Here is a 541,292-nt window from a genome sequence, read left to right on the forward strand (position 1 = left end):
AGGAAAGAAAAGAAAGCTATTGGCATGCATATATGCAGATATACCCTGAATCCACAGCTCAAAAAAAATATTCTCAGAGTATTGCTTTGCAAAATGGAATATAAATATACTCCCTCCGTCAAAAAAAGAAAACCCCAATTCGTGAACACATAAAAAAACTTCCTCCATACTCGTAAAGGAAGTCGTTTAAGACAATGTTTAAGTCAAACCTTAAAAATATAAATTATGAATAACTCTCAAGTTGTTAAGTTTAAAAATATAAAAATTATATGAATATATTTGTCTTAGAAAATACTTTCATAAAAGTATACATATATCACTTTTCAATAAATATTTTTTTATAGAAACATGAAATCAAAGTTGTATTTTAGAGATCGTGTCGCTGTTCAAAACGACTTTCTTTGCGAGTACAGAGGAAGTATCAGAGAACATAAACATATCATGTTGTCTCACAACAACCTAATTACTACAACCGTCAACTTCAAGGCATATAAAGTCTATGAAGTACTCTTGAGAATGTGTTCAAGAAGGTCCATCGTTTTTCTGTCGGTATCGTCCACTTAAAGTCAGTGCTATGCAGTAAGCTGGACTAATTAACAAGATGCAATTAATCCCCCGACCAGCTTTGCTCATATAAGGTGAAGCAACAGGGACAATTAAAGCTAGTTTTCAAAAATAAAAAAAGGCCAATTAAAGCTGTAAGTTCCCTAACTTTTTTTTTCCTGAAAACTGTAATCTCCCTGACCAGATAGGATATATATGATGCCTAGCTTGTAATGGCGATGAAGCATAAGAAAAAGACTTGCGCTTACACTACATATATGGGTTATGTTTATTCGATCGATCGTCGTCAATCAGATGCATGTGCTCAATTCACGTGAAAAAACTAAAGTTTTTGAAAGAATCTAAAGGAGTTCTGACAAAGTCTCAAGTTGGTCGAACTGACATATTTTAATTAAGGTTTAGTTTAGTTCCTAACTTTTTCTTCAAACTTCCAACTTGTCCATCACATCTAAACTTTTCTACACACATAAATTTCCAACTTTTCTGTCACATCGTTCCAATTTTAATAAAACTTACAATTTTAACGTGAACTAAACACACCCTAAATTATTGTTCATCTCAACCCCTAATTACTGGAGTAATTAGTCCCTGTCACTCCACTAGAGTATGACGAGCAACAACCCCCATCAATCTCTTTTGACTACACAATCATGCTACAACCTCTATCCGTTGATTTTTATAAAGCATATGCTTATTTAAAAAAAATTTTCAAGGTTCACTACTTTGACCATTATTTTTTTATAAGATATATATTCTTACAAACTTTGAAACCAATATTGTTTGAACTCTCTTTAAAGTATGATTTAATTGGTGTAATTTTTACACCGAATGTATACTTGTAGTTTTACTAATTGTTGATCAACATCTACAAAGTTCGAAATTTTTTAAAACAAAATATATCCTATAAGAATCCTAAACTAAATTAAATAATCCATGACGTAAAAAATAATCAAACATAATCAAGCTAGGTTGCTAAAAAATAAACCCCTGTGAGAAACAGGATCAATATACCATGCAGCTACTATCATAAACTGGACTCTTCAGGACATATATATGCATAGATAGAGGAGGAAATAAAATAAATGTGTGAACTGGAAGAGTCATTGTGTGACTCATGAGAACGGCTCAACTAATTTCCTACACCACAAGTCTACAACTACACTAATCAATTAACTAGACTGTCCATGCATGCAGGATGAACGATGTGTCAACTTTGACATCATCGATCACTACGTGGTGTAGACTCGTGATACACGCTTGATTTGTTTTTTTCATGCTAGCTAACAAGCTAGTTTTGCACGGTTTGTTCTTCTATATATACTACCTTCATATTTTTTTTAATGTATGACACCGTTAACTTTTTATCTAACGTTTAACCATTCGTCTTATTTAAAAAATTTATATAATTATCATTTATTTTATTGTGACTTGATTCATCATCAAATATTTTTTAAGCATGACATAAATATTTCATATTTGCATAAAAATTTTGAATAAGACGAATGGTCAAACGTTGGATAAAAAGTCAATGGCGTCATACATTAAAATATGGAGGGAGTATATATTTTTCCTTACCCTAAAATTGAGATACTACCGGTGGAAATCACCACAAAATTCATATATATACTGGTTTATAATTTCTACTAGTACCTTTCATCTATTTTCATTCAATATACGATATTTCACTTATACTGTCAACTCAATCACTAGTAATAAAATAGAAATAATTGGTCAATAAAATGAGTAAAAGACCTTGCAAATCAACAATTCAAATTATATATATATATATATATATATATATATATATATATATATATATATATATATATATATATATATCTACTGGAGGCCACCATATAAAAGTAATTTTTTTTGGATCTACCCACTGTGGTGCCTCAGCTTGCTTAATTAATTTACTACAGCAAGCCATGCAATTGGCATACATATTAATATACAAATTATAGGCCAATTGGTCATTTATATTGATATTGTTAATTAGCTAGTATACCTTTTATTGAAAATGAGATAAGTACTTGCAAATGAGCCAATCCAGTCGCTTACACAAACTAGCACTTTAATTTATCAATTATCGTTTTCTTTAAGCTCCAGCACTTTATTTATTGAAAACGACTGGAAGTTCGGATTTCCATGCGTCACTTATATATCCTGTATTTTGTCAGTCTCTGAAAATACAAAAAGAGAAGAGACATGATACTCCAATATTTTCAAGTGACAAAATTCCAACCGAGATTTTCCATGTATATTATTCTCAGAGCAATTATAGATATCTGGGGCCTAATTTCATACCAAAACGTACTTACGAGAGTGACAGGTATACAGGGAATATCAGATGTATGCTGATTGAGACCGTACCTGACCCATTCCTAACTTCCTACTCCCTCCGTCCCAAAAAAAAGACAAACCCTGTTTTTCCGTGTCCAACTTTGACTGCTCGTCTTATATGAAATTTTTTTATAATTCGTATTTTCATTGTTGTTAGATGATAAAACATGATTATATTTTATGCGTGACTTGTCTTTTTAATTTTTTTCATAATTTTTTCAAATAAGACGGACAGTCAAACGTTGGGCACGGAAACTAGAGTTTGTCTTTTTTTTTTTGAACGGAAGGAGTATATATGATCCTCTATCTGATGCAAGAAGAATATATACCCATCCTGCACACCAATTTATTCTGAAATCTGCTAATCTAACCAAACATCAACTGGGCCACATAATATTCCAGTCACAGTAGAATGATCTTAAGTTCAGAAGTAAAAAGAAATGTGTGGATATTCCTTTCTTTGTCCAATCACGCACTCTAAGTCTCAAGGTTGCATGCTACCACAGCAATGGCGAGGTGGACAGCAATAGTGATATGGTGGTGGATATGCAGAGATGGACCATGAGGAAGGCCTTGGCGTTAGAGCTGGTCCACCACGTGTATCTTGTATTCTTGTAGACCGCTGCTTAATTTTCTCCATCCACGTATCCAACTTTGGTCCGCAGCTTATTATAAGTCGTAACACCTATTATAGATTTTCAAATATAATTACAAATAAAATTTTATATATGTCTACTACTTAGCAACTCAAAAGTCGATGTAAAAAATAATCTACAATGAAATAACATCAAAATCAATTAAATTTCGAATTTTAGATATTCCTTAGGTTTTTTAATTCTTTTGAGAGAGGTTTTTTTTTAATATTCAGAGTCTAGAGGTGGAGCGACAGATGTTAAACAATTTTGGTTTGAAGCTCGGTGCTAGGTTAAAACTTAGAAGAAGATCTCTAGTCATTCTTGTTGTTTTCATCGTTACACGTGACTTGCAAGGCACGTCATAAGCGGGGTAAAGGGACCTTCGGGGTTTTCTTTCGGTTACGTAGTGAGAAATTTAAAATACGCCAGGTTGTCTTTAGAGTCGAGTTTTTAATAGTTATTCCCTCCGTTTTATAATGTAAGACTTTCTAGCATTGCTCACATACATATATATGTTAATGAATCTAAACACATACATATGTCTAGATTCATTAACATCTAAATGAATGTGGGTAATGCTAGAAAGTTTTACATTGTAAAACAGAGGGAGTAATATTTAATTAGTCACGCATTAATTATAAAAGCTTCTCAGATAAGATAGGCAGTTAATTATCTGAAACACTCCTTCAAGCGGGCCATCTGACTACACATATGTGCACAAAGAGGAATCCAATTCTTCATCACAAGTTTTTACCAAATGCCATTTATAGTAATTATGAATTTAGAAATACTAGGAGATGGTATATACCATCAAAACATTATAAGTATGATACCTAAAATATCAGGCCTGATACCGAAGTACATTGGACATGATACACAAGTAATAACAGACAAACTGTTCCAATTTTGCTATGAAGAATGGGGGCTCATGGATGATGTGGCAGATCATGTCCTCTTTTCACAGGGTTCTTCACTTCTTCCTGGCCAGGGAAGCATTTGTTCCTATCAAAAACTAAAAAAAAAGGAAGCATTTGCTATCATGGGTCCCACCAGCCATGTACCACATCTTCCTCCTCTGTCCCATCCCCTCTCTATAATACCCAAGCACCAGAAAATGTGTTGAAAATGAGCTTCGCGAAAGCTCACGCGGTCTTCTTCAGAGAGAGGGGTCCCTACTCCGTGTCGAGCTGAGCAGCAGCAGCAGCAGCAGCCCGCGAGCCCAAAGATTTCCTCTTTCGTGGGGGAGACACGCCAAATCCAATCCGTAAGTTGATTTTCTCTCTCTCAGATTGATGGATGCTACCGCTTAGCAAAGAATGTCGCATCTTTGTACCGTTTCTCGTTCTTGGCTCCGAATCTCATCTTTTTCCTCCTGCCAATGCGTACGCATTCGTGTTTTTTTCTTGGGCTAGTTCCCCTCCCCTACTGGTTGTTGATTGATCCTAAGTAATAATGGTTCCTGACATTCTTGGGGATATGTCCATGCGTTGAGTTCTTGTAGGTTCAATCCGTTCATTTTTCAGTGGTAGATAACAAGCACAAAACACATGAAAGGTTGAGTTTTTTTTTCCTGTTTAGGTCGTTTGGTTACTTGCCATTCCAGACTTCCAGTCACTGTTTCCTGCAGGTCTGAAAGTCTCAGGGGAGCATTGTGCAGTAGTATGTTTTTTTTTAAGGAAAATGCAGTAGTATGTTTGTTTTGTTTGTTTATTGATGTCTGATTGACACAGGGGATAGAATAAATACTTCCATGGGTTCTTATGCCTAGTGCAATGGAAGGATTAGCACTGCAACTTTTGTTCTTTTCACAGACAAAGTGTATGGAATATGTGGAGTCCACAACTCCACATTGCTTCTTGGTTTGTTGTGCAGAGTCCGTATGAACAAAGCTGGCACCGAATCACGCTTGCCCAATGAAACTCGGATGTGCCTTACCTTTCTTTTAGCCTGATGCTCATCACTGTTGTGATTTGTTCTGGGATCGCCCTTCTGTGAAGAAATCGGATAGCTCGCATCAGTCATTACATTGTGTAAGCAATAGCATACCAGAAATGAGTGTTTCCATAATTCGATTCGTCATGTATCGAGTTTAATCATCTGCATTTGTTATGTCACGTTGTTTTTCTTGCAATATATGGGATGAATCTGTCGATTTTGTTCTCATAATTACTTCCTTCACATTGGCATCTGTTTTGTCACTTTGGTGTGTTCCTTTTCTTTGTTACTTTTTTCCTTTCAACTTTTGTACTGAAGATTCAAATGTTGATAGAAATTTACATGGGGTATGCTAGTTTCGGAAGAAAAAAAAATGATTTACGCGTTGTTATCTCAATGACAAATACTCTCTATCTTCTTTGTGGCAGGAGTTCTCCAACTCATCAATAATCTGCAAGATGTGAATAAGTCTCAAGTAGACTTTGCACCATTTGACACACAATGAAGATAGGTCTGCTCATGTTGCTTGTTCTCTTCCTGGTCATGTCCCCTGATGGGATCCGCAGGAGCTTAGCCGCGAGGCCTTCTATTGTGAATATTGGGGCCATTCTTCGATTTAACTCCACCATTGGAGGTGTTTCGATGATTGCTATCCAGGCAGCCTTGGAGGATATTAATTCTGATTCAACAATTCTAAATGGAACAACTTTAAAAGTTGACATGAGGGATACAAATTGTGATGATGGTTTCCTTGGGATGGTTGAAGGTAGGCTAGCTGTTACACTCCTTTCATTTTGTTTGCATTGTTAAATAGAATGTGCTTTGTGTTGTGGAGTTCTGATGATACTACATTCTTTGTATCAGCTTTGCAGTTCATGGAGACTGATGTGATTGCAATTATTGGCCCACAGTGCTCAACAATTGCACATATCGTTTCATATGTAGCAAATGAGCTCCGAGTCCCTCTTATGTCCTTTGCATCTGATGCAACTTTGTCATCAATTCAGTTCCCATTCTTTGTTCGAACTGCTCCCAGTGATCTCTATCAAATGGATGCTGTAGCTGCAATAGTTGACTACTACCGTTGGAAGATAGTGACTGCTATATATATTGATGATGATTATGGCCGAAATGGAATAGCCACATTGGATGATGCACTTACTCAAAGGCGCTGCAAAATCTCCTACAAGATTGCATTTCCTGCAAATGCTAGAAAGAGCGACCTCATAAATTTATTGGTCAGCGTTAGTTATATGGAGTCTCGTGTTATCATCCTCCATACTGGTGCTGGACCTGGACTCAAGATTTTCTCTCTGGCGAACCAACTAAGCATGATGGGCAATGGCTATGTATGGATTGCAACTGATTGGCTTTCTGCTTATCTCGATGCTAATTCATCGGTTCCTGCTGAGACTATGTATGGCATGCAAGGAGTTCTCACTTTACGCCCACACATTCCTGAATCAAAGATGAAGAGTAATTTGATCTCCAAGTGGAGCAGGTTAAGCAAGAAGTACAGTTATAGTTATCTCCGCACAAGTTCATATGCTTTTTATGTTTATGATAGTGTATGGGCAGTAGCTCGGGCTTTGGATGCTTTCTTTGATGATGGTGGGAAGATTTCCTTTTCAAATGATTCAAGGCTGCGTGATGAAACTGGAGGTACTCTTCACCTTGAAGCAATGAGTATTTTTGATATGGGAAATAACTTGTTGGAGAAGATTAGAAAGGCAAACTTCACTGGGGTGTCTGGGCAAGTGCAATTTGATGCTACTGGTGACCTCATTCATCCTGCTTATGATGTCATAAATATAATTGGAAATGGCATGCGGACAGTTGGCTATTGGTCAAATTATTCTAGCTTGCTGTCGACTGTCCTTCCGGAGGTTCTCTATTCAGAGCCTCCTAACAATTCTCTAGCTAATCAACATCTATATGATGTTATTTGGCCTGGGCAGACTGCACAAACGCCTCGAGGCTGGGTTTTTCCTTCTAATGCGAAGGAGTTGAAAATTGGTGTCCCCAACAGATTTAGCTTCAGAGAATTTGTCACAAAAGATAATGTTACTGGATCAATGAAGGGCTATTGCATTGATGTCTTTACTCAGGCATTGGCTTTGCTTCCTTATCCTGTTACATACAAGTTTATACCATTTGGGAGTGGTAATGAAAATCCACATTATGACAAACTCGTACAAATGGTTGAGGATAACGTAAGTATGGACAAGTGATGCTTTTCTTCTTCTGCACTTTCTATCACAGGTGATATTGATCAGAATTTTCCTATCCTGCAGGAGTTTGACGCAGCAATAGGGGATATTGCAATTACAATGAGCAGGACTGTAACTACTGATTTCACCCAGCCCTTCATTGAATCTGGCTTGGTTATCTTGGCTCCAGTTAAAAAACATATTGTTAATTCCTGGGCATTCTTGCAGCCATTCACTCTTCAGATGTGGTGTGTTACTGGATTATTCTTTCTTGTTGTGGGTGCAGTTGTTTGGGTTCTTGAACATCGAATAAATGACGAATTCCGTGGCTCACCGCGAGAACAAATAATTACTATTTTCTGGTATGGAGCTCATTTGAACATTTTGTATCATCTGCCCACTTGTCAATCAATCTACAGATATTAAGATACAAAAAAACCTTTTTCTGCAATACATTGCACATAGCTAGCACCTTAAAAATCCTGTTTCTATATTTCTACACAGCCAAGTCCTCCAATTTGCATGTGTAAATGAGGTATTGATGAGCAATGCACCTAAACCTTGTTTTACGTATTCTCTGCATATGCAGAATCTATTGCATATGATAGTATGATGCATTACTTGCACATTGCTTGCTTGATGGTGTGCATCTTTGCTACCAAATTTGTGACCTTAATCTCAATTTTTATATTCTACAGGTTCAGCTTTTCAACCTTGTTTTTTGCACACAGTGAGTAAACCAACCTTCTATTATATGTTTTTTGGGGCAAAAGTAATATTTCAGTCTGACACATTGCTTTCATCTCTATCTGCTCCAGGAGAAAATACCATGAGTACCTTAGGACGTGGTGTCTTGATCATATGGCTATTTGTTGTTTTAATCATTCAATCCAGCTATACTGCAAGTCTTACTTCCATCCTGACTGTTCAACAACTCGATACTTCTATAAGAGGAATTGATGACCTGAAAAATAGTGATGATCCTATTGGTTTCCAAGTTGGTTCTTTTGCAGAAGAATACATGGTCAGGGAGCTGAACATCTCACGGTCGAGGCTGAGAGCTCTTGGTTCTCCAGAAGAATACGCTGAAGCGCTTAAGCATGGCCCTAAGAGAGGAGGTGTCATGGCCATTGTAGATGAGCGCCCCTACGTTGAACTGTTTTTGTCAACTTATTGCAAGATTGCAGTTGCTGGTTCGGATTTCACCAGCAGAGGATGGGGCTTTGTAAGTACATTTAAACTTGATTTTCTTTAACATGGATTAGAAAAACAAAGAGAAAACAACTAGACACAAAATATAACAACTTAGCTTATGAAGTACTACTTGTTTCTCATCATTAAAACATAGTGCTTAATAAAGTTCACTCTTATCAGGCATTTCCAAGAGACTCCCCTTTGCAAATTGACCTATCGACTGCGATCCTGTCACTGTCGGAGAACGGGGAACTGCAGAGGATCCATGACAAATGGCTCAAGACTAGCGAGTGCTCAGCCGACAACACCGAGTTTGTCGACTCGGACCAGCTCCGCCTTGAGAGCTTCTGGGGCCTGTTCCTCATTTGTGGTATCGCATGTGTCATCGCGCTGCTCATCTACTTTTTCACCACCGTACGCAAATTCCTCAGGCATGAACCTCCAGAAGATCCAACACCTCGTCCAGGCGGATCAACAACTCTTCCAGACGAACGAACACCCCCAAAGAATGGACGAGAGAAATGCAACTGCAGAAATTTCATCTCATTTCTTGATCACAAGGAGCCACCAAAGAAGAAGCGGTCCTTGAGTTTGACGCCGACAACGCCATTGAGCAACTTTACTGCCCTTGAAATAGAAGGACCTGTGAGGACAGTCAGGAATGGTAGTGTCGTTGACATATAGAACTAGTGTGTGTAAAAAGCTGAGATGTTATATATTTTGGATCTGAGATATGCCATCTTTCGGTCAATCTCCTCAATTTTAGTTGAGAGAAAATAGAATCAGAGGCTGCATAAGATGCTATCTGTAGATTTCAAGCAAATCCGGTGATGGAAAAAATTCATTTGAGGCCAGTTTGGCAACTGAAAAACTGTATAGAAAGCTATTCTTGTCCTTGATGGTATTTTGAATGGAGGAAATATATACGTCTGTTTGATTAATTTTTTCATGAACTTTCTCTTGTCATGCTTGATGTGTACCTTGTCCCTGAATCTATGTGAGCAGTCAAGTCTTCAACTTTTCTGTCTAAACCATATGAAATCGCAGGTGTCTCGATTTTGAAATGCTAAAGGAATCTGTTGTGCACTTGTGATTGCTTGAGGTGTACTGCACATAAGAGAACTATAAAGCACTGGATGCAGAAGTCCTTTGCTGCTGGGAAAAGCTCCCATTTTTTTGAACTGAATTTGCAGGCTATATGTTTCAAAAAAGAAAAAAAAAAGGAATTTGCAGGCTCATAATACATAATCCATTCTAGTTAAATGTATCAGAATAAAACAGGTCACTAACAAGTTTTGTAGTTGCAACTTAGCACTTATTATTAGTTTGAGTAATTAGCTGCAATACATTATGACATATAAGAAAATCAAGTTAACAACGAAATAATAACAATTGGAAAAATATAAAAAAAAGGGGGGAGATGGCTTTTTATTTTTTTTTTGAAAGGAAATGGAATAGTCTGAATTTCTGAATTATTCTAGGTAGACAGGTAGCATCTTTATGGATATGATATGCGCGCCATTTCGGCTCTTCTCCTCCGTCCCCTTCCTCCGCTGGATTCCTCCATGGCTTCCTCTTCCCTCCCTTCTAGAACCTTCTACCGCCACTCGCTTCCCTCCTCCGCACCTCCACCTCCTTCGAGAGGGGCCTGCGCCGCCGCATGCTGCTGCCTCCGCGCGGCCGTCTCCCGGCGGCGGGCAGCCGCGCAGCTGCTCTCCGCCGCCGGATTCTTGATCGCCGTCTCGCCGCCTTCGCTAGCCGCGCGGAGGGGCCGCATGGTCGTGTCGCTGGAGGACTACGTCACTTCACGTACGCTCTTGGTTTTTTTTTGGTTTCTGATTTTGCCATCAGATTTGGGATAAAGCGTGTATTTCTTGTCAAGAACAAAAGAGAAGGAAGAAAAAGGCAGTAACCACATCTAACTTGTGCTGCAAAAGAATCTTGGATATCCAAGAAATTTCAGCTTTTCTAGATAATCTGGTGGCATGATTTTATACTGTAAATGCAGCGTGCTTTTAGATCAATAGCATTCCTGAATTCTCACTGTAAACATCAATAACATCTGAATTTAGTTTTTTTTTTTTCCCGAGTGGTTTGGTTGATTTCAAAATGTTTGGGCACAGCTGATGGCCTGAAGTACTATGATCTTGTTGAAGGGAAGGGTCCAACTGCTGAAAAGGGCTCAACTGTGCAGGTAATTTCTCCCACCTGCACACAATTCCCCATTCTTTCATTCCTAACTGAAGTGAAACTAATGGCTATATTCTCTTCTCAAGGTCCATTTTGATTGCATATACCGTGGCATCACCGCTGTGTCAAGCCGCGAAGCCAAACTACTGGCAGGGAACCGGAGTATTGCGCAGGTTATGAGGCAAATCACTCCTGAAGTTTGAATGCTAGTACTTTTGCTCTAGGACAATAAGAACTAACATGTCTGCATCTCTTCTTCTAGTAGCCTTATGAGTTCAGTGTCGGATCGCTGCCCGGGAAAGAGCGAAAGCGGGAATTTGTAGACAGTGCCAATGGGTTATACTCAGCACAGGCGTCACCGAAACCTCCTGCCGCAATGTACACAATAACTGAAGGGATGAAAGTGGGGGGAAAGGTATGTACAAGGCAAATAGCCAAAGGGTTGTACTCAGTGGCAGGCTAAGAATGTAGCCTTTGTATCTCTACTTTATTATTGACTTGGTCATCTGTTGTTCTGTATTCTGGTAATGCAGAGGAGAGTAATTGTCCCTCCAGAGCTCGGATATGGGAAAAAGGGGATGAATGAGATACCGGTAACATTTCAGAATATTGAAACAGTTTCTCATGTAGTTTGATTTAGTATTTAAGCACATCCAGGTACTGAAGTGGTGTAGTTTGAATCCATGCTTGTTTGCAGCCTGATGCTCCTTTTGAACTCGATATAGAGCTTTTGGAAGTTGTCCCTCCTGCAGAGAAATGACCATTTTTATTTGCAATGGATGGGGAACTTTGATGAGGTATTAATAGGAAGTTTCACAGGTTTTAGTGACAAATGTTAATGGAATTATAACATTTTGTTTTCTTGCTGATTGTTGAACAGATATGTAACCAAATATGTTCATATGATATTTTGCCGGGACATGACTTGTTTGCCCACTCACAAGGAGAAAATAGAACAAGAAGCAAAGTCAAGTAGGTAAAAGACATGTACTAATTTTGTTATTCCTTATGCCGAAGCTATATTGGATCAAAAATATTCTCCACAATGTCGTGGAGCTTGATTGATTATATGGAATGGTGATATGATCTCTCTTTGTGAACCCTGCATCCTTTCGCTCAAAGGTCCTCGGGGCCATTGATATCCTGAAATGAGAGAATACATTTTGTTTGAGATATATGTTTATATTTCAAATAAAATAGTGTTTCAGTGGATGAATAGAATGCTAAAATTTAGCTCCTCATGTAAGATTGTATTGCTGTGAATTATCTACAAATTATGCTGACTGATAAATAGTTATATGTTTTTCTATGGCCATCCCAGATAAACAGTTATATGTGCCAAAGTTAGATCATACGATATTTGTTTTTAAACTGCAAATTTCTACATCAATGATATTGTGCTTCTTGGGAGAAAAAGTACCTTGTTCTCGATCACTGCTCCATCTGGGATTTCCAGTTTGACACCAGGTTGGGCTGTGATGGTCACCTTGCCCTATAAAAGATAAAGAGAAAAATATGATTTCATTGTTTAAACACTGATCAATGAGAAGTGAAGCTGTACTCTGAATTAAGATTGTGTAAACACAGCATATAAAAGGTTGCATACAGATATGCAGTATTTCAAAAATACATGAAAAATAGTCCAAATATTTTCTGTAAGAACTATAACTACAAGAAAGACTATAATTTTAAGCAACTTTGGCAAAAGTACCTTCAATGTGATGCTAGAGCCAAACCAAACATCACCGGAAACCTTCAAGGTGTCAAGCTCAACAATGCTGGGGATTGACTTGAAGCGACCAAGGAAACACCCGACCTGCCATTACGCGAAGAAGGATCAGTTAATTTCATTTGAACTCATGAACTAAATTAAAGCTTTTGCATGAGGAAATAATGTTGGAAGGAACTATACCTTCTTGAACTCTGGACCCAGTTCAATTGAGGGATTCGATGGGTTTGTTCTGGCCGGGTTGCGTGTAACAAAGCCATCAACCAAGGTATATAGATCAGACTGCAAGGGTGAAACAGTTAAGTTAGAATGAGTGTTACCCTAAAAAGTTTACTCAGAGTGTCATACAGACCTGTACTAGCTGCAAATCTGATGTTGCCTTCACTGGTAGGAACCGGGACCTTGGAACATTGATACCAATTGCGTGATCAAAGAACTGGTACACAAAAATATGACTTATCATCTTTGTATGTTAGGAAAAAGAATGATGATGGTTATGTAGTAATTTGTTAGTACCCTGATTGCTGCACCAGCTGCTGTTTCCAACTGAAGAACTTTAACTCCATCCACTTCCTGAAATTTTATGTTGCACATGTCAGTTGTTTGTTTAATTCTTCTCAAATCATTGGACAGTAATAGTGCATTGTTACCTTAGGGTTTGGAATGATCTCCATCTTTAGTGCATCAGCCTCAACAAGGCGCTTGATAGCCTTCAAGTTCACCCATCTACCAAAACCGGCAGCAACATTAGATAACATTGGGACAATCTCATCTAAAATGGAATAAAGACTATATATGAATCCACTTACAGATTGTTCGTGTTGAAGATCTTGAATTTCTCGATGGATTTGAATTCATTCACCTATGTTTCATAAAAGTGTGAAAGCAACCTCAGATAAGTTCTATAATATATTTAGTCTAATTTGATGTCACAACTTAATTACATTAATATTTTATTACTTACATGTGCATCAGGAACTTGTGCAATCTCCAGGAGCTGGAAAGCAAAAATATTATCGTCACCAAAACAGCAGTTACATAATGGTTGAAAATTATCCTCCAAAGAAACTCAAGTCTAGCACAGCAACTTGTTTATATGTTCAGTACTCCAAGTAATTAAATTGCATCATTGCGGTTGGTAAAACAAGGAAGAACCAAAGTTTACCTGAACCTTGTCTTCATATGAGATCAGTGTGCCACCTTTAACATCAGCCAGAGTTTTCGGGGTAACCTAAAAATGGATTTTAAAACTTACTAACCAACTATATGTATAGTATCTTACTCATTCGATACCACGCAATCACATACCTCCATGCAATATTCATTCTGTTTGTGGATCAAATGGTTCAGTATCTCTGTTCAATAGTTAAGTACATTCCCAAAAAGCTCTCCTTTCTTAACCAGAAAGTCTGTAAAGCTAATATGGTGAATTAATGGAATAACTAAGAACTATATATATAAGGATACTCATGTCCACTATAGCACCCAAGTTATCTGAGTTTGCAATGAACACATACTCCTTTCCCTGCAATAGGATAAAAAGGGTGATATTACATGCATGCATGAAAACTTTGTATGAAATGTGGGAGCTGATAGTATTCCTAGATGACAATCACAAACCTGTGAAAGTAACAAATCAAGCTTGCCACTGTTCATCAGGGATGGGAAGATATCACCATGGCCAGGAGGGTACCTGAAAAAATGTGTAATGCAAAGGTTGTAAAAAATTCAAATTATTCGCCTAGTTCATCTTGCTGATGTAGCGATCTATGAAGAATGGCTTACCAGCCATCCTTGCAGGTCTTCCCCTTGGAAGGCCATGGCAAGAACTCATCGGCTACCACACGAGGATACTGGCTCTGCATTGGATCAAATTTGTTTTTGGTGTCAGTAGCATTTTGTAAAACTTGGCGAAAACAAGGAAATTCAGCAGACATGCCTGATTGAAAGTATGTACTTCAATGTTCGAATTGGTGTATTTCTCAACAATCTGCAGGAAAAGCGTGCCGGTTAGTACTCTGAAATTTGTTCAGTCAGAAAAGGTTTTGTCAGGTAAGAAGAGAAATTGCCTTCAAGGTGTCTTCATGGGTGTTGAATGAGTTCATCAGAAGCAGTGGGACATTGCTGCCATACTTCTTGTTGAGGGACTGCAAAAGAAAGCCATGTCACCGAATGCCATAATGCAGTTTGCAGCAAGATGAATCAACAATGGATGAATCTTGCATGAAGTTTTTAGGAACCCACCTCGATCTGGATCACAATCAAGTCGAGGAATGTGAATCCGTTGCGCACTTCGATGACCGATCTGCGACGCCATGAGCAACATTAATTCTATGTTACATTGACATGATGATGATGATGAACAATGTCTTCCTAATAATGTCCAAATTGAGAAGAGATTGATGAGAAGAAAACACATACTTTGGTCCGGTGCATCCCATGGTGGTGCCGAGGCCGCCGTTGAGCTTGAGCACGGCGAGCTTGTTGAGCAGCTTCTTGGTCTCCTCCAAGTCCTCCGGCGGCGCCTCCAGGGTGTCGTACGGCACCACCACCTCGTCCGTCGGCGTGTGGATCTTTGCCCATTCCACATGCTCCTCCTCGCCACTTTTTTTTTCATTAGTTTTGGATCATATCGATTCAGTAATCAGTTCATCGTCAGATGCATCCAGTTAAGTAGCAGCTTGATCAGAAATGGTCATCCATGGAGGATAGGATGTGTTTACCTGAGGTAGCGGGCGACGAGGCTGATGAACCCGGACTTCTCGCTGTCACTGCACGCATGCAATGATTTGATTCAAAACCCAAAATCGATCAGCAGATCAAACTTGAGCGATCAGATGAGGAATTAATTCAGAATTAAGAGACTAATATAATTACCTGGTCTGCGAGAGGCCGGCGACGGCTTCACGCAGCTTGGCGAGCTTCTCGTCCGCCATTTTTGTGTTCTTGCCGCTGCTTCACGCTGATCTGATGAGACAGATGAATCGGATCGGATCGGAGAAAGCTCGATCTTGTTGGTTTTTATAAATAAACGAGAGGAAACGAGAGGAGAGCCCGCATCGCATGAAGAGGAAACGAAAGCAATGGCGGACAATGCGCGCGACGCGGCGAAAACGCGGGAGCACCCAACGTTTTTACACTTTCCTCTTTTGTTTGTTACCTTCCATTTCCCTCCTCTTTTTTTTTTTTTTTTTGGACACAGGTTTCCCGGGCTTTTCTTAGAGTTATTTATTTATTATTACCGCTATTTTTAACGAGGTATATGCTTTTGTGGTGAAGCAGCACTTCTCTTCTGTTCAAGCATATCAACATTTTTCAGAATTTTCTTCATTTCAAAACATTGAGCATTCATTCATTCATTCATTCATCATCTAATTCCAATCCAATATCTTACACCAATTGATCAGCACGTCAAAACGTATTAAGATTTCAGCATCTGTACAAAGAATTAATATTAATGTCTAGGAGTCATCCAAGATGAGAACCAAGACCAGATTTTTCCTGGAATGCGCTCTCCCTATTGTGTTTCTAACATTTCATCTACCATTCTTAGGCTCTCGTTTTCTTGTACCGACATACACACAAATATGGAGGTAGCATTCAGGGTTCTTCAGGTTGTTGGCAACCCAAAGGAAAGGTATGTCCATGTCGACCTCAATGCCTTGCACCCTTACTAGCTTCACTATTTTACCCTTGTTGGCCACATTTGCCTCTTGCGGGCTCGACGAAGCAGACGACTCTAACTTCTCACAACTTCTTGGGGTGACATCAGAATCATCATTAGGGGCTGAATCTGGTGCCTGAGGAGCAGTTTCGGAATCGTCGGGTATACGTGATGCCTTCGAGCTGAAGAACTCAGGTAGCAAAGTTTTCAACGCATGTTCCAGGGTGATGTAGCTTCTACCTGCACCAAAGAAATGTATCAGGAAAGCACTGCTGATACTGCACCGTAAAACATTCTGAATCATAGCACCACAATATCAAGCATAATGGTGTAAGCATTATTTTTTGGGGGATAACCACAACCCTTTAGTGAAACCAAATATTTCATAGCATCTGGATCTCTATCCCTACACTACACGTTTCACAGGAATGAGGGGAAATGAAATGTACAACAATAGGGCACTACTACTGTCTCGAAATTATAAAAGAGCGCCACTACTTCCAGGTTGGTGAACGAACCCTTTGAAGCATGCAAAAACCGTATGCAAACCACTCATGAAGGACAAGTAAAAGCTTGACCAAATTTGTTCTAATGTCATCCAAAAGATAAATGTTAATTACAATGCTACATACCTTCCTCCCTCCGTACTTCGAATGGTCGGTTAATATAGGATATGCTTTCCCAATCACCAACAGGTAGTGCATCTTCTAAATCATAAATGTCTTCTTGAACACTGCGCACATATAATCGAACAGGAACCCTGCCTAATCAGAGAATAACTGATAAGAGCCAGGATGGTAGATGGTAGATGATTCATTGTAACATGTTGAAATCACTTATTATGTGGCTACAAGCACACCAGAAAATTTAAGAATGTGAAAACTATGCACCAACTAGCTACTGTATAAAAAACTTGTGCATATAGAGTGTATGAGAATGCTCAACTAATAGTAAAGGTAGACATATTCAATGCAGAAAAGCATACATGGTTTGCCAGATCCAGGGGATTCAGGCTCATCCGAACCTTGTTGACCCTCTACTGACGAAGTTCGTACTAAGCAATCCTCTTCGAATGGTCCAAGCTTAAGCCTAGTGGAGATATTCGTATACCCATCTAAGTTACCTAATATCAAAATAACACAATTCTGGTTAAATGATGAAGATACAGTATTCAGAGAATGCACCATACTCAAATAGTAGGTAATATTAGTCAGAGTGCTTGATATGTAATTTACAAACAGCCATTTCATAATGAACTTATTAAGCATGGCTAGTATTGAAGTGTTCTTTCTGAAGAGCACACCTTTCATTACTGATTGCCACAAAGCACCTTGATCAGCCTGAGACATATTCATCACATTCTTATTGTTGCCAGTGATGATGAAGGCAGCCTGCACAAGAAAAAAGATTACTCTCGTGATCACACTCCACTGTCTTGCTGCAGGAACAAAGGATTGGGTAATGGCAGATCTCATAAACAAACCTCTTTCAGGGAATTCATGTAGCTCCACTTTACACTATCTTCGCCATCACAGGGAGTTAAAATTTCAGAAGGATATCCCCTAAAATGAACCTGCAGTTTTATGATAGAAAAGCATCATACAAGTCAAGCAAGAAAATAAACAAATAAATAAATGGAAAAAATTAAACAACTCTAGACTTACTGTTAAATTCCATGGTCGTTCTGGATCTGCACATAGAAGGTCGTAAAGAACTCCAATGGGTATATACCTATAGTGCAAAGGTAAAACGGGGAGTTGGGAATTTGAGAGGGTAGTTTTGAAGATAATGTTACAGCCAATAAATTCATATTCATAAATATTGGTAGGAGATAACATATGTTACCATTTTAAGGGCAGCCCTTTGTATTCAAACCAAACAGTGTCAATACCAGGCGGGAGTGTGCTGCTAAAATGAGCCTTTATAATTGGTACCAACAGTGGAAGATACCCGATTCTTGGCCCCAAAGTCTGTTATTGATGAAACAGAACTCCATAAGTAAAGCCGATAAGGTAGTGAAGTATCATAACATAGTGTAAATTAATTACTACTGTTTCTTAACAAGTGCAGAAAGATCACTCACATAAAGGGAAAGATGAGCAATGAACCCACCTTAACATATATGGTGTGTACAAACTCAAAAGTATAACTTGCATTTGTTGCACTTGGTAAAAACAAGGGAGAACAATGACTATATATCATGCAGCAACTCTTTTCTTTACACATAATATGTGAACAAAACAAGCAAGTCATCAATTCACCAATCAAGTCCACTGGGTCAAAAAAGGCACCCCCTAATATTGTACATAGACCTACAAATTCAGGAATCCTAATTAAAACTGCAATCAACAACCTAAGTGCTAGAACGATTGTAATCCAAACAGGCAGCCAGTAATCCAGAGAATCTGAGTGCTCGGGATCCAACAACAACCCGTGGCAAAGATCCAAGATTTGGATGGGAGACCGCGAATTGAAGTGAAGAGCATAGCCACAGGCCGAGAAGGAGCAGATGATGATGGGAAAGCAGGAGGCTTTACCAGGAAGGGGGGAGGTGGGGGGAGGGTGGTGACGTCGGCGTCGTGGAGGTGGACCTGGAGCGGCACGGCGCCGCCCCAGACCCGCCGCGCCGCCTCCGCCGACCACCCGGCCTCGTCGTCGCGCTGCGCCGCCATTGCCGCCGGAGGAGAGATCTGCCGCCGCCGCCGCCTAATCTTTGATGGTTTTTGCTTGTCGCAGGCAGCAAACGACTCGGATTTGATTCCCCCTTCTTCCTCTCTTCTTCGGCACCGGTGCTGTGGCTGCATCCACCGTCCGATTCTACCTCGAGATTCGTGCCAAATCCGTGTGTAGAAAATCTGATTTCTGATTGAACTCTGTATATATATATATATATATATATATATATATATATATATATATATATGTATATATGTATGTATGTATATGTATATGTATATGTATGTATGTATATGTAATTTGTGTATGGAAAGGATTACAGAACACACACAAGAAAAAAATCCATTTAAAGCATCAGCTCAATCAGGATTAAAACCCAAAAACGTTTCTTTCATAGCTCTAAACTCCAAAGAGAGGAGAGGACTGGAAAGTGTGAAGCTTCACTCTACTGAGCAATTGCAGTTTCATCAACGTCAAGTGTGCAAGTACAAAATTTCTTCAGTAAGTATTTAAGTGTACTTAACAGTTAACACCACCATCTCCTATCTTGGTTTTCCAGAAGAAGAAAAGAATTACAGGCAACAAGAGTAGCTAGCTAGCTTTTCAATGCTCCTGTTCTAGATTCAGCATGCCATTCATCGTGTTTGTTCCCACACAACATTTACAGTGTAGTTGCCACCATGGTCCAAGCTCCAGCATGTCATCAACCATTTGCCTGCTTCAAGTGATGCAAGATCCGAGCAGCCAAGATGTCGACCCAAGTGTCCGGCACGCCAGGAAGGCACCAATGCATGCAGTCCTGCCCCCATACAGCCACCGCGTCCTTCTTTCCGAGCCAGATTGCCGGATGCGCATCGGCACGGAACTCGCTCATGTAGGTCAGGTTGAGCAGCTGGATGTCTGTGCCAATCAGGGCCTCCTGAATCGCCGAATTCACTAGCCTTGCTTCTTTGTTCACTCCTCCAAACCTGGGATCGAACCACAAGTCGAGCTGCACAAGATTTTGTTACAGCCGCGTCATGATTCAGAACTTTAAAATGCATTTCTGGAGCCAAAACAGTTTGAACTCAGAGCATTACCTCGTGTTCTTGTAGAAGCCGGTCAGACACGCAGCTGCCATTGTGATCCCATTCACCTCCATCAAAGTGCCTGGGTGACTGTGTGCGCCACAGCTTCAGCGTTTTACTTGGGACCTCCCTTTCAATGTAAGAGGCCATACTTTTTAGGACTACTTTCAATCCATCGTAGATGCCAAGTGGCGGCTCAATTGGTTTCCCTCCTCGGTAGAAAACAAGGGGGGTCTCTTTTGGGAATTTATCCAGGCCCCACCTGATAAGGGCCAAGCATCAAGCATTATAACAGGAATGGTGCATGCATGGCTCCTAACCAACCTAGGAATATAGCTGGTCATTATCGAAAGAAATTTACAAAGCAAGACGCACAAGCATGATTTTCTTAGAATTTTATGGAGAAGCACACATCTGGGAGATGGTATCCTTGGAGGAAATTTACAATATAAAACAAAAAAAACATTTGAAGGCTGCACAATAAAGGTATGACTAGCCCACCTCCCAAGTGATCTCCAGAATAAAAAGTATGCAATGCTTAGACTAGAGTATCATAAGGAACTCTGAACAATCTCCAACCCTACCTTAACAAAAAGGTAGAGACGAAACTTCCACTCTACTTTGCTAGCAGTAAACAAGATGAATACAACAGCGAAGCATGTAATGCGAACTTAAAGCTAAGGAAACAATTAACTCACCAATGTCCAGTGTTGAAAATGAGCACATCATAGAACCTGGTGACATTTACCCATTCATCAGCAGGAATGTCAACATCCACTCTGTAACTTCCCTTTATTCCATCCTTGTGAAGCTCTTTGGAATTCTCTACAGGCTGCCACCTTCGTATCATTAGTTACCACCAAGTGAGCTTTATGGTTTTATCATATGAAGCAAAGAAAGCACAACTCATGCAGTACAAATGCCAAAATGCCATAGTCTTAAGTTCAACAATTGTAGATTTTTAAGTTCTTGAAGGAAACAGCCAAAACACAAGAAGAAAGGCATCAGAAACTGTCCATACATATCTACCATATGGTTATATAGTTAACAGCACAAAGTAGGATAACATAATAACATATGTTTGAACATTATCAGAACAAATTTTACACAACAAACAGATCATAATGCTTGGGTATTTAAATACGGTAAATTGTAATTTCTTCATCAAGCTGTGTAGTAAAACGAATGGTATTCTCCTGCATATTAACTCACGCTTTTGCATGTATATTTTCCATGAATCTATGAAAGAAAATTAAGCAGTGACACAAGTATTAACCATTCAGTGTTCAGCTAAAAACACCAGAAACAATCACAGTAACCACACCCACAGCAGTGCCAATGCCCATGCAGCATCAATGCACCACACAACTGCTGCTAATATTCACCCTAATTTCTTAGAGAAAACAGAAAAATACACTAGCATTCCATGGCTCCATCTCCATGCACATCAATGATGCCAAAATCAAGTAGTACGTGACATCTAAACGAACAATATGAAACTGATCCATGTTCCAACGAAGAAAACATGAAGTCCATTTTCTTCTGAGAATACATCCAATTCCTAGTATTGCACAGTTGCACACTCATGTGGTGGTGTCGATCAACGAATTACCATTGAAGATCTTCGTGCAATTTCCCTTTTGATATAAAAATTTCATCTCTACCACACCCACATGCATCCATAATAAGCATAAAAAAGGAAAACTGAAATCTCCATTAGCTAGGATGGACTGCAGCATCACATTCTATGGATCTCCCTGCTTACTCACCCACAGTCTTATCTCTAAATCACTATTAGTGCAATGTGGATAATATCATATTTTCAGTCTGGCCTCCTCACCTCAAACCTATTAATCTATGAAAGAAAGATAACCAACATCATAAGTATTGACAATTCAGCATTCAGCAGACAACACCAGACACAATTACAGTATGGCAGTAACCACACCACTGCAGAGTGCAGAACACAGATACTAGCCATGTCAATGATACCAAAATCATGCACAGGACATCCAAACAAACAAGATGGAACTGATCCATATTACAACAAACAAACATATGTGATATCCATTTTTCTCCTGAGAATGCATCCATTTCCTAGTATTGCATAGTGGTGTGAAATCACTGAATTACCAAGATCTTCCTGCAATTTCCTTTTTTGGTATGGTATAAAAAAAATCATCTCTATCTCATCCATCCAATTCATAAGCATACAAAGAAAACTGAAATTTCTATAGAGTATAGACTGCATCACATTCAATGGAGAAAATTGCATATCTACCATCACTTATAGTCTTATCTCTAAAACATCACTACTGACGCAATGTGGGTAAATCTCACCTCACCTAGCTACAATTCATCCCGATAAACACATACAAAGATTGCTCATATACACATCCTGTAGTTTAATCTAAAGATGTAATGGCAGTCTCTAAAAAACCCGGAAATTAAAGCAGCAAGATTCAGCAGATAGCACTCACGTGTACTTGGCGAGGAGAACGGCGCGGTGGTACGCGACGACGACGTCATCCCTGGGGAAGTAACCACCGCGCCACGCGCCCCGCCGCTTCCACTTGCGCGCGCCGCCGTCCGCCGACCGGAGCGCGCACAGCAGCGCCACGACCAGGTTCTCCGACAGCGAGTCCCCCACGAGCCCGATCCGCCGCCCCCGGGCCACGGCCAGGAACTCCGCGGCGTCGATCCTCGGGACGACGCCGCAGCGGGCGGGCGCCCAGGAGAGCGCGGCGACGGGTGGGCGGCTGTTGCGGGGGCAGTTCCAGGCGTTGCGGTGGAAGGGGCAGGAGGAGGTGTAGAGCGGTGGCGGCAAGGGCTCCCGGGTGGGGACCCAGCGGCCAGCGGTGGCGTCGGAGGGGGCGGCGCCGCAGGGGAGCGGCTGAGGCTGAGGCTGATGCGGCGGCGGCCGCGGGGGAGGGGGAGAGGGGAAGAGGAGGAAGAGGGTGAGGGTAATGGGAAGGAGGAGGAGTAGAGGGAGGCGGCGGCGCGGCATTTGGGGGAGAGACCCTCTCCCCGGCGATCGATCGCCGGCGGCGAGGCAGGAGAGCGAGATGGATACTGAGTGCGTTTCCACGCGAGGCCACGGCCCTGCCTGCCTTTAGCTTTCAGAGTTTTTTTTTTTTTTTTGGCTTTTTTCAGATTCAGACTTCTTATATTATACTGTACTGTGCAAAGTTTAGATCATGGATTCATGGTATAGATGTTTTCAACATAAGAAATTTCCAAAAATTTGAAGAGAACAACTCATGGATCTGAAGAACTTGTAGCTCTACCACATGAGGACAGTTTCAGGAATCAAAGGACTCTGTTTTCAACATAAGAAATTTCCAAAAGAGATTTGCTCAGGTCCAACAAAAAGTATCTCGAGGTACCGGTACCTCACGGTACCAAATCATTTTCGATCGTTGGATCTAGCTGGGCTGGATATGCATTATTAGATCCAACGATCGGAAACGATTTGGTATCGTGAGGTACTTTTTGTTGGACCGGAGCAAATCTCCTCTGAATATGTTTGGGAAAATTCAGACATTCAGGAATTCAGCTACTCTGTACAGAAACTACAGATACAATCACGACCATGAACCAAAAAATATGCATACCCCTCGGTCTAAAAAAACTCAATTCTAACTACAAACTTCGTAGCTAGATTTTTTTTTGGACAGTGTAGTAGAGGATAACAAGCCAACAACAAAACAAATATATTCATAATGTAATGTTCTGTTACTACAGGTTAAAGGCAATTACGCAGAGCCTAATTTTACAGTTCAATTTCTGTGCAATGTCCATGCTAGTCAGATGCCAACAGCAAGATCAGTTTCTTTCTTTCAGAGCTGAGAATGCTCAACCCCCATCTCCGACAAGCGCGAAAGCAGCCTCCTCTCCAGCTTCACGCCGGCCAACTCCGCCTCCCTGATCAGCCTCCGGCACCTGCCCATCCTCCCCTCCGCCGCGTAGCCTCCGATCAGGCCGCCGTACATGTCGCCGGTCGGGACGAACCCGGCGTCCTTCATCCTCGCCAAGTACCGGACGCCCCTCTCGTGGTCGCGCAACGCCACGCACAGCTTCACCAGCACCCGGTACGCCGGCAGGTCGAGGAGGCCGCCGGCGTGCCGCTCCATCTCCCACGCCAGGGACAGCGCCTCCCGGTGCCGCCCGTCGCGGCACCGGCTGTGGATCACCGCCGTGTACATCACCACCGTGGGCCTCCCGCCGGTGTCCCTGAACCAGCCGAACAGGCTCTCCACGGCGGCGTACCGCCGGAGCTTCACGCACACCTTCATCACGGCCGTGCAGTCCTGCTGCCGAAGGTGCAGCTCCGGCCTCTCGCCGAGCTCATCCAGCAGCGCCGCGGCGAGCCCGTAGCCCTCAGGCGTACGGACGGCCTCCAGCATCAGCTTCACGTGGACGCTCGGGCTCAGTGTCCTCTTGTTGATCGTGGCGAACTCGAGGAGTTTTCGGGCAAGGCCTACTTTACCTGCCCTGATGAACCCACTGACCATGGCTTCAAGAACAGCACGGCTCGCTGAAGGGACGCACTGCTCTAGCGCATCCTCCATCTTCAGCTGGTCGAAGCGTGCCAAGACCTCAATTGTCGAAGCGAGAATCCGGTCGTCGGGGAAGAGTGGCACGACAGTCTGCCTCTGAGCCCAGCAAAGTGTTTGCAATGCCCTCTCTGGGAGCCCCATGTGCCCAAGCTCCCGGATGGTCATTGACAAGGAGCCTTTCCGGAGGAACCGAACCCACCGATCGAGCACAATGGACACGTCAGACTCCGGTGGCAGCGCTGCAATCTCCCGGGCAATCCCGATGAGGACCTCCGGGTTCTTGCACACCTGGTCACTGAATGAAGAGCGTGAAGAAAGTGCAGCCCTTGCTGCCAGCCTGATATGCTGCTTTGGTGCAGGAGCATTGGGCAGTCGTGTCTTGTGAGGCAGTGGCAGCGGGAGAGGTCGCTGCCTCACCGGGTTTGGCGGCTTTGGTGGCTTCTGGCGCATCGGCCGGTCAAAGAGTGCCGAGATGGCATCAAGCTCATCTTTGCTCCACTCTACAGCCTCTTCCTCATCATCGTCCTCATCCTCAGAAGCAGAAGAATTCTCATGGTATGTCTGCTCATTGCGGTCCATTACCTCCAACTCCATGGCAGAACCCCCATTCGATGGCTCTGTGCAAGAAATTCGACTTGTTGATGGGAGATTGCCATCTCTGCAGAGCCACCAAGCTCTGGTCTTCGCCGAGGCCGTGCAAATTCCATACAGTGCAGGGAGCGGCCGGTTAACCAGTGACATGCTTCCTGTTTTAAGATTAGGCAAAATGTTGTTACTTAGAACAATATTGATTCCAGATAGTAGCATGATAAAGCAAAAGGTTGCAAGTCAGCATGTATAATAAGCATAAATATACTACTAGTATGAATTAGAAGTTCATAAGAGCCTCTCTTATGTTCCCATCACAGCCACCTGCACAACTATAGAAGTTTGCCTCAAAAACTAACAGACAACATAAACTACTGGATTTAGCACGAGGGGTGTTTCTAATATGCAAACCAACAGTTAGGTCGCAAAGTAGCGGGAGGATTTTGTTGTCCTTACTATTTGTATTTATAATTACAAAAAAACACTAATTGGTAACTTCCCAAGAACAACTTCCAACTCAGGTTTTCGGCTTAAAAGTTTCCTGAAATCAGGAATTTTCTAAACATGTACTGGACTTTCTTTTTGAGCAATTTCCAAATAAAATTTCAGTGCAAAAACAAATTCAGATTTCAGCTTAGCAAATCAGTGATTCCTACTCAGGATCAGAATTGTTTGACTTCGAAACAGAGAATTTATACTAAAAAAAATTATAGGGCTTTCAAATCAAGCCAGCTTTCCAATGTGAAATTTTTTACTTTTGCCTTGCAGGTTTCGGAAGCTTTGAAATTGCCATCATCCCCACCGGATTGCAAACATGTTTATAAGAGAGGCTCTTTGCTTTCGTTTGAACAGCGTGAAGGGAATTGTTCAGAACGAATTTGAGATGACTCGTTTCAACTGCAGTTGAACCCCAAATTCCAAAATGAAACGCAGAGAACAAAACATGCAATCAAGTTTCATTGGAATTTCGCCAAAAAATACGAATTTTTCTATCCGCACGTTCCCATATCAACTCATGCAGTGTGTAACTTGACAGGTCAAGAATTCCTATGCATACAAATTAGAAGCACTTTGGGCATTCTATTCGCTCAGCAATACGCTTGAGAACAAACAGCACAAATGATGAATTAGAACAGCACTAATGATGGGAAATACACACACAATTAGGGGACCATGGGGGGAATTAGAGATTGCTTGGCAGAGACTGGATTTCACCTGTGCTTTGTCGCCAGATGGTTCTCTTCCCCCGCCCCGGCGAACGGCGCGAGCGAGCGAGCGAGCTCACTGGCTGGTCTAGGTTGCCGCGGCGCCCCGCGATAGCTGCTGCGCTCTCAAAGCTGGCCTCGAACGCCGCGCCACGCCACGCGCAGCCGCGGCAGACTCCAGCGTGGCCTTTCGTCGCGCCGCTCTCAGCAGCCGAGTCGCCGGCGAGACCGCCCACGCGTGTGCGGCGGCGCCGACCTGGATTTCTGGATGAGATACCGTCAGAAAATGCAGAAATACAGTTCAAATCAGGGAGCAAAATGCAAAAAATATCCAGATTGGGCCCACGTGGCGGAATGTCGTGAAATCTATAGTTACGTGATACTCCATCCATTCCAATCCAAAATATAAGACACAAGAAAGAAATAATTAGTATCATCTTATAGTTTGGATCATGCTAATAAATATAATGCATTTATCCAATAGAATTAGAGAACGTGAAAGTGAATGGTTTAAAAATAATAATAATTTAATAGGGAAGATGTCATAGTTAATTGCATACATGCATATATGCCTTATATTATGGAACATCTAAAAAAGTGGTTGTGTCTTATATTATGGAATGGAGGAGTACAATTCATTAAATCTATATTTTGTGATAGTTTGGTCAACATATATATAATTTTGTGAAATTTATAAATAGTAGATGTCCTAAACGCAGAAATAGCTCCCAAATCAGGGACTACTGTATAAAACAACAGAACGGATTTTGGCCCACGTGGTGGAAAGTCCTGGCACGGCCCAAAATATAATCCTATAGACTTGGCCCACTTCTCGCCAAATCGGCCCACTTAGGCTCACTCATTTTTACCCTCTTCTTCCTCCTCGGCACCGACATTATTACTGAGCGTCACTTGTACGCTCCCTTTGCTTGTCGTCCTTCTCGTCTTCGTCTTCTTCTCCAATCGATTTAATTGATTAATTAATTATCAAGCCATTAACTGATCGACGATGACCTGACGATGAAGAAGACGGAAGCTAATTAGGTTATGTTTATATCACGTTAAAATTGAAAGTTTGGTTGAAATTGAAACGATGTGATAAAAAAGTTAAAAGCTTACATGTGTAGGAAAGTTTTGATGTGTAAAAAAAGTTAGAAGTTTGAAAAAAAAAGTTTAAAACTAAACACCGTGTTGAGCTACTAGCTGAAGTAACCAGCCCCAGCAAGGTCACATCAAGATGCATACCTGGTCAAAGTCAAACCAAAGATAGATAGCACAGTACTGCTCCCTTCATTTCGTTTTATATTATAAGTCGTTTGATTTTTTTAATCAAACTTTATTAAATTTGATCATATTTATAGAAAAACTTAGCAACATCTAAAATATTAAATCAGTTTTATTAAATCTAACATTAAATATATTTTGATAATATATTTGTTTTGTGTTAAAAATATTACTATATTTTCTATAAATTTGATCAAACTTAAATAAATTTGACTAAGAAAAAAAATCAAACGCCTTGTAATAATATAAAACGGGAGTAGTAACTAAAACTAATTAATTCCAAAAGGTTAATTAGCACGGTTAATCACCGGATTAATGAAGAAGGAAGATACAGAGGCAGTGACAGTTAGTAGCAATTAATCTCCACTTCAATGCATATACATAATGCACAGACATGTTGACGATTTCCATGGTTTTGACCACTGGTATAAATCCTAACTCCTTGTCGCTGACGAGGTAATTGTTCTGGGATATTAGTTGATACTCCCTCCATCCGGATTTTTTTGCAATGTTTGATCACTCGTCTTATTCAAAATTTTTTAAAATTATTAATTATTTTATTTGTGACTTACTTTATCGTCTTATTCAAAAAATTTTAAAATTATTAATTATTTTATTTGTGACTTACTTTATTATCTACGGTACTTTAAGCACAACTTTTCGTTTTTTACATTTGCAAAAAAAAAAATTGAATAAGACGATTGGTCAAACGTTGCAAGTAAAAACTAAAAATCCCTTATATCATGAGACGGATGGAGTAATTAAGATTAAGCTTGCATAGCCAGTCATCGACACAACATGTGTGACATCTACAAAATACTAGTAATTCAGTACACACAATCATGACTCCCACCAAAAACCTATCCTTACGAGTATTAGGGCAGTCCCAACGCATAGTATACATAAGTAGTGTCTATGGTGCCATGTTAATAAGACATCATAATAAAAACTATACTCCACAACCCATGGTTTCTTAAAGTGGGCCATTAATAAATACATCATCTCTCTTCTATACCAATCATATTTATTCTTCATCTATTATGAAGACACTATTATCTCCTAATGCAAAACTTGATGGTGTCTAGTGCATAGGTTCTCGTCTTAAAGTTGTGTCTTGCATGAGACCCAGTTTCTTCCTCTCTTCACTCTCTCTCTTAATTAATATAGTGCCACATAAGTTAAAAGTCCTACATGGCAATGTAGTTAATGCCATAGACATCATCCTAGGTGGAGGGTTGGGACTGCCATTATACAATTAAAGAACACATTTTCTTTCTTTAATTAAACTTAATCATTTTAGCTCGATCCCAGTATCATCAGTCTGCATGCGTAAGCAGCGTTGCTGACGACATATAAATTAGCTTAGATTAGCTAAGTTGAAACGCAAATGTACCTACCAGTCCACCACTCATCCATCAGGCTGCACCCAATGTCTGAATCAAACAGTACTATTTTTTTTTTCATTTCCAAGTTGCTGGTTGGTTGATTGACTTTGACTGACACGTAAGTGATCGCAATGGGTTTAAGAAATTCAAGCCACTTATCACACGGCAGGACACGTTTCACCACACAAATTCACTCTCTCAAACTCTGAATTAATGAGCTGTATATTCAGATGTAACAGTTTTTCTTTTAACAGCTGGAGCTAGTAATTAACTGCTCTGATAGTCAGCTGATTCACTAGCTGTGCCATTTGTCTTGAGCTTAGCTGGCCTTCTGATCGCCAGATTCTGATTAGTTAGTTTCGAGTACTAATAAATCGATTTGCAGCTAATAAACTGTTACTTCTTGATTGTTTCTGCAGGAGAAAGAACAGGAGACACGTAGCTGCACATGCAGATACGGCGACTAGTTCTTCTTGGATAGTAATCCAAAGGGGGAGTATGTAAAATTAGTTTTGTTCCTGGAATCTTGGCGCATTTCAAATTGAATACAGTTTGAATATTTTAAAACACGAAGTGATTCGGATTGTGATTGATTCCATGCGCAGCTGATGAACCCTAACAGTTCTTAAGCTTGACGGTTTTGTTTAAATTTGTGTACTCCTAGCCCCAATAGAATTAGACTTCAAGCTGTATTCAAACTGGAATGCGCCAAGATATATGATATGAACTCTGTTTGGCTGTTGTGCTTTCTTTTTTAAGATAATGAAAGCTTTATTTAGACTCAGTTAATTACATTAAGATGATACAATCAAACTGAGTCACCCCCGGCCTCTATATAAAATGCACACAACCAAAAGAAAAAAGAAAGAAACAACTAGAACATCTCCCAAACACAAAAGTTTGACATAAACATATATCTTAGTGGCTATCAATCCGTAGACTAAGCCGCCATCCATGCTCCTGGGTAAAAAAAACTCCTGTGCCACCTAGTCCAACTGTCGAGAATCACCGTAATAGTATCCCGCAGTCCCGGTTGGTGGAGGATAGCCCAGGTACGTAGCCACCAGGTAACTAAGGTGATAACCTGCAAAGGAGAAGATATCATCTTGTTATCGAAAATTACTCCATTCCTGCTTAGCCAAATGGACCAACACAGAGTTGTTGCACCCATCAAAAGCAGATTCCTCATTTCTTTGGGGACACATGATAGCCAACTCCCAAACATATGACCAACATTGCGATGAGGTTTCAGATTAGAAGCCAAATGAATTACAGACCACACCAAGCAAGATAAGCGGCACTGAAAGAATAAATGTTGGATAGTTTTATCCTTGTGGCAGAAACAACATGTATTGCTGCCTTTCCAATTTCTCTTACCAAGTTTGTCCTTTCCAATTTCTCTTGGCTGTTGTGCTTTTAACTTTTAATTGTGTTGATCAATTGCCTCACCAACTATATTTTTGTATCTTTATTATTGCCTCCGTTCCTTTTCAATTGATACAGTTGACTGGTATGAAAACCTTTAAATTGTAGTGTTTTAATAAACATCTTTCTAAGTGTTTGTAATTTTTCTAGAAGTCAAGCGGTCAAAGGTCATACATAAATAATACTTCACTCATCTCATATATATACAAGGCACCATCATTTATTTTTTGATATTTCATAATATAAGACGTATATGCAGGTATGCAAGGAAGCACCTACCTCCCATCTTTAATTCACTTTTTAAAACCCTACATTATAAAAAAAAATTGTGGGATACATTATCAAAACATTTAATTCCATTATATGCATGCATTTTATTCGTTAGTCATCCAAATGAAGAGGTGATAATAATTATATTTTTTGTCTTTATGTAAGTGATGCATATTATATTTTAGGATGGAGTGAGTATCTGGTAACAAGAACAGACACGGTATTATTTTTTTCTTAATTAATAATTTTCGGCCGGCAATGTTCAGCCGACGCTGCGAAAATAATTTAAAAATGGGTTACTTCAGTACTCCTACATGTTGTCCGTAGGAGCAGGATTCAAGAGCCACGAAGCTGCACATGAATATACGCCAGATGTGCGTGTGTGTGATTATAAATTTTGTTAATAGGAGTACAGCTTTATTCCTGATATGTTGGCGCATTTCGATTTTAATTAATACAGTTGAAGATTAGGGCTTGTTTGGTTCGATGTCAACTTTTACCCTACTAAGCTTTTAGTAAGTTAAATAGTGGCAAATACATATTTAGTTTGGTACCAAATTTTCATATGATGGTTCAAATTTAATACTGTTAATAATTTGGAGCGTAAAAACTTGTCAGTACAGTCTAAGATTAAAAATTGACTCCAAACCGAATAAACCCATAATATAATTACAGTACAGTCCAAAACTCAACAATCAATTGATTATAGCCTTTTTTTTTTCTAGGTATGGATTTTCTCTCAACAAAACGCGGTCTTTTGATCAAGTAAACATCATAATAATTTGGTCTATGCCCTAATTGAAATCGATCGCTATCTGCAAATAAAATCGAGTCCACTGGATCGATATCATTGTTAACTGTTAAGTGAAGTCCAAGTAACGTACTTAGGACAATCTCATCTGCCTCTTTTATCAGTTTATGGCCAGGCTGGATCCATATATATGTGCATGCATGCACAGTGATACAGAAACATGGTCAAAGATAAAATCAGACCGTGTTAATTAATTGCGATGTCATCATTAAAGAACAATTGGTTTAGACGCATCGCTGCAGCACGTGTTTGACATTCTGCAGATGTTCAGTGTAGCTATCTGTATCTAACTATTTATTGGGTGAGTACGTTCCTTTCCCCCAAAATTTACAGGTAATTTCAGTTAATCCACAACGTGTGATATACTACTTAAGAGATATGTCACTGTTATGACCTTCCAAAAAAAAAGAGAGAGAGCCAGGAACTATGGATTTTCAACTAATGTTGGAGTTTCAGCTGAACATGGAATGCCATTTTTAACATCTTCTAATGATACTGTACATCAAATAAAGTTTTTTTCCCTAAAACAAATTAATTTCCCCAAAAAAATGAAGATTTTTTGTGTTCTTCATGCATGTTGACATGTTGTAGCTTCTAGAAGTTCAGTCTAAAATATCCTTATCTCGTGTGTTTAACTGCTCATATGAATTATATATAAAATACCCAAAACCCAACCATGCGTGTACATATATATATGTTGGTACAACTCAGGAGAGGAAATTAATTAGAAGACCTTAATAATATCAGAATTCAGAAAGCCCGTTGATCACTTCAGTTGACTGCATTTTTTTTCATAAACATGTGCTGGTGATGTTGTTTTGAGTTGACCCAGTGCTATAATTCTACAATTAACTGCCGTCCTGTTAATTGCCCCACCGAAGTCTAAAACCTTCCAGGCATTGCTACACTACTATCTTCCTTTTAAAATATATAAATATATTAAATTTTAGACATTATATTTGACCACTCATCTTTAAAATATATAGTGCAAATATGCCCTATAGTTTTCGATAAGTCGAATGATCAAATGTCTTGTTCAAAAGTTAACAATATTATAATATATTTAAAAATGGAGGTAGCAGTTGTAATCTATTTACCATGAAACCAATTATGCCTAGACGATGAATTCAACTATAACTGGCTAGTTGCAGTCAGATAGATGTGTGTGTGTGAAAGCAAACAGCAGGACCTTCCCAATTTTCTTGTCCTGCCTGTCTCATGGCCACAACTTGGCCAGCAAAATACAATAGATATATAGATCAATTTTGACAATCTAACATCTAATTACTATTTAGTTTAGCTTGGTTGGCAATTAATCGTTCTGAATACTGTTGGTGTATCGCTTTCCTTAATTTCCTCCACTGTTTTTTTCCCTAAAAGCTACTACTGGTTTCTTTGATGTATCCTTCAGATAGCCGGCCGGCTTTCCAATGATGCTGCCTAATTACTCTGGTCTTTGTTCGACAAACTAAGCAAGCGTATGCAGCATGTCTCATCCGGTTGCTGAAATTAAGTATATTAATCTTCGTTTTCAAGATTCTAAATTTCCTAGTAACTTCTTCTTTCCAACAAGAAAACAAAAGGAGCATAGTAGTGTACGCCTCAGATAGACAATCTGATGATCTTTTGACTTCAGAGAAGCAACTGAGAACTTCAGATATGGTTCTTCAACCTTTTGCTTTATCGCTTTTCTGATTTTCTTTTTCACCTTTCATTTTAGTCTTCCATCTTAGTAGCATATTGTCAGAAATCATTGCTTCTGCATATAAATATCAAGGCCTAATTAACCTACCTTCCGAGGATGAGAAAATCCAGTGAAAATGACAGCTTCCCACATTTCTTTAGGCACTGCAATTGCGAAAGTAGATTTATTTCTGTGCATAAAGTGAAAAGTGAAAAAAAAGGGAAAAGTTGGCATTTTCTCAGCACTACCATGGCATCTACCTGTAATCCATCAGTACTTAAGCAAGTAAGCATGCTGATGCGATTTGTGGCCTTTCTGCAAGTAGCTCGTGGTTTTGTCAACCCAACAATCGATTCGGAAAAAAAAATGCTAAAATGTCAACTATGTCGAAATGTTTTGTCAACCCCACAATCGATTCAGAAATTACTATCAGATTTCTTTTCGCACTTCATATGTTCCATCATTCTTTTCTTATATACTCCCTCCGTCGCACAATTTGTTTAGAATATACTATTAAGGTTTAATACAAAAGTCTATAATATCCCTTATTAAATAATATATGATGAGAAGTGGAATGGTTATTGAGGGTAAAATAGAAAAACTTTTGACAAGTATTCTGGGATGGAGGTAGTACTTATCATCGTAAAAATCATGCACATAAATATATAGATCAATGGAGCACTTTTGCAAGTTGTCACTTTTAGGGTAAGTCAACATTAAGTATCAGCTATTATATATCTGTATTGCAGGTGAGAGAGCACTCACTCTAGTTTGCTAGTTGCCAAAAACATGCATTTTGTGCAACACATATAGAAGCATTATTTTTCTTGTGATGAATGGGATTTAGTGCTTCCATCACTTCAACTTTTATTTAAAGGAAATCTTCATCATTTAAGGAATAGCTTTTGAGTTGAATGGGCTAGCTTGGATCAACCAGTAAAAAATTAAAATATTCTCCACTTTTGCTGTCAGTCAATTTTCTCAGTCGTTATCAAGGATATTTTTTTTAGATAATCGTTATCAAGGATATGGGCTCATGAATGCTAGTTTTTGTTGCACTCATGCAAACATTAGGATGAACAGTCACATGTAAGGAATTCTGTACTGTGTCCCTTTTTTTTCCCTGTTGTAATAACTTTTTTTTTTTGAGAAACCCCTGTTGTAATAACTTTGATCGGCAGGAAACCGTACAAATCCTGAAGAGAGTTTTTTTCTTCAACCAAAGATTGGAATTCTCATACACCGATTTTGAACCGGCAAACCTGATAAATTAGCGGACCACGGAGTAATATTTGCTTTGCATCATGGCTATCAAATATTTCCTGATATTATATTGTTTTGAACAATAAAGTGGAAGAGCTCTCTGACAAAAAAATATGCGATAAAAAAAGATTAGTAGAAATTAGTGACATAATAAAAATACAATCACCAGTCTTTTGTTTGTATACCATCCAAGTGCCCTTTTTTCAGAACGTTATCATCCTCTTTATAGCACGGAGTTGAATCTCTTTCAATTGACTTGATAAGGCTTGCACCCATTTTAATGGTATCCTAGTAGGAAGCTAAGTCAAAAGTTGTACTTTATTAGAGCAAAAGTCCATAATTAAATCCTCTTTCAAGTTTCAACAATATGAATGCGAATACATAAGCAAGAAATGAGAACCATAGTTCTTTTTGGTTCATGATGGAAACATGCATGGTTTTAGATTTGTCTATACTCTTGGACCAACAGGGTCACAGTACTTCACTTTGACACTTCTGATAAAATCAACAAAATGCAATACTTTGACATAGTCTAGCACCACATCCACACCAAGGACAAGGAGTGCTACTATTGTCAATTTCAAAGATCTCATGCATCAGTCCATCTCCTGATTAATCACTGTCCTGCTCCATAAAAGGACCTGTTGCAAGAACAATAAATCATCTATTCCATTTATATATAAAGAAAATCTATTATAAAGGGAGCCCTGGTTAGCTTGCCTGGTCAAACAAACCACCCAGCATAGATAGTGCCTTGGAGCCTTGGACCAATTCCAGGCACATCCCAACAAAACCAAAGTCGTTAACAATTGTCTTCTTCTATAAACATTGTTGTTTTTTTTAAAACACATGTAATGAAATCATTATCCCTTTTATTTGAATTATTTTTCTTTCAGAATATCAAAGTAGACCCAATATTCTTGTAATCACTTCTTTTGGAATGATGCTCCCTTATGAGCTAAGCTTTCTAACCATATTTAATAGTTCGTATATTCTTATATTTACATGCCTATGAAAACTGTATTTTACTTTTATGCATAAGTAAAAAAAGTATTTTTAGAGAAAATGAAATTCTTTTATTGCATACATACACTATTCATGAAAGGACAACGAACTGAACCTAGGGTGTGAACCTTTCCTGGAAAAAGTTATAAGTTTGAAGAAAGTTAAGAGTTTAGAAAAAAAAGTTGGAAGTTTACGTGTGTAGAAAAGTTTTTGATGTGATATGATGTGATAGAAAGTTAGAATCAGTAGGAAACTAAACACGGCCCTACTTATATTCGCATGCATATCTATTTTTAGGGCAAAAATACTGTTAACAATGAAAAATTGCCAATACAGGTAGTAGTATTACTCTAATAAATACATGGAAAGTTGTAAAGAAATTTGCATTTGGAAGGAAAGGTGAGAGCTGAATTCAGTCAGAGATAGGCCAGCCACATGCAGAAAGAAACCGGAGACTTTTTTTTTTTTTTGCAGCTTCTTCTCCCCCTCCTCCATGAGCTCTGCAGTCTGCTTACTTATAATCCCCCCCCCCCTTGACTTGCCATTCCCCTCCCCCTACTCTTCTTCCTCCTCCCTTTCTTGGCTTCTCTTCTCCACAACCCACCCTTCCTTCCTCCCTTCCTCCCCTTGGTGTGTTCTTCATTGCTGCAGAGAGAGAAAGAGAGAAGGAGAGATGGGGAACATCTGTGGTGGTTCAGGGAAGGCTCATGTGTCGGGGGATTGCAGGCCGCCTAGCTCAGGTGAGATTCTGTCCGCTTCAAGAACTCGGTTTCTTTCCTCTTCTTTCTTTGCGATCCTATAAGTTGGGCCTGTCCTGGATGAAGATTTCTTGGTTTCTGATCAAGCGTTTGGCCTTTTCTCTCAAGTCTGATCAATACACTTGAGGTTTCCGAGGGGCGGAAATAAGGTTTTTTTTTTTAAAAAAAATAATCTCAGTTATTCTAGCTCAAGATCATGTTTAGGGGCGGTAACTGTAAGAGAATCAGGGCAACTTATTAAGTTTTCCAAGTTCTAAGTTTTTTTTTTTTGTTTTTACATAATCAGTACTGACATGGTAGCAGAGACTAGAGAAGGAATTAAACGAATTACTGTGACTAACACTTAGTTGTTTAAGATCAATACTTTCTTAGTTTTCTTCTTCAAATTACATCTTTAATTAGCAGGTTAGAATTTATCACCAAAAAGTAGTTTCCCCCCTTTCCTGAATCACACAGGCTTCATCAACAATATAACCCCTCGTGTAATCCTAACTATTACCTTAGTAAATGGGGAAAAAAGGACTCCAACTTTGGCTGGATTCTCCATTTTTCTCCACATATTTCTGTCATAGTCAAACTCACTGCAAGAAGGTAACATGAGCTGTTTGTTCTACAGGGACAATGACCCCCAAAACAAGCAGCAGCATCACAACCAGCAATAGCACAACTGGGAAGCTCTCCTCCGTTGGCAGCAGCTTCATGGCTTCTTCCGGAAGCGGCGGCACGAGCAGCGGATTCGACGACGGTGTTTACCCAGAGGGCCAGATCCTGGAGGCACCAAACCTCAGGACATTCACATTCATTGAGCTCCGGACAGCCACCAAGAACTTCAGGCCGGATAGTGTTCTTGGGGAGGGCGGCTTTGGGAGGGTGTACAAAGGATGGGTGGATGAGAAGACGATGAACCCGGTGAAGGGCGGCACCGGCATGGTTGTTGCTGTCAAGAAGCTCAACTCAGAGAGCATGCAAGGTTATGAGGAATGGCAGGTAAAAAATCAGGTTCTTTGTTTAGAAAGAAAGAAAAGAAAATACTTGAATTGCAGGATGCCAAGTTGGTTAGCATGAGCATAGGAATCTTGCATGCTTATGGGGTTTGACTTTAGTTTTGATTACTACTGTATAATAAACTTAACAAGTTAGAGGATGGGATCACTTTCTGGCAATACACCATTAATGGACAGATAAAAAATGCACTAAACTTTTGAAGTTTCTCCTCATGGTCATCTCATGCTTATGGTTCTTTATGTTTGTTTAGCTTCTGATGACTTGGCTGTCTGTTTTATAAGCTGCAATGTCAATTCTTTAATAGGCCTATGTAATCTGGGTAGTGCTAAACTGCCAATAGCTAAATGCTGACCAGAGCCATATTAATGTTATAATATTAGACTCTTCATAATTCCTGACCAGAAGCATCCTATAAACCACATGTTTATCACAATGCTGTGTTTCTCTGGGTCAGTTTTGGTATTCCAGGCTAAATACTACAGCTACCTCCCACATGCCTTTGCAGACTTTAACAAGATATACTACTCAATTAACTTAGTTTACTCTAACAGATGCGATTGTTTTGTCAACATTAATAACATCTAATCATATTTCTCAATGTGTACCCTGCAGTCAGAGATAAACTTTCTGGGTAGGCTCTCGCATCCAAACCTAGTCAAGCTCTTGGGCTACTGCTTCGAGGACAAGGAACTTTTGCTCGTGTATGAATTCATGGCCAAAGGGAGCTTAGAGAACCATCTTTTCAAGAGTGAGTTCTTATTGGCTTATTGCTAATCATTTCCATCATCTTATTTATATCATAAATGAAGTTCTCTTAGGCATTTTGCTGAAAATTTGGGGTTATTACCTTGCTCATGCACACTGCATTTCTTTCTCCCTGCAATACTTTGTCTTCTGGAGTAGAATACATGCAAAGACATAAATTCTATATCTGCAAACATATAAGTGCATGATGTGAGAATATCTTGGGGCAGTTACTTGACTTGATTTAGAGGTATACTGATGATGAAACTGGCTGGATCTCTTTTCAGAAGGATGTCCTCCACTATCATGGGAACTGAGGCTGAAGATAGCCATTGGTGCAGCTCGAGGACTTGCGTTCCTGCATGCCTCAGAGAAACAAGTCATCTACCGTGACTTTAAGGCTTCCAACATCCTTCTAGATGCTGTAAGCTTTCTGCTATTTAATGTGCCTGCAACCTTCTCATTATTGAGTTCAAATGGTGACGGTGTTCTTTGGCAGAACTATAATGCAAAGCTCTCTGATTTTGGGCTTGCTAAGCTTGGACCAACTGGTAGCAACTCACATATCACAACAAGGGTCATGGGCACATATGGTTATGCAGCACCGGAGTATGTAGCCACTGGTATGTGTCCTTACGCCTACCCTGCAGTTAATTATCAACACTTAACACTGCATGTGATAGTCATAGTACAGCTGAAATAGCAATATGTGTGGAATTTGACCTCTCAGTCTTCATATGTTCCCAAATTTAGCGTTTTGGATTGTCAATCATGTCACTTACATTTTTGAATGCATGCTATATCTCCTCCTTCTGTCCAATGATAAAATTCGGAATTTTAGCTAACAGACAATATAAATAGTCCATGGATGTTGAATAGAAGTCAAGTGTGAAAATGAATATTGCCTAACTAGAAAGGAAGCAATACCAAGTCATTGAATATATAGAATAGTGGGTATGCACTACCTAAGTCCAGAGTCTAGACATGTATACGCATGTGACTGTAGGGCTCCATCTTGGACAGATATGGATGAGTAACATGAGTTAGCACCTACTGCCATCCAAGTGGATGATCCATCTTAGGAAAATGTGTGCTAACAATCCTTTTTATGTACGGATATTCGCCTAATGTCACTTTCCACTCAAAAAAAAAGTTGACACAGTGCGCACCCAACTTTCCTCAACTCGTACCATTAATATTTCAGAGTTACTAGTTAGTTTTGCAACCCACATGAAATTCAGAATTCAAGTTTCTATAATACATTGTCAAATTATTATTAGCTCTGAAGTACAGTTTACTATCTGTAGATACTTTCTTAGCTGCCGGTGGTTATTTTCGCTTTCTCACTATCTGCTCTACTAAATCATGACTAGGTCATTTATATGTCAAGAGTGATGTTTACGGTTTCGGAGTTGTGATGCTGGAGATGATGTCCGGTCAGCGAGCACTAGACCCCAACCGTCCTAATGGGCAGCTCAGCCTTGTGGACTGGGCGAAGCCCTACTTGGCGGACCGGAGAAAGCTTGCCCGCCTCATGGACCCCCGGTTTGAGGGCCAGTATAACTCCAAACAAGCTGTTCAGGCGGCGCAGTTGACGCTAAATTGCCTGGCAGGTGAGCCCAGGAGCAGGCCCTCAATGAAGGAAGTTCTTGAGACACTCGAAAGGATCGAATCGATGAAGAGCCGAGCAAGGGACGCAAGAGGAAGCGGTTCATCAAGAGACCATAGCCATGGTCGCGCCACAGCGCACCAACGGTCGTCGCCGCGCCCTGATGGCCGCCGTGGATCAAGGACCAATGGTCACGCCACCAAGGCACGGTGATAAACAGCATTGGAGCTGATGACATTCTTCCTGTAAATGGCCTAAATTTTGTCTGATGTTCAGTTGGAGATGGTGATGTTTGTTTGTTGCTATATCATGAAAGAAGGCCCTTGTTGCCCAATCATGATGAGTGTAAAATGTAGCAACAAGAAAAATATAACTGTAATTTGTAACCACTAGAAATAGAAGGAATAATTCTTGAAATGGCTTGCTCAAAATAGCTTCCCCGCTGTGTTCAATTTTGTGGGTCTTGCAACCTGAGCTTGACTGCATAAGTGTGAACATTAGACTACATGATAGTGAGTAAACCTTGCAACTTGGTAGCAATTTTGGCCAGTTGTGTGTGATAAGAAATCATTTCTTGAGCAAATTTGCCGATTTTTGAAAAGTGACAAGCAGCCCTTGTAACAAAACCAAGGCAGTAGTATCTTCAGAATTCAGCAATTATGTTTTTCCTGAGGGCTAAATATGGCAGCCCATATACTCTCTGATTGATGTGAGTTGTGATCCTGCTCTTTTTTCTAATGACAAGTTCCAAATTTCCAACAGCTAGAAGCATGAATATGCAATGAATTATTTTGCACAAAATGAATACAGAGAGGGAATTATTGTGGCCACAAAATACTGGGAAATGTCAAAACACTAAAGGACATACCAAATTCCATTCCATGGAATGGAATACATGCATACGTGTTGACCTGTCAGTGTTATGACAGGCTGTTCATCCTGACTTGTGTGTGGCCGCCGCCCAATTTGACGTCAAAAGCAACCTCCATTTCTCTCCTGTCTCCGGCCAACCGACCAAACATCCATCCTTCCTTCCGTTCAGCTCCAGCCATTGTTGATTGCTGGACACAGCCCTTGCTTATCTTTGAAGAGAAATTTAACGGTATCCCTTAAGTTCTTTTGGTCCAAAGAAACTACGGCCCTGTTTAGTTCCAAAGTTTTTTCCAAACTTCCAACTTTCCATTACATCAAATTTTTCATACACACACAACTTTTCTATCACATCGTATCAATTTTAACCAAACTTCTAAACTTCAGTGTGAACTAAACACAACCAGGCAGAATCTTTGTACGGCCTCCAAGAAATGTACTAAGAGAAAAAGAATCATCACGATGCAGTGTCTCAGTTCAGGGCTCTCTGAATCATCAGCATTCAGAAGTCGCTCAAATATAAAAGTGTAGAGTCCGTCATTTTCTTTTTGAAAAAAAATCAGTTTCCATGTAGAGTTAGGGAAATATGAAAATATGAGGAGAAGAAAATGCTGCCTTGAAGAAGCTGGCCCAATCCAAAGCTCCAGCCCAATATAGGACGAAACCATGAGCACAACATTGGACGATAATTTTTTTTCATTTTTCATTTTTTTAAATATTTACAGAAATATTATACCGACAAAAATATTTAAAAAAAGCAAAAAAATATTTCTGTAAATATAAAAATGATAAAAATTCCATAGGACGAAACCACTATCCAAAATAGCCAGGGACTCAATTTGATCCGGTTTTTAAAGATGGGGGATGCGTTATACCCGATATTGCGCTTGAGTTATGTAATTCATTCAATAGAAATAATGAGGGAGGTGAAATAGACTTATTGCATTAATAGGTGAGAGACGGCCCAATACACTAACTTCACTAAATGCACAATATGCGAAAAGCCCCCTCGAACTCTTCGCAAATGGCGAACTGACCCCCGCCGCTCGCTTCCTCTCACTCTCGACTCCGGCGAGAGCACAGGGGCCAAAGCCGGCAGAGCGCGGCTAGGGCTTCGGCTGCTCCGGCCATGCGGGTGCTCCCCCTCGCGCTCGCCGCCGCCATCTTCTCCGGCGTCACCGCCATCCTCGTCTACCTCTCCGGCCTCTCCTCATGTAATGCATGCGCCTTTTTTTTTCTTCTGCTTTTGGCTTTGCGTGCGGCGTGGGGGAGGTTCTGAGGTGGGATGGATGCGCTGCGTGCAGATGGCGGCGCTAGGGTTTCGGATGCGGACTTGGCGGCGCTCGGCGCGCTGCAGAGCGGCTTCAGCAAGTGTGTGGTACGGTTTCCTGATCTGCCTCTGCTGTTAATTGATCCTGTTCACTGCACGGGCAATTGGGATTCAGTTGTCTTGTAATTGTGAGCAATTAGATGCTACATTGTGAGATTTGGGGCCATTAGATTTCCACACTCATGGAGAATCGGCGTGGTGATTAGTTATTGCTTCGTAAATTCTGATGTATCGTGGTAATTGTTTACTCAAAAGCATAGTAATTCAGTAGACTGTTCTGGTATGTACTCTGTTGTATCGAAAGTATCCTTATCTACATTCGCGAAGGAAGTTTTTTGTGTATTCTTGTTGCTGATGACTTGACGTTTGGTATATAAAGATCACTAACGTGTACTCGTGCTAAAAAAAATCAGGATGCAAATGGACTAGGGCTGAAAGCAATTGCAGGAGAGGATTACTGTCGAATTGTAATACAGTATCCAAGCGATACAGATTCTAAGTGGGTAAGTGCACATGTGCCGTGTAATTTCCTTCTGGATGCAGGCCTTCCCCATTTCAATTGTAGCCAGCTCCTGACATAGTTTGCAAAGGCCTCTTTTAATTATTGCTTGCATCCTACCTTATGCTTCTGAAAATCGCCATTAGCGTGAACAGTTTTCCTCGCGTACTCGTGCCACCTTTTGTGGTGCATGTGTTTGTTTTTCTTAGTTCTTATGCACTGATATTTGCAGAAAGATCCAAAAACTGGAGAACCTGAAGGTTTATCATTTGAGTTCAATCTCTGTGAAGCTGTGGCTTCATGGGAGCAGGTTAGCATTCATTCAACTGACATATGTATGTGTTTTTTTGCAGATACATTGAAGTTTAATATTATATGATATAATGCAAAACATGCAATCCTCACTATGTAAACACTGTGTCCAGATATTTGTTAGATCACAGTATTAGTTATTTTTATGGACTTATGGTCACTCAGTTGCTTTTTTCCTAGGTCCGCAATAGCACAACAATACTCACAAAGGAGTACATCGATGCGTTGCCAAATGGTTGGGAGGAGTATGCATGGCGCAGGATCAATAAAGGAATCCATCTGTGGGTACACTACTTGCAGTTTCATCAAGACTTGCAGCATGGTTAACTCCACAAACAGATTATTGAGCATGTTTAGTCTTGAAATTGCAGGAACAAGTGCCAGAACAGGACTCTTTGCATGGAAAAGCTTTCATTAGTTCTTCCTGAGACACCACCATATGTACCTCGGCAATTTGGTAGATGTGCTGTAGTTGGAAACTCTGGGGATCTTCTTAAAACCAAATTTGGGGATGAAATTGATTCTTATGATGTCGTTATTAGAGAGAACGGTGCACCCATCCAGGTTTCTTTAAGATACTTATGTTTGCTGCTCTTATGTCGTTTCACTCGAACATAAACTGACTTCTGTTTGTATTGCAGAATTATACAGAATATGTTGGGACAAAGAGTACATTTCGCCTTCTTAACAGAGGATCTGCAAAGGCTCTAGATAAAGTTGTTGAGTTAGATGGTAGGTCTGTCAGCCACCTATTTTCCCATTTGGTGAGATACTGAGATGATAAGGCATGCTAATTTTTATGGTTGCAGAAACAAAAAAGGAAGCCCTTATCGTTAAGACAACAATACATGATATCATGAACCAAATGATCCGGGTAATTTACCTGTCCTATTTAAGAAAAATACGGTAGCTTGGGTACATATTCTGTGTTCTCTTACCTGCCTGCTGGAATTCTTGCTATGTAGGAAATTCCAATAACCAATCCAGTATACCTCATGCTAGGCACATCGTTTGGTTCCTCTGCTAAAGGAACTGGGCTTAAGGCTCTTGAATTCGCTCTGTCTATGTGTGACAGTGTCCACATGTATGGATTTACAGTAGACCCAGGATACAAGGAATGGTTGGTGCTATCGATCTTACGCACTAAATATGATGTATGTTGATCTGCAGATCTGCTTACAGTTGATGTGATGATCTTTCAGGACCAGGTACTTTTCGGAGTCCAGAAAGGGACACACTCCACTACATGGGAGAGCATATTATCAAATGATGGAATGTCTTGGTGTGAGTTTCTCATTTCCCCTAATCCGAACTAATCAAACCATTCCTACATGGAAGGATTATTACTTAGCCACACTGTTATAGTGTGAAGAGATAACTTACTGTTTTTAAATATAAACATGTGCAGCTTGTAAAAATCCACTCACCTATGCGAGGTGATCCTGGCAGAGTAGTAAAGTGGGCTCCAACCAAGGACACCATTGAAGCTGCTAGGGTTGCTTCTGAGAAACTGTTGAAGTAAGTTTTGTGGCCTACCTTTATTTAGTATGGTTCTTGCTTCCATTCGTCAAGCACTCCATGGCAACTCCACTTAGATACTTAGTTACTAGATATTGATTTCCATCTGCTTGGTTCTGGTTCTTAAATTAACTAAATTAATCAGATGTCATTATGCCACAAGTTGTATAACTTGAAACCTTGTCGTTGCAAAATGCACTATAGGAGACCTGGGGCTGGAAGCGAGGGCCCTTTGAGCTCTTGCACCATGATAAAGAAGCGCGAGAAAGGGAAGACACCAAAAAGATCTGTTGTCCGCCATGCTGCCTTGAAGCATCTGGAGTACATGAGAGGTGCCACCAGGTACCCTCTGGAGCGGAATGCTGGGGGTGGTTACCTCTGCATGATCAACGAAAGATAGACATATAGCTGCCCATATTCTAGGAGTGGCTGAATTCATGGTACCATGAAGCAGAACACTGTACCCGATGAATGAATCCTACACGGATAAACTATTTTGAGGGAACATCGGTGCTCATTTTTGTACAGAGCCGGCAGTTGAGATGATTTTATGCACGAGTAGTCACAATGGGCTGTAACTTACATTGAAACTACAGAAGTGTTGTGTGATGGAATGAACAGATAGCGGGGCAGTTTGCTGTGCAATGCATCGAGTCGTCAAATTTGTCACCTGTAACTAGAAGAAATCTTAACTATGTACATGGAGCCTGTAATTCGTTTGGCAGTAGACATGCACTATTTGATTGGCATGATGGATCACATTCTGGAACTTACTATGTCTTAACTTGCATAGATATGTTGACCAACAACTTGAGGCAAATCATAATTAGTATACAAATGATCTCTCTGATGTTATTTCCAACCCTTTTCATTTTTCTGAATTCTGATGTTGATGAACAGTATGTATTGCACTTGTGCGAAGTTCTCTTTCGTGAGCTGTTCTTGCATGCGGGTGTACTTCTGCTACCTTGTTCACCTGCATAAGCTCAGTTCTTGCACACTTCCATGGACTAGAAGAAACGAATTAGGAATGGCCACCGTGCATGCAGAATGCAGATGGATGATACAGGAGAATTGGAAAGAAACAGACAGAACTTAAAAATGTTGTGGAACCAGTAAACCAGACAGAACTTATTATTATTATTATTATCATTGATCATCGTTCAACAGTGGACTATAGATCTGTAGTATGCGTTATGCTAGATTTGATATGCTCTTGACAGACAACAGTGCGAATCAATCAATCCCATGATCTTAAAGGAACTTGGTGTGTAGATTTGGGTTCTTGGTGCAGTCATCTACGCAAGATGCAACATCAGCTTGCCCTGTCAAGGCATATATGCAGACACAGCAGTCAGAATTCAGTGAGGAATCAGTCAGGACAATCTCCCAAATACGATGCACAAAAGACAGACACAAAATGCAGATTGTTCTAGCTATCTGATCTTACCATTCAACGCCATGCCGCAGATGGCGAGCAGGCAAAATCTGTTGCAGTCGCCGGCGGCCACCTTCTTCTTGTTAGGGCTGCAATCATCGATGCATTTGAGCACGCAGATGAACCGAGGCAGGTTCTTCCTGCAGTCAGGGTAGCACTGCGAGTAGCATCTGCAGAACTTGGACATGGCAGCCACCTGATGAAGCTGATCACCTGACAGCAGGATGAGAATGCAGCAGAGAGCAACCGCTGCTGCTGCTCTCCTCCCCTCCATCTGAGATTCTGAGTCCTCTTCCTCTCACTGATCACTGCTGCAGAAGCTGGGTATGGTAAGGCTGGGTCAGTCACTTGATCTGCACAAGGATTCTGCAGAAGATAAATGACAAAAATAATGCTGATCAAATCAAATGCGTGGATGGATATTGGATACCTTATACCTATGAGCAGCTTCTGAGAAGAAGCGAGAATTCACCAATTGAAGTCTGTTCCGTTGATGTAGTAGTCTGTACATCATGCCACATCCCTACTGTTTTATTTATGGTGCAAGTGCTATACTGTTATTTCGTTTCTTTTAACTTTGGTACCCTTTTTTTTCAGAAGCTTTACTTGCGGTGGTTGGTATCAAAACTGGGAAATGGAATCTCTTTTTTCAGAAGCTTTGCTCCCAACTGTATGCCGATAAAAGAAAAACGTATTCAAATTTGAGTTCTGTTTTCTTTCCACATTAATCAAGAGGGAGGATTGACTTGAGGAAGAAGATAGTAAGTGCCAGGTCTATGAAAAGGAAGATGAACGGTAGTATACTGTACTGAAGCAAAATGTTTGAGGTTGAGCCCCATCAACCCCGGTATTTGAGATTCAGCCAAACGTGTAGATAGTGGCAGGACAAGAGTAGAGTGGATCATGGGCTGAAAGTTCAAATGGGCCGGTCATGGGCTAAGTCGTCTTGGGGAACAAAATGGGCCATGGCTCTGTTGACCTTTGGGCGGTGGTGGTAGCTGGTGCCGTAGGGAGAGGCCGCCGGCGGCGGCGAGGACGGCGCGAGAGCGAGGGCGGCGGCGGCGGCGGCGGCTTGCCTCTCCCCATGCTCGCTCTCCAGCCACCCAACCTGCTGCCACTGCACCATGGTTCAGTACGGCATTGTGGCTTACTCATTCGCCCCTGTGGGGGGGGGGGGGGGGGGGGTGGCGGCGGCGGCGGGGCAGAGCATCATTCTTCGGTTCCCCCACCATGCGAGCCCTCCTCTCCGCGCCATTGAAGTATTCAGCTGTCACCATCGGCTCGCGTGGGAGGTGAAATCCCCTTCTCAACTTGGCCGGTTCATACGTCAGGTCCAGCTCTGCAGTGTTGAACTTTTTTGCCATTCGTTTTTTTCAATGCTCAAGTGGAAGGAGTTCAACTGCGGCACGCCTTGATTTAGCAGAATCGGTTCATTTTGGTAATACCCTCTGCCACTGCCTTGCTGATTCATGTTCAGTTCAGCTCCAAGATCGTCCATATGGTAACCTTATTTTGTATTTTACAATTCACATTCTTCGTTTGATGATATAACCATGTTAATTTACTGAGTCAAGGCCTTAGTTTGTTTATGGTTCTGGTGCTTCCATGAAATTGCTTTGCTATTCTGTGCTACTAGGCTATTTATTAGAAATGTCTTGTCTCCACCGCCGCTTGTGGTACTTGTAATATAGTAGTGCCTTGCGTCAAAACAAAATAGAAAATATGGTAGTGCTATTCCACGCACGAATCTGCATAATCATCTTATCCTAACATCATGAACTAGTAATTTCCTCAACGTCGATGTGTACACTATCATTCATAAGTAAAGAAAAGTGTGCTCATAGTTGCATAGATAGTCACAAGCAGTATATCAATGATTTATATTGCAGCTGTGCATACCTCACAAGTCACAACATGTTTCTTTGACTCTTTCTATGCTGCCTTCCTTGCTTTGAGCCATGAGCCATCCCTATTGCTTCCATACTGCATAATCCAACTACTTGCTCCTAAACCCCATCTGCTTGTGCAAGGCTTGTTTGTGCTTCTGCTACTGCCCGCCTTAGGTGCACTGAGAGCTCATGGGGTTGGTTGTCACGGCGGCAGCTGAGGCTGCAATAGGATGGGTGGTGCAAAGCATCCTCGGAAATTTCTTCACTGGACAGATGCAAGTGTGGACGCGTGAAGTTGGCCTTTCTCAAGAAGTTCAGGAGCTCGAGACTGAGATGAGGAGCATGCAGATGGTGCTTGCAGCCGCCGAGAGTAGCAAGATTGACAACAGGCCACTGGCCGAGTCGCTTGATGAGCTAAAAGAGCTGCTTTATGATGCTGAGGACGTGATGGACGAACTTGACTACTACCGGCTCCAGCAACACATCGAAGGTTATCTCATCAACCTTCCATTCCATGATTCTTGCTTCATGCTTCTTTTGCATTTGTGTACTTGTGAGCTTACTGTGCTACTAAGAGCAGCTGAATACCGTAGTCCATAGGCACCAGTCACCACCCATCAGCTTTTCGCAGTTAATTGAGACTACCTTCCCATCATTTAAACTTCCATTATTTACCATTTTTAAGAACCTTACTTAATTATTAACAGTATATTGCAGAAGTGGCTTTCTTTTGTTCGTCCCATAACACCGAGGTTTTTCTTATCCAGGGAAAGGTTCTAGTGCTGCTTCTTGTACTAACCCTGAGGGAAGTTTTGTGTCTTCATCTACTCCATCTTACTTCCAGCGAGTAAGCAACAGCATGAATCATAATATTGGTTTGGCTATGCGTGGCAAAAAAAGGAAAAGCGAGGAAGAGGAGGATCAAACTCATAGCACCGTGCTGCCTCTTGAGATTAAACATGATATTTCTAAGAGTATCAACGAAATAGTGAATCGCTTACGCTCTAGGGGCCAGCCTGTGCAAGGAGTTCTTCAGCTAGAGATCTTACGCCAAATTGCAATGCCAAAGCAAAGCCATAGTGAGCCCAGGAAGTCTCGTCAGACAACTTCTCTTCCAATTGAACACAAGGTTTACGGGAGGGACGCAGAGAGGGACAACATAATAGAGCTATTAACAAGGGGGAAATCTAGTGATCTAGGTGTTCTGCCATTAGTTGGCGTTGGTGGTGTTGGGAAAACAACGCTTGCAAGATTTGTATACCATGATCAAAGAATTAAAGACCATTTTGATTTGAGAATGTGGGTTTGTGTATCCGATAATTTCAATGAGAAGAACCTAACACATGAGATGTTAGAGCTTGTGTGTAAAGATAAACAAGGTTACAAAAATATAATCAGTTTTGATGTGCTGCAGAAGACCCTTCAGGAGAAAATTAGACACAAAAGATTTCTGCTCGTATTGGACGATATGTGGGAAGATGGGGACAGGAGTGGATGGGAAAAGCTGTTAGCTCCATTGAAATGTAATGAAGCAAATGGATGCATGATTGTAGCAACAACTCAAAAGACATCAGTTGCAAGAATGATAGGAACAATGAGTAAGGTTGAAGTGAATGGTCTGGATGAAACAGAGTTTTGGTTGCTCTTCAAGGCATGTGCGTTTCTTCGTAATGAGAACCATGTGCGCGATCCAATTTTGCAATCAATTGGGAAACAAATTGCTAAAGAGCTAAAGGGCAACCCACTGGCTGCACGGAGCGTTGGTGCACTTTTAAACAGGAGCGTTAGCTTTGAGCACTGGAGGAAAGTTCAGTACAAATGGAAATTTCTTCTAGAACATGATGATAATAATATTCTATCCATCTTGGAGTTCAGTTATGAATTTCTACCATTCCACTTGCAGCGCTGTTTCTCATACTGCTCTCTGTTCCCAAAGGATCACCAATTTACTAGGGAAAAGTTAGTCTGTGCTTGGATGTCACAAAATTTTGTGCGGTGCGAATGCCATACGGGGAGATTGGAGGAAACAGGAAAGCAATATTTAGATGACTTAGTTGACTCTGGCTTCTTCGAAGAGGTTGAGTCACACTATGTTATGCATGACCTAATGCATGACTTGGCTGAGAAAGTTTCTCAAAATGAGTGTGCCACTGTAGATGGATTGGAATCTAAGAAAATTCCACCAGGTGTTCGACATCTGTCAATCATAACTACTGCTTATGATGAAGAACGTTGCAAGTTCCCTAGTGAGAAGTTTGAGAACATACTAAAGAATATCGTATCTTTGCAAAAACTGAGGACCTTGATGTTCTTCGGCCGAAATAGCATAACATTATTAAGCTCCTTAGATAGTTTATGCAAGGAATCAAAAAGGTTACGTTTGCTAAAGATTAATGTGACGGCTGCCAACATTAGCTCTACACACAATTTGTTAAGTTCATATCACCTCCGTTGTCTTGAACTCGTTGTTGAACCAACCGTGAGTATATCTGGATATCTGGAAATTGTAAATGCTTGCATTCCTCAAGCTTTGACAAAATTTTACCACCTCCAAGTGTTGGATGCTAGCAGTTTAGCCAATATTATAGTACCTTCTGGTATGAATAATCTCGTTAATTTACGTCATATTATTGCTCATGAGAAAGTGCACACAGAAATTTCTGGTGTTGGCAGCTTGACATCTCTTCAGGAACTGACATTCAAGGTTCAAGATGCTAGTAATTTTAATGTCAGACAACTTCGATCCATGAATGAGCTTGTAATACTTAGAATTTCTCAACTTGAAAATGTGAAAACTAAAGAAGAGGCCAAGAGTGCAAAATTGATTGATAAAGAGCATCTCCAACAGTTGTCCTTGTCATGGGATGATTACAGCATGAGCTCTGAGCCTACTGCAGAGAAAACAAGAGACGATGTGCTTGAGGGTCTTGAGCCACACCAGAATCTCAAAGACCTACAGTTAACTCGATACAGTGGTGCTACATCACCGACTTGGCTTGCCAATAATGTTACCTCACTGCAGACACTTCATCTAGAGAACTATAGAGGATGGCGAATTGTTAAATCTCTTGAAATGCTTCCAGTACTCAGGAAACTAAAGTTAATCAAGATGTGGAATTTGATATCAGTCTCAATTCCTTCTTATTTGGAAGAGTTGGTCTTAGTTAATACACCAAAATTGGAAAAATGTCTTGGCACTTATGGGCCAGATTTGACATCAGGTCTAAGAGTATTGATGGTGAAGGATTGCCCTCGGCTGAATAAGTTCACTCTTTTTCACAGTGACTATTTTCACACCAAGCAGAAGTCATGGTTTCCGTCTCTCAAGAAACTCACCATCGGTCGTTGTCATTGTATAATGTATTTATCTTTTCTTATTAATCTTGCTTGTTCAATATAATTGCTAAATTTATTGTGCACTTACTTTTTGATAAATGATATTTCAGAGAATGGAAGATCCTTCCCTTAGAGGAAATGGGAGTACTCAAGGAACTGGAATTAATGGACGTGCCTTTTGTTGAAGAATTGTCAGTTCCTTCTCTGGAGAAGTTGGTGTTGATTCAAATGCCTAGCCTGCAACGTTGCAGTGGAATAACAGCTTCTCCACCTCTACCGGTTTCGACCTCCCAAGTACATCAAAAGGAATTGGTATCTAGTCTCCGTAAACTCACCATCAATGATTGCCCCAGTTTGACAGTGTCGATTCCTATGCCACCTTCTCCTCTGATTTCTGATTTGTCCATAAAGGGACTTTCAGCATTTCCAACAATGAAGATATATCAGAGAACGTTCACTGTACAATCCAATAATTTGACTGAGATGGATGGCAGGATCTTACCGTTCCATAATCTGAAGGGCTTAAGGTCGATGTACCTACAACATTGTCCCAACTTGATCTATGTATCCAATGAAGTTTTCAGCCAGCTCATTGCTTTAGAACGTTTGGTCATACAGATGTGCCCTAATTTGCTCCAGCTACAAGTTATGTCCGAGTCAGTTCATGAAAACAGTATACCTAGTACAAATGATGTTGTCCTCCCGTCTCTGAAATCTCTCGTCATTTCATCATGTGGCACAGCAGGTAGATGGCTAACTCAAATGCTTCCTCATTTGCAGTCCCTTGAGAAGTTGGACTTATGGGGGTGTCCACAGATAAAATTCCTATTAATGATTCAACCTACAGAAACAGACGCAACGAGCAGTTTGGCTTCGGCAGAGCCAACCACAGCCAGGGATGAACAGATCTTGCAAATTCCATGTAATATCCTCCGTTCTCTAAAGATGTTACGCATTTGGAGCTGTCCAGACCTGGAGTTTTCTGGAGTCAATGGAGGATTTGGAGGATGCACCTCTCTTATGATGCTAGAAATTAAGGATTGCCCCAAGCTGGTCTCATCGTTGGTGAATGAAACAAACAACAATGGATTATTACCAATGTCACTTCAGGATCTTAATCTCAGTCCTCTCCCGGTAAACTTGCAGTCCTTCTCCCCTGAGGGCCTGCCTCACCTAAAAAAGTTAAGCCTAGATAGTCAATATTTGGAGTCTGTGCAGCTGAATCCCTGTATGGCCTTGGAGTATTTGCAGATCTTGGGGTGTGAACAGCTGGGTGTGTTGGAGGGCTTGCAGCACCTGAGCTCTCTTCGACGATTGGATATCCATATGAATCCTGAGTTGTCTGCAGTGTGGGATCGCAAGCTGAAGGAGCAAGGACAAGGCGGCAGTCTGGGTGGACTGTTTCCCCTGTCACTTGCAGAACTTGTGGTCAGAAATTTCAAAGGCAGTATCCATCCTCGTTTCCTGTCCTGCCTCCCTTCTCTCACAAAATTAGAGCTACGGCATTGTCCACAATTGACATCTCTACAGCTGGGATACTGCACAGCACTGGAAGAGCTGAAAATTATCTTCTGCACGGAGCTTGCATCAATAGAGGGCTTCCAGTCCATCAGAAACCTTAGGTCACTGACAGTACATGGCTCCACTGGTGTACCCCGATGTCTGCAGCTTGTGTTGCAGCAGCAAGGGGCCTCTGATACCTGGTTTAGACTGGAAACCCTAGATATTGATGATACTTCAGTCCTTTCCATGACCCTATGCAAACATCTCACATCTCTACGGTTCCTTATGTTAGATGGGAATAGTTCTGGTTGCATGGCGAGCCTGACAGAGGAACAAGAGAGAGCGCTCCAACTTCTCACCTCCTTACGAGAACTACATTTCGAGTACTGTCTGCATATCGAGTCACTTCCTGCAAATCTAAGAAGCATTGACTCCCTCGAGGAGTTATATATCAGAGGTTGTCGCAACGTCCGAGGATTGCCAAAGATGGGTCTACCATCGTCGCTCCTATACCTTGTATTATATGATGCCAGCGAGGAGCTATGTATGCAATGCAGAATGGCAGAAACTGAGAAGCTCAGGGTACATTTACTAAACAGTGAATTAGCCACGCTAAGCTACTCCTGAGTTCTAAGGTACACTGACTCACCCTCCACGTATTCTTTCTTAAAAAATATCATCTGCCAGCAACACGAGCTGCCATATGCTTCCTTGCCTGCCCTTCTGGTGCAGCTGCCGGCAATGGTTTTGCTTTTGTTCAGGGCTGTCTAATTTAGCTTAAGTTGTCCACATTTGTTATTTTCTACTTATAATCAACTGCAAACTTCCCTAAATGACAGAAAAAAAAATGGATTGCATGATGTATATTGTGGATGAAAAATACAAGATATTGAAAAGACATTAACACAACTTAGCAGTGCTATGGACTTGTATGGACTATGGACATTAACAGAATCAGCTGGGAGATGGCATGAGCTGACTTTTTATTTAATTGTTTATAAACTAGCTGAATGCATGTGCTTTACTATGGATAAAACAAAACTTATTATAATATTGTGTTTCACACCCCTTTTTTCTGTAGGGGATCTTAATTTGATTTTATATGTGGTATCCATTTAGATTTTCTTGTTTCTAAATATTAAGAAGTTCAAGGAGGAATTTGCAAAATCTGCAATGGAAGTAGGTGTGGTGGCAGATTCACTGTCACCACTACCTTCTTTTTAAAAAGTATATAGATTGTTTAACAGTGGTGCATTACAAATTTACACTGGATTTATTTTGTTTATGACTGACATCAAAATTATTTAATTTTCTTTTTCTTGAAGGTACTTGGTTCAGGTTCTTGGCACGGCAGTCATTTACACAAAAACGTCACCTGGCCCTGCTACAGATGTTCGCCAGACATCAGGACTAGCATGCAGCAGAGATCAGCCGCACCTGCTCTGTTGCCCTCTATTCAGTTCCTCTCACTCACTGCTGCATAGGCAGAAGCCAGAAGACGTTAAGAGTGGGTCAGTCAATTGCTCAGCACAAGCATTATACAAATGGAATTCACAAATGCAGATGATATTTGATACCAATTGCATGTACACATAAGAGCAGCTTTTGAGAACAAGGGAGAAGCAACCAATTTACTCAGGTAAGATCATGTAGTAGCCTTTTACATCATGCCACACCGGTGCCCAGGGTTATTTACGGTACTATGATGTGTGATGGTTTTTATTTCAGTGCATTTTTCATCTCCAGAAGCTTCACCTGAATTGTAGAGATTAACATGAAACTGGATATTTCTTTTTCACTTCAAGATGACCCTATGTAACTCCTCTTTTGATATGTTGATGACTGGTTCTTTGGTCAGGGAAGCTATCTTATAATTTCATTGAGGTCTTGTTGGTTTATAGCCTTGCCAACTTTTCTGGCAATGGCAAGAATTGGCCATTGCCAAAGTTTTTGGCAAAACTTGGCTAGGCATTCATTTGCTTTGCTACCAAAGTTGTATTTGGTATTCAACTAAGCCAAATAATTTGGCAGTGCCAAATTTTAAGGTACAAACCAAACGGACCTTTAATTTGTATCCCTATTCTTGGAGTGTAATTCAGTTGCCCATGAATCAGCTCGGTTTGGAGTGCCAATAATGTGCCATGCTGTTGCCAGTGGCTGGACTCAGTAGCAAAGCATTGAAAGGACCAAGCACTGTTTCTGCTTTGCAGCTTTTGTGGTGACTTGCTAGCTACTTGCAAATTGCAATTGCGAACGAAGGAATTTTATTGATCTTTTTTTGCGGAATTTGAATTAATTTTTGTTTAAAAATGCTCATTTTTTAACAAGATTCTTGCGTTTCAATTTACAAAGCACCATAAAGTGTAAAATATAGCCAATAAATTTTACTCACTTTATCTACTTTTGATAGTCATATTTCATCTTGGCACACAGACCAAGGATAAGTAATTCTACTTATCATCCATCTAAATATGCTACTAGTCATTCCTCGTAAACAAGCGATTCATTAATATTTACATTTCTCAATGCTCATGTAGCCAATCATGTATGGAAGAATGGAGAGTCATGCATTAAATCCGAGAAAGTCATTAAGATGATACTCCCTCCATCTACTTTTGATAGTCATATTTCCAAATCTGAAAAATTTATTTTTGATAGACATATTTCAATCCAACAACTTATCATCTTAATGGTTTTCTTGGATTTAATGTGTGACTCTTCATTCTTTCACACAAGATTGGCTACATGGGCATCGAGAGATGTAAATATTAATGTATCGCTTGTTTACGAGGAATGACTAGTACTCCCTCCATTCCAAATTGATCTACATATTTCATAGGTACACCAAGACCAAGAAAAGCTAATAACTCTCTCATATTATACTATTTACTTTAGCAACAAACTCAATGCATGCACTATCCCCACTATTTCCTAGCCAATAGCAAATTAAGATATTGCATGTGGGTTATAAATACATGTGTGCATGGATGCGTGCATCAATGTCCATTTACTCCAATGCACAAATAACGAATAGACCTAATAAATGAACACAAATATGTAAATCATTTAGGAATAAACTCAAAAAAACTATATGTAGATCAAATTGGAATGGAGGGAGTAGCATATTTAAATAGATGATAAGTAGAATCACTTATCCTTGGTCTGTGTGCCAAGATGAAATTTGACTATCAAAAGTAGATAGAGGGAGTAGGTTGTTGGATTGAAATATGCCTATCAAAAATAAATTTTTCAGATTTGAAAATATGACTATGAAAAGTAAATTGAGGGAGTACTACTAGAGACCCCGTAGCACAGTACTACTACAGTACAAAATCCAGTTCGTCTGTGCTGCGCTGATGTCCCAAAAAAAAAAAAATCCAGCCCTCCGCGCGCGCCACTCCGGTCTCCTCTCCCTCAGAATCGGCGGCCCGCGACTTGTCCTCTCCCTGTAGCTAGCTATTCGTTTGCACAAGCCAGTGCTCGCTCAAAGCTGCCGCTGATGGATTCCGCGCCGGCGAAAATCGCCTCTCCCGTCCAATCCAATACCCTACCTGGCTAGATTCACCTCCTCCGCTCTGCACTCATCCATCAATGTGCGTGCGTGGGGGGGGGGGGGGGGGGGGGTGAAAGCTCCCGAATTTTTGGCCGGTTCAGACTTCAGAGGTCAGATCCACTTTTTCTGCTATTTCATCCTTCAATTCCAACCGATAATTAATTAAAAATGAAGAAATCAAACCGGAAATTTTGTGTGGGTTTGATGTTGAGTCCAGAAGTGACAAGCGTTGGTTGGATCATGGATTGGGTAAAATCGGCGGTTTATTGTTCTACCATTGACTTCTGTGTTGGCACCTCATGTTCATTTCACCTCATTATTCAGTTCTACAAGTTACCTTCCTGGCCACTTGACCAGCAAAGGTAATCATGTTAACTGTTAGCTGACCCAGTAAAGGCCTTGTTTTGTCAATGTTATTACCTGCTTCCATGAAATTGCCTTGTAATTCTATTGTCAATTTGTCACAGCCTAGTAATTTCTAACATGGAAAGTTTACTGACAATAGGAGGTGCCTTCCGCCTCAGAACATCATATACTCCCTCCCAAGTTCAAAGGAGCAGCATTTGAAGTACATGCACAGTTAGACATGATAATCTTTGGCGCCATGGTTGTCATAGATATGTAAATTGGGCATGTGAGAAGATTTGAGTATAATTGTTTCAATAAGCTATAGTTCTATTTGTTTCCTGCAAATATGTTACAACTGGAATTTGGTCTTTTGCCCTGGACTAGTGGTGATTTCCCGCATGCTGTATGCCATTGTCAATAGGTACAAGGATCATAGCAGGATCTAGTTTAAGGCTTAAGCATGTCCCTTTGTAATTTTTGTCTCTTGTTGGTGATTGTACCTCTTGTAACAAAATAATAGTATCATTCAAGATGCTATAGTAAAGACCTCACACTATGGTCCTTTTTCCCCCTTTTCAGTTTTTCAAGTTCAGAATGTGAGGTTCCATAAAACTGTTTGCAAAAAATAATGGTAGTAGTCTTACCATTTTATCCTGAAGCTCTGATAAAAATAGGCAACAAAATCTATAAGTTGGTACGCAACGTCACAACTTGCAATTTTCCACAAGGTTGATGACTACATTATATCCCATTAGTATATAGAACAGTACCGCACAAGTGCAAAGTCATTACTTGTAGTACCAAACATTATGCCAACAAATGATTTTGTTTCAGAGAGGTGCTTCTGTGAATATTTTACTCAAGGGCTCCCATAATTCCACGGCTGTGCAGTGCAGAGCCCATGTCATGTTTCCTTGACCCTTTCTATGTTTGTTACCTGCCTCGATTTCTGCCACTCCTCATGCTTTAATAATGCATCAGTACATAAAGTTCATCTAAATCCATTTGCTAGTGCAAGGCTTGTTCTTGCAGGTTCTGTGACTGCCTTTTCAGGTGCACTGAGAGCTGATGGGGTTGGTTGTCACTGCAGCCTCAGCTGCAGTAGAATGGGTGGTGCAAAGCATCCTCGGGAGTTTCTTCACTGGGCAGTTACAAGTTTGGACTCGTGAAGTTGGGCTTACCGAACATGTGCAAGGGCTTGAGTCTGAGATGAGAAGCATGCAGATGGTGCTCGCAACCACTGACAGAAGAAAGATTGACAACGGGCCACTATCTGAGTCGCTGAATGAACTACAAGATGTGCTTTTTGATGCTGAGGATGTGATGGACGAGCTTGACTATTATCAGCTCCAGCAACAGATCGAAGGTGGTGCCTCAATCATTAATCTTTTGTTTCATATTTCTTGCTTTCTGCTTGTTTTGTATTGGTAGGGTTATGAGCTTATTATGTGGCTAAAAGCAGCTGAATACCATAGGCACCACCTGCCAGTTTATACCTCGGTTAATTGAGAACGCTTTTTTTCGTGAATGCGGTTAATTGAGATTACTTTTCCATTGTTTGAACATCTATTAATTATTGTTTTAAGGAAACCTAGGTTAACTAGTAGTGGCTTTCTTTTGCTTGTCCCCATAACAATTGATTGCTTGCTTATCCAGGGAAAGGCTCTCGTGCTTCTGCTTGTATTGATCCTGAGGGAAGCTGTGTGTCTTCATACACTCCGTCCCTTTTTCAGCAAGTAAGCAGCGGCATGAATCAAATTATTGGTTGGGCCATGCATGGCAGAAAAAGGAAAAGAGAGGAAGAGCCAACTCATAGCATCATACTACCTCTTGAGATTAAACATGATATTTCTGACAGGATCAAAGGAATACTGAATCAATTGCGCATTAAGGGCAAGCCTGTGCTGGAGATTCTTCAGCTAGAGCTTTCATGCCAAATTGCAATGTCAAAGCAGATTCAGAGTGAGCCCAGGAAGCCACGCCAGACAACATCCCTTCTGATTGAACGCAAGGTGTACGGGAGGGATGCAGAAAGGGACAACATAATAGAGCTTTTAACAAAGGGAAAATCTAGTGATTTAGGTGTTTTGCCATTAGTTGGTGTTGGTGGTGTTGGGAAAACAACGCTTGCTAGATTTGTATACCATGATCAAAGAATTAAAGACCATTTTGATTTGCGAATGTGGGTTTGTGTATCTGATAATTTCAATGAGAAGAGCCTAACTCGTGAAATTTTAGAGCATGTGTGTAAAGATAGACAAGGCTATGAAAATATATCCAAGCATGGACCAATTTTTTCCCATTAAATTTGTGATCCTTTGGGAACAGGGAACAATATGAGAAACAATGCTGCAGGTGGACCGGTAGATATTCATAACTAATCATCAAGATGGATAGAATATCATCATCCTGTCCTACAAGAGATTTCCATTTGTACTGAACTTTTCTCCAGTGCTCAAAGCTAACACTCCTGTTCAGAAGGGCACCAACGCTCTGTGCAGCCAGCGGATTGCCCTTTAGTTCTCTAGCAATATCTTTCCCAGTGGATTGAAAAAATGGATCAAGCTCCAGGTTCTCATAACCATTAAATGCCCATGCCTTGAAGAGCAACCAAAACTCTGTTTCATCCAGACCATTCACTTCAACCTTGTTAACTGTTCCTATCCTTTTTGCATCTGATGTCCTTCGAGTTGTCACTAAAATCATGCAGCCGGTTGCTTCATTACATTTGAATGGAGCTAACAGATTATTCCATCCACTCATGTCCCCATCTTCCCACATATCATCCAATACGAGCAGAAATCTTTTGCGTCTAATATTCTCCAAAAGGGTCTCCTGCAGTGCACCAAAACCGAAATTTTGTGGAGCTTGACTACGGTGCTTTCTACTCGTAGTATTCTACTACCAGTAAAAATGATCTAAACCATCCGTTTAGAAGGGTATATTAGTACTTACTAATTATGTGCTTAAGGTAATTTGGGTATTTGCGTTTTCCTTTTCTTTTAGTCTCGTATTGCTCCGACCGTCTCGCCGCATCCATCCGCCGTCCGTTCCTGCACAGCTCGATTCCGGTGGTGGCGCCCATTTCGATCAGCCGGCGTTCATCCTGCCGCCGCCGTTTTATCTCCCCGTCGGTGACCTCGATTATCCTGCCATCCTCCACCCCTGGTATTCCCGCCGTCGATGTCACTGATCCCAGTCTAGCCACCACGGCCGTGCCAACCTCCGTTGCTGGCGACCACGCGCATCTGCACTGCACCGATCTCCTCCACTATCGACCACGGCCATGCCGATTTCTTCGGCCCTGACGACCGCGTTCACATCCGCGTTGATCTCCTCCTCCCACTGAACAAGCGAACAGCTAGTATTTATTTTCGATTATCATGGTACTTGTGTGTTTGCTCTCAATCGAATTTGATTTCTTCGTTGTTGATAAGAAGAGGAACCTGCTTTTTTGAAACGAACCGCACAAGAAGAGGAACCTGCTAATGCTATTGCTACTAGATTGCATGTATAGCGTTGTATACAAGTTCCAATTCGATTTATCGGATGTGACTTTGATATGGATGGATGCTGAATTTTGATTCGGGCTGGATGCAATATACTGGAGTATATATTAATTCTGAAGATGTAATGTGCTAGCTATTATAATATTATTTGAATAAAATACAATTCAACTGAATCTCTAAACTTGAGTGTGTATAAAATACTATTTTGACTGTTAATTTCTGTTATGGTATATTTCTAAAAATCTAAAAGTATTGTTTGAAAAGAAAATACTCACAATTTTAGGATCGTTGACACAGTTCCTGAGTTTTTATCTGAGGGAACATTTCTGAATTAGAAACTCAGTTCCTGAGTTGTTTTTTTAGGGAGCAGTTCCATATAGTTACTAACTTATAGTATTAATTACTAATTTGTCCATGTATGTCCACAAGCATTCTCATAAATCATCATGATATATATTCTTTAACTGCTAGAATATTTTCATTATGAGATGAGATTTTAAAGCAGCCGCGACTGTCAGATTCACTTGTATCACAGAATTGTTCACTTTCCTGAACATGTTTGTAACTTGCGAAGTAATCCTCAAGCCGGAGCTATGAGAGGGAGCATGTGTAAGAAGCATCAACACAATTGAAGGTTGGGGATGGACCACTGACGTTTCTTCAGCTTTTTATTTTGTTGTATCAGAGACTTTGTTCAGATGATTATATACTTCTTAAGTGATATGCATGTAAATGTGGAGATCAGGGGTGTAATTAGCAAAAAATAAAGCTCTATCAAGCCAATTTTCAGGATATATTAACCGTGGTGATTGCAGATTAATTTCTGTTAGGTGAAGATAAAAAAGATAGTTGCAGTTATGTTAGATGATTGAAAAAAAGAAGTGGTGTGGTACTGGGATTGACCCCTCGCGACATGGACAAAATTAAAGCATCTTGCAGTAACCATCCACGGCAACTCCCAAGTGCAAATATATATCATCTTTGTCTATTCATTTGTTTTAAAACACGAACACTGTCTACCAAAGAAAACCACGTGGGATATATCGCAAGGGAGTATATTACTGCTTCTGTGATAGACATTAAATATTAAATTATGGCGAGTACAAAAAATATATATATTTCAATTCAGACATTGGTCGTTGTCCTTTATAAAATATCAGCCCCATACCATGCTGCTAGATCATACTCGCAGAACAGGATACAACTCTTGAATGCAAGAAGCATGACTTTTGCCAGTAATTCCAACGTGCAATCTCCAACAAGACAATGAAAGGCAAACTCACCATTGGAGCTCCGCTGCATGGCTGAAAAAATGAAAAGAAAATTATACACATTGGAAAGCCTCCAAAATAAAATGATCTGCAGAGCCTTACAAAATTATGGACCTTAACTGTTCCATGTTGGCCGTAACCACTATAAACTAGTAGTATCTTCTGAAATTTGACTTATGTGATGTAGCACAGGGAGTGGAACTATTTCTGCAAGCAACGAATCAAATAAAAATCGATCTGTGTGTAATTTACGAAGTATAGAGAACTCCAGAATTAGTACTAGAATTTTACTGAAGCAAAATCATAACCATTTAAACCGCTGTCGGCTGCTCATCAACTAAAATAGAATGAAGCACAAGCGCAAATCATCTCTCGCTAATGGTCACAGAAGAATTATCTATGTGGTGATTTGATAACATTTGTCAGACACATTTCAAATTTGTATAGTTGGGACAACAACCTCAGTAGAAATCTAGCAGGTTGTGCTTATGGAGTACTACTTGGTGTTAAAACTGAATTTTGCTCGCGTCAGGCTGCTACTTTTGGAGGATCTAATAGTGATCCTACAGCATTACTGTATCATTTATCAGGAAGTGATGGGAGAAAATGAGACAGGACGTTACCTGTTCTCGAACCAATAGCAGCCGAAGAGATGGGATGAACAATCAACGGCAACATCAAGATGACGGCGACGTTGCATCATCAGCCTCTCCTCCGCCGGACTGCCATACAAGCAGCACATCGTGGATCCGCCGCCCTTGCCGAGGCGCCGAGCACGTACGCCGCAGCCGCCACAGGTCGCTGGAGGTAGAGAAGGTGGATGGGGCAGAGGGCCGCGAGGGCGCTGGAGGCGATGAACGCGGCGAGGGAGATGGACGGGCGACGGAGGCGACGATGGAGGTGAACGGGAGGCCCAGAATGGCGTCGAAGGAGGCGGCGAGGGCGGGGGAGGCGGACGGCGACGGAGAGGGCCGGAGAAGGCGACGCGGGCGGAGGAGACGGACGGTGAAAGAGGAGGCGGACAAGGCGGCGACGGCGGGGGATACGGACGGCGATGGAGGGGGCGGAGAAGGCGGTGAGGCCGGGGGAGGCGACGGTGCTGGAGGGGAAGGAGATGCCGATGGCGCTGGAGGCGACAGAGGCGGAGAGGGAGAAGGACCGGCGACGGAGGCGGCGAAGGAGATGGACGCCGACGGAGGCGGGGATGGAGGATAATGGCATCGATTAGGATAGGATAGAGAGAGAGAGGGTGAAGAGTTAGATAAAAACAAATTACGATAATACCCTACGCGAATTATTACCTTTGGATAAATATATCCCTCCACATTTCTACTCCCATAAAATTTGGTGGGAGTAGAACTCGATCTTAACCATATGATTAAATATGATCAACGGTTCGGATTAATTTCTACTCCAAGTAGAAAGCACCGGAGCGGGACTCTCGAAGGTGTCCAAACTTGACTCGTATTTCAACTGAAGGTTTCAACCAGCTCATCGTTTTAGAGTGTCTGGTTATACAAGAGTGTCCTAATTTGTTTCAGCTACAGATCTCAGATCAGGCAAATAATACATCATCTGCTACAAACATCCCTGCCCTCCCATCTCTCACCATTTCATCATGTGGCATAGCAGGTAGGTGGTTAACTCAAATGCTTCATCATGTTAACTCCCTTGAGAAGTTGGACTTATTTGATTGTCCACAGATGAAGTTTCTATTAACCAATCAACCTACAGAAAGGGAAGTAACCAGCAGTTTGGCTTCAGCAGAGATAACCTCAGCAGGGGATGAACAGCTTCTGCAAATTCCATGTAGTCTCCTCCATTCTCTAAAGCGGCTCTCCATTTCTGAATGTCCAGACCTAGAGTTTTGTAGCGGCAGTGGTGGCTTTGCAGGATTCTCCTCTCTTGTGCAGCTACAGATTAAGAAGTGCCCCAAGCTGGTCTCAGCATTGGTGAGCGAAACAAATGATAATGGATTACTCCCAATGTCACTTCAAGATCTTAGCCTCAGTCCTCTCTCAACAAACTTGCAGTCCTTCTCCCACGAAGGCCTTCCCTGCCTCAGAAGGTTAAGCCTATGTAGGAGCCAGCATTTGAAGTCCATGCAGCTTCATTCCTGTACATCCTTGGAGTATATGAAAATCTTGGGATGCCGATCCCTGGTTGTGTTGGAGGGCCTCAGCTCCCTTCGAAGATTAGACATCCAGATGAATCCTGAGCTGTCAGCTGCATGGCATCTCAAACTGCAAGAACAAGAACAAGGTAGCAATCAGGATCAGGTGTTTCCTCCTTCACTTGTGGAACTTCACATCTCAAATCTCGAAGGAAGCATCAATTCGCAATTTCTGTGTCTTCCTTCAGTAACAAAATTAGCCGTGCGGGATAGTCCAGCCTTGAAGTCTATTCAGTTGAAACACTGCATGACACTGGAAAAGCTAGAGATTATCAACTGCAAGTTGCTTGCTTCAATTGAGGATTTCCACTCAATTATAAACCTTAGATCCTTGAAGGTACTTGGCACCCGCAGCTTATCTCCATATCTGCAGCAAGAGGCCTCTGGGATGTGGTTCCGACTGGAAAGTCTAATGATTGATGATGCAACTGTGCTCTCTGTGCACTTATGCAAACAACTCACATCTCTAAGAATCCTACAATTCTGGTCTATGGGCATTGCGAGACTGACGGAGGAACAAGAGAGAGCACTCCAGCTTCTCACCTCCCTCCGACAACTTGGTTTCTCGCGGTGCCAGAAGCTTGAGTCACTTCCTGCAAATCTACGAAGCCTTGACTTCCTTGAGGTACTACATATCGATGAGTGCCGGAGCATCCGAAGGTTGCCGGAGATGGGCCTCCCGCCTTCTCTCAGTTACCTTGATTTGTACGGCTGCTGCGAGGAGCTCTGTATGCAAGGTAGAATGGCAGAAACGGAGAAGCTTAAAGTTGAGATTATTTACAAACAGTGAATCGATCCCTGTAAGACACTCCTGAGGTACACTTTTGTTTCCACGAGTCACATATTTAGATCATCTTTCTTAAGATGTATTGCAGCAATGCCAGTCACCGTATGTTGTAATGCTGCCTTGACTGCCATTTCGGTGTTGCTGCCAGCATCGGCATGTTCATCTTGCCTGTGTTCAAGGCTGCCTAGTCTAGATTATTTCTACTTATAATCAATTGCAAACTTCGCTAGAGTAACAGAAAATAAGGAAATTTTTAGTGTATTCTTCTTGCTGGTGACTTGACGTTTGTCATATAAAGATCACTAATGTGTACTTGTGCTAAAAAAATCAGGATGCAAATGGACTAGGGCTGAGAGCAATTCCAGGAGAGGATTACTGTCGAATTGTAATACAGTACCCAAGCGACACAGATTCTAAGTGGGTAAGTTGCACATGTGCCGTGTAATTTCCTTCTGGATGCAGGCCTTCCCCATTTCAATTGTAGCCAGCTCCTGACATAGTTTGCAAAGGCCTCTTTTAATTATTGCTTGCAACCTAGCTTATGGTTCTGAAAATCGCCATTAGCGTGTACAATATTCCTTGCATACTCGTGCCACCTTTTGTGATGCATGTGTTTGTTTTCTTAGTTCTTATGCACTGATATTTGCAGAAAGATCCAAAAACTGGAGAACCTGAAGGTTTATCATTTGATTTCAATCTCTGTGAAGCTGTAGCCTCATGGGAGCAGGTTAGTATTCATTCAACTGACATATGTATGTGATTTTTACAGATGTATTGAAGTTCAACATTATATGATATAACACAAAACATGGCGATCCTCAGTATATCACAAACTATGATGCCTTATTGACCAGATGTTTGTAGATCACAGTATTAGTTATTGTTATGGACTTATGGATCACAGTATTCTATTTAGTTATTGTTATGGACTCATGGTCACTCAGTTGTTATTTTCCTAGGTCTGCAATAGCACAACAATACTCACAAAGCTGTTATTACAGTGTCGACATGTATGGATTTACAGTAGACCCAGGATGCAAGGAATGGTTGGTGCTATCGATCTTACGTACTAAATATGATGTATGTTGATCTGCAGATCTTACAGTTGATGTGATGATCTTTCAGGATGAGGTACTTTTCGGAGTCCAGAAAGGGACACACTTCACTACATGGGAGAGCATATTATCAAATGATGGAATGTCTTGGTGTGAGTTTCTCATTTCCCCTAATCCGAACTAATAGAACCATTCCTACATGGAGGGATTATTACTTAGCCACACTGTTATCGTGTGAAGAGATTGACTTGTTGATTTCTTGAAAAAAAGGGTAAATTGGAACCATGCCATTATAATTTTGCAAAGTTTGAGATATGCCATCGGTATATCAATGACATGTAGGACCCACATGAGTCAATGACATGTGGGTCAGGATGGCATATCTCAAATTTTGCAAAATGTGCAGCTTGTAAAAATCCACTCACCTATGCAAGGTGATCCTGGCAGAGTAGTAAAGTGGCTTCCAACCAAGGACACCATTGAAGCTGCTAGGGCTGCTTCTGAGAAACTGTGAAGTAAGTTTTGTGGCCTTCCTTTGTTTAGCATGATTCTTGCTCCCAGTTGTCAAGCACTCCATGTCCATGGCAACTCTACTTAGGGGCTTATTTACTGGATGTTGATTTTCATCTGCTTGGTTCTGGTGCTTGAATTAACTAAATTAATCAGATACAATATCATCACGCCACAATTTGTATAACTTGAAACCTCCTCGTTGCAAAATGCACTATAGGAGACCTGGGGCTGGAAGCGAGGGCCCTTTGAGCTCTTGCACCATGATAAAGAAGCTCGAGAAAGTGAAGACAGCAAAAAGATCCGTTGTCCACGATGCTGCCTTGAACCACATGGAGTACATAAGAGGTTCCACCAGGTACCCTCTAGAGCGAAATGCTGGGGGCGGTTACCTCTTCATGATCAACGACAGATAGACATATAGCCGCCCATATTCCACATGGGACATAGAGGATGAGGAAACACAAGAGGCAGCAGAATTCATGGTACCTTGAAGCAGAATGCTGTACCCGGACGAATCAATCCTACACGGACAAACTATTTTGAGGGAACTTTGGCGCTCATTTTTGTACAGAGACAGCAGTTGAGATGTTTTTAAACGCATGAGTAGTCACAATGTGTTGTGACTTACGTGGAATCTACGCAAGTATTGTGTGATGGAATGAACAAATAGCTGAGCAGTTGGCTGTGCATTCATCGGATCGTCAAATTTGTCACCTGCAACTAGGAGAAATCTTGACTATGTACATGGAGCCTGTAATTTGGTTGGTGTAGATATGTACTATTTGATTGGCATCACATTCTGAAACTTGCTATATGTCTGAACTTGCATAACTTTGTTGACCAACAAACTTTATATGTCTGAACATGTACCAAATATTAGGTTCTTATATCCATCACAAGGGAGAGAAATTTGTCAAATTTCCATTTCCATAGGCCTTTACACCGTTGTATAGTAAATGACAAAGTGGATCAATGGACGTGCTGTTCTTTGTTGCAGCATTTTTACAGGGATATGTAAGATGCGTATTTTTGTATTAAGAAGAATAAAAGTTAGATACGCATTTTTGTATTAAGAGGAATGAAAAAACAAAAGGAGGAGGAAAGGGGACAAGAACTATAATCTTGCAACACTTCACAAGCCTATTCTCACAGCATTAATTGACGACCACGATCTCCCTTGGAGCATTAATTGACGACCACGATCTCCCTTGAAGCTAGATGTTGATAGCTGGCATTGACGTATTGGTCAACCGCCATAGTGTGGCAGTTTTAGAACATTAGATATATTTAGTGGCCCTCCTGACGTTGCCGCTCCCGTAGCAGAAGTAGTTGATATTGCCGTTGCCCCAGCCGCCGCAGCTGCAATAGTTGTTGCTGCCACTGCTCCTCCTCTGGCTGATGCTGCGGCTGCTGGCGTTCGATGAATGGCAGAAAATATTTGTCATCATACTTAGAATTTTTTATTTTTTGACTTTTTATTTTTTTAAAATTTTATTAATACACCTTTTCAAAAAATATTTTCGAAAAATGAACCTTTTCGCCATGCCAGCCACGCGTGGCAGGACAACACTACCACGCCAGCTACACGTGGCGTGGCAAAGTTATTTGGCCACGCTAGCCGTGGCCAAAAGGATCAGATTTAAAAATACTTTTTAGAATGATCTATTACTAAAATTAAAAAAAAATCATACTTGAGGACCCAAAGATGATGATCCAAAGAGCTTGAGCTTGCTTGTTCAGCTGCAGCAAGAGCTAAGGTCTCTACCTTTTATCGATAGATCAGCGCGTGTTTTCGGCTTTCAACAATCCAGTCATGGATTAAGCCGATGAGGTGGTCAATATCATGGCTTGGTTCTTCTCCAACAGGCTTTCCATTACTTCAATCTCTACTAAACACTTTTCCATTATATATTTCTCTATAACCATAACATAGTATATCTCATCAGACTTAATAAATCTAAGAACTATACGCGCTTTCTCATTAAATATGAACGAGTCGGATGTGCTTTGGGTATGAGACTATAAGCTTTGGTGAGTGAAATGCTACAATTACATACTAGTCTCCGGAAAAGAAGATGAACAGAATTGCTGTTAACAGGATTCAACATTTCCATAATATGGAAAGTTCCCTAAAGTTCATAAAGCACTCCACTATCGACGTGTAGTCTCGATGGGTTACTAGCAAACTATCTACAGTCATATAGCATACATCAAGCAAGTAAAGTAAAATTTGAGATTAATCAAAATTAATTGGTTTAAATAGATTCGCTTATGGATTTGAATACTTGAAAGATCAATCATGTAGTGCATTTAGAGTTTTTTTTTTGCAACATATCCCGTGTAATATAAAAACACAATCATTTCTTTGCCTGGGAAGATATTAATGATCTTATTGTGTGATATAAGAAAGCGAGGTTGCCTTTTTTTTTTGTTTTGAAATTTTTTTTCCGTTGCTTAATAATTTTGGATATACTATACATTCTGCAATTATAGGAGTGGTATCAAGTAGGCGTAGTATATTTAAAGAAGGTAAGGGAATGGAAGTTCAGTGTGATTGGGAAGGGAAAGATATTTTTGGAAACCTCTAAAATCCATATGTGATATTTTTCTCTAGATTTTTTTTCTCACATATGATTGTTAGTTTTTTTTTTCTTCTCTAGTATAAATTCATGATTTTTCTTCAATGTAAGGGGTGCCACGTGGACCAATCAAAAGCTAACAAAAGAGCAGCTTTAGATTATTAGATAACTCTCTTGCCCTTATCTTCTTTCTCTAACTTATTCATATCCAGTAAAGTCTAGAAAGTCACGCTGGCAATAGTGGCCCATGGAAGCAGGGGCGAAGCCACGATTTGAGATTAGGGGGGTGTGGGGTGAAGATAAACCATGAGACCGAATAACTAGTCCTTTAAGAATAGTCACCGTCAATAACAAGCAATGCGTAAATTAGTCCTTTAAGAAAAACTTGAATTTTAGCTCTTTAATAATATCATTGGAAATTTAAAACTAGTCTTTATTGCTAAATTCTTTTAATGTAAACTATTAAATAATCTCACAAATAAGTATCATCTATTTTACTTTGAAAAAGATAAGAAATCACAAACTAATTTTGTAGATCATGTTTCTTGCTAATATTTTTAGACTTGCTAACTAACTAAATTGATAATACTTTCAAGCTACACAAAATAAACTAGATAAATACTTATCTTAGCTAACTTAATATAGAGTAAAAACATGAGGGTGTAGTGGTGGTAGTGTTTGGATAGGGGGGTGTTGGCACCCTCCTTACCTTCGCCACTGCATGCAAGCAAAGTTTTTCAACGACCTCTCTTCCTCCCTGCCTCCTGCAACGGCAACGACAGGATCCAAGGAGGCGGCGGAAAGAACTACATCAGCGCAGGTGGTGGGGAGACTCTCTAGATCTACAATGTGCCGCTTTGATCTCTCTACCTCTACCGCTCTACAAGTGACAACAAGTGTCAGGCAACATGTCCATGGCGGTGACCTACTAGGGTCGGTGAAGGGTAGTAAGAGCATTCACAGTGCGTCCCACACATTTAAGGAGCTTTAGGGTGCCACGTAGAAAAAGATAAACCGGAGAGAAGAGACAAGGGATAGCAAGGTCGTTTCTCACTTGTCGCCACGTCAGTTTCCTGAGATGACAGCTAAGAATGACAATTTCTAGAAAGGGGCAATTAGAAACACTTGAGTGAGTCTAGATAGCACATAACTTGATAAATACTCAGGTAAATTAACAATCCCATATATTATCTTTCTGAAAAGAATGTATCACATATAAGAAAAGAAATGATTTATCTAAGCCCGTTGTGAAATAAGGAAATATGCAGATCACTTATGCTCTTCTCTTATAAGCATATCCTGCTTACTACCGAAAGAAAGTTCCATCCCTTATTTCCTTTCTTGAACGGATTGATTTTCTTACGTTCCTCTAGTCTTAAGTTATTAACCGGATGACTAACGTGTTTGGTTTAATTGAGTTTTAATTATTATAAACTTGAAAAATGGATTTATTTGATGTTTTAAAACAACTTACATATAAAAGTTTTCACACGAAATGCACCGTTTAGCACTTTAAAAAGCATGCTAATGAAAACCATTTAAAAAATATGCATCTTAATAGAAAAAGAATGGCCCCGCTATTTTTCGACCTGTTTTCAATAAACGTAGTATATGTGCTCGGTTAATCCTGCTTTTTCCCCCTTATGGTAGTTAAGAACACAATACATATCATGGACGAAAATTTTACACAATACAAACACACATCTCCATATATATTGCATGCTTGAGGTTAAACTTTACATAATGCAGAAGCTATCCAGCTTACTCGGCAATCAGCTGGGAGCAATAAACAACAAGCCTGTAAAGTGGAACAAGGGCATGGCAACATCCACAGGCTATCACATTCTGGAAACAAACATGAAAGATGCCTGCACTCCTGGAGAGATGGAGCCTAGACACCTGCATGGTCATGATGAGGCTTCAGATCCATTTCGACCTGATGAATCGTCCATTGCATGCCCTCCAGTTTCTGCAGTTTAAATTAGTTGTTTGTCAATGATGCATCAAACATGGTACTCATTGATAACGATGAAGATGAGTCAAATTACCTTTACAATCTCATGGTATTGCCTTGCAATTACATCAAAGTGTGGGTCTACACCTTGGTACTCGCGTAACCGTGAAACCTGGGATAAAATAACACTCTAGAATGTAAAATTATGGGAAAGTAGATTCCTTCTCAGGTAAAAGAGGATATTGAACGATGGCATACATCGTTTATAGAAATTCAGTAGAAATAGATAACTAAAAAGCTCTAGTTACTAGATTTCCATTACGGAGTTAAGGACTACATACTCAGTTAATGAGTAACAACCATTGCTAATAAGGATTTAATGACCGAATATTTTGAAGATTACAAGAGGAAAGTAAGATGGGTGTATCATACCGCTTCAGTATAAGAATTGGATGCTTCTTTTGTGGCCTCTACTAGATACTTCCTGCAAGAAATGGTAAATAAGTAAAAATGCATTTTCCTGAAAAGAAAAGCGCTCAACATATTGGATCTATCTTGAGAAGATGTACCACTTAACTCAAGATATTATGTCAGTTTTTCTAAATCAATTAAACCGACTTTACCTGATCCTATGTAGTGCCGGTACTGTTTCCTTGGTGTAGGTGTCACGCAAGAGATGATGCTCAAGATAGCTAGAACCATGTTAAGAAAGAAATAGTTAATTAACTCTGTTTTGTCCCATCACTGACTAGAAAATAACTCAATTAGAAGAATAACTATGTAAAGTACAAATTAAGATCCGTTATTAGTGATATATGATGGACGTAGATGCAGGTACCAACCTTAATTTAGCATTCATTGTCCGGCACCTTTTAATAAGCCAAGTCTTCTTCAGATCATCCTATTAGCCCACAAAGACAAAGTGGAAGGATTAACTATATGAAACTGAAAACACTCCATGTTTTCAAAGCAGCAGCATCATAATAGGAATATGAGAAAGCTTACATATTGATGCTGATGTTCCAACTTCTTGTCTTTAACAAACTGTATAAGTACAGCAAGAATTTGCTCCAGGACCTTTTGAAATTTCAGGAGACATCAGTAAGTGGATATAATCCAGAATTTCTACTAGAATAAAGTGAGCTAACTGGCTATGTGGAGTTTGAGCAATCACTTAATATCTACACACGTACATTATAGTGTTCGGCAAATTTTCTATCCATCGAAGCAAGATCGTCCAGTAGAAGGGCCTCTTCCTTTTCAATCTCTTCAATAATTAACTTCACCCTGCCAAAAGGGAAAATCATATTGTGAGTAATATGTCTCATCGACTCCCTGTTATTAATATTTTAAGTCCAAACAAGTAAAGGTTGACAATTGGACATTGCCGTCAGGAATTGAGAATGCACTGTGAGTGATCTGAGTGAATTATTACAGAAACAAACAAGGAGATTATTTTTCACTCAAAACGTTATGCTTGACCTAAGAGAGTTTTGGCATATCAAGCGTTTGCGTATAAGTAAAACCATTGCAAGACAGGCAAAGATGTGAAATTTCACCTTTCTGGAAGTCTGGCACTTGAAATCTGACTAATGGATGATGAATCTGTGGCACATTTGAAATGTTAAGCTAAAACAATAATATTGAATACAAGATGTGTACTGTTGTCTAAGACTGAGTTGCCCAAGTCGCATTGCATAAAATGGATAGGAACGCAGGGAGTAAAATTGGTAGTCATAGCAAGATTCAAAAACTGACCCCTTTCATCCATTGCAAACAAATCAGCTAAAGCATCACACTTGGCTTCTAAGCGGGCCTCAATCTCTCTTGCCAGAGTTCGTTGATAGTCAACCATGTCCTGCAACGGCAAATCAGAGGCACATGCTATAGACATTTAAACAGCCCGGTTTTGAAAAGAAATAATGTATGTCCTGATTGCTCTTCAGTAAATGGTAAACAGAGATAGGACGCAGTGAAGCTCTAAATGTCTGATTCCCGAAGAAACATGTAATAATATATCCAAAACTAAAATGAAACTTGAAATCACCAACAACTGGTTCACACGATAAATTTGGTTGCAAAAGATTATACATACCACGGTCATGGCTGGCTGCTCTTGCTGCACCTGGTAGAGATAATCCGATGTGATTCCAAGAAAACGATCAGGAACACCGCCAACACCAGGCTCAACTGGCTCCGAACCACCAGTACCAGGGGCCGCAGCAACAGTGGCTGCACTTGCGGTGCTGCTGTAGTTATTGTAACTAGTCGAGATTGAACTCGAGCTGGGTGCGGCACTTGTCATGGTGCTATCAAATGAGCTCCTAGACAAGGTGCTCAGCTTCTCTATCTCCTCCTCATGTACATCCCCATCCTGGGAGAGCAGTGGAAGCCTTAACCTCTGCGCAGCCTCTGCAACCGCCAAATGGTGCTCCAATGACTCGTACACCTACATCAGTCCATACAATGCCCCATTTTCAGTCAGATAATTTCTCAATTTAGCAGCAAAAATTTCATCTGTAATCAACCAGTTGAATTCACATTTGCAGCTTTATGTCCACCATTCACTGAAAGATGCAAAAATTTAAAAATGTGTGAGAGAAGTGGAACCTGTGGGGAGCAGTTGAGCTTCTTCCCAGCGTTGGCGACGCCAGTGGAGATGGCGTGCTGATACTCCTCCACCATAGCAATGGCCTCCGCGTACACCGCCTAACCACATTACCCCCAGATCTGATCAGAACCCCCACGGGAAACCCTAAAATCCCAGATCCCACAAGAAGGCCGGGCGCACTCACCAGTGCCTCCAGGTATCGCGCGCGCTCCGACGCGACCTCCTCACGCGCCTGCGGCGGCGGAAAGCACATAGACAGCAGCGGGTGAGATCGCGGAGGTGGACATCGAGTTCGCGGAGGTGAGATAGCGTACCTGGAGGAGGTCGGAGTGGGCGGAGCTGGAGAGGAGGGAGGCGTCGGGGGCGAGGTGGTGGCGCTGGAGCTGATCCACCAGGTGCGCCACCTCCGGCGGCGGCGGAGGGAGCGACGCGGCGGCGGCGGCCTTGGACATCGTCGTCGCCGGCGAAGAAGGGGTTCGTTGGTGGTGGTTTGAATCGTGTCGGGGAATGTGGGGTTTGGTTTGTGTACCCGGATTTGGGGGGGGCTACCAGCCGTTGGATCGTGAGATGACGGATGAGATTACGGCTGATTCATTCGGCTATCAGAGACAGGGAAACAAAAATGCCTCTATAACCTTCTGAAATTATGGCTGTCCACTATAATCTCCTTCATCAAATTCGTCATCTCGTCGGGATTTCATTTCATACGCTGTTTGTTGTTTTACGTGCCGCGGCTAATTTTTTGAATATTTTTTTGAAAAAATAGAATTTAGAGTTGATTTTTAGGGTTCTTTCATTGTGGTTTATTTGAAGTTGACTTTGAAAACCTGTGAACATAATTATTTTTATGCTTAGTTCTTTTTTCCATGGCTTATGAATAGTAAACCAAACAATATGTACTTCGATTTAAAAATGAGATGGTAAATCCCAGTAATACATTTTAGAAGAAGATTCAATGGGTAGGTTTTGTTATGCTCGAGCCTATCCTTTAATGTTTGCATAAAAGTTTCGAATAGATGGTATGGCTTGTGATTGGTATCGGAGAGGCTTGTAGAAAAGAAGAATGGGTGTTTGCTACTCGAGGAAGAAGAACATTGGCAAAACGATGATATGATTAGAAGAGACATAAAATGGTATGCATTAAACAACTTACTCGCTCCTTCTCAAATTACTTGTCTCATTGGGATTTAAACTTTGTTCCAAAATAGTTGTCACGATAAATTATTACTGGTTATGTCCATCAATCACTTAAAATTTAAATTTATCTTTTTTTTTATTTACCTCTGCTCACCCTTCTACATCCAACCATATGATATTTAATTAGGGTTACTATAGTTTTTTTCATCAAACCTTAATCTATGCTTAAAAAACCAAAATTGTGGCACATCAACGTGCATGAGCTTAATAATTTGATTAGATAAAAATACCAGCCCATATCCCCATACACATGTGGTCAGGTAGATGGACGACCTTCAAGTTTGTTGTTTTCATGTTTTGGCTTGCATGATACGATTACGATCTGCCATGATGTCTTTTTCGAGATTATGGTGTAATAGTCGTCTTCAACTACAGTAACCAGGCTTTTATGACAGAAAATGGTGCGCCAAAGCAGCCACGCCATATAAGGAAAGGAAAAAAGAAAGAGAGAGAGAAAAGAAAACACAATATTGAATAACTTGCCATGAAATGCTATCTTTTTTTTTCCTTTTTGCAAAAAATAAAAAGTTTTTCTAGGTGACTTGCAAGTATTGTTCTAGGTGACCTTTTATGCGTCTAATTTTTAAAAGATTCAGTTCAAATCGCGTGTTTTTTTTTTCGAAAATATTTTGATCCCGGAGAGAGAAGCACTAGAAACCAAAATTCAAAGGAATGCGACAAGATTTATGATGATAGCCTTACTGGAGAGGAGCATCATGAAATCATCGTGAATGCGACTTGAATTGAATTATTATGCTCATCGCTTTCGCATAACCTCTGTAGGAGTACAATTATTTACTGTACTAACCACTTTTGATCAGGAGTAGGAGTACTGATTTTATTTCAGGATAAATCAAAGCAAAAGGAAATATATGCACCTTGTCGGGTCATCGTGGCTGCTTTAATGATGCACTCATCACCTTCACACGTCGGATCTAAGAGAAAAACGGCCACTAAAATGCATTATCTACCCTATAGTTTAACAAATGGTTTCACTCATTTACTCATTCACTCATTCCTCATGGAACGGTCAGGATCATCTCGGTGAGATCCCAACGGTCCAGATCGCTCCTACCTCCCACCTCCCCCCTCCCTCGTGGTCCAGATCGTGATCCACCTCCCACCTCCCTCGCGGTCGCGATCATTGCGCGCTTCTCTCCACTCCCTAATCGCTCCCTTCCACGCGAGCCACCGCCGTCACCGCCGTCCTCGACTGCCGCCGATCCGCCGACGCCGCCACCATCGACTGCCGCCGATCCACCGATGCCGCCGTCCTCGACTGTGTTAACGACCAAATTTGGTAAATTCTATCACTATTGGCATCGAAGGTGAAGATCATATCGAAGTGGAATCCAAGATGAAGATCGTTGCGGAAATAGAGTAAGAATCGGCTGCAGTCCAAATCGGCTAAAGTCAGGTCGGCAGAGTTCGAGTCGGACGGGACTAGCCGATACAGCCGTTTCCGATAATATGACTCGGCGTATGTCGTCGGGTTCAAGTTGATGTGCTTCAAAGATGATTGCCACGCATGGATAGAGTCCTGGGAAGGCAATTATATCTATTAATTAGGATATTATGTGTAATTTCCTTAGAGATATGTTTGGACAAAAGTCTGTCGTAAAGACTTATGGTATCTTAGAATTTGTTAGAGATAATAGTCGTGTCCGTTATGGACGTATCTTGTAATTCTCGGGTATAAGTAGACCCGAGCCCTATGTAAAAAAAGAACACACGTCCAATACAATCTCGGCGCATCGCCACCCTTTTTGCTTTACTTTTATTTTGACGGGTTCGTGCTCTCGGGTTGAGCTGCATCGGTTTCGATCTTCAGCAAGAGGTAAAACTTGTCATGACGACTTATGTTCTCAGGATTAGTACTTCCATCTTTATGATACTCTAATCTTGTCTATATAATTCGTCGAGTTATCATATATCTCACATAATCTTCGATAATATCTCTATCTAACCTATAACCGGCTAACATCTGTTAATGGAAGACAGCCGATTATGTTAGACAATGATGTTAACTTAGATTATGTGATATATCTACCACTCTATGAAACTTCCAGCGGCTTGATTGTCTAGATATTGTTCTTCTTTTCATACTTAATGCTGCATCAGTTGAGTTTGATCTATTAAGTCGTGCTTAGAATTGCAATCTCTAGCCTGCTTTCTGGTACCGATTAGGGTAGTATCGGAGTTTCAGCCAATCTTATCTGATTTAACTACTTTTATTCTATATGTTAAATCTGTCCTTTATGTTAAGATCTTGTCGCATCTAAGTATATTAAGCTTCTGTTTGGTATATTCTACTTGCTTTAACATCTTAATATAGAGTGGTATCAAAGTATTAGCCGATACATGCTAGATCCATTTGATCGGCTATGCTATAAATGTATATAATCCCACTATTAATATATATTTCGATCTAAGTGATTTATACTGTCTCGGCAAGGCGACCGATCTATCCCAATCACTTGATTTAAGTATATATTGATATAAGGTTTATATATCATTAATATCTACAGCCGATTGAGTAGATTTAGTTCTGATTTGCTTATTGATATTTGTCGATCGATGTACGCATGACATCGGCTTGAAATAAATGATATGTCATCGGCACCTAGCCGATCGGCTATCATTTATAGGATTAATTGTGGTTTCTTTGTTCTATTTCTTGTTGATTGCAGGATCAAATCAACTGGCACGCTCATACATCCGAAGGCGAGTTTTTGACCTGCACTGGAGTTAAGCAGATCTCCCAGGCTTCGTGTTTTCTGTCAACAGACTGTCGCCGATCCGCCGACGCCGCCGCCATCGACTGCCGCCGACGCCGCCGTCCTCGACTGCCGCCGCCCTCGACTGCCGCCGATCCGCCGACGCCGCCGCCATCGACTGCCACCGATCCGCCGACGCCGCCGCCATTGACTGCCGCCGATCCCCGTCATCGCATCAGTCGTCTCGCCGCCACCGATCCCCACCGACGGCTCGCCCTCAACCCGATCCAATCGCCGTCGTCGCATCCGTCGTCGTCCAGGATTCCCGTCGACGCGATCTGGACCTCGCCGCCCCCGATCCCCGCCGCCGGCTCGGCCTCAGCCGATCCACATCGCCGCCGTCACCAGCGTCTCCCCGCAGGTCAGTTTCGCGCCGCCGCCACTCACATCTCCTCACCCTCGCGATTCCCAACCCTAACCGCCATCTCCCCGCCCTGAAGGTCTCCGGCGCGTGCTCCCCCCAACCACCGGCGCCGCTACCCATCCCTGCACGCCGGAAGCCCTCCCGTCGCCAGGTACAAGATGATGAAATTGAATTGTTGGCAAGTTGCTCCAAGGTGTTTGTTCTTCTGATAGTTAAAGTGTAGTACAAACTGTGCAACTACAATCATTGCATCCCTACAAAGTGCTAGCATCAGGATACATATATTCTTCTTTCTATGGAACGATAAAGCAGAATCATGGATACACTGCAAAATTGATCTCCTTGCCAGGATGACAGTGCAGATTTCTTCAGAAATGAAAATGCATCTGAATCATTTTACCCTTTTATAGCCATGAATTTCATCTTATTGCAGATTCAGTACAAGAACAATAGCATCTTGAGTTTTGAGCTGAGCAATATAGCAACATCCCCTGCCGCCGCTGGGTGCTAAACGCTACGGTGGTAGTACATGCGCAAACTGATTTTACCTGAAATTATCAGCATCCCCTGCCCCTGATTTTATAGTAGTTAGAACTTTACATATATGGTGGCACTTATTTCATTGATACTCTCCTGATGATTTTTGGTTTTCATCACTTAGCTGTCCATGTTGATTTGTATCGTGTTTTCATAGTAGTAATAATATTAAGACTATATCATTTAATATGCATGTAAGCCTGCAAATTTGTTGGCTGACCAAGTCTAGCAAGAGACATCGAGTCAATACATTACTAAAATGCACAAAATAAGCTGCTGAATCAAGATGCAAAATTCTGGAAAATAGTATGCAGTATGAGCCTGCTGTTTGTCCAAAATATTAGGGGAATAATGGAAAAATGACATATCGATACCTACCCAGAGGTACTAACACAAAATATATTATTTTAGGTGTAGTTCGATTCAATAAAAGTCAGTTCTAAGTTCAATTTAGTTCATATATCGGTTGGTTTTATCTAATTGTAGAAGCCATTAACTCAGGAGGTTCAACCTCCATTTTGGAATTCTTCATCACGTTAGCAATCTTAAAATCTGAATGGATCTAAGTTTTTAAATTACCATCAAGGACAGGATGTTGGTAACTTGAATAATTCAGGTGCAGGTGAGACTGTCAGTTATAGCATTAGAGACTATGGCAGCTTGTGAATAGACTCACTAGATGCAAATAGAAATGCCAATTTATTTAATTCTGTTCAGACACTGATATAAAATTTTAAATCCGGTGGTTACTTTTGAACAGAAGCAGGGAACACCCCCTTTACCAATTGGTTATATGTAGTTTCCATGATTTAATTTTGAACATGAGCAGGCAAATCTATGTACTAAAATTTGAGAATGCTGAATTTACAAGATGGATTGGTGCCTTTGATTAATTTTTCTATCTTGTGTCAAATTAGGAAGGTAATCTCTTTGTTTTTTTGTGTTTACAATGGAGGAGCAGATGAGGAGGAAAGAATGCCATCGAGCCATCGTCGACTCCCGTCTTCAGATCGACGCCCCATCATGCCTTCACATCGACGCCACCGGTGCCCCCTCGTGCCGCCGTTGATTCCGTCTCTCCACCTCCACCCTCACGCCGATCGCCGTCGAATCCCGCCTCCAGATCGATGTCGCCGACGCCCCAACCAGCGCGTCAATTCCCGCCTCCAGATGACGCCGCCAGCGCCCCTCACAACGATCACCGTCGATTCCCGCCTCCAGATTGACGCCGCCAACGCCCCACACAGTGCAGATGGTTGTCACGCGCCGTCAATCCCCGGCCCCTCCACCGCGACGCGAACAAGGTAATCATTGCTCGATCCCGTTCCTTCATTATTACAATGACATGGCTATTATGTGTGTGTGCGCGCGCATAAACCTGTGAGAAAATAAATTATTATGCGAATGTGTGGCAAAGAAAATTATTATCTTCATATGTTTCTCTAATTTAGATAGCAGGCCTAATCTTTTGTCAAGCTAGATAGCGTATAATACGGAACTACGGAAGTACATGTCAAAAAATAAACTGAGAGGATATTGATTTTTTTGTTTGTTGAGCTTGCAATTTAGTTGAGACCTTGCGTCCATAAGAAACTGATGTTCGATGATCAAGTTGTGCTTCACTGTCCAGTTCTGCTCTATCATTTAGGATTTTCATTGCCCAGCCAAATGAAGATGCCATTAGTCTACACATGTTTCCTGTTTTCTTCAATCCGATATAAATTTTAAGCAAACTGTGACATGTCCAATTATACATAGGGTAGATAAGGTGTACAAAATTCTAATCTATGCGCAATATGTCTCATGTATAATTCTATATGACTCGTATATAAATTTTGGATATATAATATGACTCATTGGTAAAAGTTTATGCATTTGTGCACGTGGATTTACTATTCTGAGAGCTGCTTGTGATTTTCAGTTTTTCACTTCTGTCTGATTTATATCCAGATTCATTTACTTGTCTCTAATATACTACGGGGATTCGGTAGCTGAAGCTGTATCACCTTGTCACCAGTTGCATCGGCGAACAAAACAGTGAGATAGGTACTGTTTTGCATCCTTCCTTTTTTCTTGGCCTTTATTATTCTGACTGGGATTTAATCTGGAAATTTATTTTGTTATTTTCATATCCTGACCACTTATATAGAAGATAGCACTGCATTTCTAATATATGTTTGTGCTTAATTAATTTACGCGATGGTGTAATGCAACTATGCAAGCATTTTCATGCAAATATTCTGTATAATACATTTTTTATAAATTATGGCGGGTCTTAATAATGCATGTCAGTTATTTCTCTCTGTATCGGAACTGGTGATATAGTGATACACTTAGTATCTATTCAGTATTTTTATTGGACATAGCGATTTATCAGTACCCAAAATGTATTATAAAATCTGGGGGTTTTGATGGGTAGATGAAGCATGTGGAGTTACTTTTCATATCGACGAAAATTGTATTAGCTACATGCAATCCATATTACTCCCTTTTGCAAATCAGATTGTTAATATTTTTACCCTGTTCAGGTGAACAACCTTGGTTCAGGTGTCTTCATTGCAGTGCATCACTGCCTACTCCGGCAATCGCCGCTACACCTCCACCGTACGTCTGTATGGTTCATGTGAAAGTGCATGAATAGGTACCAATCTTTTCTCCTGCGGCTTGATTGCAAAGGCAGTTAAAAGTGCGTAATGTCAGTATGTCACTGCATAATTGCCTCATGCTACTTAATGTCTCTGCATAATGTCCCTGCAATATTCTTTGAGTACAGCTAGATTCAGGATTATAAAGTAATTGGCAGTTCATGTATGATTACAGATACATATACACCTTACATTGAGCAAACTGTGACATGTCCAATTATACATTGAGCAAACTGTGGCATGTCCAATTATATTTGCAATGAGTTTCCTTGTGGTTACAGACCGAATGGAGGTATGTACTGAGTCCCATGAGAAGGTTAATTTTCAGCAAATGCTTGTCAAATTACATGCCTGAATTATGCCCCCTGAGAAAGTTAATTTTTCAGCAAATGCTTGTTGAATTACATGCCTGAATGAACTGAGGAACTTAAATTTTTCGTTAGGAAGCTATCAAGAACAGTGACTGAAAATACTGAATTTCTATTAAAATGTGACGATTATCAAGATTATTTCGTGGCATACATCACATTATGTGTGTGCTTAATTACACTGTACTGTACAACAGGTGATGAACACACGTACATGCTGCTCGATCAGTTGTGTGTCACAGGCTGCACAACCGACATCAACTGAAATAAGCTTATTCTTGGAACATGCAAGTATCACAATGGGAAAATTGGGAAGCAACAGGCAAGTTGCTCTAATGTATACAAGTGATCGTGTCAACAGCGCATGAAGGGAAGATTTGGGAAATATGATGAGGTGCTTGATCCTGGATAGCCCTGTGTGCCATGGATCATTGGAAGCCGTTTTGCTGGTGAGCTCACACTAAGGCATAGATAGCTTAGATGTACGTTGTGACTTGTGAGACAAAGGCAATTAAAGGTATTATGACATCACTTCTAACAATTTTGAGCTACAATTATTTGATTGCAAATATTGTTTGTGTGGAAAGTTGCTGAGAACAAATGTAGGGGCTGCTTGGTTGGCGGCTAGGAATGCCACGCCACGGCGTGGCTCGCCACAGGTCCTGTGGCGGAAGTTTTGTCCGCCTTAGAAAACACGGTAGCTAGGCAAAAAATACTGTAGCTGTGGCAGCTATGGCATTCAATGGCTGGGATCCAAACACACCCGTAATTATTTTAATGTTTGTAAATTTAGTTGGATTTTGTGAAGTTTCCAGTGAGCTTTGGAATGATTATGAGATAGTGAGATAGCTCCATTTATGAACTTCTCTAATCTTTGGTTGTGACCTCATCTTTTTTTTCGGTCGTAACAAATTAATGAAATAAATCTATACTTTTTGAACATATTCTTTTATTAAAACATATATTGGCCTTGTATATTGTATTCTGAATTGATTATATATAACTAAGTTTTATCACGATTTATTGTGCTCACACAATATCATATTATTGTACTTTGCGTGAACTATATTTGACGTACGATATTAATTGAATTAAAGCTCTAATTGCACATATCATATAATTTTTTTTGCTAACATAAAATTTCAGAAGTTACAACCTCCGTTTCACAATATAAGTCATTCTAACATTTTCCATATTCATATTGTCTAGATTTATTAACATCAATATGAATATGGGAAATGCTAGAATGACTTACATTGTGAAACGGGGGGAGTATTAAAGAAACATCGAATTGCACCGTAGCGTTTAGCACGGGCATATTACTAGTACAATACTAATAGGAATTCTCCCAGTCGAATTTAAGAGAGAATTTGGTCTCAAACTCTCAACGAATGTCTAAAATAGCGACGGACAAAATGTTTGCGCGACAAATGTATTACTATCTATTTTCTACATGAGAAAGATTCCGTAGGAAAATTGAATTTTTTTTGTTAGTATTCCACCCGTTTCATATTATAAGGCGTTTGATTTTTTAATAAAACTTTGTTAAGTTTGACTAAATTTATAAAAGAATTAATAATATCTAAAATACAAAATAAGTTTTATTAAATCTAACATTGAAATATTGAATAATTTGATAATGTGTTTGTTTTGTACTGAAAATACAACTATTTTTTTATAAATTTAATTAAGCTTAAAATAAACTTGATTAAAATGAAATTAAATGATTTGTAATACTTATGAAACTCAGATGGAGTAGTAGGTTTGGAGTGGATAGGTGAGCCTGAAACATGAATGAGTCAGCGTCCAGTGGAACAAACATGCGGTGTGCTGCTGCCTTGTCGTCATAAAACAACCTTCTCTTCCCTTCCCTCACCTTTCGCGTTCACCTCAGCTCAGCTCGTCTCTCTGACTCTGATCTCGCCGTCCCGAGTTCGCCGGACACGCACGCACGCGGCCACGATGGCGGCGATGGAGGGCGCCGTGCTCTGCGCCGCCAACCACGCGCCACTCACGCCCATCACCTTCCTCGACCGCGCCGCCCTCGTCTACCCCGACCGCCCCGCCATCGTCGCCTCCTCCTCCGGGCTCACCCGCACCTGGCGGGAGACGCGTGACCGCTGCCTCCGCCTCGCCGCCGCCCTCGCCGCCCTCGGCGTCCACCGCCACCACGTGGTAAGATTCACCTCCGCTCGCCGCCGCAATTTCTACAGTTACTTGATTCTCACCATTGATTGATTGGGTTTTCTCCCCAATCTCCCCCTCTTTTTCAACTGTTTGTTCATGCTAAAACCCCCAAATCGCTTCGAATTTACTTGTAATTTGATTCGGAATTAGCGGTCGAGTGATTCGTATTTTTCTGTGTAGGTTGCGGTATTCGCGCAGAATATTCCGGCGATGTGCGAGCTCCACTTCGGCATCCCGATGGCCGGCGCCGTCATCTGCACGCTCAACTCCCGCCTCGACGCCGCCATGGCCTCCGTCCTGCTCCGCCACTCGGAGGCCAAGCTCATCTTCGTCGACTGCGCGCTGCTCGACGTCGCCCACGACGCCATCCGCCGCATCTCCCAATCGGGCGCCACGCCTCCCGTCCTCGTCCTCATCAGCGAGCTCCTCGACGACCCATCCGATGCCAAGCTCCCGTCCGGTCGTGTCGACTACGAGTACGAGCACCTCGTCGGCAATGCCGGGTCGTCGCCGGAGTTCGCGGTGCGGTGGCCCGCCGACGAGAACGAGCCGATCGCGCTCAACTACACGTCGGGCACGACGTCGAGGCCCAAGGGCGTGATCTACAGCCACCGCGGCGCGTACCTGAACAGCCTCGCCGCCGTGCTCCTCAACGACATGGCGTCCACGCCGGTGTACCTGTGGACGGTGCCCATGTTCCACTGCAACGGGTGGTGCATGGCGTGGGGCGTCGCGGCGCAGGGCGGCACCAACGTGTGCGTCCGCAGGGTCACCGCGGCCACCATCTTCGACGCCGTGGCGCGCCACGGCGTCACCCACATGGGCGGCGCGCCCACGGTGCTGAGCATGATCGTGAACGCCACGGCGGAGGAGCAGCGGCCGGTGGCGAGGAGGGTGACGGTGATGACCGGCGGCGCGCCGCCGCCGCCGAAGGTGCTGCACCGGATGGAGGAGCAGGGGTTCCTGGTGATCCACTCGTACGGGCTGACGGAGACGTACGGCCCGGCGACGGTGTGCACGTGGAGGCCGGAGTGGGACGCGCTGCCGGCGGAGGAGCGGGCGCGGATCAAGTCGCGGCAGGGGGTGCACCACCACGGCCTGGAGGTGGACGTCAAGGACCCCGCCACGATGCGGAGCGTGCCGCGCGACGGGAAGACGATGGGGGAGGTGATGCTGCGGGGGAACACGGTGATGAGCGGCTACTACAAAGACGGCGCGGCGACGGCGGAGGCGCTCGCCGGTGGGTGGTTCCGGTCCGGCGACCTGGCGGTGCGGCACGAGGACGGGTACGTGAAGGTGCTCGACCGGTCCAAGGACATCATAATCTCGGGCGGGGAGAACATCAGCACGATCGAGGTGGAGGCGGCGCTGTTCAGCCACCCGGCGGTGGAGGAGGCGGCGGTGGTGGGGCGGCCGGACGAGTACTGGGGCGAGACGCCGTGCGCGTTCGTGAAGCTGAGGCCCGGCGCGGCGGCGGCGGCGAAGGCGGGGGTGGTGGAGGAGGAGCTGATGGCGTACTGCAGGGCGAGGCTGCCGAGGTACATGGCGCCGCGGACGGTGGTGGTGGTGGAGGAGGGGCTGCCGAAGACGGCGACGGGGAAGGTGCAGAAGTTCGAGCTGCGGGCGCGCGCCAAGGCCATGGGCACCGTCCCGGCGGCGAAGTCGAAGAGGAGCAAGCTCTGAATGAATTTGTTTGCGTCAGCTGCTGACGACTGCAATGCAACTTCGATGCAGCATGCGTGTGTGTGCCTGTGGAATCTCGAGACAACAACCAAAGAAAAAAAAATCATGATTTGTTGTGATGATTCGTGCGAGAACAAGTTGGTGTCCTTTGGCTGTCAGTGTGCCGTGCGGTTTTGACAGTATACTGTCATCGTGTGGGCTTGCCATATGATGTGGTAACCTCACACGGTGATACATTTTCGGTTTTTATCGGTAACTATACAATCAGGGCCTTCACTGTGGGAATACGTGGCGAGTAACCTCGATACGCCAGCTCGGAGATTCGTAGCCACGTCTGTATCAGGCGGCCCCCTTTGAAGAGCGGCGGATCTCAATGAAGTTCTGGCTGTGTTTAGATTCAAAATTTAGATTTAAACTTCAGTCCTTTTCTATCACATCAACCTGTCATACACATATAATTTTTCAGTCACATCATCTTTAATTTCAACGAAAATCTAAACTTTGCGCTAAACTAAACACAGCCTATATTATGATCGTGGGCCATATGCTGCCTAAGTCTAATTTAAGGTCATACTCCTTCCGTCCAAAAAAAAAAGAATATGGTATAGTATTTTAGTATAATGAATCTGGACAGATGTATGTCCAGATTCGTAGTACTAATATTAGGATATGTCATATCCAGTACTGGTTGGTTTTTATGGGACGGAGGGAGTACTGCAATATGACATTAATATGTTGATCGGTTCTTAGATTGAAAAAAGTTGTTCGACGCACGATGCTCTGACTATGGATGGCCTTATCATGTATATTCGTATTGACCGTGATAGTGTTTGGTAGTGGTTATCTGTACTCACTAAATGTTACATGAAACCAAACTTATCCTATCAACCATTTCATTTTGATTTAGACATGGCATCAGGACGACCTGAATTCCGCATATGTACATACGTTGCTTTTACCACTAAAAGGCCGGTTTGAACTTACACGGAGTAGCTTGTTTGTTTGAAACATACTCTCCTCTTCCTTAAAAAAAATCATTTTTTTATATAATTCGTTCACGTATAAAGTTGTCTCTTGCCCAAATTCATGTATAAAAGTTGAATTTTTTTTCTGTGATGAAGGGAGTATGATTTTCGATTAGGGTTCCTGTACAGTTTAAGCACCAACAACCACTATCTGTAACTGCAAAAGGGAGAAAAATGAGCTAGCTTTTATACATGCCCATTTTTTTGGTTTATTTAAGGAATAAACCCAACGGTATATTTGCAAAGAAAAACTAATTTATAAATAAAACTTTTATATAAGTGTTTTTAATGATCTAAAAGTAAAAAAAGTAGAGGTCGAAAAAAACTACGATAAAAAAAATCTTAAAATCAACTTCAAATTTAAGATTAAGAATTAAAAAAAATTAAAATTTGAGTTATAAGCATAAGCATTAGCTAAGGCTGTCAATGTGGCTATGAGAGCGAGACAGTGGTTGAGTGACCCATTGAGCTGGGCAAGCGATGGTGCACCGCGAACGAACCAAACGCCTAGTACAGCCCTAGCCCATTTTGGTGTTGTGTCGCCACCAAAGGCGATTTTTTCCTTCTTCTTTTTTTTTTTTTTGGTAAATCTGGAGAGCGACTGACAAAGGGGGGACGCGGCCGCGACTCGCGACTCCGACCGACGAGATCGCCGTCGCTCCATCCCCCATGGCTGCCTCCTCCGCCCCACCTCCCCCTCCCCGCCGCCTCCTCGCTCTCACCATGGCGCTCGCCGCCGCCGTCGTATCCGCCGCCTCCGCCGCGAGGGTCCCGGCCTCCGTCACCCCGATCTCCCGCACCCTCTACCACTCCAGGTGCGCCTCCCTCCCACGAACGAACCCCTCCCTGCCGTCTACTCTCTCGGGGGGGTTTCGATTCGGAATTTGGGGGTGATTTCATACCATTTCGAACCTAGGTCGATGCCCTGCTTCAGTATACTATACCTCGTGGTTGACGAATCGAGAGAGTGTCCCTGTTTGCTTAGGTATCATTTGCTGCTGCGCGTGATTTCACTGCGATTTGCTCTCGTTTTCCCCCTCATTAAGTGTAGTCTCAGATTGGTGTGGTGGCCATTGCTTTGTATAAACGGCATCATACATCGGTCCTGGCACCACTAATGTGGTGGTTTCTAGGAAAAAAAAAGAATACGATTCTTTTTATTTTTTTTCAGCAAGTGGTATACTGGCACCACAAGCCTGTATCTTAATGCAAACGTTTGCAGGCCTAGTTGTGAGCATGTGAGCTGATCTGAATTTTGTACGAGTGTGTTCAACTTTGCATTGCTTGCTTGCTTGAGCCGGTCTGATGAGGAGCATATAGATACAATGTATCGGCTTTTTGATTCTGTCTCCTGTGTGCAGAGCATCATGTTAACTCTTCCTTTTGTTTTTCCTCTTCAGTGATTCCCTTCTGAGTGATATCAAGGCCTTGGTTGCCCGGCATCCAGACAAGTTGAGTGTGAGTGGTTTAACTGCCCTATTTCAGTCATTGTTGGCCAGTTTGTTTTGTTGCATACTAGTGTTTCTTATGAAATTTTGAATGAATCGTTGCAGATGGATACCATAACAGCAAGTAACAAAGGGTATTCCACAGACCTCTTTATCGTTACTTTTAATCATGCCAAGGAGAGCACGTCCAATTCTTCAAAGATCCATGTCCTTCTGGTTAGTTTCCAACAGAAATTAACTCACGCTGGATCATTCTGTGCACACTAAGTTATTTCTTACCACTAATATTTATCCATTGTCCCAAAGCAAATGGTATTTGTTTCACCGAAACTGTTGTCATTTCCAACCTCAATTAAGAGAAATCCCAAAGCAAAGCAAAACAAAACCAACTTTTTGATAATTTTTACACATTGGCTTGTAAATTAAATTATTGATGTCTTGCGGTTTTGACAGAAAGGTTCATTGTCTTCCAGAGCTTTGGGCAGCATGGCAGAGAGCTTATCACTTCTGAAGTTGCATTAAACCTCCTCTATATTTTGACCGAGAAGCGTAAAATTGCTGGTGTCGATCTATCATCCTTTGAGAAGATACTGGAGAATCTTGTAATCAAAGTACGTCCTTTTGTAACTTGTTTTGACATTTTCACCTCCTGACCCACATAATCATTAGGAGATATATCAATACACATGCTCTTTTCTGGTATGCTCTGCATGGAATTACTAGAGCTTAAGGGCAGTCTCATTTATTAGGAATAAAGTATAAGATAGACCAAAGTTAGTTATTTCCTTTAAGCCTTGTCTGATTCCATCTTTGTTCTATTTTGACATATTTTTTTTACTCTCTTTTTTAAATATTTAGTGCAGTGAACACGACAAAATTATGGTTTAAACGTCATTACTAAATGTTTCACCTGGCATATGGTGTTTTTCTCCTAAATTACTCTATGCGTATGTCATTATTCTAATATATACAAGCTTGGTTTGGCTTGCTAAGTAAAATATTTCATGACATGAAGTTCTTAGGGTTGTTAACCTGATCCATGCTCTTTAGTCTTCTTAACTTGTTGCTTCCTCTTCCCCTCTTTTCATTTTTGTTATTTTTTATATTTCTATATTAACGAAGAATCAGATTTCTTAATAATCAGTTATGATTTTTTTTAATGTGGCTTTAATCTTTAGGTGGTGCCCATGGAAAATTTAAATGGTCGAAAACGTGTTGAAGAAGGGGAGCTTTGTGATAGGAGAAATGGTGATCAATCTTATCTTGTAAATTCATCACTTGATGCAGTTCTATGCCAACTTCCTATATTCATGTTTTTTTCATTTTTCAGGAAGAGGAGTTGATCTTAATAGAAATTGGAGTGTTGATTGGGGAAAGAAGGAAAAGGTTGTTTTCTCAGCAGTTTATTTTATGCACAGGGAAAACTGTTTCCTTTTGACTTACTGTAGTGTGCATGTTGATTTTACTGAATTGCGTCTTAAGCTAATTACCTAAATTCATATGGACAAGACCGTAGCATTCCCTAAACTTGCTCGCTTGCTACCATTGATTGACATCCTTACTATCTTAGAACTATTTTTAATTTAGATCTATAGAGAATTTAGAAAATAGACCTCTGCATATGCTATGGTTCATTACCATGTATCTTAGTTTGTCATCCTTGGCTGTTACTACGCCTGTATATGGTATGGTTCAGTGGTTCACTATCAATTTATCATATGCGTTAATTGCTGATTGTTGGATTACTTAACCTCAGTTATGCAAATGTAGTGTACATCATATCAATATTTTGAGCTATATATGCATTTTACCTGTATTATAGGACTACGACCCATATGAGGAAAATCCTGGCACTGCTCCTTTTAGCGAACCTGAGGCTCAGATCATGCGAGAGCTATCCAAGTCATTTAAACCACATATGTGGGTGAATGTGCATTCCGGAATGGAGGTAAGACAGGCTATTGTGTTTTGTTGTTTTCTATATTCATCATGTAATAGAGACCATTGTTCGTAGTGCATCTTAGCCACAATAAGATAGCACTTTGATCCTTTGGAAAGAAGCTACAGTTAAATATGTACCATAGTCACCTAGGACTTGTAAATGCTGATTCCTAATTTTAATACGGTTATTAGGATAGCAATCAATCTATTAAAATGCATAAGAAAGTTCTAAAATCTGTTATTCCTTATAGTGCTACACAGAACTATACATATCTTGATGAGAGTTACTCACTGTTGCTTTACTCATTTCATCTATTGTTTAATCATAGGCCTTATTTATGCCATATGACCATAAGAATACTACACCAAACGGAGCATCTGCTCATTTGATGAGGACAGTTTTGGAGAATTTGAATCATCGCCATTTCCAAGATAGCTGCCTTGTTGGATCAGGTGGTGGAGCTGTGGGGTATGCACATCTAACAAGTTGCCCAATTTGTCAGTTTTATCGTGTTTTTTGTTAGTGAGCGTCCTAAGTTCTATGTAATCCAACTAGGGATCATATTGCCAGCAACTAACAATGTGTATGCCTTTATATCCACCTGCTTTCTAGGTATCTTGCACATGGCACCACAACTGATTACATGTACGACATTGTAAAGGTGCCTATGCCCTTTACCTTCGAGGTCAGTTAATCTGTTTCCTGAACAGTCAATTCCCAAGTTTATGAAGCTGTATTGAAACTATAGGGATCAACTCACATTACTTGTATTCAGATTTATGGTGATGAGAAAGCATCTACCAGCGATTGCTTCAAGATGTTCAATCCCGTTGACAAGACAACATTCGATGTACACAAATCAAGCATCTCTATTTCTATCTTTATTTTTTGGAAGACTTGTTCCTGTATACTTTTAGAGTTATGCCTCTGATTTAACATTTCCTTCGTTGTTGCCAGCGAGTCATTAATAAGTGGTGCATGGCCTTCCTTATACTTTTTGAGGAAGGACTGCGAAACCTGCGTGAAGCTCAATTAGTATCCCAAGGTGCAGTGGATAACTGGGTCCCAATGGGAGGAGACATTGTTGAGATAAGTGCGGCACGAAAGAGCAGTCCCGATAAGAGGAAACTTGAAGGCCTTGACCTTGGAATGCAGGAACTAAGAACCTACTTTAGACTATTCATGCTATCAACAGTCCTGCTGATGTTCATGTTCTGTTCGAGGATATCAAAGAACAGGAACAGAGAAACAGGTAACATTTTTGACTCCTGAAAACCCATAAAAAAGAATAGATTGAAGCTCGCTGTTCAGTTTGAGTTTCGGATTTGGTTGTGGCAAGAGTGATCACCATTTGTTGCCTCAGATGAACAAAGTGCATGAACCATTCGAACTTTGGAGGAAACTTATGCGGTTTACCGCTTGGAGATCCACCGATTTGGGAGGCGACATGGCTGGCAGAGTTCAGAATGGCATTGTGCAGTCTATGTTAAGATACGAGATGCATGTCGAATGATTTGTTTTTACCTTCAACAAATCATACTAGCTGTAAGTTGTAAAGCTGTCCATATCAGTTCATTGTGATGAATAGGCATTCCTTCACTTTTTGAAGGCTAGTGCACAAACAACATCTTGTTAACGTTGAATATTTGACACAATTAAATGTACTATTCCCCTTCTCGAATGATTTGTATTGTCATGAGCTGCTTCATTACGGACCAGTGACGTTTGTAACCCGACAGCCTGAGCAAACCTTTTTTTTTCCCAGAAAATCACTCAAGTTTAACATCAATATGCGTGTTTTTTCAGTATGTTTAGAACACTTGTTAAAATTCAAGTCTCGCAAGAATAAGAATTTGTGAAAAGATTACGACAGGAAGGCAATACGCTCTATACAAATTGTTGGCAAGTGTCAATGCAACGTTGCAACATACTTTTTGCACATCTTCTGAACGAAGATTTGTTGCAATTATATTCCATTTTCCACACTCTCACGAAACAGAGATGAGATGGGAGCATCCACATCTTTGAAAGACTGCACATTTCAAACTGATTTGAGTTAGACACAGGTTACAGGTGCTTGATGAGAAGCCAAGCAATGACCGCAAGAAACACTATAGCAACGACAGATATCAGCAGGGCCATGCACGAGCAGCCACCTTTGACGCGCTTATTCAGAATAGCAAGCCTCTTTTGCACGCGCTGAATCAAAGAAAGATTTATGTCAAAATTCAGTTCGCATAAGCTTGAAATAACTATATAACAGTGAAACTTTCCTGATGATTGTATAAAGAAGTACCAAAAATATACCTGAAGACGTGAGTTTGTAACATCAACATGATCATCCAAATCATCCTGCAAAAACCACAATAGATCAGTTGTTATCAAGTGCTAGGAACATAAATTCATATGGTTTTGTGAGAATAAACTAACAATCAATCTTGTATGCAGGGTAAGTTCTTCATTGACTGCTAGAGCAATATGTTTTGTGCTCAGTACTGTCTCTTCCAGCTTCTCAAGACCCTCATCTTGTTCTGCGGATTGTTGCAACAGGCAAGATAAATGAATTAGCTACAATGCAATAATTGTTTCCCGTACTAAAAGCCACTGTTTGTAACCATCTAGATATATACAAGTAAATACAAAATGCAACTCTGCGAACAAATTGGGCCACTTAGAATATATCAGGGGTGCTTTACTTCACACATTCCAATAGAATTCCAAAAAAATAAATTAAGAGTGATGCATGAATGATAATAATAGAAACAAGTCATGCGTTAGTACCTTTCATAACTTGCCTCTGAAGTGAAACAATTCCTTGGTTATCCAAACCAGCTACTCTACTCATATCATCAGCTGCTTTCTTACTCTGACCAAGCAAATCCTCCCTAAAAATACAAACAAAGATTTCCATTAATATGCTTCTGAACAAATTGCAACATGTCAAAGCATCAACCAGTTATCTTTATTTCGAGAGAACAAGGCAAATAACTGTATCAGGCTACCAGGTTGATATCTGAGAACAAGAACAGACCTGTTTGCAAAGTTTGACATGTTGAAACTTGTAGCCATCTGCTTTGCTCTAGATTTCAGATTTGAAAGCATGTCTTGTCGCTTATGCAACTCCTTGTCCGTGCTGCATAATGAGAGAATAGCATGAATACCAGTAGCAATCTTTTTTTTTCACTAGAATCATAATCCCGAATTGCCGATAATCCCTCAGATATAGGGAGAAATATCGAACAGCATCTACTTTAATGAAGTCTCAACCCAGGCACACAAGAGTAACCAACTCTAATTTAGTGTTCGATCCAGAAGGTGAATCACAAGGGTGAAAAGTGGACAGGTCAACGTGTAAGGGTAACAATTCTAATTGAATTCGATCGCGGCGTAAGTTAATCAGGGGACCGACAGATTCCATAAGATCTGTACAAGCTAACTGTGATTCCATCACCAACATATGAACAACCCATATTAGTACGCAAACAGAAATTAAGTAGTAGCAGTGTTATGAAGGAAGGAAGGAAGCAACACATGAACTTTGGAGGAATCCTGGACAGCCAAGTGCAACCAACTCTAATTTATCTCGTATCTCTCTCTCCATAAGTTTGATCCAGCAGGTGAATCACAAGGGTGAAAAGTGGACAGGTCAGTGTGCAAAGAGTAACAATTCTAATCGAATTCGATTCCGCCTTAAGTTAAACCAGGACCAGAGACATTCCTTAACATTTATACAAGCTAATAACTGCGACTCCAACACCATCAATCCATCATATGAACAACCCATATTAGTACACAAACAGAAAATAAGTAGAAGAGTAGTATACATGGACTTGGGAGGAATCCTGGACAGCAAGGCCTCGAGGCTATCGAGCCTAGTCCCGAGGATGGTTATCTTCCTCCGAATGGCCGAGGTGTGGCGCATGATCTCCGGCCCCGACTGCGGGAGCGAACCCCTATCGGCGATCATGGAGGTGACGTCATCCGCGAGCCTGGACGCCTCGCTGTACTCCCTCACCCATGGATCCGAAGACGACGCCATTCCTTCCTTCCTGCCCACCCAATCAACTCAAAACCATCAGGTCACCACCTCACAAAATTCATCGAGGATTCAATTCAACCCCCCAAACCCACGAGAATCATCGATTCCCAATAGATATCTATCCCTAAATGGTTACCGATCGGGAGGCGGAGAGCGCGAATTGAACGGGGGAGAGGGAGGGGGGATGGATCGGAGAACCTGGCGGATCGTATGCGCGGTGGTGCGGCGGCGGGATTGGGGGGCTGGATTGCTCGTCGGTGGATTCGCCGCCGGCGAGTCGGCGACGCCGCGCGATTGCTTGCGATTTGCTTGCTTTCCCCTTTTTGGTGTTGGTGTTTGCTTCGGCTGGTTAATCGCTTTGACCCAAGTTATGATTGCTCTCTGCCTATGCGTGTGGGACCCAGGATGAAGATAATAATATTAAATAATACTTTTTTGATTTGTTTGTTTGTTTGTTTATTTATTTATTCGGCAGAGGAGAAAAGGGATTTTTCATGGCTGAGATGGATTCAAGAGCGAGATGACGTGTGCGGTTGGTACGGTGATTCATGTGTGGACACGTGGGCCAATTACGTAGGAGTTGTATAGGTGGGCCGGGCCCAAACTAGCCTTTTGTGGTGACTCAAATATGGGCCGTCGAATGTACATTGTTTTATGAAGAGATGGAAACTATGGAATGCAGAGTTGTACACTTGAAATCACAGAAATGTTTAGAAGTACATCTTTCATCTCAAAATAAACCAACATCGTACATATCTTAGTACAACAAATTTATACATAGAGCCATCCCAAAATAAATCAATCTCGTACTAAAATGTGATACATGGATACCCCTATCATATAGTGGTTCAGGACATCTCTCTTTCAAGGAAGCAGCTGGGATTCGACTTCCTTGAGGGTAGGAGTATTATGAAAGTATGTTAATTGTAGGTTATCAAAAACCCTATAATAAATCCTTCCAGCGTCGATGCATGAGCGGTTAATGGGGACAGAATATAAATTCGTTGACGATATGTCTACGCTGGTTCAAATCCAGCTTGGCCAAAAAATCTAGGGCTTTGTGAATATGAGTTAGTCCATATATCACATCTTAGTCCAAGATTATTTTTATTTTAGGACGGAGGGTGTGTTAGGAGGGAGTATGTAACACTAGTAAGGTCCCGTTCTTTTCTCCAACAAGAGTTGGACGAAGATTAAGATTTTCGTGGCACGCTTTTCAAACTGCTGAACGGTGTGTTTCGTGCGAAAACTTTCTATATGAAAGTTGCTCTAAAATATCATATTAATTTATTTGTTAAGTTTATAATAATTAAAACTCAATCAATCATACGTTAATACCATATCATTTTACGTAAAAAAACTTAATCTTCATCTTCATCTTCAGGAGAAAAGAACACCACCTAAATCTTATCAAAAACCATGTATAATAATACAATACTGCATGCTTTTAAGGTTATAAGACTTTCTAGCATTGCCCACATACATATAGATGCTAATGAATCTAGACATATAATGTGAATGTTATATTGGTAATGTTATAAAGTCTTATGCTCGAGGAATAAAGTATAAAGTCTTATGCTCGAGGAATAAAGTACAAAGTCTTATGCTCGAGGAATAAAGTATTTAGCAACATGCTATAGCAAGTAACAGTATGTACGCAAGAAACAGAGACCAGCTAACTACTGCCTATTTTGACCATGAATCTAGGCATATAATGTGAATGTTATATGGGTAATGCTATAAAGTCTTATGCTCGAGGAATAAAGTATAAAGTCTTATGCTCGAGAAATAAAGTATAAAGTCTTATGCTCGAGGAATAAAGTATTTAGCAACATGCTATAGCAAGTAACAGTATGTACGCAAGAAACAGAGACCAGCTAACTACGCCTATTTTGACCACCACCAACTCTGCATACGCCGACACAATGCATGATGTTTCTAATTCGTTCGTGCATCCATATATACACGCATCATGGCGGCGGGCTTGATCGCCTGAGATACGTTGATAGTCCATTCAAAATGAACATATTAGTAACAAATAATAATGTGTGACCAAGACTTCTATATGCATCTTATTAGCTGTTTAAAAGCCAGTGAATAAAAAACAGAGTACGATAAATAAAAATCCTAAAAAAAACAACCCGAAAATTAAGTCATGAAATTCGAATTTTAGCTACAACTCATCAACGTGTTGACATTTTCTTGCATTGACCTTCTAGTCGTACTAATTATCATGCATACAACCATACGCGTACCAACCACCAACCGACCGTTCGATTTTGTAGTATCATCAGAAAAAAAAAAAGATCGTTCGATTTTGTAAGGACAAAAAGAAAACAAATATTGAACTAATTATTGCGTGTTTCCGAACCTTCGATACTTGTTGATATTATATGCAAAAACAATTATAAATCAACCCAGTTGTTGGCCCATGACTCACCAGATTGGAGACTTGGAGTGTACAAATGTGCAGCTCAGCAGCATGGTCAAAAATATTCAACTTGTATCGACCGCTCGCACATGAAAATCAAGCAAACTGACATTCATGCATGTGTGTGCTTAGTTGCTTACATGTTGGATATATAAAATTAAACCGTATGATAGCCCATATGTAGGTTGGTCTGGTAGGAAGGTCTAAATTTGCAATGTACGATCAATAATTTTTTCAGTCTCGTTTTGAATAAGATTAAGATCAAACTTTTCTAATTTCGGGCCTGTTCACTTTGATGAAAAAAAACTTACCAAATTTTGGCAATAGATTTCTTATATAGTTACCAAAATTTGACAGCAAACTAAATGTAGCCATTTTTTAGCAACTTTACTAAAATTTGATAAGGTTGAAAATGATAACAAAGTGAAAGGCCTTTCGACCATAATAACTCTAAAAGTATTTAAAGTAATAGTGCTAGAATATATAAATTTATATTATAAAATACTAAAATAAAAAATTAAAATATATTTATTATGTATTATAATAAAAAAAACATAAGTTCAATATTATTTTAGAGACGATATTGTTGTTAAAGAATAATATGGAGGAGTGGTCATCTGAATGATGATGAGATCACGATGGGGAGAGGGGGCCGCAGCATGTGCATGTGCCCCCGTGCTCCTTTTCTAATTAAAATCCACAAACATTGTGGCGGCCACGGTTTCTGAATCCACTTCAGCTTTCGTACAGTTATTTAGGCCAAGCAGCTGCAGGGCGGGGTGAGCCCCAGAGAGAACTCTGTTTAAATGGGACTAAAACTTTTAAATCACTATCATATTAGATATTTAGATATTAATTATAAATATTAAACGTAGACTATTAATAAAACCCATTCTATAACCCTGAACTAATTCGCGAGACGAATCTATTGAGCCTAATTAATCCATGATTAGCCTATGTGATGCTACAGTAAACATACGCTAATGATGAGGACATCCTCCACTATTACCCGCTGGCAAAGGCGCAAAAGTCGGGCGGCGACCGTGTGAGCCTCTGAATAATCCCACCTTAGCTTGGGAGGAGGAAGCCAGCGACTGTGTGAGCCTCTGAATAATCCCACTTTATTTAGCTTGGAAGGAGGAAGCCACCTTAAAAGGGAGAGCCACCCTTCTTCTATTTGACTAGTCTTTTAGGGAGATTGGGCCTTTCCCCCAGTGGGTGTGCCTATGAACTGTTGGGGTCCGGGCAACCTTAAGTTATTGGGCTATAAACTAAACTGTTGGGGTCCGGACAACCTTAAGTTATTGGGCTATAAACTGTTGGGGTCCGAGCAACCTTAAGTTATTGAGCCTCGGCCAACCCCACCTGGATCAGATTGTTATCAGCTAATTATAGATTAATTAGGCTTAAAATATTTATCACGTGAATTAGCTCATATTTATGTAATTAGTTTTATAAATAGTCTATGTTTAATACTCTAAATTTATCTGATATGACATGACTAAGTCCTGAATCCAAACACTCGATGCGATAAACATGCATGTGCAATGCCCGTCTACACAAACTGTGCGTACTTACTTTACTAGTTGTTCCATTTGCTATAGACAAGGTTACCATTCGACGATTGATTACTATACTGGAAATTGAATTAACTTGCTTTCAAAAATTATTTCTTACCATAGATGGCCGCTTATCATACTACTTTCCTACGAAGGTTCCCATTTCTGTGCCACCTCACCATTTTTGCCACCATAAACACTCTATCACAAGATAAATTTTTCCTATTGTACCTTCTCTGAGGGAAACATTCTATCAGTGTGATGTTATGTCTGCAGTGATATATATGCGTACACATTTACCGTGTAATAAAAATAAGGAAGATAAATACACTGCCATAATACTATTTATGTCCTGTATTACTATCTACTCCCTCTATCACCAAAAAAATACAACATAGTACTAGGATGTGAATTTGGATACTGTCTACAGTATGTCCAGATTCATCCTACTATGATGTGTCACGTCGTAGTACGAGGTTAAGTTTTTTTTTTTGAGACAGAGGGAGTATGTAATACTATTTATGTCCTAAACTATAAGAGATTTTGCATTTACACTTGGACAATCCTGGGACAACTAGAATAAATCACATCATATCCTAGATTTTTAAGTTATTTTTGAAAAGAAGGGAGTAACAAATTATTCAAACTTTAATTGCCTCTAAATAACAGTTCCATCCCCATCTAAGCTTTGCCAGTCAAACGACGACGACTCAAACGCGATCTCGACGAAAAAAAAAAAAGCACCAGTCACCACCACCATTAGTCTCATCAAAATTATTCGAACTATAGCACGACTGGTTTATCAGCCAAAGGACATGCATGCCTGCAGTACATATGTTAGGAACAGCATGCCATTTCCCTTTGTTGATCTAAAACAATAAACCACTACTATTACAGATGACTACACTAGCAGCTACTTCTACTGCGAAGCCGAGTTTAGAGATGGTTGATTGTAGGTTCATATGGTTAAAACTTAAAACTAGCAGTAATTAATTAAGGGGTTATTTAGATGGCAGCCGAAATAAACCTTACCAAATTTTTTAAGATGGTAATATTATCTAGTTTTGGCAAGATTCTTCATGTACTTACCAAAGTTTATAAAAAACTAAAAGCATGCAATTTAGGAACTTCAAAAAAATGGTATGATTTAAATTGATATCTTAATTTACACAATAAGAGCAAGTTTAATAGGATAGCCAATTATTAGCTCCATATCATCTATAGCTAATCCAATAGCTCATTCATATAATAGTTAACTATAGAAATATTCTACACCATTAATATCACCTCTCATACACACATAACATTTTAGAGTCTGTGTTCCAGCTGGCTATAAATCTGTAACCGCTTTCTTCTCTCTCTTCTCTTTTCTTTCTCGATATGTTGTGATTATAACTGGCTTATAGCTTTTCTTGCTCTAAATAAGTAATATAAGAGCAGGTACAATAGCAGGCTATAAGCCAGCTGCAAACATATTTTAAAGAGATAAATCAGGAGAGAGAAGAGCAGCAGGCTATAGATTTGTAGCCAGCTGTAGCACGGACTCCAAAACGCAGTGTGTCTATGACAGGTGGGACTAGGTATTAATAGTGTAGTATGTAACTATTGTATGAATGAGCTATTAGATTGACTATAGATAAATTGGAGCTAGTAGTTGGCGGTTGAACTTGCTCTAAGGGTAAATAGTAGTAGGAACAGTAAATAGTAAAGACGTGGGTCATTAAAGGCCGCATCAAAGTTGTCGCCGGGTCGTCCCATCCTCCCTCCTCCGCAACGCACCGCGCCGCGGCACAACCTCCCCCTCTTCACCACCTCGCCCCCCTCACATCGCGCGCCCACTACTATTTGCCGCCGCCGCCGCCGCCATGAGCTAGCAACCGCCCTCGCCCTCGCCCTCGCCTCCTCACCGCAGCATGAAGCCCGGGGGCGCGGCGTCGTCGGTACTCCCCGCCGCGCGCAGGGGCGGCCGCATCGCCGCCGTGATCGCGCCGCTGCTCCTCTTCCTCGCGGCCGCGCTCTCCTTCCCCTCCTCCATCGGCCGCATCCCGTCGCTCGTCGCGCTGGGTCGGAGGCACGCTCCGTCTCCGCCCCCGCCGCCGCCGCCGCCGCGGGTGGCCGTGTGTTTGGTGGGTGGCGCGCGGCGGTTCGAGCTCACGGGGCCCTCCATCGCGCGCCACGTCCTCGCCCCGCTCGTCGCGCATCAGCAGGAGAAGAAGGAAGGCGAAGGCGGCGCGCCCGTCGTCGACGTGTTCCTCCACAGCCCGCTCGACGCCGACGCCTACAAGCTCTCCCTCCTCGCCCGCGCCGCTCCGCCGGGATCCAGGCTCGCCGCCGTGCGGGTGTTCCGGCCGGAGCGCATCGCCGAGACGCCCGAGCGCGCCCGCGTGCTCACCGCCAGCAACTCGCCCAACGGCATCCAGGTACGCGCCCGCCGCCGTTTCAATCTCTGATCACCCCCACTACTCCATGGTTGGATTTGGTTTGGTTTGTTCCTTGCTTCCGCATCAAACCACGCACGCACGCATGCTAGCTACCTCCCCGACTCCGATCGAACGATAGCTTCCCCGCACGTTGCGTCGTTTTCTTCATCCTTAGACTTGCTTGCTGCCGCTGCATACTCCTCATTGCAATTTTTTTCCCTACACATTGCTAATTGTTTATCGATTTTTTGTTGGGTGTTCTGTTTGTTCGTCTTGACTTGTTTGTCGCCTCTGCTAATCTGTCCACGTTGCTTAATTTGGAGATAATTTGTTTCAACCTTTCTTCTTATATTAAAAAAACATTTAAGTAAAAAACTACCTAATAAAGTAGTAAAACCACCTGAAGTTAAACCGAAGGTAGGTGATGGTGGCAATGGCATGGTAGGGGCAGGTTGTTGGGTTCTTCTCTTTAATCTAGGGGCGGTTTCATTTCTCTATATCCTTTTAATTTATTAAGCCCTTAATTAGGTCCAAAAGATAATTAAGATTGATAACGTCTTCAAATGGAGGAAAAGAAACCAAGCAAGATTGAATTGGTACCAGTTTAATCAATTTGCATCTTATTATCTACCGCGGAAGTCGCATGGGAATTGTATAGAGCCATCATCAATTTGTTATTGCCCATTGGCCAGCCATCGGGCCATGCATGCATGTCATTCCAAATTCACGGATCTAGTCAAAGTGTCAGCTAGACAGCGGCCAAATTCGCTACTGCTAGTTATTTTTTTTTAAATGAGAGCTCGTTGCCCACAGCTAGCAAAAATATCAATCACAATCACCAAGTTGGTTGGTTCTCAAAAGGCATCAACGCGTTGGGACCATAACTCTCAATTGTTCATAAGGACGAACACTACAGTAGAATCAGCACAAGAAAGCAAATTCAGAATTCAGAAGAGAAATCATGTGCTTAACAGTAAATAAATATCCGAGTCAGTCTTTGGTCCAAGCAAGGTAAGCAAGGTTGGCCAAGTCGTCGATCGGATGATTGATCACAAAGTCATTGTTCCTTTCGTAGACAGTTCGGTACGTGTCAATCAATGACCCGTCTCTAACTCGCTCTGCACTGTGTACCAACAAAAAAATTGTGTCGTGTTTTCGTTTTTTGCACTGTGTCCTTGTGAATGTTCGGCGGAAGCTACGAACTGAATTGGACATTGCCGTGTGCACATTTGATTTTCACTGTGAGACATTTGTCACAATGTACTTGGCTAGTACTGTGACAAATCTTACGCGGGTGCACCCATAGGACTATCAGTACACGTAGGTATAAGGCATGCACGTCAGCACGTGCCACGACTACCATGACTGATCCCAATCCGATGGTAGTTTCTAACTGTCTGTGTGCTTAACTACCACGATTAATTAGTCTAGTACTTTCTCCGTTACAATGTAAGACTTTTTAACATTGTACACATTCATTTAAATGTTAATGAATCTAGACATGTGTATGTGTTTAGATTCATTAACATCTATTCCCTCCGTTTCACAATACAAGTCATTCTATCATTTCCCACATTCATATTGATGTTAATGAATCTAGATATATATATATCTAGATTCATTAACATCAATATGAATGTGGGAAATGCTAGAATGACTTACACTGTGAAACGGAGAGAGTAATTGAGTATTATTGATCAGCCTGAATTATCCATGAGATGCTGTGTGTGTCAGTGTTGATCCATGGTTGGTTGGAGAGAGACTGAGGGGGGCAAATTAAAGGCAAATTACCGGCATGTCAATTAGTAGATGAGCACATGGCTGGCTCCACATGAGTGCTTCTATACATACAGTAGAGTAACCAGAAGGTTGCGATTGCTAGTGTAAACAAAGCATATCAGGCTAGGCTGGCACATATCCTCGTTTCTGCAAATAAACTGCTGGTTTCATTTGGACTTTTCTTCCAATGAAATTTGTGCACTCCAAAACAGAGGATGACAGTTCATCATTAGAGTTTATTTAGGTTCTACAAGACAAAATTTGGTACCGACCATTTGGAACAGTAAAAATATATCTTCTGAAATTACTGTAGAAACGTGATGTTCTTATACCATCAATGTACGGATACATCATCTTGGTCTAACATAATTTGTTTTGCTCGAATATAATAACGTGCAAAGGTGTATGACAATCCATGTTCCACGTAGTATTAAAAACGGCAGGTAATGTGGGTACGTAGTGACGCTTTTGAGAAAGTCTCTTGAAAAGCCATTGTCATCTACATCACAAAAGTTTGATAGATATTGTTCTTTGCCTTGCTTTATGCTCGTCTTTTGCATCCTCTGTATTCACCTCCAAAGCTTCGGATTATGATGGCATTATGCTTTCTCTGGGAGAATTGGAGAAAAGGTGACAAGCTACAAGTAGATAGATACCTCATCCCCATGTAAACAACCGATGCCGCAAACGTCAATGCTCGGAAAAGAGAAAAAAACAAAGTAGATTTAAATTTGTCATGTGTTCTCCATCTTGTCGTAAAAAAAGTTATTGACAGTGACTAATCTACCTAATCCGTAGATTAAATCAATCTATTAGAATACTTATTACTGTATCTACTTATGTGTCTAACTATATATTAGAGTATATTCCCTGTCCTATAAAAACACCAAATGTCTAAATTTAAATTTAAAGTGAGAGTTGGTTTTTATGGGACGAAGTTGCTGTTAATCTGCAATGAGAGTTCTCATTTTTGTATGTATCTATATTGAGCAGGGATTGCTGCAATATTTTCGGTTGGTGGAAGGGTGCTTGGACCTGATCCGCGAGCGCGAATCTCGAGGCAACTTCACGTACGATTGGGTGGTCCGTACGCGGGTCGACGGCTTCTGGACCGGCCCGCTCGCCGCCGCCGACGCGTTCCCGGCCGGCGGCGCCTACGTCGTCCCCAAGGGGTCCCGGTTCGGGGGCCTCAACGACCGCCTCGGCGCCGGCGGCCGCCACGCGTCCCGCGTCGCGCTGTCCAGGCTCTCGCTGATCCCTCGCCTCGACGTCGCGGGCTACCAGGAGCTCAACTCGGAGGCGGCGTTCCAGGCGCAGCTGAAGGTGGCCGGCGTCAAGGCGAGGGAGCGGCGGCTGCCGTTCTGCGTGCTGAGCGACCGGAGGTACTCGTTCCCGCCGGCGCCGTACGGCGTGCCCGTGGCGTCGCTGGGGAGCCCCGGCCCGCTGAGCGGCGCCAAGTGCCGGCCGTGCCGGCCGGCGTGCCGCGGCGGCGAGTGCGCGTCGGCGGCGCGGCTGGTGCGCGGGTGGAGCTGGACGGAGTGGCGGAACGGGACTCTGGAGATGTGCGACGCGAGCGTGCCGTGGGAGCAAGGGTGGGAGGCGCTGTTTGACGAGGTCGCCGGCGAGGAGGCGGCGGCGGTGCGGCGGAGGGTGGCGGCCATGGGCGCGGACGATTGCGTGGCGGAGGTGGCGGCGCTCATGGCGCGCGCCGAGCGGTGGGACGCGCCCGCCCCCGCCGAGATCTGCCGCGCCGGCCGCCTCCGCCTCCGCCTCGCCACTCGCTCCGCTTCTGCCAATGCCACTGTCACTGCCAAGCCCAACCAAAATTGATTTGAACATTTTTTTCCCTCAGGAACACCAAACCAAAGGCAGAAAAGGAATAGAAAGAAAGAAGAGAATACAAGTTGGATAGTGGTAACTGATACATATTTTTGTACAAATTTCATAGAGATTTAGCTAGAGATCACTGATGAAGAATACTGAATACACACACAGTGTATATAGCGTCAAAATTCATTAATTGCATGATCAGTTGTTCGTTTCTTGTACTTACAAATGATACTAAAACATAAACCTAATCTAATAGTACGCTCGATAGCTGCAGGCAGCATGTCTCATGCATTCTTGCAAGCTGACTACTAATCTAATCTGATGGTTGGTGTAAAGCTGTATCCATCTGGACCACCTCTAGCCCTTTCTTGCAAGTTCGTGCCATTGTTGGTCAGTGTATGATTGGTGTTTGTGTGTGTGTGTAAATCTATTATTTGGTGGGCAAATCACCATAAGACGAGGCATCACATCGATCTACCCATCATTCTTGCTTGCTGTTTCTTCTAGTGTTAGCTCTAGGTTGCCCAATTTTATGACCACTTGTTTGTTACCCCATCAGATGGTTATCATCGCAATATCTCGATCGATCGATCTCTGGTTCCTTGTATCTCAATCTCCTACTAAACTAACTATTCCTTGTTTAAATGGTGTGACATATACGTTAGCTAGGGTAAATTTCACTCTTGTTACTTCAGTAATCCGATCAAGATTCATGCTTGTGCTATGGATTCTTTTCAGTTAGCTGACCAAACTTTCCTCACTTGGGACCGATGAGATTGAGATGGTGTGTCCTTTAAGATAGTGACAGCTCTTATGTTTGGTTAATGTGAGTTCTGATGGATGGTTTTGGCTTTGTATAGAATTATACCTGTCGCCGTCGAATGCAGGGTTGGTATACACTAGGCAGGAGAGGCTTCTTTTGCTTTCTTGCAAGACATGTTAAGTTCCCTCTTGTGGCATAGTTTGGACGGCGACGGATGTTCAGATGCCAAAATACTGGCACATTTGATCAGGAATTTCTCTCCCAAGTGCTTCTGTGCTTGTCATTTTCCTTTGTCCAAATCATATGCTCACATTTGTTCATAGCTAGAAGTTCTTCTTTTTTCTAGGATGGAGGGGATATGTTCGTGACCTGTCCAATGATGCATATATGAACTCCAGTGATATCATCCATCCATTTCATTAACCTTTGATGTTTCCTTCTTGTTAACATATTACCACTGATGGATACATTCTGGCATTTTCATTCAGAGTGTATTTCTTTGTTTTTCTGGTCAAAAAACACCAAACATTCCAAGATGGAGTTAATATCTCATCTGTAACGACCAACAGGGAGGACACAAGGACGGATAAAAGGAGCTGGCTTCTTATCTGCCAACAGAGACAAGCAGGTCCCCGCAACACCAACACCAGCAGCAACAAGCCATCAATGCAGCTTTCTCCTCCTCAAGCAACCACCTCGCTGTCCTACGTGTAATGTATTATTGTCCTTGGTCCTTCCTCCTCCACTGGTCAGGTTAAGCCCCAGGCAACCAACGACAGCAGCAACAACGCAAAAACATGGTGCAACACATTATTTCCTGTCATTTCAGACAAAATTGCACTGACAAACTTGCGACCTAAAGGAGCTGATCCGTTTTCCTTTTCTCTTTGAAAATTGTTTGAGCCTTTGCATCAGAATCCTATTCCTCTCCATGTGCTAATTGCCGTATGGCATCTCCTGTGTAGATCGCTCCATGTTGGCCATATGTTTCTTGCCGGATGTTACAACCCTATCTTCAGAGACAATCCATGGATGGAATTTGCATTGTGTAAAAGCAAAGGAGCTCTCACCTGTTGCATAAGGCAAAGCTCGAATCTATCAACTCTTGTTGTTGTTCCAGCAGCAATCCGCGCATGATATTCAATTATTGATTTGTCCTGTTTGTGGTAGACTGGTTGGTGCGTTTGTTCTGCTCCTCTTCCTGTTAATCTAACTTGGCTTCTTGTCAGCTCAAGAGGTGTGATAACTTGGACCTGACTTTCAGAGCTGGCTATCATTTTGCTGGATGACACGCGAGATTGATCTCCTTGTTTAATCGCCTAATCGGGATTGCCATGTTCCTGGATGTTCTACAAGATCATCCATCACAGAGGCCATCACTTGACCAGAGAGGCACATCGCAGCTATATGCTGATACTGACATGAAGGCAATGCATCCGCCAGTTTCTCTCAGCATTTTTTCCATGATCCTTGCATTCTTCTTTAGTCACGTTACAACTCTTGCCATGCACTTCATTTTGATTTATGATCAATCTTGGCTCTTGTCTATTACAAATAGCTGCAGTGGTCAAGATTCAGTTGACAGACCATTTCGTCTTCAGTATTGCCTTCTCAGCAGCTGACGTGTTTCCTGTGAGAAACAAAAATTGCTGTGTTTTAGGGACAATGCGTAGACCTTACCTTCCCAAACAACATTGCAAAATCTGAACTTTTGATGAGACAGGCAGCAGTATGAACCTTCAGCTATGCATGACTCACAGGATTGCTGAATGCTGACACCAAAACTTCGGCATGAGAAACTGGATCCAGGTGACAAAATCCTAAAATCTTACACAAGCAGGATTTTTTTTTTATTTCCACAAATCTTTTGCTTTACTCCAGTAGACAACAGTCAGTTTACTAAAAGCTTAATGTCTCCTACAGATGGACCATATGGACCTTCAGAAATTGAGATTTGGATGATTTATTCAGACATTTACAGGAAAACTGATCCCAGAGGGACCAAAGTGGGGGGACACCAATAGAAAAAGACCAATATATTCCTCTAGTACAATATCCCTTCTTTTGCATGAGATTCCACTGCTGCATAAAGACTAATGAGCATTCCAAAGTATTCCCTCCGTCCCAAAAAAGGCAAACCCTGGCTATGTATCTGTCTTTTTTTTTTTTTTTGTGACGGAGGGAGTATGAAGTTGCTCAGTAGTCGGTACCAACAAAAGGGTATAAACATCTGATGCAGACCATTCAAGTAATCAAGCTGTGCTTTCATAAATATTGGATCTGCAAAAAGGGAACAAATGAATTGTGCTAGCTAGGTATTTAAAATATAGAGATAGCAGAAAACCATACAACTGCGGACATCTTTTCTGTTGAGCTTGCCGGTCATGGAAAAGGCAGGACATGATGACTCAGTTTTCTCCCATGCTAGCATGAACCATTGCAGTACCTAGTGAATTACAAGATTTGAGTAATTTACCACATTCTTCAAGATGTCCTGAAACTCACTGTGTTTCAGTGAAAAACCTATTATGCTTTTAATGAAGGCTGAGAAATGCCTTTAAAAAAGGGTGCATCTCTGGTTATCTGACAGCTGCATGGTTTTTCTGTGTGTTTTTTTAATCTTGTATGCTTGCTAGGGGGCACTACATACCAAAACTAACCCACAAGGTGGTGCTCCACTGTCAATAGGAAGATGTTAATGGATGTCAGCAGAGTCATGCCGCAAACAACTAACCCTAGCGGTGGTTGTTGGAGGATTTGAAGAAACACTAGAAACATAGTATTGCTAGCAAGTGCAAACCAATGGGATGTTAATACAATAAAACTGATTAAGTTCATCATGAGAATGACCAAATGCCTTTCAGAAGACAATTGAACTCACTAATATAACACAGAGAATAACTAAAGTGCTACCGTAGTCAGGAGAAAACAATACAATGTGGATATCAAATATAAACTTAGCATAGCAAAAATTATTGGAACATTTGCTGAAGGTGTGAGAAAACTATTGTCAATTTGCATCGATTTTATATAGGGATATACCAATAGGTAAGATGTCTGAAGCAGCTAAAATCTCAGTCCAATAGCATGCTTTTTGTACATGATAAAAACACTGCACTAATGATCCATGTACTTGATTAGCTCATGCAATTCACTACTAGATAATTTATTCAGATACAATATTTGATTTTAGTGATTCTGATTCATAGTGTTGATGTTTTTCATGGTCACACCTGAAAAAAAATCGTTTGAACAAAAAAAATTGTGTTTGTTTACACAAAAGCATCGAATCAAGCTAGAAAAGCTTGGTACAGATCAGAATAGGGCTCTTGCCATTTTTGATTCTCAAGGACTAAGAGCATATTCAAGATTTTGTAGCTTCAATTGTACATTTTGGTAGATCAAACAATCATATCACAGATTCATCTGAATTTGCATATTTCATTGTAACACAACAAATTAAGGCAGGCAACTAGCTTTTCATGGAAAAAAAAAACTAAGGCTGAAGCAAGTACCAGGGACAAAGATACTGGCCATGCAGCCTACTTTATGATTTCATCCGGTGCAGCCACTTGAGCGAGTTCTCGAGCTCAGTATACAACGTCACCTCCGCAAAGCTCTTGCTCTCGATCCCGTAGTCGAACACCTCGTATGCATCCGGTACTCTCCCTGCACGACACAACGCCCTGACGAATGTCGCATAAGCTGGAGCTTCAAGCTTCATCGCAGCACCAACCATGGATTTGTAAACATCGACGGCCTTGTCGAGCTTCTTGTTCTTGCAGAGCCCCATGAGCAGAGTGTTGTATGTTCGCTCATTCGGCTCGCATCCCTTGGCCTCCATCTCCTCGAGGAGAGCAAGCGCTCCCATGGCGTCGCCCTTGACGCACATCCCGTTCATCAGCGAGGTGTATGTGATGACGTCCGGGAAGTGGCCAGCGGCGGCCATGGCGTCGAGATAGGTTCTTGCCTTGGTGACCATCCCGGCGCGCGCGAGGCCGAAGACGAGGGTGTTGTAGGTGACGAGGTCGGGCTCGACGCCGTCGTCCTTCATGCGGCGGAGGACGCCGAGGACACCCGCGGGGTCGGAGGCGGCGCAGTGCGCCTTCATGAGGGCGTTGTAGACGGGGGCGTCGGCCTTGACGCCGTGGTCGGCGAGGACGGGGAGGAGCTGCGCGATCTCCCGGGGCTCCCCGCGGCGGCAGACGGCGTCGGACAGCGCGAGCAGCGCGGGGCGTGGCGGCGGGGAGGCGGGCGAGGGGTGGAGCTCCGCGAGGAGGCCCCTCGCCGCGGCGACGGAGCGGTGGCGGGCGAGGCGGCGGAGGAGCAGCGAGAGGGAGTGCGGCGGGAGCGGGATGGTGCGGGCCGCGGACCGCGCGAGGTCGACCGCCGCGTCGACGTCGGCGTCGGCCGCCGCGCGGATGGCTGCGGCGAGGTCGGAGGCAGTCTTGATCGGCCTCTTCTCTACCGGCGGCGGCGCGGCGGCCGTGGCCGGAGCCGGGGTTTTGGAAGCCTTGGCTGGGGTTTTCCGGTGCCTGGGATTGCTGGGCCTCGGCGGCGCAGGGGGCTGGGAAGCCGAAGCATGGGTGGGCTTGGCAAGGACGGCGAGGGGGAGCTTGGCGGCGCGCATGGCGTGCGGCACCTTCCCCATCGTCCCCGGCGGCGGCGGCGGCGGCGAGAGTTTGGGAATCGAATGGTGACAGGAGACGGGAAGGAGGAGGCTTTTGGCCCATGAGATATATTATTGGGCTTTCGTTTAGTGGGCCGTATTTGGGCCAATGGAGTTTGTTGGGCTTTGCATTATTGGGCCGTGGTCCCTGCCCATGTATGTCATGTCAGCCTTGTACTGGTTGGGCCAGATTGAATATTTTTGGGGGGAGGAGGGGTGAGAGTGGAAAATTGCAAAGCGTGTGGCGCGTTGACCGGTTGACCCCACGCAGGTGGGACACGGGACGGGAGAGGCGCGTGGGAAGAGGGGAAGACGACGAGAGGCGAGCAACACGATGACATAATTTTATAAACCACTCCACTTGCACACCACCAAAGTGACCAAACATAGGCAACCTTTGTTTCAAAGTTAGTTTATATTTTATCTGGATTACATTTATTTATCCAATCTATTGCACTTTCAAATTTAATACTCCACACACACACATGAAAAAATAAATACAACTGTAGATATCCATATCCAATATTTGACTATCCATCTTTATAATTTTTTTAAAAAAATTAGTCACACATAAAATATTATTTATGTTTTATCATTTAATAAAAATAAAAATGTTAATCATAAAATAATTCAAATAAAACGAATGATCAAATGTTAAATATAAACAGTGTAAAACTATGATAGAGGAAGTATAGTAGTACTAATTTTCAAGTATTAATTCACTTGAATTTTGAAATGTGCCCTCACACTATCCTCATTCTCCTATTTGAGATGACAAATGATTCCCAAAATGGAGGGACTAAACCGTAAAATCGCCGCGGCTTTCTCTTTCCTTTTGTTCCCTCCTCCTTGGGGTCTCGCAGCATATCAACCAATCACCACCGGCGGCCACCACCACCACCACCACCACCATCGCCTCGCCGCCAGCCAGATCCTCCCCCTCCCCGCGCCAATCACATCGCCTCCTCCGATTCCCAAGGATTCTTCCCGCTCTCTTTCCTTCCTTCCCCATTCATCCGCTTCTTCTTCTTCTTCTTCTTCTTCTTCTTCTTGTTCTTTCTTGTTCCGATCGGGGATTCGGATTTGGGGATTCCGAGGCAGCGGCCGCGGCGGAGGCGGAGAGAGGGAGAGGATGGGGTACGTGGGGCAGCACGGGGTGGCGACGCTGCGGAGGTACAAGTACAGCGGCGTCGACCACTCGCTCGTCGCCAAGTACATCCTCCAGCCCTTCTGGTCCCGATTCGTCAACCTCTTCCCGCTCTGGTTCCCGTAAGCGCCGCGCCCCCTCGAATTTCTTTCCTTTCCTTTTCTTTTCTTCCATTCCACCAGTGTTTTGATCCGTGCCTTGTCAAGCTCCTGGCTTTCGCCAAGATGATTGCTTCAAAGAGAAACACTGGCACTAGTTAAGATGATTGTTCACAATGTTTTCTTCTCCACCGCACAAGTCGCTTTTGTGTTTTTTTTTCTTCTTCTTTTTTCCTACAGGGACAGTAGCATTTCGAGTTTTTTCTTTGATTCGTTCAACTGGGTTAGCAGTTATCGCATATGCTTTGGCGCTCACAGTTACATAGCATGGGCATGAGGAATCCCAAGCTTTTCTTTAGCATGTGGAGTCATTTTTTAGTTTAGAGAGCATCTTCCAGTGGGCTGCAGACAGTGGACATCAAAATGTCAGCTTTTGTTCTCCTTGCTGGACACTGAAAAGCATCCTATTCCATACTCCTATTCAATACAGTAGTATTAGTTAATACTTTTCTCTAACATGCTAAAGTTAGGTTCATTACAAAAATTAGTGCTATGGCTTCATTTTTACATCTCTGGTCATTTTTGCTTCCTACAGGAGGGTGTAATCTGAAACAATGGTTACTGTAATATCAGTACATAATCATTTGCTGTTTATCATCCAAACTAACTAGTTAAGCACTTATGGAGCATTTACATTATGAATTCATGCCAGTGCAATACATTATGTTGATTTCTTTGTCCAAATGTATTTGTTAAAATACTAACTTTATTCTTCTTTTCCCATGTTGGAATCGACCGCAGGCCAAATATGGTGAGAGTCCCGCACATGCTGATACTATGAACTAGGGTTTTCTTTTTGTTCAAGAGCTGACAAAGCATTGTTTCCATTCCTGTTTTCCAGATTACACTGACAGGCTTCATGTTTCTATTGACATCGGCATTCCTTGGCTTTGTAAGTATATTATGGCTGTAAATTTTCGATGCTTTCTATATTGTGGCCTATACAGAGGAGTTTTATTGCTCGTTGATGCAGCAGAAATATTTCAGCCAACTGATACCTTATTACTGTTCCAATTTTATCTGCAGTTTTATTCCCCTCATCTCGATACAGCACCACCTAGATGGGTGCACCTTGCACATGGAATGCTTCTCTTCCTTTACCAGGTTTCAATCTCATTTTTTGTTTGATTGTGCCGTATAAAATTTCCAGTCGCTACAAGCTAGAACCTTAGCTTAGAAGTACAATGCATGCAGACTTTTGATGCTGTGGATGGTAAACAAGCAAGACGTACCAACTCATCAAGTCCTTTAGGCGAGCTATTTGACCACGGTAGTCTTTACTGAAAATACAACTTGGTGAATTAAGTTTTATCCCTTTAGAAAGTCCTGTATCTGATGCTGACATGACTATATCTTGAACAGGATGTGATGCGCTTGCATGTGCTGTAAGGCTATTCACCAACTTTTCTCCCTTGCATGTCCCAATATACGGAAAATCTTGTGAACTGATTGTATTTATTTTATATATTAGTTTGAGGCCTTGGCTTTTGGAAGCACGGCAATGTGTGGAAAAGCTACCTTCTGGTATTGGTTCATTGCTGCTGTCCCATTTTACTGCGCAACCTGGGAACAGTGAGTTCATGTTACTTGAGTTCTTCCATTCCTAGTTAGAGCATCAAACTACACTAGGAACCAATTTTTTATGCTCACTCATCTATTGTGAAATGGTCTGTGGAATGCTTTAGTGCTCTTAAAGAATTTGAAAGCACCGGTAAGAAAATCAAGGGTTTATCAGCATTGGCCCAATTCAATTTAGTTTCTGCAAGAACATAGATGATAGAAGCACTACTTTTTGTCAAGTTCAAGAACTAATAAACTAGATACTCTGCTCATTGTTGTTTCTATATTTGCATTGATATTAAGAGACTTTCACTGCATAGATTTTGAGTAGTACCTTTCTATTCACACTTAATTGTCATCTCTGCAGCTTTTTCACAAACACACTAATTCTTCCTATAGTCAACGGACCGACTGAAGGCCTTATGCTAATCTATTTGTGCCATTTTTTCACCTTCTTCACAGGTACTATTTTATTCCCATTTTTATCAACTTTTAACTAATCAAATCTATTCTGAGCCTGTAAATCTTTGTGGTTTTATTCTGACAATTTACTGTGCATGTATATCAGCCAGTCACATTCAAGCCATGTGGTTATAGCAATACTAATAGCTCATCTTTCCTTTCACAGGAGCTGAATGGTGGGCACAAGATTTCCGGAAGTCAATACCCCTACTAAACTGGGTACCTCTTGTTCCTGGTATGGGGACTAGCAAGCTTATAATAGTTTCGTAATATTTATTGTTTTGGTAATCATATGGTACTCAATTGTTTTAGCATACTATTTCATCTATATCAGTGCAATTTTTTCGTTAATACTGTGCAATAGACGTAGGGTTTTGGACAGCTACAAATGCTGGCATTGCCTATACTATAATTAATTGCTGGTTGCTTCTTTGCAGAGGTCCCAGTATATGGAATTGCACTGTTTCTAATGATAGCTTTTGCTGTAATTCCGACGATTGGATCTAAGTAAGTTCTTACTGCACAGCATGTACTACTTTATGAATTATTTTATATTACCTGTCAGTTTAGTCATCTATGGACTATGGAGCATATGAATCCAGCAAGCTTCTCTTGGAATCAACTGAAAAAATAGTTGTGTGTTTTATTTATCAATTCACTCTCGAGGCAACTATTGAATTTAAATAAAAATATCATAACGTTCTTTATTTGATAGCCGATAAACATTCAACCTATGATCAATTTGCATTATTCTAAACCTACAGCATTCACAATGTGTACAAAGTGGTCGAGGCAAGAAAAGGAAGCATGCTGCTGGCACTAGCAATGGTAAGATCTAAATATGTCATTTTGTGATTTTATCATGTATTCTTGTCTCTCTTTTTTTCAAATGATATTCTATTTTGTTGTGCCAGCTCTTTCCTTTTGGTTTGCTGTTGGCCGGAGTTCTTGTCTGGTATACCTGTTCACCTAATTCTAGTTTAGTTGTATATATCTTTGTTGTTCTTTCTATTAATTTATTAAATTTGAGCTAGACAACAGAAGCTAGCAGTTAAGGTAAAAAATCCTCCAGCATGTCACTGAAGGATTTTTCATTTTTATTCAGGTCCTACCTATCTCCTTCAGATATAATGAGAAACCAGCCACATCTTCTAGTTATTGGAACTGGTTTTGCATTTGGCTTTCTTGTGGTAAGGCCTTGTGCTATAACTAATACATTTATTGCCTTGCAAATACTTGTTTTGTGGATGTTTCTCTTTTAACTTCCTGTCATTGTGAAATATATTTCTGTCTGTCATCCTGCCTGCTGCTATGAAAATCGCCTTATTGGCCTAATGCATGGAATGGTTTATAATATTGCTCATCTTATTATTTCTCAATAGACCATGCTGGCATGATTCGATATTTTGTGTTAAAGATTCTGTTCAGAGTAGGTGTGCAACTCTAAGCAACAGTTTATAATATGATCACTTTATAGTTTTAGCATTGTATCGTTCCAGGTCTGTCATGCTAAAAATAGTTTATGTAAGCCAGTATATTTTGGTCTGACATGCTTCTTTTGTTGCAAAAGACACTCTTATGAGCATTACCTAATATCTACTTCTATTATGCACAGGGCAGAATGATTCTGGCTCACTTATGTGATGAGCCCAAAGGTCTGAAGACAGGGATGTGCATGGTTGTTGCCTAATCACCTTTGTTCTTTGGTTTTGTTTTCCACCACCTTTTATAAGTAATCTATGATGATACGCATATATTTTGTTATGATTAAACATTGTGCCTCCCTTTGCAGTCCCTAGCATATTTCCCATTTGCAATTGCAAATGCGCTGACTGCACGGCTTGATGATGGGTTTGTGCCTAACTACCTTTTTATTATCCTCTACATGATAACTCTTTTTACCAACCTTATTTGGCCATCGATTGTTGTTGCAGAAACCCCCTTGTTGATGAGCAGCTAGTTCTCCTAATGTACTGCTTATTTACCGGTACTACATTATTCCAGAACTTAATTACTACCGATGGCGCTTGAAGTAGTAGTTTTTACCGATTTCTTTTCAATAGTTTTTACAGTAGTAGCATATCTTACCTTGTACAAGCCCTTTTGTTCCACGGATGTTTGATCTCACTATTTTGATCAATTTTGGCAGTGGCTCTCTACATGCATTTTGCTACATCTGTTATCCATGAAATCACCAATGCTCTCGGGATTCATTGCTTCAGGTTTGTGTTAGTCACTGCTATGCACTTCATTTCTGCCATTTTGTATCAAATGTTTGACACGAGGTTTTTTGTGTGGTGACAGGATCACTAGGAAAAAGGCATAATTGTGAACCATCCACAATTGCCTTGCTCTGGTTGGCAATCATATGTTATATTTGCGCAAAAAGGCAAATATTTTCAATTATTCTTCATGAAGATTCTGCTCTTCAGATCATATTTGCATTTGTTATTCCCAGGATTGCTATTATCCGAGATTGAAATTATCATCAGAACTTGTGCTGATAAGGAAACGACGTCCTTGGAAGAGTTGGATTTTGTTTGTTGTATCACCTAGAACTTCAATTCAGTGATGCTCGGCAAAACTTTTTTTTTTTGGGGTACATGTTGAGCAGATTGGCAGATGATACATTTGTAGTTTTTACATTGTAGCATCACCTGAGATGCAGGTGTACAATTTATGCTAAAAATGATGCTCATTATGCCTTACATATTATTCATGCTCTTTTTTTTTTGAGAGAGAGTAAACTTATATATACATACTATTATATTCTAATAGATTATTGTTCCTCTCTCCGGGTGAGCTGATGTACTGGGCTCTGAAAGCATGATTTGAATTTGCTGAATGGATGATGACACTTGGAGAGTTGGAGTGAACTTGTCTATTCTCATTTGAAGATGCACCTCTGTTCCAAAATATAAGCACTGCTACATCTTTATCAAAACATAGCTTGTAAAATGCACAATCAATTGGATCTTGCTCCAATTTTTCTTATCCCCTAGTGCTTTTGTCCTGGGCATCAAGAATCAAGAACTTTCCAGACAAGCTGGCTTCCTCCTTTTTGTTCTCTCTTGAGCCTTGTGGTAGTTACTGAGTACAGTTAATTGTAGTAACAAGTAACTGTAAGGGTGAATGTAATCACATTCCAACCCAAATCCTGTACTAATTAAGCACTGAGCTAGCTCTCTCTCTTCTCTGTATATATAACTAGCTGATCTGCTTGTATTGTCACAAGGTCACTTGCTTCTCATAGCCATGGCTGTGCAACGAGCTACCGAGCTCCGGTTGCTTCTCGTGGCCATGGCCGTGGCTGCTGTGACGGCGAGGGGCGCTGCCGGTGGCGGCGCGGCGAAGGTTCCGGCGATCTTCGTGTTCGGCGACTCGACGGTCGACGTCGGGAACAACAATTACCTGGCCGGAATCGGTGCCAGGGCCGACTTCCCTCACAACGGTGTCGACTTCCCCGGCGGCGAGCCGACGGGGAGGTTCAGCAATGGCCTCATCGGCGTCGACTTCATAGGTGAGTAGTAGTCTAAGTAGCTTCATCACTGAAAATAATTGAAGTCATTGCGGTTTGCAATTGTATGCAAAGGTGAAAAAAAAATAAGTGTAAGTGATCATCTCGTCGTCACTTGAGTTAACAAATTTCAGCAAATTCAATATGTAAATTCTGATGAATGGAGAAGAATATTTGAAAATGAAATTTGTAGCGGCTGCAATGGGGTTCACCAGGAGTCCACCACCTTACCTCTCTCTCATCGCCATGGATGCTAACAGCAGTGGTGAGGTGATGAGCAACATGATGATGGCAGCTGCATCCGCCATGAAAGGAGCCAGCTTTGCTTCCGGAGGCTCCGGTGTTCTTGATTCCACAGTACGCATAAAATTCTCCAAAACCATTTTGATCCTGCATGTTATTTCTGTTATTATGATGGATATGTTTGTGGATTGTGATGTCATGTAATGCTAGTAATTTTGTTGGACACAAAATCGAATTTCAAGTCCTATATATTTATGATCACCAGAAAAAAAGGAAGTTTGGTAGGAGCATGGTTGCTACCTAAAGTTGAAAATTTTCTTCCAACCTTCTATAAATTCTGCTCCCTGGTTCAAAATTTGGTTACTTACTTTTCCAAAGTGCAACTACTAGTACAGTTTACTGCACACAACTGACAACTGACTTAACAAATTATCATTGCACCAGGGGACTACAATCAGCATGACAAAGCAGATAGAGTACTTCTCAGATCTCAGAGACCAGATTTCGACCATATTGAGCGCCGAAAAAGCGTCAACATTGCTGTCAAAATCCATCTTCCTCATCAGTGCTGGTGGGAATGACGCCTTTGAATTCTTCTCGCAGAACAAATCGCCAGACTCTACGGCAATTCAGGAATTCTGTGAAGCTTTTATCTCCACATATGATAGTCATGTGAAAGTAAGAGATCCGAACTATGATCCAGTTCCTTCAAGCTTCAAGATGCTAATAGGCCAGTAGCAATTGATGCAACTTAATAAAAGCTTCCTTCTATGTAAAAGAAAGAAATTGATGCAACTCATGTTACATTTTACTTTAGTCTGAATCAATATATCTGAAATTTTGAACAGAACATACTCCCTCATTTCAATTGTCCACCAAATGCAACTCAAACTCGAAATGCTTGGCATGCTGGCAAACAAATTATGTTTTATTAAGTTAGTAACTGTTGAAGTATTCTTGTAGACATTATACAATTTAGGAGCAAGGAAGTTTGCAGTGATCAATGTGCCATTACTCGGGTGCTGCCCATATTTGAGAAGTCAGAACCCGACCGGAGAGTGCATCGAACCGCTAAACCAGTTGGCCAAGAGACTGAACGGCGAAATCCGGGACCTGTTCCGTGACCTCAGCTCCGAAATGCAGGGAATGAAGTACTCCATTGCCAGCTCCTATGAACTTATCTCCAGCCTAATTGAAAATCCACAAGCTGCTGGTAAGTTACCTCAGTTTAAGCAAAGAGTAATATGACCTGGAACTCACACCTCAAACATTATCACAGTTCTACTTAGCATGAATTGAATTGTAACCGTCTACTTTTCAGCTATATCTGAGATCTCACAGACTTGCTGATTGATTTCAGGGTTTGTAGAGGTGAAGAGTGCATGCTGTGGTGGTGGTGGCAAGTTCAACGCCGAGGAAGCCTGTACCCCCAGCTCCAGCTGCTGCGCTGACCGCAGCAGATATCTCTTCTGGGATCTCCTCCACCCTACCCAGGCCACCTCCAAGATTGTAGGCCTTGCCTTCTATGACGGGGCGGCACGGTTTGTCAGTCCCATAACCTTCAAGCAGCTGGCCGACGCATAGCATTTCGGCATCAGAACTAGAACTTAGGATTCACTAGACCAAGACAATGCTTGTATCAATCTACAGCATGGCAAAGATGCTGAACTATCCAAAGACCAAACTATCTGAAAAACCTACATAAGAGAGGTGCTTCTCTTATGCTTTACCCTTTGAGAACTGCAGAAATGGTGACAGAACCTGTCCTAGTTTTCTCATGAGTGTAAGTAAAAATGGTTGCTGGTTGTCCCCATTAGGTGATTGATCTGTGCTCTCCTCATCCACCGGAGAGCTCCAGTCAGTGGCCAGCCATTGCTTCACCCTGTCGCGCTTGGCGACAAGCCGGCCTTTGTTCCTCATGGACAGCCTCAGGGGGCTCCCCATCCTGCTCAGAACCTCCTGAGCCAGCTCCCTCACCTTGGGCTCACCTCTGACATCGCTGTGCTTGCCAATGCCACACACCACTGACACCTCCAATGGCAATGCGCGGCGCGCCTTCATCGCATCCACCCACTGCAAAATCAAAACATAGGCTGCAATTGTGCTGAATCCATGGAGGTTCAGCTTCACCTCCGACTCCGACCAATCCATCGCCTTGTCGAGCACCGAAGAGGATGTCAGGAGCTCCTGCACCAGCTCAGCTTCTGCTGGCCATGGAGATGCAGACCTGAGCTTCTTGACCAACTCAGCCGTTGACAATGGCAGTGATTCCCCCAATTCTTGAGCCATCGAAGCTACTGTTGGGCATGAGTTGAGCACAAAGTTGAAGGCCTTCGTCGTCGGCGCAATCCGCAGCTTCCTCATCCTCCTCAGCCATGCCAGCATCCTGGAATGGTCACGGCAGGAGGTGTAGCACGAGAGCACGATGTTCGCCGCGCCCGTGCCGAGGCGGATGCCGGCGTCGGACATGGACGAGATCACCCTCTCCATCTCGGCCATGGATCCCGCCTTGCCGTAGCACTTCGCCACCAATCCGAACTGGAACGCCTCCGGCTGGTGCCCCCGAGACGCCATCTCCCTCAGCGCCGCCTCCGCCTCGCCGGCGAGGCTCATCAGGCACAGAGATTTTATCATCGCCGTGTAGGTCTTCTTCCCGGACAGCGGCGGCGAGGCTCGCAGCTGGGAGTAGAAATCCATCGCCCGGTCTCGCATCCCGCGGGAGGAGAAGGCCGCCATGAGGTCGCAGTAGAAGAGGGACACCTCCTCGGAGGAGGAGGAGGTGGAGTGGAGGCGCGAGATGGAGTCGGAGATGAGGGATCTTGATTCCTCCGCGCTGCCATTGCTCTCGAGCAGCGCGGCGACGGCGGCGGCGTGGATGGAGCTCCACTTGAACCACCGCGCCTGGGTGACCGCCTCGTAGAACTGCAGCGAGAAATCAAATCCCACCCCAAATTCGTGACGCGAAATCGGCAAGAAATCACAAGAATAATTTGGGACGCGCTCACGCACGCCGCACGCGCACCGGGATGGCGAAGGGGTCGGAGTCCATGAGCAGGCGGGAGAGCGCGGCGAGGGCGGCGCGCTCCGACTTGGAGGCGACGTAGCTGCGGATGACGCGCTCCGCCGCGCCGGGCGTCACCGTGCGCTCCAGCTCCGACATGAGCCGCCGCTCGCTCCGCCAGCTCGAGCCACCTCCCGCCGCCGCCCGCCGCAGGGACGCCACCGCCACGTTCACCCTCCTCCGGCCCCTCCCCCCGGCCGCCGGCGATGGCGCCGGGGTCGAGAGCGACGCCGCCACCGCCACCGCCATGGCTGGCTGCTGCGCTGCTCGCGAGCGACGCGGTTGGCGCGTCACAAGATGAGACGTCTTATCACCAACGGGTACACATCGCAAGGCCGGCCCAGTAAAACAATTCAGCCCAAATAGGCCCACCACATTTGGATTAGCGACCCAACTGGACCCACCAGTCAAGCAAGCTTCATGCATGGCTGATGGGGCCCAGTTCGTTAGCAACTGATGCAGTTCTTGTCACGTTTGACTTTATTCTGAACCAAAAGTTTATCTGAAAAATGTGAGCTCATTATGTATACCCTCATTTTGAAATTGTGAACAAATCATACACCCTATACCCTCATTTTGAAATTGTGAACAAATCATACATCCTCATTTTAATCCACGAGATGCAAAAGATGCAGTCCTGCAACTCAAAACTGATCACTATGATGATGGAATGCCAAAAATTTCCAAACATGTTTTTAGCAAGGGAACAATTATTTGCATGTATTACTGTGCTCGAATTTAATGATTAATCGTGAAGTTTTCAGTTTTTCGGCAGAAGAGCACCAACTTTTGTGTAACACGCTCCACTTTCAACAGGATGTCAAAACTAACTGGTAGAATATAATGCAGATATTTTTTAAAAATATATAATGTATAGAAATCTGGCCTCTACGTCCACAAGCCACATCCAAAGGTTATACGAATATTTAGATTTTAAGTCTCGTAACGAAACGCAGATAACCTTGGAAAATATAGGCATACACTACAAGATTTTCATCTACAACATAGGAGAAGAAAATCGGAATTCAGACATGAACAAGAAAACAGGATCAATTTGTACAACTCTTTTCAGCACATTCCTTTTTCTATACTTGTTCTCATTAATGCAACAAAACTAGAACAAGAAAAACAACAGCAAAAGAAACCAAAAAGCTGAAAAAGAAATACTAAATAAGCAAAAAAAACAAAGCTGCAACAACGTAAGAAATACTTTTTTTTAATCACTGTACACCACAATGCGCTTCCCTCTTGTTGTGGGATGCTACAATTGAATGATGCACCAACATTGTATAAGCTACTTTCAGTGGTTTCTCTTCAATGCTGAAAGAAATCCTGCCTTTGATTTCTGGCGACCCTCGGTATCAGCTCTCACCTGTTTTTTTAAATCAGGATATTAAAACAAAATTTAATATATATTTTTCTGGAGCATGATATTGAACATGAAACAAACTAAAATTTCATTGAGCAAATAGTTTCTGTTGTTGTAAAAGAACAAAATCTTGAGAATTTTTAAGAAATGCATGATAAATTGATGAGTCGAGGTGCATTAGAACTGACCTCTTTGGGGAGTCTCTGAAGAATCTCCAGTATCTGGGAGAAGTCAGGCCTTTCAGCAGGATCTCTATGCCAGCATTTCTGAAGCAGCTCAGACAGCTTGGGGTGCGTATCTTTCGGAATTGTTGGTCTAAGGCCCTGCAGAAAATGATCAAAATACACATGAGTGAACCTTAATTTTGTGTAGAATTGTTGTAAATAACTAGCAGCTCTCTGCTACATATGTACAAGTTAAAATGCTGTCTTGCAACTCTTTTAGATACCAAAGGCCATCTCCTATCTTAGGCCTTTTATCCAAAAAAAAGGCCATACTTTATGAAATCAAGCAGGTATACCGTATATATGCATGTATATGAGGATATAGATAAATATGCCAATAAATTTCCATGAAATTTCTAGGTATGTACAGTGTCTCTATAGGACCTATATTCTCTTGAAAATACTTGTCTTTTCAAACTACTCCTACTTGGCAATCACGGCAACTATTTCATTTACAATCAAGGTTCATAATCATTTTCATATGCAATTCATAGCACTTTCTGCTAATGGTAAGAATCTATGATGTTAAGCAGATATTATATGTGACCCTACAATTGAGGGAGCTACAATGACGTGACTTGACGGAAGTTTGTTCTACTTCATCTCATTCCCATGAGCATGGTAACCTGAAAACCTAACTTGCACCTCTAATCAGGTGAGTGATTAGTAGGATGGACACAAAGGGAGGCAATCGCATATTAAAAGAATGGTTTCTTGAAAGAACAAGGATGCCATCATTTTTTAAAGACTGCTTCTCGAAACTACTGTATCCTTAGAGCATCACACATGTCCCCCACTTGAACTAAAGAAATCCAGCACCCACAGGACATAGCTATACAATGGGTTTCATCAACATTTTAAATTTTTGAGCTAAATACTACGGATACCACGCATGTAACTACAGAATTTAAGCAGGGATGCTTGCTTACCTTCTGAACAACACCTATGGCTGCTTGTAGTGGTGTTAGGTACTCATAGGGTATCTGAGAAATTGAATAGTTAGGTGAGTTTAATTTTATATGTAATTAATATAAGTCGGAGAAAGAAAGAAAGAAATTGACTTTTTCCTGGAGCAATTTGTAGTTACCTTGCCAGTTAGCAGCTCCCATAGAACAATACCAAAGCTAAAAACATCTGCTTTATGATCATAGGGCTTATGTTCAATGACCTGTAGTTACAATAGAATACAAATGTTAGAATAAACAAAAATGCTGTTGTTATTCTTATGGAATGAGCGTATGTATAACAGGCACCTCAGGTGCCATCCAACGATAAGTTCCAGTCTCTGCAGTCATCACTCCGGATTGATCTTTGACACGTGCAACACCAAAATCTGCAATCTTTACGACCTGAAAAATATGATCGCTCTCATTTAGAAGTTCAATGACAGGAGCAAATATCACTCTGCACACTCTGTAAATCATATAGCATTATGGATGAGATTATGGATGAGAAAAAACTAGCCTTGTTTTCATCCATAAGAAGATTCGCTGTCTTGAGATCACGGTGAATTATGTTGTTCTGATGCAGATAGTTCATTCCTTTAGAGATATCTGTCGCCACTCTCAGTATTTCGGATAGCTTGAAAGAATTGTTCTTTTTATGAAGGTAATCATGCACACTACCTCCTGACATGAAATCTAAGAAAATGAATGCAAATTAGAGTGTGTCAAACACTACAGAAGTTTGTCTACAAAGATTATAAGTTAAACCGTTGTAATATACCTGTTACAATATATAAGTTGGGCTGTCTTGTACAGGCACCGATAAACTGTACAACATTTCTATGGCGGACCTTTCTGCAAGCATGTAGATTTTGTAAGAAACAATTTGGTACAGTCAATAAAGTCAATATGCATATGATTTGCCAAATGCTAAACACTAGAAAATGCTCGATAAATGGGAGAAGCAATAAAAAAATATTAAGTTAACCTCATAATGTAGACTTCCTGTGCAAAATCACGGTACATATCTGCACTAATGCGTTCAGGTCTCACTACTTTAATAGCTACATCCTGACTGCAGTATGATCCACGGAACCTGAGAAAGCAAAGCATCAAATGGCACTCAATCCCCAGTTGTGTAAAATTATATTGTTTTCACTTCCCGACAAAGATAATGGAACTTACAGATCGCCATTTGATCCAGAAGCAACCTTGGTTCCAAACTTGAGAAGCTTGAGATCTATCTCCCAAACATCCGTCCCATCTGTTGGTATTTCCACACTGGTAGATGGCATACTCTCTCCACCTGACGGACCTTCCAATGATTGTGACGATGAGTTTGATGTTGGCCAAGCTTGTGTCTGTACACAAAACCAAAATAAAACTAAAACAAATGTTTTTTATCTGAGGAATTCAATAGACCTTACAAGATTTTTATGAGTGCAATGAACAAGGCAAGTACTGGTTAGGAAAATAATGTTCTGCATTCCTTTTTCAGGTCCAGGTACCATATTTTCAGGCAACAATTAATACCACGAGAATGAGTTTTTTTTTTCGTTGAACTTCATAGAAGAAAGTGAGGGGAAGCTTATACCTCAATGTCATGAAACTTCTCCAGCAACTTTTCTTTTAGCTGCTCAGTACCCTGCAGTGTGCATCAAAAGAGCAAATTATCAACATGAAAAGTGAAGTATGTTACTGAACTAACTGAACTACTGAAGCGTTTAGCTCTAAAGACCAATTGCAATAAGGATAAGACAAACTAACACAGTAACACTATTATGCTGGGTGCGTACCCCAAGGTGCCAACCAGTGACAACAAATACATCCAATGAGTAACCATCACTTGTTGAAAATGCATGCGCTTCTTGGATGTCAAGACCAAGCTCACTAAGCAAGCAAGTCAGCTGCAAGTGTATGAAAGGCAAAGTGTAAGAATCAAAACAATTGCTGACATAAGTCCTGTATAAAATTGCCTTGAAGTTCACATTAAACAGATTTGTAATGTTTTTTTTAATCTTTTTTTCTAAATAAATATGTCCATTTATTTTTACTAATGATTTTCCTAACTAGCTACTTGTAAGCTTCTGAATTTCCTTCGCTTTGTTAAGATTGTATTGAAAGAAGTATGCCTACCTGACTAAGGACCTTTGGCTTATCAGTTGTTGCAAAAGTTATCTCATGCATTGGCCTGCAAGATTCAGAATATAGCGAGAATTAATCAACTAGAATGAGAATATATAGAATCCAAGTATTAATCAACTATTTGCATAATCCTAACGAAAATGCCCATAAATACTTCCTCCGTTTCACAATGTAAGTCATTCTAGCATTTCCCACATCATGTCTAGATTCATTAACATCAATATGAACGTGGGAAATGTTAGAATGACTTACATTGTGAAACGGAGGGAATAAAGGCTTCAGTTGGAAAAATGAACTACTCCCACCAATTATGAGTACTTTTGACAATTTCATAATCCACTCACTACATGATCAAACCAGCGCATAACAAAGAAGCTCATGCGTGGCATCGGCTTTTTGTGAGATGTCTTGTACATCTAAACAAGTATGCAAATGCAATATTGCCAGAGAAAGTACCATATTCGGAAAGGAAATTCTGCATATCATGGTTTTGCAGCTAACTGTTAGTAACAACTAATCCACTGATGCTATCATTTGTTAAAAAATAGGCCACAGAGGCATGCATTCTTCACAAGGTAAAATCTGCGATTTTCTGGTTGTAACACAAAATACCATGTTAATTAATTGATATAGAGAAGTATTAAAAACAGTTTTTAAAAGGGAATCGCAACATGCCGACATGCCAACCTTGTAAGGTAGTAGTACAAGACTACAAGCTAGTGCTAAGCACGCTATGATTGTACAGAATGGCACATGAACCAAAAGAACCAAAGACAAATACAGTGGGCTCCTCTGAAACACGGGATTGAGAAAACAAAGGAATAGGAAAAACACAGGATTTCGACAAGAATTCAAACGCAAAATAGAGGATTGTAAAACACAGGAAAAATTCAAAAATTGAATGAGAGAGATAGACTCATAGAAAACTTTCCATGAGGTTGGACCTCATGTTAAAAATCCTCCAAAACTTGTATGGAATGGAGCATTCCTTAAGAATCTCATAGGATTCAACAGCTTTCAATCATTTGTTTTAAAGGGCCAGATTGGAAAAAAAAAACCTATAGGATTTGAATCTTACAAAAATCCTATGTTTTTCATTCAAATCAAAGGGGCCCTAAACTCAAAATAAAGCGAGGTACACGTGAACTGAAAAGGGGAATTATCTACCTGGAAATGAGATGAACACTGCTATCTTCATCATTGTTACTGCTCCTTAGATTAGCCTCACTCGCCTCGAGCGCAAGTGCCTCTAAGTTGGAGCAAGAACCAAAGGCAGGAGGGGGATGAACCCTGAAACGATTTGTGTAGTCACCATTACTCCATTAGCGTGCATAAAAGACAAGAACAGCCAAGGAGACACATGCATGAAAGTAAACGAACTTCATGTGCATATAGATAGATAGATAGATCATGCATACATTTGTCTTGCCAAGTGGTTGGTATGAACCGGCTCCATCCCAAGCTCAGAACAATCATCCATATCACCATCAAGAATCCTAGAAACCTAGATCAAGCAGAAAACAAAGTTTGGTAAGCCAAGGAATTAAAATGTCTCTTCAATTTGATGCAACATCTAAGCTCTACTCTTCAGTTTGATCTAATGAACAACATGAGACAGCACAAATCAAATTCCCCGAGCAACACCACAGGAGAGAAATAAAAATCTAATGGAAATTAAGCAGTACGCGAAATCGACCGACATGCAGGCAGCCATGGATGGATCTCTCTCACCTGGACGACGCGCACCGACAAGGCGGGCCGCCGGTCCGGATCGCGCGCCTCCTCCAGCAACCGGTGGTGCGTCACCACGTCCTCCGCCCTATCCGCGTGCACATCCAGCGCGTACCTGCACGCCCGCCATGGCCATGAGGGAAGTCGGGGAGGGGGAGGGAGGGGGAGAGAGAGGGCAGGAGAAGAGATCTCACCGGGCGGGGAGGCGGTGGAAGTGGGCCCAGAGCGCGTCCTCGTAGGCCGGCGAGATCTCGACGGGGGCGGCGGCGCCGAGGCCCCGGAGGCGGGCGAGCACCTCGCTGTACACCTCGAGGCGGCGCCCGCTCTTGTCCGCGCGCCGCCCCCCCGCGCCGACCTCCGCCGCCGGCTGCGGGGACGATGGCGGCGGCGGCGGGGACGACGGCGGCGGTGGGGACGACGGCGGCGGCGGCGGCGGCGGCGACTCCTCCACGGCCATCGATTACTCTCGAAGCAAAGCGAGCGCGCGCGGCGGCGGCGGCGGCGTGGTGCACGAGACGAGAGAGGAGAGCCGTGCCGCTACTGCTGCTGGGTCTGCATGGGGTGGTGGTGGCGCGCACGTGAGACGTGACAATGGCGGCGAGAAAGTCCACGACTTTATAGACACAAACAAGCGGAGGCGCTCGCCGTAGAGAAGAAGAAAAAGATGAGAAGAGAGACAGGTTTTTCTCTAGGTTCTGGATTGACTTCTTCTCCCCTATTGGCTGGAGTAATAATAGTACCATTGTACCCTCAACGTCTCAAAATAAATCATCTCTTACTAATACACAACAAATCTAGATATATATCCATATTCATTGTATTCATATTTTAATACGAGGTTGATTTATTTTTGAAACGAAGGGAGTAATACAATGATCTAAACAAAAATAATTCAAGATTAATGGTCTGTTTCGTACTAGCTTCAATTCCACTTATTCTAAAGTTGAAGTCCAGCTAAATAATTTCGGCTCCATCCAGAATAGAAGTGAAGCTAGTTAAACTCCAAATCCAGCTCTTGGAATTAAATTTTAAAAAACAGATTCTAACTATAATACTAAGAAGTTAAAAAAAATCACAATTTTTATTAGGTATTAAACTCCTTCCGTGTTTAGCTTATTTGGAAGTGAAGTTTAAAATAGTATTAGGCTTGAAATTTAAGTAAATTTATGTTTTTATTGGAAATAAAAACATTGAAAAAAACAAGTTGTATTTTAATTGGGGATTGAATATTGTTGGGGATAAGGCTGCAGAAAATGGGGGTGATGAATCTGGAGGATTTGGATGACCATAATAAAATATGAGGACATTAATCCAAAACCGAGTCAAAAATGTGATGTGGAGAATGGAGAACGGTTACACACAAGCCATACAATGACCAGTGAATCAGTCCAAAAACCATTGCTTTCTCCTCGACCCGTGTGCATGCGCAGTACTACAACTCCAAGGTCAAAGCAGACATTGCACGTGGTTTATTTGCTACGTCCACACGTACGGTGTGTATGAACCCGGAATAAAAACATTGCTTTCACAAAATAAAAAGAAAAGTTACTACCATATGGTTGAACTAAGCAACAATTGAAGCATCATTTTAAAAGGATGCAACTCTGAGCGAGACTCAAAATCAACTTCAAACTGTGTAACGAGACCATGGGCGGGAATTGTATATATGTGTACCGCTGGCTTCTCACCAAAAAGCTCTAATATTAAATTTATAGGTGGTACCTTTAACATTTCTATATTGATATGTTTATATGCGTCTATATAAATAGAGCGTACAAAATATGACAAAATTGGAGCTTACTCGGCGAAACTTGCGGGCATTGATGAGGCAATGTACTAACCTAACTAAGCTAGTTAGGTTCATTATATCTCATATTTGGGCTGGGTTCAATGGTTCATCCAGCCTAGACACTCAAAAAGTGGGCAAGATAAACAAAGATACAATATTGCAATTTGAAGCACTAGTAGTACCAGTGAGCACCATATCATAGCAGTATAGTATAATTAAATCAAGAAGATATTGTAAATTATTTGGTTAGTATTTTCTATACCATGATGGTCCTATATGATACTGCTAACTAGTACTATATGACTATACTGTTAATTGGAGCTCTTTGAGCATGTAACAATGGTAGCAAGTAGAAAGTAGCTAGCTAGTCACTGAAACGTACTTGTACGTACGTAATTCAAGAATGATAGATAAGCTAATCAAGTACTGATGAGATAACATTGTCCTTATTTATTTGTTTGAGGCGATTTTCTACTAACCAATTTTTTGATAAATACAGACACAGCGTTTGTGGTAAGTTCTGAAAAACTTCGCATATATACACACCGGAGGGAACAAAAGTAAAAGGAAACTTCGATAAATCGTTTTTCTTTAATTTGGATAGTATGAGTGATTTGAATTTGAAGGCATCAATTTTCTGACGGTATAGCGTAGGATCTTTTTCAGGGTACGTATTTTGAATTGAATGGAATTTAGCTTGGAAATTACCCACTCTAAAAAAAACTTGGAATTAAAAGAGTGGTGCCTTTGCTTTTGCCTATGACCTCGTTCTCTTAAACTACTATATACTGTATATATATGCAGTTCACCTTTCGAGGCGGAGCTGGATATGCCCATGTCGATCCTCCGCATCGCACAGTTGCTCCATGCACGAACCAATTTTTGGTTTGGCTAATCACGCCACGTGTACTCCACCATTTCTCAAAAAGACCGTGTTTTAGCATGTGTAAAGGAATATGCGATTGAGTTTTAATTATCTACTTCGCCCATTGATATAATTAGTAAAAGCTACTACTCCCTTTGGTATTATTTGTTTGACGTTGATCATCGTATATACACAACTTCAATCAGTAATTTTCACTACTCCATTCGCCCCTTTAAGATAATCAATTTTAGTTATTTACTGCTCCTTACTCTACCAACTCTCATCTCATATCAACTCTCATCTCATACTGGTCGCTAGCTTCTATCCAATCTCTAACTGAAAGGTCGTCGGACATATCCATAGTATTATACCCCAGAACGTGAAACGTAAGCAAGTTGACATTTGTCACCTTATCTCCGAAAAAAAGGATAGATTACATCGCTGGCTCGAGCTTGAGTCTTCGCATCGGTCCAATGGTGAGGATTCACTTGATATATAAAATCCATCATAAAACCATGTTGGCATATTTCTAGCGAAACCTTATTCAATTTGACACATGGCTCGAGACAAGCAGCCTGGTGTTTTTAGAATATGCTTGGGGATTAAACCCAACAATCATACGATGATTGATCTCCACGTCTAATATAAGCATATATAGTTGTGGTTAACTTAATTAATCAGAGAGGAGGAATGATATTTATATCAAGTGCTGAACGAGATCAGGACTCCAGCCCGGCACCTAGCAAGTACTCCTACGTAGTACGACACATGGATCGATATCCATTTCTACTAGTGGATCAGTAGTTTACAATTGACTCGCAAAAGCAAGCTAAGCATCGAGTTAACATCGGCTAGCTATTCCAGTGACAGTGATTTGGTCCTAACCAAGTGGCTGCTGAATTATTGACCGTTTGCAACTTAAATTAATTGTTGTTTTTATCACTACTACTTGATCTCCGACTCTCCGTTTGAGAACATATACGTGTTAAGCAGTTCAAAATTAAAACTGAAAAAGTCATGAACAGCGGCAGACCAGAGATATATATAGATCGAGAAAATATATATAGTAAATGCACGATGTGTAACCTGCATTTTTGTCATTTAGTTAAGCAATAATTAAGCATTCATTATCCAATTAAAAAGCAATAAGCATTGTATATTCAGAGTTGCAGGCGCGATCGATTCCTGGCGTCGCATGCGTGAGTACTTGTGCCTGTCGGCATCAGACAAATTAAGCAATCGATTCATTAATTAAACATATGTGTGTGGAGTAGCTATAACCTTGCAGAGAATCAGATCGAATAAGTTAAGGTAAACGATAAAGATAACATAAGAAAAAATATCAATAGTAGTAATTAAGTCTGCATTTTGTTTTTGCTGGGAAAGTCTGCAATAATTAGTAGTAAAAAAATAGTGTTGGATCCAATCGTTTTGCAGAATCAAGTGCAGGTTTGACCTGAAAATGCATTGCAGCATCAGAGTGAGAGATGCGTCAAATTAAACGAGCAGTGGCGACTACTGGACGGGCTCGACTGGCCGCGTCACAACTACAGGATATGCATGCAGCTGGACACGTAGCTTCATCGACCGACACGTAGGCATGCAGAGATACGCGATGTCTGACGAAATTACGTTTATAAACTTTACTACTCCCTCTATTATATATTATAAATCGTTTAACTTTTACATAGTCAAATTTGGTTAAGTTTAATTAAATTTATAAAAAAATTTAGCAACATATAAAATATCAATTAGTTTCACTATATCTAATATTTAATATATTTTAATAATATGTTTGTTTTGTATTGAAAATACTAGTTAAATTTAAATAGATTTAACTAGGAAAAAAAGAAAACTACTCGTAATATGAAACGGATGAAACGGATGAAGTAATTAATTTGGCTGTGACTTATTGACATAAGATCGAAGATGCATTCTTTTTATTATTATTGAAAAAGAGCAGCAGATAGATGCTTCTCGGGATTTTCAGAACGTGTCATGAAGATAGGAATACCAGAATTTATACACTACTCCTATCATGTGCCTTAGGATAGTACAGGCGTACTATAATATATTGAGTTATTCACCATCAATTCATTCAGTTTTAAACCCCTTTAAAAATCATCCATCCAATCGTGGCATTTTTAAATAATGTTTTTTTTTTGAAATTTCTTTGCATGCATATAAAATAAAAAGGGATAATAATAACAATACTAACTATCATCATTTGTGCTACTCCAAGAGAAGGAATGATAGGAAGGAGAAAAAAAAAAGGAAAAGGAGAGATGAGGAAGAGAATGTTCAGCAATTTGGCCCATATATTACCGATGGGCCTTCCAAATACGTATAACGTGGCCCATCAACCTGGTTCGAATTACGTATGCAGCCCAGCAACATGCTTCCGGATACAACACACACAAACACATGCTATGTTTGGCCTAAAGGTCTTAAAAAGTTATAACAAAATAATAAATATAAAATGTATTCATATCCTAGGTAGAGTTTAAATATTTTTATTTAATTTGTAGAAATTAAATTTAATGTTGTATGTCTGTGGAGTGATATATGGATACCTTGTTAAATGTTAATAAAATTTTCAAAAATTTTGATAGCTATTTGGGTACCTTGAAAGAAACGAGGTAACATCCACTCGAGGAAAAGGACCATATTCTAATAATTATAGATAAATTTAAACGCTTATCATTTTTATATTTGTTTACCTATGGAGTACAATACTTGTATTCTGATTCTACACAGGCCTGATCAACGATGTGCTTATTATGCTTTATGCTACTTGTAACTTGCTAATGAAGCGCGATTACACTCGTGACTCGTCCCTGATGCCGCCTGTCGCACGCTCTTCTCAAGCCAAGAATCGTATTCCTTCCTTGCATACATAGCATCATTTCATTTGCGTTTGCATGCATGCCCCCGTGGGGCCCACCTTAGTAGACTGCGGGCCCACCGGTCAGCCTCCTCTTGTGCATTAATTAAGCAATCCTCCCGCCATGCATGTGCCCTACGCTTTCACACCGTTAGTGGTTAGCTTAGCTAGCCCCCGAAGCGGCCGAGCTCCGGTCATCATGTCTTGGTCCGGCGAGCTGTCGCCGCCGGCGGCGGCGTCGGGGACTCGCCTCCTCCACGGCGACCTCGACCTCACCATCCACGAGGCGCGCGGCCTCCCCAACATGGACTTCCTCTCCACCCTCCTCCGCCGCCTCTGCCTCTGCCTCCGGCCGCCGGCGAGACGGCCCAGCCCCGGCCAGAGCCGCGGCTCTGTCCCGGCCGACGACGACGGCCGCCGCCAGCCGCACGGCCACCACCTCCTCCCGACGTCCGACCCGTACGCCGCCGTCGTCGTCGCCGGCAACACGCTCGCCCGCACCCACGTCGTCCGCAACTCCGAGGACCCAGAGTGGTCCACCCATGTCCTGCTCCACCTCGCCCACCACGCCACCGGCGTCGCCTTCCACGTCAAGGACGCCGACCCCTTCGGCTCCGACCTCATCGGCGTCGCCATCCTCCCCGCCGCCGACGTCCTCGCCGCGGCCGCCGCGCCCATCGTCAGGAGGGAGCTCCCCCTGTACCGCCCCGACGGCCGCGGGAGGCCGAAGCCCAGCTCCGCCATCGTCATCACCGCCTCGTTCGTCCCCGCCGGCGAGCATCAGAGCATCTACGACGCGGAACACGGCGGCGTCCCGGCGGCCTACTTCCCGGCGCGGCGCGGGTGCGAGGTGAAGCTGTACCAGGACGCGCACGTGGCCGGCGGCGAGCTGGACGGCGTGCGGCGGCGCGGGGTGTTCGAGCCGGGGCGGTGCTGGGAGGACATGTGCCTGGCGGTGCTCGGGGCGCAGCACCTGGTGTACGTGGCGGGGTGGTCGGTGAACACCAAGGTGCGGCTCGTGCGGGAGGCGATGTCGCCGGAGATGGCGGCGAAGGTGGAGGAGGTGCGGACGACGGCAACCGACGACGACGACAATCCGGTGGCGGCGGAGGGCATGTCGCTGGGCGCGCTGCTCAAGTACAAGTCGCAGGAGGGCGTCCGCGTCTGCCTCCTCGTCTGGGACGACAAGACCTCGCGCGACACCTTCTTCCTCAAGACAGTTGCGTTGCGTACCAACTCAATTCAACTCTGTTCTTGAATTTTTGTCAAAGAAAATTGAATTTGGATTTGATTTCTCAGGGCGGCTTGATGCAAACACATGACGAGGAGACGAAGAAGTTCTTCAAGGACTCGTCGGTGATCTGCTTGCTGTCGCCGCGATACCCAAGCAACAAGCTCAGCATGGCCAAGCAGAAGGCAAGATATAATTAATTACTCAATCATTTCCAAATTATATTACTCCTTTTATTTTTCACATCGTCTTATTTAAAATATATATAAATATTATTTATTTTTGTTATGACTTGTTTTACTATATTCTTTTTAATAACTTACTCCCTCCGTCCCAAAATATAATCTTTTTTTTTATCTTGACATGGTCTCCGAGATGCTACTTTGACCAACAATATTAAGATGCTTTAAATAAAAATAGTTGCATATTATAATAGTTTGTTTAATGATAAATCTAGTAACATCAATTTTACATGGTTGATTTTTTTTTATTTTTTGTTATTAATGGTCAAAGTTGAAAAAATATTTGACTTATTACTATGCTAAAAATACAAATATTTTGGAACTGAGGTATATACTTTTACATATTTATGTTAAACTTTTAGATAAAATAATAATTAAACGTTACATGAAAAGTTAACGACGTTTGAAACGAAAGTAGTATCACAAGTAAATCTCGATTAAAAATGGTGCAATGCAAGCAAAGCATGCAAGACCCAATGCTGAGAGGGGCGTGTCAGCCAGCGTGCAGATCGTGGGGACGATGTACACGCAGCACCAGAAGTGCCTGCTGGTGGACACGCCGGCGTCGGGGAGCACGCGGCGGATCACGGCGTTCCTCGGCGGCCTCGACCTCGCCGCGGGGCGCTACGACACGCCGTCGCACAGGCTCTTCGCCGACCTCGGCACCGTCTTCTCCGGCGACGTCTACAACCCCGCGATCCCGCCGGCGGGGAACAAGGGCGGCGCCGGCGAAGAGGGGCCGCGGCAGCCGTGGCACGACATGCACTGCCGCGTCGACGGGCCGGCGGCGTACGACGTGCTGGAGAACTTCGAGCAGCGGTGGAGGAAGGCGACGAAGCTGTTCAGAAGGGCCAAGGCGCACTGGAAGGACGACGCCTTGCTCAAGCTCGAGCGCATCTCCTGGATCCTCAGCCCCTCCGACTCCGGCGCCGGCGACGGCGACGGCGGCGACAGCCACCTCTACGCCTTGCCCGATGGTCACCCCGATTGCTGGAACGCTCAGGTACATGATAAACCGATCGATTGATACTTGAAATCGATGGAGATAATTTTAATTTCTTGGTGATAAAACTGGCAGGTGTTCCGGTCAGTGGACTCTGGATCAGTGAAAGGATTGCCTCGTTGCTGGGAGACAAAAAAGATGGTTAATAATCTCTTCTTCTCTCTTCATCAATGGCTCATCGTCATTAACTTATCAATCAATCAATCAATAATCGACGTACTCCCTCCGTATTTTAATGTATAAGTTGTTAAATCTATTATCAACATTTGGCCATTTGTGTTATTTAAATTTTTTTACAAATATAAAGATATTTATGTCATGTTTAAATAATGTTTGATGATAAATCAAATCGCAATAAAATATATGGTACTTAGATAAATTTTTTAAATAAGATAAATGATAAAAAACGTATCTTAAAAAATAAACGGTGTCATAAATTAAAATACGGATGGAGTAATAAAATGGTACTCCATAGCTGAAGCATCGATATGCGATGCAGGAGGCGAAGCACCTGGTGTGCGACAAGAACGTGACGGTGGAGCAGAGCATCCACACGGCGTACGTCCGGGCGATCCGGTCGGCGAAGCGCTTCATCTACATCGAGAACCAGTACTTCATCGGATCATCCTTCGCATGGCCATCCTACAAGCACCAAGAAGGCAGGCACCATCTGAATTTGCTGAATTTGTCTCATCACTTGTCTGAATCGGTAAAAATGCATGAAGATTAGTGGTTGCAGTCACCTGAGTAACACCCTAAGGTCATGAGTTTAAATCTTCATAGTAGCGAATTACAATTAGGTTATTTGAGGATTAAATTCCTAATTTCATATTGGGTTATTTGAAGGCTAAGTTCTCAATTTGTTAGACTAAGCTCTTATTTTAAAAAGATTCATATGTCCGGTTGGATGTAGAGACTGTACCAAAAATACCATTCTCTAACAAAATTGTCTGAATATGCTGCACACTGATGCATGTATATGTGTGTGTGCAGGTGCTGGAAATCTGGTGCCGATGGAGATCGCGCTGAAGGTGGCGAGCAAGATCGCCGCCGGCGAGAGGTTCGCCGTGTACATCGTGATCCCGATGTGGCCGGAGGGGGTTCCAACCTCGGGCCCCATCCAGGAGATCCTCTTCTGGCAGAGGCAGACGATGCAGGCGATGTACGAGGTGATCGCGGCGGCGATCAGGGCGGCGGGGATGGAGGGCGCGGCGCACCCGCGGGACTACCTCAACTTCTACTGCCTCGGCAAGCGGGAGGCGGCGGCGGCGGCGGCGGCGGGCTCGCCGGAGCAAGAGCACAACCCGGCGGCCAGCAGCGCGCGGCGGCACCGGCGGTTCATGATCTACGTGCACTCCAAGGGGATGATCGTGGACGACGAGTACGTCATCGTCGGCTCCGCCAACATCAACCAGCGCTCTCTCGCCGGCTCGCGCGACACCGAGATCGCCGTCGGCGCCTACCAGCCCAATCTCCGCGCCGGCGCCGGCGCCGGCGACGGCCAGGTGTTCGGCTTCAGGATGTTGCTGTGGGAGGAGCACCTGGGCAGCAGCGAGTGGCGGGAGCTGAGGTCGCCGGAGTCGCCGGAGTGCGTGAAGCGGGTGAACGAGATAGCGGCGGAGAACTGGAGGAGGTACGCCGCCGACGACGACGATGTCGCCATGCAGGGGCACCTCATGAGGTACCCGGTGGACGTCGGCGACGACGGCAAGATCAGCGAGTTGCGCGGGCACGAGTTCTTCCCCGACGTCGGCGGGAGGATCCTTGGCTCCACCAACAACAACTACTGGGATTATCTCACCATGTAGGCATGTAGCTGCCTCTGCATTCCCAAATTACTATTCGGATTAATATATGGGACTTTCTAGGTGTCTTTTGACAGAAAAAACCTTCCTAAATCTTGCAAATTATGAACCGTTGGATCAATCGTGCAACATAAGTAAAACCTACTTTTCCTCCTTCCGCTTCTCAGTCCATCCGTCGCCACCGCCCGGCCTCGTGGGCTGGTCGGAAGGAGTCAACGGCAGCGGCAAGGCCCCCCCCCCCCCCCCCCCCCCCCATGGCCGGCCTCCTCTCCCTCCCCCCTTCTCTTTCCAAGGTTGCACGGCCCATTTTCCCCCCGCCGCCAATGCCGGCCCTCCGCCCGCTGCCAACCCCGCAGCTCCAACGCCGCTGCCGGTGCCTCGCTGCCGGCCCGTGTCCACCACCCACCGCCGGTCATCCACCGTCCACGACCGTCCCTTTAAGATATTGGTACGAAGTATTTAAATTGAGTGTCTAGATTTCAGGCACGTGAAATTTTCGAAAAAAAAAGAGAGGTCATTTTTTTTTTGTATGCCGTAGTTCCAGTGGTTACTATCACTTCCCTGTTAAGTACTTGTGGCTTATTATCACTCCCCAGTTTCCCAATATAAAAAAACTTTATAAAATTACATGATATAAACGTATAACTCAATACAATTTACAATATTACATGAAAAAAGAACTCAAACTTACATAAAAACATATATAGCAATAAAACTGTAGTTAAAATAAATTAAAATTGCACATTGCATAGCCTTATCAATGTGTAATATTTGGTGAATATATAAATTAAAGCTTACAAACTTATAGATGTCTTAAAAAATAAATTTTAAGGTATAAAATTAGCTATATTTTGGAATGAAAGGGAGTACTAGCAATTAGCAAATCATTTCTATGCATTGATTTGAGTCATTTGACCAATGTTGTTTCTCACAATTGACACGTGTGTAATAACTATCTACACGCCTGTCTTATACCGTTATACGCTGACGTCAGCAGTAGTGTCACCAACCCGCGCGCGCCATGGAAACCGCCGCCTCGGCGTCCACCTCAACGCCGGAGGGGGATTCCGGCCAACATGCCGCCGCCGCTCCGCCGCGCATGACCACCGTATCCAAGCACTACTTCGGCGGCGCCTCATCGGCCCACAACCACGACCTCCGGGTGGACATCATCGAGGTATGTCGCCCCCCCCCCCCCCCCCCCCCCCCCAGTGTTATGGGTGTCTCTCCAAGACGCCTCGCTGCCGCGATCGGTAAATCTCGCCGCGACGTGACGAGCAGTAGCACCATGGCTGCGAGTGAAGGTGGTAGAGATGGCGACGCCGGGGTTAGGGGTGATTCGTGCAGGCCAAATGCTCGGCGAAATGCCGCACCCGGCTGTTGTTCATCGGCTCTCGACAAGTCCTGGGAATTTTCCTTTTCAGAAAAGAAGTCGGCTTCGGAAATTGTTGCTTATGATTCTGCATTTTTGTTTTGGATTCAATTGCTACTGCCATCTCTGAGTTTCTTTGACACAACTGCTGTTGCCTCGTAGAATATAGAAGAGGATTACGGGATGTTTGTCTGGCCATGCAGTGTCATTCTAGCAGAGTACGTGTGGCAGCAGAGGTCACGCTTCACTGCCTCCACAGTTGTCGAGGTACTATACTTGTCATCTTTAAATTCTACTCTTGAGTGTCAATGGCAAATGATGATCTACTTGCCATTGTGATGATCAACCATAAATCAGGTCCTAGCGCCAGCCTCTGTTATGAGGTTTGGTACAGCCATTATGACATTTTGTTAGTAGTAATTGTATCCAGTTCAGAGCATATTTTGCACTCTAATTTTAATTTGCATGTACGACTTTCAGCTTGGTGCCGGAACCTCACTACCAGGGTTAGTAGCTGCAAAGGTTGGAGCAGACGTCACACTGACAGACATCGCACATAATACAGAGGTTAAGTTCATTCAGAGGGGTGCTGTGTTTCATTCATCTAGGCTAATATTAATTATTTTCTTCTTATGTTTTATCAATAGGTCCTGAACAACATCAGACAAGTATGCGGTCTCAATAATGTCAACTGCACTGTAAGTTTTTTTATTTAGAGGGAAATGCATGGTGGTACTTTGCATTCTGCTACATAGCTTAACAAATCTGCATTCTACAACATAGCTTAATAAATCTGCATTCTACTACATAGCTTAATAAATCTGCATTATGGTACATATAGCTTAATAAGTCGACAACACTCATGCAGGTATTAGGACTTACCTGGGGAGAATGGGATGAACCTACATTTGACTTGCATCCTGATGTTATTCTTGGAGCCGATGTGCTTTACGACTCAGCAAGTAAGCTACACCTACACGGGCTACACATCTGTATTTGTAGTTCTGTATAATTTTCATGTTGACTGACCTGCACACAACTGCATGAATTTGGCTAGAGTTTGATGATCTCTTCGCGACAGTCTCATTTCTCTTGGAAAATTCCCCGGGGGCGATGTTCATAACCACATATCACAATCGCAGGTTCCAGGAATTGTTTTACCCTTCTCCTCATGGAAGAATTGCAGGAATTGTTTTACCCTTCTCCTTGTGTGTCAACTATTTGATTCCTGTATGCAGTGGTCATCATTTGATTGAATTTTTAATGGTGAAGTGGGGTTTGAAGTGTTTAAAGCTTCTGGATGGCTTCTCCTTCCTTCCATCATGCAAGGCTGCTTCACTACAAGGAAACATTCAGCTTGTTGAGATTGCACTTGACAAGGAAAAACCGAACTGCTCTTCAGCTGACGAGAACAATCTGTAGCAGTTATGTTCCATGCGGTTCAGCCTTATGGGGGCTGAAGGCAAGAACATGGCACAACTTTGGGGCATCCTCCGCACACAGGTTAACTTTTATAACACTAGGTGATTTCCAGAAGCAACATCATGTAAAATTGCCCGTACAAAATATTCTCAAGTTTAACCATGGATTGTATTTGTTGGACAAGCTTGTTAAACGAAGATTCACCAAACCAATAGTTATGACAGAATATTACACATCTCTACACGGGATGTTCCAACAGAACTTAATCGAACATGTTTTCCTTAGTATCAATGAGATGATAATCATCAGACATTGCATGTAGGAGCAGCAATCAGTTGTAATACAAAATGCTCCTCATTGTGAGGTTAACATGATTCCAACTCACAAATTTGATATGCCACTTGATATGATAGGACCGTCAAGTATTAGTGTGTAGCTGATGAAACTTCTATCAGACTGTCCAGCAAAGCACACACGAGAACTTCCTCTTCATTAGCACCAGTACGGATAAATCTGGAATCTGGATTGTTTTCAAATTCCGTAAACAGGTAAATAAATGGCAGTGGACCATCGTGCAAGGATCTTTCATCCTGAGGGAATGGTCGACTCATGCCTAGGCTGTGGGATCATTGTCGAAAATTCCTGGATGTACATAAAATACTTAAAATGTGCATGCACGAATTGAATTATGCAAGAAAACAGTACTAATTGTTAACACTGGAACTGAAGGAAACATGAAAAAAATGATGGAGCACTAGTCCAGAAACATGCACCGATTACCTTTTGGATGTCAACATGTTCCCCTCAAGTTCTTGTAATCATCGTAGCTAAGAAATTTATCCTTGATTTTTAGCCAGTCAGCTGGCTTTGGCATAAAAATTGCTATATATCCTTCTCTGTCAGCCTAATAAAGGTGGGAAAAGTATATGTGTTGGTCAGAGTATGAAAAAAAAATAAAAATTTGCGCAAGCAGATACAGAATGACAGGTCACGAGTAAAAGGTAATGCAATATATGACAAACACACAGTGATCCACAGACTTCTATCACAGGTACAGAGCTAAATGATATCTAGTCAATTCATTTGTGAGAAGAGGGTCGACCTAAACCTCCCACTTCACCCACAATCTACGTTCATGATAAATGCAATAGCATTCATGATATATCAGACAGATGTGCAACTTTACCAGTGTTTATCTGGAATCCAACTAGTTTTTTTATTCTAATCTAGTCTGTGATTTCCTATGTATGACTTCATGTCACAATTCTATTCACTTGTGTATGGCACCAACATTGAAATTTATGAGTGAAATAATTCAAAAATCTCCTTGCTGTGTATGGGCCTTTTTTGCAACAAGATGGCAGAATAATAAACACTATCTCATGTTTGATATTAGAATGTTACTGATACAGAAAACTATAGACAATATGTCCATACATGTCTGACCACTGTTTCAATGCATCAGACAAGTGACAACAGTAAAAAATATATATTTAACCCAAACCAAAAAAAATAAAAAGAAAACAAGGAAAGAACTGAAACACAGAAGGAAAGAAAATCAAGGCACTTGTTAGGTCAAAACAGGATACTCACAGAGGTGTTAAGCAGGTCTGGTTGTTTGATCAATCTATCATTGATCTCCAAAAGTGATCCTTTCACACAACACCTACATGAGTTTAGCATAAACAACAACTCAGTGCAAAAATAGAATGGCATTATCAATTATTGATTGGGAGATCTAGTGGACCAACCTCACTACAAAAGAATTACTACTTGTGCAGACTTTACACAGCGCTGAATTTTCTTGCAAATGTTGTGCATTCTGTAAAGTAAAATAAGAACCGAGTCATGCTTCCATAGTTCCAATAAGTCAACCAATGATAAAAACATGCTTCAAGAGTTCAAGTCATCCAATTACCCTTTTGCGTTTTCCTGTGACTTTCATCTCACTGCGGTCTGACTTCCCAACATTGAAATCAACGGCAGTTATCCCCCCTTCCTCTTTCAATGCAATATGGGCTGAAGCTAAACCAACCACACACAATCTGATCTTTTGAGAAACAGAAGAAACCAGCGAGAAAAAAAAAAAGTTCAGCTTCATCATAGACGCGGTAATTAAAACGAAGGATGGAGTGGCACGTTTCAGCTCAAGCTACATATGAAAATAATTAACTACCACAAAATTGAAGCATTCCTCCAAAAGATAAACCAATGGTATGATGATATTCCTTAAGAATGCACTAGACATAGTTGCCTATTGCCTACATATAATCTCATTGGGGAAAACACACCACAGTGAATTATGACCTGCTTTGGATCCACCTTGTGAATATGAAAGTTCATCAACAAACCCATTCTAACATTTTTTTTCTAAGGAAGACTAATTTTGATTTCTTGGGAGCTCACCCGTTTGGATGGCGGTACACATACTGATCATGTCCTGGATTGAGAAAGTCTGCCCAAGAAAATAACAAGAGTTGAATTAGACGATTTGAAGCATAGATGAACCTATATTTCAATCACACTACCAACTGCAGCAGAATTGGATTCAGTTCAACATAAGGTTCTTTGAAGACTCGGAAATGTTCACTGTGACCAGAATATGTATGGGCAATGTAAGATATGGCCTTTTGTTTTTAACTTGTATTGGTCAAAGAAAAGTAAATTCATAGACAAAACGATTCAGTATCTGGTATTTCAACAGCAAATTGGGTAAAGTAATCCATGGTCCATACTCGATAAATCAATGCGTACTGAAAAGGCTAGAGCATTCAGCCCAAGTGAAGAAATTGGAGCTCTACCTACCTAATGACTTCAACAACTTCTCAACCTTCCCTAACCTTAATAACGGAATGCCAAGTTCCCCTAACATCGAAGCTCTCTCTATGCTACGAACAAACATACCCAAAAACCCAAAAACTTCCAATAAAAACTTCCAATCTTTTACATCAGGTAGGGCTCTAGGAAGTAAAAAGTACCAGCGACGAAGTAGCGGGCGAAGTTGGCCTCCACGGCGGAGGGCGGGAACGGCGGAAGGTCGCCGGCATCGGGGACGACGAGGGCCCGGGTCTCCTCGTCGACCGCAGACTCCCGTTGCGGGGACCGTTCAAGCGGCGGCGGCGCGTCTAGGGTTGCGGATTCTTCAGCCATTAGGGCGCGCGACGCGTGGATCTCCTCCGCCGCCGGAGAGCTCGTGCCGCGCGTGGCCGGTGTGGGTTTTGCTTTGCGGCGGCGGCGGCGCGAGCAGAAGAGAAGAGAGAGATATTTAACCATTTGCCACATTTAGATGTGGCAATTAACTTTTTGCCACTAGACCCACATGTCATAGACACATGTGGAGCCACTGTCATTGAGATAGAAGTGGCAAATAGTTATTTGTCAAATCTAAAAGTGGAAATAGTTAAAAGCCCCGTGAAGAGAAGGGCAAAGTGCGTGGGAGTGTGTGAGCCGTTAGATCATTCGATCCAACGGCCTACAGCGGTACAGCTCGGGCGTTTCGGAATTTGCTCTTTTTTTTTGCAAATCCCCACCTCTTTTCCTGCTATTCCAATTTGATCCTCGGCAATAAGGGTACAGTTCATTTTTAACCCTCGAACATTGCTCAAAGTCTGTTTTCACCCTTATTTTTAAGAAAATGGGATAAACTCTCTACGTCCAACTGGATGTACATGTATGTACATGTCCATAAGAACCGATTGTTTTTTGTCCTAAACTTTAAAAAACAAAAATAGACACACTGAAACTTATTTTAAGTTGGTTTTCATCTGTATTAGTTTCATATTTGTCAACCTACATATAAGTGACAGCTACACCATTAAAATATGCATAATAAAAGGTTCAAGTCTTCAACTCAATACATATACTCATATTTATGCCTATTTATTTTTTTTAGTGGTAGACAGTGTGTTCATCAATAGAGAGACATCTACGACTATAATGACTTCGTCGATTTCTAAATAAGTTAGTCCAATCTCTCAGAAATGCTCATTAGGGTGGGGATGCATGTGTACCTTCATATAGGCAAATATGCACATGTACATAAGTATATATGTTTCGAAAAAAAACAACTAGAAAAAATATCCTCATTTCAAATAATACCCTAATTTGAGAGTTGCATCAATAATCTTTGGGGCAGGGTTTATAAAACCGCGCGGTTACCATGCACGGTAACATTTTCAGTTTTTGAAACCACGGTATGTCTCGCGGTTACTATGCGGTTTTCGCGGTAACCGCGCGGTTACCGCGGGGGTGCGGTAACCACACCAAAAATGGTAAGGGGAACCCTGTTTTGGGGATGCCCATAGTAATAGGAGACATGCGTGGTTTCATAAGGGCATGCTCAATGGTAGAGACGAATATGGTCTCTTAAATAATGCAAGATTATTAAGAGATCATGTCTTTACAATAATTGAGACGACAAAGACTCTAATCATTAACTCAAAAAATATTCCTTTTGTCAATATTCAATATTCTTTCTACTTTTTTTACCCTCATGTAACTTTATTTCCATATTACAGTGATTAAGAGTCATTGTTAAGCCGTTGTCATACATAACAACGATGTTTTGTCTCTTCTCTTTCTCTTTCTTCCATGTCAATAAATATTCCTAATTAGCAACGCTAAGAGACCACTGTTGACAACCATTGTACATGCCCTAAGAGCGAATGTGTGCGTGTTATATAAGCATTTTCGTCTGTACTATATTTCGAACAAAAAAAAATTGGCAAGCAAAAGTTTTTCCAACAAAAGTGGAAAAACACTCGATAGAAGTATCCACAATTCTAGCTAGCCACATTTCAGTCATCAAGTCATTATGCATATATGCCATTAATCACAAATACTAGACAACTACTTATCAAATCCATTATTACTAGTACGTAGCATTATGTTTCTTTCTCGAATAATTCGAGTGTGTATACACTAGTAGTGAGACGTAGATGGTAAAATCAATCATCATCATCAATCAAACGCGAGGTAATGCAGGTGCTGATGGTATCCGCCGCCGACTTCGTCGTGGTAGTGCTCTCCACCGGCCGCCGCCGCCGCCGCCGCAGCCTGCCCGCCGTCGCCGCCGTCGAACTTGGCGTCGTCCTCCTCCTGCGGCGACGGCCACACGCCGGGGTACGTCTCCCGCGTCACCTCCAGCAGCGAGTCCCTCACCCTGTCCGCCTGCATCGCCACCTCGTTGTCCCTCACCTGCAATGCAGAAACCAACCAGCTCGGAGTAGTCAGCTCGCGAGCTCGCGTTCATGGCCATGGCGGCGGCGAGCGGGGCGTACTACCATGACGCGGAAGACGTTGAGGACGAGGGTCTTGTAGGTGGTGACATTGACGTTGATGACCTCGAGGCCGAGCGCGTTCATGGCGTCCATGAGGCGGACGAACCCGCCGGGCTTGTGCTCCCAGAGCACCTGGACGAACAGCTCGTTCCCCTGCACCTGACGCACCTCCAGCTGCGGCTCCATCCGGTGCCCACCGCCGCCGCCGCCGCCGACCTTGTCGTCGGTCATTGCTGGGTCCTTGTTACTCCTCCTGCTGCTGCTGCCGGCGACGGCGAGCGGCGGCTGCTGTTGGTGGCTGTTGGGCGGCGAGGCGTCGTCGTTGTCGAGCCCGACGAGGCTCGCCGGCGGCGGGTGGTCGACGAGCACGTCGGGCGGCTTATGGTGGACATGGTTGTCTTCCAGCTCGTCCTGCAGCTCCTTCACCTGCTTCTGCAACCCCACGATGTAGTCGATCGCGTCTCCAAGAATCGACGCGCGATCCATCTATGATTCGTTGCAAAATCAAACGGAAATCGATTTGAAGAAGCTTTTGATCCGTTCATGGCCATGGCGATCGACGAGGAGGTAAGATACCTTGGTGATGTTTGGGACGAGCGAGCGGAGCTTGTAGAGGTGGCCATTGAGCTTCTTCCTCCGCTTCCTCTCCGCCTCGAGGTTCTTGCACTGCTGCCTCTTGGCGCCGCCGGAGCGCCCCTCGCCGTCGCCGTCGTCCTCCGGGTCACCGCCATGCAGCTCCCTCCCCTCCGACCCGGACTCCGCCACGCCGCCGCCCGCCGCGTGCTGCATCTGCTCCTGCGCCACCGCCACCGACGGCTCGCTCATCGCCATCCCCGCGTACGGCCACGCGCCCGCCGCCGCCGCCGCGTCGCCCACGGCGTCACCACCACCACCACCACCACCACCCAAGAACGGGTCGTCGTCGGCGGCGGCGGCGTCGAACAGGTTCAGCGACGAGCCGCCGTACATCAGCCTCTGCGCGTCGGCGCCTCCGTCCCACTGGAAGCTGGGCGTCTCCGGCGGCGGCCACGCCTGCCCCCCACCGTCGTCCCCGGCGCCGCCGCCGCCGCCGCCGCCGCACTGCGCCATGACAAGCTCCGCCATCTGCTGCTCCTCCGCCATCTGCACCAACACCGATCAACCCACAAATCTATATAACCCATCCATGCAAAACGCAAAGGCCGTTGCGTGCAGCTAACCGCAAGCTCTCCGGCGTTCGTTGGCTCACGCGGATGGCGTGAGCCGCCGCCGCCGCAGCCGCAGCCGCATCCTCTCTAACTACTACTCCTCTAACCAATCGAACGACCGACCACTCACATATCTCGACGCGAAGAGCTCGACGAGGCCGCCGGCGACGGGGACCAGCAGCCGCGTCTTGGCGCCACCGCCGCCATCAGCCTCCTCCTCCTCCTCCTGCCACGCATCCAAGCAACACACCTCATCAGTGACAGAGATTCATATTCAGATTCAGATTCAGATTCAGCTACTGGGTTCAGTGATGATTCTTGCTTACACTGCTGCTCTGCCAGATCGGCTGGTTCGACAGCAATGCCTGCGCATGCATCCTTGATGGATAGTGACAGAGATTCAGATTCACCAAGCATACAAATGTTCAGAGTTACTAGACAAGAAACCATCAATTTTGCAGGTAATCAGAACACGTATCGATTGATTGATTAATCATTCAATTTACCCTATGGAGGAGGAGTCCAGTGGGATTGAAGAAGGCAGGTCCAGCAGTGCTGAGACCTGTGCTTCAAGCTCACTGCTGCAGCAGAATCCTGTCATCTCCAAGAACCTGCCATTAATTTTGTGTTAATGGTTGTATATCACTACAGAGATAATAAATCACACCGTAATTGCTACTTTGCATGCATGATATGATATGATATGCCAAGTAATCAATCACATACCTCTGATCAGGAGAGAGCCTCCAGTAGATGCAGTAATCCCAGCCATCTGAACCAACTAGAGGCCTCAATGCAGCATCCAAACTGGTGCCACCTCCATTGACAGCAGCTGCAGCTGCAGCAGCATTGCTGTTCTTCATCAGCAGGTGGTCTCCTCTTCCCATGTGGTGATCACCCTTGCCCTAGTAGTGACACATGAAAGCAAGAAGAATGGATGCAAGTGTCAGTTGCAGCATTCACAAGGCCTGCTTTTTCTTGCTGTCAGGACAGGATAAGTTGATGTCACCAAGGATACAGCGAAAATTCAGGGTATGATCACAGCAAGGGAACAATCAGATTCAGTCTGAATATTCATCAGACTAAAGAGACAGATTTAGTCTGAAAATTCAGTCTATGTTGAATCAAATTTTCAGTAACTTAAAGAGACAGAGATCAAAGCTGCATTCTTCTGGCTCATCAGGATTGTATGTGAAATCTTGTCTAGTGAATTTTTGGAATTAAGCAGAGAAAGAAAGCTACCTTCTGTCTTCCTGAGATCGCTTCAAACTAACTGACGAACTGTGGCAGTGATCAACAGATGGAAGAGAGAGGCATCAGCTGATAGCTATTGGTAACTGAAGAATCATTTTGTACAGAAGGACTATTGCATCATGCATATATATAGTTCACATGTGTGTGTTCCTCTGAATTTAGCCATGGCTATCTGATGATGTATTGATACCAAGTCTTCGGAAATGGCTGTCAAATTATGTATGATACTAGTTGAATTTTGAATTCTTTACTTAATCACTCCACCTATATTGCTCTGAAGGTTTGTTGTGGGTAGGTGAGTTACAAGAAAGGTGTGAGAGTTTTCTAACTCCAATACAAATGTTGTTGTCTAATACGCAAGTAATCGCAATTGCGATGAGTCCTCTCAAACTACGCAATGACAGTTTTGGTTATACTACCTATAATCATGGAGATAAAATGTTCACAAGAACCTCTTCTACATGAGTTCTGAGTGAAATTCAGAACTTGTCTGTTAATTCAGTAAAAAAAAAAAAAGTTCAAATGAACAGGGTGAGACAGAGCCTTGAGCTGATCTGGTCCCTCTCCATTGACAGCAGACAGCAAACGTAAGAGGTTGTTGAATCGAAAAAAGCTTAGCTGTGTGAGATATTTGCTGATGCAATGTTACTCTGTCGTCCACGCTTCAGAGTTCTGAGTTCAACAAGTCACATGATAAAAAGGACAGGCACAACAGAAAGGAAAAGGGATAGCTACAAAACCCATATGCTGAATTTGAACTGCAGATTTAAACATGGAATATACAAACAATTCGATTATCACCATTAAATGTTCTTATTACGATTCTTTGGTTGGGTGATAGCTAAAATACATCATGGCAGCTTGTGGAATGCTTTCCACTTGCCAGGATCAGGACATATGGATAATTGGATAAGTTTCAGAAGTCTCATCTCTTCAGAAACTGCATCCCAATATAGTTATGTTTGATGTTCAGAAATCAGAATGCTACTCTTTAATTAAATTCGACAAGAAACTCATTATGTTCAGAACTAGTCGGCAAGAGAACACCTGCAGCAATCACTGTCAATTAGACTTTCAGAAGACGAGTAACGGTCAAGTATTTTGTTCTTTCTGCAATCTGAACATCTTTGGCTGCAATAAATCATTGCAGCATGTAGTAAATTAACTGATGGTAGTACAAACAACACAAATCTGAAATCACTGGTGACAAACGAACTGTAGGTGCCATTGATTTCATTTTGCATCAGCAAGAGCATGAGAGTTTATGCCCGGTCCTTCGAGAACATACACAGCAACCAACAAGTACTACTGTACTAGCAGTATATAATTTGGTCTTGAATGGCACATGATTCTTCTAGTGATAAGCTCGAATATAGTTTTTATTGACAGCAATGTGGAAACACTGTCGAAAAAGTTGGCCGGTGTTGGATGCAAAGATGGATTCTTGTAAATGCAAAATCTGACCTCTTTTTTCTTGCCATTGAAATGTACATGGAGGGATCAAGTTCCATGAACTAGAGCCATCAGAAAATAAAGTTTGGCACTACTTCTCCCACTTGGACTTTGCCCTTTTGGTCAGAATCCCTACTCTCTTTTAGCTTCATGAGGAATTCTCTTGGGAGTCCTAACTTTCAATTTAGGCACAATAAACACAGATATGCATTGCAAGTTTGCAACCACTTGTTTAAGCTTTAAGGAGAATATTTGGCAATGATAAGATATTTATTGTTATTTTATTGTATTATTATTATTATTATTATTATTATCATGCCCTGTTCCCTTTTTCTTTTCAATGTCTCATTCAAGAATCATATACCATTTGGACCATGCTAATGATGTCGGTATATATAGCCCAGTGATCATCGGTACCCAGACCATCGAAACAAAACATTCTTCAGTTGATCTTGGATCTTGAGATTAAGTCACTCCTCCATCCCATCTCAAGAACTGATCAAGGAAAGGAAAAAAAAATGGCACTGAGGAGAATAATCAAGGAGCTCAAGGACCTTCAGAGGGATCCGCCGACTTCCTGCAGCGCCGGTGATACGCAAATCTTTGCATTACATCCTGAAAATCTTCAGATAGAAATATTCAGAAACAAAATCAAGAAGATCTATTGCATTAAATTTTCTCATTGTTGTTGATGAATTGGTGAAAATTCAATCAGGGCCTGTGTCTGATGACATGTTCCACTGGCAAGCAACAATCATGGGGCCCAATGACAGCCCCTACTCTGGAGGAGTGTTCCTGGTGACCATCCACTTCCCTCCTGACTATCCTTTCAAGCCTCCAAAGGTATGTGCTAACTAAGCAAACATCACTTGTCAATCATAATTCAATCAAGATTCAAGAAGTTGATGAAACCCAATCATGAAATGAAAAATGAAGCGTCTGATTGACTCATTGATTGGGATCTTGGGAGCAGGTAGCATTCAAGACCAAGGTGTTCCATCCAAACATAAACAGCAATGGCAACATCTGCCTTGACATCCTCAAGGACCAGTGGAGCCCAGCTCTCACCATCTCCAAGGTAATTAACAACACAAGAACAACATCATCAGCAGCAGCAGCATTGTGAATTGGTAATGAACTGATGATGATTAATAGTGGATGGTAACTCACTCATAATTGGTGCAGGTTCTTCTGTCGATCTGCTCGCTGCTGACGGATCCGAACCCGGACGATCCGCTGGTGCCGGAGATCGCTCACATGTGCAAGACTGATCGCCTCAGATACGAATCCACCGCAAGAGGCTGGACGCAGAAGTACGCCATGGGCTAAGCTTAGCTGCAAGCTAGCTAATTGCAGCTGAAATGGCAATTGGATTTGGATTTGGATGCAGGGGACAATCAGTCAATCACCAGCATGTCGATTAGAATTCAGAAATATAGATCGTGCCATAAAAAAAGATAGTAATAATTCTTGCTTGCAATTATTAGGATTGTTGTTGCAAATCTGAATCATCGTTATCATCTAACCTATAATCAAAAACCATCGTCTTCTTGGTGAGGAGGAATAATAAAAGTCTGCGATTTTGACGGAATTGTCAGAAGTGAAATTGGAATTATTGTTCTTTAATTAAAATGTTTCACTGACACAACCGACGCTTTGGCCGAGTGGTTAAGGCGTGTGCCTGCTAAGTACATGGGGTTTCCCCGCGAGAGTTCGAATCTCTCAGGCGTCGATTAACTTTTTTATTTTTTTTCCCAACCAACTCGTAATATTTTTTTATATATATTTTCACTTTCTTTCAGAATCCCTACGGTTACTTCGAGACGATTTTTTTTATTTTTTTTCCAACCAACTAGTAATAATTTTTTTTATATTTTTTTACTTTCTTTCAGAATCCCTACGGTTACTTCGAGACGATTTTTTTGGAGGGGATTTTGCGTTACCCTTGTGTGAATCGAACGCTACCACAGCCCAATTGCGAACAGTCCAGCTGCTGGATTGAAAAATAAATAAATATAATACAACAGCTCTCGATATTATAATCCATGTGTTTGTAACTTTGTGCTTAAATTTTGCAGCGACATCGAGAGCTAAATTTAATCTTAGAAAAACAAAAGGAAGGCCTCAATCGGGTCTTTTGAAATCAGGGGACAATTGCCAATTAACCAGTTGAGATATATATATCTTGGTTCCAGGCACTTCCAGCTGAGTTTTATTTAACCTGGTGATCTTCTGAGATGATAGGTTTTGACTGATTGTTGGTGACAACCACCCACCAAATTGCATCCAGTTTAACAATTTTCAAACATGTACGCATGTATGATATTGATTCTGCTAGGCTGTTGCATAGATGGCCTTTAAAAATGTAACTGGCAAAGATACAGAATTCCAGCAGATTCCACATCTTATAATTTACAAACAGGCCTCTACTTCAAAGTTCAAACATGCTCTCCACAATCTCCAGAAAAATCATTATGTTACTAGAGCTAGATGTTGACTCCAGGTAACCATTGGAAGCTGAGTAGGCCACTTGTATGCAACAATTGGACAAGTCAGAAGAACATCACAGATCTTGCTCCGTTTGCAGAACAGAATATGAAGGGGAAACATAATTTTCCATTGAAGTGAAATAAGAAGGAAAAGAATAAACTGAGTGCGATTACATCATGTCTACTTATGAAACAGGGATAACAAGAATTTTTTTTCTCAAACACAGGAAATACCATCTAGGAAAGTTACCTAATTGCCACGACTTGTCAGTCACACGAGATAATCACAAGGCAGAAAGGAGAAAATGAAACAAACGGATCGCTCATTGCCTCGACAAAGAGGCCTTGCTGCAGCTGCCAGTAAACTAGGACCCCCGGACCATGAATGCTGTTTCGCTGAAGCAAGACGCAACAATAATAAAGCCTGGCAACTTCATCGTTCTTCTTCTTCGTCGTCTACTGATGATTAGATCACAAAATGGAGCACGCCCCCCTTTGCGCCTTTTTCTTCTTCTTCGCCTTGGGTGGCTGCAGCACCACCTTTATTGCCGCATCAAAAACGCCCTTGACGTTCTGCAGATCAGGGGGGGCAGGATATCTCTGTTAGTATCTTATATGTTATTGCACATTTAGCAAAGAAATGGGAAGAAAGCAGTACTAGTTGGGTCTTTGAGCTGCATTCGATGTAGTATGGGGCGCCTATTTGCTTTCTTAGTTCCTCTCCCTACAAAAGTGGCAATTAAGGAACAAAAAAATGATCAAGATATGGCAATGTAGTCCACAGGAGTTGCAAGTACATCTCTGATGCTACAGTAAATAAGGAATTAAACAACCCACAATGCCACAACTGTACCTGAGCAGTGGTGATAGGAACAGCACCAGGATGGTCCACAAAAAACTGCTTGTCATCTCGAAGATCTGCCAGTGCAATAAACAATGTGAAAAATGTAAGTGGGCTACAGCTGGATCTTTACAGGTCGAAGGGGATATTATCTGTAGAATGATTGGAATTTAATTTCATAAGACAGGTAGAAACACCAGCCAAAAAAAAAAAGACAACAAAACTGAATCCATCATGACAATAGCAAACTGAGGGACAACGTGCAATGCTACAAATCTGTAAGACAGAGTATAACTGTTGCATGTTGTTGAACCAAAGTCGAATAGTACAAAAGTAGAACCAAAAGAGCAAACAGTTCGAATAGGTTTATCACAAGAATTTCTTGCAAGTACTAAAAACTATGGCTGATTGATATACTGGTACTATATATCCATCTTTTTCCTCTTTTATAGAGCACCCTGCTTCATGTATTATCACTAAATGACGTCACCAGTACCAAGCATTGACATCAAAAGAACACACACCAAATAAAATCGTATCAACCTAAAAATCCCATGCCACTACTTCCATCCAAAATCAAAACCGAAGTTGTGACAGGTACAAAAGATTAGATTTCTCAAAATAGAGCCTTGCACGGTTCTTACCAAGCTTTGTTCCCACAAGGATGATAGGCACACCAGGTGCATAATGCTTCAGCTCAGGTATCCACTGAAATATAACAAAGTTTAGAATCAACAAGAAGTACCATAAGTGGAGACTAAAAAAGTGAATCAAGCCACAAAAATGATCAAATCAAGTATCAACATAAGACAATGACCTATGAACATAAATTTATGAGATTATTATCATCATCTATCATCTCTAATGGGTGGAATAATCCATTGAAGGATGCATCTAGGCCTGCTCTAAATTTTGTGGAGCCTAATTCCCAGCATGGTAATAGTTTTATCATCGAAGAAGGCAAAAACACAAGAAAAATGCCAGAAGCAACATATCATTGCACAGACGATCTCAAATTAAACATGACCAACAAACTTCTTTAGCGAAAGAAGAAAAAAAGAGCACATCAATATTATTAACAGAAAATGAAAGTGAGTCCCTTGCCTTCTTGGAAACATTCTCGTAGCTGGCCTTGCTGATTAGCGAGAAGGCCAGAAGGAAAACATCAGCTCCACGATAACTCAGTGGTCTCAGTCTGTTGTAATCCTCCTGACCTGTGGTATTCCGAAGGAAAAACTTAATAACTTGGTAGAAGAAAACAAGCATGCAGAATTAGATAGCAGCGCAACCAGATTACCTGCAGTGTCCCATAGCCCGAGGTTGACGGTGTTACCATCAACCACGACGTTGGCACTGAAGTTGTCAAACACCGTCGGAACATAATCCTGTCAAAAGCAATGACGCGAACAATGAGTGCACATATCGTCTCAAGGCACAACCGATTCATAAGATACAAAATGAGGTGAATCCTACTGTTACAGAACTGATAAGATATCTATGGTAAATGTGCAGTCCATTCTCAAACTCTTGCCTAAAGATAAGATTACAAAACTGATATATACTCCACTAGATTACTATTTTACCAGGCCTATTATACATGGCAAGAAGTCCACAGGTGGTCCAATGGATACACTACCCCCACTACATGGTCACCATGTCTCAGGGCTCTAATAAGCTAATCTACCCCCCAAAGCAGCCGAAATGTTCTCTTCTTTTGAAGATCTCTCCTCAAAAGAGGGAAATTAATGTGCAATTGGGAAATTAACCATGCGCGAAAAGCAAGGGTGGTGGTGTGTAATTGATTGGGTGTGGATTTGCGTGAAAGGAACAAAGAATGCGCTTACCAACCATGGGGAAGGTGTGAGATGTGAGTGGAGGAGGGTACAGGACAACTAGAAAGTCGGGAAAGCGATATCGAGCTCTCGACCTGGCGGATCCGCGGTTTCCCACCTTTGATAGAGAAACGCCAGCCAAACTGATTCGACTTATATGAATCGTGGGGGGAAAAAAACCTGCAGTTTTTTTCCGCCGCTAATGCTGCTATAATCCATAAATGCTGCAAGCAATCAAGGACGAATTTTTTGTTTTTCTACTGCATTTTTTTTGTTTGAGCGTTCACGAGGAACGAATGAGGCAGCATTTGGCTTCGATTTGAGCCACGGTTTTTGTTTTGGTACGGGGTGCCGTGCAAAAGATCCCCTTTTTACTCAAACTCGAATGGCAACCCTAGGCAGGAATTCGAAGCCGCATTGTCCCAAATTCACGAGCGGCGGACGAATCAGAAAAGCCCCACAATTTGGGCCCAAATCCAGATCAAGAACCATAATCCTAGCTCCAAGCCTCCGAGCACACAAGTATTTTTTTTCAAAAATAATTAAAAAAAGAAGAAGCAAAAGAAAGAAGAAGAAGAAGAAAAGGAAATGTTTGGAGGAAGAAGAAGAAGAAGAAGAATACGCACAGTGGGGAAGGTGTTGGAGGTGTAGGAGATGAGCATGCAGGTCTTGCCTACGGCGCCGTCCCCGACGGTGACGCACTTTATGAACCTGGACGCGCTCATCCTCGCCGCTCCCCGTCGGTCGCAGCAGACGCCGCCGTCCTCCTCCTCCTGCGACCGCTCCCCTCTCTCTCTCTCTCTCTCTCTCTACCTCTCTCAAGAAACTCCAAGAAAGAAGAAGGTTGAAGGAGGAGCAAAGCAAGGGGTCGACGCGAGAGGAAGGGGGGAGGTTGGGTTAAGATTGGGAGGTGGAGGAGGCGAGGGGAGAGGGTTTCTCGCAGATCGGCGGGTGAAGCGGTCTCCTCTCCGCGCCGAAATGGTGGGTGGCCAAGCGCAAGCGAAGCAATAGCAATGCCCCCCAATGCAAATGCAATGCCGAGACCCGAGACAAGGAAGGAGAGAGCTCGCTCGAGACGAAGAAGGAGAGGAGGAGTAGAGAGAGGTGGTGGGTGAGGTGGGTGGAGGAGGTGGCCACGGTGTGCGCGCGCATCATTTCCTTCTTTATTACCGCTCCTCCCCGATTATCACGCACGCATATGCCCATTAATTATTTCTCTTTCTCCCCCCCCCCCCCCCCCCCCCATATCATTTTGTAGTATAATAGTTGTTCTATAGTTAGGGCGAAAATTCAATCTTCTTTAGTAGTAATTCTAAACTCATGTAATGTGATAATGAATAAATTACTATAGCACGGTAAGCCATACCGATCAGGGTCATCATTAATTCGAGAAAGAAATTATATCCTTTCAATTAATTAAAAAGTCATGCACGATAATATAAGTATCTCGAAATAAATGATTTCGGTTCAAAATATCAACCATTATGGATGTAAATTGTTGCCACTACAGCTACAAACCAATATAGATTAATACTGCACTAGTGGCTACCGAGCACATATGTAGCCAACAATATTCATTAGGACTGAATATAGCTTTTATATTTTTCTCGTTTATTCAAAGCTTTGTTTGGGACATTGTAAAATTTTACAGGATTTTCATATGAGTCAATTTTTTTCATTAATATCCTTTGTTTCAGTTTCCCATGGAGACCATATTACTTGCTAATGTGACAGTACTACTACGGAGTATATACCAATTGCAATTAGTAGTTGTGTAGTTAATCCAGCTCACCTGTGTACAAACTGTCAAATGGTACCAGTGTACTGTAGCTTTTACAGATGTTATATACCGGTGGTTGATGACTTGATGCCATTGTCCTAACCTGGTGTACTCGTTACATTGTCCTAACCCTGTCTGTCAGGCCGAGAAACATATATATGTGCACATATGTGTAGTACTATCATACTCCCTCCGTCAAAAAAAAAAAAAAATCAAACCCTGGATTTCTGTATCCAATGTTTGACCGTCTGTTTTATTTGTTTCAAATATAAAAAATATTAAAAAGAAAAGTCACGCATAAAGTATTAATCATGTTTCATCGTATAACAACGATGAAAATACTAATTATAAAAAAATTCCATATAAAACAGACAGTCACACATTAGACATGAAAACCTAGGGTTTGTATTTTTTTTAGACGGTTTGTATTTTTTTTTGGACGGAGGGAGTATGTCAAACTCAAGCTTCCAAAACCATGGGGATGGGTGATCATAAATAAATAAATGTCAATTTCATACTATTGTAATTTTTATCATGTGTTACAATCAACATATTATAATAAAAATAGTTGTATTATAAAAGGACGATTTGTTATCCCTATCGGGTTGCTATTTGGATTTTAAAACTGGTCCATAGACCGACCTTTTACGTCAAGAAAAGTTTTTAAGAAGGCATTCACAACCGCCCTGACCTTATTTATGTCATTTCTTTCTTCTTTTTGATGATTGGATTTATTATTTTTATCATTTTACGCTTTACCTACTTTGTTCTTTTATATTTTGTGCCTACCATCTGCCCAAACTGCACCATCCATTATTGCCTTATTTGTGTCTTTTTCTTCTCGGCGTTTTTGCCAACTCAGTAATCAACTGCTCAGCAGTCATTCATTGTTTTTTTGGCACAAATTTATTCAGTATATATACAGAAGAAGATGCTGTAAGTTCAACTAACAAAAGTTGCTGAAAAACCTTTAGAGGAAAAGTGAAATTTGTTAGTTGGAAGATAATACTTCTACATCAAGTGAAGTGAAGTTGATGCATCTCATATGTTGGGCAAGAAATATGATTTCTATTTCAGCTCTCTTTGGTCATATTATAAGTTCTAAGACTGATACATCGAAGAAAAATATCAAACTGTCCTGCATTGAAATGCAAGTATTATATGATTTGTGATAGAATTGGACAAATTGACATGACAAACTTTTCTTATAAAAGAAATGTTACACGACCAAATTCCATCCAGCTATGAGTAGTCACCAGTTGGCAAGAACCAAAACAAAACCATGAGTGCAGTGTACCATACATAAAATAGTATTGACAGCTAATAAAATCCAGGATCCAACTGGCTGGATTAGATTGGGGCAGTTGTTTGTTTCTTTCCCTCTATTGTGCAGTCACAATGACCAGAAGGCAGAAGCATCCACCACTCATTGTACCCAATCAAATTATGGAAACAAATAAACTGCTAACTGATCAGATGGATGGATGGTTCATCCAAGCTTACTGGCATCCCAATTTTGCCTCATTACCAAATACAACGAAAATGTTATTGTTGCTGGTATCAAGCCAGGAAAAACATACCATGGTCAAAATTTATTTTATGACTATTGTTGTGGTTACCTGGTCCAGCAAAAGGCACACGAAAAGGTTGAGCAAAACCCTTATCTGGTAGGCTACAGCAAAGGTTAAGTACACATCCATTTTTTTTAATGGATATTCATCCGTTTTTTACCATAGGGTTGCACAGTTATTTGAATTTGTGTATCCTTTTAGCTGACTCAAGTGTGTTCGACAAAAGCATCGCAATTGTCATTGGCCCGACACCACCAGGAACTGGCGTGATTAGTCCTGCAATCTTGGAGGCCTCCTCGTAGCACACATCTCCAACCAGCCGATAACCTCGAGGGCTTTCTGGATCCTGAGACATTTCAAATCACTAGTAAGCATAGCATGCAAGGAAATCAGGAAGGGGGTGTAGGGAAAGAAGCAGCCAAGTCACCAATTTCTTTGGAACCTTCTGAGGTATTAACTGAGTTAGGATACAAAAACATACAACAAAACTTAAAGATATGCACAAGCCAACATTTAAGTGAAGGCTTGTACTAAATTGATTAATCATCACATATTGCCCAAACACATATACAATGTGAAGAAATTTACCAGCAAAGATATGGGGTCATCAAAATTTAATAAGGCAATTTAAGTTTTTATTAATGGGTGTCCAACAGTGGGATCACAGGAGGGTCTACTGGTGTAGTTCCTTACCTGCCTTCGATCCCAGCTGCGAGGATCTAGACAATAATGTTCCCTTTGTTCTTGAAAAAAAAAACTATATTCCTTCTAAGAATGTGACATTTTGCATATATGAACCAAACATGATTAGAAACATGAAGTGCAAAAGCATTATATATTATTTTATTAACAACACAAATACACCATTAGCCATCTGGATCCCACCAATGTGGTGATATTCCAGGGAACCAGTAACATTGGAAATCTTATTAGCAGGTTCAAACTACCTCCGTCCCAAAATATAAGGGACTTTGGCTATGACATGCCCAGTTTTCATGCATAAAACTTATCCATCTAGAAATGGGTTGGCATTAAAAGCAAACAGATCTGTTGAATGTTAGGGAGGAAGAATTAAGGAAGCCAATCAGAAAAGTAGGTGTCTTACATCAACTGGATTGATGCCAACATCAATAATAGCAGCACCAGGCTTTATCCAACTCCCTCTGACCAGATTAGCAACTCCAACAGCTGCGATAACAATATCTGCTTGTCTTGTTATTTCCTCAGGCTTCTTGGTATTTGAATGTACAATGCTAACAGTTGCGTTGGCTTTCTAGCAATCACATATGGCATAAAAACATGTTAATTAAACACTCCAATAAAATTTCTCCAACTAATTGAAGTGAGAATTAATTCATACTTGCAGTAATAATGCAGCAGGCATCCCCACAATATTGCTCCGCCCAATTACAACAGCTCTCTTCCCTTTGATTTCAACTCCATATCTGTGTAGTAACTCCATGCATCCTTTAGGGGTGCATGGAACAAAGAACGGATCCCGACCTTGCATTGCAAGTCGTCCAATGTTCAGTGGATGAAATCCATCAACATCCTTCTCAATACTAACAGCATTCAAAATGTTCTCATCATTCATATGCTGCAAACCATCAGAGAGCAGAAATACAGATGCTCAGTGGATGGAAGACATGGAAAACTTGTGTGATGCTAGCAGGCAAATACCTCTTTTAATGCTAACAGGTAAAATCATTCAAAGTATCTTGATCAAACAATTATTCAAAAATATCCCCATCATTAATATGCTACAAACAATGCAACAAGATTAACAGAGAACTGCAAGCACCAGTATAGACCATCTAATTAAAAACAAATGCTGACAACAAACTCGAAAGACCACAAAGGGAATGCGACGGACTACCTAAAACAAAGGATCTGTTTGCACACATTTTTCTAAGACCAGATATCTTTCACAAGAGCAGCATCAAAACAGTTAACATAAATAGAAACATTTAGTGTACAAATTGGAGATGGCACCAATATCACAATATTTCCAGAAAATATTGTGCATAAAGTAATGTTTCCATGGTGTGCCCATACTGCCATACATATCTAGGAATGTACCTCACTAAAAATACATTTAACTACCAGTTCAGTTGGTAAGGGCCAAAATTCAATATCAGTGAATAGGTTATACAGAGACATTGGCCCAAAGAAAATTGTTGAAAACTTACATGAGGTAGGGGCAACTGAACCAAGATGCCATGCACCGACGGATCACTGTTAAATGTTGCGATGTGCTTGAGAACCTCATCCTCAGAGCTGTCTTCCGGCAAATTAACCTCATATGACTTGATACCAACCGCTTCGCATGCCTTCTTCTTGTTGCGCACATACGTTTGAGAATCCTTCCTTGACCCAACTAGGATGACTGCCAGCCCAGGCACAACCCCAATTGCATCCTTCATCTTGGCGATCTCAACAGCGATTTCCTCTCTTATCTGCTTTGCCACCAACTTCCCATCAATGATCTTGGCACAAGCATCTGATGAACACAGTTGTAACACATGCAAAACGATTAAAAAAAAGAATTGTCATATCAGTGCATCAGAAAATACAAGGATCTCTACATATACTCCATTTGCAACTACACTTGCTCAACAACGAAATCAAAAACATAGTACTATCTAATAATACAGGTGCAACTAATAGCAAATGGGTTTCACCTGAAGAGCTCTTCCAGCCACACACAACTCGACACGGATGAATAGAACATTCACAGTCAGGCAAGCGAGGAGAAGTGGGCGCGCGCACCTGAGTCGGTAGAGGAGGCGGCGGCGGCGGCGGCGGCGGCTGAGGCCGAAGCCATGTCGCGCGCGCGCGGGAGAAGCGGGAGCTGGGGGGCGGCGATGGCGAGGGGCCTCCGCGGCGGCGCGGCGACGGTGGCCGGGCGGAAGCGGCACGGCGGCGCGAGGAGGGCGCGGCGGAGGGGGAGGAGGCGGGAGGTGGCGGAGGAGGAGCAGTCGGAGAGTATGGAGGACGCCATGGCTAGGGTTTAGTGCCCTGGAGCGGCGGCGGCGGCGGCGGCGGCGGGAGGTTTTTCGCGGGCGCACGGGAAGGGAAAAGAAGGGGGGAAAAAGAAGAGCGGAAAAAAAATGGCGTGTAAATGCAGCAGCCGCTAAACCCCACGTAACAACAAGGGTTTAGGGCTAATCCATTAATAATAAAAGATTTTTTAGGGTCTAATCAATAATTAAAAAGGGATTATTTATTGATTTACTACTCCCTCAAAATAAGTGCAACTTTTGGGGTAATATTTATTGTAACTACGATGTAACTGCATTGTAACTACATTATCATCTCCATATAATTTAGATATAATGTTACATATATTATTTTAATACTTATATAGGAGTTACATTATAGTTATAGTAAAATTATATTGCAATTATACTATAAGTTAGATTTGAAAGTTTTCTTCTTAAAAAACTTTCAACAATTCTCTAGATAGTCCCTTTAGCTAAATTTTAGGCCCATTTGAAATAGTGGAAGGCTAAAAGATATGCGCAACTTTTAGGCTGTGTTCGCTTTCCTCGTTTTCTGCGCGCATGCTTTTCAAACTGCTTTTCTAGTTTTCTAGCTAAAACTTAATTAATCATGCGCTAAACGCTGCTTCGTTTTGCGTACCAGGGAGTGACTCCCGAGCACAGCCAAAGAGGGTGTGTGCTCCAGTTGTTTCCTCGGTTTCAAAATCAAAATGTTGTTTTGAACAAATTTTGGAGGACAAGTGGATATCTAACACTCCTTGTAACGATGCCATTAAACGAGTACATGATCTTGCAAAGATAGTCACAAAGATGTAGAGAATTCAGGCTATGTTCTACTGTTCTCAGAAATATTTGGATTCAGCAACTGAAAAAGACAAGCAGCATCACCTCGTAACCTTTGCCATCCAATCCAATTCAAATCGACAATTACAGAACAGCTAAGCAAAATTCCGCTTTATTAACTACAGAAAACCGAAACTATAGTTTCCTCACAACTGTAGAAATGGGTAGTAAAATGGAACATATCCTATGCTTTATAGTGGAGTATTACAGAAAACAAAAACTCTCCCTGATTGATCTGAACAACTGCAGCCTATGGAGAAGCAGGAACGGCAGTTTCAGCTGGGGACTCTTGCTCCTGTACCAGTGACTCCCACTCCACCTCCTTCAGGATTCTGAACCTCTCGTCTAGATTTACGAAACCGGATTGCTGAGTGACCGCTCCACAGGTGCCGGCTTTGTGTATGAGGGCTACGGTGCCGCCCATGTCAGGCCCATGAAGCTTGCCAGTCAGCAGTACACGGAGCGGCATAAAGAGTGACTTTCCCTGGTCACAAATGGATACAGCCAGAAGAGGTAAGTTATAATTGTTCCATTCAGGATATATGGCACAAAAGGCATTTGCAACAATGGGCTTGAATGTGATTTTAAGGTGAATATGATGGTTAGTATATACAAGTCAAAACAAAGGAAGCTTACTAGGGTTGGGTTGTCAAAGTCTAGATCAAATGATTCGGTTGTATTTTCATCATTTCTAGATATCAAGGTTTAGGTGAGACAGATTGCTTCCATAAAAAGTTATGTGTTTGAGCGGCACCTAAGAACAAAAGAACAAAATGATTGCTGTCATTACTCATTAGCACTGACCTTTCTTTTAAGCGATTTGCCAAAAATTTTCACCCACTTCTGCCAACCATCACGGCCCTCAGCTAGTGCTTGACAAAGTTCACCACTATCATAAGCAGAAATGAGTCCTGATGCAACCTCAGAAAGCTTGTCTTGCACCACAGATTTAGCTTCATCACTGGTAAATTACATGTGAACAGAAAAACGAACTGTTTACTCCAACAGTACTACCACAACAACCAATTCACTGAAGAAACTTTCCTTTTTTGGCGACAATTTATGAAGGGACTTTCAGTGAAAGATTAATGAAGGGTTCCCGAGGGATTAAATTTAAAACATCACATTTCTGCAGACCTGCTTAATGTAGCATGGAGAGGATAGGACAACAGGTTTGAAAGGGCTGCGTCAGCATCAGTGATCAAATCGATGCCATCCTTCAAAAGCTCAGCCGCTTCCTGTGCAAAAAATGAAGTAATTATGTTATTAGTGCTCCCCAATCAGTTACCGTCCATTTAGCATATATACCTAATTCTTTTTAGTGTGTAGTTCCAAAGTACAAACACCCATGGTGTGTAGAAATAACAAAAGGCCTCCAATCTTACTTTAGCAAAACCACTTTCAGACTCCTGGAGAATGCCTGTGTCCTTCCATCTATCCTCAAAACTCTTGATGAGTACATCAGGGGGAAATGATCTTAGATGTTGTCCATTCATCCATCTACAAATATAAAAACTAATGCATTATGCAAATAGGATTGTTTGTTTATTTTCCATGATCACCAGTTCAAGTGAGTAGTTGTGTGCACATGCACTTCTTAAAGGCAACGGTGGATTAGATAGGCCAACAAAATATCAGTAGGTTTGAGCTTGATGGTGGTTTCTGAGGGTAGGTCCCAGTAAACAAGCTTTATCATGATGGAATGCGCCTTTCAAACACTACTGACCAGCAGGCAGCAAAGTACATAAATACGTATTTATTACTGATTAGACACACTGCATTTATTGCTTATCAGACTTATGTTTCTCTTTGATCCATAATGTGGAGTGATTTTGCGAACTCCATACAGTATATCAAATCCATTGATACACTGTACATTTAACTTTGTTGGTCATATGGAGTTATGGACTGGACATGCTTCTCAGCTTGCGTCTGAGTTCATAAATAAAAGAACCTATGAATTACTAGCTACTTCCTCCATCCCCAAAAAAACAAATCCATTGATACACTGTACATTTAACTTTGTTGGTCATATAGAGTTATGGACACATTCTAGTACAACGAATCTGGACAGATATATGTCCGGATTTGTAGTACTAGCATGTGTCATATCCAGTACTAGATTGGTTTTTAAGATTCACCTTCTAAAATATACCAACAATTAGTATAATATGAATTAAAATTTTATTAGTGAATATTATCATTGGATTGACATTTGAATTTAATTTCATATGGTTATAATTTTGTTGCTACAAACCTTATAGTATATCAGAAATTATAAGCAAAAGATTATTTTTGGAGATCGTGACGTGTTTGACGTGCGATAGAGGGAGTAGTGACAATGACTTTTCACTGGTTCCCTTATAATTGAAATAATGCCTGATATCAGACTAAAGAAACATAACAATAAGTGGAAGCAAGCTCCAGTTCAACTAATTATAGTACTGCAACTGAGATATTACGAGTAATTAGAGAATACTGACAAATTCTATGAAGATAACTCAACCAGAAGGAGATTGGCAAAAAAAATGATCTTACTTTAATTTTACAGCATCAAAGACTGCTCCACTTTTGTTGACACGATTTATAGTGAATTTTTCCACTGGAAATGAGATATAACAGCAAAGAATGGGTAAATGGATGGTGACTGTAATTTTCAAAAACTGTGCAGGGAAAGTAACTGAACGAATTATTCATAAACTAACCTAGGTCATCAATGGTGAAGAACTCATTTTCAGTACCATCACCCCAACCAAGAAGTGCCAAATAATTTACCATTGCCTGAGGCAAATAGCCCATCTCTTTGTACTGGCCAAAGAAAAGAGGACACATTGTTACATTTTTCTAACATTGAAAGTGTTTCAGAAAAGATGTGAAATGGCGAGTAATTAGCTGCAATACTATATTTTGCCAAAATCTAGTTGGTTACCTGTCCCACAGAAGTAGCCCCATGACGTTTAGACAGTTTACTTCTATCAGGAGCTAGAATAAGTGATACATGAGCAAACGAAGGCATTGGAAATCCAAGTGCCTGCAGAAGACAGTCATAGGACAGTAGGCATATTATGTTGAGACATACAGTTCGAAGGGTCAAGGTTGTAAACAATGATACACAAGATAAGAATGGCATAGAAAATTACTTTATAAATAAGAGCCTGCCGTAATGTGTTTGGCAGATGTTCTTCAGCTCTGGGGGAGAAACAAGAGGATTGCAAACTTCAGGAAGAGATCATCAAAAGGAAAGATAACAAAATAATTAGTTTACATTACCTGATAACATGAGAGATGCGCATGGTAGCATCATCAACTGTGACACAGAAGTTATACACTGGCTGGCCATTGCTTCTCATAATCACGAAATCACCAAGCGTGTCTAAGTTCCAACTGACCTTTATAAAACTATCCGATGCTTAGTGTGTGTGTATCACTTCTCATAATTTGCAAGCATGAATTATTGACAGTGGAAGGCTAAAAAAAATGCAACGATGTGGCAGTGCTAGAGTTTCTAGTTATTACCTCACCACGAATAAGGTCATTAATTTTCAACGACCCTTCCTTCGGTACACGGAAACGGTAAGTGTAAGGTGTCCCCTTCTCTAACTCCTGTTGTATTTCTGCATCTGAAGCAGTCCCCCACTTGCCCATGTATACAGGTGGAAGTTGCATCTGCTTTGCAGTTTCTTTCATCTGTTCAAGTTCCTGAAGTAACAGAAACAGCTATCAAATGGGCAAATAGTTGATCCAGTAGAATTCCAGAAGTAACCTAGACAAATTGCTGCCGGGGTTTTAACTAACTCATCCCTTAGTATTCATAGTTGAATAAATCACTACGAGTGTTTCATATGAACACACAGAAAGATCAAGCTTTTTTTTTTGAAAAGCACCAAAATAATACTCCAACATTACAACAACCTGTGTATAAGCGCAACACAATGCATCACACATACATGCAGATCATGCAAGGGGAGAAATATACCTCACTGGAGCAAAAGCACCGATAGACTGCACCAGACTCCATCAGCTTCTCGGCATACTGTTTGTACATCGAATTGCGCTCGGACTGGCGATACGGCCCAAATTCCCCACCAACATCGGGACCTAAGCAAGTACAAATATGAGCATTCATATCATCTACCATCATAGAGGAAAAAGAATAACTATTTCACTGGTTTATCCATGCTTAATAAAACCAAATACACATCTCCACAGTTGCACAATATCAATAAAGATAAGCAATCAGATTGTATCAATCAGATAATCATAAGAATTGAGCTTGCCAGAACTCTCGAGTAGAGTAGAATTCAGCATCCAAGGCCTAACTACGGTGGACAGCAATAGCGCACTACATCAAAATGATACTTCTTCCGTTTCAAAATGTTTGACACCGTTGACTTTTTAGCACATGTTTGACCGTTCGTCTTATTAAAAAAGATTATGAAATATGTAAAACTATATGTGTACATGAAAGTATATTTAACGATGAATCAAATGATATGAAAAGAATAAATAATTACTTAAATTTTTTGAATAAGACAAATGATCAAACACGCACTAAAAAGTCAACGGTGTCAAACATTTTGAAACAGAGGGAGTACAACTTAACTTCCTAGGCAGTAAAACATTAGAGCGATATAGAGAAATCAGGTGGGTCAACTCACCTTCGTCCCAGTCAAGGCCGAGCCAGGCGAGGTCACTGAGCACGGCCTCCTCGGACTTCTTGGTGGACCTCTCGAGGTCGGTGTCCTCGATGCGGAGCACGAACTTGCCCCCCTTGGACCGCGCGAAGAGGTAGTTGAAGAGCGCGGTGCGGGCGCCGCCGACGTGGAGGTTGCCCGTCGGCGACGGCGCGAAGCGGACCCGCACCGGGCCGCCGGCGCCGTCCGGTGACGCCGAGGCGGAGGCGGAGGCGCGGACGGAGAGGGTCCGGCGGAGGTGGGGCCGCAGGAGGCGCGGCGGCACCTCCGGGAGCAGCCTGATGCGCAGCCATGGCGACCCCATCGCCGCCGCCATCATCTCCGGAGATTGGGAGTTTGTTGCGAGAAGAAAAGGAAGAAGAAGAAGAAGATGACGATGCGGATAGAGTTTGGGGATATTTGGGGGCCCAACAAAGCCCACGCGCTGATTACAAACTGCAGTAGCCCAACAACCACGAAGGAAGAGAGACTGACAGGTGGGACCCACAAAGCAGTGTCTTGTGAGGCATTTTATCCCTCAGAGCGTTTTAATCCAGCAAAATGCGGAGTTGGAAAGTTGCTTGCAAAGTAGAGATAAGAGAAATTAATCTCTTTGATCTTGTGAAAAGAGAAGAAAAGAATATACTCAGGTGGCGTTTGGATACATCGGATGTTTGGATATTAATTTGAAGTATTAAACCTAAACTACTTATAACACTAATTACATAAATGGTGCTAATTCGCATGACAATTTTTTTAATTCTAATAATCCATAATTAGCATATGTTTATTATAGCATCACATATACTAATCATGGATTAATTAGGCTCAATAGATTCGTCTCGCGGATTAGTCCAGGGTTATGGAATATGTTTTGTCAATAGTCTATATTTAATACTTCTAATTAGTGTCTAAATATTTTAGTCCCATCTAAACAGCCCCTCAATCCATTAAAAAAAGAATAAACCTTTTATCGTTCGTCTTATTAAAAAATATTTTATGATTAGCAAGTTTGTTGTTATTAGATGATAAAACATGAATACTATTTTATATATGACTATTTAAAAAATCATAAACATATGTCAAACGAAATAGGTCGGAGGTAGAAGGAAAAAACAGGTTAAGAGCATCACCAAGAGTCTACCTATATGATTCCTAAAACTAATTTTGAGGGATTTTAGTCCAAAAATCAGCTCCAACAGATCCCCTACTCTCCTATCAAGTTTTGGAGTTTCCTTCTCCCGGTTCCCCGCTCCGTTTATATGCGGGCGCGAAAGTCTCTCCCAATCACACAATCCTGCCCCTCTCCTTCGTTCCCGCAAAAAAACGGAATTTTCTCTTGGTAGTTTAACAGAAGGGTTCACTTTTAAGTTTTGGGGATTGAATTTAGGCTATCCGTTGGAGGGGGAGTTTTTTCACTTCCTATTTTTAATTTAGGAAAAAAACAAATTTTTAAAAGAAAATTATAGATAATCTGTTGGTGATGCTCTGGGAGGATGAAATGGTGAGGACATGGCTCCACCAGCCCACCGGCCAAAACAACGAGGGCAAGGAAATGCATAAGGCAACATATCCTATGCACACAGTCCCTCACGTGTACACACGTGCACACAAACTAAAAAATGTCACCAAAAAATCTAGAAAAAATCATACACATACTTTAAATTGTATTACACCTAGGGTTAAAATCTTAACGTCAAATTCATTATATTTTAGCCGTAACAAAAAAAACAAAAAATCTGACAGTTTTAAGGTTGCAATTTTGTCATAATTTTATCTTTTTTGTTATTCTCTATGTAGAATGAATTTGAAGATGCGACTTTGCACGTAGATGTAATACTATTGAAAGTATATGTATGAATTTTCTTAGAATTTTTTGTGATAATTTTTAGTTGGTGTACACGGTGTGTACACGTGAGGGCCTGTGTGCATAGGATATGCTCCCAATGCATAATTGCACATGATGGATGGATGGATGGATGAGACGATGCATGGGCGGCCGACGACGACCCTGCCCAGTCTTTTGTTGTGTTGCGTGCGTTGTTTGATCCTTCGTCTGCACCCTGCCCTGCCCTTGCCCTGCTCCGTCTCGTCTCGTCTCGTCTCGTCTTTGGTATTGGCCTTATTTGGATACTTTGGACTATTAAATAGCTTTATAGAATCTTGCTATTTACAAGTATTAAACGTAGATTGCTGATAAAATTAATTCCATCACCCTTAGGCTATTTTGCGAGACGAATCTAACGAGGTATATTAATCTATGATTAGCGGATAATTACTGTAGCATCACTGTAGCAAATCATAGATTAATATACCTTGTTAGATTCGTCTCGTAAAATAGCCTAAGGGCTATGAAATAGGTTTTGTCAATAATCTACATTTAATACTCGCCATTGTTGCTGCTGCCTTTTCTTCCCCAAGCAAGGTCAGGCCTGCACCCTTTTATTTCTTCTTTCTGTCCTTTAACCACCACCCCCCCCCCCCCCCCCCCCCCCTTCCTCCTCCTCCTCCTCCTCTGCTATTCACACTTTCATAGCTAACGACAAACAACTCCTCTCTGCTCCTCCCGCCTCCACGTGTAAAACTCGCTCAATCTACACTAGTATATTCATAATACTATCACATTCGTTAAAATTTTTTATATTATGGGGAAGATGAAGCACTGAAGTGAGTAGGTTTTGACAAAAGATAGATAAAGATGAAGATAAAATCAGAACACGCAAGATAGATGAAAAAGTCATCGGTATATGATTAATTAAGTTTAATTATTATACAAACTTTATATATATATATATATATATATATATAATAAACACATCGTTTAGCAGATTAAAAAGCGCGTGCTAACAGAAACTGAGATAAAATTTGAATCTTAACCAGAAGAGAATGAAGAACGGACCGCAGGCACAATAAGATTTAGATTCTAAGTTATCTAATTTTGAGTCACTGATACGTGAATCATTTTTTTTAGAGAACCTTATTGATTCTAAAATCCACATTGAAAACAAGTCAAGTCTATAGCTAGTGGGTTTAATTTCTACATAGATGCTACAACTATGACAAAGTTTAGCTTAATTAGCACTCAACTAGCACAGGAATACATATACATATATAGGAGTATCCACGGTCGTACTAGCCCACAGCAAATAGTAAATTCTCCCCACAGCAATAGGCAGGGGAATCATACATAGGAGTATAAAGGTAAACCACCAGTTGAGCTGCGATCAGGATTACAGTATATGAGCGAGAATATAATCTGTTGGCTCCTTCGGCGAGAATCATTCAATTCACAAGGATAATGATGATGACATTCGGCATCCATATCGATCTCGCTGTTCAAAAAAAGCTCCACAACGATACGATTCGCCACAAAAATTATGCTTACGCGCAACACAAAAAGACAAGCTACCCCCTCTATAGGTGCGGCATCCCTCCATCCCGAATCATTGCCTTCTTTCGTCCACAACGCGGAAAATATTACAGAATTTACAACGCGGAGAATTTAATCTTGCCGAATCTAATTTAACTGTAAAATTACTAACAGCTCAATTTTTTCGCTTATGCTTATCAGCTAAAATTTAATTTTTAAACCTTAAATTTGGAGTTGATTTTATGGTTTTTTCATCGAAGTTTATTTTTCAGCCTTTTCTTTTAGATCGTTAAAAACACGTATATAAAAGTTTTATTTGCAAATTATTTTTCGTTTGCAAATTTGTTCAGCCTAAGTTTTAGAGCTCATTTGGGGCGTAGGAATCTTTTACGACGCGGAGAATTTTCTACATCCTCCGGAATCTGAAACTAGTCCCTGTAAAGTTTCTGTGTTTTATGACTTGTTTGACATACAGTACTCTCAAAATGAAGCAAAAAAGGGATAAGAATATATCATCAGAGTATGCAATAATATAGGATTTAAAAACAAATGAATGCTGAGGTAAATATGTTTGGATGGTTACGCAAAATAGTACTCCCTCCGTCCCATTATAAGTGCAGTGATAAGTTTCTGTGTCCAACGTTTGACCGTCCGTCTTATTTGAAAAATTTATGAAAGATTTTTAAAGTTAAGTCGCGCATAAAATACTATTCATATTTTATCATCTAAAAATAATAAAAATACTAATCATAAAAATATTTCAAATAATACGGATGGTCAATGTTAGGCACTGAAACTCACAACTACGCTTATTATGGTACGGAGGGAGTACATATGATTCTTGTAGGAAAATATTTGCAACTTTCTAGTAACATATATGCAGAAGACAATAGAGACGGAAAGGTAGGCCACATTTTATCTGTTTGCCTTTTTATTTTCCAGATTTTTGTCCTAGGTTATTTGGTAAACGCTTCTAAAAAAACTTATCAAAAATAATTTCTCATATTGCATTGTTAATTTCTCCTAGGACAAAGTTTCTTTCTTAAAAACATTGATTTAACACGCTAATCAAGCAATCTGCCTCAACAATCCACATAAAAATCTGTTCAAAAAGGACCTTGGTGTGCATTGGACTTGTCAAAGGACAATAATAGAATACTAAGAGGTAATGAGCTCATGTTAAAATTTTGCCATTATATTTCTTGTTCCAAACAATCCTGGCCCAATTTGATGGATCTTATATGAACATTTAAAACACGAGAATTTAAAAAATGAAAAACACATAAGTAGAATGGCATGTCAGTGCAATCCTATGGAATATCAAAATATAAGAATTACTCCCTTTGTATTGTTTTGATACCACATAAGAAAATACTCCTATTACAGAAATTTGGAGAGAGAGGATGACTTTTGGTGAAGTTTCTCAATGCTCTACCTTTTGATAAACATTTATTGTGAGCAGCAAACCGTTTTGGATGTGGTTACCGTCATCCTATAGCCAAAATCACTTATATTTTGAGACGGAGGGAGTATTACAGAAATTTGGCGAAAGAGGATGGCTTTTGGTAAAGTTTCTCAATGCTCTACCTTTTGATAAAAAGTTAGTGTGAGTAGGGTTTAACAAACCGTTTTGGATAGGGTTACCGTCATCCTATGATTTATCCTATGATTTGGCAGTCATCATGAAAATCACACAGTTATTGTGATATATACTCCACTAGAGAGAGTTACCGCAAGTAATGATCACGAAATCCTTATGGTTTGGTAAACCCTGATTGTAAGTCAACGTAGTCAAGCGAAACCCTGGGTGCAAGATAGAGAGATGGACGTGGCAATGGCAGGACTGCTCCTGTGAGGATGGATGTGGCACCAGGGACAGTGAGTGCAGCTGCTGATGATCAGAAGAGAGAGTGTCCATGTGGGATTCAGATCAGGTGCAGTTATAGCTGTGGCTGCAACTTAAGAACTGCAAGCAATTTCAGCCGTCCATTTCAGTGATTAATGGCTCAGATCTAGTGATACAGCGACCGTACAAACAGTATCCTGTGCTACAGTGTTTTGCTACAGTGCTATAAACAGTATGCCTCACTGATCTGGACCGTTCCATTTGCATCTGTTGATGAAAACTGGTACTGCCTAAGTTGCAGTCCAAGCAGCGACTGCACCTGATCTGGATTCGTCCACGTGGAGGACTGGCCGGCCTTGGAGCAAAGGAAAGGATGGGACGACGGCAACAAAAGCAGGAGAGAGGGAGTGTCTCTGACAGAGTGACAGATAGGAAAGGGTCCCATGGCTGCTGCTGCCTTCAGGTATCCGCACATGTCTCTCTGACATGCACCACCACCCCCCACACAGAGACCCCAAAGATTATTTTAGAAAAAATAAAAAATTTAAAAAAAACTTCTCTTTCTCCTCCAGTACTACTCGTGCTACTACTGGTAGAGGAGTAAAATAAACGTACACTCGTCTACTGCTGCATCTGCTGCCTGTCTTCGCTTTTGGATCCCATCAACTGAACTGTTGGGCATATGAACACATGCCTTCTTGCCTGCCTACTGTCCACTCCACCCCCTACTGCTGCCAAAACAAAAACAATAATCTGGAGTAATTGCTGATTAGCACATCAAACTATGCAGCTTTCAAGTTTCGACTCCCATGCTTTCTTCTTTTGATCAGATAACTGAGTGGCTGTTGGATGGAGGCTAACTTTGCTATAACTCGATTTGTCATAACTATGGCAAGCCACACAAAGTGTGGCCAAACATTTATTGGCCACAACTATGGCAAACTTTGGCTAGCAAATGAAAGTATGACGCGTGGGCCAATGTGCTAATAAAATATGGATTGACTCAACTGCGGCACGCAACTAAACACTAGGCTAAAAAATTATGGCACGCCTAAGGTTTGGTGTAGCAAACTGAGGCCACCAACCAAACAGCCCATGAGCCTTTACCCACAAGGTTATTATTGTTGTTAATTCAGGATTTAAATATTAACGGATACCTTTTGTCTGGCTACCAGGCCAAGTGGACTACCTGCGGAGCTTCTGCCACGGCTTAAATAATGAATAATTTTGGATCATAAATGTCACCTTCTGCCACGGCTTAAATAATGAATCATTTTGGATCCTAAATGTCACCATGTTAGACCATGTGTGGCAAATCAACAATTCCAGCAGTAAACAATTTTGGCCCAAACCATCAAAATGACACTAGTAGTACAATCAATCTTTTTGGTTAACTAAAACAGGCATGGATAGGAGTACCAGACAAGTCCTGCAATAAATCCAGCCGCTGCCCACACACAACATTAGAGCTCCCGCAACGGTAAATTAAATTGCTCTCTATAACACATCTACATCTCAGCAATAGACTAGATTAATAGTAAACCTCCTTAATATTATGTCTATATAGGTATCTATAGCTCTCTAATCCATTGCCTCGTTTTTCTCTATAGACTATCTCCAGGTTAGTAGATAGCTTTGCTCTCTCTCTTCATTTAATCTCTTTCAAGTAAAAAAATATGGTGACATAGATCTCTGGTAGAGAGTATATAGATAACCATTGCGGGTGCCCTTAGTACTACTACTGTACTAGTAGATGGCAAAATGGCACTACTGTAATTTTGCTAACGGTTAGTACATCTTAACATTGGATTGTATTCATGACGATGCATTAAGGGAGATGATGCATGCAGCAGAGTCCGATTTGGTCAACAAGAATAATTCTTCTTTGCTTAAATCCATCAGCCATGGATCTTCTTTTGTACTAGTAGTACCATTGATGAACTACAGTGATTGTTGCTTAAGGATGGAGCTAAACGGGATACACCATGATCCGAGATCACCACCAGATCAAGGACAACAAAGCTACTCCTACTAGCCAACAAAAGAAATCCAAAACAACACCAGACACAACATGACACCCAAGGCTCAGGGAACTGACAATAGTGTCACCCCCCAGATTCCCAGATGCAGCAAAGCTACTACTCCTGTACTGTAGTACTACTCTCCTCCCTAACTACTCAGAAAACAAAAAAAAAGTCACTGTTGTACACAAACAGGATGAATGCAACATCTTATTGATCCTAATCAAGTCAAGCAACCAAGATCAAGCTGGATGCAACATCTTATTGATTCTAATCAAGTCAAGCATCCAAGATCATTAGTACTATCATGTATACAAGTACCATCATTATTAGGAGTAATTGGCAGCAAATCTGTGGTATTGTTAGCAGTATCATGCAAGCATCCAGGACAGAGAGAATATTGATCATATGCTGATGATGGAATCGACAAGGTGGTAAAAATTATAGAGTAACCGACAATAATCATCTTTTTCATCTCGGGGAAACCACAAAAAGGAGAGAGATTTTGTCAATCTCCTCGCCCAACACACAAAACCAATCCAGACATCACGTCTTCTTAACCTGAACCAGAGGACCAGACCAACTCATAGCAGCAAAAGCATCATCACACGAGCAGCAGCAGCAGAAGTTAAAACTAAACCGAAATCCCAATAGCAAAAAAAGAAAAAGAGGTAAAAACAAAAGGCAAGCGGTTCCTTTATAGCAGGCAACGCGCTCTCCATGTGACCCAGATCGGCGGCAAAACTAAAGCAATAATTCGACTTAGGAGTGATGATGAAGATTTAGGCGAGATCTAAGAGGGGGGGGGGGGGGGAGATGGTGTTGTGAATCCATCACTTGTGGCAGTCGCGGGCGATGTGTCCAGCCTCGCCGCAGTTGTAGCAGGAGCGGTCGCCTCCACCGCCGAATCGCCCGCCTCCGCCTCCACCGCCGCCGTTGTAGCAGTCCCTCGCGAGGTGGCCGGTCTCGCCGCAGTTGTAGCAGGCGCCGCCGCCGCCGCCACCACCACCACCTCCACCACCACCGCTGTTGAAGCAGTCCCTAGCCATGTGGCCCATCTCGCCGCACTTGAAGCAGCCACCACCAGCGCCGCCGCCGCCGCCACCGCCTCCACCAACGCCGCCACCGCCGCCGTTGAAGCAGTCCCTGGCCATGTGGCCAGACTCCCCACACTTGAAGCAGCCCCCACCGGGTCCACCACCGCCGGATCTCCTCCCCCCGCCCCAGCTACCGCCATAGCTGCGGCCGCCACCGCCAGATCCGCCCCCACCGCGCGATCCGAAGCCTCCCCCGCCACCGCCGCCGCCGCCGGCGCCGCCCTTGACGAAGGATCCGTCGGGGCCGGTGACGTCGACGGCCTTGGTGCGGCCGTCCTCGCTCTCGGAGATGGCGAACTCGACCTGCTCGCCCTCGGAGAGGGAGCGGAAGCCGTCGGCCTTGATGGAGGACTGGTGGACGAAGAGATCCTCGCTGCCGTCGTCGGGGGAGATGAAGCCGAACCCCTTGGTGTCGTTGAACCACTTCACCGTCCCCCGATGCCTCGCCGCCGCCGCCATGGATCGCCCGCCGAGGAGTCGAAACCCTAGCCCTCGCCTCTCCCTGATCTGATTAGGGTTTGATTGATTTTTTTTCCCCTCGTCTCGCTACGCGTGTGCCCGATCTTATCTGTTTCCTTGGGAGACTCTATTTATAGGCGGCGGCGTGGTATACGAGGAACTCGAGCCGAGAGGGGGGAGACGACTCGCGGGATGGGGGTTGATCGGACGGCCGTGATCGCGCGACCGGGATCTGGACGGTCGTGGGGGAGTGGGCCTTGGTTCGGACACCGACGCGTGGGCCCGTGACTCGCACGTGTGGGCTGACGGCCCAGCTGTCAGTGGGGATGGGCCCCGCGCGAGGGTGGCAGTCTGACGGGTGGGGCCATGGAGAGGGTGGTGGTGGGATTGGATGCGGTGGCTACGCGCGTCAATGCTCGCGGGTTGGGCCGTGATTTTTGTGATTCATTGCGTGCGTGATTATGTGCGTACGCTCGTGTGTTGCGTCAGCGTGTACCACCACGTAACAGAGTTTCATGCCTACTACTCCAGTTTAGAGGTGCAATGGATACAATACCGGTTACCGCTGGGTTTTCTTACCCCATATCATCTCCAACCAGACCTATTCGAAACAGAATCCTCTCACATAGTCACTGATATGTGGATCCGTGAACGGTGAGGCTCACATGTCAATTACCATGTCCTTCTGACTCCATGTTAGAAAATCGCAATCCCACCTATCCGTGATACAAGATTCTCTCTATACTGTATATGTGCGGGCAATAACTACCCGTTGCAGGTCGGACTCAGGTTTAACCAAGGTCTTGGGCTAACTCAATGCATGTTGAGCCAAGACATGTCTTTTTACATTTGTGAAAATGCATGGTTTATATGGGGTTTTAGGCCTAGGTCCGACCCATGGCCTAAGTGGCTCATGACCTAGGTCTGTCATTGACTTGCCGGGTACCAATACACGTAACACTTTGAGCACTTGCAATTTACACTATAGTCAAATGATTAGCAATCATCCATTAACATCATAATGTCAGGTATACAATGATTTTAACATCAAAGTTAGCAAATAAACAGACCAAACAACTACATTCCAAAATCAAGAAATTAAATGATAATGCCATACAACAGACTAGGGAAGAGGTTGAGAGGTTAAAGGAGTTTTATCGGATGTCCCCGAAGAGACAGGTTAAAGGAGTTGGGAGTAGCTATATTTATGGCGCCATATTTTTCACCAAAAATAGTCGGCATGTATTTACATTGTAAGTTTCTAAAATATATATGTAATTTTAGTGTATTTACAATGTAAATCTCGAAATTACATATGTAATTTTAGTGTATTTATAATGTAAGTACCAAAATTACATATTTACACATGTGTAATTACCGTGTAAATAGACTAATTGCATTCTTTGAAGACCAACACGTGTCACGCAAAGCAAAAAGGAGTCACCAACTTAGGAGCAAGTTGTTCCATTAGCTTATCAGATGTACTTTGCACCAATCGTGAAGAAGATTAGATGGTAGATCGACAAACTGACTGTATTTAGCTTAGAAATATGTCGACATAATTTTAGCAAAGCCAAAGGAGTTTTATGCTACAGATGATAACTATTGGCAGTTTTTCTATGCATACGGTTTTTTTAACCATGGATTAGTGGGTGTGGATGGCTAAAGAATAAACCCGTAGAGTATATCCAATACTCCTCATTACTATACCATATGGATATAACAATTTTTTCTCACTAGTAAAAAACTGTTGGGTACTTGGGTCTCCAAACGCGGACCCTCGTCGCCGTATCTACTCCAGACAATGCTTATACAAGCTTTTAAGAAGATGTTTTCACCTTGATATTTATGTTTTCAAGTCCTTAAATTTCCTTTGCCTGGTGATTTTGACTTGTCTCGTCACAAAGCAAAAGAGCAGCAAAAATGGAATATGTTTTCAAGCCCTTAAATTTCTTTCTCGTGATTTAAACTTGTTTCGTCACAAAGCGAAAGAGCAGCAAACATGGAAAATATATCGCCTCAAAGGCACAAAAACACTCTTAGACCATCAGCCTAAACCTTGAACTTTTCTCACATCGATACCATAGAAGTTTACAGTTAACACCCAGTTCATCACAGAATTGAGAGGCAATGAACACAGCTGTTGCAACTTGCAAGAGACGGTTGGTATACAATCATCCAGACATCCAGTACAGACCATGCAGTGTATTTCTACGGATATTTTGAGCACAGCTTCAGGCATCTACAAACATCTCACAGCCAGTGACACAAAAGCAGTTCTTCATTGTGGGTGTCACTGCAGAATCTGGAAAAGGAAGAATCTCACACGGCGAGTCGTTTTCCAATTTCGGATAAGCAGCGAAGGCAACATTTAACGTTACTTTCCCCGCCAAAAAAAAAAAAAACATTTAACGTTACTTGTAACCAAGCACCGTGACAGCGTATAGCTTGCTTGTCCAGGGGTGAATGCCCACACCAGCAAGCAAAAGATGGGCGACAAGAATTCCTGCAGCGGAAGCAGCTTTTCATCACAGCTCAGCACCTGTGATCTCTGTGGCTACCGGCCAAGGCCATGGTCCATGGCTGCCTCATGATTGCCAAACATTAGGCTGATTAGGGTTCATGATTAAGTCCCTAATGATGGCCTTTAACTACCGTGCCTTGCTGAGGAATTCCATCTTTAATGTGTCCTCTAGTTGTGAGAATGTCGATGAGAAGATACCTGAAAACAAAAGAACAGTACTTTTTTGTCATTGTCACCGAGATAAAAGAAAAACTCTAATTTTGTGCATGTACTAGTAAGCCAGAGGAGCTATCATGCAATTGGTACAAGTATCATACACGCAGAAGTTCTGTTTGGTTCACATCCAGTTGCAACCACTATTGGTTATACATAATACAATTGGAATTTGAGGGAATGAGCTAGATGCTCATGCTGCACATGTATAGACTAGAGATGAACAGAGCAATTATATAACCTAACCAGGTTTGAAATATGACAAGCAATCTCTATTTAACAGAAAGATCAGCTAGAGATTCTTGTCTGCTTGTCCTACTATCTATAGAGCTTGATTTACTTCCCTCTACAACCTGAATAATTGTATCCTCAATTGCAAGGACGGTCAGTCGACAGTCAATAACAAAAGCAGCAGCTTCAATGCCAACATGCCATATGATCCGTATCTACAGGCTCTGCCTCCTGCAAACTTACCAGCCAAACTCTCTCAATGCGTCAATGGTCCCTAGCGTTCAAGTGTCATTTAGGAGTATGTCTCCATTGTGGAATTAGCACTAGCAGCTGTCTAGAGCCAGTGACAATTCATATGCTAGAGCCAGCTAGGCATCAGTACTACTGTCACCCTTCTTTTACTGGATAGACAACCAAGACAATTCTCAGGACCGTTTCATGACTATAGGACCAACACAGCTTGGCAGAGGAGGGCATGAACAGGATTCTCCATCTCGTGCTGTACAATGTACATTTGACACCATTTGGTGGATCAAAATTTTCTACTCGATCAACAGATTTCATTATGATTGAGCGTTTATGCACTGTAAAACAACCTCACATCTACAAAAGCAAGTGCCAATCATCCTGAATAGCAAGAGTTAGTACAGATAACGAATCAAGTTTCAGCTCCCCATCTTGCCCTTTTAGTGTTTTATGCATCCTATAGAATTAAAAGGACACAAATAGCCAATGATACAGACATCAGGGGATTTATACATGCTTGAATCTGGAATGGAGTTATATGGCAATAGGGGAAGATAAAAGAGGTTATCACTGCAGGGGTTGGAACAAGGAACTGCATAAACATGCTGCAGCAGTGGCAGGAGGGGTTTCCTGCAGATGCACGAATTCAAGTGATTTCAGGCTACTCTTGTGTTTAAGACTCGATGCCATCCTTTCTGACTTCACAAACTGGTTGGTACGTTATCCGAATCTCTAGGTTAACGTGGAAGTCAGCTCTTTCCACGCATGCCAGCCAGCTGCATGCTAAATAACTTGAGGGTGGACATTTGTATTTTCTGAATGGCCACAGACCATCTGGTTGGTGCCCATGATTAAGCGCCAGATGCTGTATTCGTTAAAAATCATCACCCTTAAAGATTCACTCATCACCACTTAACCTGAATGCTCTCCTGAAGCTGGCTATTTCAAAGGCATTGTGTCTGCTGAATCACATGGAATTCGGCACCTATATACTAGACAACATAAATCTGGCTACCTCTGGAAATTTCTTCACCAGTAAGCTGACCAATGGAGTAACCTTATGTCAGTTCATACTGAAATTTGCCCCTGCTACCATAAGGAACGGACAAAATCTTACAACTCCTCTCCAAATCTCTGTCCGTTGGTAACAAGGCTAGGCTGAGGCATACACTCGAAGTCTGATTAAGATGCAAAATAGGTTTCTGGAACACAAATTAACACATGATGCCAGAAGAAGATGGGTTTGATGGGTGACAGAAAGCTTTGGGGCATGGGCAGCAGTGAGCCAATGATAGCTTCAGGGTGCCAATGCCAACGGTAGTTGAGGGAGGGTGGTAGCCAGGCACCAGTGCACCACGACCGTGGCTGGACAGTGGCTACAGGCATACAGTAAAATCAAGTACACTGTTGGCATATCTGACAAGATAAAAGAAGAGTAGATCAAATGAAGGTGATGGTAGCTGGAGAATTGATGTTGCTGGCAAGAGGGTGATCACTCTGGTTGCATTGGGTGGGAAAGATAGCTGGAAGAACAATAGTGAGAGGGAACGACCAAGCCCCCAGAGGATGGATTGCTGCCATGTCACATTCATGATTTAATAGCTCAATAGTTCCCATTTTTTAGTTTTTTTATACACACAGATGAAGCATCCGTGACTGTCAGTTTCACATGGAAATAAATAATGGCCAGGCCAGAGGCAAAGTGGGATGCCATTAGACTCAATAAAATAGCTCGGAACTCAAATCAACAACAATGGTATATGCACTCAATTGAAATATAACATACAGTGAAATTTACACAAAACTACAAGATCAAGAAAATGGCATGTTATGCATTGATGAAAACCAACAAAGGTGTATCTGCATGTTTGGACAATAAATGTGATATCATTCACATGAAGAACAACGATTACCTGACAGTGCTTTGTTCAATAATGAACCTCTGACTAGGAGTGTGCCTGGCATTTGTTCAAACACCTATATGGAAAAAATACAATGATTTTTTTTTTGAAATATACACAGAAACAACTGACAAGTTCATAGGAAAAAAACATAACTAGGTAACTGATGAACATAATATACTTCAATATATCCTAAGCATACCGAAATACGGAAGGATGTTCCAGTAACACCACTATGAAGCTTTGTAGAGTTGCCTTCTACAGAACCAGATTCATCGTGCAACATTGCAGCCTGAGCCTGCTCATCTGATAAGGTAACCTGAAAGAAGAGTATTTCATACAATTCTTGGAGATCGATACACTATAGAATTTGTACAACAACAAAAAGGTCTGTGTACTGGTGTAATTTGACAGAAGGAATATGCGGCAGATTAATAACGAATCTTACATCAATAGAAAATAATGAAGAATCGGTTTTACACGATAGATTAGAAGCATGGAAAAAGCTCTCAGCTGACTTCAGCACTTGAAATGCACCATATTCACGTCGAAGGCCCTGAAAGCCATTATGTAAATGAGATATTGAAGCGAAGAAGCTTGAGAAGGTGCAATAGTAGTGGAAACTCAGTATCAATAACTCACAGATAAATATAAGTTGGCTGATTAGCTCTTTATTAATAAGAGGAAAGGGCGCAGGTATTGTCCAAGAACATACAAACATAATGGTAGATAAGATTCGAGTTGGATTTCTTTTTCTTTTGGTTGCTAAAGAAAAATAGCTGTGCAATTTATGGAGGTAAATGATAATATGAATCAAAGGGACAAAAGGTAACGTGATACTAACTTGAAGCATAAAAGAATAGTTGGCTTTTCCAGGTGTACTGGATCTAATGACCATTTTCCTTGGAGCAATGAATGACCATGCAAGGCCCCATCTAGCTGTTTGACCTTGCACGAATTCAGTAGTTTTCACAACTGATACCCCAGCTTCACGAACTTTTGAAACCAATATTTTTAGATTTGCTTTTCTGCCAACCATCGAAGTAAACCACCTAAAACAATAAAAGGAACAATGAGCCCAGAGACAATTAAAAGGCTATTATCATGTTAGGTTAGTATTTGAATCACCTGAAAGAGTTCTTAAGGGAAACACTGTCTTCAATTATACGAGTTATAAATGCCTGTTCACCACCAGGACAAACCATCTCTTCAGCAGTTCCACCGCATGAAGTTTTTGGATTAAGACCAGCTTCCTCTATACTTTCAAAGAAAGGAGGATTGCACATACAGAAGTCAAAGCTCTCACTATCCTTCACAACGCCAAGAAGGATAGATGGTTTCGACCTCAGTACACCATCCACTGGCTTCGAAGTGTTCTCCCTGGCTGCTTCACCATCAACTGCTTCAGATTCAGAAGAACAGGACATTTTGTTTGCATTTCTAATCTCAACCAGAGCTGCTAGCTGTGGATTGCTCTCCACATTCTTTTTAGCCCATTCAAGGGCAACATCAGTGACATCTACAAACACAGGGGTAATCCGATTAAAAGAGAAATGCAAATAAAAGTTCAACTAACATAAGAAACTCTAATTGATGCTTTGCAAAACTTATATTGTACATGATCTAAAGCATACCAGATCCAACAAAGCTCCAGCCTAGTAAAGAAGCCCCAAGCAGAGGGTAGATGCAATTGGCACCTGTGCCTATGTCAAAGCCCCTTACAGTCTTGTTTGAACTGGATATTGGTGGTATGAGGTCTGATGAGAGAAGATCCTCAATCCAGTGGATGTAATTGGATCTGTTTGGCACAGTAGGGCACAGCTGTCCATCCGGAATCCACCTGACGGTAGTTAGCGACAAATGTCATGTTCATATATTAGATTAAATAAGATATTGATCACAAACCATATGCATGACACTTAGCCAATAACATATTGAGCACTAGTAAATATTTTGCATGACAAACGAACATCACGATTCTCTCTCTTCAAATAAACATGGCAGCTAAAACTTCTTCAGAGAGGCCATTTGAATTTTGAACTGTTAGTGCAACAATAGTACCATTTCTGATATAGTAGCATCATCAGAAAAACTACTGAAGTTACTTAGAACAATCAAATTCCCTCAAGCTCACTCCTGATAGTAGCAACTAGCATCAACAGTTCATAGAATGACAAATGAGACGCAACAGCTTGAGCTCGATGCTGCGGATGGCTGAATTGAGTGGTACCCTAGTGATTCTTCAGCAGAGCAATACCGGGATGCACTAGAAGCACAGACGGATTAGGGTTCAGGGAAGTGAGCCCAGAGAGTGTAATTAGTACCAACCAGTTGACGCCGTGGTCGTGGAGGAGGAGGACGCGCGTGAGCTCGCGGGTGGCGGCGAAGTCGGTGAAGTCGATGGAGGCGCGGCCTCCCCGGGAGACGGAGACGAAGGGGGCAAAGGACGGGTAGAGCGACGCCAGCGACGCGAAGTCCGGCGCCGCGGCGGCGTAGCGGTTGCGCGGGTGGATCGCCGGCGCCTCCGAGCCGTCCCGCCGCCGCCGCTTCCTCCCACCCCCCATGACGTGGATGGACCAACGGCGGCAGAGCTCGAGCAGAGATCGCCGGAGCCCCGAAGCGCCGCGGGGGAAGCGACGGCGAGCGGCGCGGCGGCGCAGGTCGGGTAGAAAAGCTCGGGGTTTTCTCCGGCCCAATCCTTCGTTTAGATCTTTACATGGGCCTCGAGTCCCTATCACGGCCCATCCACAATTCATCTTTGTCAAATGCAGACATATGTTTGGCAGGGCTTCAGTTCCAGCTTCATCTATCTCGAAACTGAAGTTCAACCAAATGGTTTGGAGTAGATTAAGTGGTATGAAAAACTATACTAAGAAGGTGAAGCGGTGTTCAGCTCCACAACTCCGCTTTAAACTCAACTCCAGGAGTTGGAAGTCCTGCTAAATAGACCATAGCATAGTGGTTTTGAAATTCACTGAGAAAACAAGAGTATGAAGACATGGTTTGTGTTTTCATCCTACAATGTGATACAGGTAAAAATGAAAAAGATGTCAGTGTCATTTATCATTAAGCAAAATTTATAAACCACCAAGTTTAGGGTATCTGTCACGCAAACCACAAATATTGTGGTTTTCTTTAAGAAACCTTAGATTTTGAGTAAAACCACTTAGGTGTGTTTGAGGAGAAGGGGATTGAGGAGATTGGGAAGATACGCAAAACGAGGTGAGCTATTAGCTCATGATTAATTGAGTATTAACTATTTTAAATTTCAAAAATGGATTAATATGATTTTTTAAAGCAACTTTCATATAGAAATTTTTTGCAAAAAACGCACCGTTTAGTAGTTTAGGAAACGTGCGTGTGGAAAACGAAATAAACAAACTCACTCTCTCTCACCCTCTCGAATGCTGCCTAAGGGGATGTTTGGTTGATGCCTAACCTTGCCATAACTAAGTTTAGGTTAGTTGTGGCATGGTGGCATAAATGTGGCTTAGAAATAGTTGGCCACAAGTGTGTCATGCTTAGCTCTAAATTTGAGAGCATAACATGTGGGTCCCAAAGTTAAGAAAGTGTGGCATAACATAATTGCGGCAGCGAACCAAACACATGCCTAAAAAACTGTGGCATGGCTAAAGTGTGGCGTGGCAAAGTGTGGCAACCAACCAAACAGCCCTAAATGTTTCGTGAAACTCTGTGTAGGCTTATATTGTTCATTTAACCAAATTTATGAACAGCAATTGTGTTAAAAAAAAAAGGTAGTATGAGATATTTTTTTTTGGTACATATACACTTCAACCATATTTTCAATCAACATCGAGTATTATCGACAGTATGGAGGTACGTGTGTATATGTAATCGACTGTTTTATATCTTTTTTAAGTGGAAGCGGCAAGAGTATTGCCGAATATATTAGAAAGATAGTGTGTGACCCTGTTTATAAGGAAAACCGGGCCAAATAACACACAACTGCGCGTTTTGCTAAAGTGAAACCGGCAAAAACTTTACACAGAAGACACAAAAGCCTAAGGCAAAAACAACTACGAACCGCATAAGGCCGTGGCAAGAGTAAGATCCTAAGGCGAAGCCAGAGATGAACAACGACATAAGCCGCTGTCGACGCCCGACCTAAACAGTTGGACTGTTTTATATCATTATTAGCGGGGGATTGTATTAAGTTTTTCAATAATCCAGCGCAAGGATAAGATAGAATATAAGATGACAAGGTTGTATTTGAACTTTGTATTGGAATATGAGTATTTTATACTTCTCATATTTATTAAAACATTTTGCCCAAAATATAATACGGATGTCTTAATAAAACTGGTTTTGGGAAATTTAATATTTATCATGTTGAGCAATTGGAGGGTTTCAAGATCATTTTTTGCAATGGTGAGATTTCCTTCACCAACTATTTTTTGTTATTAAAAGGGAAATGAAGTCATCTTGTATTTATGTAACACAACAAACTCTCCACATCTTCTTATAATTTTCTCCTCTGTGTTTAGATCCTGAAATGAATTGGAGATCAGGTTTTAGGCGCCACAGCCAGGTGCATGGAGATTGGAGACAAGACGAAACGGCACTTGCCTGCAAAAAGTAGTGGATACTGTCTTTCTACTTCTCCGTTCTTCCAATGATGAATTGGTGATTGGCCTTAGCTTTTCAAGGTAGTTGCAGCAAGTATCTATCTATATATCCTGAAGATGACAATTGGAATCGATGTTCAGTGCGTCGTCACCACCACTTGTCATGCTTTCAGAACGTCAACGACACACAACCTCTCGTTTTTTCCTTTTTGTGAAGTAATTTTGGCGAATACGAGCACCATGAGAACAGAATTTCGCACAACTTGGAAAGCTGTTCTTCAATTTTTGCGATTCCTAACGCAACCGCGTGTGGAAAGAGAGAAGGAAACTAAAGTGAGATCGATCGAATCAAGCATCTCCTGCGTACAGTAGCTGCCAGCCATGATCACTTGTGGCAGCCATACTTGAGGCATCTCGATCGTTTTCAGGACGTCTCTGGCTTGACAGCTGAGTTGAGATTATTCAGGTTGATCTTTTTGCTTGGTTGAGATTTCAGATCCGTCAGACTTTTCAATTCTGTTTTCCTACTCGTTTTACAGGTTCTGAAATTGCCAAATGCCGACCAAACGAACTCAACACAAGACGTGATTCTGTTGGTATTGGGAGGAGATAGGAAGGAAAAACCTGTCCTGCAAATGCAAAAATGCAATATGCCATATTGCCTTCCAATGAGAGTATGTCAGCATTCAAGCAAACAGCCAAACACAGATTATAGTTCGTCCCATAGAGGCTGGATGTGGAACGTTAGCCAAAAACTGGATTTGTAATCCTAATTTTAATTCATTTTAGGCGTTCCTTTTCAAATTTTTTAAGGCTGTGTTTAGTTCCTTCTAAAATTAGAAGTTTGTGTTGAAATTGGTATGATGTAACTGAAAATTTGCGTGTGTATGTCAGGTTGATGTGATAGAAAAAGTTGGAAGTTTGGATCTAAACACAGCCTAAGTTTCGGCTTTTTAACCAAATATCAATATACTAAACGTCTACCGTAAAACTACTTTTTCGTAACATCGTTTTTATTCTATGGCTTATAACTCGAAGCCTATCAATGTGACTAGTAATATTTTATTACTTAATGAAACGTTTATACATTATATATCAAAATGTTATAAAACCGTAAAAAAGCTATGATATCAAACTGACAAAATAATACTCTATCCATCCTAAAATATAAGGAGTTTTGTGTGGATGTGACGTATCTTATACTTTGGGTGAGAGGAAGAAGTACTAATACCACTATTATACTGTACTCCCTCCATACTCGTAAAGGAAGTCATTTAGGACAGCGACACGGTCTCCAAAACACAACTTTGACTTCTTATTTCTATAAAAGTATTTATTGAAAAGTGATATATGTATACTTTTATGAAATTATTTTTCAAGACAAATCTATATATATAATTTTTATATTTTCAAACTCAACAACTTAAAAGTTATTTATGATTTATATTTCTAAGATTTGATTTAAGCATTGTCCTAAACTACTTTCTTTATAAGTATGGAGTAATATGTATTGGTAACAGTACAGTATATACAACAGTAGTAGTAGAATATACTGTACTGTAGGGGGAGGTTTGGGCCGGCAGAGGAATGGGCCAGTCGCACATGCCGTCTGCGTGCGCTTCCCGCGACCTAGAATATCGCCCACTCGCTCAACCGCATATCCCTTCCTAATAACCTCTCCGATCCGTAAACCTCGCCCATGCGCCACGTCCCCCCCCCCCCCCCCCCCCCCCCCTAGTGTCCTACCTCCCGGACCACCCGGTCTTGGTAGACCACGTCCACCTCCCCAACTAAAATATCCTCCCTAACCCAACCACCCCACGGTAACCCACGTACTTAACGCGAGTTACCCCCCGCAAAGATCCAACCGCCTCTCGCACCGCACGCCCGTCCACCCACGCCTACTGACGAACCCGGCCCACCTCTCCGGGCCCCACCATGTCGTCACCACGCAGGCCAAAATCGGGGAGAGCGTGTCGTGGTCCCACCTGTCATTGGCTTCGTGGGTGGGAGCGGGTCACGTGCATCTCGACATGACTCGAGGAGGTAACCATGGTTATGGTAACCCCACCGCCTTGACACCCGTGGTTAGGGTGGGGGCGCGTGATGCCGCCACGTGTGACGATCGGACGGCTGCGGAGGGCATCGGGGTTGGGCGACCCGCCTATTTAACCGCGGGGGCCTCGTCTTCCTCAGGCCACGCAGCGATCTGAAGTGAAACAGCAAAAAAAATCAAACAAAAAGAAAAAATATTCCCCATCTGTGAAATTCGCAAAACCCTAGCGCGGCGGCGATGTCGAACACGAGGGTGTTCTTCGACATGACCGTCGGCGGAGCTCCGGCGGGGCGGATCGTGATGGAGCTGTACGCGAAGGACGTGCCGCGGACGGCGGAGAACTTCCGCGCGCTCTGCACCGGCGAGAAGGGCGTGGGCAAGAGCGGCAAGCCGCTGCACTATAAGGGGAGCACCTTCCACCGCGTGATCCCGGAGTTCATGTGCCAGGGCGGCGACTTCACCCGCGGCAACGGCACGGGAGGGGAGTCGATCTACGGCGAGAAGTTCGCCGACGAGGTGTTCAAGTTCAAGCACGACAGCCCCGGCATCCTGTCCATGGCGAACGCCGGGCCCAACACTAACGGGTCCCAGTTCTTCATCTGCACCGTGCCCTGCAGCTGGCTGGACGGGAAGCACGTCGTGTTCGGCCGCGTCGTCGAGGGCATGGACGTCGTCAAGGCCATCGAGAAGGTGGGATCCCGCGGCGGGAGCACCGCCAAGCCGGTCGTCATCGCCGACTGCGGCCAGCTCTCCTAGATCTGTGCTGTTCCCCTTCGCCTTTCGCCAGTATCAGTCGTCTTGAGTCGTCGAGTCCCTAAATAAGGAGGAGGTGGTGGTGGTGTTAGTCTTTTTATGAGTTCGTGTCGTGTTGGTGAGATGAGATCGCCCATGGTTTGGTTGGATTAGGCGGAGTTCTTGGATCGATTCGGTGGAGTTGGATCTGCGATCCTTCTTGGGGTTGGTTTTAAATCTTAATTCGTGTCGCTGCTTCTATGATATCGCTATCAATCAATGAGAACATTTGGGATCCGTGGATTTTCTGTGATCTTACACCTGTGTGGTTGTTTGTTCTTGCGACAGTACTAACGTTCTTGCGATTAAAGTAGATTAAACTATCTTCATGAGATGAGCGGTTTGTCGCCGCGTGATGCCTGACTTTGATGTGATTTGTGGGACTTCGTCTTATCCATTTGGTTATTATTTTTTATTTTATTTTGCACCGAGGCTCTCTCTCTGATGTGATCCACTGTTTCTGATCTCTGATGTTACCACCACCAGAGGGTAATTTGATCGCTTACCAGATCTCTGAAATTATGCTTACCGGTTAGAGGGGTAAATGATCTTACAAGTTGTTTACAGGTTCAAGAGGTGAACATAATTGCGTTTCACCAGAGGATACTAGAACCTTTTTTGTGTTGAAAAATCTATTATTAAGGGCAGCAGTACTAAACTGAATTATTATGTCTTGAAAATTCTATTATTAAGGGCAGGAGTACTAAACTGAAGGTCGCTGTTATTTTAGTGAAAAGACAAAAGTTGCAACACCTGTAGTAGGAGTAGTACTCCACTTTGAAGAATGACCATTCTGAAATTTGCTAAGTACGCTGTCAGTGCCATCATCTTTGCTGCCTTGCCTCCCACAAGGCCACAACCCAGCGTACAATTGTACAATCAATTCTCTCTGTTTTTTTTTAAATCACAACTTTCATTAGCCATACTAATAGTACTCCCTCCGTAAAAAAAAAAGACAAACCATGGTTTCCTTGCCCAACGTTTGACCGTCCGTCTTATCTGAAAAAATTATGAAAAAAATTAAAAAGACAAGTCATGTATAAAATATCAATCATGTTTTATCATCTAATAACAATGAAAATATGAATTATAAAAAAATTTCATATAAGACGGACAATCAAAGTTGGACACGGAAACTCAGGGTTTGCCTTTTTTTGGTACGGAGTAGTACTTAGTACTGTAGTTTTTTTTTTTTACTGCGAGCACACAATATATTTGGATGGATCTTAGATTTTTTGATAAACTTAGAGGTTGTTCAGATTGATATCATTTCAAAACATACCAATTTTAAGTAAAGTTGTCAAAAACATGCATCCGTTTAGTTTTTTACCAATTGGTAAACACATAAAAATCCTGTCAAAATTTAGCAATATTGTCAACTTGCAAAAATTTGCTCAAGTTTGTTTTGACTACAATATGAACATCTTATTTTTAGCAACACAACGGTAGATAGCTTTACCAAATATATTCTCCTATACTAGCAGTGAGACTTACTCCCTCCGTCCCAAAAAAAAGACAAACTCTGGTTTTCGTGTCCAACGTTTGACCGTTCGTCTTATTTAAAAAAGTTATGAAAAAATTAAAAAGATAAGTCACGCATAAAGTATTAATCATATTTTATCATCTAACAACAATTAAAATACTAATTATAAAAAAAATCATATAAGTCGGATAGTCAAACGTTGGCACAGGAACCCACGTTTTGACTTTTTTTTTTTTAAGATGGAGGGAGTATCCTTGACATCAACCACGAAATTTCCCTCATCCCGAGCGGTACGAATCGCATCTCGTGGTAGCACCACCAGTCAGGTCTAGCGGAACAAAAACGGAGCTAGTCAGATTTGGAATCTGTTTATACAATTCCATCTCCATTTGATCGCAGCATATTCCTTTCCTGTTGCAATTAACGCTAGCGTCATCATCACAAAGTGCAACTCATAATCTCATACGCAGATTGATTTGATTCTCCGTGTAAGGCGAGTTTAGTTTCAAACTTTTTCTTCGAACTTTCAACTTTTTCATCACATCAAAATTTTTTTACACACAAACTTTAAACTTTTTCGTCACATCGTTCCAATTTTAATTAAATTTTTAATTTTAGTCTAAACTAAACACACCTTAGGTAAAAATACCGACAAATTACCATCATCTTCCGAAAACGTGCAAGCAAAAAATGGCAAAGGATTGTCATGAAAGTTTACACGCTCGGTCGATTTTTTTCTTCCTGTGTGTGTGAGCCAGGTGACGGTGGGGCCCACATGGGTAGAGAGAATACAGGGAAAAGAGGCTTGGGTCCCACGAGACAGCGGCTGGTGGCGGTGAAAAGGAGGACGGCGCGCGAGATTCGAGGCAGCAGAGGAGGGTTTTGTTTGGCGTTTGGCTCATGAATGAATGGATGGATGAGGGTGGGGCCCATGTACGTGTGCGTGCAGGTGCAGGTCGCGTTGGTGCTACGCAGTGTTTGACCCGGGGTGGGTGGTTGGGTCGGGTTGGGCGGGTCGGGGTCGCCGCGCGCGTCGGGGATCGCGTCGCATTGGTTTGGCCCACTTTCCCTGCCCAGCCCAAATGCAAAATGATGATTGGCCTGGCCCTCGTCGCGTCTCGCCTGTCAGCCGCGAAAATATTGGCTCACTCCGTCCCAAAATAAATCACACATAACATATTATTATATTTTATTATTAGATAATAAATAAATACTAAGCATAAATATTATTGGATGTTCAAACGTTGGACATATAAACCACAACTACACTTAAAAATAAGACGGATGAGTACTACAGAGTACTATTTTTAGGTCCCCATCGTTTCGCTTTTTTTTTTCTAATAAGCCAAAATGGCTTATTAGGAAATAAAAATGAATTTGTAGGTAAAATTTTTATATATGTGTTCTTGATGACTTAAAAGCCAATACTGAAAAAGAAAGTACATTGAAAATATCTCAAAATCGATTTCAAAATTAAGTTTGAATATTATTAGGCCATCCGATGGGAGCCTTAGTGTATTTTTTTCACGTTTTAAATTGATCTTGCTGTCAATTTTACTATGCATAAAGGTTGACATATATTCCTAGATATAGGTACAAATATTAGGATTCAAAATTTGTATACAATTTAAATGTAAATATACTTATAGTTATTATTTGAGAACACGTTGCATAAAAAAAGAGTATAGTACGATACTCACTCCTTCAAAAAATCTGAGACCTATTTCATTTTTGGTTTCTGTAAAAATCTGAGTCATTTTTGTAATCAACATGTGCTAAATTAAATTGTTGATCGAAAACCAAGAAACAATTCTAGTACTTATTAATTGCATGTTTATTGGTTTTGCCACATAGTAAGTGAGTTAATTGCTTCTTGGTTTTAATGAAAAAGAAATAGATCTCAGATTTTTGGAAGGATCCATCTACTTTTGATAGTCATATTTCCAAATCTGAAAATTTTATTTTTGATAGGCATATTTCAATTCAACAACCTATCCTCTTAATGAATTTCTCGGATTTAATGCATGGCTCTCCATTCTTCCACACAAGATTGGCTACATGGGCATCGAGAAATGTAAATGTTAATGAATCGCTTGTTTACGAGAAATGACTATTAGCATGTTTAAATGGATGATAAATAGAATAACTTATTCTTGATCTGTGTGCAAAATAAATATGACTATCAAAAATAGATAGAGGAAGTAATACGTTCTAGCGCTACGAGTTTGTTTTTTTTTTATCATACGAGTTGTACTTTTATACCCAAAAAAGTCACTCTGTCCTGTCCTGTTGAAGATTACAGTACTGGTGGGTTGATCTTCTAGAAACAGAAAATATACTTTACAATGGATTAGTAGTATGGTTTGGAAATTATGGAGTGGTGACGAGTAGTCTGTTGAAGCAGAAATCGCTGGCAATCAAAAGTAGATTAGAAACAGTGGATTTGGGGCGTGATGGCGGTGAGGTTGCAACCGCGCAAGCAACGGCGTCAATGCCTCCGCCGGTCTGCCGTGATTACTTCACCTGCGACCACTCGTCTGCTCTGCGTCATTCTGCCTGACATCCTCCTCCGTTCTTGTCGCTTTCACAACGTGGAAAATGAGGGCTCCATTATTTTGTACGATTTTCGTAACGTATGAATAAGAATAAGAAAAATATAGGAACAATATGAAAATATATGTGTAAACGTAAGAATTGAAAAACATCGAAAACTTTACCATGTATGTTCAGTAAACAATCTAAAAAATTTAAAACATTGGGTTGGAGTGGATTGTTTTTTCCCCCTATAAAAGTAGAGTGATAATAAATTCCTTTTTGCTGGATCCCTTTAAAACAGATGGCAGTTTAGTGTCACTCCAAAGGATCCCATATTTCTCTATTTTTCCTTTAAAATTTCTTTGAAACGAATGAGCCCGGAATGGCTCATCATCTTCCATTCCTCCTCTCAGTTCCATCCAACTCACACATGGATAGAGTGGAGATGCATCACTGAACACAAGCTAGTTTCAGAAACATCACTGAAACAGCCAAGCATGCAGGTGGTAGTATCTATCACAGGATTTAGGAGCAGCTGCAGGAAGAAGAGAATTCGGTTTCGGTGCTACCTTTCATCCTCTGATCTCAGCTGTGTTCAGTTCAGCTCTTGGCATTGCTAAAAGGAATTGTTAGTTCTATCTAGTTCAGTTCAGCTCTGAATATGCTGGTTTTACGTTTGTTGCAGATGGTGTCTGTCACTGAAGACTAAAACTACATTTAAACTGTATATGTATCATGCACGATTAGATCCAGATGGGCTCCTTTTCTGGCAGAAAACCATATACATCAATACATGCTGGTTGCTGGATCTTCATGTCTATTCTTTCCTGCTGGATCTACTATAGCTTATTACTAGTAGTTTTGCCAGATAATATTACCTCGATTTTTCAGATAGACAAATTCTGTCTTTGCACAGAACCACACAGAAGACGACTTACTTTCTTCACCCTGCATGCTGGATATATAGCCCTTCAACCTATAAAATCGATGGAGATATCATCATCAACAGGGAACTATCATCTCATATAAGTTAAAATTTGACTTTATCTGATCTGCCATAAACTGAACTTTGGTTCTACTTAGTGATTATCTGGGAAAAAAATTGTTTTTTATCCATCCCACACATACCAATACAGAATTTATCAAATCCCAATGCAATGTATTTATCCTCTACTTTTACAAACTTCAGTAGAATAATTATTTTAAAATAAATTTATTTTGAGATTCAAAATAAATGGGAGGGATGGAAAATGATCATATTCTGAAACGGAGGGACTGAGGGAGTATTCGTTATACTACTGCTGCTTATCTTCTCTTCTGTGATAGGGTGGCACTGTGGCAGAGCATATTGAACGTTCTTTGGGGAGAGAGCCCAGTTTGACAAATAGTCCAGATTGGCCTACTAGTCACTGGGCTTAAAGCTCTGAGCATTTTTTATTGGGCTCAGTTCAGAATTATCTTTGTGGGTTATATATCCCTCAATTCTTCAGCTTTTGATCACAAAGGAATAAGTCTATTTTCCTTCCTCCTCTCTTGCCTTTGAATCATATCTCTCAACATAAAACTATAGGTATAATGTCTCTTCCAACTTCAGAAACTGGTGCAAAATGACTCCTTGAATGGTTTAGGAAGCTGTTTTTGTTGTCGTGATAGGTGAGACCCATATGTCAGCGATTTTCGCCTATCTCATCCTCTTACTTACCTCTCTCCTCTCTTCCATCTTCCCTCCTCCTCTCTCTCACCTTCTAGTCGCTCACCTGTTGTTTTGATACCCCAACCTCCTCTCCCTCACTGCTGCAGCCACTGTCTATTGCTGCTTTTGCTTCAACACCACCATCGCAACCTCCTCTCTCCCGCACCGTCACAGTTGTCGTATGTTGCTGCTGCTGCTTCGGGGAAGTCGAGGGAAATGGAGGAGGCGCTCGCGGCCACAGGAGGACCGGGTCTAACAGGCGACCTTGGGAGGGTAGGATCCAGCTATAGGCCGATGTCCGGTGGAAGAGCCAAGGTGTCGGTGACCTTATCTCCTTCCGAGTAGCGGTGGCGCCGATATTGAGCTTGAGTGGCCACATTGTCTTCTCTCCATCCTCTCCCGATCATCGCGGATGACGGCTTTGCCATCGTTGGGCTTGAGCTCTTCTTTATCCTCCACTACCACGCCATTTGCGTATCTTGCCCAGACCGTCTGAGCCCAAGGAGAGATCTTATTTTGCGCCCCCGGTTGCACTGGATTTGATTTTAAAATCACCATCCGCGTACCCGACCTGATTTTGCGGTTAGAGCAGGTTTAATAGATCCTAATCAGCCGGCGCTAGCACGTTACCCGTCAGCAAAATCCGACGTGGAGGAGTGAGAAGGGAAGAAAAAGGATGGAGCGGGCGCTCCATCTATCGCCTGGCTGAAGCACAACACACGAGAAAATATTGCTTTCTTCCAATCACATGTGAGGAGATCAGGTGCACATGCTAATATTAAATATCTAAATCTTCAATAGAGTTAAACAAACAGCCAACCTAACAGCCAGCCTATTATATTAGTGATGGGCTTGATGGCTATAGGTGACATGGTATTAGTATAGATCCAGTAGCTGGCTATGTTATTAGGCTTGCTCTTAAGAGATCTGATTCCACCGAGGGCAAGAGACGAGGGAAGCAAATAGATTTATCCCTTCACAGAAACATGACTACTGACTAGTGTCTTATTTGGGTGGGCTTCAATCCTGGCCCATCCACATGTATGGGACAAGGCCTAACTAGCACATTTATAATTGTCTTGTTTTTCATATATCCAGATATCTATTTAGCCATAAGTATGGCTTCTTTGTGAGAGATTTACCGATAAAGATCTGATTATTCCTAAACGGCAAAATAGGCAGGCCCCCAGCGGAGGACTCATCAAGGGCTAAAATCACGCGATGAACAATATCATGGGCCTTAACTAGCCCTTGTCCCCTTTCTCATGCTGAATCAAACATTCAAATCAGATTCGATTTAAATAGTTTCAAACCTTTCAGGACATCCTTTCATTGTTCTCCACTGTACTGGTAAGAGTAAAACAACTGTACTGGTAAGAGAAAAACAATACATTGAGAAAACTAGGATATTGGGATATTGTGGTATTGTCTTGCTCACAAAAAGAATAATATATGTATTTTATTTCCCTAAAGAATGATGAATATATATGATTAGCAGTTGCTATCAATCTTGGCTGCATGGCCAAAATACAATACTCTCCTATGGTAAGCTAGCTAGAACTGCTAACCAGTCTCACTCACACACTATTGCAAAACAAGATGAACACTTGCTCAACTGTTTGATGATGAATATAGAAGCTAACAAAATTTGTAATTACTAATAATTAAACCTTTAATCACTAGCTACTTTGCTAGTAGTAATCCGATCGAATTCTTCTTCCACCTCCTCTTCTTCTTCTTCTCTCGTTGCACTGATCCAAAAAAGTTGGATTTCTGGCAATGGCCAATCAGGATTTCATTCTACCCGCCTCATCCTGCTCGCCGCGCTGCCGCCTTGTCACGCCGGATCTGTTGCCGCCGGAGCCGCGCCTCCGCGGTCATCGCCGCCTTGCACGCCATCGCCGCCCGCTTCTGTCCCAGGTGGTACCACTCCGCCGCCGCCGCCGCCGCCGCCGCCGCCGCGGCGGCGACGGCGACGGCATCGTCGTCGTCCTCCTCCGGCGCCCGCGCCGGCTCGTTCAGGTCCAGCACCGGCGCCGGCCGGACAATGTCGGCTGCCGCCGCCGCCTCCACCCGCCGCTTCCGATTCACCTCCTCTTCCTCCTCATGCTCCCGCTGCCGCTTCAGCTGCAAATAGTAAAAAAGAAAAAAAACGTAAAAAAAGAGAAAAGGAAAAAAAGTAAGATGAGGTTGACTCCGACTCAATTGGGGATTATTCGGAAAGGTCGCATCTTTCTTTCCATCTTGGACTGGTTGCCAACCATGCCGGGGTGTCAGGTGTGTGTCCACGCAAACACCTCTACCAAAGAATTGAATTGAAGCGCAAGAAAAGAGTAGCACTAGTGAAGCATTGACCTTATCATCTATCTACAACAACGATGAATCGATCGAACATAATTTGTTTTTACGATTTTAGAGGATGCAAAAATTGGAATATATGTAGCTGTAAATTTTTTTACCTTGCGCTGCATCTGCTTCAATCCGTCATTGGTGCTCCTCGAGCTCTGTAGCCGGACTCTGTACTCCTCGATTTGCTGTTTTTTTATTCACCACAAAGATGAACAAGTGTGTCAAAATCCCAACGATTTTTGCGATCGGGATAGTTGAACTCGAGAGCGAATTCTTCATCCATCCATTCAGTTGGAGAGAGAGATAAAGACTAGGATAGATAGAGAGAGAGAGAGAGGGTTTGATAAATCTCACCTTGGATAGATGCGAGTTTTCCTGCGACAAGCTCGCGACGACGGCGCGCTGCTCCTCAACCCACTGATGAGCAAAGCAGGGAAGCAAAAAAGAACAGATCAATACTGCTTACAAGCTAAAATCAAATCGAATCCGATCGAATTGGGAGGAGAAGAGAGAGCGAGCGAATCAGATCTCACCTCCGCGTGCGACGCCGGCGCCTTCCTGGGCGGCGCCGCCCTCGCCGCCACGTCGTCGCCGCTGCTCTCGTCGGGGACGAGGAACGCGAGCGGCGTGTCGGGGCTGGCGGCGGCCTCATGTCGCCGCCCCACGTCCGCGGGCGGCGCCGGCTTCTTCTCCCCAGGCGTCGTCCTCGGCCGGCGACATCCCCACGAGGGGATCTCCTCGCGCTGGACGCGGCGTCTGCGGCGGCGGCGATGGCGCGCGCGCACGAGGTCGGCCAGGTCGCGGAGGATGGCGGCCACCTCATGCTCCTCCTCGGTGAACGCCTCGACGACGACGCCACCGCTGCTCGCCATGGCGGCGGCGGAATCGGCAGCGAGAGCGGAGGAGAGATTTCTTCGTGAGCGAGGCGAGAGAGAGAGAGAGGGAGAGAGAGCTGAGCTGCGGATTGGTTTGGTTTATAGCGAGAGCGCCACGTGGCAGCGGGGAGGGCGTGGGGATTAGGTGACCGCACGGTGGACTCCACGGGTGACTGACTGGTGGGTCCCTGGTTTTAGCGACTCCGTTATGGTTTTGCGTTACCGCCCCCTGTTTCAGGTTTTTTTTTCCTCCGTGTAAACAGGGAAATCTCCTATTGAGTTTACATGTCATGAATCTAAGCAAAAGGCTTAATTTCAAAATGAGGGGAAATCTAGTGAGTTACTACAAGGGAACTGTACTAATTACTAGGAAAATTTAACTAAATTTTCCTTAAACTAGCGAGTTCGACACGGACGAGCGATCAAATAAGATCGAGTTTTTGTTGAGAGCAGGGATTTAATAATAATTTTGTAAACAATATCCATATGTTTCAAAGGAGGGCTGAATAATTTAGCACTCGCATTTTCATTAATTACGCCCCCATCATTTTTAGATTATTTGCTTCACGCTTTTTAAAATGTTTTCTTAAAGAAAATTTTCCCTACTACATTTGCTAAAACCATATTTGTTCTAAACTATTATTTGTTTTTTTTCAATGCATCTAATTTCTTCATATAAAAAAAGTACTTCACTACACTCGAGTACCTTTCGATCGAGCAACATAAAACATCTCAAATTAATTACAGCTTTTTGCCACCCATTGGCATCTGTGACTGTCAAATGTCATGTCAACTTGTCTGAAAATTCCTTTTTGTCAGATGAACACATAGAAACAGCAGCAGTGACAGTTTTGCTATGCTAATAAGCTAGATCAACCTCAGCTGCGGCGGCTGTCTGCTGCCGCCATGGTACGGCGAGCAGAAGAGCTCCATCTGCGGCGGCGGTGGCGGCGGCGGCGCAGGCAGCACGGCCACCGGACGCAGGGAAGAGACGTCGTGGAGCCGGCTGCTGTGCTGCCACGCCGCCGACACGGCGGCGGCGGCGGCGTCTGGCCTTGGATGATGGTATTGAGGGAATTGAAACTGCCACATCTGCTGCTGCTGCTGATGCTGATGCTGATTGGGCATGAGCTGCTGCTGAATCTTCATAATGGCTGGGTTTGGATTGCACATGTACTGTGGCATCTGCTACTCGATGGCCAAGAAACAAACTGTGATGAGAAATTGAGAATACAATTGAATTTGTATAGCAAAAAAGAAAACAATCATGTTGTTTGCAGTCTCTCTTTTATCCACATTTCGTTTTGTCGGAAAAGGAACAGGCTATGATCAATAACGATAGAAGTGGTTTTTTTTTCTGTATTGTAAGTTGTCACAAGAAAAGGAGTTTGTACTAGTAACTGTTATGAGATGCCTATAAAAAAGTTAGTGGTTGTCTATAAGGCATTGACAGAAAAACGCCTCACAAATCTTGCAAATTCTAATAGTACTATTAATGATGTAAATCTTTCTTTTGTTTCAGAAGCAATGTGCAAGGACAAACCTGTTGAAGTAGTAGTGCAGTGTGCGTCAAATTCCCCCTGGTGTAAGGGAGATGCTGAATTGGATATGGCATTGCACCGCGGGGAGCGATCGGGGGATGTAAATACTGAACATGCTGCACCCCTGATAACGCCGCAGAAGTGGGCAAGTTCAGAAAATTACCACTGACCTGAAAGAAGCAACACAACATCTTTCATATAGAAACAGAGATAGAAGGAAAACTGAAGTAGCTGAGATGGTTGAAAAGGCGGTCACTGCTCACCATCTTTTGTCGGGCAATGGTCGTGTCGCAAACACTGCAAGATGGCTGAACAGGTAGCCTTACATCGAAATGCAAGGCGTAGAACTTCTCGTCTTGTGCACCATTCTTACTTATGGTAGAACCGTCTGGAGACCTTGAAATGTGACTGTGACAAACTTCCTCAGGTTTTACCCGGTTTTGTGATGCCTTCTCTTTGTCCAAATGCATTTGGATGAGATGACACATGTAGACATGGGTAATGCTTCTCTTCCATGTCTTCGAGGGGGTACCATTTTTATTAACGAGGGAAAGCTGCAGATATAAAATTTGTCAGCTCAGTAGTCAAAGAATACAATCATAGCAGTTAACATATAAATATCCCTTCATGATATCAGCCTTAATAGAACATAGCATTCAACTTAGCAGAGAGAGTTTCCTTATCCATTTATTCTGGAAGAAAAGAAGGCATAGAAAAATGGATATGTTAACAATACTTACATTCTCATGTTCTCCAGTTCCTTTCACAGTTTCGGCAGCAGTATTATTACACGACGCCAGTGTGTTTGAAGATGGCCTGGAAAAGGGACATATTTAGAGATCGATGATGAAAACAACAATGAAGGTTTAATCGAAAGTTACTTGATCAAATACCTATGCGAGGCACAAGGTTTTGAAGTCTGGACCGGTGGCACAATTTCTGACAATAGTGACCATGTATTAGCCAAGAAATAGTAGAAGCATCGTGACTAGTTGGACAAAACGGTATGAACTATTCAACTTATAAATTGTTATGACACTATAAAGCTCTATGAGTACCTTGGGCAGTGTTATTCTTGACATTTTTCCTGTCATGTTCCAGAATATCAGGCTTCTTAGAATTTTCCTGCAGAAAATTCATATTGGGGAGAAAGCATGAATCGTAAGGACAGACTGAAAAGTGAAAAAATGACACCGAGGGGCACAAAGCAGTACCAGGCACCGAGGGGCTTCTATCTTTGTGGGATGAATTGTACTATTATCAAACTGCACTTTCAGTTGCTTCCGACTGCGAACAGAAATAATCAAATAAACATGGAGAGACCATTTACCAAAATACAATACGAGATACGACAGCCATGAGCAATTTCCAACCTGTTATTGTAGTCTTTAGATGGGCTCGGTAAATTCGTTACAATTCCCAAAGAAATATCATGTATTTGCCCATCATTTGACAAAGTTGGATTTGTGTTGTTGCAGGTACCACCACAAGGCACATGATTTATTTGTGAAACATTGCCAGTTCGTTCCACTGGTTCATCAAGGGCAGGTTGGTTAGCTACTTCCGTACCGGCAGTTGGCAATGCCGATATTTTCTCATCCACCTTTGTTGCTCCTGTAGAAGTAACCAGTCAATTATATATGCAACACATTGTCAAAAAGATGCTGAATATAGTGATTAATACGATAATAGCAAGTCAAACACAAACTGCAAACATACCTGCTGAATAAGACACTGAAGTAACATGTAAATCTAAGTTATCTTCTGCCATTCCTCTGTCGGACGACAGTTCACAAAGATGGGGTATTTGAGATAAAGATAGCAAAGCATCCACAACTACCTCCTCCTCCTTCGAAAAATGATTCGCCAACTGCTAAGCAAGAATGAAGAAAAAATGATTCATTTTCAATATTTGGTCCTGCCTCTTGACAAAATGAAGAGATATTTATGAGCACAAAAACTTACCGGGATTGCATTACATCTTGTTTCTCGATCCATAAGGAAAGTCTGAGAGCTGATAGCTGAAAGATGGCGCCTCTTCTTGACATGCCGCGGTGATGTAGAAACAGTTTGACTGGCACGTTTATTTATGGCTGAAAGTAGGGGGAAAACAGAATTTAAATATTAACTCAGAAATGTAAATCTTTAATCTATAATTTGAACTGTTATTTTCAGTACTCAAAACACTTTAGTTAATAAAACATCTAATATGTGTATGCACCAGAGCTCACGGAATTAAAATGAAAATGGTATGTTCAAATATCATAGCGAACCATCAGTTTGGGTTTTGTGTTCTCACAGGTGAATAGTACCCACCTTAATTAAAAAAATGCACTCTATATTTTCTATCCCGCTGTAAAATCTTACAGTATTATATGCTAAAAGTCTTGCGAGAAAAAATAGCACAGCATATTCACTTAGCCCCACCATAGATGTAAACTAAAAGGAAAAGGCATGATAAAAGCACAGGAAATAAGTTGTCCCTTTCTATAGCTCTGAGAGAGAGGATATACAGTGATTAGTACTCCTACCTGATCTTAATTTTCTAGGAACCGGTGGATCAATAGCATCACAATCCTCAGCCACCTTTGAAACAGAAAAATGAACAAAAAAGATGTACATAAAGAACAGGAAGCAAATGATTGAACAGCAGAGAAGGCTAATAAACGGGACACAAACCTTCCCAAGGCTCTTCACTCTCTTCCTACTAATCAGACTGCTGAAGCTAGCTGTGGTCAGTGAGGAGAGCACTGTATCATCGTAGTCTCCATCAGAACCTCCTTCCTCCCCTTTCATGTCCATGTCAGTGTTGCTTAATCTCCACTTCAAAACCTTTGCCTTTCCTTTCTTCTGCCTAGATATCAGGTTTTGATCTCCACCTTCACTCACATTTTTGTTGCTGTCTGTAAACAATGTACAGAGGCGACTGGCATTAGATATCGTGTGTAACTTTGTACTCCGGTAACTAAAGAATTTTATCTTTTGAAAGGTTGTAGGTACAGTTTTTAGTTTCACCGTACTCCAGTTTAGATAAACTAATCGTTTAGAACCAATAAGCACTTCATCCAAGTGTTTAGTTCAGAGTCTTTTTAAATAGTTTTTGTTGACAAAATATTTTTAAATAGTTAAGAATCAGATGACACTCTTGGAAATAATGCACTATTCATCTGATGAAAAGGTGTACAGCTACAGAACCTGTAAATTAAAAAAAAAGAAAATAAAAGCAATATATAGAATCATTTAAAAAGGAAAAGCAGGAGGAAAAATAAGCTCATTGGTGAATGTCATATCATACTGCGAGGAGAACTTTGTGTTGTGAAAAGGATAGTAATCACAAGGTATGGCTTGGGGTGCATATCTACACGTAAGCAGTAGGTGACAATCGTTAAGACCCAAGACAACATCATAATATTTTGGAGATTTCTTCACGAAAGTTTAACCTCATCGAACCATCCAAAACCAGAAAGGTCTAAACAATAAAACTTTCCCCGAAAAAAAGGTACTACCAAAAAAAAAAGAGGTTTCTTGTGGTGTGTGATCGATGGTGAGGAAAGTTGGCATATTTTGTATGAGCTCATCCATCCAAAGTTCCAAACCAAAAGGCCAAACCTTATATTGACTGTTTAAACATAAATTCATGACAAACCTAGATTCACTGTCTGAACATAAACTCATGACAAACTTAATTTGACCTTATATTGACTAATACAAATTCATGACAAGCTTGTACAACTACTGCTTAGTGCTTACTCTACTCATATATGATGTAATCATTTACTCTAGCTACTATGCAGTAGTGGTGGTCTCTAGCCAACCCCCTAGCAGTAGTACACTAGATGGTGTGATCCTGCCCAAAGCAATACTACAAGGGTGCTAATTTTCCAAGAAAATAACCTTAAAATGGGGTTTCAAAAAGAAAATAACCTTAAAACCAATCACAGCGCCATACTAGGACCCTATATCAAGGTGATCAGTGGGGCCCACCTGAGTGGACAAAAGAACAAAAAAGAGCACCAGAAAAGATTATTTTTTTATTTGTAAGGATGCATTAGGAAAGGCAAAGGACAGATAATTAAGATAAGGGGCATTTTGGGGAAAGATATATGCATGAGTGAGAAAGGAAAGCTGCTGGGTTAGTTCACTGTAACCATCTGGACTGGACACATGAGAGAGAAGAGAGAAGAGAGAGAGACCACTGGGGCAGAAGAGAACAGAACATTACATACCAGCAGCAGCAGCAGCAGTAGGAGAGGAGGAAGAGGAGGAGCCACTCCTTATCATGTGTCTTCTTGTGAGCCCAGCCACCAGCTTCTCCCTCTTCTTCTCCATATCCACCATCCAAAAGGTTATATGCCCAGAAAAGATCTCAGAAAATCTCCATCTCCCTTTCTCTCCTCTCCTCCACACTTACCATAGGCCTACACTACACACAACAAATGCAGCAGTAATCAGTATGAATGAATACAAGAAGATATACACACACAGAGAGACTCAACAACAAAGTGAACTCCAGCTTTATGGAAGAGGAGTAATGCTAGTATTGAGACAAGGAGACAGCATCCAGAGGGTCAGCAGTACAATGGAAGCAAAGGCAATACCAAAAGGTTAGGATAAAAAAAGGGGGAGTTATGCAGCTTGGTCCTGTGTGATGAAATGCAGAAGAATCAGATGCTAGCAAAGCTGATGAGGGAAGGGGGGAAAGGTGATAGAAAAAGAAGAATTTTTTTCTCTGGTGGTGTTTCTTGACTGGAAAAGATTCATGGATCTTTAGCCCCCCAAGAATCTCAAAAAGAAAAAAAAAGGACTGCATAGAGTTGCAAATCATTATCCAGATCCAACCAAAGACACCATCTTTCTGAATTCTTCAGGGTAAAAATGAAATAAGATTTTGGCTCCCATTCGCTGCAGGGAAAAGATAGAGATAAGATCACTCTGCGCACATGGTCGCATCGCACCTTGGAAAATGAATTCAGGGTATTCTCCCCCACACAAAAGGCTTGTGAATTTTAACGTCAAATGCTCTGTCCGTTTCAAGAAAAGGAAGTAGTAATAAACTATTTAATTCATGCTACTAAACTAGTCATATGATTTGATTTGCAGTGAACTCCACATTTCATACCCTTTTGTCTCGAAATCGAAATTATGCCAAGAAGTTAATCAAACAAACGATGGAGACGAAGCATGTAGCAAAAACATAAACCAAACCGCGAAATCAAAGCCAACCGAAATAAGATAGACAGACAGAACAGCGGTCAAGCCCATCCTGAAATCGAGACGCAACCACGACATCAAAGAAACCGCAAGAAACAGGGCAGAATTGCAGGGCAGTTGATGAAGAAGAAGAAGAAGAAGAAGAAGAAGAAGGAGAAGAAGAAGAACACAATCCACAACCAAAACCAGCAGATGAATCCCCCTTCCCTTCCTCCAATCCATCCATCCATCCATACAAACAGACCACTCCGAAGCACTAACCTCCAGTCATATGCCTATGCACCGATCCATCTCTCCCTCCCTCTCTCCAAGCTTCTTGATCAGCAGCAACAGAGAGAGATAAAGAGAAAGAGAAAGAGAAAGAGAAGATGCGAGATGGAGATGGAGAAGAAGGCGAGGAGGCGAGCGAGCGAGGGAGAGAAGGGATGAGTAAATGCGAGGTGGAATGGAAGAGCAGCAACTGCAGGAGACGTCGCGCTTTTTGTTGGCCGCTTTGGCGTGGGCAGAAACGGAAACCTTGCATCTGCATGCGCTGCGCTGCGGCTGCCACTGCACTTGCATCTGCGGCTCACTGCCCCACATGTACTACCACTTCCTGTATAGACCAACCAAACACCAATACAGCAAAGGTGAAACCAAGGTGGATGGTGGTGGTGATTGGTGCAGGGTGATCTGCTCCTGCTTCTATGGCAATCCCTATCTCCCACTTAAAAAATATCCCCAATCTCTCTTTCTAACTGGGTATTTAGAGCAAAATATTGTTATTGTGGGTTATCTATTATTCTTGTTCTTATTGTTGCCTGACTATTAGCTCTCTTTGAGAGGTTTTTTTAATAAGTAGCTATAGCTTCTTTTAAGCAAAGGTTGGAATTTATGTTCCATTATTAAACAATCTAAATAATTTTTAGGAAAAACCTTAATAAATAATTAAAAATAAATGGTCTAATCAGTAATGCAATAGAACAAAGTTTTGGCTTTTATTGAAGTCAAGGCCTAATTATCTATTCTGTAAAATAAATACTGAAAATTTGGTATGGTTGGTTGCTTGATCTAATCTCTGCTGCATCCACAGTTTTAATTAATCTAACCTTAATTTTTTAAAAAAACTTAATAGATTTATTAGTTTATTAAAACGAGTGGTCTAAGTAATACAATAGAATACAATTTTATGATAAAACATATTCTTTTAGGAGGTAGAGCATATAGTTCATTTCGGTCATCTGGTAAACAATATGAAAAGGAAAACATGGTAACATGTGTGTGATTAGCTAGCTGTAATTAAAAGTGCAATCAAGGCAAAGTTATGGATGAATCTACCACGTGTAAATATGGAGTCCTCTCTGTTGGCATGTGATTAATTGTACCACTCTTTGTACAATCTGCTCTGGTCCATTTACAATATCACATCTGAACGTACTGATTCCAATTCATACACCGCGATATACTATATCTTTTGATTTAATGGAGGAGAACATACAAATATGCAATGCAAATGGCTCAAGATGATTTTCTTGGAAGAGAGTAGAAATGAGATCATGCATACACATGAGTTAGGAACTCATCCCGCGCATACGCAAAACGGACAACTCATTAGTACATAATTAATTATGTATTATAAAACAGAGTAGTTATTTTTTTAGAATAGTACTAATATGATTTTTAAAAATAACTTTTCTATAGAGTTTTTTTTAAAAAACACAAAGTTTAGTAATTAAAAAAACGTACGCGTGAAAAACGACAAACATAAGTTGGAAAATATGGCTGCCGAACAAAGCCAAAATCAGTTGCAGTGTGCAGAGGTGTCAGTGACTCATGGATTAGACAGCATGCCACCAAAACAGAGAAAAAAAGAGATAGCAATACGATTACTATGCTAGTCTCACTGGCACGTGGGCCATGCAGCTGACGCAGCACAGCACCGTGTCTCAAGGGCTGTCCAGAGTTTGTGTGGGCCACAAACTAACTACGCACAGAAGGTTCAATGGGCCCATATTTGCAATCCGTTCTGGCCCAATACCTGACAGCCCGCAGCAAGCCCACCAGAGAGCTGGGCCCACGCGTCAGTTACACGTAGCGCGTGTCCCCTCTCGTTTGCCTCCGAATCGGGTAAAGCCGCCGGTGGACGGAATCGACGGCGGAGATCCCATCCCTTCCCCTTCGCCTTCACATATTCCTTCCCCCTCCAATCCCAACACAGCAGCAGCAATTCTTTACTTACCGTCTTTGCAACCTTATCCACCTCCTAACCACTCACTGACATCTTGGACCCACACCCCCCGATCTAGCCCTCCCCGCGCCGGGTATAAAACCCGTCACGTTTCCCCCCATCCTTTACCAATGCCCCCGTCGCGAGCGCGTCCACGTCAGCAAAGTCCCTGCATGACCCACCAGTGACACTGCCAGGTGGGTCCTTCTTCCTCCTGGGCCCACAGTCAGTGACTACGCGTAGCGGACGGGAAGAGAAAAGGTAAATTATTTACTCTTACGATTACGATAATTTCCTCGCGTCCTTTGCTTGCTTAGATTATCCCCAAAAAGGAAATTATTAAACTCAAAAGACTCTTGTATTTTCTCTCCCCTTGGTTTTGAATTCGCTCGCCGCCGACGCGGGTGGCTTCCGTCGAGAAGCTTCTGGAAGCTTCCGGGACCGGGGCGCCGTCCCCCGCTTCGGCGTTCGTGCGTGCGGCGGCGAGGCGGCCCGTGGCTCGGCGATCGATCCGTTGCTTGCTTGCTTGCTGCGGGAGGAAAGGTATTCCCCTCTCGTTAGGATTCGATTTCCCGTACACGTTACGAATATTAGCTTGTGGTTTTAGATGTGGATTAGGCGGCTGCTGCTGCCGTAGTAGTAGCGGAGCTGCGATTTCTGCGCTTCGGTGGTGTTTCCGCTGCTGCAATCGCCCCGCGCGAGGTGGCGTTCGGTTCAAAGATGTGCGCATTTGGGGAGATTTGCGAGTCAAATGTAGCGATTCCCTGTGTGCTCCGTTGATTTATCCGCCTAGGTAGGCATTAGACTCGTCTGAATTTCGGGGAGCGGTTTTGGCTGTTCGTTTGATTTCTACCTGTGTGCTTCCATTTTATTCGTTTTCAAACTTCCGAAACTAATATATGTTTTCAGCATGTTTAGGTTATTTGGTTTGGTCTTGTCTGTACTAGTAATCATGTGGATTCCTCCTATTGCTTGTAGTGCTTGTAGTAATCAAAAGGGTTCCTGGAAGTTGCTATGATGCTACCATGATTGAACACTGCACTTTTAAATGCACAATTGATCATGCAGTAGGAAAGGAGTGCTTCCATTTATTCATGTCTGCTGTTCTGCAATTGCTCCTGTAAATTTGATGCTCATAGTCCATCTTTGTTTTCCTAGGCCATTTTTGCTCAAAAAAACTGTATACCCCATGCTCTAACAGATGTTTCTGTGAAATAGGGCTCAAGATGGTCGTCTCAATCATTACCAGAGCTTTAATGTAAGTAGCAGCGGTAGTTTCCTTTTAATTTCTGGAAAGGGGCAATGATTTTGGCCACACCTGTTATGTGTTTTGCTATCTTTTGATTTTGCAGACTTATTCTTGGATATGCATACCCAGCCTATGATTGCTACAAGACAGTGGAGCTGAACAGACCTGAGGTTGAGCAGTTGCGGTTCTGGTGTCAGTACTGGTTTGTATTGGACACCCCCTTTACTTTAGACTATCATTCTTGGATTTAATTCTCTACTTGATCACATGCTCAGTGATGATTTTACAGGATTTTACTAGCAGTTCTAACTGTTTTTGAGAGAGTTGGGGATAATTTTGTATCATGGTAATGTGGCCATCTGTTATTGTGGTTTTCTTTGTGGTTGCAGTTTGGAGGGAACTTTCATGCTTGCTGATGATGATTTTGTTATCATACAGGTTACCAATGTATAGTGAAGCAAAGCTGGCATTTATCGTGTATCTATGGTATCCCAAGACACAGGTATGAATTTCTTATCTCTTTTTAATTTCAAAATCGTATGGCTTTTGTAATGGAGAGCATTTTCAGGGCACTTCCTATGTGTATGAGTCATTCTTCAAGCCGTACATTGGCAAACATGAAGCTGAAATTGATCGCAATCTACTTGAGTTGAGGACTAGAGCTGGTGATATGGCAGTTCATTACTTCCAGAAGATCGCAGACTACAGTCACACAAGGTTCTATGAAATCTTGCAATATATTGCTTCGCAGTCAGAGGCTCAAAGATCTCGTCCTCAGGTACTTCAGAAAACTCTTGAAGTTGCTTGCCAGCCATAATCTCTCAGTTACTTCCATTTGCTGGTGGAAGTTAGAAGAATAGGTCTGCAGCATCGTCTCTCTCTTGGGCAGATCGGAACTAGTAATCTTCATGATTCATGATTGTATTTAAAATTTCAGAATCAAATGCATGCAGTAACATACGCATTCAGCAAATTTGACATACCTATAAGGTTATGACCTATTGGTTCTATATTCCTTTCAGCCCTGCATTTTTCACATCCCATGTCTACCATTAGGTATTTAGGTTCATATTTGTGTTGCTGTTGATGAGATGCACAATCATTTTCATAAGTAAGACTTAGCTTAATCGTGGTATAAATGTACTACCAAGCCTTTCTATGGAAAGGTCTGACATATGCATTTCAGTGCATTTTTTCTTCTTAGTGCTTGAAGAATTTGGGTTACTATATGATATATGAATTTGATTCTGATCCTGTGGGATATTTACTGAACTAACAATGAAAATCCAACTTAAAAATAGTATCGCGAGGTTCCAGAAAGATAGTTAACCTAATGCCATTTCAGTGGATTATTCACTATTTCTCTATCAGTGGTACCTTTTTTGAGAACTTATGTGCAGCTGTTTGAAAGGCTGTGTTTGACTGCTTGTTGTTGAGAAGTTCACGCCAACTGAATGTATATGTCCGGCTACGTGATCACCATCTAGCGACTTACATTTTTCTTGTTTGTTTCATCAATGGGTCTGTTAGGGGGAACCAATAGTTTTAAACACAGTAGCTTATTTTTTAAAATCTAAATTAAGCATTGTTCTTAGATGTATTAGTAATATCTGTTGTTAGCTGGTGTCCTTTATTTCTCTGGATTATTTCTGAGCTTAGGAGCTTGAGCTAATTTGACCATGCTGAATCAATTTCTTAATATGGTAGTTTTACTAGTTCTTGTTGTGAGGTGCTGGAAAGTTTCTAAAATTGCTTCAGCAAGAGAAGCACAACCAAGTGGATCCGATTCATTTAGGTCGTGTGTTATTGTGGTTATCTTTTGCCAAGCTCCCTTAGCAGTGACTCCTAACTAGGGAAGTTATTTTGCGCCCTAATTCCATCTGTGTTTCAAACATGACCCTTTATTTTATTATCTTAACTTGGTTAATCATGGTGCTGATTTTACCCTCCAAATAACCTGGGTCCACGAACCAATTGTTTTTTGGGTCTCTAGGAATAGGATGTGGAACCTTGCTGATGTCGAAATGGACCTATTATATGTTTATTAGGAGTAAATGTATAGGCGCTTCATAGTTCTGAAGTTGCTATTTTTTGTGTTCCAACCTTTCTTGTCTTGTTATTTTACCATATTTATATTTTTTTTGACTGTTTCATATAAACTATTCATTTTGTTACATGGAAATTACCGTGTATAGTTTGGCAATGCAAATATTTGTGGTCATTTTCTGGCAGGGTTCAAGTTGAACATCTCCAATTTATTTTTGCTTCTAGCAAAGTGTTTTTTTTTTTTTTGCAGGGATGCTTCTAGCAAAGTTTGTTTCATGCACATTTTTTCTCATGTTAAATTATTACTACCACCATCACACTCATTATCATGTTACACTACTCGTCATAGTACTAATGTATGTTCAGTTTACTGACAAAGTAGGCTATCTGGGCACAGTTTACTGACAAAGTTGGTTAAATTAAAACTACCACCATCACACTCATTTTCAGTTTACTAATGTATGTCTAGTAAAGTTGTTGACATGATGCATGATTGAGTTGTTATCTGAGCACTTAGAGGTGTAATATCCGCTTCATGTTTCTCAGTTGTATGTTCAGATGATTGTTTTTGAACTAGATATTTATTACTACCTCCATATTTTAATGTATGACGCCGTTGACTTTTTATCAAACGTTTGACCATTCGTCTTATTCAAAAAATTTATGTAATTATTATTTATTTTATTGTGATTTGATTCATCATTAAATGTTCTTTAAGCATGACATAAATATTTATTTGCACAAAATTTTTGAATAAAACGAATGGTCAAACGTTGGTCAAAAAGTCAACGGCGTCATACGTTAAAATACGGAAGGAGTATTTATTATCGCGTGATGCCTGCATCAGCTTATATCTGTGTAGAGCTACGACCTGACTCTCAACATCTCTGTTTCTGCAGGCACAGCAACACCAGCAGCGTCCACCACCTCCACGGACTCGGCAGGTGAACCCTGCACCGCCGCCTGTTCCTTCACCGTCAGCGCCTCCGCTGCCGCCACAGCCTCCGCCGCCAAGGAACCAAGCTCAAGCTGACAAGGCCCCAATTCCGGTCGCCCCTCCAGGCGCCGCCGTGCCTCCTGCACAGCCACAGCCACAGCCACCTCAAGCAGGCGCTGAAGCCGTCACAACGGAGAGCACCGAGGCGACGCAGGCGGCCAATCCACCGGCGACGACGGCGAGCAACCCGCATCAAGCGCCGGTAATACCCGACGAGGAGACGCTCATCCAGGAGGCGATCCGGATGACACGGAGCCGGCTCAGGAGGCGCATGGGTGGAGCTTGAACTGGACCGCCGCCGATGTACTAAAGCTCCCACGCCACGGGATCATTTCTCGTCATACGTTTCGCTCTCGACGCAGGGTGCACACTGCACTGCATGCACATCCTGAAATCTGAATCCTGTGTAAAAAAAAAAAAACAATCTGAAGCCTGTTGGTTTCGTTTCGCGGTTTCGCAATTGTGCATAGATCCCACCAGGTCACCAGGAAGTAGAACAGTAGATTGATGGACATTGTGATGGCACGAGAAGATCAGTAACCGAGTACATTGGTAAAGAAAGAAAGATACTTGGTTGGTAGATGATATGTGAATGTGAGCAACTTAGGACAATTGTCCCTCATCTCCTTGCCATGTGACAATTGTCCTTTCCTCCTTGCCGACGATCAGATACAAGCTGATTCTTTTCTTTTCTATCACTCTCAAGATACTCTTCGGCCTGAAAAAATTGAGGATATATTGCCAAAGCTGAAGTCACATCTTTGTCACACACGAGAATCTCATGGTAATGCAAGAACTTCATTGTCTGCTAAGGAAATCAAAGTTTGCACTTAGTTTCATCCCTGCCAATATGATACCTTCATATATTTCCTCATAAAGTATAAGGCCCTGTTTAGTTTGCGAAAAGAATTTTTTTTGGATGTCACATCGGACGACCGGATGTCGGAAGTGGTTTTCGGACACGAATGAAAAAATTAATTTCATAACTCGCCTGGAAACCGCGAGGTAAATTTTTTTAGCATAATTAAACCATCATTAGCACATATGGGTTACTGTAGCACTTATAGCTAATTATGGACTAATTCGTCTCGTGACTTTCATGTAAACTGTGCAATTAGTTTTTCTTTTTATTTATATTTAATGCTCTATGTATGTATCCAAAGATTCGATGTGATGTTTTTGGGGAAAAAAATTGGGTACTAAACCAGGCCTAAATCACTCTATATCTAAACTTCCGAGGCCATCTTTCAGCAGACCTAGATAAAAGAAAACAACAACAACAAACGAACGAAACTTCGACCTCGTTTTATATTTCGTTTGTGAACTTGTGATGGCACCCCAAAAAAGGGGGAAAAATGTCAGGCAAGAAGCCAACGAAACTTCGACCTCGTTTTATATTTCAGAACTAACTTCGACCTCGTTGATAGACGATGCTTCCTATGTGAAGATCAGCTACAGGTTTACTTTTGTCATTCTCGAAAGTCCCTATCTGTGTCGCTCTAGTTGAAATTTCGCCAAACCACTGAGACCAGAAGCCAACCTGGATCAGGTCCCAGCTAGCTGCTGATGGCAACCTGGTTGGCTGCTTCCTACAACCTTATGTTCCATTCCGTTGTGTCAGATATTTAGACATACACAGTACTTTCTCCGTTTCACAATGTAAGTCATTCTAGCGTTTCCCTCATTTATATTAATATTAATGAATCTAGATGTCTAGATTTATATCAATATGAATGTGAGAAATGTTAGAATGACTTACATTGTGAAACGGAGAGAGTATCATTTGTTAGAAATAATACCATTAATTGTTCTAAAGTAAGCGTAATTCTAGAATGTATGCATTCAAACCTTGATTCCTTAAATCATTAATAATATATTTGTTATGAAAAAAACTTCCTTCTGATTATATTTTAAATAAATTTTATAAATATATATAAAAAAATAATGAGACATGTGCATTGTGTAGATGTTCGAAATGACAAAGAAAATAACGAAGCCATTATAGTCGTCAAGCTTATTTTCCCCACATAACTAAAACGTGGTTGCAAATGTGGGTTCCATATTATCACGTATACTCACGTGATCATGTCACATCTTGATGGGGAAAAAAAATCAGGAGCCGCACCGACTCAAAGGTTGCTTAGGCTTCGTTCGATTGCTCTGGAGGGGGAGTCTAAAATTAATTAAATATTAATTATTACAAATTTAAGAACTGAATTTATTTGTTTTTTAAACAGCTTCTATATATAAATATTTTTTTTAAAAATTACATACACTATTTATCAGTTTGAAAAATATGCTAATGAAAACGAGATAGTTGAAGTTTGGAGTTGAAGAATATAACATGGCCTTAGTAGGAACTTATTGTTCCTTCCTCCGATGATCTTCGACCTGAAGATGGGCCAGGAATGTGGTCAAAATTGTACATATTACCCCTTTCCGTATTCTCGTTTTATAAATAGGCCCTCTAGAAAATTTATTTTAAAATAGACCCTTAACTCAACGGCATTAGCAATGGACCGAAGTATGACGCATCGGTGTTACAAATTTTGTCGTTGAGAATTGAGATCCTCGCTAAGCTAGCACAAACTCTATGTCGAATTGTCAACAGGTGGTTGCCGCCAAAAACATTGGCGCAAACATTATACATAATTTGAGAAATTAGCTTACATTTAGCCAGAAACCAACGAGTGAATGGTAATTTAGTAATCTGTTGATTACGTTTACATAATATTTACATCATTACTTAAGGGCATATTTGTTGGTTAATCTATCAGTTTACGTCAAGCTCAGGCCAGCTCAGTAAGGTTCTTGTATTTTGATGTCAAGGTTGATGCTGGGTTTATTTTTAGAACAAATTTTTAGTCGGTCTATTTGTAGAACAAGAACATAAGTAGGACTAAGATGTAAAAATTCCGGGGTCTCGTGAATCTGTGATAGTGATAAATCTGTCCTGAGGACAAGAGTTCATAAATCTAAAAAAGGTAGTACAGCGACAACTCCCCCTGCAGTGTGAAAAACAACAGGTTTATGGTTCTATACGTACTATTAATAAACGTGTATGCGCGTGTGAAATTGGGCATAAATACATTTTGTTCCAGAGGAATTTGGTTCAGATATAAAAGGTACACGCATGGTGAACCTCACGAAATGGAACACTGTTGACTGACCAGTATGTACAGTGCGCTCCATGTTTAACATGCACATGACCATCTTGACCAAAACTAGCCCTAGATACTACAAACCCATGATTGATCTTAATTAACGGCAATTATATTCTCTGCCCTGTTTTTACCATTAACGCTTAAACGAAATGTTGCGAACTGCAAGTCGTCCTGGAGCATCTCCAAGCTAGACATCTCTTAAACCTTGCTCTCCATTTACGGTCCCATCTTTTTACTTAATCACGGAATAAGCTAAACGATATATTTGCAAACGAAAAATAATTTATATATATATATATGTATGTATGTATGTTCTTAGTGATTTAAAAGTATAGGCTAAAAAATAAACTTCAATGAAAAACTCTAAAACCAACTCTAAATTTAAAGTTAAAAATTTAATTTTTGGCTAATGAGTATTAGCATATCATCTTTTACCCATTTGATAAGCTAGCTAGTCAAAGATTCATCTCTATATTTTTCATGTGCTCCAACATGCAATAGCCTCTCCAAATTACACTCTCCATTTTTTTTGTGGGATCCACATTTCAGTCTATATCTCATTTTTCCTTCTCTTCAGCACAAATGAGTGATTTGACCAGCTATTATTCTGGCTTTGCTAGATTTGGCCAGCAAAGGAGTGATTTTACTAGTGGGATGGCTCGGTCAACCAAATATAGCAAGTCTCTTGGTTTGTTTTTTTCTCGGGGTTTGCCTAATTTTGACGTGACGAGAGATCCACCTTTCTTGGAGATGCTCAAATTTTTAGTTGCGTGCCAAATTTTTTTAAGTATACGGACACACATTTGAAGTATTAAATGTAAACTAATAACAAAATAAATTATAGATTCCGCCTATAAACTGCGAGATGAATTTATTAAGCCTAATTAATCCGTCATTAGCAAATATTTACTGTAGCACCATATTGTCAAATCATAGCGTCATTAGTCTCAAAAGATTCGTCTCGTAATTTACATGCAAAATGTGCAATTGGTTTTCTTTCGTCCATATTTAATGCTACATGCATGCATCCAAACATTTTATGTGACGAAAAGGTTGGAAGTTTGATGAAAAAATTTTGAATCTAAACACGGCCATAATAATGCAGCTTTCGATATTTAGACTGTTCGGAGCTCTTTGTTCCCAACTCCTCTTTTCGTTTTACGCGCGCATGTTTTTTAAACTGCTAAACGGTGCGTTTTTCATAAAAAGTTTCTATACGAAAGTTGCTTAAAAAAATTATATTGATTCATTTTTTTAAAAAATAGTAAAAACTTAATTAATCATGCGCTAATGGATCGCTCTGTTTTACGTGCACACAACTTGGGTTAGGAACAGGGGATTCCAAAGTCCAAACGCAGCCGGTTGCTTAACGAAGATAACCATGTGAACGCAGTGGAGTAGTGCGTGGTGGAGGGACAGGAGGGTGCAACGTTGTGACATATGCATGCATATTCAGTAGTAGCAAGGTGGCGTATTTGGATTTCCCGTCAATCGTCAATCGGATCTTTGGATACTAATCTGAGAGCTACTAATTGTAACTTAGAGTACTTATAAAACTAATTGCAAAAAATAAGAGCTAATTCGTGAGATAAATTTTTTTAACCTAATTAATTCATAATTAGCACATGTTTACTGTAGCATCATATATGCTAATATAGATTAATTAAGCTCAATAGATTCGTCTCATGAATTAGTCCAAGGTTATGTAATGGTTTTATCATTAGTCTACGTTTAATGCTTTTAATTAGTGTCCCAACATCCGATGTGGCAAGGATTAAAATTTAATCCATGTATCCAAACAGAGTCTAAATCTCCATCATCTAGTATATGTTTAGGTTGGACATTGACTGAATAGCAGAGGTTATAGTTGACTCTGCTCTGGTTCAATTAAACAAACTAATGTTGTATTTAGGGGGGAAATTATGCCAAAATTTTAAAATTATAACAAGAACTCTTGTATTTGATTTAGTTAACGAAATTAAATAAGTTTATAATATTATAATAATAGTACTTTTTATTCAATTCTATGCATAGTATTTGTTTTGTTTTGTTTTGAAAATAAGTGTTTGAGAAATAATCGATGATCGGAGTTTTAAAACATAAAATATTATTTTTTTACCGGAAAAAGTACTATACAAAACCAACACTGCCAGCCATGTGTGGAATAGCAACAGGCCTAATAGAAGACCGATGGATGGGTCAGCGGATGCAGCAACAAATCGGCAAAAAATGGTTCCTTATCTCCAGGGGCATCCCTTCGATTTCGCTAATTACAACGGGAAATTCCAAAAGAAAAACTGAAATGATAGTAGAAATCACGTGGTTTACTGATCATTAGACAGTGGGTGATGGCACTGGCCTTTGTTCATTCCATCGAAGGTGACAGTGACCGGCCAGCGCCTGTACTGCGAGCATTTTCACGTGTTCATGTACCCTTTTATTCATAAAAATAAACATTCTAAGTACTTCAAATTTATTACAAATACTAAAATATCATAGTACTATTCGTCTTATAAATTACTTCTTATTTAAATTTCGTTTATCCTACTGTCGAAACTTTCGACAATAATAAAAGAGGGTAGCGCACGAGACCTAAAAGTGGATGGATGCGGAGACAAGGATTTAGACAGATTCAGGCCCTCTCGATGAGATGTAATACCCTACTCCTATTTGGGGATTTGAATCCATCGGGTGTATTATAAATCTGACGATCTAGTTGTGAATTATGCCCCCTAGAGGGCCTCCTGCCCACCTTATATAGGATGAGGGGCAGGATTACAAGATAGAAACCTTAACCAATACGATATCAGTTTCCTAAATCTACTTTACAATATTATCAAATCAGGACTTTAGGCCGTTCCATAATATACAAGGAAACGTAATACCTAAGTCATGATCCGTTACATATTTCATAAATATAAGTTATCCCCTATAACTAGTCGGATAACCATACCGTGTGGGTATGAGGTACCCATAATCTCCACACCTACATCAACCCGTCCTCCCATCCCCTATACATTTCTCATTAAATGAGGAGCGTCAAAGTTCTATCTTCTTGATCTTAATATCTACTTAAATAAGCTAGAAATGCTTATATTTGTGGATGAAAGAGGATATATCATATTATGGGGATGTTTGGTTATTAATGAGATTGGTTGACAATATGATATTGAATCTTATCGAGGTAAGGTAGAAGAAGACATGAACTGATTTTATGTTTTATTGATTACTACGCGATGACTTTATTGAAAAAGATCATGCTCACAATATCTTTTTCACTTAGGACTAGATATCCATATTATCACCACTGGTATTATAGGAGTGTTTGGTTCATAGCCACATTTTACCAAATGTTTAGCAAAGTTCAATCAATCTGGTCTAACGTTTAGTTTTTTATATCGCTTTTGTGGCATGCTACAAAATCCTTCCTAAAGTTTGTGTAATTCAATAAGGATTTCCTAGCCACACAAATTATGGTAAAGCAGCACCTCAGTTCAAAACGTTTAGCAAATTGAAACATGCAGCCAAACAACCCAACCCAATAAGACAATGACGCCGCACAACGTACAGTTCATATGGGAAAGCCATTTTACCAAATAGTGATATTTTTATAATGAAAATTTGACTATCAAAATATGACGTCATACAAGTATCATAATTACTTCACATATATAAGTTTCTCAATATGTAGATTGAGTTTTGAGTTAGAATTTTCTTTTGGAATGATATGACACAGGAGAGATACTCAATATTCATCAAAATATTTAAATATTTTTTATAATTAATTTGTTCGGGAGTTTATAACTAATTAAACCACCTGATCAGCACAGTCAGCAACTCAGCATTATTCAAGCGCTTGTGGGTCCCACACACACTTCCCATCTTCGATCTTCCTATAAATGAAGTGGCCATGCATTCCACTTTTTCCATCCCATCTAAACTCGCTTGAGCTTGATATGCCACAGATCAAGGCTTAGAAGAGATAGCTAATTACTCTACGCTAATTAATCCAGCAGCTTAGCTTAGCATAGCTTATCTATGGTTTGCCACGTCTTCTCGTCCTTCTCCTCCTCCCTAATTCGTGTGCTGGAGGCGCCGCTGCTCCTTCCAGCTGCTTCGGCTTCTTCTTCTTCTTCTTCTCCGGCGAGCCGGAGCGGTGGCCGCCGCCGCCGTGCAGCCCACGTCCGCCCTTCGCCGGCGATCTATCCCGGCCGCCAAGAACTTGCCTCTCACTCATCCATGCTACCCACCGACTTCGACATCCAGGTAAGCTACGTACCCTAATTAAACAATTATTTAGGTAGCTACTTTCTCTATTTTGTACTATTATAGTCATTTTGTTTTTTCCAATCAGAATGTCAAATATGTTTTTATGCTACTCCCTTCGTAGCAAGAGTTAGACATATTTTATATTTAAGTTCTTTTGCAAATAAGTTGTTACTATTTGTAAGTCTTTATATATGCAAGACTTTAATAGATAAGTAAATTAAATGTTTGATCAGAGATCATCCGATGAGTCATCTTAATACTCATTGCATTTGTTGTATGCGTGTGCATGTAATTCTTGATCTTTGCTATATGTAGAATAAGTTAATTTTTCTTTGGTCATGGTGCCAAAAGTAATATGTATAATTTTTATGAAAAAAGGGAGCTAGTATGTTTGTTTTATATTAAAAATGTTATTAAAAGTTTAACTTACATAAAAGTCAAAACGAACATGTTATCAAATAGTGAAAATTAGGTAGCTAATAATGAACACATGCATGATACTACTAATCAATATATTTGATTAATTGCTAATCTAGCTCGTGTTTAATTGATCTGCAGGTGTTGATTGAGCGGCACGAAGCCCTGACGGACGACGTGCAGGAGATGCTGCAGCATCAACGCCGGCGACACCAGAAGACGGCGAGCGGCGGCCGGGAGCGGATAGCCACCGTCGACCACCTCAGGCGCCTCTGCATCGACCACTACTTCCAAGACGAGGTCGACGACGCCATGGACGCCTGCCTGCTCGAGGAGCTCGCCCATGGCGGCGACCTGCTTGACGCCACCCTCGCCTTCCGCCTCATGAGAGAAGCTGGCCACCATGTCTCAGCAGGTGAGATGATCACTCTTTATGCGCGAACGTGCGAAAGGGTTGCACGTCAATACTTTAGAAGAAAAAAAATTATAGTTACACAACACAATCAGCCAGACCGGCTTATGCCAGGAGAAGGGAGAAAAAGCAAAATAAAAAGCTGAAGCTTAAAAAACTACAGCGGCTAAACACAAAACTCCAAGCAACTGAAAGGGGCCGAGCCACGCTACACTCCCAACAAATCCCCAAAAAGGGTAATACCAGCTAAAAAATACAGATGGCCCTCCGAGGGTGTGAGATGATCACACACTAATTATCATATATCATATGTTACAGATTAATCAATCAACTAACCATGATTAATTGTCAATTGCAGATGAGGTTCTTGGAAGATTCACAGATGATAATGGCGAATTCAGGCTCGATTACAGAAAGGACATCAGAGGGTTACTCAGCCTGCAAGACATATCACACATGAACATTGGACAAGAAGCCTCACTCTGCAAGGCAAAGGAGTTCTCAACCAGGAACCTTGAATCTGCCATCAACTACCTCGAGCCAAATCTTGCAAGATATGTGAGGCAGTCGCTGGATCATCCCTACCATGTCAGCCTGAATCAGTACAAGGCCAGGCACCATCTCAGCTACCTCCAGACCTTGCCTATCCGGTGCACTGCCATGGAGGAGCTCGCACTTGCAGACTTCCAGCTCAATAAACTACTCCATCAGATGGAGATGCAGGATATCAAAAGGTACATATTACAGTACATACATTATTGAATCATTGATATACATACTAGCTAGCTAGCTACTCCCCCCGTCCCAAAATATAAGAACATAGGATTAGATGTGATATTTTCCAATACTATGAATATGGACAAACATCATGTCCAGATTTGTAGTGCTATAAAATATCTCATCCAGTACTTGTTATAATTTAATTTTTGTTGTAACAAAACAACAATGATTCTTACTAAGTTGAAACACACTTGTATCAAACAATAGTACGATTCATAGAATCATAGAAACTTACTATCTCCGTTCTAGAATGTAAAAGGCTTTAGTGTTTAACACGGTTATCAAGAAAGTAGGTAGAATTAGGTGTTTGAATCTCCTGAATACGAAGATGAAGATAAAGATTAAGTGTTTCATGCAAAACGAGGTGACAATAACGTATGATTAATTGAGTTTTAAATATTACAAACTTGAAAGATGGATTGATCTGATTTTTTAGAACAACTTTCATATAAAAAGTTTTCGTACGAAACACACCGTTTAGTAGTATGAAAAGCGTGCCAATTTATCCAAAAGTTTATCTACTTTTTTAGTGGATTCGAAAGGGACCTTAAATGGAGAGATGTTGTGATTAGGGTTGTGAACCTATAATATTTTGGGATAAATTCTTAGTTGTAGAAAGGAGGGAATACATGCATAGTCATAGCTACTTGCTATAGTTTAATTTCCTGTATTAATTGAACAACCGTGTTTCTTCTTAATTAGTTAGTTGAAACACACTTGTATCAAACAACTGTAAGAATATTCATAAGTAGGAGTAGGACCTTGCTCTTCCATGCATAGCTACTTGCTGTAATTAATTTCCTGTATTAATTGAACAACCGTGTTTCTTCTTAATTAGTTGAAACGTGCACGCTTGTATATATCAAACAACTGTAAGATTCATAGTACCTTACTCCTAGCTACTTGCTGAGTAATTTCCTGTATTGACTGAACAACAGTGTTTCTTCTTAATTACTTTATTCATTTTATAATATAAAAGATTTTAGATAGATGAAACATATACTGGTGCAATAATGAATCTAAACAGTCTGACACATCCTAGTACCAGATTCATTATACTAGTATGTGTCCCATCCACCTAAAATCTTTTATATTATGTGACGGAGAGAGTATCAAATAACAATGTGATTCGTAGTAACTTACATGCATGCCAACTACTTGCTGTATTAATTGAAACAACAGTGATTCTTCCTAATTAGTTGAGCAGTTGTATCAAACAGCAGTGGTTCATAGTTAATTTGCTGGATTAAACTTTGACTATTAGTGTCTGAAAATGATAATATGAACTATGCATGCAGATGGTGGATGGACCTGGGATTGGCTCAAGAAATACCAGTTGCCAGGGACCAGGTTCAGAAATGGTTTGTGTGGATGATGACAGCCATCCAGGGTGCCTCCTTGTCAAGATGCAGAATTGAACTCACAAAGATCGTCTCCTTTGTCTATATTGTGGATGATATTTTTGATCTGGTTGGCACACGTGAGGAGCTCTCCTGCTTCACTCAGGCAATCAGAATGTAAGTCTCAGCTTAAGATAGATAATTAACATCAGTCTTCAACATACATTTGATTTTCCCTATTCTCTTTTTTCTTATTCACTGGATTATTTGCTCTACACATAGAGATATGATTTTTCAAAAACTTCTTGTCTAGCTATTGTATTTCTTAGACTACTTATTACTACTATAAGCCATTTGTTACATTTATAATATTTAATATTTAATTTGTCCCTATAATCAAGTAGATATATACCATCAACTTTCATTCGCGAATAATCTATTTAGAACAGAGCCTTAATTTAAATTGTTATTATGATTATAAGTAACAATTAATAATGATTTTTTTACAGGTGGGACCTTGCAGCTGCTGATTCCTTACCTAGCTGCATGAGATCATGCTTCAGGGCTCTACACACAGTTACAAATGACATCGCAGATATGGTCGAGAGAGACCATGGAGTAAACCCTATCAATCATCTGAAGAAAGCTGTAAGTAATTTTTCGTTTGTGTTAGAACATTTTTTAAAAAAAATCTCATTCATAACGAATTTGCAGCAAGACTGACCATGCATATGCAATGCAATTGACTGAACTTTCTTTCTACCATGTGTATCTTGTGCAGTGGGCAATGCTGTTTGATGGATTCATGACAGAGACAAAATGGTTGTCTGCTGGCCAGGTTCCTGAGTCAGAGGAATACCTAAGAAATGGAGTTGTCACCTCAGGAGTGCCACTTGTATTTGTACACCTGCTGTTCATGCTAGGGCATGATGTGAGCCAAAATGCAGCAGAGTTTGTTGATCACATCCCTCCTGTCATCTCCTGCCCAGCAAAAATCTTGAGACTCTGGGATGACCTGGGCAGTGCCAAGGTCAATACCTTTTTCTCACCATGTCAAACATGCTACTCCCGGCCCTTCAATTTCTTTAATATAGATAATGTCGTTGTCTTCTGTACATACATCGTCTGGCCACTGTATTTGGTTTATACTTTAAGTATGACTTACATTTTTTTTTTCATATTTACATAATTTTATTTCTAATAATATGAATAGTTAAACACATGTTAAAAATCAACGACGTCATATTTATTAAAAACCGGGGAAAGTAATTACTACACACTTATACGTAGCAAATTAATCTTATTCTTCTTTGAATTCTTATTCTCATGTTTTAAATCAGCGCCCACACACACATCAAAGCAATATGGTATCTCTGATATCTTCTCTAAGGATTGTAAAAATATAATTATTTAAAAAAAATGTTTAAAGTTGTATGGGAGATTGATCTTTGCTGGGCCTATCGTGAACTGAAAATGTATGAAATAAAAATTGTAGGATGAGGCACAAGAAGGATTGGACGGATCGTACAAGGAGCTATACCTCAAGGAGAACCCGGGGCTCGCCGCCGGCGAGGCGGAGGAGCACGTGCGGCGGCTGATCGCGGGCGAGTGGGAGGAGCTCAACCGGGAGTGCTTCTCCGCTAGCCCCAGTAGATCGTCGCCGGCGACGACCTTCCCCGCCGGCTTCACGCAGGCGGCGCTCAACGCCGCCAGGATGGTCGGCGTCATGTACGGCTACGACGGCGAGCGGCGGCTCCCCGTCCTCGACGTCTACGTCAGGATGCTGCTCTTCTGAATTCGATCGATTAATTCGACCTGAATTTTAATTTCATCCATGTATGAACCTCATCATCGTCCATGCATAATGGCGTGTAGAGATTAATTGTGGATTAGGTCTTTGTAAATAGGATTATAGTTAGTTGAGTGAGGGAGATAGTACTGGTCGATTTTGTAGTAAATAAATATGATGAATTTTTACTCCCTCCATTATACATATTATAAGGTGTTTTAGTTTTTTTCCTATGATAAACTAATTTCAAATTGAATGAATTTGGGCATGTAATTTATTGCCAAAGTTTTATTTTGGATTACTCTTTAACTTATGTTTTTATTTTGGACCATATAATTCTACATTAATTTGTTGCACTTTAGACCACTCCAAACCACTTTCTGTAAGCATATAACAACTCTAGCACTGTAATAAACTCCCTCACCATGCTCAAGCCACAATTGATAATTTTGTTGGCAGAGTGGCGTACATGGCTAGAGAAAGCCTTAGGATGATAAAAAAACAACAAATGTAAATTTACCTAGTACAAAAATGAAATGATTAGTCAAAGGGTGGTTCAAAGTGCCATTCACTCTCTTTATTTTTCACAGAAAATATAGCAATATTTTTTACACAAAACAAATATATATTTAATGGTGAAATGTAGATGGTGCTATGTTTTTTCATAACTTTGATCGAACTTGAAAAAAGTTTGAAGTTAAAACAAACCTTTTCATGCCCTGCAGCATGGAACATAGAGACGCGCAATTTTTTTTTCTAAAAATTATGGGCGTGTATTTGGACAATGGATACGAATAAAAATCATCAAGAGCTTTTTGCATTCATACGAGCGCATAATAAACTTGGAGTCGAAATACTAAAAAAATGTGAAAATTGAAAACAAAAACATCAATATGAGGATGACAAGTGGGGCCCACCGGGGGAGGGGGTCCTACATGTCATACTGGTCACGGGCCGTGCTGACAAGCTGTCAATCCCAAATTCACCTCTCGCCGTCACGCGAATTCCGGCGGCGACCCACCTCGCCGGCGGCCGGCTACCCCCGCCACGCACCACCGCCGGATCAAGCCTCCCTGCCACAAACCAGGAGCTCTTCCTCGCCGGCGCTCTCCTCATCCACCCGTAGCAGGTGACCATCTCTCCTTCGCGCGCTCTCCTTTGCAAGGGCAAGGAAGCCCTACCTTGCTTGGATGACTTGAATCCAAACCGGATCTCGCTTGTGCCGATGTGTTTTGGTTTCAATTCTCTACTGGTATTCGCAGCTATATTTCCATTCCCCCACCCCGCGTTTAGTCCCCATCGCGTCTAGTATGACGATTTTTTTTTTTACCATAGATTGGGGGTTTGGAAGTAGATTGTATGTTGGATTCCACTCTGTTGGATTGAAATACTCTAATCATTGTTTGCAGAACCCAGATTGGTGAAGTTTCCCTGGTGTGGAAATTTTTTCATTGTGCTCTTCAATGTTGTTTGTACTATCATAAACATCAAAAGTAGTTCAGATTCTCTGCTGCATAATTCACACTAAATGTCCCATCACGAAAATATCCTCTGCGTTGTTAGTGATACACTGATAATCTGATATACATGTGAATAGGTATGGTATAGTTATCTGCGGTAGAATACTATGGAACCCATGCCTAGGCTTATTTTTGTGTATGATTTGGATTTTAGAGAGGCCCTGGAAATGTGTGAAGTGGTTAGAAATTTTAGATGTAACTGTAATTCACAGGCTAATGTTCTATGTATGTGTCATAATCGGCTTCTGAATCTTTTCAACACTGAATGGCAATATAAAGGTGGTGTAATTTTGACTCACCAATCGTGAATCATCATGGATTTGTGAACCATAGCATTTTTTGTCATCTTTTCTGCATTCCAGCCTGTGACTAACATTGTATCTTACATGGAATTTCCTGGAATGCATTACTCAATCTATGATCTGCAAAATGAAGCCCAACAGTTTCAGTTGATTTTGATATTTCCAAGATGCATTTCTGTTAATATTTTTTTATGATACTCAGTTGACAAAAGATAATCAATCATATTCTTTTTTTTGTTCAAATTTCTGTCAATGCTGATGTATGATTGCTTTGTTATTTTCTGTGTAGGAATGGAGAAGTATCACAGCAACTCCCGATTTGCTCCCTTCAGAGATGCTCCATTTGCTCTCCGTGGTAAGAGATTTTCAGTGATTTGGTATGCTATCTGTCCTTCTGACGTAGTTACATGATATCAAACAATTACACCACAGACACACTGAATTGGTAATATTGGAGTCATGCATACATCTTTTTAAGTATATTCTTGTATGTAGGAGGTAAGACTGACTGACAGTTGAGGTATCCCAAGGCTGGAAACTACATTAGAGTGTCACTCTGCCAAATAGTGGTTCAGTTGAGACAAGTCTAATACTGTGCTGATTTATCACCATATATAGATTGTCTGCATAGCTCGAGATGATCAAACACAGCCGTGTAGCGCTGGTCATTTATTATCTGAATGCAAAAGGCTGTTGCTGGTCATACATGATTTATCTTTTATGGGGGCAAGAGTTTATGCGTGTCTGACATGACTTTGATCACTTCCGGTTGGATATAGGTGAATAATTGATGTGTAGTTTTAGTGAGAAACAGCCATCTCTAGTGAATCTTTAGCAAGCAACTGCTAATTCTGTGTATACATGTATAGTTCACAATGCCTTCAATCAGATTTGGTAAAATGCAATCAAGAACCCCCCCCCCCCCCCAAAGTTTTTTGTGTGCTCTTGCTCTATGTATGTTTTTTTTTTTTTGTTTACAGTTCATTTCACACAACCAGGAATTCCTCACATTTGTTGCCACCATACTTTCAGGTGCCCTTGGTAGCTCAGGCTCATCTTTCAGCAGCATCGACAGCCTCAGACGCTCCTCAACCCTTGAGCAAGCTAGGGGGTACACATCTCGTCCCCTAGGAGCTGTGCGGCCAAAGATGCTCCCATCTGGATGCCGACCCCTGCACACAAGCCATCCTCTGTCGGCTCCTGTTGCTAACCGCCCCCTGTCACCCCACCTTCCTCTGAAGAAGCCACAGCTGAGTGCTACATTCTCTATCTCGCACCGTATATTTGGTGCTGCGTTGGGTGCTGCCATTATATCCATTCCTCTCGCCACCAAGTTCAGCCTCATGTTTGATGTCTGAGAGAGAAATGTGGTCTGCATGATGAGAAAGAAATGCTATATTTCTGTGACTATCTCAGCATCTGAATTTGCCTTGCAATGCAACTGTAGCTGCCGGTGGAATAATATCTTTGCTGTGCTTGTAGACTTGTGAATAATAAACAAAACATGCAATGACCATACTCCCTGTGAGATATGATGTTTTATGCAAAGTGTTAATTTTCTCTACCCTTTATTGTTCTGCTGCCTTGTGGAATTCCATGATTCATTTTTCTCCTGGCAAAAAATGCTTGCCATGCGTGCAATTTATTCACTATGAGTTTGCGTTGTTTGTATAATGCTCCAGTTGAGCTGTAGTTCTTTTGCTGCTGCAAGGAAGGGTTGGAGACAATTGAAATGGCCAATGAGCTTATAGTGCTTCTCCCATTCTGAAAATTCAATGTCAATGATCATTGCCAAAAATAAAAATAATATATTTTAGTATGTGTAAATAATCCTTGCTGAAATCTAACATAACTATTTGCACTTTTTTTTGTATGTACATCATCATTGCTAAAATCTTTAATAAGTATTTACACTGTTTTTTTTTAAAAAAAAGTGTTTGTCTCTGTTATTAGTAGGGGGAGCAGGGTGGTAGTACCTGGAAAATAAAAGTTCGGTGCAATGAATCGCGCGGCGAGGTCGAGGTCGCCGGAGGACGCGTCGGTGGCGGCGGCGCGGAAGCTGCACCTCCTCCTCCGCTCCCGGGACCTCCGCCCGGCGCTCTCCTACCTCCGCACCCTCCCCTCGCCGCTCACCCTCCTCCCCAACCACGCCCTCAACGCCCTCCTCCGCGCGCTCGCCGCCGCCGGCAGCGTCCGCGCCGCCGCGGCCCTCTTCCGCCGCATCCCTTCCCCCACACCGCACTCCTTCAACTCCCTCCTCGCCGCCCTCCTCCGCCGCGGCCGCCGCCGCGCGGCCTCCGCGCTCTTCGCCGCGCTCCTCCGCTCCCCCTCCGCCTCCCCCGACGCCGCCACCCTCAACACCCTCCTCCACGGCCTTTCCACCGCATCCCCGCACCCGTCCACTCCCGCGCTCCTCAGGCTCTTCCGCTTCTTGCCCGACACCTACGCCTTCGCGCCGGACGCCATCTCGTACAACTCGCTGCTCTCCGCTCTCTGCCGCGCCGGCGACGTGCTCACCGCGCGCAAGCTGTTCGACGGAATGCGCGTCGGAGGAGAAGAAGGCAGAGGAGCTGTCTTTCCTAACGTTATCACCTACACGACCATGATCAAGGCGTACTGCGCCAAGAGGCTCGTGAACGAGGCTCTCGCGATCTTCAAGCTAATGGTCGCGGATGGTGTGGCGCCGAACAGGATCACATACAACACGATGGTGCAGGGGTTCTGCGATGCCGGCAGGATGGAGCTAGTGAAGGAGGTGTTGGAGATGGACTCGTTTAGGCCGGACACTTGCACATTCAACACTCTGGTGGCCGTGCATTGTAGGGAAGGCCGGATCGAGGATGCTATGAAGGTGTTTAATCAGATGGTGGAGCTCCGTGTGAGACGTGATTCTGCAAGCTATAGCATGGTCATCCGGGTGTTGTGTGAGAATGGGGAATTTGGGCAGGCTGAGGAGCTTGTGGATGAGCTCTTGGAGAAGGAGGTGCTCAAGAAGAGAGGGGGTTGCACGCCGCTCATTGCAGCGTACAACCCGGTTTTTGTGTACTTGTGTGAGCATGGGAAGACAAAGAAGGCAAGGATGCTGTTTGGGCAGCTGCTGGACCGGAGGAGCAAGGTCGATGTTCCTGCATTCAAGACATTGATCCTTGGGCATTGCAGAGAGGGTGATTTCGAAGAAGGGTATGCATTGCTGCTCTCAATGTTGAAGCGGGATCTTGTCCCTGATGATGAATGCTACATTGCCGTGATTGAAGGGTTTTCACAGAGGGGAAGGATGAAGTTTGCATGGGAAGCCTTGCACAGGATGTTGAATAGCGGTCTTCGGCCAAGCACAAGTACTTTTCACTTGGTTCTTTTGGGGCTTTTGAACAAAGATGGTTGTGCAAAAGAAGCAGCTGATTTGATTGAGATAATGCTAGAGAGGAAGATTCGCCAAAATGTTGATCTTTCGACAAATTTGGTAGATACGTTGTTCAGGAACAACCTAAATGACCGTGCTTACAAGATTGTTACATCTCTATATGACCATGGCTATTACATCAAGATGGAAAAGTTAATCGCAAACCTTTGCGAGGAAAAGAAGTTCATAGAAGCTGCAGATTTTACTTTGTTTAGCTTGGAGAAGTCTCAGAATTTTGGTGTAGCCATTCCAAGCATGGTTCTGGATGGTCTTTGCATGACTGGTAGAGCTTCAGAAGCATTCGGGCTGTTCTATGAACTCATTGAGAACAGAAGTGCTTTGGCTTCTGTCGCTGCACCTCGTAGTTTAGTTGCACTTCATCATGCACTGGAGGAATCCGGGAAAATGAAGGAAGCTGATTTTATTGCTAAACAGATGAGACGTGCAAGTGCCAGAATAAGGGAAAGAATCTAGTGGGTTGCTTTGTCCCAAGGAGCATTTCAATCGCATGCCCTTTGCTTCTCCAAACAGGATGGACTAATAAGTGTGAACTTAAAAGAACGAACAGGATGCAGAAACTGTGCCTGATCCACTGCCCCATAAGAAATGGATCAACCAACTGTATGATGTTAGAATGCAGATTAATTCAGCAGATATCCTTTTTTTTTCAGGGAAACTACGGCGGGTGGATTAGCACCGGCCTGAACATTTATTGATAAATAAAGAGATAGTTACAAATAAAGATAATTTACATGGAGGAAGGAGAAGTTGCTTGAGAATTCAGAAAATACAGAGGGGGGAGGATGGAGTTTAAGAAATTCCTATGTCACTAAGATTGTTCATCCAGGTGTTCAGAGCGGGGCGTAGATGCTCCGGGCAGCGGTGTACCCATAATTCAGCAGATATCCTTCAAATATTGGTCCAATCAGGACTTTGTATAGCCAAACAATCAAGCCAACTTTCTCTGTCACTATAGTATCACCGATCTGGATCATTTCTTCTCAAGGATTGATATCTTTGGGAGGAAATGAAGTGTGGGAAGACCAGATCACAAGAGTACTCTGCTCCTGGACTTTGAAGGGCAGTAGTTGCGGGAGATCAAAGAATCCGGCTGAAAGAAACATATTGTGAAAATGTACTGCTTTCCCCCCCTAAATGCATGAGGCAGAGCTCCTTGCCCTTTTTGCTCAAAAAAAAAAGGAAAAGAAGAAAAGGTATGGTTTACACTTGCCATATCAAAGTAAGAACGATAATGCCATCACTTTGTTTACCAAAGCCCAGCAATTGCGGGGAATTTAACTATTTGCCACTTTTACATTTGACAATTAACCAAATACCTTTTTTAAGATTGTACTTAAGAATTTACCATTAGAGAGAGAAGCTTTTGTAACTTTTTGCCACTTTTTGCCCTGTGGAGTGCCACATGTGCATGCCAACATGGACCAACGTGAAAAATGACCAACCTACCCCTTCTAGCTAGTGGTAAGTTTCTCAGTTGCTAAGCCTGTCCGCACTGAATCTTAGTCATAATTCATTCACTGGAAAGATACCAAGAGAAACCAGCAACCTGCCCAATCTTCCCATTTTACCCTTTTAAATTTATAAGGCAACAACATCAATGGCAACATTCATGTTACAGTCAGTTCATTAACTTTTTGAGGCTGCATTCGGATGTCATTTTTCTAACTTCTACTCACAGTTATTAGGACCGACCGGACCGGCGGTTGGACTGAAAAAAAACCGGAACCAGGGCCTCTGCCGGTCTGAGTTCTACTCCCTCATTTTTTTTCACACGTTTCTTTAATAACTTTTTTAAATAAAATTAAGTTACTTTAAATATATATATTAATCTATTCTTTATTTCTTAAAACTCAAACTAAATTAGTCATGCGCTAATTCTTTGCTCAGTTTTACGTGAAGAGAGAAATATTTCCAAACCATGCTATCGTACACCTTAATCGAGCTCACTCCAGGTGGCACCATCCCAACAATACCAGCCAAATTGGAATACCGTTTAGCAGCTTGAAAAACGTACACGTGAAAAACGAGAGAGATGAGTTGTGAAAGTGAACAAAAGAACTCAATCTAAGTATCGTTTTGAAAGTTTGTTATAACCATCTCAGTGGATCTATTCCTTCAAATATTGATTCGTTAACTGATGTGGAGGTACTCGGTCTTTAATATAGTACCTCATAAAAGTGAACAGCATCCATACCGATGCAACTGATTCGCGAAAGCAATTTGTCCAAATATTATTCCTGACTCAGCTTATATTACAGACATTACTAACAAGGGTAGATTAGTCATTTCGTGTACCTGGTCCATGCTGGCATGTATATGTGGCACTGAACAGTGCAGAAAGTGGCAAAAAATTACAAAAGCTTCTCTCTCCAGTGGCAAATTCTTAAGTGCAAATCTAAGAAGGGTATTTGTAAAAGTGGCAAATAGTTAAATTTCCCGCAAGTGTGAGGCAATTTCTATATCAAGCATTATTATTTTGGAAGACAGGTTGGCTAACTTACCATCAGTCTGCCTATTTTTTACAGAGGAGTGACCTTAGCTCGACTAGCAAATATTCCTAATACTTTACAGAGGAGTTTCCTTGCCAGTTGCCACAAGATGTATTGGTTGATGTGTCTGAACGTAAAGAATCATACTACAAAATTCCAATTTCACATTGTCGTTCTCCTGTTTTGATGCTGTTTGTGAGTTGTGATAGCCGTGACTCAGTTTATGTGCATGCATTCAGATACTTTGGGGGCTCACCACAGAACTACACAGTATCCTGCCAACTCAGTTGGAAATTGAAACACTGAAATATGAGAAGTAGGAGATGATCATAAGAACATTATGTTCCTTCACCCAGTTATTTAGCACATAACACATTTAATCCTACTCGGCGCAGAGAATCAATGGAAAACGCGTGATGTTCAGATCTCACAGTTCCAAGGAAACCACGAACAGGTATATAACACGCAATCACATCAAACGTTTTAAGTGTTCAACACACTCGAAATACTGAGTGAATTCCAAGGTTACTACCATAACAAACAGTTCTGGTATCACGTCTCTAGTACTACAGAGATATTCACCACCACAGGAAAGCTGGGTACCGCCACAGGAAAGCTGGATTCAGCATGGTAGGCAGGGAGAAACACACTATTTCGTGAAGCAGTGTCACTCAATAGATTGCAACACTCAAGTAATCCCCTATCTGTGAAAGAACATAGCAAAGAATCAATTGATTTTTGCCTCAGAAGAAAACATTGTAATAACATAATACAGCTCTGACAAATACCTGGAATCCTAGCTCTGCAAGAGTTTTAGCATCATCTCCCCTTCCATGGCCATAAGAGAAGGTTGAACCCACCTTCAATCAATATCCAATTATATAAGTTATCACAAATTGAACAGTTACTGGTTTGGAATATAAAGGAACATGGGTTGTACAAGGGAATTTACTGACATATTTAGTGGTTTAATGGCACAGATAGAACTTGTAACAAGCTACGTTTTAGTACAGAGACAATTATCACAATGTGACTGAAGTGGCTACTGGTAAGTGGTAACTACATGGGGCCTAGTGGTGTACCAATGACATGTGTTAGGTATGCATACCTGAGTTTGCAGAAAAGAGATTTTGATGTCATTGGAAGCATGTCATGAATATAAGCACACAAAATAGTAACCATAACTAAAACTAATAGCCCATGTATAGTGACCAAACTAATAGCCAAGGTATAGTGACAGTCAAAGCAAAATCCAACTCATTCACGATAATAACACTCATTCCCTATTCAGATTAAGACCAACGTGCTCTGCATTTTTTCCATGTTTGTGTATCAGAGGAAGAAAAACAGGATGAGCAGAAGAATAGTCACAATGGTCAATGGGGATAAACTCTCACCTCTTTGACAACAAAACGACCATGCTTATCAGGGTACACGAAAGCAAAAGAAAGCCTTGCATTTCTTTTTCTTGCTGCAAGAGCAACCTCTTTCACCTGAAACATAACCAAAACTGTGCTGATCAGATCTCCATCTAAAAACAACATTTAGTCAAACGTAGTGCCAAACCCCACTTATCATCATCAGACTAGTCAAATTTTGTTGATTTCTAGTTTGCTAAGTAGTATAAAACTAGGTAAAATTTCATTTTCCCCAAAGAGGACAAGAAAGCACAATATTAGAAAAATTACAAGATCAGTGAGCTCTCGGAGTGTGGCATCCTTCCACGTGTATATCTGTACTTCATCTTTCGGCTCCTTTCCTCTCACGGCAAACTCTTCATTTTGGTGATGGCCACCAACCTGAAAATAAATGACCAGTACCACAATCAGCTTTCTGTGTCGCTGAGTGTTTACTCAAGAATCTGAAGTCTGTCCTAAATGAATGGCTTGGGATTTAATTTTCAACAACACTACCATGAGTTACTTGATCGAGTTATACTGCATAGAAGTGCGACTCAACTACAAGTGCGATATGAACATTACAATTCCATCAAGGCACCAGAACCTATGATTCGGTAAGATTGCACAATGCAAATAACTAGCGCAATAAAGTTTCTGACTATTTATTTAACTTGTATTCAAATGAACATATGCTCTCATCAGTCAACCACACTAAACAGAAGTGTAAATCACATAATGTGAACTTATCATACATACAGGAATACAAATGAACGAAGTTAGCAGTAAGAGAGATAACAAGAGGTTTTACCTTTGTGAAAACCCGGAGCAGGAGAGGGCACGTCTGCAAAAGAACCCGATAGTGAACAGTAAGTAAACAAATCAATCAACATGGTTAACCTAGCAGAATCGAACTGGAACACAATGCCGTCGAATCGCAAGGTAGTACGCAATCTACTGCTGTTCCAGCGCATCGATTGGGAGGGGGGCACGTAGGAGGCCTCACCTTCTCGCGATCGACGGGTTCGACGCGCGCGCGAGCCATGGGAGGAGGCCCCCGGTACTGCATCGGCGGCCCTGGCCGCACAGGCCTCATCGGCATCTCGCCCCTTCCCGCCATCGCAACGAGACCTCCCCCTGCCCTGCCCGAGGAAGAAGAAAGCTAGTACGAATCAATCTACTGCTCCGGAATCACCAATCAGCAAGCGACTGACCTTGCTCACCTGCTCCGCCGCCGCCGCCGCCGATCACTTCAGAAGGGGATGCGAGAGAAGCAAAGAAAACCCTAGTAAACTTTTTGTAGATTGCACCCTGGGTTCAAATGAAAATACAATTTTACAATTCAGTCCACCTCTAAAAAAGGGACATTTAACTCCATGTCACTTTTAAGATGTAGCAATTAATTATTAGTTATTTATTGTCTATCACACGTGGGTCTAATGTTAAATAATTTAGCACCACTAGTAAGTAAGAGAGTAAGGGCCCGTTTAGTTCTCAAAAACTTTTTCCCAAAAACATCACATCGAATCTTTGGACACATGCATGGAGTATTAAATATAAATAAAAAGAAAAACTAATTGCACAGTTATGGGAGAAATAGGGAGACGAATCTTTTAAGCCTAATTAGTCCGTGATTAGCCATAAGTGCTACAGTAACCCACATGTGCTAATGACGGCTTAATTAGGCTCAAAAAATTCGTCTCGCGGTTTCCCGGTGAGTTATGAAATTAGTTTTTTCATTAATGTCCAAAATCCCCTTCCGACATCCGGTCAAACGTCCGATGTGACACCCAAAAATTTTCTTTTCCCCAACTAAACACACCCTAATAGTTAACTATTACTACATCCTTCCCTAAATGTTTGACGCCATTGACTTCTTTTAAACATGTTTGATCGTTTGTCTTATTCAAAACTTTTGTGAAATATGTAAAACTATATGTATACATAAAAATTTAACAATCAATCAAATGGTAGGAAAAGAATTAATAATTGCTTAAATTTTTTTTAATAAAATAAATGGTCAAACATGTTTAAAAAAGCTAACGGGTTAAACATTTAGAGATGGATGGAGTACCATAAAAAAAAAGCGTTGACTTGTTGACCACTTCGCTTTGAAAAAGCCAAAAAGGAATCCGCCTTCTTCTCCACTCCACTTCACTCACGCCTTCCTCGCCCCGCGTCGCGAACCACCGCGCGCCATGGTCGGCGGCGAGCCCTTGCGGCGGCGGCGGCATCTCGCCGACGATGGATTCTTCCGGTTCCTCCTCCCCTCGCCGAAGCCGACCACCACCACCACCACCACCCCTCCTCCCGCCGCGCTGTTCGTCCCGCCCCACCGCCTCATCGCGCCACCCGTGCCGCTCCCCCAGCCACCCCGCCCCGAGGAGCGCCTCTTCATCGTGCCCCCCACGCGCCCTTCCTGGCTCCCGCCTCTCTCGATACCTCCGCCGGCGACGGCGACGGCCCCGCCGCCGACTCGTTGCCCTCCGCGGCGGATGGGCAATGGTGGTGGTGGTTGCTTTGGCGGCCGGAGTGGGGTGGTGGGGTGGAGGTATGGAGGTTTCGTCGGGAATGGTGGACGTCGTGGCTTCGAGCGGCGGAGGGTGGGAGGAGGCTTCATCGGAGCAGCGAATGCAGGCGAGGCCACCGGCGGCGAGAGGCGGGCGGTGGTGCGTAAGAGGGAGAAGAAGGTGTGGGTCGCCGTGGAGAAGAAGGGCGAGGACTGCGGCGGCGGGGATGAGGACCAGGCGGCGATGGGCGCGGGCTATGCCGGTGGAGATGAGAGGGACGAGCAGGTGGACGTCGACGACGACGAACAAGACGACGGCGACGGCGATGACCCTTTCGACGTCGCCGCCGATCACGACCTCCTCGCCGTCGTCGCCGATGGCGCCGGCAGCGAGAAACCAATGGAGGTAGAGGAAAACTCGACCGAGACTTCACCGACGCTTCATGCTATGAAACTCTTCACCTTGCTCTCCCTTTCAGCAGCTCGGATCGCCGCCGGATCAACCGCCGCTGCCGCCGCCGCCGCCGCGCCAGCGAGTCGGAACGCGGCGGTGGAGGGTGGAACGCCGCCATGACATCGACGCCTTCACGCCCGGATTGCTCTCCCTCTACGAATCCCTCAATCCATCAGAGGAGCACAAGGCCAAGCAGAGGCAGCTCATCGAATCCCTCACGAATTCTGTGAGCAAAGAGTGGCCCAACGCCCAGCTGCATCTCTATGGATCGTGTGCTAATTCCTTCGGAAATTCGCATAGCGATGTAGATGTTTGTCTCCAAATTGACACTGCTGCAGAAGAGAACATTGCTGAGCTTCTTCTCGCATTAGCAGAGACATTGTGCAAGGATGATTTCGACAATGTTGAGGTAATTAATTAATTCTTCTCCAGATATATGCAATTTTGCAAGCAAGCATCTCTTCCAAATTTGAATGATTCATCATTACTTGAAAAATTTAATATTAGCTGCATAATTACTCTGGAACTGGAATGTGAAGAGCTAGTTGCCTCATGTAATTCTTCATAAATGCCCCGGTGGAAAAAAAATTAGTCCCGGGAAAAAATAATTCTTCATAATTGATGTATTTGAAAAATAGCTTCTTAATTGACGCAGGTTGAGACTGTTCATCTTCTAATGCCTGTCAAATTCATGCAGGCTATTACCAGTGCTCGAGTTCCAATTGTGAAGATTGCAGATCCAGGAAGTGGCTTGTCATGTGATATCTGTGTCAATAATCTCTTTGCTGTTGCTAACACAAAGCTTCTCAAGGATTATGCCCAGATAGATGAGAGGTTGCTTCAGCTGGCCTTCATTGTAAAGCACTGGGCCAAACTAAGGGGCGTTAATGAAACATATCGTGGAACCCTTTCGAGCTATGCGTGAGTTAAACGACTTTGCGTTCATGATTTTCCCCTTTTTACAGCTATATGTTATTTGTTGAAAATCTTGAACCTGATCTTGTTCTTATTAATTTGCAGATATGTGCTTATGTGCATTAGCTTCTTGCAGCAAAGAGAGCCCAAGATTCTACCATGTTTGCAGGTTCTATACCTTACTTTTTATCTCACCAATATGTTTCATTCATATGAACTACTCGCTGAAGTACTGATACTTTGGATGCACACAGTTTAGGATAAAATCACTTCACGCTTGCTTCATCTGCATTTAGACTCATGATGTTGATACAGGTTAAACGAATGGTCTGCACACATTTTTATTTTCATTTTCATTTTTTTATCTCTAAAATACTTAACTTCTATCTCTTTTATTTGCTGTTGGAATCGTCCTGATTTCGCATTCTCCCTTCATATATGCATGATTCTGTTTTGGATGGCTCGACATTCAACTATGGTTGGTCAATTTTCTTTCCTTTCTTTTCTTTTTTTTTTCACTAATGTAGCAGGTCCATTTTTTATTCTCTTTGATTGATGTTACTAAGAGTTGCTTGCGTCTAGAATTGTTCAGATGAAATCAGGATCTGCAAAGTTGTATATTTCAGCTTCATCTATGAATTACTTCCGTCAGTTTTATCCTGATGCAATTTGCCCTCTCAACTCACTCCAATTGTAGGCGATGGAGCCAACATATACTCTGGTTGTCGATGGCACTGAATGTGCATACTTCGACCAAGTTGACCAGCTTAAAGATTTTTGTGCTGAAAACAAGGAGAGCATCGCCGAGTTACTGTGGGCATTCTTCCACTACTGGGCATTCCATCACGATTACAGGAACGATGTCATCTCCGTCCGCATGGGGAACACAATCAGGTGAGAATTGCCAACAAGCGTTTCTCAAAAACCGACTAAACTTCAAAAATTCGATTTTGAACTAATGTCACATATGCTTCAAAGAATTTCGCGTCCTTTTTAACTTGGTTCGATCTCTGGTCGATCGATAGCAAGCAGGAGAAGAACTGGACGACTCGCGTTGGAAACGATCGCCATCTGATATGCATCGAGGATCCTTTCGAGACCAGCCATGACCTCGGTCGTGTTGTCGACAGGCAGACAATCAGGGTTCTCAGGGAGGAGTTTGAGCGAGCTGCCACCATTCTGCAGTACGACGATGACCCTTGTGTGGCTCTTTTTGAGCCCTATGATTATGAATCTTGATTATTATTAGCACATAAATTAATAACTAGCCTGGAAAATCCAGAAAACAGTAGCTATCCTAATTCTAGGTAGTAGTGAAGATCCAGTAGCATGCTTAAAACACTTGGTGAACAGAAGAACAACAGCAGGTTGCATTCAACTATGTCAAATTTGATAGAAAGTTGGATCTTAAAATCAAAAGTACTATGCCAACCCAAATTTTTCGGAATGCTTCCCAAGACCTGTGAGGCGTTTCACACATTCTAAGAAAGTTGGATCTTAGAATTCCTTTGTTTTTACTTACAGGGCAATCCTGAAGACCACAAAGACAAAATAGGATTTTACTTTTGAAGTGGTGCATGCATAACTGAAGAGTAAAACAATCTTATGCTACAAAAACCAAAACAATATAAAATTCATCACCACGCATTTAGATGGAAAAATGTTTGTGTAATATATGAAGGGGGTGGCTGGAAATTAACTGAGGCCCGGAAGAAGAGGAGCGATTTGCTCCCAATGAGAGGCCGGGAAACCTAGACCAGGCCAGGCCTTTTAAAGCCCACAAGGCCTCTACTTTCTCTTCCAGAGTAGATGGGCCTCATTTCGACCCAGCCCAAGATGAAGCAGAGTCTTTCTCTTCCCTTTCTTTTAAGAGCAAAAGCAGTGCATCTTATCTTAAATCTAAAATTTGCCACAACATGCTAAGCTAAATTTTACACACGCCCTAGTTTCTTTTTTTTTTTTTGCGGTTATTTGATTGGTGCCACAGTTTTAGCTAGCCACATTACTTAAATGTAAAATTTGATGATTTGACACTTTATTTCTTGTCACTTTAATTTTTAAAATTGATACTTGTTAGGATGACGTATGGGACCATGTAAGTCAATGAAAATGAATGTTAAGTAATCGAAAGCCAGCTGAGTGAAATATCAAATTATCACATCTCTTAGAACACATGGCTCCGCATGTCAAAAACTCGATTTCTTGTATATAAGAATGCATAAAGGTATGGCCAAGGTGAGTTGCACTGAAGCTGTGAATTAGTGACCCGAAGAAACAACAGCTGCATTATGTGGCGTGCACCTCAATAATATTCATTTTGTGACGCAGAGCTAGTATAAGATATTGACATCTTTTCGCGGAGAAAGATGTGGAAATTTTTGTTCTTATCTATTTTTGCTTTCTTCTGCGTATGCTCAATTAACTGCTCTTTGACAGCCTTCGTGTTTGACAGTGGAAAACATTTCCTTACCGCAGCAATAGTGTTGCTTGCAGGTATAATTCCTAGGACAAAACTATATACTACTACCTCCGTCCCAAAATATAACAATTTTTAGCTATGAATCTGGACACACAGTTGTCTATATTTATAGTTAAAAATGCTTATATTTTGGGACGGAGGGAGTATATCATGACACGAGAACGAATTCTACCCTACAACTTACTGATTTTTCCTGGTCTAATCTTCTGGGCCATCATGTCTTGAATTCCGTTCCAAAGATCATACTATGAACTAAGTGCAGCTTCTGTATGAGAGCTGAGGTGCCACTGATCAGCAGAGATTGCAGAATGATCTTTCTGGGCTTATGCAACTCTTTTCATCTTTGTTGTCACCTCAGGAAAACCTATAATTCATACTACTTCTTATGTGGCCTTCACCTTGACATACTCATCATGATGGTTATTGAAGCTTTCGTTATATAGCATGCCCGTTGGTGAAAGAAGCCGTTGTAAAGCACTTCCAAACCGACCCTGGAAAATGGAAACAGTATTAAAATGTGGCCAGGAAACATTTGGAGTAGCGAGACATTATTATATAGTGAGAAGTAAGATAATGCAAAAAATAAGGCTCGAAACGATAGTCTGTTATCTTTGGTAGGGAACTAAGGATACAAATATGAGAAAAAGAACTTGATATATTGAAATGGTCAGATGGCCTTACCCACTGAAACAAGACAAGTATCCACCAGCATCCAGGCAAACTACCAAATTTGTTGCGAATGATCTGTTAAGAAGAAACGAGATCAGAGAAGTCGATCATTAGGATGTGACTATTGTTATTTGAACAACAAAGAAGATTAAAGGATTTTCAAATTTTGGACTTAAGTTCTTTTAGTTGCTAGACAGCCATCACAGAGCTTTATGAACTGAGTGACAGCATTCAAAAGTAGGAAGAAGATACAATGTTCACAGTACCAATGCTTTTTTTTTTCTCAAGCTCATTCAACATAATTGAAGTAGGGACAAAAACTCCATCTAGCATCGATCTAAAGAACCTATATCTAACATCAGTACCTCACCAAAGGAGAAAGAAAGGAAACAGTCATACGGTCATACCATTAGTAGAAAGGTTCCAATGCCAAAGCATGCTCCCATTGATTGACTCAAAAACCTGAGATCTCTTCCAGCCTGAGAATAGGGAGAAAAAGTACCAAGGGATGTCATCACATTTTTCCAGCACGTGCCATATTCGACTTTGCATTAATGTGCTATTTATCTACTCCAATAAAACGTAAAATATGATCCCCACTTCCCAGTGTTAAACTGCTAGAAACCTAGTGCCTTGAGCCATGCTTACTAGGGAAGTAATGGCACTTGGAACAAGTAAATTCATTTTGACAAGGTTTTCCCAGACTCCAAATGTACTTTCCAGGATAATTGCTTTAAAAGTCAGCCAAAACAAATATATCAGCTTACCAATAATGTTCCTTCAAGACTATGCACTGAAGGTGTCACCAATAATGCACAGAAATATGGAATCAGCACTTTATGCATCTGTCAACAGGGTAATGGACTGTCAGTAAGTTCTAGACAAAATCGAAAGCATTTGAGACTGGGGGTCGTGAAAATAAAGCATAAAACTTTCTGCAGATAGACTGAGTTAAGCCAAGGCCACGTTATAGGAGACATGCGCAATAATATGCAAGTAAATTTATTTTACAATAATATGCAAGTAAAATTCTATTTCTCTATAGAGCACAGGAAACTAAATGTATATAAATTGAAGGTAAAGTAATTATCTAAGATCATAAGGACCACCCTAACTGGACCTATGAGTCAGAATCAACCTTTTATAATCATCATCAGTGAACAGATTCTGCAAGCATTTACAAATCCATAGTGTACACAAATGATACAACCAAAGTATCATATAGAGCAGATGATGCCAAATTAGATGACTAACATCAGATCAGATATAGGAGCACTGAATTTTCTTTTCTTAACAGTGCAACTGAGTTAGATTCTAAAAGGATAAACGGTACTATTGATAGATAAGAAATGGTAGTATTGATAGTTTCTGGCATAGTGAGAAGCAATCAGAATCGAATGCACTTCCAGAACAGTATGCAGAATATTTTATAAGTTATAGAGCAAACCTGTTGGACAACCATAAAATCATTAGTAAAGAGACTAGGAAAAAGCCACGGAACAAGTGTTCCTACTGCCCCCACAGTCGTTCCAGTTATTGCTCCAATCATGACAAGTGATTTCAATAGCATCCTTGCCTGGATAAAACGGTACCTTTAGACTTTAGTGTCTTTGTAGTAATGAACTTAAAAATATAAATGCACTTTAATGTAGAAAAGAATTCCAGTAGAAGATATGCACTATGTTAGTCAATCAAAGCACCATCAGTGCCGCACAGGATGCATCAAGTATGTGTAATGATGCTGAGCGTACAAGCACAAGCAGAAGCAACTGTTACTCTAGTACAGGAAAAGAAGGTATGTGTATGGCAAGCAAATGTATAGAAACCCTTGATGGCAAATGCACAACTCCGATTCAAATATTTATTTTAGTTCAATGGTAGTTGTAAACCGTAAAGATGCCTCATGTCCTAAGAGGCAGCAAATAAGTGATGGGATCAAGCTTTTGTTAATTTCAACGAACAGGATTAATACAAGAGTCTCAGTTGACCTCTTGCTTTTACCTTCAGCCTTTTAACTGTGTATCAAAGCTATAATTTTTGTCCAGTTAAATTCGACCTGCCTTGACCGCCAATAAATTTGATATTTATTTGTGGATAGTTTTGCAGCAGATGTAATTCAAGATTCTAAATGATTTAATAAGCTTAGTTTGTGATATCAGCATTTTATTTAGAAGAAATGTGAGAAGGAGCATGTACTGAAAATTACACTGTTGAAGGAAACTTTGCATATCAGTTCGGTTTATCCTAAGTTCTTGACCAGAGAAAAGCGTAAAAACATATAAAGTGTGCAAGCATACATCATCAAGCTTTACACATGATTCCTTTGGATTAATATATCACTAAGGACAATAATAATGCAGTACAGAAATTCACGTGAAATTGAGAGCTTTAGATAGGTACCTTCATCAAATTGCACTTAGCTCCATATATCAACTCTGGCATGAATGACTGTGCAGTTTGTGACAGGGGCTCACCCCAAACAGTGCACATGCATAGGACATTAACCATAACCTTCACAGCATAGATTATTTTGTATGTTATCCACAGAAGAAAGTACATAGTAGCACTGTGTTTTCATCATGGGTAAGCATACCAAAAGTTAAAAGGTATGAACCTGGTGGGCTGCAAGTGTTATTGCTCCCATAGAAGTTGCAGAATACGTAAGTAACGCGTAAAATGCTACCTGAATGGTTTCAAATAATTAGGTATAGTAAAGTTGAGGAGAGGACATGGAATATTAGAACAAAAAAAAAAAGCATACCTTGGAGGTCATTGTTACGAAAACAGGAGCTGCAATTTCAAAAATCTGCAGAAGCTCACTTGATGATGGGATTGTGAATGAAAAAGCTCGAAATCCTCTCTTATTTAGATTTTGCATCATCATAAAAGCTGCAACAATCTGAGTGTGTGTCAAAAAATAGCTATTTATGAAAATAATATGTTGTCAGAAGACTCAATTGTGTAAATAAATTGGATTTTTGTTTAGCATAACAAGTAGCTACATGTCTGGCATACAAGTTGAGTAGACAAATCATAAAGAAAGATCGACATGGATAATAATATATAAAATTATGAGCATGTGGTTCCATCAAAAACATAACATTTTACAATAGATAAGTGATTGCTTTATAACTTAACTAGGTAGCATATCTTACTAGAAGATCAAGAAACATTTGTTTTTGTTAGTAATGTGGTGTTTCATCCGATTCAAGTTTCAAAGAAAAATCAGGTAGTGTTTATTAAGGCTAAGCATTGGTGGCAATCCACATCTTGCCAAGTCTAAAGAATCATGCTCAAGTAAAGATGTGCAAGAAGCAAGGTATGATGAGGTGATTGGAAAGTATGCCTACCTGTGAAACCATAGTTGCCCAGGCAGCGCCAGCAATTCCATATCCACATACAGAACAGAGAAGAAGGTCCCCAACACCATTGATAACACTAGCAGCTGCCAATGCCTTCAAGGGACCCCAAGAATCTTTCATGCCTAGACTGAGTTATAGCAAACATACAGTATAATATGAGAAGCCTCCAATCAAGGTAGTTGTAATGTGAAATCAAATAGAAGAGCTCAAGGTGTTTATTGTTATCAGAAACATCACAACCAAATAACTATGTAGCCCATGCGAGTTGGTTCAAATGGCAATATGAATATTTCAATGACGAATAGACATTAAGACAACTCAAAACAGATGCATCTGTAATTTGGCAAAATAAAAGGTCAAAGAAAGAAGACATGATAGATTTGAAGGCAAAAGAAATATAACTTCTCCAGAACAAAATAGATCCAGTGCAACAGAAGAGGAGAAGAATGAGCATGGTTTTTACCTAGCACTTTGAGCAACTAAGCCAACCAGAACTGCAGGCCATGCAAAGCCTCTAATCTGAAAATGAATGAGTATACATATTGATCTATGTACTTCATATAAAACATGGAAGTCAAAAACTTACATCCTATAGCATAGTGCATAGAATTATCCTATAGTACAGAACAAGGTATGCAATATGCCTGCAGTCAGAAGCATCCATGGATTTGCATAGGTTTCTGAAATCAATAGGTTTGCAGTCAGGATCATCCTCGTGTTTGTACTTCAGTGCAGGAAATGTAATCAGCGTGCCTCATCATTCAGTATCCATACAGAGGTACTAGAAAATTTCATCATGTTTCCACTTCCTTGTATATGTATAGCTATAGTATAGCTCTATGAGGTTTAGTTCATAGATAGCATGCAATTGAACTTTTAGCCATATTTGTTTATCCTCAAAATTTATTGACTATTTGACTGCTTTATACAGTTATATTCAAGAAAGAAACAAGCAATTCAAAATTGCCAGACAAACATGATTTCTCTTGGCGCTACCCCAAGCATGGCAGATGTCCTTCAAGCCATTGCTAGTGAGGGCGCCCTTTGGTGCCTAGCAGGAGCTTCTAAGCTTCGTGATCTTTTGTCTACGGCTGTAGAGCTAGTGCACTAGGTTTGTTTTGCTTCTTGTGGGTGTGTGGTGTTGGTGTTGTACTTCTGGGTGGGTGGATGTCAGAGTTTATATCTAATGCCATCCACCTTTTTTCCTCTATCTTGATGAAATGATACGCAGATTTCCTGCGTGTTCTTAAAAAAAACATGATTTCTCTTGCTCATTCAACTAGGGCAACAATGAAAACACCCTAAACAGTGAAATTAATGAGAGAATGCTGACATGTACAAACCTGTGCATATGTATTGGCAGCAGAAATGATATCATAGTTCCCCGATCCAGTAAACGCTGAAAATAAAAACAGAGGTTGCAGTAAAATTAAGAAGGTAGGTGGACTCAGACATGAGACATGTGAAACTCTAGATAGCATGATAAATACAAGGGCATTCAATCTGAGAAGCAAATTAAAAGGAAAAAACAGAAATTAGGTGCACTGCCAAACAGGGAGAAAAACAGTGAAGGAGATAATCCAGTGGTGAAAGAAATCCACCAGGTTTTCTCCATCAATATGCAGTCAGGTTCTTCAAAGTATGATAAACAAGGTTGACAGTCAGTTTCATCTTATTAGCACAGTTTAGTTTCAACTTACCAGTTAACACTTGAGTCCCAAAAAGCTTGGTGAACAAAAACATTCCTAAACCACAAGTAAGAGCAACAAACAGCAACATAGATACTTGGTGCTGTGCAAGTTCTTCATCCTGCATATAGTAACTGTGCTTATAAATAGAGTGCGGAGAAAAGACATGAAAGTTTGTGCGTTCATTGTTCAAAGTTAATAACCTTTCATAAAATTATAACCACCACTAATTTCCACAAAGTACGGCTCTAGTAACATGCCAAGCACCAAGCCACCAATATTCTCGCCATACAGAGAGTCTTATAGTTGAAAACAGTTTGGTTTCTGAATTTCTGAGTGGCCTGCAAATTGCCGAGTAATATACATATGTATGTCCTGCTGCAATGTTCTCGTTTGTAGTAAGAAAAAGTGTATAGTTCATGCAAGAGAAATCAAAACATTAACTTCGAAAGTTTTCAATTTCAGCTTGTTATTAGGCATTTTTTGTACTTTTGTTCCATAGTCTTATAGAGGAAAGGGAGGGAGAGATTGTTCACGCCGAACTAAGTTATAAAGCTAAGTAGCTTAGGTTGGCAACAATCAAAATTGGAATGTTAAATTTGTTTTACCACTAAAATTCTAACAGATAAAACAGTATGTAAATCATACTATCAAGAGTAGCTAAGTTAACAATATATGTTTCTGATAACTGCCCAAGCATAGCATATTCCTGCCTATAGTTGTTCATCTAACAAAGAGGAAGGTACACCTTTTTAGCTAAGGAGGTGGCCACCATGTTGGAGGTCGCGATCGAAAGGAACATGAATATATAGCAGAGGTAATCGCAGAACACCGTTCCAGGCCCTGAAATTGCAGAAACAACAACCACATGACATTGAGCTGCAGAGACCCTAGCCTTTGCACGCGATATTCATATACCACAGTTCATCAGATTCAGCTAATTCGGTTAGCAAAATGTTGCCTAGTTCCATTTTGGAGATTAGCAGGAAGCAAACGCAGATGACATAGACTAATTTAGTTAGGTAGCGAGCAAGGGGAGCTAGGCGTTGTACCTAGGGCAGCGAGCTGGAGGGAGGAAGTCTGGCCGATGACCATGGTGTCGATGAGGCTCATGAGGGGCCCGCAGATCCAGAGCCCCAGCGCCGGCCCGGCGAACACGACGATGTCCCGCACCTGCTCCCACAACCCCGCCGTTCCAGCCGCCGCCGCCGCCGCCTCATCCCCATCCGCTCCCGCCACGGCCACCCCGCGGCAGCGGGCGGCGGCGCCACGGGGGAGGCGCGGCGGCTGTGGCTCGGTAAGCGGGCGGCTGAGGACGAGGCGTGCCGCGCGGGCGGCGAGAGCGGGAGTGGGCACGGCGGGAAGGCGGCGGGTGGGGAGGAGCGCCGGGAGCGGCGCGGCGGAGAGGAGGCGGAGGTGGGCGGACATGGCGCCGCGCTAGTTGTAGCGGGAGCGGACGGAACGACGACGAAGGTAGGCAGGCGCACGCCGAAAAGACGTTAGCAGTGACAGGCAAAAGGACTTGTGTGGTTCTCGATATGCTGCTGCTGGTAGAGCCTGCGTATATACGTCTCCGGTATTCCAGGCTCTCCATTTCACTTCACACGAATCACCTCATTTCCAACAAAATTCCTGTGAATTTCCGACAGGAATTGCAGATGAAATAGTTTTAGCCTTTTGGCAGCAAGAGGTCGCGCAAAATTTTCCTACACATAGTAAACCATCCAACATTCATCAAGTTGTGAGTAGTAGCTTCCTTTATTTGATTAAAGGCAACTTCTGAAATTCTCCGCGCGTCGGAGAAGCAAGCTTGGGATATCATATCAGTGACCAACATATTACGATCAGGAATAACCAGGAAAACAAACGAGGCAGCACCAAGATTCACTTGCAGGACTCCAATATAAACCAGATACACATTATACTACAGTTGGCAAAAAAATATAGATCCCAACCCATGAACAGACCAAAAACACAATGTGGATTAAGAATAAGAAAAAACGCCTATGTGTCGAGCTCGAGCACACAGGTGCTCTTCCCTATTCTGTGAGTCAAAATCAACGTCGAACAAATGGGCATTGTTCCCATGCAATCGTTTCAAGTGTTCAGGTGCCTCTGAATGAAAATACCAACTATGCCGCAAACTCTAATCTCTGCTTGCCAAGGTATACATAGAAGATGACGGTTCCCTCACAGCCGATCACATGAAATCGTACTCATCCGGATCATCAAAATTACCCTTTCCAGGGATGAAATCATCGTCTTTATTCTCAATGTGTAGCTGCTTCTTTTTTGCCCCTACAGATTTCGTTGCAAACATCAGTACCAAAAGAATGTGAAAGAAAAAACAGCTTACAGTTTGACATCAGCACCGCATGTAGGACATAAAGCGCCTTTGACCTCACCTTGTTTCTTTTTGCCTGCTGCAGCTTCTTTCTCAGCCTTGATCTTTTCATTAGCAATTGCTGCAATGGAGGACGATATATCTTTCGCATCCGCACCTTTCAATGATGCCATGGAAAGTCTCATGACATTCTTGAGTAGACCCATATAGTGGAAGCTTTTCTGTATACATGAAGACAGGGATGAAGGTCAGATCCTGCAGAGACAATTCCCCAATAAACGCAGATTTCAAAATGTTCAAAAAACCTCATAGGGACGCAGTTTGTTTGCAATAAGCTCTGCATATTCCGCAAAGTCACTCTCAGACTTTGGGATGAAGGTATCTAGGGACTTTTCACTGCCGTCCTTCTTTCCAAAAAGTTCCGTAGTTGACTTAAAGTCAGCTTCTTCCACAAGCCTACAATATGTATTCATCAGGTGAGCAAAATACATGCACGGAGATTTGAAGGGCAGGATGCTGCACAAAGCTCAAAATTGGACAGTGATATAGACTAAAATCGGGAAACATGGTAGCGGCAAGCAAACGGGCAAACAGCACCTACAAAGTTCTTCAGCAGACCTAAAAAAATAGCATATACCTTTGTTGACGAAGTTTCTCTAGAGCAGGATCATCCAGAGCCTCATCTTGAACTACTTCAGAACTAGTTGATGCTTGTTGTTTTCCTTTCTTCGCAGCACCTTTCCCACTAGGTTTTGGTGCAGTCTTTTCTACAGGTGGTGGTTTAGGTTTCTGCATTGCATTAAAGTATTCAAGCACAAGTGCTGAATCAGTATTGCACTACTTTTATAAATCACTCCCTCTAGTCAAATAAACCCAGTTCTCCCAAAGCCAAATATTTTTGACTGACTACTTTATATAAGATAATCATCAAGGCAAGAAATGCTAATAATCGTGCACAATGTCAAATTACTACAGCAAGTATGCCACCGGTTAACACTCACAAAGATTAGAATTCTTCTACAAGATACAATAGGGTAGATCAATGACTACATAACAAATGCAAGCTCGAAGCACGTGAACAGCTGTATTGCAAATCTTCAATGTTACTTAACTAATTTCACTCAAATTAAAATGAAATGATTGCAGTAATCTAGGAGGTTCCTACTTCAGAAATGCAAATTAAAAGAATAATAAAGGAAATGGCATGAAGGGAAACAAAAATGTCTACTGAGAAACTATTGCGGATCTTTCACCCTACCTCCTCCTCCTCTTCTTCCCATGATTCTTTTACATCATCTTCTTCCACATCTTCATCTGCCCACTTACTTTTAAGCGGCTCAGCTTTTGCACTAGGCACTGCAGGCTGAAAGTCTTCAGAATCTGTTGTGATAGATTTGTTCCAAATATGACAACAGGAAAACATAAGCTATTAGCAAACCCCAACATCAGAACTCATAATGAAATTCAGTAATAAGCCTAATAAATTCAAAGTTGTACTGCAGCCTGCAGAAACTTTGATGCATTCATATTCTCAGACTAGAACGAGGTAATATCTCCTTTTACTACAACAACCTTTACAATTGTAACATAAGCTTACCCTCCCAAAATAAACTGCAAAAAGAAAAAGGTAATTGTGTGCAGACAGTGGAGTCACTAGATACGTTCAAACTCTTACAACAATTTTCAAGTTATAAGAACATCGAAGGTGTAAACCAACAAGAAAGCAGCCTAACAGAACTGGTAGCAGGTGAATGTGCATACTATATCTATATGATCTGCGTTCTGCCTAGCATGACAAAATTACACAGCTATACAGTTTGCAATTGCTCCCAATCATTTTCAGCAGCAGTTCATATATCTAATTGCAGACTCAGTCTTTTTCAAAGTCTATGAGCGTGAAATCACCAGCGACTCGCATATTTTCACGATATAATAGAACACATCAACACCCACAAGTCCTTTTGCGTCTCAAACTAATCACCAGAACAATACCACAATACCCCCAACCCAAAATCTAAACTGTAGGCCAGGTAATCGAGCAACCGCGCCTTTAGTCTTGCGAACACCTTGAACTAATCACCATTGCAATCACAAGTTCACAACCCACAAATTGCAAGTATATTCCGATGCAGCAGTTCACGGGTTCAGGGTACGTATTACCATCATCCGATGAAAAACCCTAATTCCAAGCCCAAAAAAAAACATACGGCGACCTAACAATCAGCGAAAGTTAACATCACGCAAAGCGTTCAGTCGCGAACCGCGCCCCCTGGAGCACGAGCCGTACGCATCGTATGGGCAAGCTCCGCGGCGGCAGCGCGTCCGCGGAGACTCCACTGAAACGAGAGGCACAGATCGGGAAGGGAGAGATTCGAGAGGCGCTCACCCCAGTCCTCCATCGCGGCTTGACGGCGTCGAGATCTGACCGGTCGACGGCGGCGGAGGGGCCGGAGACGAGGAGCAGGCGGAGGAGGCGGAGTCCGAAGGTGGCCGGCGAGCGAGGGCGGGCGCGAGCGCGCGCTAGGGTTTCCGCGGCCGAGTCGGCGGCGGCGGCGGCGGCGGGAGGCGGAAGGTTCTGGAGGGTTGGGGGTTCGGGGAGAGGAGGTGACGCGTTGGCTTCGCTGGCCTTTTGGTTTTGCTTGCTGTGGCTTCCCTTTTTCTCTTGTAGTTGTTGCTGCAGTTGGTGATCGCGCCCGTTGAGTTCTAATCGGACGGTGGATATGACCCCACGTGAAAACGGGACGGTCACGGTATCACGCTTGCGTGCTTGTTCCTGACTTTCTGGATTTTAAAACTTAACAATTACTAATAATTTAGAGTTAATTTTACGGGGTTTTTTTTTTCATCGTGGTTTATTTTACGGTATTTACTTTTATATTGTTAAGTACATGTATATAAAAATTTTATCTATAATTTTTTTACTAATAAACTGTATAAATAAATAAACAAAAGGATAAGCGAATCAATGGGTATGTTATTTTTTTAGACAGATAGTTTTCCTTGTCTTATGTGATTTATACAAATTGCATGTAAGAAATTATTCCATCGAATGTACTCTCCCCTGGATGCTGGAATAAGGCCCTTCATTTATGTGTAAATTGTTGTATCTGCAGAAATTAGGACAATTTGAGATATACTACATGTACATCCTCGGAAATGTGAAAAGGAAAACTATGCTCAGCAGTTCTTGGTTGAATAACAAATTTGTCTATTATATTCTTTAGATGTATCAGTTGTGTTTGCAGATATACTCCATGGTAGATTTATACAGATTCGTAATACTAACATGTTCACATCTTGTACTAGATTTTTTTAATTTCAAAACGGAGAGAATAGTAATTAAAAACTGCTTGTTGATAGATCATGTACTAAATTTGTTTATTTTAAAATATAGTATTACTAGTTGATAGTTTTCTCATTTTTCCGTTCGTTTTGATTTGACCATATAGCGCTCTTAGTTGTCATTTTGACAAGACCTCAATTTCAAAATCCTACAAAGAGCTTTACAGGATCTACAACCAGAAAAGAGAATTTGGTTAAACAATTCAAATTTTAATCTCATTAAAATCAATCGATTAGTGCATGTCAGCTTTAGTCGGTTCCCTTTTTTTTTTTTTTTGAAACTCAGAAGCAGAACTGTGATAAATTGATTTGTGCATGCCAGCATGTCTGCAGAGGTTTCCTCTTTTTATCTCCAAAAGTTCTGAGCTAGCAATAATATAGTTATTACAGCAAAATACACCTACATTCTTTGCGAAAATGAAGAACACAGGGGGATCTCAGCACTCATCTAACAAAACTGTCAGAAAGAACGAAGACATCTACACTGTCTATTTACACAATCAAACTGAAAGGACAAGCTACTGCACACTGTTCTACGACTTGAGGACTGCTCCTTCCGTTATCTTCCACCCTCCTAGCTTGGAGAAGGCCATCTCATACCGGGTAGTGTATTTTGTGTCATATGAATCATTGTTTCTGGGCTCAGTAACATCAGTAAGTTGGCCTGCCTCCTCAATCGTAGCCTCCACAGTCGCTCGTCGACCATCTAGGGAGATAGTGATGCTATCAATCGTCACATCGGATAGTGTATACTCCCAGAACCACCCATGACGCTCAATCTCCGCTGCTCGGTCAGTCCACACCTTTAGCATGTTGCCATCAAGAACCTATAAGAACATGGAAAATCAGTACCAGCATTTGACCGCCATCATCACGGGGATATCATGCAGTGGCAATAGTTCTTGAAAAATTGTTCAGTTGCAATTGAAGCATGTGTGTGAGTCAAACAAGAAAGATTATTGTAACCAAACTTGTAAAGGTACATTGCGTGACCAATATATCCTATAGGAGAGTTATATCTGAATTATCTCTCTATAGGAAGCGTAGGTATAGGTAAGAGCAGTGGCCAGCTAGGAAGCATGAAAAGTCAAAGTTTTAAACATCACCTCTTGCAATGATGCAACAGAATGTTCTGGTCCCAAGGCCTTAGATTTGATACTCTGCCACTTGCGAACAACATCTTCTGCCAGCTTCGCATCCATTCTAGGAATATGTACTGGATCTTCATCTAGTGCAGGATCTTCAACATTCATCATGCAAAAGTTAACTCTCTATGATATACATTACAGAATTATAGTAGCATTGTGTATGTATGAGACAAAAATAGTTGATGTATAGCTTTGTTAAAACATTAATGCAAAGCTATAAGATCAAGAACATACTGTAATCAGCCAACAAGGATACCCAGTAAACACGTGAGCAGTAAATTCCAGTGTTGTTTGACTACTTTAGCAAATGAAAAGCATTTACTCACCATCAGTAGAGTCGACACTATTAGCAACTGCCACAGATCCATGCTCACTCCTAATAGCAGAAAGGGGCCTCTTACGAGGCAAATATTTGGCCCCAATTACTGCCAACAGTGCAAACAGTGCGCCAGCAGAGATAATCTTCAAGGCGGCATTTCTCGAATCATGAGCAGGTGCATTTTCCTGGTCAAAATTTTCAAGAGATCCCCCAGGGCCATCTTTAGTATTTTCCATGGCTGACCTGTCTAACTGTTCTATCAATGGAAAAACCTTGTTGAACGCTTGAATAGCATTTGATTTCACAGTACCAAGTGCAGCTGTAGCTTGAGCACCAAGTTTTGCAATAGCAGCAGCAGCAGCCAAATGAGAAGCACCACCACCCTCCATCCTTTCTAGGTAGCTTAAAACTTCTGGATCATCGTAGTAATCTCCAAGTCTGAACTGCATGCCCCGAGTATCTCTGCTCCTAGGAAAAACCTCAAAGATAAGCCAAGTCTCCAAAAGCTTGCACAGCCCTGGAAGAAGATCATTCTCTTCACTGATGCTAGAGTTGGTCACAATAAACTCTAGAATTTTGGGGTCTCTGTATGGTGAAGACTCATTATCAATTCCAAGCCACATTCTGCACTTGCTAACATCTCCGACTAGCAATGAGCAGAATGCCCTTTCCAATGCAAGGTCCATCTCATTATCATAAGCATAATGAGAACCTATGTTGAACTTCTGGAGTTGTTCAAAAAGATCATCCGCCATCATGATGAATTGTGGCCTTTTACTTATAATTGCTTGAGCGACATGTGCAAGTGCTACATTGTAAATTTCAAACCATTCAGGAGGTATGCTATTCGGTGTTTTTGAAAAGAAATCCATCTGGGAGGTGTAACAGAAAGGGAGTTAACATGTTTTCAAAGATGTGCTCCTGCAATATAAATAGGCAGCTGCTTCATAAAAACAAACATGTACGAACCTGTTCAATTGATGTCATCCTCAAAAAAGCCTCGTTCATGAAGGCTTCACGAGAAAATCCTCCTCCAACGGTAGCAATACCTCCTCTGCCAACGCTCCACAAAATGTTTCTCGCACCTTGAAGCCCTTCTTGGCGCTTCTTATGATGCTCTGTGTCAATAGGAAGGGAGAGAAGCTCCAATACACAGCGAGGTGTAATCTCCTCAAGAGTTTCATCAATCTGTGAAAGCAGATCAGGTGCGAGATTGCTTGCTCCATCTTCCTACAGTATGAAGTTCCTATTAATATTGCTTCAAGGAAATCACCATTCTTATTAAAAAAATATAGCCCATGTGTCCCAAACCAATCTTCACAGGGTTATTTAATCTTATCCTATTCAAATATAAGCCCAATGAAAAAGTAGGGAGTAAAAAAGCAAACAGTTCACCTGCAAGAGCTTGAGAGCCCTCTCGAGCACCTCGCAGCAGCCAATTACATCTGGAGGGCTTGCTGCCATAGCATCCCTTGATAGATCCACATAAGCCAGAGCCATCGCTAGCACCACGTCCTGCTTGAAGCGCTTGGGTGGCCGATCCAGAAGCAACTGTTCTCCAGTTACAAGCACAGCAAGTGCCTCCCCAGCCTCCTGAAGCGCACACAACACACCTGGAACCTGCTTCACAAGACACCCAATATATTATAAGCAGAGAGAGATTATACACTAGTGCTATTTGACAAGATCCAAACACACCCTTTGCTGCCCCCTAAAGCCTCACCTTGTCCCAAGCAATATCCATGGTGAGAGCTTCTTCACGGTTCTCAGAAAGCGCACGATCATACTGAGTGCGGGAGTTCTGGTTCATGAGAGTGTCATGGGCAATCTGCAGCATTTGTCGACGACCAACAAGAGCATCCGTGCTGTAGCCATACTGCGGTGGCTTGGCTATCCGTGCCTCGAACGCCCTCCTGATGCCATCGCCAAGGAAATGTGGCTCTGCCCCTAGAACCTGAGCAAAGCCAGATTCAACAAAACATTTCGGAAATAGTCAAAAGGCATGATCTCTCACTAGCCCCACACACACATAATATAGGCATAATTCGTATCATAGTATGCAGTGGATCACAAATGCGATGGATTCGGCATTGTAGTCAGTTAATAACCTAGTGAAGTGACACTACGGAAATAGCAAATAACTCGATTTCATGGAACTGAGGGATCAGTAACCTAGCAAAAGACTTGCAGGTGGAATAACGTTTCAACGATTTAGCAGTGACAATGTATCATCACCTACCAAGAAGGCAAGAATCATGCGCTTTTTTTTATCTACGGGATGATATTCCGAGGTCCAAATGATGAACAAACCGCAGCAGATTCACGGGGCCTCACCTTGTAGAAATCGACTTGGAGCGGGAGGGAGCGTTCGGCGGCGTCGGGGAAGAGCGGGACGAAGGGGGAGGCGGAGGGCGCGGCGGCCGGGGCCGGGGCCGGGGACGGCGGGTCGGAGGGCGCGGCGGTGGGGAGGAGGTGAAAGTCGGCGAAGAGGCGTTCGGCCCAGCGGCTCGCGGCGCGGCAGGCGGCGGAGGGGTGAGGCGGCGGCCTGCGGCGCGGGCGCGGGCGCGGGCGAGGGAGGGAGAAGGCGAATGGCGCCGAGTTGGGGCGGGCGAGGAGGTTGTGGAAGCCCTCCATTAGCCGCCGCGGCGGCGGCGGCGGAGATGGAGGGGGCGGAGGAGAGAGAGGTTTTAGGAGTGAGGGGGAGAAGAGGGGGAGCCTTGCTGGCTTTGCCCTTGTTTTTTTTTTTTTTGCTGTTGTTTTCTTGTTGCTGGATGATCTGGGTGCATGATTGGAGACTTGGGCACTTTGGGAGATTTTGCTAGGTCCAGTATTGAGACACCAATTTCAAAACTAATCTTGCTAAGTCTAATATTTTAGGGTGTGTTTGAAAGGAGAGGAAAGAAAAAGGTTAAGGAGATATGCAAAGCGAAGTGAGTCATTAGTATATGATTAATTAAGTATTAATTATTTTATAGTAAATTTAGATTAATATGATTTTAAAAACAACGTTCCTACTTAAAAAAGAATAAAAAATACATTGTTTAAAACTTCAGAAAGCGTGCGCGTAAAGAATAAGGGATTTTTTTTTCAGTCAATCAGCTGCAAACAAACAACACATTATAACCTCATGTTCAAAAATAGACTACAGATTTAAGTCTCGGATTTTCAATTTTGGTTATATTTAATAAGCTAACAGGCATATGAGGAAAGGCTAGACTTTGTTTAAGAGCCAAGTTTTTTACTGGTTTGGAGTCGGGTGTGAAAGTGGAAAGGCTTGTTTAAAGTTGTAATCAGTTTTGGTTTGTTTAAAAGCAAGGTTCTTATCGAATGGTTGTTTGGGTTGAAGCTTTTTAGCCAAAGCCCATCATCTTGCTGATTAGACTAAAGGCTTTCAAGTTTCAACCAAATATAAGCAAGAGATCCTTCATCAAGTCATTTAAAGGCAACTTTGGCTGATCAGTTTAAGCATGTTGATTGACACTTTTTAGATTACAATGCCACCAAGTGACAAGGATATACCCCCTCCCCCACCCCACAAAGTTGATGATGTTGGGCTATGATGGGATATCATCAAATCCTCCATCTAAAAAGTGGCAAACCATCAAACTCTCATGTTTCAAATGTTTTTTTTTTGGCTTAAATTTAGATTTTTGGGGCTAGTTCTTTTCAGGTCAATGGATAAATTGATGATGAGTTATATTACTTCACAGTAATAATACTTGACGACAAACGAACGGATTAACTATTAAAAAACAAAAATATTGTTTTAGAAAATATTATAGGAGAGTGAAACTCATATATAGAAAACTTTTGCAACAATTACACTGTATAAAAACTTACAAAGTGTGTTCGTGGTAATTCATAATCCATAAGAGAGAAAAAGGGACCCTTAAGAGTTGATTATCCATGTCCATTTTCTCAAGCTCAAGTTACAAATGACAACAATATGTGAATCACTTATCTCTACAGAAAATGCACCGGGCATACGTAATTAAAGTCATTATGATTTACCTCATTACCTTGTGGGTGAACTAATATGCAGTCTTGAGAACCAAGCATAAAAAACGAGATTTTGAGGGAGAGACGTCCCTCTAAACAATTTTTAAGAATAAATTATAAGCTTGTTGAGGATTGAACACTAAATCTCAGGGTTAAAACCAAGAGAGGTTGAAATCAAACACCCCTTGTCACTGCACTATTAAGTGTAACTCTCGAGAACTCGAGAACTAAGCATAGCTCAGGTGGCGTGATGTGATGGTGTTCGCCAGCTTCTTCAGGTTATTCCGCTTTTGTTCCTTCAAACTATTTAAACAGTCTTCAACAGAAAATTACACAATGAAAGAAAGTTTTGCAGTGATCCACGTTACACGGTCATCTCAGACAAATATGTATGCCGCTCGAAGCATTGTCATTTGGAGAATGCCACTGGAAAATTCTGAGGATTTACAATTTGGAGTTTGAGAGTTTGAGACACAGTTTCGAAATCTGTAAAATACCACTAGGAATCAAGGTTGATTCAACACGTCTTATTTTCAAGTGTATTGTAATTTGATACTCGTATAGCTTATGTAGTAGAAAGTTAATACTCCCTGTATATATGGGCTGCTGTCAGCACCGATTCTAAGTCTGAAGATCTTGCAGAAAACAATCAGTCGACATCTGAACATCTGAACTCCGATATTCAATAAAGCCTATGATCAAATTTGGACAAATCGTTGAGAATTCAAACCGTTTGCACATCTGAACTCTTTCATGTCATTCATTCACTATATTTTTTGAACAGAGACGAACCAATGAAGTTTGAGAGTTGAGACACAGTTTCAAAATCTATAAAATACCACCGGGAATCAAGGTTGATTCAATACCGTCTTATTTTCAAATGTACTGTAATTTGATACTCGTATAGCCTATGCAGTACAAAGTTACTACTCCCTGTATATATGGGCTGCTGTCAGCACCGATTCTAAGTCTGAAGATCTTGCAGAAAACAATCAGTTGATCAATGATCATGCGTCATCTGAACATCTGAACTCCGATATTCAATAGAACCTATGATCAAATTTGGACCAATCGTTAAGAATTCAAACCGTTTGCACATCTGAATTCTTTCATGTCATTCATTCACTATATTTTTTGAACAGGGACGAACCAATGAACACTGTGGAAGGTGAAGCAGCTGAACACACGCAAGATCGGCTATGGAGTCAAAAGAAAACCTAATTAAGAGGAGAATGGAATTGCAGCACTGCATTGTGTTGTGTTGTGTTGTTTGTTCATGGCCATGTGGTGAACTCGAAGACCTTGCCGACGATCTCGAGGCCGGTGGGGATCTGCCAGATGAAGAGGAGGACGTTGATGGCGTTGAGCGCGATGTGCAGGCTCCGCGCCGTCTCGTTCCCCTTCTGCATCGCCGGGACCAGCGCCGCCGCGGCGGCCCAGAGCACGGTGATGGTGGCGCCGGCGAAGAGGTGCGGCCCCGGGAAGAGCTTGCCGGTGCGGAACCACGTGTTGAGCGCGCCGCCGACGGACTCGGTGACCCCCAGCCCGAGCAGGATGGAGCCGGCGTTGAAATGCCGGTCCCGGAACGATCCCTTGATCAGCTTCTTCCTCTCCTGCATCACGCGGATTCACCATTTCATCGATCGATCCATGGCGCCATGGCGAAGCTTGAGCGAGCTGGATGATGGAGTGGTCGGGGAGAGTTTGATTATACCTCGGTGAGTTCGTCGATCTTGATTTCGACAGGCGACTTGGGTGCGGAAGGGGGAGGTGAGGAGGAGGAGGAGGAGGAGTCACCGGCGGCGACGGCGGCGGGCGTGGCGGCGGCGGCGGCGGGCTTGAGCTGCTTCTTGAGCTCGTTGATCTCGTCCTGGATGGTGCGCACCCTGCGCCACTGCCACCCGAGGTACCCCGCCCAGAGCGTGTAGGCGAAGAGGCCGCCCATGACGAGCGGGTGCAGCAGCGCGACGCTCCGGCCCTCGAGGATCCCGAACTCGCCGCCCGCGGCCAGCGCGTCCGGCGGCGCCAGCGCCAGCGCCGCCGTCGCCGCCGCCGCCGCCGTCGTCCTCAGCAACGACGGCAGGGCAGCAGGCGAGCCACGCGTCGCCGTCGTCGTCGTCGTCTGCTGCTGCTGCCTGGCGCTGGGGGGGTTGTTCTTGTTGGAGGCGGAGCAGGTGATGATGGCGCGGACGGCGGCGAGCGGCGCGGCCATCATGGTCGCCGTGGTGTTGGCCGGAGTACGCGAGGTGGTTGGTGAAATGGTGAGGTGAGGACGGGGATAAGGAGGGGAGAGAGCGGAGTGGTGGAAACGAGCGGGCGAGGTGGGGAGGGGGAGGGAGACGAGACGAGAAGAGTAGTGTGGTGTTGCGTCGATATCGAACATTCGAGGGGACGTGGCGGACTCGCACGCGCGGGCGAGCGGCCAAGTTTGTGTCCGTTGGCTCTGATGGCGCTTTTCCGTGCAAAAGATGACGTTTTTTTATGGGTGACGCCGACGCCACGCGTTTCGGTCCCTGTCTCCGTCGACCACCGGCGATCCATCCAAGCACCGATCGCCGGTTGGATGGATACCCAAAAAAGAAAAAAAAAACTCTCTCCATTCCATAATATATGGTATTTTAAGATTCAATTATTAAAACATTTGATGAACACTTAGTATAATATAAAATTAATTTTATTTATTAAAAATTATATAATTAGATTGGGATTTAAATTTACTTTCATATGGTTACAAATTTGTTGCTACAAATCTTATAATATATGAGAAATTATAAATTAAAGATTAGTTTTGTAGACTGTGTCAATTTTAACAGCGTATATGATAGGACAGATAGAGTAATACGGTTGGATCGGAATCATCACTCAATCCTTGCATGTACTGTTGGTTTGTTGGTTCCACGTCACGGCATTTCACCGTGACTCCGTGAGTCTCACACTTCCTCCTCCCCTTGGCCCAACCACGCAAAAATAGATCACCTTAGGCCCAACCTAATAGCTATTTGGACCGCACATTACGTTCCCTGTGCCCTACTATCTGGGCCGTGTGTTCTCCTCCGACTAGCCGAGGCCGGAAATCTTTGGGCCTTGACATTTCTCTCCATCCATTTTTTTTTGAGTTTTTTTTTCTTTTGAAAAGGACGGATGGATTTGAAATTCAAAATTGGAATGGAATTTAGAATGCCATCGTTTGCAAAGATCATGACTCGATGAGAAACAGACACAAGAAATACAAGTCACGTGTTACTACCAGTTATTATTACCACGAAACAACGACGATACATACATACGCATCGAGATGCCCTGCAATATCATCAGTCATATATAAATTTCACTGATGGATTACCGCGGTAATTAACTAATTAACCTCAAGCAGGATTAATATGCAGAGATGACGGTCTAGGCCGGCGGCGGCGGCGGCGGCGAGCGGAGGAGCTCGTCGGCGATGGCCTCCTCGAGCCATCCCTCGGCGTCGCCCATGATGCCGGGGCTGAGCCGCACCATCAGCACGCAGAACTCCGCCTCGCTCAGCGCGCCGTCGCCGTCCTGGTCGCCCTCCCGCACCATGGCCGCCGCCTCCTCCACCGTCATCTCGCCGCCGCCGCCGCCCAGGCCCAGCACGCTCGCCGCGCTCCGCCGCAGGCTCTCCGCGGTGATGGCGCCCCTCGCCGGGTCGGCGAGGAGGCGGAACCCGGCGCGGAGCTCCGACAGCAGGCCCTCCGCGCCCAGCCGCCCGGCCATCACCGGCATCAGGTCCTCGTACTCCTCGCCGCCGCCGCCTCCGGCAGACGCCTCCTGCTGCTCCGCCGCCGTCGTGGATCGAATCTGCTGGTGATGGTTCATGCTGCCGGCCGGCGAGGGAAGCCAAGAAGATCAAGAGTGGTGTTGAGAGTTCGTGTTGACATTTTTGCGGGTGCGGCTTTGTATATAAAACGAAGGGCGTTGGATTGGACGGCACGGGGATAATGTGATGTGGTGGTGGTGTGCTGCACCCAAAGCTTTTCCATGGACCATCAGTGACAGTGATATTACTGCCCCCAGATGATTAGAGCATGGATAAGCTCACTTCCTACTATTAGCCTATTTTAAAGCCAACATATATAATGAATTAGTTATAAGGTTGGCTATAATTTTCTCTTTCTCTCTCTATCTCTCACCTATACATTTAATGTATTTACCCAGAAGTTTGTGTTAAGCTAGCTCTTGCATGAGAGCCAACATTCTTGATTTTTTTTATTACAAGCTTATAGTAGGCTTATAGCTCACTATTATACTTGCTCTTAGTTATTAGTAACAATTATTATGATCATTAAATTAAACTGCATATATAATAGTGGAGAACCAGTTAAAAAATAGAATATTACAATATTAATTTCTTTTCGATTACACACGCGCTTATTGATGTGACTCTTAACCCTATATGAAGAGATGGAGGGCCGCCATGGATCCTTAATCTTGCTAAAATCCTGTAGAAAGTATATCCGTGTATGCGTACTCCAGAAAATCATACATACTTTAGACTTCATTGCCACACCAAACAGATGCTTCGCAAATATCTACACGAATAATGTGCGTACATCGATCCTCAATATTGATTTTTTTTTAAAGTTTGACTTAAAACATATCTAAAACTAGATAATGAACAACAGCTTAGTAGTAGTATATATTAGGGTCTCCTCTAGAAGAGAAGTTTTTTGCGGGAATTTCATTGAAATTTGAACTGATTCGTGTAAATTAATTTCTTACCGCCTGAGATTGTTTTACTTCCACGACCAAAGACTAAGTAATGCGTAATGTGTGAAAAATTACAAGACGATTGGTAGAGCAGGTTAACGAGAAGAGAGACAGCGTAAGCCTAATACAAGCTTATGTGGAGGAGAGAGATTACAAAATATCAGGGATGTTGGCTCTCATGTAAGAGCTAGCTTAATACAAACTCCTATGTAAATACATTGAATGCATAGGTGAGAGATAGTGAGAGGAAAAAAAAATTGTAGCCAACCTTATAGCTAATCCATTATATATGCTGGCTTTAAGATGTGCTAATAGTAAGAAGTGAGCTCTATTATCTTCTACTATCTAGTATTATCCTTGCTCTAAGCGTCGTTAGGACGATCGCATCAGAGGAGAGCTTCCAGGAAGCTTCAGCTGATCTGACTGGCGATAATCCCTGCATTGTTTGGTTTGCTCACGTCCCAATCGTCCTAACCATCCCCACCGCCCTGACTAGCTCATGATCAATGATGCACGTACGAAAAAGAAAGTGTTAAAAATTACTACTACCTCCATATTTTAATGTATGGCGTCGTTGACTTTTTATCCAATGTTTAACCATTTGTATTATTCTAAAAATTTATACAATTATCATTTATTTTATTGTGACTCGATTCATCATCAAATGTTCTTTAAGCATGATATAAGTACTTTCATATTTGCATGAAAATTTTGAATAAAACGAATGGTCAAACGTTGGTCGAAAAATCAACGGCGTCATACATTAAAAAACGGAGGGAGCAGTAATTAACCCACTGCGATGGCCACGCGTATATATAGAACCTTCTTTTTGAAACACAAACACACGGACAATTGAGACATTTTCACACGAAAACGAATTCAAAATCAATAATCTCTCAATCGCTTCACACCTGATGACAAAAAAAAAAAAGAGAGTGAATTTTTTGTGTGTTGCAAATTGAGAGGAGATGCGTGCCAAGTTGTGATTGATGCAAAGAGGCCTAGCTAGCATCGATTGTCATCGTCCTTTTCAAAGGAAGCTTCCGAGAAGGTAGCCATATGCATCGTCATCTGCTTCACATTAACGGATCATATCCGATCGATGGAATGGTCATCTCATTCAACCAGCTCCACCAGTATACTCGTCCCCTGATACAAGAAATTTTAATATTTTAATTGCACTGTTTGACCATTCATCTTATTCAAAATATTTATGTAAATATAAAAAACGAAAAGTTATATTTAAAGTACTTTGGATAACAAAATAAGTCACAAATAAAATAAATAATAATTTTAAATTTTTTTAATAAAACGAATGGTCAAACAATATAAGTAAAATGTCAGAATCTTTTATATTAGGGGCGGAGGGAGTACTGTACACGTAATACTGCAGTAGCAGCTATAGGTCAGAATGCCTTTCTTTTTTTTTTTGCAGGAGTAGATAGGTTAGGTCAGTGTACTATGGCAGGATTAACCGGCATCGGCACGGCCAGTTTTACTTTTACTATCTTTGTTAAATTTGACTTGCACAGATCGATGGTTCTTTGCATGAGCTCAACCTAACCCCTAAATTAAACAGGAGATAAACTACGTAGATTTTTTTTGTCACCGATTCGATTCGACTTCTGTAGCTGGTAGAAAATATAATAGCGACCTGTATGGTGAAGGTGAAGCTTCCTCAAACAATCCATTTTTTCATCCAAGTCATCAGAAACTATAATTATAGAATCAAGTTAATAAACTAAAAATCAAAACCTGATTTTTTTGGCTTCTCTAGATTTTCACTAACTGAATTCCCATTAGCTAAATCTAAAGTTGTTCCAAACATCGATCCCCTAGTAATTAATAGTACGGTGGTAAAGAACAACTTGATTGATGAAAAAGAAAAAAAAAGGCACAACTGAATTGTGCTTTATAAGGCGGACGTGAACGTGATGTCCGTCGCACAGCGGCTGCCCGCGCGACAAGAGGAACACCGTGTCGGGGGAGAAACATGGGAGGGAGTCAATTTGGGCAAACAGACATGACATGTCTACGGAGCAAAGGCCTGGAGCTCAGCCCACTCGACAAGAAATAAGGCCCATACTCTCTTAGCCCAGCCCACCCACAGAATATTCAGATCCAGGCACCCAAAAATAATAAAAAAAAACACGAAAACTTGGCGCGCCTCGGCTCCCGGCTCGGAACGGCTTCCCGCGAAGCCGAAATCCCTGTTCCCGCCAAATCCTCTCCCCTCTCCCGCCGCCGCCTGCTCGCCTCCTGTTTTTTTAATCTCTACGCGCGCCACCTCCTCTTCCACAGTGGCGCCGCCTCCTCGCCTTCTCCATCTCTCCTCCTCCTCTCGCCACCACGGCCGCGCTCGCGTGCGCGATGGGGCCCGCGACGCCGCTGCGCCGCCGGACGAGGGCGCGGCCGGCCGCCACCAGGGCGGAGGGCGGCAGCGGCGGCGACGGCGACGACGACGACGTTCGCTGCGAGGCGTGCGGGTCCGGGGAGTCGGCGGCGGAGCTGCTGCTGTGCGATGGCTGCGACCGTGGCCTCCACATCTTCTGCCTCCGCCCCATCCTCCCGCGCGTCCCCGCCGGCGACTGGTTCTGCCCCTCCTGCGCCTCGCCGTCGCCGCACTCCAAGAAATCACACGCGGCCAAGAAGCCCAAGCGTGAGTAGCCGATGATGCAAGAACGGATACCATTTCCTCTCGCCGAATTCGAACGAATTTCGGTTGGATTTTGAGATTCACTCTGCTTCTCTTCCTGCAGAGTTCCCGCTGGTCCAGACGAAGATCGTGGATTTCTTCAAGATCCAGAGGGGCCCGGCGGCGGCGCTGGCGGCGGCGGCGGAGTCGTCGGAGGGGAAGAAGAGGAAGCGGAAGGCGGGTGGCATTCGCTTGGTCTCCAAGAAGAAGAGGAAGCTTCTCCCCTTCAACCCCAGCGACGACCCGGCGAGGCGCCTCCGCCAGATGGCGTCGCTCGCCACGGCGCTCACCGCCACCGGCGCCGTCTTCAGCAACGAGCTCACCTACGTCCCCGGCATGGCGCCCCGCGCCGCCAACCGCGCCGCCCTCGAATCCGGCGGAATGCAGGTCACCTCCGACCCCGCCCCAAATTCCAAATCCCCCATCTCGTCGCCTCCTCGTCGCTGCTAAATCTCGCCGCCATTTTCGTCTCAGGTGCTACCAAAGGAGGACGTCGAGACGCTGAATCTGTGCAAGAGGATGATGGCGAGAGGCGAGTGGCCGCCTCTCCTCGTCGTCTACGACCCCGTCGAGGGGTTCACCGTGGAGGCGGACAGGTTCATCAAGGATCTCACCATCATCACCGAGTACGTCGGCGACGTCGACTACCTGACCCGCCGCGAGCACGACGACGGCGACAGCATGATGACCCTGCTGTCGGCGGCCACGCCGTCGAGGAGCCTCGTCATCTGCCCCGACAAGCGGAGCAACATCGCTCGCTTCATCAATGGCATCAACAACCACACTCCGTAAGCATCTCACACTGAAAGCATATGTGAGTCAACGCGATGATTAGATTGATCACGGACACGAGTACATATAGGGACGGTACATCCTTATCTCTATAACCGACTTATAGATACAGAATTGGGATAGGATTATGGAAACCGAACCGGATACAATACAAACACCCCCGCAGTTGGAACGTGTATGGAACGAACATTCAAACTGGAACGGAACTCACAAACCGCCTGGCCCTTGCAGAATTTTTGCCACATTGCAAATTCAGAGCAGCAGTTGCAGTAGCAGTAGCAGCATTGGGAATTTGGGATCATTGTTGCCTGAAAGAAACATATCTTGTTGTGCTTGCAGAGATGGCCGGAAGAAGCAGAATCTCAAGTGCGTCCGCTTCGACGTCGGCGGCGAGTGCCGGGTGCTCTTGGTGGCGAACAGGGACATCTCCAAGGGGGAGAGGCTGTACTACGATTACAATGGATCGGAGCATGAGTACCCAACCCACCATTTTGTATGAACCCTGAAAATTCTTTGATTGGTGTTAGTTTGGCAATGGGGATTACCCTGCTAGAATAGTCTAGCTTGCAGGTTATTTATGTTTTGTAGTTACAAAAGGGAAAAGGAATGAACTGATGAGATCCATGATCCATCCTCAAGAGATGGGGATCTGGTTTGTGAAATCTGAATCTTGACCTGGGAAGAAGAGAATTGTATTGTTCTTTTGTTGAAATGAAATGTGTATGTATGCAATGGAACAGTATCTGAGGAAAGCAGTTGAAATGAAATGTGTATGTATCCAATGGAACAGTATCTGAGGAAACCAGTGGAAAAGGGGTTATGTTAATCTCTTAATTGGTTTTTATCTGTCAGTCTTCTCGCTGTGCAACAAAAAATGATTGTACAATTAAATCTCGTTGTGCAATAAGAAAGGGTTGTAGAAATAATTTTGTGTGGGATTGTTAACTTGACGTGTTGAGAAGATGCTGTTTATGCAACAATATATTTTCTGACGCATCATCATCTTCAGGATGACGAAGATTGCAAAATGTCGTTGTGGCATGTGTGCTACCCTTCACAGTTCAACGACTTGCACAGTGTTGAGGTCAGCATGCGCTTTATAGCTGCATACTTGCATTCCCGGGAGCATATCGCAGTCATTTGACAGTACAATTTGCAACAGCAGCTAGAGGACGGCAGTCCAACGTGAGAGCACCAGCGAGCGTGCTTCTAAGAGAGAATGTAATAAGGACAGGAAAAAAAATGTTGAACAGACAAATGACAACGAGCAAATTCGTTTTGGTGCAGCAATCTACCATAGTGTCAGGCTGTCAGCCAAAATAGTCAATACTGGAAGTTTAAGCATCTCATATCAAAGCGGAAAAAGAGGTTTAAGCTAACAACACGAGTTGAGATCCACAAAACATTGTTCTAGAGCTAGCTAGTACACGAATCGTCTGCTACCAATTACTAATACAACTTTCAGAGAGACAACATCAGCAGTTCAGTACATAATAATAGTGCGTCCATTGATCTGAAGCAGGAAGGTGCAGCGCAGGCATCATGTGGAGCAACTTCATTCTCTCTCGTACCTCGCAGGTGAGCGACTGCACAAATGTATTGCAAACAAGTTTTCAGCGCAAGGTTTCTATAGAGTTTCAAAGATAGTTGTGAAAACAACATGGAATTTCAGCATACAAACCTGCGGGGCCTATCATAGCCAGGGCTGGCTTCACGGCGTTCACGGTCGTAGTTGTTAGGGGGGCTGCCCCTCTCATCACCTTTGTTGCCCCCTTGCGGACTTGCACCACGGTGATAATCAGGGCTACCTCTGTCACCACCCCTGCCATAGTCCGGGCTGCCCCTCTCCCTGCCTCTTCCATAGTCAGGGCTGCCCCTCTCGCGCCCTCTGCCATAAGGACTTGCAGACCGCCCGCGATAGTCCCTCCTGTCTGGAGATCGATCACGGCCTCTTCTTTCTGGGCTGTATCCATTCCTTTTCTCATCATCATCACGAAGTGCATATTCCACAGAGATAACCCTGTCCATAAGAGTGCTGCCACAAGAATGATGAAAGCAGTTAAGGCATAAGATGACAGTCATATAGTTACTAAAGGTGATGTGGTAATAAAGTGGCACAAATTAGTACTCCCGGTAAGCACGTGACAAGAAAGCAAGTGTTAGTACCTTCCATTTGTACCCTCCAGTGCTTTAGTAGCATCTTCCTGTAACTCATACTGGACAAAGGCAAAGTTCCTTCTGATTCTGACATTTGAGATCTTGCCATATTGATCGAAGTGCCTCTCCAGATCTCTTGTCCTTGTGTTGATTGGATCAAAATTGATCACAAACAAAGTTTTGGTTGGCCTTGTATTGTTTGGAGATCTCTTTGAGTTCCCTCTTCTACCACCACTGCGATCCTCCTGTACAAACAATAGATGAGACTTGAGCATAAATAGGTAAATATGTCTAAAAGGAGACTGGAAATATTTCATTTACAGGATCACACCTTTGTCCATTCAACCCTAAGTCTCCTCCCTTTTCTGCCAAATTCAATTCTGTCAAGCCTATGGATAGCTTCATCAGCATCACGTTCATCTTCCATGTAGACAAAGGCAAACCCTGCCATGTTGAACATGATAAAGTAGCTAGTTAGTTAAAAAGATCTCATAGTGGCACAAACTCTAGGATGGATCATGATTGATAAAATCCCTGCACTGAAAAGATTTTAAGATCACCTCACTAGGCTACAAACTAATACGCCAGAATAAACAGGAACAGACCTTGCATATGTCGAACTAAATGACGTCAATGTACAATAATCCAAACATTCGTGGTACATCAAAGAGGTGGTGGTGGCAACCTCCACTCGTCTCCAGCCGGCCGTGTGGTTGGCATGGTTGGATTGGCGTGGGAAATTGTAATCGGACGGGGGAGGAGAGTGCAACGCAGAGGAGGGTGCAATGCTGATCGTAAAAGTAAGGCATCATTCACGAGGTGGTTGTTTCCAAGTGAACAGATGCCAGGATGGACTCTGAGCTCCTGGAGATGGACAAGAGATGAGCGGGGCTCAGGCAGGAAAGGTAGAGCCCAGTCCATCATCCAGGAAGAGCAGAGATGCTCCATGATATCCTGCGGCAAAGAAATAATTGAGTACTGGACCTAAACTTAAAGAAATAACTTCTTTTTTTTTTCTAAATGTACCCTGATGTGCACTTGTCCAATGTTTTGATAATTAACATTAAGATAATCTGGTCCTGCTGAAACTTCTTTTGCTTCACAGTGAATGCAAAATAACCTCATGCATTTCACATCTTACAACAAGCTGCTGGCTGCTGCACCAGGGAGCGTGTTGAACGAAATAAGTCAGAGTCTCGCAACAAGGATATAGCAGTGAAACATGCTAGCCCCTGCTATATCAAATGGAGTACCCACTCGCTTTTGAGACTCATGTACTTACGGTGCAGTACATACTACAAACAGTTTCAGGTTAATAATCAAACAGTGAAAAAAAGGAGGAAAAAACATGTCAATTTTTAATCTGTACACCATTTGAACCCATGAGTGTTTGCAACAATACGATTCCACAGGAATTATCGTATGAATCTACCTGGATTAACAGTTTAGCAAACAAAATAGGAAAAGTTAATATGGAAATTTTCATTTTAGTGTGAAATTCATCAGCAGCCACTTGTCAGCTGACTCTTTTAAAAGCCTCTGTTGCTGGCTTGACCAGTCGAATTCTTTTGATGCGCAACACCAGATAGGTGCAATATGGATAAACAAATTTGAAAACAGTGCAGCTTAAATTTAAGAAAAAACAATTGAGAGCAACTGCCTTACCCGACTTCATGTCAACACGCTCCACACGTCCATATTTGCTGAAGAGGCGCTCAATCTCAGATTGGCGAGCATCATAGTCAAGGTTTCCACAGAAAACTGGCCTCATTTTAGGACAAGCAACTCTTCTCAAACCTATCCCCGTAAAACGAACAGTTACCTTATGGAGATACAAGAGTGAAACTGATATAAAGTCAATATTCTAACATAAAAATGGTAATCAATAAATGTTAAAGAACATGGGCAACACTCGTACCCTTTGCAAAAGACAAACATATTCATATTTTTTTTGCTACCTATAGGCCAATACCACCATAGCCAATGCTAGGTTTACTTTCATAGAAAAAGCTATGAAGTGATGTCAGTATTGGGTCAAGAATTGGGATATAGTCACTCCATACTTTTTTAACTTTAAGCATATTCAAAAATAGAGACTGGAGTCAATCCTAAAAACTCAAAACCCCTTACAGTTAGGTCAGGGATTACCAAGGCAAACATCAAGGTGCCCAAAATCAAACTAAAACCAGCATCTATGCAGACAATCATAGAGACCATATTAACACTTGAGGTTTTCCCTCTCTCCCCCCTACTATTCCCCTCTTCCCATGTCACGAAGGTTTTGGAATTAGTATCAGAACACCAACCGAATCTAAAACATCACCAGTTTCCCCTCAACAGCAGCTTCATCCCGAGCGAGCGACCAACCAAATCCCGCCCAACCAACAACCACCAGAGCCCCACCCACCTTGTCGCGCTCAAACGGAACCACCTCAAGCTCTAAAGGACCGAATCCCAGCTAGCTAGAACCCTATGAAACTTCGTAAAGCGACAGATCTGAGAAAAACCTAACCGTGTAACACTAGCCCCAGATCCAAACCCCCCATCCCCCAAAATTCAAAACAGAACCCCACACACACAGCGCCACCTCCGTCGTAGCACGCGTACCTCCGGGGATAGACGAAGGGAGGAGCGGGCGGCGGCGCGGGGAAAGACGACGAGGACGAGGACGAGGAAACCCTAGGTCTCCTCCTCCTCGGGGCGATTGGTTCGGGCGGCGCCGGCGAATGGAGAAGCGGAGAGGAGGAGAGAGTGGGGATTGGTCCGTTGCGGCGTAGTGAGGGTTTTTATAGGCGACGACGTGGACAAGGTGGGGATGGATGAGTTGGATGGGGGTAGATATTTTCCCTGGCGCTGGATGGATGTGGGCCCACCTGCAGTGACCGGTCGGAGAGCTGCTGGAGCCTATCACTTACTCCTATTCATTATGCTTGTGCTTATAAAAATTTGTAAATAAAACTTTTATATATACGATTTTAGCTATCTAAAAGCAAATGTTGAAAAATAAATTTTAATAAAATATTCTTAAAATCATCTTTAAATTTAAGATTGAAAATTCTAAATTTAGCTGATAAAGATAATGATAGACGAAAAGATGAGACCATGAGTGGTGGTGACATGTGATGGTTAGGCTAATAGGGACCGTCTTCTTGATAGGTATTGGATGCTACAGTGTTAGACAGAAAATCCGACAAAAAAACACCCGGTTTTCACTTTTTTTTTTTTTTGCTCATATTGCTCTGGATGAGTTGACAAACCGGTCAAATTGTTAAAAAAAAATACAAACCGAATTTTTTTTTGGTAAATTTGTTCTAATCCCACTTTACAGATTTTCACACAAATCGACAAAACCGTTCCTGTTTGCAAAAGGTTCTTTTGTGAACCTAGTACTATGTACAGACGAATTGTTTTGAGATGTATATGAAGTCTTTTCAATACCAATAGAGGCGGGCTACCGCTTCTCGTTGATATCAATAGTAACCAATCGGTTACCAACAAAAAAACCGAAGAAATTTTACCCATTATTTAATTTTTTGTTTGATTCCTTTTGAACTTCATGTAATCAAAATATCGAGTGGTTTCCTCTACCACTGCACTGCTGGTAAACCCTGTTATTGAAAACCCTGCCCTTTTGGAAGAAAAAAAAAAGTTGGTAACACACTACAGTGATAAGAAATGAAGTAAGCAAGAAGATGGATGCCTTATATTTCCATTTTCAAGCAATCAGCCAACCATATGCATCCAATTTGAACCAGAGCCGTTGTCAATTTGTGATTAGTAAAACAAAACGCTGTGCCAAAACAATGTTTACCAGGAAATGAACTAAATATAAACTGTCTTAATGTCTTACCACCGTGCCACGGTTGACAAGTACGTACATGTCTAAGGGCATCAAGCATGACGAGTAGAATTTACATTTTCCAGACTTCACTACAGTTTATGAACAAAGTTCAAGCCCAAAATCTGTATAATACAGCATGGATGCCTCTACCTACATCTCTGGTTTATTATGAATAGCTGAATTCTTTGGTCTTCGCACCGTTCCTTCCAACATCTCTGGTTTTTGCAATTTGCATTGCCCAGATTGCCTACTCCAGTTTGTGAAGATGTCAGAAGAGGATATCCGGAAATTATGCACACATCGCCTTTCCAAAATTTTGTACATGACACAGTTTTCATTTGTCCAACGATGAAATGCCATATATCAGATAGAGATAGGCCTGCAACTCTCATGCAAATGAATGCTAGCAAATCGTGGCATGCAGGTCTGCTAGTCTGCTACTGCTTCGAAGTTGGAACTTGGAACACAAACATCAAGGTCATCCATGCAAGGGCACTTCAAAATTCAGACAGGTACCATCACCACTATTGTTGCAACTGAAGCCTGAAGGCCGTGCAACGACTGGAGAAAATCGGGCGAGCACTGGCAGTGTCAGCTAACAGAACCTGAAATGGTTATATATCGTTATTGTTACCTCTGCTTTGAGCCATTCAACTTTGAATCTTTTAGGATATTGTTTACCTGCAGTCGGTAGTGATACTATGGGGACAAAATTTCTTAGGCGATATGCTTAGAGGGCAGCCGGCAAACCAACAGATAGTTCCATGAGCATTAGGAAGGCACCAAATATTCATGCTTTTGTCAAATGATTGTGCAACCTCACAAAATCATCCAACAACAGATCAGAAGGTCTAGCCTGCCAGGATGGACAATTAGATGCATGTTTTTTCTTCGTGTGTGTGTGTGTGTGTGTGTGTGAGAGAGAGAGAGAGAGAGAGAGAGAGAGAGGTGTTACTGTAACTGGAAGACCAATGTTGGCCAGAGCAGCCTCAATCTCAGAGGAAGAACACAGGTGCTGGAGTGATTTACGAAGCATCTTGCGCTTCCCATTGAAAGCAGAGTTCACCTGAAATTGAAGGATAATTATAAGGCAACTAGCTTATAAGGACATCAGGGATCAACTAGCTTAGAAGGCAAAAATACAGGAAACTTTTATATGCAATGTGACTTGCCATTGAAAAGAAACCTTTGTGAGAACCAACTGGTGGATAATCCCCTGAATTCTTTAGCTTAAAGCTTATAACAGCACCATCAACCTGAAGATAAAATCAGCTATAAGACTACAAGTAATGTTTACAGAACCAAAAACATCGCCTTTTTCAAATGCTAAGCAATGTGTAACACATAAGTCATAACTGGTTACCTTCGGTTGAGGGAAAAAATTTGTCCTCTCAACTTTGAACTTGTATTCTGGTTCTACAAAGAACAAAGGAAGTACACAAGCGATTAGATGCGAAATAATGGCTAAATGATATGTGCGGTACATATGCTGAAAATAAGCAGAACTTTGAAGTAGATTCCTTTACTGTTTAAGGCATGGACGCAATGCCTTACAAAAATTGCACTGGTGCATATGACATCAATTATCTAAGCAAATTTTTTTACGCATTCCAAAAAGAATTCGATGAAACTCTTTTAATATAATCATAAGAGGTGGTTTTCATCATTTTAAGGACACTTCCATGGCTATGCACATCTAAAAGTCAAAAGTAGAAAACAGAGCAGATAATCCGTATAGAAGCATGAACGGTTATTCACTTTAAATATTTTTTCGCCAACACGCAAGAGCTTTGCACATCAGTATATTAGAAGAAGAGCTGAATACAGATGTGACCCTCCAGAGGCTGTCACACAGAGATAAGAGGAGCTAACTTGCACAGTTTGATTATCACGAAACAGAAGAAGGAAAAAAGAGTAGTAAACTTAGTGGCCTCTTAGATGATAAGATCATATGAAGTTGGCCAACTACGAAGGAAGTCCCTCACAGAACATTGTAAACAGCTTACCTGAGTAGAAATTCACAAACACATTGATAGGTCGGTACTCTGGTGTTTGTATTGAAGCATCTGCAAAGCGCAATGCCGTTTCATCCTGAAAATGAAATTTATAGTTATGTATTTTTTGTACTACATATATAATGAATTATGGTCCAGAACTACACATCCAATAAAAAAATAATCAGAGGTAGCAGGAATACATGGAAGATAAAAAGCATTTGTGTATCAAAACAGATAGATAAACAAAAACCAGTGGGACTTAAATACGAACTATACCTAAACAATGGATACTAGAGCAAACATCCAAAATTAAAAAAAAAATCAACCAGCACTAAACAAGAGTTAATTGTAAATGATATATTGCTAATACACGTGTAAATGGGAGGAGATTCACACCTGAAGCAAAAGCACCATGACAGAAAAGACATCTCCCATTGGGAGAAGAAGTTTGACAACTTCAGTACTTACATTGAATGGTAAATTTGACACCACCTGCAAAGTACAAAGTGTCATGTTCACCACAAACCAGCTTCATTATGCTAAACAGTTATCTAATTATGTACACACTTCAATGAAAAAACAACGATTCTGAACATAGATAATTACCTTGGCATATTTTCTCGTGTGATGGGATTTTTCCTCCAGGAAAGGAAGAAGATGGGAGCGGACATTAAATTTTGTGATATCTTCTTCAATGATCTGCATTATATTCTTAAAACCATTACACATCAGATGAAGACTAGATTTTGGTAAAGGCAACAGCATATTGTCCATATCACATTCGCATTTCTAGTTTCATAAAATATGCAATAGGATTATCCACATATCAATCTTCAATGACTAGAAGAAGAGTGGATAGTTTAAATGGCAGTATTGGTCATATTGGATGTCAAGAAGAGCAACTATAGAAACACGGAAACATAAAAAAAAATGCTTACTGACCATGACAAGAGCAAAGTGCTATTAGAATCTTAAGAGCTTAGATCTTACTACAACCATCTGTTACAACGTATACTTGTTCATATGCTCAAGTCCTGAGACCCAACTAGACTATGTAGTAAAACCAGTTTTAAGTTTATTTTGTCCATAAGTCACGAGAAGCCATAATATGTGAATCTTATTACCATGTATGGGACATGCCTGATTTGGTTATTAGAATGTAAAGCAGGTTAAGCTAGCGTGCAATTTGGTCATAAGAGCATTATTCTATAGCAGAAGGAAACTGTGTACAACAAATGCTGGACAGGGAAATATTGAAACTAGAAGAGTTCACACTTCAGAGCTTTTCCATAATGCAGCATGTGTAGATAAGTAGCATTATTTTTATCTCAGCACAGCATAAGAGTGGTCCTGCACTTGGACTTGGGGAAAAAAATCAGAGTTATAAACTAAGGGTGGTTATTCTGAGGAACAAATAAGCAACATCATGGATTACCATGTAACCAATTCTAGAAACACCAATAGTCAAAGAAATGGATGAAACAATCCAACGTGTTGGTCTAAGAACATGAAACTACCTTCAATTGTTCTGTGGATCCAAACCTATCATTCACAAGGGTGGCCATATGCTTATCCTGTTACCAAAGCAAACATGATATATGGCATTGCAGATTATGGACCAAATAAACTAGTGAAAAGGAACAGTGACACGGTCTCAGCAGCTCTTAGCCCAATTCAAGCCAATGACTAGCAAGGCCGCCGACCTTCTCTACGGCGAAGACGGTGGCGCCGGCATCGAGGAGAGCGGCCGTAAGAGACCCAGTCCCCGGGCCGATCTCGAGCACGACGTCCCCCTCCTCCACCCCCGCCGCCGCCACCAGCTCCTCGTTCACCTTCGAGTTCAGCATGTAGTTCTGCACGGAGACGAGGGGCCAGCGTCGGCATGGCGCACGATCAAACCGAGGGTTTCGCGGCTTGGGGGGGAATCGGGGACGGGGGGGAGGACGACCGGAACTACCTGGCCGAGGGATTTGCGGGGGACGTGGCGGCCGCGGGAGTTGAGGGAGCGGATGGTGGAGTGGTAGCCGTCGGTGACACCGGAGGCGGCGGACACGACGGTGGCAGGCCGGCTCCGGACGCGGTGTGAAGGGGTAGCATGAGGCGGCGGCGGCGGAGGTGGCCGGCGGCGAGGTGTGGCCGGAGACGGGGAAGGACGCGGTGGCGGTGGGGATAAGGAAGGAAGCGCCACCATTTTGCAACGCTTTGCCTTTCTCCTTTTCCCGTTTTGCCCTTTTTCACATCTTTTCCGTTCCGTTACGTGGGCCGGGCCGGGCCTGGCCTTGAAAGGCTATTCTCAAGCCCAAATGAAATAAATTATGGGCTCTTGTTCTTTTCCCTGTTACGACCGGGGCCGGGCCTTGAAGGGCTAGTCTCGAGTCCAAAACCAAGAAATTATGTTTTTAAATTTTTTTTATAAAACAAAATCCGTTGTACAAAACCTTCATATCGAAATATCATCAGATAGTTGTGGTAGTTCTGAAAGTATTTCTCGACCGTTGATTAAATTGGTATATATTGTTTAAAAAAAACTAGTATAAACTCCTCTTACATATCAAGAAAAACTAAGTAAATCAGGGATATCAATGGTACTGCATTGGTGTTATGTTAAATTGTATTTCTTTTTCCTCGTTGTGTAATTACAATAATGTGTTTTTCCTAGTTGTGCATACTGCATACTATATGTCGCGATAACCTCTCCATCACCTTTGGTGCCTTGAGGCGGACTTCTGAATGTTCGGAATAGCGAATATGATATTCCAAATGTCATGGCCTTTTAAAAAGTGTCGCATTGGAAGTTTCATACTGGCATGGCTTTCTTCGGTGGCAAAGTTCGTGTCAACAGCTTGAGCTACGAAGCGGTGGCAATATATGGACGAATGGTTGATTACAGTTGAGTTACTCTTTGGTATTATCTACTATGGTTTGATATTGGTTGCTAGTGGCGGTGCAAGTGACATAATCGATACAATGATCAATTGCTAAATTCAGAGATTATGGTGTCTAGCTTGAGAAAGGTAATAAGAAGTAAATACAACTGGTTAGTTGTTGGGGGAAACAATGGTTACATATTCTCATATACTATAGATAGAAGTTTAGCAATATGTTCTATCTCTATCTTTAAAGTGGTATTTTAGTATTTTTCTTGTTTTTAGCAAATTGTGATTTTATAGATCGCTGACGTTTATCCCATAATATCTATAATAATTGGTTGTAACTTTTTGAAAGTAGAGGATGGAATGAATTGGTATGTTGAGTTTAGAGTTGTTTTTTAATGGTAGATTGAGTTTAGAGTTGATTTTTTCTAATCTGTCTTTTTCCTACACAATCCATATTTCTAAAAGAATTTCTAAACACATCATCATCATCATGATGTAATGAATGAAGAATCTTTATTCATTCTCCCATTAAGCCACATATACTAATATAAGATGAGCCGTTGGATTTGAAAAGAACGGTTAGAAAACAAAGAGCATCTAGAGGTTCTCTCGCGCCGCTCGCACGCGGGCGGCTCGGGAGCAAAACCCTAGCCGCCCGTGCTGCCCCCTCCCAACGCCTCCAGCCACCTCGCCGCCGCCGGAGCCCGCTGCCGGAAACCGTGCGGCCGGCCGGGAAGGCGGCGGCAGGGAAAACGTGCCGGCGGCGGAGCACCCCCTCAGCGTGGGAGGCGGCGCGACGCACGCACGGCGGAAGGCGGCGGACGGAGCGGCCGGCGGGGCGGATCCGGTCGCGCCGGACGCGGATCCGGCCTCCCCGGTGGAGGATCTGGCCCCCCGCCGGCCAGATCGGGAGAGGGGCGACGGCAGCGCGGCAAGACGGCGGGCGGCCTCGAGCTCGCAGCGACGGCGACGCGGCAAGTCGGCGGGTGGCCCGAGCTCGCGGCGACGGCGGCGCTGCAAGACGGTGGGCGGCCTCGAGCTCCCGACGATGGTGGCGCGGCAAGACGGCGGGCGACCTCGTGCTTGCGCGCGACGGCGGCGCGACCTCGAACTCGCGGCAGCGGGGGCGCTACTCGACGGAACAGCTCGCGGCGGCGGCGGCCGCGACGGCACGGCAACGCGGCTCGGAGGAGCAGCCCGGTCGGCACGCAGCGGAGGCTGACCGGCCAGACGACTGTTGGTGACGGCGGCGACGGTCGTGCCCGCCATGGTGCTCGTACCAGTTTGCGGCGGCGTCGGCTGGCAACGGTGGCGTCGGGCTGGCTGCTTGGTGGCGGAGGACGACGGCGCAGCGGTTTGCGGAGGCGGAGGCTGGCATCGGTAGCAGCGGCGACGGCGGCCGTGGCTGTGGACGGTGGCGACGTCGGCGGATGCGGGTTGCTAGCGAAGTGGCTGGGCGTTCGGCAGCAGCGGCTGCGGTGGCGGTGACCGTGTCTGCGGTCACCGGAGGCATGGCGGACTCGGATAGCTAGTCGAGGGCGTGGCAGATGGCTGCTTTTGGCCGGTGTGGTGTCGTTTGGTGGAGGGGTCGGAGACCGGCTTGGCGCAGAGAGGCGCAACCGATGGCAGTGGAGGCCGGCTCGGCGCAAGAGGCGTGGGCGGCGGAGATGGAGGCCGGCTTGGCGCGAGAGGCGCGGCCGATGGAGGGAGGGGGAGGCCGGAATGGCGCGAGAGGCGCATCCGGTGGAGGAGGCCGGTTTGGCACGAGTGGCGCGGCCGGCAGTGGAGGAGGCGACCTAGGTGTGAGGAGGAGCTGCCGGTGGGAGTGGCGTGGTCTTCGGCGCACGAAGGCTGGCCGGTGGGGGACGCTGGTGCAGGGGTTCCACATGTCGGCAGAGCTTGTGTGGTGGTGGAGCATCGGTGTGTCAGCCGTGGATTCGCAGGGTGAGCGGCGGGTGAAAACCTAGTCTGGCCTCGGCCGGACCGACAACGATGGTTCATTCCCCCTCCTGAGGGCATTGTCGTGCTGTCTCACCCCTCAAGGGTGGTTGCCGGGCGAAAGCCCAATCTTGGCTCCTTTGAGCTTCGACGGACGGCGCCAGCGGTTTTTCTATCGCTTCTCTTCTTGAAGACGTCGTTTTGGCATCCCCTAGAGGGGCGATCTCGTCTGTGTCGCTTTGTTGGTCTAGTGGCGGTCGGTCACGCTTAGCGGCGGCCATTCCGGTGCTAGCCTTCTCCTGGTCTTGTGTGTTGGCGATGTTGGGGTGTGTTGGTGGTGGTTTTTTTTTCCTTTTTCCTGGTTACGACCCTCCAGGGTTGTAATCTTGTAATTTTTTCTTGCTTTATCAATAGAACTTCGCACCGTCTCGTGTGAGTCGTTAAAAAAAAAGAACGGTTAGATGAATGTATAGAGAGAAGAGAAGAGAAGGGGAAGAGTTAGGATTCAGGAGACTTCCATCGGAAGGATCTAGAAAATGATATGGGAGTTTTATTAAAAAAAAGATACTTCTATGCAGTAAAATGGGAAAAATGGGAATATTTGTGAAGCAAATACATGAATGGACCTACAGCCCTACTGATGGACCTCTGTAGAGATTAGAAATGGACTTTCTATGTAAAATTTATTTATGTAATATTAGATCGGCTAAATTTTAACACTATTATTACTAATGGCACATAATGGTGTTACACGTAGAAAAAGACAAGTCATCGTCGCGCGAATGCGCTACTTGATAGCTAGTCCTAGTAGTGACTATAGAGCAACCAAGTTACAGGCAGACAAACTGTGGGAGGCAAAAATATTCGAACTTCGAGTTTAGGTACCACATGACTCTCGAGGCCTTTGTCTCACCAACTAACCAAAGTCAATGCCATATGGACCTATCAAGTACTATTTCTGCTTTCTGCAATGCAGTCACCTAATCAAGCCCAATCACTGAAATCACTGTTGCAGCAGAGGCAAGACACACATGGCTGATGGCAATTCCCTCTCATCATCACAAAAAGCCAGATTTGGCGCGCTTAATGAGCTCCACTTGGGTGCCAAATCCCCATCAAGCAACACGGCCGCGTTGACCGACCTGACCTAACCTCCCCGCGCGGATCCCGTCACCCGCTCGGTGGCGCGAACCACACGCCGCTCCTGCGGATTTGGCGCGAAACGAGGCCGAAATTTTGTCCACGTGGCCAGCGGTGACCGCACCCCCCCCCTTTCCCGCGCCACGTCGCCCGCCAGAACGAGCGTGGACCAGGTCACGGACAGCGACGCACAACTCCCGGTCTACGTGGACCGCGCGTGAGATACTCAGATGGGAGGGGTCGTGGCGTTGGTGGACCGGGTGCATGGAAGTCGGGGGGGATGACGTGGGGTTGACCCCGCGATTTGTTCGCGCTACTCAGTGGCTGGGCTTCCCGCGATTCAGCTTCAAAAAGCGCACCACATGAGTCACCTAACAAAATGAAGACTCGGGTCACTTGTGTTGACATGCTAATGGTATGCCATATATATTTGCCATGTCAGTGGCAATGATTGATGATCTGGTGGGCTATGTCTATAGAATTGGATTTCGGTTATTATGTTACCGTCACATGTCGCCATGTTGTGAGTAACTATCATAAGTAACAAATACGATTATTAGTTATTTTAGTTTTAATTCACACACACACATATATATATATATATATATATATATATATATTATTTTCTTAAAATATACAAATAATATATAAATCCTATTTTTATCGTGAAATCCGATAAAAAAACATTTACTCATTTAAGCACAATTTATTATCAAGATGTATGAGAAAAGAGTTGTGAATCACGGCTGATCTAGCAATGCGTTTTTCTTATCATCACCATAATTTTGTATGGAGGCATTACGCTGCGTACCGAACGCCCCTTCCAAACGATTTATAACAACGACGAGAAAAATAATGTTGACTATCACTAACACCTAATGACATTCATTTAAAAAATACAACATAAGTGTACATTGGGTTCTTACCTTTTAGTGGGAGAAAATTTATTAGCACATTCAAGACGCACAAGAATAGAGCTATGAAACATGACTGACTTGGCAATACGTATTCCTCATCTTCACCATAATACCGTGTAGACGCATTATGCTGCACACGCGCCACATCCTTACACATCCATATGACACATGAAAACGACACGTAAATAATATCCACCAACCTTACACCAATAGTACTATTATTCATCCAAACAATATTGAATGTACAAAGGTTCCTCACGGGCAAAAATTTATCAGCGCATATAGGGTTACACGAGAATAGAGCCGTGAACCACGACCGACGTGGCAATGCGCATTCCCCGTCACCACCACAATCTCGTGTTCGTGTGGAGGCATTACGCCGCGCACGAGGCGCGCACGCCCCCGCCCATATGAATCGCGTATATGAGGAGAGAGCGACAACGCCACAAGCCCAACCCAATTCATCCCCAAGTCCACCACCACACACACACACACACGCACACCACTCCTCTCCCCACAACCCATCCACTCCCACGCCGCCGCCGCCGCCCGGATCGCCGCGAGATGGAGCAGGTGAGCACCCCTCGACCTCCGCGATGACGATGCCCTTTGCTGTATCCGATCCATCCGCGAGCGTGGAGGAAATGGTCGCTGCTGCTGCTGCTGATGATGAGTGTGTTTGTGTGTGGCTGGAGGAGCAGTACGAGAAGGTGGAGAAGATCGGGGAGGGGACGTACGGGGTGGTGTACAAGGGCAAGCACCGGCATACCAACGAGACGATCGCGCTCAAGAAGATCCGCCTGGAGCAGGAGGACGAGGGCGTCCCCTCCACCGCCATCCGCGAGATCTCGCTGCTCAAGGAGATGCAGCATCGCAACATCGTCAGGTGACCCACCTCCTCCCTCCCTGCTAGCTCCATCTCTCTCTGCGGCTGTTGGTTGGGTGGATGGGTGGATTGATGGATTGCGTGATTTGCGATTTGTGAATGCTTTGGGAATTTGGATTGTGCCGTGCAGGCTGCAGGACGTCGTGCACAAGGAGAAATGCATATACCTCGTCTTCGAGTACCTCGACCTTGACCTCAAGAAGCACATGGACTCATCCCCGGATTTCAAGAACCACCGCATAGTCAAAGTAAGATGTTGAAACTAACATCCTCTTTTCATTGATGCAAGTATCACGCCATTTAGTGATAGTAACTTCGCTGAAAGTGTGGGATGAGCTAGCCATTGCTTCCATTTTGTGCATGGTTTATGTTGAAACGGGAAATGTGATGCTGTCCTTTGCGCCTGTGTGCAGTCGTTCCTCTACCAGATTCTCCGGGGCATTGCGTACTGCCACTCGCACCGTGTTCTCCACAGAGATTTGAAGCCCCAGAACCTGCTGATAGATCGGCGTACCAACTCATTGAAGCTCGCGGACTTTGGGTTGGCCAGGGCATTTGGCATTCCTGTCCGGACATTTACTCACGAGGTACATTTTACAGCCCGACACGTTTTTCGTTTGGTACACTGTGATTTATAGTCCTTGCACATCACACTACAGAAGAGGGGAACTGTCTAATGGTGAAAACGTGCAGTTAATTTAGATGAGTACATCAAAAAATTAACTTTGCCTCCTTCACTGCAATGCATTTTGTAGGTGCTCTATTAAGTAGGCCACATGTGTACTCTTTTTGCTACATGTTGTGCTACTGTCTGTTTCATTGAATATCACGCATGTATTCACGGAGATATGGTACAAATTGTGGACTATGACCCTATGTCATGGCTGCCAACTGAAGATTAATGTCACCCATTAGTGCTCACTGTTTTTATGGTACATCTTAAGACTGCTTGTATCTCTCTTCCCTCTACTGCCTTTTATAACTGTTAAGAATCAATGGTAGATAATTTTCCAAGCCTACTGTCATAGTACTTCTTTGTCAGTTTGAATTTTACTCTCATGGCAATATCTGGTGAAACCTATAAACCAGCACAAATACCTGGACCTTTTTCTGTACTGTACACCATCCATTTCTACCTAACTACCTTTATGACAACTCCTGCAAAAAGAAAAAAAAAGCAATTGATGAACTTAGAAAGGTGGACTACGAAAATGAATGCATGCATACAGAACATAGGCATTTGTAAGAACCGAATTAGTTAACCAGAATAGGTACAGAGCAATTTCTACATCTCCTGAATCTGGAATGCTGCACACGTAGTTTAAACTGTTGTTAATCTAGATAACGGAGAACAAAATGAGAACCCCTCTGTCTTAAGGCAAACCTAGAGCCAGGTTTGACTGGAGCAGGCATAAGTATCAACGAGGTCTTCTTGTGATATACACCTTTTGCCCCTCCATGTTTACATCATTTCATCTTTAACATAACCCACTTTGGTTTGTTAGGTGGTGACATTGTGGTATAGAGCACCTGAAATTCTTCTTGGTGCAAGGCATTATTCCACCCCTGTTGACATGTGGTCAGTTGGTTGCATTTTTGCTGAAATGGTGAATCAGAAGCCACTATTTCCTGGAGATTCTGAGATTGATGAACTCTTTAAGATTTTCAGGTCTTAATTTTCAAATGTTATTAAGTCTTCATGTTCTTCCATGTTTCTGAACAAAGACAGGAAGACCTAACACTGCTCTATACATTTTCATGTGTTCATGTCAATGAAGTATTATGGGCACTCCAAATGAAGAAACTTGGCCAGGTGTTGCTTCACTACCTGACTACATATCAACTTTCCCAAAGTGGCCATCTGTGGTAAATCATGAATGACTTTTGTTATTACTCTTAAAAATTAATATAGTTTGAATATGTGGATAGAGGCAAAAATAAAATCATGCACTGTGATCCTTGCAATCACGTTATGACAGTGCACCATTTTTTTTATTGGGATGCTGGATGTTTTTGGTTCTAACATAGTGTCCATGTTGCAGGATCTTGCAACCGTGGCCCCAACACTTGATTCTTCAGGACTCGATCTTCTCTCTGTAAGTGACCTGTGAATATTTTTGGATTCCATTATGCAACTCATGTTATCATATGATTTCCCTAGAGACAGAGTCCATTGTTTGTGTTCTATATATTCAGCTGTTGATATTTGAGTTGCTTAGTGAATTCTTGGGATTTTATACCAGGGTTCTATAATTGAGTTCCCAAATTAATTCAGGCACACAAATGTACCCGTTTGTTTTCTTTAGTACATGCCTCCATGCTGTGTAAGCAGTATAGTAGATAGCGGGCGCAGCTTGATTGTCAGGATGTAGCCATGTATTCATTTCTCTTGTAATGTTGGTCCTGGTGCACTTTGTTAGTTGTATGTAGGCAAGGGAATCCTCTAGTATAGATATTGCAGTTTCTCCATCCTCATTATATGGCTGTACCGCCATCTACATTGAACATCAAACAGAAGATTGCATAGCTTCTTGTATGAATGTTAGAAGTCTTGCATTTGGGCTGCAATCTGCGTATGAATTTATTTATTTTTTAAATAAAGTTGTATGAAGCACTATATTCCAAATCTATCAGTGACATTATTTGCTTGGCATCCTTTAGTTGTCAGTTGATATGCATCCATAGCCTTGCTGACTGCTATGTTTGCCTCATGCAGAAAATGCTCCGTTTAGATCCAAGCAAAAGAATCAATGCCCGTGCTGCCCTCGAGCACGAGTACTTCAAGGACCTGGAAGTGGCGTAGATTATGCCTCATCTTGTCCATTTGTAAATTAAGATTGCATTGTTTGCTCAGCCGAGTTCTTTTTTGGCTTTCCTTAATCTAAGTTGGTGTGCTCCTCCCCCAACTCTATTTTTGCCCTTTTGGTTGTGTAGAGATGAGAACAGAAGGTACCTCCTGGCTATCCCTCTGTGTAATTCAAGCCAATTGAAAGATCCTTATTGCGGGAGCTCTACATTGCAATTTTGCTCTCTTGCCTATATCCAGTTCCAGGACTGCTGGGATTTTAAGCTGCCAATGTGGCATGGACTTCTCCAGTCATTCAACCAGTTAATTTAAACTCTTTTGCCAACATTTTCCAACTGATGTGACAATGTTTCCTTCATCTGCTGTAAGGATTTCGACACATCTTTAGTTAGTCACAGCCGTAACCAGTCAGTGGTAAGGCGAATACTGCAAATGATTGGGCCGAACATACTGATCATGTGCAAATGGAACACATCCACGTCTCCGTTCTTTTCTTCTTCTTTTTTTGCGAGGAGTCTACGTTCTTTTCTGAGAAATCCCTGCATCCACACTGGTCATACGAATCAAGCTGACAGCTTCGTCAACGAAGCACGTGTGCTATCATTCATATTATTTTCCAGTCTAACCTTCCAACGAATGAAAGAAGCTTCATTCATTGACGAAGCTGGACAAGTATGCATTCATTGACGAAGGCACGAAGCTGGACAAAGTATGCAAGGAGAGCAAGAAACACCTAGGGGTCTTTTGGCTAGCTCCACAAGGTGATGTGCTAGACGATCTGGGTTCGAAACATCATCTCTTCGAATTATTTGATATTAGTTTCTTCCATAATATTAGCTTTTTAAGTATGCAAGCAGAGCAACGAGCCTACGAGAGGCAGAGTTAGCTAGTATCACTTGGAATAGGCTTCCAATTGCCATCATCTCAATCTTGGAATTCAAGCTCATGGGAATGGACCATTGGAGACAGAAAGAAAATTTACTACTGCATTTGACCTCACACTTGTATGCTGCTATGGATTAATGGATGGGAGGACCAATGGCAATGAATCTGTGTTGTATGCAAGCGATGGGCGATGTTCTTGTCCAGGCATTGCAGTAGAAATGCAAGAGCAAGATTCAACAGGAGTGAGTTAATATGCAAGATTTAATGGTGTCATCAAGAAGCAGCGAAAACAGTTGGACACTACTGTTGCAGGTGTAGCGCAGGGTAAAACATAAGTGAGGCACAGGTACCGTGTGCAATGGCACTATGGCAGAAGTGTCACGAAAAGGACGAGACGGCGTTTGATCTGGATATTTCATAGGAATATTTAACCTTTTGCCACTTTTTCGGACAGGTGAGCTGCAAAGGATTTACCACTTCGTGAGAGGAATTAAACTTGTTTGGTGTAAAGGATAATTGATAAAAAGACAATTTCATATATCAAACACATACTATCTTCTTTTGATCAATGTAGTAGTACAAAATAATAAAGGATAAAAAGACAAACAGCACAGTATCCTTGCATACGTATAGTTGAAAATCCTTTTGTCCGGGGATTTAGGTTCCCAACACTTTTCACGCGCACACATTTCAAACTACTAAACGGTATATTTTTTTTACAAAAAGTTTCTATACGAAAGTTGTTTAAAAAAATCATATTGATCTATTTTTTTCAAAAATAGTTAATATTTAATTAATCACACATTAATAGACCATTTGTTTTCCGTACGCACTATTCCCAGTTGGGAACTCAGCCAGCCAAACACAACCAATATTATACACTAGGTTTGAGTACAGCATTCCTCGTCATTGATCTGTTGATTGAAAGATCTCACATGGAAAATTGGCTCTTCCGGTTTGAAGAAAAAGTAAAAGATTTGGATTTAAAGTAAAAGATTTGGATTTCTAAGGATTATTTCTACTAATATCATTTGTTCTGTAAGAATGAAGTATAAAAAAACAAAATGAATCTTTTTTTTCTATAAAGTTGTAAAGAGACACGAAAAACGGAGCAATAGATTAATGCGTGATTAATTAATTATTAGCTTAAAAAACTTAAAAAATGTATTAATATAATTTTTAAAGTAACTCTTCTATAGATTTTTTTTGCAAAACACGTAATGTTTAGAAGTTTGAAAAGTGTGTGCGCAGTAAATAAGAGAGTGAGGTTGGGGACTTGAACTCAGGAACACAAATCTCTTGAAAAAAAATCCTTTGGATTGATACGTGCATACATTTCTAATCCTCTTTTTTTTTTCTATTCATATAAATTGAAATTCCTCCAAACCAAATAAACGCTAAATTTAGACTCACTCGATGATAAAAAGAAGGGTAAATTGGAACCATGCCATTATAATTTTGCAAAGTTTGAGATATGTCATCGGTATCTCAATGATATGTAGGACCCACATGAGTCAATAACATATGGATCAGGATAGCATATCTTAAATTTTGTAAAATTATAATGGTATGGTTTCAATTTTCCCTAAAAAAATTATGCTCGTTCCGTTCTACGGAGTAAAATATAACACCATACTGTTGGCTGCTGGGTTGGGTTGGAGTAGCTACGAATCCAGACCACAGTAAAAAAACGGATCGGAGGTCGACCCGCTCTGGCCGTCGGTTCACTGGTTTACTGGTCGAACCGCCGGTTATTTATTTATTAATATTATATTTAATTTGCATTATTTTAAATATAGTACCATCACAAATCGGTGAAAATATGCATGAAGAAACTAGTATATCTATTATTATATGGTCACAATGTCAAAAAAAATGTAGTATGATAACATAATAAATTCATAATGCCATACTGCTATGACAATTTAAAAACTGGTTCGATTCTTAAAAGAACCACTACCAATTCACTGGTTCCCATGAAAACGGCCCGGTTCATCTTTTTTTACTTGTTCGATTGCAAGGGTGGTCTTTTTGTTGAAACGAGCCTTTGGTATTTTTTCCGGTGCAACCGCTGGTCCGGTCAGTTTTTTTTTACTATGATCAGACAGGATATTTCCAATCGCTGACGAGGTGGGCCCCACCTGCCAGGGGAGCAACCAAAGCCGCCACGCGCCCACGCTGCCGCGACGGGGAGGCGGAGGAGAGCTCGCATCGCACCAAGTAGGAGTATATTACAACGACGGCTTCTACGAAGAAAACCAATCCTCCCCGATAGCCGAGGCCGAAGCCGCCCTGCTCTGACACCTCGATTCACCCCGCCTCGCCGCCGGCCACCGCCGCCGCAGATCAGGCGGCTCCAGCGGGCGGTAGGGCTCCTCCTGTAGGAGGAGTTGGTGGGTACCGTCGCGTTCTTCTTTCCCCTAGCTAGGTCTCGCCAGAAGGAGGAGGAGGCGGTGGCTGCGGCGCGGTCGCCATGGAGGCATACAAGCTCTGGGTGCGCAAGAACCGGGACCTCGTCCGCTCCCTCGAGTCGTTGGCCAATGTAAACCGTAACCTCTGATCCCCAATCGAATCGACTGTTTCCTTTTGTTGGGGGGGGGGGGGGGGGGGGTGGTTCTGGAGCTTCGGGAGTTCGTGATCCGTAGTTCGTTGTGTGGAGCTCGCCGATCCGGAGGGAGCTCTTGTTGGGGGTTTGTAGGGGGGGTGTGGGTTTTGGTTGGAGTCGACTGAATTGGGGCGCCGTGGTGGCTGACTGGGAGTTGGAGCTGGGGCCAGCTGGGTTTTGGGCGAATTCGTGTGGTTTGTGCTGTCTCTTGTCGAGCACAACATGAGAGGGTTAATTCAACTTCGTTATTTTCTTGCAAATTTTCATCTTGATTCAATGATTCTATTCCAGTGTCATGGAATTTGGTTAGAGGGGTGCAGATTTATTGTAATACGAAGTAACACTACTTGAATCGTCCCAGGATATCACTCAATTGAAGTTTTTTTTATCAGGGGCTGACCTGGATACTTCCTGAGCGCTTTGCCAACTCTGAGATCGCACCAGAAGCAGGTTCGGTAAATGATCTTTTAGTAGAAGTAACATTTAGCATCACTACATCACTATTTGATATGCTTGCTGCTTTGTCTTGTGCTTCACCTTTGAGCCACACTAACGTGTTATATTTGCAAGCGCAAAACACTATTTCCATATCATGTGTTATTCAGATGAAAAATAGGGTACAAGTATCTTGGCATGGTAACTGGTATTTTTGGATGCTAGAAAGTATAGTATATTGGAATAAATATTATCTAAGATGTAGACGTTGTATATCTAATGAGTTTTGAGATGATGGATACTCAAATGTCAGTTTGGGCGTTATGTTTTGACATGTGATGCACAGTGGCCATTACCACATGATGCATGTGACTGAATATTGATATGCCCATGGTTCCATCGCCAAGTACTGTTCTCTAGAATGATATCTAGTTACACATAATTTTCCAACTTTGTATTGTGTCTGGGTGTTAGCATAACTGCTTTTTGTTTGTATGTTAGCGTAACCACTCTCCTAGGTCTTGGATAACACATGCCGTGAAGGTGGAAGAAATCATTAGCCTTTTGTGGATCAGGCCAAGATTGTGATCAATATCGTTGACACAAAAATACTCCTTATATGTTGCTTCTGACCATCTTCTAGTCGTTGAACATTGTTAACTATTTAGTGCTAATTCAATCACTGCTTACTAGATTTGGCCTTTTGTGTCATATAGAGGAAACAAACATGGTTCTTACTATCATCTCGTTATTTATTTATGCAAATTATTAAGTATACGACCTTGTATTAAGTAAAAAAGCTGGACACCTGTTCCTTGTATACGGCCTTGTAGACAAATTCTTATAACAATAACACTGAAAAAACCTTGAGTTATATTTTTTTGGACTGATCATCGGGAATTCCAAACAGTAAGTTAATAAGATAAACACGATACCGAAAGGATATGTAAGTGTTTTGCCGATACTATTATAGTTTTCTTTGCATCACAAGGTGACAGTCTTCAGCCACAAAATCTTGAGTATGTTCACATTCTGAAAAGATATGTAACTGTTTTGACGATACTATTCTCCGGCAAACTTGTATTGTTAAATGCACTGGCAGTAAAACTATTCATTGCTAACTTAGGAATATGAGTACCTTCCAGTTTTGTTATTATTCCAAATCAAACCATTATAGGGCCTAGCTCTTTAATTTTGCTAAGGTTTTCCCAACGATACTTTATGCTGTAGGAAACAAATCAACACTTGTTCACTTTGCAAACACATGATAGATTGTTCTTGGGCACTGTTTTCTTCTCTTACTTAAATGATGTATTTTGAGTGTTACAGGCTTGATCATTTCACATTAAGACATCTTTGCTTTCCTGAACAGTATATGCATTTCTGGGTATCGTGAGTTCTGTCAATCAGCACATAATTGAAACGCCAACTGATGGTCAGACATTGGCCTCCAAAGAGCAATCTATCCCATGGTCCCTTGTTGTCTCAGTACTTAAGGATATTGAGGCAGTTGTTGAGGTGGCTGCCCAGCACTTTGTTGGAGATGATCGCAAATGGAGCTTTCTTGCTGTTACAGAAGCTGTGAAGTAAGATGATAACTTACGTATCATTTTCTTGGTTACATAACTCATAACTAGTCTGCGTTTCAGGCATTGCTCAGAAAAATTATAATGGTTGTGCAACATTTCAGAGCAGGTGTCAGGTTAGCTGCTTTCAGGGAGAGTGGCTACAAGATGCTCTTACAAGGAGGAGAGGTGGCAAATGAAGAGGAGATTAATATTCTTGATGAAAATTTTGGAGCCAAAAGTAATGGAGTACCAGTCATTTATCCGATGAATGGCCATTTCCAAAATGGTCATGGGGTTGCATCTAATGGTCTTGATGGAAAGGCTGGATTTGTATCAAAGAGTCTGGAGGGAAGAGCTGTAGCTGCTCTTAACAAGTTTGGCCAGAATGCAAAGATGACGTCAGATCCCATGTGGATGAAGAAGGCTCTGCCTCCTCCTGATCCTCCTGGTAAAATAATGATTCCCTATTGGAGTGTCATGTGTCGTGATCTTTGCATCGTATTACCATTTGAATCATGTATCTCTATGAGTCTATTCACACAGCGAGTTATTTGTTGTCTGCTGTGCAGCGATGGTGGTTGAGAAGCCAACTTTGGCAAGTATTTGGTCTGCTAAAGGAATTTCAGGGCGGTTATTTTTGTTAGGAGAAGTTGTCCACATATTCAGACCACTGCTATACGTACTTTTGATCAAAAAGTTTGGAATCAAATCATGGACCCCATGGTTAGTGTCGTTAGCTGTGGAGATCACAAGTCTTGGCATCCATTCACGTGCAACTGATCTTCATCAAAGAGGTGGAAAAGTTCATCAGCTCTCATCTGCTGAGAGGGACGAGGCAAGATTATTTTAGTTTTCTACCTTGTTCAATTTTGTTTGATCATTTTTTCTCTTCTTCTGAGTTATCTTTTTCTTCATTGGTTCAATTTCATCAGTTGAAAAGGCGAAAGATGATGTGGGCCCTTTATGTCATGAGAGATCCATTCTTTACCAGATACACCAAGTAATGATCTATGAAACATTATGATAATAGTTGAGTGGTTTGATTTTCCGTTTTCTTCCCCAGCTCTTACACTTCTTTGATGACAGGCGCCATCTCCAGAAGGCTGAGAAAGTGTTGGATCCAGTGCCTCTTATTGGTTTCCTTACAGGTACACGCACCTTCTCCACATCTATAAAATTCTTCCCTACATAAATTCAAGGAGGAAACATTTTGTAACATAAGCTCTGCATGCTCAATTCATTGCAGGCAAACTCGTGGAGCTAGTGGAGGGGGCTCAGACACGATATACATACACATCGGGCTCATAAGGATAATGGACAAGCAGGCAGATGTCATGTCTGAGAGGTTCCTTAACGATTTGCCATGATTAACCTTTTGTGGTTCATGTGATCTGGTTGATGGGTTTTGTTTTGAGCTTGATCCTAATCCTATCTGTACATGCCATTTCCTTAGCAAGATTTGGCATTCCTACCTGATGTCTTGGGGCTGCAAAGCTGTTGCGGCTACTGTAAACTCTCCTCTCTCCTCTGGTGGCAGCTCAGCTGAGAATCTAACTATACTATAGTATATCGGTGTAATATTAAGAATAGGCACATCATCCCTGCAACGATACCGTGTATTTATTTACCAATTACCATGCAGGACATACTGGAACCCAGAACAAGTCCAAGAGAAAATTTCTTGGGTTTTTCATGATTCTGTTGATTCTGTGTTGCAATCTAGTGTCGATGCTTGTGCTCTGTGCTATGTAATAGTAACATGTTTGTATGATGTCCGCTTTGCCCAGCTCGATCGCCATTGATGGCCATTAGGCCATATGGGTTCGTATTCCGTAGAGAAACGGTATGCATAGCAGATGAAAATGAAAAATGACACGCGTACAAAAACTTGCTTACAAACATCGTAAAATTTGATGTGGCCTGCTGTAACCAAATATTGTTTTTTTATAATTACCCATTAATTAAATCTAACGGTTGAGATTTTGTTTTTTTAAGTTTTTTGTAAAGATTTTTTTAAATACGTATAGCATTTACTCAGAGCAAATATTTCACTTGAAATATTGCTAAGATCCTCTGTTTGAAACACACTTTCCTTGTTCCAAAATAAATTATCCTATTAATATGAATCTAGACAGACATACTAAATATACGATGATATTCTACATTAGGTTAATTTATTTTAGGACGAAAGTATTATTACTCTTGCAAATGCAATTCGGATCAGGACAAGGAGTAAGGTGGCCCAAATTTGATGGGACCGGCCCATATTGCGATGCACCGCCATAGGCCCAATCTTCTTAAGGCCCAACTTAGGAACCTAATCCCCCACTTCCTCCATCGCAGGAGAAGCCAGCGAGTACACAACTCCCGCGCCGCCGCCGCCGCCGCCCTCCTCTCTTCCTCTCTTCTCCCCCGCCGCCGCGCCTCCCGGACCACGCTCCTCTCCGCTCCCTCCTGCGTCGAGGTGACCTCCCTTCCCCTCTCTCCCCCCCCAATCTCTCGAAGGTGCAGTCCTGCGCTGAGCTCGGATCGGTAGTGTCTAGGGCTCCGCCCCCCCGCTTCTAGCGCGATTAGTCCGGGTGTTTCCCGCCCCATTGGCTGGATGTAGAGCTCGGATCTAGATTTATGTTTTCTGATTTCGCCGGTAGATTCTTGTGTTCGATTCGGGACCCCTGACGCTCGGTCTCCCTGGCAGGTTGATGCGATTTTTTTTGAATTTTTTTACTATATACTTGATTTAGCTCTTTTCACCGATCCATGCCACGATTCGGTGGTATTTTGCCCCTTCGCGTTTCGATATGTGAATGCTTCTCGATTTAGGGTAAATTTGTTCTGTATGAATTTATACCTTTATGTTTTAGCTTATGAGTTTGGTTTCTGTTCATACACCTTTTTTATTTTCAAGTTAAGGCCAATTATATTTTTGTATCATTTTCTTGATTATAACTGTTGCCCAATTTATAGAATCAGCAGAGCTTGTAGCCATCTGAAGGAAAAGACCAAGCAGCAGCCATGGCATCTCGTTTCTGGGGACAGGTAATCGCCTTTCCGTTTGTACTGGCAGTGATTCTTCTTTGTATCGATATTGCAGTAACAGATATGAACCCTTTTATCATTGGTTACAATAATTTAATACTCTTGCATGGATCTACTCAACTTCAGGGAGACAGCGACTCTGAGGAGGAGGAGCAGGAGATTGAGTCAGAAGCAGGAAGTGAAAGTGAAGATGAAGGCGGTGATGCCGGGGGCCGTTCTGGCAACCAGAACCGCTATTTGAGGACTACTAATGCGAGTGACAGTGACGAGTCCGATTCTGGTCAGCGTGTGGTTCGCTCTTTGAAGGATAAGCGCAATGAAGAGTTGAAAATTACTGTTGATCAGATGCGCAATGCAATGAAGATCAATGACTGGGTGAACTTACAAGAGAGTTTCGAGAAGCTCAACAAGCAGCTTGAGAAGGTGGTTCGTGTCAATGAATCCACCACAGTTCCAAATATGTATATCAAGGCTCTTGTATTACTGGAGGACTTCCTTGCTGAAGCACTTGCAAATAAAGAGGCCAAGAAGAAGATGAGCAGCAGCAATGCAAAGGCACTCAATGCAATGAAACAAAAACTAAAGAAGAACAACAAGCAGTATGAGAATCTGATCCAGGAATGCAGAGAGCATCCAGAGCGTTTTGAGGATGATGATGTGGAAGACAAGGATGATGATGATGAGACAGAGGATGAGGATAGTGATGCAGAGGAGGATCCTGAAAAGATAGCAATGTCTGAATCAGATGAAGGAGATGATGATCAGGAGGATGACCAGGATGGTGGAGACTGGGTAAGGCATACGAATAAGAAAGATAAGCTTATGGACAAGCAGTTTCTGAAAGACCCCAGTGAAATTACATGGGATATTGTTGATAAAAAGCTCAAAGAGATTGTGGCATCAAGGGGTAAAAAGGGCACGGGGAGGGTTGAGCGTGTTGAGCAGCTAACCTTTTTAACCCGTGTGGCAAAAACACCTGCTCAGAAGCTTGAAATTCTCTTTCATGTGATTTCTGCCCAATTTGATGTGAACCCTAGCTTACTTGGTCACATGCCAGTCAACATGTGGAAGAAGTGTGTTAATAACATGCTTCTTGTGCTTGATATACTGCAACAGTATCCTAATATTGTAGTAGACACCTCAGTGGAGCCTGATGAGAAGGAAACTCAGAAGGGTGCTGACTATGATGGAAAAATCCATGTGACGGGTGACCTGGTTGCGTTCCTAGAGAGACTTGATTCTGAATTTTTTAAGAGTTTGCAGTGCACTGATCCATATACGAAAGATTATGTTCAGAGGCTCAGGGATGAACCTTTGTTTCTGGTTGTTGCACAGAATGTCCAAGATTACCTGGAACGTGTTGGTAACTTTAAGGCTGAAGCTAAGGTTGCACTGCGTCGTGTTGAATTGGTATACTACAAACCTCAAGAAGTATACGATTCAATGAGAAAGCTGGCAGAGCAGGATGAAGATAGTATGGAGGATGAAGACGCAGAGGCTGATGAGGAGCGTCAAGTATCTGATAACAATAGGGGCCCTCCGCCGTTTGTTGTGATCCCTGAGGTCGTGCCTAGGAAGCCTACTTTCCCAGAGAGTGGCAGAGCTTTGATGGATGCATTGATGTCTGTGATTTACAAGTATGGAGATGAAAGGACCAAAGCCCGGGCAATGCTGTGTGACATTTATCACCATGCTATCTCTGATGAATTTTCTGTTGCTCGTGACTTGCTTTTAATGAGCCATTTGCAAGATGGGGTTCAACTCATGGACATATCGTCACAGATATTGTTCAACAGAGTCATGGCCCAGCTGGGGCTGTGTGCTTTTAGGGCTGGTTTGATAATCGAAGCGCATGGTTGCTTGTCTGAGTTATATTCAACTGGGAGAGTGAAGGAGTTGCTTGCACAAGGTGTCCAACAAAGCCGATACCATGAGAAAACTCCTGAACAGGTTTACTTCTGAACTCCCTGCAATATGCACTGCTTTTTTCCCATGTAAATTTACCTGCACACATGTCAATTCTCCTCACAAAACTATTGTTTTGTTGGAAAGAGGTCAATGTGAATTACATCTGGCACTGCAATTACTAATCAGTTGACTGTATTCTAACATAGTTATGTTCTTGCATTTCCTACATCTTTTGATTTATTATTGTTGTTATTATCATATTTGTTTTTTTAAAGGATAGCCACATACTGATTTTAGCATTAAATGCTTTGATTGCTCTATCACTTATAAAGTTATAATGTTAGTGTCTCCATCATTATCTGCCTTTTTATTTTGTTTATCTAGACCTAGAAATTTCATTACATATGCTGAGGCTCATCGCAGAGCTGATCTTATTCTACTAGGAATAATACTTCAACAGTAATCTAAAGAGGTACCACACATCTTCTGTACTTTTTTTTATCATAAGTGCTAATATTGTAATTGCTCTAATTCCTGCAGGAAAGGCTTGAGAGAAGAAGGCAGATGCCTTACCATATGCATATAAACCTTGAACTTTTGGAAGCTACACACTTGATTTGCGCCATGCTGATTGAGGTCCCCAATATGGCAGCCAGTACTTACGATAAGAGGAAGTTTATGAACAGAACATTCCGCAGGCTTCTTGAAATCAGTGAGAGGCAAACTTTTGTCGGGCCACCAGAAAATGTGAGGGACCATGTAATGGCTGCGACAAGGGCCCTCAGCAAGGGTGACCACCAGAAGGCTTTCGATGTCATTAATTCGCTGGAGATCTGGAAGCTTTTGAGGAACAAGGAGCATGTTCTTGAGATGCTGAAACTCAAGATCAAAGAAGAAGCTCTTAGAACCTATCTCTTTTCATACTCTTCTTGTTACCAGTCCCTGAGCCTTGACCAGCTCACGACAATGTTTGACCTTAGTGAGCAACAAACGCACAGCATTGTTAGCAAGATGATGATGCATGAAGAGCTTCATGCCAGCTGGGATCAACCTACCAAGTGCATCATTTTCCACAACGTTGATCAAACTAGACTTCAGGGACTACTCTTCCAGATGGCTGATAAGCTCTCAGTCCTTGTGGAGAGCAATGAGAGGGCATACGAGGCTAAAACTGGTGGTACCTTTGAGGGAGCACCACCCAGGCGTAGGGGTGATGCTCAGGACTCATCCAACTTGGGCAAGTGGCAGGAGAACTTCGTATCATCACAAGGGCGGCAAGGCGGCGGGAGGTCCGGATACTCTGGCAGAGGTGGAGGCTCTGGAAGAGGTGGTGGTGGCTACCAGAGGGACAGGGGCAGTCAGGGTTCTCGTGGAGGCTATGGTGGTGGTTCACGCTTCCAGGATGGTGGAAGATCTCGCACTGGTTCGATGGCGAAGGGAGGTGATGGCGGTGCACGCATGGTGAGCCTGAACAGGGCTGGTAGAGGTTAGAGAACTAGTTCTCCAGGATAGTATTCAGCGCAAAGTTTTGCAAGTTCTGAAGCACCAATCAAGTTTCTGGCATTTTGGAAGTCACATCTGTTCTAAACCTGGTCTTGTTTCTTAATTTCGTTGCAGCTTACAGTTTAAAACTTTAAATTTGTCGAACACTTGGACAAAGAGCTCTCTGGTTTGTACCATGGAAGTGAGGATTATGTATTCGCTCCTATATTGGTTATCATGCTGGCACTATTTTCTGCTGTTATTGTACTGCTTTATGCTAAATTTACCTTGTTTATCTATGCGCATGTGTGATTCATTAATCTGTTGGAAATTACGTGTTGATCGGAACCGATGTAATGTTGAAAAATTATGATTGCGTTTGTTAAAATGCAATGAGCGATGGATCCTTTTGGTATTAAGTTGTTGAAGATAAACCTGAAGACGATCCATGGCTGAACGCCTGAACCAATATTGTGATTTCCGGAAGGAGTATCAAGGTTGTGTTATTTGGAACACTAACCCAATTTTACTGTCATGTACTGTTGTTTTTGCCTAATAGTTACATCACTTGATGCGTTGATGTTTAACTTTGGCCATTTATCCAAACAATATTTACAAGGAAAAAAGAATTCTCGTTGCATTGTACTTAGAATCTGAGATGCTGCTCCTGTATTGCTGTCTGTAATTGCATACATTTTCTGGCAGAAATTTCACCTCTGGTGATCGATGACAAGAATGCCCGTCATTGTGTATGTGCTCAAGATGTTGGTTTCCCTGTGTATCAGCTTCATGGCATTTGAGTTAGCTCAGATACTATGATTTTGGAGGGTAGAGATGTGAACTATGAATATATGAGATTGTCTGAAATGTAAAATTATGAATTTATGAGATTGTCAGAAATGTTGGTGTGTGTCTCATGTTATCAAATCAGATAGGGAATGAGTGATTGCATCTCTAATCTTCCATTCTACTCTATACCATTGTAGTGGCAGTGTACATACAATACTAGTATGACTTCTGAAAAAAAAAAAAGAAGCATAGCACACAAGGCAAGCTGATATCACAACCTTGCCATAGTTCTGTTCAGGCTTAGTTCATCGCTTCCTACATTATCGAGAGATTTATGACGGGTAGCTTGTGAGCTTATGTAGGAGAGGGACTGCAACCAAGAGACAAGTACCGGCTTCCGTGTGACATCATCAGATTCTGCAACATGAGCATGCATGTCGTCAAGGAGCACATCCTGACCTTCCTTCGGTAGCAGACTGACGAATTCCGCCAGCTCCTTCAGCAGATAAGGGAATGACTGCAGAGAGGGCAAAAGAGGGTGTTAGTAGTGCATGGTATCTGCAACTTCAAAGGCTTATGCACTCTCAAGACTCAAGAGATGAAAAACATTGGAATTGAATGATAGCCTCAATAAAGCCGGTTGAAACATAGCTACCGAGTATGGAACACAGTGGTTCGCGAGTCATTCAATCACCAAAGATACAGATTTTCCTAGCTAGTGAAGTTTGTAATGTGACAAATAAATTTGTTTGTGATTCCATGATTCTGCAATAAAATTATCGTCCTAGAAACTAAGTACCATCCTGAATACAACCATGGAACAACACATGAATATTCCAGAAAATAAATACTACCCTACACATGAACAAAATATTGGTCAAGAGAGAGATCTTACCTGAATATCCACGAGGAAGATGAGCCGCAGCAACAGGTCTAATATTTTCTTACAAGGTTCTGTGCTACCTTCCCATGACCTCCACAAGGATTTGTCCTCTACCATTGAGGTATGGCAAAGATCTTTAGCCTTGACAACAAGGTTATGGATACAGAAAAGAGTGGCTGGACTCCCAGCAGGAAGATGTCGGGCGAGTGCTGCAACTCCTGATGCTAATCCTTCAAAGGGAGTTACCCCAGGATACGCCTATTAAGTTAAAAGAAAATAGCCAACTAAATTAGTCTTCCAGATAGAAATCAAATATGGGAATAGTAGCCAATGAGTTACCTCCAAAGTTCTCTTGATATAGTAAAAAGCAAGTTGTTCTTTCAAAGCCATTCGATCATCCGGATCAGTATCATTGCCGGATGACAAGAAAGATACCACCACTGAGTGTGAGGCACGTGTTACTTTCTCATTTGAATGCTGTATGTATCTGACAATTTTATGCTAAGGGGACACTTTTTCTTAATATCGAAAATCTAGATAGCCAAGAACAAATTAAATATCAAGACAGAAAAAATAACAAACTGCAGTTCGAAAGGATACAAGAACATGATCGAAGCTAACTTGTCCTGAATCATGTGGGCTGGAATGAGGCTAATGCAAGTTGGTATAACCCGCAGATAAAACAATATGCGTGATGTCTGGACCACATCTCCGTGCCAGATATATCTTGTTCCATCCAAGGTTAATAAATCTACAATATGCCAAAAAAAGGACCTTAATGAACAGTATCAGAATCAGAACGGTAAAATGAGACAAATGGGAATTAAAAAATCAACCTGGTTTACTTGTCAATTCAGCATAAGAAGGAATTGACTCAATGAACAAAGCAGCTACTGCCGCATTTTCCTGATTGACAAGAACAGCACGCCGGACTGCCTCAGTGTACTCAGGAAGGCGCAAGCGTCGCAGATGTTCCAAACAAGAGAAGGACACCAAGATCTTAACAGCAACATCTGGTTGGAATCCCTCTGAGGACTTAGCATTCAACCTGTGCTTAGTGACCTCGGCTGAAAAGACTACAACCATAAGGAATGCAGCCTCGGCGATCTTCTCAATATCTGTGATCAAATCATCCTGCTTCCCCTGATGCAAAATTACTGCTGCACGAAGATGATAATACAGCACTTGTGCATATTCCCATACACACGTTTCAACAGAAGTTTTAGCCTTATCACTGGCAAATGAATACTGATTACAGAGAATTCCAGCAACAGGTCCAGCCTCCTTGAAAAGCACACTATCCAGATGTTGCTTCACCCGATTCTTGACAATTTCAGGTGAATTCCCATCTGGACATTGCACAGACATCTTGAGCAAATCTGGCAGAGGAAGAAGCTCCTCCAGTAGCGCCATACAGACACAACGCAACACTGACTCATGAGGAGTGACCTGCCCACACTGCGTCAAGCCCAATGCAACACATTGAAGAAGTAAACGCCCATCATCCACGTGTTTCCCTTCTAAAACTGCCTTCTCAGCTGCAAATCGGATAGTCCGCTCAGGCGCCTCCTTCAACCGTGGATCAAAATCCAGCCGGTATCTCGCTGAAGCAACCCTCAATGCCCTCAGGGCACCACAAGCTACCATCACCACCGGAGACATAACATAGCCCTGGCTCTGACACGACTCCGGTGAAATCATCTCGAATAGAACCTGAACTTTGCGCATCTTCCTCGACTCAATGAAGCCCAGCAACAACCACTCCACCAGCTTAAGCATCCTAACACCAACAGACAGGCTCCCGATCCTCCCGCAAATCGTAAGCAAGGATCCAATAATTCTTCTAAACTGCAGCTCATCAGCAGATGCCAACACGCAACCAATACCAGCAAGAGCCAGGTGATCAAGATCATGGCAGCTCTCGCTCCCCTTCTCCATATCATCAAGAATGCGAGCTACAGCCACAACAGGATCGCTATCATGGCCATCGCCGGACTCGCCGCCGCCGCCGCCGCCGAGATTCTCTGCTGCTGTGCTCCCCGAATTGGCATGGCTGGAGAGGCTCTTAGCACTCCTAGAGGAGGCGAGTGCGCCGAGGAGGAGGAGGCGAGGTGAGACGGGGAGAGAGGCGGGGAGAGACGGCGGGAGGAGGTGCGGGCTGGTGGCGAGCAGCGGCGAGACGAGGCGTGGGTGGAGCGGGAGCAGCGGGAGGAGGAGCGCGACGTGGGCGGAGGAGAGGCGGAGCGAGCGGCGGTGGAGGTGGAGGGTCTCCAGGGCGGCGAGGGCGTCGGCGGCGGCGGGGGAGGTGGGGTTGCGGAGGTGCGACCACGCGGAGAGGATGGTGGTCGGGGCGGGGGGTCGAGGCGGCGACGGTGGCGCGAAGGTGCCGGACTCGAGGAGGTCGGCGAGGGCCACGGCGGCGGCCGGCGGCGGCGTCGCCATGGCTGGGCTTGGAATTGGATTGGAGTTTTGGGGATTAATTGAGAGGAGTTGAGACTGACACGACGACGACGGCGACGCTGAGAGTTCAGGCTCGCGACGACAAATTCGAACCGAATTCTGCTCGGTTTGTGAATAGTTTTGAATTTTGACCACCAATCTAATCGGCTTGTGAATGATTTTGTATTTTGACCACCAGTCTGCACGGTTTGTGAATAATTTTGAATTATGCACTATTTTATTTTATTTCGAGGGAATGGACAGTAGCTCTGCCTTTCATATACGTACTACTTAATAGGTTTACATAAAAAGGAGAAAACGGTATGCAATTAGCAATCCTGCACTGTTCTACGAGACAATCTACCCAGGTATTCCGTAGTTAATTTTCTCTTATGCTGAATACAAGGTGCAGTCTGGAAGAATTCTTGTAGATTGTGTTTTTGCTAGCAGTTTATGAAGTAATTTGCTGAATAAGAGTCGAATCGAATATGAAATTTCATGATACTTAGCAGGGATGCTAAAAATTTATTGATTAGGCGGGCTGCAGAAGCGCAAATACACGAAATATAGATACAATTCAAGTTCACATTTTTTTTTCCTTTGAATAACAATTCAAGTTCACACGATCCCAACAACTTCATCCTTCAGCACAAGAAGTTTCAGTTCAGAGAAAAATGATTGCACAAGAAGCTCCCAGGGACAGTAGAAAAGCCCCCATTATTGTTCGTGCTAAAGACTCATAATTCATCAAGCAAACAGGTCGATTCCCCAGAACTTGGCAGGCTGGTTGGTGCGGTACTTCCGGTCGATGGATCTCATCTTCTCCATGTCCTCGTCGGAGATGGCGAAATCGAAGACCGCAAAGTTCTCCTGCAATCTCTCCTCCTTGGATGTCTTGGGGATCACCACTGTGTTCCTCTGAAGCCCCCACCGGAGCACCAGCTGCGCCGGTGTCTTGCCATATTTCTCAGCCAGAGACTGCACCGGCATAGAAGTAAGCTGAGAAATTACTACCAGGTTTTCACAATGTGACACTGAAATGTGATGCTATGCAAAAACAGTGGTGATGGTTTGGAATGTCATATCATACAACCTTGATGACAGGGTCGTCGAGGCATGAGACGGACCCAAACCACTCAGTATTGGCAGTGGAGCCACCCAGAGGGGTATGGGCAGTGACTAAGATCCCATGCTTCTGGCAGAACTTGACAAGACAGTCGCGCTGGAAGTAGGGATGTGTCTCGATTTGATTCACTGCGGGCTTTATCTTAGCATAAGCCAAACAATCTCTGGTAAGGAATATGTCATAGTTGCTGCATGAACAACAACTCACTGGTTAGATTCAAGAAGTTGACTTCCTCTGTCATGACAGATGAGGAAACAGCAGTATGAAAATTGCAAGATCTACGATTTCTCCCAAAAATTTTTTTGCAAGATCTACAGCTACCTTTTGGTTCTTCTGTATGTCGACAGCTCAAGTGATTGAAATTATCTCATAGACCTAGGAGCTAGTATCCATAGTGGTTACTAAAAAGAATGACATTACTATCGGACAAGAAAACCTGGATTATCAAGATGGCGATAATAACAACATACAAGGAATAACCAAATATTGTAAGGATGCTTCCAGAGATTAAAGAAACTAATCTATGATTATAGCTAGAGAACAATTGGTAATATTGATTTACTTCACCTAATCCCAATGCTGCGAACCAGTCCCATGGAAACAAGATCCTCCATAGCGTGCCATGTTGTCTCCAATGAGATAGTGGTATCAATGTCTAGCACACCATCATCACCAAGAGCACTAGCAGTCGTACCAACTCCTGTAAATGACAGAAATGTTCATATTGTCAATAATCCAATGAAAATGAATCAATGTTCTTCCACTATACTAGATAAAACAAGAACAGAGTCTATACCAGTATGACGGGTAGCTACTGGGAAGTGGATAAGGTAGAGATCTAGATAATCTAGCCGCAACTTTTTCAAGCTATCCTTACATGCTTCAACCACATGCCCATGATCTGAGTTCCACAACTACAACCAAAAAAAAGATACAGAACCTTCAATCAAATAACATATAAATGTGGAGAAAAGAATAGCGCACTAGATGAAACAAGGGCTAATTAATTGCCTGATAGTACACTTGCTAAGTGAAAATCAGGTGTAAAACAACATGATAGTAGTTTTGTAGTTTCATTCAGAACGACATCAGGGGGTAGTTCCCATAGTCCCAAGTACAACAGATGTGTGCAATAACAATTCCAAAGAAAGGTAAAGAAAATGCAATACATCATGAGAAAAAAAAAAGGAATTCCATAATGTAACACTCATATTTAGGCTAATCATGCCAACCACCTGTACGAGTCGGGGGAATTGGGTTCATAACATTGTACTATACCCCTTTTCTAATGAGGCAGTAGAAACTAACCAGTAGGTGAATATATATATATTTTTCAGCAGTAAGAAAAAAGTAGTAAATTCATGGTTTGAAAGGAAGACAATTGTATTGTCCAATCTTAATAACCTTGGTTGTGATGAAAAGATCCTCCCTCTTGACAAGTCCAGTTTGGAATGCCTCTGCAAGTGCATCCCCAACTTCAGCCTCGTTTTGGTAATCAGCTGCAGGACCAGCAAGCAAGCACAGTTAGCAAATCACCTAAACTAGGCAAAATTTCCCAAAAGACTTGGAACCATGATTCATAATCCCTATCAATTACTCCAGAATATATGATTGAACCCCCAAAAAAAGAAAAGGAAAAGGATTCATAAATCCGCTACCTATTCAAGACAAACTTCATAGAGTACTCGCTAGAATGAACATGATATGTTTACATCTCCAAACAACACGAGGCCAAAACGATTGCCAATTTTAACTTCCACAGTGACGCACAAGCACACAAGCAAATTATTGCAGATTGGCAATTCTGGAACCGACCAACTCGTAGTCGTAGCAACTCCGGCTCGGCTCGATCGGAGCAACAGGCGGGAGGAGGAGAAGGGAAGTGAAGGGAAGCTATGGAGGTCGCTAGGTTGGGGGTGGTGTTGTTCAATACCGGCGCAGTCGAAGTGGCGGTAGCCGATGCGGAGTGCGGAGTGGATGAGGTCGCGGATGGCGGGGGAGTCCATCCGCCACACGCCCAACCCCACCGACGGCATCGTGTGGCCGCTGCTCAGCGCCAGCGCCGCCGGCACCCCGCTCCCCTGCGCCGCCGCCATCCCGCGCCTCTGCTCTGCTCCGCCGCCTCGTTGGAATCGGAGACGAGAAGAAGAAGAAGAAGAGTGCGTCCTTCTTCTGATGTGATGCACTACCAGTGAGATGCTCGATGTGCCTCTCGTCTCCAAGTAGATTGGCATCTTCACAAGATAGATAGACACTGTGATGGCCATTGCTGAGGTGTGCAAAAATTTTGTAGATATAATAACCTCATTTCTTGTATCTAACATTTCATCGTTCGTATTATTTAAATTTTTTTATAATTAGTATTTTTATGCTTATTAGATGGTAAAAGATAAATATTACTTTATACGTGGTTATCTTTTTTATTTTTTCATAAATTTTTAAATAAGACGGATGATCAAACGTTAGATACAAAAATTCACAACTGTACTTAAAATGAGACGGATGAGTATGTATTTATTTCCTTCACTACAATCATTTCTTGTACTCTCTCCGTTTCATAATGTAAATCATTCTAGTATTTCCCACATTACTATTGATGTTAATGAATGTATATATATATATATATATACATTCATTAACATCAATATTAATGTGGAAAATGCTAGAATGACTTACATAGTGAAACGGAGGAAGTAGGTATTTATTTCCTCCATTACAAAATATTTTTTGTAGGTATTTCCGTGATAGTACAAAATTTGTCCACGATATAAGCAATTCTAATGTACATGAATCCATACATTTCCAATCGCAATTGAGACGACTGAGTATTTACTAAACAGCTTAGAAATGCTTATACGGATAGAGTAAAAGACATCCATTCCAAATCAAGAGAAATTTGGGGGGCAATACAGATTGATTTGAAGTTCTTAAAAAATAATAGAAACCTGGTTTTGAGTGAATTTGGGGTGTGCTGGTGTTGATATATGATTTCTGAAAGGGGATTGGTTATACTTATACATCTGTGTACAGCAGTAATGCAAAAGCAAGCAATAGAGGAGATACTTGAATACATTCCATGGAGTAATATTAGTGTAAACAAATTACAACGGAGTGAAATGCTAAACGATGGGATTCATGCCCTCCAAATTTCCAGAGGTGAGAATGGTATTCACAAATAACCAGCTAAAAATACTGTCAACAAACATCAAGCTCATAAAGAAACAAAGATCGCGCTGATTCATCGCTGTTGTAAAAAGAAACATACAAAATCTGACTAAAACCCTGTTTTCCTCGAATACATCTGATCTCTCTCCTTTTCTTTTCATGCTGTTAATGCGCAGCATGCCCTCCCTCAGTGTCAAAGACATGTCAAAATCTTACATTAGGTTTGTACAGCCTTGGTACATCAAGCCTCATGGAATATTTTCTTCGACATGCCAAACACAAGCTAAACGAAATCGTTGTGCATTTCTACTCACTTGCCGCGCTTCAAATCAAACACAACGCACGCGTCTGCGGCTGATTTCATCTGCACTCGGGAAAGATACATGAATGTTAAGAAACAAGTCATTATTAAAGTAGCACTATTATTATTGCTAGAATCATATAAATGAACACTCTAAATGAAGAATACAATGTATTAGCAGTTGATCTAGCTACCTAATGTAAAAATATATGAGCTAACCACTGCATTGACACTTTTTCTTTACCTCTAGATCAGACCTATTATTAGTGTCATAATTACAACTCAATACTTGCAGACATCCAAATATCAAGCGCCTGCAACTGCAAGAAATTTTAAAGTTGTTTTCAGCAATACCTGGATAACATTGATCACTTGTTTCAACGCCCAACCAACTAGAGTTGAAATGAAAACAAAGACAGTGAGAGGACTTTGCTTCAGAAGGTTTCCGCACACCTGTTACATACAGAAATACCATATATTAACCACTACAACAGGACTGTTGATTGGATAAGGCAACTGTGGAGATGATGTCTTCTTACATTAAGCAAGCTTGTTGACTTCTCATCGGCGAACAGAAAAAGAACTATGTACAGAACCTGAATTTTGGAAACTTCCTTGTTAGAAGGTGAAACATTTAAGAGCAGTTCAGTCAGCAGTGTAAGGGTGCTGGACATGATGAGATGGTAACTCATCAACTATATCAAATGCCTATTCAGTGCTACATGGGCAGATGTAAGATAGGTTCGTTAGGATTGTTTTGAGCACATAAACACATCAATTCATGCCCATCGTTCAGCTAAAGTAGTCAAAAACCATCCAGCACAGCACTCATGTTGTGCATGCAACCAGGCAAACACCCATGTAGATATTGCAAAATATGGATTAATCATGTACCTCCGAAGCAACACAACAGAAGGCCATGAATGGTCGGTGTCCATAATATAATTTCAGAAGCCAATTGCCTGTGTCTTTTACATCCTTGTGGCTAGTCTTACCTGATAGGAACGAACTAATAAAAAAAAGGCGCCATCAAGTAGTTAGCAACATGTAGAAGTAACTAGAGACGCATAACAAAACTATAGAGCATAACTCTTGTCTTTGAACAAAAAAAATGCATCATGAAAAAAGGCATTCTGTCTTTCTGAACAACACGATAGTAAGTGATAATATTCTGCTCCCTTTAATACCTTCCGGAAGAGGATGCACCTACTAGGTGAAGAAAACTATAAAGTGGCACTAACTGAAAAAATGGTTAGAAAACTAACCTGTACATTTGAAACCAATGGCTTGTAATATCCAACCCAAGCAACATCAAGAAAACTAAGCCAGGTCTGCAAAGAACATGCAAATACAATTTGTATCAGGTATCTAGATCCAAGGTACAACAATTGAAGTGTTTTCTGCTGTCACTTACCTGTAAAACTGGGAGAGAAGTGCCAACAAACAGGCAGTGCTAACCCTGAGGAAAAGCAATGTGAACAGTGAATTATTTCAGGATGCAGAATGTATTCACCCTGCATATTCAATGATTGATTCGAGGAGTACCTATCTGTTACCATGTCCAGCACAGCTCCAAATGTTGATGCTGATACATAGAATGGCATTAACTGATCAGATAATGAGTGGGGATAAACCAAGATTTAACTGTTGAGCAGTATTTCAACAATAGCTTTTTAGAAGTTCATCCTATAATTTACTCTTCATTGAATAACTAGTGCTACAAAGTCTCAAGGCAGAAGGCAAAAGAAATAGAAATAATATTTTCTGCAGAGGGACAAAATATGACTTTGAACACATAAGGAACACTTATTAGTTATTACCTTGGTTAAACTTTCGTGCAAACCAACCATCCAAGCCATCGCAGAAAAAGCTGATAGATTCTGATGATGTTAAATTTCCAGAGATACAACAAATTGCCAAGTAGTCTGGATAAATTTATAACACTCACCTGAAGAAGTATAGGATAGCAAAGAGCACCCTATTGGAATAACATACGGCAAAAGCAATGAAGTTTATGATGATCCTAAAATATCCTGCATTAAAGCAAGATGCCGAACAGTTTGTAAGAATTTTTTTCCATCACCTCTATTCAACCATATGTATTCTGTTACGCTATTTCCAAATATTGTGTTTCTAGTTCTCCTGGGTTGGTATTATTACAAAAATAAAATTTTCCCAGTACATTTAGTAACAATAGCATAGTGTATTAAACAAGAAATCGTACAGAAGCTCACCAATGATATTAGGGATGTAAAGATAGACTGACGGCGTCTTCTTAGAAGAAGGTTGTGCCATTGGAGATCAGTAGTTATTACTTGCTAGAAGCCTGAAAGCTTCTCCCTTAAATTGTAGTCCTATATAGGAATTCCTGTAAAATAATTGCATCAGTTTATAGACTAGTCCAAATAATAATGTCACAGTGCAACAAGCAACAAATTTTAAGGAAACAAACTAGTACCATAACAATTGACATTTATGACAAACACAAGCTCTCGAGCACTAGCCTTGAAAATCAGAGCACCAACAGAGGGTGCCTTGCAGATCACTAACCTACTAACTCACGACATCTTTTTTCGACCTAATGAAAAGAAAACCCTCTAACTAAATTAAACAACCAGACCAAATTTCCAATTTTCCATAGGAGCAAACCCAACACAGCCGCATATGTTCCCGAACCCAAACTACTTTGGGTGGCAAAACAGCAAGAGCCGCAAGCCCTCAAAACCCGCTAACATCATCGATCCCCCCCCCCCCCTCGCAGAATTCCTTTGGTGGGCAACAAACAAAAAGAGGGAAGGGCGCCGCGCCCGCGCCACCTTACCTCACCTCACGAAGGGGTCGGGGAGGAAGACCTAGCCGTCGCCGACGCTAGGGCGGCCGCGCCGCCGCGCCGCGATTCCGGGGAGTCGCCGGAGAGGAGGGGGGCGCGGGGATGGATGCGTGGAAGCGAGAGCCGAGTCGCCGCCGCCGCCGATGGATTGATTCGATTTGTCGTTCGATTCGATGCTTCCTTCCTTGTGCAGATGGATCGATTCGATTTCGATGCTGCTCCACGTCACCCGCACAGGAAAAATAAAAAGGAGACAAAAGGAAAAGGGAAAAGCGGAAAACCGCGTCGTGGGCTGGCGGCAAAGCCGTGGTCGAGTCGATATCGTACTGGGCCGAACAAGGGTCGAGTCGATATCGTATTGGGCCGAACGAGGGTAACGTACTGTTGAATGTCACTTATAGGCCTCCATTTCGGCCCTTATAAATGAGCCCAAATTAAGCATGGTGACACGAAAAACGAACAGGGACACTAGAACGTCATTAATCGATTATTATACTAACTATTATTATTATTATTACTATAAACTTATAAAAAATACTTTTAAATTTTTTAATAAAAATTTCTATATTGATTTTTAAAAAGAGTACCATTTAACAGTTTGGATATAGTACATACTTACGGAAAACGAGTTAGCACATTTGAGATATTGAGTAGAATGTAGCTTAAGGCTGAGTTCGTAAGAGAGGGTTGAGAAGCTCTTTCTCCCTACATGCAAAACATAATGGTGTATTAGTGCTTCTCTCCACGCACGCAAAATGTAGCGGTGTATTAGCGCATAATTAATGAAGTACTAGCTTAAAAAATTCAAAAATTAGAATAACATGATTTTTTTAAAGCACTTTTATATATTTTCCTTATTTAAAAAACATACCATTTAACAATTTAAGAATTGTATGCACATGCCGAAAAAAAAGTACTTCATCCGTTTTATAATATAAGACTTTTAGTATTACCTATATTTATATAGATGTTAATAAATTTAGATATATATTGCTAACAAATCTTATATTATAAAATAGAAGTAGTAGAAGTTTTGAAAAGTACACAGCCTAATGATGCATACAAGAGACCATTGGAGTACGCAACAAACAGGTCCATCCCGTGCTTATTAGCGGTAGCGGCGGTCGTGGATGAGGTGAGAAATATGGACGTGCACGTGAAGGAACCGATCCCCGCCCCGCCCGTGATCGAGTTGAAGCTATAGCCATTGCAAGCGGCCGTAATTAGCGACGCAATTACGGCCGCATTGACAGAGTTGAAAAATGCAGAGAGAGAGAGAGAGAGAGAGCAGCAGCAGCAGGATGAGAGGCTGAATTCACGCGCGCCTCCCGCCCGGCGAATCGACGGAAATGCGGCATCCATTCAGGTAGGCGGGCGGGCGGCCGGCCGGAGAATGGAATCAATGTCGTACGTACGCCGCCGTCGTCTTCAGATAAGAGCAATTAATTAAGCAGCCATTATGTTTTGTCGGATCGACTAGTTGCATTGACGACTTTCACTCTACTACCTAGAGTTAGATAGAGACGACAGCATTTGTATTTGTGGAGATAAAAACAAGCGGACACAAAGAAAATGCCCTCCAACGCCAAAGACAAATCTCAGTAAATCAAGCCGAGAATGCATGCTACGGTTTATCTACACACCATGTTGCTTTGCCAATCACTCCATCTTTCTTGGATACGCCAGTACCACATGAAGACTTCAACTATAAAATTAAGTATATATAGGAGTAGTATAGTATACTTTGGGGAGGTATTTTCATCCTTAAAACAATACTCCCTCCGTCCCATAATATAAGAAATTTTAGAGGGATGTGACACTTTATAGTACTATGAATCTGACTTCTAGATTCATAGTACTATGAAGTGTCACATCTCTCCAAAATCTCTTCTACTATGGGACAGAATGAGTATCTTTTTGTTTTTCATGTCATATAAACCATCATTGTTTTTTTTAAAAAAATGATATGATAAATCAGTATGAAATATGTCAAACATTGAAAAAAAAACATTTTCTCCTTACTCGTACAAGTTAAGTTTGAACTTACATACTTATGAATGAAGTGATACTACATATAACAGGTTAATCTCTCTTAATACTTTTATAAATAAATTAATTATGTTTTAGTGATATGCATAAAACTGGGATGTCCTCTGACAATCACCTCCTAGCCATGTTCAATTGCTCCGATGTGTTTTAATTTGACTCATTGACTGATACGAAGCAATGGCTGCATATAACACGGTCCCTGCTGCATCTGCACATAACGTGGCTTGCGCACTGGCACTAGCGCCTAACGTAACTGCCACAACTGTCAGTCAGCACAAGTTGAATCATCCGTCCGTGACCCCGTGGCTGCACCTGCATCTGTACGTAATGGTTGACCACATGCATGCATGCATCCAATCCACCAGCTAGTATCTCCATCTAACTAAAATATAAAAATTTATAACCGAATAAAACATATTTTAGTAGTATTGATCCAAAAAGTGCTTCTATCCATATTCGTAATACAACGATATATCACATTCAATTGTAAATTATTTTTATATTTAATTTTGAGACGATGTAAGTAGCTAATGTATACATCTGCCCGTCTCGTAACAGACGTCACGTAATTCTTATATTTTTAGACAAGGTAATAGCTAATGTACCTGTCCCATAACAGATACCATATGATTCTTATATTTTAGGACGAGAGTAAATAGCTAATGTACCAGTCCCCTAACAGACGCCACTCTCCGTTGCTTATGCTGTTATGCATGCTTCATGCTTCCAACCAACAAATAACTGCCACTAACCGCTATATATATCGCATCTCGCCCTGACACTAGCTAACCAACCATGCATGTTAATTAACTCGTGCACATACATACGCCACGTACTAGCATCTGTCTGATCTGCCACCATGTCCAGGGCTTGCTTGCTCCTCGTCGTCGCCGCCGTCTGCCTCGCCGGCCGCGAGGCGGCGACGTTCAACTACGCCGACGCCCTCGACAAGGCCATCCTCTTCTTCGAGGCGCAGCGCTCCGGCAAGCTGCCGCCGGGGCAGCGCGTCGCGTGGCGCGCCGACTCCGGCCTCTCCGACGGCTCCGCCGACGGCGTGGACCTCGCCGGCGGCTACTACGACGCCGGCGACAACGTCAAGTTCGGCCTGCCCATGGCGTTCACGGTGACCATGCTGTCGTGGAGCGTCATCGAGTTCGGCGACATGATGCCGGAGCGCCGCTCGTCGTTCCTCGGCGGCATCTTCGGCGGCGGCGGCGTCGCGCAGCTCGACAACGCCAGGGCCGCCGTGCGGTGGGGCGCCGACTACCTGCTCAAGGCGGCGACGGCGACGCCGGACACTCTGTACGTCCAGGTCGCCGACCCGTACCAGGACCACCGGTGCTGGGAGCGGCCGGAGGACATGGACACGCCGCGGAGCGTGTACAAGGTGACGCCCCAGAGCCCCGGCTCCGACGTCGCCGGCGAGACCGCCGCCGCGCTCGCCGCCGCCTCCATCGTCTTCCGCGTCTCCGACCCCTCCTACTCCGCCAAGCTGCTCGACGCAGCTCAACTGGTAGGCACAGACAGCTAGCTGTCACATACTCACATTCATCTTGATTTGATTTTAAATTTGAGAAACTGCCCAGAGTCTTCCGCCTAGCTCTAAAAGATGGTGGATTAAATGATCTGGGTAGTCTCACCCCTTCTAATTATTTGATATTAAGTAATTTCTTAATATTTATGTCTTTTTATTTGATTTTAAATTTGATTTGATTCTTGTGTTGTGCATTGGCGCGCATGCATTGATGCATATGCAGGTGTTTGATTTCGCGGACAAATACAGGGGATCATACAGCGACTCGCTGAGCTCAGTGGTGTGTCCGTTCTACTGCTCCCACTCCTACCATGTAAGCTACGCAACCTGCAGCACGCAGCCACCGATAATTTGTTCCTAGTCTTGGACCTTTTCTCTTGTCCCTTTACTCTTTTCAATACATCACAATATGCACTGCAATTTTGTCTTACTCATGCACGGGTGATATACCATCCCTACCAACTTTTTTTCAAGTCTTGTCTGAATCGATCGGCCAGTAGAATGCAGAGCACACACCAGTGGACACATACTGCTCCCTGCACATATACAGATTTCTCTGAATTTTCTGAATTCTGTCATAGATCTGTTTCAATTGACCAAGATGATCGGTTGAGAGTGTAGCATGGCTCTACCCCCTCCCGCTGTTTGGAGTAGAGTTACCCGTCGTATGAGTTTTTCTTTTTCTCCCTTGTTTTTTATCTTTGTTTTCTTCCTTCCTTGATATAGGTCGGTCTGGCTGATTGCGTTGTGTAACAAAAACTCTATTCTTCTAATATATTAGTGTGCAATCTTTTTACGCGCTCGCGAAAAAATTGACCAAGATGATCTGATTGGTTGATCGAGGTGTGATGTGGATGCAGGATGAGCTGCTGTGGGCGGCGTCGTGGCTGCACCTGGCGTCGCCGGAGAAGAAGGACGTGTACCTGTCGTACATCGGGTCGAACGGCCTCGCACTGGGCGCCGAGCAGGACGACTTCACCTTCAGCTGGGACGACAAGCGCGTCGCCACCAAAGTGCTCCTCTCCAAGGCACTTTCAGAAATCAGATTCATCGTTTCGCTTATGCTAATGAATTTACAGAATTAACTTGTGCAACTCTGTCTCAGGGATTCTTGCAGAGCAGAGCGGACGGGCTGCAGCTGTACAAAGCGCACACTGACAACTACATCTGCTCCCTTGTCCCCGGAGCCAACGGCTTCCAGTCCCAGTACACGCCAGGTACGTAGTGCAACTTAGGTGGTATTTAAAACTCATTTAGATGAGTATCAACATTAAGATTAAATGTTTTACGTAAAAATGAGATGGTGTCTGATTAATTGAGATGTAATTATTATAAATTTTTTAAAAAATATTTATCTAATATTTTATAGCAACTTTCATATAAAAAGTTTTCATACGAAACACACCGTTTAGCAGTTTGAAAAACGTGTCACGAACATCTAAATTTTCATCCAACTTTTGTTGGAGAAAACAGAAAAGAGCATAACCTATTTCTTTCATCACAAAATAAGTTAATATGGTATACTAGATTGACTTATTTTAGACAAAAAAAAAGTAATTAATATGGTGATTTGGTGTCGTTTTCAGCTGCTGAGTAAATTACGGAACTGAATTTCAATGCAATTAATGCAGGGGGTCTCCTGTTCAAAGAAGGCGACAGCAACATGCAGTACGTGACATCCACCGCCTTCCTCCTCCTCACCTACGCCAAGTACCTCTCCTCCAGCGCCGCCACCGTCTCCTGCGGCTCCACCGCCGTCTCCCCCTCCATCCTCATCTCCCTCGCCAAGAAACAGGTAGTACTAACAAAATTCACTCGAATTCGACAAAATTCAACCAAACAGCTCACTAAAACTGAACAAATAAACTCATCTGATCCAGGTGGACTACATACTCGGGGCGAATCCGGCGGGGATGTCGTACATGGTGGGGTTCGGGGCGAGGTACCCGCGGCACGTGCACCACCGCGGCGCGTCCATGCCGTCGGTGCGCGACCACCCGGCGAGGATCGGCTGCGACGAGGGGTTCCGCTACCTGCACTCGCCGGAGCCGGACAGGAACCTGCTCGCCGGCGCCGTCGTCGGCGGCCCCGACGCCGGCGACGCCTTCGCCGACGGCCGCGACAACTACGCGCAGGCCGAGCCGTCCACCTACACCAACGCGCCGCTCGTCGGCGCGCTCGCCTTCTTCGCCGGAGCGCACAAGATCTTCACGCCATGATCGATGAACTCGATCTAGCTTACGATTAAGCTTAATTATGTACGCTACGAGATGCATGTGAGTGACGATGGTGTCACTTCGATTAATTGATTAATTAATTGGCGGGTGAATGCAATTGTTTCGCGCCTCGATATGATTATCCTCGCGTGATTTGCATGATTGTGTTTGAAATCAGTACGAAATTGTTGGATCACAACGTACAGTTAACTTGGCAGTTCGCAACCCAATTGAACCTCTGAATTGAGACAAATATGGGTGCAAAACTGAAAATTTCTTCTAAAACCGTAATCAAATATTCCCTCTGTCCCATAGAAAACGAATCTAACACCGGATGTAACGCATTATAGTACTATGAATCTAGACAGATGTTCGTCCAGATCCGTAGTACTAACATGTGTTACATCCAGTACTAGTTTTGATTTTTTATACGATGGATGGATTACTCTATGTTTTTATTTGCTTTGAGTGGAATACTCCTTTTTAATTTTTATACACCATTTGTCTTTCTAAAAAAAATTAATGAAAATAAAATATGTAGATATTCTTAAAATGCATTTAATGATACAAACAAGTAAAATAAATAAATGTTATTGATAAATAATAGTTTTTTAATAAGCCGGGTGTTCAAATGCCTATATTTAAGAATCAATACTATGAAATATGAGTTTTTATTTAAGAACGGAGTTAATACAATGAAATATGAGTGGGAACATGTACGTTATATTACTTGACCGTGCGCACGAGGTTGAATTTTTGGCTCCTCCCATCCAGTAGTTAATATGAAAATTAATCAAGTCGGCATTCAAACATAATTGAGTACATGTCTCCTTGTTTTTCTGCCGAATTTGTCAACTAAGTGGCGGCGTTCTTGACAATCATGCATTGTCTTGGTATTCGGCTGCATACTTTTCAACAGGTTCCCTTTTGTTTTGTGATATGATTGTGCTGACCCAACACAAACAATCTGCAAAATAAGTTATGTTTAATGTTTATCTGAACAGTGATAAATAGCGCACAAAGTCTTCTTTCTTTGACAAGGTCAGTGGAGCATTTCGAATGGCATTAGTTGCGTACGTGTATTATGTTTTCATAGTCTCTGATCTCAAGCTAGCAAGTACTCCCTTCAATTTAAAATATAAGAATCTCTATGATTTAAACTTTTACATAATATATACATTTATTTACTGATTTTTACAATTCTCATTATTATTTCAATAATTTCAAAGCCAACCAGATATTTGGAAAGAAAATCTAAGTAATTCAAAAATTAAAAAAATATTGACCAGTGAAGTGACGAAATAAAAATATTTTGACCTAAACAAGTATGTTGCTAATAATTTAAAAATACTTATATTTTAGAACAAAGCAAGTTGTACATATATAAAGACTTTGCCTCTGTTTGATTTTGTATATATCCACTGAAATACTGCGTACATATATTTACTCCCCCAGCTAGAGTTCTGCTGACAAAGCAAGATAAACACTGTGATTTGAACGAGGAAAAACTTGCATCTCTGACGATGATGGTCGATATGATATTGACCTTGATTTTGAAAAAAAAAAAGGGGGACTAAAATCAACACAAATAGTAAGAAATTGTGGCGGCGTGAGAAAAATGGTACTGTACCGTGCATGCAAGGCCAGTCTCCACTACCGAGTCTATAAATACAGCCCTAACCAAAATGGAACATAAGCAAACAGCAAGAACTGCAACTAGATCTTACCTGAATTAAAGAAGAAAAATCTGTAGAGTTGCAGAGGCATTGCAGGGTATCAGAGATGATGAGGAAGCAATACTCTTTCGCTCTTTGCCTGATGCTCCTGCTTGTGGCTGCTCTGCTTTGCACCATGAACACCATCTCCGTCGAAGCAGGTAATTAGCCGCGTATGTTTGCATGCATGCTAATTTATCTGTGAACATTTCTCTATGTTTAAGCAATCATTTAGAAACTTCTGCACGTGTGTAATAAATATATTTTTTGTTATCCATGTAGGAAGGGGCGGTTACAATTCAGTGAATCCCGATGGTATATGAACCGCGAAAAACCCACAACTTAATTAAGCCTACACTTAGATGTGTTTTCACTCCTAAATTTTCTACATTTTTACACCATATGTATATGGGAAGTTGTTTACAAATTTTGCATGTGTATACTTAAATAACCTTTTGTTGTCCATGCAGGAAGGAGCGGTTACAATTCAGTGAATCCTGATGGTATATGAACTACGAAAACCAAACTTAATTAAGCCTCTATTTAGATGTGTTTTCCCTCTGAAAATTTCCACATTTTTACACATGCATACATATGTTTTTTTAAGTTGTAGTTTAGACAATTTGCATGTATGTACTAAATATGTTTAATTGATGTTCTTGCAGGAAGGAGTGGTTACAATTCAGTGAATCCTGATGGTATGCACTGTAAAAAAAAAGCCAAAAAGCCAACTTAATTAAGCCTCCACTTAGATGTGTTTTTGCTCTTAAATTTTCCACATTTTTACACCATATATACATATGTTTTTAAGTTGTTTAGAAATTTTGCACATGTATATATACTAATCGTGTTTAATTGTTGTTCCTGTAGGAAGGAGCGGCTACAATTCAGTCAATCCCGATGGTATGGGCTGAGGATGGCACGAAAACCCAACTATAGCTAGCCTTCACTTGATTAATATGCACATAAACTAAACTCAAAGTTATTTATGTGCATATCCCATTTTTCCGCCATAACACATAGGTTTTTAAATTGCTATAGATATTTTTCCATATGTATATTAAATATTTTTGTTGTCTTTGTAGGAAGGAGTGGTTACAATTCAGTCAATCCGAATGGTATGAACCGTATTTACGAAAACCCAATTCAATAAAGCCCCCTCTTTGATGTGTTTTTTCCTCTAAAAATTCCCTAATACTTAACGTGAAATATAAAATGGTTTCTGAATTATTTTTGAAAATTTTGCATGTGTACAATGAATAATTTTAATTTGTTGTCCTTGTAGGGAGGGGTGGCTACAATTCGGTCAGTCCCAATGGTATGAACCGAGGACGATGCAAATACCCAACTTGAGCTCGCACTTGCTGATTAACTTGTGCAGAAACTAAACTCAAATTTATCTTATTTTTGCATTTATTACAATTGACATATGGCCTGGTGATAATGCAGGAAGGAGTGGCTACAATTCTGTCCCTAGAAACGGCGGTGGCAGCCCATAGCTCTAACTGGGCCAATGAAGCAAGCAAAGCATTCATGATCCAGTCCACCAGCTAATATACAGCCCAAGTTTGGATGAATATATCTGTCTATGTATGCAGATATATACAGTGTATTCTAAATAAATACGTACGATCTAGTTGATCGGCGTTGCATGGTTTGAAAAATTATGTGTGGAATTTGTACAAGTATTGTATAATGTATTGGTCTACCGTGTACGTATGTAACTAAGCATCTTGCTTCTTTATTTCACTTGTTCCTAGGAGAGAGAGAAAGAGTCCATTTTAGTATTAAAAAAAAACTCCCTTCGTCTGTCATATTACAAGTTATTTTAATTTTTTATATTCAAACTTAGTTAAGTTTAATCGAGTTTATAAAAGGGGTGAAATCCGTAGATCTACGAAGGAACGCCAAAAGCGAAGGTAGCTCTCTGGGTCCCTACCGACGCTGGGGTGCGAAAGCATGGGGAGCGAACAGGATTAGATACCCTGGTAGTCCATGCCGTAAACGATGAGTGTTCGCCCTTGGTCTACGCGGATCAGGGGCCCAGCTAACGCGTGAAACACTCCGCCTGGGGAGTACGGTCGCAAGACCGAAACTCAAAGGAATTGACGAAATTAGCAATGTCTACAATAGCAAATTAGTTTATTAAAACCAATATTTAATATATTTTGATAATATGTTTATTCCGTGTTCAAAATGTTGCTATATTTTCATAGAAACTTGATAAAAACTTCGTCACTTCAGCAACAATGCGCCAATCGACGTGTGTATATGCATTTGGTCACTTGACAGTTCACCTGAATCACCCCTCGCAATGCGAAGCTTTCTGCATTCACCGAACATGAGAGCTCAGTAAACAAAACGATGGCATATCTCAAACTTTAAAAAATTATAATGACATGGTTCCAAATTACCCAATTAACTACGGAGGAGTACACTATAGATATGAATGCTGCCTGCCAATCTCGACCGGAAAAAATACTTAATCACGCAGCAAATGGTTGGACATTGTATAAATCGATCAGCAGCAAGCAGTATACATTCAGAATTCCGGAGAGTAAGATCGATGTTCAGTAAATTCAGGCATCCCGGCAGATAGTGATCATCAGAACACATTCACCAATCAACCAAATCTCTTCTTTTCACCATAAATCGATCGATCAGATTGCGATGGTGAGGGTTGCCGCTGTTGCTGCTGCTAACTGGGTGCTAGAACAAATTACGATAAATATTCACGGCGCACCAGTAGAAGCATTGAGGCAATGCGATGAACGCAGTGATGGAATCAATGCTTATAAATATTCAACTATAATTTGGTTAGTTAGTACCAGGATCTTACGTTTGATATGTGTTCCTTTTTAGCAATTTTTCTCTTTATGCAACATTCCTTTTTAGCAATTTTTCTCAATATACACAAATCTCAATGTGATTCGATGATCACAAACCTCAAAGTTTCAGATATAATTACATTGTAACTATAATGTAATTGCATTGTAACTATACGGTAAATACGATATAACTTATATAAAACTTGAATTCAACTCTGATTTGGTTACTTAGCACCGGAATCTTACGTTTGGTATGTGTGAAAATTTCTTTTTAGCATTTTTTTTCTCTTTATGCACATATCCCGATGTGATCCGATGATCACAAACCTTAAAGTTTTGGGGGCAAAAAGAACTTGCAAAAGTTCTCTCTCTATATATTGTCCAGTTCAGGTTCTATAGAGAGATCGATTATGCCAGCAACACCAATCAACGATATGCCCTGCGCTACGCATCCCCTGCATGCTGGCTGCTGCGCCCGTCGGTAACATTCTTGCAGATAGTGTACGCAATTTTTTTTATACCAAACTTTATTTCCTCTATATTAAAAATCAAATCAAACCATATATGGAGTAATTAAGAAATCAAATAAGTTCGCTGAGGATATGTGAGTAAAATGGTTGCAAATTGGAAGGAACAGTACAATATAGTGGCTCGAATTAATGGCGCCGACCGGAGTAATTAACTAACTAGCCGACGAAGGGGGTGCGCGTGACGGGGCCGACGGCGTCGCCGGCGTTGAAGAAGACGCGGACGCGGTTGGCGTCGAAGCCCGGCGGCACGGTGGCGCCGTCGGGGATAACCTCGATGGAGACGTCGGGCCGGTCGCCGTTGATCTGCGTCACCGCCGCCGTCGCCGGCCACCCGACCACCTCCGGCCACGACGCCTTCTTCTCGCTGCTCATCCTCGATCTGCGCCTTTTCTACTTAATTTCTACCTGCAAGCTGCAGAGATAACTAGTTAATTAGTTGCATGCAAGTGTGTGCTCTTGTGCGATTGATTAAGCTGGTATATATAGGATCAGATCAGAGTTAAGCCGAGCATGGATGCATTTGCTGATTTTGCATTGGGCATGTCACCGTTGCCGGAGCAAGCTTTGGTTGTAACTCCTAATTTGATGATTTGCATCTGTCCTAGCTAGTGTACTATAGTTAGTACCACTAGCTTAATTAGTACGTAACAAACAATCAAACAGCCGGGTCAGTTGCATGGATATGTTCTGTTCTGAAGAGCATCATCGGAGCGGCTGCGCAGAAACCCCAAATTTTAGGCAAAATAATTTATTGACAAATATACCTATCAAAATCGCCCACACGTACGGGAGGTACCAGCCTGAAACGAACGTCGTTCCCAAAAGCATCGATCGCCAATATGTTCTTGGGCGACGGGGCTACCGATCGATCGAGATGGTGTGATACCGATGGACGATGATCGATATGGGTATGTAAACAACACAAGGTTAATTTCTAGCAATGCAGATGCAGATGGCTTTCGCATTTTCCAGTGGATATCCTATCCTCCTATGAACTATAAATGTTCCCCATCTCGTTACGCGTGATTAAAATTCGAGATATATTATAATTGGATCGCCGGATCATCAGCTAGCTAATTAGGTCAGCTAGGGAGGCCGGAGTTAACAACAAGAAGGAGCAATGGAGAAGAAGAAGGTGAGGTGGGCGGAGGTGCTGGGCGAGCTGGCGCCGCTGGCGGTGACGCAGATCAGCAACGACAGGCCGGACGTGGCGGTGGAGGTGCTCCTGCGGGACGCCGCCGCCGTCGTCTCGCCGGAGTTCAACCCCAAGCGCGTCCGTGTCTTCGTGGACAACAACTTCATCGTCGTCAAGGTCCCCGTCATCGGTTAATTAATTACTAATATACTCCCTCAGTATTTTAATGTATGACACCGTTGACTTTTCAACCAACGTTTGACCATTCGTTTTATTCAAAAATTTTATGCAAATATAAAAATATTTATGTCATACTTAAAGAACATTTGATGACGAATCAAGTCACAATAAAATAAATGATAATTACATAAAGTTTTTGAATAAGACGAATGGTCAAACGTTGGAAAAAAATCAATGGCTTCGTACATTTAAAATATGGAGGTAGTATGTATGATAAGGCACGTACGCCTGCCTTATGCTCCATTTGTACTGTATTTATGCGTATCTCAGACTCAGCATCGATCATCTCTCTGTGTGCGAAGCAAACAGCAACTCAAAATTAACATGCATGTATATCATGGAATAAATAAATCGGTACCGGAACATTGGTATCTTCAATAATTCAATTCGTCCTAGCTAGATGGCTAGTCAGGTTGCATTGCTAGTAGCAATGCTAGCCGCCTGCTGATGCATATTCTTGCATACTCCAGCTAATGCATCCAATTAATCCAATTAAGTCATGACCAATTTAATCAATCGAGATCGGCAGACATATCCTTGATCTGGACTGCTTGCTGATGGACGGTGGATGAAAGCAGGAGAGTATAGAACCATTTTCTCTTGAGACGTCAGAAACTGAATTTTATAGACATATTAATGGTAGGCTAATAATTCAAATATAATTAGTGCAAACACCACAGAATGATGTTATTTTACAAACAAAACATACATGACTATTTAAGCGAAAATCATATTTTAAACAAAGTAAAAATCTAGTTCACCGCGCTTGTACTCCCTCCGTCCCACTTAATAAGGCATACACATATTTTAAAATTTAAATCTTTAAATATTTAACCAACAATATTTTATAAATTAGATTTCTTTTATTAAAAATAGTATTTTGATTGGTATTTGAATTTACTTTAATATAATTATGATTTTGTTGCTACAAACATCATAGTATTTGAGAAATTCAAAGTTAAGTAGTTCTAAAGACCACACCTTAGTTTTTTTCGCGAACGCGCAAAGACCACACCTTAGTAAGTAGGATGGAAGTAGTATGCGTTTAACGCAAAATCTACAGCATTTTCAAGTTCATAAAATCTCATACTTTACGGCCCTCCCTGGCATATTCAAAATCTTTTATGTGTGTTTTCATGAAAAATAGTCATGAGGATCATCGGTGATAGGTTCGGCAATGAGGTCTGAGGTGAGCGCCTCTCCGGGTGCCTATGTGACGGTGCCTAAGTGCCTAACTGATTTTGGTTGGAGGCCTTTGTCACAGATGATTTGATTGGGATGTTAAGTTATGTACTTGTAATATAACATCTATCTTCTGTTTATCATCAGTGCATTACGTTCTATTATCTCTATCTCAAAATATAAGATTTGGTTGTATTTTATTCAATACTAAATTGTTATATTTTGATATTGATGAGTATCTGGTCTTAACTGACAGAAACGCCACCACTCTCGCTTGTTCGCTTCCTCTGACCACGTCCGATCGCCGGCATTTCTAGTACTCACTAATTAACTTAAAGCATAAATATTAATCACCTCATCTTTACTTAGTACAAAACCAGCAAACATAAATCAGCTACTGATCATATCGTTTGATTAGCTCAACCAGTAATACGGGTACAACAAGGTAATAAAACAAGTTAGGAGAGCCAATAACAATTAACTGGGCGATGTAGGCAATGCAATTGGCCTATATAAATAATGACCAAGCTAGCCATCTAGCCCACACATCATATCATTCCCTATCTAGCTGATTAATCACCTAATTAAACACACTGATAGCTATTTTAGTTTAGTGTTTCCGATCATCCTCTGAGGGAGAGAGAGAGAGATGGGGAGAACGGCGGCGGCGGCGGCGGCCGGCGACGGGGATAGTCTGAAGACGGCGTGGCCGGAGTTGGTGGGGTGGGTGGAGCTGAACGCGGCGTTCCAGATCAACCGCGACAGGCCGGACGTCCACGTGGCCTTCTACATGGTGGGCACCCAGTTGCCGACGGACCACGACGACCTCCGCGTCATCATCGTCTCCGACGCCGGCACCGTCGTCGTCAGGACACCCGTCGTCGGCTAATAAGCTTTCTAGCTAGCCACGCCGGCTAGCCGTCTAGTACTGAAATAATTAATTACACATAAGATAAAAGAAAAAAAAATTCAATTCTAGGGTCTCTGAACACGCACGAGTCCAGATTCATAATTAGTATTGAGTTTTTTGTAGCACGAGATGTGTGTTGTGCTGTGTAGCTGTGCACACGCTTGTATGTATCTGTGTATGGCTGCATGTTTACACGCGTGCAGTAGTTCTGGTCGATTGGTCAATACGTGCTATATATGTTCCTTTTATTTTTATGAGCGAGATATTTCACTTAAAAAAAATTATGAACGAGATATGAAAGTACATTTAGGACACATTATTCATCGTATCTTACTCAACACGTATGTGTAATTCTCGATTATACCTCTTGGATGGTCAGGAATAAAAAGATCCACGATTTAAGAATTTAGCAAAGGGCATATCCCTCCATTTCCATTAAAGAAATGTAGGATTTCTACGCAGAGTAGAGTGTTGAACCAGGAGGGGGGACGACCGCCCAGGTACTCAGTGCTCACAGGTAACGAATTGAAGTGCAAGAAAACATAAGATGAGAAGCAAAACGACCGGGATGCATGTTGCATGCTTATTTCGAGTGTGCCGATTGTTGTACAGGAACGCACGTACGTATTGTAAGTCACCGATTGGTGACTTGGTACGTAGTGAGACTTGTTAATTTACACCCTTATTAAGTTCTTATGTAATTGATACTAGTGGTTTTTTTTAATATATCATTTATCTTATCTAATTTTTTTCTAGATATAAAAAGACTTAAGCCATGTTTAAAGAACATTTGATGATAAATCAAAATAAATAAAATAAATGATAATTACATGATTATTCTGATAAGTCAAACAGTCAAACGTATCTTAAAAAAATTAACAATATTATATATTAAAAAAGATGAAATATAATGTAATTCTCTCTATATATATCTTTGGTTTACACGGAATAGCTAGAGAATGGAGTATATGCTCGTCAATGGAAGTTTAATTACCCAGCCTAGCTAGTAACAACGGCTGGATATATAATTATCACAACATTTAATTAAACAATCGGATCACTATAATAAAATAGCGGTATGTGTGTAGGAGAAGATGTCGTTAGTTCCGGCACTCATCGAGGGCGGCATACGCGATATATATGTATTAACCATAGTAATCATCAAATGATTAACATCGATCTAGCCAACGTCCACATACACTTAGTAAGCATGCTCTATGTTATGATCAGTAAATTAATTAATTAATGATCAATGCAAGAGGTGTACGTGCTATATATAAGTTCGAGCGAGAGACACACTAGATATATTGATCATTTGACTCAACCAATCTCAGTTGATTTGGGTACAAACTGAATTAAGCTAGAGAATGGGCAGAGACATGCCGGCCGCCGGCGGCGATCCTCAGGTGGCGGCGGCGGAGCAGCTGCGGCGGCTGAAGTCGTCGTGGCCGGAGTTGGTGGGGTGGCCGGAGTTCTACGCGGCGCTGAAGATCATCGACGAGAGGCCGGACGTGACGGTGTACATGTTCCGCGACGGCGACGACCTGCCGCCGCCGGAGCACGACCCCGCCCGCGTCGCCATCTTCGTCGACGGCGACATCCGCGTCTCCCGGACTCCCGTCGTCGGCTAGCTATATATGCCCATCACCCATGCTTGGCTGCGCAATATATATACTCCATCCATTTCAAAATGTTTGACACCGTTGACTTTTTAGTACGTGTTTGACCATTCGTTTTATTCAAAAAATTTAAGTAACTATTTATTATTTTCATATCATTTGATTCATTGTTAAATATACTTTCATGAACCTATATAGTTTTACATATTTCACAAAGTTTTTTGAATAAGACGAACGGTCAAATATATGCTAAAAAGTCAACGGTGTCAAACATTTTGAAACGGAGGGAGTACATTTTAAAAGCTTTTTACCATTCTTAAGTACGTGATGGTATCTCGATTGATGCCTTGTGATACTAGCCACGTGTTAAATAGATGTAAGAGGAGGTACTAATGTGTAAGGGTAAAAATAATACCTACCCTACTCCTCTGATGGTACCCTCTCTGGTTTACGATACTTCCTTAAGGATTGTAAAAATCTTCTAAACTATAAGCTTGTTGTATTTTCTGGACACAAAGCCTCAGCATACGAAGCTTTTAAACTATAAGCTTGTTATATTTTCTGGACACAAAGCCTCAGCATACGGAGCTTTTTTACGGACCTTGAGAAGGTACCAGATATGAAGAGGTACCAACTAAATCAGACCATTCATCTTGCAAGGGTAGGATCGAGCTTAAAAAATAAGCGGGCTTTGTCTACAGCTTTTTTGTTCTCACTGGACCTTTCAAAGCGTCGCACTTCGTCACAGCAGCGTACGTGAAGAGAGCTCGCACCGGCCATCACGGTGATAACGGCACCGTCAGATCACCTCGCTTGCAGTGGCGCGGTAGCAGCTTTCCTCCGTCGCTGGCCATCGTTCCTCCCTGGATATCCGCGATGCCGAGTGTGTCGGACGCCGCCATGCTGATCCAAGTCGAAGGAGGTTGACGGAGGGAAAAAGCATAGCTTAGGCACCTGGAAGGATGCCAACTGGGAGGAGCGGTGATGCTAATCTAGCATGACGAAGTTCGACGGCGGGGACTAGCGACAGTGAGATCAAATTACAATGGAAACACGCCGCTCATAATCCCCTTCCATCGCAACCTCGTGCCACAGCTGTTCACTGTCGTCTCCATGCTGCCGTCGCATCCAAGGCACCGTTGTGCCGCCGTCGGATCCACCTCACCACGGCCACCGTCTCATCGATCCCGTCGTGGCCGTCGTCGCATCCACCCCGCCATGGCAGCCGTCGCATCCACCCCGCCGCTGCCATCGTCACATCCACCCCTCCACAGCCGCCGTCGCATCCACCCCGCTGCCACTACTTCCGTCGTATCCATGGTGTTCTCTCTCGTCCTGCCTGTGATGCCGCGTGCAGGGAGAAGAAAGAGATGCTTGAGATGAGGAAGAGAACACGAAAAAGACAAAAATACCCTCCCACCTATATACCGCATCGATCAATCTTGCACTACCACGTGGTACGAGGCTGTATCAGCCGTTTGGTGGGGCTAGATGGATGGCCAAGATTCGGTATCGCGCAGGCTCAAGGACACTAAAAATCTCCCATAATTTTATTTTTTTTAAAAAAAACACATCCAAAAGGGGTTCGGAGATTAAAACTCCGAACGCCGTTGAGCCGGCCTGCCTTCAGCTAGGTGCTCGTGCTAACCAGATGCGCGCGGGGGGTCATCGATTTGTCCACAAGCACGTCAAGGGGGTTCGGAAACTAAAACTCCGAACCCACTAGCTCTGATTTCTCCTGTTTTGTGTTTAATTAATTATACTCATCATGTACCTATGCCAAATTGCTAAACTGTCAAAAAGGATTAAAAAAATTGCCTGGATACTATCTCTCTCGATCACATCGAACAAGAAAAAACACAATGGATACATATGCATTGTCTCCTCATCGACGAGTTAATTAATCCCGGTGTTGTGATGCCATGCCATCTGCATGTACGTATATAAAGCACACCTACGACCTTATTACAAGCTTAATTGAGAATCAAGCTGTAACATATATACATCGCGATCGAGAGGATCGAGGATGGGGAGAGCGGCGGCGGCGGTGGGCGGCGGCGAGATAGTGAGCATAAAGACGGCGTGGCCGGAGGTGGTGGGGTGGGATGGCATGTCGGCGGTGATGAAGATCCACCGCGACCGGGCGGACGTGCGGGTGGAGGTGCACACCGTCGGCGAGAGCGTCCCGCCGGGGTTCGACGGCGAGCGCGTCCTCGTCTTCCTCAACGACGACAACGCCGCCACCGTCGCCCAGACGCCAGTCGTCGGCTAGCTAGCCCCCCATCGGACTACTGGATCGGATCAGACTCGCTAGCTATATACTCCGTCCCTTTCAGGTTACAAGACGTCAGTCAGAGTCAAACTGTTTCAAATTTATCTAAATTTATAGAAAAATATAGTAATTTTTATAATACTAAATTAGTTTAATCAAATCAATAATTGAATACATATTCATAATAAATTTGTCTTGGATTGATAATGTTACTATTTTTTTTTCTACAAACTTGGTTAAACTTAAAATAGTTTGACTTTGTTTAAAGTTAAAATGTCTTATAACCTGTAACGGAGAGAGTAGCTTATTATCCTCAATAATACTTACTACTGATAAATAAAGAATTAATTAGTGGTCTTATGACTTGCGAGCCTGATCGATCTATCGATCATGTCTATGGGTTAAATACAAGTACTGTACTACGTATATGCCTTCCTGTGAAGATAAAGATGTCTTACTATTAATTCATACGTGTGCCGTGTACCGTGTACGTGCTATATATGTCCAATGCAAAATCAGCGCAAATGCTGCTCAGTTTAATTAATACTGATCTGATCTGATCCTACATCCAGCTGAGATGCAGTTCCAATCCAACACAGCATCCTTAATCAATCACACAAGTGCAGCACTTACTTGTAACTAATCTCCACTGTAGCACGCACCGGCCCGGGCCATAGCGCATCCCCTTCGTCGGCTAGTTACTACACTTAATCCATGATCCATCACGGGTCGTTGCAATTAATTCTAGCCACTGTTCCAATATGGAACAATTTACTTCCATCTCAGCGAACTTAATTATTTCATCCATTTCATATTATCAGATTTTCTAACATTGGTCACATTCATATGTAAGTTAATTAATCTAGACATATATATGTGTCTAGATTCATTAATATCTATATGAATGTGATGATAAATAGACCCCAAAACCAAGTTAGTCACATGCTAGCCCATAAAGCTCGTAGTGAGCATCTCTCCAAGTTTTGGCTTGGTAATTGCAGTTTAATTTTTCAGTATCTCTATAAGGATTTGTTGGTTGAGTAATATATTCTTGCTCTTCTCAAAAAAAAAATCTATATGAATATAGGTAATGTCAGAAAGTTTTATAACCTGTTTCAGATGTAGTATTTGATTTGATTTCTTATTAATGTATAGTTTGATTTTAATAAAGGAGATAAAATCGGGTACATATTTTGGTGGGCTGTAGTGGGCCACGCCACGTTACACAAGAACTAGACCCAAAACGGGCCTGAAATCCAATGGGCCAATACAGCCATATTCGTATTGCCGCGCGCGACGCGGCGGCGGCGCGCGCCCTAGTGATCGCCGGCGACACGCCGGCACACCCTGGCCTCCTTGTACACCCTTCCCGGCCGGCAGAGGTAGCCCTTCTCCGGCGAGCAGTGCGCGTCCTCCGAGCACACGCACAGCCCCTCCAGCGCGCACCCGTCCCTCACCACGCTCACGCCGCCGGCGCCGGCGACGCCGAGCACCTTGTCGCTCCACTCGCTGGAGAAGAGCCCCTCGGGGTCGTAGCTGCCCTTCACCTTGAGGAACTCGCCGGACTTCGGGTACTTGGCGATGGCGCCGTCGAAGGCGGCGTTCCGGTTCTTGCCCCAGTGCGGGACGCCGCCGTACTTGCGCAGCGCCATCTGCTCGATCTCCTCCACCGCGTCCTCGTGCAGCCGCGGCGCCGCTGGGTCGCGGCTCCGGTAGTAGGTGAGGTCGAGCTCGACGCTGTCCTCAGGCTTGCCGAGGTGCGCCGTCGACGCCCTGACGTAGCGGAGGAGGACGCCGTAGTACACCTCGAGGCCGCAGAGCGCGTCCGGGTTGAGGTCGCGCAGCCGCTGCACGTCGCGGATGAACGCCGCCGCGCCGGAGAGCGGCACGCTGATGCCGGACTGGAAGAAGAAGGAGTTGTGCCTGACGCGTGGGTCCCACGTGCAGGCGGTGAGGAGGCCGTCGTCGGCGCCGGAGAGGCAGGACCCCGACGACTGGATGCGGTTCTGGTAGCCGACCACCGCCGCGCCGGGCGGCGGCGGGAGCACGCCGCGCCTCGTGACGCCGTAGTTGCCGGCGGCGAGGCGGGCTATCGTCGCCGACCCGGCGAGGCACTTGCCGGCGGAGTTCGCCGTCGCTTCGAGGGCGTCCTCGCCAATCCTATTGGCCTGGATGGCGACCGTGGGGCTCGACTGGAAGACGACGAGATCGTAGACGGCGCCATCGTCGGAGGTGGTGTTGGGCACGCGGTCGTCGATCCGGTACACGGCCTTGCCTTGGCTGGGAAGCCAGAGGATGTCGGCGAACTCGTGCTCGCCGGCGAAGGCGGCGACTCGTTCCGCCAGGTCGTCGTCGTCGCGCCGCCGGAACGCCACCGAGCGCTTGAACATTGGTTGCAGCTTTAGAGTTACCTGATCAAATTCAAACTTTCGAAAATTAACGGAGCAGTATTTACAGACAAAACAGGCTAATTAATGAAACAATCAGGTTAAATACTAAGTTGCTCAGTACGGGGATATTTGCTTTCAATGATGAGAAACGAGTAGTAAAGGTTTGAGAGGACATGCCATGTCCCATGTGAGTTGTTGAGTAATTCCGTTAATTAATAACTTCACAAAAATTGGCCAATGCATCTAATTAATAGAAGTGTTCAAATTTCAATGATGATTTTATATTTTCTTGAGTTAATTTTAAGAGTGTATTATATTCCATCTGTTTTGTAAGACTTTCTAAAATTGCTCATATTCATCTATAGATTCATATCTACATAAATGTGGATAATGCACTAATGTTAGAAGGTCTTGTGAAATAGATGAAGTATGTGCGTGTGCATCTTTGTGTAAAAATATTACTATATAGAGAGAGAAGAAAACCAGCTGTTGAAATGTTGAACTCGTTGCACCTGAGAAATGACCCCGAGCACGCCGAGCGACACCTTGGCGGCGTCCAGCTCCGGGTCGCCGGCGGCGAGCACGCGGACCTTGGCGTGCCCCTCGCTCGCCGGCGCCGGCGTGACGATCCTCATGCCGACGACGTACTCGTGCACGGCGCCGCCCTTCCCCCACACCGAGCTCCCGTGCGCGCCCGTCGACAGCAGCCCGCCGACGGTGAGCCCCAGCCAGTACGGCGAGTGCGGCAGCGCGAGGCCGCCGCCCGCCGCGGCGTCGATCAGCTCCGCCAGCGTCACGCCGCTCTCCACCGTGATCTCCATCCTTCCGGCGTCCACGGCGACCACGCGGTTCAGCGCGTCGGTGCTGATGACGAGGCCGCCGCCGCCGCCGCCGCCGTCGCCGGGGCAGGCCAGCTTGGGCACGCTGTGGCCGTACCGCGTCGCCACCTTCATCTTGGTCCTGGACGCCGCGGCGCCGGCGACGACGCGGAGGAGCTCCCGCTCGGACGCCGGGTACGCCGCGGCGGCGGCGCGGCACGTGGAGCGGTCCGGGAACGCGCCGTACGCGTTGGTCACGGTGCAGTTGGCCGTGCCCGACGCGCACCTGACCGGCCCCGGCGGCGGGCTGGTGCCGGCGAAGCGAACACTTGCGCAGAGAAGCACGGCCACGGCGGCGAGGAGTGGAGCGCCATGGGTGATGCGCCGGCGACCACCCGGTGCACCTCGCCGGCGGCGAGCTTGCAGCTGCTGCATGGTTAGCTTAATTTTTTTGGCCTGTAGTGCGTGATTGCTTGTCCGGTTGGTGACCTGCTGATGGGGCATGTCATTTCGTGCATGGAGTTTGGGTTTTTAAAGGCACGCGGTGCCCTTCCATTTCTCCTTTTTCCTTGAATTGGAGAATTTGTTTTTTTGGTTCATAAATTGATTTCACATCACGTGGACAGCATTAATGCGAAGCACGATTTTCGTTGAAAAAAACAAACAGCACCCGTGCATTGAGCAACATAAAACGTCAAACACTCTCGATTATGGCCCGGATATAAAACGTCAAATATATAATTACACAAGTGCACATCACTTCTGTGCAACTTAAATTACTTAGGCATTGTTAATATTGAAGCCAAAATAAACCTTTTTAAATTTTAACAACATTTTTTATATATGTATTTATTAAAGTTTAGTAAGAAACTAAATGGATGCACATAATTTGACAACTCTAAAAAAAATAAATATGATTTAAAATGGCATCAATCTGAATAAACCCTTAGTGATTTGACTCTACTCCCATCGTTTCAAGAGTGTTTTAAGATAATTTATCTATTTGAAATTACTCCATCCAGCTTAAAATATATCAACATAAATTTAGATGATGGAACATACTCTAATCCTATCTTTTCAAGGGTGTTTTAATTAAGATACTTTATCCGTTCTAATTTATGAATGACTATCTCCGTTCTACTCGTGTATGGAGTTTGGCTTTTTAAAGGCCACGCGGCGTCCTTCCATTTTCCCTTTTCATTGAATTGGAGAATCAATTTCCTTTTGGTGCATAAATTGATTTCGTATCACGTGGACAGCATTAATACGAAGCACGATCTTCGTTGAAAAAAACAAACAGCACCCACGCATTGAGCAACATAGAACGTCAAACACTCTCGATCGAATATGGCCCGAATATATAAAACGTCAAATATATACTCCCTTCATTTCAAAATTTAAGACATAAGTACCATTATCTCAAATACTAAGAAACAACTATTATCATCTCATTATTTAAATCATCCTAATAAATACAATCGGTGCACCCAATAAATCATCCTAATAAATTCAATCGATGCACCCAATAGAATAACTTTGGACATTAATTTAAAATGATGGGAGTAGTGCATTTCTGAGTGTATGAGCGTGCGAATGAACGTAGTGTGCGTGCATCTATGTGCGTTTCACATAATCAAAAAATCATCAAAGTGTCCGGATCTGACATCAATTATGGATTTGATTTTCGGACTTTGCTGCCAAATAGGGCCACAAAGTCATATATATGTATTAATGGCCTCATCATAAGTACACATATCAAACATTCCATCTAAAAAAATCCACTTATTAATTATACTATCTTAAAACACTCCTCACAATCACATTGATGCGTGTGAAATAGAAGTGGTTGGAAGCGAACAGCTTAAGCTAATGATACAGAATTTAAGGAAATTCACTTGTACTTAATTTACTAGAAGCCTCAATTACTCTCTACGTAATCTCACATAAAAAATCCCAAAAAAGAATTGCATGTGATACGCACGTCTATTTAGTCAATACACTCTACAATCGGTGCACGTTAACATATAATCTGTTGCATTGCATGTGTACATACGTCAAGTTCAGAGATAAGTGCCACGATTGATTGCATAGCTGTATCAATATCGAGCACAAGTTTCCCCCTCCCCCCGCCCCCCCCCCCCCCCCCCAAAAAAAAAAGAGAGAGAGAGAGAGAGAGAGAAAAGATTATCTTACTCGAGCAGAGATTACTCGTACGGCTCCCCTCTGACTAGCTATCATCTGACGTACCAACGAACTTGAAATGAGTAAATCTGGAATTACCTCTTACAAAAAGATCTGAAAAGATAAAATGACCTAATAACATCTATACTTGAGAAAATGAGAACAGGTTTATATCGTAGTAAACGACCTAATTACAACTTCACAAGATTAATTAGTTGAAAAAACATTAACAGAACAAGGCAGAATTTGACATAAAAACGGCACGCAACGGAAGAAAATGGTGGCAGCTTGATAGTTCGATATCAAAAGTATATATGCGTGCAGAACAGCTGACCAAGCTAGAGTCTTGACAAAACTACAGTGGCAACTAAAAGGACAAGACGAGTATTGCATTGGCAAAGAAGTCAGAACTGATAGGAATTTATAAATGGGAAAAACCAGTGCTTCAAAACTTCCAACTGTGTTGAGCTGAAAACTGTATATTAGTGCACTCCTCTCGCTCTAAAGAAAAACTATTTTAGTACACTATTCTTCTGTAAGCTCTATCAGCCTTGTTCAGGCTTACCATGCGTAAACCACCATCACCTCTCAGCATTGAACCAGATTGCGTGAGAGAAGATGTACCATCGTCCATCATGGAAGTAGGTGTGGGCATTCGGTCTAACTGGAAATTTCAATCTCAGTCTTCGGTCTTTCGACCATTTTGGTCTTTGAAAAGTGAAGTTCGAATTTCAACGCAAAAAGTTAGGACTGACGAATTCAGTCTAGGTCTCGGTCCTAACCGAAATTCAACAACATTTTCATATATGCAAAGAAATAATCGAAATTTTCAACACAAAAATAAAAAAATTCGTAGGCACGTATGAGTAAAGACTCTTATTAGGTTGCATGCCTAAAAAAAATAGGGATGTGAAAATTAGAGTTTAATCCTACTAAACCTAGTGGATTATAGGTTGTATTTAGACATTTTTTTAATTCGGTCTTTTCAGTCTATTCGGTTATCCGAGTATACTAACGGAATTGATGTGAAAATTAGAGTTTAATCCTACTAAACTTAGTGGATTATAGGTTGTATTTAGACATTTTTTTTAATTATGTCTTTTCGGTCTATTCCGTTATCCGAGGATACTAATGGAATTGATCGAACAAATATCGATCTTTCACTACCTATTAGGACCGGCTTTCTTGGTCTCGATATTTTTGGTTGGGTCTTTTTCTACCCACCGCCCTACGTGAAAGCGTGGACCACCACCATAGCGACGGCTTGGAGTCCACGTGAGTACATATGGGTTCACGAAGCCTAATCAATTACTCCGGCCTTTTGGGCCCACAAGTAAGCCTATTAGTTGCTGGATTTTGGGCCGGGCCATGTGGAGTTCAGTTGAAGGTTAAAACATTTTCCTTTTTTTTTTCCGCCGTAGATTTGAAAGTGAAACAAGTTTTAAAAATCAGTGAACAAATTTTTGCAAATATTACAGAAATTAATTTAACAGTCCTGAAAGATTTTATGTATCACACGTTGCGTGGCCACAAGTACACTCGTCGTGTGCCTAGAGATCGTCGGCGACACGCCGGCACACCCTGGCCTCCTTGTACACCCTGCCCGGCCGGCAGAGGTAGCCCTTCTCCGGCGAGCAGTGCGCGTCCTCCGAGCACACGCACAGCCCCTCCAGCGCGCACCCGTCCCTCACCACGCTCACGCCGCCGGCGCCGGCGACGCCGAGCACCTTGTCGCTCCACTCGCTGGAGAAGAGCCCCTCGGGGTCGTACGCCCGCTTCACCCTCATGAACGCCGCGGCGCGCGCGCCGCCGTACTTGGCGGCGGCGCCCTCGAACGCCGCGTTCTGGTTCTTGCCCCAGTGCGGGACGCCGCCGTACTTGCGCAGCGCCATCTGCTCGACCTCCTCCACCACGTCCTCGTGCAGACGCGGCGTCGCCGGGTCGCGGCTCCGGTAGTAGGTGAGGTCGAAGTCGACGCTGTCCTCCGGCTTGCCGAGGTGCGCCGCCGACGCCCTGACGTAGCGCATGAGGACGCCGTCGTAGAGCTCCACGCCGCAGAGCGCGTCCGGGTTGAGGTCGCGCAGCCGCTGCACGTCGCGGATGAAGGCCGCCGCCCTGGACAGCGGCACGCTGATGCCGGACTGGAAGAAGAACGTGCCGTGCTCGACGCGGGGATCCCACGGGCAGGCGGTGAGGAGGCCGTCGTCGGCGCCGGCGAGGCAGGATCCCGACGACTGGATGCGGTTCTGGTAGCCGACCACCGCCGTGCCGGGGAACGCGCCGAGCAGCTGGCCATTCCTCGTCAGGCCGTAGTTGCGGGCTGCGAGGATGGAGTTCGTCGTCGACGCCGCGAGGCACTTGCCGGCGGCATTCCCGGTCGCTTCCAGGCCGTCCTCTTCATGCAACAACAAACATCAAGTACATCATGTCATGTCAGCAATGGCATTGGAAAAAAATGGTGTACTTGTTCTTGGGAAAGTGATTTCATCCCTTAAAGGGATATCCCTTCGTTTCGTACATGTCACCTAAATAGTCATCAAAAAATTTAAAAAAAATTGACAACATAGATTAATATGAAATATATAACTCCACAAACATACAAGCTTAAATTCAACTTCTACAAGTTGTAACAAAAATAACAAATATAGCTGCGAATGTATGATAACTATTTTCAGTTTAATTTGTTATTTTTTTGTAACTTGAAGAAGTTGAATTTTGTCTTGTATATTTATGGAGTGATATATTTCATATTAATCTATGTTATTATTTTTTAAAAAAAATTAATAAATGCAAAGAATGAGCACAGTGGATGCATGTATGGTGGATCACGTACCGACGAGCCTTTTGGCCTGGATGGCGAGCGTTGGGGTGGCCCGGAAGCCGACGAAATCGTAGACGCCATCGCCGGGCGTGTTGCTGGGAACGCGGTCGTCGATCCGGTACACGGCCTTGCCATGGCCGGGGTACCAGAGGATGTCGGCGAACTCGTGCTCGCCGGCGAAGGCGACGACTCGTTCCGCCAGGTCGCCGTCGCCGCAGTGCTGGAACGCCACCGACCTCTTGAACATCGGCTGCAGTTTTAGAGTAACCTGGGAAATGACCCCGAGCACCCCGAGCGACACCTTGGCGGCGTCCAGCTCCGGGTCGCCGGCGGCGAGCACGCGGACCTTCGCGTACCCCTCTCTCGCCGGCGCCGGCGTGACGATCCTCATGCCGGTCACGTACTCGTGCACGGCGGAGCCATTCCCCCACACCGAGCTCCCGTGCGCGCCGGTGGAGAGGAGGCCGCCGACGGTGACGCCCAGCCAGTACGGCGAGTGCGGCAGCGCGAGGCCGGCGCCCGCCGCGGCGTCGATCAGCTCCGCCAGCGTCACGCCGCTCTCCACCGTGATCGCCATCCCCGCGGCGTCCACGGCGACGACGCGGTTCAGCGCGCTGGTGCTGATGGCGAGGCCGCGGCCGTCGCCGGCGCCGGGGCAGGACAGCTTCGGCACGCTGTGCCCGTACCGCGTCGCCGCCTTCATCTTGGTCCCGGACGCCGCCGCCGCGGCCACCACGCGGAGGAGCTCCTCCTCCGACGCCGGGTACGCCGCGGCGGCCGCCCGGCACGTGGACCGGTCCGGGAACGCGGCGTACGCGTTGGTCACGGTGCAGCGCGCCGTCCCCGACGCGCAATGGACGGGATCCGCCGGCGGAATGGCGCCGGCGGCGAGGAGGCGCTGCACCACCACGACGGCGACGAGGATGCCATGGACAGCGCGCCTTGCTGTCACTACTGAACCTTGCATGGTTTGTTGGTTTGCTTGCCTCACGTCTTCGCATGCAGTCGAACTAATGATGTATTCGAGATAATTAAATTGAATTGGACGGCAAAGGGGACCAATGATGAGCTTGAATTTTGACTTAATTTGATTAGTTTTATTATGTAAGATTGATTTGGTGTGTATCACGGGTGTAGTGCATGAGTTTGTCATGCCACTCTTCTCAGCTAGAGGCCGGCCAATCTGTGAGTGTTTGTGCGGGCTATCTGCTGGAAAGCATATTCGTCTGGAAATAATTCAAGGTTGGTGATGATTAGACATCAAGCCTAGCAAGTTTCTCATTTGAGCTATGTTGATTTTATGCTTTATGTTTCCTTTCATCAATTAATCATTGGCTACAAAATATATTTATTAATTCCATGTGGTATGCAAGTATGCACCAAATGAATGGACGTGATATATTCATCAAAAATTATATCGCCCATGTCCGTTTTTCATTGCAATTAATGGCTAATAAAACAAACCCTTCCTAGTATGTTTTGCTTATCTTAAGATTCTCGAAGCTTACGTTTTAAACACAATACTCGATCTGCCTTAAAATATAGTAAACATAGTATTAAATTAGACACATCTTACTACTACGAATCTGGATAAACTTCTATCTTTTTTTAAGTATTAGGATGATTTAGTAATATGTTGTTATATTTTAGGATAGATGGAGTATAAGTATAGAGGAGGGGAAAAATCATGATCAAAATATGTCATCCTTAACAGAGAATCTCAAAGTTTTGATAAAATTTATGATTCTTTCGATCGAGATGCAGGACACTTATAAGATTGTCTCAGGATTTTATTCAAAATTCTTTAAAATTCCTACATTTCAGATGGGGCCTTAACGGGCTTAGGCCCTGTTTGGCTAATGGGATAGGGAAATGATTACCCACCCAACAAAAAATATCTTTAAATCCTAGCCATTCATTCTCTCTCTTCCATTTAATCCTAACCCTTCATTCATTTCTCAATTCTAATCCCACCCCAATTTCCCATTACCCAAACACATGTTAGTGCTTGGCAAGCGGGCAATACAGCTGTAAGAGAAGAAATGGTGGGCTTACGCAACGGTGTACAGTTTCGGCCCACTATGAACTAGGCCCAAAGATTATAGGCCCGTGACGTCCCGGTCCGGTTGCAATCCAACCTCTTGTCCAATACAACAAAACGACACAAGGGGAAGCAGTTCACAATTCCGGTCTCCTCCATGTCGACGTCATCGCCGGCGATGGCGCCGCCGTCCCAACCTCCGCCGCCACCGCCGTCGCAGGAGCTCGACCTAGACGCCTTCCTCCCCTCCTCCCCCACCTCCTCCTCAGTCTCGGAACCCGATGGCGACGGCGCCGCCGATCACCGTCGCGCCGTCGACGACCTCCTCCTCCTCCTCTCCTCCTCCTCCTCCGACACCGACGAGCCGCCCGCTCGACCTAGCCCCATCTCCCAGCTCAAAACCCTAGCCAGCATCCGAGCCCCAGCTCCGTCCCCTAAACCTTCGCCTTCCCCATCCCCTTCGCCCAGGAGATCCACATCCGCCTCGCCGTCGGCGACGCTCTCCTCCCTCGTCTCGAGAACCTTCTCGAACAACGCCGCTTCGTCTTCCTCGTCGAAGCCTCTCCCTTCGCTCTTCCGCGGCGTCCGGCCCAGCCCCAAGCCCGGCGCCGCTCTCGCCGCCGCCGCCGCCGCGTCCCGCGCTGTCCTCACCCCCCATGCCGCTGCCATCAAGTCCCGGCGTTCCGCCTCCGCGCCCATCGAGAAGCTTCTAGACGAAGGCTCCGGTTCCGAAGTCTCTGAGGAGTTTCCTTCCGCTGGAAATTCGGAAGCGGGAGTAGCGGAGAAGGCTAATGCGGAAGGGAATGCGGATGTGAGCAAGGAAGCTACCAGTGGGAGTGGTGATGAAGAATTGGAAGCGGACAAACATGGAGAAGAGGTGCGGTTCGAAGAAAAATCTGAGCCCACTGAGTCGGTGGAAGAAGTTGCTGCTGATTCTGCTGTTGCCGAGAATATCAACGAGCATAAGCAACTTGGAGGTGAAAGTTTGGCAGAAACTGATCGACCTGCGGATCAAATTGGTCTCGATGATGAGGAACATGTAGATGACCGAACCGCCGATGAAAATTTAGTAGAATTTGGTGATGTTGAGGATCAGGGTGGGGCTGCTTGCGAGGAAGATGTTGATGATGAGCAGGAATCTGAAAGATCCGAAACCTCTGTGGAAGAGCATTCGGAATCTGAGAGCATTATTGATAAGGCAATCGAAGAGAGGTTGGAGATTAGCAGGAAAACTGAGAAGATTGTGGAGAAAAGGCCTAAGTTGTCAATGAAACCACTGGAGCAGGCGGAGGAGCTTGAGAAGAGGCAGGCTTCTTTCGGGCAGCACTGGGAGGAAGGAGCAGCAGCACAACCCATGCATCTGGAGGGGATTGGAAGGGGCCAACCAGCTATTGGTTACATGCAGATTGAGGTTGACAACCCTATAACTCGTGCCATGTCCTCCCAGTCATTTGGACAGGACCATGGCTCTCCCCAGGTGATGACAGTTCATAAGAGCTATATAGCATTGGGAATGTCTAAAGGATCTGTCATTGTTATACCAAGCAAATATTCCATCCACCAAGCTGACGATACAGATGCAAAGGTTAGTCGTTGGTACTGTTGCGAATAACTATTGTTTAGTTCATGCTATAAATCGAATGTTGTTTAAGACTATTCAGTATTATGTGGACTCAAAGATGAATATTTAGATAACACTTAGTGCTAGACATATTGGAAGTCTTGTCTTCCTTGAGTTGAAAATAAGTATAGCTATCCTATAGATAGGTTCTGAAGTTTCATAAACAATGTTACCATAAATACTGATTTTATGATTCCAGATGCTTTTCTTTTGGAACCAAGGTGAGAAAACTCAATCATCGGTGACTGCCATGTGCTTCAACCAACAAGGTGATCTTCTTCTAGTAGGATACAATGATGGCCATATGACAATCTGGGATGTACAGAAAGGTACAGCTGCAAAAGTTATATATGGTGAGCACACAGCACCCGTAGTGCATGCTTGCTTTATCCGCCAATCTAAAGCCATCACTGGTGATTCAAAAGGGCTAGTGCTGTTGCACACATTTTCCATTATTCCAGTAATCAATCGCTTGACCATCAAGGGAACCCAGGTATGGATCATTATTTCCAACGTGTATACTTACTTGATCCCCTACTGAATATATGTCTGGCCTGATAAAAGTTAGCTACAATTTGCCAGCGCCTTTTTGACGGAAACACCGGAATTGTGCTCTCAGCCTGTCCTCTTCTAGTGGATGAATCATTTGGTTCTAGCAACTCTTCTACCCAGGGAAACCTGACAACCTCGTCTGGTGGTGGTCTTAGCAGCATGATGGGAGGTGTTGTTGGAGGTGTAGTCGGAGTTGATTCTGGGTGGAAGTTTTTCAATGAAGGTTCTTCTCCAATAGAGGATGGTGTAGTAGTCATGTTTATTATGCACCAACATGCTCTTGTGGTACAAATCATTTATATAATTCTAGAAGCATTTTATAACTTTTTTGCCGTATGTATGTGAGCTCATTACCATCTGAACTCTTTCTTAGTTACGATGTTCTGTGTTTCTTCTGTTAGGTTAGGCTCCGTACCAATATTGATCATGTTGACCATATTGAAACCTTCTCTAGACCAGATGGAGCACGGGAGGGTTCCATTGCATATGCTGCATGGAAATATACAACATCCTCGAGTGATTCACCATCAATTGGTAAGATTAGGTGGCCTTATCTGTGGGCATTGATTGCTGTCTAAATTATTATGTTGTATTTTCATGGACTAATATGACAACACCATAGTTGAAGAACAAGTATCATGGCTTGCACTTGCATGGGATCGTCAAGTTCAAGTGGCAAAGTTTGTTAAATCAAAGATGATTAAACATAAAGAATGGAAGATTGATAGTGCAGCGATTGGTGTTGCCTGGTTAGATGATCAAGTATGCTAAAAGCTCACTCTTCCATAATCCATTTAGTGTGTGCTCTTTTTTTAGGTGTAAAATCACATCACTATTTTTTTTCCCAGATGTTGGTTGTACTTAATTTGCGAGGGCAGCTCTGTTTGTTCTCCAAAGATGGCAATGAGCTTCGCAGGACTGTATTTGTTCTTGATGGTTATATCTTCGATGAAAGCATACTATACCATACACATTTTTCTAACAGGTTTGGCAACCCGGAGAAGCATTTTAACAATTCGGTAGCAGTAAGAGGTGCTACGGTGTATATTCTTGGGCCAAATTTCCTCACAGTTTCCCGACTTCTTCCATGGAAGGAGCGGATTGAAGCACTAAAGAGAGCTGGTGATTGGATGGGTGCACTGGACATGGCTATGAAACTTTATGATGGCCAGACACAGGGTGTTGTTGATCTCCCGAGAACAGTTGATTCTATACGAGAAGCCATAATGCCATATTTAGTAGAGTTGCTGCTGTCATATATACATTATGTATTTGAATACATTTCAATTGCTTTGTCAAGCCATACTGGAAAAGGGGGTGCATCAGATGGCCTGGTAGATGCTGATAGGTCCCTGCTGACACAGAGAGAGGAACAGTATGCACGTGTAGGGGGGGTTGCAGTTGAGTTTTGTGTTCATATTGGACGAAATGACATCCTTTTCGACACAGTCTTTTCTAAGTTTGTTGCGGCAAAAAGTGGAGGTACGCTTGTTTTAATTTGCTCACAAGGACTAGTAACCTTTCCTTTTGGTTTACCTCTGAAGTTTTACTTTGTTCATGCCTTATTTTTGCTAAATACCTGTGGAAGTTGATTTGCAGTCCTTCCTTGTTCATCGAGTGTATCTAGATCTTCTTTTATACTTACTGCACTTCCTTAATTCATTGCCTATTTGTTTGCATATGTCTTGTGCTGGTTGATTAGATAGTGCATGTACATGTTTTTGCTGTTAAATTGCTGCTATAACTTGAAAAGGCTGACATGGCATCGATGGCAGGTATGTTTCTGGAGGTGCTAGAGCCCTATATATTGAAGGATATGCTTGGCTCTTTGCCACCTGAGGTGAGCAACATCAAGGGTTTACTAATGTTAACACAGAAGTCTTCAAATGAATATACATTTCCTCCAATCTGATTTGCAGATTATGCAAGCACTAGTAGAGCATTATAGTAGCAAAGGATGGTTGCAGCGAGTTGAACAATGCATTCTTCATATGGATATTTCTTCATTGGATTTTAATCAGGTATACATAATTTGCATTTAAGGTGTAAGAAATACATCGCTTATCACGCATGTTCTGTTGCATATATTGACTGATAAAATGTCATGCCTCATAAAAATTTTCAACTTCTTTTGTTTCCATCAAAGTTTGGAATTCAGAATATTGTGTTGAACAATTATAAGGCTGACTCAATTTGTTATGCTTCTGTTATATTCAGGTAGTCCGACTGTGTCGTGAACACGGGTTGTATGGTGCACTAATTTATTTGTTCAACCAAGGTCTGAAAGATTTCCGCACACCTCTAGAGGAGCTTTTATCTGTCATTCAGAACGCTAGTAGAAAAGAAGGTGCTTCTACTTGGTACGTCGTTTTGTGGCAATACTTGTCTAAAAGCCCATAAAATTATGTTCATAAACAAGATAATTATGTGTACTGCGTTCTTCAGTTTTTGGTATGTTAGATGAGCATATTTTTATTATTCTGAAGTTCCTGATAAATATGTGTTCAGGAAAAAAAATGATTTGATGAACCTTAGTAAACCCCATGATCATAAGTTATTTTCATTTGTCTAAAAGTTACACACATGTGACTTTAACATGATAGTTTCATTATCCTGAAGTTTCTGATAAAACCGTGTTTGAGTAAATTGCATTAATCAGTCAAATAATAGCATTGATTACCTTGCTATTATTTACACGGATGATTTAGAATGCGACTTAGATGGTCTTGATTGCGTGAGAAAAAAAAAACCTTTATGCATGAGCATGCACAAAATGGCTGACAGTATGTAACGACAAATATTTGCTTCTTTCAAATGGAGGCAAGGATGAACAATACTATGTGGAGTTGTGGACTTGCTTGGTTTTGCTACATACTCACCATTATACTTTTGTAAGACCTTACTAGTACTGCACATATAGCTAATCTCTTACCCTATAATTATTCTTTGCTGAAACAGCTACAGGATGCTTGTTTACCTGAAGTATTGCTTTCAGGGCTTAGCATTTCCTCCAGGTTAGCGTCTATACCATTTGTGAAAAACAATTTACTCTCATGAATTAATGCTAGGTTAGTAGTTGGACCATAAACTATGTTTTTTCCTGTGCTACACCGCTGTGTCTTGTGTTAGGCCTGGAAACTTGTGAATTGTAAAATGCTCTAATAAAACTATATGCTAAAATCTGAACTACTTTTTTGTAAAATTAGAGAATTCAAGTCTACCATGAGTAGGCCTTTTGGGTCTCTCTACCATGAGATGTAGGTACTATGTCATTCTCATAAGGATGTATACTTGTTTCCCATCAAGATTACTTGTAGAACCAGGAATACACATGAAGCTGCTGTATAGAATGTTCTTATTTTTTTAAAAAAAATATTGATGAGATACTTCCACATGATTTATTTTTCAGGGCACGGGACAATTCCCCAATCCCGCCTTCATTCAGTACGAGAAGAACTATTGCAATTTTTGCTTGAGGAGTCTAAGACTTCCAGTACTGATGTATACAAGAGCTTCAAATCCTCCAGTGAAAAATGCCCAAACATATGCTATCTACTATGGATGGATACTGAAGCTGCTTTGGAAGTTCTCAAATGTGCCTTTGCACATGAGAGATTTGAACCTAGAGACAACCCATCTAGTACTCCTGATGCACATGTCTCAGAGGATGGAGACAATATTAATATTGGAAGCCCTGACAGTGAAAATATTATGTTACAAAATGTGGTGGACACCATTGTGGATATTGTTGGTTTGGAAAATGAGGCTATTCACTCAATTGTTATTGGAGCGGCTGAGTCAGAAATTTGGCCTTCAGAGAAGGACTTTGGTTATCTAATCGAGTTTGTGTCTTTTTTTGTTTCCCACAAAAGGGCAAAAGCATCTCAAAGAGTTGTTAGGCACATCCTCAGATATCTTACTTCATCCAATATCCTGTCATCTGATGATAAGAAAACACCAACTCAAAAAGAAAAGGAAGTTCTTCAGCTCTTCGATGCAGTTCCTCAAACTGATTGGAATTCTGATTATGTGTTGCATATTTGCTTAGACGCTCATTTTCACCAGGTTCGTGAACATTACACTTTGACAGTTGAATTCTATGCTATGGGCTATGGCACACGCTCACAAATGCCTTTTAGTTTATGACTGAATAATCTTGTTACTGTACAGGCTTGTGGATTGATATATATGACCAGAAAGCAAAATTTGCCTGCTTTAGAAAGTTACATGAAGGATACACTGGAACCATTCCATGCTTTTATCTTCATTAACAAAAAGCTATCCGAATTGGCTGATTATGAAGCTTCGTCATTTCGTTCCTCAGTAATATCTCATTTTCCTGAGCTAGTCAAGCTAAGCAGGTGAAATTGATAATTCATCTAACAAGTAGATCACATATTCGTCAACTAGATTCATGCCTGCTTGTTTGTCTTTCTACTGAATGCACTCATTTTCTTCCCTATGCCTCTTCTCAGGGAGTGCGCTTTTGTCTTGGTCATTGATCATTTCCACGATGAGATCCAGAAAATATTATCAGAGCTTCATTCTGATCACCACAGCCTCTTTCTTTTCTTGAAAACTGCAATTGAAGTGCACTTGTCAGGAAAACTGAATTTCAGTGAACTCAATGCCAGAAAAAATAGCACAGTTGAACTTCAATACTCATCCCGTGAACTTGAATTTTATATACAGAGACTTTCAAATCTTCCCAAGTTGTTGGACCGCAATCCTGTTATTATGACTGATGAGATTGTTGAACTCTATCTGGAGGTAAATGTATTGATTTTTTCTTTTTAGAAACCAAATATGTCGATGGACTTTTCAACTGTTCAGGTCTTAGGTCTGATTGTTTGTTCCAAATGAAAAGAGTCTGGTGAAATGTCATGGCTGGAAAAATTGTGTTCTTTATGGCCACATCTGCTGTGTCTCTGTAGAGCATAGCCACAGGCAGTGTGCCAATAATAGAACATGAAGGGTACCTTGTCCATCATATTGCACATGGTGGTCAATTCTCTTGAAGGTTGATTGTCTTATGGTTTTGTAGAGCTTTGGAGTCTGATTACGCCTGCAACTGTCCATGAAATCAGTACTTTACAGTTCTCCATTTTGTTGTGAATATTATAGTTTTGCTTTGTTTTTTTGTCTTATGATATTGAAAATTCTGATATATAAAAGTAATTGTGTGCAGTATGTAATTGAAATTTTGTGGTGATCACAACAATTTTGTGTGTTATCTTCATCCTAACTATTACTAAAAAAAAAAAATCTTTCTTGCACAGCTTCTATGTCAGTACGAGCGAAGGTCTGTTTTGAAGTTTCTGGAGACTTTTGACAGTTACAGATTGGAGCGGTGTTTGCATCTTTGTTTAGATTATGGGATTACAGATGCTGCTGCATTCTTGCAAGAGAGAGTTGGTGATGTTGGGAGTGCACTGGCACTTATTCTAGCAGGTCTTGATGAGAAAATCAACCTATTTATTTCTTCAGTGGAAAATGCTTTCTCTGGGATTGCATCAAAAAGTATATCTGAGATAGAGCAGCCAGACATTGTTCTAAAAATGAGTGAGGTCTTTCTTTTTTTTCTCCTGCTCATTTAAATGCTTGCTTGGACAACCTCCGTTGTATACATGGTAAGTAGGTAACATATTCAATATTTTTTTATTTTGAAGGCTCATCCTGTGCTTGATGCACTACGTGCTGCCATCGGATTGTGTCAAAGGAATTCACAAAGATTGAACCCAGAGGAGTCCCAGTCCCTTTGGTTCCAACTGCTTGACTCGTAAGTTACGCTAACATATTAATACTACGTTACGTTATTCATATTTATAAGTTTCAAATATAATTTTTGTCATCTCAGTTGCTGGTCTGTTAGTAGCATTTTATGGTGTAAGATTTTTCCTTGTTCCTTGGAATATGAACCTGTGACATCTTGCAAGCTGTTAGACTTCTGTTCTACCCCTTCTCATGAAAATTGTACCGTTCAGTTTTCTCACTAGGCTGTTAGACTGCTGTTCTACCCCTTCTCATGAAAATTGTACCGTTCAGTTTTCTCACTAGGCATGCTCTTAAACACTTATAGGGAGTTGTTACCATGTATACTTCAGATCCAAATATAGAGGGTAAATTCAATGTCCACATACATAAGTGTGCATTGAGAGTGTTGGGCATGAACTGATGATGCTGAATTGTATCTATTGAACTTTTTCTACAGTGGCCTCAATTTGTGAGTCATAACAGATAGTAAGCATGATCAGTGCCTTTGTCCATTGTGAATTCAGACAAAAAAAATCAAACAAGGCCTTAATTTTTTCTTATGATAAATTTTCATTAGATTAATTGGCACTCTCAAAAGGATATAATCAACCTATAATATTGGAATTGCATAAGGCTTTCTTTACAGTCGTATGATTTGTCATGTTTGTTGCTTGTTGTGGTCATACAAAGATATCTGTCTTGTGTTCTGATAGATGTATTGACATCAATGTTGTTATGTTATCAATTCAGCTTCTCAGAGCCCCTGAAAAAATTGTATGGAAGCAAGGATGTAAATGGAAAAGGTGTCAGGTCTAATGGGAGTGAAACATCGAATAGACAGCCAAAGGACAAAGGATTCTCACGAAAAACAAGGATTTCAGCTTATCAGAGGTGCTTGAATGCCCTGCGGAGAGTATTTTCGCAGTTTGTTGGAGAAATAATCGAGGCAATGGCTGGACATATACCCTTACCAGCAATCATGGGAAAGCTATTATCTGACAACAGGAGTCAAGAGTTTGGTGATTTTAAGCTCGTTATACATAGAATGCTGTCTATGTATCTTTATGAAAAAAGAATACTGGTATGTCCATATTGATTTTTATCCCATACGCAATTTACTTGCTGCTATAGCAGACCAGCAATGCTTTAGGCTTTTCCATGCTGCTGTAATGTAAAATCATTAGGAAATTCCTGAAGTACACATCGCTTAAATGATCGACAGACTTTAGTGTTGTTTTAAATTGAACGCTTGTTTGCTACTGCAATTGCTGGGGTAAATGAACTTTTATATTTTGTTTGATAGAAAAGAGTTTCTAGCTCCCTTGATACCCTTTTTTAGGGAAACAATAGGGGTGGACCCTATTGAAGATATATATTTCTTCTCTGATTTCTTATGCACCTGCCTGCAGGAAACAGCCAAGTCAGTAATTGAGGATGATTCATTCTACACCTTGAGCTTACTAAAGAGAGGGGTTTGCCATGGACTTGCTCCACAGACTTTTGTATGTTGCATATGCAACTGCTCTCTTTCAAAAGAAAGTGCTGTTTCAGCAATACGAGTATTCAGTTGTGGACATGCAACTCATCTCCAATGTGAGTCTGAACAAAGTAAGTCATCCAATAGGGATTCCAAAGATGGATGCCCAATTTGTCTTTCAACTAGTAATACACAAGCCCAAAACAAATCACCTATATCTGAGAATGGGCTTGGGAAACATTTTGGGGCTGAAAGCGAGGTATCACATGGCACCTATCATACTCATGAAACAGATCATGTCGACAGATCTCGTGGGCTTCAGCAGATGTCACGGGTAATAATATCTTTCCACTTATCATACATATGTCAACTACATCCAAAAGTTTTTCCAATGAGTAGAACTGATTTCAGTTATACTTGGAAGCCTTGATCAAGTTATAACCTTGTACTCTTGTTGAATATGGCAATCTACTCCACTTTTATAGTATTTTAAATTTATTACTGTTTCATCTAAGCTGATACGTTCCAAGTGAACGTGGCCTACAGGATAGTACTGTAATTCTGTAACAAATCGATTCTCCTTTTTGCAGTATGAAATACTGAATCATCTTCAGAGGCCACAGAGTTTGCATATAGAAACTGTACCTCCATTGAGGCTTTCACCACCAGCGATATATCATGAAAAGATACAGAAGAGAACAACCACGATGGGAGAATCCAGCAAGCATTCAGTTAGAACTGAAAAACCCCAGAGAATATGGCAAATGAAGGAACCAAGATCAAAAAGATCAGGGAACCGAGTTCTGCCAAAGTCAAGCATGTTGAGTGAGTTTGCGCTTCACATTGATTAAATAAATAACAATGGCACTCTATGTACTCCATTTTGAATTTTGTTTGCTCTATTTATGTTTCTTTATTCTTCTGTAGGTTCTCAGAATAATCAAGTGTGATAGTGTAAATATAATATGGTATGAATTTGACAATTCTTACAATGGTAAGTGGTAACTCTGTTAGTATAGGGTTTTTGTCTGTTTTTTCTCATGTATGGAGTCATTATTGCGATTAATCTTTGAATCCATTCAAAGTTAATTTGACATTTTGTGGCCTTTGGAAAACCATGTCAAATGTATTGCTTAGCAAATCTTCATGGTCCCACAGTGTAGCACAGCAGAGCACAATGCAAGGCTTAAACTGAACGTCTGAACCTTACATTTTTCTGTAACTTAATAAGAATAATATATCATCTATGTTAAACCTATCAGAACTATTTAGGGCCCTCATCATCACCATGATCAATAGAAAATGTGAGCAGAGGACACCTGGAAGTTGGAAATCAATTTAGGCATGCAAAAATGAAAGCACGAATAAGCTTTGAAATTGCTAGATCTGGAGTAGACTTGAAAATAGATAGTGCCGTCTAGATTTATTCGCATGCAGTGTTTTTGAACTATAGGTGGAATATCGATAGGGTTTCCAATTCCTATTGTACTGGTTTATACACGCTGCAATCATTATGGATTTGCTCTATTTTTCTTTGAAGTAATAGATAATAAGCTGTTTTTTGGGTTCCTTGCTGAAACCAGATTCGAACTGATACAAACTGATTTGGATCGAGCCATCATGTTTCAACTTTCAACTGATCATTGATTTGCCAGTGTGGTTGTGCTGCTCTTCCTTTGTACTCAATTCTCATCTTGGTGATGCATTAAGGCTGTTTGGAGTAGTGCAATTCTTCTCCCACGGAACATCTGTTGAAGGTCACTATCTTTTTTTTTTCTCTTCATTTGGTCAATGTTTTTCTTTTCTAATCTCGTTATCTTTCAGCTGGGGAGATGAATACCAGATCTCAAGGCAAAGGCGGGAGCGGAGAAGGGCAACTAGATCAGGTGACCCTGAGAAGCTTTAACTTAGAACACAAAAAAACTAATGCGATAGAAAATTTTTTGGGGGGCAATTCATCATGAAGTATTTCTGTACAGAGCGAACACGTGATGACGCCATCCTTACACTTAGCATTACATGACTTTCTTGCGTTTCGACTTTTCTTTTTGTGTAAAATGTGAAGTACACAGGAACTCTGCGATGTATAGCATATGAGACATTACATGATTTTGATCAACTGAGCAATGATATCAACACTTGTAGTACATATGCACAGTGCTCTGTTCTTTATGGATGTGATTGATAGATTATGGACAATCGTTTATCGGTATGAATTAAATATTATATATTATAAACCTAAAAAATAGCTTATAACGAGTTAGATAAGCAATGATGATGATGTAGAATTTTTTTTTTTTGAAGTGGTAGCTTATGATGATGATGTAGAATTTTTTTTTTTAAGTGGTAGCTTGCCAGCTGAGGTACGCATAATCCATACTCCCTCTGTTCTAAAATAACTTAACTCAGGATGGGAACAAAGATTAATTGTACTAGGATATATCTTATCCTATCTTAAGTTGAGTTGTTTTTTGGGATGGAGAGAGTAAAACTTGTCGTTGCTGCAAAATATTGTTCAGCGTTGCATCTTGTGATGTTTTCCCAGCAATGTCATTTTTCATCTCAAAACAACAAGAAACTTTTGACGAGATGATGAATGATCACCCACACACACCCAAAAAAATCGCAATCAAAACAAGTCTTGCGGGAGCAGCACTGGCGTGAAGATTGAACAAATAAACATGCATTTATATTCGATTGATCAGCAAGGACTTCATCACATTCTTCCTAGCGTTTATAAACAGGTTGATTTCCTCTGAAAAAGGGGACAAAAATCAATGGAAAGGCTCAAAGCACATCCGTTTATAAACAGGTTGATTTTCTCTGAAAAAAAGGGACAAAAATCAATGTAAAGGCTAAAAGCACATCGTCTTCGTCAATCGTCACCGTGCACCGCTCGGTTTTACACTTTGATCCATTAGACATCAAACCTTTGAACTTCCAAAATCTACATGTATTTCGAATTCATGTTAGAATTTGAAAAATGTATATGAATTTGATCGAAATGGTGTTTCATTCGTTTTCACCATTACAACATCTCGATTCTGCGTAAAGAGCAAAAGTAAATGTTTATATATGACTTTGCGAGTCCTCTGATTTACTCCACATAGTAGCAGATTACAAGAAACAAAGGCTCCACGTAATATATAGCTGGAATTCCTTTTCCAAATGTAAAAGTACAGATTTTTCACTCCATTGCCTCTCTTTCTCATTATCCAACAGCCGGCGTTGTATATACATCGAAGTCCTTCATCTGCCCTCAATGGCATCATGGCATGTGCCACAGGCCAAAGTCAGCCATTGGATCATCATCTCCTCCTCAATTCCTCCATGCCAAGACAGTGAGTGTGCCAGTGTTCATCCAATAAGCAGATTGGCTCAGAGGATTAGTGACAGAGATCAGGTAATGCTACAATGTGTTCCTCTGCCCTACAAATTTCCGTGCAACACCGAAGATGAGAGCCTTGGTCAACAGCCCTTGATCAAGAGTGCAAGCCAGAGCAACAGCTCCACCGAGCACAAGGAACCTTGCTACTCGGTTTTTCGCGGGTTTCTCTTCTGCTTCCACAATATCTGACTGATCATCGTTGGATTCCAATCCACGAACAAAATTGTCACCAACCTTGGTATTGATATGCGCCATCAAGGCACTCTGAGACAATGGCTCCCCAGCAGCTCTCGCTTTCTGATAGGCCCTAAGTCCAGGTTCGATTCTCTTTACACACCCCCACATTCCCTGCCGAATGCCAATCTTTGCAATCTCATAGGGAATACCCATGTCCTCATGGTGAAACAGGAGAACCTCACAAGCCGTCAATCCACTGTTCCCTCTTCTTGATTCCACTGTTCAAAGATCAGATGAAAAAAAAACCAGTTACCAAACTGCCCACAAAGAAAAAAAATAGAGAAATATGTCTACTCATCCATTTCTCCTCTTCTGCGTTGTTCTTTTTTTGGTTCAGACCCATTACTCAAAACAGTATACATTTCACCTCATAAGGCTCAAAGGAAAACAGAGTAGTCAAGGAAATTGGCTTACCTGGACGGATGCACCAGCTTGAATAGTATACATCTACTCTACGAGGTTTGTTACGACGTGGGATGGATGAGCATGGCACACCCTGCACAATGCACAAAACACATACATGTAAATTGCTGAGCTAGTCAACTCTGTGTTCACATGCGCACACTAGTGATTCAAGCAATGCAAGTTGAACTTGCCTAGGCAAAACTATGAATAATCAACAATTTATTTTTACTCTGTAAAAAAGTCCATTTAACCTTTGTTCAATGGTAATACTCTCTTTAGTTCAGAGATACATCTTACTGAGTCACTTTATGCAGGGTAAATATCCTAAACAACAATCTTGAACCAAGGTTAAGTCATTAATAAGCATGAATAGGCCTCGAAAAGAAACCTCCAGCCAAAACAAAATGTGTGTTATTTCAGGAAAGCAGGCCAAAACTTCTGAAATGTGACCTGAGAAATGAATTTAAAGCAAGAAGTGATCATATGTTCTCTAATGAGGTACAGAAGGCATCGTCCAATAACTTACAACCGATAACCAGAACTGATATGTGACATACTTCTAAGTTTGACAATGATGTAGGAAATTAGCAACTACTTCCTAGTCCCACCTTGCTTTGTACTTGGTGGTTCCCTATTAAATATATCTTAATGCTCATGGGTGTTCCCACTAAAAAATGGAGATTTGAGAATCTCTGCTGTCAACAACTCAACATTAAGATCAAGACATCAATGATGTTACAAGTCTATATTCATAAGTGTGTTCCAAGGATGGAGAAAATGGCCTGAGGTCAACATCATTAGATAAATATAGTGTTTCAAAAATATCGGCACATCTGAGAAACAACAGCTGGAATTTCTATATGTGGCCTCTCAGTATCAGAAAAGGTACAGTTGTGCAGTACGCAAAGTAATGAATTCACCTAGCTCAGCCTATTCTTAACAGAACAGAGCCAAGGAGGCACAACTGTACAGCATAACTTACTTTGAGAGGATCATTTTGTTGCATACGCGTTAAAGCAGGAAGACTCTAGACCGAAATCTATCCAAAGAAGTTGCATATATGTTTTTGAATTGTTGGCAACTGTAGTGTATAAGTTTGATGCACATAAATTCACTACAATCAGATATTCATATGCTAATGATCAAGTGCAAGTCCTCCTATAACCCCCACAGACAACACCCAAAATAATTTTTCAATGTTTGTTTTTACCTTTGTAACACAATAGTATGCACCTCCCAGTTTCCATATCCGACGAGCAATGATGTACTCCCTGTCACTACAAAAGAAGGGGAACTGCAACAGCAAGAAAAATGCAGAGGCATGAGAACACTCAAAAGGCACAAACAGAATTCAGTCGATTTACTATCATGTCAAGATAATCAACCTTGCGGACCCAATGCACTTTCATCGTGCCTGTTGTCTGACACTCTTCCAAAGTCTTATGATAGATAAGCATATCATCCCACTTGTTGGACATCCGGAATTGATCGTCGCCGAAGAAGTCCCTCACCTCCTCCGGATTTGCATTCTCAAATATAGTACTACTCTGGTATTGTGGAGGTCCAGTCTGATTGCATCAAAAGTATCATTCGAGAACTAGTGAGGATTAGCATTCACCACTTCAGACCAACAAGAAGCAAAGAATTCAGTCCACTGAAAGTGGAATTCACCTGTGGATCCCTCCTCCATGCCTGGTAGGTCATGGCGGGCAGCGCCTTCTCCATCATCTTGATCCATGCCGGGCCGCCATCCCTGCCCTCCACTAGCCTCCAGAGGTTCATCAGGTCATCCTTCCCCACCGCCAGCTGCTCGTTCGCCATCTCCGACGACCTGTCAAACCAAGAAGCACCGACAGGGTCAAAGACCCGCTCCAATTTCGCGCACCAAATCCACCACTCAACGATACGGCTTTGACCACCGCACCAACACCACGAACACGGGGACGCATTTCGCCGAACAGTTCGTGGGCCTACGTACCCAAGCAGGGAGGAGTCGTCCTCCTGCTGCGGCGGCGGCGCCGGGCCGGCGGCGCCGACGTACTGCGCGAGCGGGGCGCGGATGCGGGCGGGGAGCTGGGTCCTCCAGAACTCCAACGTGGCGAACGTCGGCGGCGCGGGGTGGCTGTCGGCGGTGGCGACGAGGCCGGCGGCCCAGCGCGGGCGCCACGCCCAGCCGAGCAGGAGGCCGAGGAGCGCGGCGGCCCAGAGCGGGCCGGCCAGCACGGCCATCTCGCAGGCCGCGCCCCACGCCGTCGGCTGCTCCAGGACCCTCGCCACCGCCGACAGCACGTACCCCATCGGCGGCGGACGCGGACGCGGCGGCGGCGGCGGCGGCGGCGGCGACGGTGGCGGAGCGGCGTATCGGGCGGGGGGAAGAAAGGAATGGGCTTTGTGGCCTATCGAGTCGTGGAGGGGATTAAAGACTCGATTTTTATTTTTTTTTCTCTCTCTCTCTCTCTTATTATTTATTTATTTATTTATTGGGTTTCTTTGGAGAAGCAAAAGGTGTGGTGTGTGAGTAGTGAAGGGGGGTCATTGAGGTGTGGACATGGTGCATGGACTTTGCATCTCCCTATCATCTTTCATTATTTTTTTTCTTCTTTTTTAAGGAGATTTTTTAAAGGACTTCTTGGAAGGGGGGTCATTGAGGTGTGGACATGATGCATGGACTTTGCATCTCCCTATCATCTTTCATTATTTTTTTCTTCTTTTTTAAGGAGATTTTCTAAAGGACTTCTTGGGAGGAGTTTAGTACTAGTTTAGGTCTTCAATGTAGATGTGAATGATTTTTATTTTTGAGAAAGACTAATGAATGGCCCCATGGGGGTGAGCTGAGATGATGTTTTAACAAAGCAATGGTGGGTGGTCAATTGTTTATATTTCCTAGAAGAGTTTAGCTTTTTTTAGGGTGTTGGTTGACCCTTATTAATAATGGTTTTAGTCCTAGTTGATTTCTGGTTGGGATGTCATTTTCACAAGAGTGTTGTGCTCTCATTGCTTGTTCCTTGAAGCCGCAAAAGACAGTCTAAAGATGTCTAAACAATTGAAAAAAAATGAAGTACATAAGCATCTCCGTTGAGCTAAAATAAAAATGCATCATGTACCTTTTGCTACAATGAAAGAACAATAAGTACTCACTCCGTCCTAAATATAAGAAATTTTAGTTATATGGAACATATTATATTATTATGAATGTAGACATATAGTCTATCCATATTCGTAGTACTAATCCCAATCAACCAAAACCTCTCATATTTTAGAACGGATGGAGTAAACCATTGCAATTGGATCGCATATGACTTATATATGTTTAAAATGTGACCTTTACAACTTGAGTGTAACTTGAGTGTAAACTCTTTCAACAGAAGCGAAACAAGAAAAATGACGATTTCATGAATATAATCGACTTAGTAACCCCCGTCATAATATAATCGACTGATCTACATCATAGTTAAGTCAATCCAATCCAACTAAACTTGTGAAAGAAATATCCAACCACATACTCCAGTTCATAAATATCCTAAGACTCATCCTCCAAACCCATTTTCCTCTTCTCATAACTCATCACGACATGTACTAGTACTAGTACCTACTGGTACCTATTTTTTCTATTGAAATGATTTTTCAGCCATTTTTTTTCGTTTGAATTGATTTTTGAGCCATTGAATCCATGTGAGAGTGGCATGGACAAGGTGTAGAGACGTGGAGGGTTGAGCCACAAGTGATAAGGTGGATTTTTCCGGATTTGGGGGGAGAGGTTGGGGGCAGCACCTTCCGATTCCTGTGGGGGCCAAATCCCCCCACCAACCAACCACAGCCCGCCACGTGGACTGCAGCTGGCCCAAGATGAGTGGCCATTGGCCAAACACCCAGTCACCCAGACCAGCTTAGCTCAGATCAGTACAAAAGCTAGGCTACTATTGGTCCCTGAACAACTATGCAAATTGATGATTAGCCATCAGCTACTACTAATTGAAAGAAGAATGAAAAGGCAGAGGCTTTTGTTACTAATTGATCGCTATCATATCACCTTCATCAGTTGCCAAATGGCTCTCCTGTAGCTGGTGTCTACTGGACACCTGCAGAGTGTAGAGCTGTTCTTGCAGCTGCATGTGTCACTCTCCTATCCTGCCTGAGCCTAACACTGTTTCTCAATTTTTCTTGTCAAGCTGGCACTGCGAGTGATGTGTACTTGTTCAGCCCAGACCATAGTTTTGGTATGAATAGCACTGTTTTATGTGATTTGTTTTAATAAAAAAATTCGTAGGGATAGAGGGGCTGATCAGTTCAGCTGGGATGTAGCTGCACAGCCGCAACGCTACAGCCCTCCTAGCATAATTCTGCTTGCTGACTCCTATAGCTGCAGCACCGCTGCTTCCGTAGCTAGCTATTCTAAATGAACCCAGAGTGAAGCCAAAATGTCAGCAATTTTTGTAGTGTATCACTCATTCACTCACTCAGGGTGTGTTTAATTCTCGCTAAAATTGGAAGTTTGGTTAAAATTAGAACGATGTGACGGAAAGTTGAAAGTTTGTGTGTGTAGGAAAGTTTTGACGTGATGAAAAAGTTGGAAGTTTGAAGAAAAAATTTAGAACTAAACTCGGCCTCACTTAAGGCATTTTTTCATATAGCTGAATGATTTTGCGAATACTATTAATGGTATAGGCGAACACATTAACTATTATAATTTTTAAAAATGAATGTTAATGCTTTTTAATAAATTCGTATCAATAAAGCTTTAAAGAAAATCACACCATATTTAAAAGCCCTGTCGTATTAATCCATTCTAAATGCCTTATAAGTGAGTGAATGAGTGATACAACCCTATTCTTCCATTCTTCAACCTACAAGTTTCATTTTTATGTTAAGAATTCTTCAATGCATATGATTCTTTCAGTTTCCATGGTGTGTGTACGCATCATGCATGCATGCTGAGCAGATAACCCTATCTATCTACATCTAGTTCGTCCTTCATTGTGGTGCCAGCAATCTGGATAAGTGGGGGAGTTTGGCCCCATTCTCTGATCTGCTGATGATGCTAAATTGTAGTACATGCATGCGTGTCAAGTGTCACCTGCAGAAAAAGAGCTAAATCCTCCATTATTTATCTGTTAATTTTCGCATGCAACAACCCATATGCATGTCTCATGTGAAGGGACAGCTTAGCTAGCTGGCTGGGCTACCTAAAGCTGCGTGTTAATTATCCTAATTAGTTAGCCCTTGAGTGTGCTAAACGTTTGCAATATGAAAGTGATTAAGCTATGAGCACCAAAAGAGCAGCTAGCTCAAGCTGCAACACTACCACCTACATCCTTCTAGATTGGATAACAAATATTGATAAGCTAGATCTCCAATGCAGTTTAGCCCAGCTGATCACTAGCATTCATCATCTCTTTATCGACGTTGCCCATAATTGAGACCACTTAATCATGTGATTCACAAGGTAATAATTAATTAGTACTAGCATACGCGACGATGCGGCTTAAGAGCAAGTTTAATATTATAGCCCACTGCTAACTTCAATTCATCTATAGCCAATTTAATAGCCAATTCATACAATAGTTACTTACTATACTATTCATATATGGTCCCAGCTATCATACACACATTACGTCTTAGAGTCCGTACTGCAGCTGGCTACAGATCTATAGCTCGCTGATCTTCTCTCTAATCTTTTATCTCATTAAAATATGCTTATAGCTGGCTAATACTCCCTCCGTTTCAAAATGTTTGACACCATTGACTTTTTAGTACGTGTTTGACCATTCGTCTTATTTAAAAAATTTAAGTAATTATTTATTCTTTTCATATCATTTGATTCATTGTTAAATATACTTTCATGTACACATATAGTTTTACATATTTCACAAATTTTTTTAATAAGACGAACAGTCAAACACGTGCTAAAAAGTTAACGGTGTCAAACATTTTGAAACGGAGGGAGTAATATGCTACTGTGACTGCTCTAATTGTTGTCTATATTTGCACACCAACCACCCACCAATTGTTTGCTGGCCATGCATATCATATACTTGAGCGAGAGTTCAGTGATACACGTATGTACTTCCTTTTGGAAATCAAGAAACCTCTCGCCTATAAAAGACCGCCTATTTAAGCATATTAATTTGTTGGTTGGGATAGAATCACAGCATGCAGAAAATGCACAGCTATAGACAACTCCAGCACATGATCTTTGAACTATGACTGATGTCCAATCCAATGCCCATCCTTGCCAGAGCCCAATTAGTGATCGATCTGGATCATACTCCAGATAAGAAGTTAAGAACTGAAGCTGTATACGCCGCAGGTAGGACAAATCAATCATACGTGAATCTTCAGAAAAATAAATTGCACTTTACTAAATGTTTTTGTTTTTCAAACGATGCACTTTACTGAGTAAGAGTAGAGAATAGATGCGCCCGGTGTACAAACCAACCTAATTCTGAAATGGAGTCCTGGCTCATCGTTTCGCTTATAAATATCATAAATGAACCATCTTACTAATGATTACAAAATAATCTATGAGTAAAACTTTCAAATAAACTGAAAAGAAAACACACCCCGAATCAACTCTTCATCACATTTCTGAATTTCTGAATCTGTTCTTCAGAAATCACATTTCTGAATCTCGTCTTTTTATTGAACGAAAATGCTGGTTACTTTTGTAAAAAAAATTTTATAGGAAAGTCGCTTAAAAAAATTATATTAATATATTTTTTAATTAGTTTTAGTTAATACTTAATTAATTATATGATAATAAGCTGTTTCATTTTTCGTGCCGGATGGATAGGCCCAGCCTTAGAGCAGGTACAATGCGGGCTATTAGCCAACCATAAATATATTTTAATGAAATAAAAGATTAGAGTGAAGAGCAGCGGGCTAAAGATCTGTAGCCAGCTGCAGCACAGACTCCAAGACGCAATGTGTATATGACAGGTGGGACCATATGTTAATAGTATAGTAAACATTATTGTATGAATTAGCTATTAGATCGACTATAGATAAATTAGAGCTAGTAGTTGGCTCTAGTTAAACTTGCTCTTATGGGGAAACACCCCCTTAGGTTGTCAAAAACTCTAGGCCAACGCTTCTCCAGCCTAGGCCAGATCCGAGGGCCTTGCATCATGCCACTGAACGAGAATGGGATCGTCCGCGTCGTCAGGGAAGCAAAGCAACCAACAGGCGCCGCCATGGCCGACCACCTCGCGAGCTTCAGCGTTTGCTTCCGGTTTCTCACCATCTGAAATTCTGTGGATGCTGCCGGCAACTGGCCTTCTGACAGGTGGTCCCCACTAGTCATACACACTAGCCCAGCTGACAGGTGGTCCCCACTAGTCATACACACTAACCCCAACTAACTGAGACATCCTCAACTGACTCAGCCTCCGAGATAAGCCGCGCCGTCGCCGCCGCAGAAACCGCAAAAGCCATCGCCGCCGCCGTGGCCATGGCAGCAGCATGCTCCTCCGCCGCCTTCCTCGCCTACCCGGGCAGCCTAGGAGCAGGGCCCCGCCCCCTCCGCCTCTTCCGCGCATTCGCGGCGGCCTCCTCCTCCGGGTCGGGGAGCAAGAAGAAGGCGAGGAAGTCCAAGGGCGCTGGGAACAAGGGGGAAGCCAGCGACGGTGGAGGCGGCAAGGGGAAGGAGAAGGCGCTGGAGCCGCCGCCCTCGGTGATACGCCGCGCGCCGGCTGGGAGCGCGTCGGTGTTCCAGCAGCCGGAGCCGGGGTTCACCCCCGGCGGCGGCGGCGGCGGGAAGGGGCCGACGGAGGAGGAGCGGCGGCAGCGGCAGGCCAACGAGAACGCCTTCCTCCTCGCATGGCTGGGGCTCGGCTTGATCATCCTCGCCGAGGGCCTCGCGCTCGCCGCCTCCGGTAACGAAGCTTAGTTTTATTTATTTTTTTTCAATTAATATATTATCCTCTGCTTACAATTTTAGTGGTTCAACTTAACTGAACAACACTAGTCTGTAATTAACACTGAATGTCTGAACAGAAAAGAAATCGCGTTTCAGTAAGTAATCATTCAGTAAATGACCACACCTTTCTAGTGGAAATGCTGAATGTGGTGATCAGTGATGGAGGAATCGTCACATTTTCTGAACTAGTATATGCGTTTTCCATTCCTATCATGATATGTTGGTGTAATCATCTGAACTGAAGTGTGACATGATAATGATGGTACACGAAACAAAGTGAATGTAGCTTTACTTGCTCTAAATAAGAATTTTAAGTAGCACCAGATTTATTATGTGTTATTATAACAGAGTTGGAGTAGTTATCAACAAGTGACCTAACTTTTTTTAAAAAAGATAATGAAGTGACCTAACTATTTACTGAGGATAATCTGAAATTTAGTGCTTTAGAACTGTGGAGCTTAGTGATCTTTGAGACTTTGAGCCTTATATCATAATGTTATGCAGGTTTCCTGCCAGAAGAATGGGACAGCTTTTTCGTGAAGTTCCTTTATCCATCGTTTACTCCTACGGTAATATTGTTTTTGGGCGGTACGGTCGGATATGGCGTCTTCAAGTACTTCGAAGGCGAGAAAAGCAATAGCTAGATGGCTGCACAAAGGTTGGACTCAAATATATTCATCTTCTGAATTTTGGCCCTATAGTTCTCCCAAAAGTTTTTTTTATCATAGGCTCACTGCCTCCAGCAATCATATATCTGACTGCTAGTTCTGTATATGCCTCTTTCACATCAATGCCATATTGCCATCTCTGTTCTTATGATCTTTGGAATCTAAAACCTTTTTTTTCTGCAATATCGTATTTTCATTTCTTCTCCTTTTACCTTACCATAGATTGGCCATATTTTCATTTCAATGTAGATTTGGAAGGGAACATATTGTCTAACCGTCACATACCCCAATTTATTTGCAGGTGAGTAAAAGAATGAGGCGGGTTGAAACACGATTAGAGAGTAAATGGTTCATATTTGCCATGGTTAGAGTATTGACTATTACCATCGTAGCTGCACAAGACACCAGTCAGAGGCTTTGCGCAAATTGCAGTGCGACTGTGCAAATTACAAATTGTGCAATCATAGGCAAATGGAAAAAAAAACTCAAATCTAGAGTTTCCCGACATGATTTCGCAGACCATGCATATCGTGGTCAAGACAAGAGGATCATTGATAAATTCAGTTTCTTGAAGCAAGCAGGTGCAGAGAAGTTGTACCCTATTGTATGAGGCATCACACAAATCAGCGGCTGGGGAAGCTACGAGCTCTGGAACTCCCTGTCTGTCATCAGTGTCTAGTTCGTCTCTAGCTAGTTCTCTTGTACTTCTTGACTTGTTATTGTTGTTCAGGTCATCTAACTCCTGGGGTTTGTTCAGCGTGCAAGTCAATAAATTTGTATTGTGCTATTTTGTTAATGAAATGAAACGCGATCGTTTGGTTTGAATAATAATTTTGTAATTGAAGTGGTTCAGGTTTTGACATGAGTCAGCAGGGCAGGTGGGCAAGGAGGAGATCGAAGGATGCGGAGGACGAACGAGGTGGTGCAGCGCGGCGGAGCTCCGGCGATCGGCCGCCGCGCGATCGAGGCCGATGCGCACTTGTGACGGAGGCCACTGCAGGTGGGTCCTACTCTTGTGTGAGCCCACATGGCAGTGGGTTCGTCTTTTTACCCAAACGGGCCGCACCTATGCCTCGTTCCCGTTCCGGCCCAACAACGCGATACCGTTCTGGCCCAACAAGAACTGGCCGGAGGTGATCTCCGTCCGGACGCGCAAGAAGTCGGTTTCTTTTTTCTGCTTATCCCATTTCTAGTTTTTTTTTTTCCTTTCAAAAATTATATTACCATGTGAAAAATAAACTAGCAAGCAGGTAGAAGTCTGGCCTAGCCTACTTCTGCCACTCTGGCTACTGATCGATCTAAAAAATGTGCCTCGACACAGTTCATACGAAGACCAAAATTTGTGTAGCATCACCCTATTGTTCACTGATAGTAGTACACAATTCTGTAAATTGCTATAACACGCTCTGTCCACAAGCAAAATCATGTCCACCAAATATATAATATCCCAGTACACAATTAGGAAATAGAAGGAAAGGAAAATAACTTATTGGTTATTATTACCCAAGGGGACAAACCTACACTACACCTGAAATTGAACAAGAAAAAACAGCCGTTGTACAGTAGTACAAGACGCCAATGGCTCTGAGCATCCAACTCCTTTTGTGTTTTAACTGTTTACATCAGGAAGTCCCTGGGGTCAGTGACGTATCCGGTGAGGGCTGAAGCCGCCGCGGTGAACGGCGAAGCCAGGTAGATCTGCCCTTCCTTGTGCCCCATCCTGCCGGGGAAATTCCTGTTCGTCGTCGACACACACACCTGCACCCAAATACGTTTTTGAAATCAGTTAATCAACAAAACCACTCGCATCAACAGGATATAATTTGGAGAACACTTGCAATTCCCTTTGCATTAAGGACTTCTTTTCATCACAAAATGGTCTACTAAGGGAGCATTTTCCTTTACTGATTATAGGTCTACCATAGTTATTCCCAAAAACAACGGCTTTAATTTGGACTAGCACCTATGATTACCCAACTAGTAATTAATATCGTAGCCAGCCACCAATAATGTGAAAGTAATTCAGATTTTTGTTGTCCCTTTAAATAGAGAACAAAATTCGTCCAGGGTGACGGTTCATGATACCTTATCTTTCAAGGAAGACATCTATAAATTCTACTATGTTGATAAAGTTCATACGAAACAACATTTCCTGTTTTACTGAAATATTTGGAGGCACTTACCATAGGTTCATTCATGCGAGCATATGTATCACGAGGACCACCCAAACAAGCACCGCAACTAGGGCTAGCTGGTGTATCACAACCAGCCTCCTCAAATATCTGTGAGCAAGTTTTGCCACCGGCTCCTGGTACAGGGATGCTATAAATGTCCATCCACACCTACATAGATTTAACATTCTTATTATTAAATCGAAACCACAGGATGATCATTTCAGTATGTGTTTGCTGTTTGCTGCATTTATCACCTTTTGTGTCGCCGGAACGAGAAAAGTGGGAACTTTAACCTTCTTCCCCTGCATTAATGAAAGCAATTTTAGTAAGTCAAGCAGCCATGGAGTAGTATGACTTGAGAATTACTGTAACATGATATTTAAGTTTGTATATAGAGAAATTGATTTAAATAAACAGGATGGATCAATATGCTTCAACAAATAGTGCTGGCTATAATTTGCAGTTACTGAGTCAATCAAGCTGGATGTCTATCACAGTAAGGCGGATGCTAGATCATTATAATCATAACTGATTAGCAGAAATTAACCTAACCATCTCCTATAAACACACAAACTTCCTCAGAACAACTCAACATATTGAATTCCAATCAAAACCCAACCCGATTTGATCATATAATACCGTAGCACATTAACCCTTTCAGCATTCAATGTTTAAAATATTCTAGATGTGCCTATTTAAACCAATATTCCCTTTCTGCATTGATTTCAGCTGCTCATGTACAAGGGACCAATGAGGTCAACTGAAGCCTGGTCCATATCAACACTCTTTGAGTCAGAACCTAACAACCCTAGATAGTAACAAATGGATACGAGCACAAACCATTGGCATTATCCTCCTCTTAAGTTCTAAAACATAATGAGTATCTCATAGTACTAAATAAACAAAATGACTTGGGTCATATGTCACCAAGCCACAAGATTCAAGCCTCTTACCGAAGCTAAGAACACCTTCGCAGCAGCAAAGAAGTCCTCAGTTTTACCTCCAGTACAAGAACCGATATAGACCCGGTCAATCTTGACATCTTTGCACTCTCTTGCTAGAGCACGGTTGTCAGGTGAATGTGGCTGCAGGTCCACCAAAATAACAGCTTTGACTCTTTTGTATAATGAAATTGATGAGATTGCAAAAGATAACAGTAACTATATGAACAAACCTTGGCAACAACTGGCTCCAATTTGGATACATCAAACCGGTAGTCACTAACAAATCTGAAAAAAATGTAGTGAAATCAAGTATAAGAGAGAGAGAGACATCAACAGCTTATGCTTATGCGGTTTCAATTTAACTATTCAAAACATGACACAAACGGACCACAGTTTATCTACATAAGCTTATAGATCAACTAACCATACAGGAAAAAATAGAGTATAATTCATCTAAAAGAAGTGTATAATTGCACAAGGACAACCTAGTGTCACAAGTTATCACCTAGTAGGCTCTACATCATTGTGATAAGCTAAAGACGACAAAGAAAACAAAGAACCAGTTACCTTCATAATTATTTCTCTCCCTACATATAGCAATATGACATTCTTCTTTTCAGTTCAAGTACTCAATATCCAAATTTAGCTATAATATTTCTACATGATTGAAGCAACACGATCTGATACTTGAGAGCCTTGCTAATCTCCAGTGCAATCAGTTAGATTTCATTACCATGATATGCCTTCAGTGCAAAACCAGCAAATAGCAGTATTGATAAATAATATCATGAAGATGTGTACGGTAGGAATAGACTAGCTGAATGATCGGCATGCAGCATTTTATTTATGAAGTTTGAAAGTGATTAATATACAGCAAAAAATGGTGCTCTGTATTACAAAAAACTCTAGAAAATGCGCATATCGAAGTATTGAATAGTCAAAAGGAAAAGAGAAGGTATAGGCAATAATCACCTGGCCTGAGCATCACTATAGACAGGCTCGTATTCAACTGATGTCTTGCCCTGCAGTTACCAGGATGACCGATATGGAGTCATAATTATCATTATGTAAAAGTTAGAAATTTGTTCTTGTAAATATTTCTTCTTATTCGAAGCTTAAGGATGTTGGGTTGTTTTATTTGCATAAAAATATCGCTCATTTTATTACCAAGCATTTTAAAGGCCATTAAAGTACCTCAAGATAGTTAAATGTAGTTTGATCGGCAGGCACAACACCATTCTTGCCACCAGCTTCAATAACCATGTTGCACAGTGTCATTCGCTCTTCCATCTACCAAGTTTGCGGAAATATTAGGTTAAAAGCCATGAAAGATGAAAATAATTGATCAATCTAGTTATGAGCACGGAGCATACATTTAGACTTTCCACAGTTGATCCAACAAACTCCATGGATTTGTATGTTGCGCCAGATACAGAAATCTCACCAATAATCTGCAATTAGCAATTATTGAGGATGAGCTATTAGAAAATGCTGGCAGAAAGATAAGTACAGAAAAATATACAAGTATTTTGTAGTCTTACTTGTAAAATCAGATCCTTTGCAAGTAAATAAGGTGGCATTTCTCCATCTAATACAAACCTGATAGTTGGAGGCACCTGAAAATAATTTTGATAGATCACATTAAGAATATTTAAATAAAATATAAGGAACAAAAAGAATCCTAGAGTTCCTATTATAAATGTAACTATCCTATGGATAGTGCTATTGACATGATACATCCCATATGTCTACCATGCTACGTTTGGATGAAATAATATTCAGATGGCGCGGTATGTACATCAGAATAAAAAAAATTCTACTGTCAGCACTCAGAAATCTATCTTGAGTTCTGATTTATAGTGGTCAAAAGCATGCAGCTTGCTACAATGCCATTATTACATTAACATACATAGAACTGACACATCATTCAGATGAACTCACTAACCAATATCTGAACCACTTTTTACTATCAAGGCTGATATTTGAAGGAGTAATCAGAACTTTCTACATACCTTAAGAAGAGCCTTCCCAGTGCCCATCACAAAACCAGCATCAGTGTTTCCAATTCCAGTTGCAAATTGGCCAAAGGCTCCAGCATTGCATGTATGAGAATCAGTACCAAGGAGAACCTAGACAACAACTGGAGCAGGTTAATCCTGTCCTATGAAACCACCAGATTCCTGCATTAGCACATTCACTGGAAATACCTCGCCTGGTCTGCAATGACCCTCTTGAGCAAGAGCAACGTGGCAAACACCCTTGTAGTCTGGATTTGCCTGCAAACAACACAAATTGCAGTTTATTTAAAAAATTTCTTCAAAATGAACATGAAAACAGGTTTGATACAAAACAAACAAGCTATCAATTGGAGAAAAGATAATGAAAATGGATCGGCATACTTTGAAATTGCTCAGGTCCTTGATGTCATAGAAGTACTTGATGTTCTGCTCCATACAGAAATCCCTGAGGATATCAACATTTCGGTTTGCTCGCTCATCGCTGGTGAAGATGTAGTGGTCCGGGATGATGACCACCTTCTCTCGGTCCCAAACCTTGGCGTCCTCCCCGAACTCCCGCTTGAAGATCCCGATGGTGCCAGGGCCGCAGACGTCGTGCGTCATCAGCACGTCGACGTCCACCCACACGTTCTCCCCGGGCTCCAAGCTGGCGCGCTCCGACGCCCTCGCCAGGATCTTCTCCGTCATCGTCATGGCGCTCTTCACCTGAAACCGCAAAGAGTCCCATCCTCATCCGCATCCGCACGAGAATCACATCGAGAATAGCAGCCTAGCCTGGGTCGAGAAGCCGTACCGAGCCAGTGGAGGACGGGGCGCGGGGGGCGCGGGCGGGCGTGGCGACGGCGCGGACCCTCCCCGAACGCGCCCTCCTCCCACTCACCCTCCGCTGCAGCTGCTGCTGCGACGGCGCCACGGCGGCGGCGGCGAGCTCGTTCTGCGACAAACACCAGCAAGCAAGGGCAAGGGGGTTAGCATCGCGAACCGCTTGGGTGGGGAAGACGGATACCAGAGAGGTAGAGGGGAGTGGGGCGAACCTTGTGGGCGAAGGCGGCAGCCTTCCCAGCGACGGGGGAGGCGGCGGAGATGGAGGCCATGGCGGCGGCGGCGGCGCGCGGTGGTGGGGGCGGCGAAATGGCGAACACCTGTGGGGTGTGAGGTCAAGGGAGGCACGGGGATTGTATTGTGGCGTCGTGTGTGTGTGTCGCGTCGCGCGTGGGAAAGGCGAGCCACCCGGCCACAGTGCCGCGTGTGGGAGGTGACGTGTGCGATCTCAACCGTTGGATTGAGATCGGACGGCGGTGAGTCGGCTTTTTTGTGGCCAATTCGACCTTTTTTTTTCTTGCATCGATCCGTATGTCGGTATGAACAGAGGAACTGGGCTTCATTCAAGGCCTTCTTTATGGGCTATCGCGAGGCGCCAATGGAATCTTCTAAGAGGCCACTTTGTGTGATCAAATGACAAGCCCATGTCCCCTCAAAAAAAGGGAATATATAATGCAAGGTCATCAAATTAGATTTAAAAAAATCCTGAATTCGTAGTTTTCAATTTAACCCTATGATAATTGACATATTTTTACTGAAAAGTTGTTTACAAATACTTGACATTGCACGAAATACTTTCGGTTTTACCCCTATGATAAATTATATTATATCCACTAAAGTTCGTTTATAACATGCTCACCCACTTGCTACCAAAACTGCTACTACCTCCGTTTTTGACTTTGGTCAAAGACAAATTGTTTTAAATTTAACTAAGTTTGTAGAAAAAATAATAACATTTTCAACTCATGACAAATTTATTATGAAAATATATTCAATTATTGATTTAATGAAACTAATTTCGTATTATAAATATTATTATATTTGTCAAAAACTTAGTCAAACTAGAAGCAGTTTGACTTTAACCAAAATCAAAATATCTTATAACTTAAATAATATCCTAGAACTAAATAGTAGTCTGTACTACTTCAAAGAAAATAGTGGTGGTGGCGGTGACTCTGCCACCCACCTATTCTTATTGTAGTTTTAAAAATTACTCCTTGAACTTTTTCATATAAATGGGTAACCAAATATGAAGTAATATCAAGGTGAATATTCCGAATAGCAAAACACTAAGTACCACATTTCATAAAAAAAATATTTTAGATAATAGTATACTACTAATATATGTTTTATTTGTAGCAAAGTACGGACGTTTATAATTTCTAGTTTTTGTGTGTATGGCCAAAAGTGTCAGTAAAAATAAGAAGGAAGTAGTACAACGTTCTTCCTTCGTACAAGCTTTTAATGTTTTTCATAATAAACATCTGGTGATGGAATAACTTGTTACAGAAGCTGACACCAAACAACTCTACATGTCGAATAGGCAGAGGTTGGAGATAAAATGGTGTATAAAATTTTCTTGTTCTTTATTTCTAAAAAATACCCTATAGAAATATTACTGTATTTGCACAAATATATTAGTTAGATTACTTCATGCATATTCTTGAGATAGACTTTATGCATATCCTACATCTCTCTCCTTAAAGTACTAGCTGTTAGTAGTAGGAAAATAACAACTAAACTTTAAAGGAGAGGTAATTTAAAGTGATCAAATAAAAAACATTAGATTTAGAGGCCGATTTGGACGGATCACATCTCTAAACTTATCATCATGGCGACAATACCACGCAATCAATATAATTACCATCGTAAAATATTTTAATACCGTTAATACTACATCACACCAACTAAAGTTGTATTGTATATTGTTGCGCTAGATCGCACATATCCATAATTCTTTTAAAAACAGCGGGCTGCACTTTGTCCTATATACCATATCATATAAGTCAAAATGTGCCCCCAAATAAAAAACTAATTCAGTCAAATTATGTCTCCATAACTACGATATATCTTATTGTGTGCTAAATAATATAATATAGCCACAATAAAATGGCCCCAAATGCATGTGAACACTTTGGAAATCGTAGTTATATTATAAGTAAGTGCTTCTACACTCTTCCCAGATAAATTATAAATTAATAAGGCATATACGCATTGGAGAGTATATTTAAATATACATAATATGGTAGACTAAATTGGTCACGTATTTTGTGGTTAAAATACAACTCAATTATTACAGTTTTTTCATTTGATTTATTCCTTGAAAGAGTGTGCTGCGAACTTAATTTGCTGAATTCCTTTTTATATTTTTTTGTCAAGACATCATGCACGGCATGTTTGTTTCAAACCTTTGATAGAAATTAGTAGAAATTTAAATGAAATGCTATAGTTCTTGCACAAATCCTAGGATTTTCCTCAGTGTACAGGACTAAAATTCCACCTCAATACAAGAATAAATTCTCACGGGGAGTCTTGCTCTGAGTTGACTTGGGGTTGACTCATTACTCTCCTTTTCCTTCTGTATGAATGCATTGGTCAGTGTTCTGCAGACAAAGCACCTGATACAACGGCATTAGTAGTTTTCTTCAGCTTAATCCGCCTCCTTTCTGAGACCACTGGAGTTGATTAGGGTAGAACAGTTGAAAGTTTTGTGTGAGAATTGAATCATGGTCCCTTTATCTTATATTTAAAAAGTGGTTGAAATACGGTTATTCACTTGTGGTATCATGTAATGGCTTACCACTTGTGCTAAAGCTGGTTTGTCATGTACTGACCTTTCTTGTGCAAAGCTGAATTATATAGAGTATTTATTACAAGGTGTTATCATCGATCTAGGCTAATCAAAATAATAATATAGATCATCATATCCAACTGCCACAATGGTATATTTAATGGTCAAAACCGAGTAGTACTTGACTTTAGCCAGTTGATAACATGGTCGAAACTGAATATGAAAACGAAATAATGTTAACTATGTCTGTAATGTTTATCATCTGAGAATATTATCGTTTTGTGAGACATATTTTTTTTTGTTATACTATGGACGGGTAAGTGCGTAGTTACCTCATAAGATCATGGTTAATTTTCTACAGCTATATAACAAATCGTTTCATATTTTTTAGTTCTGACAAGAAGTAGTCAATAGTGGGCAAGAGGCCCTTTTCCACTGATTAAATTTCAATAGAAAATTTGTACATTTTTAGTTTAAAACTTTAAAGTCATACTTTTGCTTTCCACGTCTTTCCTTTGGGCTCATTTCTTAATGCCTCCATCGTGAAGGAGATTAGAAAAATTGCCTTCGAAAAAGAAATAACAATATAAAATACTCTTTTGTAAAAAGACACCTGAATACTCTGCAATTTCAGGAAGGCCTGGCATGACGACTGCTGAGAATTAGGATTCAAATTTTTTTTTCTGATCCATATTATATTGAGTTAGGTTTAATATATAAAAGGAATTAAAAGAAGAAATTAACTACATGTACGTCTGCTATTACATCAGCCATGTCCAAATATACATTTAAACAATTTTACTAGTAATGTTTTTGAGAGGTAATTTAGAGTACATTCCTCTTAGGAAAATGATTTACGAATATCCTTATTTACTAACATATAAACAATTTACATTTTTTTCTAAAGCAAGCAATGTGTTAATTGCTTCTAAATATGGTTATTATTGATGATCAAATATTTCATCTCAAACAGACGCGTACGCTATTTTTCTCATACCGTCTTTTCCGGATGTTACAACTTTTTTACGTTACAGGTTTATAATTTGAGTAGACACATCCCATGTAGCATTTTGACCATGTACAACGAATATATCACAAAGTACTTATATGCCATATTGTGGATTTTAATTTTAATTGCTTTCTGAAAATATTTTGAAATATCGATAGCCAAATATGCATAGTAAAATCTTTGTAACAAAACTATACAAAAAACATGCGTAATATTATGGGGAAAAAAACTGTGTTTGACAGAGTCTATATATACCAACAAGCCTTGCAGACATAGGTACATTAATTGCAAGAAGAATTCAAACATTACAAAATTAATTTATATACTTAATAGGGACTTGGCCACAAAACCATAAAAAAAACCATAAACAAGTTCCATGTCACACCGCATATTTCGAAATTAGCACCACCTAGAATAAAAAACCTCCCCTACACAAAACAAAACAAGAAAAGGATTAAACAATAAGCCCCACCATTATTTCGCCTCTTAAAAAATGCCATTAATTTAAAGCAATCACCAAACCAAACAAACCAAAAACTCTTAAAAATTCCACCCATTTGCCAATTTTTCCAGTTGTTTAAATTAAATTAAACCCAAATCGATCCCTTTTATTTCCTATCTTGCATTTCCCATCTCCATCCTCCCTCTCTTCTTCTCCTTCTCCCTCCCCTGTTCTTGAATTCCTCGCCGGAGAACTTCTCCGGTGGTCTCTGAGTTCGCACTCCAGGTTAGAATTCTGGTGCAGTGGCTCGAGCTCGGGTTCGAATTCGGATTTCCTGGGTTGGTTGATCTTGATCGCACTCGCGGGAAGAAGAAGAATTAGGAAGCAGAGTGATCTCTGATGGTCACGGGCCGAGAAGGGAAGAGATAGGAGTTGTTGTCATGGAGCCCGCGACGGAGACCACGGCGACTTCGCCGGCTGCGGCTGCCGCTGCGCAGCCGGAGGCGGAGGCGGAGGCGGAGGCGGAGTCGGCGGCGACGCCGGTGGCAGTGGCGGCGGCGGCGGCGGCAACCTATCAGCCGCCAGCGCCGGTGGTTCCAGTCGCCGTGGCAGGTGCGGCGGCGGGGAGAGGGAACGGGAAGAGGAAGAGGGGGAGGCCGAGGAAGTACGGGCCGGACGGGAGCCTGCTCCGGCCGCTGAAGGCGACCCCGATCTCGGCGTCGGTGCCGGACGACTCCGGCGGGGGGCAGTACACGCCGGCGGCGGCGGTGGGGGCCGTCATGAAGCGCGGCAGGGGCCGCCCCGTCGGGTTCGTCAGCCGCGCGTCGCCGGTGTCCGTAGCCGTGACGGCCGCCACGCCCACCGCCGCGGTGGTCGTCTCGTCTCCGGCCACCCACACCCAGACGCCGCTCGGGCCGCTAGGTATGGAAATTTTTGAGAAATTTTGCCGTAATTTCGAAAAATTCAGGTGAAAGGCCTGCAACTTTTTTTTGGTTCGTCTTAGGATAAAGATAATAAGCCTGTTTAGTTGGAGTTTAGTTGGGGTGGTGACTTGTGAGAGAGACAAGGCTTTTAGAGGAGAGACAGACAGGGACTGTCTACTGATCTAGTCTAGGTAGGTGAACTGAAAACTGAAAGAGGCCTGCAGCTTTCAGGTTAAGGTTGTTTCTGCTTGGACCTGTAGTACCAGGTGCTACTAGTACCTTGGTTCTGCCTACTGTCTGTCATGGTCTCATGGACTCATGGTTGGGTTAAAGAGTTAAGAGTGTCTTATCTGAGGTTTCAGACTTCAGGTTATGAGTTATGCATAACTTGATGAATTTTGTAGACAAGTTACTAGTAGGTATCACTATTCAGAAAGCCTTAGTTTGAGTTTTCAGGGGGAAACAATACTACAGTAGATAAAACTTCAACTCATCATGCTGTTTACTGCTTAGAACCTCTGTTGGGTGGTGTGGAACTGAAAACCTGCAACAGGCGTTTTGGTGTAAATACCTTCAGTTGTGAATTGTGATGAGATGTAGTCTGTTCCTATCTACTAGTATTGGTTAGGGTGGCAAGAATAACCATGGATGAGATGACATTACGCTGCTGATTTTGAATCTAGTTTTGTCTGGTGTATTTTACAGCAAATACTCTTTTTGTGCATTAGTTGAATAAAGTTGTTACTTAGGTGATAAGGTGTGCATGTGCAAAAATAATATTACTGTTTTGTAAGCATTAGTTGCGCAAAGTTGTTACTAGTAATTGTATGTTCATGTGCGCATTAAGATATGAGCCTACAATAAATTGAAATTTGTTCAAGGATAACATTTTGCCTCCATATTTGATAAAAACACAAGGGCTAAAAAATATGAGAAGTGCACGATGTCCTGAAAACTTTATTTCTCTCAATGCTGAGAACCTGTTGATGGGCAGGTGAATTGGTAGCATGTGCTTCTGGTGCAAACTTCACACCTCATATCATTAACGTTGCTGCTGGAGAGGTAAGATGTCACTGATTTTTTCTGTTTCCTCTTCTTGCTCTCACAATGTTAATAGCCTGGTCTACTAAATTTGCTTGAATGGTGTTACCAACTTAATTTTGTTATGCCAGGATGTTAATATGAAGGTCATATCTTTCTCCCAACAAGGTCCAAGGGCAATTTGCATTCTGTCTGCTAATGGGGTGATTTCAAATGTTACATTGCGTCAGCAAGATACTTTAGGTGGTACAGTGACTTACGAGGTTTGTTCTTTCCACCTCCAAATTAATACTCATGTTTCTTTTTGAAATTTTCATGCTCTGCTTGTACAATATGCAAAACAGATATATCACTCGCATTTAATTTATGAACTGGAAAAGGACAATCGATTGAATCTTGTTATACTAGCCATATTACACTATTTAACGATTATATATTGGTCTCTCAAGTTCATTATCATTGGTCTTGCATGTTGTTAATGAAACATTTTACACTAAAACCATCTTTTTGATATTCTTATGTGACTTTTGGTCCTGGCAAATATGAATTGCAAACAACATGTAAAACTGTAGAGGAAATATTTTGAAAAATAAAATGTTGATCGTATGATTGATATGGAGTCAAAGTTGAGTGGCACAATAGTTTTGGTATAGTGAGTATGCAAGTAGAGGATTTTATGTGTTTCAACAAGCTAAGCAGAAGCTGTAGGCATGTGGTTTTCAGCATACTATCCCTGTTCTAGCGTGTGAAAACTGATTTTTCTTTAATCCTAGTTCTCCAGTTAATCTGGGCAAGAACTGTAGCTTTAAACCAGACCAGTTCACAAAAAGGAACCAAAACAACCAAAGAGATTCCTATGGAGACATTATAACTTTCTAAAGGGTGAATTAATAAGTAAAGACACAGTTTCCTTTTTGCAGTATTGATATTTTTTTTCTGCAATTTCGATTAAAAAACATTTTTCGCCGGGCCGGCAAAGAAAACCGGCCAAGTTTTGCATTAAGAAGGAGAGAAAGTTTTACAGCAGCCCCTAAACCAGAAAAGGCTTAGGTTACAGAAAAAACTTCACAACAATATAGACATGATTAAAAAACATTAATATCAACCTTACTGGTAGCAATGATGAATAGTGTAAGGTATAAGTGAGCGCTTTGTTTTAGTCTAATGAGAGTGTCGAACAGTAAAAGCAGTGAACAGCCAGGGCTTCATCAGTTCCACAACTAGTGGAATTGCACAATGGAAAATATGGCCACTTTCTAGGACTTTGTCCCAGGAGAATACGATTTACAATTGGAGGAAATATCCGCCACCTTGAGAGCAGATGATTTTCTTAGAGAGAAAAAAAGAGTAGTTGAAATTTTTTTTGAACGAATGAGTAGTTGAAAAATCAAATGGGTGTAAATTATATGTCATAATACAATTCACATGATTTGACTTGAGTATATGGGTCTAGTAATAGTCATGATCAGGACTTCTCCGTGACCCAAAATAATCTTTGTTTCTCCACTTTACTACATGATGAAAGTTAAAAAATGCAAGGAAATTAGGTGGAAACTAACAGGAGGCCACCTGAAGAACTTACATGGAAATTATGTGTGCATTTCATAGTATGTACAAATGGATCTAGTCGGACGTTGTCAGCACTAACAGTGGAAAAAGTGTGCCTAATGTATATATATTGACAATGGAATAATTCCAATACCTAGCTTTTCCACACACGCACATATGTACTATTCGAACAAACTTTTCAAGTCCAGTTCTTCAGTACAATTCCTCTGTTTATATACTGTTCGTGCTAATGACTGATCAACTAAACAAATCCTTGTGAAATGTTCATTTCAACCACATGTGTGCATATCCACTCTTCATCATGCAGACCTGTTTCGATCTTCTAATCATAGATGTGCATATAGCCATGTCTATTTTTGTATCAAAGAACTTGATTAAAACTTCTCTCTAAATTCCTAACTGATCAATGTGCTCTTAATTTAATCAGGGCCGGTTTGAGCTGCTCTCCTTATCCGGATCATTCACGCCAACTGATAGTGGTGGAACGAGAAGCCGCTCCGGTGGAATGAGCGTCTCGTTGGCGGCCACGGATGGCCGTGTCATCGGAGGCGGAGTTGCCGGCCTCCTTGTGGCTGCAAGCCCTGTTCAGGTGAACCCTTTTTTCAGCTTATCCACTGGATTATTGTAATGGACTATTGCCCAATGTTTCTAAAAATATGTTTTTTTTAAAAAAAAACTTTCTTCTATTCCATTATTGAAGCTATTTGTTAGGTTTATAAATATATAATATTTAATTTATTCCTATAATCAATCGGCTTGCATTTGTGGATTATCTATTTAGAATGCTACCTTAAGCTCCATGGATTGTGTGTTCTAAAGTGTTGATGAATGATAGACGAAACTGAGTTTATAACAATTATTTGAGGGCACAAACAAATGGATTAAGTAATAGAAAAGTTATAAGTTTGATTTATCAAAGTTATCTAAAAACTACTGATATTTATAACTTTTAAGAAAAGTGTACCGTCTAGAAGCTTGAGAAGAGTGTCCGCGATAATCCGTCATCCATTATATATAAAAAAAAGAACGTGCTGTACTTGATATTCAGATTATTCAACAATGACATATACGCATCCATCTGCTTTGCTTGCTGTTGGCAACAACCTGATTGAGTTCGATTGATTGTTGTTCTCTATCAGGTTGTGGTAGGAAGCTTCCTGCCGAGCTACCAGCTGGACCAGAACGCCACCAAGAAGCCCGTCATCGAGATCACGACGGTGCCGCCGCCGCCGCCGGCCATCGGCTTCACCATCTCCAGCGGCGACCACATGGAGGACTCCTACAGCGGCAGCCATGGCCAGCACCGCTCCGGCGCCGCCGCGGCCACGACGACGACGGCGAAGGCCAACTCGACGTCGGCGTTCAGGGTGGAGAACTGGACGCCACCGGCGCCGCCGGCGGCGGAGGCGGCGAGGACGAAGACGCCGTCGTCGGAGGCCAAAGTCCCAGTCCCCGGAGCCTGACGAAGCTTGCATTGCATATAGTTGCATTGTGTTGCCGTTTGTTAATTAGGTCCTGAAATGGATGTGCAGAGATGAAAATTTTCGTACTACCATCGATCAGTCCAGTCATCGTCAGATCATCAGCAACTTCCGTATGATTAAATCAGTGATGCAGTTAAATGTTAGTGGAAGAAATTATCACACCATTCCTCGTGGACTGGTTTATCCGATTAATCTGTACTTAATTATGATCAGGCAGGGACAGTGGAGAAATATAATTAAATTCTCTTGTGGTACTATCTGTTAGGCTCATGTGAGCTAATGATGTGCTTGTCTTGCATGCAGGTGCTGGGCAGCGGCTCTACTCCTACCTGTGATGCTTAATTGTTTATTTATGATAAGTGCAATAATTAGGCTCCATTCATTTTTGTTAAGATGAAAATTTTACTTCAGTTTTCGTTAGCGTGTTTCAAAAACTGCTAGACAATAAAAATATACGAAAACTTTCTGATTAAGGGCAGTTAGATCCATAATTGTGTTGCTACTATCTATGATAGCAACAGAAGGCGCATCTTTGATCTGAAGCCCACTTAAATCCAGCCCAATGGGGAACCAAAGCTAAAACTTCAGTTCTTCTTCGCAGTGGAGAAATTCTTCAAAAAAAATCCGGAAATTATTCCGTTCCAAAGAAAAAACGTTAGGGCTTTTTAAAGTACACCAATAGGGTGGTGTCAGAAAAAAAGTAAAGCAATAGGGAAAAGACAGGATTAAAATGTCATGGAATCAAGAATATGAAATGCCTTGTTCAAAGGAAAACTAAGTAGGAATTTGGTGGATTCTGTAGAGAGAGTAGAAAGACAAAGAGACATGTTGCATTGGACTCCTTAGAGGAAGTACAGTAGTAGACTATAAGCCAGCTATAAACACATATCGAGAAGATAAAAGAAGAGAGAAACAACATGCTACAGATTTGTAGCCACCTGCAGCACGGACTCTAAGACACAATGTATGTATGACATGTGGGACCAAGTATTAATAGTGTGGTATATGTTTATATGTAACTATTGTATGAATTGACTATTAAGTTGACTATAGATGATTTAAAGCTAGTAGTTGGCTATACTATTAAACTTGTTCTTATTCGGTGGGGGTTTGAGTTCATTGGTCCCAAAATCAACTCCAAAGTTAAGGTTGAAAATTTAAATTTTGACTGATAATCATGAGCATAAGCGAAAATATGAGGCTGATTGTCTGGTTTCATGTGGAATTGGTGTATATGAACTCAATACATAGGAATTTGGTGAGTTAAAATACTTTGTTCGAAATGGCATGTTCAGAAAAGAATTTCTAGAAATTACAATCCTCCATTTGTCCTATAAAAATTCTACATCTATTAAGGTTAAGGTAGATCCAGAGCACAGTTGTTACCAGCGCTTTGCCGTTTACAGTCGATCCATGGCACTTCAATTAGTCAAAGTTTTGTCAAAAGAGAATGGCATGCATCACCTTGAATTAATTTGGTCAATCACCAGTTGCTGGCTTATAGAGTTGGAAAATACTCCCTGCTCTATGTAAAACAGAATAATTTATTAGCACATATATAATTAATTAGGTACTAGCTATTTTTTTTAAAAAAATAATAAATATGAATTGTTTAAACCACTTTTCTATAGATTTTTTTAAAAAAACCGTTTAACCGTTTGAAAAATGTACGCGTGAAAAATGAGGAAAAAAAATTGAAACGATGTCAGGATAACGAACGAAAATGCTAAGTACTAATCATTCGGTCAAGTTTTTTTCTAGCGTACGTTGTTGTTCATAGTGCCATATATGCCTCTCTCTCTCTTCCTTGAGCATATGCATCTTTATTTCTTCCTACTTATACATATATATTTCGAAAACAACTGCACAAGTTACTTTTGTCCTGAATGGAAGATATGTTATCTGATTTTGATCTTGTGATAATATCATATATAGGGTATAAACAGATGAATTAATAACTGTTAAAAAGTTGAAAAAAGAAACTAGAAACCTATACTTAGAAAATTCTTATAATTAAATCGCATCGTTTAGAAGCTTATAAAGCGTGTCCGTGATAATCTATAACCTATAATAAGATGAAAATAACTGGACCTATATATCATCGGATAAATTAAGATCGATCCATCGACCATGGGTTGATAGATGCATGTTCGGAGAAGTTCCTAGCTATCTCAGCTGGGGCATGAATAAATTGATGACCTAGCTAGCATACAGGAAATTTTTGATTGGTCAGATTGCTAAGATGCAACGATCGATCGATTACTGTCTCGCTCGATAGATCTAGCTAGCTATCGCTAGGACTTTCTGCATCCAAGTGCATAGTTTTTTTTTTCTTTTTTTGAAAGAGTAATAAGCACCTAACTTTTTCTTTCTAGGTGCTGGAATAATTAGTAACCGAGCAAGCACTCAATCTTAATTCTGCAGGTACGTAGCAGCTCGATCTCAGCTAGCTAGACAGCTAGTAGAAAAAGAGAAGAAAGTCCACAAGAAAGAAGAGATCTACAGCTAGCATCTGTGGACTGGACGACTAGCAATCTAGCATATATATGCAGCTGCCCAAAGTTCTTTTTTTTATTTCTTCAATTCGTTTTGGGCGAAATTCCGAACTAACAACGAAAAATACGATGGCTTCCTTCTCCTAGATTACCAAGGAATAGTAATATTTCTTTTATAGGTGAAAGTAGGTTGCATTTAAATATATATATTATATGTTGTGAAGAAAGGAAGAAATGACACGAAGAGTCTCTATATATGGATAGTGGAAAAAGATCAGAAATATTCTAGCCTGGATCGAGTTGAACTCGATTGCTAGCCAATTAAATATAATCTTGCCACTTAATTAGTTAACTAAGCTGTGAAAATTAGAATGCAAGTCTGGCGAAGTTACATGATAGCTGCTGGCTGCTGCATGGATCATCCGTTGAGCAATTCAGTAGGAAATTTGGAATAATCCTTCTAGTCCTGTGTGCGTGGATGCAAGCTAGTCATCGAAAGCTAATATGAAGCTACTGCCGGCCTGCGGCTGGGTGTCTGCGTCTCAGCTGCAAAACAAAATGAGACTGATACTTTTCTTGTTACCTAGCTAGGGATCAAGTCAATTTTCACCCCTCATCGATTGGATCAGCATCCATTACTTCAGTGTTAGCTAGAGAAATTAATAAGAGCAAGTTTTAGAAAGCTCCATATATATTTTATTGTTGAAATTGAACAAAAACCCTCAGGTATATATATATACTTGTGACACATGTATAACCCTAGCTGATATCACAGGACTCTCTTTGTTTGATATTATAGGTCATTTTAACTTGTTTTAAGTCAAATATCTTCAAGTTCGATCATTTTTTTAAAAAAAATATAGCTACATTACCAAAATAAATATACTATAAAAATATATTCATGAAACTAATTTGATGTTTTAGTTAGATAAAATTGGTTAATTTTAAAGTGGTTTAACTTAAGATAAATCTAAATTGACTTATAATATAAAACGTAATATAAAACGTAGAGAGTGTTAATTAATGTTTTACATATATAACCCCACCCATCGAGCATGCAATTTAATTTAAAATGTTTTTTATAAATGCATGCATGAAATTAATGATTTAGTTTACCGTAATAAAATATATGGTGTCCTATAAAATATTTAACTAACTATACTGTTGTTTAATGAATGAATAACGATATATATGTATGGGAGGAATATCCACGAAAGCATATGCATGTAGTATATATATATTCTACTAGGAACACATTTGATGTCTATTTATATAAAATTAAATCAAGTGAATAATGTAGTACTATATAGCAGTATCACTATGCTAGTATATATATACCGTATTAAAGTAGTGCTGGTCCATTTATATCACAGTAGGTTATATGCATATAGCCATTAAAAGTAACATATTATTTAATTTGAAGATCTATATCTATCCTTATAGCAGACGGCTGCTAAAGCTAGAATGCCGGCAGACGCAAAGAGATGCGATTGCTTAGAAACTCTACATCGTTCGTGCTAGTTGTGCACACGAAATTTCCTGCATGCATTCCAAGTACATCATGCGTACAATGATCAACATATTTGCATTATTCTTTTTGAACAGAATAGGGTCAGTTCCTCCGTTTCCAAAAGACAGCTAGCTCCTTTCATTCTTACATATTGAAGATACTTCTGTTATAAAATGCTAATCACTATGCTTATACAGGGAGACGCATATGCATATTAGCATATACAATACACACTATGCTCAAAGAGGCAGACTAGTAACATATAGTCAAATACTCTCTAGTCTCACTAAGATTAAGGTGGTGTTTAGATTCCCTAACTAAACTTTAGTCCATATCGTATTAGATGTTTGGAACTAATTTAGAGTATCAAACATAAACTAATTATACAGATGGAGGATAATTTACGAGACGAATCTATTAAGCCTAGTTAGTTCATGATTTAACAATGTAGTGCTACAGTAAATATGTGCTAATCATTAGGCTTAATAAATTCGTCTCGTGAATTAGCTTCTATCTGTGTAATTAGTTTTATGAGTAGTATATGTTTAATATTCAAATTAGTATTCAAATATCCGATGTGATAAGTACTAAAGTTTAGGTAGGGTATCCCAAACACTACCTAAATTATGTTAAAAGTTCACCGGGGAGTGTATAATATTTATGGTACTAAAATTTAAATCCTATTGGAGGTGGAAATCTACCAGATGCACCGATTCTCTCATCACATTTGAATTTACATGGCCTATTTTTCTTGCATTTTCTTTGAAGAATGGTAGTGCTCTTTTCTTGAAAGAATGGTAACGCTCGATCGCAAGGAAAAAGAACAACTACACCATCGGTGCTTCTCTCATCCCTTTTAAATTTACTTGGCCCATTTTCCATGTATTTTCTACGGAGAATGGTAGTGCTCCCAAGAAAAAAAAAAGATGGTATAGTCATCTTGGGAAAAAAAAATCAGCTACAGTACACATATATAGTACTGACTAAACACAGAAAAATCAAACCAAGCCATGTTTATTTCGTGTGCCAAATTTTTTTTAAAGTATACAGACACACATTTGAAGTATTAAATATAGACTAATAACAAAATAAATTACAGATTTCATCTGTAAATCGCGAGACGAATTTATTAAGCTTAATTAATCCATCATTAGTAAATGTTTACTTTAACACCACATTGTCAAATCATGCCGTAATTAGCCTCAAAAGATTCATCTCATAATTTACATGTAAACTGCGAAATTGATTTTTTTATCCATATTTAGTGCTTCATATATATGTTCAACATTTAATGTGATGGAATTTTTGGAAGTTACAAGCGACCCGGTTGAGAAATTAACAGCAAAGCCAAGAGAGAGAAGATAAACTCATGGACTGGTTGGCTCACTGGAAGGTAAGGCCAGAACTTAAAGCGGTAGCAAAAGCGCGCGAGGCACTCGGCTAGTCTAGTACGGAGTATACCACGGACACGAAGCTTCCTGTGGAGTCTGGACCTCTGCTACGTGGGGAGCACTGCCACGTGGCACGACTCCACTGGCTGCGTTGAGCCGGTCTGCGTCATCGCTGATCGCCCACGGACCACGGTCCAAGGCCGGCGGAAGCGGAATAGAGATGCGCGTTTTGCGTTGCGCGTGCGTGCGGCATGCATTTTGGAAAGTGATGTCTGAAAATATCCTGAATGTACGTAATTTTGATACAAAGATTTAAGAGCTAGTTTATTTTGAGGCCTAAATTAGCCTTATCAATATCAATAGTGTTTAGTAGTGTTCATTTGGTTTGAAGTCAAATTTTGGCATGCCTAAGAAAATATGCCATTTCAATATTGAACTTAAGCTATTTTAGCTTAAATTCAAACACAACTTTACCTTACCAAAATTAGTCATGCCAAAACTTACCAAAATTTAACACTAATAAAATTTAGTAAGGCCTATTTAGGCCACAAACCAAACCAACTCTAAATTCACAACAGAGTCCACACCTGCACAAAAATATTTCCAAACGTATATAATACGTCCCAATGTACATATATATATATATATATATATATATATATATATATATATATATATATATATATATATATATATTTTAAACTATGTAAATTCATCACAGCATTTGCTTAAAAAACTACAACTAATTAATACACCATCGGTCCTTAAAAAGGAATAACTTGAACATACATTTATCTAGTTTTATTAATAGAAGTAGCGTTTTATGGAACGAGTACATTTTTTTTTCGGGGAAAGGGAAGAAACGAGTACAAGATTATAGTTGGAAAACTACAAAGAACAAAATCGTGGATTAATTAAAAACAAGAGCTTTTTATGAAATAATAGCATAAAGGCAAAGATAGCATAAATATATTTTTTATTCACATTCTAACAAAATCACAGGTGCTAGCAAACACATGCAGGAATAGTGGCCGTACATGTTTACCATGAAAAAGAAGAAAGAATGTAACAGATCACATGGCACAGCGAGAAATGCCACGTGTACTCGTACTCCAGTCTCGTGCTACATGTTTGTACTTTGGCCCTGTTTAAATCCCCTGTCAAAATTTTACACAATGTCATATCGAATGTATATAGACATATAGAATATTAACTATAGACAAAAAAAACAATTAATTATACAGATTACGTGTGTAAAATTACGAGATGAATCTTTTAAGCCTAATTGCACCATCATTTGATAATGTAGTGCTATAATAAATATTTAATATGACATATTTAATTAGTCTTAATAAATTGGTCTTGTGGTTTACATGCGGATTCTATAATTTATTTTATTATTAGACTATATTTAATACTTTAAATATGTGTCCGTATATTCGATGTTACTAAAACTTTACACCCTAAACTAAAAACAAAACACAGCTTTTGTACCATCGGGGCAAAGCAGTGGTCTCATACAACTACAAGTACGAGGCATATCTCTCGCGTCAATGCTTGCGAAACTGTAGAAGCTTCCGGACCGGTCGCGCCGCACCGCACCGCACCCGCGTTAAAACGCACCGAGCCTTCGCGAGAACTACCCGAACAATACCCGCCCGTTTCCTTGCTCGCGAATCCACTCGCGCGTGCGTGGGCCCCACCCGCCCCCACGAGCGGGTATATAAACCCCCCGCCTCCCCTCTCATTTCTTTTTATCCGACGATTCGAAAAATTCGAAGCCATCCACCAACGAAGAAAAAAAAAGGGAGAAAAAAAAATCCACGCACACTTTGCGTGCGAGGCGAGGCGGTTCGATTCGAGAGGGGGGAGAGAGAGAGAGAGAGAGAGATGGACGCCTTCTACTCGACCTCGTCGGCGTACGGAGCGGCGGCGAGCGGCTGGGGCTACGACTCGCTGAAGAACTTCCGCCAGATCTCCCCCGCCGTCCAGTCCCACCTCAAGCTCGTACGTTTCGTGCCCCCTTCTCCCTCCTCCCGCGAGTGTTTTTTTTTTGGGATTTTTTTTTTGTTGGGGGGGATTTGGTTCGCGGCGTGGCGGGTGTTGCTACTGGTCTAGGTTTTGCGTGGTGTGGGATGCGACAATGGATTTAGGTTTCGCGTGGTGTGGGATGCGAGAATGGATTTAGGTTTTGCGTGGTGCGGGATGCGATAATGGATTTGGGCGTCAAGTTCTCGAATCCATGGTTCGTGTTTTATTTTGGGGAAAAATTGGGGTAATGCGGTTTTTATTGGATTGTTGATACTCTCTTCCATGCTGGTTTGGGCTACCTGCGCCTGGTTAGAGTTTCTGTGCCTAATTTGTGAATCGCAAATCGTGCCGAGGGAATCTCTGCGCTTGTGCATGAAATGTGGCGTATGTGATTAGATTTTGAAGACTAGTCGCGTTGGTTTGGGGAAATAGCCATGGAGATTAGTCTTCGTTAGTTTCGAGGATTAGATTTAGAGATTGAATTGGTTGGTTTGGTAATTCCTGACGTGACACGTACCAATCCACGCTATCTGTTTATAAAACGCCACACGCGCTACTCGATTGGGCATAATTTTTGTTCACAGATTTTGTTTGATTCGTAGCTGTCTATGAATAGGTTGTATTACTGTTGATTCCACGCAGCAGGTAGCACTGCAAGTCTGAATGTTATGCCCCATAGCCTGGATGCTTTTCATGCCTTCTTAGGTTGTAAATACAACTAGATTTTGTATTTTTTGCTTCTTGATATTCATGCGTCCTTATCAGATTGGGTTTAATGGTTGCAATAATGACTTGAATCCTGACGGTGCCTGCAGGTTTACCTGACACTATGCGTCGCCCTGGCTGCGTCGGCGGTGGGCGCATACCTGCACGTCGCCTTGAACATCGGCGGGATGTTGACCATGCTCGGGTGCGTGGGGAGCATCGCCTGGTTGTTCTCGGTGCCTGTCTTTGAGGAGGTTCGTCTCGGCTTCTTCTGCTGATCCTGATAACTCGATTGCTTCCTCCCTAGAAATTCGATGGAAGTTTTGGTTTACTGACAATGTCAAATACATGGTGTGCTGACTTTTTTTTATGTCTTACCCTGTGAGCAGAGGAAGAGGTTTGTGATTCTCTTGGCCGCTGCCCTGCTGGAAGGGGCTTCAGTTGGGCCTCTGATCAAGCTTGCTGTAGACTTTGACTCAAGGTAAATGAGCTTATCCTAGTTGTTTTAAACAATGGTCTATTGCTATACGGCGACGCAATGGTTCATTGATCATGATTGGTCGATTTAGAAGTAACTTGGAAAAGTAAATGACATGTTGGACAGACAAGTTGGTGATAATGGTTGATAATATGTCAAGGATTGAGAGTGACATGATGCTCGTGGGATTTACTGTGGCTCGGTTGCCTTTGAATTAAGTGTCGTTGTCTACTAGTGTCTGGTTATTCTTGGAAACATTAAATGGGTTCAGATGTGTTATAGTGGTCAAATTATGCTTGTGAAATTGGACTTTTATATCATGCCTTATTTTTTTCTTTAAATAGATTCTACAAGAACAGAAGTTTGCCAACCATGATAGTAGTGGTATTATAGTCTGGGTAAATATATCCTGCATAGTGGTATTATGGTTTGGTAAATGCATCATGCATAGTGGTGTTGTCATGAAGCTGATGTTCATGATGCTCTCATGATATGAGAGGTTTTAGCATTCGGTGGTACGATATTCATTCAGAATTCCAGGGTGTGCTGTCGATTCTGGTTAGTACTAGTATTCAGATAGGCCCTTTCACATTTTTTCTTCTGTCACATGCCTGCCTAATACTGTTAGCTAGTCTTGTAGATACTTTCCTCTGGAGTTACTAGGAACCAACAACCTACTTTCCCCCTAGAAATCAGTAGTGCTAGCCTTGTGGGATATTGTCTTATGGTTTGGGTATGGGCCTTGTTTCATGGTTGTCATGGGCTTCTTTTATTTTCGAATGATGGCCAAGTTGAGTACCACCTTAACAGATAAAGTATTCCGTTGTTTCTGTTTGTCTTGTGGCTGCAAAATTTGTAATGTAACTAACTGTCCTAGGAGCTTTTCTCTTGTTGATCTCCTTAACTGGCATGATTTTTTTTTTACCTGTTGACTGATGTTATATGTCTATTGTTGTGTGTTACCAGCATTCTCGTAACAGCATTTGTGGGAACTGCCATTGCATTTGGGTGCTTCACTTGCGCTGCCATCGTTGCCAAGCGTAGGGAGTACCTCTACCTTGGTGGTTTGCTCTCTTCTGGCCTCTCCATCCTGCTCTGGCTGCAGTTTGCCGCATCCATCTTTGGCCACTCCACCGGCAGCTTCATGTTTGAGGTGACATACTGGGGCTATATTCTTGTCCAATCCTAACATACAACATACTACGCATCCTTTGCCTGAACACTGATACATGTGTGGTTTCTCCTGCAGGTTTACTTTGGCCTGTTGATCTTCTTGGGGTACATGGTGTATGACACGCAGGAGATCATCGAGAGGGCTCACCACGGTGACATGGACTACATCAAGCACGCACTCACCCTCTTCACTGACTTCGTGGCCGTCCTTGTCCGGATCCTCGTCATCATGGTGAGTACATGACTCAGCTTACTGCTCAATTTGCTCATCATCCTCCGTATGCATTGCCGCGATTCGGTTTGATTCGGCTTTTGAAATGCTGACCTGACGATGAACACCCACAATGTCTCCGTTGCAGCTCAAGAACGCGTCTGACAAGTCGGAGGAGAAGAAGAGGAAGAAGAGGTCTTGAGAGCTTCTCTTCCCGCTTTGCACATAAGAAAAAACCACCGCTGCTATTGCCTCTACGTATTATGACAGAGCCGCACTTCAACTGGGTTTTATGGTGAATACAAGTTCTTTTGCATTTTGTTGATACGGTGTGAATCTTCTCAGGTTTGTCGTCGTAGTAGCTTTGCAAATACTAGCATGCTACATGACACGGATCTTTCTGTAATGGTGGTCGCGTTGATCGAAACGTGAAAACACATCTTCATTTGCGACTAATTTGTTTGCCTTTTGGTGATTGATGATGATCCTTTCCCCAACTTGTGTCATTGTTCCCTTTTGATGGGCGTTTTTAAGCAAAACCCCGGCGAATTGTGTGGCCACGGGTGGTTCGTGTTACATTTATGCGAACAGCAAGTTTGCCCGCGGGCTTGAATGCTACGAATGACGCTGCACGGCGCGTGTTCTCATTTACCCCATCTCGACGCAGAATTCACGCCGGTAACGTGCGGCAAGTTTCGTTAAAAAAAATATGCTAACTAAAACTAGCACGCTTCGTTTTAGCATCTTATTTTAACTGGAGTCGGTCAAATTGATCCATCCTTTGAACTTTTGTATTTCGGGGAATCACGATAACAACATATGGAGTAGAATCTTAAGAGATGAACCTCTCTTTCTCTACCAAGAGGTGGATGAAGATTAAGGGCCTGTTCTCCGCGCTGCGGCTGAGCACGAACAGTGCTACGCACAATGTGCGCAGCCGCAGCAGTTGGCATGCCGAACAGGCCTTAAGATTTTCGTTATACGAAAACTTTATATATGAAAGTTGCTCTAAAATACCATATTAAACTATTTTTTAAGTTTGTAATAATTAAAACTCAATCAATCATACGTTAATACCAACCTTTTTGCGTAAAAAATTTAATCTTCATCTTCAGAAGAAAAGAATACCACCAACCTTATACTGGATTGGATATTTTCTATTCATATTCGTTGATTTAGAAAATGTTCAATCTGAATCAGAAGAGTATTATTTTCTTGACGCTTTTAAAAATATGTTTTCTCAATAAACATTCTTATATTATATTTACAACAGTTGCTTTAAGATATTCATTAATTTTATTTATCAAATTATTTAATTATTTCTATACTTAATTAGATAATCTATAATAATTTAATTCAATCTTGGCTCTATTATTCACATTGAACTTGCTAGTACTAAAATTTTCAATTCCACCAATCCGAAGGCCAAAGCTTTACTACCACTACACGACCAGAGGTACATAGATATAAGAGCAAGCGGGAAGAGCACACACACTCGCCGCTCGCGCCACCAACCTTAACACCTTCCCTCCACCATACGCAACGCCATGGAGAGGACGACGACGAGGCGCACCAGCAGCAAGGGCGCCGCCGCCGCGCCCGCGCCCAAGGTGGTGGCCGTCCTCGCCGGCCTGCTCGAGCGCGCCGCGGCGCGGGGCGACGCCGACGCCGACGCCCGGGCCGGCAGCGCGGCCGCCGCGGCGGCGAGAGCGTTCCGCGGGCGGACGAGGCCGGAGATCAGCGTGCGGCGGTACGCGGAGCGGATATACCGGTACGCCGGGTGCAGCCCGGCGTGCTTCGTCGTCGCCCGCGTCTACCTCGACCGCCTCGCCGGGCGGTCGCCGGAGGAGGAGTCATCGCCATCGCCATCGCCGCCGGCGACGGCAGCGGCGGCGGTGTGCGTGGACTCGTACAGCGTGCACCGTCTGCTCATCACCAGCGTCATGGTCGCCGCCAAGTTCATGGACGACATGTGAGCATCCAACATTCCATTCTCCTCTCCCACTCCATTTTTTTCTTGTCAACTCAGCTCGCATCTACCTCAACTCGTGCCATTTTTACTGCCACTTTTTGCGAGCAATACCAAATTAAACTAGAGCATAGCTTGCATCCCACTCTTAAAGAAAACCGAGAGCACGGAAGGATTTTAACACCAGGCACATGCCAAAGTTGACCGGCCGGCATCAAGAATCAATAAAATCCCAGTCCTAGCAAGAACACACCAATGCAGCTAACATTTTTGCAGTACACAAACCATGTGCCATGCGTGCCATCAGGCGTGAAATGGACGATCGATTGAACAAGATATCGATCTATCTGTGACCTGTCGGTGCAGTGCAGAATGCAGAGTAGTAGAGCAGATCAGAGGAGAGGATAAAAAAAGAACCAACAATAACAACGACAACTGCCTTGTGTGTCGGCGAAGGCAAGTCAAGCCGGTGCTAGAATGGATTAGCAGCTGTTATTATGCCGCATTTAGTCCATTATTAGCTTAATTACTCATGTGGCTATTTTATCCAGTGCTCACTGCTCATTATCCAGTACTACTACATTGCAGTAGTTGGTTGCTGATCGAGCTGGATATTGCAGCCAAGAAACGCATGTTCTAACTGAATGCATCTTCCATTCTCTGAAGATGCTTAATCTGTTCAGTATTGTAGTAATTTTTTGGGTGCTCGAGATTGATTAGCTAAGCACGAGACGACATGGCCGGCAGGTAGGTGCGGTTGGGATGTCCAGCTCATCGCTAGGTTGTTCCTCTCATAGACAGCACGACAGCTGATCAGTGCTGAACCCGATTGCTCACCAACCTACCTCACACCTGCTAACTACTTAACCAAATAATCTTTTCTTTTGCGCACTTCTTAATCAATTTAAACTACTAATCTTAGCTGCGTTATGTATCAATTAGTGGCTAACCAGTTTAGTTTATAATTAATTGGTTGGTAAATCCGTTGCTAATACTAGTAGCATTTTTTTTTTCTTTTTGTTGATGTGATCATGTGCAGACACTACAACAACGCATACTTCGCGCGCGTGGGAGGCGTGGAGGTGGCGGAGATGAACGGCCTGGAGCTGGAGCTCCTCTTCGCGCTGCGCTTCCGCCTCAACGTCACGCCGGCGACCTTCGCCACCTACTGCGCCGCGCTCGAGGGCGAGATGGCGGCGGATGATGGCCCCCTGCCGTCGCCGTCGCCGTCGCCGGAGGAGGAGGGGAATGACCGTCGTCAGCCGCCGCCGCGACGAAAGGACGGCATCACCAACAAGGTCGCCGCCGCCGTGGACAGATCGGCGCTGCTCACGGCTGCTCATCACAGAGTTGTAGTAGTAGAGATCACCCAATGACGGCATACACGGCAGAAGAAGCGCCATAATAATCAATGGCCATTGATTGCCTTGCCCGTGATTAATTCTTTCATCTCTTTCTTCGTTTTCTTCTCTCCCAAATCTGTTTCGTGGTGATCAGTGATCACGATTCACGACTCACGAGCTGTTGTTGGTTGTTGCCTGCCATTTTCGTTGATCATTTTGTGTATAATCGCAAGATGTTGCATGCGCACCGCCTAACCCGTAGATGATCGTCTTGAATTCTTAATTGACACAATAAAAAAGAAAGAAAAGTTTTTTTTTTAAAAAAAAAGAAACCGAGCCAGACTTAGCTAGTGCTATATTAAGCAGGGTGAAAGAAAAAAACAGATAAACAATGAAAAAGGTTATAAGCCGTAAGTGATAAGAAATACTTTATGGGTAAAACTTTTATATGTGTGTTCTTGGAATCTTAAAAGTCAATAGTAAAAAAATAAACTATGATGAAAAACATAAAAAAACTACTTTAAATTAAGTTTTAAATTTAAATTTTGGTCCGTGATTTTTTTATGAGAAACACATTACAAACAAAAGCACTCACAACACGCGTACACCTATCCTTATAAAAGCACACACGCACAGTACTGTGAACACCTTCGGTAGACTTAGGCTGTGTTCGGAGGAGGGGTTGCTCCCAGCAATCAAAACGGAAATTGTTTGATTGTATGATTAATTAAGTATTAACTAATTCTTTTTTGAAATGTGGATTAATATGATTTTTTTAAACAACTTTCATAAAGAAAGTTTTTACATAAATCACACCGTTTAGCAGTTTGAAAAGCATGCGCACGAAAAACGAGAGACGTGGGTTAAGAAAATGGAGGAAAGAACACAGATGGTGTGGTCGTTAATAGGGGTTGGGAACCCATATCCTCCGCACGAAAAACGGAGCAATCCGTTAGCGCATGATTAATTAAGTATTAGCTATTTTTTTTAAAAAATGGATTAATTTGATTTTTTAAACAATTTTTGTATAGAAACTTTTTTTAAAAAATACATAGTTTAGCAGTTTGAAAAGTGTACGCGCCGAAAACGAGAGAGAGGGTTTGGGAACCCAGGGCAAAGAACAAGCCAGCCACTTGACTCCAATTGAGTCCTGGTATCCAATCCATTTGATATTTTGCAGCCCAAACCCCAGCCCATTTATCCTGGCCTGTTCCATAAATGGGCCGGAAATTAAAAATCCAGCCCATCTTGTGACTGACTCATCCGAATATCCGACTCTAGTACTACCGACTAGTCGTCAGAAACCCACGCGACCAGTGCCAGTGGCGTCGTCAGTTCACTCGCTTCGCTTGGAAATCGCTTCGGCTTCGCTTCTCCGCCTCGAAAGCGACAAAACCCCAACAGCGATGGCTGTGCCCGACGAGGTCGCCGCCGACGCCGACGCCGAGGTTGAGGAGGAGGAGCCGGAGGAGGTGGAGTGGTTGTCGTCGTCGTCGGACTCGGAGCCGGAGCACCCGGCGCTCAAACAGTGGACCCATTCATCACCCGACTCGGAGGAGGCGGAGGCGGAGCAGCAGCCGTCGGCGCCACAGCCGGCGAGCTCGGTGTCGGCGGGGAAGGCAGATGAGGGGGAGGTGGGGTTGGAGGAAGGTGAGGTGGGGAAGCCGTTGAGATGGCCCGGGTGGCCCGGCGCGAGCGTGTTCCGGCTGGTGGTGGCGACGGACAAGGTGGGTGGCCTCATCGGGCGGCGGGGCGACACCATCAAGCGCCTCTGCGAGGACACCCGCGCACGCGTCCGCGTCCTCGACGCCGCCGCCGCCGCCGCCGCCAACCGGATCGTAAGACGACTCCTCCCTCGCACATTTTTGGGTGATTCGAGTTAGGGCTTTCGTCGTACGGTGGTTAGAACTTGGAAATAGCATGTTGATGATTACTCCGTTCTTCGTTTGAGATCGGGGGTACTTGCTACGGCCTGAGCTCTCACCTTGTCGGCTTGTTGCTGTAAGCAATACATGGCAAATGTTCGTTCAGTGTATTAGCCACCTGATTCTCCTTGTTAATTCTGAATTGGACCGTGCTATTGTCATGGTTCCGTGGAAGCAATGTCCTGCAGCTTCAGCATCGACCTAGTTTCACGGTGACATGCATAACTGATTTCATCACTGTTCTCTATGAACTTGGGCGTTTTGACATTTGCCATGTTGATTACACTATGCAATGTTCTGCTAAGGACAATATAGGCTTGCGATATTTTTCCCATGGTCAAATGTACTTAATTACTCTATTAGGGTGCACCCATGCTCTTGAAGTTTTGACAGAGGTTGCAGCATCCTGATCACTAGTGAAAATTCCTGGGAAGAAGTGGAAGGCTTCAGAGACTAGGATGACTTATGATATTATAAAGTTTGAGAACACTTTCTTCATTATGAAACAGCCTTATTAGAAGCCTTCTATATGTAACAGTTTAATTACCACACATGATCTAATTCCTGTGCCATGTTGGGTTCTATGTAGCTGTGTCACTGTTGTAGAAGCTGATAAACGATATGTGGAACCACATTGCATGGTCTTCTTTCTTTTAGCTTTCTTTTTGTTCTAATAGTTCAATAGCTAGGCGAGGCTTGCCCATCCTATATTTATTTGGTTCCTGCTTCGTTTCTGTCATTTATTCTTTGTCAACATCAGACACAATAACCTACTAGTGTCATGTTTCAGGTAGATTCTGATAGTAATGACTTCATAGCTAAGGTTACTTTTGAAATGGTAGAAAACTAGTGCAAGATGTGCAGATGGTACTTCTTATCAAAGCCATAAACTTGTTCATATCGAGTATTCATAAACTTGTTGCTCCTGTTCCATATTTATGTGCAGAAAAGACTAGTCTCTGGTATTATTTTTTTATCTTGCAATATGTTTATTTTCTTGCCGTTGTATTTCAGGTGTTAATATCTGCAACAGAAGAATCTCAAGCAGAGTTACCTCCGGCTATGGATGCTGCAATTAAGATCTTCATGCATATAAATGATATAGAGAAGATCAATTGTGATGATACATTATCTGGTTCTGCACCAGAAAAATGTTCTGCTAAATTATTAGTCCCTTCAGCACAAGCCACACACTTAATTGGCAAGCAAGGAGTCAGGATCAAGTCAATTCAAGAAACTACCGGTGCTACTGTAAAGATTATAGATAAAGGTATGTGGTCCAATGTTCTATGGAATTTGCTCAGTTAAAAGAAAATTGGACATGTGGTGTTACTCTCCGTGTTTCTAAAATCAACGTTCAGAGGTTGGATATTTCCAATTCGAATCACTTGTTATTTGTTCCTCAATTTATTTAGTATCCTGTAGCCTGTAATATCACAAGGATTCTTTTAGCTACAATGTCCAAAAACTAACTGGAAAGTGGCAATTATTTCAACAGCACTTCAACAGTGAGATATTTTCTAAAAAGCAAATGATTTCAATACATTGACAGCTTCTACCAATTTATCCACTTATTTTTCCTGGTTTCAGTCCAGTTTGTTGTGCGAACTTAGTGCAGTTCTTTGGATGTAACACTTGCTATTGTGTGTAGTTGAGCTTCTGAGTTATGATGTAGTGGATGAGAGAATTGTGGACATACATGGTGCTCCCCTCAAAGTTCTCCATGCCCTAAAATCTGTACTCGGAGTTCTCAGGAAGTTCCTAGTTGATCACGGTGTGCTTCACCTATTTGAAAGAAAGGTAATGCTACCTGTTCTTCAGCATGCTTTCTTATGCATGAACATGAATTCTGCTCATGCAATTGATATTTATGTTGTTCATCTGCAGAACCAAGCAGTAGGTGAGGCACATGATAATTCTAAAGAAAATCAAGTAAATCAGGTTGCCAGTGATTATCGTCTTCCAGTGAACAAGGACATATTGTTACCTGACCATCGAACTCCTCTTAGCCCAAAAGTCAGCAGATATTTGTTGTATGGCCGAGACCCATCTGTTTGTGATCCATATTTATCTGATCCCAGTCACCAAGCCAATGCCATAATACAACAGGTCTAAATTCAGTAACACTATATCTTATAATCCTCTAGTTAGTAGTTACAAACTATACATTTTTTTCTCATTTTGCTTGTAACAATTACCTCGAGTTTGAACTGTTTACATTCTGATTTGTTTTATATGTTTATTCCATTAATTTTTTTTAAAAAATATGAACTGATGTACTCATCTTTCCAATTATAGTGCTGCTGCAGACTTTTTTCATATAAAATGGTTTTTGTTTTCAGATAACACAAACAATGCAGATCCCGTTGCCATTTGCTGAAGAGATAATTGGTGCAAGGGGACAAAATATTTCTTATATACGTTCTGTCAGTGGGGCAGTTGTTGATCTTGAGGAAAGTAGAGATTATCCGAATGAGGTTTTAGTTATGATCAAAGGCAGTTCTTCACAGGTTCAAACTGCACATCAACTTGTACAGGTTGATAACCTATGTCCTGATGTACACTGCTGCTCTTGTATCCTAGTTACTGTTAAGATGCCATAAGAATTGGGCCTCTAGCTATGCTTATTTCTAAGTAGACTAAGTCTTGTTGGAACCAGGGCCCTGAAACTCACCCTACAAAACTAGTTGCCACCTGTTGGTTAAATTGAGTTGATTTAATAGTTGTACCAGAGGTAGGGCGTAGGGTGTTTGTACTGCTTCTAGCCAACCCATTTAAACTGCACGTGCATTTTATTTGTTGCCACTATGGGTTGACCAAACCCATATAACCTGGGTTTGAACAGGCCTAACCATAGGGTTGTCTTGCAGCAGGTTTAGTTTAGTTAAGGGAATGCAGTTTCAGGTATATGCACTAGCCATAGCATATGATGGTTGCCTTCATCCTGCTAGTCTTGAGCTGGACAGACTTGAGAAAGCCACTTCATCAGTTCCAAGATAGGACTTAGATAGAGCCACTTGTTCCCTATTGTGATTTTGATTGGTTCCTAAGCCCTAACTAGTTTCTCCCTGTTCCAGCCAACTAGAGTGTTTTTCAGTGGTACCCAGCACCTGCTAGCTTACTAATGAGAAACTGAACAGCACGACCCTAACTAGTTTCTAGAATTGCAAATTGCATTCATTGTTTGTATGTTGAGTTAGGGACCAACCGGAAAACGGTTATTACAAACATAAGATCCATTATCCTGTACAAATGATATTTCATCCATATAATATTTTTCCATATTGTTGAAACTGTATGCAGTTGCTGAATGTATTCTTTTCATTTTCGCAGGAGGTCTTATCAGGCAATAAAGAGGGACCTTCTGGAAGCAGCTACATCAATCTTGATTCTGGCCCAAAGTTTCTGATCTCTGGACATATCAATCCAGTAAACCGGGATCACTTGGCATCATACCGCGACCATCAACCGTACATTGTTCGATATGGATCTTCAAGCTTACCGCGGTTGAGAGGATACAGGCTGTAGCAAGCAAAACTAACTGCACCTATAGCCTCATTGCTGTGTCCTGTGTCAAACAATGACCACCAGGCGCCTGTGGGAGAGGATGAAGCGGCTGTGCTTCCAGTAGATGCTTAGATAATTAAATATGGTAAAGTTTGTGTATTCAGTTGTCAGTCAGCAGAAGTAAATCCTAAATTGTGTTAAATTCTAGTACTCCGTAGTAGTAATCTAGTCTAGTTTTTAACTTCACTGAAGCTCCCCATTTCTGTATTGAGAAGTTTTACCATGTCGGAAGAAGGGCTCTGTAAGTTGTATATATACACCATTAGTAGAACTGCAGTTTTTACCAGGAGCTACCTGGCATCTTATCGTAAATTTTCTACTACTTCCCAGGAGTAAAAACCTGATGCACCAAATGATATTTGGATGCTTCATAGCAGAAGACAGTGAAACTGACAGGATGCAAATCACACAGTAGTTAGTATCCTTAAGCTTCGTATCTATTCTAGTCAGAGTTATTTTAATTATTGCAAAAGAATTAGGACTCACAACTCTTGCAAAACATTTTTTGATGGGTAATTTGACTCTTGCAAAACATATTTTTGATGGGCAATTTTATTTTACTCCTGAAAAGAAAAAAAAAGAAGGAAAAATCGCAACAGGAGGTGGGTGGGCCTAGCAGAGTAGCAGTAGCAGGTGAACCCGCACCAGCCTCCTCCTCACTATATAAACACACCACCGCCTTAGCTCTCTCGAGCACCTCCCTTCCTCCCCCTTCCCGCAACTTTCTAGAAGCATCTGGAAGCTTCGGTTGGGTGCCCCAGGTGAGGGATCTCGTCTCCGATCTCCCTCCTCCCTAACCTGCACCGCCTTGATCGAACCCAAACCTCTATCCAATTCCCATAGTTTTGAAAGATTTTTTCAGTTTGCTTTCAATTGTCGTAGTCGTCAGTTTGCCCGGCGCCGCCGCCTCCGGCGATCCCCATCCATCCCGCGAGCGAGGAGGGCCACGGCGCCGTCGTTCGTTCTGCTGCTTCCGCTGGCATCAATCCTGGTGTGGTGAGCACATCCTCCGCCACCTCCGCCTGCGCGGCTGCGCCGATCCCCATCCATCGCGCGAGCGAGCAGGGTCGCCGTCGTTGTCGTTCGTCCTGCTGATTCCGCCGCATCCGTTACGCGTCGCGCATCCTCTTTCCCATCTCTCTCTACTCGCGCACTTTTTCTCGAATTTGAATTTGCGTTAATCCTAGCTGCTTCTGTTCTAGAAATTTGCCTTAACCTTTTAATACTAATAACAGTTTGTTTGTTCCCGAAAAGTTTGGGGGTTCAACTGAACCCCCATGTTAGATCCGCCGCTGGTTCCCGTTAGCATTTTCCACTCTAGACCTTCCCGTCATGGAATGCGATGAACGGTTTTTGGATTTTGGTGGAAATGGTTGGCTTGATAATTTAGAAGAATTCTGAGTGATCATTTTGGGATCTATTTATAATTTTGATATAGAAAGTTGGATTGTTCTGACATCTCAGTTGGCCATATTAAAGGTTTTTGCAAAGGGTTATCCGGTTCAAATGTACCTTCTGTTTCTTCTCTGTTCTGTAGAACAAAGTGTAGTTTGTTGTATATTTTGGTTCGTTATACACTGCAGATAGAACTTCTGATATGCTAGTTCATCTGTTCATGTAAACCATTGTAACAGCTTGGAGTATTAATGATATTTTATTTTGCCACTGTGCGATGTTCTTTCAAGAATAATCTGTATTTGCACTGAAATCACCAATTATTGTGGACAAGAGTGAGCAGGTGCAAGTAGTACTGGTCTGAATGCTATACATAAGGAAAATAGTTTTTTACACACAAAAGTTGTGTTACACAAGATTTACGCATAACCCATGCTTTTATGTTTTTTTATGGAATAACCCATGCTTTTATTCATGAATTTAAGCAATCTTAACTGTCACACCTACTCAGAAGTCGGAAAGTTTTCCAAAATTATCACACCAGCAAGTAATATGCAAATTTTCAGTTCATTTCCTTTTTCTGAGTTCACTACTAACTCTTGTGATCATCAACCAAACAAAAGTCATGGGGATTACACTTGTAGAGTGTAGTCATTTTGGAGCCCGTATCTATTTTAATAATAGTAATAGTACCATGTGATGATTTTATTAGAGAACTAGTCAAGTAAATTGTGCTTTGTTTCTATTGCATTGGGCCAATGATCCTGCAACTGAATTTTTACGCTTTCAGCTTCAAACAAGCTGCATATCATTCTGCAAATGTTTCGACCTGTATGTTTTATGGACATAATTGTGCCTTCTTGTCAAGTTACTTTATATAGGACATACTGGTAGTTTACTTATGTACTGGACAAAGAAACTAGCACATGTGGATTGATCAAATCAACTCATAAAAAATTAATATCACTAGCACCCGTTGCATGTTAGATTTATTTCGTTTTGGTTGCATCACAAATGCATGTTGTGAACTTGTGATGCATCACTTTTCCCATTTCAAGTAGCGAGAGCTAGTGGCAGAGTAAAGCTTGCCTATTCTATTAGACTGTCATGCATTTCCTTTTAGGTTTAGGTTTATATTTGAAATGGATTAGATAATTAATCTTAGCTTTCTGTTGAATTCTCTTAAACTGTTGGTTGCCTATTCTAACCATCAGAGATTTTGCTATCTGAGAATAGGTGAGCTAGAAACATGGTACTTTATGCTGATCCTCCTCCCCCAATAAAACCCCCTGAAATTAAAATCAAAGAACTAGCAAATAAGTCTACATATGAGTCCTCAATGATGGAGCAAAAGACAAGACTGCACGCCATTGAGCGCCACAGGTCGTGTGAAGTGAGTCAAGCAATCTTATCTGAGGTAGAAAATCGTCATCAACATCAAACGCTTGAGCCCATCAAAAGCCCAATATCTGGGTGTTCTCCTTCAGTAGAATCAACTGCAGACACCAACACAGTACACAGGCATACGGTTGCAGATGCTGCTTGGGAGGCCCTAAAGAAATCAATAGTTCACTTCAGAGGCCAGCCAATTGGAACTGTTGCTGCAATAGACAAGTCTCAGGGAGCACTCAACTATGACCAGGTTAGCATTTCCTTCACAATTGAACCATGGATATAACCATTTAGCCATAAAGGTTCCTTAATATTGTTACTATTATCTCTATATAACCTTACCAAATACACTCAGCACATGCCACTCTTAGAATATTCAGATAGGTAAAATAATGATGGGTGTGATTATTTCTCTGCCTGTAAAAAAACCTAGAAACTCATAATTCTCCTTATACATGGACATCCAATGCAATTGACAATGATAAAGTTCTTGTCACTCTGGAGCAGGTTTTCATGAGGGATTTTGTTCCTAGTGCATTGGCTTTCTTGATGAAAGGAGAACCAACAATAGTGAAGAATTTCCTGTTAGAAACTGCTCGCCTTCAGTTAAGAGAGAAGATGGTTGACCTCTTTAAGCTTGGTCAGGGTGTGATGCCAGCTAGTTTCAAGGTGCACCACTGCAACTCTAAGCACAAAACTGAAAGCCTGCTTGCTGATTTTGGTGAAACTGCCATCGGAAGAGTTGCTCCTGTGGACTCTGGCTTATGGTGGATTATTCTTCTTCGTGCTTACACCATATGGACAAGGGACAATTCTCTGGCTGAAAGTCCTGAATGCCAAAGGGCAATGCGCCTTATTCTCAAATTGTGTCTCTCTGAAGGGTTTGATACATCTCCAGCTTTGCTTTGTGCTGATGGCTGTTCCATGATTGACCGAAGAATGGTAAGCCACTTAAACCCAACATTGCTTTGTTTTGTTATTGATGGTATGTCTCTTAACTGTTTGCTTACTTTCCTACTAGAGTGTTAACAGTCCTGATGCATTGTCAGAAGTATTATCTTGATCAAAGTTGAAATTGCATTAGGTTTGTTGTAGTAACATATACTGACGCTTTTGAATTTATTCAATCTGGGGTTTAAAAGGAACTGCCTTCTGTCAGGTCCTGCCTATACGGTTTATTATTGACTGCAGAAACATTAAGAATGGGATAGGGTAGAGCATTATTTTTAGTTGCCATGAGCAATATGTACATGTTAAAACAGTTATTTACAATTCTGGGTATGACTGTTTTCTTTTCAGTTAATCCAGGCATTGATATCAGGATTTTTTAAAAAATATTTGGGCTGTTAACGGAAGAGACGTAATGCTGAATGGTTATAGTGGTACCTTCTGATACATGTTTATGTTGTTAAAGATCGGCTTGTTACATATTAATCAATTGGATGCTCTTAAATTTGGGATAGCAAATTATCTACTTGTCAGCATGAACATATTTCTGCATGGTTATCTTTCCCTTACTTACAGATTGCAATCTGTGCATGTGCAGGGTATATATGGCTATCCGATTGATATCCAGGCTCTGTTTTTCATGGCTCTGAGATGTGCCGTTACTTTGTTGAAAGAAGATCACAACGACGACTTTGTGTACCAAATATCAAGGAGAATCAAAGCTTTGAGCTACCATCTGCACAGTTACTACTGGCTTGACTTCCAGAGGCTGAATGAGATATACCGCTACAAGACAGAGGAGTACTCAGAGACAGCCTTGAACAAGTTCAACGTGATACCAGAATCAATCCCTGACTGGATATTCGACTTCATGCCCAGCCGCGGCGGGTACTTCATCGGCAACGTCAGCCCTGCGAGGATGGACTTCCGCTGGTTCTGCCTGGGCAACTCCATCGCGATCCTCTCCTCGCTGACAACCGGAGAACAGGCTGAAGCAATCCTGGACCTTGTGGAGGAGCGCTGGGAGGAGCTCATCGGAGAGATGCCCATGAAGGTGTGTTACCCCGCGATGGAGAACCAGGAGTGGCAGATCGTCACCGGGTGCGACCCCAAGAACACCAGATGGAGCTACCACAACGGAGGATCATGGCCAGGTAAGCTTGTGCATTTGCAGCTGTTTGTTTCATGTGGATGAGAATCAAATTGATTGGAATGATGATGATCGATCAGTGTTGCTGTGGCTGCTGGTGGCGGTGAGCGTGAAGCTGGGGCGGCCACACATCGCGAGGCGGGCGGTGGAGGTGATGGAGAAGCGGCTGGTGAAGGACGAGTTCCCGGAGTACTACGACGGGAAGGCCGGGAGGTACGTGGGGAAGCAAGCGCGCAAGTTCCAGACGTGGTCCGTGGCCGGCTACCTGGTCGCCAAGATGCTCCTCGACGACCCCTCCAACCTCCGCGCCGTCTCCCTCACCGACGACTCCCACATCCGCTCCGCCCCCGTCCTCAAGCGCAGCAACTCCTTCCCGTGATGATCAACACAATGCTCAAACTAAGCTCACACCGCACTTTACATATACTCACCACCACCACGTAATTAACGCTGCCTCGCTGTTAATGTTCTTATACGTACTTAGTAGTAGAAGTACTGGTAGTAGGAATTTGGGTGCACTCGTTTCACCGGATGCCTCAGCTGGTGGAGATTTTGGTAGCTTGGAAGTGCACGCGCAAACCTTGGGGTGGAAATGGATTTTTTTGATCAGGATGTTGGGACGCTCATGATTAGACCTGGATGGCTTTGATGATAGTGGATTGATTGTCCATCCACATTGATGTCGAATCTCTTCTGCTTATACTGAGCTTGTTGTTCTTGTTGTTTGTCGGTTTAGAAACCAGGTCATTTGTATCTTGACGATCAACTGGGTGCTGCTTGTTGAAACGTTGAGTAGTTGTCGCTGCCATTCGATACTGCACACTTGCATTTAATAGTGAGTTTCTATTACACTGTGTTGGTGTACGAAAGGAAAGCGTGGTGGTGCTAAGCTAGTGTTATCTCGGCCACAAGCCAACCAAAGGCACACGTAGGACGAGACCCCATCCAACCACCCCAGCCACGTCAGCAAGAGGGCCCACCCTGACCTGCCACGTGGGCAAGAAAAAGGAAGAGCGCACTCCCACTCCCACCCAAAGTGAAGTCCCAAGCGCTCACGCTAGCCTCTCATTTCCGCCTCTCTCTCTCTCCCCCCCATCTCTACAGAGGCAGCAGCAGCGGCGGCGGCGACAAGGGAAGCCGATGGCCATGGCGACCTCCACCTTCTCCCCCCCGGCCTCGCAGCTCTCCCTCACCCGCCGCCGCCTCCACCCGGGCCCCGACCTCCTCACCCTCTCCTCCCCGCGCCTCCGCGCCGGCCTCCGCCTCGCCCGCGCCGCCGCCGGGGAGGCCCCCGTGGAGACTGTCGAGGCGCCGCCGAGCAAGCCGGAGGCCGAGCCGTCCCCCGCTGCGTCCAACGGGGCCGCCGTCAAGGCCGAGAAGCCGGCGGCGGCGGCGGCGGCGCCCCCGCTGCCCAAGTTCCGGGACTCGAGGTGGGTCAACGGGACGTGGGACCTCAGGCAGTTCGAGAAGGGCGGCGCCGTCGACTGGGACGCCGTCATAGACGCCGGTGAGGCTCAGTTCGTCTGCCTCCCTATTCCTCTCTATGCTTCAGTTTGCTGTTGCTGCCTTGCTGCTGCTGCTGATTAATTAGCTAGCACTACACTAATGGCGGTGGAATTCATAAAATCTACTACTAGAGTACTAGTAGCTAAGCATTGCATAACTGCATAGTACTACTTCAGAATTAGGACTCCTTTATCAGCCATTAGTTATTTGGTATTTACTTGATGAATCTCAGAATGTTTGCATGAATTGTCGTGGATACGATTGATGGGAGTGCCGTCTCGGCACTGCGACTTCAATTCCAGTGTGGTTTTTTAGCTGGGTTGCTACTGTGCTTTGATGAACCCATTGCTATGCCCTCTGGCCCCTGGATCTGTTTGTGCTTATATTGGAGTTTGGAGCTTGCTTCCCATTAGTCTCAGTGATAGTGACAGTGACCTTCCATCTGCTGAAGCGAGGAACCAGCTTGCTGACAACAACACCTACAGTGCTATCCATTCAGGTTCCTGTTCTCTATGGCTGTACAACTTCAATAATCAGTGCGCCGCAAAATTATAAAATAAAACTTCAATAATCGGTGGAGCATGATTAGATGGATAGCCTCATCTAGATGAAGTTTCTTAAAAAAAGGATGAAGTTTCTAGCGTGTCACCATTAATTTGCTTGATAACGTATGTAGAAGATGATGTAAACTGCTAGACACAGTACACTTGCTTTTACAGTTCAAGCTGCTGGGAGTGCCCTTGCAAAAAAGAAAAAAAAACGAAAGCTAGGTGGACATGGGAAGCGCTGGAGTGCAAGGTTGGATAGGGAAGAGAGATCTGTCGTGTGTGCACAACTAGAGTTTGAACTGAACTGAAATCCAATTGATTTATGTTCTGAAACTGATCTTTTTTTTTCTCAGCTGATTTGCATTTCTGTACGTAGCTTGTGTTTTTTTAATTTATGAATCGGTACAAACAAGATGTCTGCCAATGATGTGTAAACTTATGGCACTTGTCATTGTGCTGCAGTGAATGGAACAAAATGGGATTCCTTACTATCTAATGAGGCCGACTGACATAACTCCTTGGAAATGTTGCAATCATCTGATGCCATATTTGTTTGTTTGCAGAGGCCAGGAGAAGGAAATGGCTTGAAGATTGTCCAGAGGCAACTAGCCCTGACGAGGCCGTTGTCTTCGATACTTCAATCATACCGTGGTGGGCATGGATGAAGCGTTTCCATCTCCCTGAAGCCGAGAAGCTAAATGGTCATTCTTGAATCCTTCTCCTTTTCAAAAACTGAATTCAAAAGTTTTTACTTGCATCAAGCCACATGTGCAAACAAACCACGTGCATGGGAAAGAAGAATTCATCACTTCTTCTAACATCACACTCTTATGTCTCTGCAGGCCGTGCTGCCATGATTGGCTTCTTCATGGCATACTTTGTTGATAGCTTGACCGGCGTGGGGCTTGTCGACCAGATGGGCAACTTCTTCTGCAAAACCCTACTGTTTGTTGCTGTGGCTGGTGTGCTGCTGGTCAGGAAAAACGAGGACATAGAGACGGTGAAGAAGCTCATCGATGAGACGACGTTCTACGACAAGCAATGGCAGGCAACCTGGCAAGATGAGTCCCCTTCTCAGCCCAAGAAATAGCTCTGAAGTGGAATCCTCCCTATGTTGTATTGTATCACTTCTTTTTGCAGCCCTTTTCTCAACCCATTTATTAGTGAGGCTCAGTACATTTTGATGATCTTAATACCTATGACGTCTTGTAAAAAGTACGAACTCGTTTCTGTGCTAGAGGTTAACGTTGCTGCGGGTTACTTGGTTGAATGTTTTCTTTGTGAGAATTGCTTGTACTAGTTACTCCCTCCGCTTCATTTTATAAAATGCTTTGACTCTTTTCTAAATCAAAATTCTTTTGGTTTGACTACGTTTGAAAAAAAAACGTAGCAACATTTTTAACATCGCATCGCGCCACAACAAATCTGCACAGTTCCATCGGCAGTGCACACAGCCGTTATAGGAAACTAAAAATCAAAATTGTTCTTGGAGCTCGAAGTAATATATCAAGACATTAGCGCAACCTGTGTCACCATGACAAGAAAAATGATTTGCCATCTACTAGCTTGACCTGTTGTCCTGTTTTCGATAAGCAAAAAAGAGCATTTGCAAATGGTGCATCACAAGTTCATGTGCCAACTTTACAAATTGCAGGCAAACTAATTCCAAAAGTCGGGCGTGAGTTCCCTCATCAGTTGACAAAATTGCTACGCCCAGTTGCCTAGTTTTTGCTAAACTGACGCTGCTTCAAGTATGCACACAATGCCCATTCTGTATCAGTTGAACCTGTCAAAATCAGGGACAGGCTGATCCAGCATCAGGTATCGTATCTAAGAAATAAATGTGCATGTCATTGAGGCTAAAATGCTAGGATAGATGTTCCTGGAAAATGAACCACATTTCAGAATGGAACAAAGCACGGGCATGAACCTACGCACATAAGAACACAAGGTAGGTAAAATTTGAAACTAGACTAGATATGGCGTGCACTGTATGTGCATGTCATCATCATTAACGCATAATGCATGTCTGGGGGTCAGCTAATGCAGCTGAAGTAGTCTATATTTTACAAATGAGATCTTTTAACTATAGAAGATAGTGGCACCGAAGTTTCTTAAGAGGCACATCAGACGAACCTGTGGAGAACATAAAGAGAAGTCTGCAGTCTGATATTTCGCCATCTGTAGTGTAGACTACTGCCTTTGATCAGGTACAGAATTTAAGTCGGGCATGACACGGTTGAATTCTGACCTGTGAACGGAGCACATCAAATTAAACAAGCAAACAATCTGATTCTTACTGAAACAAATTAAAGCTCTCAGGAAAAAGACAAAAGAATAGAAACACAAAGCAACTATAACATACCCACAGGTCGAACACTTCTTATGATACTTGCAGAATATCGATAAACAAACTGAACAAACATATCCCATGTCAATAGTCTTCTTATGGCAGAAACATCTGAAAAGAAATATAGCAAATTAGATGCAGTTGAAAGGCCACCAGTATCAGACAAACTGAATGGAAACTTAAAAACAAAAATAAACTGAGCTGCTAATCCTGACCTAAGGCCTTTGGTAAGATAGAACTTCACAAAAAAAATTAGCTGTATGTTACTCACATTTTTCTGAAATTGTCATTGGTATTATGCTATGTTTTCAGATCTATAACAAGCATCTCATAGCTATGTCACAAGGCATTCAAGAAGATGAAGAAACAGAGATATGCCTAATGCCTAGAGAACTTAATAGAGGAAACTGAGTGACACATACGAAGCACGGAAATCCACTCCCAGAGTCTTGGGGAGGCGCAGAAAGGTTCTTGAGTGTAAATCAGTTGCAAATACAGCCTGCATATTTGCAGAAATGAGTCATTGAGCTCAAGCAAATTAATCAAGTTATCTGAAATAGAAATATTCCTACTCAGATAGAATAAAGCCAAACACAAAACAGAGCAACTTTGGAACTAATATATATATTCCAAAAACAGGTCAACGTAAGCTGATATTGAAGCAATAGATTTGGGTCAGAAGTAAACAGCACAGTCTATCACACCATAATCTGATGATTCCATTGTTGTTCATTAGTGTATTGTAGATATATATGTGAATCTGATTCTAGATTAACAGGTAGATATACTACCAGTACCAGGAAGATGGAGTATCTATGTGCCCCACTCTAGTGACAGAAAATATTGAGTTTTGACATAGGAGATGAACTCATGAACATAGACACTGAGAGGGCATTCAACTTTGTAGTCTACTAGTAGCATCCAAAATCATTTGGCACTAAAGTTTAGAGATGTAGTTGTGTTGATCTTCCCAGATTGACAGTTTGAGACATACAGGAAATATTATGCTTGAGTGCACACTTTAAACAAGCCACACTCACTAGAGATGCATGAGTTCCCAAAGATTACTAGTACATTCTACATTCAAGCAAAGGCAGGAAAACAGAAGAGCCTAGACAACCTTAGATGAAAGTTGATATTATTCTTTTTTTCACAAAATGAAAATGGGCTGATCTGGCATTTTTCTTTTAAAGAGTTACATCAGATTCATGTGCTGGAGGTTAGTTGCCTTCTTAATTTTTCATTATTACACAGAAAAGATGGCCACAGGCTTTATATAAATGCATCATGCAGTTATAAAGATGTAACCATGGTTGCATGAGAAAATATGTGTGTTGCTACAGAAGTGCCAGAATGACTTACAGCAAGGTATTGAAATAGACCATTTAGTTCTTGGGGTTTCAAATAAACTCCACCTGTTATATATGAAGCCTGCAAATGAAAGGCCAGTATATGATCAGCATTCAGCAAGGAATAGACAACTCTATGGGGGCATACATGTAAAAGAAGTTATAAATGGAAAGAAAGACCAAGAAGGCACTGAAGAACATTACCTGTTGCAAGAAAGCAGAGTCTTGGGTTCCTACTATGCATGAATCGATTGGGACCTAAATTTTTTTGATAGAAAAAAAAATTAAGGACCAAAGTTGTTAGTGAATGTTTTAAACAATGAAACTGGTGATGTATATAGTCATATAGACATGTCTAGAGGTAGTGCTACTTGCAGTTGGGACTCACTAAAACCACTACAGTTGTGAAATGGTGAGGTGACATCAAGAGTATCAATAAAATGAATTGAACAATGAACCCAAATGTACGGAATAGTGACAGTTCATGCAATACCATGGAACGTTGAGCAGAAAATATTGAGTTCATGACCGCTACATATCTGCGCAGCATCTCATTGAGTTAAAACATGTTCCAGAAAATATATACTACACAATCAAATCGATGAATGTGCGTACTGTTCAGGTCCATCTGGAGAACCCTGCAGGCATAAAATCTGTATTTCGTGTTAGCATAATACATGATGCCACTAGAATAAGTTGTGAGGATATTGAGTAGAAAAATTCAAGAAAACAAAGAAAATTAAATAATTATATCATTAGTGATGGGTCAGATGCCTATCAGGTTTTTTTTAGTCCATACAGCATGCGCATTGTAAACATTTATGCTAACTGATATGCTCCCTTCTATGTTGTTCTCATAGGTCAACATATCAACAGGAATCAGAACAAAAGGTAACTTAGAACACACACAGAGTGTATACTCACCCGAGGTTGTGGATGTCGAATACCAGACCGAAAAACCCTCTGTATATCTAAGCATCCTCCATGTTAAGAAATACAAGCACAAATGGAAAATGCACTAACAATAAGAAATCAGTACCAGTCATAGGATACAGCACAGAGCAAGGGACAGTGCGCCTGAGAGAAGAGAGGCTGCATTGCCATCAGCAACAGAACCATTGCTGCTAGTGGCACGGGAGTCTTCTGCAATGAACTCATCCATCTTGCGGCTCGCCTTTGCGAAGGTGGCCGCGACGTCTGCAGCACCAGAGGCACTAGCATCGCTCGAGTCGAAGATGTAGGTGCAAGAGCTAAGCCCCGCGGCGATGACGACCACATGGTTGAGGTGGTTCAGAAGCAGGAGCGAGTTCACGTAGTGGATCAGCTACATACACCCCGGGTGTGCATCAGTATTAAGTGTAAATCCTCTCCTCTCTGGAGAATTCAGAGTCAAAATCAAACTAACTAGATCAGCGAGCAACTAGAGATTGATCCTCTCTGGAGGAGTCAGAATAAAATCAAACTAGCTAGATCAGCGTGAATGCAACTAGATACTGATCGTGTTTCCGTGGTTAATCCCCATGATATAGATGTGAATCAAAAACTAGAAATCGAGAGGGGAAGCGGGGGACGAGAAGGGAAATAGGGTTTGGGAGGTCGCGGCGTACATGGGCGAAGAAGTCGGCGAAGGGGAGGGCGGCGGTGGCCCAGAACAAGGGGTTGGTGTCGACGACGACGACGGCGAGGCTGACTTCATCTGCGCAGGCGCGGTGGAGACGAGGCAAGAGAAAAGGGGGGAAGATTAGCGAGACGCAAAGGGATCAGAAAACGGAGACGGTCGGGCGCCGCTTACCGGAGTAGAGCTTGGAGGAGGCCATGGCAGTCTCACCGCCGTCGCGGCAGGGCCGGACACGCGCGAACGGAGGCGCTGGTTGGGCCGAGGCGGCGGCGGCGGCGGCGGCGCGAGCGGTTGCCTTGCCGCCGTCGGGAGGCGGAGGCGGAGGCGGAGGCGGAGGCGGCGAACTCGGCGGAGTTGCGGCTGCGCTTGGGGGCGGCGAGAGACGACGGGGCGGAGGTGGCGTCGGCCCACGGCAGAAAAGTCGGCCCTTCCGTGCTGTGTTCCCCCTCTGTTGTTCCCTGCCGAAAAAAGTCCACTTAACGTCCCTCTCAACTATGGGTTTGCTTTATTCGCTTCCTTAATCGAGGGTCCCTCAACTATTAAAACTAGTGCAAATCTGAGTTTCTCGGTGATTTAGAGAGCGGTTTACAGTGCTGCCCCTGCCGTCCTCCGTAACGCCTAGCCCCTCATCCATGGTCATCGCATCTTTGTCTTGTCTCGTCTCATCAGGTACTATTGTCGTCACAATATTATAGATGCAACCGAAGCGGTAGCTAGATTTTCCTTGCCCGATGTCGGTAGCTCCCCAGAGGCAACAATTGGTGGTGGCACTCCATCGCACTAGTCCTCCCCACTTGTGTTGTGCTGGAGTCATACTAACGGTTGGGGGCAGTAAACTCTCATGCCGTATATGTTGATGTCCCTGTGGTGGTTCTTATGAAGGGTCCCTCATTCTCATCATACTTCATGCCGTGTTCTCGTCGGTGACAATGACTTTGTCATAGAAAAGGGAGTGTGAAGAGAAGAAAAGGCATAAGACTCATTTCATAGGGCTGGAGCAGGAAAAAAACCATATTGAAAGTTGTGTTTGAAATCTAGCACATGTCAAGCCTGAGTATAAGAGCAAGTTTAATATTATAGCTAACAACTAAATCCAATTTATCTATAGCTAATCTAGTAGCTCATTCATACAATAGTTACATACTACATTATTAATACCTGGTCCCACCTATCATATATACAATGCGTCTTAGAGTCCGTGCTACAACTGGCTACAAATCTGTAGCCCGCTGCTTTACTCTCTCCTTATTTATTTTCTTAAAATATGTTTGCAGCTGGTTTATAGTCTGCTATTGTACCTGCTCTAAGAGACGTTAGGATCGAGCCTTTTCTGTCACTGAAAAAGAGATGAGTGTTCACGTAATTAATTAAGTATTAACTATTATAAATTTTTAAAAAATATTGTTTTTCAAAAAAACTTTTTTATAAAAGCCCTTTTAAAACACAAACGGCTTGTTTCAAGAAAAACAATATAACCTCTCTTTAAACTTAGAGTTAGACTTATGTGGGCAAATATTTTTTTCCGTCCTAAAATATAACAATTTTAGTGTTTAATTTTTTTTCAAATATAGCAACTTCTTTATCAAAACTTTCTTTTCAACTAATCATCATAACTTTCCACCATTCAATTTTCTTAGCTATCTCCACTTCTCAACCAACCACAACTTTACCCGTTTAATTTTACTTACTTTTAAAAATAATTTTACAAAACCACACCTATTATTATCATAAAATTTACTTTTATTTTAATATTCGTGTGCAACCCTAAAAATCATATTAGTTCTCTTGCCACACAAAGCCACGCCACCGCCGAGAGAAGGAAACCGGAGGCGACGAGAAGGATGGCTTCCACGCTGCGGCGCGCGGCCGTCCTCCGCCGTGCCGTCTCCTTCGCAGCGCCGTCTCCCGCCGTCCGCCGCGCCGCCCGGCTCCCGATCGCGCCGCGCCGCCCCTTCTCGCAGCCGTCTGCAGCGTCAGGTGATCAGCCTCCCAAGTCTGCACTTGACAAGGTAAAAACTTAATTCCCCCTGCTTCCCTTGTTCTCCTCGATGTTTTCTTCGATCGTCTCAGGCTTTCCCACTGGCGTAGCCTCCGCGTCAGCGTGGTTCAGATCAGATGGACCACACGCCGGAGCAATCAACGCAAGGGATGAAACATTAATTTTTTTTTAGAGAGAGAGAGAGAGTGTGAAATATTTGTTAGGGCTGGGAGTGGATTCTTTTTCATCCAAATTCGGTACTAATAGTTGTGAAAAAATTCTATACCTTTTTTTTTTGTCCATGTAAAGTATAGTGATATCTATCGGTCCACTGAAATCAAGTTCAAATATACATCGAGAAAAAAAAACAAATTTAGATGTGAATGGTATATGCTACTGCTTATACACCGATTTTTTTTTATATCCCGGACGTGTGAGTTGAATTTAGATCTAAAATTTTGTAAAGTTTTGTACATACATCACCTTGAGCAATCTAAATAGTTTCTCATACTTGATGGACCAAATATCTGAATTGTGTGGGTAGATCTGGCACTATTTCCATTTATTAAAAATACAGCGGTAGAATTTAGCTGTTTAGGAAATTTTAACGAGGCAATGGAGCCATCAAGTAGAAATTGGTTTTCATTATTCACAAAAAAAAAAAGTTGTTCCATGCAAACCAGAATGTAATGAGTAGCATCAGTCAAGACATAAGCCAAAAGCTTTTCAGCTGTCTCCTGCATTATTTTTTGCACATTGCTTCAGCAGCCATTCCATCCCATCTCGTTGCAACTTGAAAGCCTGCTTAACCCTTGTTTGTTTGGACCTAAGTTTCAACTTAAAAGTAAAAGAGCCAAATCCAAAACAGATGGAGGCCTCCATCGACTGACTCCTCCGCTAGGCCACTGCCATATCTTTACCCTTTTTTGCCGGGTCGGCAAAAAACGCCGACCGTAATATATTAAGAAATTGGAGAATGTACATCAAATTCGCAAACCTATCTTTACCATTTTCCACCGGTATGATTCTAACATCAAGGTTGCCGACACTGCTCTGGATTTAGTGCTCAATTGTAGCTCTTGGGTCAGATCTGATTTTGCTGCTGATATTGATAAAAGTATGATTAAGAGCCTAAATGAACTAGCAGTTCGTAGTAATATAAATTAGTATGAATGCAGCCTAGCAGGGTAGTTGTCGATTGCAGCAGTGAAATTGTGTTTTCATGTGGTGTTTCAGTAATGTGGAGGAACGGTATGGTGAATGAATAACAATAATAATATTGTTGCATGCACATTTTACTTTCATCTCAATTGATTTCCAAGTGCTGTTGCGTTCTATGTCTGTACATTTTCGATGATGTGATAGTTTACAGAGACAAAAGTTTCAAAACACCGAGTGCAATCCATTTTCTATTGCTAAAGAAAATTCTTATCATTAGTCATCATCGTTAAGTATGAACTTCTAAATGAGACTATGGAAGAAAATGAGCTCATAAACAAGTCCTTGCATGCAAGGGTATTTTAGCATTTTTCAATAATATCACAGCCATCCAGAAAGGGCAGGTTGCCAAGCAGTACGATTGTTGAAATTGTTGAACCAGTAAAACCCTCTTTCCGTCGATAGCCTAGAATAGTCAGTCGTCTCTCTCAACAAAAGGCAATACTGTATCATTATTACTATTTTTCTCTGTTATCCTGATATCTGGTACTCCCTCCGTCCCCATAATATAAGGGATTTTGATTTTTTGTTTGCAACGTTTGACTGCTCGTCTTATTCAATTTTTTGTGCAAATATAAAAAACGAAAAGTTGTACTTAAAGTACCGTGGATAATAAAGTAAGTCACAAATAAAATAAATAATAATTTCAAAAATTTTTAAATAAGACGAGCAGTCAAACGTTACAAGTAAAAACTCAAAATCCCTTATATTATGGGACGGAGGGAGTATTTTAGACCCTACAATAGTTCTTTCTAAAATCATATAATGTATGTACGTCTGCCAGACTTGTCCTGTATCCAACAATGACATAAATGGATGTGAGAACAGGCAGGTGTTAAATTAGCTTAGCTAAATCTGTTTTCCTTTTTATTTATTAAACAAGTTTGGATGGCTGCATCATATGGTGCCTTTTGCATGCATGATGGAATTAGTGCATATTGTGTTGTTAGGTGCTACTGCCATACTTTCTGTTTTCTTCTCGTTTCATGCACATTATAATCTTTTGCACTGTATCAACTATGTATAATAAATGGATACTTCAAAAGAAAGGCCTGTAGGCCACTTAAGAACCCACTTGACACAGTACTTAAAAACCTTTTGTTTCAAGAATATAGCCAATGACATCTACTACTGATTGATTGGAAGTAGTGACCTTTCATCGATCATGCTTCATGTGTGGCTATTGATCAAATTGCTTTTTTTTTTTGTTCTATAGTTGAATCCATTATTTGAGGAGGTCATGAGAAAAGGAGTTTGTTCGATGGATCAATATATGACACTGGAAATTGTCAAAAGGTGTAACATACTACCTCCATATTTTAATGTATGACGCTGTTGACTTTTCGTCCAACGTTTGACCATTTGTCTTATTCAAAAAATTTATGTAATTATTATTTATTTTGTTGTGACTTAATTCATCATCAAATATTCTTTAAAAATGACATAAATATTTTCATATTTTCACAGAAAATTTAAATAAAACGAATAGTCAAACATTGGTTAAAAAGTCAACGGCATCATACATTAAAATAGGGAGGGAGTAGTTCTTTGTCATTTGTCCTCTTCCCTTTTTGCAAACATATATATACTAATGTTTTCTCTTTTTAGCATCCAACATGCTCGTATAGAGTTCAATCGAGAGGAAATGCGGAAGTCCTGGATGGTCTGTTATGTGGTAATATTTGGTGGACTTATTGGATACGTGATTAGAAAAAGGAAAATGACTGAGCAGGATGGGAAGGCTGGAAGCCTGGAACGCAAGAGATTATGACAGTGTAGTAGTCTACATCTGTGAATTAAATTACTGAGACACTAGCTTTTGAATCATGCTGTAGTATGTTACTAGTTAAGTTCATTTCTCATTATCAACCGTGTCCAGTTTAAACTTAACTGCCAATGCTGCTCGATGGAGGTCTTTATAACATATGATATGTCACTTCTGCTGGACGAACTATGTATGAAATAGATGGTAGAGCTAACAAGTGTGACTGGGTGTATTTTGGACCTTTCACACTATTTCCATGTCATATTCAACCAAAAATGAATATCTTAATAGGTGTGGTGTGTAGCACCAAATATCCATAATTTGAGAGTGTCTCTTAAAAATTGACCTTTTTTTCTGTATTGAATTGACTAGTGCTACCTATGAGCTTGTATATCTTCTGTTCTAAAAAAATCAACTTATGCGTACAAACCTGGATATATGCTTTTTCAGATTCGTCCAAAAAAAATTTTTAGACTATGGAAGTTGTTTTCTTTTGGGACAAGGGAGTACATAGCAAGGGGATGATATGTGTACTCTCTTTTTTTCATCATTCTTGACAACTTTAATCATTAAATTAAATAGTTTTAAATGACTACTTCCTCCGTATTACTCTCTCCGTTTTATATTATAAGACTTTCTAACATTGCCCACATTCATATTTATGTTAATGAATCTAAACATAACATATATATGAATGTGGGTAATGCTAGAAAGTCTTATAATATGAAACGGGGGAAGTACACTATAAGTCATTTTGAACTTTTTTTTTCAAATTTATTTAGGTTTGACTAACTTTATAGAAAAATTAATTAGCAACATCTACAAAATCAAATTAGTTTCAACATATACATTGTATATTTATATAACATGTTTGTTTCATAATGAAACTAGTGCTATATTTTTTTTTATATAAACTTGGTGAAGTGTGATTAGAAAAGGTCAAAAGTAACTTATGAAATGGAGGGAGTAGTTTATAAATGATTTAGATTAAGTGTACACGTGATGTTTTAAAGACTGGCTGTGTTCGGAACTTCAAGTTCCCAACTCCTCTACCTCGTTTTCCGCGTGCACGCTTTTCAAACTGCTAAACGGTATATTTTTTTAAAAAAGTTTCTATACGAGAGTTGCTTAAAAAATTCTAATTAATCCATTTTTAATTAAAAAATAGCTAATACTTAATTAATAACGTGCTAATGGACCACTCCATTTTTTTTTCGGGGAGATGGGTTCCCAACCCCAGTAACCGAACACATCCTAATATTGCTCAAAGTTACTACTACTACTACTAAAAAGTAGAGGAAATATTTGTAAAAAAAAAGGTTTTACTATACTACTTGTAATAGTTTTTAGGCCTAAAAATTTTTAAATTATGGACCGTTAGATCACATCAAGATTCGTGAAGATTAGATGATAAAAATTTACGCAAAGAGCGTGGGAGCAAGGAGTCAAACCTACGACCTTCCGTTTACGACTGAACAGAGCTAACCGACTGGTTTAGTTAGAATGAGCGTAACTCATAACTACATTATAATTCAAGATATAAAAATTTATATATGTTTTTTAATAATTATATATGTGTTATATTATAGTGATAGTGAAATTATATTATAATATATATTATAGTTGGATAGGTTGTATTTAGATCCAGGTGTAAAAAATTTTGACGTGCCACATCGGATATACGGACACACATTTAAAGTATTAAACGTAGACTAACAATGAAACAAATTACCGCCTGTAAAACTGCGAGACAAATTTATTAGGTACAATTTTGTATTTGCACCCACTTTCATCTCCAATATGATTTTACCCCTACTTTTTGGGGTTTTCGTTTTTGCCCCCACTTTTTTTAACTGGAAGAGGCGTTTACCCCTACTTTGGATGGAAGTTAGTGGGACTGGGTATATGGCAGTAAAAAATAGAGAAATAAATGAAATAATTTTTTTTGAATTTGTGTTTTACTTTTTTACCCCTAGCACTAGTCTAACAGAGAATCGATTCTTTCCCACAATCTCGCTGCTTCTCTCGATTCTACAGGCGGCGACAGCAGCTAGGGCGCAGCTCCTCCCGTTGGCGGCGGCGAGTGGCGGCCAGGCGGTGGCGGCTAGGGCCCAGCTCCTCCCGTCGGCGGCAGCGAGCGGCGGCGATGGGGGCACGGGAGAAACGAAGCTCCCCTGGTAGACATGGTGCGTCGCGAGGAGACGTCGTCACCGTCGTCGTCGCTGCCGAGCTCCCTACCGGCGGCCACCACCTTGCCCCTCTTGAGGTTGTAAATCCTGTACCGATGGGAGAGGGTATAAATGTCCTATTTAACATCGTTAACTCCATCATCCAAAACAGGGGCAAAAGCCTCTTCCGGTTCAAAAAAAAAAAGTGGGGGTAAAAATGAAAACCCTAAAATGTAAGAGCAAAATCAATATTAGAGTTGATAGTGGGTGAAAAACGAAATTGTCCCAAATTATTAAGCCTAAATAATCTATCATTAGCAAATATTTACTATAGCACCACATATCAAATCATGGAGCAATTATACTTACAAGATTTGGCTCGCAATTTACATGTAATCTGTGTAATTAGTTTTTTTATCTATATTTAATACTCTATGATATGATAGAGTAAAAATGTTTTTTTCCTTGGGAGCTAAACATGGCCTTAGATTTGAAAGTTTCTTTTCTTAAAAGAAAAAAGCCTCTTGGCCTCTTGGGCGACAGTGGAGGAGGCGAAGCTCCGGCGGCCGAGGTGCTCCGGCGACGGCGAGTTCCAGTTCCAGGTGATGGTCTCTCCCCAATCCCCATGTTCTCGGTTGATTTCCGGCTCTTCGTCCTCATCCTCCCTCACTCACATGGCTACCTTGTGCTATTAGGGTTTCGTAGCAAGCAAAATCAGGAGGGCCATGTCGTCGTCGTCTCTGCTGCGCTCGTCGGGCGCCGTCGTCCGTCGCGCTCTCTCCGCTGCCTCCTCCTCCTCGGGACATCAACACGGGCGCCCTTCCTTCCGCCGTGCCATCTCAGCGGCAGCCACCGCGTCCGCCCGCCGCGGCCTTGCGCCGCCCCCAACCCTGCCGTGCCGCAACCTCACAGCGTATTCTTCCTGTGCGACACATAGCAGTAATAAAAAGGTGATGCCTTCCATCCACCACAGTTTCTATTTATTTTTTTCCCCCGGGGTAAGGTTCTAGTTCAAGTTGTCACTGAATTTCTGCGTGAAGGTTGACAGGATTTTGATCAGATCGACAGGGAGGGGATTATTATATATACTCTAGAAATGTAAGGTTTTTTTTTGTGTGTGTATTTATGTTTGCTCTAGAACTTATAGCATCGACATATATCAGGAATCAGACTGACTCGATCGCTCGCCAAAATAAATTGAGTTTTTAGTTTGGTGTGATGTCGGGTCCCAACCAAACATGAACCGCGGTCTGTTGTTCTACACGTATCGATGCATGTAGGCCTAACTTAGGAGAAGAATTGATTAAATAATAAGTGTAAAAAGTGAACATTTGTCAATGACTAATTAAGTATTACATTACATATTATAAAGTTTGGAAAATGAATTTACCAAATTATTTCAACAAATGCGGATGAAGAAAGTTTTTTGGTTGCAAAAAAATACTGTTTAATAACTTGGGAAGCGTGCTCGTGCAAATCGAGGGAGTTAGTGGCGGAGAACTTTTCCAAACCTAGGGCTCAATTAGCCTACAGCTCGGGCGCCCGACGATTTGGAGAAAAATCGGGCGCTGACGTCATGCTGACGTCAACGGCCGATCACGTGCAAAAACTACTTAAACTGATTTTTCTCTTAAATTACTTATCCAAATCATGATCCGATTGCACCATTAAATTCGTTGCAATTAAATCTTCAAAACAAGACCACACATGGATATATTCCAATGACAATTTTTTTAGCTTATTATTGAATTATTTTTAAATGTTGCACGATGTTCCACCAGGTATATCGGAATTGTTTCACTAAGTAGATCAAAAATGTTTCACTCGTTTAAATTTGGTGTTGTTTCACCTTATATAAAAATAATGTTTCAGCAAATAGCGAAAGATTGTTTCAGTTCACTGCAACATTTGATCCATACATAGTGAAACATTATAAGTGCACTAGGTGAAACATTTTTTGGTGGAAAAAAAAAATAAAACGAATTCCCTTAATAGAGAGTTTCCAAAATATGTGGGTTTTTTTTGTTGCAATGGAATATTTCGGTTCACTGCAACATTAGATCTATATATAGTGAAACACTGTGAGTATACTAGGTGAAACATTTTTGGTGGAACAAAAAATAAACCAAATTCCCTTAATAGAGGGTTTTCAAAATATGTGGTTGATTTGTTACAGGTGGGGGCAGGTATTGTGGTGGGGCCAGTGACATCACCGTGCGCGCGGGGGCGGGGGCGGGGGCGGGGGCGGGGGGAGCGACCGATTTTTCCTCTCCGGGCCCGGTCGCCCGACGGCCATCATTTCCCAATTTTACCTTTAATCTTCTAGGTTTTGAAGTTTTAAAATAAAAATTCAATGAATATTTAGGAGCAGAGTAGCTGCAGCCCTAGCTGCCCTACTCCCGTCTGCCAACCATCCAAGTCAAATGGGGCTTTGCTAGTCCTCATGTTATGGGATAAGATGACAATTTCAGTAGTTGCTACTTGCTCATGTCTAGATACAGGACATTTGGTTAATTGGTTACCTTGCTAGTCCTTTTTCTTTTGTTTGCTTTAAGGGATATATAGTTTGCATCTAGGACTAGTCGTTCATAAACATTGTCAGCAGAGAGATATTTCTCACAGTAACAGGAGGTCAGGTCGTGGAGAAGTTACAATAGAGATGATGTGTTCCAAGTTGTGAACCTTGCCATTCTAGCATGACGTCACAACAGAGATCATGTGCCCATTTTATTTCAGAAACATGTTTACTTCTTCTATTTAACATGCAGGGTATGCCTAATTGTCTAGTTTGATAGTAATGCTGTTGCTTTCATGAATCCTCCACCAGAGTATAACGGTTCAATTCCCAGAGCCATATTTATAAATAATTAAATTTCGTTTATAGAAGGCAGATTGCAGTTGATGACTGTGAATTCTCAACCATTGTTGTTTGTTGTGAAGGACGACAAGACTGATCTGAAGCTAAAAAAACACCTTCAAGAACTGGAGCAAATGCTTGACCAAATTGTCAGTGAACATGTGAAGCTGCACAGATTAGTGCACAGCTCTGACCGTGGCTATTTTGAGAGGTATTTTATTCGCTCATCAAGAATGCATATATACCTACACTGCTTATTCATTCATAACAAGTATGTGCATATCTGTGCAGGCTTTTGAGCGAACATGGGTGGCCCAAATGCAAACCTCGTGATGTTTTTGTTTGGAGATGTAGGCTTACAACTATTTTTGTTGCATCTGTCATGATCGGTTACATGTTGCCTGAAATAGGATATCCGTCGTAAAATGCTGTGAAGGAACACCCTACATAGTTGTTTGCAGTCGTGCAGATGTACAGGCGATGGACACTTCTCGCTATCTACAGTAGTACCTAAGACATGTAAATGTGATGCACTTTTCAAATCTTTCTACTCCCTCCGTCTCATTTTAAGTGCAACCATAAGTTTCTACGTCCAACTTTAATCGTCCGTCTTATGTGAATTTATTTTATAATTAGTAAGTTGTGCTATAAACACCTCCGAAAAATAAGCAAGTTGTGCTACTCACATTATGGAAGAACTTGGTTGCTATATACATCTCATCTCAAACTATAAACATATTTTTTATTTGTATACAAGAGATTAATTTTGAGATGAAAATACTATAGTACCCCTCAAAAAATAAATAAGGGATATGTATTCGAACAAGATTCGAACGAGATGTTTGATGGGACAAGTAGTATTGTAAATACTGCTATAAATCATCCTATTTTGAAGCAAAGATTAAACTATTAAAGTTCTTATATTTTATTTAAAACAGAGGAAGAGGAAGTATTTTTATCCTATCTAACCAAACAAACAAGTAGCCCAACCTAATATGTAACCGCCCACAATGATGCAACCCATTAGGTAGGGTAACCCTACAATATATGCTATCTTGACTTTTGGTTGAGATTCATCTTATTCACATATTCTTTAAACGAAAAATATATAAGCCAGGCTTTAAAAACATTTAGTGATCAGTCAATTCACAATAAATATATAATGTTTTAAATAAAATGAATAGTTAAACATGTTAAATAAAAAAAAACTACCAACGATGTTAAAACGGAAGGGGTACCTTGCTGCCTCCCGGGTGCGATAGTCCAGCCGCATCGGCATCTACAAACGCGGCGGTCGAGGCGAAGAAGCTCCTGGCGACGACCTTGCTCCGGTGAGTTCCCGGTGACATATGTATTCGATTGATTTCCCGTTCTTCTTCCCCCATGCATCCTCCTCCTTCACATGACGGCCACATCCTGCTGCTGTTAGGACGAAGGATCGGAGATGCCGTCTCTGCTGCGCCTGCGCCCGTCGGCTGTTCTTCGCACTCTTTCCGCGCCCCCGTATTCTTCCTCTGCGACACATAGCAGTAAAAGGGTGAAGCCTTTCCATGCATCCACTCGCTCCTAATTTCCAGTTAAAATTGTTGTCACCTAATTTATGCGTGAAGGAAAGGCTGGCTGGATTTTGATCAGATGGAGAGGAAAGCCTCTAGCATAAACTTATTTTTTGATGCATCTTTTTTTTTGACGCGATTATTGATGCATCTTTACATTGTTAATTTGTTATTAGTAATGTATACTCCCTCCATACTCATAAAGGAAATCGTTTGGGACAATGTTTAAGTCAAACCTTGGGAATATAAATCATGAATAACTCTCGAGTTGTTAAGTTTGAAAATATAAAAATTATATGAATAGATTTGTTTTGAAAAATACTTTCATAAAAGTATATATATATCACTTTTCAATAAATATTTATAGAAAAAAGAAGTTAAAGTTGTGTTTTGGAGACCGTGTCGCTGTCCTAAACAACTTTCTTTACGAGGTACTTGCTTTATATTGATGTTTTGTCTTGGTAACTGAGACTCAGTGCGTCTTACAAGTGTTAATTAAGGCTATTTTGGTAATCTGGAATCAAGATTGAAGTGATTGAATAGAGTTCAGTTTTCCTGGATGAAATTATTACAGTGTAGGCCTATGTAACACGTCAACAAAACTTAGTGCAGCAGGATATTGAGGCATAGCTGGGATATTTTTTTGACGCAAATAACTGGGATATCTCGACACTGGAGAATTTATTGGGTACATGAATTCTTACTTACGAGTTAGGAACGACCAGTCCTGACGTACCTTCTGTCATCGAAAAGGAAAAAAAAATATTTGCTCAAATAATTCTGCTCTAGTCTAACCATCTCTCCCCTAGCCCTCCGATGGCAGTCACTCCATTGAGTATTATGGTCCATAACTGGAACATAGTAGTGGTTACCTGACATCCTGATAAGGAACATGGCCAGCCAGTTTGAGTAGATCAAATATTCAAATGCAAGCGTACAATTTTGGGTGTGTTTAGTTCACGCCAAAATTAGAAGTTTGGGTTGTGTTTAGTTCACACTGAAGTTTGGAAGTTTGATTGAAATTGATACGATGTGATAGAAAAATTGTGTGTGTATGAAAAGTTTGATGTGATGGAAAGTTGGAAGTTTGGAAAAAAACTTTGTAACTAAACAGGGCCTTGATTGAAATTGGAACGATGTGACGGCAAAGTTGGAAGTTTGTGTGTAGAAAAGTTTTGATGTGATGGAAAAGTTGAAAGTTCGAAGAAAAAGTTGGGAACTAAACCAAGCCTTTGTGAACCTTTTCTAAGTACAAGGAATTCCATGTTTAAATTAAGGGAAAATGCATGTTTTACAAGGAATTCTCTTTGGCTATTTTGGCGGTCCTTCTGTTCAGTGACACAGTTATTTCTCTTGCTTGTAGTTCATTACCCCATGATTTCCACTTTTTCTATATTAGGTAAATGGTGATGAAAGATTCTATGAGAAGAAGCAACAAATGGATCCATATTGAAATTATACTACACTTGCTCTATTGTTTTTGCTACCATTACTTAACATGTCTTGTTAAGCCTGAATCCCCTAGTTGGTGTTGAACATTTCAGCTGAATATCATGAATGAAAATTATTTAACTAGTAACTATTGTGGTGTTATGCAGGTGAATGAGCCACTTGATATAGACCTTGCGTTGGACAAAGTATTTATTATATGTGGGGGCATTAGAATGTAAGAATTCATCCCTAATCCATTTATATGCACTCTTAACAACATCATCAACAAATCCTTATACATTCTTCTAATACTATTGAATGTATAGTCTTGCTGCAGAGAGCAAGCCACGGAGTCTGTCTGCCCAGTGGGCATTGGGTGTCAGTCATATTCTTGTTGTTGGGGCGATTGCAAAGGCTTTAAACATTGGAGATCGAGACTCAGCCATTTGATAATATAATAGGTATTGTTATTATTCCTCTCTTTCACATTATACGACACTTTGGGTTTTCAATAGATTCATGTATATGTCTAAATTCATATGAATGCTAGTGAATGTAGATAAGGATGGATAGGCTAAAACGTCTTATAATATAAAACGGAGGGAGTACTGGATTGCCTTTTCAATATAATCTTTTAGTACTAGCTTATATACTAAAATTTTTCTGCATCTTATAAGAAATATTATGGCACACATAATAACATTGATCGATGGCCTTAATTTGTTTACCCATGCAGACAATAGCCGACCTGTCAGAGGGTGGAAATGCTTCGGTGAGCAGACGTGGCGCACTACTAATATGATGGATTTACAGCAATGACCGAAACTTTTTTGCTTTGCTTGTGTTTGGAGAATAAAATCTTACCTTTGGACTTTGGTCATGTGGTGTCCTCTTAGAAAGTATAAGGGGTGAGCTGGGAAAAGGGAGAAGGGGTTAGGAGATCTTGGGTTACCAAGGAGAAACTTCAACACATTTACTTAAGTTCTTATGAAATCCAGAAGAGAAAGGAAGAGTATTATGAGTAGTGGTAAACTTAAGATCCTTCAAGCCAGGAGTACGATATTACACCTCCGGGTAGCCCGAACCTTTACAATTCTTTGTGTTCATCTATTATTACACTCCAATGGGGCTCGAACTCCTCACTCATATGCGACTAGCTCCCCAACTGAACTGACGGAAAGGGTCCCATTGGATCCCCACCATCGAGGTCCATACCCTAACAATATTTGTCTCGAAGTTTATGACATAATAACTTGCACTATAGTATGTAGACAATGTACATGACCTAATGGCACCACATGCGATCGGACGAAGCAGTGACGATGTTCGCACGCCTGGTTGCGTCCATTCCTCTTATTCTTCCTCGGTTTAGGGCTTCAGACCGAGCAGGCAGAGGAAGAGCGAGCACATGACATCGGCGTCCAGTGGCATAACGACAATGATGGTGGCGCCTCGACGCATTCCCGAACACGATACGATGGAGGAAGGTGGCAGCCAGCATGGGGATTGAGGGAAGAGTTGGGAACGCCAACGGCAAGAACTCAGTTCGATAGGAAAGAGAACTCCGGAGTGGCTTGATTTGAGGTAGGAGAGAAGGGGGAAATGGGGCAAAATGAAGTCGCCGGAGTGGGGAGATGCTGGTGGCGAGATACGCTCTAGGGGAGGAGGATATGGTTTCAGCAGTGCCGCGATGACGGCGGCGGCGACGTGCACATGACGCGCCCTCCAGAAGTAAGGAGGCGGTTGGCTTGGCTAGGCCTCGGCTTAGTTGGGCCACGGCCTGGCTGGGCCATGTGAGGGAGAGAAGGCCAGAACGGCCCACACAGCAAGGGGATGGAATCAACGCAGGAGGGAAATGACCGGTTGGAAAGATTTCGGTTCAAAAGAAATAGAAGATTTTTTAGGGGATTATTTTAATATAATCTAAAAGAGATGTAGTTAAAACAAAGAGAGATGTAATTCAAAAGAATTTGTTTGTTGACTATTTGGGAATTGGAGATAAATTTTAACAAGTAGTTCATGGACTCTATGCATGTGGGGGTTTTTGGTTTATTTTTGAAAATGGATGTTTAAAGGGATTTTTATTTTGGGGTATTGGTTTAAAGGAGGAGTATTTGAATAAAGGAACGTGTAGTCAATGGACTCTATGCATGTGCGGTTTTTGGTTTATTTTTGGAATGGAAGTTTAAAGGGACTTTTATTTTGGGGTATTGGTTCAAAGGAGGAGTATTTGAATAAAGGGATAATATTTGAATTTGCAGGAGCGAGAGTGTTTGGTAGGAAAACTTTAGAATATCATTGGAGGTGAAAATTATGGAATTTAGATGAAAAAGGGTGATGGCTAAAAGAATAGGTTTTAGCTAATAAAAATAATAAATAGGGATGTTTATAAAATTGGGGAGAGACTTGAACACAAGTATACAGAGATGTCTGGCTTTAGAATATTTATGAGAATGGGACTTGGTGAGTTTGGAAGAAAGAATGGTTAAGGAATGAATGGTATATCGAGAAAATTTTTATATGTGGCATATCGAATTGGAGCTTCTTCTGAATTGGAGTAAACAAAAAAGGATTTGAATTGATGGATTTACGAAGAGTCGGCCAATAATTTGTTTGGGGAGTTTTACGTGGAAATCTATAGGATTCCGAGGAATTTGGGTAATAGGAATTTAAAAGGAAATACATGCGCTAATAAAATAGGGTTTTAGTAAAAATAAATTGAAAGGTTTATATAACTAAAAGGAAATTAAACGGGGTAAATTACCAAATCCTCGACTATTAAATTATTTATTTAGTTTAGACGAGGCAACTTTTCTAGTATGGCGAATATATATACAAATTATTTTCGGTGAGGAATAGGTATATCAAATTACGGGGTAAGATATATAGATTATTTCACATGTGATGTAAAGTCACAAATATATAGATATAACAACAATGAAAAGGGGATTTATGGGCCAGGCCGAATCACGGCACACATTTTGGCCCAACAGTATAGCTGGAAGCCATATGGCGGCGAGGTGCCGAGGTGAGGAAGCGAAGCTCGATTGCGACTTTGTTGCGAGGTCTACCATGGCGGCGATGCGTCGTTTGGCTGCTGCTTCCCTGACGCCGCCGCGGATCCCTCGTCTTCTCCGTTTCCGACCCCCCTATCGAGCGCCCCCTGCTTTCTTGACGTGGAGTACTCCTCATCGTCGTCCTCGTCCCCACGCCGCCGATCCCACGCCCATCTATCTGCCGGTACATCGATCCGCCCCCTCGTGAATGCCTGCCATGGCGACGATGCGAACCCTAGCTAGCTTTGTTTCTTAATTATTTGTTGAGGATTTTAATTTTATCGCAGGCTATTGAAAAGATTGAGAAGATGAAGACGGTTTCTTCTCTGACCAAGGATGCCTTGAAGGTTCTTCAAGAGGCTGGGGACAAGGCCAAGACGCATCTCAGGATCATGCACGACCAGTACATTGAGGAGTACGTACTAACTGTTTCTACTTTATCCATTACATCTTGTTTTACTCCAGCAATCAGTACTGACCATCCGCATCAATATATCAATAACTTTGAGTTATCGTGAAAGTACTACTCCGTTTTTAATAGATGACTTTATTTTTTATCACACGTTTGATCATTCGTTTATTAAAATATAATTCATCTATCTATTTTTGATAGTCATATTTCATCTTGGCACACAGACCAATAAACATGGTACTAGTCATTCCTCGTAAACAAGCGATTCATTAATATTTACATTTCTCGATGCCCATGTAGCCAATCTTATGTGGAAGAATGGAGAGTCACGCATTAAATCCGAGAAAGTCATTAAGATGATAGGTTGTTGGATTGAAATATGACTATCAAAAATAAATTTTTCAGATTTAGAAATATGACTATGAAAAGTAGATAGAGGGAGTATATATAATTATAATTTATTTTATTGTGAGTTGTTTTATCACTTAAAATACTTTAAGCATGATTTGTTTCTTATATATTTATATAATTTTTGAATAAGATGAATGGTCAAACATATGTTTAAAAGTCAATAGCGTCATCTATTAAAAAACGGAGGAAGTAAGTTTATTATTAAAATTACAGAGTTAAAAAAAACACAATACTGTAAGTGTCATGGAACATTTGACAGTACCCAAAAAAAAAACAATAATTCTGTGAGACATAAGGGAGGAGTGTAAACATGGTAACTGTTACCGAAATCTACTCTGTGAAAACTAGCGAAGATAACATAATTTCACCTTTTTATATCTTATAGTACTAATTTAGTTGCTAGAACAACAGTAGGAAATTTGTTTCAGAGTTCTTGTGTAGGGTTAAAACTCTCAGTGGGCAATGGTATGTTACGTAATTGTTGGAAATACTGAATGCTTATATACTGCCTACTTTTAAGCATCTGCATGAGCAGATTGAAACAATTATGAATTGTAGCATTTGCAGGATTTTGACCATTTTTGTCTTACCAAAACTTACTTAAATATGTTTTTAGCTATTTAAACAATTTGGGATGTAATTCTCATTCTCTAGCCGATAAAATAATTTGAGATGTTGCCTTGCAGGGTTCCAATAATGGAAGGACTTATGCAAAATGGCTGGCTACATTTTGTGTGTTACATTGTTCCTGTTTCTCTGCCTTCTTTTGTTCTGGTTGTCGGTACTAGAGTTGTCAACATAATCAACGAACGTTCTCATTCTCATTTGGAGGAAGGCATAAAGATTCCATTTCAGGACTTGGAAAACAAGTAACTATATATATCTTGGTGTGTTTTGTACTTCTGTATACTGATAAGAATGATCTGTTAGTATTAAAAAGAACTTTTTGAATGCATTCTCATATGTGTTGTTGGCGTGTATGCAACCTATATTAGTTATGCATGGCAGACCCATATGTTTATTTACATTTTCTTAATTAGGTGTGGCATTTAGTTTTATTGATAATTGTTCGACAAATTAAACTTAAAAACTGGTATCGTAGTTTTTTTTTTTTGAACTTTTGCAATCATATGTACTCATTTTGGGTGTGAAGAAGTAACAAGTCGTTACCACTTTTGCACCCTTCCTTTTAGCAGCTTCCTGTTAATGTCAGAAGCTTCCTGTTATTGTCAGAAAAGCAGTGATCCTATCTTGCAGCCAAAAACTCCAACTAGCATAGCAGCTTTCTCCTCCTCGAAATATATAAGTGATAATTCTCCTCCTCATAATTTGTAAGTGATAATTCTCCTTCTCATGTGTTGTAGCATTTTGATATCTGCAATAATAAAGTCTTGAGGGTAAAAAGTTCCCTTCCAATTGCCTTCACATCATCTGCAAATGCCCATGATATAAGCTTCATTAATGATAGCTTGCAATAGCGCAGCACCCAGGACAAAGAGCAAAGGTGCCAAATGATCACCTTGCCCAACTCCTCTTTTACAATGAAAATTCTTGCCTAGGATGCTATATTCATCAAGACTGAGGAGTAGGTGACGAGAAAACCATTTTAATCCAAACATCATTAAACCCCACGGCTTGCATTAGTTGGAGAATGGTTTCCTGTTCAATTGTATTAGAGATATAAATAGTTGTACAAATATCTACTCCCGTGACCTATAAGTTGCAACGGGTGATTTATAAATAGTTATACAAATATCTACTCCCGTGACCTGTAAGTTGCAACGGGTGATTTAGGATATAAAAGCAAAACTAAACTTTCTAGCATGGCTAGTTGATTAAAGCATATAATTACATCTGCAATACTTTGTGTTAGAATTAATATCCACATAATATTCTCATTTCATTATAGGATTTTTATCAAGATAATTATCAACGACCCAAGAAACAGGATCTCCTAGACAGTTGGTGCACACCATGAAAGTGCCACATGTCACTTTATCTAGCTCATGATCCCCATTCAGGATTACAATTGGAGTGGCATATGACCCATGTCGGAGCAAGAGGGACGCACCCCGAGGGATGAATCCTTGGGTCCATAACCTTGCCCCATTTATATTTGAGGGGACAATTATCTACCGAGGGGAAGCATGGAAGACTGTGGCAACTACAACACCTCTTCATGGATTGCACAATTTTGTGGCAAATCTAGGAAGGTTTGCTCACCTGGCTGAATTGTGATCAAGCATGGATGGCATAAAATCCTGACAAATCACTTGATTGGTGGGAAGCAACACGGGGAGAAAAGCAAAGGACAAATGCAATATGATCATGCCTTATGCTTATTGCGTGGGAGGTTTGGTGCTGGAGGAATAGAAGAGTCTTCAGAAATTAGGAGTTGCTTGTGCGCCTCTCATGAAAGAGACTTTGCAATCGATAACAACAAATTGTCATAGGAAAAAATTTCACCCTAAAACAAAACATATTTATATAAAAAACTTTAACAACAAGTGCTCACTCGGAACATAGCATTTTTACATTTCACAAGATATAACTTTTGCATTAAAGTCTCTATAATAAAGAAGGCTTAAAAACAACTATAAAAAAATCTACAAAAAAACTTTAATACTAATACTTTCTATTGTAAATAATATTCTATCAATTGGCTATAACAAATCATCTTCCTCAACTGCGCGTGACAATAACATTTGTCCCTCGTCACTCCTTCGTGCTGACATAGGTGACTTGAGGAAGCTCGGAGTGCTTGGCCTCGACGACACCGATGCCGACGCCTTCTTGCCGCCCGTACTACTGCCACCCATAGACAACGTCCTCGTTACATTCTTGATGTTCTTGGGCGGAGGCCTCACCACCGGCGACTCCCCTGTGCCCTGACCCAGCATCCTTCTCTGATCCTGCAACAACAATGTAAGTATACCTTTTGCCCCCAAAATATAATTTGAACCGATAAGATAGCTATATTTTGGACAGAGGGAGTAACAATCTTTGCACTCTACTAAAATATGCATATGCAACTAGTAGTACCCTTTGTCTCTTTCTCTCCTGCTCTTTCTCCTTCCTTGTATTGTTGTACTCCTCCAGCATGTCCAGGAGACCATCCTACATTTGGACCATCTCCTTTGTCAGTCTGGTCAAATTCCCATCAGGTAAAGAACGTCCATGGGAGCAACATTCACTTACACCATCGTACTCAAATTTGGCACCCCTCTCCTTCTCCCAAGCAAATACCTTTGTGATCAAGGCCTCTGCCATTGCTGCACCCTCATCAAGTTCAATGATCAATATTCTCAATTTCCATTATAAGAGACATGAAAAAAAAAAGAATAGCTAAAGAACATGATCAATCACCTGGCATTTTGCTGACCAAGGCACGCGCTTTCTCGGCACGCTTCAGCACAAGATGAGTCCCTTTGCCCACATTGTATCTGTTCTCATTCTGAATATGCAAACCACATTTGTAAGTTTTAGAGGTGTAGATGCTGATATGGCATCCTTTAAGAGCAGAGAAAAATTCAGAAGTCACACTCTGTTGTACTCCTCAAGCCAAGATTCCTCTTCTAGTGCAGCCTGCCATTTCTCCATCTTCTCAAGAACATCCTTCCTGCTGAACTCCTCATCTTTGGCCTCAGAGATCTGCACTTCCAGCCGCTCCAGGATTAGAGACCGTTTGGCATCTGCAAAACAGTGTGTCATACATACTCTGAAGTCTGAACAATACAATAAATATATTCTACAGAGGCAGTACAGTCTTGCATCGCATACTACTGATAATGCTTCAAATCTTTTTGTTTTTTCATGTGCTTATGCCTTCAGATGCATCACTAGAAACACTGTGCATTTGTTACCACTGCAGCTGCACAGAAACTAGGGCTCCCAGCCAATTATTACCACTGTCGATGGCGTCGAACATCATCATCGCATCGTCTTCGTTCTCGACGGGTACATGCGCTCGCCGTCGTATCTCATTGAGCTCATCATACTTCTTCAGTACAAGGTCTTTCATCCTGCACTCCTTGAGCCTCTCCAGCCTCACCACCTCTGCTTCCACCTGCATGATCACACTCTCAGTATCAACAGCTCAACCAAATTCTCACCACCAATCATGACAATGACATGATCTGATCAGCACCAACATTGTTGATGAATTCCATGGAGAGAGCATCCCGTTCGGTGATCTCGTCCTCGGACGCGGCGATGTTGCACGCCACGCTCTGGAACCTCTTCTGCTCCTCCGATGGCGTGTCCATCAGGTTCCACAGATCCAGCATGGTGGCCAAGAGGTCTTGCAGCTGGTTAATTACAGCAAGATGATGAATTGATCATTAATTCTCCATGACTAATCAGTTATTGGGGATGTATAATTCAAGCCAGCCTCACCTTCTGCATCCTGTTCCGTTTGATCTCTCTCAATCTCCCGATCTCGGAAACTAATCTTGCAATTGCATCGTCGCTGATGTCTCCTTCATCATCATGATGAAGGTTGGTCTCTCTGAAATCCATGCCAAGAACCAAGGAGGAGGAATGCAGAGAACCCATCAGCTCTGTCATCTTCCTGACGCGACTATCCTGCCAAAAACAAGAATCATGCCGGTAAACTTGACTGAATTTTTTTTGTGTTCATGCTAGAAACTCAAGACAAGCTGTGTTCTATGCAACCAAAAAAAATATTGTCTGAACCAACCTTCTCCAGCTGCAGATCTTGCAGGTATGCTCTGAGCTCCTCAAGCCGTCTGATGGTGAGGTCGGAGTTGTCCATGGTGAGATGAAGCTGCTTGCTCGGCTTCATCTCCTGCTCGATCCTGTTGATGAGCTCCGTCACCTCCGAGAATTTCCGCCGCCTCTCCTCCCTCCTCCTCCTCATCTCCTCCAGCTCCGGCGTGATCGAGCCGAGCTCCTCCTTGAGGTTCCCTGTGCTCTGATCAATTTGCCCCCAAATCGATCAGATCAAGAAGAAGAAGAAGAGATCGATGGCGATGCACAGGTACCTGCAGCGAGGAGCACGCAATGTGCACGGTGGTGGATGGCTCGCCGATGGTGGCGCAGATGGCGGCGACCTCGGCGACGGAGTCGGCTATCTCCCGTTGCAGCTGTGCCCTGTACTGCTTCACCTGCGCCACCTTCACCCTGTACACGTTGAGGCAATCCTCCTCCAGCGCGTGCAGCATCTCTCGCCGATCCTCCTCCGCTTCCCCGATCTGGTCCCACATCTCCTGCAATGCACCAAACAAATTAATCGACGATTCTCAAGAACCGATCGCATTCGCCATTGCTGACGTCACGGCGTTGGCTTTGCGTACCCCAAGCTCCTGCAGGAGCATCTCGCGGCGAGGCTCCATCTGGAACGGGAAGAGGATGGCTCGCAGCTTCAGTGAAACCATCGGTGTAGAGCTCCGCCGTGCCGCGTCTGCCTCATGCTTAATCTCCTCCTCCTCCTCCCGCGACGGCGGCGGCGGCGATTGAGATCAAGAACGCATCAAGATCACCGAAAGCTCGAGAAACCGACGAAATGCAGCTGTGCTGCATGCACGGATCATGGCCAGAGGAGCGATGATGGTGCGATTGCAGCATCGATCAGGGATTGTTCGGGGGGAGTTTGCAAATGCAGAGAAAAGCGCGGGAGAAAGAGAGGTGAGCAGGAAGAGGAGGGCGCATGCATCGGTTTGAGTGGCCTACAATTAGGGAGAGCCAACAATGGCATAAAAAAAAAGCAAAATGAAATTAAAGCTTGTGCTTGTGTTTAGGCCCCAAATTTGAATGTGGAATTTGGAGAAATATAAAGTGCGAGTCTGGTAGAAAAGTATATGAATATAAACCCGGTTCTTGAAGAAAACATACATGATAAAATTGGAGCCTTATCGTCTACTTGATAGCTTATTGAGCCGCAACCAAAAAGTTAAATTTCAAAATTTATTTTTAGAGTTTTTCTCATTGTAGCCCATTACCCAACATTGCTTTTTAAAAATGTAGATAACAATCAAAGTTGGATACTGATGATCAAAATTTAGATAGGGAATTATCCTCGAAACCGTTAAGTGAAATTGCATGCAACTTTTAGAGTTGATCCAATCAAAATTAATTCTCATGAAACTGACCGTCGACTGCCGTAACTTTTATACATACCTTTAACTATCCGTCTTACTTAAAAAAAATTGTGCAAAACATAAAAAAAGTCATTATTAAAGTATTATTAATAATAAGCTAAGCCACAATAAAATAAATAATAATTATATGCATGCTCTTTAATAAAATGATGATCGAACATATCTTTAAAATGACATCATATATTAAAGATCATAGGGAGTACTTTGCAGTGCCATGCATCCACCAACATCTCATATCGGTGTAGTTTTCATGCCATTATATCTCGTTGAAAGCGTCAAGGGTCTTGGCGGCGATATGTATGACCTGCACTCCATATATGAACACACATATATATCCAAATATATGTCTCCTACAAATTAAGCTTAATTATTATTGCTAATTTTTCTCCACGCGGAGTTGGACTGGAGTCACCATCTATCCTGTAGCTAGGCAAGAACGTCGTTGATAAGGAGAGAGAGAGACAGCGATGGATCGATGGAGATGGAAGAGATGGCCGAGCTGTGTGTTTAGTTCACGCTAAAATTAGAAGTTTGATTTCTCCGTAAAAAAAAATTAGAAGTTTGATTGAAATTGAAATGATGTGATAAAAAAGGTGAAAGTTTGTGCGTAGGAAAGTTTTGATGTGATGAAAAAGTTAGAGGTTTGAATGAAAAAATTAGTAACTAAACCAGGCCTTACACACCAGCGGCGACGTCAGGATGGATTCAGAAGAGATCGAATGCAGTTGCAGGCTTGCAGCGATTGGAAGCTTCGCAGCTTTGATCCATCCAGACTGACTGACCGACTCACTGATGACTTGACCCCCTCCCCTCACCGAGTGAGATCTTTGTGTGTTTCTGTACAACTATACAAAACTCATGGTCAAATAAACACACACGCGCATTCAACTATATACGTACGTACTCAACACACGTACGGGCGCATAATTTGTTCATGATCATTTCGTTGTACTGTTTGACTTATTTGACTCATTTCACATAGAGCTCACCTTTCTTTTACTAGACTATCTTGTACACGCGCGTGCATCTGAATCAAGAGAAAATCTAACAAATGTCATTGACAAGCGTTTAATTTCAAAAAATATCACCGATAAGTGCGAGTTCCATAAAATGTCATCGTACAAGCTTTTTTTTCTCATAAATGCAATCGTCATTAGGGTTCCGTCCGTCCCGTGCTGTTAAATGCACCGTGCCCTATAGCACTTAACGAAGGGTTGCTAACAGAACCCTAACGGCGATAGCATTTTTGGAACAAAGACGCTTGTACAATGATATTTCATGAAACCTACATTTGTCGATAGCATTTCATGAAGTTGGACGCTTATGGACGGCGTTTATTGGATTTTCTCATAAATGAATAGCATGTGAGCTCTACGAGTATTAGCTAAATGTTCGTGCGCTCATAGAAAAAAACTTTGATTTTTTTTTCTCGAGGGTAGGACTTAACTGCTGAAGGATACAAATTTTTCAAGAGAAGCTCCAGCTATAATTTTGTGTTTTTTAATATACTCCCTTAGTTTTTTTTCAATATGTAACACTGTTGATTTTTAATGGACGGTTGACTATTCGTCTTATTCATTTTTTTATAGAAATAAAAATATATGTCATGTTTAAAGAACCTTTAGTAATAAATCAAGTCATAACAAAATAAATAATAATTTGATAAATTATTTAAATAGGATAAATGGTCAAATATATAAAAAAAAGCAACGATGTCATATATTAAAAAAAACCGGTGGTTGTATTTTTTTTACCACTTGTGGGGGTAGTTGCCCCCATTGTGCACCTACATGAAATGTTTGAGGATATGAGGAGTTGTTATTTTGTTAATAATGTTGCGTTGTTATGTTAGACGTGTGGGGGTTTGTTTGTAAAGGCCTAAAGGGGAAGGGGGTTTTTTTTTCCTTGACCTGACCTTATATATGCAACTTGTGAAAAGAAATTATGGGAAAATAATTACTATATAGTAGTAGCTTAAAGCAAAGAGACGTACCTCAACTCTTTCAAGCGCCTCTAGCAAGGAAAGAGCTAGTGGATAAAACAAAGATTATGCAATTTAGCCACGAGGATGAATAGGATAGTGTGATGATGCTTTCTTTCCAGAGAGGACTGCAGTGGAAGCATGGAAACAAAATTAAAAACATGAGAAAGAAAGGTGCACTTAAACCCTTTTGATTTTGTATTGACTCGGTCAGGTCAGCATTTTAAAGATCCTGATGCATGACTGATGAAAGAGTTCTATGCACTTGATATCCCACCTAGCCCCCACTGGTCACAGCACTGGAGAATTTTTCAACTTAATTACTCTCTTTTTGCCTGGTATACATCAATCAATATATCTGAATCCGGAGTTTCATAGGAATTTTCAACTTATGGCCCATTCATGAACCTGAGTTTATGAAAATTATCCAATATTAGAAAGTTGATTAGTGAATTTTAAAAGGTTTTTAAGAAATGATGATGTAAACCTTTTTTTTAAAAAAAATTCATAACCATTTAGGAGTTTGGTAAGCATGTCTGTGATAATCTGATGATACCTACATGGTTGTATGATGTATATTGGACAACCACAAAATAAATCTAAGTACACAACGATGTAAAAAAAATGTAGATCTTTGGTACCAAAAGCCAAAAATATTCTTCAAGGGCTGCCTGATCATTGATCGGTGCATTAGCTTAGGTGTATTTGAGAGGAGTAGAAAAGAGAAGAGTACAAAGATACGTAAAACGAGATGAATCATTAGCATATGATTAATTAAATATTAATTGTTTCAAACTCTAAAAGTGGATAATATGATCTTTAAAATAATGTTTCTGTAATTTTTTTTATAAAATACACGTTGTTTAGCAGTTTAAAAAGCGTGCATGTGAAAAACAAAACTTTTCTACTCTATCCACTCATATCAAACGCAGTTAATATCTTGAACTACAAGAGACTAGTTATCCCTGATGTTCACACATTTTATACTAGTGATTGTAGTGTCGGACGCTATAGAAAATGATATCTATTTTGACCAAGACTGCTTCCAATTAGGAATCTAAATTGTAGTAGCGTGGAAGCCTGCAAGTCAAAACAGGCCATAACCACAAACGAAAAGATGCTTAATACGCCGAAGAGAGTATCTTGACACGATTGATAGTGAGTTGGAAGAAATCAAACTAATTGTTTTAATATACTCAGCACTCATGTTTCTTCTATAGGCAGCAGTGGAGAATTGACCAAGATTGATAGTTTTGTCAAGATAATAATATATAAATTCTGTACTAGTGTTTGTGTAATCTATCTCCGAGGAAATTTGGAACTAAGTGGTTGCTGGTAGAGAACCACGCCGGCTATGGATGGTCCTAGCTAGTCTAGGAAGACATTGGTGATATAAATCATTATAAGAATTGTTAGTGTATATGCATCATTAAGCATATGGTGAAATTTTTATCTATCAAAATTGATGATGTTATATGTCAAATACTTTACACCATTCGTTCTAAAATAAATAAGGGCTTGTTCGAAATGTGGGATATATAGGAAAAATATTGAAATACGAAAAACATAGAATAGGATTGCATGCGTAAAATATAGGAATTTCTTGTTCTTCGTACACGTGATTCTTACTACAAAGAGGCTAGAGTGGATTCTTTTTTTTTCATGTGAAAACATGGGCAGGGAATAGTGTTCCTCTGGAATTCAAGGTAGTAAACCCTTTGAAACGGATGCATCTACAGTACCCAATTCAAAGGAATCATCAATCCTCCATTTTTCCTTCACATTTTCTCCATTCTGACGAATGAGCCCTAAACTCATTGCTACGAATCTGAATATAACCTTGTCTAGATCTGTTGCTAAGATTTAATTCTTTTTGGAACGGATAGAATAATTCATTGTACTAGACAATGTTCTTTTCGACTTCCAATAGCTTATTGGAAGGAGTCCCTTCCTTGTTTACCGTGAACATACTTCATAGATTATTGAACAGAGTATTTTTAAAACTTTTCATATGTGATATTTTTTTAAAAAAAAATCAAATAAATTTATTTTTAAAGTTTGCGATGGCTAATATTAAATTAATACGATGGTTTTTTTCTCTTGTTTTGCATGTGGCTTATAAGGTTAAACGAACCCCTATATCAAATGGGGCCTAGTATAGAATTGTACATTATTGCTTTCAGTTTTTATATCATTCTAACTGATTCTGATAGTGCAGCGCAAACATCAAAAATAACACTAACCATAGAAGCTAAACTTAGCTAAGTAGCTAACTAATACAATAACAACCCCCTTGATATAGACACAAGACCAAATCCTAAAAAAATATTGGTGCCTTAGAAACCAAATACTATTACTCAATTATCTCGATATAGTTGACCACACCAAGTAATTTATATTATATCAACATAAATGACATAACGTAGTAATGTAACACACCGTATGAAAACAACTTCACGTTGTAATAATTTATTAGTACTAGTATATTGCATCTATCATATATAAAAAAAATCAAAAACAAGACACACCTCATACCAAAAAAGTTAAACCTATAAATAATAAAAAGAAAAATTGCTACACGTACTATTTTTTTTCTTACTAACACTGATGAGTTTTATCAAGATAATTATCATCTCAAGATAAAACATACGAAATTTTGTAACTTCTGTTTATCTAAATCAAACGGTTAAGATAATCATTAGTAAAAATATAGTAAGAGTCGCAGTGCTAAAAAAGCACAAGAGGTATAGAAATAAAGAAAAAAAACCAACAGCAAGTGAAGAGAGGAGAGGAGGTGTGTGTGTGACAGTGTGTGAGTGTGTTGACAATAGACAGTTTTGACCGTGGGCCCCATGTTGACCGCCACCTCACCTCCTCCCCTTCCCTTCCCCTTCCCTCTCCCCTCTCCCTCACCTTCCTCTCCACCTTCCTCTTCCTCCCAACCAAACAACCACCCTCCTCCTCCTCCACCTCGTCGTCGTCTCCGCCGCGCTGTCTCCTCCTCTATATACCCTCACCCACACGCGCACGCGCAAACCCAACCCCCGCATATGCTTAACTCCCCAACCCAAACCCTCCTCCTCCCCCATGGGCGCGTGCTTCTCATCCCACACTGCGACCGCCACCGCCGATGGCGGGAGCGGGAAGCGGCAGCAGCGGAAGGGGGATCACAAGGGGAAGGTCCCCGATGGCGGCGGCGGCGAGAAGGAGAAGGAGGCGGCGCGGGTGGAGTTCGGGTACGAGAGGGACTTCGAGGGGAGGTACCAGGTCGGGAGGCTGCTCGGCCACGGCCAGTTCGGCTACACCTTCGCCGCCACCGACCGGGCCTCCGGTGACCGCGTCGCCGTCAAGCGCATCGACAAGGCCAAGGTACTACTAATACTATTACTACTGGACTTTGACGCTTGGTCTGTGTGATTCGCTGCGGTTTCGCGGGAATTCGGGAGTTCCATTTCGGATTGAGCTAGTGCGAATTGGTTTTGTTTAGATTGTTTTCTCGAATTTTGGGCGTTTAGCTCAAGTAAAATTCTGATTCATCAACGATATTTTTGGTTGTTTTGGGTAGTTTAGCTGTCGGTGAGGCCCTACACTACACTCCTCCTAATCATATCATTTATCGTTTAGTTGGGGATTTCACCTCGTTCAATTACCCCCTGAAATGGCAAAAGGTGGCTCTCTTTGAAACGGTGAAGATGTTTTCAATTTTGGCTATTTGCGCACTACTCGCCAAATCTGGTGCATTGTCATACTAATTTCAGCTGATTGTTGCTTCTTCCTTGGCGCTTGCTTTTTTTAGTAAACCTGCCAACTTCGATCCATTTTATGTACTTAACATGTAAATAGTTCACATAGAGCACTAGTTTTTGTGGCTCTTGTTGGTGTCTCCAGATTCATCTGATTTTTTTTTTCATGGAGATATTTCTCATCTTGACAGATACCTCCTCTAGGTGTTCATAGTGTAACTAGATTTTCTCTTGATAAGACCAGTCAGGAAAGCCAACTGGTAATGGAAAACGTGTCATTGGATTCTTCTACGGTATATTTGTATTGGTGGATGGCATTTTCTTCATTCCACACAACTTGACCTTGTAATACATATACCAATCAACACGGCGTTGATTTTGTCAAAAATACTTTGGACCTTTGGTTGAAATTTAAGCATTTCCTTATTAATGCTTTTATTAAAATGTAAATTTATGGAAGAAAAGGCCACTTACTAATCCCAGATAATTTTTGTAGTAAATTAGTATCATAGTTAAAACTAGAATCAGATCTAAATGCTCAATTTTGCCTGTGGCAGGTTAAGTGACTGTGTTAACCTGTGTGATTTTTTTTTTGGGTGGAATATGCAAAAAGGTTTGTGCATCTTTGCATTAAGAAAGAGAGTTTGATACAATCCGCCATGCTAGGTAGCAGGCCACAACATTAAACAGATTCCTCGCCACATCAGCTACAACCTAGGAGAGACAGCAGCATGCTGCTCAAACTCAGCCTCGGCATCCTGACCCCTGCAGTTACCCACAGCTGCACTTCCTTGACGATAGCTTGGATGAGCTGCGCCCAATCCCTATGTGTATGATTGAAAACTCGGTTGTTGCGCTCTTTCCATATCACCCAAGCCACCAGGATGACAATTGAATCGAAGCCTCCTTTTTGGGTCTTGTTGAGTCCTCGATATGTGTTAAACCACCATGAAGCAAAGTCTGTTTGCCGGACTGGTAGGTGTTGCGGTATCTGCAAAGCAGTCAGGATCACCCACCAGACCTGACAGGACTTGGGGCATTGCACCAGAATGTGGTCAATGGTCGCCACTTCTTGATCGCAGAAGAGGCAATTACACCTGTGAGAAAATCAAACATCTTTGTTAAGGAGTGTAACTGGAGCACCGGCTATTATGTTTCAAACTATACCAATGATAATAAAACAGGCTAGTTGGACTGTGTTTAAATTCTAGTTTCACATAATAACCTTTGTAGACAATTTGGTATAACTAATTCACTCGTTTTCTTGATTGTGCACAGCCTTGGGCACAGGCAGCTCTAGGCTGTATGATGTGCAGCTTGAGTTGATCTACTACTTCTGTTGCACACATGATCACAATTTTATAACATTTGTGTCCTTACCACCGGCTTGCTTCTTGATGTTTGTGGGATGTGGATAAAATAATCATAATGCATGAATGAGCTTGCATAATTAAGTGAAGATAATCTGTTATATTTAAATTAGAGTAGCACATGCAATCACCTGTCTGTACAGTAGATATTGCGATGTTCATCCATGGTTGGAGCCTTGGATGCATGCTCTGTATAGATGCTTTTATGTTTGTCTACTCTACATTATCTTTAGGATATGTGATTGAAGGCGATTTGAATTTTGATATTTTATGGCAGATGGTTCGCCCTGTTGCTGTGGAGGATGTAAAGAGAGAAGTGAAGATTCTTAAAGAACTTAAAGGCCATGAGAATATTGTTCACTTCTACAATGCGTTTGAAGATGACTCATATGTATATATTGTGATGGAGTAAGTAGTTATATACTAGCTTCTCTTACATTTCGTGCACAATGTTATTTGCTATATACACTCCTTGCACTTACATTTTATTTCTACCTAAATCCTAATACGTCTTTACTGCCAGTTGCATTCTCTATCATTTGTTTACAGTATATGAATATATACACAGTTCTTCCAAAATCACATCTCGAATTCATGTCTTCATGGCAATAACCATTTATATGGTCAGAACTCTTAGTATGCTTTACCATTTCCCCTTGCTATGCCCCAATAGTTTCCAAGATTATCTAAAGAGAGTATGCACGACCACATATGATTTCCATCAGTCATACGGTACCAACCCTTGCTTCCTTTCTATTTTTGCAGACTATGTGAGGGTGGTGAACTATTGGACCGGATTTTGGCAAAGTAAGATTAGATATATCCTCCATTTCTTCTTCTGTAGTTGATACATTTTCTTCTATCTTTTTGTGTCATCATTCTTTAGTTTCCATTCCCCTACAGCTTCTAGGGCCATAAGGCCATTACTTACTGGCATCTTCCATTTTGTCAGAAAGAACAGCCGTTATAGTGAGAAAGATGCTGCAGTGGTGGTGCGGCAGATGCTCAAAGTGGCAGCCGAGTGCCATCTGCATGGGCTAGTTCACCGAGATATGAAGCCCGAGGTAGAAATTGAACGCTTTCAATGTCTTGGCAATTAGTGTACATTTTGGTGATATTTCATTACTTCTCAGGTCATGTAAGAATGTACCTATTTTCCTTCCCAGAACTTCCTTTTCAAATCAACCAAGGAGGACTCACCTTTAAAGGCAACAGATTTTGGTCTGTCAGACTTCATAAAACCAGGTATTTGTTTCAAGAGCTTTTGCTTATGTGCATCTTTGCTATGTGCTTCCAATTGTTGCTTCTGATTTGAGTAGGACATACAAGTCTGCAGTTCATTCATTGTTTTCTTTCATTACTGTAGGGAAAAAGTTTCACGATATAGTTGGCAGTGCCTATTATGTAGCACCAGAAGTTTTAAAACGACGGTCTGGCCCTGAATCAGATGTTTGGAGCATAGGAGTCATAACTTATATTTTGCTCTGTGGGAGACGCCCTTTTTGGAATAAGACAGAGGATGGCATATTCAGAGAGGTAAGTGATGAACTGTTCCCAAGCTTTTGCTTCAAGCAAAATGTGTTTGGTGAGAGTGCCAACCTTTTACTCTGTTGACGGTGTGCTTATGTGATGGAGGACCAGTGTTATCTACATTTCTTCAAGTTATGCGGCATTGTTACCCTGTTAACGCTGTGTCAGTTTTTATAAGCATAGCTTGTATTATTTTTCACACGGTAGGGCACTTGGCTACTTGGTCAGGCTGTCCTTGAGTGATGTCTGAACTAGCTGTCTAAAATACAGCCTCATCATATTTTGTGAATGCTACTCCCTCCGTCCCAAAATATAAGCATTTTTAGCTATGAATCTGGACAATTGTGTGTCCAGATTCATAGCCAAAAGTTGTTATATTTTAGGACGGAGGTAGTAATGTTATGACTATTAGAGTGAGTAGCAAAATTGAACTTCACTTCTAGTTTCAATTAGTATGAATGGGCAACCTGTGGTTCCAACAGCCTTAGCAACCAATGTTCCAGTGCTTAGTTCTAGACAGCTGGCACCATTTGAGTATAGAATCCTCTTAGGACCATTATTCCCATCAGACTATGCTAGATTTTTTTTTTGAATTACGTGTATTTACAGAAGGAGAACATTTTCAGTCTTATCCGTCATCTTGCCGTATGTCTTCTGCCAGCATATGCCACGTCAGAGAACATTTCCACTTTATTTGTTGAATTAGAAAATAACCATACAGAGAAAATAGGCATTCAACTCAACCTGTGAATGCAGTTACGTACTTAGGTAGTATGGTTTCCCTCTTCAATGAACCAGCATTTTGTTGTAATGCTGATTATCTTTGTGCATTTAAATCAACATAGACATCTTGTGGTGTACATAATCTTCTGCATTCCCTTGCCTTCTAATAATCAGGTACTAAGAAACAAGCCTGATTTTCGTAAGAAGCCTTGGCCAGGCATCAGTTCAGGTGCTAAAGATTTCGTTAAAAAGTTACTTGTAAAGAACCCAAGGGCAAGATTAACCGCTGCTCAAGCTCTCTGTAAGTTCCTACATCTAATCTAAGATAGTCTTAATACAATAGTAGTGAATCTTCGTCAGCTGTCAATCCTTACTGTCCTGTTTATGCTTTGATATGTTTAGCGCATCCATGGGTAAGAGAAGGAGGAGAAGCATCTGAGATCCCTGTTGATATATCTGTATTGTCCAACATGCGTCAGTTTGTCAAGTACAGCCGTTTTAAGCAATTTGCTCTGAGGGTAAATTTTGTATGCAATTAATCTTACATATCTTCTCTCACTATATGTTCCTAATGATGTTGGTTTCTTTCATGCTCAGGCTTTAGCAAGTACACTAAAAGAGGAAGAACTAGCAGATCTGAAGGACCAGTTCGATGCAATTGATGTTGATAAAAGTGGATCAATTAGTATTGAGGAAATGCGGCATGTAAGTTCTTACTGGATATTCTTAATGAAAATGCACTTTGGCACATAATTGAAGTCTCTGATTGTCTTTTTTATGTTTCAATAGGCCCTTGCAAAGGATCTTCCTTGGAGATTGAAGGGCCCCCGTGTTCTCGAGATTATCCAAGCAGTAAGTGTCAGGCCTTCTTTATTATTTTCCCCCTTATTTTCGGAGCAACTAGCTTACCATCTATCAGAGTCGTACTTCAACTGTGATATTATTCTGTGGCAGATCGACAGCAACACTGATGGTCTTGTGGACTTTGAAGAGTTTGTAGCAGCAACCCTCCATATACATCAAATGGCTGAGCTTGACTCTGAAAGGTGGGGCCTACGCTGCCAGGCTGCTTTCAGCAAATTTGATCTGGATGGTGACGGATACATCACTCCAGATGAACTCAGAATGGTAAGTTTCAATTCCTGTTCTGTGTTCATGTTGGTTTATGTAGCTACCTCATATTTAGTGAATGAAGTGATTTTGTCCACAGAAGATATTATTTCTTACACCAAGAAAGAAAATCCCAGATTTTCACATATGTTAGTCGATGCTCCACATAGTAGGGGCCTGTCTCATACGTATAGGAGGCCTGTTTGATAAATTGAAAAGCATTTTTCTTTGTGCAACATCGAAGACCAGTTTGTTGCAGTGTGCTATTTCAGCAATTAGATGCGAGATTAATTTTGACTAATTAATCCTGTATAAATGTTTGGACTGTGACAGAAACAAAACTAGTAGTATTTCTCATTGAGGTTTTCTTTCAAGGTGCAGCACACTGGCTTGAAGGGTTCCATCGAGCCATTGCTGGAGGAGGCCGACATCGACAAAGACGGGAGAATAAGCTTGTCGGAGTTCCGCAAGCTCCTGCGGACAGCGAGCATGAGCAACCTTCCCAGTCCAAGAGGACCTCCAAATCCACAACCTCTGTGAACGTCGGTAAGAACCGAGATGAGACGTCGTAAATTAGTCTTGTAAAGGTTGTCTTGTTACTGTCCGCGTGCCATGTGATGTTGAGGGTGTCTTGAGTTTTTAGCATCCAGGTTCCGTGTGCAGCATGGAGATAAAGTTTCGGTGTAGCACGGAGTACATACATATTTTTTTCAAAAAAAATTGTTACAAGCAGAAATGCTGTTCTAGTCTCCCATTCTCCTCCTTGTACATAATTCTATATATGTATGATTTGATTGCACGTATTCATCGCAATAAAGTTGCCTGGGATTGCATGATCATGTGAAATTGTGTACTAGATGTAGATGGTGATATTGCAAGGCCATCTAGCTAGCTAGCAGCTGTAATACTAGTTCAGTGCTAAGCAACTTCCAAATCTATTTGAGTATTTGTCTCTGCAGTGTTGATTTGTTTGAGGTTTTGAGAAACTCGGTTTCCCATTTGCTGGAAATGCCTTTTTTTAGGGACAATTTGAATCATGCCACACAAATTTTGTAAAATTTGTGATATGCCACCCTGACCCACATGTCATTGACTCATGTGGGTCCTACATGTCATTGAGATACAGGTGGCATATCTTAAATTTTGCAAATATAGGGTGGCATCAGTTCAACCTCTGTTGAGGGCACTGCAAAATTTAGCCAAAAATAACTTTCAATTTCTTCAGAGAAACTGACTTCTTCAAGTGTGCCTTTGGGCCTGTTTAAATCCATTTGGAACGGCAAATGGTAAAAGTTTTGGTGGCAAAAGTTTTGGTATTGCAAAAGTACTAGTTAGTGTTTAGATGCATCATTCTAGCACTAAAGTGAGAGAGAGAGAGGGAGTGGTCCCAAAGCACTTTTTGGCACAATTTGCTATTATGGACTAGCAAATGCCAAATGCCAAATTGTCAAATTTTGCTACTAGTGTTTAGATCCAAAATGGCAAAAAGTGCTTCAACTTTTGCCATTTTAAAGGATCTAAACAGGGCCTTAGCCTAAGTTCTAAACTGCAAACTTAGCCGCACGCAAAACGGGATAACTCACTAGTCCATAATTAATTATGCAATTATTATAAATTTTAAAAATATACTCCCTCCGTTTCACAATGTAAGTCATTCTAGCATTTTCCACATTCATATTGATATTAATGAATCTAGACATATATATCTATATAGATTCATTAACATTATTGTGAATGTGGAAATGTTAGATGACATACATTGTGAAATAGAGGAAGTATCTTTTATTTTTTAAAGAAAACTTTATATAGATTTTCTTTTCACAAAATATACCATTTGATAATTGAGAAATTGTGCTAATGAAAAACGACAAACTTCTAATTTGGAGCTAGTATAATTTAGGAGCCCTATCAGTATCACAGTCAACATTTACAAACAGAACCCTGACTAGATCAATATTTACAATAAGTGCCCTCAATATTCGAGAATTTTCAGAATATGCCATCGAATTCGCACCACTTTCAGGATACGCCACCCAATTCGTGCTACTTTCAGAATACGCCATCGGAGCACGAATTTCCTTCGTTCCGTGCCACTCTGTCTCTTCCGTCCGAAGCGCCGTCGTCTTCTCTGCCCGGCGCCGCCGTCGTCAATCCACCACCGCCCACGCCGACGTCCGTTCGTCGCCAGCATCGTCCATCGTCGTCGGTATCCATCGTCGTCGGCGTCGGCGTCCACGACGTGGCGTGGGCGCGGAGGGAGGTGAGCGGCCGAGCGCGACGCGAGTGCTAGCAGCGGGGCGAGTGCGCATGAGTGCTTGCGGCGGCGGCGGCTGCGGCTGCGGGTGAAGCGGCTGCAGCGGCGGGGAAGGGGTGGCCGATGATGATGCTGGCGACAGAGGACGGACGCCGGCGCGGCTGACACTGGCGTCGGCGCCGGCGGACTCCCTCCCTCCGCGGCCACGCCACGCCATGGACAACGACGATGGACGCCGACGACGATGGACGATGGACGCCGATGATGGGCGCCGGCGGTGGCGGACTCCTGCCCTTCGCGGCCACGCCACGCCGTGGACGACGACGATGGACGCTGACGAGGATGGACGATGGTTGATGGACGCCGACGAGGATGGATGATGGACGCTGACGATGATGTACGATGGACGCCGACGATGGGCGCCGGCGGTGGTGGACTCCCTCCCTCCGCGGCCACGCCACACCATGGATGAAGACAATGGACGTCGACGACGATGGACGATGGACGCCGATGATGGATGTCGACGATGGACGCCGACGACGATGGACGATGCTGGCGACGAACGGACGTCGGCGCGGGCGGTGGTGGATTGACGACGGCGGCGCCGGGCAGAGAAGACGACGGCGCTTCGGACGGAAGAGACAGAGTGGCACGGAACGAAGGAAATTCGTGCTCCGATGGCGTATTCTGAAAGTAGCACGAATTGGGTGGCGTATTCTGAAAGTGGTGCGAATTCGATGGCATATTCTGAACATATTCACTCGTCACTCCACTCCAATATACAATGGCGCATGCTTGAATGCCGCCGCCGCCGCCGCGACCTCATTTGGCGCCAAATCCGGCCGCCATCATCCACACCGCGCTGCTCAAATCCTCCCCGGCCAGTCTCCCGCCGCGCCTCTCCTTCAACTCCCTCCTCGCCGCCGCCGCCTCCTCCCCGCACCCGCGCCTCCGCACCATCGTCCTCCCCGCGCTCGCGCTCGCGCACCGCTGCCCCGCCGCCGCTGGGCCGCTCGACTCCTACGTCCTGTGCTCCGCGCTCCGCCACGCCTCCGCCCCGGAGGCGGAGCCACTCCACGCCCACGCCGCCAAATCCGGCTGGCTCGGCAGCGTCTTCGTGTCCTGCGCGATCGCCGCGGCCTACGGCGGGTCAGGCAGGTTCTTGGACGCACGCAGGCTGTTCGACGAAAGTCCTGTCAGGAATGCCGTCTTTGGGAACGCTGTTCTTGCTGGGTACGTGAACGCGGGGAAGTGGGCACCGTTGTTGGCGTTTGCAAGGAGGTTTTCGGAACTTCGATTAAAGGCTGATGGGTACACGATGACGGCTGTGGTGAGAGCTTGTGGAGAGTTGGCAGATGCTGATTTGGGCGGACAGGCGCATGGGCATGCGATCAGAAGGGTGGGAGCTGTGGAGTCAGACGTGTTCTTGACCAGTGCGCTTGTGGACATGTATGCCAAGTGTGGGCTTGTTAGCCACGCGAAGCGCGTGTTTGACCTCGCCCAGCAAATGAATGCTGTTGGAATCGATGTTGTGCTGTGGACGGCGCTGCTGAACGCATATGGAAGGCACGGAATGTGCAAAGAGGTTATCCAGATATATGATCGGATGGTGGCTTCAGGGGTCCGGCCTGATGAACTGACTATTCTGGCTGTGCTCTCAGCATGCCAACATGCTGGGGAGGTGGTCAAAGGGCTCCACTATTTTGAGTCTATACATGAAGATTATGGGTTGACACCGACACCAGATCATTACAGCTGCGTGGTCAGCATGCTATGTCGGGCAGGGATGGTGATCAAGGCCTGGGAGATTGTGACCTCCAAAGGCTGTGGAGGTGAGTTTGGCATCTCCACATGGGTGGCTTTGCTCAGTGCTTGCTGTGATTGTGGCAATGTTGAGCTCGGGAGAATGGCAGCTCAGAGGGCAATCAAGCTGGAGCCTAACAATGGCACCATTTATGTTGAGTTGTCAAATTTGTATGCGAGGGCTGGCTTGTGGGGGGAGATTGACCAGCTGCGGGAATTGATGAAGGACAATGGGTTGGAAAAGGATGCTGGATTGACATGGGTTGAGCTTGGTTCCTGATATGACTTAAAATCACTTCATGAAACCAGTACGGGTGGAGGAAGGGGAGGCAATTTCGCTTTTGTTATGAAAGCCAACTGAGTAATTTTCGGAACAGATTTGAGTATAGTCCTATTTTTTGGTCACATATTTAAGATTGCTGGAGGAATTGAAAGTGAAACCACTTGTGGCTTTGCCTTGGTCACTTCATATTTATCTTCGTTCAACAATGCATATATACCTTTACATCAGGACTGGATCCAACCTTAGCGTGGTTGCTGCCGCATGATGCCTCCAATGAATTGAAAGCATCTGTGTACCAGCGGGTTACAAACCGCCGGAATAATCCAAAGATATTAACATTCAGTCATGTACTCTTCTGATGCGAACATGATGCCCTAGTGTGATAAGTGATAACTGTGCTGAGATGAACCAAACGAATTGAAAGTGTTCGATGTGCCAGAAGTTCTCTTATGAATCAAAAGATTTGTAAAGAAAAAAGGCTCCTCTTCCTGACTCTTTCACCAAGACAAACTTGTGCTATGGATTTGATTTGCAGGTTTCTCCTAGACAAAATTACACCGGGTGCTCGAAATCTGGAACTTAATAATTCTTGAACTTATTAGACTTCTCATGGTACGAATGCTTTCTTTTTATTCTTCAATGGTGTTCTTCCTATATGTTGTGACTGTTATTTTTGAAATGACACTGAAATTTCACAGGTTAGGCCTTTGTTATTGTGATCATGATCTGCTAAATCAGAACTGAGTCATGTCAGAAATCTGCATAAGTGCTAGTTGTCGTTCCAACAAAGAAGAATTAAATATGCAGTACAATCGCGTTTGATGTCCTAGACAAGACCAGTTAAAATACATCAGATTAGGCAGTGCTGAAAGGGCTATTATTTTCTATGTATTGATAAAGTCGATTTGTGTAGTATGAGAAACTAACTCAATTTCGGTATCCAGTTTCTAGTGCAGGTTTTAGTAATGGGTTATTTTATTTGGAACATTAAATGATAATATCCAAAAGACATAAACAAAGAACTAGCAGTAGGAATCTCTCTCTTAGTAGCTAAAGCATGATTATTCAATTCGTCTTATGCAAGCAAAAGTGTATGCATATGCAAAGCATGCCTACCGTCACCTTTTGCCTTGATTTCTCCTTATTGCTAAAAGTGATCACAGAGCCACTACAAAATTGAAGTACCATAACTTGTACGTAGTAGCTCTGAATTCCTAATACCACTGGTTGCGACTTAACATGTTTTCGGAAAATGTTATGGCCAGATTTTGACTAACCTGGAAAAGAGGTTGTGCATAACATTCAATAGAAGATAAAATTAAAACTTGATCCTCATTACAAAAACCCAACCAGAGACCGAGTTGGTAACTTTCCCCTCAAATGATTCCTGCCTCTCCAATGCCAGGCCAACTCTAGCTTCAAATCCAGGGGAGGAATCAAAGAGGAAGGGCAGAAAAGGCATTAGTAAGATAAAAGGAAAGGAAGGAATGCATTCCAAGCTTGCATTCCTTTTCTTCTCCTGAACTATATAAACACACTGGTTTCCATAAATCTTGTAAGCAAACAGTCTGTTTTGCCCTCTTTGCTGGAACAATCATGGGTCTTGCATTTAGTGCCTTCGGTAAGTTTGGTAAATACTTTCAGTTCGTTCTTTGTTTTTATCTCTTGAGATAGACAAGTGCCACATGTATGTTGAACCGATCTGTGCACAGCTGTTTTATTTCCTTCAGGAAGGCCTCATTGATAAGAATGTGTGATATTGCTACCATTATGCAATTCTGGAGCTTTTATTTCCCTTTCATGTTCTGAATTGTTAGTTTGTGCTGTTGTTCTTTTCAGGCCTGCCAGGGTGGAGCAGTATACCAACCGGACAAGTTTATGATCAGTATTTCAAGGACAAGAAAACCGACAGCTTTGAAGCTTTTCATGTTGCCTATGTTGAGTTCTGCAAGTAAGCATCCTCATTCTTAAATTTCTATTGTCTGCGCAATCTTGTTCGTTGTTATCTATCTCATCTTCCCAAATTACTGCAGAGATTTCAACACCGTGCTACCTGGTCAAGATTTCGATACCCCATCACTCGAAAAAATTCAGGTAACCCTATCGTTCAAATCTTCTTCCTCCTTGAGGATGTAGTTTTGCGCAAACATTCCCAATAAGCGACACCTCACTGTGAATTAATTGGCCTAGATTACAGAAATTCAGTCCAAAAAAAGACAAATTAAACTGGGGATATAGTTTTGCACAAACATTTCCCGACAAGCAACACCTCGATCTGAATAAATTGGCCTAGATTAACAGAAATTTAGTCCAAAAAAAAAACAAATTTGAACTACGTAACGGTGCTTGACTTATGACTTGCAGAAATTCTATGATGATACTTGGAAACTGATCAAGGAAGACCAAGAAAAGAAGAAAACGTTCATGGAATACATCCGCGCCAACGTCAAGGAGGCGACGGTCGACGACAGCCTCTTCATCATGGCCGGGCTGGCGGCGCCGGCGGGAGCCATCGTCCTCAAGAGGACAGGGCAGAGCATCCCGCAGCTGAAGAGGCTGGACCTCCTCCCCAACGTCCTCTTCGTCCCGCTCTTCACTCTCGCTGCCATCATGGGAGCAACTGCAGTCCAGATGAAGCAGAGGAGCAGACACACCTGATCTCATCATCCTCATCATCTTCGTCTACATTGCGTCGGCAGTTATAATTTATAAATAACATGGATGAATGACGATCAAATGTGGATGAATGCCGGTCAAATCTGGGGGGCATATATGTTGCTGCACTGTAATGTCAGCGTCAAATAACATACATTTTCTTTTATAATCTTCTTTATTATTGCCCATACTGATAATAATATCACACACCGGAATACGCCTTTGCCAAGCTGCCATCATCTATGAGTGTTGCATACATGGTGAATTATATAATTTTTGTATTTATGTTCACCATATTTCCAAAATGAACCATATGCTAACTTGCTAAGCCTGGAGTCGCAGTATAAGTCAGGCATGGAATCAAAGGTTGTCTCTCGAGCAAACTTCCATATCAATAAATTAAAGAAAAAACTCATCAAAGTGTGTTCTGCAAGATCAACAAATGTCTGTCTGGACAAGCAAGCAATGGCCAGGATAGCGAATTTGCTCAAACTTTCCACTGATTTGGAACTTTTCTTTAGAAGTATCCCGCAAATTCACACAAAATCATCAGTCCCCCAAAAGAGGAATATTTGGCCAACATGTGCATGTCAATGAAAGGGTAAAGTCACAGAACAGCGGCAGAACATTGATACCTTGCTCAACTATAGAGCAAAACCAGACCTAATATAGTAACCAAACTCATGTCCTGGATAAACACTTGCTTTCACAGAACTCATCATCTCTCGCTGATACCGTATATTACAATCGATTTAGATGAACAAACAAAAAAAGTCTACTACATGCTCAAATTCTAACTTCATAGAAGGTTGGGATAGATAGGTTATCAGTAGTTCTTGCAATGGAGGGCACGGCGAGCTGTTATCACTTTCCCCTGAAAGCAAACAGGAAGAACAGATAGATAAGTATAGGCTGAGCTAAAAATAAGAGAATTTTTTATGGAACTTTTTATGCTTTTCACTTACGTGTTCATCATTAATGTAATGTTGTCTCCTTTTAAGAGAATCCGGCCTAAGACAAATCAAAGTAAGTTACAAAGATTTCATAATATGTTGTGAACAAAGAACAATAATAGCAGAGTGCAGAATTTCCTTACCCAGAGATTTCCTAGTGTCTTTCTTTATGTTGATCTCCTCAGCTTCATCCAAGACCAAATTCATGTATTCGTCAAAGCCCTACAAAACTTGCTGCAGTAATTATATTGTTCAACAGTATTCAGTGAGGATAAACCAGCAACATACGAAAAACTACCTTAGCACGCACATGCAAGGTCACAGACACAACAATTATAGTAGTTGTAAAGAATAGCAGCTCACGGGTGAGAAGAATTAAATCCTCAACAGTTTTGTCATCTGTCCTATCCCATGAGATATTGTGAATAAACACAACATAAAGTACAGAGTTGACATACATCTAGACAGAAAAGTTATATTATGTATATAATATCTAGTATAACAGTATCAAGCATTAAAATGGTCAACTGGCAGTATTTTCTTATCAAATCGAGTTGTCAGATCAGCAAAGTTTCGCGGTGAAAGAATTAGGGTTACATGTGGACACATAAAAAATAGCAGTTCTATGTGCCCATCGCATAAACAAACACTCAATAATAAAGCTACTTCTGTTTTCGCTGATACATTAAACTATTGGATTCAGGCAATCTCGTGAAATCGGAATTTATGCAAATACAGTACAGATTCTTGAAAGTGTCTAGCAGCTGTCACTAGTATGTCGCTATTACTACAAAACTAAAGAAATAAATGCCTAACTTCGCTATCTCCAATGCAAAACGACAATAACTTACAGATCTATAAACCTGCTCTTCTTCCAAAAAAGAAATACACACACTCGTAAAACCACACAGATCCTACCCAAGATATGTCCAAGACTACAAACAATAAATCAAAAAAAAGAGACGCTATTGCTAAGTCTGGATTTCATGTTTAAAAGCTACTTCAGACGCATATGGGAATACAATACAACAAAACTAAGTGAATGACAATATGAGCAACAACCTCAATCCTGACGGCAGTATTATCTAACATCTCAAATTTCACCTCTAGCAAACCTCAATCCTGACGGCAATATTATCTTAACATCTCAAATTTCACCTCTAGCAAACCACTCTTACAAAGGCCCATCATCTTCTTAGGGCAAAATTCTTTCTAGCATACAAGATTAAACTTTCTCCCCAATAAAAATATTTCCATAGCTAAGGGAGATTAGGGAACTTACGATGATTCTGCCCTCAATCCGGAGGTCCTTCTGCTCGAAGAGCCAGATCTGGATGCGCGCTTTCTGCTCAGAGGAAAGAAGACGAAACGAGAAATCAAGAAAAGCACACAAGCAGCACGGACACAGGAAGAGGAGAAAGAACTGGGAGGAGGGTAAGGCGCGTACACTCTGGAGGAAGCGGAAGATGAGGTTGATGGGCTGGGTCATAATCCTCTGCACCTTGGTGGACGCCATGGCGGCGGAGTCGCTTCTCTTCGACCTCGCGCGCTCTCCTTCCTGCCCTCGGCGAGCTGATGCCTAAAAACCCTAGTTTGTTTGCGAGAGGGGCTTTTGCAGCAGCTGGGTGTGGTTCGTACTTCGCTATGGAGAAGCCAAGCTTTTATCATGAATACTCATGAGTTTCATGTAACCATGTAATTTTCCATTTCAAATTATATATTTTTTAAGACTTACTCCCTTTATTAAAAAAATTTTAATCTAAAATAAAATATAACATATCATGCAACAATAAATAACTCTTATCTAAATTTGTTAATTACATCATATTTTAGGTTGGGATTTTTCTATAAAGTGAGTAGAAAACATTTTACTCCCCACGTCCCATAACTAAGATACAAGAATTCGGTAAGTTAAACTACATTAAATCTAATAAAATTTTATGGAGAAAAGTATTGATATCTACCACCTAAAAAGTAAACTATAAAAATATATTTTATAATGCATCTAGTGATACTTATTTGATATCGTAAAAAAATTTCACCATTACTATGGATTTAGTTTAACTTAGAATAGAATAGTTTAATCTGAGATAAACTAAGAATCCCTTGTATTTAAATGAGATACAAGTTTTAAAATTTAGAGGATAACTCTATCGCAAAGAGTATCTTTACTAATGATGATGAGGTTTTTTCTAATGCTTTTAAATTATAAACCGTAATGTTAGATGAACGTAACAAATTCATTAGTTGATTTCATCGTTGACCCCAAACTCCTAAGTGTCATAGTCAAACAACTTATCTTAATATCTAAGTATATGTTTGGAATTCTAACGGCCGGTCATGAAACAACCAGATGGGTATAAGTGTAAGGTGAGTGTGTTTATGTCTTCCGTGTAAATTCAGAAATAAAAATATTAATTGTTTTTTTAGAAAAATATAAACATTCTCTTATAGGTTAACGTGTAACTTGATTTTGCTATATCTAGCATATACTGTTTTGAAATAAATACCGAAATGGGCTGGTGTTGCAAAAGAAAATTTCAGTTTGACAAAACATCAGTAGTCAAATGATATAGCTCATCAGGTACTCATATTTCCTAATGAGTCGTTTTGGCTTATTAGGAAATAAAAATTAATTTATAAATAAAACTTTTATATATTTTTTTGGAACGACTTAAAAGCCAGTATTAAAAATATCTTGAAATCAAAATGAAAATTAAGTTAAAAAATTTAAATTTTAGTTTTTTGCTTTGCCTTATCAAGTCAACCGACAGGGCTCATAGAAATATCCCCAATACCTCATGTTCCATCTGAACTGTCCAACCTCACGATCGGACGGTCCTTACGCCTCCGCAGAATCTCACCTCAGTATCAGTTGCGCTGCTCCTCTTCTCCCCACTCCTCTCGCATCTCTCTTTTTTTTTCTTCTTCTTCTTCTTCAGATCGCGAGGCGGGCGGAATCGCGGAAGCAGCAGCAGGAGGGGAATCCCGCAGCCGAATCGGGCCGGATCTCGCCGGCGATGATGCCGTCGGCGTCGGACGCGGCGGCGGCGGCGGCGCTGGAGCTGCAGGAGTCCGGGTGGGAGGAGCTGCGGCGGGAGGCGCGGAAGCTGGAGGGTGACCTCGACGTCAAGCTCTCCTCCTACGCGCGCCTCGCCGCGCGCTCCTCCTCCGCCGCCGACGCCGCCTCCGCCTCCGCCGCCTCCTCCCCGAGCGAGCGCTCCTCCTGGAAGTCCATGGAGTTCGAGATCCAGTCGCTGCTCGACAAGCTGCAGGACGTCAACGACGCCATGAGCCGCTGCGCCGCCTCCACCGCCCCCACCACCTCCGTCTCGCAGAAGCTCGCCCGCCACCGCGACATCCTCCACGAGTTCGCGCAGGTAAACCCTAGCCCCTGCCCCCCCCCCCCCCCCCCCCCCCCAACTCCCTCACCTCTCCTCCCCCTCACACTGCTTGTAACTGATCGCCACAGGAGTTCAGGAGGACGAGGGGGAATCTGAGCTCCATCAGGGAGCACGCCGATCTCCTCAGCTCTGTGCGGGACGACATTACTGAGTCCAAGGTTCTTGCCTCAAACCCCTCTACAAAATGGTTTAACTGATTAACTCCACAAAATGGTTGTAATGTAATGTGCTATCGTGTTGTGCTGGCCTGATTGATCGTTGTGGTTGTCTAGGCTACTGGCGGCATGTCACCGAGGGTGCATTTGCTCAGGGAGAGGGCCTCGATTCATGGCAGCATTAACCAGGTATGGCTTGAGCTAAAATAAGGTTGTTGTTGCACACTTGCACTGATCAAATGGTTTCCTGGTTGGCATAGTCGCATAGATGTTCATTGGCTAGAAGAATTTATGTCTATAGGCATGCCATGTTCATCATTAGTTGGACTGGACTTATGTTATCTCATGATCATGACAATCTGCCTGTCAATGGCGTTTGATGTAGTGTAAAGTTTGGAGGAGGGTCTATCTAATCTCTCTCATTGCTAGTTCATCTTTCAACCATTTGATTAGTTATGAAAAAACAACTAGAATAATTGAGGTAGTCTGAGTGGAAAAAGGAAGGAAATCGTGGTATTTCTGTCTTCAGCATTACGAGTATGCATTTCTGAGGATTTTTGGTTTATCTAGCACAACAATGTAAAAAAGGTAGCTCATCCTGTACAATATATTAAGTAACAGCTATGACTTGTTTCCAGATTGATGAGGTAATTGGCCAAGCTCAGAGCACAAGGGTAGCCCTTTCCAATCAGAGGGCATTGTTTGGGGATGTTCAAGGAAAAGTCAAGCAGTTGGGTGAAAAGTTCCCTGTTATTAGAGGACTACTTGGTAATGTATCAATCCCCAATTTACATTTTTATTGATCCTTTCTTACATATTGTTCTGAACTGGCATTGTGCTAAATGTGCTATTCTATTATTCACCAAAATTTCTGCATCCCAACTTTCCATGATCATGTTTGTTTTAGCTTGTGTTAGTAGTTAGTACACCACTACCTTTCTTACACATTCTTGCTACAGGTGCCATCAAGAGGAAGAAATCAAAGGACACTATCATCCTTTCAGCAGTGATCGCGGCCTGCACCATCTTTTTGATTATTTACTGGCTTTCGAAATGATGGTTGTCTCCAGAAAATCTCACCGTGAAGGCTTCCCCTCTGCGCAGAATCGCTGATACCAGATGACACGATAAGACTTGGTAGTATGTTTCATTTGTTAGGCTAAGAGGAGGAATGAGAGATCGGATTCTTCAGCTTTTATCAATTTGCCTTTGATATATACTCCTACCTTGTATTTGGAGATTAACCTGTCCTACATGTACAGTACAGAGCAATTTTGCTTTCCAAAGTAACTTGTCTGGCTGGCTGAGTAAATATGATACAATCAAGCTGATGCTCTTTTTGTGATAAAAAAAATGGCCATTAAAACACTTGATCCGTTGAGCACTTAGGTTTAGCTGGAAAATAGTCTCTCGTCTCTTCTCAACGACCGAGTGGCTGGCTGCTATTAATCTCAGTTATATGTTCAGCTTTACACATTTACAGCTGATCAGAAGTGAAGATTACTGACGCATCTACCTTCACTTTGATGCTAACAACCTTAGATAGCACGATGGCAACCAGTATGCTACGTGTGCTGGTAAGCTTTGGAGTTCAACAAGTTTTCACTTCAAAATAAAACTAGGAATCTAGAACCATAGCGTGCAGTAGTGCATTCTCAAATATCACATTCATCATCTTGCAGCGCTCAATGGATTTTTTTTTTACCTCTATGGACAATCTTCCATCCAATTGCATGCATGAACATTAGATAAAAGGGGTATCAGATAGTGACACTTAACAATGCATGCAATCGTGCATTCTCAAATATCACATTCACCATCTTGCAGCACTCAATGGAATTTTCGATCTTTATGGACAATGTTAAGTAACAATCTCATTGCGCTCCATCCAATTGCATGCATGATCCATGGACATTCGATAAAAAGGGGTATCAGATAGTTGACACTTTACAATGCAAGGCATGAAGCATGAAAAAATGGTGACCAAGTACAGTTTCATCCCAAAAGGCCTTCTTTCCCCAGAAGCCGCCCAAATACAATTAAACAATTTTTGTAATGAATCAGTTGTGTTTCCTTTTTACTCTGTAAGAACAAACTATTTACACCAGAAGTGACATATTTGTAACAGGTTGCCTATGGCAAGGAAAAAACAGCTCAATCCTGACAAAGTTAACAGCCGCATTCTATGGTTCTATCTCACTTCAAAGTCAGATATCATACTCTCTTCGCAAGAGCCACGTTTTTGCAGTGATGAAAACTGGTATTCGACATCTCAGCAGGACTTGCCGACTTGGCTCAATCATACATTTGGCGAACATACTGCTGAAGGCAGAAGTACATGAACAGGGCACTCCTAGCTGCATCAGACTCCAAAGAGAGGTAAAGCTACTTTGATGAATGAGTAACAAAGTGCCCCTGTGAAAACATAGCTGTCTACTCGGTCAAGCATCCCACCTGCATTGCAGCCTTGTGTTATGTTCATGCAGAAGCTATAGATGATTCTTTAAATACAAACCATGAAATCTGGAAATATAATTTATTTCTCCTTCAGGGATGAAAGCAAAGTTAACAGATTAACATACACAGTAAAACTTTCAATATGAGTTTGACATTATCTATAAAGCAGGCAAAGTGCGTTAAAAATAGAAGTTCCTGTTGTCAGATCTCAGTTAGTTGAGGCAATATCTATCTCTTAGTTGACAAAGAAGGGTTGGACAAAAAGTAAAAAACTATAAGAAATTATAATTACATGGATTAATGCAGTTGACAACTTGAGATGACACTATGAAATTATGCATCCAATAAGGCCTTTAACATTTATCCTAAATCTCAAGACAATCAATTGCACATGTAGATGCATTACTACAATTGAATAAGGCAGTGAGTTAACAAAGGTTACCATGGCCAGGAATGAGTGATCCAGAGTCCTTCACACCAGCATCACGCTTGATCAGAGACTCGACAAGATCCCCGAACAACGAACCAAGAAAGATCAAGATTCCGTAAGCAGTAGCACTGATATCAGTGAAATAGTTAGTTATCAAAACCAAGTGTTAAGGAAATATTTGCTACTTGTGAACATGCAAGTGAACAACCTATCAAAGTTTTGAACACAATCAGACTAACACTCGATGCTCACATGTAGTTCATCTCCATAAAGAACTCCTAGCAGCAGCTGTTTGTTGTTCATATGTTAAGCAAAATATAATGCGCATTATGGTACTGCTGATACACCCTAAAAGGTGAAAGCCTACATTGACCAGTAAATGGCATTCGGAAAAACCAGTATGCAAGAAGTTTCAGTGGAGAGATGTGATGTTTGCTACAGAAAATTGTAATAATAGTTAGAAGCCAGAAATTAGCAACACCTCAGCAGCGATCTTGGCCAATGTAAGACGCTTGAAAGAAGCACAGTGGTCAGTACACAGCCAGTTAGACCAGCTAAAGCACCCTCCAAGGTCTTCTTAGGGCTTATATCAGTAAGAGGAGTGCGACCAAATGCCTGAAATGGAAAATAAATAACATGACGACACGATTTCCTTATTCAAAGTACAAAACTTCTTTAATATACTACTTGAATGCAAAAATACAGACAGTAGGAATACTTGTTCACACAACAAAAGGACAGCAAAATTAAGATATAATAGAAACGTGAGAGTCTGCTAGCAGCTTGTCAGCAGGAAAAGGAAAAACCTTCAAGCAGTTTATATGTGATCTAAAATATTCTAGCAGCGTGGTTTTCTATATCAATTATGAACCAACTATACCACTCAGCATAGTTTGGATGGCTTAATAGCACTGTGATTGATGACTGGAACGCCTCAAGTCACAAAAGTCTCAAATATCTACTGTAGTCACACAAAACAAGGGTAAGAATTACAAGAGCACAAGGTTACAACCGTTCCTTACTCTAACATTACCATGGGCATTGCAAAAGATAATATATTTTTTTAAAAAAAATAATATATCTTCTTTACACTAAAATAAAAAATGAAATCAAACTGGACATTATAGAAGAAAAGAACATACCCGTCCACAAAGGAAAGCAGATGTATCAGCGGCAATAATGCTACTAATAGAAATCAAGGTTGCTACAAGTCCAACTGTCCAGTGAGCTTGCCCACCAAGAAGTATTGGCCAACTGTATGCAATTTCTGGCAAAACACATACTGCATAAGCAAGAGGAATCCTATTCGCTTGCTATAGTGAAATTTAACAGTACAAACTCTTGAACTGGTAAAAACTTTGCTGCTCAACTTTTTATGAACCTTTTGAAAAAATTAAGACTAACATAAATTGAACAGAAACATATAATTTGATGGACACACCATTTCTACATTTGCTAACAAACTAGACAGAAAAGGAATTAATAAAACGAAGGCACCTCAACTAAGAAAGGACAAAACAAACTTGATTGAACAACATACTTGTATTTAAGGCAGGAGCAGCTAGTCCAGATCGGAGCTTAACCCAGAAAGAAGGAAGATAGCCACAATAAAAGAGACCAAAAACTGAACTAGTCAGCTGTGCAAAACGAGGATTTCCTCTTTGCAATAACAATGATATCGCAATAAGGAATGCAGAAAACGTCACGGTAACATCCATATGCCCATAGTACCTAAGCAAATAGACAGATGAAACATCAGGTTCAGAAAATTGTCACATTTACAGAAAATGACAACTTAAATATAGTCATGTACCAAATAATACTCCCTCCATTTCTTTTACTCTAGTTAGGATATCGACACAATCTCCAATGTGTATTAATTGCACATAAGTTTTTTCATGACAAATCTACTAATGCTATTTTCAGTTTTTTTTTTTCACATGTCAAAACTTGACATGTTTCATATATTAGTGAATTAAGGTCTCAAATTTTCCTACGTGCATTCTAAAACTTCATCTATTTGAGAACAAACTCATGAAGGAAGTAGTACAATACATAATTCCCTCAGATTTTTAATCTTTAACAGGTGAATCATCATTAAGATCTATTCGCAGTCCCCTCCCATATTTTGTTCAAAAGTGATGCATGCCTCAACTGTTCAAAAACAGATGCCTGGTGGTTACTTAAGTTCTCATATATACAGTCTACATTGATCTTTTTCAGAAACATCAATCCACAAGATAAACAGAGAAGCTTAAGGACTATCCTTTGCAATATTGATTCTAGGGCGTTTGAGCACCCAAACAGCAAGTAGTGAGATCCAGTGCATCTCTTCTTGTTGACAAACCTCAACAGTCAACAATGCCTTTACTTTATGATGATGGCCAGTATTCATCCCCAATTTCCATCAGATAGCTGATTGACACCCAGCCCGAAACCTCACTATTTGATTAGACTCTCCCTGTCTTCTATTCATTCAATAGAGACAGACACCATTCAGTTCAGTTTCAACTCTTATATTAGTCAGAACAGGTTTCCCTTTACAAAATTAAAGATCCTAAGCAATTTCATGTACCACTATCCTTGTTACATACAGGATTACTGGCTAAAAGTTACTTTCACTAAGAATGACACCTTGAAACAACAAATCCTGACTAAACTACACATGAATTGAACACCAATTGATTGAAGCAAATGGTTAGCTAACACAGTTCATCCAAATTAACCAATGTAGGTGTAACCGCGAGGCCTGCTTACAGGGTAAGGATAGGCATGAGAGCGCAGATGGCAGAGCAGACGCGGGACACGAAGCGCGGCGGCGGCGTGCCTCCCCCGCCGGCGGTCCCGCGGACGAGCCCGAAGTACTCACGAGCTCCGGCGAGGACAGCCGCGGCCACGGCGGCCGCGAACACCCACCCGCCGGCCACCACGACGCCGCCCGCGCCCACCCCGATGGCGACGCCCACGAGCACACGCTTCTGAAGCTGCCGCGACTTCTCCCTCTTCCTCTCCGCCTCCTCCCCGCCGCCGCCCCCGCCGCCTCCTCCATCGGCGGAGACCGCGGCGGCCGCGAGGAGCGGGGAGCGGCGGAGGAGGCGGCGGAGAGGGGGTGGTGTCGGGATGAGGAGGCGGAGGCGGAGGGTGGGGCGGGGACGTGGCTGGGAGGGGAGGAGGGGGAGGCGGTGGTGGCGGTGGTGGTGGTGGAGGTGGGCGGCGGCCGGCGTCGTCGCCGTGGCCACCGCGGCGGCCATGGGAGATGGGGGTTGCAGTGTTGGTGGTTGTGTAGTGGAGGGAGGCGGAGAGTTCGATGTCAATAGGGGATTTTGCTGGACTTGTTTGCTTTGCTTGGCACAAAAAAAATAAAAGAAAAGAAAGACTTTCGTGTTTAAAACGTGCTAAAAAAATACTCCCTCCGTTTTACAATATAACTTATTCTAGCATTTTTCACATCTATATTGATGTTAATAAATCTAGATGTGAAAAGTACTAGAATGATTTACATTGTGAAACGAAATAAGCACATGCAAAGTACTGTAAATTGGAGCATGTGTATTCATAAAGGCAACAAAGTTTGCAAGTTAGAAATATCTTTTCACCCAATGATGAGAAATCCTTTGACGCAAGAATACCTTTTAGTTGCATGAATAAAAAAAACGGAGGAATAAAAAAAATATGATTCTGATAGGAATGCAAATATAAAACATATGATTACAAAATGCAAAAATTACCGTTTGATTCGACCGTAGAAATTAGATGAGAGAGATAGACTCAAATAAAATTTTTCAAGAGGTTTGAGCTCTCACTAAATTTCATTCAAAATCTTTGTATGATTGTCCATTTTATTGGAATCTTTCTTATAGGATTGAAATCCTCCAAAATTTATACAAATCAAAGAGGCCCTAAAAATATGAATTCAATGACGATGTAAAAAATGTAAGAATAGAATGTCACGCTTTATATTGGTTTCAAACACACTAGAATTCAACCGTTTTGTATATATTTACATGGTTAAAAACCTAGAAATTCTTGAGAATAATCTTTTGTATAATAGAGATACCACTATATGTCATATAGAGAAAGCAAAGAAAAAGTGCATGAGAATTAAAAAAATTAAATAAAAACGTGAGGTGTGGTTATGAACTCATGCTTAACAGTCTCAACGGTTGCCTAAAAACCAAAGAAAAACAATTTTAAAACTTAATTTAATTAATTTTAAAATTGATTTTAAGATATTTTTAGCGTAGTTTTTTTCAGCATTGGTTTTAAAGTCGCTAAGGATACATATGTTAAAGTTTTAGGTCCCTAATAAGCCATTCGACTTGTAATCAATTTTTGGGCAACCGATGAGCCCCTAAATTCATATAGAGTTGAGATGTGCTTTGTAGGAAAGAAACTCCATATATTCTTTTTTTAGCAATGATATTCTTTTGCTCCAAATAGTGCATTGAAACCATCCAAGTTTTCTTTTGAAATTGCTTTAATCCAGAGAGACCTAAATCTCTTAGCTTCCCAATTTAGCACAAATCCTTTTACCCCAAACTCATCTATGTATAGAACATAAAGATAGTTTTGATGTGAATATTGTCCGATCTATTACAATTACTCGTTAGTAGTTATATTGGATGATAAACCAGTTTTACAAACGGCTTGGTATTTGTTAAGTACTCTCTGTGTCTTAAATTAATTCACATGAATTATGTAACTTGACTTATTTTGAACAAAGGGAATTGAATTGGTGTGGTCCATATCATCTTGTTACTATCGATTTTCTCATAAGTTAATTCTAGTAACTAAAATGTCTCTAAAGTATTTACCTCATATCCGCTTTAAAAACATAATTTTCAACTTTACATGCTACGTCTCCAAGTATTTACTCCTCCAATTTCTAAATTTTTGACGTTTTGGACATTATCTCACATAAAAAAAATTAATTAGGATGCTTATTTATGTATTTTCACATTAAATATATTAGTGCGGTGGTTCTAATAAACTTAACCTGGTAGTTATGACCGGTAGTTTCAAAGATTTAGGTTGGATTTAAATCTTGGCACCTACTATTTTTCTATGCTTTTACCGTGGCGTTGGAAACGACACGACAATTTGATTTTTTTTTTCCACATGATTTTTGCGCTGCTGGACAAGAGTCGATGCACAGGTTAACGTGATTTGCATGCATACATGTCAATACAAGCTAAGTGATCACATGGAGACTTAAAAAAGTAGTGATATACATCTGACTGAACCGTACGACTACGCTGAACCAACCAATCATGAAGTTCATAAGTATTCACGTGGGCCCAATCAAAATAAGTTAAAACCTAAGCTTATGTCCAGTTGTACACATGTCGGACAGACGCAGTCGTATGTGCAGTCATTCCGAGACTAAAACATCAAGAATTTTTATTCAAAAGGTCCAAGCCACGAATGTCAACTAATTCATCACTAGAGGGAGTATCATGTTTATGCTTTTTAATTTTTCACTTTGTGCATTAAAATATTTAATAATTTATATGTGTTTATGGTACTTTCAAACGAGATATCTTATATTTTTCTTCATATATCTTGTAACTATAAATTCGTCTTAAAATATAAGAGGTTTTGGTTGATGAAACATATTCTATTCTAATATTATGAATCTCTATATTCGAGAGCGAAGAAAGTAGATCATACTATGATCTATACTAGGAACAACAATACACATATGTGATACAAAGAGTAAACTAGAAAACCATGGTTGTGTTTAGTTCGCACTAAAATTAAAAGTTTGATTGAAATTGGAACGATGTGACGGAAAAGTTGAAAATTTATGTGTGTAAGAAAGTTTCGATGTGATGGAAAAGTTGAAAGTTTGAAAAATTATTTTGGAACCAAACACCGCGCATGTCACGAACGAAGCATGGAAAGCAGCAACCGAAATAACGAATCAACCCTGAAACCGCACAAAAACGGCAACACAAAACACAACCACAACCACAAGCAGGTCCGGTCGAGCCGAGTCGAGTCAATCTCTCTTCTCTCTTCTCTCCTCTCCTCTCCACTCTCCGATCCCCACGTATGGCGGCGGCGGCGGCATCTGCGGCGGCGGCGACGGCCGCGGAGGACGGGGCGCGGCTGCTGCGGCTGGAGGAGCAGGCGGGGCACGGCGGCGGCGGCGCGTGGGAGTACCTCTGCCTCGCCCGCAGGCTCCGCGCGCGCCGCCCGGAGCCCGTCCTCCGCCTCGGCCTCGCCCTCCTCAACGACTCCTCCGCCCGCTCCCGCCTCGCCTCAGAACGTAACCTGCCATGTCCTCCCTCCCCCCTCCCCTCCCCTCTACCCGATCTCTCGCAATTCCGCTCGGTGGGTAGATGGATTTGGTGGATAGATCTCGTGATCTGCTCCTCCCGACGCCCCGATCCATCTGTGGATGCGATGCCGGGGTTTTGGATGGCCAACTTTGAACCCTATTGTTAGATTGCGGTTGTAGTACTGTGGGATCTGTAGAATTGAGGTTTTTTTTTTAGAAAAATAATAATTGTGTGTTGCCTGAAACCCCTGCTGTTTTACAGTTAGAATTACTGCAATAGGATTGCAAGGCTGCAGGATCTGATTGCTCCCTTCGCGATTAGTTCACTAGTGAACTGAGATTGCTTTATTTTGATGCAGAGTGGACGCTGTATGAGCAGGTGGCAGTGGCTGCCATGGATTGCCAGCGTCTCGATGTGGCAAAGGTGAGGTTGCGCGTGTTGTACTGGCAGTGGCACCCTTTTGAGCTCAGTTCCTGTTTCTCTGATTCAACGCAATTTCATTTAATCACTAAACAGTTCACGCTTTTGGGGCCTTTAGTTATCCAAATTTCTGATGAAGCGATCTCTTTCATGACTTTACAGGATTGTATTGGAGTGCTTTCCAAGCAGTTTCCTGGCAGCATGCGGGTTGGTAAGTTCTTTCAGAGATCAGCATAATATAGTTAGACTAGCATCATTTGTCAACAAACGTAGATCTTATATTTTGCTTTTGGATGCACATCCGATAAGACTGGAAATAAAAATTACATATGGCTGAGAAAAACTAAATATAAAAACAATCTGGCCTAGAACTTAAAAAAATGCCACCAATCCTGTGTCATAAATTTATGTCAAGTTACAATTAGGGTTGACAATAGGCCACTCTGTCAATAACTTGAGGAGAAAATACAGAGGCAAATGGTCAGGGCTATTAATCTAGATTATTATGAGTTGCACTGAATTGCTTAACCATAGTACAATATGATGCTAAACCAATCTTACAGGAACTGATGTTGATTTCTTTGAAAAGATACACCTGTATCTAGCTTACTACTCCATATATCAAGATAGAACGATGATGTGGTAAGCTGGATTATAGCAATGCTATCAGACTAGGCATTATTTGATCTAAAGTAGGAGGGCAGTGTGCCTATCAACTGAACATGTCATATCTTACATGTTTCTTAACTAATGATCTATTACCTAAATCCTGGTGCGCACAAATAAATGCCACATACACCTAATATCAAATTCCCCCATACTTCATATGAGTTTGCAACTTGATATATGCTGAGACATGTGATGCTGATTCTTATGGATATTTTTCTGCATATGGTACTAAACACTTTGCCCTCAAATGAAGGTCGATTGGAAGCCCTGCTGTTTGAAGCAAAGGGTGAATGGACTGATGCTGAAAGGGCCTATGCGCTTATCCTTGAAAACAATCCGTTCGATCAGGTATAATTGATATTTCTGCTGCTGATCCTGGTTTATATGCTGTGAACCTGATGTGCAAGATGGAGTTTGATTTCCTTGGTATATAAAGCCGTTCAAATGCTTGGGATGATAATTTTACAAGGGCATATTAAATATTTTCCTTGTGTGCTTTCAGATTGTCCACAAGAGAAAAATTGCTATTGCAAAAGCACAGGGTGACATGGCATTAGCTGTTGAGTATCTCAACAAGTATTTGGAACTGTAAGTATCTGCATCAACCTGATGCGTTAACCATATATGTTTACCTCTAATACAGTGACTTTCCCTGTGTGTTAGATTTATGGCAGATCATGATGCTTGGAGAGAACTTGCTGAAACATATGTTGCCTTACAAATGTGAGATATTTAATCATCGATTCATTCACATCTGTTAGAATGTGATGATGCTAATTTTGTTATTCCTCTTGTATCAGGTATAAACAAGCTGCCTTTTGTTATGAGGAGCTAATATTGGCCCAACCAACCGTTCCACTTTATCATCTAGCTTATGCCGAGGTAAGTGAACTATGCCAAACTCATCCCTCATTCTCTCAAAGTCTCAAAGAAAAATAAAACAAAATAAAATTGTATCAACTTATGCAGTTTCTCATTTTCATGTGGAGTGCAGCAGTAATAGTTTGTTTTGTTCCTCAATGAACTAATGGCCAACTGGCCAAGTCTTACAGTGGCAATGAACATCAAAAGGCTAATTAAAATTAAGCACAGTAAAGTTATTGCTCATCCTAATGAAAACAGTGTTGCTTGATTCAATAGAATTCCATACAGAGCGATATACTTATTTGCACATTTTACTGACGTTGTGTTTGGCAATGTAAATGGTGTTTTTGAGAAATGAATTCAAAGTTTATCTTAGAATTTGCCCCCCCCCCCTCTGTGCTGTTTTTATACCAGTTCTGTTGTTATGTTGTAAAGTGATGATGGGAAGAATTTGTTGGAGCTTGATCTTATGGGGTCTTCTGGGATTTTGGTGGGGAAAATTTTCTCCCTTGTTTTAGTAGTTGTTGTGTATGCCATATGCACGTTACTTAATCTATACAGTAGGTGCAAGAGAATTTACCGCATTTACCGCTGCTTTTTTCTGATTTATACATAATAACTTATTTAACATGCTTTTCTGATTTGGAGATGCTACTACTGTTGCTTTTTTTTTTTGTTGAATGCAAAATCACCACAAATTTAGTGTTCTATACATGCAACTAATTCAAGCCTAGAACCTGTCTGCAACTCATGATTCTGCTGGAAACTCAATTGATCTCATCCTACACCTCTCTGTACTTCTCAAATTCTCATGAACTGTGTGTAATCCTTTATATTTTCTAGGTTCTGTATACAATGGGTGGTTTGGAAAACCTTCAAACAGCTAGAAAATATTATGCATCTACAATACAGTTGACTGGAGGCAAGAATACAAGAGCCCTCTTTGGCGTGTGTTTGGTAAGACATCAGTGCTGTTCCACAACTTCTAAGAATCTCAGTTGGCTTCCTTTTGTTATCCAATACTAATCCTCTTATGTATACCACCTTCAACATCAACAGTGTAGCTCGGCAATCAATCAGTTGACCAAAGGGAGGAATAAGGAAGAGGAAAGCTCAGAACTGCAGAGCTTGGCTGCAGAGGCACTATTGAAGGATTACAAGCAACGAGCACCGTCGAAGGAGGCACTCATCACCAGCCTGTTGAAGAACATGAAACTCTCCTGATCTTGCCCTCCACTCATCGAAGGTTTTTTAGCTTGTGGCACAATCGCAGCTAGTCAGTGGCGCCACAATGGCAGTTTGACAAATCAATTGATAGCAGTATAATGCTTGTTTTTTTTTTTCTCCTGATGGCACCGAAATTGTAAAACTTATGTAAGATGCTTCCATGGGTTGTACCACACCTGTTTTGATCATTTAGAAATATATATTCATCGTCGTGTTTTGATTGCAAACTGTACTAAGACCATCCGTTGTAATTTCAGGATAGAAAATTTTGAATAATACCTTCGAAAGCTGTACCATTTGTTAACTTGCCAGACCTCATGCTGTTCCTTCAAGACTGTCATAAACAGAAAAGACATAAATTACTTTAAATCTAAGCTCCGCACTTCATGTGCCAATTATTCATGGTTTCTCAAATTACAGAGTACTTACGAAGTAGTAAATAAATAGTACTACTAATCACTATGTTTTTGTAATATTGGTTGTCTATTTTATTTTCTGCGGAGGGAGTAATGTTTTTCCATTTCATTTCACCAGTTTTTAGGCCTAGTTAGATTTAGATTATAGCTGGATTGTCTGCTTTATTATAGTGATAAATTAAAATTTTAAGAAATAAATTTAACAAATAGTTTTAAAGGTATCTGACTCAGTTACAGTGATAAATTCAAAATTTTAAGAAATAAATTTAACAAATAGCTTTCAAGAAGTGGTTTGGAGCTGAGCAATGCCGCGCGTAAGAAAGTTTAAAAGAAACGATATTTTTAAAAGTTCAGAGCGAATAGTCTGATAAATATAAGCTTAAAAAGAGCCAGACCTTAGCGATTAAAATGACACTAGTTTCGTTGAGTGAAAATGCACCAAGAAAGTAACGGGAGCATGCATGCGCGCGACAGGCGCTACCACCGCACGTCACCCGCGAAGCTCTCATGGCCTCACACACCGCGCCATTGCCATCGTTTCACCCTACATATAAACCGCATCCACGACGCCATCGATCGCTCGAATTGATCTTTCTTGCTCGCGATCGATTCGATCGTCGTCGACGCTTCGATTAATTCTCGCTCGCAGAGACCACCACCAGTAGCAGCATCCAGCTGATTAAATTAAGCTCGCGGCAATGGCGCAGGTGAGCAGGACGGTCGTGGCGGCGCTGCTCCTCGTCGCCGCCGTGGTGGCGGCGTCGCCCGTGGCGTCGGCGGCCACGTACGGCTGCTTCGAAGACTGCTACGAGCGCTGCGCCTCCGGGAAGAAGGACGAGGCCTGCACCAAAATGTGCAAGGAGGCTTGCGGCGGCGCCGCCACGGACGGCCATGCCCCCGCCGCTGGCGCTGGCGCTGGCGCTGGTGCTGGCGCCGGCGCTGGCGCCGCCGTCGGGGCTGGCGCTAAGGCTGCCATCGGGGTTGGCGCCGGAGCTGGCGCTGGCGCTGGCGCCGGCGTCGGAGCTGGCGCTAAGGCTGCCATCGGGGTTGGCGCCGGAGCTGGCGCTGGCGCTGGTGCTGGCGCCGGCGTCGGGGCTGGCGCTAAGGCCGCCATCGGGGCTGGCGCTGGAGTTGGCGCTGGCGCTGGCGCTGGTGCTGGTGCCGCCGTCGGGGCTGGCGCTAAGGCCGCCATCGGGGCTGGCGCCGGAGCTGGCGCTGGCGCTGGCGCCGGCGTCGGGGCTGGCGCTAAGGCCGCCATCGGGGTTGGCGCTGGCGTTGGTGCTGGCGCCGCCGTCGGGGCTGGCGTTGGAGCCGCCGCCAAAGTCGCCGGCGCCGCCGAGGGCGCCGCCGGCGCGGCACCCAAGGTGTACGCGTGAGATCGATCGATCGAGCGGCGTCCATCTCCACTACTCCATCCATATATAAACTCGCTGTCGATTGTTTGTTGTTAATAAAAGTTTGGTTAATTTAAACGTCAAGCGTTTAGTTGTTTAATTTACATGCAAATCTCGCGATTTGTGATAATTAACTACGAAATGTGTGTTTGGGCTGCTAATTCATCCTTCTCGCTCCATATTAATTTGTCCATGTTACATGTGTGTAAATGTTATAAAGATCTAACTCATGGGCGGATCCTCATACTGACGAGCTTGAAATTTTGATTGTTTTGGTACAAAATCTAACTCATGGACGGACCATGCATATATATATATACCTACGCGTTTCACCTTGGTTAAAAGCAAACGGTTCGGTGATCCAACAAATCCAATATAGAAGAGGCCCAAATACAAAGTGGATCAAAGAGCAGCATTTGCATTGGCAGAAATTAATTTATCAAGAGATGTAATTAATATTGCTATTATTCTCTTTAAGCAAAGAACCAGGCATGAAATTAAGATAGATATCTATTAGCTGTAAATTTATATATAAAAATACAATCACTTCCAACACTGTTTAGATTACTACTTGTCGTATTAATAAACTTCCATCAGAATTTATTCCTATTTTACCTCCACCCTCTCTCTCACCCCCCCCCCCCCAACACTCCAACTATTATCATTTAATAACGGATCGGCTATAATTATGGCGACAGATTTTTCCCACAAACACAGTCGAATTTTTTCAGCCTTAGAATTGGCATGAAGATTCGTGCTCACGGGGCATCAGCACACACACGCTTTGCTGTGATTGATTCTGACATACCATAGATGCACTGATATGCTTTTTAAACTTTGTTGTTGTTGTAAATTATATATTTATACAGATTTACAAGGTAGTTACACCTCACTTACACACCACTTATATGTAATTTTAGAATTTACATATGTAATTTTAAGACTTACATATATAATTTTGGGATTTACATTGTAAATACACTAAAATTACATATGTAATTTAGTGACTTACAATGTACATACATGCCGACTATTTTTTGGTGAAAAATATGGCGCCATAAATATAGCTAGTCCCTTTAATAAAGAGCACCAAAATATTTTTAAAATTTTAATCTCTGTTAAATAATCTAGAAATATTGATATTTTAGAATAGATAAAGTATTAAAACTTTGACTATATCTATATATCTCTATGGAGAAGACATAATTTCAGTAACAAATCTACTCATGATATAGTACAATAAAATCAATTACCTTGTGCAATTGGGTAAACAGGGTAATAATAGCCTCATTAATTATTCTTTGTAAATATATAAGATAACATGTGACATTCATATAAGAATCATGCACTATACAATATATAATTGCATTCGCACCCGAGGGGCTTGTCACCCTTTAAGGAGTATTCATGCATGTCGCAAAATGTAATTTCTAGCTGAATTAAGCTTCAATGCTAAATGACAAATTAGGTTCTATGAAATATAGGAGCACACTATTTTTCTTTACGAAACACAGTGCAAACGCAAAACACTTATATTTACGTGCGCATGCTCGCACGTATGAATACTTACTAGAGACCAAATTGGCATGAATTAAGATTGATCAAGTTGTCACAAACGTCACGCTATGAAAATCGATACCATTTTTACAACACACAGACAATGACACAATTGACAACACACTACTATATAAACATACATATTTTTTTTTATAAAAGGGTTTCTTTTTTTTTTTTGAAAAAGAAGAGCTAGAGCATATAATTGGATGTACACAATCCACCCACACATGCACTCTTTCTTTGAAAAAGAAAGCACACACCCACAAGTTACTAGCTAGCTATATTTGCAGCGTCATATTCTTAAAAAAAACAGTTAGAACATTTTTATGCTGTAAACTACCAGTACTTATATTAAAAGTTTGCAAACTTACACTTAATTACACTGTGAATTTTAATAGATGTACTGCAATACACAAATAACATATTATAGAGAATTAGAATTAAAAGTAATCGATTAACTACATATGTAAGAGAATGGAAGAGAAGATAGGAGAGATAGACATATATTAACAACTATAGATGAATACCTCGTTGCGTTGCTGCGGGAAATTAAGTTACATAATATATACAAATATGATGCAATATGATTATTAAAACTGAAACAAATTAATACTTATAAATTTTGAGCCTATAAATAATTGAGATTGATGGTGTTACGAGAGAAGAAAGAAGGGACAATTCGAACCATAGATCTATCATACAAAGGCTAGAAATAATTAAGGTGATGTGACTTAATTAACGAGAAAAGAGAGAAACAGAAATAACTACATTTAGTGGGGATGAACTATATAAGTATATAGGATTAGATAGAAGAAAATAAATGATGAAGACCAAGTGAAAAATCAATGCGAAGCCCTATTTTTAGCAAAATTAGACCGTGTACATCTTTTGGGTGTAGAGGCCGGTTTAATCCATTTTCTAAAACAAATTTTTAGCAAAAACATCTCGTAGCCTCACGCTTGCCCGGGAACCTCTCGTGGCCTCACATCTCGTCATTCTCCCTCCTCCTTTCTCACGTATATAAACACACCCTCACCTCCTGGTGATAGATCATCTTTTGCATCAATCTTAATTTAATTTCTCTCTTCATCATCATCTCGCTCTCGATCTCCTACAGAAGCTACAATAGCCAGCAAATCAATCGATCGATCGATACGTGCAATGGCGGCCATGAAGGTGAACAAGATTGCCGTGGCGGCGCTGTTCCTCGTCGCCGTGGTGGTGGCGGGCGGCGCCGGCGCTAGCGCCCACGTCGGGGTTGGGGCTGGGGCGGGGGCCGACGCCGGCGTCGGTGCCGCCGTCGGGGCCGGCGCTGACGCCGCCCTCGGGGTTGGCGCCAACGCCGCCGGCGCCGCCGGGGCTGGAGTTGGGGCTGGAATTGGAGCCGCCGCCAACGTCGCCGGGTCTCTCACCGGCGCCGCCGAGGGCGCCGCCGGCGTGGCACCCAAGGTGCATGTGTGAGATCGATCGATCGATCGAGCGGCGCGGCGTCCATCTCCACGACTCCATCCGCCCGTAGCGGCGCCGGCCATCGATCCACGACCATTCGCCGTCGATTGTTTTTGTTGTTAATAATTAAAGTTTGGTTAATTTAACCGCCAAGTGTTTGGTTGTTTATTTTATACTCTATCCGTACTAATAAAAAAAATCATTTAGGACAATGTTTAAGTCAAATCTTGAAAATATAAATAATGAATAACTCTCAAATTGTTGAGTTTGAAAATGTAAAAATTACATGAATAGATTTGTCTTGAAAAATACTTTCATAAAAATATACATATATCACTTTTTAATAAATATTTTTATAGAAATAAGATATCAAAGTTATATTTTGAAGACTGTGTCGCTGTCCAAAACAACTTCCTTTACGAGTATGGAGGGAGTATATGCAAACCTCGCGATTTGTGATAATTAATTAACTACCGAATGTGTGTGCGGCCTGGGGCGTTGCTAATTCATCCTTCGCTCGGTCGCTCCATTAATTTGTAATATAAATATATATCCATGTATTTTGTGTAAATGTTATAAAGATCTAACTTATGGGCGGATCATCATATATATACTGACGTGTAAACGTTGCTTAAAATTTTGATTGTTTTGTTACAAAATCTAACTCATCACTCATGCATGGACCATGCATAACTACTCGTTTCATCTTGGTTAAAAGTAAACGGTTTTATGATCCAACAAATCCAATATAAAAGAGGCCCAAATACAAAGTGGATAAAAGAACATCATTTGCATTGGCTGAAATTATTTCTAGTCTAGAGATGTAGTAATTAATATAGATATTATTCTCTTTAAGCTAAGAACCAGGCATGCTTAAACTTTTGAAACAAATTGAGATAGATAGCTATTAGCAGTAAATTTATATATCAAAATACAATCAAATCAATTCCACCTCTATTCAGATTACTATTTGTTGTATCAATGAACTTCCATTCAAATTTCTTCTTATTTTACCTCCACTCACCCTCTCATCCCCAACGCCCCAAATATCATCATTTAATACAGAACACCAAAATAATTTTTAAAATTTTAATCCCTGTTAAATAATCTAGAAATGTTGATATTTTAGAATGAATAAATTTCACAAAACTACAGATACTTTAGTCAAATTATCATAAAACTGCATATCTAAGGTGATGTATCACAAAACTACAGATTTAACACTAAAATTCTCAAAGAACTACATATTTAAGGTGGAGTATCGCAAAACTGCAGATTAAGTAACAAAATTATCCCAAAACTACAGGTTTAGTATCAATTCAATCACAAAACTTAGATATTTATAACTCAAATATAAGACTAGTGTTAAGGATTTAAACTCCAAAATCTGTAGTTTTGTCATAACTTTGTTACTAAATCCATAGTTTTGCGATACTCCACTTTAAATAGGTAGTTTTGTAATAAATTTATTGTTAAATTTGTAGTTTTGTGATATATCACCTTAAATCTATAGTTTTGTGATAATTTGGCTAGAGTATATGCAGTTTTGTGAAATTTACTCTTTTAGAATAGATAGAGTGTTGTACTTTGACTATATCTATATATCTATACGGAGAAGACATAATTTTCAATAACAAATCTACTCATGATATACGATAAAATCAATTACCTTGTGCAATTAGGTAAACAGGGTAATAATAGCCTCATTAATTATTCTTTGTTAATGTATAAGATAACCAGTGACATTCATACAAGAATCTTGCACTATACAATATATAATTGCATTCGCACCTGAGGGGCTTGGCACCCTCGTAAGGAGCAATCATGCATGTCGCAAAATGTAATTTCTAGCCAAATTAAGCCTCAAAGCTCAATGACAAACTAAGGTTCTATGAAGTATAGAAGCACATTATTTTTCTTTACGAAACACAGTCCAGACGCAAAACACTTATATTTATGTGCCTACGCTCACACGTATGAATGAATATATACCTTACCCTATAAATACTTCCTAGAGACTAAATTGACATGAATTGAGATTGATGAAGTTGGCATGGACATCTCGCTATGAAAATCGATACCATTTGTACAACACACAGACAATGAGACTATTGCCAATACTCAACACTACTATATAAACATACATAATTTTTTTATCAAAAGGATTTTTTTTTGAAAAGAAAAGTGTCGATGTTTTAGGTCACGACTACGGTATTTACATGGTATGGAGATCGTTGGTACCAGGGTATATGCAAGATTGAAGTAAAAGAGACAGAAACAAGGATTTTTACGCAGATTCGGGCCCCCTTCACAGGAAGCTAATGACCCTACTCCCGTTAACCGAAGCCAGTGTTGCTTTTTATTCGGCTGAATCACACAAGTACAATAATTGCAATAACCTATCTAGCTGTCTTTGACTTGGCGACATGGATCACCAACACGTAGTCGACGACAGGGTAGTCTTCCTCCTCGTGTACGAACTCATCGAAATCAGAGATAGCGCTAGATCCCTCTTGTCGGTCTCCACAAGCACCAGATTGGGTTTGTCTAGGTTAATCTCTAATGCCGATGTCTGGCTTGTCTTGGCTTGTGTGTTGATTTGTTGTGTGTGTTCTCTCCCCTAGGGGATTTTGTATTTATACAATAAATGTCCAATTGTCCAAGTAGAACTAGGGAGACCAAAATGGATAAAATCCGAATAGTCCTTATAGTTTTTATATAGAACTCTATTTGTTATTCCTTATCCGGAACTCCTTCTATATACGAGGTATGATTCCTTATAAGATTTGGTATATGGTGAGCCCCGCCGAGTTTAGTCAATTACTACTAGATATGTGGTATTCATAACCATGATAAAAAAGAGCTAGAGCATATAATTGGATGTACACACAATCCACCCACACATGCACTATTTCTTAAAAAAAAAAAGCACAAACCCACAAGTTAGTAGCTATGTTCATAGCGTCATATTTAAAAAAACAGTTAGACCATTTTTACGCTGTAAATTACTCGTACTTATATATTAATAAAAGTTTGCAAACTTACTAGATATACTGCAATGTTTGTAATACACAATTAACACATTAGAATTAGAATTAAAAGTAATTGATTAACTACATATGAAAAGAAGATAGGAGAGGTAGACATATATTAAAATAGAAGAAAATTAAATAACTGATGAAAACCAAGTGAAAAATTAATGCGAAACCCTATTTTTAGCAAAAACAAATTAAACCTATTCACGCTTGTCCGGGAACCTCTCGTAGCCTGACATGATCACATCTCTCGTCATTCCCCCCTCCTCCTTTCTCACGTATATAAACACCCCCTCCCCTCCGGTTGATCGATCATCTCTTGCATCGATCTTAATTTCTCTCTTCATCTTCTCGCTCTCGATCTCCTACAGAAGCTATAGTAGCCAGCAAATCAATCGATCGATCCGTACAATGGCGGCCATGAAGATGAACAAGATTGCCGTGGCGGCGCTGTTCCTCGTCGCCGTGGTGGTGGCGGGCGGCGCCGGCGCTAGCGCCCACGTCGGGGTTGGGGTTGGGGCTGGGGCCGGCGCCGACGCCGGCGTCGGCGCCGCCGTCGGGGCCGGCGCAGACGCCGCCCTCGGGGTTGGCGCCAACGCCGCCGGCGCCGCCGGGGCTGGAGTTGGGGCTGGAATTGGAGCCGCCGCCAACGTCGCCGGGTCTCTCACCGGCGCCGCCGAGGGCGCCGCCGGCGTGGCACCCAAGGTGCATGTGTGAGATCGATCGATCCATCGATCGATCGAGCGCGCGGCGGCGTCATCTCCACTACTCCATCCGCCCGTAGCGGCGCCGGCCATCGATCCACGACCATTCGCCGTCGATTGTTTTTGTTGTTAATAATCAAAGTTTGGTTAATTTAACCGTCAAGTGTTTGGTTGTTTATTTTATACTCCATCCGTACTGATAAAAAAATCATTTAGAACAATGTTTAAGTCAAATATTGGGAATATAAATCATGAATAACTCTCAAGTTGTTGAGTTTGAAAATGTAAAAATTATATGAATAGATTTGTCTTGAAAAATACTTTTATAAAAGTATACATATATCACTTTTTAATAAATATTTTTATAGAAATAAGAGATCAAAGTTATGTTTTAAAGACCGTGTCGCTGTCCAAAACGACTTCCTTTACGAGTATGGAAACCTCGCCGATTTGTGATAATTAATTAACTACCGAAATGTGTGTGCGGCCTGGGGCGTTGCTAATTCATCCTTCGCTCGGTCGCTCCATTAATTTGTAATATAAATATATATCCATATATTTTGTGTAAATGTTATAAAGATCTAACTTATGGGCGGATCATCATATATACTGGCATGTAAACGTTGCTTAAAATTTTGACTGTTTTGTTACAAAATCTAACTCATCACTCATGCATGGACCATGCATACCTACTCGTTTCATCTTGGTTAAAAGTAAACGGTTTGATGATCCAACAAATCATAGAAGAGGCCCAAATACAAAGTGGATAAAAGAGCATCATTTGCATTGGCTGAAATTATTTTTAATCTAGAGATGTAGTAATTAATATAGCTATTATTCTCTTTAAGCTAATTAAGAACCAGGCATGCTTAAACTTTTGAAACAAATTTATATATCAAAATACAATCAATTCCACCTCTATTCAGATTACTACTTGTCGTATCAATGAACTTCCATTCAAATTTCTTCTTATTTTACCTCCACTCACCCTCTCATCCCCAACACCCCAACTATCATCATCATCATTTAATACAGAACACCAAAATATTTTTTAAATTTTAATCCCTGTTAAATAATCTAGAAATGTTGATATTTTAGAATGAGTAAATTTCACAAAACTACAGATACTTTGGTCAAATTATCACAAAACTGTTGATTTAAAGTGATGTATTACAAAACTACATATTTAACACTAAAATTTTCAAAGAACTATATATTTAAGGTGGAGTATCGTAAAACTACAGATTAAGTAACAAAATTGTCCCAAAACTACATGTTTAGTATAAATTCAATCATAAAACTTAGACATTTATAACTCAAATATAACACAAGTGCTAAGGATTTAAACTCCAAAATCTGTAGTTTTGTCATAACTCTGTTACTAAATCTATAATTTTCCGATACTCCACTTTAAATATGTAGTTTTGTGATAAATTTATTGTTAAATTTGTAGTTTTGTGATACATCACCTTAAATTTGTAGTTTTGTGATAATTTGGCTAGAGTATTTGTAGTTTTGTGGTATTTACTCTTTTAGAATAAATGGAGTGTTGTACTTTGACTATATCTATATATCTATATGGAGAAGACATAATTTTCAATAACAAATCTACTCATGATATATAATAAAATCAATTACCTTGTGCAATTGGGTAAACAAGGTAATAATGACCTCATTAATTATTCTTTGTAAATGTATAAGATAACCAGTGACATTCATACAAGAATCATGCACTGTACAATATATAATTGCATTCGTACGGAGGGGCTTGGCACCCTTGTAAGGAGCAATCATGCATGTCGCCAAATGTAATTTCTAGCCAAATTAAGGTTCAAAGCTTGATGACAAATTAAGGTTCTATGAAGTATAGAAGCACATTATTTTTCTTTATGAAACACAACGCAGATGCAAAACACTTATATTTACGTGTGTACGCTCACACGTATGAACATATATGTACCTTACCCTATGAATACTTCCTAGAGACCAAATTGACATAAATTGAGATTGATGAAGTTGGAACGGATGTCTCGCTATGAAAATCGATACCATTTGTACAACACACAGACAATGAGACTATTGTCAACACTCAACACTACTATATAAACATACATAATTTTTTAATCAAAAGGTTTTTTTTTGAAAAGAAAAGTGTTGACGTTTTAGGTCACGACTACGGTATTTGCATGGTATGAAGATCGACGGTACTAGGATATATGTGAGATTGAAGTAAAAGAAATTAGACAATGATTTTTATACAAATTCGGGCCCCTTCACATGAAGGTAATGACCCTACTCCCGTTTTCCGAAGCCGATGTTGCTCTTTATTCGTCTGAATCACACAAGTACAACAATTGGGATAACCTATCTAGCTGTCGTCGATTTGGCGATATGGATCACCAACACGTAGTCGATGACAGGGTAGTCTTCCTCCTCGAGTACGAACGCGTCGAGATCACAGATGGTACTAGATCCCCTCTTGTCGGCCTCCACAGGCACTAGATTGGATTTGCCTAGGCTAATCTCTAATGTCGATGTGTGGCTTGTCTTTGCTTGTGTGTTGATTTGTTGTGTCTTCTCTCCCCCTAGGGGGATTTGTATTTATACCAATAGATATCCCATTGTCCAAATAGAATTAGGGAGACCAAAATGGATACAATCCGAATAGTACTTATAGTTTCTATATAGAACTCTATTTGTTCTTCCTTATCCGGAACTCTTTTTATATACGAGATATGATTCCGTATAAGACTTGGTATATGGTAAGCCCCGTCGAGCTTAGTCAATTACTATTGGGTATGTGGTATCCATAAACATAACAAAAAAGAGCTAGAGCATATAATTGGATGTACACAATCCACCCACACATGCTCTTTCTTAAAAAAAAAGTGCAAACCACAAGTTAGTAGCTATATTCGTAACGCCATATTTAAAAAAACAGTTAGACCATTTTTATGCTGTAAATTACTCGTACTTATTTATTATTAAAAGTTTGCAGACTTACACTTAATTACACTGCGAATTTTACTAGATATATACTAGCAATTGATTAACTACATCTGGAAGAGAAGATAAGAGAGATAGACATATATTAACAATTAGATAGAAGAAAATTAATTAACTGATGAAAACCAAGTGAAAAATTAATGCGAAGCCCTATTTTTAGCAAAAACAAAACCTATTGATCACGCTTGTCCGGGAACCTCTCGTAGCCTGACATATGATCACATCTCTCGTCATTCTCCCTCCTCCTTTCTCACGTATATAAACACCACCCTCCCCTCCGGTTGATCGATCATCTCTTGCATCGATCTTAATTTCTCTTCATCTTTTCGCTCTCGATCTCCTACAGAAGCAATAGTAGCCAGCAAATCAATCGATCGATCCGTACAATGGCGGCCCTGAAGATGAACAGGATGGCCGTGGCGGCGCTGTTCCTCGTCGCCGTGGTGGTGGCGAGCGGCGCTGGCGCTAGCGCCCACGTCGGGGTTGGGGCTGGGGCTGGGGCCGACGCCGGCGTCGGCGCCGCCGTCGGGGCTGGCGCTGACGCCGCCCTCGGGGTTGGCGCCGGCGCCGCCGGCGCCGCCGGGGCTGGAGTTGGAGCTGGAATTGGAGCCGCCGCCAACGTCGCCGGGTCTCTCACCGGCGCCGCTGAGGGCGCCGCCGGCGTGGCACCCAAGGTGCATGTGTGAGATCGATCGATCGAGCGCGCCGCGGCTTCCATCTCCACGACTCCATCCGCCCGCAGCGGCTCCGGCGATCCATATTTTTATAAATTCGCAGTCGATTGTTTGTTGTTATTCAAAGTTTGGTTAATTTATCCGTCGAGTGTTTGGTTGTTTATTTCATATGCAAACCTCGCGATTTGTGATAAATAATTACCGAAATGTATGTGTGTGTGGGGTGCTAATTCATCCTTCACTCCATTAATTTGTTATAAATATATATCCTTGTACTAGTGTAAATGTAATAAAGATCTTAAGTTATGGGTGGATCATCATATACTCCCCCCGTCCCAAAAAAAAGACAAACCCTGGTTTTCGTGCCCAACGTTTGACCGTCCGTCTTATTTGAAAAAATTATAAAAAAACTAAAAATACAAGTCACGCATAAAATATTAATCATGTTTTATCATCTAACAACAATAAAAATACGAATTATAAAAAAAATTCATATAAGACGGACAGTCAAAGTTGGACACGGAAACCCATGGTTTGTCTTTTTTTTTTTGGGACGGAGGGAGTATGTATTGACGTAACGTTGCTTGATTAAAATTTTGATTGTTTTGGTACGGAATCTAACTCATGGAACGAGCCATGCATGCATACCTACACGTTTCATCTTGGTTAAAAGCAAACGGTTCGATGATCGAACAAATGCAATATAGAAGAGGCCCAAATACAAAGTGGATAAAAGACCAGCATTTGCATTGGCTGAAATTGATTTTAATCTAGAGATGTAGTAGCTATTATTCTCTTTAAGCAAAGAACCAGGCATGAAAAAATAAGATAGATAGTTATTAGCAGTAAATTTATATATAAAAATACAATCACTTCCACCACTGTTCAGATTACTACTTGTATTAATAAATTTCCATCGGAGTTTCTTCCTATATTTTACCTCCACCCACTCTCTCACCCCCCCCCCCCCAGCGCCCCAACTATCATCATTAATAAAGAGCACTAAAATATTTTTAAAAATTTAATCTCTATTAAATAATCTAGAAATATTGATATTTTAGCATAGATAAAGTATTGTACTTTGACTATATCTATATGGAGAAGACATAATTTTTAATAACAAATCTACTCATGCAAAATCAATTACCTTGTGCAATTGGGTAAACAGGGTAATAATGGCCACATTAACTATTTTTGTAAATGTATTAAGATAACATGTGACATTCATACAAGAATCCTGCACTATATATAGTGCGCACCCGGGGCTTGGCACTTTGTAAGGAGTAATCATGCAAGCATGTCGCCAAATGTAACTAATTTCTAGCAAGCCAAATTAAGCTTCGAGGCTAAATGACAAATTAAGACTCTATGAAGCATAGGAGCATATTATTTTCCTTTGTGAAACACAGTACAAACATAAATTACCTATATTTACATGCACACGCTTACACGTATAAATGAGTATACACCTTACCCTTTGAATACTTCCTAGAGACCAAATCAGCATGAATTGAGATTGATGAACTTGTCATATGGTCATGGACGCCTCGCTATGAAAACCGATACTATTTGTACAACACACGGATAGTAAGACAATTGACAACATTACTATATGAACATATATTTTTTTATCAAAAGGATGCCTTTTTTTTTTTGGAAAAACAAGAGCTAGGAGCATATAATTGGATGTACACAATCCACCCACACATGCAAACTTTTTCTTTAAAAAAACGCACATCCTCAAGTGACTACTTATATTTTTAGCATCATATTCTTAAAAAAAAAGTTAGACCTTTTTACGTTGCAACTTACTCTTACTTATATTAAAAGATTAGAAACTTACACTTAATTACACTATAAATTTTAATAGATGTACTGCAATATTTGTAATACACATTATGGAGAATTAGAACTAAGGATGTGTTTGGATAATGGGAAATGGAGAGTGGGATTAGGATTGAGAAATGAATGAATGGTTAGGATTAAATGGAAGAGGGAGAATGAATGGTTAGGGTGTGTTCGGACCCAAGGGTTCCCAATCCCTCTCCATCGTATTCCGCGTGCATGCTTTTCAAACTGTTAAATAGTGCATTTTTTGTAAAAATGTGTCTATACGAAAGTTGCTTAATTAAAAAAAATCATATTGATCCATTTTTTTTAAAAAATTAGCTAATACTTAATTAATCACACGCTAATGGACTGCTCCGTTTTCCGTGCTTGGGTGATATGTTCCCATTCATCAACAGCGAACACACCCTTAGCATTTAAAGATACCTTTTGATGGGTGGAAAATTATTTTCCTATCCCATTATCCAAACAATGCCTAAAAGTAATTGATTACCTAAGAGAAGATAGGAGAGATAGACAAACATTAACACATTACATGAGAAAGATAACATGATGAAAACCAAGTGAAAACTTACTGCGAAGCCATATTTTTAGCAAACACATACTCACGCTTGCCCGGGAACCTCTCGTAGCCTCACATCTCGTCATTCCTCCCTCCTCCTTTCTCACGTATATAAACACCCTCCCCTCCGGGCGATCGATCGTCTCTTGCATCGATCTTAATTTCTCTCTTCATCATCTCGCTATATACGTGCAATGGCGGTGGCGCAGGTGAGCAGGACGGCCGTGGTGGCGCTGGTCCTCGTCGCCGTGGTGGTGGCGGCGGCGTACGTGCCGGCGGCGACCGCGTACGGCTGCTTCGACGACTGCAACGAGCGCTGCGCCAACGGGAAGACGGACGACGCCTGCAACTCCATGTGCAAGCAGGCTTGCAGCGGCGCCGGCGGCGGCCCCGCCGAGGCGCCCGACGAGGCTTGATCGCCGACGACGAGCGCCGCCGCGCCGCCGTCCATCGATCTCCATATCCGCCCGTAGCCGCCGGCTATATATAAACACTCGATTATTTGTTTGTTTGTTGTTAATTCAAGTTTGATTGATTTAACCGTCGAGTATCTAAATTAGTTTGTTTTGTTTGTTTAATTTATGCAAGCTGGTGTACTCTCTCAGCGATTTGTAATTCTTGTGTGATAATTAAGTGAATTTGTTCCCTTGTTTCTTCTTTGATTAATTAATTACCGAGATGCCTTGCAAAAGAAAGATCGATCAATTACCGAAATGTGTGTGCGCTGTTAATTCATCTTTGGTGGCCAATTCATCAGTGCGGTGGAATCCATCTTACAAAGATATTTAATACTTGGCTCGTAAAACTATATATATACATTTTTATTATGTTTAGAGAAGAGATATTGGGAGTATACTTGCTAATAAATATGGGGGAAGGAAGGAATAGAAATAAAACCTTGTCGTAGATTTATGGTTTGAACATTTTATTATCTCAGTTGTTGTAGGAGATCGAATGGCCTCTAGATGACATGTTTTAACTAGAAACTCATATTAGGCTGAATTGAACTGGTTATAAGTGGCTATTTTGATGTAACAAGTGTTGTTGATATTTTCTTTAACCTATGGCAAAACATGAACAATAACTATGTTAATGGATAGCTATTGTTTGGGAAGTCTAGATTACGTTCATGGATGTACTACACATGAAAAAGAAGAAAAGTTGGGTGTAAAATTGAAAGATAGATATGTTTTTTTTTTAGGGGGAGGGGGTGTTTAATTGTTACTATCTAACAAAAGCCAAGTAATGCTTATGGCTTGGGCAACATATCCTATACACATAAGCTCTCACGTGTACACACATGCACACCAACTAACAAATATCATAAAAAATCTAAAAAATATTCATTTATGTACTTTCAATAGTATTACACCTAGGGATAAAGTCTTAACCTCAAATTCGTTATATTTTAGTTGTAACAAAAAAACAAAAAATCTAACAGTTTTAAGGTTGTAATTCTGTCAGAATTTTGTCTTTTTTACTTTCTATGTAGAATTAATGAATTTGAAGATGTAACTTTACATGTAGATGTAATACTATTGGAAGCAAATGTATGAATTTTTTTAGAATTTTTTATGATAATTTTTAGTTGGTGTACACGGTGTGTATATGCGAGTGCATAGGATACGCTCTCTATGGCTTGCTACCCAAAATTGAAAGTTAGTATACAATGTCTCGTTTTTCAAGTTTTACGGCGCTCCATCACAATGTTTAATTAAGGGCATAAACAATAGTTTGACATCAGCATTTGGAAAAAAAAAAACTCATGATGTTAAATATTGGAGGATGTAAAAGAGAGAGATTATCGTTGGTATAGGTGACGGATTTGACGATGGGCCATTTTGGTTTGATGTCAAAATATGCCTACCAAACTGTTGGTATTTTAAATAGTAATTTGGCTATTGTTTGATTTACTACCAAAATATGCCAATAAGATACATAAGTTACCAAAAACATTTGGCACTACTAAAATTGGCCTATAATTTGGCATTGCCAATATTTGGCATGGTAGCAAACCAAACAAGCCCGATACCAGTAAGCAAATTAAACAACACAATTAAGTACAAACTTTATCTAAGACTGCATTAATTAATTATGACACGAAAAATTTTGTACTCCTAAATAACAACGTTACTAAGAGCAGGACCAATAGCAGGTTATATGCCAGCTATAAACACATATCGAGGAGATGAAAGAAGAGAGAGATGAGCAGCGGGCTACAGATTTATAGCCAGCAGCAATACGGGCTCCAAGACGAAATGTATATATAACAGGTGGGACTATGTACTAATAGTGTAGTATACGTTTATATGCTACTATTGCATGACTTAGCTATTAAATTGACTATAGATGATTTGGAGCCAGTAGTTGGCTATACTATTAAACTTGCTCTAGTCACTTTTTGTGTCATAACTATGGGCAAACTAATAGCTTCATCTTTTTGCTTATACTTGTGGTAATTGTAACGGCTCATTAACTAATAAAAAATAATTAATGGACATTTTTTATAAATGTATTCCAAGCGATTTTAAAATAGATGGTGTAAAGTAAATTACTCTCTCCGTTTCAAATTATAAGTCTTTTTATTTTGGTCAAAATCAAACTACTTCAAATTTAATTAAGTTTGTAGAAAAATATAATAATATTTACAACACCAAATTAGTTTTATTAAATCAATGATTGAATATATTTTCATAATATATTTGTCTTGGGTTGAAAATGTTACCATTTTTCTCTACAAATTTGAACTTAGAGTAATTTTACTTTAACCAAAGTCAAAACGAATTATAATCTAGAACTGAGGGAGTATAATAGAAAACCACAAAATCAACTTAGATTAAGTTTTGAAATTTACATTTTCACTATGGCTTATAAGACGAAAATTAAACGATGGGGGTTTAAATTTAAAAAAGAGGAAATGGATGCGACGCGTGTTAGTCGAGTAGCCGAGTCCGACCCAAAAACACTCACTCGGCCCACATCACGCCACCACCCCGACCCAACCCAAACTTCTTTTCCACGCCGCCGCCCCACGCCCGATGCCACCCGCCGCCGCCGGCTGCCACCGCTGCCGGCGGCTTCCTCCCCACCGCCGTTGACCTCCCCCCACGCCCTCGCCATGCCCCGCCTCCCCCTCCTCCCCTCCCGCTCCCCCCGCCGCCGCCCCCTCCTCCTCGCCATTCTCTCGAACACCTTCTCCGCGTCCACCCGCGCCCCTCCCCCGCCTCTCCCCCCGCTCTCCCCGCTTCTCCCGCGCCGAGCCGACGCCGCCACCGCCCTCACCCCCGTCGCCTCCGCCATCGCCGACTCCTTCCGCGACTGGTTCCTCCTGTCCCGCCGCGGGGCCGCGGGGGCCGCCGCGCCGCCCGCGGCGCTCGACGCGATCTACAGCGCCGTCGCGGCCGAGGAGGCCGCGGCGCTCGACGCGCTCCCGCTCTCCGAGCAGCTCGTGCTGGCCGTGCTCCGCCACCGCCCGCGCCACCTCCCCGACGACGACGCGCTGCTGCTGCTCCGCCTCAGGTTCTTCGACTGGTCGGGGAGCCGCGGGCGGTACTCCCACACGCGCGCCGTGTACCACTCCGTCTTCCGCCTCCTCTCCCGCTCCCGCCGCTCCGCCGTGGTGGTGGACTGGCTCCGCCTCTTCTCCAACGCCAACGCGACCCCCGCCAGGTCGCGCTTCTACGACACGCTCGTCGTCGGCTACGCCGTCGCCGGCGATCCCCAGCGCGGGCTCAGCATCCTCGGTCGCATGCGATTCCGCGGCCTCGACCTCGACGCCTTCTCCTCCCACATCCTCCTCAATTCCCTCGTCGAGGCGTCGCTCCATGAGTATGCTGATTCCTTCGCTCGCCACCTTGCTGCAAGTCCTGTGGCGACCTGCATTCGCATCAAGAGCCTCTGCCGCCAAGCCCGCAGCAGAGATGCCGTGGCTCTCCTGGACACCCTCCCTTTCGACCAAGCATCCAGTGCCCCTGCAGCTGGCTCGATCATCACAGACTTGTGCCGCCGTGGGCGCTTTGATGATGCAGCTCAGATTGTTGACAGGTTCCCCTCCGCTGATGTGTATGGCTCATGGATTCATGGCCTCGTCGAGGCCGGGAGACTCGACACTACGTTGCAGTTCCTTTCTGAGAAGAAAGAAGCCGAGGGGTATATTCCTGATGGACCTCGGTATGACAAGCTTACGTATCGCTTGCTTCGCAGTAACAGGCTCGGTGAGGTGTATGACTTGCTTGTGGAAATGATGGAGGAGGGCATTGCTCCAGGCCGTTCAACCATGAATGCCGCGCTTTGCTTCTTTTGCAAGGCTGGGCTCGTGGAAGTTGCGGCACACTTGTATCGGTCAAGGATGGAGCTTGGGGTTAACCCTAACAAGGATGTGTACAACAATTTGATCAGGGCTCTTTGTCGGGTTGGGGACACAGAAGAGGCGTGCCTGGTGTTGGAGCAGGCTATGGCAGAAGGGTACTTCCCTGGGCGACAGACATTTACCATGTTTGCAAATGTGTTGTGTCAGGAGGGGAAGCTAGATAGGGTGCGAGTGCTCCTTGACAGAGCACTCAAGCAGGAGGCATGCCCAACGGACAGTGTCTTGGCCAAGTACCTTGTGGCATTGTGCAAGAGTGGGGATGTGGAGGCAGCATGTGCAGTGCCTCAGATGGCAGGCAGCAAAAGTCCTAAGGGCTTATATCGCTACGAATCAACTTACAAGAGCTTGATTCGGGCATTGATATTGATCAGGAGGGTGGATGTACTGCCAAGGCTCTTACTGGAAATGCAAGACATGGGGCACATCCCGAGCCGAAGCCTCTATCAGTCGGTTGTTTGTGCTTTGTGTGAGGTGAGCAGGTATGCTGAGGTTCTGGAGCTGCTGAACAACCAGCTGCAACGGACTGACCTATACCCCCGTGTATGCTACAACTACTTCATCGCTGGGGCTGGGCATGCTAAGAAGGCTGACATGGCCAGGGAGGTATATAACCAAATGGAGTATTCTGGGCTTGAACCATCAGGAGACAGCAATGTCCTTCTTCTTATGAGTTATCTGAGGAGTAAGCGTATTGGCGATGCACTAAACTTCTTCAACTTCATTCGTGACAAGAAGACACCTGGCACCAAGTTGTACAATGTATTCATATCTGGTCTATGTGAAGCTCAGAAGCCAGAGCAGGCAATGGTGTTCTGGAGGGAAGCGAGGGAGAAGGGTTTAGTCCCAAGCATCAGCTGCTATGAACAGCTTGTGCTCCTGTTGTGCTCTGTGAAAGATTATGACAATGTCGTAAAGGTTATTGATGACTTCAAAGAAACAGGTCGCCCTGTTTCGGCTTTCTTGTGTAACGTGCTTCTGTTGCACACATTGAGGGGCAGTGACCTTCTGAAGGCTTGGAAACGTTCAGAGCAGGCAACAGTGAAACCAGAAGAGATCCAGGGTAAGGGGGTAGGACGGTTCTTGATTGGCGAACTTATTATGATGTTTGCAGGTGGTATTAGGAACATGAATGACTTAGAGGATTTAGAAGAGGACCTAGAAAAACATTTTCCAGTTGATGTTTACACTTATAACATGCTGCTGCGAGGGTTGAGCATGGTGGGGAGGATGGACTCTGCCTGTAACTTGTTTGAGAGGCTGTGCCGCAAGGGGTATGAACCGAATCGGTGGACTTTTGATATAATGGTACATGGCTTCTGCAAGAATAGTGACAGGGATGAGGCCGAGAGATGGATGGAAGCAATGCACCGAAATGGGTTCTATCCCACATGGTACACTATGAGGATATATAACAATTTAGCGTTGCGATCAACTGATCATAAAGTCATCTCATTTGTATAAGTAATCATCTCTCTGCCACCGCTTTCATGCCCCTTGGTCTGCTGTGATCCTATGACTTCACTGGAACAGGTAAAACTATTATCAGAACCTTGTTCTATGGTTTTAGTTATTTAAGAAGGTACTCGGTGCGATTCATTTGCTGTTATGTTTTTTGTGTAATTCCTTCTATGTTTTCTTACAACACAAGTCACATTAGACCTTTCGCTGTGTTTTGCACTCTATCTTGGACACACATTAGCGGAGGTAATTTGTTAAATATGACAATTTTCAGTTGGCAGTCGCATTCGAGTTCCACTGTTAGGAACAGGCATGCAGTTGCTTAATAACATGTAAATACATATTTATCTATCCTACTTTTACAAGTCCATTTTGTTTGTACAATTCATACTGCACTGATTGAAAACCTTTTACCGCACATGAATTGGTTGTGATCATTTTTAGTCTATATAAATATCTAATAGACCAAGCTCAAGTTAATCTAGCCTTTTGTATTTTCCAAGCCAAGGTAATTCAGTGCGGTTTTCTGGATGTTTGCAGGCCTAATTTTTGAAGATCAGATCTGTACCTGTGGAAGTTTATTCCTAAATTTAACATCACTATCCTCTGAACCACATCTCACCTGGCCCAACACAGTTCCAAGATGCGTCTAGGATATCAGTTGACATGTAATCTAGTTTTACACAATTTTGCGATCACATGATATTTTTGTGCCCAGAATTTTGAGGTTTTAGCTATCCGATCATTCGGTATTGTTTCATTTGGTTGTTTAACAACCATTAGGGCCCCACTGTACTCAGTAAGTTATATCAAGCAATGGTCATTCTTTTTCATCTGGAATTTAAGCACTAGAAAATAGAAGTTGAATAAATGCAGATTGTACAAGTTCTGTATCAGGTAAGATGTGTGATATGCTACTTGGCAACAACCTGTAAGTTATATCAAGCAATGGTCATTCTTTTTCATGACCACCGGCTTTTCCAGCTTTTGGAAGTGGAACCTGCGAGTTCTTAGTTCTTTACATGCTAACTGTAACGAAATTGCTTTTGCCATCAAGATAGTATTTTCTGAATTGCTTTTGGCAGTTCAGTATTCATTTTGCTGCCATTCTTTGTTTAGAACTCCCGAAGCACTGTCAATTGATTGTTTTTTTTCTGCTTAATCATATATGTTAACGATCTTTTAGGTTGTAAAATTAGCAAAGAACTAATGTTGGCACTTCGAAGGATTGATCTGCAGAACAGACTACCCTTTGATTATTTCACAACTTTTTATAACGTACAGTATCTTGAGATAAAAACTCAACAATCTTTTGCTAACAATTAGCTCGACGGTGATTAAAGAAAACAATACTATTGGATTCAAAATTCAGTTTTATAGGCTAACCCAGTGAACTGCACGTTGTACCATCGGAGAGAGAAAATAAATTGAACCATTCAGCACTGATCTTTGCAAAGAAATACATGGATCACGTGGAAACAATATGTACATTACACTGAGCATGCTAGCAAACCAAACTACCTAAATTTCGATCTTATGTACTATGGTTCATTGAAATACTCAAAAGTTCTTGCACTAGTAGGAGCATCAGATTACACAGCTTATTCCACGAAACCAAAGGTGGAGAAAAGCCAAAAATTGGGGATTGGGCGTGATACACCTTGAGCTTCAGTCAATGTCCAAGCTAGAGTATGGCTCATGACCAACCTGCATTGGTTTAATAATTTAGGGCATCATCAGTCTATGCATATTGAAAGAGTTGCGCACAGGAAAAGAAAATTGCAATGAATTCTTATATATAGTAACATGAGCATTAAGACATGAGGTGTGTAATTAATTGGAAGCACCAAATCTAGCACATAAAAGAGCAGAGTTTGCGTGATAACTGGCAAGTTGTTGCCACTTAGTACTCACTGAGCAATCATCATGAACACGCCAGATTGTCTCGCCTAAAAGGTTAGCAACTGAAAGGATAGTCAGCTGCGGGAAACTCTTGTCCTCCTTGAGAGGTATAGTGTTTGTGATGATTACTTCTTGAAACAAACCACTTGATAACCTTTCAATGGCGGGCGGGCTGAAAAAGGCAATGTACAAATATTATAAATTTTCCACAGAAAAATAACAAAGCATGAGTCAAATTTAATGTCAGGAACGTTATCTTTGCTGCATAGTTAAGTGTGGTAAACAATTGTAACCTCTGTATTGTTTAGGAGAACTTGTACAAAACTGAGTTCCACCAAAAGCATGAATAAAGTATGTCTATAACATAACAAGGGATTCTGAGCTTCTCCATGGTAAATCAAGTTCAGCTAGCTTACTACATCAATATCTACTGGAAATACCATAGTTGGTACAAATATAGCATACCTAAAAACAGCATGTGTACAGCATGCATAGACTTCTCTTGCTCCTTCTTGATGCAGCAGCTCAGCTCCTTTGGCAATAGTTCCTAATTTAATTGGTTTCATTAGAATATTGATATTTGGAAGCAAAATATCTCAAAGAAAGGCAAAGAGTAATTTTAGTTGTGTGTGCAATTTAATGCTAAAATTAAATTCTCAACTGCCTTGGATGAATCATGAATGAGAACAGTTCAGATGAGAACTTACCAGCTGTATCAATCATATCATCCATCATAACAGCCACTTTTCCTCTAACATCTCCAATAAGATTCATTACCTGTAAAAAAATGAACATGATAAACTGTAGTGGTTTAATCTCACAAAGCATGAAAATTTAAACAAGTATGCAACATGTAGTGATATAGACTCGTCTGAAAATGCATTAAGTACTATAACATGCAGATTGAATCTAGGAAAAGGTGCCAGAGAATATTTCCTTCTATGCATCATCGTACACTGCAGTTAATACACACAATATGGAGAAGATCAGAAGAACTTAGAACGAACTAAGTTATTTTTCCTACTTGCATTCACAAATGTTTATCCTGTATAAACCAGAAAGCAAAGAATGCTCTACTTGCCTCGGCAACATTGTGTCCATGCCTTCTTTTATCAACAATTGCTAGAGGTGCATCTGATAGCTTTTTGGCAAAAGCACGTGCCCTGGCAACACCTCCAACATCCGGAGACACCACCACCAGGTCATCTGAACATATTGTCTTGCTGGCGAGGTAATCAAGAATCACAGGCTTGACAGATCAAAGAATCAAAAAGAAAGACAAAGTTATAATCATAAATGAAATCACATGCAAGCAGTTATCAATCAACATGCATCAGTGCATACCTGACCATAAACATGATCTACTGGGATGTCAAAGTATCCCATGGCTTGACTGGAATGAAGATCACATACAAGGACACGGTTCGCACCAGCTTCTGTAATCATATTAGCTACAAGTTTTGCAGCTATAGATTCACGGCCTTGAGACTGAAAGCAGGAAATGCTTTTGTTAGTTTTGACATGCTAGCCAGAGTGCTGTGCCATAACACAAGTCTTCAACAAATTGAGAACTTCGACAATATATTCTTGTTTCAAAAAAATAAGATGTTCCTCAGATGTTAAGACAATATGTAATGCTACTGATTCCTGACTGTGAGGATTCCACAAATGGACACATAGACTAAACTTTATACAATAATAAAGTTTGTCCGTCATTGCTCTCTTTGTGGAAACAATAATAAAGTGTAGTGTTACAAGCATGTGACAAATGCCACTCAAAAAATAAAATGATCCCAAAACCACTAAGATAATTTGGAGGCAAAAAATTGTATGACAAGTTGACAACATTACCTTCCTGTCAGCTCTGGCATAACCAAAATAAGGGATGACTGCAGTAATATTCTTAGCAGATGCTCTCCTACAGGCATCAATCATGATCAGAAGTTCCATAAGATTCTCATTTGCAGGAGGGCACGTTGGTTGCACAAGGAAAACATCGCATCCCCTTACGCTTTCTTGTAACTGAACATATATTTCGCCATCAGCAAACCTTTTTATGTTAATCTTCCCAAGTTCTAAGCCCAAGTAACTTGCTATTTCCTGCAGATAAGACAACAAGAAAAACTTCCATCTTAGTTTGGCACTGTGAGATTAACCATTCAGTCAAACAAGTGCTACTTGTAACAAGTCACACTTAAATACTACTGCTAGACTTCTTTTGAGGACCAGCTGTCCACTTTTCATAGTTCATGGCTATATGCCTCTTTAAGCCTAATTATGCTCAATGTACATTTTTGCATCTACCACTATTAACAGTCTGTTTTCCGGAAGTTATGGATGAACTGAATAATATTCAATATCTTGATGTTACAACCACAGTAAACCACATAGCCCAATTCGTTGCATCTGTCAAATTTGAAACGAGAGAATGCAAAGCATGAAAAAGTAATGAGAGATTCAGCTGACCTGGGAAAGAGAAGGGTTGGCAGTCCCTGAGAAGATACGCAACCTTGTATCATTCTTAATATTCGCATCCTGGATAATCGGCAGCATCACAGGACTTAACAACGATCTGTTAGACACTGGAGCGTATGGTGGTAATCCATTGACTGCCCTCAGTTGATCAATCTTCTTGCACCTCTGCACGACCAAAGATCCTTTCAGCTTAAGTGTGCAGGAGTGCATTAATCCAATCCAATACACTAAATTCAACATGACTACACCCACACTTGCTTTGCCACCTTATAGCAAAAGAATGAACCCCACTTTTGTTTTAGGCGAACAAATTTAACACAAAAAACCAAAGCACGCACAGCTCCAAACAATGAACAAGAATCGAAATTCCTTGTGCAATAAACACAACCCTCCTGTAAATCAGCCAACACAACCTACCAAAAAGTCCAAAACCAACATAAAATTCGACGCAAATACACCTTCTAAGCTCCTGGCCCCATCACAAACCATCGCAACATCTACAACCCTATCGATAACTGCATACTGATCATCAAACCACTGCTGCATTAGGGGATAATTTGTTTTTCAAAAAAAAAAAAAAAAAACAGAGCGGGGCAAGGAGGGTGGCGGGAGCTCACCACGACGACGGGGGCAGAGCGCGGCGGCCGGCGGAGGAGGCCGCGGCTGCGCGCGGCGAGAGGGGACGGCGCGGCGGCGGCGGCGGCGGCTGAGTAGGAGAGCGGCATCGGGGGACGCGGGGTAGGGGGGGTGAATGGTCGGAGGTGGATGGCTAGGGTTTAATTTGGGTTAAGTTGGGGTTTACTTCCAGCCGCCGGATTAGTTGGTTGCTTGTACTTTTACCAGTAGATCGTTTTCTCCTTTTCTTTTTTTTTTCCCTTGTGTTTTGGTTCTGCAGTCGTGTGATCATGTGTCCTCGGAGAAAAGTCGCCATCGAAAAATGGAAAAACAAAAACAAGTCAGCATTTATCAGAGCTCGAGTAGTGAGTAACTTTTTTTTTTGTTAATTTGGAACCATGCCATTATAAATTTGTAAAGTTTGAGATATGTCATCGGTATCTTAATGACAGGTAGAACTCATATAAGTCAATGACACGTGGGTTAGGATGGCATATCTTAAATTTTACAAAATTATAATAGCATGGTTCCAATTTTCTCTTTTTTTTTATGGTTATGAGGTTTTTAGTTGATACTACCTCCGTCCCAAAATAAATGCAGTCGTGGATATCCGTGCCCAACGTTTGACTGTCCGTCTTATTTAAAAAATTTGTGAAAAATTTTAAAATATTTAGTCACATATAAAGTACTATTAATGTTTTATCATCTAATAGCAATAAAAATACTAATCATAAAAAAAATTTAAATAAGACGAATGGTCAAACGTTGAACGTGAACAGTGCAAAACTGCATTTATTTTGGAACGTATGGAGTATTAGCTGGACTGTTGTTGAGAAATTGGTTGTTTTATATTTACCTTTATTTTTACTACTTTCAAAGGTCTAATGGTGGTTGTGATGAGGCTAATATTCTTCTATTCGAGACGTATCATCACTTGTTACTATCACCATAAAAAAACTGGTAAGGTCATATCGTCATCTACGACCAAAGAATCCTCGTACCCTTATAGCTAGTCTTTTGCACAATAAAAGAGTATTCCATCGGTGTTCAAATCCCTTAATAGCTAGTGTCACCGTTACTGTTCCCCCCTCCTAATGCGCGACCTGCTCTCATCTTGTCATACCACCACCATTCCACCAACTATCCTACCATCTTCTCCTTATACCATCCCTCCTCATCCCCCGCCCTCCTTCCCCTCCCGTTATCTGGCTCCAACAAGAGTGTCCGAATCATCTGCCGCAGGGGTCTTGGATTTAGACGTCGCTCTCAAAGGATCCAAATCTTTTTGTTCTTGTCATTTGACCTACCAACCGATGTCTCCCATTTTCCGCTCGGGCATATCTCCCATGGGTTGTGCTCTTGCCCTTATCATTTTCTCAGCTTCGGTACGAAGGGCTAGAGCGGCTAATTTCCTTGCTTGTTATATGCACATTCCATTCTTTTCAGAACATTATGTTCTATCATCGATCATTTGTAGTACAACCTGAGTTTAAAAGAAAATAACTTTTGACCTGATTTGTACCTAGAATTTTATTTTATTTACAGAGGGAGTAACACACGGGCACTTCAGAAAATTAGAAAAGAAGTAGCAGTTCATATACGTTAAAAAAATGACTTTATGATATCCTGCGGAGTTTTTTTTTTTTTTGAGAAATACAAGATGATATCTTAGCATTGATAGACCTTTTCTTCCAAAAAATATTAATTCCCACCCCACAAATGTAACAGACGCTGTTTTCATCACAACTGAATTTATAAATGTCAAATCCAGAAACACTAATTTACTCTCCTGTTTTTTCTAGGGAATCTTTATCATCGCAACTTCTGGAGTTACCATTTTACCAATCGCACTAATTTTAGGCTAAGGGCTTAATTACCCGCGTTAATGATGGATAATAAAAACCAGCGAGACACTGGCGTTTTCTTCTCCTCTTCTTTCCCCGGTCTTGGAGGGTCTCATCCTTCCTTCCCCCTCCATTGCATGCATGCGCGTCGCGGTTACAATTAATTAAAACCGCAAGCGCATGCATCTTAATCGCCCCCATGCATCTCCGCCTAAATTAAATCGATCCATCCATCGCCTCGCGCAATTAACGATCCATCGATCGAATCGAAGCTCGCTAGATTTCGAGAGATCAATACATACATCTCATCAATTTGGGTTGCATTTGAGAGAGAGGAAGAGGAAGAGGAAGAGAGGAGGAGAAGAGCAAGGTAGCTAGGGTAGCTTGGGCATGGCCGGCCGCCGGTTGCTGGTGGCAACGGCGGTGGTGGCGGCGGCGGCGGCGGTGGTCGCGGCGGCGGCGCTGGAGGCGATCAACGTGACGACGGTGGCGTTCGAGGAGGGCTACACGCCGCTGTTCGGCTTCGACAACATCCTCCGCTCCGCCGACGACCGCACCGTCAGCCTCCTCCTCGACCGCTCCACCGGTAATTTTTTTGAATTCTTCGATTGATTTGCGCTTGAGAAATTAGTTAATTAATCCATGAATTCATGGATTTTTTTTCCTCCTGGTTAATCCGATTCGAATCCCTAATTGGCTCACCAGGCTCTGGGTTCATGTCGTCGTCCATGTACCAGCACGGCTTCTTCAGCGCCTCCATCAAGCTCCCCTCCGACTACACCGCCGGCGTCGTCGTCGCCTTCTACGTACGTAATTAAGCACAACCACCAATTAATTTACCCCCTTTTTGATGAGAATGAATTTTAAACTATCACAAAATTGTTCCTCATCGATTGCATTTCACTTAAATGGTTATAAAAATAAGTTGTATTAACACGTGATATATCAATCCGTAAATATGAAATTTAAATTTCAACTTTTAAAAATTGTAGCAAAAATAAACAAATTAAACTATACAACTAGTTAGTTAGTGCATATTTGCAGTTAAATTTGTTTTTTCCCTTACGATTTGTTGAAGTTAAATTTGACCATACATATTGTCATACATATTTGCGAAGTGATATGTATATCACAAGTTAATTTAGAGTGGTATGCAAATTTAAATAAGAGGGGTTATCTCTTCTGGAGTTTAGAATAGTTTCCATAAATTAAACTGTAATTTGATTGATCAATTGTATTGCAGACATCGAACGGCGACGTGATCGAGAAGCGGCACGACGAGCTGGACTTCGAGTTCCTGGGCAACATCCGCGGGAAGCCATGGCGGGTGCAGACGAACGTGTACGGCAATGGCAGCGTGAGCCGGGGGAGGGAGGAGCGCTACCTGCTCCCCTTCGACCCGACCACGGAGTTCCACCGCTACTCCATCCTCTGGACGCGCGCCGCCATCGTCTTCTTCGTCGACGACGTCCCCATCCGCGAGGTCCGCCGAACGCCGGCGATGACCGGCGACTTCCCGTCCAAGCCCATGTCCATCTACGCCACCGTCTGGGACGCCTCCACCTGGGCCACCTCCGGCGGCCGCTACCGCGTCAACTACCGGTACGGCCCCTTCGTGGCGTCGTTCACCGACCTCGCCCTCCTCGGCTGCCGCGTCGGCGACCCCATCGGCCAGATGCTCTCCTCCGCCGCCTGCGCCGCCGCCGAGGACGCGCTGCTCACCTCCGACCTCGCCGTGATGACGCTGGAGAAGCAGCAGGCGATGCGGCGGTTCAGGGAGCAGAACATGGTGTACTCCTACTGCTACGACACGCTGCGGTACCCGGCGCCGTTCCCGGAGTGCGACGTCGTGGAGTCCGAGCGCCGCCGGTTCAAGGGCAGCGGCCACCTCCGCCTCGCCTTCCGCCGCCGCCGCCGCACCCGCCCCGGATCCCGGCCGGCGAGGCCCACCAGGGCCGCCGACATGTAGCGCAGCACATAATCATATATATACAGTACATTATTACACTACAATTTTTGTCTTTTTGTCGTGTGTTTGTTTCATCATTTCATCGTCGCGCCTTCGAGTCATGGGATGATCGAAACGGGAGCAAAAGAAAAAAAAATAATGGACACACGCAACGACCAATTGGGCCCACGAGGAAAGGAGAAAGCGGCCAGGCCCAATTTGGAAGTTGAAGGCCCATTCCAAATTGGGCCTGAATTCTAGTGGTTGATCCAAATGTCATCTTTAATTATTGAACCCGACGTGGTATATCCTAATCTAGAAAAGCATATGCATGGATATACCGTTCCAAAATACACGGATATACCGTTCCAAAACCCAAAAATTTCATGAACTAAAGAACACCAAAACATTTCTTCGGAAGTAGATAGACAGAAGAAATACCTCGTTTCCCACGTGCACATTTTTCAAACCGTTAAACGGTGTGTTTTTACAAAAACTTTACTCCGTCCCTCTAAAAATATAAGGATTATTAGTTGGACACGAAGACTAAGTAATAGGAGGAGGTTGTGATTGGTTGAGAAGTGGAGGTAGCTGAGAAAATTAAATGGTGAAGGGTTGTAATTGATTGAGAAGATAATGTTGGTGAAGAAGTTATTATATTTTAGGATAAATCTAAAGGGCTAGAAGTTGTTATATTTTAGGACGGAAGGTGTAATAATCAATCAATCCTATGTTAATTGTTCTTTAAAGTATCTTCTCTAATCGTGTGTTCTCAGTCACTCCCGTGCAATCGATGTAATGCGGTGACGTGGCACACAGTAGGAGTAGCAGTACAAGTCATAGCAAAACCAGCGGAGCAGCAAAGTGAGAGCGGCACACAGAGAGACAGGTAGACGAACGAGGTGACGTCACTCCATCGAGCCCATCCAGCAAGGCAGAGCTGATGCTGAACCCCTCCTCCAAGACACGGCACGAAAAAGGCATCTTCCGGGAGATACTAGAAAACTTCACGACACGCAGGCGCAGATGCCACGAGCAGCCGCTGCCTCGTTTACCCAAACCCAAACACCACCTCCTTCTCCTCCGCCGCCGTAAAACCCTCGCCGCCACCGCCACCGCCACCGCCTCCGCCGCCGCGGCGGATCCGCTCCTCCTCTCCCTGCCCTGCGCTGCGCGGGGCGTGGTCGAGGCTCGACATGGTGCTGTGGGAGCTGACGGCGATCACGGCCTACTTCCTGGGGCTCAGGCGGACCTACCGCCTCGCGCTCCGCATCCAGCGCCGCCTCATCGGCCCCAACCACCCCAGGATCCGCCACTTCGTCTACAGGTCCCTCTCCTCTCCTTCCCCTCCCCACGCCCCGCGCGCCCGCTGATCCGAGCAATCGGTACGGATTCGCGGCGCGGGGACGCCCAAATCGATACGGATTCGTCCTTGATTTCATCTTTGTTGGGGGAAAATCACTGGGCCGAATCGCGTGTACTACAGTACCATGCCACTGGGTAGAAATTGCGGGCGCGCCTTCCCTGAAATCTGTGATAAACCTGTCGTATTGTGATGTTGACCAGCTTCAGTTAGCTCAGAAATGTCGCTGGCACAATACGGGGCGCTAGGTTGGGACATTGCCAGCATTTCGTTTGGGTTGTCCAAACCACAGCTTTGCTGCTACATCCTCACAGCTGCAATTCGATTTGTCATGTTCATTCCGATGTGACCGTGTCAGCCATGAAACTTACTTGCACTATACCCGGTGTTATACACAAGTCCCGTAATGAAATCTTGTCAAATGCTCCTATTTTTGTGATAGATTGCTCAACATGGAAATATCCCTCAATCCTCATATATTCATTTTCCTTTACTTTGCAATAAAAGAGATTATACCTGAATCTCACACTCCATTTATGCCTTCCATCCGCACTTTGGTTTGTACTCATTTGAGATACAGATACCTGTAATACTAATACGTTACCTTATATTACTAACTATGCCTCCGCTTTTGCCTAATGTTACTGAACCATGTAGGCGTATTGTCCAAATAAAAGTTCTTGTTATGTCTCTCGAAAAGGAGTATAGTATTGTAGTTTTTTGGTGTATTATATAACCTGGAAGTTCCATAGCTTGATGATCCAGTGTTTCTAGCATGAAATTGAATTTTTGATATGCTGACATTTTTAAAATGTACACATTGTACTTTATGCTTTCCGGCTTGTCCATTGTTGTTCAGCTGGACTTGAGCAAAGTAACTGTGATGATGGATCTGCATATTGCGTACACAATCCTGACTCCCCATCCATGTAATTTTTCTGGCTAATTTTTTGGTTTTATGCCATACCTCACACGCTGATGGTTTCAACCTTGTCCATATGTGGATCTAACAATAATCCTGTCCAGTCTACTAAATCTGTCCAATTGCCTTTGTAAAAACTAAGGATTGAAATGATTCAGATAAGCAGTTCCTTAAATGGAGTTTCATCTTCAGTTCTTTTGTTGATCCCTGAATAGTTCTAGCTAATTAATTACTATAGTACACAATATTACATAGTCATTTCAATTGATTTTATGTGACCAAACAATTCTTCTCTGCAGGCGAACACGGGATGTTTTCAATGTTGCGGTTTCAGTGCACAAGAACATTCAGCAGAGAGACCTAGAAGTTGGTCGGAACCTTGGTAACATGATCCTTCGCTGGCTTGACCGCATGAAGCCCTCAGCACAGATTCGTCCCCATCCTCCAGGCCCACCAAATGGCAGCTCAGAGCAATTCAGGCATCTTTCGAGTACAAGCAAGAGCACAGGAGCTCAGAAGCCTACATCCAAAACTTTACCGCGTGATGGTGGAAAGGTGTTGTTTTCACCTCTGAACATTCGACCCAAGTCCTTCCCTGTTCTACCGACAATGATGCAGCCCACCAGAATTAGTGCTAGCAGCCAGTGTAGGCGGATTTCCTACTCATCATTCCCATCGGCCACCGCTAAGAGGAATGATTTCATGCAGGGTGTGTTCCGCAAGGACATTGCACAGCTCATGGTGTGATGATCTATACTGTCCTGGAATTCAAAGTTCAATTGACTTAGTTTCGCGTAGAACAGAAGTCTCATGACTCATGGGTGATGGATCCTGCAATAATAAAGGGCTGAACAAGTTTTTTGTTGCTCAACCAGTTTAGCAAATAGATTTTCTAACCAATGATCAGAAGACAGTATGTGGTATTCCATAATGGATATGTTTACTCCATTCGTCCTTGAAATGCGCAAAAGGAACTATGTAGGATTGAAACATTATCTCAGATCCTCACTACTTCCTCTTCACTTCTCTTTTTTTAATTGTCAGATTTCCATTTCAGAAATGGCACTACTTTAGAGATATCTCCTTTCTCCAAACTGGGAGATTTCTTTTTCCTAGGAGGAATTCACCTTTAATTTTACTGTTGTATGACCCACATATGGAAATGGTTGAATCTGTTGCTGTTGCAGACCACAATTCCTGGAATTTTTTTTGGGAAGATAAAATATTTACTTGTTTCTCCACATTTCCTTGTCAGGCAGCAGGGCATGGCAATAGTCCCTGAGCTATCGAATGATTCCATATTTCATATCTGATATATGCACTTTATTCGGGAGCTTGAAAAGAAGTGATATGTGTCATTTCCACGAAAAATTCTCATCTTAGTGCTTGTACCCATCGGCCACCGAATAACGAATCGACTAATTACAGAAAAGCCATGGATGATTAGCATTACCACTGACCAGTGTACATATATACACACACTGACTCACTGAGAATCTCTCATCAGCAATCACAACTGAATTTACAGTCTATAGGCTCCTAGAAGGTTCTTATTCCCTATCGAATTGTGCCCTTTTTTTAAACTTCGGACAATCGGTACTAATTGTGATCAAAATTCTAACAAATGCACGGTCATTAAGTTAATTAGCCAGTATCATTACATGACATTTTGGTCATTTCTCATCAAAAAGCTTAAAATGCCCTTAACATGCGTGCCCGTGTAGAGTGGCTTCTATAAATAGACAAGCTAAGCTGGCTAGCTCGCCCAACAACAACAAGTGCATAAGTGTCACACTGATTAATTAAGCAAAAAACAGTAGTAGCTTAATTTGCTACCATGTCGATGATCACTAGCATGCTGGGGCGGAAGCAGAACGCGCAGCAGAAGGGCGGAGGCGGCGGCGGGCGCACCGGCGGTGGCGGCGGCGGCGAGATCGAGCCGGTGAGCGTGGACATCATGGAGCCGTTCATGGACGCGATCTCGCTGACGGCGTTCGCGGCGGCGCCGTCGGCGGCGGCGGCGGCGGCGGTGGGCGTGCCGTCGACGGCGAGCATGGACTGGAAGGAGACGGCGGCGGCGCACGTGTTCATGGCGGACATGCCCGGGGTGCGGAGGGAGGAGGTGCGGGTGGAGGTGGAGGAGGAGAAGGTGCTCAGGATCAGCGGGCAGCGGGCGCGCGCCGCGGAGGAGAAGGGCGAGCGGTGGCACCGCGTCGAGCGGAGCTCCGAGCGGTTCGTCCGCACCGTCCGCCTGCCGCCCAACGCCAACACCGACGGCGTCCACGCCGCGCTCGACAACGGCGTCCTCACCATCACCATCCCCAAGGACAACGACAGGAAGCCTCACGCCAGGATCATCCCCATCACCAATTAAACTAACTATTAATTACTAGCTAATATTCCACAGCTTAATTATCGAGTAATTATATTAGTACTGCTAATTAATACTCCCTCCGGGCTGATAATACTTGTCGTTTTGGATAAGAGTGAGGTCAAACTTTAGAATCTTTGATTATGAATTATTTTTAAAATATTTGTCTTTCAAATATGGTGACTACATGTATAAATTAGTCTTAAAAAGTACTTTAATAAGATCATATATTTGTTAACACTTTTATACATATTATAATAGAAAATAATGGTCAAAATTGTTTTTTGGAGACCGTGCCCTTGTCCAAAACGACAAGTATTATCAACCCGGAGGGAGTAATAATTACTACTACTACTAATAATAATAATAATAATAATAATAAGCATCATGCAGCATGTATGATTGCATTATATGCATGGAATAGAAGATGTGTAAACAACTCACCAGTTTGCTTGGTGAAAGCTGTGGCATAATGCATTGGAGGAATATAAGAATAAATTTTGGTGTGTATGCCATTTTAACCTTTTATTTTACAAGAGCCTATTGGTAAATACTCCATATTATTATTCGGACAGGCAGATGGAGACCTAATTTCTAAAGATGTACGGCCTCCCTGCGTTGTGCCCTGCTGGTGCGAAACAAAAATCTAAAAAGCTCGGCAAGCAGTGTTATTCCAACAGAACCAGCTGCCTTGTTAACACAGCTTTTAATTTTTTATCTCATGGTTCATGGATGTTTCTTCTACACATAAAAGGATTAAAAGAACTCATGCAATGTTCAAATATATGTGCAGATGTGCTTCAAAGAGCGGCAACATATACCCTCTGAAAATACTCACCACCACCGTGAGGACTGAGAATAGATAGTAGTGAGAGAGTCGAGAGGCGGATTAGTGGGCCTTAATTGTTAGCCTGGCCCAGCCCAATATGGCCCAAGTATAGAGATTCAGAGTTTACTGCTCCCTATGACTTTTTTCTTCTTGTTCTTTTTCTTTGTTGATTTTTGTTTTTTTATCTATACTGTCATGTCAGCTTTGTTAGCTACGTAAGCCCTCTACTTGCAGTTAGTAATGACTCATGATGCAAGGATTAAGGTAATATCGGTGTATTGGAGTACTATATAATATAAGAGGTTAATTAAGATCCTACGTGTTCGTATTAGCTATAAGTTTATATTAGAATTAGCTCGTATACAGTACATGAGCTAAGATATCATCTCTATTTTTCTTATCCTCTCTTTCTTCCACATCTCTATCAGTGAATGATGAACCTTAAAACTCTACTCTATTGATCCACGTCAGAAATAAAAAACGTATACCAACTTATTACCAAAAAGCAAAAACCGTACGATCGGATCGGTAAAAAAAAAAAGAAGCAAAATTGGTTTGTCTGATCTTCTAGAGTTTTCAAGAGCATGTGAAGAGCTAACATTTATTCCCTCCCTCTCATAATATAACACCCTAATATTAGATGAGAGACATGTATTATAATTCACGGATAAATATGTCACATCATATCCTAAATTATTATATTGTGGGACAGAGAGGGAGTACCTTATAACAGCCAACATTTCTTTTTTTCTCTTCATATCTATCCTCTACATATGTTTCTAACTTGCTATTTTAATTACCTGCTCTAAAACTACAACGTGCTCTCCACTACCAATAATCAGTCGTCAAGCAATTAATCAACTAGGTTAACTTGTCTTTCCTCTTAGCTGTAGCTGTTGTGTGTGTTTTTCTCTTTCTTTTCTCTTATTTTTATTTTTAATGTAGTTATTGCGTCGTGATTAAATTAATGGTTTGCACATGGTCCACATGGTGAAGGCAGCAACGCCAGACTAACCGGTTGCCACATCAAATCCTCAATCAACCACTCAGAAAGATGCAATAATCTACCTCATTATATGCATGCTTACTCGATAATAATTGCCATCACCTTTCGTGATTTGATTATTTGCTCATCCATGGACCATATAATCTCTCCCTCTCATCTCACCTACCGCAAAAAAATAGTATTAGTACTCTATTTATCCATCTCAAAAGGCAAAGTAAAGCACCACAAGACAAAACAATAATGCATTTTCTCTAAGTGCTTTGGTTTATCCTATATCAATTTTTTTTTAACTTTGACCAAACATACAAAAGAATGTATCAATATTTATAGTAATAAATTAATTTCATTAAATATGCCATTGATATATTATTATATATCTATTTTGTGTTGAAAATGTTGCTATATTTTACTACAAATTTACTTATACTTTTTTTTGAAAAAAATAACTTATGATAAATCAAAACAACTTATTTTCTAACTTTCTAAAATGAAGGAAGTACTTAAATAAGCATGGTTTCTTACATTTACAACTAATTATTTCTTTCGTTTGAAGACAAAATACCTGTTAACAGACATAAGACATGTCGCTTTAGTCTCTTATTATTTGTAAGGGTAAGGTGTACATGTATGTTTATAACAACAATTAGTGTGTACGCATTTATATGAGTTTCTGCCTATGATGTATGAAAAAAGAATATATTGTACAAGCAGATAAATCAAATGAGCTAAAGTTATGAAGTCAAAAAAGAGAGAGCTAAAATTAAACTAAAAATAATAATAGTACTAATAAGCTTTACGCTTCCTTGTGCTGCAGTAAAACCCCAAAAGTAGAAGCAAAACGAGCCCACGGATAGCCTCATCGCCCTATTGACAATTCTACCCCTCCGCCGTCGGATCAACCGCTTCGCCTCCGCCTCCTCCTCTCGCTCTCCTCCTCATCGGAGAAATCTCGCCGCCGCCGCCGCCGCCGCCGGCGATGGGTTTCTTCCGCCGGATCGCCGGCATGTTTGGAATCTCCAGGGACGACGCCGACCACCACCCCCACCACCATCACCACGACGGTGCCGCGGGGGACTCCGCCGCCGCCGCCGAAGTCCCGCAGGATAAGGTCGCCGCCGCCGCGGCCGCCGCGGCGGCTGCCGGGAACGTGCAGAGGCGCGGGTTCAGCGTCCAGGTCCCCGTCCCCGTCGAGCGGCCCGGGCCCGGGCCGGTGCTCGTGCCCTGTCCCCAGGGCGACGGCGGCGTTCAGGTAATCGGATTGTGCGGTTGTGGTGGTCTCGCCTGTTTGCGCGCCTGTGTTAGTACGATCTGGGAGGGAGGTTTGGTTATCGGAAGAGCGCCTCGTTGGATGTTGATGCTAGTATTGCTTGCTGAAAATGGGCGACCTTGCTGTAGTGGTTCCCAGAATTGTGATGTAGAAGAACAGTAGAAGAGCTCGAAGCAGTAGCTATTTTTAGGCTCCAAGAAAGTCATGCAATGCAATTCAATTCAATTAAATTGTGCTGCCGCAATTGAATCTAGTCTCGGCTATGCGGCTATGCCCCATTCGATGTTAGCTTTATTATAGGATTGGTTATGTTAATGTCGATTTGAGTGCAGTCGTGAGTTCTTCGACTTTGTTCTGTGAGATAGTATTGTCTCTGCGGTTCCACCTCTTGTGGAGGTAGTTCTACCTTCCTCTTTTAACCTCCGTGAACATAAGATTAGTCCAGCGCCAAAATACGCTGCTTCTTGTTCTATGATTATCTTAGTAGGCAATGCATATGCGATTGGTTAATTCAACGGTGCGTTTTATTAGGATGTCTTGTTATGTCAAGGAAGATGCAATAGTTAAGTAGAGAGTGGTAGCTTAGCTTACTTTGGTGAGTTCTTACCTACTAACATTTATAGTTTGTGGGATGGAAGAAAGGCTAGGCACAGATTTCCTTGGATGGATTTGATGAGTAGAGGAGCTCACCTAATTTTAGACATAAGTGGATCACCTTTGTTGTTACAGATGATAGAAGGTTTTGACTTGGGTTTCTGCCACTGCATTAATTGTTCAGAAAATTGGAGTGCATAGGTTATATCTTTGGCTTACAAACTCTTTTTATTGATATAGCAAATCTTTCACTATTTTACAATCATGGTTTCTTCACAATGGTGTACGTATTTTTCTTCGAGCTAATCTTGTTACATCTGATTGTCCATTTGTGCATTTTGTCATCTGATACTTGTTTGGATTTGGTTGGTGCGTTGTTAGCATGATAAAGTCTTTGTGATCTCCTCTAAAAATACGAGAGCAATGCTAATTCTGCAAGTCATTTAAACCATGAATGTTATTAAGACCTAGCACTGTATATTGCTAGTGGAGCACTCTGGGAACCATTGTTACATATAATCGACAAAAGTTCACAAACCTATTTGCATTATAGGAAGTTTTCATGCATAGTGGACCTCACAAGTCTGGCTGTTATTTATATTGTTGAAAATTTCTGCAGATACAAGTTATGGCATGCATCATATGGGCATGCAAAACAATGAATATTTTTCAACTGGGAATCATTTTAATTGTTGGTTTAAAGGTCATATTTAATTTATCAAATCTGCGAACTGCCCAAGTCGATACTTGTGCTGCAGTGTATACAAGGTTGTTATATTAAATGTAATAAATTGGAAAATACCATTTGGGCATTATTGATTACCAAATTTACTATTCTTTGGAAGCTTTAGATAATGATGTATGATCGCGCCAAGCTGCCGACTGTCAATGAATATTATCACCAACTTTACCTTCTATAAATTTGTTGGTGCATAATAGACAGACACTATGGGGAACATCTAGCTAGTAATGTTGATATTCATACATTCAGAGCACGGTGTTATACTGATATTATTTGGTGCCCATTCCTCCTTTTTATTTTGTCACAATTTTCTTTTTGTTGTTGTGGACGTTGCACATTTTATATTATATCCTCCTAAGATATTTCATGCGAGTGTCAGCTGACAATTATGGTACTTGACGGCTACTCTTAAAGCACATGGCCATCACAACAACCTTTTTTTTTTTCTGTAGTAGAACAATTTCAATTTGGAATGACATTCCTTTTTCATGGATTGGCAGATGCGGATAATGGTGTCTTACCTTTTGAGTGTTTTTTTTGGATGTTTGTGTTTTCAACACATTGATATGTTCCCTTATGTATTTGAATTAATCATGGATTCTCTTCAATGCTGTCAACTTGCTGTGGTTTGCTGCTTCCATCCCTCTTATCATAATGATCATTGGTTTTGTTTTTGTTCGACTAGGGCTTTAGGTGGTATACAAGGAAGCTAAGGATTGATGAGGATGGTGATGTCGCAGATGAGTTCTTGGATGAAGTTGTTCCAGAAATCTTGATCAACAACGACGCAACTCCAGCTGGAAGATATCAAGTGAAATATAATACAAAATCAGCTGCTCTAGCAATGAGAAAGCAAATATCCGTCATTGATGGTGACATCTGTCATTCCTTGGAGTACCAAGGGCGCCTGCGTTGGGTGTGACTGTCATGTAAGCTTGAGTTGTAGTGTGCTGTCACCTCAAGAACTGCCAATCACTCTTGGCCAAAGGATTGCAAGAATTTGATATGCGCGTCTGCCTTGGAGCCTCCCAGGAGTGTGGATCTGTGGAGTTCTTGGTTGATGCGTCATTCTTAAATTTGAGTGTTTTGGGATGCCTGGTTTGCTCCCTTGTACCACTAGCAGTAGTTGTACATTGTTGAACTTGAACTGAACAATTACAGGAGTAAACAAGCTACTGCTAGAACAGCAGAAAGGGAATGTGTATTTGCAAATAGAGCCACTGAATCCTTGATCAATCTATTTTGCATTACACGGAGTGATGTGTTGATTTTATTGTGTCTTTTGTTTCCATTAATCTCCGGAATTTTTACACATACATCTTGTTTAAATAAGAAAAAAAACAAGTTATTCGACATATATTTCCCAAACAATTCTATGCAGGACACTAGCACAGTAAACTAGTTTGAAAAATTTTAACCGCGACTTAATCTTGTACGAAATGATGCATGCAGGGCAAAATCATATGCATAAATTGCTGTTAAATGATTATATTACGACGAATGGAAGTTATATAGCTATATTTATGATGCTACGTGGCTTCGATAATACACTATATTTTCAAGTAAAAACAAGTGGTATAAACTTGAATAGTGTTAATGCCAATTATCCGAGAACGGAGGCCATAACTTTCACTTGACTTCTTGACTTCCTTTTTAATAAGAATAATTAAATGAGAAGATATTATATGATCTCAAATGATTGGATTAATAATAAATTAATCAATTCTTTGATAGTATATGATCTCAAATGATTGGATTAATAATAAATTAATCAATTCTTTTCTAATACGAAAAATCAATTGAGAAGATAGTGATCTCAAATGATTGGATTAATGAATAAAATAATAATTAGTTGAGAAAAAATATATGGCCAGGAGGAATCCAAGATGGCGGCGACGGTTGTTGCAGCGTCGATCCGAGGTGGGCCATCCTATCCATCCATCTCATCATCCCATCGCCCAATAGCTTTCCTCCCTCCTCCTCCGCTCCTCGTCCACCATGGACCAGGCCCACGCCCCCTTCGTGGGCCCCACCCGGCAGTCACCCATCCCTACCCACGCGGCCCACCGTGGACGCGGCCCACGAACGCGAACCCGACCTCCCATCTCTTCCTCCTCCTCTCCTCGATTCCTCTCCCTCCCAATCCACCTCCTCCTCCTCGCCGCCGCTCGCCGCCGCAATCCGCTCGCGGGAGGCGGACTCGCCGGCGTCGGACGCTGCCTGCGCCGAGGGCGCTGCTGCATTTGTTTGCCTGTGGCTCGGGGGAAGAGCGAGCGGCCGTGTGGGCTTGCTCTGCTCGAGGGCCGCGTTCGCGTGGTTTCTCTCCTCGTGTGGGTTGCTAGATTAAGGTTGGTGAATGGTGAGGGGTTGAATTGTGTGGCCTCGTCGTGCTCGATTGCTTTTGCATTGTGCTTTGCGTGGATTCTGATTTCTCCTCCAATTTAAGCTAGTTTGACATGTATCCGATATTGACGAGGGGTAGATAGAATTCGGTGAATTGTAGATTTGGTTTGGTGCATCATAATGCATTTGGTGTTTTTTCAAATTTAGTGGGAATTTAGATTAGTGTCCAGCTGAGGAAATACGGGATCGAGACAGTGAGATTTGTCATTGCAAAATCTATCATGTTTTTCCCCTTCTTTGCTGTTCATACCAGGATTGTTTATTTCACCCAGCAGGTGGCCTTTTTGCTATCACAATTTATCAATATCCGGGTTACAATGGAATGAGTGTGCGAGTTTGGTTGCCGGGAAGCATTGTTGACGAATCAGATGGGTACTAATGATCCTGGCACGCCACCCAAGGCAACAAAGGCATCAGAACCGGTAACTGATCACTCATCTACTTTCTAAATGAACCTTTTCTGCTTAATTTGTCTTACCTGTATTAGCCTAAGACAATAAGATTGGTTCTTATTATTATTTTCTAGTGCCCCTTTTCCCCATATGATGTATGCTGTTAGTTTTTCTCGAGAAGAATGCTGTGTTGCTGCCAAATTAAGAAATGTGTCGAACATTTATGATAAAGCATGAATTGGAAAGAATGTGCATATTCTGTTTTTATGCAGATTATTTGGACTATATTAGAGTAGCAAGATATTCTGGCTTGTATTCTATACTTCTCTTTGCATAGATAATAATAATATGCCTATGTGGACAGAACGAATATCCCTACACAGTAGAAGTACAGAACACATATGTCCTGTTTCTTTTTCACAGACGTTTTATTTTATTTACCTCTTTTTATGGTTTCTTGCTTGCACATTCTCAGGAGCAGTCTCCAGCCACTACATCTGGCACTACAGCTCCAGTTTACCCTGAATGGCCTGGTTTTCAGGTTATTGCATCTTTACTTATTAAGATGAACTTATAGCTTTCCTCTACTGGATTTTCAATTTAATTTTAACGACTTAACAGTGCTTTATATTTTGTTTTTTAACCTTGAAGGCCTACTCGGCAATTCCACCGCATGGGTTCTTTCCACCTCCTGTTGCTGCAAGTCCCCAGGCTCATCCCTACATGTGGGGAGCTCAGGTACCCTTTGTATCTTAAAACTTTATTGGTTCCTTTTATCTGATATCTGTTGAAATTACGGGAAAAGTGGCAGTAGGAGCTTTGTGCTATCTGGAATCTAGGTCTGGCTTATCCGGACTAGGACAGTGTGCTAGGTTAAATTGGAGCAACGTAACTGAATCCTTTTCTAAATATTATTATCTGTTTTTACTTTAATACTCACTGGACACAAGCATATAGATATAGGTAACATCAAAATGTAGATGGTTTCATCTTTCAAAGATCAGAAGAATTAGCTAGTATGCAACATGTAGATTATGGTTCTATTGTTAAATCAGGTGGTCGAGTGCAATGCAAAAAATTAAGCATTCTGCCGGAGGTAAAAAATGGCTATAGAAGTTAGGCAACTGCAAACTGCTTTCCTTAACAGCATATTTGTGTGTTATTTATAACTATTTTCTTTTGTACCTCAATTCAAAATATTGTCCCTTTAATTTCAGCCCATGGTGCCACCTTACGGGACACCACCACCTTATATGATGTATCCTCCAGGAACTGTATACGCACATCCCTCTACTCCTGTATGCATTTTCTACCTGACAGTCATAATCAATAATCTTCTCTTTGTACTTGCACCCATTTATTGACATGCTTGTATTAACAATGAACTAATTGGTAGGGTGTGCATCCATTTAATCACTACCCTATGCTGGCAAATGGAAATGTTGAAGCTGCTGTAAGTAACCCATTTTTTTTAAAAAAATATTTTGGTGATCATCATGTTCATGCAATCCTGAGATGCTTCTTTCAGGGAACTGCACCAGGTGCTTCAGAAATTAACGGTAAGTCTTCTGCAATGTCAACATCAAGGTTTTTTGTGCAAGTAATTCACATTTATGCTTCTGATCATAATTTCAGGGAAAAATGAGCTTGGCAGAACATCTGGTCCATCTGCCAACGGGATTACCTCCCACAGGTTTTTTTTTTTTAAAAAAAAATATGAGTTCATTTAGTTCTGACAAAACCTAATCTCAGGTAGCTTGAACATGCAGTGAGAGTGGAAGTGAGAGTGAAAGTGAAGGAAGTGATGCCAACTCTCAAAATGTGAGATTGATCTCTATATATATTTCATTCAAATCACTTATTTGGTGCATTCTTTAGGCAGTAAGAAAAATCATTAACCTTGAAAGATAGCCTATCAACCCTGTTTTATGTTGCTCCAGGATTCACATTCAAAGGAAAATGATGTAAAGGAAGATGGTATGTACTTGAGGACCTATTTATGGTTTTGTGAGACACCAATAGAGCATATTTCTTTGTGTGAGATTAAGTATGCATTTGATTATGTAGGTAGTTCTCAGAATGGCATATCACATACAGCATTAAATCAGAACATGTCGATGGCTCCAACTCAAACGGGTGTAGTAATCGGGGGAGTTGCTCCCACAACAAACTTGAACATAGGAATGGACTACTGGGGTGCTGCTGGTTCTTCGCCTGTTCCTGCAATGCATGGCAAAGCATCGTCTGGTTCAGTTCGAGGAGAGCAATGGGTACAAGTCCTTTGACAACGAGCGTTTGCATTATTTTTTTGATAAGTTTTGAATTAAAATCCTTGTATATGGTAATAGAATGGTAGTCCACAAGGCAAGAAAAAAATTTGCTCTACTCTAGCCATAACGACTTCCATAATGAATGTTAAATCCACTTATTTTGGGAATGGGGATTAGCATGTGGCAAGATGCCATCTTTTAATTTTGAAGGGATGATTTATATATTTATTTTGGAAAGGGTTGTTGTCTTTTGAAGATGCTTATTTTTATTCTTTGCCCTTGTGTATATGTCAATGTAAAGATGTCGCTACTTGTATAATTTAATTATACCTTGGCCATTTTCAGGATGAAAGAGAGCTCAAGAAGCAGAAAAGGAAGCAGTCTAATCGGGAATCAGCACGTAGATCCCGGCTGCGCAAGCAGGTATGATGTTAAATTGTTAACATGACATTGGACTCGTTATTTTCTTCAGAACATCATGGATAGTCTTATTGAAGCACCAAAATATTTGTTCCAGGCTGAGTGTGAAGAGCTTTCTGTACGCGCTGACAATTTAAGGGCAGAAAACTCCTCTCTTAGGGCTGAGCTTGAACGGATCAAAAAGGAGTACGAGGCACTTCTTTCACACAATGCTTCACTCAAGGTGGCTGAGCTCATGCATTTCCTGAGTATTTAATTTCTTCGTGTTTACTTGCCCTTTATCATCTTTCTGTGTTGGCTCCATGAAAAATGTTTTGCAGCTATGAATCTAAACTAGTGAAACTCTGCAGTATTGCTGGAATGTTGGTCCATGTTGCAACGTCTGAACCTATTTATGCATATGCTCTTGTTGTGATGTGTTTCTTTCAGATTGTTTTAATCTTGTTTTGGCCACAGATATTGTTGTCTGCCTCATTGGTGATTTAATATTTGCAGGAAAAACTAGAGGGGAACAGTGATTCAATACCTTATATGAATGAACAGAACGACACCAATGGCACCCACCAGAAGCAACAGGATTCTGATGCTCAGCCTAATGATGCGCCTTGAGAGTTATCATCACGTGTAGTAGCATCTAATTGTTTAGCTCATGATTCTAGTAGGACATCACCATTTGTGTTAGATGAATTTACTAAGCATCTTTCTGTGCCAATTCGATCAGAATCTGACATGGCAAATTGTCGAGACCAAACTCTCTTACCTCTATTCCAGTTGCTTGCAGCTCCATTGATAATCTTAACCTCGAGTAGTTTACCTCGTATTGTGCGTCAAAACGAAAAATTAACATTATAAAGATCTTATTAGTCTGTCTAATATTTGAGTTAAAATAAACAAAAATACTCAGAAGCTTTGCCCGTATAGCAAAATGAGGATATGATTATCAGTTCGATTCAAACCAAAAGCTGCAACAGCCTATGCGGTTATCTGATTGTACATTTCCTTCTCTTTGCGTAGAATTACATAGCCCCAAAATGGCGAGAAAGCATCAGCCTCTATGTACACCACCAGATAAAACCTATTTACTCGCCCCAGCCAAGCCAAACAAACCCAGGAAAGGAAAGGCCCTACCTATTAGTACAAAAATATCCAAAAGGGAGAAATAATACAGGGATTACAAAATTTCTCCGCTAGCTCGAGAAATAGTCCCCCTAGCTGCTTTAGCTGTTATTTGCACCCAGCTAATTGGGGGCAGAACAGTTAGCCGTCGGGATTTTGCACATCCTGGAAGCTGTCAACTCTTGTGCAAAGCACTTGGATTGGAATGATCAACTGTTGAATGTTGCTCTTCCAAGAAACTGTGTACTCGCGTGCGGAACTTCTGGGCTAGTTCAGCGAGATCGTTCGCCATCTGGATGTTGATCTCACCAAGGTGTCTCAATGGGTATGTGCTCCTTTGCGGCAACTGATTTGCGACATCAATTGTCAAGGTTGCACAGAGCTTGCTGCTTGTGAGCACTTCCAGTGTTGGCTTTGAAAAATTAGCATGCGAAGCTAGTCGGTTTAGAAGGATTAGAACCTCTCTCATTAGCAAATACCTACAGAAAAGCATATGTTCATCAGTTACAAATAACAGAGTGCTGACAACTCTAAGCTAAGGTCTATGGTTTTATTTTTCTGTATGATTCTTATAATATTATTTGCATATATATGTATCTGACTTAAAAGTATCCAGCGGTAATTTAATATAAGCATCAAAAGGAAATTACCAAGCAGTCACTTGACAACATGATGCAATTTTGTGGTTATATGCATGTGCAGCCTATCTCCACTTACACGCTACTACCTCCATCCACAAATATTGAGGGATTTTGGGTATGTAACATAACCAAAATCCCTTGTATTTGTGGACAGAGGGAGAAAAAAGGAACATATTCAAAATTGCAGTTTAGGATGGGAAGTTCAAGATCACCTTTCTTTCAATAGCTCATGTTCTCCATTTGAAAGGGCTGTGTCATATTCCATCTGTGACGCAAGGACTTCCATGATCAACTCCAAGAAATTGGCACCACGGACAGTAACTGGACCTAGAAGCACTTCATACCCCAATTTGCCACTTGAAGCTATATATGCTAACAGAGTGACAACTACCCGACAAAGCTTGATCCCCTGAAAATAATAGTTTTCTTAGTTGTCCAGTGTTGGAAGTAAAATGTAACAGTAGAACTTATGTCATCTTTTGTTTCTCTCTAGAACTCCAGCTTTAAAACCTTTAAGAAATACCATGCAACACCTTTTTTTCAAAGAATGGCAAGTAACAATATTACTATTTTTCAATATATGCAGTCTATGTTCTTAATAATATGGAAGTTAGCCTTCAATCTAAACATCTAAATGAAAATATACGGTCTGGAAGAGGAGCAACATACCAGAGAACTTGTTGCCCTACAACTCAAGCATTCAGATAGGTCCTTAAAAATTGAGCTTATAGCTTCTTGTGATCTATCATTTTCACATCTTATAGCTTCAATCTGCTCAGGGCTATCTTTACCTCCATTGCATAGCAACTTCAATGTCGTTGGGCCTACCAGCAACAGGAAATCCAGATATCGGTAAAGAGAGAACAAAGTAACAGAAAGGTAAAGGTTTTATCTTCAAAATGGAAAATAAATACTCTCCTTCCCAAATTGATCATCATATAGTGGAAACTAAAATTTCTCAAATTGATCATATAACCACATGGACACAGATTTCATCGGAGTACAATCAATACAGCACGGGAGAATGTGTGCATGCTAAAGGGTGTAATTGTGCATTGTGTTTTAATCGATGCATGCATTGTGGGAGAATGTGTGCATATTGTGCATGACATCTTGATTGATGCTGTTTAAATTATCCTTGGTCTTGGTGCACAAACGGATGATCAATTTGGGATGGAGGGAGTATGATTTATGACCCCAAAACATCCAGTATTCCAATAGGAATAGACTTGAAAAGAAATATATATGTTATTTCTTGGAGCACATTTTTTTAACAGGTATATAGACTGAACAAGATCTAATTAAATCCTGGCCAAGCAGCCAAGCTAGCAACAAGACTTTGCAAAAGGGCAGAATTAAGTTCGAGAAGTTGCAAGGGTCCAGACTCCAGATCACCATTTTGCATTTTGCATGCATTTAATGCACCAGTTATTGTCTGATGAAGCGTTTCTGTAGCTATATTCTCTAATACTTTAAATATTTGAGTTGGTGGTGGTTGATAGTCAATAACTAAACATGAATCGAATTCCACTGCAATAGATGGGCACATTTCAAGCTCACCAATAAAACAGAGCTATGGAGAAAAAAGAGCCAGTATAACAGGTATTCTACCAGAGGAAGTGAAGCATTCATTTAGCCTTTAAAAATTCTTGAAACGACACATTCATTTCTAAAACTAATACTAAGTATATATAAGCCTGACAACTTACAATTCAATAGCAAGAAAAGTAGATCCACAGAATGCTTCTTAACAAGCAATCCATTTTCCTTCTGCAACAGTTGATGCAATTTTTCCATTACAGAAGTAAATCCGAATCTGAAAGTAGCAGCACATTATCATTAGCGTAAAGCATTGCAACCGATTAAAGAAAGAAATAATACTCATGTGATTGCTTACTTTTCCCGCTCCACTTTGGGATCACTTGTCCTTGCAATGATAATCATTATAGATAATGCATCAACACGAATATTCTCCTCTGAATGCCTGTCCGCAATTTGTAGCATTGCAGTGAAGAATGAAGTCCAGACTGTAAAAGGAAGCTGTGTGTTTTCAGTGTGAAGCCCATCATGGCTTCTTGATGGACTCGATGCATCAGGTGTATTCAGCGAAGTGGAGCTACCTTTGTGACTGTTCCGCTCCATGTGAACAGTATTGTTAACACATGGCTCAATAGAAACATTATTCCTGATGTTACACTGAGGAAAATCGTATTAAAGTTCATAAGCATGAGAACCTATCATTATAAACAAGGAAAAAATAATGAACAATCGTATTATTGTATATACCCACGTTCTTGTTGTATTGCTGCCTATGTCAAATACTTGGTTGATTACAAGGCATCTACAAAATAAAAACCCACCCCACCCAATTCTTTCAGAAATAACAAATACAATGGAACAGAAAACAAAGACAATTCACCGTGCTAAATCAATATCAATATCTATTAATATTTCTCAACATTTATCTGATACTACTTTATTTCTACTAAGCAGTGATTGATTGCTCAGCCTGGATGAAGATAGCAGCCCACAAAAATTGCTCGAAGCACAGCTGGTCAGTTAACAACTATACCTTCCAAGGCATGCGCATTGTAAGAATCAAACTCTAGTTTTGCCAACAATTAGGCTAACTGATTTAGTGACACTAAGGTGATACTGCCAGATTTGTATTTAAATGTACTTTCATTTTCTCATGATTTTAGAATTAAAAGATAGCATTTTCCAAGAGAGATTTATGGTCAAAGTTCAATTCAAGCAATACAAAACTGAACTGACTGGTAGGTTACGAAGAGAACATTGGTAAGGTATTGAATGCAATAGTAGCTGCTATTCTATAAGATAAGGTTGGCTGGTCAATATCTGAGTTCAGTGACGAATCCAATTATGAAATACACTTCCATGGTAACTAGAACCATATTCAATGTAGTAGTAAAGCATACCTCTGATTAGACATCGTTCTGTTATTCAGCAAGTGCTGCAAGACACTATGTAACATCCGCAGGGCTCTACTAACAACAGCATCCTGAAAAAAAAACAGTAGGTAAAAATGATAATTAAGTCCAAGGAATAAGAGTAATTGCCTAATTGGAAAATTGACTGGTTCAATTCAGCATCCACAACACACACACACACACACACACACACACACTACAGAAAAACAACCATGACAATAGATCACAAATAAAAGCCTACTTCAGCTTAGATAGTTACTGTATGTCCAACAAACTCAACCTAAAGTTACTGTATGTCCAACAAACTCAACCTAAAGCCATGTAAGTTTGCATGTGAGAAGCTATTGTTACTAGTTCTTCAAATAAATCAGCAAGCTAACTGGTTCTCAGCCGGCTAGATATTCCCACAAGTATATGATGAAACTTGGTTTGAAACTGATCTGAGTAATTCTGACTTCCTTGCATAATAGGAAGCACTAAAATTGGGTTGTCCCGAATGCCGCATCTATTTTTTCTAGACCTAGTGGGGAAGCCCATAATCATAGACCTGAGAAATGTACTACAAATGGTAATGCAATGTAAATGACTATATAAGCATGTAAATGAAGTTGGATAATCAGTTCATACATTACCAACAGCAGCCAAATTTAGCAATGCTTCGAGAAGAGTTTGTATAGGTATTGTATCACTGCTTGTCTGCAGGGACAAAACAGATAATTTGACAATGTGAAACATTAATTCAAATAAAATAGAGTAACATGGAATGAAAAACTAAAAGTAAAGTAGAGAACACTCTAACTACAGTATATGGAGATGAATGCATTGTCCCTATTCAATGTTGAAATCTAGTGCAGACTACAGAGAAGATAGTCCGTTCAAGCTGAAGTTTTTGCCTTGATTAGTAAAAGTTCAAATTCCACAAAATAGATGGTCAGTTCAAGCTGAAGCAGAGGAAAATTAAAAATAAATGTATATTTTCTATCTTTGGCATGTCTATTACCTTTATGATGATATCATATACTTGGGAAATAGCATTTCTGACCGATGAGCTCGCTTCAGAAGAGGCTTCACACTTGTCTAGCGATCCCGTAGACTGGACAAGTGTCAAAATTTCTTCTGAGCAAGAAACCAGGATCTTTGATATCAGACTCCTCCCCATCAAACTGTTAGTTGGCATGCCCCACACTGCACACAGATTGCTAGAGATACGGTCAACCAATACTTTCTTGTGCTCAAGATATTCGTTATTCCCTGGAAGATCTGTCTGAACCCCTACAGTCTTGATTTCCTTGTGTTTGCTGCCTTTTGATTCAAAGCGAACACTTTCCTAGCAATCACAGCAGAATAGATCACTAATGGAATATGCTAGCACCATATAATAGAAAGCAATGTGCCCAGGCAAGACAAACTACCTCCAAGACCTCAGATGCATATGTTTGATTCCTTTGGTTCAAACAGAGACCGTCTTGAGGGGAACTGAGCTCCTTGTTTCTACCATTTAATGTCTCTGCTCTTCTCGTGGATGCCAAGCAAGAATCCCCAGTATGCAAAGCCCCATTTGCAGGGGCATGAACAGACTGATCAATATCCATAGCCATACTGCCGGCATATTTGTTAGCAGAACCCCTGAATACACAAAAAGGGATGTCAATGATATTGAGCATGCACTCAAATACAGTAGCCATGGCACATGTCAATTAACGGTTCAAGGAGAACTATTTCATTTCAATTTAAATTGTTCTCATTCAGATAGCATGCATCACTAAATCATGAGCGATTCCAGGACATGATGAGACAAGACCATGGGTTACTAAATACAGCACTAGAGTGTCACTTACACATTTGCCCTTCTCAAACTTTGAATCTCTGCTTCTTTAGCCTTGATTTCAAGGTCTTTCCTTGTCCTGTCTTTCTTCAGCTCACTGCATTCGTTTTTCTGCATTCGAAATTGAAACAAACTCATCTCTAGTTGATCATACCGGCTAACTTAAATCTGCATTGATCATTTCATTTGTTCACAACATCACATTGTATAGTAGTCAAGTAAGTTCAAATATCCCAGCGCCCCCCCCCCCCCCCCCCAATTGTATTAGGCAAGTCCTCATTTGAAAGCAGACTCAAACTAGAGCAAAATGCACTAGCTCTGCGCAGCATTAGAGCACAACAGAATCATCTAGTGAGATACGCACCACGTCGTTCATTTGCTTCGAGACACGATTCAGCTCCCTCTGCAGAAGCGAACAAGTATTTCAGATCACAAGCATTAGGAGGAGCACAGGCAAGCGAAGCATCCAAACGAGCATATGTTTACACCGCACGCGCCAATGCGCCATCGCAAACCTCACCTTGAGCCTCTCGACCTCCCTCCGATCAGCCGCCTCCCTGGCATCCCTCTCCCTCCGCGCGCCCCCGCCCCCGCCCCCTCTGAAGCGATCAGCACCGGCGATGCCCGACGACACCGCGACGATCTCGCGGCTGCTCACCTCCGCCGCCGGGCGCTGCGAGAGCTCGCGCGGAGGGGAGAAGTCACGGAGCCCGACGTCGAATCCCTGCGGATGCTGGGAGAGCTCGCGGGGAGGCAAGAAGTGAACAGGGGCGGCGGAGAAGACATGGGGCCCGGGGGTGATGTAGGAGAGCGGAAGCGCGGCGGCGGCGGCGGAGGAGGAAGGGTACGATGAGGTGGAGGGCGGCGGGAGGTAGGAGATGGGGTCGGGAGGAGGAGGAGGGGGAGGGGGAGTGGGGTTAGGGTTGCGGGAGGCGACGGCCTCGTCCTGGGCGCGGAAGAGCTCGGCGAGGAACTTGTCGTCGTCCCACTCGTCGTCGAGGCCGTCCATCCCCCTCGCGGCGCACCGCGCCTCACCGGCGGCGGCGGCGGCGGCGGCGCGAGGTGAGAGAGAGAGAGAGGGGAAGTGGGAGAGGGTGGGTGGGGTCGATGAAGAGGACGGGAGTGCGGGGTTTTGGGCTGCATTTAATAGCTCCCCACCACCTTTGACGTTGGTTTCTCTCATTTATCCTTCGGATAAACCATTCTTAGTACTCCCTCCATCGTATTATAAATTGTTTAATTTTTTAATAAAATTTTAATAAGTTTGATCAAGTTTATAAAAAAATTTAACGATATCTAAAATATAAAATTAGTTTTATTAAATCTTGCATTGAATATAATTTGATAATATGTATGCTTTGTGTTGAAAGTAATAGTATATTTTTCCATAAATTTGGTCAAAAACTTAAAGAGAAATTTAACTAGGAAAAAGAGACAAACAACTTATAATATGAAATGAAGGGAGTGCAAAATAACAAGAAAGTTAACAAGGTGATGAAGGGCAATTTTCCTAATGATTAGATAAACTCAACGTGAAATAATTTTGAGGAGAAATTTTGGATTTTCTTTCTGTGATCGACCTTGCAAAGCCTAACATTATTTGATGAACACACAATACTTATCAAATCCAAAAGATGAAGAGGACTCGGGCTCCGATTGTTAGAGTTACGGCTGATAATTCATAAAAATATGAATGAAGCAATCAAAATTAATTTATACGCAAAACCTTTATATCTATGTTTTATTTAAAAGCTAATGTTGGAAAATAACTGATAACCCCCCCCCCCCCCCCCCCCCCAAAAAAAAAAAAATCAACTCTAAAATTTATCAACGGAAGAGGCAAGAACTGACTGAGCACATGCTCTATTTATCCAATCCAAAACAAGGCATTCAGAACTACTACATGTCACTATGTCAGAATCAGCCTATAGCACGATCACCATTAGAATCTTTTCCAATGATCAACAGAACGAAAACTTCTCTGTCACTTACAGAGCAAGAACAAGGTAGAATAAAAACCGCACCACTATATGCCTGTAACAACAGAAGAACCTATCTGAATCCTGAATCCAGCTCCATCTATCAGACTAGCACAACTATAGTTTCTTGTTTCTGTATGACGAATCTGTTGGTGTATCTTATCTTCTCTAGCTAACCACCCATGATCTGCCTGATGGCTGCACGCTGTGAAGATGACAGCCTCGTCGGGAAGGTCACATCAAACTTGATCTTCAGGTTCCCCTTCTTCCCCGGTTCCTTCCTGATCGGCCACCCTTCGTTCGCGAGCACAATCTCATGCCCAGGACGCACGACTTCCTCCACCCTGATGGGAAGATTCCTGCCGTCAAGGGTCTTCAGATGTATGGTTGTCCCAGCAAGAGCATCCACGAGAGGGATCACCTGGGTTGCTACAAGATTGTTCCCTTCCAGGAGGTACACATCGTGGGGCTTCAGATCGATGACGAAGGTCAGGTCTTGTGGCAACTGACCAGATAGCCTATCGCCTTTGTTGGGAAATGTTATCTTTGTTCCCTTTTTCCAGCCGGGCAACACTTCAACAGGTAAGACCTCTGTCTCGATTTCTACCTTTCTGCACAAGATTAGACAGTAGAGAAGCAAAATGCTTCAGTAAACCTATTAGCAGGATTAATATCTCAAGCTATGCAATGCTGCAAAGCAAGAGGAAAAAGTTTTCTCATTGCATCAATTGTGAAAGTATAAAAAGAGAAAGTAACAAATCAATACATATCCTTGCATTGCCTATGCTCTTCTTGGTTAAAAACAGGGAAACTTCGACATATGAAGCTAACTCAAGAAGCGCAGAATTAAATTGTAAAGCTAGGACACCAAGTATGCTGCCAGTTATGGCATGGTTTTATCCTCCAGAAACTGTTTTCCTAACAATTATCAAACCACATTGTGTAGTGAGCAGTAACCAGGACTATCAAGATTAAGAATTAACAGAATTCGGGCAACCATTAGCCATGCCCATGCCACCAACAAACTCCTTAGTTGTAACTTATCTGGATTCCATTTTTGGAATTGTTAGCAGATCCAAACGAAGGTAATAACCTAATATGCAACCAAATCAACAGAGTATGGAGTATGGACTGCTCACTGACACAAACGTGTGGTGAAAAATTGTCAAATATAACAAATTGTTTTGTGTTCACAAGTAACTGTAAAATGTTGTTCCATACACAAAATAGGTGCCAGGCACAGGTGCTCAAATTCAACACCATATAAATACGTTGGAGCATAAGCCTTGAATGACTAATTAATTAGAACCTAAATGCAGTTACATATTTCTTACAAAAATACTGGAGTTGGCTTACAGTGCAAACAGAAACTTAACAAAGAGTGTCAATAGCACAACTCCTACCATTTTGGTATATTTCAAAACCCATAATAATGCAATTACAGAATAAGACACAATATTTGAAACTTGAAATTTTTCTTACAACAAAACTATGTATAAGTTCACATACTTTAATAAAGGAAAAAGTACGAATTACCCCCCTGAACTATTGCGATAGTATGAATTGCCCCCCGAACCACAAAACCAGACATATTAAACCTCAAACTATTGAAACCGGACGAATTACCCCCCTGACTCAATCTGGAGCGGTTTTGGTCCTACGTGGCATACACATGGCGCCGACGTGGAAATCCAATCAGCAAAATTAGGTGGTCCCACATGTCATGCTGATGTATTTTCCTTTCTTCCACTTTCCCCTCTCCATCTCTTCCAGGGCAGATAGAAAGCGGCGCGGCGGTGGCGCTCTCCAGGACGGACGGGTGAAGCGGCGACAGTGGCGACTGCGCCCTCCAGGCCGGGTGGGGGAAGCGGCGGTGTCCAGGACGGGCGGGGGAAGCGGCGGCGTCAAGGGCGGGCGGGCGAAGCGGCGGCGGCGGCGACCTGCGCATGTCTTTCTTCATCTTCTTGCCCCTTCTCTCTCCTGTTCATCTCCTGCCGACCTGCCCTGTCTCAAATCCGGCCAGCCGTAGCTCATGGAGGAGAGCAGAGTAGCAGGAGGTCCAGTGAAGTGGGAGGATGCAGAGAAGTGATTGAGGCAGGCGTCGTCCAACCACTACTGCCGTCCACCATGGAAAGGGTTACAAGCAACAGAATGGCGACGGTCAGGAGGAAAAGAAAACATCGGTGAGGTCGTAAGAAGGTCGATGGATGCACTCGTCAGTGCTCTTGCTCTGTACATCGCTCGTTCCTGCTGTAGAAGTGTTCCTCGATGGTGAGGCTGTCAGATTCGTAGCTTTCGATTTGTAGAGTGGCTGCGCGCATCAATCTCTGAACATTCTTTTTTTGAACGAATCTCTGAACTTTCTTGATGTGTAATTTCTTCAATTTCTGCAAGAGCGATTTCTGCAATTTCTTCATATGTCATGTGTATTCGATGGTTCGATTATCTGAATTTGCCAAATGTTCTCAACCCCGCGCTTCCTCCCGGACAAATCCAACTGCTAGCCCAACACCACCACCATTGGTACCAGGCGACACGGGCAGGGGAAGCGGCGGCGATGACGGCGCCCTCCAGGTCTAGCGGGGGCAGCAGCCACGGCGCCCTCCAGGGCAGGCAGGGGAAGCGGCGGCGGCAGCGGATCTGCGGGACCATGCCAGCGCCGAGCGGCGGCGGGCGCGCCGGCAGCGGTAGCGGGCGCGGCGAGGAGCGGCAGCGACAGATCGCGCTCGTCAACGACCATGAGAGATTCCCTGCCGTCGACACGGCCTCGGCGCACGTCCCCCGGAGGTGATGCGGACACCGGTGAGGCGAGCTTCACCACCGTCATTCCAGTCGCTCCCGTCACCGCTCGCCGCCCATCCGTGCCTATCGCCGCTCGCCCAGCTACGCCCAATGCCAACATCACAGAGAAGAAGGGGTTATATGACATGTGGGCCCTATATTACTTTTTTTTATTTTTTGCTGATTGGATTTCCACGTCGGCACCACGTGTATGCCACGTAGGACCAAAACCGCTCCAGATTGAGTCAGGGGGGTAAATTCGTCCGGTTTCAATAGTTTGAGGTTTAATATGTCTGGTTTTGTGGTTCGGGGGGGCAATTTATACTGTCGCAATAGTTCAGGGGGGTAATTCGTACTTTTTCCTTTAATAAATGTGTTCCCACATTAATGAAACTCCAATACAGTAAAAGAAAAAGTGCACAGTAAAGAGAAATCGTAGGCATACATACCCATCAGTATTTGCAACATTCCTAGTGATCTTCATCTTCCTTTTTGTTCCATTATACAGTTCCTCAAGAGTGCACAGTAAAGTTTTCTCAATAGCTGGTGGTTTTTCTAGTTGACTTGTACTGGTACTGCTTTCCTTATGTGAAGCAGAAGATGCTTCACCTCTAGTGTTCCCTGCTGTCCACTGTGATCGTGGTTGGAACCGCTTTCGTTCTTGGTCGAAGGAGTAAGGTTTGTTGCTTGCCATGAACTCAGCAAAGAAATCATCAGGGTCGCTCGGATTGTACTGGAAATTACTAGGACCACTTGAGCCAGCAGCTGCGGAAGTCCGGCTCTGTGAACCAGGTGGAGGCATTCCCTTTAAGCCTTCTTCACCATATCGGTCATAGACTGCACGTTTTTTTGGATCACTTAGTACCTACAAAAATCAGCCAGAGTTAATTAGAAAATAAGATATTGAAGTGAGTACACTACACCATGACCCAATATTGCATCAGAATAGGTTACATCATGCAGTATTACTATGCGTTTGACATAGTTGCAATCAGAATACAAATGAACATACACTTTTCCCTCACTTCCGTCCGTATTTTACTAGTTCAAATTTCAGATCGATGTTATGATAAACTAATTATAAGTTAGGGAAATGAACTTATGAGATGCTGGAGTAGTATAGCGCTATAGCTTGCTACTTTTCAACTGAAGTGCATCCACACTTCCACAGAATTGAAACAGTCTTCTTTTGCGGTAGTACTTTGTCAGCCACTTGAATTGTCAAAAGTTACTCTTTTCCTCATGTTTCAAACAAGAGCTGGACCAAAGGTCTCATGTTGCAAATTAAAAATTTATCAAGATGGATCATAAGCACAGCAGTAAATAAAAGAAGGGCCCCTTGTAAACATGGAATGAATATTCCAAATGTGGTATCTGAGTACACTTGGAGATCCAGGTTACAACAAGCTTGAGATTAAAAGCTTTGTATAACACATTATCCACCCAAAGCTATGGTCACAGTCTTTTAGTACCACTGAACGGTTTATCTCCTTAGTTACACTACGAAAAGGCAGGTATTAAGATACCATTTTGAGGATACAAATAAAAGGAAGGTCCATCATATCTCTACTATAAATGCTCAGTTGTCCTCCTATGGTCCTAACCAAGCACGCCCAAGACAAACCACCCCCCACAAAAAACCGCCCCCATAGAAAACCAAAGGACGCTATGGACAACCATTGGTCCATAGAAAACTCAAACCGTAAAATCATTGGCCCATCTTCTCCTAGATCCTGTTAAGATGCATGGGCATGTCCCTAGTCATCATTTATTAAAACCGTTAACGCTCCATAGCCGCCTTCTGACATCAATATGGCACCACCATAGTTGCACCAAATGGTAAGTAGCTATGTTTTCTTAGCAAACTTGGGGAGCATACCCCAAAGCACATCATATCACAAGGAAAATGGATGCACAAAATCCACTTGCCTCATAGGCCTCAGTTATCTGCTTGAACTTGGCCTCAGCCTCCGCGCCGCCAGTTGGATTCTTGTCGGGGTGCCACGTCCTCGCGAGCCGCCGGTATGACTTCTTGAGGTCCTCTAATGTCGCATTGCGGTTCACCTTGAGGATATTGTAGTAGTCCATTCCCATCCTTGCTCTAACAAACTGGCAAACAAGCAATGAAAACCTATACTCCTAGAGCTTCATAAACCTAAATCCAGTGGAGGCCCAACAAATTCTGACAAGAAAGGAAAATTTTATCAATCGACCCTTCCAAAATTTACTCCAGCATGGCTGCCGAAGAATCGCAACGAGAGCTACCGAATCAGTGAAACCGATGTAAAATACCGAGATGCTCCAAACCCAGAATCAATGCCGAGCCGGATTTATGCGGTAGCGTCGAGAAATCGATGAAATCCACCAGAGCCACACCGAATTGCTCCTCCTCCGGATGGCCCTGAAACGCAGAATGCGCAGACACACACGATGAGGCGCCTTGTTAGGTTACGCTGCGGTTTCGAAATGCCCACACGCGATTCAGCCATCCAACGCAATCACGCACCAACCCAATCGTAGATCTCACCTCGGGGTTGGCGGCGGCGCGGCAGGTCGTGCAGGGTTGGGTTGGGGGTTGGCGGGGGGAGAGGAGAGCCTGCCTCGCGCCGGCGACCTCCGCCTCGATGCGCCTCGCCGACGCCGCGGACGCGGGATGACTCGGTGGTGGTGCGACGAGGGGCGCAGAGGTGAGGTCTCCCGCTCCGCCGCCGCCGCCGCCGCCGCAGCCGCCGGCCTCAGACCGGTTTGATTACACGTAATTAATTGGTTTTTTTTGTTTTCAGATGGTTTTTGGTTTGTTTGAGGGAGCAACAAGGTGTTTGTGGGATTCTCCGTACTGATCGCTTTGTCGCTTGGAAACTGAGCTTTCTTTCTGGCCCTGTGGATGTTGGGAAACTTTTAGGTTTTTTTCTTTTTTTTTCTACTAGGGGTGATTTTGTTGTAATCTAAAATGTAATGTTTATGATGTTAAATATTATCTCTGTCTGAAAATACTCGTCATTTTTAAGTTTTTTTATAGCATTTGATCATTCGTCTTATTAATTATTATTTATTTTGTTTGTGACTTAAGTACGACTTATCTTTTTTTTTATATTTGCACTAATCTTTTAAATAAGACAAATAGTTAAACGTTAAAAAAAAAGTCAAGACAACATTGAATTTGAGATGTAGGGAGTAGTAGTAGCAGCTTCTTGGGATGGTAGTGGTAAATTTGTGTTGTGTGTGGTTTTTAATAGAGCTACAGTTCGAGACACTTAATCATATTTATTTTGTAGAGTAATATGTTTAAATACTTCCTCAGAACACAAGTTTAAGAAAATATATGAGTATGAAAAACGTATACTTTAATAAAAAAGTATTTTAAAGAATTGTAAACACGTAGGAATAATGATTATTTAGATATATCATAGGAAAATGTAAGAATTGGGTGTGAGAAAGAACAACTCAAATGAAAGTTCTCCTGAGGTTGTACACCATACTATTTTTTCTAAAAAAAAAAAGAAATCTTCTTGTCTCTAGTCACTCTATAAAATATTATATGACTTTCGGTGTTCTGGCTCTTTGTTCAGAGGTTCGATAGAAAAACAAATTATATAAGCTTGCTATATTCTAGAATGGAGGAAGTGCGTTTTTATACAAACGTCAAAGGATAAAAAAAATTATTATTCCATCGTGGCTTCATCACTAAAGTAAAAAAAAAAATCCATCATTATTACTTCTATTAGATTTTGGGCATGTTTGGTAGAGGATGCAGTGTTGTTACGGCTACGTTGTAGCCAAGCAAGACGCATTCTCTATTGTTGGCTTACAGATACATCCATGCAGTTGTAGGAAAAGGACAGCTGGACATGCCCTTAGTACATTTACTCTTTTAAACCATTTCAATAACAATTTCATACTCTGTTCTATCAAATTATTATAAACTACCTTACTATATTCGTATTATGTGAGAGTATTTTTCCTATTAAGTGGATGCTTCAATGTGATTTCAAAATACTAATCTCGCAAAGATAAATTAGGATGCAGATGCAAGTAAACTATAGTTTCCTTGCCATATATACGTAGAGTTAAAACAACAAATTACATTGGGTGTGTTCGGAGGGTATTTTTTACAGCGTAGTTTAAAACTGCCGAGGCTTGCAGCGACTTTGAACGACAACGATGGCTGCCTTGCCAAGTCATTATACATTAGAGTACAAATACTCGATGTCGGGAAATAATAAGGCTAATATATATCTATTTCACACTAAACTGATTAGTAAAAGTATTTAGGTTCTAGATTAAACTAGTTCTAGAAGATATTCAAACCAAACGGAGGAAAGAAAAACCATCAAGGCAGCAAAAAAAAAGCATTCCATTCGGCATTCCTGCAACCGTGTGTGCTTTTTTCCTGGGTCTCGTGCCAGAAAAACCAAACTAGTACTCAAGAAAAAGAAAAAAAAAACACAGAGAATACTTGCGGGCTCCGATCTCTTCATCTTCTCCGTGAGCTCTCACCAAACCAACCCCAACCACTGCCCTCCTCCTGCCGCGATCCACTCCTGCTCTCCAGCTCAGGGAATCCACCTCCACCCGCAGAGACCAACCAGCAGCTGTCCGTCCTCTGCGGCGGCGGCGGCGGCGGCGAGATGGGGCAAGCTCTGCGGCGGCTCTTCGACGCCTTCTTCTCCACCAGGGAGATGCGGGTACCGTGCGATCCTCACCCACATCCTCTCTCCCGCGGTTCTCGTTTGCTTCGTGTGTGGTTCTTGGCCGGAATGGGTGATTGATTCCTCCTGCCGCCCTGCCCCTGTGGCATGGGATTCTTGCCTAGGGTTTTCTTGTTGAACTTATTTATTATTATACCTAGGAGCTGAAATCTCGACTGTGCAAGAAATAGGTTGAATTTTCAGTGGTAGGTAATTAAATCGTGCTAGTGGTTAATTGGGCAACTTTTGAGTTCAAGTGGGTAAGAGAAATACTAGCAGCCTATCAGTGTACATTGGCAATGGAAGGGTTTAATTTAGTCTTGCCAACTCAGTTAATTTTGCAAAGGATGATTATGACATCGGCGAATTTGTTATGTGATCAATTTTAAGAGAACGGGGCTTTTGCCTTACAAGTTCTTCTAATCCACAGCACTTATGAAATTCAGAAAATGGACCGGTTACTCGGCTTCTTAACTAAACCTATGGCAACCAGGATGCATCATCTCATCAAGTGTATCCATAGCATTAGGCTCCGCATCCCTGTCTATTTAGCTTGTGAAGTTGGAGATTATTTGAATGTTACATGTTTTTCGCTGATAGTGTGATTGACCTCTTGAAGGTTGTGATGCTTGGTTTGGATGCAGCTGGCAAGACAACAATTTTGTATAGGCTGCACATGGGAGAAGTTCTTTCAACGGTTCCTACAGTAGGTACGTGGCTCAAGCTCAATGACTCATCTAACGTATCGTTTTTAATGTACTTATTTATGTATCGTATTAAATGATCGTAGATTGCCATGCAGACTATTGCAGTACTTGACACTTAGCTTCAGCTTATATGGGCAATAAAAGTACATGTCCGTTTTTTGGGTGGTTGAAGGGATCCATGATATGATTTTCCTGCTAAGTACAGGGTCGACACTCAACAGTCAGAAATAAACCGAAAAACATGACCGACGATATTTGGTTAATCAGTGTACAGGGCATGCTTGGCAGGCATAACTGTTCTTGTGGAATTGATTTGGAAACTTTAAGCTTACAACTGATTGTTTAAAAAATTAATTACTTCAAATCATGTATATTTCCAAGAAAGAAAGTGCAATATGATAGAAGCTGGAAACTGGCTTGACGTTTCTTGATAAGGTATTAGTTTGTAGTACCTCCTGGTACCTTGGCATAGAAGATACTGAGAGGTGCCAAAGATTTACACTAAAAAGTATATTCTTGAGGATTGTAAAAAAACAAGGTTATAAAAGCCTATATATTGTTATTTTAATGAGAAGCCTTGCTATGATTTTGGACATCAAACTTGATACAATAAATATGGTCACTCTATGTGATTATTAGACAACCTTATATGTACCTTTCCTCTACAGTTTGGGCTTTGGGCAGTAAAGATGGAAAACTTATGTAACAAAAATACATTGTTGGATTTGGTTTCCTCGTTATGTGGGTGGTACTTTTTTCCTTTCAAATCACGTATCACTCGAGACAGCTTTTCCTCAATCCAATTGAGGAAGTAGCACAGATTTGTTTACTTTTTTTCAGTCGTTTATAATAAATTATATAATTCTATACCTCATAATTCATTGATGTGCTCGACTTTTTTCCAATCATTGATCTCATGTCTATATCCAATAATACCATGTACCCTCTGCAGGTTTTAACGTAGAGAAGGTTCAGTACAAGAATGTGGTATTTACTGTGTGGGATGTTGGCGGACAAGAAAAGCTCAGGCCATTATGGAAGATGTACCTCAGCAATTCTGATGCACTGGTAATAACTAGTAGATTGAATTTATATACACATGTTGATATTTAGCTTGGCACCTTGTCATTCCGCCCTGTTATAGTGCCTTTAGTACTTTCCCAAGTCTTGGTTTGATATTGTCATGCACATATTGTTTGTTTTCAGTTCAGGTTGATATCATATATTAGCACCTTTTGCAAATTTTTTTCTTGTCGTTGAATGTGTCCCTAAAGCCTTTCAGTTTTTAGGTGAAGTTTGTAAATCGATATGAATGACGTAAGCGAGGAGCGTCTAGTCTTCTTTATAAGGACATCTCTTTAGCTAATTCGATTAGGTGTTTCATGACAATTCCAATTGCTATATGCATCATATGCATATCTTTTGCTGCTGAAGTTAAGGATGTCTTTCTGCTTTCAATTTGTTGTTTTTTCAGATGCATTATTGAAGCCATACATTTCTGTCATATTTATGAAATTTGTTGCTTTCAATTTGTTGTAGATCTACGTTGTTGATTCATTGGACAGAGAAAGGATTATAGACGCCAGACAAGAATTTCAGGTTAGAATTATATTATCTCTGTCATTGTAGTAGTTCCTGTCTCCCCAAATTATGTTGGCTGAGAATATGGGATCCTACTAACTTGGTATTCCTTTACCCTTTTCAGACCATCATCAAGGACCCACTGATGGCAAACAGCATAATCTTAGTATTTGCAAACAAACAGGACCTGGTAAGTTAAACCAAGAATTTGAATAACTAATGATTAATTGCTTGCCTGTTCATGACCTCATTTACACACCTTTTAAAATTACTGTGTCGCATGTTCATTCTTTTTACCAGCTTGTCTGTTATTATGTTCAGTATCGTCTTTGTTTATCATATGCAGTCTTTTTTATTATATATAGATCTCCTTACAAAATTCTCCATTTCTTTTTGTATGATGTTGGTTAGTTCAATTTACATTATGAGATGGGGGTAGTATGACTCTATCTGCTACATATTGGACTAAAGATCTGAGTTACTTTCAACAATACACGGTGTTGATCGTGCTGTCAGGGATTTTGTACTCTGATGAGGCTTTAGCTTAGAAATATCAATTCTTTATGTTCCATATTGCTAACTGGAAATCAATGTGTAGATCTGTTCCACTGTTGAAGCCATACATTTCCATCAGATTTATGAAATTGTCAAATATAAGAGTGGTACTTATAGACTAAAATATTATCTTCACACAGAGAGGTGCGATGAGCCCAGATGAGGTGAGCGAGGGGCTAGGCCTGCACGACCTCAGGAACAGGATATGGCATATACAAGGGACATGCGCTCTCCGTGGTGAGGGACTTTACGATGGACTTGATTGGCTCGCATCCACCCTGAAGCAATTGCAAGAGACAGGCCATGCAACTTCAGTCGCCGGCCCTTCCATCTGATTTCGCTAGAGAAGGTATTGTCTCACTTTGAGTGCTGACCTTTTTTTTTTTCCTCATGTTCTCTTTCTTGCACCTGACATAGTTACCACTTACACTACCTGTTCTGTTTCCCCCAGAGATGCCAATGCCTCAACTAGTCAACCAATCTGATGCTCCTGGGCAGTCATCCTTCTGTTCATCCAATGAGAATATGGAGTTCCTTGGTGCATGCGTGATCTTCGCTATCGGCTTTCTTGGTGTGGCTGCTCGCAGAGGAGGGCATTCAATCGCTGTGTTCATATGAGCAAACTCATTTGACAGTAACTTGCGGCATAATTTTCTCCTAAAATGTTTGTAAAGTGTTTGGACGTCTGCGTACTTTGTTGTAGTGAACAAGAGCTGAGTAGTTTGCACGGACCGTGCTTGTGTATACTTGATGGCACGTCCACATGATTGTTTGCTGATTGCCTATCAATAAGAAGGTTGGATGATGGATGTTGTTTGGTGATATATAAACTGGGCTTTGGCTGAATGTTCCTCCTTATGATTGTTCACAAGTTCAGAGATTGTTACGTTGGTAGAAGATATGCAAAGAAAAGAAAAGAAAAGAAAAGAGAGTGACGTAGGTATCCTTTGCGGCATGGGCAGGAATGTTCAGAATTAGTTACATTTAGTAATGTTCCGCAGAAAATATAGCATATAAAAAGAAAAGAAAAAAAAAGGGAGCGGTGTAGTAGGCTACTAGCCTTTATAACATGGGTAGATGCAGTTTGAGAAATGGTAGGGAGAAAAAAAATAACAAAATGGGTAGATGCAGTTTGAGAAATGGTAGGGAGAAAAAAAAAACAAAAAAAATTGAACGACGCCTGAGAGATTCGAACTCTCGCGGGGAAACCCCATGTACTTAGCAGGCACACGCCTTAACCACTCGGCCAAAGCGTCGTTGTTGAATGCAGATACAGTGTAGAAACACTTATAATTTTTTTGTCAGAACCTTTCATACTCCAAAAAATGCCTACGTCAGCGTTGGGACCCACTGTCATCCTCACTATTTAGCGGTAGTACAACTTTTTGTCTGCCTCGGTTTCATCGGTAGCCACGTGGCTTACTCGCTATAGGCCGAAAGGCCCACATACGATTGGGCCTCTTAGGCCATTCCCAACCCAATGACTAGGATAGTGTCCATAACATTAAATAAACTGTCACCTAGAATGAAAAATGATGTGGCAAGTGAATAAATGAGGAAAGAGAAGGAAACCATATCAGAGACATAGTTTCTACACAACATCCAAAACATCATTTGAGATAAGTATCATTAAATTTAAGTATGAAATAGTGGTGTTTGCATTAAAAGAGTAATGTCTAGTACTAGTTTCTTGATAATGTAAAGTTTATGGAAACTATGTATAGTGTTTTAGTGTTTTAGGATGGGAATGCCCTTAGTCCACGGCCCACCTCGAGACCATGCTTGTCTGCCTGAGGTTTCGTTTCATTTTAGGGAGAAGCACAGCTTCAACAGCAACAGACATCTCCACAGAATTCAGAACAAAAAAATTTCATCCTAGTAAAGATTTCCCCTTCCCTTCCGTAAGTTCATTTCCATCGTGTTAATAAATCAGGTTCCAAGTTCAACACATGCTAGGCTACAGATGTGTCCTAGCCAGTCCACCATGCCGCAAATTGTATTTGTACATCAATGCACAACAAGTCTCCCCATTTTTCTCCTCTCCCAGCACATCACAATGTGCTATCAGCGTGGAATCATCAATGGGGAGATCTTGGCATTTGCTATCAGTCTCAGTAGCACTGCTGCTGCATCGTTCACGTCATTGCTCCTTCCAGATGCGGCCGGTAACCCGCAGCTTGAGCTCCTGCCTGTTGCCGCCGGAGAAGAAGAGGGCCATGTTCCGGTGGATGATGAGGCCGTCGAAGCTGTCCCGGACCTTCTTGTGGCTGTCCCTGATGCTCCGGGGGATGCCCTGCCATGTCAGCTTCCGCCCGTTCCCGCCCACCTCCAGGCTGTAGCAGAAGTTCCGGGCCTCGCTGTCCTCGCCCATGAACCTCAGGAACGCCATGTACACTGGTGCCATCCCCAGCAGGAATGCCTCAAAATGCAGGCAGAAGTGCTGTCCAAAACACTTGAAAACCTGCATGGCAACAGAACATAGGGGAAAACACATCAATATACCTGATATAGACTTAACCAAGAACCAATAATAGCTGATTTCAAAAAAGATGGTAATATGATCGCACCCCAGAATGAAAAAAATATATATATGCAGATTGCTTGTTATGCAAATTCTATCCTAACCAGCATGACACCTATGTTTGAGAATGAATGGCTAGACAAATTCTCTTTACATATCTGAGAAAAAAAATGCATTGGGGTACCACTTACCGTTAGCATCCATGTAGCGTTTTCCACTTCATAAGGGTTGGACTTCACATAACGGTGGTTAAAGGTGCAGCCTTCATGCAAGTCCACCTTATGGTCGTTTATGAGATGAGAGACAAGCATCGGAACATCGCCAGCAATCAGGCATTCTGAACCTGCATATGGACAACTGTATGGCCTGAACCTGCAGAGCTCCTCATGCTTAAGTTTGTTTTGGTAAGGATGAATCTCAGCACAGCCTAGGCTTTGATATTTGCATGGAAGCTGAAGTGACTCAGCCACCTTCTCAAGAGCCAAACATCTGATATTACCCAGTTCTTGGCGACAAGTAGGGCAATGATTCTCCACCCTATGCTTGCAGTTAGAGCATATTGTGTGACCATTTGGGCACTGCAAGAGGAACACAAATGAATCAATTGATTATTACCTTTCTTACTTTGTGTGTTCACTTTTCAGTTCACAGAAGTCGTTCCAAATATCATGATCCAAGAAATATAACACCAGTGCTACGAAAGTTATGCAATAACGCCTACAGTTCATTCAATTCGAATGAAAGACCAGAGGTGGAGGCATTTACAAAGTTGAATTGAATGATCACAACAAACTTACACAACTCATCTGGCAAAGAAAGGTAAAATAAAGTACAAACAGCATTATATACACAGGTGGAGGGAGCTTGCATACAAGAAAAACTAATAATCGCTTTCATGCAAACACAGAAAAGTCGTGCAACTGTTGAGAGTAGACAACATGCCAATGTTAAAGAATGCATTGCTATTCTTTCCTGGACAGAGTTTTTTTTTTATCAAAAGGGTGGTACCCCTCCATTTCTATGAGCAGAAATGTGAAAGTTTCCTGGACAGATGAAGTCTTGAACATTCACAGATCACTTTGAAGATCATGAACCCAGTATTGTAAGGACAGGGACAATAAGCACAAAACAATTGAGTTACATGTGCAATGTAAAACTTGTCAATGATTAGAACATAGAAATTAAAGAACATGCACTATTATACTAACAAACGGCTGAGTTTATTGTGAAAACAGGACAAAGCAGTCAATACTTGTCTTCGAATGAAAGAACAGGTAAACTTCACCAACACAACATTCAAATAACAACAAATCCAATGACAACTTACATGTCCTAACTTGGTGTATGTGCAACACATATACCTTGTATACAAAATATATACAAAGTAAAATGTCAAAAGTGGTGGGACCAGTAAAGCTTTCTAGACTGATCCCACTTAAATATCCAATAGAGCTAGATGAAAACTAGCAACTACATTTTTCTCAGGATGAAATGTGCAATTATGTAGATGGAAATAATCAAATAATCAGCTGCCTCTGAAGGATCATAAAGAGAAGAAGATATCATCAGTACGCAAACCTGCAGTATAGGTGGGCGCATTGAGTTTGTGCAGACTGGACACTCGAGCAAATCATTCAAGCCCGTCAGCGATGATAGCTCAACTGTGACAAGTGATGTAGACCAGGGCTTGCATGTAGAATCTCCATCAAGCCTAATGCCAGTGAGTGCCTCAGAGAGCCCATCAGATACACAATCCGACTCAGGGATATCGGTCACAATGCTGCTTCCTGGGGCCATTGCAAAAGCTTCTTTCACATTGGGAAACACTACAAAATATCACCACACCCACCACTCCATCCTTCCTTGTAATTAGCTGCATTGTTCAGTTAGAGGTATATTAGTTGAGATTACGGAGAAAGTACTCAGTTTTTACACAAAGAAGGCAGTTATACATGACAAAATTAAGATGCTGCACGAATGAATTGACAATTTTCAATTTAAGAGCTTCATGAAGTCTACATCATAGTTCTTCATTGCATATTAAGGTAAAATTTACTGTCTAACCTACTACTAATTGCTAACTGCCATCACCAACAGCACAATCCAACTACACACATAACTCTGTTCAGAGCAAAAGTACAACTAAACTCAGTCAAATAAAGACCACCTATTCCGGTGAACCTGATCCACAAAACTATATAGCTATAGAGCATGAACACATTATTAATGCTATCTACTTCGTCCAATCTAACATTTGGATGCACAGAAACAATCAACATTCTCAAGAAACAGTAGAACTGCTCACTTGCTCAGTTCGTCTCCCCAAGCATCTTATTTCTGCTTCAAGATTCACTGGCTTAGTGCATAGAAGTTACTAGAATCCTATCAGAAATCAAATTCACTCTCAATCAAACAACTTGCTGCCCCCTCACTGTCACCCAACCTCAAAATTGGGCTCGGAATTTTCCCCTGGACCGCGCAAAATTTTGCCCCTCTCACTCCCTTTACAACAAAAAAAACAAGTCCCTTTTCTCCCTTGAAGACTTGCATCTGCAGCATGGTCGAATCTGCATAAACAAACGGCTCTCGGCGGGATCCTACCGTTACCAGAACTGGAATCTACATCAGTTCATCCTCGAATCAAATCCTTCCAACGAAATGCCGGTTGCACAGCAGCTCGACCAAACCGCGCAAACGCTTCCTCTTTTGCATCAGATCATCTCCAGTCGTCCTCGCAGCGTCAGCTATGAATCGCCTCACACACACCAAAAAAAAAAAAAAAAAAGGAAAATCCAGCGAGCGGAATCGCTCCATTTCACACCAATTACTCCCCCCATTCCCCATCAATCTCGCCCATGCGCCACCGGATCACCGAAACGGCGGAACACACACCCACCCTCCTCCAAAATCAACCACGAATTGGCGAATTCGAACCGCAATAGAACGCCCTCAAAATCCCCGTCTCGAACAAACGGGGTGCGACCAATTCAAACCAAATCACACAACCAAAAAAATATTTAAAAAAACAATCTAACACGCGTCTCCATCGAGTACACGGAACATTCCGTCGGTCCGGTCAAGCCGCTCACCTGGAGACCGGAGACGCCGCCGCCGCCGCGAATCGAAGAGGAGAGAGACGACGACGCAGACACAGTAGCAGAGTGGAGTAGAGAGAGAGTACTACTAGTATTTTTTTTCTTTTCTTTATTTTTTTATTTACTCCTTTTATTATTTTTTATTCCGCGTTTCCTCTTTTGGTGTCTTCGCGGAGGCAGGGGGATCTGGAATTTTCCGCCTTCCACGGCGGCCGGCCCACCTCCCCGCACGCCCGGTGCACGGTGGACCTAATGGTCCGGTGGCCCAGTGGGGCCCAAGAGTCAGGGGTGGGTGGGTCTATGGACGCGGTGTATGGAGTGGGGTGAGGAGGTGTGTGTGAGAGAGAAAGAGGCCGTGGTGGGCCCGAGATGGCGGTGGTCCAGTTGGGTCGGGGTGAGACCTGTCGGGAGGTGGGCCCGGATAGGCGGTGGCAGAGGCCGGAAGTCCGGAACGCCATCAAGACGTTGCATGTATGTACAGTACAGCTTGTCTGCTTTCGTATATAGAGAAATTTTAAGGTCTTAAAAAATGTTTCAGGAGGTATCTAAATTTTTCACTGATATTTTTAATATCTTAAGCTACATAAAGTCTGGAGATATCAAATTTCACACTAAGCATCTCCTGATACCATTTTAAAAATGATAAAATTACCGTAGCACATATGTAGAGCACCATGGTCATATCACGGACACAATTGACATTTCATTCGTTTTTGGGCCTGTTCGGTGGCATTGGCTGCTTCAGCCACTGTAGCTATGTAGCTATAGTGGCTGCGGTAGCCAGCCAACACCAGCTGTATCTTGTAGGGGCTGCAGGAGAGTGGTTTTTTCTACAGGGGTTGCAGCCGTTTCCACAGCTGAACGGCTGGGTTGTGAAGCACAGCTCAAATAGCTGTGAAAACGGGCTACCGAACATGCCCTTTATCTAGTTAGTTGAGTGTGCAGGTAATAAGTTGTAACCAAAATCTCCATCGACAAGTTTGGTCATTATATTATAGCTCGATTATACTCCAACCAAAATTAGTTATATAGGAATTTCGGTCGGAGTACATCGAGTTATTCCAGTTGCACTACGTGGTAGCCTGGTAGGGCTTGAGACAGAGGAAATTTGACACGTACAAATACCGTTGGCAACTGTGCCATATTTCTACGCTGTGGCATATCTCCAATCCAATACTCTACTCTACTTGTTAATAATAGACATTGTTTAATGAATGCTGCTATACAACTCATATATAATTAGAGACATATAACTATAGATCAATTGAAGGAGAGCATGTTTATATGCACTGCAGCCGTTTATAACCGTTGATCGAATTCGGTCATACATAAATCAAACACTTGGATCGTATGTAAAGCAATTTCCATTCCAAAATTTCAAGTGTACTGGGCTTAGGAGACATGCAAGCATGGGCCGTCCGTTGAGCAATGCCATTGTTTTATTTGGACCGGAACACAATAGCGACCGGTGAAGTCGTGGGCCGTATAGACATTGCATGTACAATATCAATGGCTAGACTACAGGGGCTACATTAGCAGTTGTCCCTGTACTTTGCACATGTCATGGTCCTATATATACATACAGCACCATGGTCATATAATGGAGACATTTTATTTATTTTCACCCTAATATGTAGAGTGTGGTAGCATAAGCTATAAACTGAATCCCCGTCATGATCGAGTGCCAGTTGAGCTTGACATGATATTTTGCCTTTCTATTATACTCCAGTAAACATAATGTATAAATGCCGATCGATGATAATATGCATCAAAATCCCCCAATTTCACCATATGCTAGGGCTTAGGAGGCACAGGGAATATGACATGCACATATACGGTAGGTAGTTCTTCCATCTTGTACCATTTTCGCCTCCTTTATTGCCCACTGCATGCATCTCTCACTCCTATGGGTACTAAACTTGTCATCTTCTCAACGTGTCTGAAGAGTGACACAGCTTCAATTTCCAGTATACTGTTTATCTTTCTTTGTGTTTAATTGAGGGATCATTTGCGAGGAAGACATGCATGTGAGAAAGGGTTTTTCGGCTAGCTCCACAAGCTGAGTTAGCCGGTCTGGATTCGAAGTCTCACCTCTTCTAAGAGTTAGGGTTACTACTATTTTATCAGTTCACTTAATTTTTGCTAAAAAGAAAAGGATCTGACAAGCACAAGCCTCATGCATCATGCAATTTATCTAGTACTCTGACCGTACAAAACATAAGGAATTTTAGATGATAGAACATACCACAGTACTACGAATATGGACAGATAACATATCTAGATTATAATGATAGGATGTGTTCTATCCATCCAAAATTTCTTATATTTTAGGAGTACAGAGTACTATCGCTGTCTCTTCACAAAATTTAAGACCAAAGAGAGGCATGCAGTTGATCAAATTTAACTACCAACTACCTACTGCTAGCTCATAAACACACCACACATATATATGTAGATACATTGTGAGAGAGATCATCGAGATGGACGTTACAGTAGATCGTTGGAGGTGCAAACAAGCAGTGAGACCGGCCACCACTGCACATACATACATGGGTCGGCACTAACACACAAGTTCAGGCACTTTCCATGTAATCTTGGTAGGCTTCGGAGGCATCAGGAATCGATGATGCGTGAAATTATGTCGTTGGGGTTAGAGCCTACGCTCGATCGTCGCTGACAGTTTGAACATATGCACGAACATCAACGATAACAGAATCCCTACCTAGTCTTGATGGACCATTAGAAAATGACGTTGAATTACCGTGTGATACTTCCTCTATCCTATAATATAAGGCGTGTATATATTCCAAGATTCAACTTTAAAAATATTTGACCAACAATTATTATAATATAATATAAATTTTATTTGCTAAAATTAATATCACTGGATTGAAATTTAAATTTACTTTAAGATGGTTATAATTTTATTTCAATAAACCTTATACTTATAGTATATGATATTGTAAATTATAAGTCAAAGATTAGTTTTGAAAACTGTGCCAAGTTTAATCATGCTTTATATTACAAATAAACCTTAATAGTATATTAATTCTTCCTTAGCCTCCGTGGTCGTGTGTCCCCGAGCATTAGAGGCCGGCGTGCTGCCTTTTGATTTCCCGTTCAAGCTAGCCAGATGACCGGCTGCCGCGTATGTGTTAGTTGATATTGTGAAATCAGTGACCATCTTATTTACTCAGATCATGTTTGCGAGTTGAGAAGGGCGAACTGATGGTTAATTAGGAAATGTTACTACCTTTTTCTTGACAAAAATACTTCTGAATTTTTCTTAAAATCGTTGATGATCGTGGGCACTCTCTGGCCAGGTTGCGTGGATCAATGATGATCGTGACAGTGTTCATCGGTGTGTAGTGACAGCACATTTTGGACCCTACATGCAAATCAATATATCGACTGAATTTTACAGTTTTTCTAAATTTTTTTGTTGAATTTGATCAAAGTTTATTCAAATCCAATCCATACCTGTTAAAATTTTTTAAAAATTTCAGTCCGAAAAGTGATGACAATCACAAAATTTCGTAAATTTTGGTCCTACCGAAAGCACCGAAATCGAAAGTGCAAACCCTCATTGTGAGTAGTGACTGGTGAGAGAAAAGAGCAGCGAACTATAGATTTATAGCCAGCTACAGCATGAACTGCTAGACGTAATGTATGTATGGTAGGTGGGACAAGATATCAATAGTATAATATATGTTTATAGGTAACTATTGTATGTATTGGCTATTAAATTGATTATAGATGATTTGCAGCTATTAATTACTCCCTCCGTACTCGTAAAGGAAGTCGTTTTGGACAGTGACACGGTCTCAAAAACACAAATTTGACTTCTTGTTTCTATAAAAATATTTATTGGAAAGTGATATATGTATACTTTTATGAAAGTATTTTTCAAGACAAATCTATTCATTCAAATTTTATATTTTCAAACTCAATAATTTGAGAGTTACTCATGATTTATATTCCCAAGATTTGACTTAAACATTGTCCTAAACAACTTCTTTTACGAGTACGGAGGGAGTAGCTCTACTATTAAACTTGCTCTAAACCCGCCGTGCGTTGTGCTCGCCACGAGGCGCCGATGCCGAGGGGCGCAGTGCCGCGCCGCGCCGCCAACGCCTGCTGGTTTGATGATTCGATCCCATGGCAAACCCTACCACGTGAGTGCTAGCCAGCTTAGGGGGAACGCACGCACATACTCTCCCCGTCCCAAAAAAACTAACCTCGTACTAGAATGTGACATAACCGGTACAACGAATTTGGACATACTCTATGTACATATTCGTTGTACCAGAATATATCACATCCTAGTACTAGTTGTCTTTTTTGAGACGGAGGAAGTATGTGCCTTTCCGGTGGACTGTGCAGTGACTGGGTTGGTGCCTTTTGGGCTTTTAGTTTGGCGAGGAACCGTAATGTTTTGACCCATTGATACATACTACTACCATGCCTTCTTCACCGGCCGTCTAGCGTGTCATGATGACACATAGACACAGACACTCATAAACACGCGCGTACACACCCACCTCATGATAAGTACGAAGTAACTCTCTTTAATATGCTTTTTATGATCTTGACAAAATTAAAGAAACGAAACGGTGTTTTTAATTGCTCCCAACTAGTGCAAGTACACGTTGATTGTTGCTTGACCATAAAAGCAACACAGAGAGAGAGAGAGAGAGAGAGAGAGAGAGAGAGATCAATCGGTAATACTACAAGATGGATGCAAGCAAGTGCGTGTGTCGATCTAGTTAGCCATGGAAGACAGCAGGAACCAGTTAGTTGTAGAAATATGAGGTCGTGTGTAGCAGCTGAGCGTAGCCACTGTATGGTGTGTGCGCTGACTTGCAGCCAAATTCCAAGCGGTGGTGCCATCTTCACTGGAGGCGCCGCTGCAAAATCTTGGTCATCATAGGCGCTATGCAACGGCTGCACAATGGATTAATACGGGAGGGGGTTCATTAATTTTTCCCCGTGCACATCAAATGTGTACTAGGTGTTCTTAATTTTCTCCTATAATGGACTTCTGCGTACACATTAGCCGTCAAGCCAGCAATTTGTTGGTCTTGGTTGTATCCCTTCCTTGCAAATTGAGTGGGACTCGATCCATATGCATATGAGAATTTTATTTTAAGTACATATTGATTGTTAATTGGTTTCTAGTTGCTATGTACACAGTCATATGTCAAGGTTTGCACTTTCGATTTTGGCGAAAATTTCAGTAATTTCAACGGGACCACAATTTACGAAATTTCATGATTTTAAGCACTTTTCATTTGTTTGAAATTTTAATAGATTTTGACTGAATTTGAATAATCTTTGACCAATTTCAACATAAAATTAAGAACATCTAAAAATTCCGGTCGATATATTGACTTGTCGGTGGGGTTCGAAATTACCGAAATTGCAATCACAATGTAAGTACCTTCGCTTGGGAAAGTACTATGTTTTGGAAGTTCTTCGACATATATATACTATATATTGTCTCACTCATCATGTATGCATGTTTCCGTTTTAATCTTCTTCCTCAAAAATTAAAGTTGGATTTAACTACTCCCAACAAGTACCCACTGCTAGGTGTACATCCTCATAATAAACACATCAACTAGTCATAGTTGAAATATTCAGTGCCACATCTAGACACACGCACGAAGAGCTGATCACAATTGATCGAGACATGTTTTGACTTTTGAGGTTTCAAAAATCAATTAAACAAACACAGCAAGGCCCTCTATATCTGCCATATGAATGTGTGCACTGTTGGTTGATGCTATATCTACCAAGTACAAGCTGGTTTGCCGTCAAGCTATAGCTGCTTGCATTGCGTATGTTTGGGTATATAACTATGGGCCCGTTTAGTTCTCTAAATTTTTTTTTCAAAAAACATCACATCGAATTTTTAGACATATGCATGAAGCATTACATATAGATAAAAAGAAAAACAAATTGCACAATTATGGGGAAAATCGCGAGACGAATCTTTTAAGCCTAATTAGTCCGTGATTAGCCATAAGTGCTACAGTAACCCACATGTGCTAATGATGGCTTAATTAGTCTCAAAAGATTCGCCTCACGGTTTTCAGGTGAGTTCTGAAATTAGTTTTTTCATTCGTGTCCAGAAATCTCTTCCAACATCCGGTCAAACGTTCGATGTGACACCCAAAAATTTACTTTTCCCCAACTAAACACACCCTATACCTATCTACCTATCTAGGCTTGGGGGGCAACAGGAACATTTGTGACAAGAGGTCAACTCAAAAAGGATAGCGCCCACTTGCAACCGATGCTGTGCACACGTTCCTAATAGCGAGGAGTTGTTGGTGTACACAGGTACCGGTCACATCTCTACTCTCTTCATGATGTGCCAACGGGCAGCTACGACAAGTGCGTTGTCCCAGCTCTTCATCTTGATGTTTACTACTATCATATTCCGATGTAATGAGCATGATAATCATCAGCATTGCACACTTTTTTTTGGACGATCGGAGTACGCATACTGATATCTTGTATTCATTGTGGAACAAGCACGTCAACACCTAGTTGTGAACCCAAAGCAAAATTAACTAGAATTCTAACATATTAGGCTGCCCCCCTTTGAAACGGAGGACTTTTAAAGTTATTTTTGAAGGATTTAATTTCGTAAGGAATTTTTGGTATGGAATCCTTTCATTCATAGGAAAGGATCATAATTTTCCATGTTACATTCCTATGGCTCGATTTTGTAGAAAAATAAGCAAAAGTTAAATTTTGTTGGAAACTTTCATTTGCTTTGGGTTTTCCTTCTTATGATGGTATATCAAAGAGTTCCTCTTCTTCTTTTGTGTGTTTTTCTTTCCCGTGGAATTAGAGAAGCAGTTGGGCCCGAATAAGAGGTGCAGCTGGAATGCATAAGTGGAAGGCAGATAAAGACTACTACTAAATACGGGAAACGAATTTTTGTCCCTTGCATGGCATTTTAATAAGTCGGCATTTTTTTTAGAAAAATAGCAAGATAGATCGATATATAATATATCACTTCATAAACATGTAAGTATGAATTCAGTTTATACTATTAAAAATAAAAACAACAAATTTGGCTCTGAATTACCCATTCTATTTAGAGTCAAATATGTTTTTCTACCTTTATAATTTGAATTTGAACTGCATGCATGTTTGTGAAGTGGCATATCATATATTGATCCATCTCTTACAAAATTTCTTTCAAATCTTTCGATATTTTTCGAGCAACATGTAAAATCGAGGCAACATCCCCTCCAGGAATGAAATAGATCGGGTTTCCCCGAAAGATGTTGCGATATCCATGGGTACAGGAACATATATATGTCATTCTCTTATATATACAACACGCCATATGGTCATATAACGGACATACTTTATTCATTTCTGCCTCATCGATCATGCATAGTGTAACACGGAAGATACAAGCACACATTGTGAATTTTGTGTACCTGCGTGATTCACTCTTTAGAAAATTTAAGACAGCCATTCATTTAATTTAACTGGTCCCAGCTAGCCAAGCCAACTAGCTAGCTCACAAACACATTATGGCCTTGTTTAGTTCCAAAGTTTTTCTTCAAACTTTTAACTTTTTCATTACATCAAAACTTTCCTACACACATAAATTTTCAACTTTTCCAACTTTAATTTTTAATTTCAACCAAACTTTCAATTTTGATATGAACTAAACACAACATACATAGAGAGAGATATATATCAACTATCAATGGAGATGGATGGATGCTGGATTGTTGGGGAGGTGCAAAAAATGCAAAATAAACAATAATAAGACTGATCAAGTAGGTACAATAAACAGTAAACTAACGCATTGTCCATCTAGCTATAGCTAGGGTATACTCCCTCCATCGAAAAAAAAGACAAACGCTGGTTTCCGTGTCCAACGTTTGACCGTCCGTCTTATTTGAAAAAATTATGAAAAAATTAAAAAGATAAGTCGCGCATAAAGTATTAATCATGTTTTATCATCAAACAACAATAAAAATATTAATTATAGAATTTTATATAAACAGACAGACAAATATTGGCACGGGAACTCACGTTTTGTTTTTTTTTTTACGGAGGGAGTATGCTTGGAAGGCATCAGGAATGTGTGATGCACGTACAGAAGCTGACCACTGACGGTCACACAAGGTCGATCCAAGCGTGACGGATGTGCAGATCACGGTGGTCTTTGTGTACTTGCACGTGAGAGCCCTGGCTGATCATAAGTTGTTTTATATTATAAGTTTGACTTTTTTACTAGTCAAACTTTATTAAATTTAACTAATTTATAAAAAAATTTAGTAATATCTAAAATGTTAAATTAGTTTTATTAAATCTAATATTAAATATATTTTGATAATATGTTTGTTTTTATTGAAAATACTACTATATTTTTTTATAAACTCAATCAAATTTTAAAAAGTTTGACTAAGAAAAAAGATTAAATGACTTGTAATATGAAACGGACGGAGTAATGCTTATCTTCTCGCATGACAGACGGCTAATCCGATGACTAGTTAGTTTCCTTCTCTTGCCGGCCGCTTTCCTAATTTCTTTATAAAAAAAATGACTATGCACGCGATGACCTCTCTATCTTAGGGCTGTATCCAAACCATGCACGCGACACTATGGAATTAATTGATGTCTCACCCACATGTGTGCTATCGTTTTAGTTTAGACCATAAGAAACCTACATCAGCAGACTGACTGTAGTGATCTACACATCAAACTTATAATCACTACACATCAAACCTATGTAGGTGAAAGAGAGTGGAAGACAGAAGAAAGAAGCACTGGCAAACTTTCTTAACGTTTGCCTAATTAATCTGGTATTAGCGAATGTGGGTTACTGTAACACTTATAACTAATCATGGCCTAATTAGATTTAAAAGATTCGTCTTGTAATTTCTCTCTAACTGTACAATTAATTTTTTAATTTATCTATATTTAATACTCTGTGCATGTGTCTAAAGATTTGATGTGATGTTTTTGATAAAATTTTCTAGGAACTAAACAAGGCCTAATTGAGATTGGAAAAATTAAAAGGTGTGTATGGGAGACGTGCACAGATAAGCATGCAACTAGCTACATACTATGTAGAAAGGTGATATGTTGGCTACTCCCTCCATAAAAAAAAAATAAACCCTGAGTTTCCGTGTCCAACGTTTGATTCTCCGTCTTATATGATTTATTTTTATAATTAGTATTTTTATTGTTGTTAGATGATAAAACATGATTAATATTTTATGTGTGACTTGTCTTTTTAATTTTTTTCATATTTTTTTAAAATAAGATGAACGGTCAAACGTTGGACATGGAAATCATAGGTTTTGTTTTGGGACGGAGGGAGTATTTCTGAAGCCAATAGCTAAAATGGACTATTAGCCTTACTCTAATTAACGAGGTAGTGCATATATAACATATTTTTGGGAAGAATCAAATGAAGAGGTTAGCTGACCGGTCATGCACATGTAGTACATTGCTTGCTGCTGACCTCTACAAATACAAGTTATATACTCGTAGTATCCTAATACGTATTGTTGTGCTAGTACACAACATCTAGCTAGCTGTATGCATGAATGCAAAGCTAATGCTGAGGCACATCTCGGCCTAGATCCATCCATCCATCGATTCCATATCTCGGCCTGGGAGGCATTGGGAAGCGTTGATGCACGAAGGCTAGTCTCTGAGGTTGGCGTCTGCCGGTTGCCGCCGCTGTAAACTCTGCCGTGGCGCCGCGGGCCGAAGCAGGCCTTGCGGTTTGCAATGCTGACAGCGTACGCCTCTAACCGATCGATGTGCCTACTGGCATGTACAGTGGACACAAGGGGCCTGTTCGTTGTGCTTACAGCTGCCACCATATATCTTTCTTTGTATTTTACTGTAGCAGCTGGTTATCAACTACTCCATCCGTCCCATAATGTCCCATAATATAAGGGATTTTAAGTTTTTACTTGTGCTGTTTGACCACTCATTTTATTCAAAAGAATTTAGAATTATTATTTATTTTTTGACTTACTTTATTATCCAAAGTACTTTAAACATAACTTTTTATTTTTTATATTTGCACAAATTTTTTTGAATAAGATGAGTGGTCAAACAGTACAAGCAAAAATTTAAAATCCCTTATATTATGGGACGGAGGGAGTAGCAGCATCGAACAGAACCAAGGACAATACCTGAAACTGGATTTGGAGTTCTGGAGTTAGACACAGCTGATTCGGTGCCCTGCTTTGTGTACCCGCCTGATCGCTCGCAAAGATAGGATTCACAGATCGATAAAGATGAAACTTGACAATTTGCCAACATTCCTTCTCTAATGAAATGCATATGTTTCCCTTTTTATCTTAGCCTTTCAGTAATTATTCTCTTGATGGATAGAGAAACAAATTCTGTAAAATAATGCGAAAATGTATATATATGTAATTAGTAGCACTGACTACCGGTCAAATAATTAATTAAATCTTACACGGAGCCTCGGTTGGTATATATATGTATATGTTCTTGTCATCGCGTCTTGCTTTTGGCTGCTGTCATAAAAAAGCTAACTCTCGATAATTAATTTATGTCCAAACGTCTTCTTCAGAAAATTAAGTTAAAACCGAAAGGAGCTGCAAATTCAATTGATTTTTTATATACTCCCTCCATCCAAAAGTCTAAAAACTATTTTTTTTCACCAAAACCAAAGAGCAATGTGATAAAACCAATGGACATACAACTAATAAGTACTAAGATGACTTCTTGGATTCCGATCAACAATTTAATTTAGCACATGGTAATTACAAATAGGACTTAGACTTTTGAAAAAACAAAAAAATATAATAGATCTTAAACTTTTGGAGTGAGCTAGAGAGTACTATTGACTACTCCCTCCATCCTTAAAAAAAACTCAACAAAAAGCCAACTTTTATCCTTCAATACCTTTACCTACCTATCACCATTATACTTTTTTCAATAATGATGGGTATTTTGATCATTTTCACTCTTCAATAATTTTGCGTTGGGATGTTATGGTTGGATTTTGGATTTTATATGGACGTACAGAGGGAGTACTCAGCAACCAACGCATCCAGTCATTAGACTCATTACCATATGTTCATAAATGCATATAGACGACATAAAGAGCAAAGATCGAGCTGATCAATCAATCAATCCGAGGTGTGTGTTGGGGTGCCAAAAATCAAACATGAAGAGCAAGCAAGGCCTCCGAAGGCCATGCCTCGTCCTTTTACCAAGTTAGCTATAGTTCAGCTGCTAGCTATCCGGGCCCTTATTAGAGCAGGTACAGTATAGCAGACTATGAGCTAACTATAAACATATTTTAAAAAGATAAAAAATAAGAGTGAAGAGCAGCGGGTTACAGATCTGTAGCCAGCTGCAGCACGGACTCCAAGACGTAATGTGTGTATGATAGGTGGGACCATACACTAATAGTATAATAAGGAATTATTGTATGAATTGGCTATTAGATTGGCTATGGATAAATTGGAGCTAGTAGTGGGCTATACTATTAAACTTGCTCTTAGCTACTCCCCCGTCCCTAAATATTTGACGTCATTGACTTTTTTAAATATATTTGATCGTTCATCTTATTTAAAAACTTTTGTGAATACTATTCAAAAACTTAAGTAGTACTAGTATATTTAACAATGAATCAAATAATAGGAAAAGAATTAATAATTACTTAAATTTTTTGAATAGAGTAAATTTCAGAAAACTGCAACTTTGTGACAAAACTATCAGTTTGCTGCAACAATAGCGTTAGAAATTATCATAAAACTGTAACTTTTACGTTATATGCTGCTACAGTACATATAGGTGACAACTGTAGCAGCGTACGACATAAAAGTTGTAATTTTGTGATAATTTTCCACACTATTGTCGCAACAAACTGAAACATATCGCTAATGTTGCAGTAAACTGATAGTTTTGTCACTAAAGTTGCAGTTTTCTAAAATTTACTCATTTGAATAAGACGAACGGTTAAACCTGTTTATAAAAAGTCAACGTCGTCAAATATTTAGAGACCGAGGGAGTACTTCCATTGACACATAGTATATGCATTGTTAGGATAACTCTACCTATATATCTAGCCAGGGTCTTACCCTTGCCATACATGCGCGACAGTCCCGGCAGTTGATGTGCATGCCCTTCCCCTCCACTACTACAGCACATATCACATGGGTGCCGTCCCTATGAGTAGTAACGGTTGAATTAAACCTAGCACTGATAAGGGTTTCGTGCCCCTCAAACTCTCGTACACGTCCTAAAAATGCATAGCATTGAACGATGGAACAAACATTAGTGCCGGATGGAGAGCGAAACCGGCACCAAACAACATGAGCCGACCAGCGAGCCGAGAAAAAAAAAACTCTAGAATAACTCTGGACCACTCTTTCCTTCAATCCCAAGTCCCAAATATCCATCCATTCTCCCCCCTCACCCTGTCTCCTCGCTCTCCCCGTTTATTCCTTTTTGTCTTTCTGCGATGCCACCGCACCTCCGAGCTGTAGCTTCTTTCTCTTCTATTTTTATTCTTGATGATGTGGACAAATCTCATGTATTTAATTTTGGATTCAACACTAGTTTTCAACTTTTCACAATATATATGTAGCTTGCACTGTATATTTTCCCTCGGTTTGAAAATGACTATTTTGGACGTTCTTCTACTCCTATATACTATATGTTGTCTCACTCATTGTGTATGCATGTTTCCGTTTTAATTTTCTTCACAAAATTAAAGTTGGTTCTAACTACTCCCAACAAGTACTCACTGGTAGGTGTCCTCATAATAAACAAATCGACTACTCCTAGTCCTAGTTGTGATATATATTCAGTACCACATCTAGACAAGAAAGCAGAGATCGAGCTGATCACAATCGAGACGAATGTTGGGGTTTCAAAAATCAAACAGTACACACAGCAAGGCCATCCATCATTGCAAGCATTGTGGGTTACTGTTCTACCAAGTAAATCTAGTGTTCTAGCTAGCTACTCACATTGCTCATCTCTGGGTAACTAGCTACCAATCTAGGCTTGAGAGGCACCAGGAATGTTTGATGCACGATATCAACTTAAGAAAGATAGTGCCTGCTTGCAAACGCCGTTGTGTTTGCTCTCCTTCGAGCGAGGAGTTGTTGATGTTTATAGGCATCGGTTACATCTCTACTCTCTACACAATGTGCCGACGGGCAGCTCCGATGAGTGTGTTGTGCTAGAGCAGCCGGCTGTAGGTGATGTCGCATTCCTTGAACCACATCAACGTTTGACGCTTGTCACGGATGATCGGAGGTAGACGCACTGACCAGTTGACCACGCACCGAATATCTTGTATTTTGTCTGGCAGTGCTAGCACAGCGATACCTAGTTGTGAACCCAAAGCGAAAACTAGTATCAATCCTTACATTTTTCGGCTCCCTTTGAGATGGAGGATTTTCAAAGGTATTTTCGAGAATTTAACTTCCTAAGACTTTTTTTTAGCAGAGACCCCCTTGATTCATATGATTGATCAAAATTTTCTATATTATGCTTCTATAGCTCAATATCATAGGAAAATAAGCAAGAGCTTAAATCTCTTCGAAACCTTTGTGCCTTTTCTTCTTGTGATGCTATTAAAGGGCTCCTATTCTTCTTTCCTGTAGAACTTCAGAAACATGTCACTCCAATTATTGTGTTTTTCTTATTTTGGCGTTTTTTTCTATTATGCATGTTTTAAGATAAATTTTATGAGGTATCGAAAGATATCAATTTTTACACTAAAAAGTGTGGCACCTTTCAATACCTTTTGAAGTATGGTAAAATCACACACGTTTTAAACATCTAATAGTGTAATTATTTAATGATATATATACTAGTTACCCTGGCTTAAAATAGCTAGAAATAACTAGAGTACGTGTGCTATAGCTAATAGGTGGGTCCAGATAGGAGGTGCAGCTGGAATGCATTACATTTAGAGAGATATATACCAACGATCGATGCAGATGGATATACTCTCTCACATAAAAAACCAACCTAATACTAAATGTAACACAGTCTAGCACTATAAATCTGGACATTCATATGTTCAGATTCGTAGTACTATAATATCTCACATCCGGCCGGCCCTAGATTCATTTTTCATGGGATGGAAGGATTGTTGGATTGCTAGGTATTGGGGTGCAAATAAACAGTAAGACCGGCTACACACAATATATATACTCCCTCCTTCCCTAAATGTTTGACGTCGTTCTCTCCTTCCCTAAATGTTTGACGTCGTTGACTTTTTTAAACATGTTTGACCGTTCGTCTTATTCAAAAACTTTTATGAAATGTGTAAAACTATATGTATACATAAAAGTATATTTAACAATAAATCAAATGATAGGAAAAGAATTAATAATTATTTAATTTTTTTAAATAAAATGAACGGTCAAATATATTTTTAAAAAGGTAAACAGCGTCAAACATTTTAGAATGGAGGGAGTATATATAATAAACAGTAAGCTAAGGCATTGTCCATCCTGCAGCTAGCTATATGCTTGCAAGGCATCAGGAATCGATCGGTGATGCGTACAAGTGTGCTATCAAGTTAGTGTTTATGCTCCGCCGTGCCACTGCCTGCTTCGTGAGGACAGATCACATGTTGTTGACCGACGATCATGCAGACAAGCGACAAGTGTTCGACCCAAGCTAGCGTGACACAGCGAACGTGATCCTCGGCTGATCGTATCACATGTGCCTGTCAGCCTGTACATATATACTCCCTCCACACGTTTCAAAATATTTGACGCCATTAATTTTTTAAGCATATGTTTAACCGTTCGTCTTATTTAAAAAATTTAAGTAATTATTAATTCTTTTCCTATCATTTAATTTATTGTTAAATATATTTTTATGTAGGCATATAATTTTACATATTTCACAAAAGTTTTTAAATAAGACGAACGGTCAAACATATGCTAAAAGTCAACGATGTCAAACATTTCGAAACGGATGGAGTATGCAGCTTGCATCACGTACAGTTGTACAGACACCGACCGGCCGCCGTGACGCCAATCTGATGATGAGTTCAGTTTCCTGCTTCTCTATGTAGCTGTCGGGCGTACGTGTAATTAAGCAGGAACGTCGAGACCCTATTGACTTGATTATATCAGATGAAAAAGATCAACTGACGTACGGAGTATATATACTAAACACAACAGGCGCCGTTTTCCAGTCGTCTAAAGAAAAAACACTTTCTAATAAACACCTTGGTTATATTAGGGGATTCAGGTTGTCCACACGGTCTCTTGCTATATATATATGCACTAAAAGGGTCTCTCCTAATATTGAAAAGACAGGCATCGGGCGAAACTTTGCTTGTCATGGCTCATCCCAAAGGGACTATAAAAAAAAGCTGTCATAGGTTTTTAGTAGAAATTAAACTTTCGAATGTAATTATAGTCCGTTGGTATATGCAAGAACATTATAGTCCTCTGAGATTTGTTGGGGGCATGCGCGTGCAACAGGCGTCAATCGAGAAGATAACTCCCGTACAGCGGGCGACATGCCTCTCTGTCTGTGGGTTGAATCCAAACGAATCGGAATCAAACCGTGCCCGTGGAAATGTAGAATTAAGTCGCGGTCCGTGAGGTTGCTGAGTAGGAAGCGAGCATATAGGTACAACGCGCCGTGAGGAGGCAACTAGCAGGGTCTTTACCCTAGATCAGGATTCTCTACAGTCGACTACAGCACCGTGCCTTTGTCACTAACATGTGGATCCGGAGATTATTGGACTTGCATGTCAGTAACAAAGACACAATGGAGTGACTGCAGAGGATCTCAATCCCTCTACTTTTGCTTTACGTGCGTAATCGAGTCCTAGAAGTTCATGTGCACAGGCGAGAGTCATGTGGGGTTTGCAATTTCGAATCTATGGTTTTTGCTGGTAGGTGTCGAATAAACCGAAATCACACCGATACGGTGAGTGCAGCTGCCTCAGATCTATCTATGGAGAACATATAACTACACCATAAATCAATATTATATACAAATTATAATATAATTGTATCATAATTGTACTATATTAATATCTATTAAATTCTTATGAAAAAATTTGTCGATAAATATCTGAATAGTCCCGCTGTACACCCTAGCTAGCAAATCAAATCTCCACCATTTATATATAGCAAATCCCCAAATCATAATTAACATATAAAGCAGTCAATTCTTGTGTCTTAAATATAAGAATAAAGCTTACATTAATTAATATTGTGATTGTCCCATAAAAAATAGACGCGTCACATGTGACATTATCAATGGCTACTAGCTAGATAGCTTTAAGGGTAGTCTCAATCCATAATGTCTATAAGTAGTGTCTATAGTGCCATATCAATAAGACATCATAATAGAAACTATACTGTACAACCAATGGTTTTTTAAAGTGGCCATTAATAAATACATCATCTCTCTTCTCTACCAATCATATTTATTCTTCATCTATTATGAAGACACTATTATCTCCCAATGCAAAACTTGACAGTGTCTAGTGCATAGATTTTCGTGTTGAAGCTGTGTCTTGCATGAGACCTAGTTTCTTCCTCTCTTCACTCTCTCTCTTAATTAATATAGTGCCACATAAGCTAAAAGTCCTACATGGCAATGTAATTAATGCCATAGACACCATCTTAGGTGGAGGGTTGGGACTACCCTAAGGCAACAAGCCCAGAGTACCAGATGATGCACGTGCTCTATATAAATATTGGGGGATGAAATAATGAACACAATTTATTTATTTATTCCAATTCAGAGTGTAATA

At 41.8% G+C, this 541,292-nt stretch overlaps 92 protein-coding genes, 3 long non-coding RNA genes, 2 other non-coding genes and 1 pseudogene across 144 annotated transcripts; 54 read left to right on the forward strand and 44 right to left on the reverse strand.

The window, feature by feature from the left end:
- The first annotated feature begins 4,666 nt into the window (after positions 1-4,666).
- LOC127761506 (glutamate receptor 3.1) lies at positions 4,667-9,873 on the forward strand. Of its 2 annotated transcripts, none has more exons than XM_052285810.1 (7): positions 4,667-4,806; positions 5,906-6,243; positions 6,342-7,690; positions 7,772-8,049; positions 8,386-8,417; positions 8,506-8,912; positions 9,062-9,872. In XM_052285810.1, the coding sequence occupies exons 2-7, from the start codon at positions 5,979-5,981 to the stop codon at positions 9,563-9,565; spliced, it is 2,835 nt and encodes a 944-aa protein (XP_052141770.1). In that variant the 5' UTR covers positions 4,667-4,806; positions 5,906-5,978; the 3' UTR covers positions 9,566-9,872. The 2 variants fall into 2 exon arrangements, with proteins under 2 accessions (XP_052141770.1, XP_052141771.1); XM_052285811.1 differs by lacking the exon at positions 4,667-4,806 and adding an exon at positions 4,825-5,572 and having other exon boundaries at positions 9,062-9,873.
- Positions 9,874-10,363: 490 nt separating this feature from the next.
- LOC127761509 (peptidyl-prolyl cis-trans isomerase FKBP18, chloroplastic) lies at positions 10,364-12,157 on the forward strand. The gene is made up of 7 exons (XM_052285815.1): positions 10,364-10,690; positions 11,005-11,075; positions 11,158-11,244; positions 11,337-11,486; positions 11,605-11,664; positions 11,769-11,868; positions 11,952-12,157. Exons 1-6 carry the CDS (start codon positions 10,393-10,395, stop codon positions 11,829-11,831), a joined length of 729 nt encoding a protein of 242 aa, XP_052141775.1. The 5' UTR covers positions 10,364-10,392; the 3' UTR covers positions 11,832-11,868; positions 11,952-12,157.
- Positions 10,871-15,813, reverse strand: LOC127761507 (UTP--glucose-1-phosphate uridylyltransferase-like). 2 transcript variants are annotated; one of them, XR_008015259.1, is made up of 21 exons: positions 15,678-15,813; positions 15,524-15,571; positions 15,222-15,404; positions 15,045-15,105; positions 14,870-14,947; positions 14,740-14,790; positions 14,586-14,659; positions 14,421-14,493; positions 14,268-14,325; positions 14,109-14,155; positions 13,966-14,031; positions 13,765-13,797; positions 13,610-13,662; positions 13,451-13,526; positions 13,317-13,373; positions 13,153-13,236; positions 12,984-13,082; positions 12,783-12,887; positions 12,492-12,563; positions 12,063-12,214; positions 10,871-11,817 (listed from the first exon to the last, which is right to left on the reverse strand). XR_008015259.1 is itself a non-coding variant. In XM_052285812.1 (20 exons), the coding sequence occupies exons 1-20, from the start codon at positions 15,734-15,736 to the stop codon at positions 12,188-12,190; spliced, it is 1,404 nt and encodes a 467-aa protein (XP_052141772.1). In that variant the 5' UTR covers positions 15,737-15,813; the 3' UTR covers positions 11,955-12,187. The 2 variants fall into 2 exon arrangements, 1 of the variants encoding a protein (XP_052141772.1); XM_052285812.1 differs by lacking the exon at positions 10,871-11,817 and having other exon boundaries at positions 11,955-12,214.
- Positions 15,814-15,893: 80 nt separating this feature from the next.
- LOC127761508 (autophagy protein 5) lies at positions 15,894-19,218 on the reverse strand. 2 transcript variants are annotated; one of them, XM_052285814.1, is made up of 8 exons: positions 19,002-19,218; positions 18,310-18,434; positions 18,129-18,195; positions 17,948-18,037; positions 17,768-17,855; positions 17,489-17,587; positions 17,097-17,228; positions 15,894-16,704 (listed from the first exon to the last, which is right to left on the reverse strand). In XM_052285814.1, the coding sequence occupies exons 1-8, from the start codon at positions 19,134-19,136 to the stop codon at positions 16,337-16,339; spliced, it is 1,104 nt and encodes a 367-aa protein (XP_052141774.1). In that variant the 5' UTR covers positions 19,137-19,218; the 3' UTR covers positions 15,894-16,336. The 2 variants fall into 2 exon arrangements, with proteins under 2 accessions (XP_052141774.1, XP_052141773.1); XM_052285813.1 differs by having other exon boundaries at positions 17,450-17,587; positions 19,002-19,217.
- A 350-nt stretch (positions 19,219-19,568) lies between these two features.
- LOC127761254 (protein trichome birefringence-like 12) lies at positions 19,569-23,356 on the reverse strand. Its single transcript, XM_052285520.1, has 4 exons — positions 22,688-23,356; positions 20,906-21,046; positions 20,220-20,469; positions 19,569-20,131 (listed from the first exon to the last, which is right to left on the reverse strand). Exons 1-4 carry the CDS (start codon positions 23,212-23,214, stop codon positions 19,844-19,846), a joined length of 1,206 nt encoding a protein of 401 aa, XP_052141480.1. The 5' UTR covers positions 23,215-23,356; the 3' UTR covers positions 19,569-19,843.
- A 533-nt stretch (positions 23,357-23,889) lies between these two features.
- Positions 23,890-26,828, reverse strand: LOC127761237 (pentatricopeptide repeat-containing protein At2g01860). The gene is made up of 2 exons (XM_052285501.1): positions 26,570-26,828; positions 23,890-25,512 (listed from the first exon to the last, which is right to left on the reverse strand). Exon 2 carries the CDS (start codon positions 25,505-25,507, stop codon positions 24,047-24,049), a length of 1,461 nt encoding a protein of 486 aa, XP_052141461.1. The 5' UTR covers positions 25,508-25,512; positions 26,570-26,828; the 3' UTR covers positions 23,890-24,046.
- A 9,389-nt stretch (positions 26,829-36,217) lies between these two features.
- LOC127763587 (probable serine/threonine-protein kinase PIX13) lies at positions 36,218-40,219 on the forward strand. Its single transcript, XM_052288337.1, has 6 exons — positions 36,218-36,426; positions 37,061-37,431; positions 38,062-38,197; positions 38,481-38,617; positions 38,693-38,816; positions 39,567-40,219. The coding sequence occupies exons 1-6, from the start codon at positions 36,360-36,362 to the stop codon at positions 40,013-40,015; spliced, it is 1,284 nt and encodes a 427-aa protein (XP_052144297.1). The 5' UTR covers positions 36,218-36,359; the 3' UTR covers positions 40,016-40,219.
- Positions 40,220-41,681: 1,462 nt separating this feature from the next.
- On the forward strand, positions 41,682-45,130 carry LOC127761248 (sialyltransferase-like protein 4). The gene is made up of 12 exons (XM_052285513.1): positions 41,682-41,886; positions 41,977-42,050; positions 42,416-42,505; positions 42,734-42,811; positions 42,994-43,094; positions 43,185-43,377; positions 43,455-43,545; positions 43,623-43,687; positions 43,779-43,933; positions 44,016-44,097; positions 44,222-44,331; positions 44,536-45,130. Exons 1-12 carry the CDS (start codon positions 41,802-41,804, stop codon positions 44,729-44,731), a joined length of 1,320 nt encoding a protein of 439 aa, XP_052141473.1. The 5' UTR covers positions 41,682-41,801; the 3' UTR covers positions 44,732-45,130.
- Positions 45,131-45,302: 172 nt separating this feature from the next.
- Positions 45,303-46,248, reverse strand: LOC127761249 (uncharacterized). Its single transcript, XM_052285514.1, has 2 exons — positions 45,782-46,248; positions 45,303-45,656 (listed from the first exon to the last, which is right to left on the reverse strand). Exons 1-2 carry the CDS (start codon positions 46,041-46,043, stop codon positions 45,586-45,588), a joined length of 333 nt encoding a protein of 110 aa, XP_052141474.1. The 5' UTR covers positions 46,044-46,248; the 3' UTR covers positions 45,303-45,585.
- A 710-nt stretch (positions 46,249-46,958) lies between these two features.
- Positions 46,959-54,374, forward strand: LOC127761239 (disease resistance protein RGA2-like). 5 transcript variants are annotated; one of them, XM_052285505.1, is made up of 6 exons: positions 46,959-47,061; positions 47,155-47,270; positions 47,800-48,148; positions 48,426-51,018; positions 51,105-53,132; positions 53,823-54,374. In XM_052285505.1, exons 3-5 carry the CDS (start codon positions 47,848-47,850, stop codon positions 53,122-53,124), a joined length of 4,914 nt encoding a protein of 1,637 aa, XP_052141465.1. In that variant the 5' UTR covers positions 46,959-47,061; positions 47,155-47,270; positions 47,800-47,847; the 3' UTR covers positions 53,125-53,132; positions 53,823-54,374. The 5 variants fall into 5 exon arrangements, 4 of the variants coding, with proteins under 4 accessions (XP_052141465.1, XP_052141463.1, XP_052141464.1 ...); XM_052285503.1 differs by having other exon boundaries at positions 47,155-48,148; XR_008015219.1 differs by lacking the exon at positions 46,959-47,061 and having other exon boundaries at positions 47,075-48,148; positions 53,823-54,136; positions 54,226-54,374.
- Positions 54,375-56,305: 1,931 nt separating this feature from the next.
- LOC127761240 (disease resistance protein RGA2-like) lies at positions 56,306-58,719 on the forward strand. Its single transcript, XM_052285507.1, has 3 exons — positions 56,306-56,412; positions 57,489-57,764; positions 58,055-58,719. Exons 2-3 carry the CDS (start codon positions 57,608-57,610, stop codon positions 58,702-58,704), a joined length of 807 nt encoding a protein of 268 aa, XP_052141467.1. The 5' UTR covers positions 56,306-56,412; positions 57,489-57,607; the 3' UTR covers positions 58,705-58,719.
- Positions 58,720-60,946: 2,227 nt separating this feature from the next.
- LOC127761241 (uncharacterized) lies at positions 60,947-62,425 on the reverse strand. Of its 2 annotated transcripts, none has more exons than XR_008015220.1 (3): positions 61,802-62,425; positions 61,299-61,385; positions 60,947-61,211 (listed from the first exon to the last, which is right to left on the reverse strand). It is a non-coding gene; the product is annotated as an uncharacterized LOC127761241 (long non-coding RNA). The 2 variants fall into 2 exon arrangements; XR_008015221.1 differs by having other exon boundaries at positions 61,293-61,385.
- A 2,721-nt stretch (positions 62,426-65,146) lies between these two features.
- On the forward strand, positions 65,147-66,203 carry LOC127761310 (sialyltransferase-like protein 4; annotated as a pseudogene).
- Positions 66,204-69,966: 3,763 nt separating this feature from the next.
- On the reverse strand, positions 69,967-73,365 carry LOC127764277 (AUGMIN subunit 4). The gene is made up of 13 exons (XM_052289131.1): positions 73,165-73,365; positions 73,035-73,082; positions 72,850-72,948; positions 72,335-72,688; positions 71,998-72,097; positions 71,799-71,844; positions 71,433-71,526; positions 71,245-71,316; positions 71,082-71,140; positions 70,863-70,931; positions 70,672-70,723; positions 70,334-70,411; positions 69,967-70,254 (listed from the first exon to the last, which is right to left on the reverse strand). The coding sequence occupies exons 1-13, from the start codon at positions 73,300-73,302 to the stop codon at positions 70,177-70,179; spliced, it is 1,287 nt and encodes a 428-aa protein (XP_052145091.1). The 5' UTR covers positions 73,303-73,365; the 3' UTR covers positions 69,967-70,176.
- Positions 73,366-76,808: 3,443 nt separating this feature from the next.
- Positions 76,809-81,702, forward strand: LOC127764278 (uncharacterized). 4 transcript variants are annotated; one of them, XR_008015843.1, is made up of 7 exons: positions 76,809-77,185; positions 77,265-77,339; positions 77,622-79,029; positions 79,676-79,771; positions 80,254-80,366; positions 80,546-80,662; positions 80,936-81,702. It is a non-coding gene; the product is annotated as an uncharacterized LOC127764278 (long non-coding RNA). The 4 variants fall into 4 exon arrangements; XR_008015842.1 differs by lacking the exon at positions 80,546-80,662 and having other exon boundaries at positions 77,622-77,710; positions 78,687-79,029; XR_008015841.1 differs by lacking the exon at positions 80,546-80,662.
- Positions 81,703-82,506: 804 nt separating this feature from the next.
- On the forward strand, positions 82,507-84,853 carry LOC127761156 (butanoate--CoA ligase AAE1-like). The gene is made up of 2 exons (XM_052285398.1): positions 82,507-82,913; positions 83,106-84,853. Exons 1-2 carry the CDS (start codon positions 82,533-82,535, stop codon positions 84,606-84,608), a joined length of 1,884 nt encoding a protein of 627 aa, XP_052141358.1. The 5' UTR covers positions 82,507-82,532; the 3' UTR covers positions 84,609-84,853.
- A 1,351-nt stretch (positions 84,854-86,204) lies between these two features.
- On the forward strand, positions 86,205-90,704 carry LOC127763280 (metallocarboxypeptidase A-like protein ARB_03789). Of its 2 annotated transcripts, XM_052287930.1 has the most exons (12): positions 86,206-86,448; positions 87,034-87,091; positions 87,187-87,297; positions 87,555-87,692; positions 88,260-88,329; positions 88,412-88,467; positions 88,904-89,029; positions 89,352-89,491; positions 89,636-89,708; positions 89,799-89,873; positions 89,981-90,275; positions 90,387-90,704. In XM_052287930.1, exons 1-12 carry the CDS (start codon positions 86,303-86,305, stop codon positions 90,401-90,403), a joined length of 1,305 nt encoding a protein of 434 aa, XP_052143890.1. In that variant the 5' UTR covers positions 86,206-86,302; the 3' UTR covers positions 90,404-90,704. The 2 variants fall into 2 exon arrangements, with proteins under 2 accessions (XP_052143889.1, XP_052143890.1); XM_052287929.1 differs by having other exon boundaries at positions 86,205-86,448; positions 89,981-90,704.
- A 191-nt stretch (positions 90,705-90,895) lies between these two features.
- On the reverse strand, positions 90,896-93,427 carry LOC127763281 (syntaxin-52-like). The gene is made up of 7 exons (XM_052287931.1): positions 93,261-93,427; positions 92,848-93,072; positions 92,055-92,156; positions 91,805-91,908; positions 91,454-91,554; positions 91,331-91,375; positions 90,896-91,222 (listed from the first exon to the last, which is right to left on the reverse strand). Exons 2-7 carry the CDS (start codon positions 93,060-93,062, stop codon positions 91,091-91,093), a joined length of 699 nt encoding a protein of 232 aa, XP_052143891.1. The 5' UTR covers positions 93,063-93,072; positions 93,261-93,427; the 3' UTR covers positions 90,896-91,090.
- Positions 93,428-98,591: 5,164 nt separating this feature from the next.
- Positions 98,592-104,187, forward strand: LOC127763382 (uncharacterized). The gene is made up of 2 exons (XM_052288065.1): positions 98,592-99,472; positions 102,245-104,187. Exons 1-2 carry the CDS (start codon positions 98,966-98,968, stop codon positions 103,079-103,081), a joined length of 1,344 nt encoding a protein of 447 aa, XP_052144025.1. The 5' UTR covers positions 98,592-98,965; the 3' UTR covers positions 103,082-104,187.
- Positions 104,188-105,670: 1,483 nt separating this feature from the next.
- Positions 105,671-108,834, reverse strand: LOC127763383 (pentatricopeptide repeat-containing protein At2g17670-like). 3 transcript variants are annotated; one of them, XR_008015691.1, is made up of 3 exons: positions 107,360-108,834; positions 106,194-106,290; positions 105,671-106,124 (listed from the first exon to the last, which is right to left on the reverse strand). XR_008015691.1 is itself a non-coding variant. In XM_052288067.1 (2 exons), the coding sequence occupies exon 1, from the start codon at positions 108,493-108,495 to the stop codon at positions 107,392-107,394; it is 1,104 nt and encodes a 367-aa protein (XP_052144027.1). In that variant the 5' UTR covers positions 108,496-108,834; the 3' UTR covers positions 105,671-106,124; positions 107,360-107,391. The 3 variants fall into 3 exon arrangements, 2 of the variants coding, with proteins under 2 accessions (XP_052144027.1, XP_052144026.1); XM_052288067.1 differs by lacking the exon at positions 106,194-106,290; XM_052288066.1 differs by lacking the exon at positions 105,671-106,124 and having other exon boundaries at positions 106,135-106,290.
- A 515-nt stretch (positions 108,835-109,349) lies between these two features.
- LOC127763384 (choline/ethanolaminephosphotransferase 1-like) lies at positions 109,350-114,632 on the forward strand. Its single transcript, XM_052288068.1, has 18 exons — positions 109,350-109,782; positions 110,560-110,569; positions 110,660-110,710; positions 110,845-110,922; positions 111,013-111,088; positions 111,181-111,203; positions 111,290-111,390; positions 111,746-111,840; positions 112,007-112,075; positions 112,278-112,347; positions 112,605-112,668; positions 112,755-112,795; positions 112,946-113,030; positions 113,456-113,518; positions 113,633-113,691; positions 113,775-113,827; positions 113,990-114,062; positions 114,145-114,632. The coding sequence occupies exons 1-18, from the start codon at positions 109,646-109,648 to the stop codon at positions 114,164-114,166; spliced, it is 1,170 nt and encodes a 389-aa protein (XP_052144028.1). The 5' UTR covers positions 109,350-109,645; the 3' UTR covers positions 114,167-114,632.
- A 463-nt stretch (positions 114,633-115,095) lies between these two features.
- Positions 115,096-117,184, forward strand: LOC127761448 (GDSL esterase/lipase At5g55050-like). Its single transcript, XM_052285741.1, has 5 exons — positions 115,096-115,360; positions 115,551-115,714; positions 116,045-116,278; positions 116,564-116,813; positions 116,961-117,184. The coding sequence occupies exons 1-5, from the start codon at positions 115,096-115,098 to the stop codon at positions 117,182-117,184; spliced, it is 1,137 nt and encodes a 378-aa protein (XP_052141701.1).
- Positions 116,499-119,087, reverse strand: LOC127763381 (pentatricopeptide repeat-containing protein At2g17033). Its single transcript, XM_052288064.1, has 2 exons — positions 118,623-119,087; positions 116,499-118,522 (listed from the first exon to the last, which is right to left on the reverse strand). Exons 1-2 carry the CDS (start codon positions 119,085-119,087, stop codon positions 117,320-117,322), a joined length of 1,668 nt encoding a protein of 555 aa, XP_052144024.1. The 3' UTR covers positions 116,499-117,319.
- A 581-nt stretch (positions 119,088-119,668) lies between these two features.
- On the reverse strand, positions 119,669-125,662 carry LOC127764644 (serine/threonine-protein kinase STY46-like). The gene is made up of 16 exons (XM_052289552.1): positions 125,269-125,662; positions 125,075-125,189; positions 124,762-124,847; positions 124,511-124,633; positions 123,335-123,389; positions 122,995-123,105; positions 122,793-122,843; positions 122,384-122,559; positions 122,187-122,294; positions 121,980-122,053; positions 121,719-121,894; positions 121,508-121,603; positions 121,342-121,422; positions 121,184-121,237; positions 120,219-120,353; positions 119,669-120,033 (listed from the first exon to the last, which is right to left on the reverse strand). The coding sequence occupies exons 1-16, from the start codon at positions 125,529-125,531 to the stop codon at positions 119,962-119,964; spliced, it is 1,776 nt and encodes a 591-aa protein (XP_052145512.1). The 5' UTR covers positions 125,532-125,662; the 3' UTR covers positions 119,669-119,961.
- Positions 125,663-130,775: 5,113 nt separating this feature from the next.
- LOC127761456 (phospholipase D delta-like) lies at positions 130,776-135,120 on the forward strand. The gene is made up of 6 exons (XM_052285748.1): positions 130,776-131,831; positions 131,912-132,037; positions 132,519-133,088; positions 133,164-133,229; positions 133,588-133,747; positions 134,082-135,120. Exons 1-6 carry the CDS (start codon positions 130,812-130,814, stop codon positions 134,894-134,896), a joined length of 2,757 nt encoding a protein of 918 aa, XP_052141708.1. The 5' UTR covers positions 130,776-130,811; the 3' UTR covers positions 134,897-135,120.
- A 770-nt stretch (positions 135,121-135,890) lies between these two features.
- LOC127761180 (uncharacterized) lies at positions 135,891-137,694 on the forward strand. 2 transcript variants are annotated; one of them, XM_052285430.1, is made up of 7 exons: positions 135,891-136,070; positions 136,428-136,532; positions 136,746-136,832; positions 136,913-136,963; positions 137,134-137,227; positions 137,323-137,407; positions 137,504-137,694. In XM_052285430.1, exons 1-7 carry the CDS (start codon positions 135,915-135,917, stop codon positions 137,685-137,687), a joined length of 762 nt encoding a protein of 253 aa, XP_052141390.1. In that variant the 5' UTR covers positions 135,891-135,914; the 3' UTR covers positions 137,688-137,694. The 2 variants fall into 2 exon arrangements, with proteins under 2 accessions (XP_052141390.1, XP_052141389.1); XM_052285429.1 differs by having other exon boundaries at positions 137,323-137,694.
- A 77-nt stretch (positions 137,695-137,771) lies between these two features.
- LOC127761182 (uncharacterized) lies at positions 137,772-140,931 on the reverse strand. Its single transcript, XM_052285431.1, has 7 exons — positions 140,666-140,931; positions 140,094-140,142; positions 139,606-139,732; positions 139,439-139,509; positions 139,281-139,353; positions 138,468-138,591; positions 137,772-138,329 (listed from the first exon to the last, which is right to left on the reverse strand). Exons 1-6 carry the CDS (start codon positions 140,835-140,837, stop codon positions 138,478-138,480), a joined length of 606 nt encoding a protein of 201 aa, XP_052141391.1. The 5' UTR covers positions 140,838-140,931; the 3' UTR covers positions 137,772-138,329; positions 138,468-138,477.
- Positions 140,932-142,490: 1,559 nt separating this feature from the next.
- Positions 142,491-145,489, reverse strand: LOC127761613 (transcription factor TDR). The gene is made up of 8 exons (XM_052285927.1): positions 145,396-145,489; positions 144,880-145,058; positions 144,660-144,764; positions 144,480-144,531; positions 144,284-144,379; positions 143,543-144,088; positions 142,970-143,452; positions 142,491-142,883 (listed from the first exon to the last, which is right to left on the reverse strand). Exons 2-8 carry the CDS (start codon positions 145,038-145,040, stop codon positions 142,647-142,649), a joined length of 1,680 nt encoding a protein of 559 aa, XP_052141887.1. The 5' UTR covers positions 145,041-145,058; positions 145,396-145,489; the 3' UTR covers positions 142,491-142,646.
- Positions 145,490-147,276: 1,787 nt separating this feature from the next.
- Positions 147,277-148,459, forward strand: LOC127762434 (ubiquitin-conjugating enzyme E2 28-like). The gene is made up of 4 exons (XM_052286946.1): positions 147,277-147,447; positions 147,575-147,702; positions 147,833-147,937; positions 148,045-148,459. The coding sequence occupies exons 1-4, from the start codon at positions 147,378-147,380 to the stop codon at positions 148,186-148,188; spliced, it is 447 nt and encodes a 148-aa protein (XP_052142906.1). The 5' UTR covers positions 147,277-147,377; the 3' UTR covers positions 148,189-148,459.
- A 50-nt stretch (positions 148,460-148,509) lies between these two features.
- On the forward strand, positions 148,510-148,591 carry TRNAS-GCU (transfer RNA serine (anticodon GCU)). The gene has a single exon. It is a non-coding gene; the product is annotated as a tRNA-Ser (tRNA).
- Positions 148,592-149,455: 864 nt separating this feature from the next.
- LOC127762433 (rac-like GTP-binding protein 6) lies at positions 149,456-153,161 on the reverse strand. Its single transcript, XM_052286945.1, has 7 exons — positions 152,648-153,161; positions 151,487-151,574; positions 151,294-151,403; positions 150,834-150,897; positions 150,202-150,266; positions 150,007-150,072; positions 149,456-149,921 (listed from the first exon to the last, which is right to left on the reverse strand). The coding sequence occupies exons 1-7, from the start codon at positions 152,744-152,746 to the stop codon at positions 149,820-149,822; spliced, it is 594 nt and encodes a 197-aa protein (XP_052142905.1). The 5' UTR covers positions 152,747-153,161; the 3' UTR covers positions 149,456-149,819.
- A 2,084-nt stretch (positions 153,162-155,245) lies between these two features.
- Positions 155,246-158,481, reverse strand: LOC127761047 (bifunctional protein FolD 4, chloroplastic). Its single transcript, XM_052285253.1, has 5 exons — positions 158,142-158,481; positions 157,562-157,872; positions 156,733-156,969; positions 156,478-156,645; positions 155,246-155,718 (listed from the first exon to the last, which is right to left on the reverse strand). The coding sequence occupies exons 1-5, from the start codon at positions 158,371-158,373 to the stop codon at positions 155,548-155,550; spliced, it is 1,119 nt and encodes a 372-aa protein (XP_052141213.1). The 5' UTR covers positions 158,374-158,481; the 3' UTR covers positions 155,246-155,547.
- A 704-nt stretch (positions 158,482-159,185) lies between these two features.
- Positions 159,186-164,265, reverse strand: LOC127764209 (glutamate--tRNA ligase, chloroplastic/mitochondrial). Its single transcript, XM_052289058.1, has 12 exons — positions 163,876-164,265; positions 163,194-163,315; positions 162,734-162,916; positions 162,488-162,606; positions 162,358-162,406; positions 162,147-162,248; positions 161,923-162,025; positions 161,756-161,819; positions 160,603-160,717; positions 160,355-160,455; positions 160,022-160,178; positions 159,186-159,701 (listed from the first exon to the last, which is right to left on the reverse strand). Exons 1-12 carry the CDS (start codon positions 164,228-164,230, stop codon positions 159,468-159,470), a joined length of 1,704 nt encoding a protein of 567 aa, XP_052145018.1. The 5' UTR covers positions 164,231-164,265; the 3' UTR covers positions 159,186-159,467.
- A 7,303-nt stretch (positions 164,266-171,568) lies between these two features.
- LOC127762779 (glycine-rich protein 2-like) lies at positions 171,569-172,803 on the reverse strand. The gene has a single exon (XM_052287269.1). The coding sequence runs from the start codon at positions 172,681-172,683 to the stop codon at positions 171,961-171,963; it is 723 nt and encodes a 240-aa protein (XP_052143229.1). The 5' UTR covers positions 172,684-172,803; the 3' UTR covers positions 171,569-171,960.
- A 2,023-nt stretch (positions 172,804-174,826) lies between these two features.
- On the reverse strand, positions 174,827-180,470 carry LOC127762778 (uncharacterized). Its single transcript, XM_052287268.1, has 8 exons — positions 180,127-180,470; positions 179,433-179,638; positions 178,927-179,317; positions 178,643-178,850; positions 178,247-178,354; positions 178,001-178,117; positions 177,811-177,874; positions 174,827-175,405 (listed from the first exon to the last, which is right to left on the reverse strand). Exons 1-8 carry the CDS (start codon positions 180,360-180,362, stop codon positions 175,335-175,337), a joined length of 1,401 nt encoding a protein of 466 aa, XP_052143228.1. The 5' UTR covers positions 180,363-180,470; the 3' UTR covers positions 174,827-175,334.
- Positions 180,471-184,565: 4,095 nt separating this feature from the next.
- LOC127763205 (peptidyl-prolyl cis-trans isomerase) lies at positions 184,566-185,485 on the forward strand. The gene has a single exon (XM_052287844.1). It carries the CDS (start codon positions 184,678-184,680, stop codon positions 185,194-185,196), a length of 519 nt encoding a protein of 172 aa, XP_052143804.1. The 5' UTR covers positions 184,566-184,677; the 3' UTR covers positions 185,197-185,485.
- Positions 185,486-192,350: 6,865 nt separating this feature from the next.
- On the reverse strand, positions 192,351-194,263 carry LOC127761830 (uncharacterized). Its single transcript, XM_052286161.1, has 4 exons — positions 193,826-194,263; positions 193,647-193,709; positions 193,403-193,477; positions 192,351-193,070 (listed from the first exon to the last, which is right to left on the reverse strand). Exons 1-4 carry the CDS (start codon positions 194,162-194,164, stop codon positions 192,753-192,755), a joined length of 795 nt encoding a protein of 264 aa, XP_052142121.1. The 5' UTR covers positions 194,165-194,263; the 3' UTR covers positions 192,351-192,752.
- Positions 194,264-194,781: 518 nt separating this feature from the next.
- On the reverse strand, positions 194,782-201,468 carry LOC127764586 (uncharacterized). 5 transcript variants are annotated; one of them, XM_052289481.1, is made up of 14 exons: positions 201,181-201,468; positions 199,935-200,131; positions 198,388-198,611; positions 198,240-198,294; positions 197,674-197,801; positions 197,428-197,581; positions 197,082-197,322; positions 196,923-196,995; positions 196,767-196,833; positions 196,602-196,647; positions 196,449-196,524; positions 195,972-196,262; positions 195,711-195,878; positions 194,782-195,352 (listed from the first exon to the last, which is right to left on the reverse strand). In XM_052289481.1, exons 2-14 carry the CDS (start codon positions 200,044-200,046, stop codon positions 195,035-195,037), a joined length of 1,953 nt encoding a protein of 650 aa, XP_052145441.1. In that variant the 5' UTR covers positions 200,047-200,131; positions 201,181-201,468; the 3' UTR covers positions 194,782-195,034. The 5 variants fall into 5 exon arrangements, with proteins under 5 accessions (XP_052145441.1, XP_052145439.1, XP_052145438.1 ...); XM_052289479.1 differs by having other exon boundaries at positions 194,782-195,355; positions 199,935-200,126; positions 201,181-201,467; XM_052289478.1 differs by having other exon boundaries at positions 194,782-195,355; positions 201,181-201,467.
- A 1,982-nt stretch (positions 201,469-203,450) lies between these two features.
- On the forward strand, positions 203,451-207,997 carry LOC127764564 (putative HVA22-like protein g). The gene is made up of 7 exons (XM_052289457.1): positions 203,451-203,668; positions 204,344-204,383; positions 204,478-204,576; positions 204,664-204,720; positions 204,813-204,876; positions 204,943-205,152; positions 207,320-207,997. The coding sequence occupies exons 2-7, from the start codon at positions 204,352-204,354 to the stop codon at positions 207,701-207,703; spliced, it is 846 nt and encodes a 281-aa protein (XP_052145417.1). The 5' UTR covers positions 203,451-203,668; positions 204,344-204,351; the 3' UTR covers positions 207,704-207,997.
- A 6,529-nt stretch (positions 207,998-214,526) lies between these two features.
- LOC127761588 (S-(+)-linalool synthase, chloroplastic) lies at positions 214,527-219,828 on the forward strand. Its single transcript, XM_052285899.1, has 7 exons — positions 214,527-214,847; positions 215,409-215,682; positions 216,038-216,413; positions 217,758-217,976; positions 218,309-218,447; positions 218,581-218,829; positions 219,295-219,828. Exons 1-7 carry the CDS (start codon positions 214,620-214,622, stop codon positions 219,592-219,594), a joined length of 1,785 nt encoding a protein of 594 aa, XP_052141859.1. The 5' UTR covers positions 214,527-214,619; the 3' UTR covers positions 219,595-219,828.
- Positions 219,829-220,529: 701 nt separating this feature from the next.
- On the forward strand, positions 220,530-222,974 carry LOC127762792 (succinate dehydrogenase subunit 3-1, mitochondrial). Its single transcript, XM_052287285.1, has 3 exons — positions 220,530-220,717; positions 221,700-221,765; positions 222,443-222,974. The coding sequence occupies exons 2-3, from the start codon at positions 221,702-221,704 to the stop codon at positions 222,766-222,768; spliced, it is 390 nt and encodes a 129-aa protein (XP_052143245.1). The 5' UTR covers positions 220,530-220,717; positions 221,700-221,701; the 3' UTR covers positions 222,769-222,974.
- Positions 222,975-223,351: 377 nt separating this feature from the next.
- LOC127762789 (pentatricopeptide repeat-containing protein At1g02060, chloroplastic) lies at positions 223,352-227,537 on the forward strand. The gene is made up of 2 exons (XM_052287281.1): positions 223,352-226,024; positions 227,357-227,537. Exon 1 carries the CDS (start codon positions 223,410-223,412, stop codon positions 225,282-225,284), a length of 1,875 nt encoding a protein of 624 aa, XP_052143241.1. The 5' UTR covers positions 223,352-223,409; the 3' UTR covers positions 225,285-226,024; positions 227,357-227,537.
- Positions 227,538-227,628: 91 nt separating this feature from the next.
- LOC127762791 (histone deacetylase complex subunit SAP18) lies at positions 227,629-230,026 on the reverse strand. 3 transcript variants are annotated; one of them, XM_052287282.1, is made up of 7 exons: positions 229,941-230,026; positions 229,724-229,859; positions 229,529-229,561; positions 229,009-229,119; positions 228,718-228,813; positions 228,109-228,180; positions 227,629-228,024 (listed from the first exon to the last, which is right to left on the reverse strand). In XM_052287282.1, exons 2-7 carry the CDS (start codon positions 229,835-229,837, stop codon positions 227,992-227,994), a joined length of 459 nt encoding a protein of 152 aa, XP_052143242.1. In that variant the 5' UTR covers positions 229,838-229,859; positions 229,941-230,026; the 3' UTR covers positions 227,629-227,991. The 3 variants fall into 3 exon arrangements, with proteins under 3 accessions (XP_052143242.1, XP_052143243.1, XP_052143244.1); XM_052287283.1 differs by having other exon boundaries at positions 229,724-229,879; positions 229,941-230,021; XM_052287284.1 differs by having other exon boundaries at positions 229,932-229,989.
- An 820-nt stretch (positions 230,027-230,846) lies between these two features.
- LOC127761355 (UTP:RNA uridylyltransferase 1) lies at positions 230,847-234,633 on the forward strand. 3 transcript variants are annotated; one of them, XM_052285635.1, is made up of 6 exons: positions 230,847-231,632; positions 231,706-232,089; positions 232,336-232,601; positions 232,701-232,764; positions 233,293-233,489; positions 233,621-234,633. In XM_052285635.1, the coding sequence occupies exons 1-6, from the start codon at positions 230,916-230,918 to the stop codon at positions 233,832-233,834; spliced, it is 1,842 nt and encodes a 613-aa protein (XP_052141595.1). In that variant the 5' UTR covers positions 230,847-230,915; the 3' UTR covers positions 233,835-234,633. The 3 variants fall into 3 exon arrangements, with proteins under 3 accessions (XP_052141595.1, XP_052141596.1, XP_052141597.1); XM_052285636.1 differs by having other exon boundaries at positions 231,709-232,089; XM_052285637.1 differs by having other exon boundaries at positions 230,849-231,632; positions 232,378-232,601; positions 233,621-234,632.
- A 373-nt stretch (positions 234,634-235,006) lies between these two features.
- Positions 235,007-242,335, reverse strand: LOC127761356 (protein DETOXIFICATION 46, chloroplastic-like). The gene is made up of 14 exons (XM_052285638.1): positions 241,846-242,335; positions 241,542-241,636; positions 240,806-240,914; positions 240,449-240,504; positions 239,569-239,624; positions 239,094-239,232; positions 238,505-238,642; positions 238,358-238,426; positions 238,144-238,254; positions 237,191-237,319; positions 236,511-236,588; positions 236,151-236,222; positions 235,756-235,818; positions 235,007-235,565 (listed from the first exon to the last, which is right to left on the reverse strand). Exons 1-14 carry the CDS (start codon positions 242,219-242,221, stop codon positions 235,458-235,460), a joined length of 1,599 nt encoding a protein of 532 aa, XP_052141598.1. The 5' UTR covers positions 242,222-242,335; the 3' UTR covers positions 235,007-235,457.
- Positions 242,336-242,686: 351 nt separating this feature from the next.
- On the reverse strand, positions 242,687-245,754 carry LOC127761357 (uncharacterized). The gene is made up of 6 exons (XM_052285639.1): positions 245,524-245,754; positions 244,396-244,517; positions 243,775-243,926; positions 243,443-243,593; positions 243,199-243,358; positions 242,687-243,091 (listed from the first exon to the last, which is right to left on the reverse strand). The coding sequence occupies exons 1-6, from the start codon at positions 245,534-245,536 to the stop codon at positions 242,994-242,996; spliced, it is 696 nt and encodes a 231-aa protein (XP_052141599.1). The 5' UTR covers positions 245,537-245,754; the 3' UTR covers positions 242,687-242,993.
- Positions 245,755-246,767: 1,013 nt separating this feature from the next.
- LOC127763287 (protein ACCUMULATION AND REPLICATION OF CHLOROPLASTS 6, chloroplastic) lies at positions 246,768-250,671 on the reverse strand. The gene is made up of 7 exons (XM_052287939.1): positions 250,281-250,671; positions 249,670-249,900; positions 249,342-249,566; positions 248,916-249,176; positions 247,954-248,818; positions 247,586-247,719; positions 246,768-247,306 (listed from the first exon to the last, which is right to left on the reverse strand). The coding sequence occupies exons 1-7, from the start codon at positions 250,578-250,580 to the stop codon at positions 247,013-247,015; spliced, it is 2,310 nt and encodes a 769-aa protein (XP_052143899.1). The 5' UTR covers positions 250,581-250,671; the 3' UTR covers positions 246,768-247,012.
- Positions 250,672-252,856: 2,185 nt separating this feature from the next.
- On the reverse strand, positions 252,857-254,343 carry LOC127763289 (uncharacterized). Its single transcript, XM_052287940.1, has 2 exons — positions 253,660-254,343; positions 252,857-253,558 (listed from the first exon to the last, which is right to left on the reverse strand). Exons 1-2 carry the CDS (start codon positions 254,326-254,328, stop codon positions 253,220-253,222), a joined length of 1,008 nt encoding a protein of 335 aa, XP_052143900.1. The 5' UTR covers positions 254,329-254,343; the 3' UTR covers positions 252,857-253,219.
- An 829-nt stretch (positions 254,344-255,172) lies between these two features.
- On the reverse strand, positions 255,173-255,918 carry LOC127761937 (calcium-binding protein KIC-like). Its single transcript, XM_052286273.1, has one exon. It carries the CDS (start codon positions 255,783-255,785, stop codon positions 255,342-255,344), a length of 444 nt encoding a protein of 147 aa, XP_052142233.1. The 5' UTR covers positions 255,786-255,918; the 3' UTR covers positions 255,173-255,341.
- A 3,071-nt stretch (positions 255,919-258,989) lies between these two features.
- LOC127762869 (histone-lysine N-methyltransferase ATXR6-like) lies at positions 258,990-261,370 on the forward strand. The gene is made up of 4 exons (XM_052287393.1): positions 258,990-259,335; positions 259,436-259,758; positions 259,846-260,159; positions 260,503-261,370. The coding sequence occupies exons 1-4, from the start codon at positions 259,047-259,049 to the stop codon at positions 260,660-260,662; spliced, it is 1,086 nt and encodes a 361-aa protein (XP_052143353.1). The 5' UTR covers positions 258,990-259,046; the 3' UTR covers positions 260,663-261,370.
- Positions 261,371-261,421: 51 nt separating this feature from the next.
- LOC127762870 (serine/arginine-rich splicing factor RS41-like) lies at positions 261,422-265,085 on the reverse strand. 4 transcript variants are annotated; one of them, XM_052287396.1, is made up of 6 exons: positions 264,928-265,085; positions 263,986-264,117; positions 262,652-262,764; positions 262,330-262,565; positions 261,845-262,198; positions 261,422-261,749 (listed from the first exon to the last, which is right to left on the reverse strand). In XM_052287396.1, exons 2-6 carry the CDS (start codon positions 264,089-264,091, stop codon positions 261,719-261,721), a joined length of 840 nt encoding a protein of 279 aa, XP_052143356.1. In that variant the 5' UTR covers positions 264,092-264,117; positions 264,928-265,085; the 3' UTR covers positions 261,422-261,718. The 4 variants fall into 4 exon arrangements, with proteins under 4 accessions (XP_052143356.1, XP_052143357.1, XP_052143355.1 ...); XM_052287397.1 differs by having other exon boundaries at positions 263,986-264,142; XM_052287395.1 differs by lacking the exons at positions 263,986-264,117; positions 264,928-265,085 and adding an exon at positions 263,006-263,268.
- Positions 265,086-266,080: 995 nt separating this feature from the next.
- Positions 266,081-270,358, reverse strand: LOC127764439 (ribosomal RNA small subunit methyltransferase, chloroplastic). 8 transcript variants are annotated; one of them, XR_008015876.1, is made up of 11 exons: positions 270,116-270,358; positions 269,862-270,011; positions 269,676-269,732; positions 268,765-268,857; positions 268,555-268,650; positions 268,168-268,252; positions 267,525-267,577; positions 267,334-267,417; positions 267,123-267,227; positions 266,843-267,017; positions 266,081-266,766 (listed from the first exon to the last, which is right to left on the reverse strand). XR_008015876.1 is itself a non-coding variant. In XM_052289320.1 (11 exons), the coding sequence occupies exons 1-11, from the start codon at positions 270,347-270,349 to the stop codon at positions 266,757-266,759; spliced, it is 1,110 nt and encodes a 369-aa protein (XP_052145280.1). In that variant the 5' UTR covers positions 270,350-270,358; the 3' UTR covers positions 266,081-266,756. The 8 variants fall into 8 exon arrangements, 2 of the variants coding, with proteins under 2 accessions (XP_052145280.1, XP_052145281.1); XR_008015875.1 differs by having other exon boundaries at positions 267,117-267,227; XM_052289320.1 differs by having other exon boundaries at positions 266,843-266,979; positions 267,117-267,227.
- A 5,267-nt stretch (positions 270,359-275,625) lies between these two features.
- On the forward strand, positions 275,626-279,135 carry LOC127761460 (cyclin-dependent kinase A-2). The gene is made up of 7 exons (XM_052285752.1): positions 275,626-275,915; positions 276,046-276,163; positions 276,329-276,502; positions 277,421-277,584; positions 277,694-277,781; positions 277,958-278,011; positions 278,632-279,135. Exons 1-7 carry the CDS (start codon positions 275,626-275,628, stop codon positions 278,716-278,718), a joined length of 975 nt encoding a protein of 324 aa, XP_052141712.1. The 3' UTR covers positions 278,719-279,135.
- A 2,711-nt stretch (positions 279,136-281,846) lies between these two features.
- Positions 281,847-285,952, forward strand: LOC127764073 (peroxisome biogenesis protein 16). The gene is made up of 8 exons (XM_052288897.1): positions 281,847-282,148; positions 282,604-282,661; positions 284,019-284,232; positions 284,337-284,662; positions 284,784-285,049; positions 285,147-285,214; positions 285,301-285,362; positions 285,461-285,952. Exons 1-8 carry the CDS (start codon positions 282,080-282,082, stop codon positions 285,520-285,522), a joined length of 1,125 nt encoding a protein of 374 aa, XP_052144857.1. The 5' UTR covers positions 281,847-282,079; the 3' UTR covers positions 285,523-285,952.
- A 605-nt stretch (positions 285,953-286,557) lies between these two features.
- On the forward strand, positions 286,558-290,902 carry LOC127761943 (eukaryotic translation initiation factor 3 subunit C-like). The gene is made up of 4 exons (XM_052286280.1): positions 286,558-286,678; positions 287,179-287,250; positions 287,377-289,200; positions 289,699-290,902. The coding sequence occupies exons 2-4, from the start codon at positions 287,227-287,229 to the stop codon at positions 290,647-290,649; spliced, it is 2,799 nt and encodes a 932-aa protein (XP_052142240.1). The 5' UTR covers positions 286,558-286,678; positions 287,179-287,226; the 3' UTR covers positions 290,650-290,902.
- Positions 290,903-291,572: 670 nt separating this feature from the next.
- LOC127761945 (uncharacterized) lies at positions 291,573-294,873 on the reverse strand. Its single transcript, XM_052286281.1, has 5 exons — positions 293,149-294,873; positions 292,913-293,063; positions 292,652-292,799; positions 292,325-292,570; positions 291,573-291,946 (listed from the first exon to the last, which is right to left on the reverse strand). Exons 1-5 carry the CDS (start codon positions 294,752-294,754, stop codon positions 291,701-291,703), a joined length of 2,397 nt encoding a protein of 798 aa, XP_052142241.1. The 5' UTR covers positions 294,755-294,873; the 3' UTR covers positions 291,573-291,700.
- Positions 294,874-295,235: 362 nt separating this feature from the next.
- On the reverse strand, positions 295,236-298,130 carry LOC127764821 (NADP-dependent D-sorbitol-6-phosphate dehydrogenase-like). Its single transcript, XM_052289746.1, has 6 exons — positions 297,811-298,130; positions 297,282-297,376; positions 296,674-296,791; positions 296,445-296,577; positions 295,845-296,064; positions 295,236-295,729 (listed from the first exon to the last, which is right to left on the reverse strand). The coding sequence occupies exons 1-6, from the start codon at positions 298,109-298,111 to the stop codon at positions 295,499-295,501; spliced, it is 1,098 nt and encodes a 365-aa protein (XP_052145706.1). The 5' UTR covers positions 298,112-298,130; the 3' UTR covers positions 295,236-295,498.
- Positions 298,131-298,928: 798 nt separating this feature from the next.
- Positions 298,929-302,379, reverse strand: LOC127764085 (probable CDP-diacylglycerol--inositol 3-phosphatidyltransferase 2). 2 transcript variants are annotated; one of them, XM_052288909.1, is made up of 11 exons: positions 302,170-302,379; positions 301,578-301,711; positions 301,292-301,376; positions 301,164-301,213; positions 300,889-300,928; positions 300,758-300,802; positions 300,609-300,674; positions 300,238-300,352; positions 299,883-299,939; positions 299,698-299,796; positions 298,929-299,406 (listed from the first exon to the last, which is right to left on the reverse strand). In XM_052288909.1, exons 2-11 carry the CDS (start codon positions 301,636-301,638, stop codon positions 299,353-299,355), a joined length of 672 nt encoding a protein of 223 aa, XP_052144869.1. In that variant the 5' UTR covers positions 301,639-301,711; positions 302,170-302,379; the 3' UTR covers positions 298,929-299,352. The 2 variants fall into 2 exon arrangements, with proteins under 2 accessions (XP_052144869.1, XP_052144868.1); XM_052288908.1 differs by having other exon boundaries at positions 302,165-302,379.
- Positions 302,380-305,029: 2,650 nt separating this feature from the next.
- On the forward strand, positions 305,030-308,127 carry LOC127764084 (endoglucanase 4). Its single transcript, XM_052288907.1, has 6 exons — positions 305,030-305,735; positions 305,980-306,069; positions 306,617-306,784; positions 306,862-306,973; positions 307,388-307,551; positions 307,637-308,127. The coding sequence occupies exons 1-6, from the start codon at positions 305,082-305,084 to the stop codon at positions 307,973-307,975; spliced, it is 1,527 nt and encodes a 508-aa protein (XP_052144867.1). The 5' UTR covers positions 305,030-305,081; the 3' UTR covers positions 307,976-308,127.
- A 1,555-nt stretch (positions 308,128-309,682) lies between these two features.
- LOC127764212 (uncharacterized) lies at positions 309,683-311,411 on the forward strand. 4 transcript variants are annotated; one of them, XM_052289062.1, is made up of 8 exons: positions 309,683-309,848; positions 309,970-310,002; positions 310,158-310,190; positions 310,353-310,385; positions 310,558-310,590; positions 310,773-310,805; positions 310,973-311,005; positions 311,137-311,411. In XM_052289062.1, the coding sequence occupies exons 1-8, from the start codon at positions 309,755-309,757 to the stop codon at positions 311,184-311,186; spliced, it is 342 nt and encodes a 113-aa protein (XP_052145022.1). In that variant the 5' UTR covers positions 309,683-309,754; the 3' UTR covers positions 311,187-311,411. The 4 variants fall into 4 exon arrangements, with proteins under 4 accessions (XP_052145022.1, XP_052145023.1, XP_052145024.1 ...); XM_052289063.1 differs by lacking the exon at positions 310,353-310,385; XM_052289064.1 differs by lacking the exons at positions 310,353-310,385; positions 310,558-310,590.
- Positions 311,412-321,505: 10,094 nt separating this feature from the next.
- Positions 321,506-324,100, reverse strand: LOC127761873 (L-gulonolactone oxidase 2-like). The gene is made up of 2 exons (XM_052286209.1): positions 323,306-324,100; positions 321,506-322,814 (listed from the first exon to the last, which is right to left on the reverse strand). The coding sequence occupies exons 1-2, from the start codon at positions 324,044-324,046 to the stop codon at positions 321,720-321,722; spliced, it is 1,836 nt and encodes a 611-aa protein (XP_052142169.1). The 5' UTR covers positions 324,047-324,100; the 3' UTR covers positions 321,506-321,719.
- A 3,137-nt stretch (positions 324,101-327,237) lies between these two features.
- LOC127763774 (probable L-gulonolactone oxidase 6) lies at positions 327,238-329,584 on the reverse strand. Its single transcript, XM_052288565.1, has 2 exons — positions 328,626-329,584; positions 327,238-328,187 (listed from the first exon to the last, which is right to left on the reverse strand). The coding sequence occupies exons 1-2, from the start codon at positions 329,578-329,580 to the stop codon at positions 327,343-327,345; spliced, it is 1,800 nt and encodes a 599-aa protein (XP_052144525.1). The 5' UTR covers positions 329,581-329,584; the 3' UTR covers positions 327,238-327,342.
- A 1,179-nt stretch (positions 329,585-330,763) lies between these two features.
- On the forward strand, positions 330,764-342,258 carry LOC127762195 (uncharacterized). 3 transcript variants are annotated; one of them, XM_052286600.1, is made up of 21 exons: positions 330,764-332,239; positions 332,475-332,768; positions 332,858-333,112; positions 333,229-333,361; positions 333,450-333,589; positions 333,676-334,309; positions 334,603-334,667; positions 334,747-334,848; positions 335,045-335,187; positions 335,786-335,841; positions 336,237-336,892; positions 336,998-337,188; positions 337,303-337,597; positions 338,107-338,394; positions 338,497-338,606; positions 339,332-339,662; positions 339,991-340,392; positions 340,649-340,883; positions 340,986-341,052; positions 341,642-341,815; positions 341,883-342,258. In XM_052286600.1, the coding sequence occupies exons 1-19, from the start codon at positions 330,812-330,814 to the stop codon at positions 341,006-341,008; spliced, it is 5,781 nt and encodes a 1,926-aa protein (XP_052142560.1). In that variant the 5' UTR covers positions 330,764-330,811; the 3' UTR covers positions 341,009-341,052; positions 341,642-341,815; positions 341,883-342,258. The 3 variants fall into 3 exon arrangements, with proteins under 3 accessions (XP_052142560.1, XP_052142561.1, XP_052142562.1); XM_052286601.1 differs by having other exon boundaries at positions 341,714-341,815; XM_052286602.1 differs by lacking the exon at positions 340,986-341,052.
- A 775-nt stretch (positions 342,259-343,033) lies between these two features.
- LOC127764010 (uncharacterized) lies at positions 343,034-346,498 on the reverse strand. The gene is made up of 6 exons (XM_052288816.1): positions 346,067-346,498; positions 345,760-345,919; positions 345,474-345,656; positions 345,299-345,382; positions 344,098-344,179; positions 343,034-343,901 (listed from the first exon to the last, which is right to left on the reverse strand). The coding sequence occupies exons 1-6, from the start codon at positions 346,384-346,386 to the stop codon at positions 343,468-343,470; spliced, it is 1,263 nt and encodes a 420-aa protein (XP_052144776.1). The 5' UTR covers positions 346,387-346,498; the 3' UTR covers positions 343,034-343,467.
- Positions 346,499-351,226: 4,728 nt separating this feature from the next.
- LOC127761712 (protein LPA2) lies at positions 351,227-353,521 on the forward strand. The gene is made up of 4 exons (XM_052286035.1): positions 351,227-351,370; positions 351,410-351,959; positions 352,508-352,661; positions 352,973-353,521. The coding sequence occupies exons 2-3, from the start codon at positions 351,536-351,538 to the stop codon at positions 352,645-352,647; spliced, it is 564 nt and encodes a 187-aa protein (XP_052141995.1). The 5' UTR covers positions 351,227-351,370; positions 351,410-351,535; the 3' UTR covers positions 352,648-352,661; positions 352,973-353,521.
- A 489-nt stretch (positions 353,522-354,010) lies between these two features.
- On the reverse strand, positions 354,011-358,996 carry LOC127764076 (3-isopropylmalate dehydratase large subunit, chloroplastic). The gene is made up of 14 exons (XM_052288901.1): positions 358,842-358,996; positions 358,601-358,741; positions 358,189-358,512; positions 357,997-358,065; positions 357,802-357,918; positions 357,331-357,405; positions 357,163-357,240; positions 356,984-357,079; positions 356,762-356,811; positions 356,020-356,074; positions 355,799-355,930; positions 355,100-355,147; positions 354,855-355,013; positions 354,011-354,429 (listed from the first exon to the last, which is right to left on the reverse strand). Exons 1-14 carry the CDS (start codon positions 358,899-358,901, stop codon positions 354,289-354,291), a joined length of 1,545 nt encoding a protein of 514 aa, XP_052144861.1. The 5' UTR covers positions 358,902-358,996; the 3' UTR covers positions 354,011-354,288.
- A 4,044-nt stretch (positions 358,997-363,040) lies between these two features.
- On the forward strand, positions 363,041-368,240 carry LOC127761969 (AT-hook motif nuclear-localized protein 7-like). The gene is made up of 5 exons (XM_052286305.1): positions 363,041-363,792; positions 364,789-364,856; positions 364,967-365,098; positions 366,832-366,993; positions 367,544-368,240. Exons 1-5 carry the CDS (start codon positions 363,312-363,314, stop codon positions 367,865-367,867), a joined length of 1,167 nt encoding a protein of 388 aa, XP_052142265.1. The 5' UTR covers positions 363,041-363,311; the 3' UTR covers positions 367,868-368,240.
- A 6,782-nt stretch (positions 368,241-375,022) lies between these two features.
- On the forward strand, positions 375,023-378,367 carry LOC127762799 (bax inhibitor 1). The gene is made up of 6 exons (XM_052287291.1): positions 375,023-375,291; positions 376,131-376,274; positions 376,410-376,501; positions 377,465-377,651; positions 377,748-377,903; positions 378,031-378,367. Exons 1-6 carry the CDS (start codon positions 375,175-375,177, stop codon positions 378,082-378,084), a joined length of 750 nt encoding a protein of 249 aa, XP_052143251.1. The 5' UTR covers positions 375,023-375,174; the 3' UTR covers positions 378,085-378,367.
- A 1,031-nt stretch (positions 378,368-379,398) lies between these two features.
- Positions 379,399-381,288, forward strand: LOC127762798 (cyclin-P4-1-like). The gene is made up of 2 exons (XM_052287290.1): positions 379,399-379,854; positions 380,891-381,288. Exons 1-2 carry the CDS (start codon positions 379,430-379,432, stop codon positions 381,225-381,227), a joined length of 762 nt encoding a protein of 253 aa, XP_052143250.1. The 5' UTR covers positions 379,399-379,429; the 3' UTR covers positions 381,228-381,288.
- A 1,228-nt stretch (positions 381,289-382,516) lies between these two features.
- On the forward strand, positions 382,517-387,169 carry LOC127762797 (RNA-binding KH domain-containing protein PEPPER-like). Its single transcript, XM_052287289.1, has 6 exons — positions 382,517-383,032; positions 384,134-384,389; positions 384,771-384,919; positions 385,007-385,228; positions 385,462-385,656; positions 386,453-387,169. Exons 1-6 carry the CDS (start codon positions 382,601-382,603, stop codon positions 386,645-386,647), a joined length of 1,449 nt encoding a protein of 482 aa, XP_052143249.1. The 5' UTR covers positions 382,517-382,600; the 3' UTR covers positions 386,648-387,169.
- A 196-nt stretch (positions 387,170-387,365) lies between these two features.
- Positions 387,366-392,509, forward strand: LOC127761940 (probable alkaline/neutral invertase F). 2 transcript variants are annotated; one of them, XM_052286277.1, is made up of 5 exons: positions 387,366-387,447; positions 389,318-389,723; positions 389,981-390,415; positions 391,020-391,575; positions 391,652-392,509. In XM_052286277.1, exons 2-5 carry the CDS (start codon positions 389,331-389,333, stop codon positions 391,948-391,950), a joined length of 1,683 nt encoding a protein of 560 aa, XP_052142237.1. In that variant the 5' UTR covers positions 387,366-387,447; positions 389,318-389,330; the 3' UTR covers positions 391,951-392,509. The 2 variants fall into 2 exon arrangements, with proteins under 2 accessions (XP_052142237.1, XP_052142236.1); XM_052286276.1 differs by having other exon boundaries at positions 387,387-387,447; positions 387,569-389,723.
- Positions 392,510-392,630: 121 nt separating this feature from the next.
- Positions 392,631-394,895, forward strand: LOC127761942 (light-harvesting complex-like protein 3 isotype 2, chloroplastic). Its single transcript, XM_052286279.1, has 3 exons — positions 392,631-393,078; positions 394,189-394,326; positions 394,468-394,895. The coding sequence occupies exons 1-3, from the start codon at positions 392,712-392,714 to the stop codon at positions 394,713-394,715; spliced, it is 753 nt and encodes a 250-aa protein (XP_052142239.1). The 5' UTR covers positions 392,631-392,711; the 3' UTR covers positions 394,716-394,895.
- A 229-nt stretch (positions 394,896-395,124) lies between these two features.
- Positions 395,125-399,338, reverse strand: LOC127761941 (general transcription and DNA repair factor IIH subunit TFB4). Its single transcript, XM_052286278.1, has 12 exons — positions 399,117-399,338; positions 398,932-399,020; positions 398,378-398,648; positions 398,249-398,295; positions 397,940-397,977; positions 397,818-397,863; positions 397,529-397,582; positions 397,338-397,406; positions 396,398-396,474; positions 395,991-396,086; positions 395,762-395,876; positions 395,125-395,411 (listed from the first exon to the last, which is right to left on the reverse strand). Exons 1-11 carry the CDS (start codon positions 399,139-399,141, stop codon positions 395,819-395,821), a joined length of 870 nt encoding a protein of 289 aa, XP_052142238.1. The 5' UTR covers positions 399,142-399,338; the 3' UTR covers positions 395,125-395,411; positions 395,762-395,818.
- A 1,407-nt stretch (positions 399,339-400,745) lies between these two features.
- Positions 400,746-404,080, forward strand: LOC127764607 (uncharacterized). The gene is made up of 3 exons (XM_052289505.1): positions 400,746-400,951; positions 403,355-403,434; positions 403,747-404,080. The coding sequence occupies exons 1-3, from the start codon at positions 400,784-400,786 to the stop codon at positions 403,907-403,909; spliced, it is 411 nt and encodes a 136-aa protein (XP_052145465.1). The 5' UTR covers positions 400,746-400,783; the 3' UTR covers positions 403,910-404,080.
- Positions 404,081-406,569: 2,489 nt separating this feature from the next.
- On the forward strand, positions 406,570-409,563 carry LOC127761583 (uncharacterized). Its single transcript, XM_052285893.1, has 4 exons — positions 406,570-406,673; positions 406,767-407,021; positions 409,012-409,139; positions 409,220-409,563. The coding sequence occupies exons 2-4, from the start codon at positions 406,797-406,799 to the stop codon at positions 409,350-409,352; spliced, it is 486 nt and encodes a 161-aa protein (XP_052141853.1). The 5' UTR covers positions 406,570-406,673; positions 406,767-406,796; the 3' UTR covers positions 409,353-409,563.
- Positions 409,564-410,162: 599 nt separating this feature from the next.
- On the forward strand, positions 410,163-413,032 carry LOC127764671 (uncharacterized). Its single transcript, XR_008015931.1, has 5 exons — positions 410,163-410,259; positions 410,358-410,465; positions 412,083-412,150; positions 412,242-412,376; positions 412,652-413,032. It is a non-coding gene; the product is annotated as an uncharacterized LOC127764671 (long non-coding RNA).
- Positions 413,033-414,918: 1,886 nt separating this feature from the next.
- Positions 414,919-417,107, forward strand: LOC127764390 (uncharacterized). Its single transcript, XM_052289270.1, has 3 exons — positions 414,919-415,155; positions 415,259-415,386; positions 416,481-417,107. The coding sequence occupies exons 1-3, from the start codon at positions 414,925-414,927 to the stop codon at positions 416,665-416,667; spliced, it is 546 nt and encodes a 181-aa protein (XP_052145230.1). The 5' UTR covers positions 414,919-414,924; the 3' UTR covers positions 416,668-417,107.
- A 1,166-nt stretch (positions 417,108-418,273) lies between these two features.
- LOC127763822 (65-kDa microtubule-associated protein 3-like) lies at positions 418,274-421,549 on the reverse strand. The gene is made up of 11 exons (XM_052288618.1): positions 421,110-421,549; positions 420,798-421,022; positions 420,494-420,727; positions 420,190-420,378; positions 419,946-420,101; positions 419,701-419,860; positions 419,338-419,486; positions 419,161-419,248; positions 418,993-419,066; positions 418,837-418,911; positions 418,274-418,706 (listed from the first exon to the last, which is right to left on the reverse strand). The coding sequence occupies exons 1-11, from the start codon at positions 421,188-421,190 to the stop codon at positions 418,458-418,460; spliced, it is 1,680 nt and encodes a 559-aa protein (XP_052144578.1). The 5' UTR covers positions 421,191-421,549; the 3' UTR covers positions 418,274-418,457.
- Positions 421,550-426,802: 5,253 nt separating this feature from the next.
- LOC127761764 (calcium-dependent protein kinase 4) lies at positions 426,803-433,209 on the forward strand. Of its 2 annotated transcripts, none has more exons than XM_052286092.1 (12): positions 426,803-427,263; positions 429,285-429,415; positions 429,773-429,814; positions 429,960-430,071; positions 430,174-430,252; positions 430,374-430,543; positions 431,435-431,561; positions 431,663-431,778; positions 431,858-431,965; positions 432,050-432,112; positions 432,215-432,388; positions 432,746-433,209. In XM_052286092.1, the coding sequence occupies exons 1-12, from the start codon at positions 426,982-426,984 to the stop codon at positions 432,908-432,910; spliced, it is 1,569 nt and encodes a 522-aa protein (XP_052142052.1). In that variant the 5' UTR covers positions 426,803-426,981; the 3' UTR covers positions 432,911-433,209. The 2 variants fall into 2 exon arrangements, with proteins under 2 accessions (XP_052142052.1, XP_052142053.1); XM_052286093.1 differs by having other exon boundaries at positions 426,805-427,263; positions 432,752-433,209.
- A 2,101-nt stretch (positions 433,210-435,310) lies between these two features.
- On the forward strand, positions 435,311-438,244 carry LOC127761765 (pentatricopeptide repeat-containing protein At2g03880, mitochondrial-like). The gene is made up of 2 exons (XM_052286095.1): positions 435,311-437,322; positions 438,116-438,244. Exon 1 carries the CDS (start codon positions 435,424-435,426, stop codon positions 436,705-436,707), a length of 1,284 nt encoding a protein of 427 aa, XP_052142055.1. The 5' UTR covers positions 435,311-435,423; the 3' UTR covers positions 436,708-437,322; positions 438,116-438,244.
- LOC127761766 (uncharacterized) lies at positions 438,184-439,596 on the forward strand. Its single transcript, XM_052286096.1, has 4 exons — positions 438,184-438,331; positions 438,550-438,661; positions 438,744-438,804; positions 439,075-439,596. Exons 1-4 carry the CDS (start codon positions 438,307-438,309, stop codon positions 439,366-439,368), a joined length of 492 nt encoding a protein of 163 aa, XP_052142056.1. The 5' UTR covers positions 438,184-438,306; the 3' UTR covers positions 439,369-439,596.
- Positions 439,597-439,900: 304 nt separating this feature from the next.
- On the reverse strand, positions 439,901-441,964 carry LOC127761767 (uncharacterized). The gene is made up of 5 exons (XM_052286097.1): positions 441,766-441,964; positions 441,601-441,663; positions 440,462-440,540; positions 440,331-440,376; positions 439,901-440,239 (listed from the first exon to the last, which is right to left on the reverse strand). The coding sequence occupies exons 1-5, from the start codon at positions 441,832-441,834 to the stop codon at positions 440,230-440,232; spliced, it is 267 nt and encodes an 88-aa protein (XP_052142057.1). The 5' UTR covers positions 441,835-441,964; the 3' UTR covers positions 439,901-440,229.
- Positions 441,965-443,231: 1,267 nt separating this feature from the next.
- On the forward strand, positions 443,232-445,826 carry LOC127763475 (Golgi SNAP receptor complex member 1-2). The gene is made up of 5 exons (XM_052288185.1): positions 443,232-443,698; positions 443,791-443,880; positions 443,995-444,066; positions 444,516-444,645; positions 444,837-445,826. Exons 1-5 carry the CDS (start codon positions 443,339-443,341, stop codon positions 444,932-444,934), a joined length of 750 nt encoding a protein of 249 aa, XP_052144145.1. The 5' UTR covers positions 443,232-443,338; the 3' UTR covers positions 444,935-445,826.
- Positions 445,827-445,870: 44 nt separating this feature from the next.
- LOC127763474 (phosphatidate cytidylyltransferase 4, chloroplastic) lies at positions 445,871-450,077 on the reverse strand. The gene is made up of 6 exons (XM_052288184.1): positions 449,522-450,077; positions 448,305-448,495; positions 447,907-448,031; positions 447,246-447,379; positions 446,777-446,892; positions 445,871-446,331 (listed from the first exon to the last, which is right to left on the reverse strand). Exons 1-6 carry the CDS (start codon positions 450,013-450,015, stop codon positions 446,240-446,242), a joined length of 1,152 nt encoding a protein of 383 aa, XP_052144144.1. The 5' UTR covers positions 450,016-450,077; the 3' UTR covers positions 445,871-446,239.
- Positions 450,078-452,737: 2,660 nt separating this feature from the next.
- Positions 452,738-456,532, forward strand: LOC127764643 (uncharacterized). Its single transcript, XM_052289551.1, has 9 exons — positions 452,738-453,035; positions 453,407-453,471; positions 453,631-453,679; positions 454,391-454,485; positions 454,640-454,725; positions 454,801-454,860; positions 454,938-455,019; positions 455,845-455,958; positions 456,061-456,532. The coding sequence occupies exons 1-9, from the start codon at positions 452,819-452,821 to the stop codon at positions 456,223-456,225; spliced, it is 933 nt and encodes a 310-aa protein (XP_052145511.1). The 5' UTR covers positions 452,738-452,818; the 3' UTR covers positions 456,226-456,532.
- A 697-nt stretch (positions 456,533-457,229) lies between these two features.
- On the forward strand, positions 457,230-458,358 carry LOC127764226 (glycine-rich protein 5-like). Its single transcript, XM_052289078.1, has one exon. The coding sequence runs from the start codon at positions 457,343-457,345 to the stop codon at positions 458,018-458,020; it is 678 nt and encodes a 225-aa protein (XP_052145038.1). The 5' UTR covers positions 457,230-457,342; the 3' UTR covers positions 458,021-458,358.
- A 15,534-nt stretch (positions 458,359-473,892) lies between these two features.
- Positions 473,893-478,076, forward strand: LOC127762396 (pentatricopeptide repeat-containing protein At1g71210, mitochondrial). Its single transcript, XM_052286902.1, has 2 exons — positions 473,893-476,772; positions 477,241-478,076. Exon 1 carries the CDS (start codon positions 473,992-473,994, stop codon positions 476,701-476,703), a length of 2,712 nt encoding a protein of 903 aa, XP_052142862.1. The 5' UTR covers positions 473,893-473,991; the 3' UTR covers positions 476,704-476,772; positions 477,241-478,076.
- Positions 478,077-478,123: 47 nt separating this feature from the next.
- LOC127762397 (ribose-phosphate pyrophosphokinase 1, chloroplastic) lies at positions 478,124-481,834 on the reverse strand. Its single transcript, XM_052286903.1, has 9 exons — positions 481,695-481,834; positions 481,069-481,242; positions 480,454-480,702; positions 479,947-480,090; positions 479,684-479,851; positions 479,310-479,379; positions 479,068-479,149; positions 478,615-478,774; positions 478,124-478,407 (listed from the first exon to the last, which is right to left on the reverse strand). Exons 1-9 carry the CDS (start codon positions 481,800-481,802, stop codon positions 478,369-478,371), a joined length of 1,194 nt encoding a protein of 397 aa, XP_052142863.1. The 5' UTR covers positions 481,803-481,834; the 3' UTR covers positions 478,124-478,368.
- Positions 481,835-483,606: 1,772 nt separating this feature from the next.
- Positions 483,607-485,549, forward strand: LOC127762398 (probable xyloglucan endotransglucosylase/hydrolase protein 30). The gene is made up of 3 exons (XM_052286904.1): positions 483,607-484,122; positions 484,242-484,342; positions 484,780-485,549. Exons 1-3 carry the CDS (start codon positions 483,927-483,929, stop codon positions 485,503-485,505), a joined length of 1,023 nt encoding a protein of 340 aa, XP_052142864.1. The 5' UTR covers positions 483,607-483,926; the 3' UTR covers positions 485,506-485,549.
- A 931-nt stretch (positions 485,550-486,480) lies between these two features.
- LOC127763766 (uncharacterized) lies at positions 486,481-488,791 on the forward strand. The gene is made up of 2 exons (XM_052288559.1): positions 486,481-486,811; positions 488,069-488,791. The coding sequence occupies exons 1-2, from the start codon at positions 486,681-486,683 to the stop codon at positions 488,514-488,516; spliced, it is 579 nt and encodes a 192-aa protein (XP_052144519.1). The 5' UTR covers positions 486,481-486,680; the 3' UTR covers positions 488,517-488,791.
- Positions 488,792-489,548: 757 nt separating this feature from the next.
- Positions 489,549-490,378, forward strand: LOC127763767 (18.9 kDa heat shock protein). The gene has a single exon (XM_052288560.1). It carries the CDS (start codon positions 489,607-489,609, stop codon positions 490,141-490,143), a length of 537 nt encoding a protein of 178 aa, XP_052144520.1. The 5' UTR covers positions 489,549-489,606; the 3' UTR covers positions 490,144-490,378.
- Positions 490,379-492,813: 2,435 nt separating this feature from the next.
- On the forward strand, positions 492,814-495,790 carry LOC127761308 (uncharacterized). The gene is made up of 2 exons (XM_052285580.1): positions 492,814-493,224; positions 495,264-495,790. The coding sequence occupies exons 1-2, from the start codon at positions 492,952-492,954 to the stop codon at positions 495,498-495,500; spliced, it is 510 nt and encodes a 169-aa protein (XP_052141540.1). The 5' UTR covers positions 492,814-492,951; the 3' UTR covers positions 495,501-495,790.
- An 894-nt stretch (positions 495,791-496,684) lies between these two features.
- Positions 496,685-500,849, forward strand: LOC127762346 (transcription factor HBP-1a-like). Of its 2 annotated transcripts, none has more exons than XM_052286831.1 (14): positions 496,685-496,926; positions 497,254-497,403; positions 497,849-497,914; positions 498,025-498,111; positions 498,591-498,671; positions 498,770-498,826; positions 498,902-498,932; positions 499,009-499,066; positions 499,143-499,194; positions 499,314-499,350; positions 499,441-499,643; positions 499,989-500,066; positions 500,161-500,286; positions 500,559-500,849. In XM_052286831.1, exons 2-14 carry the CDS (start codon positions 497,350-497,352, stop codon positions 500,670-500,672), a joined length of 1,044 nt encoding a protein of 347 aa, XP_052142791.1. In that variant the 5' UTR covers positions 496,685-496,926; positions 497,254-497,349; the 3' UTR covers positions 500,673-500,849. The 2 variants fall into 2 exon arrangements, with proteins under 2 accessions (XP_052142791.1, XP_052142790.1); XM_052286830.1 differs by having other exon boundaries at positions 497,257-497,403.
- Positions 500,850-500,864: 15 nt separating this feature from the next.
- On the reverse strand, positions 500,865-507,715 carry LOC127762345 (protein SENSITIVE TO UV 2). 6 transcript variants are annotated; one of them, XM_052286825.1, is made up of 14 exons: positions 507,117-507,715; positions 506,961-506,999; positions 506,610-506,707; positions 506,184-506,397; positions 505,772-506,098; positions 505,399-505,467; positions 504,760-504,842; positions 504,111-504,161; positions 503,941-504,016; positions 503,718-503,860; positions 503,530-503,636; positions 502,490-502,644; positions 502,033-502,229; positions 500,865-501,658 (listed from the first exon to the last, which is right to left on the reverse strand). In XM_052286825.1, the coding sequence occupies exons 1-14, from the start codon at positions 507,603-507,605 to the stop codon at positions 501,355-501,357; spliced, it is 2,352 nt and encodes a 783-aa protein (XP_052142785.1). In that variant the 5' UTR covers positions 507,606-507,715; the 3' UTR covers positions 500,865-501,354. The 6 variants fall into 6 exon arrangements, with proteins under 6 accessions (XP_052142785.1, XP_052142787.1, XP_052142783.1 ...); XM_052286827.1 differs by having other exon boundaries at positions 503,718-503,847; positions 504,107-504,161; XM_052286823.1 differs by having other exon boundaries at positions 503,718-504,016; positions 504,107-504,161.
- Positions 507,716-508,443: 728 nt separating this feature from the next.
- On the reverse strand, positions 508,444-514,140 carry LOC127764565 (uncharacterized). The gene is made up of 5 exons (XM_052289458.1): positions 513,884-514,140; positions 513,649-513,757; positions 513,286-513,538; positions 511,806-512,221; positions 508,444-509,186 (listed from the first exon to the last, which is right to left on the reverse strand). The coding sequence occupies exons 3-5, from the start codon at positions 513,448-513,450 to the stop codon at positions 508,748-508,750; spliced, it is 1,020 nt and encodes a 339-aa protein (XP_052145418.1). The 5' UTR covers positions 513,451-513,538; positions 513,649-513,757; positions 513,884-514,140; the 3' UTR covers positions 508,444-508,747.
- Positions 514,141-515,775: 1,635 nt separating this feature from the next.
- On the forward strand, positions 515,776-519,745 carry LOC127762908 (uncharacterized). The gene is made up of 7 exons (XM_052287440.1): positions 515,776-516,041; positions 516,664-516,754; positions 517,704-517,819; positions 518,291-518,350; positions 518,457-518,522; positions 519,028-519,236; positions 519,339-519,745. Exons 1-6 carry the CDS (start codon positions 515,985-515,987, stop codon positions 519,220-519,222), a joined length of 585 nt encoding a protein of 194 aa, XP_052143400.1. The 5' UTR covers positions 515,776-515,984; the 3' UTR covers positions 519,223-519,236; positions 519,339-519,745.
- A 316-nt stretch (positions 519,746-520,061) lies between these two features.
- Positions 520,062-520,143, reverse strand: TRNAS-GCU (transfer RNA serine (anticodon GCU)). Its single transcript has one exon. It is a non-coding gene; the product is annotated as a tRNA-Ser (tRNA).
- Positions 520,144-520,784: 641 nt separating this feature from the next.
- LOC127762907 (E3 ubiquitin-protein ligase SINAT2-like) lies at positions 520,785-524,639 on the reverse strand. Its single transcript, XM_052287438.1, has 4 exons — positions 524,498-524,639; positions 522,987-523,281; positions 521,600-521,986; positions 520,785-521,348 (listed from the first exon to the last, which is right to left on the reverse strand). The coding sequence occupies exons 2-4, from the start codon at positions 523,203-523,205 to the stop codon at positions 521,028-521,030; spliced, it is 927 nt and encodes a 308-aa protein (XP_052143398.1). The 5' UTR covers positions 523,206-523,281; positions 524,498-524,639; the 3' UTR covers positions 520,785-521,027.
- Positions 524,640-541,292: the final 16,653 nt, after the last annotated feature.

This window comes from Oryza glaberrima, chromosome 2, assembly GCF_000147395.1.
Source record: "Oryza glaberrima chromosome 2, OglaRS2, whole genome shotgun sequence".
In the NCBI taxonomy this organism is placed as follows: Eukaryota; Viridiplantae; Streptophyta; class Magnoliopsida; order Poales; family Poaceae; genus Oryza; species Oryza glaberrima.

Bases quoted from the DNA above. Each gene is read 5' to 3' on its own strand.
- LOC127763384 (XM_052288068.1), top strand. From the start codon at position 109,646: ATGGGGTACGTGGGGCAGCACGGGGTGGCGACGCTGCGGAGGTACAAG. The intron at 112,796-112,945 runs GTATACCTGTTC...ATTTTTATTCAG, and splicing joins TTGGCCGGAGTTCTTGTCTG to GTCCTACCTATCTCCTTCAG. The intron at 113,031-113,455 runs GTAAGGCCTTGT...TATTATGCACAG, and splicing joins TTGCATTTGGCTTTCTTGTG to GGCAGAATGATTCTGGCTCA.
- LOC127761356 (XM_052285638.1), bottom strand. From the start codon at position 242,221: ATGTCCGCCCACCTCCGCCTCCTCTCCGCCGCGCCGCTCCCGGCGCTC. The intron at 241,637-241,845 runs GTACAACGCCTA...CTGCAATTTCAG, and splicing joins CCTCCAGCTCGCTGCCCTAG to GGCCTGGAACGGTGTTCTGC. The intron at 238,427-238,504 runs GTATGCTTTTTT...GAAACCATTCAG, and splicing joins TCGTAACAATGACCTCCAAG to GTAGCATTTTACGCGTTACT.
- LOC127763474 (XM_052288184.1), bottom strand. From the start codon at position 450,015: ATGGCCGCCGCGGTGGCCACGGCGACGACGCCGGCCGCCGCCCACCTC. The intron at 446,893-447,245 runs GTGTTGCTAATT...CACTGATATCAG, and splicing joins TGGCCAAGATCGCTGCTGAG to TGCTACTGCTTACGGAATCT. The intron at 446,332-446,776 runs GTAACCTTTGTT...GCTGCAATGCAG, and splicing joins ATCACTCATTCCTGGCCATG to GTGGGATGCTTGACCGAGTA.
- LOC127762797 (XM_052287289.1), top strand. From the start codon at position 382,601: ATGGCTGTGCCCGACGAGGTCGCCGCCGACGCCGACGCCGAGGTTGAG. The intron at 384,390-384,770 runs GTATGTGGTCCA...TATTGTGTGTAG, and splicing joins TGTAAAGATTATAGATAAAG to TTGAGCTTCTGAGTTATGAT. The intron at 384,920-385,006 runs GTAATGCTACCT...GTTCATCTGCAG, and splicing joins TTCACCTATTTGAAAGAAAG to AACCAAGCAGTAGGTGAGGC.
- LOC127761240 (XM_052285507.1), top strand. From the start codon at position 57,608: ATGAGAAGCATGCAGATGGTGCTCGCAACCACTGACAGAAGAAAGATT. The intron at 57,765-58,054 runs GTGGTGCCTCAA...TTGCTTATCCAG, and splicing joins GCTCCAGCAACAGATCGAAG to GGAAAGGCTCTCGTGCTTCT.
- LOC127761940 (XM_052286277.1), top strand. From the start codon at position 389,331: ATGGTACTTTATGCTGATCCTCCTCCCCCAATAAAACCCCCTGAAATT. The intron at 389,724-389,980 runs GTTAGCATTTCC...ACTCTGGAGCAG, and splicing joins GAGCACTCAACTATGACCAG to GTTTTCATGAGGGATTTTGT. The intron at 390,416-391,019 runs GTAAGCCACTTA...GTGCATGTGCAG, and splicing joins CCATGATTGACCGAAGAATG to GGTATATATGGCTATCCGAT.
- LOC127761508 (XM_052285813.1), bottom strand. From the start codon at position 19,136: ATGGCGGCGCAGCGCGACGACGAGGCCGGGTGGTCGGCGGAGGCGGCG. The intron at 17,856-17,947 runs GTTTGTTTATGA...TTTCTTGTGCAG, and splicing joins ACATGAATTCCCTGAAAGAG to GCTGCCTTCATCATCACTGG. The intron at 17,588-17,767 runs GTGTGCTCTTCA...TTTTGATATTAG, and splicing joins GTGGCAATCAGTAATGAAAG to GTAACTTAGATGGGTATACG.
- LOC127761249 (XM_052285514.1), bottom strand. From the start codon at position 46,043: ATGGAGGGGAGGAGAGCAGCAGCAGCGGTTGCTCTCTGCTGCATTCTC. The intron at 45,657-45,781 runs GTAAGATCAGAT...ATGCCTTGACAG, and splicing joins CTGCGGCATGGCGTTGAATG to GGCAAGCTGATGTTGCATCT.
- LOC127764586 (XM_052289479.1), bottom strand. From the start codon at position 200,046: ATGGTGGATATGGAGAAGAAGAGGGAGAAGCTGGTGGCTGGGCTCACA. The intron at 196,525-196,601 runs GTATTTGATCAA...TCCCTTTTCCAG, and splicing joins AAACCTTGTGCCTCGCATAG to GCCATCTTCAAACACACTGG. The intron at 195,356-195,710 runs GTTTGTCCTTGC...GCCATCGAGTAG, and splicing joins CTGCACTACTACTTCAACAG to CAGATGCCACAGTACATGTG.
- LOC127762798 (XM_052287290.1), top strand. From the start codon at position 379,430: ATGGAGAGGACGACGACGAGGCGCACCAGCAGCAAGGGCGCCGCCGCC. The intron at 379,855-380,890 runs GTGAGCATCCAA...GATCATGTGCAG, and splicing joins GCCAAGTTCATGGACGACAT to ACACTACAACAACGCATACT.
- LOC127762396 (XM_052286902.1), top strand. From the start codon at position 473,992: ATGCCCCGCCTCCCCCTCCTCCCCTCCCGCTCCCCCCGCCGCCGCCCC.
- LOC127764564 (XM_052289457.1), top strand. From the start codon at position 204,352: ATGGTCGTCTCAATCATTACCAGAGCTTTAAT. The intron at 204,384-204,477 runs GTAAGTAGCAGC...TTGATTTTGCAG, and splicing joins ATCATTACCAGAGCTTTAAT to ACTTATTCTTGGATATGCAT. The intron at 204,877-204,942 runs GTATGAATTTCT...GAGCATTTTCAG, and splicing joins TATGGTATCCCAAGACACAG to GGCACTTCCTATGTGTATGA.
- LOC127764212 (XM_052289062.1), top strand. From the start codon at position 309,755: ATGATGAGGAAGCAATACTCTTTCGCTCTTTGCCTGATGCTCCTGCTT. The intron at 309,849-309,969 runs GTAATTAGCCGC...TTATCCATGTAG, and splicing joins CACCATCTCCGTCGAAGCAG to GAAGGGGCGGTTACAATTCA. The intron at 310,003-310,157 runs GTATATGAACCG...TTGTCCATGCAG, and splicing joins CAATTCAGTGAATCCCGATG to GAAGGAGCGGTTACAATTCA.
- LOC127761942 (XM_052286279.1), top strand. From the start codon at position 392,712: ATGGCCATGGCGACCTCCACCTTCTCCCCCCCGGCCTCGCAGCTCTCC. The intron at 393,079-394,188 runs GTGAGGCTCAGT...GTTTGTTTGCAG, and splicing joins GGACGCCGTCATAGACGCCG to AGGCCAGGAGAAGGAAATGG. The intron at 394,327-394,467 runs GTCATTCTTGAA...ATGTCTCTGCAG, and splicing joins TGAAGCCGAGAAGCTAAATG to GCCGTGCTGCCATGATTGGC.
- LOC127764565 (XM_052289458.1), bottom strand. From the start codon at position 513,450: ATGGGAATGGACTACTACAATATCCTCAAGGTGAACCGCAATGCGACA. The intron at 512,222-513,285 runs GCAAGTGGATTT...TGATTTTTGTAG, and splicing joins AGATAACTGAGGCCTATGAG to GTACTAAGTGATCCAAAAAA. The intron at 509,187-511,805 runs GTATGTATGCCT...AATCTTGTGCAG, and splicing joins AATGTTGCAAATACTGATGG to AAAGGTAGAAATCGAGACAG.
- LOC127762869 (XM_052287393.1), top strand. From the start codon at position 259,047: ATGGGGCCCGCGACGCCGCTGCGCCGCCGGACGAGGGCGCGGCCGGCC. The intron at 259,336-259,435 runs GTGAGTAGCCGA...CTCTTCCTGCAG, and splicing joins CGCGGCCAAGAAGCCCAAGC to AGTTCCCGCTGGTCCAGACG. The intron at 259,759-259,845 runs GTCACCTCCGAC...TTTTCGTCTCAG, and splicing joins TCGAATCCGGCGGAATGCAG to GTGCTACCAAAGGAGGACGT.
- LOC127764226 (XM_052289078.1), top strand. From the start codon at position 457,343: ATGGCGCAGGTGAGCAGGACGGTCGTGGCGGCGCTGCTCCTCGTCGCC.
- LOC127764010 (XM_052288816.1), bottom strand. From the start codon at position 346,386: ATGGGGTACGTGCTGTCGGCGGTGGCGAGGGTCCTGGAGCAGCCGACG. The intron at 345,657-345,759 runs GTGAATTCCACT...TGATGCAATCAG, and splicing joins CATGGAGGAGGGATCCACAG to ACTGGACCTCCACAATACCA. The intron at 345,383-345,473 runs GTTGATTATCTT...TTGCTGTTGCAG, and splicing joins AAGTGCATTGGGTCCGCAAG to TTCCCCTTCTTTTGTAGTGA.
- LOC127761830 (XM_052286161.1), bottom strand. From the start codon at position 194,164: ATGGCGAGCAGCGGTGGCGTCGTCGTCGAGGCGTTCACCGAGGAGGAG. The intron at 193,478-193,646 runs GTGAGATTTATC...ATAAAAAAACAG, and splicing joins AAAACTCGCATCTATCCAAG to CAAATCGAGGAGTACAGAGT. The intron at 193,071-193,402 runs GTAAAAAAATTT...TACTATTTGCAG, and splicing joins TGAAGCAGATGCAGCGCAAG to CTGAAGCGGCAGCGGGAGCA.
- LOC127761182 (XM_052285431.1), bottom strand. From the start codon at position 140,837: ATGGCTGAAGAATCCGCAACCCTAGACGCGCCGCCGCCGCTTGAACGG. The intron at 139,733-140,093 runs GTGAGCTCCCAA...TCAAAAGATCAG, and splicing joins GTGTACCGCCATCCAAACGG to ATTGTGTGTGGTTGGTTTAG. The intron at 139,510-139,605 runs GTAATTGGATGA...TTTACTTTACAG, and splicing joins TCACAGGAAAACGCAAAAGG to AATGCACAACATTTGCAAGA.
- LOC127764076 (XM_052288901.1), bottom strand. From the start codon at position 358,901: ATGGCCTCCATCTCCGCCGCCTCCCCCGTCGCTGGGAAGGCTGCCGCC. The intron at 357,241-357,330 runs GTAAGACTACAA...TGCTAATTGCAG, and splicing joins CAAAGGATCTGATTTTACAA to ATTATTGGTGAGATTTCTGT. The intron at 356,812-356,983 runs GTACTTTAATGG...TGGTAACTGCAG, and splicing joins CTACATTTAACTATCTTGAG to GGCAAGACATCAGTTGAATA.
- LOC127761047 (XM_052285253.1), bottom strand. From the start codon at position 158,373: ATGGCGTCCTCCATACTCTCCGACTGCTCCTCCTCCGCCACCTCCCGC. The intron at 157,873-158,141 runs GTGCGCGCGCCC...TGTGTTCATCAG, and splicing joins CGCCTCCTCTACCGACTCAG to ATGCTTGTGCCAAGATCATT. The intron at 156,970-157,561 runs GTAAGTTTTCAA...GATGGTTTGCAG, and splicing joins TTCAGTTGCCCCTACCTCAT to CATATGAATGATGAGAACAT.
- LOC127761507 (XM_052285812.1), bottom strand. From the start codon at position 15,736: ATGGCGGACGAGAAGCTCGCCAAGCTGCGTGAAGCCGTCGCCGGCCTC. The intron at 14,326-14,420 runs GTTTGTGATTGT...ATCCTATTGCAG, and splicing joins TTGATTTGTTACTTTCACAG to GGAAAGGAGTATGTGTTCAT. The intron at 13,374-13,450 runs GTAACAATGCAC...ATAAAATTTCAG, and splicing joins AGATCATTCCAAACCCTAAG to GAAGTGGATGGAGTTAAAGT.
- LOC127761969 (XM_052286305.1), top strand. From the start codon at position 363,312: ATGGAGCCCGCGACGGAGACCACGGCGACTTCGCCGGCTGCGGCTGCC. The intron at 363,793-364,788 runs GTATGGAAATTT...GTTGATGGGCAG, and splicing joins GACGCCGCTCGGGCCGCTAG to GTGAATTGGTAGCATGTGCT. The intron at 365,099-366,831 runs GTTTGTTCTTTC...TAATTTAATCAG, and splicing joins GTGGTACAGTGACTTACGAG to GGCCGGTTTGAGCTGCTCTC.
- LOC127764439 (XM_052289320.1), bottom strand. From the start codon at position 270,349: ATGGTGGCGCTTCCTTCCTTATCCCCACCGCCACCGCGTCCTTCCCCG. The intron at 270,012-270,115 runs GTAGTTCCGGTC...GTCTCCGTGCAG, and splicing joins CCCGCAAATCCCTCGGCCAG to AACTACATGCTGAACTCGAA. The intron at 269,733-269,861 runs GTCGGCGGCCTT...CTTTGGTAACAG, and splicing joins CCGTCTTCGCCGTAGAGAAG to GATAAGCATATGGCCACCCT.
- LOC127764607 (XM_052289505.1), top strand. From the start codon at position 400,784: ATGGCTTCCACGCTGCGGCGCGCGGCCGTCCTCCGCCGTGCCGTCTCC. The intron at 400,952-403,354 runs GTAAAAACTTAA...TTTGTTCTATAG, and splicing joins CCAAGTCTGCACTTGACAAG to TTGAATCCATTATTTGAGGA. The intron at 403,435-403,746 runs GTGTAACATACT...TTCTCTTTTTAG, and splicing joins ACACTGGAAATTGTCAAAAG to CATCCAACATGCTCGTATAG.
- LOC127763281 (XM_052287931.1), bottom strand. From the start codon at position 93,062: ATGGCGTCGTCTTCGGATCCATGGGTGAGGGAGTACAGCGAGGCGTCC. The intron at 91,555-91,804 runs GTACTAACGCAT...AACAATCCGCAG, and splicing joins TCAGAGGCAAGTTATGAAAG to AACAAGATGAGGGTCTTGAG. The intron at 91,223-91,330 runs GTATATTTTTGG...TCTTTGATTCAG, and splicing joins TTACAAACTCACGTCTTCAG to CGCGTGCAAAAGAGGCTTGC.
- LOC127762799 (XM_052287291.1), top strand. From the start codon at position 375,175: ATGGACGCCTTCTACTCGACCTCGTCGGCGTACGGAGCGGCGGCGAGC. The intron at 375,292-376,130 runs GTACGTTTCGTG...CGGTGCCTGCAG, and splicing joins TCCAGTCCCACCTCAAGCTC to GTTTACCTGACACTATGCGT. The intron at 377,904-378,030 runs GTGAGTACATGA...TCTCCGTTGCAG, and splicing joins TCCGGATCCTCGTCATCATG to CTCAAGAACGCGTCTGACAA.
- LOC127761613 (XM_052285927.1), bottom strand. From the start codon at position 145,040: ATGGGAAGAGGAGACCACCTGCTGATGAAGAACAGCAATGCTGCTGCA. The intron at 144,765-144,879 runs GTATGTGATTGA...AATTAATGGCAG, and splicing joins AGGCTCTCTCCTGATCAGAG to GTTCTTGGAGATGACAGGAT. The intron at 144,532-144,659 runs GTAAATTGAATG...CTATCCATCAAG, and splicing joins CTGGACTCCTCCTCCATAGG to GATGCATGCGCAGGCATTGC.
- LOC127761237 (XM_052285501.1), bottom strand. From the start codon at position 25,507: ATGTCACTGGTTAACCGGCCGCTCCCTGCACTGTATGGAATTTGCACG.
- LOC127761588 (XM_052285899.1), top strand. From the start codon at position 214,620: ATGGTTTGCCACGTCTTCTCGTCCTTCTCCTCCTCCCTAATTCGTGTG. The intron at 215,683-216,037 runs GTGAGATGATCA...TGTCAATTGCAG, and splicing joins TGGCCACCATGTCTCAGCAG to ATGAGGTTCTTGGAAGATTC. The intron at 218,448-218,580 runs GTAAGTAATTTT...TATCTTGTGCAG, and splicing joins TCAATCATCTGAAGAAAGCT to TGGGCAATGCTGTTTGATGG.
- LOC127763280 (XM_052287929.1), top strand. From the start codon at position 86,303: ATGGCTGCCTCCTCCGCCCCACCTCCCCCTCCCCGCCGCCTCCTCGCT. The intron at 86,449-87,033 runs GTGCGCCTCCCT...TTTCCTCTTCAG, and splicing joins CGCACCCTCTACCACTCCAG to TGATTCCCTTCTGAGTGATA. The intron at 88,330-88,411 runs GTGATCAATCTT...TTCATTTTTCAG, and splicing joins GCTTTGTGATAGGAGAAATG to GAAGAGGAGTTGATCTTAAT.
- LOC127762792 (XM_052287285.1), top strand. From the start codon at position 221,702: ATGGAGAAGTATCACAGCAACTCCCGATTTGCTCCCTTCAGAGATGCT. The intron at 221,766-222,442 runs GTAAGAGATTTT...CCATACTTTCAG, and splicing joins TGCTCCATTTGCTCTCCGTG to GTGCCCTTGGTAGCTCAGGC.
- LOC127762398 (XM_052286904.1), top strand. From the start codon at position 483,927: ATGGCCGGCCGCCGGTTGCTGGTGGCAACGGCGGTGGTGGCGGCGGCG. The intron at 484,123-484,241 runs GTAATTTTTTTG...TTGGCTCACCAG, and splicing joins CCTCCTCGACCGCTCCACCG to GCTCTGGGTTCATGTCGTCG. The intron at 484,343-484,779 runs GTACGTAATTAA...ATTGTATTGCAG, and splicing joins GCGTCGTCGTCGCCTTCTAC to ACATCGAACGGCGACGTGAT.
- LOC127762908 (XM_052287440.1), top strand. From the start codon at position 515,985: ATGGGGCAAGCTCTGCGGCGGCTCTTCGACGCCTTCTTCTCCACCAGG. The intron at 516,042-516,663 runs GTACCGTGCGAT...GACCTCTTGAAG, and splicing joins TCTCCACCAGGGAGATGCGG to GTTGTGATGCTTGGTTTGGA. The intron at 518,523-519,027 runs GTAAGTTAAACC...ATCTTCACACAG, and splicing joins TTGCAAACAAACAGGACCTG to AGAGGTGCGATGAGCCCAGA.
- LOC127761355 (XM_052285635.1), top strand. From the start codon at position 230,916: ATGGTCGGCGGCGAGCCCTTGCGGCGGCGGCGGCATCTCGCCGACGAT. The intron at 232,090-232,335 runs GTAATTAATTAA...TAATTGACGCAG, and splicing joins ATGATTTCGACAATGTTGAG to GTTGAGACTGTTCATCTTCT. The intron at 232,602-232,700 runs GTGAGTTAAACG...ATTAATTTGCAG, and splicing joins GGAACCCTTTCGAGCTATGC to ATATGTGCTTATGTGCATTA.
- LOC127761712 (XM_052286035.1), top strand. From the start codon at position 351,536: ATGGCAGCAGCATGCTCCTCCGCCGCCTTCCTCGCCTACCCGGGCAGC. The intron at 351,960-352,507 runs GTAACGAAGCTT...AATGTTATGCAG, and splicing joins CCTCGCGCTCGCCGCCTCCG to GTTTCCTGCCAGAAGAATGG.
- LOC127762791 (XM_052287282.1), bottom strand. From the start codon at position 229,837: ATGGCGGGAAGGGGCGAGATGCCGATGAGGCCTGTGCGGCCAGGGCCG. The intron at 229,562-229,723 runs GTGAGGCCTCCT...GTTCTTTTGCAG, and splicing joins AACCCGTCGATCGCGAGAAG to ACGTGCCCTCTCCTGCTCCG. The intron at 228,181-228,717 runs GTGAGAGTTTAT...TATTGATTGAAG, and splicing joins GTCGTTTTGTTGTCAAAGAG to GTGGGTTCAACCTTCTCTTA.
- LOC127764644 (XM_052289552.1), bottom strand. From the start codon at position 125,531: ATGGCCGTGGAGGAGTCGCCGCCGCCGCCGCCGCCGCCGTCGTCCCCA. The intron at 122,295-122,383 runs GTAAGTTCCATT...TTGCTTTCTCAG, and splicing joins TCTGGATCAAATGGCGATCT to GTTCCGTGGATCATACTGCA. The intron at 122,054-122,186 runs GTTAACTTAATA...ACATGCTTGCAG, and splicing joins CAGGAAGTCTACATTATGAG to AAAGGTCCGCCATAGAAATG.
- LOC127761180 (XM_052285429.1), top strand. From the start codon at position 135,915: ATGGAAACCGCCGCCTCGGCGTCCACCTCAACGCCGGAGGGGGATTCC. The intron at 136,833-136,912 runs GTTAAGTTCATT...TTTTATCAATAG, and splicing joins ACATCGCACATAATACAGAG to GTCCTGAACAACATCAGACA. The intron at 136,964-137,133 runs GTAAGTTTTTTT...ACACTCATGCAG, and splicing joins TCAATAATGTCAACTGCACT to GTATTAGGACTTACCTGGGG.
- LOC127761156 (XM_052285398.1), top strand. From the start codon at position 82,533: ATGAGTCAGCGTCCAGTGGAACAAACATGCGGTGTGCTGCTGCCTTGT. The intron at 82,914-83,105 runs GTAAGATTCACC...TTTTCTGTGTAG, and splicing joins GCGTCCACCGCCACCACGTG to GTTGCGGTATTCGCGCAGAA.
- LOC127761239 (XM_052285503.1), top strand. From the start codon at position 47,848: ATGGGGTTGGTTGTCACGGCGGCAGCTGAGGCTGCAATAGGATGGGTG. The intron at 48,149-48,425 runs GTTATCTCATCA...TTTCTTATCCAG, and splicing joins GCTCCAGCAACACATCGAAG to GGAAAGGTTCTAGTGCTGCT. The intron at 51,019-51,104 runs GTATTTATCTTT...ATGATATTTCAG, and splicing joins GGTCGTTGTCATTGTATAAT to AGAATGGAAGATCCTTCCCT.
- LOC127761945 (XM_052286281.1), bottom strand. From the start codon at position 294,754: ATGGCGACGCCGCCGCCGGCCGCCGCCGTGGCCCTCGCCGACCTCCTC. The intron at 292,571-292,651 runs GTAACTCATTGG...TTAACTTAATAG, and splicing joins ATATCAAGAGAACTTTGGAG to GCGTATCCTGGGGTAACTCC. The intron at 291,947-292,324 runs GTAAGATCTCTC...CCCTCTCTGCAG, and splicing joins TCTTCCTCGTGGATATTCAG to TCATTCCCTTATCTGCTGAA.
- LOC127763475 (XM_052288185.1), top strand. From the start codon at position 443,339: ATGATGCCGTCGGCGTCGGACGCGGCGGCGGCGGCGGCGCTGGAGCTG. The intron at 443,881-443,994 runs GTTCTTGCCTCA...GTGGTTGTCTAG, and splicing joins ACGACATTACTGAGTCCAAG to GCTACTGGCGGCATGTCACC. The intron at 444,646-444,836 runs GTAATGTATCAA...TTCTTGCTACAG, and splicing joins TGTTATTAGAGGACTACTTG to GTGCCATCAAGAGGAAGAAA.
- LOC127762907 (XM_052287438.1), bottom strand. From the start codon at position 523,205: ATGGCCCCAGGAAGCAGCATTGTGACCGATATCCCTGAGTCGGATTGT. The intron at 521,987-522,986 runs GTTTGCGTACTG...TTCCTCTTGCAG, and splicing joins TGCGCCCACCTATACTGCAG to TGCCCAAATGGTCACACAAT. The intron at 521,349-521,599 runs GTAAGTGGTACC...GTTGCCATGCAG, and splicing joins ACGCTACATGGATGCTAACG to GTTTTCAAGTGTTTTGGACA.
- LOC127763287 (XM_052287939.1), bottom strand. From the start codon at position 250,580: ATGGAGGGCTTCCACAACCTCCTCGCCCGCCCCAACTCGGCGCCATTC. The intron at 249,901-250,280 runs GTGAGGCCCCGT...GGCTTTGCTCAG, and splicing joins TCCAAGTCGATTTCTACAAG to GTTCTAGGGGCAGAGCCACA. The intron at 248,819-248,915 runs GTTCGTACATGT...TACACCTCCCAG, and splicing joins GGATGACATCAATTGAACAG to ATGGATTTCTTTTCAAAAAC.
- LOC127763382 (XM_052288065.1), top strand. From the start codon at position 98,966: ATGAAGCCCGGGGGCGCGGCGTCGTCGGTACTCCCCGCCGCGCGCAGG. The intron at 99,473-102,244 runs GTACGCGCCCGC...TATATTGAGCAG, and splicing joins ACTCGCCCAACGGCATCCAG to GGATTGCTGCAATATTTTCG.
- LOC127763381 (XM_052288064.1), bottom strand. From the start codon at position 119,087: ATGCATGAAGCTTGCTTGACTGGTGGGTCCAGTTGGGTCGCTAATCCA. The intron at 118,523-118,622 runs GTGCGCGTGCGG...TTCTCGCTGCAG, and splicing joins CCGACCCCTTCGCCATCCCG to TTCTACGAGGCGGTCACCCA.
- LOC127761765 (XM_052286095.1), top strand. From the start codon at position 435,424: ATGCCGCCGCCGCCGCCGCGACCTCATTTGGCGCCAAATCCGGCCGCC.
- LOC127764643 (XM_052289551.1), top strand. From the start codon at position 452,819: ATGGCGGCGGCGGCGGCATCTGCGGCGGCGGCGACGGCCGCGGAGGAC. The intron at 454,486-454,639 runs GTATAATTGATA...GTGTGCTTTCAG, and splicing joins AAAACAATCCGTTCGATCAG to ATTGTCCACAAGAGAAAAAT. The intron at 454,726-454,800 runs GTAAGTATCTGC...CCTGTGTGTTAG, and splicing joins CTCAACAAGTATTTGGAACT to ATTTATGGCAGATCATGATG.
- LOC127761456 (XM_052285748.1), top strand. From the start codon at position 130,812: ATGTCTTGGTCCGGCGAGCTGTCGCCGCCGGCGGCGGCGTCGGGGACT. The intron at 133,089-133,163 runs GTACATGATAAA...TAAAACTGGCAG, and splicing joins CCGATTGCTGGAACGCTCAG to GTGTTCCGGTCAGTGGACTC. The intron at 133,230-133,587 runs GTTAATAATCTC...TATGCGATGCAG, and splicing joins GCTGGGAGACAAAAAAGATG to GAGGCGAAGCACCTGGTGTG.
- LOC127762434 (XM_052286946.1), top strand. From the start codon at position 147,378: ATGGCACTGAGGAGAATAATCAAGGAGCTCAAGGACCTTCAGAGGGAT. The intron at 147,448-147,574 runs GTGATACGCAAA...AAATTCAATCAG, and splicing joins GCCGACTTCCTGCAGCGCCG to GGCCTGTGTCTGATGACATG. The intron at 147,938-148,044 runs GTAATTAACAAC...TAATTGGTGCAG, and splicing joins CAGCTCTCACCATCTCCAAG to GTTCTTCTGTCGATCTGCTC.
- LOC127763767 (XM_052288560.1), top strand. From the start codon at position 489,607: ATGTCGATGATCACTAGCATGCTGGGGCGGAAGCAGAACGCGCAGCAG.
- LOC127762345 (XM_052286823.1), bottom strand. From the start codon at position 507,605: ATGGACGGCCTCGACGACGAGTGGGACGACGACAAGTTCCTCGCCGAG. The intron at 502,645-503,529 runs GTAAGTTGTCAG...TGTTGCTGGTAG, and splicing joins ACTTTTCTTGCTATTGAATT to GCCCAACGACATTGAAGTTG. The intron at 501,659-502,032 runs GTGATCTTGAAC...GCTTTTCTGTAG, and splicing joins CATGAGCTATTGAAAGAAAG to GTATTTGCTAATGAGAGAGG.
- LOC127762195 (XM_052286600.1), top strand. From the start codon at position 330,812: ATGTCGACGTCATCGCCGGCGATGGCGCCGCCGTCCCAACCTCCGCCG. The intron at 335,188-335,785 runs GTACGTCGTTTT...TTGCTGAAACAG, and splicing joins AAAGAAGGTGCTTCTACTTG to CTACAGGATGCTTGTTTACC. The intron at 339,663-339,990 runs GTATGTCCATAT...ACCTGCCTGCAG, and splicing joins TTTATGAAAAAAGAATACTG to GAAACAGCCAAGTCAGTAAT.
- LOC127761448 (XM_052285741.1), top strand. From the start codon at position 115,096: ATGGCTGTGCAACGAGCTACCGAGCTCCGGTTGCTTCTCGTGGCCATG. The intron at 116,279-116,563 runs GTAAGAGATCCG...GTATTCTTGTAG, and splicing joins CATATGATAGTCATGTGAAA to ACATTATACAATTTAGGAGC. The intron at 116,814-116,960 runs GTAAGTTACCTC...GATTGATTTCAG, and splicing joins TGAAAATCCACAAGCTGCTG to GGTTTGTAGAGGTGAAGAGT.
- LOC127761248 (XM_052285513.1), top strand. From the start codon at position 41,802: ATGCGGGTGCTCCCCCTCGCGCTCGCCGCCGCCATCTTCTCCGGCGTC. The intron at 43,378-43,454 runs GTTTCTTTAAGA...TTTGTATTGCAG, and splicing joins AGAACGGTGCACCCATCCAG to AATTATACAGAATATGTTGG. The intron at 44,098-44,221 runs GTGAGTTTCTCA...AAACATGTGCAG, and splicing joins AAATGATGGAATGTCTTGGT to CTTGTAAAAATCCACTCACC.
- LOC127761308 (XM_052285580.1), top strand. From the start codon at position 492,952: ATGGGTTTCTTCCGCCGGATCGCCGGCATGTTTGGAATCTCCAGGGAC. The intron at 493,225-495,263 runs GTAATCGGATTG...TTGTTCGACTAG, and splicing joins AGGGCGACGGCGGCGTTCAG to GGCTTTAGGTGGTATACAAG.
- LOC127762789 (XM_052287281.1), top strand. From the start codon at position 223,410: ATGAATCGCGCGGCGAGGTCGAGGTCGCCGGAGGACGCGTCGGTGGCG.
- LOC127761873 (XM_052286209.1), bottom strand. From the start codon at position 324,046: ATGCAGCAGCTGCAAGCTCGCCGCCGGCGAGGTGCACCGGGTGGTCGC. The intron at 322,815-323,305 runs GTGCAACGAGTT...GAATTTGATCAG, and splicing joins TGCTCGGGGTCATTTCTCAG to GTAACTCTAAAGCTGCAACC.
- LOC127761766 (XM_052286096.1), top strand. From the start codon at position 438,307: ATGGGTCTTGCATTTAGTGCCTTCG. The intron at 438,332-438,549 runs GTAAGTTTGGTA...TGTTCTTTTCAG, and splicing joins TCTTGCATTTAGTGCCTTCG to GCCTGCCAGGGTGGAGCAGT. The intron at 438,805-439,074 runs GTAACCCTATCG...TATGACTTGCAG, and splicing joins CATCACTCGAAAAAATTCAG to AAATTCTATGATGATACTTG.
- LOC127761509 (XM_052285815.1), top strand. From the start codon at position 10,393: ATGCGCGCCATTTCGGCTCTTCTCCTCCGTCCCCTTCCTCCGCTGGAT. The intron at 11,076-11,157 runs GTAATTTCTCCC...TCTCTTCTCAAG, and splicing joins AAAAGGGCTCAACTGTGCAG to GTCCATTTTGATTGCATATA. The intron at 11,245-11,336 runs GTTATGAGGCAA...TTCTTCTAGTAG, and splicing joins GGAACCGGAGTATTGCGCAG to CCTTATGAGTTCAGTGTCGG.
- LOC127764209 (XM_052289058.1), bottom strand. From the start codon at position 164,230: ATGATGGCGGCGGCGATGGGGTCGCCATGGCTGCGCATCAGGCTGCTC. The intron at 163,316-163,875 runs GTGAGTTGACCC...GTACTTGCTTAG, and splicing joins CGGCCTTGACTGGGACGAAG to GTCCCGATGTTGGTGGGGAA. The intron at 162,026-162,146 runs GTAACCAACTAG...TTCTTTGGCCAG, and splicing joins GGGCTACTTCTGTGGGACAG to TACAAAGAGATGGGCTATTT.
- LOC127762397 (XM_052286903.1), bottom strand. From the start codon at position 481,802: ATGCCGCTCTCCTACTCAGCCGCCGCCGCCGCCGCCGCGCCGTCCCCT. The intron at 479,150-479,309 runs GTAAGTTCTCAT...CAATTAAATTAG, and splicing joins TGATATGATTGATACAGCTG to GAACTATTGCCAAAGGAGCT. The intron at 478,408-478,614 runs GTGAGTACTAAG...AAACCAATGCAG, and splicing joins GTGTTCATGATGATTGCTCA to GTTGGTCATGAGCCATACTC.
- LOC127763766 (XM_052288559.1), top strand. From the start codon at position 486,681: ATGGTGCTGTGGGAGCTGACGGCGATCACGGCCTACTTCCTGGGGCTC. The intron at 486,812-488,068 runs GTCCCTCTCCTC...TCTTCTCTGCAG, and splicing joins ATCCGCCACTTCGTCTACAG to GCGAACACGGGATGTTTTCA.
- LOC127761460 (XM_052285752.1), top strand. From the start codon at position 275,626: ATGACGATGCCCTTTGCTGTATCCGATCCATCCGCGAGCGTGGAGGAA. The intron at 276,164-276,328 runs GTAAGATGTTGA...GCCTGTGTGCAG, and splicing joins AGAACCACCGCATAGTCAAA to TCGTTCCTCTACCAGATTCT. The intron at 276,503-277,420 runs GTACATTTTACA...TTGGTTTGTTAG, and splicing joins TCCGGACATTTACTCACGAG to GTGGTGACATTGTGGTATAG.
- LOC127763774 (XM_052288565.1), bottom strand. From the start codon at position 329,580: ATGCAAGGTTCAGTAGTGACAGCAAGGCGCGCTGTCCATGGCATCCTC. The intron at 328,188-328,625 runs GTACGTGATCCA...TGTTGCATGAAG, and splicing joins CCAGGCCAAAAGGCTCGTCG to AGGACGGCCTGGAAGCGACC.
- LOC127764821 (XM_052289746.1), bottom strand. From the start codon at position 298,111: ATGCCAATCTACTTGGAGACGAGAGGCACATCGAGCATCTCACTGGTA. The intron at 297,377-297,810 runs GTATTGAACAAC...CTGGTCCTGCAG, and splicing joins CCGCCACTTCGACTGCGCCG to CTGATTACCAAAACGAGGCT. The intron at 296,065-296,444 runs GTGAAGTAAATC...TTGTTCATGCAG, and splicing joins GTTCGCAGCATTGGGATTAG to CAACTATGACATATTCCTTA.
- LOC127761764 (XM_052286092.1), top strand. From the start codon at position 426,982: ATGGGCGCGTGCTTCTCATCCCACACTGCGACCGCCACCGCCGATGGC. The intron at 429,416-429,772 runs GTAAGTAGTTAT...CTATTTTTGCAG, and splicing joins TATGTATATATTGTGATGGA to ACTATGTGAGGGTGGTGAAC. The intron at 430,072-430,173 runs GTAGAAATTGAA...TTTCCTTCCCAG, and splicing joins ACCGAGATATGAAGCCCGAG to AACTTCCTTTTCAAATCAAC.
- LOC127764277 (XM_052289131.1), bottom strand. From the start codon at position 73,302: ATGTCCAAGGCCGCCGCCGCCGCGTCGCTCCCTCCGCCGCCGCCGGAG. The intron at 72,098-72,334 runs GTATGTATAATC...TTGCCGTTGCAG, and splicing joins AGCAGCCAGCCATGACCGTG to GACATGGTTGACTATCAACG. The intron at 70,932-71,081 runs GTTGGTACCTGC...ACATGGTTCTAG, and splicing joins ACAATGAATGCTAAATTAAG to CTATCTTGAGCATCATCTCT.
- LOC127763205 (XM_052287844.1), top strand. From the start codon at position 184,678: ATGTCGAACACGAGGGTGTTCTTCGACATGACCGTCGGCGGAGCTCCG.
- LOC127764390 (XM_052289270.1), top strand. From the start codon at position 414,925: ATGGCGGCGAGGTGCCGAGGTGAGGAAGCGAAGCTCGATTGCGACTTT. The intron at 415,156-415,258 runs GTACATCGATCC...ATTTTATCGCAG, and splicing joins CCACGCCCATCTATCTGCCG to GCTATTGAAAAGATTGAGAA. The intron at 415,387-416,480 runs GTACGTACTAAC...GTTGCCTTGCAG, and splicing joins CACGACCAGTACATTGAGGA to GGTTCCAATAATGGAAGGAC.
- LOC127761937 (XM_052286273.1), bottom strand. From the start codon at position 255,785: ATGAACCATCACCAGCAGATTCGATCCACGACGGCGGCGGAGCAGCAG.
- LOC127763383 (XM_052288067.1), bottom strand. From the start codon at position 108,495: ATGGGGAAGGTGCCGCACGCCATGCGCGCCGCCAAGCTCCCCCTCGCC.
- LOC127761357 (XM_052285639.1), bottom strand. The intron at 243,594-243,774 runs GTATATGCTATT...TACATATTGTAG, and splicing joins GAGAAACTTCGTCAACAAAG to GCTTGTGGAAGAAGCTGACT. The intron at 243,359-243,442 runs GTTTTTTGAACA...TCATGTATACAG, and splicing joins ACAAACTGCGTCCCTATGAG to AAAAGCTTCCACTATATGGG.
- LOC127763822 (XM_052288618.1), bottom strand. From the start codon at position 421,190: ATGGTTTCACTGAAGCTGCGAGCCATCCTCTTCCCGTTCCAGATGGAG. The intron at 419,487-419,700 runs GTAATAATTGGC...ACTGTTTTGCAG, and splicing joins GTTCGACGCCATCGACAGTG to ATGCCAAACGGTCTCTAATC. The intron at 419,249-419,337 runs GTGTGACTTCTG...TTGCATATTCAG, and splicing joins GGCTTGAGGAGTACAACAGA to AATGAGAACAGATACAATGT.
- LOC127762778 (XM_052287268.1), bottom strand. From the start codon at position 180,362: ATGGGGGGTGGGAGGAAGCGGCGGCGGCGGGACGGCTCGGAGGCGCCG. The intron at 179,639-180,126 runs GTTGGTACTAAT...AACTACCGTCAG, and splicing joins CACGACCACGGCGTCAACTG to GTGGATTCCGGATGGACAGC. The intron at 177,875-178,000 runs GTATGCTTAGGA...TTTTCCATATAG, and splicing joins GAACATCCTTCCGTATTTCG to GTGTTTGAACAAATGCCAGG.
- LOC127763587 (XM_052288337.1), top strand. From the start codon at position 36,360: ATGGGGAACATCTGTGGTGGTTCAGGGAAGGCTCATGTGTCGGGGGAT. The intron at 36,427-37,060 runs GTGAGATTCTGT...TTTGTTCTACAG, and splicing joins TTGCAGGCCGCCTAGCTCAG to GGACAATGACCCCCAAAACA. The intron at 38,817-39,566 runs GTATGTGTCCTT...AATCATGACTAG, and splicing joins ACCGGAGTATGTAGCCACTG to GTCATTTATATGTCAAGAGT.
- LOC127764085 (XM_052288909.1), bottom strand. From the start codon at position 301,638: ATGGCACAACCTTCTTCTAAGAAGACGCCGTCAGTCTATCTTTACATC. The intron at 301,377-301,577 runs GTGAGCTTCTGT...GCTTTAATGCAG, and splicing joins TTACATCCCTAATATCATTG to GATATTTTAGGATCATCATA. The intron at 299,797-299,882 runs GTAAGAAGACAT...TGTATGTAACAG, and splicing joins AGTCAACAAGCTTGCTTAAT to GTGTGCGGAAACCTTCTGAA.
- LOC127761254 (XM_052285520.1), bottom strand. From the start codon at position 23,214: ATGCCGCGCCGCCGCCTCCCTCTACTCCTCCTCCTTCCCATTACCCTC. The intron at 21,047-22,687 runs GTGAGTGCTATC...AATGATACGAAG, and splicing joins GTTCTCCTCGCCAAGTACAC to GTGGCAGCCTGTAGAGAATT. The intron at 20,132-20,219 runs GTAATGCTCTGA...AATCTTGTGCAG, and splicing joins GGCTTCTACAAGAACACGAG to CTCGACTTGTGGTTCGATCC.
- LOC127763289 (XM_052287940.1), bottom strand. From the start codon at position 254,328: ATGTTCGATATCGACGCAACACCACACTACTCTTCTCGTCTCGTCTCC. The intron at 253,559-253,659 runs GTATAATCAAAC...CGCGTGATGCAG, and splicing joins AGATCGACGAACTCACCGAG to GAGAGGAAGAAGCTGATCAA.
- LOC127764084 (XM_052288907.1), top strand. From the start codon at position 305,082: ATGTCCAGGGCTTGCTTGCTCCTCGTCGTCGCCGCCGTCTGCCTCGCC. The intron at 305,736-305,979 runs GTAGGCACAGAC...ATGCATATGCAG, and splicing joins TGCTCGACGCAGCTCAACTG to GTGTTTGATTTCGCGGACAA. The intron at 306,974-307,387 runs GTACGTAGTGCA...CAATTAATGCAG, and splicing joins CCAGTCCCAGTACACGCCAG to GGGGTCTCCTGTTCAAAGAA.
- LOC127761583 (XM_052285893.1), top strand. From the start codon at position 406,797: ATGTCGTCGTCGTCTCTGCTGCGCTCGTCGGGCGCCGTCGTCCGTCGC. The intron at 407,022-409,011 runs GTGATGCCTTCC...TTTGTTGTGAAG, and splicing joins CACATAGCAGTAATAAAAAG to GACGACAAGACTGATCTGAA. The intron at 409,140-409,219 runs GTATTTTATTCG...ATATCTGTGCAG, and splicing joins GACCGTGGCTATTTTGAGAG to GCTTTTGAGCGAACATGGGT.
- LOC127762346 (XM_052286831.1), top strand. From the start codon at position 497,350: ATGGGTACTAATGATCCTGGCACGCCACCCAAGGCAACAAAGGCATCA. The intron at 497,915-498,024 runs GTTATTGCATCT...TTAACCTTGAAG, and splicing joins CTGAATGGCCTGGTTTTCAG to GCCTACTCGGCAATTCCACC. The intron at 500,067-500,160 runs GTATGATGTTAA...TATTTGTTCCAG, and splicing joins GATCCCGGCTGCGCAAGCAG to GCTGAGTGTGAAGAGCTTTC.
- LOC127761506 (XM_052285810.1), top strand. From the start codon at position 5,979: ATGAAGATAGGTCTGCTCATGTTGCTTGTTCTCTTCCTGGTCATGTCC. The intron at 7,691-7,771 runs GTAAGTATGGAC...CCTATCCTGCAG, and splicing joins TACAAATGGTTGAGGATAAC to GAGTTTGACGCAGCAATAGG. The intron at 8,913-9,061 runs GTAAGTACATTT...CACTCTTATCAG, and splicing joins CCAGCAGAGGATGGGGCTTT to GCATTTCCAAGAGACTCCCC.
- LOC127764073 (XM_052288897.1), top strand. From the start codon at position 282,080: ATGGAGGCATACAAGCTCTGGGTGCGCAAGAACCGGGACCTCGTCCGC. The intron at 282,149-282,603 runs GTAAACCGTAAC...TTTTTTTATCAG, and splicing joins CCCTCGAGTCGTTGGCCAAT to GGGCTGACCTGGATACTTCC. The intron at 284,233-284,336 runs GTAAGATGATAA...GCAACATTTCAG, and splicing joins GCTGTTACAGAAGCTGTGAA to AGCAGGTGTCAGGTTAGCTG.
- LOC127762870 (XM_052287395.1), bottom strand. From the start codon at position 263,132: ATGATGCCTTACTTTTACGATCAGCATTGCACCCTCCTCTGCGTTGCA. The intron at 262,566-262,651 runs GTGTGATCCTGT...TTGTTTGTACAG, and splicing joins TTAGGGTTGAATGGACAAAG to GAGGATCGCAGTGGTGGTAG. The intron at 262,199-262,329 runs GTACTAACACTT...TTCTTGTGGCAG, and splicing joins CTGGAGGGTACAAATGGAAG to CACTCTTATGGACAGGGTTA.
- LOC127762779 (XM_052287269.1), bottom strand. From the start codon at position 172,683: ATGGCGGCGGCGGCGAGGCATCGGGGGACGGTGAAGTGGTTCAACGAC.
- LOC127761767 (XM_052286097.1), bottom strand. From the start codon at position 441,834: ATGGCGTCCACCAAGGTGCAGAGGATTATGACCCAGCCCATCAACCTC. The intron at 440,541-441,600 runs GTAAGTTCCCTA...CAAGTTTTGTAG, and splicing joins GGATTGAGGGCAGAATCATC to GGCTTTGACGAATACATGAA. The intron at 440,377-440,461 runs GTAAGGAAATTC...GATTTGTCTTAG, and splicing joins AGACACTAGGAAATCTCTGG to GCCGGATTCTCTTAAAAGGA.
- LOC127761941 (XM_052286278.1), bottom strand. From the start codon at position 399,141: ATGGCCTCCTCCAAGCTCTACTCCG. The intron at 397,978-398,248 runs GTGAGTATACAC...CACGAAATACAG, and splicing joins TTCGACATCCACAACCTCGG to ATTTTATGCCTGCAGGGTTC. The intron at 396,475-397,337 runs GTAAGTCATTCT...GCAAATATGCAG, and splicing joins GTCTATTTCAATACCTTGCT to GCTGTATTTGCAACTGATTT.
- LOC127761943 (XM_052286280.1), top strand. From the start codon at position 287,227: ATGGCATCTCGTTTCTGGGGACAG. The intron at 287,251-287,376 runs GTAATCGCCTTT...ACTCAACTTCAG, and splicing joins CATCTCGTTTCTGGGGACAG to GGAGACAGCGACTCTGAGGA. The intron at 289,201-289,698 runs GTTTACTTCTGA...TAATTCCTGCAG, and splicing joins ATGAGAAAACTCCTGAACAG to GAAAGGCTTGAGAGAAGAAG.
- LOC127762433 (XM_052286945.1), bottom strand. From the start codon at position 152,746: ATGAGCGCGTCCAGGTTCATAAAGTGCGTCACCGTCGGGGACGGCGCC. The intron at 150,267-150,833 runs GTAAGAACCGTG...TTGCACTGGCAG, and splicing joins CCTTGTGGGAACAAAGCTTG to ATCTTCGAGATGACAAGCAG. The intron at 149,922-150,006 runs GTACTGCTTTCT...CCTGATCTGCAG, and splicing joins GCAGCTCAAAGACCCAACTA to AACGTCAAGGGCGTTTTTGA.